At 36.9% G+C, this 576,716-nt stretch overlaps 6 protein-coding genes, 1 long non-coding RNA gene and 3 other non-coding genes across 16 annotated transcripts; 4 read left to right on the plus strand and 6 right to left on the minus strand.

The window, feature by feature from the left end:
• The first annotated feature begins 9,013 nt into the window (after positions 1-9,013).
• Positions 9,014-213,423, plus strand: SPIDR (scaffold protein involved in DNA repair). Of its 3 annotated transcripts, XM_087961704.1 has the most exons (20): positions 9,038-9,204; positions 10,579-10,734; positions 12,188-12,257; positions 16,554-16,718; positions 17,501-17,661; positions 92,441-92,694; positions 95,188-95,288; positions 106,906-107,125; positions 144,594-144,804; positions 148,554-148,819; positions 181,420-181,581; positions 182,659-182,746; positions 185,373-185,513; positions 185,609-185,668; positions 192,967-193,177; positions 199,668-199,820; positions 202,552-202,645; positions 211,627-211,741; positions 212,095-212,148; positions 212,619-213,423. In XM_087961704.1, exons 1-20 carry the CDS (start codon positions 9,190-9,192, stop codon positions 212,739-212,741), a joined length of 2,820 nt encoding a protein of 939 aa, XP_087817830.1. In that variant the 5' UTR covers positions 9,038-9,189; the 3' UTR covers positions 212,742-213,423. The 3 variants fall into 3 exon arrangements, 2 of the variants coding, with proteins under 2 accessions (XP_087817831.1, XP_087817830.1); XR_015748893.1 differs by lacking the exon at positions 202,552-202,645; XM_087961705.1 differs by lacking the exons at positions 199,668-199,820; positions 202,552-202,645; positions 211,627-211,741; positions 212,095-212,148; positions 212,619-213,423 and adding an exon at positions 196,274-197,543 and having other exon boundaries at positions 9,014-9,204.
• A 1,960-nt stretch (positions 213,424-215,383) lies between these two features.
• CEBPD (CCAAT enhancer binding protein delta) lies at positions 215,384-218,943 on the minus strand. The gene has a single exon (XM_026670408.2). It carries the CDS (start codon positions 216,913-216,915, stop codon positions 215,974-215,976), a length of 942 nt encoding a protein of 313 aa, XP_026526193.1. The 5' UTR covers positions 216,916-218,943; the 3' UTR covers positions 215,384-215,973.
• Positions 218,944-222,184: 3,241 nt separating this feature from the next.
• Positions 222,185-300,725, minus strand: PRKDC (protein kinase, DNA-activated, catalytic subunit). Its single transcript, XM_087961703.1, has 86 exons — positions 300,513-300,725; positions 299,281-299,357; positions 298,932-299,024; positions 297,691-297,765; positions 297,492-297,600; positions 296,664-296,776; positions 295,479-295,578; positions 294,236-294,291; positions 294,113-294,143; positions 293,596-293,753; positions 292,879-293,025; positions 291,056-291,220; positions 290,711-290,879; positions 289,268-289,317; positions 288,341-288,478; positions 287,718-287,870; positions 287,418-287,533; positions 286,986-287,145; positions 285,129-285,215; positions 284,747-284,866; positions 283,935-284,094; positions 283,478-283,584; positions 282,667-282,757; positions 282,317-282,477; positions 281,465-281,617; positions 280,282-280,389; positions 279,670-279,896; positions 279,088-279,182; positions 278,142-278,241; positions 277,193-277,323; positions 276,693-276,947; positions 275,977-276,206; positions 274,296-274,504; positions 274,044-274,176; positions 273,129-273,287; positions 271,566-271,769; positions 270,877-271,062; positions 269,667-269,768; positions 268,341-268,508; positions 267,488-267,615; positions 266,812-267,019; positions 266,524-266,702; positions 265,552-265,720; positions 264,436-264,501; positions 263,432-263,504; positions 262,707-262,855; positions 261,449-261,586; positions 261,218-261,337; positions 259,464-259,607; positions 259,008-259,159; positions 257,978-258,106; positions 255,919-256,030; positions 255,364-255,488; positions 255,118-255,267; positions 254,479-254,652; positions 252,970-253,068; positions 252,384-252,594; positions 251,438-251,600; positions 250,906-251,115; positions 249,600-249,712; positions 247,353-247,484; positions 246,018-246,197; positions 245,428-245,639; positions 244,073-244,211; positions 243,801-243,989; positions 243,156-243,380; positions 242,820-242,928; positions 242,220-242,331; positions 241,588-241,771; positions 240,910-241,084; positions 240,592-240,782; positions 239,047-239,227; positions 237,409-237,569; positions 236,449-236,660; positions 234,071-234,158; positions 233,549-233,692; positions 232,051-232,255; positions 230,829-230,896; positions 228,798-229,018; positions 228,178-228,270; positions 226,842-226,928; positions 225,653-225,724; positions 225,028-225,229; positions 224,235-224,423; positions 223,763-223,902; positions 222,185-222,733 (listed from the first exon to the last, which is right to left on the minus strand). The coding sequence occupies exons 1-86, from the start codon at positions 300,676-300,678 to the stop codon at positions 222,529-222,531; spliced, it is 12,390 nt and encodes a 4,129-aa protein (XP_087817829.1). The 5' UTR covers positions 300,679-300,725; the 3' UTR covers positions 222,185-222,528.
• Positions 300,726-301,286: 561 nt separating this feature from the next.
• MCM4 (minichromosome maintenance complex component 4) lies at positions 301,287-312,990 on the plus strand. 3 transcript variants are annotated; one of them, XM_087961707.1, is made up of 17 exons: positions 301,287-301,407; positions 301,547-301,653; positions 303,084-303,236; positions 304,199-304,359; positions 304,504-304,605; positions 304,834-304,929; positions 305,012-305,107; positions 305,629-305,767; positions 306,156-306,376; positions 306,727-306,847; positions 307,426-307,685; positions 308,519-308,884; positions 309,325-309,452; positions 310,146-310,353; positions 311,244-311,472; positions 311,633-311,766; positions 312,613-312,990. In XM_087961707.1, exons 2-17 carry the CDS (start codon positions 301,560-301,562, stop codon positions 312,703-312,705), a joined length of 2,601 nt encoding a protein of 866 aa, XP_087817833.1. In that variant the 5' UTR covers positions 301,287-301,407; positions 301,547-301,559; the 3' UTR covers positions 312,706-312,990. The 3 variants fall into 3 exon arrangements, with proteins under 3 accessions (XP_087817833.1, XP_087817832.1, XP_026526195.1); XM_026670410.2 differs by having other exon boundaries at positions 301,322-301,456; XM_087961706.1 differs by having other exon boundaries at positions 301,308-301,653.
• Positions 312,991-321,404: 8,414 nt separating this feature from the next.
• On the minus strand, positions 321,405-321,477 carry TRNAA-AGC (transfer RNA alanine (anticodon AGC)). The gene has a single exon. It is a non-coding gene; the product is annotated as a tRNA-Ala (tRNA).
• A 344-nt stretch (positions 321,478-321,821) lies between these two features.
• Positions 321,822-321,894, minus strand: TRNAA-AGC (transfer RNA alanine (anticodon AGC)). Its single transcript has one exon. It is a non-coding gene; the product is annotated as a tRNA-Ala (tRNA).
• Positions 321,895-322,333: 439 nt separating this feature from the next.
• TRNAA-AGC (transfer RNA alanine (anticodon AGC)) lies at positions 322,334-322,406 on the minus strand. Its single transcript has one exon. It is a non-coding gene; the product is annotated as a tRNA-Ala (tRNA).
• Positions 322,407-322,837: 431 nt separating this feature from the next.
• Positions 322,838-333,415, plus strand: UBE2V2 (ubiquitin conjugating enzyme E2 V2). 3 transcript variants are annotated; one of them, XM_087961709.1, is made up of 5 exons: positions 323,505-323,547; positions 324,894-324,932; positions 326,939-327,084; positions 331,216-331,341; positions 332,549-333,415. In XM_087961709.1, exons 3-5 carry the CDS (start codon positions 327,040-327,042, stop codon positions 332,693-332,695), a joined length of 318 nt encoding a protein of 105 aa, XP_087817835.1. In that variant the 5' UTR covers positions 323,505-323,547; positions 324,894-324,932; positions 326,939-327,039; the 3' UTR covers positions 332,696-333,415. The 3 variants fall into 3 exon arrangements, with proteins under 3 accessions (XP_087817836.1, XP_087817835.1, XP_026526196.1); XM_087961710.1 differs by lacking the exons at positions 323,505-323,547; positions 324,894-324,932 and adding an exon at positions 322,838-323,140; XM_026670411.2 differs by lacking the exon at positions 324,894-324,932.
• Positions 333,416-338,139: 4,724 nt separating this feature from the next.
• LOC148131465 (chloride channel protein C-like) lies at positions 338,140-409,870 on the plus strand. Its single transcript, XM_087961711.1, has 16 exons — positions 338,140-338,639; positions 347,950-348,079; positions 354,059-354,139; positions 354,785-354,960; positions 355,490-355,582; positions 358,092-358,335; positions 363,643-363,837; positions 364,927-365,024; positions 365,933-366,036; positions 368,146-368,317; positions 369,518-369,689; positions 382,672-382,838; positions 390,686-390,865; positions 406,168-406,255; positions 407,979-408,074; positions 409,167-409,870. The coding sequence occupies exons 1-16, from the start codon at positions 338,392-338,394 to the stop codon at positions 409,395-409,397; spliced, it is 2,475 nt and encodes an 824-aa protein (XP_087817837.1). The 5' UTR covers positions 338,140-338,391; the 3' UTR covers positions 409,398-409,870.
• A 54,249-nt stretch (positions 409,871-464,119) lies between these two features.
• LOC148131466 (uncharacterized) lies at positions 464,120-505,931 on the minus strand. Its single transcript, XR_015748894.1, has 3 exons — positions 505,831-505,931; positions 471,002-471,057; positions 464,120-467,689 (listed from the first exon to the last, which is right to left on the minus strand). It is a non-coding gene; the product is annotated as an uncharacterized LOC148131466 (long non-coding RNA).
• Positions 505,932-576,716: the final 70,785 nt, after the last annotated feature.

Below are 576,716 nucleotides of genomic sequence, written 5' to 3' on the forward strand. Positions count from 1 at the left end.
GTTTAAATACATTGTATCCTCCTTTCCTTCAATATTTTATTACATTTTAAAAATCAATCATTATTAAAGACTTCAACATTTTAATTTCTTATTAAATCTTAAACCATTCTAATTTACTATTTCAAATATAAATGTTACAATACCATCTTCTGTACCTAGCAGAATCTTTCTTACAGAAGTTTATATTTCATCCTTTGTCCCTAAAAAAAATTCCTCTTCTCCCATCCAATTTTAAAACTTTGAGGCTTTTCTCCGCCTTTCCCCTTTCTTTCTTCCCCCACCAAATCTTCCTACCCCCCCTTCTTCTTCTAACCTCTGCCTTGCTGGGATCCCTTCTCTGTTGTGTTCCCTTTTTCTCTTGTTTGCTATCATTATATTTACTTTGCATCATATTTTTCTCTTTCTCAAATGTTTTTTTAGATCTTAAGTCCTTCATTTTTCTTGCTCTCTTCCTTCCTTCTTCCTTAGGTAAGTTTTGGGATTCAATAAAGATGGCGTCTTCGTCTTTTCCTTGTTGTTGTTCTTCTATTTCCATCTGTTTCATTGTCTGTTGGTAATTGACCAGCGCCATTTCTAGAAATAGAAAAGCTTTTTCCATACCATCTTTGCAGGCTGCTTTTGTTTGCTCATATTCATCCCTCAGGTCTTCAAAAGGGAAAGCCATTATAAATAAATCTTTTCTTTTCTTTATTCCTCTTTCTTCTTACACCAACCAAATATTCCGAGAGAAAGGTAAAACAATCCCAAAATCCACAATCCTCAATAAATCCAAGCAAGCCAAAATTCCCCCTTCCTCTTCCAGGTGTGGTATCAGACAAATAAAAAGAGAGTCCAAATCTATATTTTAAAGCCTTATTAAAATTATGTTTCTGTCCTCAAATCTTCAAGGCATCTCCTCCAACAAGATCCAGATTTATATATTTTCTTTGTCCTCTCCCTTCCGGCTTAATTCCGTCGGGAGGGAGAGTAAACTTTCCTTTCAGCACCTCAAAATTGCCGCTTTTTTTCTCTTGTGGAAAAAATCATCAAAAAACCATCTTTTCCCGGAATTAAATTAGATAAGTCTCAAAGCCCTGGGTCGACCAAGAAGAACTTTCACTTTCAATAACTTTCTCTTCTTCCTCCTGCGCATACTTGCCCGGCTGCCGACTTCTTTGTGGCGGCCATTACGGACCGCCGCTGCACTGTCCTGGTAAAAGGGGGTTCTGCCGGCCAGGGAGGGGGTCTGCAACACCCCCAGACCCTTCCTCCGGATCCCCCTTACCTTCAGCTACCCCTGCAGGGCAGCCTTGCTCCACACCCGTCCGGATCGGAGCCCCAAAACGGCTAGCGCAGCAGGGATCGCGCAGCTTCGCGAATCCCTACCGCTCGCGAAGCCGACAAACCGGAAACTCCACCATACACATTAGTTAATATAGCTACTAATTATGAATCTTGGGAATTACAGCCCAGCTTCTGGATATGATACAGTTGATAAAGTCCTATTGGACAGTTGACATCATTTCTCCTCCATTAAGCAATTCCTTTCATGGACATTTTGGGCTGCATGAGAAACAAGGATTTGTCCATATAACGTAGCCCATATTTGAGACCGAGTGGAGCAAGTGGCCAGTTTTAAGTTTCTGGGTGTTATCCTAAAAGAGGACCTGACCTGGGGTGCTCACATTGCAGCCCGGGTCAAAAGGGCCCAGCAGAGATTATACTACCTGAGGCTTCTCAGAAAACAACAACTGAATGAGAAACTGCTGGTGACCTTCTACCACTGCACCATAGAGAGCATTTTAACATACTGCACCTCTGTATGGTTTACCAATTGCAGTGGCAGATAGGAAAGCACTCCAGAGGGTTAATGTCATTGCCCAGAAGATCATTGGTTGACCTCTCCCCTCTTTGGAAGAGCTTTATAGCTCCCGCTGCCTTAAGAAAGTTCAAAACATTCTCAAAGATCCATCTCATCCTGGGAACCCTTTTTTTGAACTATTACCATCTGGCAGACGGTACACAATAATAAAAACAAGGACAAATAGGCTGAAAAACAGCTTCTATTCCAGGGCAGTAGCTCTTTTGAATTCTGCTGTATAGTGCAGTGTTGGTGTGGTGTCGGGGGTTTCCGGTTCAATGTGTGAAGGGTGAAGGATGTGTGTTTGTGTTTATTTACATGGTCATGATGTACATGATCTGAAGATGGTGTTTGATTTTGTTGTACGAGGTGCAATGACAATAAAGTAAAACTAAATATTTTGCAAAGCATCAGATATTTATTGGCTCTTTATACATGCTGATATAGAATCTTTTGGAAGACCATTATTTCTGTTAATACATTTGGAGGTTTTTCAAAAGAACAGTAGACCTGCATTAAAAAAAATCCTGCTATTTGATTTTAACTGAGATGTACTGATAGTTCTCTGAAATGAATGTAAGATTTTCTTGAATGCATTTAAGATGTCCTACAAAACTTAAAAGATTTGGAATATTTTATTTGGGTATTGGAATGAAAATTGACAAGTTCTGTCACCTTCTAACCTGAAATGGAAGGAATATCCAAGTGTTTCAACGACCCTCTAAAAGGATGCAGATTACCAGCTATCTGCACGGAATATAATTCCTTCCATTCCCCACTACCTTGTCAGAATTGAAGAAGCTTCTTGGATGAGAAGTGAAATGTCTTCAAAAGAAAAAAAAAAGGAAGTCCAGTTGCCTCCTGAAAAAGCATCTTTGAGATTAAACTGAAGGTAATTACAGATAGTGTGCCAGGTAAGAAAAAGTCAGTAGAAATCTAAACAAATCTGACAGTTCGACAGAATGGACCTTCAGAGAAAGTTATCCTTGTTTTGGGGATCAGAAGGTTCTCTTCTCTCAGTGGAGTATTTTTCTCTTGAATTGCATAAAGTATTTTTCAAGTTAAAATCCAAAATCCAAATTTTATGTTAGATTACATCTTTATTAAGTGAAATTTGAAAATCACAAAGTAGGGTGCATGCTTTTCAATTTTCCATTATATTTTATTAAGCAAGAAAGTAAACAAAGAAAAGATTGAAAAAAGGGAAGGCAGTAGGAAAAATAGTTGGTATTAAGGCCAGGAAATATGTATTTAGTCACTTTTTTCAGATGAATTTGGGAAAAGACTGCAGACTTTCATAATGTGATCAACCAGGTACATCAAAGGTTAGAGTTAGTCCCCCAATTCTCTAACCATGAAATGCATTCATTCATTGGCTTAGAGTAGGATTGTTTAGTACTTGTACTTGATTGTTAGACAAAAATTCCTGTAACCTTTGAAGCTTTCCTTTGAAGCTTCTTTTGACTGTTTCAAAATTGCCACTTCCATGGAAAAGAATGATGTAGCATGAGATACCCTTCTTCAAATCCTGTTAAATATAATATTGAATATAGGGACAACGGTATATTTGTATTTACTAATTCATAAGTTCCAAGCTCAGATTAGCTGTTTTAAATTTGAAGTTAGGATGTTCTCCATAATAGAAAAATACCTTACAATGCTCAACTTTGTACATTATTTTGGTTTTAGTCTAAATATTTAGTAGCCACTTTGGAACTCCATGTATCTGTAGAAATGAATATTTATAAAATTTATGAATTTTATTCTTGGGAGTTGCTTTCTATCATGTCATGAGGTAGGAGCCATTACAAAAAAAAAAAAAAAAAACTTTGAAAATTATTTCAATGTAGTTCTTGTGACAATGTTGCTCTTTATTTAGTACTGCATGCTATCAAAAGAATATGAGCATTTAATTAGATGAGACTTTGTGCTTATTTTTTGAAATATGGATGACACTGAGAAGAGCTGAGGTCCAATATATTTTTTATATTGTACATATAAATGTGATCCATATTTTATTAAATATAAGTACTCTCCTGACAAATATGAAAATGAGAACTAGGTACCATAAACATGCATTCTTATTGATCAGTATAAATGAACTAAGCACTATAATATGAATTTATTTATCTGCTGTTATTTCTTTTCAGATCAATACAGATACATAGATTTATGCTGAGGCTATGTCTTTTATCTTTACTATCTCTCTGCAAAATGTATTTTATTTCTTCAGACAGTTTTGTATACCCATCCTTTCCTGTGATTCAATATTGGCATTTATTTTCATCTTCTTAATGAATACTAGCTTCTCAAAGAAACACCCCTGAGACAATTTACATAGCTTATTTAGCGCATCTTCTACTAGAAAGTTAAGATAAATTATTCTAGGAATTTTTCAATTTTTAGAATAAAGAAGAGATAAACAATGGAAGGGCCTTGTATGATTATTTGTTGTCTGTGATTAATGCTGGTAACTGAATACAAAACACTCACCTAAAATTCTGTGCATTCTTGGTTGCTTAGTAATTAATAAGCATATTTGAGGCTTTTTGAATTTTTGTAGACTTCAGAATCTAGGATTTGAGTAATTATTGTAAATGTGATGTATGGTGTCAAGGTAATTTTCACTTACATTGATTATATGATCTTTATTATCAGAAATTTCAGCTGAATTAACCATCAAGAGAAGATCTGAACACACAAATCACAATTTGTAGACAAAAAAACTCTGCAGCACTGGACTGTTCATCAGAAAACCTAATAAACCTAAACTCTTGACATCATGGCTTCTTTTGCCCCATGTCTTATCTCAAGCATTTTTATTCCATCAAGTTTAAGTCCTCGTGTCTATATTAAAAATATTTTAATATAATATTTTAATAATATGGCTATTAATGGGAATAAAATAATTTCAGTAATAGTTACAGTTGCTTTCTCTCCATGTATGCTATTGCATGCCAAATAAAAACACAAGATACCAAGAATTTCTGTTCAACATGGTTTTGTTATTCTCACATGTGCTAAACTCAATACCTTTATCATGCTGCCTGATAATGGCTGCTGATGGAACAATAGTATGTATTAGTCCTATTCTGTGAGTGAAGCAATACATTTGTGTCTATATAAATATCCTTTGGGCTTTTTTCTTAAAAGTTGTTTCAAGTACACAGAGTACTGATAGTTTAGCAACAATTATAATTATTATAATTCTGGTTAATTAAAATTATTAACTTCAATTGGTTCATATTTTTTATTCATATGATGCCAAAGGAACTGAATGACTGCTTAATTATTTTCAGCTCTGTTGGATCCCTATACTATATAATACAAATAATACAGATAGTCCTGTACCACCCCTCATTCAGTAACTATTCAAGGTTACCTCAGTTCTTTAAGAGTTTCAGCCATTGCAGTGTTCCTGCAGTCACAAGATTGTGAACTAGCACCTGATGCCCAGTTTATTAAAACATTGCAACATTCCATGATCATGTGATCAGAATTTCTGACACAAGCAAAGTCAATGGGGAAGCCAGAAGGAAGTTGAAGCTTGCAGTCACAAGGTTCTTGCTTAATGACTCACATCGTCCTCATTTAACAAAGGCAACTGGGATTGCAAAAATTATCATTGTTAAGCTACCCCGTCATGTGCTTTACAACTGTGTTGCTTAACAATGGCAATTCTGGTCCCAACTGCCAAGAAAATACAAGGTGTACCTGCATATATGATACGTAACAGCCTAATAGCTTACAATTGCTTTTGCAATTGTTCTTCAAACTTAGGTCCATACTCCTCTGCAGGTCAGTATTGCAGTGTGAAAGGACTTATAAATATACCCAACTCACTATTCTATTTTGGAGTAACAACGTAAAAGAGAGTCATGGTGAAGTTTAAGGCACTGTTCCAGGATACTGTGAGTTCTAATGCATCCTTATGTACAAAGCCACTTTGGGTCAGGCATTCTCTCTTAGCCCTAAGAAGAAGGTAATGTCAACCCCCTTCTTGCTAAGAAAAATGCAGGCTGTTGCTAGAAGTCAAGAAAAACTTGATGGCACAAAGAAAAAGAAAGAAAAAGAAAAAGCCATTTCAGAGATGGCAGAAAAGTAGCAGGAAATTGTAAGGCAATGAAGTTAAATACATCACTGTATTTCTCTGTACCCTTGAAAAATATCCTTGCTTTGTCCATTTTAACAGACCTCTTCATATATTGATTTTTTTTAAAAACTTATCAGCTTGATTCCAACATAACATTTTCCCATTTCTTCTCAAGCCACTCATATATTTGTAAAACATATATTTGTTTTACATTCTATGTAACAAAGTTATCTGCATGTTTTTTAATTCCCTCTCCTTGTTTTATTACACACATTTCTTAAGCAGCCCATTTCCATTGCATTTGACTTTTTTATTTGTTCTGACATTTTCAATTCTCATTTCTATATATAATAAAATAAATACATTTCTGGCTATATATCTACAGTATTTACAAAAAGTCCTGAAACAAGGATCTCATGGAGGAAAAAAAGATCAAAGAACTTGAAGAAAATCAGTATTCTATAGTGAGTCACTATTTTACCTATTCATTATGTTCATCATTCATCACTGATGCTACAATGGAAAAATGAAAATTTTGCTTCAAGCACATCATTATAAATTATACAGCATTCAAATGAAATTAAGCAATGTAATAGATAAAAATGTTTCCTAACATTTATTTTTCAAGGAAAATATGTTTCATATGTTTTCTTAATATTACAACAATAACTGGAAGAGACATGGAGACCTACTCTTTTTTTATTCTGTGACTTTGTTATTAAGATAGCAATCTAAAATAAAATAAAAATGTCATTTTAAAATCTATTTTTACTTTTAATGGTGCCAAACTTTGTTAAGATGACAACTAAAATATATAGTTATTGCAATATTATATATATTTTAAAATACAATTTACTAGGCAATAAGAAATTTGACTATAGAAACTGCCTCAGTTTTATCAAACTGTAAAATCCTTGGGGCCTTCCAGGGAGGTATGGTGAACTGAAGAGAGCTCTGCAAAAACAGAACGGATGAGCAAGATAAAGACCAAGGAACTGATGAGTCCTTGGAACCTCTCCAGAAGGAAAGGATGTAAGATTGAACAAAGGAAAGCTGCTCCTGACCGAAGAGACCATACCACAGTGTTTTTCTATACAATAGGTTTGGGTAGCCAGGAAATGATGGGATTAGCCAACTTGTTTGCAATCATGGCAGAGATCTTTAAATGGCACCAAGTTCGCAAACCTCACTTTCTAATCACTTTCAGAAACTGCTTATTACCTATCTTAAAGCTATTAGTCTGTTGCAATAAACTATAAAGTTAATGCTATTTCCTAATGCAAGTTTCCAGTTTTAAAATATTTTACTCCAGTCTATATTAAGTCAAATTTAAGTGACCTTCCCCTTTAATTGTGATCTTTAGTTCTTTTTGCTTTTCTCTAGTATCTAACTTTCAAAGTCTCATCCCGTCTTTCTAAAGTTAATTTAAAACAAAAGCATTTCCCTACAATTCTTAAAATTCATTCCATAATTTTACTTCAATCCATTTTGGAGCTTCATGCATTCTTAACTTTCCAAAATGAAAATTCTAATCGCCATTTTGCTGTTTATTCCAAAATATTTGTTTAAATCCTTAGATTTGTATTTAAAACTTCTTTCACTAAGGATTGAAAGAAAGACATCTGGTGATGTAAACCATGTTGCTCCATGAAACAGGTACTCCTTAATTGAGCTGGGAATAATGGTTATAAATCATTGCAGTTGTTAAGCAGGTGAACACATAATCAAGCCTGATTTTACAACCTTTTTTGTGATGTCATTAAGCAAAAACAGCAGTCATAAGTGAATACATTTACCCAATAAGCTTTTTTTTTGCCAGAAACCGGAAGAAAACCAGAAGTGGTTGCATCCCCAACACCCAGAGCTGACCCAACATGGTCAATGGTATCAAAGGCCACTGAGAGGTCAAGATGAGCCAGGATTGATGCACTATCCCCATCTTGCTCCCACCAGAGACCATCCAAAAGCATAAGCAATGCTGTTCCCGTCTCATATCTGGGCATAAAATCCAAGTGGAAGGGGTCCAGATAATCCCACATAGCCAATATGCTTGGCTCAGAATTGTGTGTGAATACTCTAATATTTAGCATTTTTAATTTCTGGCTGTTTCTTTTTCAGATTAACTATACATGCATAATTACATTCTATACTTAAAGTACTTTGTTCGTACAACACACTCCACTTCATTGGTGCCTATGACATATCTTTTTCTCTTTACATGTAGCCTAATCTTCATCCTTAATGGGATAATTTACCTTACCAAGTTAAGAAAATTTGAAGGTTTACCTAAACTCTATTTCAGCAGCTGCTAAATTCATTTATATCTTCTTAAATATTACTTTGTATTGCCTTTAGGGCAATGGTCAAAATTATTAAATTATTTTCTTCATAGCAATTGGCAGAAAGTGGCAGGGGAAAATTATATTAGTGTCTCAGTTTTAAAGATGTCTCAATGCAAGTATTTTCTGATGATTTCATCATATATACAGGCAGGCATTTTTTTTTTTTAGCACAGGCAGGTTTTCATAAATAGGCTTGAGTTGGTGAAATGGGTTAGGTTTCTGTTACTTTTATAATCGTGTTTTAATGATTTGAATGTATTTTAAGTTCCATTAAAATAGATTCAATTAGTTTCAGTAACCTGAACACCATTTGTAAGCTTCTATTATATGTATGCTTTTATTATATTCATATTCCACCAGCTTGCTCAGGATATCTTTAGATACAGGTTAGGGATGAAAAAAATGAATTGTCCACAACTATTTGAGGCATTGCCTTTTTTCAGTCCTAGTCAAATCATTATACGCTGCTACATATTATTAAATACATACATACATGTGACTTGAGGTTTAGTTTTCCTTTTGCTGGCATCTCATCAACTCATCTCAAGTGAGGTGAGAACAGCAGTTTTTGCTGCTGAGAAGACTCGGCAGAGAACGCATGCGCAACCGAAGAAACGGCTCTTAATATGCGACCGCCCCCGTGTGGCCAAAGCCAACGGTTGAAAAAGACGACGGTCATCCGCTTTCATTATTACGTCAGACGTATCTTGCCATGTCTTCCCCAATCCAGAGCTCGGCAGATGAAACGGCGCCAAACTGGAAGAGAAGGGGGCGCGGCCTCAATCCAGTTACAGAAACGTATTTACTTGACTGCTGTATCATAGCTTGGAATTCCTATAGCGGCCCTCCCCAAGCGGCAAAGCGCTTTCTTTTCCGTCACGTGACAAATGGGAGACTCATTCTGAAGAGGGGAGATGGCCATGAGGAAGGTACCAAATTATTTTCTTGGCGGTAGTAGAGCGGCTCGCCCAGAAGAAGTAGGACGTTGGAGTCCTCTTCCATTAATTCTAAATATCGGGGGCTAATGAGCGTTGTAGAGAATGAGAAGGACAGAAAGTTACGCTTGCCCAGAAATACGAATATTAAGCTCTGGGTGGCTGTAATTAAACCCTGCCTGAGTTTTTCAGGGGCGGAATCTTACACTGTACCCTATATAACCAGAAGAAAAAAGCATTGTCAGAAGTGAGTGGGGCTTAGAAGTTGATTTGGTTGCTTTGGCGAATGAGAAATACAATGACTTCAAAATATTGTTTTAGAAGGAAATAGGTATTAAACTAATTACCCTCTTTATTAATTTTGATTCTGGTCCTGTATTCTCTATGGGTTGGGACCTAAAGGTTTCCTGGTGTGCTTACAACGTACCTAAATAGCCCTGTGTGTGTGGAGAACAGTGACAGTAAAACTTGTGTGGAGCATTTTGGCCACTGTGTAGGTATTGCATATGAAATAATGAAAAGCAGTAGAGGAAGGCAAGTATTTTGTGCTTTGTATAAAAGTTCAGAATTTTTTTTCTGAAAGACTTGAGGGATAATGTTTATTCTCTATAACTGGCAATGAGGTTAAAATAAAAATAGGTGATATTCAGAGGTGATTGAATTTTTATTGGTCCATTATGGTTACAAAAACAAAAAGGCTTAGTCCTGTGTATAGGGCCACGTGGATCTAGTGCCAGACTAGCACCAATGATGTTACCTAGTTTGGGTAATGAAATGTCTGCAAGAAAACTAACTCAAGGATTTCTCATTTGAAATCTGAGCTACAAATATTCTCCTTTATTGGTATATGGCCCTGTCTTCTCCCAATATTATTTTTCACATTACTTCCTTTGGTAGAATAAAAATTAAATTGATCTGCAGATTTATAGATTGCCCAGGTGCAGGTGATTGTAGCCTATTGAATCTACGTAAGTAACACTTTTGTCATTATTTAAATTTTGGCTCAATGTACAATACTTTGTAACTTCCTCTTAGCAGTAAAACTATTTTCTTATATTTATTAGATTTTTATCCCGCCTTTATTACGTCTATAAGTAACTCAAGGTGGCAAACATAGGTATAACACTCCTTCCTACCCACAACAACCCCTGTGAGATAGGTTGGGCTAAGAGATTGACCTGCCTAGAATCACCCAGCTGACTAAAGTGGCACTATAACTCAGTTTCCTTTTTTTCCTATAGACCTCATTGTGTTGGTTTAGAAGATATATTTTGTTTTATTAGACACCGTTACAATTGTATATTTGTATTCATGATTATATTGATAAAAATAATGGCAGAAATGGATTTAAAAACCTTTTTTTTGCAGAGGAAACGATCATGCTATATAGAACATGCCTGTTTTCCTGGTGAGACCCCTAGAGAGGAAGAGGAGAAAAATCCTCATGCACCAGTGGCTGGTGCTTCTATTTCAGATGCCTGGCATCATTGTGGTGATGGATTTCAGATTTCATCTTCATTGGAGGTTAATATTTTATGTTTTCATATGGGAGAGCTTGCTCCTTGGTGACGAAGAGTTAAGTAAATGTTTATGGAGACTACCAGATGATTCTTAATTGCTTAGTTACATGGATTTTCTTTCTTTATTCATTTCCCCATTGCTTTCCAAACTCTTATAGTAGCTGTTTTTTGTATTCTCTTCATCTTGTTCATGTCCATTTTCAAGTGAGTTTCCAAATCACAAGTAAACATTCTGATTTCAGTATTAATGTCAGGGATGGGATCCGACCGGTATAACTACCGGTTCGATTGCATCGTGTGTGCATGCGCGAGTCGCGCGAGTGCAATTTACGACCTGCTGAGCTGCCCAGACACCTGAGCAGCACTGCGTGCGGGTGCGCAGCGGTTGGAAAAGCCCTTTTTTCCTGCTTTTTCAATCGCAGCTATGTCGCGCCAAGCAGCTGTGGTTGAAAAAGCAGGAAATAAAGGTCAGGTAAAAGCCCAGGCGGACAGTGGGCCAAAACAGCAGCAGACACAGAACCGGTTCTGTGTCTGCTGCTCTTCAGAGCTGGACACAGAACCGGTAGAATCCCACCCCTGATTAATGTATAAATCAGGCCTATATGTAGTACCCTTGAAAACTACTTGGAAATTCCAAATTATGCAGAGTGCTGCTTCAAAGCTCATAAAAGCTTTTTTTTTCTGGTGTCACTTTTAGCTTTTTAGGAGCATGTCAGTGACTGTACTCCAAATATTTCTGAGGAGAATCAAAGCAAAAGCTTGTTTTTACTTATTTGTATTGTATTAATATGCTAGGAAGGAAAGTCAAAGTATTGATTACCTTGACCTCAGGTTGCTCCTAATAAATATCTGGTATGCCTACAAGAAGATCTGCTTTTATTTTGAGATATGGTGTGAGACTACCCTCAAAGTACACATTATGACCTGATTTATATGGGCTGAGTCACAATGAATTTTTTTGCATAGGAGTTTAATATTGCCAAGATTTTAAAAAAATCAATTGCTCTACTTACAAAACAGTTCAAAGGATAGGATATACATGTATACAGTTGTCAAATGTCTTGACTGCCGCATTCTCAATAATTTGAAATTACAGAGATGAGTTGATGGAAGTCTGGAAGATCCAGTAAAATCCATTTATTTATTGCCAGAGTAGATAGAAACCAGAATAAAACTAATCTGAGTAAAGTTTATTAGTGTTCAGTGGAAAACACATTTAATAGTTTTAATAGTTAACAGTTTAACTGTTTGTGGCCCTCAAGTTCAGAAAGGATATTTTTTTCTGTTTTATAATGTATTTGCAATGTTTCTATTACTCGTTATTTTGTTTTGCAGCGGAAGTATGTGGTAACTGTATACTTCATGAAGTAGCATTTTAAAAGTATACTTTTGATAAAAATTTACAAATATAATTTACACAATACTAAATTATGTGTATTCTTCTCTTCTTCAAACAGGCCAAAGAATCTTCAAGAAAACCAGTTAGAGCTAAAAAGTCTTTTGCATCATTGCTTAGTTCAAGTGAAGGTACAATCCTGTGTTTTTTCATTTTATTAATATAAATGTTACTTGTATTACATTCAAGTTCATACTTCATGAATTTGATGTTTGTTTAGAATATATGTTTGTTTTGGATTATGTTACACAATTTAATCTTAACAGAATTAGAACATGCACTACTTAGAGTCATCTGTGACTGAAGCACTCTATAACCCTAAGGAAATAAATAACATGCAACACTATGACTGCAATCATGCTTATGCTAAGATATTGTTGATTTTGATATATTCCACCAAACCTGTGAGTTGTTTTTTTTAAGAAAAACAGTATAAAGTTTAACCATTTCTAATTGCAGTGAGAGAAATTAATGAGTATAACCCAGAGTATATCGACAGAAAAGATAGTTACACAGATCTAAGCATATAGGAATAAGAAGTGATATGCTACATTTAATGCACAGAAGAATGTGTTGTAAGAATGAGATTTATTCCCTCTTGCTAGTATAGGAAGAGTGGAAACTTTTAAAAAAATCAATATTTTGATATTTGGTTCCTACTTAAATAGTAACAGAATGAGTTGTGTGTGTAGATCAGTTAAATTTCTGATAAGCTTTAGTTTTAGTTGGTGAGATAACATAGTGGCTGAGATCTGTTTAGAAAGATCTTGGTACAAATCCCTTGAACCAATAGATCTTTGGAAGATAAAACAGGATTGTTGTAAAGAGTACAAGAAGCTATTGTATAAATACTGCTTAGAATTATAATCAAAATTATGATTACTGTTATACATTCAGAAACTATTTAGTTTAAAGATAAACATTAGTTCTTTAAATTACAAGGTATTATTCAGGCATCACAATAAATTGCAGTTTATCATATTGTATCAACTTTCCCTGAGCTTGCAGGTTCCTGTTTCATATACTGCAAAACAGTTTGCAAATTCTTAAATTTTTAATTAATTCTGCTAAGCTGTAGTTAATATCAAATATGGCATTTCTACACAGTAAATGTATTTTAAAAGTCATAATAGTTTAGGGGTCAATGAACATAACATTTCTTAATAAAAGTTTTATTTAAGTTTTCGGAAAACATACAAATACAAATAAAATATCTTTTTTTGAGAACAGAGTGGCCCTAGGTTATCACTTCTTCATTCAGACATAAACTCAATACATACTTATCTTATACATTCTAATCCATATCTTATAACTATTTTCACAATTTTTTCAATAGCTTTTCCCTTTCTTTACTTCCTATAGCCTTATTTTAAATTATCCCATTCCTTTCTTAATTCAATTACATATCTTTTTCTAATTTTTAAAATCTTTCTAATCAATGTTTTTATACTTTCATCTGTCCTGTTTACAATTTCATATTATCTTTTCTCATAAAACAAATTTTCCCCTGTAATTACTAGACTGGAGGGTAACTCCTTTGTATCTTTTTTCAAATCTTATTTAAAAATTTAAGTTACATCTTTACAGTTATGACATTCATTTTCTAACCTCTATTTTATAACACATACCTATTTTCAATCGAATTCTGCTTGGTACATTCCCTCAAAATACACACTAAATTCTTAAAAGAAAAAAGTATATACGTATATATATCTGTTTTCTTAAGTTTTCGGGTACTTACATGTATGGTATTCAGCTTTGCTCGGGTATTTTCCCACGTCATTGTAGTTGTGCTTTTAAAGTTGTAGCAACGTTTGGCAGAATCTCATCTGCCATCATCAGGCTTCTGTATTGTGTTCGCAGCGTCAGACGTCAGAAGCCTGATGATGGCAGATGAGATCTGCCAATGCTACAACAAAAAAGCACAACTACAATGATGTGGGAAAATACCCGAGCAAAGCTGAATACCATACGTATATATATCTCTGTATATATGTATAACAATAGTAAATGGAATAATTATTCTATTAAAGTACAGCTCTGCCATTAATATTAATAACAATATTTTACATTTCTATTTCTTTTAACAAACATTACCTAGTAATATCAGTTGTCTTTCACTTTAATCATCTATATTTCATATTTTACTTATTACTGTCTTTAAATAAAAAAACAAACAATAGTTTTATTAACAGTAGTCAATAAAGTTATTATTCTTATTCAAGTTCATCTTATCAACTGATAAAAATCTTCCATGTTTCTTTTCAGTCTTTTTTAAATGTTTTTTTAAATTATTGAGAGCCTTATTCTCTTTACAAACAAATATTCCACTACACATCAATAGAAATTTTTTCTATCACTTTAATCATCTAATGTATTTTCTAAACCTTTTCTATTTCTAATATAGCAATGCTATCCCATGCACCTTTGCAGAATCCTCTCCTTAAGTTAAATTTTAACCATTGTCTCTGTGTCTTTTAAATAGGTTTATACCTTTAATTCTTGTACGTTTTTCCTGTACCTCTATATCTTGTTTCTGTCTTTTGTAGCTTCTTTTCCTTTCCCTCTTCCCTCTCTTCTTCTCCCTCCCCTTTTTATTCCCTTTTCTATCTGATTCTCCCTTCTGTGATCCTCCCTTCTGCTTCTTCCTGAAGTTATGATTACTTTTCAAATTACTCTTTTTTTTGGTTGTTGCTTCAGTACTTAAGTTTTTAACTCTCTTTCTCCCCTTTCCCTTTTTTACCCTGCTTAAAATTGCTTGGTCATTGAAGATGGCTTCTTCGTTGTCCCGCCCTTCTTGTTCTGCCAGCGTTTCTTGTTGTTTTTCATAGTTCAAGATCTCCATTTCTAAAAATTGAAATACGAAGCCAAAAGATCCTCCTCCGTCTTGTGCTTCTTCTTTTTGTTCTTTAAGTCTCATTTTTAACTCTTCAAGAAGTGATGCCATTTTAAAAATTTTTAAACAACCCCCAATTGATTTTATTTTATTTTATTAGGATCCTCCATCCAAAGTTCCAGGAATCATCCAATAATCCAAACTGTTTCTTGCTTCTTTTCTCACTTTCTCTTTCTAGGGGCTTTGTTTTCTTGTAACAAATTTCAGCTACAATGTATCTTTTTCAAGCCATGTTAAAATTCCACTATCAATTTTTTTTAAGTTCCAGGTGGTCTCCTCCATTTTCCAGATTCCGCCCTCTTTTGTCCTTTTTCCCTCCACTGCTTTCTTTCTTTTTTTTTTAAAGAAAGTTTTTAAATTATCCAAGAATCTTTATCCCTTTGACACTTTATTTTCAGCTAGAAATAGCCTATTAATGTCAAAGTGGATTAGTATCAATTTCTTATTCGAATCTCTTCTTAATGTTCTAACTCAGTTAAAACTGTCGATGTTAGATGGAAAAAAGCCAATTCCATTTCCTTTCCGTTTCTCTTTCACAGCTTAAAATCTTTTTTAGGAATAGTATTAGTCTTTAAAATTCAGGTTCCAGGTACCTTAAATAGATGTTCTCCATTCAACCCGGTCAGTCAAACTTTCTCCTTTAAACTTTCTCCTGCACAATTTTGTCCGTTCGGGTTCTTCTTTGAGGTGGTGCTGCAACCGCCTTTGGGAAAGGGAGTAATGGCCAGCCGAGGAGGAGAGATGTGGCTCTCCTCAACCCCGCTGACGGCTCCCCCTTCTTCACCACCTCTAGGGGGTGCTTCAGCCCTGAATCCGGGTGGCTCGGGGCGCTCCAGCGGCGAGCACGGATCAAAACCATGGACGATCGTGATTTTGGTCCGTTGCTGAAGAAGCTCAAACTGGAAGTCCGAACATAACATTTCTGAAGTACTTATACTCGGAAGGAGAAAAAAGGAATGGCATCAGATTTGGATATATAAATGAGCCAGTTTTCACCATCACAATAAGCCATAGTTTATCTTAAAAGCTAAGTGTAAAAGCTAAATACCTTCTCAAAAGATATTGAGAATATCTTACAACATTTATGAATTTACCAGCCATTTTGTATATTTTTCTGAGTGGGTTTTAGTGATTTAGTGTTTTTTGGTTTCATGTATAATACCCAGTTGGAAACTGCTCCTGAGAAAAAAGTGAGAAAAAACAAACCATAGCTATTGCCATTTGGAAATATTTGATTTCATATAGTTCCTAGATTGTATATTGTATGCTGGAACATGTGATAATTTTTGCTCCCTTAATACTTTAAATATATCACAGTCTTACTGCTACTTAAATGTATGCAATATTTGGACCAATTATATGCATATTTTAAAGTTTATTATATGTTTAAAAGTATAGATTTATATTCTGAATGATTAAATGTTGTTTAAAATGGGTTTTCTATTACATTTTATATTTAAGTAATGTGATGTTTTACTTAAAGCTGAAGAAATTAGTAATGTGCTATATTTTTTTCAATTTTCTTAAATAGAAATAGAAACTGAGAACCTTTGTGAATTTACTGACATTGTATGGAGTTCCAGTGGGAGTGAATTTTCAGATGAGGAAAATGACATTGCAGCTTCAGATTTTCTTTATATGAAAATGAAGAAATATAGAAAGTATGCCTTGATCTCCAAGAAAGTGTGTAATAAAGGTAACAAATTTTCTGTACACAATGTAAAAATCAGTTTTTGTTTCTAATTTTCAAAAAGCCATGTTTCCCCTATTTGCATTTTCTTGTCTCCATAGAGTAAATCCTATCCCCCTTTTTTTCTGGAAAAATTCTATTCTATTCTATTCTATTCTATTCTATTCTATTCTATTCTATTCTATTCTATTCTGTTCTGTTCTGTTCTGTTCTAGGTCTTGCTCTACTATTCTTCAGAACAGTCTGGTCTTAGAACCTCACTCCTGAATTCTTTCTACTTTTTAGCATTTTATTTATACATTTATTTATTTGCCTTGTTGGAAATTTACGTATATTTCACAGATCTTACTGTTGTTGCTGTTACTTCCATTATTAACTCTTAGAATCAAATGAAATATCAGGAGGGAAAAGTTGGAAGAAAGTATATGTTTATGTATTAACATTGAATATGACATTTTTATTTATTTGATATGTCTAACAGACTCATTCAGATAAATGCAAGCTTACAACAATAACAAATAATATGTCCATAGTGTACAGTGTAATAGTAAAATACTCTTCATAAATCTATAATACCATTAATCAAATGGATAACATTCAGTATACTTTCTTTTGTGAAGTATAACAAGTCTTAGTTGCCATCAAATCTACACAAAGTTGAAGTCATTAACTTAGATTCTATGTAGAAAATTAGATATGTCTGAAATATAATAAATATCCATGAGAATGTTAATAGTTTTAAAAATGTCTAATTTCCGGAAGTTTTTTTTTCCTATTCCTTTATGAAGAACCTGAATTCATTGAGTGGAAGAATGATAGTGATCATGAGCATGATGAACATTATAGTGAATCAGAAGGTAATGAAGCTCCTTTGGATATATTGGACACAGATTCGTGCACAAACAGCACTTTCAAAGCCGATGGAGAGAGGGAAGATGAACCCTCAAAGGTAAAAAAAAAAAAGAAATGTTTAAGATGGAGGTCTTTTCAGAATGTTTGCTGTCAGACTAAATATCAATTCTATTTGAAAGTGGAAATTATTGTATACAATTTAATGCATTTTAATTTTGTTTTTTTAAAAAAGTCATTGGTTGTCAACCTTTTCAGCACCAGGGACTGGGTTCCTGGAAGACAATTTTTCCATTGGGGGCGGGGGGAAGGATGAGACAGTTTCAGTTTTGCTTGCTTGCCTGCCGTTCACCTACAGCTGTACGGCCCAGTTGCTAACAGGCCATGGTCCAGTACCATTTTTAAATTGGAAGCCTTTCTTTTATTAAATGCATGGAATCCTGAGACTTATATCATGCAATGAGGAAGAAATATTTTAATTAATAATAAATAAGCATGGTTCACCAGTTTTGCTCTTTTAAACTTAATATCCTGGTTTATAAAGGATTTCGGTATTCTCCAGTAGAGGGAGACAGGAACCATTTTTTTTAAAGTTTTAATTTAGAAGAAAGTTGATAAAGAATTTCATGTGCTTTATCCTGCCCTGAAGTATTAAAAGTATTTTTTAAAAATAGGTGTAAAATGTAATGTTTGGTCAACTATCAGTAGGTAATAGGATATCTGATAAATGTGACATCATTAATCACAGATTAAGCAACAGAAACTCTTTAACATAAAAATTGGGGGAAATAATATTTAAAGATTGGAGAGACAGGAAATATTATTATTATTATTATTATTATTATTATTATTATTATTATTATTATTATTATTATTATTAATCTAATTTTCATTGGAATACTGTTCCAAAATGCCAGCATTTTCTGGCCACAGTTCCTTCTTGTTCCCAAAAGTGGGAAATATCAGTTGTTTCTCCAGAGATGACCATACAGGTTTATTTGTGAGCCACAAAATTTGTTTTTGATTGATGTGAGGATAGGTTTAATAAATAAAGTCAAGTGGATTCTAGTTCATGTAAGCAGTCTGGAGGTACAGTGAACTAAGCTTTGTATGGTTTAATGTGCTACAAGAACCCAGCCATAATGTATTGCAAATCATGGTTTATGGCTTTAGTGGCATAACTGAATCTATTGAAATGGAAGTGTGCCTTCCACTCTTTTCCCCTAAGATGGCTCCATCTTTTTGTCCTGTAAGAGTGGCATGGTCCCTCCTGGCTGTGACGAAATATCTTCTATATCTGGCATTGTAATTGAGATAATGCATTTCTAAATTAATTTTTAAATTTCACTGATCTTTTAATCAAGATCAGAAGAAACACCCATACTACTAAATTACTACTAATTACTAAAATTACTAAAAATGCAATTGATATGTGCTATTAATAGCAATTATATTTGTTTTGATTACAGGTATCAGCCCTTTTCCCTATTGAAAAATTAATATAATTTTTTATTTAAAACATGTAAATCTAGAACAGCCTCTTTTAGCTTTAAATATTAAAATGCAGATAATTGGTTTTGGGGCGAAAATAGATTACAAAGTTATTCCAGTCCAGAACAACTGGAAATAAATGGAACAAGAAAAGAATCTGAATATGGAGTAAACACAAGAATTCATGCAGACCACAAGATGGTGCTATCCTGCTAAGAGAAATCTTGCTTTAAAGAGGTGAAAACAAATTTTGATGATTGGGTTCCAGTTGACAGTAAATATAATCCTGTAAAGCAGGGATCCCCAACCTTTTACGCGCGCGGCCCGGTTCCGGCGTCAGCTGGGCGCCAGCCCGGTTCCGGCGTCAGCTGGCGCCGCCATCTTTTTTGCGAAAAATCACTTCCGGTGGCGTCACGGAAGTGATTTTTCAAATCAAATAAGCGGCGCCAGCGCTCAGGTGAGCTTTTCGGGTAGAAATGGCTTTCTGCCGGAAAAGCTCACCAGCATGGCGCCGCCATCTTTTTGAAAAAATTGCTTTTTTACCAAAAAGATGGCGGCGCCCAGCAACCAGCGGCCGGTAAGGCTTGTTCAGCGGCCGGTGCCGGTCCGCGGACGGCGGTTGGGGACCCCTGCTGTAAAGAGGAGCATAAATTATTTTTAATTGAACACAGGAAAAACAAACATTAAATTTAGCAGTTTCTAGCTGAGACACCTATTTCTTCATATATAATATACCTTGAATCAGACTTTCCTTCTCATTTAATCCACCTAGACTTCCCTTCTGTTTTTTGGAAGTTCTAAAGTTTAAACTTGGGTTGAAGAGAAATTAGCCTTCTTCACCATATCCTAGCACAAAGCTTAATATTTGACACTCTTATCCTAGAGTTATGTCTTTAGTTTTCAAAAATACAAATTATCTTCTTCCTGGAAGGGTAAAGCTGGGGTATATCTTTCTCTTCCTATGTTTCAATGTGAGCATATTATAAAGCAGTGGATTCAAAGTGTCTGAGCCTGTGAAGCTTATCTGTCGTGAAACAGTGGGAAAATTCTAAATATACTGAATACAGGCTGCCTTTCACATCAACTCAAATTAAGTTAACCAGGAGAACTGTTACTAACAACTTCTTACATTAAATGCATGCTATATCTTATTGCTTAAAAAGTGTTTATATGCCTCTTAGTTCAGTATAATAAGACTGTCTTGTATGTTTATGGGCTCAGTAAATAAATAAGTTATGGACAAGATAAACATTTAGCTCTAGATATTATACCTGGCTATTCTTAGACTAGGCAAGAAAAAATAAATACACAGGTAAACCTCGACTTACAACCATAATTGAGCCCAAAATTTCTGTTGTTAAATGAGATATTTGTAAAGTGACTTTTGCCCCATTTTACAACTTTCCTTACAATAGTTGATAAGTGAATCACTGCAGTTAAGTTAGTAACCTGGTTGTTAAGTGACTCTGGCTTTCCCATTGCCTTTGCTTGTAAGAAAGTTGTAAAAGGTTAAAGGTTAGGGTTAGGACCCAGGATATAGCAATAGTCATAAATATGAACCAGTTGCCAAGCACCTGAATTTTGATCAGGTGACCATGGGGATGCTACAAAGATTGCAATTGTGAAAAAAATGGTTATAAGTCATTTTTTAAAGTGCTGCTGTAGCTTTGAACAGTCACTAAACAAACTGTTGTAAGTCAAGGATTACCCGTATAGAATAGGTGATACCTGGTTCAACAGAAGTAACTGTGAGAAGGATCTAGATGTCCTAGTGGACAACCTCTTGAGTATGAGCAGTGTGCTGCAACTGCCAAAAAAAGCTAATGCAGGCTGCATCAAGAGAGGGAAAATATCAAAATCATGTGAAGTGATAATACTGCTTTATGTTGGATTGATAGGACCACACTAAAAATCTTGTGTCCAATTGTGATCACTATGATACAAAAAAATATATGAGATTGTAGAAGGAGTGCAGAGAAGAACAACAAAGATGATTTAGAGGTCTAGAGGCTAAACTGTGATGAATGGTTGCAGGAACTAAGTACTGTATGTCTAGTCTAGCAAACAGAAGGAGTAGGGGTGACATGATAGCAGTCTTCCAATAGTTGAAGAGCTACCATAGAGAAGAAGGATCGACCTATTCTCCAAAGCTCTGAGGGTAGGACAAGAAGTAATGAATGGAAGTTTATTAAAGAGAGATCCAACATAAAATTAAGGAGAAGTTTCCAAACGGAGAGAACAATTAATAGCTCGCTTCTGAAAGTTGTGGGTACTCCATTGCTGGGGGTTTTCAAGACGAGATTGGACACCCATTGTGGTGTAGGGTCTCTTGCTTGAGCAGAGGGTTGGAGTAGAAGATATCAAAGGTCTTTTCCAACTCTTTTATTTTGTTAGATATGATTCAAACAGCAACATGAGGAATCTAGTTTACATCCTTAGTTGTGATTATTTGTATTGTTAAGTGCAGACTTAGAAAAATGAATGTGGAATGAGAGTGGAGTATCAGCTACAGGTTTCCATATATGATTAAATACTGTATACATAGGTATTGGAGTTAAGTGTACAAATCTCATTCTGTTTTCTGTATTTGTAACGGTTGATTAACTTTTCTAATACTGTGTTCAGATAATAATATCTTACCACAATATATTCTTATAGAATTGTACATTGTAGCACTACATAGATTGATGGTCTCCCTCCAATTTCTTTACTTCTTTCTTTGTGCAGCCAAAAGGTATAGTTTTCTTTTTTGATTAAACAATAAAATTGTGTTCCATAATTTGTAAATAAACCAGGATATTAAGCAAACCATAGCATTACATAGCAATGTATTCTGAAGCCAAAATAAAATCTGGATGAACCTAACTGAACATTTAATATTTAACATATAATTTAAATACACAAACACTTAGATTATGTGAGTTTGTTTCATTTTTATTCCTGACTGGCTTCTGTCATCTTTGCCATCTTTAATTTTTGTGTCCTATTGTATTTTTAATGTTTTTACTTTTGAACTATCCAGAGGTGTTGGTAGTTAGCTGAAATACCAATTAATTATTATCTCTTCACAATAGTGTGAAGTCACAGCTGCCAGTTCTTTAGATGATGTTGGCGTTCATATGCATTTTCTTCTCAAAAACGAAGGAGGATGTAATGTATCCATATAGTATATGTTAGAATCCAAGCAGTGTAACCTTTTGTACTTGACAGTTGGAATGTCAATATATACAATTTCTAAGTGCTGTCAAAAAATTTTTTGGCATGACACCCAGTGTTCTAATAACCGCTGGGATCAATATGGCTGGTTTATGTCATAATCTTTCAATATTGATTTTCAGAACTTGATACTTTGTGATGTTTTTCAATTCTTTGTCTTCAACTATATTGTTGCATCAATTATGCATACTTTCCTTTTTTCAACCACATTTATATTTGATGTGTTACAAGCCCAGGCTTTGTTAGTCTGTATTAGGAAATTCCACAATATTTTAACCTGCTCATTTTCAACTACTTCTTCAACTCTATGTTCCCACCAAATTTTCATTAATGGTACATGTAATTTTACAGGTGTTCCTGTGAATCATTTTGGCAATTATGTTATATCATTGTTTATAATCAGTTTGTGCAATCTTCTTGCACGAGATTCATACAAAATCGGTTTCTTCTGCTGCTTGTCACAATCATTTGTTGATTTTTCAATTCTAGCCTTGATTCCCTTGGTTTAAATTGCTTTCTCTTACACAGCCAAAATCAAGCCTTCATTTCTTTTAAAAAAAATCTTGTTGTAAGCCATTCCGGATTTTACTTTTATCCACCTTCCCCTCAATCTGTTGTGGAAATTGACCATGAAATGCTTTTCCTTGCCAACATTCTGTTCTGTTTTTATTACATTGTTTTATTATTTATGTTTCTTTCATGGCGCATGTTCTGTAAATTTCAATTTTTAACTTGTATCAATGTCTATTATTTCAGAATTCTTGGCTTCATATTTTTATGCATATCTTGATTTACTAAGACTAGCTGCCATTGTGTAAAGATGGCCATTGATTTTACCAGAGTGATACCACATTAAAATGAAGGAGAGGGAATAGAAGTATAATACAAAGAATTTACTTTTATGGTAATGGGGCTGAGTGGTCTACTTAGCTGCTCTTAGTAAATGGCTTTGCTACTTTGCAGGTTACAGAGCTAGGCTTGCAAGAGAAACTGGTGGTTAAATGTATGAATATTAAATTTATCAGAAAAATAACTTTGAAATATTGATAGTTCTACTTTGTAATTGCTTGCTCTGTTGCTGTTTGATTACTTTTGACAAATACTGAAAATACAATACTCTTGACAATATTTTAATACAAAATACTAAGGCACTCACAGCTGTTTTCCGAGTTAGTCTGCTGATTATCCTCAAGATGATATGCTATTCTTATAACAAATATAGCCTCTTAAATGACTTGAATTTTAATTATTTTCATTCCCGAGGATTAAACCACTAGGTTGTTTGTCCTGATATCATTCCTGGTCCTAGTCTTTTTCCACTCATCCTAAATGTTAGTTTATTGTATTTTTAAAAGATGGGTGTCAGAACATTTAACTTAGTTAATCTGTAACTGGGATTTGTAGCCCATCATGTTTATAATCTATAGTTGAAGTTAACTTGATATAGAGAAAACATAATTTAAACTTTATTAGAGTTTAAGATTCTGACATATTAAGTAGAACAGATTAATCAAAACATAGTAAACATTCGTGATCTTCTTTTGGTTTACTATTGAAGACGGTTTTGAGCATTAAACACTGATACTGTGCTTATTCCTATTGCATTAAATACTAACTTTTAATAAAATTTAATCTGGTACATAGAAAGCAAAAGTAGTTGAACCAAATGCTGCAAAAAACCATCAATTTTTAATAGCCAGAGTACAGATCTGTAACTGCTGCTATGAATAAGGACAGAAAAAAATTAATGCAACATCAAATTGGTCCCCAGCCTATTTGTCTTGTAGGCACTATTTAAGGCACTTCCATGTTGAAAAGATTAGCTGGTAACATTGCCCGGAGCACATCGTGGAGGGGTGGGGAGGGATTCCTTTCATGTCCCTGTCAAGATGCTGGAGCGAATGACGGACATTTGTTCGAATGATGGAATAAGGATAGAAAAAAAAAGTTCAATATCAAATTAGTGACGATTGGAAAAATTGGTCTGTTGTTAGATATAGACTGGCAAACATGCCTGAGTCACGTTGGTCTTGTTTTTACTTTGTTCTTTGGCCTGTAGGCATCACTGCAGCAATGCTCCTTGCTATATCTTTTTCACTTTCTACTCAGCTATTTCCCTGGAAATCAGAAAGGTCTTCTTTTGTCCTTCACTTGGTCAGTTTGATAATTGGCTGCAGAACTGAACCTGCAATTCTGTTGAAGACAGTTCTGCCTGCTAGGAATAGAAAGACTTTGTTAAATGCTTTGTTAAATCCAATCCACTTTTTAATTTATTATTTATTAATTTATTTACCACCTACCTTGTTTCGAAGTGACTCTTAGCAGCTTTTAGCATAAAAGTATTAAAATCATCAGAAATAAATATTCCTTGAAGTAAAATCATGGTCACAAGATGGGGAAGGAGGGAGCTGGATATGTGGGTGGGAGGTGAGATTAGCTCTTAATTAATCAACCACCTCCAATGTGATACTCCAACATTGGGTCTGCAAGCCATCTGGCCTTAAAAGTCTTGCAGAAGATCAGAAGAGTGGGAGCTGATCTCACCTCAGGGGTGAGATCGGCAGAGAAGGCTTTTCTGCTGGACCCTGCCAGCCAAAATTCCTTGACTGACAGGATCCGAAGTATGTCTCCTCTGCCGGCACTGGTGGAGCAGGCTAGTCCCATCAGATTGAGATGGTTCCTCAAGTAATCATGCCATTTACAGCTTTAAAGGTGATAACCAATACCTTGAATTACACTTGGAAGCAAACTGGCAACCAGTGCAATTCAAGGAGCAATTGTGTAACATGGGCCATTTTAAAAATTGCCCATACTGCTGCACTCTGCCCTAGCTGTAGCTTCCAAATGCTCTTAAAGGATAACCCATGTAGAGCAATTTAATTTAAATATATAGTGTACTATCCCATTCTAAGAGCCTGAGATAGGTGATGAAGTGTTTTTAAACTGAAGGAATTTTTACTGGGGAGAAATTTAGTTCTGATAGTGTTTAGCAAATTATTTTGGAGTAAATAAATTTAGCAGCTAGTCATTTCTCTGTTAACCCCCCCACCCCCCAAATACGCTCTGGTATGCAACAAGTATTGTCAGTGTTCCAGCAACCCATCATTCCAATCAATAATTCCGAGACAGAAATCTCTCAAAGGTACCTTTATTTGGATAGTATCTGGCACATCTGTGGAATCCCAAATCTGAAAGTTTCGGGCTTCCTTGCAAAAGTCAAAACTACAAATCCATCCCCCCTTAGCCATCACCACATCACATGGGCCAATCACCATCTGTCCTAAAGTAAGATTCCCATTTCATTATGCGCCACACTCAGTGACCTTGAACCATCAAAAGAATTTTATTTTGTCTAACTAAATATACTCAAATGAATTCTTCCCTCCCACTTTCTCAGGCTCAATTGTGGCAGTGTGGGAATATCAAATTTCAATATGGATTCCAAAGCTGACAAGTATTCCAATTAAGTCAGTGGCAATATTTGCATTGAGATTAATGGAATAGCCCATCTGCTTATTATGTAAGATACAATGTCTTCAGAGTAATAACATTTAGTATCAAAACATTTAGAAAATTAGTTGTTTGTATTTGTGTGTGTGTGTGTTTATGTATGGATGTGGATGTGGTTCCATGTAGTTGTATGTATATTTTAAAAGATGTTTTTACTTAATTTCTCTCTCCTGTTGAAATGAAATGTTTGTCTGTTTCCTCTGTTGCATAATACAAAATGCAGTTGTTTTAAGAGGCATTAGCACTATTCTTTGATATGGAATCTGTGTCAGACCGGTGACCTAATGCCTGATGGCAGATAACATGTCTGTGTTCTTATGTAAAATGTTTTACTCATACCTGTGGATAATGATGACACACTGGATGTGTGTATGGTTTACTAGAATTTTGGGTAAATACAAACAGTTCAATTGGCAGAAGATTATGTCAAAGCTTTTCTTCCAAGTTTGCTTTTATATATTTCTGGAGTATTCTCCGTAGAACTGCTGCGAGCATCCAGAGAGTGGGAGGTGCTCCAGTCTTCATTTCTCACAGGCTAAGTTATAATTAGGGAACGCTCCTCCTTCCTCCACGTGACCCCTCCTTGCGTTTCCCAGTTTCGCTTAGCCTTCGAGAAATACAGGCTGCTAATTTACTGTTCCTTGGCCGTTTCAGGTTTCTTTCGTTTTCGTTGTGTCAGGTTTGATTAATACTATTTTCTCCTTGTCCCTGTGCCTTGGTATTTGCTCTAAATTTAGTTCAAGAGCTTTTTCGCTCTCAGGAGGGAGATAAGGGAACGGAGCCTTTCGCCCCCCCCCCCACCCCTCCTCCCCCTTTTCCTCTGCCTTTTCAAGCGTGCTGGGCTCAGCCGCTTGAATAGCCTGCGCTATTTTTAGCGCGCTGATTGCGTCTTCCCCCCAGAACGCCTTAGAGGAAGCAACGCTTCCTCTCCCAGCCCTTTATTTGTGATTTTGGATTTCTTGGTTTCTGATTAGGGCTGGTGCGCCTCTGAAATGTGCGCTCAGTGCCGGGCGGCCATTTTGAGCGCGCCTCGTGGCCGGCGCCATTTTTAATTCATTCAAAAAAGAATAAAACGAATTTTATTTTTCTTTTCGTTGAGCTGCGTGGTCTTTGCAGGCCCTTAGCGGGACCGTCAGGTCGCGTGGACCAATTTTTTTACTTTTAGAGAGTACTGTGGCTCCGTGCCCTGTTGCTTTTCTTAATTTTATTGTTGGCTTCTTTCCTTGCCCGCAGCTCTTTCAGAGGCACTGGCACATACTCCCCATTGTTGTTGGGGGGCTGCCTAGGAGGCCTATTTGTTCACTATTTGTTCACTCTTTATATATATATATTTTCATAGTTTGGCCTCAGCGTTCATTTGATTTATTTGGGTTTTAGGTTTGAGGTAGAAGGCCTTTTTTTGCTGCTAAAATTTAATTGGCCTCATTTTCCTTTGGGCCTAGCCCACAACTTAAGACATAGTAAATAATTTTTGTTTATATAGTTAATAGCTTTAGATAGATTTTTCTTCCTTTATAAAAAAATTTTTTTTTGAATTTGATTAATAAGAATAATTCTAGTAATTAATAAATAGTTACATAAGTTAAGAATTAGAATTAAGAGAATAAAAATTTTTTTATTCCAAAAGGGGGACGTGACCCAACCTTGGGAAAACCGGCTTGCATTGTAGGCCGAACTCCTGGGCGTGCCAACCGCCTTTCTTATTGACAATTGTTTGTTAGCATGGCAGAGGCTAATCCTACTGGCTCTTCTTTGAAGGCCAAATCTAAAACGCACTACCTTCGCAAAAGGGACAAGGACTCTTCCAGTACCGCTCAAAGAGACGCATTAAGACGCCATAAGGCCCTAGAGAAAGAGTTTAGCAAACGGGCTAGAGAATCACACTCTGGTACACCTGCCTTACCTTCTACCTCCGCCCCCCCCTCTGCCAAGTCAATCTTCCCCCTCCAGGTGTGGTAACACCCAGGTCCGCCAGCCCACCCGTGCGCCCGAGGTGACCTTCACGCCAACCGCTGCAGGCCTTCGCCCTGAAGATCCTGTTGCAGTCATCATCCCGGATAGTGTTAAGGAATGGATGCAGTCTGCCATCCGTCAAGTGATAGCCGAAGGAATGCAACAGCTGTCCAGACCGGACAACCATGAAAGGACTCCCGAGGTTGGCTCCTTATCCGGATGGTCTCTCTCCGGACCAGCGTCTCAGCATGGTCAGGTACCTTCCCATATGGATGCCCCATTCCCAGAGGGGGAGGACACCCGCGAGGAGGAGGCAGCGGGCTTTGAGCCCTTCGAGGAGGACGAAGGCTCTGATAGAGGGTCCTTACAGTATTCCGAGCCTTTTTTTGAGACAGAGCCTATGGAAGGGGAGATGTCAGAAGATGAGGGCATTCTTCCTGAACAATCTCCTACTGTTGGTCTTTTCAAACCTCATTTATTTAAGTCTTTACTTTTCAAAGCAAAAAACGCTTCAGGTCTGACTTCCCAGTCTCCCTCCGACCCTCCTCCATCGAACCCAGAGGATCCAGATGACCTAATGTTCAGGCAGCCGGTGGTAGAGGCTGACACTATTCCGACCCCCCCGATCTTTTCAGATTTGGTTGCCAGACAGTTGGCTTCGGTGGGCCCTTCCCCCGCCCCCTCTAGTCAGGACAAGAGGTTATTTAATCTTGACCCGGATTTCTCCGCTATGTTGGATACCCCGGAGGTGGATGACCCAATTGTAAGACTAGCCTCTTCCTCCAACCCTACCGATGCACTGGAAGCGTTGAAGCCGGAGGACAAGCGAGCAGAGATGGCGCTCCGACGAGCGCACCAATCTGATGCTTGGGCCATTCGGTCAGCCACTGCCGCCTCCTTCTTCACCCGGTCTTCCATTAGGTGGCTTAGACAGCTGAAGCAGCATATCCCCCCAGATAACACCAAGGCCCATCAGGATATTGCAAAAATCACGGCGGCGGCAGAATTTGCAGCCGACGCCACCTTTCACTCTGTTAAGTTTTCATCCCGAGCCATCTCTTCCCATGTAACTGCCAGGAGATTACTTTGGCTTCGGCACTGGCAAGCTGACATAAAAATAAGTCCAAGTTGGCTTCAGCCCCTGTCTCAAAGGGAAAACTGTTCGGGCCGCGCTTGAACCTTTACTGCTGGAAACTCGGAACAAGAAAAAGTTCTTGCCCTCGCTTTTCGTAGACAGGAATCTAGGGGATCCCAGCCCTTTCGGAGGGGCTCCTTTCGTTCCCCCTTCCAGCCATCATTCACCCCCTAGGTTTCAGGGTTCCCGTCATTCCGGTCATCCTACCAGGACCGGAGTGATTTGGGAGACAGAAGCAGAAGAGGGGGCAGCTACAGAAGGCCCTTTAGGGGGCTGGGGGCAGGCGTCCCGCCGACCTAGATAGGATTACAGGTCTTTATCCCATAGGTGGCCGCCTCAGGCATTTTGCCGACCAATGGGAGGAATCCACTTCAGATGCTTGGGTCAGAAGCTCCGTGCGTTTTGGCCTGGTCCTACAGTTTCGTACTTCCCCGCCTGAATATTTCAGGATTTCACCCATTTCAGGGATCCTACTAAGCGGGCCCTCATGGTCTCCGCAATCAAACATCTGTCTGATATTAAGGCCATCCAACCTGTACCAACTTCACAACGAGGAAGGGGTTTCTATTCCCTTCTATTCTTGGTGCCTAAGCATTCCGGCGGTTGGAGACCCATTTTAGACCTTAAGAGACTCAATCGCTTTGTTATTCACCATAAGTTCAAAATGCAGACTTTACAGTCTATTTTGCAAAGCATCAGAGAAGGAGATTGGCTTACGTCTGTCGACCTCTCCGAGGCTTATCTCCATATTCCCATCCATCCCTCGTATTCTAAATATCTGAGATTTTGCTATAACAATCAGCATTTTCAGTATGTGGCCCTCCCCTTTGGTCTCGTCTCGGCCCCGAGATCCTTCACTAAGGTGTTGGCGGCTATAGCAGCGCACCTTAGACAGGTCCCCATACGTATCCATTGCTATCTTGACGATATCCTTGTCGCATCCCCTTCCCGATATCAGGCCGAGAGTGATACTAACACTACCCTCTTGGTTCTCCAGGCCCACGGTTTTTTAGTCAATTGGGAGAAAAGTCAGCTTAGTCCTTCCACGCGTATAGCCCACCTGGGGGCTGTGATTGATTCTGTGGAAGGGAGAGTTTTTCTCTCTCAGGAGAGGCTCATTAGTATCCACGCAGCTATCAGGGCTATCCGGCAAACGGGGAAGGCATCTTTGCTCAGTCTATCCAAGCTGCTGGGAAAGCTGGTTTCTTGCATCTCTATTATCCCTTGGGCTCGCTTGCATTCCAGATCCTTGCAGTGGTTCCTCCTACCATACCAGCGTTCAGGAAGGAGCACATCAGGCCTGGTGGTGAAAGTACCTCCAAGGGTCCTCACCTCTCTCCTTTGGTGGACTCGTCCATCTGTCAACTCAGGACATCTGTTCAAGGAGCCTCAAAGGATCACTCCCACGACAGACGCAAGTCTTTCCGGATGGGGGGCTCACCTGCAATCGCTATCGGCCCAGGGAGTTTGGTCTCCTGCGGAGCAAAACCGAAACATCAACTGGTTAGAGCTTCGCGCAGTGTACTTGGCCCTCCGAGCTTTCATTCCTCAGGTGAGAGGGCGCCATGTCCTGGTCCTTACGGACAACACTACGACCAAGGCCCACATCAATCATCAAGGGGGTACCCACTCCATTCTCCTCATGAGGGAGGCCGAGCGACTGTGCCGGTGGGCAGAAGCACACCTGCTGTCCATCAGAGCGGAGCACATCTCCGGAACCTCCAACGTCCAAGCAGACTGGCTCAGCAGGGCCACGCTGGACCAAGCAGAGTGGCGTCTACACCCACGCCTGTTCAGGGAGGCAGCAGCCAGGTTCGGCCAGCCTTTGGTAGACCTCTTTGCTTCGCCACTCAACGCGCAAACACCACGGTTCTTTTCCCGTTATCCCTCCAACGGTGCGGAGGACCACGATGCCCTGCGTTGCCCGTGGCCTCCCGGGCTGCTGTACGCCTTCCCTCCATTTCTGTTGATTCCCAGGGTGATTCGGAAACTAATATTCGAGAGAGCAGAGGTCCTATTGGTGGCTCCGTATTGGCCCAGGAGACCGTGGTTTGCGGACCTGCGCAATCTGTCGATAGCCCTGCCGTGGAGGATTCCACCAGAGCAGATCTCTCTGTCACAAGGCCCACTCCTTCATCCAGAGCCGCAATGGCTTCAGTTAGCCGTTTGGAGGTTGAGCGGGAAAGACTAATTGAGGAGGGCTTGTCGGCCCAGGTCATTAATACCATTTTGGCTGCCAGGAGACCTTCTACTACTCGTATCTATGATGCAACCTGGAACAGTTTTTGTAAGTGGTGTCACAAATCATTCGTCGATCCACGTTCTCCTTCCATTGCCCAGATCCTGGCCTTTCTGCAAGACGGCCTAGATGGGGGCTTATCACCCAATACCTTGAGGAGGCAGGTCGCAGCTCTCTCAACGGTGGTGGCTGGCGGCTCATTCGGTCCTCTTTCCCACCACCCTCGGATTAAGGCTTTTCTTAAAGGGGCTTCCAACTTGCGTCCTCCAGTGGTGCACAGATACCCGACATGGGACCTTAACAAGGTTCTCTTGGCCTTGACTAAGCCTCCATTTGAGCCTCTCAGAGAGGCAACACTTCAATTTCTTACCTTTAAAGTAGTTTTTCTGGTGGCAATAACCTCAGCTAGGAGGATATCTGAAATTGCAGCTCTATCCGTGAGAAAAGATCTGTGTATTTTTCATCCTGATCGGGTGGTTTTGAGACCAGACCCTTCCTTCTACCAAAAATCAATTCAGCATTCCACAGGGCACAGGAGTTGGTCCTCCCTAATTTCTGTCCAAAGCCTTTGCATGAAAGGGAAAGACAGTGGCACACCCTCGATGTTCGTAGGGCGTTGCGTATTTACATCTATCGCACACGGTCCATCAGGAAATCGGAGTCTCTGTTTCTGTCCTTTCAGCCAAAGACGTTAGGTTGTAAGGTATCCCCGTCCACAGTGGGCCGTTGGATTAGAGCCACCATATCCAAGGCCTATTTGGTTCAAGCTCTTCCGGTCCCTAGTGGAATAACCGCTCACTCTACCAGGAGTGCTGCTACATCAGTTGCCTGGGCCACTCAGGCTTCCATTCTTGACATTTGCCGGGCTGCCACCTGGGCTTCCCCGTCACCCTTCATACGCCACTATAAAATTGATACCTACGCTTCAGCTGAAGCATCCTTTGGCAGGCGAGTCCTGCAACAGGTGGCGAGAGATACCCAGGAGATTCCGATCCAGACGGAGTCCCGCCCGTAGGACACACATGCTTTGGTATGTCCCACTCTCTGGATGCTCGCAGCAGTTCTACGGAGAATGGGCGTTGGTTCTTACCTGATACGCCTCTTCTCGTGGAACTGCGTAGAGCATCCACCCCACCCTTTTTTGGTCCGTCTGGTGAGGAATCCTGTTTCGGCCAATGACGTTGTTGTATATAGTTGAGTTTGTACTATAGTTAAGATTAGAGGGTGTTTTTGTCCTCTCGTCTTCGCGAAACTGGGAAACGCAAGGAGGGGTCACGTGGAGGAAGGAGGAGCGTTCCCTAATTATAACTTAGCCTGTGAGAAATGAAGACTGGAGCACCTCCCACTCTCTGGATGCTCTATGCAGTTCCACGAGAAGAGGCGTATCAGGTAAGAACCAACGCCCATTTTGTGTAGAGCAGGGAGAACCATCTTGCCCAATTCAATTTAGGAATGATGTATTTAATTCTACCACATCATTTTGCTATATGTGTGAACAAGGCTCTATTACAGTGCAGTAGATTGAAAACAGTACATTGATCACAAATTGTGCTGCTAATTGATTTAAAATTCTTGTTAGAATTTAACAATCCATTGTCTCTCCTTTGCTGAACCAGAGGATTTCAAACAGTTATAGAAGTTTTCATTTTTTCTCAAATATTTTGTATTAATATTTTGAAAACATAACAAAATAGCAAAATAAAAATATTCTTAAATTAAGTTTCTTGCCAGCTCTGTGGATTAGTTTACCATTGTCTTCTTCCAGGATTCTTTTGATTTCCTAATTTAACTGTTGAATCCACCCCCCACCCCCGTAACCTAGCCCCATAGGCCTCACTCTTCTTAACTTCCCTTCTGATACCTACTGGGATTAAAGCAAATATTGAAAGAACCGAAATGCAACAAATGCAACAATTCTGTAATTTTAGTTACAGTACAGATCCACCCGTATTTCTTAGAGTGTAATGAAATCAAGTGAAAAAAGTACTTCCAGACTTGCTAGATTCTGTTAGTATAGTATTTTAGTATTTAGTATTTATTTGATTTGTCAATCACTTACAAGAAACAGGTATAAGAATAAACATAGTTTTGAATACATGAGATAGATACTTATAAGAAAAATAAAAAGAAACAGGGACGGTAGGCATGATGGTGCGCTTATGCACGTCTCCTACAGGCCTCTTAGGAAGGGGATGAGGTCAATAGTAGACAGTCTAAGGTTAAAGTTTTGGGGGTTTGGGGAAGAAACCACAGAGTCAGGTAGAGTATTTCAGACATTGGCCACTCTGTTGCTGAAGTCGTATTTTCGGCAGTCAAGTTTGGTTCGGTTAACCTTGAGTTTGTATCTATTGTGTGCTCTTGTATTGTTATGATTGAAGCTGAAGTATTCATTTGCATGTAGGACATTGCAGTGTATGATTTTATACACTATATTTAGATCGGACCGGAGGCGGCGTAGTTCTAGGTTTTCTAGGTCTAGAGTTTCAAGTCTTGTGGCATAAGGTATTCTGCAATGAGTAGAGGAGAGGAGAACTCTTCTTGTGAAATATTTCTGGACTTTTTCAATTGTGTTAATATCAGATACATGATATGGGTTCCAGACTGATGAGCTGTATTCAAGTATAGGTCTAGCAAAAGTTTTGTATGCTCTAGTTAGTAGTGTGATATTACCAGAGAAGAAGCTAGTAGGATTAGGTTAACAACTCTTAATGCCTTTTTGGCTATGTAGTTACAGTGGGCTCTAGCACTTAGATCATTAGAGATGAGTACTCCAAGGTCCTTGGCAAAGTTTGGATCCTCAACAAGGTCTTGGTTATTTTGCTTGTATTTTATTTTCTGATATATATTTTTTTGCCAATATGTAAGACAGAGCATTTATTTGTTGAGATTTGAAGTTGCCATTTGATTGACCATTCTGATACATAGACAAGGTCTTTTGGGAGGGTAGTAGTATCGTCTGTAGTGTTGAATAGCTTTACATCATCAGCGAAGAGAACGCAGTTGCTCTTAATATGATCACAGAGGTCATTTATGTAGAGTATGAAGAGAGTTGATCCTAAAACACTGCCTTGGGGGACACCACTGTTGACAGGTACAGAATTTGATAGGACGCTCTCAATTTTGACCATTTGTTGTCTGTTTGACAGGAATGCTTCTATCCAGTTATGTAGGTGTCCAGAAATACCATAAGATGTTAGTTTTAGTAGTAGTTTGTCATGCACCACTGAATCAAAGGCTTTACAGAAGTCTATGTAGTTTGCATCTATTGCTTTTCCCTGATCGAGTTGTGTAGTCCATAGGTTTTTGCAGTGTAAGAGTTGCAGATTACAGGATAGTTTTTTTCTGAAACCAAATTGTTTATTAGAGAGTAGGTTGTTTGACTCTCAGTGGAGGATAATGGATTGGTTAATTATTGATTCCATGACTTTACAGGTGACGCAGCATAAGGAGATTGGTCTGTAATTTTCAACTGGGCTGGGGTCTCCCTTTTTGAAAATGGGAATGACCGTGGATTGTGACCATAGTTTTGGCAAGAAGCTGGTCCTGAAAGATTTTTCAAAGATTATGCTTAGAGGTTCAGCTAGGGCAGTGGATAGCTTTTAAAAAAGTAGGCACATATTCCTCCCGGTCCAGTAGATAGGGATTGTTTTAGATTGCGTAGTGCTTTTTCAACAATGTCTCCTGTAAAATCGATATGTATTAGATCATTGTAGTTATCTGTGGTTCGACTAGGAAGTACTGGGCTTGATCCATTGCTGTTTACAAATACTGAGCCAAAGAATGTATTAAAGAGGTTTGCTTTGATGTTGTCGTTGTTGCAGTCTTTGCCATTAGGTCCTTTCAGAGGTGGGATGGACCATGAGTCTTTTAGTTTGTTGTTTACAAAATTGTAGAAAGCACGGGTGGAATTTGTGCGTAGAAGGTTTTCCTCTTGTTCAATGTGATAATTAGTGCATTCAGTTTTTATCTGGTGGCATAGACTTTTGTATCAGCTTTTAAAGTTGGCAACGTGACCAGATTTGTTTTTTCGCCAAAGTGATCTCTTTTTGGATTGAAGCTTCCTTATTGTTATGGGTAATCTGTTTTCCTGGTTTTGGGAGTTGTTATTGGTACGTATAGTTAGATGGCTCTTTTGATTTCTAGTAAGAATATGTTGTAATGGTCTTCAACAGTATTGCATCCATTGAATAGAAATTGCCAATCAAGGGAAGAGAGATAGTTGATTATAAGATCATAGTTGCCTTTTTGGAAGTTATAATTGGGGATTTTGTTGTTGTGATGATTTTTGTGTGCACGTATGTTGAGACAAAAGTCAATCATGTTGTGGTCACTGTTGGAAAAGGGTTCTTTAATTTGTATTCCATAAATTGAATTCAAACTATTGCAGAAGATGAGATCGAGGCAGTTTTTAAGCCTAGTATTGTTGGTTACTAGTTGTTCCAGTCCCAGATTTGTTACAGCATTGTAGAAGGTTGCATGTATGGGTTCAGTTTTACATTCGTTTAGGGTCCAGTTAATATGAGGTAGATTGAAGTCACCAAGAAAGATAAAAGTGTTTGGGCAGGATGCTGCCCATGTTAGTAGTGTATTTAGCTTGTTTACATGTTCAGTGTCATAATCAGGGGCTCTGTAACATAGTAAGAACCAAAATGTGATATTTAAGGTCAGTTCACAGATAATGGTCTCAGGAAGAGCAAGCTCTTGGGTAACTTGGATGTTTTTTTTAGATGTGAGGACTTTTTATAGAAGATAGCAATATCACCTCCTCTACGGATTTCACGATCAGATCGACAAACATGATAGTCTCTTACTGAGGTAATGGAGTCAGGGAGAGATGCGTTGAGCCATGTTTCACAGACAAATATGATGTTGAATTTAGCCGTATTTAGTCTTTATTATTTAGTCTTACAATAAAGTAGTCCTACAATAAAGTAGAATTAGCTCACCTGGTTGTGTTTCCTGTCTTGTGGCTTACCTGTTAAGGCAGATAATTTATAGTATCATTTTTCTGATTAACTATTTTTTATTATTATTTTTAATGCATGTTATATGAAGCCAAGAACTCACATATAGTTACCTGAAAATAATGTCAGCAGAAATATTCCAGTGAATAAGAATTAAAAGTATTTAAATTATAAACAAACAAAAAAAAATGCTGCATTTTCCACTGGTTTCCAGTCATCTTATAGTTTGCAAAAATCCTATTGTTTGAAGAGTACATGTATTTAAATTGATTCTCATCTTTGATTGTAGCTCCATTTTTTATCATTTTAGAAATATTTATCTTATGGTTTTAATGCTTTTAATGCTATAAGCTTGCCAGAATTAGTTTGAAACAAGGTCAGCAGCAAATAAATCAAATAAATTTAATAAACAAACAAATCTATATTCATTTAGAAGGTATTTCATAATAAGAATTTCTTATATTTCAAATGTTTGCTACTAACATGAGTATATAAATGGGATGTACCACTGTGCGGCCATAAAATCTGAAATTATAAATTAACTTGCTCGATACCCGTGCTTCGCTATGAAACTATGTGGTTGGGCTTAGTTTTTGGGGAGGAAAATAAGGGGGGGGGAAATCCTGCCTCTGCCTACCAGCATCCATCAGTATTCATCTGGCTAGCGTCCTGTCAGTGTGTGAAAGAGTTGAGGGATGTTTGGAAACTGAAACAGTATTTGCTGTGTGAGCAAGAAAGAGACAGCAAGGAGCCTGGGTGTGGCTTAGCTCAACTGTTCTGTACTAAAGCTGCTTGGTGCTATGAAACTAAAATAGAAACTCCTCTCCTCTCCTTGTGTTTTGCATTTGGAAGAGCTTTCTTTTCAGGTGGGGAGGGGGAGTAGAACTCCTTAGCATCAGAGTGTGTTAATAATAATATAGGAAATACTAATGCTCTGATGGTCATTTTGAAAAATCCTTTCTTAGTGAGCACCTAGAAGCCAAGAGGAACATAAGTGTCAAATTTCAAGTTTATAGGCTTTACGGTTCTGGAGATTTTGTGATGATGCATGAGTGGTATTTTGCTTTTATATATATAGGTAAATAAATAAAATGTCCTTGATATTATTGTTACTGTAATCTGATTTTTATTAGAATTCCAATATCTACCAAATTCAGGTGTACCATCTGATTAACTTTGTAAGCTGCTAAAAAACCCTTTTGGGGGTTGATGGATACATTGTTTAATAAGCATCAAATATGTGTGCATCAGGACAGCGTATATTTTGGCAATTGATGGCAGTGTGTAGACCCATGTTTGCTAAGAAGGAGATTGCTCCTGCTGCTTTTCCATATATATAATGGACTTATTTTTTTTTTTCCCCATTAGATTCTTCTTAATCAAATAGATGACTTCTGTAGTGTTTGCTAGCTCTTGGCATTTTTAAAGAGATTGAGATTCCGGCAATCTGGTCACTTCAGGCCTGTGTGTCTGTTTTCTTTCCATTTTTTAAGATAGATAATGTTCTTTTCTTAGATGTATATCTATATAATTTTACGCCTGCTTTATTTCAAAAGGGAAAAGCCTGCTGCATACTTGTGCTTTTGTTCATGCTGCCGCTGGCCTTTGAATAGAGGGAATATTGCCAAGCAGCATATGATAAACAGGGGCCAGTGTGTTAAACTGTGCTATTACTGGTTAGTATGAAGGGAGAAACAAGCTGGAGCAAGGAGAATAAGACAAACAATTGTTTGCATTCCACTGATATCTGTGCTGCATTGGGAGCACTCACTTGTTATAATGAATCCCTCTAATGTGAAAAAAAAGTTTGAATTCATCCCAAGCATAACATCTACAAAATTTTGCTCAGTTATAATATTGTGAAAATCAAGAATAGCAAACATATCTGTGCCAAGCCACTTTCCTGTGGAATGACATATTGATTCATGCATCTCTGAGGTATTTTGCTTAACTGTGTTATTTTGTGAATCCAAATTTTTTTCATAGTTTTAAGGTGCGACTGCATTTACTTGCTATGCTATGCTATAATTTTAATGTATTTTAAATTGTTTTAATTGTTTTAGAATTTCAGAATTGTAAGCTGCCCAGAGTCACTTGGCTGTAGTTGGTTGGCTATAGAAATTGAATTAAAAAAAAATTATAGTTAAGTAAATAATATTGTTTGTTTGGTTTTGCTTTAGTAAAATGTCCAGACTCAACTTTGTATTTTACAAACCATGGATTATGGTTTAGATCAATTAGTCTTAACCCAGCCAGTGGTGAGTTATTCAACAAACCATGATTAATAAAATTGTGAATTAGCATTACATATACATTTTACATATATGCCTTCTGTCACTTTTTCATGTAATTGTTCATATTATACTGTGGGGAGATGTTCTAGACTTTAACCAAGGCACATTAACATTAAGCAACTAAGATTATATACTTTGAAAATGATTCAGAAATGTTTTGGATCACATACTTACAGCATATCTTCGCTGTTCACCTGGCTTTCATTTGAGCTTGAAAAAAAGTCACTGCTTAATGTGAGTATGATCTTGATTTCCTGGGAAGTGTCAAAAACTGGGTTTAATTGAAAAGCAAAATAGGAATTCCATGATATCCTGATGTTTTAAACAACTGGCCAATGAAACCCAATTAAAATCACTGTAATTTTGAAACAAATAATCACCAGCTTAAATATTGTGTATGGCTTTTTAATCTCAGCTAAAAACGATCAATCTTTTCCTGGGAAGGACATAGGTTGAGAACCATGTTCTTTGTGTTATCTCTGAGCAGATATAGGAGGGTCATAAAGCAAATACCTTCTTCATCCATAACCTGCCGGTCATATTTACAATTCTTTACTTATCAGAACATTCCAAGCAAATAGTTTTTGTGAATAATGAGAGGTTTCTAAGTAAGCTTGTATAGACTTGGTTTTTTTTTTCCTTTTAAAAAAATCTTATATACTTGGGGCTTACAGAACTGGTACATAAACTATAGTGGATCAAACTACCTATTTTGCCTATATTGGTTCTTTTTTTTTGTGGGGGGGGGGGGCTAATGAGTTCTATGCACAGTAGTTCTTAGTTCAGCATCTACTTTTCAACCTATCCATTATGTATTCACAGTATAATATGTTACATTGACCATACATTAATTAAAGTTTTGTTTAACTCTCATATTGAAAGGAAATCTGAATAAGCTTACCTTATTTTTCGCTCCATAAGACACAATCCCTCCCTCCAAAAGTGGGTGGAAATGACTGTGAGTCTTATGGAGCGAATATGGTGAATAGTCGCCAGGCTGCTGCGGTGGGGTCTTTTTACAGTGCTGAAGCCTGCCTCTTTTGTCTATTTTTTGCAGTGCAGGAATCAATAGGCAGAGCTGGCACATGAGAGGACACCTATCTGTGGTCCTCTCAGGCTCCACCTCCTGCCTTCACTACACTGCTGCTCCATATTCGGCGCTCCATATTCACAGTGAAATGTTGCTCCATATTCATTTTTCCCCTGTCTTTTCCTCCTCGAAACCTAGGTACGTCTTATGGTGAGGTGCATCTTGTGGAGCAAAAAGTACAGTAATTTGTGTATTAAGAACGATACATTCTTTATCTCTAATTAATCCAATAACTCTCAAACTTTCTTACCTGATATTCAAAGAACTTTGCATTCAGTTACATGCTAACATAATTATTCAAGCTTGTCACTTCAATATGTCCTGATTTAGAACCATGTATTTTCTGTTCCCTAAACCACTATATCTATTATGACCATTATTAACATTTTCAAGTAACTATTGTATGTCTATCAGGGTCATAATATCTTTTTTATGTGTTACTACTGTTGTGAATGGAACATTTTTCTTTGGAACAGTTGCTTCATTTTCTTCTATTTAAGTCATAGGTATGTTTTTATTTGTTGATATATATTTAAATTTAAAAATAAACTAAATAGATTTTTACAGAAAGGTATCATGTAGAATTTCATTAAGTAATTAATGAAACCGCTGAGATTATGAATTAAGGATGGTTGAGATTGTTTTACAAAGGATAAAGTAGTAGGAAAATATCTTGCAGCACCCTGTGAGTTTGTTTTAGTGACCCGGGGCACCAGGCTTGGGAAATGTGGTTGTAGGGTATAATATGACACTTCAAAACCTGCCATAATATCTATTTCCCTCCTTTTATAACATACACAACCAAAGCAGAGTTATTTTGAATTTCTTTTTCTTGCTTTCTACTTTTTCAGGGAGGCAGAATTGTTCTTCCTTTACTGGCTTTTCAATTTTATCATCAAGATTATCTCTACATTCCTTTACAGTTGGGCCAAGAAATAGTGATCGATCCAAATCAGTGAGCTTCCGTAGTTCCACTATTGGAAATTTTTGGACTGACATAATCTGTTGATTTTCCTTTTCAGTCCTTAGCAAAAGAAGTTTTTAAATACAAGTTTAAGAAGATCTTTTTTCATTTAGAATAAACCACAGAAGAGTGACTAAAACTTTGATTCTCGAGTCCAGATGGATTTGAAATAAAATTTTGGAATTAATTATACGAATGTTTCTTGTGGAAAAGAGCTCTTGTTTTGAATTCCCTTTAAAAAATGATCGACTAAGATTTTGAAGGATGGACACTAGAGGAAATTGTAAGGAACAAATAATACTTAAATTTGATGTACTAAGACAGAATGGAGCAAAATATTTTAACAGTGGCTATACTGAAAATATTTTTGTACAGTGGACTGAGAAATTAATCTTAACAGTACTTGCCTCTATAGATAGCTGAAGAGAAACAAACAACAATTATCATACTAATATACTGGAAAAAGTAATTGTTCTTTAACTAACTGCATAAAACATATTTTTTCCTGTCAAGTCAACTTAATAGTATAAATTGTATTAGAATTACAGAGGTCATGCAGTTGCCTTTCATGGCTGAATTTACTTCAAGTAAAGGAAATGTCACGCAAAGTGGAAGGACATTGTCAGCTAATATGCTGTGCTACAAATCAACATATTAACAGGCTAGTCAGTGGCTGATTAATGCTGGCATGACTGTAGAGTTCATGACACTGCTTTTTTTTAACTTTTATGGATTAGGAAAGTAAGTCCTACTAGTCATGAAGTTTACTGTTTAGCTGGAGAGTAGAAAAAGATGTGTAGTCTTTACCAGCATGATTGTTTTCCTTGCACACAAGCATATGTTCTTTTTATCTGTCATAAACAAATGGATTTTCTTTTCTAACTTTCTTAAGTTGATTCTCTCTGGGACCAATTTAACTTTATATATGCTAGAAAATAATTGTACTTATAAATTTATTTATGTATATTATGTGTATTATGATATAAATAAAGCAACCAAAGAAACTGTAAATGTGAGCAGTGAACAGACTATTAAGCATATGCAAAAATTTGAGTTTTAAATAATTTTTAGGACTGTGGGACTGAATTTTGTAAGTTGGAAGTGAAACATTAACAGGAAAGTGTTCTATGATAATACTTGGAAACAGAATAGAAGCAATTATTAGACCATGCTTAAAACCAAAACTGAGGGATACGGAGTTGATGCACAATTTGAATAATCTAAAAGGATTTTACTGTTATTTATTTATCTCTGAAAAAAAGACTCTGAAGCAGATAATGAGAATAAAATGTAAGTAGCAACAGTTTATTAAACATTCTCTGTGCCTTGAGAAATCAGAATGCCTATTGGCAATTTCGGTTCAGAAAATAATCTGTATTGCATTTAAATTGAGGAAAAATACATACTATCTGGCATCATCTGAAAAAACAAAAATATGCTTTCTAGTTCAGATTATTTTATAGACAATTCCAAAACTGGTGGTGGGATCATAGAAGGTATTAAATGTATAACATATGTATATTTTTATACATATTAAATGTATAAATTTATGTATAAGAAAAGAAATGGTAGCTAAAGTGTGACTTTGTGTCAGGGTAATACTGTTACGTTGAAGATATAAATTATATTAAGTGATCTTACTTTCAGATACGTGTATGTAAAATTTTTGCTGTTAATCTGTTGTCCCCAGACATATCTATTGTAAAAACTTTGCTCTATTAATTTTTAACATGTTTGCTGTAATCAGTAATGTTTCATTGTGGAACAAGATAGACCTTACATTTTTTACATTTTTCTCTGCCAGTTTTCCTTGATGAATCAGGTCGTAGAATTCTCTTGTCAAAGAATGGCCAACTAGATGGATTTGAAAAGCTCATAAGCCTGGACTAATAACGATAATCATTTTTCAATGTTGTTTTCCAGTAACCATATTGAAATGATATTCTCCTCCATGCTGCATCGAGAGCCCAGGATGGGTTGACTCCTTCCTATGATGTCATAGCTGAGTCTGTACTAAGATATAAAAGCCAGCCCCCGGGAGAGACCCCAGCTTTTGACTCAGCTCTTTTCAGTCAGTAGCTGTGTCTCTGAAAGCGTTCTGTTAGATAGCAATCACCAGTGATCTTCAGTACTTTTTTCCTCTCTTCAAGCAGCTCCGAGGGATCTGGGCAGCTGCTCTTCCAGGAGAGCAGGGCTCTCTCTCTCTCTCTCTCTCCCCCTCTCCCTCTCCCTCCCTCCCCCCCCCCCCCCCCCCGTGGAACAGTCTCTTAAGCCCAATAGGAGAAAAAGACGTAGGCAACGCACCCAATCAGTCCGCAGGGAGTTGGCTGCTAACATCAAAGCTAAGGCTCTAGCCCCTAAGAAGGCAATTCAGGCTGAATTGAGGGCAGAGAAGCGCAGACATGCAGCTCTAGAGAGGCAGTTCAACAGAACTATTCAACAGAAGGGAGTGCAACTACAGCATGTTTCAGGTGATACTCATGGGCCCCAACCAAGCCCTCCCAGGGGAGGATAAGTTATCTATGAGCCTTTCCATCCTCCATCCTGGTCTCCTGATGCTCTTGCTGTACAATCAGATCCTCAGGATTTAAGCAGATCTGGGCCTTATTTCCAACAGGTTTCTGTGCCCTATGCTCCTCCCCTTCCCTCCAGGCCTCGAACTTCTCCTCAATCTAGGCCTGAAGCCACCTTCACTCCCACAGCAACGGGCCTTCGGCCTTCTGCCTCTACCTTTGAGCATAGACCAAGGGATATCCAAGATGTAGTCTCATCAGCCATTAGGCAGGGATTGGCTGAAGGCTTCAAGCAAATTCTTCAACCTCTGGAAAGGGTTCAGGCTCTTCTCCCTTCTCAATCTATAAGTTCCTTGCCTCATCATCCTGATTTACACAGGCCTCAGGACCTCAGGGTCCATTCTTCTCTACCAGAATAGGAGGAGGTTGATGAGGAAGGAAGGCCTTCACCATCTGAACACAGTTACTCCTCTCATTCAGAGTGTGAAGAGGGTGAGATTTTTGACCAAAATCTTTCAGAGGAAGAGGATTCTCGCCCAGAGCAGACATCCTCTGCATTGGTCTTCAAACCTACTCTCTTCAGACCATTACTCAGCAAGGCCTTGGTCCACTGCCAAGCTGTCATCAGAGGAAGTAGCTCCCGAGCCACAAGGAAATCCCTTTAGCCAAGGGGATTCGCTCTTCTCCAAGCCTGTAGCGCATGCAGAGGTTTTGCCTTCTCCCATTTTGTTCCTGTACATGGTCAAGGAACAGTGCGCTTCTCCTTCGGCAGGTCCTCGCCCATCTTCTCTAGATAAGCGTTTCTACAATGTCAGCGCAGCTCTGGATAATGCCCTGGCAGTGCCTTCTGTTGACATTCCGGTTCTGGCCTCATTCTCATCTTCTGGCACTCCCACGGAACCAGAAGATATCCTGAAACCGGATGATAAACATTCCGAACAGACCCTCAAGCGCAATCACCAGGCTGCTGCTTGGGCTGTTCGGGCTTCAACAGCAGCATCCTTCTTCACCAGGGCATCCATACGGTGGCTGCGTCAACTCTAGAATAGATTGCCTGCTTCTGACCTTCGGTCTCACCAAGACCTTAATAAGATTATTGCAGCGGCGGAATTCACTGCAGATGCCACTCTCAATTCCGCCAAATTTGCATCCAAGGCCATGGCATCTTCTGTAGCAACAAGAAGACTTTTATGGCTCTGAAATTGGCAGGCGGAGTCATGCCGAAAATGGAAGCTGGCTTCAGTTCCTTTCGCAGGCGATAAGCTTTTTGGCGATGCTCTGGAACCTTATCTCATCGAAACCAGAGATAAACGTAAAATTCTCTCTTCCTCTAGGAAGAAAGCCGACTATCGCCCTGCTCCTTATCGCCCTCCTGCCTTCCGAGCGGAGACCTCATCTCACTTCCCCCGCTCTCACAGGCCATACTCCCAACGCCAAACGCCAAGACCAACGGGCGGAAACATCTGGCAGGCAACAACCTTCTACTGGTAAACGGCCCTTTCGGGGGGGAGGGGGTTGTTCCTTCCGTCGCTCTAAGTAATCCCTCGTTCTCCCCACCCATTGGAGGTCGCCTAGCCTTCTTTGCCTCCAAATGGGAGGAGTCAACGACAGACGCCTGGGTGCTCAGCACTATTAGGTCAGGGTTACAATTGGACTTCCTAACCCCACCCCCCAAAAATTTTTTGATCTGTTCTGTGTCTCGGGACGTTTCCAGGCAAGCCCTCATGAATCAGGGTATTCAGCACCTTCTTGAAATCAGGGCTATTCAACCTGTTCCCCCGTCTCAACAGGGACGTGGGCTTTACTCTCGCCTAGCAAGCCTCAAAGGGGTGGCGAGCCATCCTGGATCTAAAATTTCTCAACCAATTTGTAAAATACAGGTGATTTAAAATGCAGACTCTGCATTCTATTTTAGAGAGCGTTCGGGAGGGCGACCTCCTCTCTTCCATTGATCTCACTGAGGCTTACCTCCACATCCCAATTTGGCCTCATCATCGCCAGTTTCTCCGTTTCCGTTATCAGAATACCCATTACCAGTATCGAGCACTTCCCTTTGGCCTCTCATAGGCTCCAAGGGTCTTCACAAAGGTTCTGGCAGCATTGGTGGCATCTCTGCGTTCTATTCCAGTGAGGATCCAATGCTACTTGGATGACATTTTGATTCTTTCCTCTTCCATCCTTGCGGCCCATCGGGATCTGCAAATTACCCTGTCATGTCTCCAGAGCCACGGATTTTCCATCAACACCAAAAAGAGCCAGCTCTCTCCTACAACCAAACTGCAACACTTGGGAGTAGTCATCGATACCATGTCGTGCCAGGTTTTACTGTCTCCAGCTCGTGGAAAGAGCCTTGCAGAGATCATCAGCCAGATCCAGCAACATCAAATTGTCCCCCTGTCGCTGCTGTCCAAACTTCTGGGGAAGATGGTTTCCTGTATTGGCATCGTCCCGTGGGCTCGGCTCCACTTTCGAGCCCTCCAATGGTTCCTGCTTCCCTACCAACGAGCAGGAACCAGCCACTCATCCATCAAGGTCCCACTCCCACCACAAATCTCTCAGTTGGTGGCATTCCCCATCTATCTGGAGGGGACTCCTGTTCAGGGACCCAGACAGGCTAGTGATAACCACCGATGCCAGCCTCCTGGGTTGGGGTTCCCATATGCAGGGCCAGATAGCTCAGGGCGTTTGGTCCAGATCGGAACAGACCCTTCCCATAAATAGGCTAGAGCTCAGAGCCATTTTTCTGGCTCTCAAGCATTTCAGGCAATCAGTGACCGGCTCTCATGTTCTAGTCCTTACGGACAACATGGCCGCAAAGGCTCATGTCAACGGGCAAGGGGGGACAAGGTCCACAGCCCTTATGAGAGAGGCTCTACGGCTGGGATTATGGGCAGAGAAACACCTGTTATCGATCTCGGTGGACCACATCTCCGGGCTCGACAACTCCCAGGCCGACTGGCTCAGCAGGAGCCTAGTCGACCAGGCAGAATGGTCCATTCCTCCGTCTCTATTCAGGGATCTTTCCCTCAGATTCGGAACACCGGAGGTGGATCTTTTCTCCACTCCTCAAAATGCCCAAGTCACCAGATTCTTCTCCAGGTTTCCTTGCCAGGGAGCGGAGGGGACCAATGCTCTTCGGTGCAGATGGCCCAAGGGTCTCCTCTACGCCTTTCCCCCGCTTCCCATCATTCCGGCAGTAATTTGGAAGATGTTGGAGGAACATGCGGAGCTCCTCCTCCTGGCACCCTATTGGCCAAGGAGGCCCTGGTTTGCGGACCTGGTCAATCTATCGGTGGCTTATCCTTGGAGGATCCCTGCCCATCTAATCTCCCTTCACCAGTGGGCCCTGCTCCACCCAGAGCCCCAGTGGTTCAAGCTGACCGTGTGGCACTTGAGCAGCAGCGGCTAGGGGAGGCTGATCTTCCAGAAAGGGTCATCCTCACTATCCTGGCTTCTCGCAAACCTTCTACAAGGTGCATCTATGATGCCACCTGGAAGGCTTTTTCCTGATGGTGCCTCAGGGAGGGTCTTTCTCCTGCTTCAGCCCAGTTGGCAGAAGTTCTTAGCTTCCTTCAGCATGTGCTGGAGAAAGGTTTGGCCCCCAACACCTTACGCAGGCAGGTTGCGGCCCTCTCCTCAGTCTTTTCATGGGGTTCGCTTCCTTATCCCATCACACTTTAGTCAGGAGGTTTTTGAAAAGGGCTTCCAACCTGCACCCTCCGGTGGTTCACAGGTATCCTTCCTGGGACCTTCATTTGGTCCTTAATGCCCTTACAAAGCCCCCCTTTGAACCCCTTAGAACAGTGTCTCTCCGTTTCCTGACTCTGAAGGTAGTGTTCCTTGTTGCCATCACTTCTGCCAGGAGGGTTTCTGAGCTTGCTGCTCTTTCCATCAGACAGGACCTTTGTTCCTTTCACGATGATAGGGTTGTTCTTCGTCTGGACCCCTCATTTATTCCAAAGGTTAACACCTGCTTTCACAGGTCCCAGGACATTGTTTTGCCTAACTTCTGTCCTCTCCCGCACCATGACTTAGAGCAGCAGTGGCACACGCTAGACGTAAGAAGGGCTCTTAGAATATACATTAAGCACACTTCCTCCTTCAGGAAGTCGGAAGCCATGTTTGTTTCATTTTTCCCTTCTCACTTGGGGTACAAGGCCTCTTCTACTATTAGCAGGTGGGTCAGGTCTTGCATTGAGCAGGCCTACAAAGCTGCGGCCCTTCCAGTTCCCCGAGGTCTGACGGCACACTCTACCAGAAGTGCGGCCACTTCTGCTGTCTGGGCGACCCAAGCATCCTTGGAGGAGATTTGTCGTGCGGCCACGTGGACATTCCCGTCTCCTTTCATCAGACACTACCGTCTGGATGCTTTTGCCTCGGCGACTGCAGCCTTCGGCAAACGGGTGCTTCAACAAGTGGTTCCACAGTTGGTGTGATGAGCCAGACGAGGACCCGCCCGTGGACATGCAAGCTTCGGTATGTCCCATCCTGGGCTCTTGATGCAGCATGGAGGAGAATGGGCATTGATAGAAGTTAATGTGAACGCCCTTTCTATCTATGCTGCAAGAGAGCCCAGCCCCTCCCTTGATTCATCCGGAAAGGGTAAGACATATTTCTGTATTTATTTTGGGCTTTCAGAGACACCTTTCAGTCTGTCAAGTATCTTCGCCAAAGCTGGGGTCTCTCCCGGGGGCTGGCTTTTATACCTTAGAATAGACTCAGCTATGGCATCATAGGAAGGAGTCAACCCATCCTGGGCTCTCTCGCAGCATAGATAGAAAGGGCGTTCACGGTAACTTCTACCAATGCCCATTTCTTGTGCTTTAGAAAATAATAAATGGCAATCAATATTAGTAGCTATTGATTTATGATCCTCTACAAACCTATTCAGTTCTTTTTTAACTCTATAAGTTGGCTTCCATTACCAGAACTGCTGGCAGCAAATTTCACCATTGAAATAGGCAAAATAGGAAAATTATGTCAGGCATGGTTTTAATATACCAATCTGTTAAACTGAAGAGCCCCTATTGCTATATTCTTTTTTCATGGGAGAGTTAATTCCAGCTCTCTAACAATTTCGGTAGCTTTTAAAACATATTTTCTAGCTTTAAAACATCCTTCTGAAAGCGTAGTGATTAGAATTAAATGCAATACTCCAAGCCCTGTTATATTGATAAGCACTGGATGTGTCTTTTTTTTAGTAATTATTTAGTAATTTAGTAATAGTAATTACATACTGGATTGATAATTCCATTGATCATGACTTTCGGAATCTCTTCCCTTGATCAGTCCTTACCAGTTCAGTGTTTTGCAAAAATTTCCATATATGGAAACCTTCAATTGGTTTCCACATATGTACCTGCTGTGATTAAGGTGTTGAACATAGATGAACAATCCATACTTGATCATGGAAGTTATTGGATAATATTGACCAATTACTCTCTTTAGGTTTACTTTAGTTTTATTATAGGGATTAATAGAGAAGATATCCATATAATCTGTGTCTTTTTAGCCCAGATAATGAATCTCAAAAATATTACAAAACTCTTGAGTGCAATTTTACACTTTTGTTTTATACTCCAAGTGTAATCCTGTCTGTTCTATGAGTTTCATTTTAAGCCACTGCACATTACTTTCGTGCTTAATTACAAAGGCCAGCTGGTTGCTTAGCTGTGGTAAATGTGTCACATCCTTCTCCTTTCAACTCTGCCCTCCTTCAGGATGATGGCAAACGTCTATGGTTTTCCACTAACCAAAAAGGAGTGGCTTTAGAAACCTCACAAACCCGTTAATCTGGTTGTTAATCAAGCTTCCAGACTTTATTGAACTTGGCTGAAAGTGCTATGATATTACTAGTATCAGAATAGTACTTCAGAACATAATGTAAAAGTAATCAGCATTTCCAGTCTTTTGTCAATTACACAAAACTAGTCAAAATATTTTTCTGATATAGTCTTCATTCTGTTTTAAAAAAATATGCATTTTTAGGTCAGGCAATACAATACTAAAAAAAAACCTAATAAAACGGCTGCATTTTTGCAAAAAACTACAAACCATATTATTTTAACCTTTAGATAGAACTTAACAATCCCATTTACATAGGAAACTGTAATATCAGATTAGTTGTCTACCTATTCATGAATGCCAGTGGTATTGCTGGAATAAGGTTGAGCTGCTTTCTGCTCCTAAAGGGAAAGGCAGCATACAGATCTAATAATACATAAAAACCTTTCACATCACTTTGTCTGATCTTTTTATAAATTAGAGTTTTCAAGGATTGGATCCTTGGATATAGCAAAACCTCCACTATAGGTATTTCCTTGCTGCTGTATATTATATGAAACAGAAAATCTCTACAATGAAGTGTTTATACATTCAGAGGTACCACAACAGTTCTAGTAATGTAATATTGGGTAGAAATCATTGGATCTTTGTGAGCTTAACAATAGTATGTTAGGCAATATAGATTTTACAGTATAGATTTTACTGCCACTGCTGCCTCTTTCTCTTCCAACCCTTCATTTACAAAGCCAAAACTTCTATATTAATAAGCTTGCAGGTATTTTAGCTACATAAGTAAAACCAGTTACTAGCACTTTAGTAGATGCCACAAGGAAAGTTGGCTACTTTGAAGTAGAAAAGGAAGAAAAAAGTAGTGTAGGGAATCTTCAATTTACAACTTTTCATGTAGTGACCATTCAAAATTATAATGGCACTGAAAAAAGAATAGAATAGAATTCTTTATTAGTCAAGTGTGGATACACAAGGAATTTGTCTTGGTGCAAATACTCTCAGTACATAAAAGAAAGATACATTCGTCAAGAATCATAAGGTACAACACTTAATGATAGTCATAGGGTACAATAAGCAATCAAATCATACTAGGAAACAGTCAATATAAATCGTAAGGATATAAGCGACAAAGTTACAGTCACAAGTGGGAGGGGATAGGTGATAAGGAGTGATGAGAAGATTAATAGTAATAGTAGTGCAGACTTTGTAATAGTTGAACAGTGTTGAGGGAATTATTTGTTTAGCAGAGTGATGGCTTTCGGGAAAAAACTGTTCTTGTGTCTAGTTGTTCTGGTGTGCAGTGCTCTATAGTGTCGTTTTGAGGGAAGGAGTTGAAACAGTTTATGTCTGGGATGTGAGGGGTCTGTAAATATTTTCAAGCCCTCTTTTTGATTTGTGCAGTATACAGGTCCTCGATTGAAGGCAGGTTGGTAGTAATTGTTTTTTCTGCAGTCCTAATTATCCTCTGAAGTCTGTGTCTGTCCTGTTGGATTGCAGAACCAAACCAGACAGTTATAGAGATGTAGATGATAAACTCAGTAATTTCTCTGTAGAACTGTATCAGCAGTCCTTGGGCAGTTTAGTGAATTCTTATCATTTTTCACAGTTACAACCATTGCAGCATCCTCATCGTCACTTGATCAAAATTCAGATGCTTGGCACTGTCATATTTATGACAGTGGCAATATTCCAGGGTCACATAATAATCTTTTGTGACCCTCCGACAAACAAAGTCAATGAGGCAGCCAGATTCACTTTGCAATCATGTTACATAACAGCTGCGGTAATTCAATTAACTGTGGCACGAAAAATCACTGGACTTAATTCTTGCAAATAGAGAAGAAGCGATAGAGGGAGTTCAAACTGCAGGAACCTTGGGTGAGAGTGAACATAATGACACCAGAGTCCTGGATTTTAAAAGAGCTGATTTTAATAAACTCAGAGAGAACTTGGGAAAGATTTCATGGATGAAAATCTGAAAGGGAAAAACAACTCAAGAATCTTGGGAAACTTTGAAAAGTATGATCACAGAAGCCCAGACCAGCATAATACCACTGAGAAAGAAAAACAAGAAATCCAAGATGAAACCAGCATGGCTGCACAAAGATCTCTCTGGCAAAAAAAGGACAAGTACAAAAAATGGGAAGAAGGACATACAACTAAGGCAGAATATCAGCAGATAGCCAGAATCTGCAAAGACGAAGTCAGGATAGCAAAGGCACAGAATGAACAAAGACTTGCAACAAAAGTCAAAGATAATTAAAAAAAAGTTTCTTCCAACATATAAATAACAAGAAAAAAAATCAAGGAAACAGTCAGTCCACTAAAGAGAGAAGAAGGCAAGGAAGTAACAGGCAACAGAGACAAAACAGAACTGCTTAACTCATTCTTCACGCAAAAAGAAACTATAGCTCAACCCACCAAAAACATAACTGTAAAAGACAGACCAGAAATAAAAGTTAAAATAAGCAAAAAATAGTAAGAGAACACCTGTCTGATCTTGATGAACACAAATCACCAGGTCCTGATGGATTACATCCCAGAGTTTTAAAGAAGCTGGCAGAGGTCATCTCAGAACCACTGCACCATATCTTTCAAAAATCCTGGAGCACCGGAGAACTACCAGAGGACTGGAAAAGAACTGATGTGGTTTCCCATCTTCAAAAAAGGGGAAAAAAATAGACCCAGGAAACTATAGACCAATCAGCCTAACATCAATACCTGGGAAGATACTGGAAAAGATAATAAAAAACAGATCTGCCAACATCTAGAAACAAGTAAAGTAAAAACTAGCAGTCAGCACGGGTTTGTTAAGAACAGATCATGCCGAACCAATCTTATTTCATTCTTCAACCAGTGGCTAAATTAGTAGACCAGCAAAATACTGTGGACATTATATATTTAGATTTCAGCAAGGCATTCGACAAAGTGGACCACAACCTACTTCTTAGTAAGGTAGAAAAAAGTGGAATAGATAGCACCACCACCAGATGGACTCGCAACTGGCTGACAAACCGTACTCAACAAGTAGTCCTTAATGGGTCTAAGTCTACATGGAGGGAAGTAAGCAATGGCATGCCACAAGGTTCCGTCTTAGGCCCAGTACTCTTCAATATCTTCATTAACAACTTAGATGAGAGAATAGAAGGGGAACTTACCAAATTTGCAGATGATACTAAGCTGGCAGGAATAGCTAACACCCAAGAAGATAGGCTCAAGATCCAGATGAATCTAGAACACTGGGCCGCATCTAACAAAATAAAATTCAATGTAGAGAAAAGTAAAGTCCTACACTTGGTCAAGAAAAACCAAAAGTACACATATAGACTGAGTGAAACCAGGCTCAATAGCAGTAACTGTGAGAGAGATCTTGGAGTCTTAGTGGACAACCAGCTAAATATGAGCCAGCAGTGTGCAGCAGCCACCAAAAAAGCTAATGCAATCCTAAGTTGTATTAACAGAGAGATACAATCAAGATCAAGGGAAGTACTAATACCACTTTATAAAGCCTTAGTAAGACCACACCTAGAGTACTGCATCCAGTTCTGTTCACCACATTACAAAAAAGATGTTGAGACTCTAGAAAGAGAACAGAGAAGAGCAACAAAGAGGATTAGGGAACTGAAGACTAAAACACATGAACGGTTACAGGAATTGGGCTTGGCTAGTCTAGTAAAGAGAAGGACCAGGGGAGACATGATAGCAGTCTTCCAATATTTGAAGGGCTGCCACAGAGAGGAAGGGGTCAATCTATTTTCTAAAGCGCCTGTAGGCCAGACAAGGAATAATGGATGGAAACTGAACAAGGAGAGATTTAACCTGGAAACAAGGAAAAACTTTCTGACAGTGAGAACAATCAACCAATGGAACAGCTTGCCCTCGGAACTTGTGGGAGCGCCATCACTTGAGACTTTCAAGAAGAGTTTGGACTGCCATCTGTCAGAAATGGTGTAGGGTCTCCTGCTTGGGTGGGGGGTTGGACTAGATGACCTACAAGGTCCCTTCCAAGTCTGATTATCTGTTATCAGAAAATGACCAAAATTTAGTTAATATTTGTGTCATTTAATAGTAGAAATTTTGAGCTCAATTATAAATCAAGGACTACCTGTAGTGAAACATTGAGAGAATAATAAATAATTTAACTGCAATATGAGCTGTGGTGGGGCAGTGGTTAGAATACAGTATTGGAAGTTAACTTTGCCTACACCCAGGAGTTCAATCTTGACCAGCTCAAGATTGACTCGAATTTCTTTCCAAGGTCGGTAAAATGAAGACCCAGATTATTGTGGACAATATGCTGATCCTGTAAACCACTTAGAAAGGACTGTAACGCATTTTGGAGCAGTATGTAAGTCTTAAGTGCTCTTGCTCTTGCTATTCTACACTATTTAGGTATATATCAATGTAGTAAATTAAGCAAAAAGAATCTGCAGGTTGGGTACAAACTGCAATTTTATTTTTCTTTAATTTATAACAGATCTACTCCAATGTGTATGCAGAGGAGGTGCTAAAATAATTTTAAAAACTAGTTAAATTAAAAATAACAGCAAGTTAATGCTAAAATTATTGTCCTGGTGAGAGAGATCCAGCTTTCCAGATTTTGTAAGTGCCAATAATGTTGGAGTCAAACATGTAGGTGCAATACAAAAGAAGACTTTCCAGCTTTCCAAAAAGTTGGCCTCTAAGAATAGGGCGAATTTCAAAGGATTTCTCCTGAGAATTTTAATAGTCAGTCTGACTGATTTATAAAGTGGGTGGTTCATGGTATAATTTTTTTAGAATTTAACGTTAATAACATAGCCTTAAAGTTATCTGAGATTTTTTACATGGCATGTGTATAGAAATTATTTGAATAAACAAATACCAATACTTTAAATTATGCTTGTTAAGCAATTAATAGTGCAGATTTTCAGATTTGCCACATTTTGCAGCTAGGATAGAATCATGTGGAAGGTGATGCAGTAATTCACAGTAAATCTGACTAACTGGCACCAGAATTCAATTAATTCAGGAAAGGTCATAGCCAGCAACTTGATATAAACCTGCAGAAGTCTTCATTATCTGGATTCAGCCAATACCTGCAAATTCAGGACGACTCTATTATGGCACGGTAATACTTCTCAAGTTACAATGGAAATGGATTCTTTGTTTTCCTTTTCATTGCTATGGTCCCAATTACTCAATGGATTTAAAGTCAAATGTTGTTTGCAACTTATTTGCTATATGGGAACTAATGGTCTGTATTAAAAGAGGCAATTTAAATACTGTACATGTTTATACAATTTATATAGATATATACTATTTGCCCTGCCAATTACTATTCCAATTACTATTCCAACTATTGTTCAGAAATAGGTTCAGCTGAATGGAGAAACCTCTATTTCATGTTTATCCCAAACATACAAATTCATATATCTACATGTGATAGCATGTTTGTTTTTACATATTTACAATGTTCAAGACCAAACCTTCAAAAAAAAAAAAGGGGGATACAATAAAGAAATATAGGCCATCTGAGATAAAATAGAAAAATATCAAGCTGTAGCCATCGGAAAAAAAATGGGGAAATCCCCAATCAGGAAATAGAGGAGGAGATAATCGCAGTTTATTTACATAGAGGAAGTACACTGAGTTCATAATAAAATTGTATTGATTTTTTGGTCTTTCCCTTTGGATGCTTTTAATATCTTGACAGAGTTACCATAATCCATTTATGAATGACATAACTTTATAATAGGTGACTCTGTGCACTAAAATTGTGTGAAATGTTTGTTGGGTATCATCTGCTTGAAGTTCAGAAAGGGATGTGAGTCATGAACTGTTGGTAGTTAAGAGAGTGTCACTCCCTTTTCTAGCATGTTGAAAGGTGAATAGGAATTTTCCAGGTAAAGCGCTGCGGGAAAGCAGGATAAAGAATGTGTGTGGGCTTTGATTTGAAGCAGGTTGAGGGTGGAGTAGAAACAGGCTCAATTCAGAGATCAAGCCCGTAAATTTACTTTATTGGGGATTGGTTGGGAGTAAGGAGAAAGCAGAGAAGCACAGAGTGCAGTTTTAAAAACCCTTCCCTCAGAAAGCAAATATTCAGATTACTACTTCTGGCTTTGTGTTTACTATCTCTTTATGACTTGTTCTTTTTATTAATGTGAAATGTTATACTTAGATTTGCTCCAGCATGGCTTTCAGCACATTTTCGTGCTTGTGCCAAGAACACTCTGTTCTGTTAAGTCATTGAGTGACGTTGCATGCTGGCTTGCAGCCAAGGAGGGTCAAGTTCATTCAAATAAGTTTCAGCGTAGGCTCTGGCTGGGTGAGGAATGCCATTCGTGTCTTTGCATGATAGCTGCCTCTGCTATGGAAAATTCAGGAGAGATGTAGCACCCTATGACTGGCAAATTGAAAATAAAAGAAAATTGAGAGAAACTATGCAGAAAGTAAACCGAGTAAGGGGAAAAAAAATCTTTTTTTGTTTTTAAAGGCAAGCTATCTGCATGCTTCTTTTCCTTGGCATTGAATGTTCTGCAGCTATTTCAGTGTTCCTGCTTGGAATAAAGAAAGATTTGGTCCCAGTCTTAGATGTTTGTTAATATTTTTTTAATTACTGCCAGAAGTCCAGGAGTTTTCTTGGAATGTGTACTTGAAGTACATAAACACATGTGTATTTCATATATTAGGTTTTTAATTTTACAGAGATTAGCCACAGCCTGTTGGATGAATCCTTCCTCAAGGGTGCACTGTGTAATCATGGCAACTTTAACTTTACTGTCTTCTTCCTCAAGGGTGCACTGTGTAATCATGGCAACTTTAACTTTACTGTCTTCTTCCAGCTTTCCTTTTAATGAATTGCCGTTATTTCTGTTTTATATAGCTTTTCCTTCCTGAAATTCTGCCACAAATCACATTGCATCCCCCCCCTTCTTCTCTTCCTCACTTCTAGTAACAGCATAGTTAGCAACAGCTGGGAATTGCTGGCAAAATGTAATGGGCAAATTTATAAAACAACTAGTCACCACACCATAGTAATAATCAGACTGCTATTAAAATCTCTGCAAAACAACTGCTAGTATTTAAAGTCTAACTGGGAATCATTTACCACCAATATCATTTTACCTATGTCACACAGACCTCCTTTAATTATGTCTTAATAAAATATTTGGAAGGAGGGAGAGAAGGGATTGGTTTAGGGAGTAGCAAGAAAATAGGCTAAGAAGAGAATTAAACAGATAATAGACTGCAGAATTCTGTTTCATTTTGTTTTAATTATCCACTTGTTTTGGGGTTATGTGTCAGGTTTGGGTCTTGGCTCACCAGGTGTTCATTTTTTAAGGAAGAGAAACAAAGCTGTACCAGGTTCCCATGGTTGAACACCCACTATGGAACATCTACTTGTCAGAGCTTGCTTCCTTATCTTAATTGTGTGGGAGAGCAAGATCTGATCAACCTGGTACTCATCGCTAGAGGTCATGATTGCAGTGACTTCCCTTCTTTTCCTCCTTTGATTTCTACTCTTGTATGTGGAAGAAAAAGAGATACTTTTTGTTGTTTTTGTCTTTTCTTGCCAATAGCAGCTGTTACTTTGGTATTTATTTATTAGTCTTCATGTTTGTCATTTCCTACTTCTTAACATGGCTGTTTGATTAGGAAATATTAAATGCATCCTTGTACATGATTTTAGTTTGCTACATAGATTTAGTACTCACCAACAGCAGATGACTTTGCAATCTGCTTATATTATACCACTTTAGACTGTGGATAAAAGTTTTCAAAATAGTGTTACACATGAAACTAGCAAGTGAGGAGCAAGCAATCTTGAACTATGAATCTCACCCAAAATAATCCAGTTTAAAAACTGAATCCAATTGTCTATATCTACAAGAGATCTTCTGCCTGTACTTTCTAAAGATTCTTTTAAGAAGTAGTGTATAGATTTTCATTAGCTAACCAGTGATTGCATCACTTATACAGTAACTTTGGTTGTACATGGGAAATAGCATGTGAAAGATCTGAACAAATTGTATATTAGCTATTGTCTGTGCTGTATGCATTGCTAGAATCTCCAATTCATTTTAGGTGGTTAATGTGTGCAATGGAGAAACATAACCCCAGAAAAATCTCAAATTCAATAGATGTGGTTTAGATTTTGGGTTGGTTTTTTTTGACATGACACATAACATACAGGTAGTCCTTAACTTACGACCACAATTGAGCTCAAAATTTCTGTTAAGTGAGACATTAAGTAAGTTTTGCCCCATTTTATGACCTGTCTTGCCACAGTTGTTGGTGAATCACTATTGTTGATTAGTTAGTAACCTGGTTGTTAAGTGAATCCGGCCTCTCCATTGACTTTGCTTGTCAGAAGGTCAAAAGATGATCTCATGTCCCTGGGAGACAGCAAAGGTCATAAGTGTGAACCAGTTACCAAGCGCCTGAATTTTGATCATATGATCACAGGTGTGCTTCAAAGATTGTAACTGTGAAAAAGGGTCATGTCACTTTTTTCCATTGCGTTGTAACTTTGAACAGTGACTAAATGAACTGTTGTAAGTCGAGAACTACCTTTACTACTCTTCTACTGTCCCCAAATTTAACATTAAAAAAAGTTTTAAGGTTTTCAAAGATAATGTTCATAAATGTGAAGTATATATGCATTACCAAAAGGTTAACTGGATATATGGTATTATGGGTAGGTCCAGTCATAAAACAGATAATTCTCAGATGACAATGCAAAAAGAAAAATAATTTACTCCAGGTTGTATGTACAAGTTGGAATCCAGCTTTTAAAACCCAGTCATTTTAATTTCTGCCACTTCTAGACCTGTAACGTGTTATTTCTTTCCTTATTTAGCATGTTTCAAAATGAAATTAACAACCATCTCTTTCCAAAGACTGCTTAATGGGGTCAAGGAAATCTTGTAAACATAGAAAAAAGACATTGATTTGAAAACTGGCATTTTATTTTGAAGCATGGCAGCCTCAGAATTAAAAAAAAAAACAATTAAAAATTAAGTGAAAAGGGAGACTTCTGAGTATAAATACAGCTAAAAGATATATTGTTACCTGAGCATGACATTCACCTAATTAATGGAGGGCATTAATTAGGAGAAATAGGTAGAATGGCTATGAAGATGATTTGCTAAGAAAAAGAAAAAGCATATACTGTATCCAAAGACGTATGCAACTTAAAATTTTATACAAACAGAATGCACAAATGTGGGTGTGATGTTGCTTGTAATTATAGTTATCCAGTAAATGTTGTGGAATGTGGTATTTGTGTTCATTTCAGTTTTATTTATTTTTCTGTTATTGTTTTATTCCTTAGGAAGTTCTTTACTTGTCAAGTATGGAATTTTGAATTTATCACCAGTTTACTTTATTAACAAGACTATTTTCTTAAGCAAATAACTTTTCTTCACCTTACAAATTGTAAAAGGTTGGAGTTATTTTATGATTGCAGCTTTCATCCTGAATAAAACATTTCATTCTGACAAAGAGAAAATGGCCCTGATCCAACGGCCTATGGTGGTGGAAGGTACCTTGAGTCCCTGTGACTTTGGTTGGAAGGATATAAACATGGCCTCGGATTTACGAAAGGACTGTGTGCGTTTAATATAGATTCGCAGGGCCCGTCTAACGTTTAAGGTGTGCCATAGGGTCTCCTTTCATGGGTTGGCCTGGGGCAAAGTTAGGGAGAATAAGTTCCTGAGCCCTGTGGAAGACTGAGTTAATTTTTGGTAAGAAGGAAGGGTCGAGTCGGAGGACTACCCGGTCTGTGTGGAAGACGCAAAGATCCTTTCTAATTGATAGAGCAGCGATCTCTGAAATCCTACGAGCTGATGTGATAGCGACCAGGAATACTACTTTATAAGACAGGAACTGGAGAGGCACCTCTCTCAGAGGTTCAAAGGGTGGCCTAGTGAGAGAAATCAGGACCTTATTGAGGTCCCAAGTGGGATAACGGTGAATGGACGGTGGACGTAAGTTCGTGGCCCCTTTCAGAAAGGCTTGGATGCGGGGATGGTGAGAGAGGAGGAGACCTTTTCGCAGGAAATGACGGTGGATAGGGCTGCCACCTGACGCCTTAGTATATTGGGGATAGAACCTTACTGAGCCCCTCTTGGAGGAAGTCAAGGATTTGGGCGACTGACAGTACCTTTGGGTCGATGTGGAGACTAGAACACCACTTGCGGAAGGAGTCCTAAGGTGGCGTCATAAATCCTTGTAGTGGAGGGACACCGGGCTGCTAAGATGGTATTAATAACCTCAGTGGAAAGGTTCTCTCTCCTCAGATGTTCCCGCTCAACCTCCAAACGGCTAGTTGGAGCAATTGGGGTCTGGGTGGAGAAGGGGGCCTTGGGACAGGGAGATCCTGTCTGCTGGTATCCTCCAAGGGGGCTGTGCAAAGACTGCGGAGGTCCGCGAACCAGGAGCGACGGGCCAATAAGGAGCTACCAGGATCAGTTCCGCCTCTCGTGGAGTATCTTCTGGATGACTCTGGGGACCAGAGCCAGAGGAGGAAAGGCATAAAGGAGGCCAGAGGGCCACGGGCATCGTAAGGCATTGTAGTTCTCTGCCCTGGTGTCGGGAATCTGGAGATGAACCGAGGGAGTTGGGCATTGGATGGAGAGGCGAACAGGTCTATTACTGGCAGGCCGAAAATCACGGCTGCTTCCTGAACAGGGCCGGGTGGAGGCGCCACTCCGCCTGGTCTATGGTGGCCCTGCTCAACCAATCTGCTCGGGTGTTGTCGATGCCCGAGATGTGATCTGCTGTGAGGGAAAGAAGGTGTGACTGCGCCCATCGGCAGAGGCGCTCGGTCTCCCTCATTAGACTCTTTGACTGGGTGCCCCTTGCCTGTTGATATGAGCCTTTGCTGTTATGTTGTCTGTAAGGATGAGAACGTGACAACCCTTTAACTGAGGGAGGAAGCAGCGGAGTGCCAGGTGGATGGGCCCGAAGCTCTAGCCAATTTATATTGCACCTGCTCTCTGTGGCTGACCATTTTCCCTGAGCTGTGCTGGACCGCAGATGGGCGCCCCATCCGGACAGACTGGCGTCTGTGGTGACGGTGATTCTTGGGGGCTCCTTTGAGGGGGCAGCCCCTGTTGATCGACGCCTTGTTCCACCAAAGGAGGGAGGTGAGAACCCTTGGCGAGACCTTGACCTTAAGGCCGGGAGTTGCTGGAGCCGGCTCTTTGGTACGGGAGCAGGAACCACTGGAGGGACCTGGAGTGGAATCGAGCCCAGGGGATAACGGAAATACAAGAAATCATTTTCCGTAGTAATTTTGATAGTTCCAGGAGAGGGACCTTCTTTAGCCGTCTGATAAGTTTTACTGATTGCTGGATGCTGAGTATCCTCTCTGGAGAGATGAACACCCTTGCCCTAATTGTGTCTATGATGGTTCCCAGATGGGGTAACCTGGTGGAAGGGGTGAGCTGGCTTTTCTTCCAATTTATTTGGAAGCCGTGTTCCTGGAGGGCGGAGAGGGTAATGAAGGTGTCCCGGTAGCCTGATCCCTGGAGGAGGATAGGATGAGAATATCATCCAGGTAGCAGTGGAGCGTGCACTGGATGGTTCTGAGGTGTGCAGCCAGAGCGGCCAGGATCTTGGTGAAAGTCCTGGGGGCAGAGGCCAGTCCAAATGGGAGGGCCGTGTACTGGAAGTGGCGATTGTTGTAGCTAAAACGCAGGAATTTGTAGTGGGAGGGTCGGATTGGGATGTGTAAATATGCCTCAGAGAGGTCAATGGAGGACAACCAATCCCCTGTCTAACCCCCAGAGGATGGATTGTAGGGTGTTCATTTTGAATCTACGATAAACCAGGTAGCGGTTTAGCCGTTTAGATCCAAGATGGCTCTCCATCCCCTGAGTGTTTGGGCACCACAAATAAGTGAGAGTAAAACCCTTGTCCCTTTGGGATGGAGGGACTGGCTGGATGGCCTGTATCTCCAGTAGATGCCGAATTGCTGCCTCCATGAGGCTGCGTTTGGTGTGGTTTTAGAAGGGGGCATGCCATGTAGAAATCAGGGGGATGGAGAGGAATTCGAGGCAAGGCCAAATCTGACGGTATCCCTGACCCAGGCATCTGAGGTGGATGAGTCCCACTGGTTGGCGAAGGATTTGAGTCGTCCGCCAATTGGGATTAAATCGGGAGGTTTATCTGGAGCGCCTGAAGGGCCTGGTGCCAGAGCCGCGAAAGGGCCTCTTAAAGTTTCCCTCTCCTGTGTCTGTCAAAGGAGTCAGACCTATCCTGGGGCTGTCCCAAACCAAAGGAGGGGGCCTTTGGTATCTGGGAGGGAAGGGGGTTGGGGATAGGGACGAAGGAAGACCTCCGAAAGGGCTGCAGAGGGATGGGAGGTACTTCTTCTTGTTCCTTCCTTCAACTAGAAGAGGATCCAGGGAAGGGCCGAATAGTTTATTTCCGTGAGGGAGCAGAGGCTAATTTCATCTTATTTTTGAGATCCGCCTGCCAGTGCCTTAGCCAGAGCAGGCGGTGGGCAGAGACATGTGAGGAAATGGCGCGGGAGGAGAATTTCACGGAGTGAAAAGTAGCATCAGCTGAGAACTCTGCTGTGGCAGTGATCTTAGCTATGTCTTGATGGGCACGTGTATTAGAAGTCGGGACATGTTGTTTAAGCTGGCGGAGCCAGCGGATAGAAGATCTGATGAAAAATGAGGCGGCCGTGGCTGCCCTGATCGCCACTGCGTCCTGATTGGTGAGCTCGACGCAGGGCCAGTTCCGACCTCTTTTCTTCCGGCCTGAGGGCCTCCAGGGGGTCACTGAGGGCGGAAGAAGAGGCTAGGCTCGCGACAGGCTCATCAACCTCCGGAGTATTTAACAAGTTGGACAGCTCAGGGTCAAGATTAAAAACCGCTTATCATGGGCTGAAGGTGCTGGAGGGGCGGTAGAGGAAGCCAGTTGCTTGGAGATAAGGTCCAAGAAAATGGGGGGCTGGGATGACCTCAGCCTCCACCACTGGCTGCTTGAACATGGAGTCCTCTAGTGCTGCCGAGTCTGAGGGAGAGGGAGTAGGAAGGCCTTGGTGGTTAGACCCGAGATGTTCCTGGCCTTGTAGAGGAGTGATTTGAAAAGCTGAGGCTTAAAGAGCCCTACGAAGGCGGAAAGGTCAGGGTGAGCCCCTCGTCCTCGGACATTTCCGGCTCTGACGGGTCAGAGTCCGGGAGGGTTCGTCAATGGGAGCGACCCCAACTCAGATTGTTCCTCCCCTCTAATGCGTACGGATCTAGATCCCCTGCCCCTCCTCATCGTCCTCCCTAACTGAGGGAGAAGCTGTCTCCTGAAGGGGTATCTGTTCGTGGGAGTGGAGAGGGGATGGTCTTACGGTTTCGGTGGTTTGTGTAGGCCACTCTGGTCTGGCTATCCTCTGCATTCCCTCCGCAATCCCCTGGCGGATGGCCAACTCCATCCAGGCTCTGAGTTGTTCCGGGACCGCCTGAGGTAGAGTGTCTTCCTGTCGCAGGCCCGCGGCCGTTGGCGTGAAAGTAGCCTCTGGAGTTCTCCTGGGTGTCGCCAGTGGAGTCCTGTTGTGCCTGGAGGGAGGGAGAGATTGCGGGAGGAGGAGGAGAGCAGAGGTAGAAGGGGGCTGGTGCTGGGAGCACTGCACCGGACTGTTTGCGCGCTTTTCTATCTCTTTTCTAGTGCCCTGTGTCGCCTTAGGGCCACCTGTTGGGAGGCTTTAGTGGGCTCTTTAGCCTGACTGCGCAGGTGTCTGGTCATTTGTTTGGCCTTTAAGGAAGGGCCTTTTGAAGGATTGCCTTCTGACATTCTGGATGCTTGAAAACGGTGTGGATCAAGAGTAAGGTAGTTGGCACCTTAGGGGTCGACCTGCAATTAAGGCCGGAGCCCTGGGGAGCTATGCGTCCCCCGATCAATCAGTTAAGATCAATGAATTGGCCTGGTAAAAGGCGTTGCTCTTTTTTCTGCTTCTTTTCTCTCTTTTTTTTTTTGGATTATATGATCAGAAAAAACCTTTATTCTGTTTGAGATTTGAAAGAAGCTGCTGCCTCTTCCTTTCCTCTTGCTTCTTCTTTTTTTTCTTTTTTTTTGAAATTCGGCTGTTTGGAAACTGCAAGTGCCCTGAAGGGCAATACACAAGGCCTGCACCAGACTGCCTTCCCAGACAATAGGAAACTGGGTGGGAGTGGTGGATAGGTTACCGCGGCGCCACGGCTGGCCGCGGATGCTAAAACACTGTAGAAAATTCAATCAAGCAATCCAAGCCTCCAATGATTCTTAGAAGAAATAAAGACCACCAGAAAACACTGTAGAGCAGGCCTCACGGGTCCTGCTGTCCTTGAAATTAGGCCGCAGTAAAGATCGGGTTGATAAAGGCCTCACAAAATGGCGGCCAGCCACGAGGCGGAGCCAAAATGGCGGCCGCAACTTCGAGGGCCTGCAGAGGCCTAGCAGCAGCAATGGAGGCCTCCCTAGGGGCGATCTGACTCCCCCAGGGGAAGGAGTTCCAAAGAAACGAGGCTCAAACGAAAATTAGTTGTATAAGTAAATCGAGGCGGGGGAACGGAACGAAAGGAGCCTTTTAAAACGAACGGAGACAAAACAAGCGGCAGCAAGGCAAAGGGAGAGGGTGGGGGGCAGCCTGTAAGGGTGCTGCCTCCCTGGCTCCCCTGGGGCCGGGAGGCCTCCCAGGGAGAAGGAGGAAAAACGGAAAATTTAAAGGTAACCAGGGCGCAGGGCTAAACTGAGAGTAAAAAGAATAAAGAAACGATACAACCTGAGGAAAAACAGCTGAAATCTCAATCGAGAGGGTTTTGCTGAAAGCAATGGCCAGGAGCACAATCGCAATCTGCCTACTCTGCACAAGGCTGAGCATAAACTGGGACGCCAGGACTGGACACGTGATGGAAGAAGGAGGCGTCCCATGGAAATTAAGCTCAGCCTACAACAGCAGAGACTGAGCTCCACCCATCACTGGACGATCCGACCAGTCCAAGGAGAAGCATCTTCTCACTGAATACTCACTGAATAGATAGCTGAAATTCCATGTTCACTATTAAAGATTTAAAAAGAGCACAAGCAAAGATTGCATTTAATCCAAATTTTTAATGAAAATAAAAGATAATATTTTTTTATTTGGAAAACTAGTTGGGGTTTAATAGAACCACATTTGCTGATTTAAATCTACCTGTAAACATTTTACTTGTGCAGAGTTTTACTTTCTCCCAGCCTAACAGTGAAAGAAAACAATCTGCTGGAAAAAGTGGCATTTTGATAGTATTTCTGAGACATAAATATGCAATATTAGAACAATCCATGTTGATTACTGATCTTCAGTGATTTTAATGGTTTTGTTAAAGTTCATTTTAAAAATTACCAAATGTTCTATTTTGACCCCCCAATAATCAATTTATTTAAAAACATGCCAGTAAAAAATGATATTAAAATAGGCCAGATATAAGTATGTAAAAAAGTAAGATAAAAATGGTTCCTAAATTTTGTAGGAAAATAAAAAGTTTCTCACTTCTGTAGAAAGGTTTGTGATAAAGATGCCCTTTCCATTGTCAAGTTAATCTCTATGTATGTGTTAATATATATGAAGGACAGAGTTCCTGCTTTTTAATTTATGGAAATTAAGAAGTGGCTCTTTTTAATCATATGAACCTTTAAATTAAAACAACTGTTTTATATTTAAGCTATATCAACAACTATATATAGTTGTTCATTCAACTATCTTTTTTAATGTTGATTTCCTGTTACAAATGGAGAAAGGTTCTCACACACAATAAAAGAGGGAGGGAGGGACAGAGAGAGAGAGAGGGAGGGAGAATATGCTAGAATAAAAATGCTCACTGACGGGCAGATAAAGAGCAACAGGCAAAAAGCAGGTTTGGAAGGTTTTTTTCCCTAGTTCTCAGGTTTAATGGAAGATTTCTAAGACCAAAACTCAAAATTAATGTATAGGTTTTAAGACTAGAAAATATAAATCCACTAAGGTATAAACTAGTATAGATCTAGGCAGTGAATGGATGGAGTGCTTCAGACAGTGAATACACATTACCCTTGCTTTTTTCTCTTCTCCACCTCCATGTTTTCTCCCAGGACATTTATTTCATTGGCTTGAGCATTTTGGATCATGCAGACAGATGTGCTTGGATTCAAGCCGACCAATATATGCCATTCTTTGGAAGTTGGATGAAGTGAGATGTGGGGTGTGAATCTGCACTGCTCCATTCTCTGCTAAATTTTAAGCCTATAACATGTTCATAGAATTACTTGCAGAAGGCCATACATACAATGCAGCTAGATATTATTTTTCTCCCAACCCGGTGTTTCCTTTTAAAAAATATTATTAGAATTGTCAACAGCTTAAGTATTATTCTTAAATAAGAGTACATCTGATCATGTTTTTCAAAAATTATGCTGAAAGTTATGCTATCTTTTCTGAATTCCCATCCATTGATGGGAGAGAAAAACTGTGTTAGGCTGCTGCAGAACAGAGGACATTGTGCTATCTCTTAATGCATGAAGACATCTACATGACACTCAATGAACCAAGAGATTTCTGCATGCACTTCAATGTTTCTTTTTGTTTGAGAGGATTTCTGAGAAGACAATTTGATCAGAGTCCTTTTTTACAGTCTGGGAACTATGAGTGACTTTTGAACATCCAGATCAACTTTGGCTGCATTTCTGGCTTGCAGCATTAGCGGTGGATTACTGTGCTGTGTGATCAACATAATTTAATTATTGTGAGCTTGTAATACATGTACAATAATAAATTACACCGTTGGATTTCTATTTTATTCTGTAGGAATCAATATAAAGAAAACCTATAATAAATAGGTTTGCACTAAATTGCCCTTTTTTTGCTTCCAAAATTAACATACAAACACAAAATGATGTTAGTTTTGAAATTTGTATGAACAGGATTATATTTAACATTTTTTCTTTTATGGCTTGAGATCGGTATCATGGTATCTATATCTGGCTGCATTAAACTCTTACTTTGTCTTTTGATTTCTACAAGTGGTTCTCCTTTTCATCATTGGACATAGTTAAAAGTAGATTCTAGATATGAATCAGGATTATTTTTTTTTAGTTAATACTGTGCTTTATCTTTTTTTTTATCTATCTTTTTTCCTGTTTTAATTTGAAATAAAGCAAAGATTAACAGGAAAAAGGATTCTATTCTAGATTACGTATCACAGTAATAGCCTCTGATTCTGGTTTGTAAGGAGCATACAAATTCAGAGATCAGTGTAGGTACATAAATAAAAACATAAAACAAAAGTGAATTAGGATTAGTGGATTATTTTTGCTGATTTTGTGCAGAGGTTGGAAAGACATAAATTTGGCCTACTGGAGTAGAAGTCACCTTAAGTATGATTTCACAATTCTAAAATAATAAATAATGTCTCTAGGAAATTTGTAATATGAGAAGTCATTTTATTCTTGCTAATTTAGGATATTTGATCCTATTGGCTTATAGAAAATTAAGAATATTTTCTATACTGGAAAATGTTTTCTACACTGGAAATTTCCATTTGGGGATTAGGAAACAACTTATTTTGGAAAGATTGCACTCTTCCTAAAAGGCCAAATCTATAGTTTAGTAATTTTGATTATATCCAATCTTTGGTTTTTTAAGGTTGTAACAGGAGCAAAGAATGGATTTTTGTATACTTTTGTTTCAGGAGCTGTTCTGATTTAGTAGCAATTATCCATGACCTATTTATGTTGAGAACATTGCAACATCCTCCAAACTAGAGTTATTTTTAAGAATGCCAGGAAGCTTTGAGAAGTGTAAAATGGCAAATTAGATTGTTAACTGATGGGTTTTGTGGGTGTACAATCTGCACTCCTGAGGGTTTTGTGAGAACTCTACTCCCCACCTCAGTCTCTGCTGATTTATGTTTGTAAGATAAATTTAGTAATTGTAAGACTGGATAAGGTGAGAGAAGATGGATTGGTGAGAGAATCTGTTTAAGAAAAACAAGTCAGTTTAAGGAAATTATGATTCTTATTTCTGTTTTGATTGCATCTGCTTTCCTCTTGTCTTAATCACATACATCTCCTGATACAGTCTATTAAACTGATACTTCGTCTGAAAAAGTTTTAAGCTTTCAATAATGTTGAAAGAAATGCATGGTTGCCAGTTGTTTTCTGGTCTCAGTTCAAGAGACTTGTTTTGAGCTACAAGTCATAAACAACATGTATCCAAGCAATTGTTTGGCTTTCAACCAGTTTTCTATAGGAGAATTATTTTTGAGGGCATACCCGTTCATAGAATGGGTTTGCTTGTTGGGCTTATGGAAAATAGGTTTTTGCTGTGTTACTCTCAAATAGTGGAATTTATTCCAAGGTATTAAGTCACGTCTTTTTAACTTTATTTTTAAAATTATGTTTAGAATGGTTGCTCTTATTTTTAACATGTTTTTATGATTTATTTTGGTATCATGTACTATTTCTATTTCTTATTTTATTGTATATTACCTTGGCATAGAAAAATACTGCAATAAAAAGAGCAAATTGGTTAAATAATAAAGTGTTCAGCTCACATTGATAAATTCACTTCATTATTCTTTTGTGTGACCCGCATATTATGACATCTAAGTTGTTTTGGAACATTTAATTCTGTTCTGCAACTTCCCTTTTTGGGATGAATTTGCAATATCCTTTGCAGGAACAGTTTCTTATTTGAACATGGATTTTTAACAGTCTTTTTAAAATGGTATCTTTAGGCAAGAAGGAAGGAATATAGATGAAATGCTGGGAAAACACAAGTTGCTTTTTTGGTCAGCTTTAGGGCTTCCTAGAAGATGACCCTCATTAAGAGTGAAGAGATTTGTCCTGCAGTCCAGCAGAGCGCTTGCACTCACTTGAATGTCATAATTTGCTGAATTGTGGAACTTCAAAAGGAAATGACTTTGCTTTGCATCCTGAATAATGAGAAGTAGATCAAGTTGTCCTGTCCTAGTATATACGGTAATTCCAAATATACCTAAGCGCTTTTAAAACATAATATATGTGCAGAGATACTGCACAATAGAGGAATTTTTCATCTTTGCAAGGATTTGGAAGAGAGGAAGGAAAAAGAAATATCCTAAGATCTTATTGATAGAAAACCACACTTAATATTTACAGTAATTTTCAAGTTTAAAGCTGACTTTAACCCTGTTAACATCATTTAATGGTAAAACAGTCATTTCTATTTAATTGGAAGCAAAGACAGAACTTGTTAGCAGTGCCAGAATGATCTCAAAAAGCTTAGCTGGATTGCATCAGTTAATATTTAGTTAGGAGACCACTGGGAAATCCCTGAGCCGGGGGCTAGTGAAAAAAACATCCTAGAACAATATAGTGTGGTGAGCCACATCTGTCCACAAAGCACCTAAACCAAGAATTGGGCCATCTCAAGGAAATAATTTACATAATTAGCAGTGATATCTGTGGAATGCCAGAGCTTGAGATATTATGGACCTGGTTTAGCAAAATGTTGCAGATCAAATTGAACAAGCTATTCATAGGCTATTGATTGAAATGAAATAAACATTGTATTCAAAGCGTTACATATACATATATAAAAGTTAACCTTAATTCCATTCTGAAACTCTGTAGGGTGCCAATCCTCTATCATGGCATTTTCTGGCCTGGTTGATTATACTAGTGTTAGAAGTGGGGTTGTACATTTCCTAGAATGTGAAGCAAATTGGACAAAAGAATTTAGAAATGTAACTTCATAGCAGTCCTCTCTGGATCACAAAAAGTACGAGATGACCTATGACCCTTGGGTCATTGTTTCAGAGATATTGCCTTACCAGATTCCTCAATGTCTTCAACAATGGCAGAACTTCTAATGTACTTGAAGAGTTCTTAAAAATTCAGGAGATATTCAGAGACCTATCTGCCTTGAAAGTTGCCCATATTGTATTGTACAGCAGCTTTTCCCAACTTTTCCAGCTTTGGGCTCAGCAGGGCGGGGAGAGGAGATGATGTGCAGCTCCATTTGCACAAACAACAGGCACACTCCCCCACCACTTCCATGGCCTGGGGGTTGGGAACCCCTGTTGTATAGCACAGTTCATACAACATGTAGCACATTAAGTCAGCATATAGCACGAAGATCAAGAGCATTAGGCTATAAAGTGTTTTGTAATAATTTTATATCATAAAATGTTTTATAAAATTTGCCAACGTTTCAAGGGAGTCATGGGTCACTTTCTGTAAGCTAGCCCATTTAAGGTACCTTGGTTCAAATGTTTTCCCCTATGGTGCACCATTTCACACAGATTACAGATGCAAGAGTTTTAGTAATATATGCTGTAGATGGAAATTACTTCATAAAATATTGTTATAGCTGGTTGTGATTGCTGGGCAGTGTTTGTATTCAAAGGCAAAAAAGTGCTTCAGAATGCATAGTGGTGGAAATATAAACTGTCCTAAAACCAAATCTGGATTATCCTTGTTTGAGTTGCAGCTACAGAGGGTAAGTTACACAATCCTGCAAAAAGCCATAGGTGCTTTAAGAAATTTCTCTCAAATACACCTCATTCATTTCAAAATCTAAAAATACACAACTGGTTGTAGCTGCACAGACACAAAAGTTTTGATAATCTTTTGGCTGGAGAATCTAAATTCACTTTCACAACAACCATCTTATGTATTGCACACGTAATGCTAACCCAACATACATTGATGCGGGTATGAACCTTCAGCTGTGAGATTTGCACATGCAGCAGCATTTTAGCTTATAAAACTTGGGTTCTTTTGCACAACCATGGCCCATTCTTGGATTAATATTTTCGTGTTATTGAGTGGATGGTCCTGGTTTAGGGAAGCACATGAAAACATATTATTTCATAGTAATGATCAAAGCCTACATAACTTCTATTTTTCAACATCCATTATTTGATCAGAAGGTTCTCTGAGACACTTATTATGGAATCTAGACAGGGCACCACAAAACAATAAGAATTATTGCTAGAATTGCAATAAGAAGTTTGCAAAATGTTTAAATGCACAAAGGTCAGGTTGAACTTTGAAGTGCAAAATGCAGAAGTACAAAGTCAAATTCCTAAATTTAACTTTAAAATTGTTCCCGTAAAATTATTCTTGTTAAGCAATTTCTGGAAATCTTTCATAAATTCATTAAACTTATATAAATCTTAATTGCCTTTTTGTCTTAGTTAAATGGACAACTGCTTTATCATATTTCAGTTTCTAACAGATACAAAAGCTTATATTAGATGATTTCTTCATAACAAAATGACTAATAAAAGAAGCCCTTGACTTACAACCATTTATTTAGTTACGGTTTGAAATTACAGTGGCACTAAAAAAAAGTGACATGACCATTTTTCATACTTACAACCATTGCAGCATCCCCATGGTGATGATCAAAATTCAGATGCTTGGCAACTGGTTCATATGTATGACAGTTGCAGTGTCCTAGGCAGGGGTGGGATTCTACCAGTTCACACCTATTCGCTAGAACCGGTTGTTAACATTCTAAGCAGTTCGGAGAACCGGTTGATAGAAGAAATTACTGGCCTAATCCTGCAAGGAAGGCAGGAAGGAAACATTCTGGTGTTGCTTACAGAAACTGCCTCTCTGTTAACCCTTATTACATTCTTGGCAGGAGTGGACTTCTGTCTCAGGAACTTCTCAGGAATTTTTTTTTCCTCCTTTGCTGGTACTTTGCTTGTGTCGAGTGACCATTCAAAGTTACAATGGCACTGAAAAAAATGACTTATGACCATTTTTCACACATACAACTGTTGCAGCATCCCCACAGTCATGAAAGGCCAGGCGGGGAGTTGCATGCTTCGATGTGAGTGATATTGAGTTGGCCACGCCCAGCCAATAACATGACCACCAAGCCACACCCACCAACTAAGCCACGCCCACAGAACCGGTTCAAAAATTTGAATCCCACCCCTGGTCCTAGGGTCATGTGATTATCTTTTGTGACCTTCTGATAAGCAAAGTCAATTGAAAAGCCACATTCACTTGACAACCTTAACAATGGCAATGGTTCACTTAACAACAGTGAGCAAAAAAAGGCTGTAAAATGGAGTAAAACTCACTTAACAAATGTCTCACTTAGCAACAGAAATTTTGGACTTAATTATGGGTATAAGTCAAGGACAACTTTGTCAACTTTGGATTCCAACACATAGTTTGTAGACATTTTAGGTAGAAGGCTATGCATTTTATAGGTAGTACTTTAACTCATTTTTTATTGTATACATGTTGGGAATCTAGCCTCTTGTTTGGGATGGTGGTAAGACTTCTGCTGTTTCAACCTTTTACAGATAAAAAATAGCAGTGAAATTTTACAGAGTATTTTATTAATTCAGAGTTGGCTAGTTGCTACTAGGGGAAGTCTAGCTGCCATGCTGCCACTTCTAAAATTATTAAATCATTTGAAGATTTTTAATGTTTACCTTATTTCATTTTTGTATAGTAAAAGGATTAAGATTATATATTCTTACGTAGTGGAGACAAATATAATAGGAGACACTTTAGACCGGGGTCCCCAACCTTGGCAACTTTAAGACTTGTGGACTTAAACTCCCAGCTGGCTGAGGAATTCTGAGAGTTGAAGTCCAGAAGTCTTAAAGTTGCCAAGGTTGAAGACCCCTGCTTTAGACTAAAGGGTCCAACCCTTTTGTTCAAATAAAGCCTTTATTTTTTATCTGGGTATTAAAAAACTTGTTTTAGCAGAGGCAGGCTGGAACAATTTACAATTGGGCTGATTAAGTTTAACTTGTAAAAACTGTTTTGCTTCATAAAATATATTATCAGGTTTGGAGATTATAATTTATTTAAGTCTTAGAAGGATCTATTTCCTTTTTCTTTTCTAATACCAATTTCTCATTTTCTATCTATTAACAGTATATTTCAAAAAATAGAATAAACTAAATATTGTTACAACATGAAATAATCTTCTCAAGGACTTTAAATTCTATTTTTTTTCCTGGAAAGTAAAATATTAAAGTTTTTTGCTTTAAGATTTTGGATGTTTATAAGAGGAGGTAGAATTTATCTGTACATAAGCATCTTCTTGAACTAACAATTTGAAGTGGTACTGTAAATAAATATTTTATTTTGAAGAAGCAGCATTGAGGGGGCAGCCTGTATTTCTATTCAGTATTACTTATTCAAATTATATCCTTTCACAGTGTTTCAAACAGTTGCCCCAAGCTAGTATATGTTTAGTGTTGGGCTTCACAGTTTACAAACATTTTAGACAAATGGCTCAGTTGCAAAGATCAAAAGTGAACAAGGTTATTGCTCTGGACTGATCACTTTTCATTAAAAATATGTATAATACATACATCTTGGCTGCATTCCCACTATTTGAAATCAAGACATAAATTTGGATTGTCCAGGTCTGAAGGATTGGCTAAATAAATTATACAGCATTGGAAGGAGAAATCTACATCTGATTTTCATCAGTGGAGTATCAATATGTTTTGGTTATTATGGTAATATTTGAATTAGAGTTTATTGTTTAGAAAGGCTCAAAGATTTTTAATCAACATTATTAATTTGTTATATACTACACAAACTAGTAAGAAATACATATAACATTTTATTAATCAATTAAAATTAATCTTAGCAATTTTAAAAAAGAAAAAATCTTGATTTTTTTAAGTTGCTTTGTTTACAGTATAATTTGCAGATCTTTTTCCTCCTCTTTTTATTAAACTGGACATTATATCAGTTATAATTTACATGCAATATTTTATACCTTTACATCTCTTAGTTCAAAATAATTGAAAAGTGGCCAAAATAATATGTGCTGAGCAAGATCATTGTTTTTAAGTTTCAGTTGTCAGCTTTGAAATTCAGCTGCCACATTTTTTTAGAGAGTTAGAGAACTTGAAAAGTTCAAGGTTATTCTGTATGTCGTATTAAGAATTTCCAGTTGCAGTTAATTGGTTCTCGTGATTTATGAAGTGTAGAAGTGGGAGGAGAGAAGGGAGGAGAGAACGTGGATTCTGTGTAACGTGGGGAAAAACTTTCACTTGGGAAATTGCTTTTGACATGCCAGATCTGTTTCTAATAAATCAATTGGAGAGATCATGGATACTTTCTGGATGCCTTACATCAATATTTTATGTTTTTGTTCTCAGTTAGAACCATTGTTTAATGAGGATTCCAAATTACAGCTGCCTTGGTAAAAGTGACTTACAACCTATCCTCAAAGTTATGACCCTCACAGCACCTCTGTGATCACGTGATTGCAATTCAGGTGCTTGGCAACTGCCTTGCATTTGTGACACTTGAAGTGCTTTGTGGTCACATGATCATGTTTTGCAACCTTCCTAATTGGTTTCTGACAAGCAAAGTCAACTGAGGAAGCTACAGTCATTCAGCAACTTTGTGATTCACTTGAGGACTACATGATTTGTTTAAGAACTGTCGTAAGATTGGGTCTGGTCACATGATGACTCATTTAATCACTGAATTGCTTAGTGAGCAAAATTCTGGTACCAATTGTGGTATAAGTCAAAAACTATGTGTGCTGTATATATGGATTCCTGCTGCTACCTTCAAAATATTTAGATTTGAAGTATAGTTTATTATAACCTTCCTTCATACTGTGTTTCTCACAAAATAAGGCTGGGCCTTATTTTTTTTTTGAGCCCCGAAAAAACGGCTAGGATGTCTTTTCGGGGGTGAATTAATTTCTTCCCCTTGCGCACCAGTGCCATCTCCAACAACAGCGTCTGAGTTGCTTCCGCTTTCCCCCCGTCCCCGTAACAACAGGAAAAAAAGATTTTGAGGTACGTGGGAGCGTCGTGCGCTGCGTTCTGGTTTAATCCCGAGCGGCTGGGTGGGCGTGAGAAGAGCCAAGCGAGCGTCTCTGCTGCTGCTACCCTTGGTGCTCCAGCCTCAGGCTCTGCAAGTTTGAAAAAGTCCTGGTGCGCAGCCCGTTCCTGCATTCCAAGTGCCCAGGCTGAGCTGCAGCTGTCCCTCTCTCACCAGCACCATCTCCAACAACAGCGGCAGCAGCGGCAGGAACCGTGGAAGTTACGGGGGTGGCTCCCCCACCCGAGAAGCAGCTGAAATGCTTCCATGGGCGCTTGGAATGCAGGAACGGACTGCGCACCGGGACTTTTGCAAACTTACAGAGCCCAAGGCTGGAGCACCAAGGGTAGCAGCAGAGACGCTCTCTCGGCTCTTCTCACGCCCACCCAGCCGCTCGGGATTAAACCAAAACGCAGTGCACGGCACTCCCAGGTACCTCAAAATGTTTCTTTTCCTGTTGCTACGGGGACGGGGGAAAAGCGGGAGCGACTCAGCCGCTGTTGTTGGAGACAGCGCTGGTGAGAGAGGTGCCAGCACTGGTGGGAACCGTGGAAGCTACGGAGGCCTGAGAAGCGGCTGAAACGCTGCCGGACATTCACGCCGACACTGCCCACCTGCTGACCCAGGTAAGGGAGGGGTAAGGGAGCCCTCCGTGCTCCATCATGGTGTTAGGAGAGGCTGATGGTGAGGCATAGCTGCCCGCGGGGCACTCCTAATGGCAAGTTCCCCCCCACCTTCCCCTCCCCAATTTCGCATGTTTTAAACTAGGCCTAGATTTGGGGGGAGAGGCTTAATTTCATTTTATGCCTAGAAAACATGCTGGGTCTTCCTATTGGGGGGGCGTATTGTTGGAGAAACACGGTAAAATTGTCATTCCCTCTACTCTTGGAGAACATCTACAGTACTTGGGTTTCTAAGACATTCCACTGAGCTAGTAGGTAAGAGCTGGAGGAGTATAGTAGCTTAAATACTGATTTGCACATCAGAATTTTGCCACTTCTCCAGTTTGGTCCAGGCAAACTCCCAAAACAATGCAATCTGCAGTATGGAGTTCAAAATTAAAATATATTTAAAGCATTATTAATAAGCTTATAATAATGTATATGAATTATTTTGGACATTTGAAAGATCAAAAATCAAATTGTTGCTAATAGTTGGTTAGTGTACTGGCACTTTCTTATAACTTAGAAATCTAGCCTACATTCTGTGTGCTTAATTTACTTTAAGTGATTTTCCTGGCATAAATTTGATAAGAATTTGAAAATATTTTGTACAAATTTATTGTAAAATGATAAACAGAGGACTTCATTCTGTATTACATGGTTGTTTTCTAGTAGGTGATTTTGGTACTTTTATTCTGAAAAATATCCTGGAAAATGGAAAAATAAACTTTCTTTACAGTTTTCATTACTTCAAGAAAAAATGTTTTATATTTTCTTTTGATTTTATTCCCAAACATTTGTACTGATTTCTATTCAAAATAGTGTTTTGGTGAAATCTCATCAACACGTACTCTTAGCAAAACCACACTAACTTAAAACTAAAAACATTTAAAGAAATTATAATGGTGGCTGCATTCATATAGAGATAATTAACTTGTCCTCATGTGGTAAGGCATTCAGATACCCTTTTTGTGATAATGCATTATATCATTAAAATTCTAACCACATCTCAAAGATCAGTAAACACAATTTGGAAGAAATGGGGTGGTGTCTTAAATACAAATTTAATCTGATGATCTTTAATCTGATTTATGTGCTACTGCATTAAGATTAATTTTCTCTACTATCTATGCTATAGAATTAATACATAGTAACATTGGAATGAACAAAAACATTTTGTTCATAACTGATAAAATGGAACACTGAAGCTTCCTGCCATTGAGTTTGGCTAACTACAAATTTAAAGATGCAGTTTATGAGAGTAAACATTCTCTAGTAGCAGTGCAATGGACCTGACTTTAAGTAAAGCAGAGTTAACTGATGGCGTGGGTGAATTATAATGTAGTTCATTACCTTATATCAAACATAACATGAGATACATAATATAACTGAAGCTGTAATCCTGAATCTCAACTGATCTTGATGAAAACAAATCACTGGGGCCTGATGGATTACATACCAGAGTTTTAAAGGAGCTGGCAGAGGTCATCTCAGAACCACTGCACTATATCTTTCAAAAATCCTGGAGCACTGGAGAACTACCAGAGGACTGGAAAAGAGCTGATGTGGTTTTCCATCTTCAAAAAAGGGGGGGAAAACAGACCCAGGAAACTATAGACCAATCAGCCTAACATCAATACCTGGAAAGATACTGGAAAAGATAATAAAATAACAGATCTGCCAACATCTAGAAACAAGTAAAGTAAAAACTAGCAGTCAGCACGGGTTTGTTAAGAACAGATCATGCCGAACCAATCTTATTTCATTCTTCAACACAGTGACTAAATTAGTAGACCAGTAAAATACTGTGGACATTATATATTTAGATTTCAGCAAGGCATTCAACAAAGTAGACCACAACCTACTTCTTAGTAAACTAGAAAAAAGTGGAATAGATAGCACCACCACCAGATGGACTCGCAACTGGCTGACAAACTGTACTCAACAAGTAGTCCTTAATGGGTCTAAGTCTACATGGAGGGAAGTAAGCAGTGGGGTGCCACAAGGTTCCGTCTTAGGCCCAGTACTCTTCAATATCTTCATTAATGACTTAGATGAGGGAATAGAAGGGGAACTTACCAAATTTGCAGATGATACTAAGCTGGCAGGAATAGCTAACACCCAAGAAGATAGGCTCAAGATCCAGATGAATCTAGAACACTGGGCCGCATCTAACAAAATAAAATTCAATGTAGAGAAAAGTAAAGTCCTACACTTGGTCAAGAAAAACCAAAAGTACACATATAGACTGAGTGAAACCAGGCTCAATAGCAGTAACTGTGAGAGAGATCTTAGAGTCTTAGTGGACAACCAGCTAAATATGAGCCAGCAGTGTGCAGCAGCCACCAAAAAAGCTAATGCAATCCTAAGTTGTATTAACAGAGAGATACAATCAAGATCAAGGGAAGTACTAATACCACTTTATAAAGCCTTAGTAAGACCACACCTAGAGTACTGCATCCAGTTTTCTTCACCACATTATAAAAAAGATGTTGAGACTCTAGAAAAAGTACAGAAAAGAGCAATCAGGATGATTAGGGAACTGGAGGCTAAAACATACAATGAACAGTTGCAGGAACTGGTCTTGGCTAGTCTGGTGAAGAGAAGGACCAGGGGAGACATGATAGCAGTTTTCCAATATTTGAGCGGCTGCTACAGGGAGGAAGGGGTCAATCTATTTTCTAAAGCCCCTGTAGGCTAGAGAAAGAATAATGGATGGAAACTGAACAAGGAGAGATTTAATTTAACCTGGAAATAAGGAGAAACTTTCTGACAGTGAGAACAATCAACCAATGGAACAGCTTACCCTTGGAAGTTGTGGGAGCGCCATCACTTGAGATTTTCAAGAAGAGATTGGACTGCCATTTGTTAGAAATGGTATAGGGTCTCCCGCTTGGGCGGGGGGTTGGACTAGATGACTTACAAGGTCCCTTCCAACTCTGATTATCTGTTATCTGTCATCTGAATATGTGTGCTGGTATGCAGCAAAATTCATCAGCTAGAGCAGGGGTCTCCAAACTTGGCAACTTTAAGACTTGTGGACTTCAACTCCCAGAATTCTCCAGCCAGCTGGAGAAGTTGCCAAGTTTGGAGACCTCTGAGCTAGAGTAATATTCTATAAAAAAAAATGCAGGATTCTAATTTCCCACCATTAGTCATGCTAATGGTGCCAAAGCTTTTGCTGAAGGTTGAGGATATCTCCAAAGTAAATTTGTATTGTGCTAATGGAAGATGATGGGCAATCTGTTGCACAGGTTGAAGTCAGCCTGTATAATATTTAAATAAAGTTAGTAAAAACATTATGTTGGGAAAGACAGTTTTCTATTATCCAGTCACAGTTTTTGTGATCAACTGTAATCATGAATAATTACTGTACAATATTTTTGTGGCCTCTTTAACTGTTTGTTGCCCTTTAAAATAATTTAGTTGCTCACATGCAGCAGATAGCTCCAGTGTTTATATTATCTGTGTATTGATTGCATTAGATATAAAATACTTAACTATTGGACTGATTTGAGACAGTTTTCTACTTTTTCAGGAAGAGCTAAGTTTATAATAAATATTCCAGTGTTAAATTTAATGGAAAGAGATAGTTCTGTACTTAACATAATACTTATTTTGATGATTCTGAATGTGAGAAAAAACATCTGACATGTAATCTAAGAAACAAATTTCTGTGTGGGATGAATGACAGCACTGTATATACAGTATAAAAGGTCAAAATTGCTTAGGAGGGTTAATGAATTTTGCTTTGAATTTCCCACTCTGGGAAAAATGAGAAACTAGTGTTTTATCAGTTTTATATTTAGTTGTTTTTCATGGTGAAATCTACCCATGCCTGGATTTTATCATTAACATTTTGACTGTTGCTTTTACATGGTTTTATTCTTTGAAGAAAATAGGTATTACCTGTAACTGTACATATAGTTAAAAGTGAGAAGTTGGGTGTGATCTCAATTCTCCTTGTGTTGCATACTATAAGATTTTCCCAGGCATGTTCAATTCCTCTTATTTTGTTCCACCTTTCTGAGAGATCCCAAGATATCATGGTTTGGCTGGCAGGTCTGGGAAAAATACACCATTTTTTTTTTTTGGCTTTGTTTGCTGCCAATAAGAGAAGAGTTATCTCCAAGCATATATATTAAGGTTTTGCTCCCCATAAGATGAAAGGGTTGCTTCTCTTTTTGTAGGAAACATGAACAGAGAAAGAGGTTTTGAAACATATTCTCATAATTTTGTTACCCATTCGTAAGGAATCAGAGGATTTTTTCTTCAGTAAAAAGCATATAGAATTCTTGCAACTATTAACATATGCAATAATTGTTCATATCAGCGATATATGGTTTAGTGAAATTATCAAATCTGTTGTTTGTTTATTCATGTTGGTGACTTTATAGGCAAGTGCTCTCCATATTACCCTGCCAAACACAGCTTTTTTCAATTGTTGCATGTTCAGCTTTGCATCAGATTTGATGTTATCCAGCTAATGTGTTCTTTAATTTAATTTGATTTAATTTAATTAATTTATACAGCCACCTATCTCATGCAAGTAAGTTTATAGGATTAAAAGGCAAACTCACCAGACATAACACTGCAGAGCCTATGGATAAACAATGACCCCACTCACCAATAGTCACAGTGCTCATCTACTTGTCTAATCCAAGTGCCTGGGAAAATAAAATAGCATTAGAATTAGTGTAAAATTTAAAATTTATTTAGTCAATCTCAATACTGGTCAGTTTATTTTTAAACATTATTGCCCCATGATCAAATTATATATTGAAATCTAATCTCAAATCTGAAGACAAATCCATCAAGCATATTTTAGCATATGATAAATTGTTTCATTTATTATCTGTAATACAAAACCTCAGTTTTGCCCATAGTATAATACTATCAAAGGAATGATAAGGAATAACATTGTCATATTGAATTATGTTTGTAGATGCCCATCTAATGAAAGAATAGAATAAAACTAAATTGGACACCAGGTGGTTTGTAACAACTTCTATTACAAATAAATCATACCTTGAAGCCCCACTTCAAATGTTAAAATTTGGAGAGAAGGTTTTTCCTTTAAAGCATTTAATGAGAAAAAATATTTTATAACACAAATCGGAAAACAGCATGAAATACCGGTCTATGAGGTATTCCGGGACCATATTGATAATATGAATGAATAATTTGCTGGGATTTTATATTGTAGAAGATTATTTGTGAAGAAATGTTGATCTGCTATGGAAATGGAAAATGAATGAATAAAACATTAATAGAGAGTTTTCAGAAAAAGCAGTAGTCCTGAAAAAGAGGAAATATTAAAAACTCAAGATGGCTCTACTTTGGCATAAGGGATAGAGGAAAAATTCTTGTCAGGCTTTCAAGATTCTGTTACTGTATCTAATAACAGTAAAAAGTAAGCCTACAGAACTTGTAGAGGGGAAATGCTACATTTATCTTTATTTTTTAAATGGTCAATTAAAAATAATTGCAGGCTGCAAAGCAATACCTGGCACACTGATTAGCTTGTTCAGTGGCTGCTAGCTACCCTGTTTCTCCAACAATACGGCCTCCACCAATAGGAAGGCCCAGCATGATTTCTAGGCATGAGGTGAAATTAAGCTCTGCCCCCAAAATTTAGGCCTATTTAATCCATGTGTTTCCCCGCCATTCTCCATAGAGCTGCTGCCAGCATCCAGAGTGGGAGGTGCTCCAGTCTTCACTCTTACAGGCTGAGCTATAATTGAGGAATGCTCCACCTCCTCCACGTGACTCCACCGTAGCGTTCCCCAGTTTTAGCTCAGCCTCGCAGAGACAGGCAGCTCTAGCAGTTTTCTCCTTGGCCGATTTAGGATTCTGTATCTATATACATCAGGTTTGATCTTTCCTTTATTTCCTTGGTCCCTGCGCATTTGGCTGGTCTTGGAATAGCGGAGGGGGTGTTTTTTTCGCCCCTCAGGGGGGAGATTGGGGGTTTTAGAGCCTTTCGCCCCCCCACTCCCCCCACTCTGGTGCCTGCCGTTTTTAAGCTGTTCTGCCTTAGCAGCGGCTCGTATTTGCACGCTTAATAGCGTTCCGTTGTGCCTTCCCCCCACGAACGCAATAGAGGGAGGGCGAGCTCTCTTCTCTTCGGCCCCTCATTCTGCCTGCATTTCGGCAGTTTTTGTTGTTGTTGAGGGGCTTTCCTTCTCTGAGCCTCACGCTGGTTCCGGCGGCCATTTTGGGCGCGCTTTGTGGCCGGCCGCCATTTTGTTTAGCCTTACAGTTTGCTGCGACGATTCGGGAGGCCTATAACAGGACTGGCAGGCCTGTTTGGACTTTCATTTTTGAAGGGGTATTGTGGCTCTGTGCCCTGTTGCCCTGTTAATTTATCTGTTGGTTTGTTCCGCAGCCCACTCAGAGGCGAAGGAGAGGCACCTACTTCCCATTTTTGCTTGGGAGGCTGCCTCAGGAGGCCTAATTTTTCCTGTTTTTCCTGTTTTTTTCCATTTTTCCTATTTTTCCTTTTTCTGCTTTTTGTTGTTATCTGGCCTCAGCGTTCATTCGGTCTATTGGCTTTTGGATATTCCTTTTTATTACTCTGCAGTTTAGTTAGGCCCCCTTATTGGCCTTATGTTAATACAATAAAAAAAAAATAATATAATAAAATAAAATAAAATAAATTTCAATTAGTCATATATATTACGATACAACCAAAAAAAATTTTTTTTTACCAAAAGGGGGACGCGGCCCAACGATAGGATATCCGGCCCACATTATAGGCCGAACTCCTAGGCGTGCCAACCGCCTCTGTATATAATATTGCTCTGTACAGGCTCTTTATTATAGCAGAAGACAATCCCAGGGGACCTTCTTTGAAGGCTAAGTCAAAGACGCACCATTTGCGCGAACGGACCAAGGATTCATCCAAAGCCTCTCAAAGGGATGCCTTAAGGCGCCACAAGGCTTTGGAGAGGGAGTTTGACAAACGCTCTAGGGACTCTCAGTCTGTAACACCAGCCCCCCCCCCCTCTACCTCTACTCAACCTCTTCCTTTGCCAGAACAACCTTCTCTCTCCAGGCGCAGTTCACCCGCCCGGAGCCTCCAAGCCACTCGACCTGAAGCGATATTCACACCGACCGCTGCAGGCTTACGCCCAGAGGGCCCATCCACAGACATCATCCCAGACAGTGTTAGAGAATGGATGCAGCTGGCCATCCGCCAAGGGATCACGGAAGGTATCCAACAGTTGTCCAGACCAGGTTCTCAAACAAGGGCACCTGAAGTCGAATCCGTCTCCGGAAGATCCCTCCCCAGACCGGAATCTCATTATGGTCAGGTATCTTCCCAAAGGGAGCTCCCCTACCCAGAAGGGGAGGAAGAGGAGGAGGAGGAGGAGGTGGGCTTTGAACCCTTCAGGGACGAGGAAGGGTCAGATAGGGGGTCTCTTCACTACCCTGAACCCCTTTCCGAAGTAGAACCAATGGAAGGAGAGATGTCAGAGGACGAGGGCATATCTCCCGACCAACCCGCTTTGGTAGGCCTGTTCAAGCCTCATTTGTTCAAGTCTTTGCTATTTAAGGCGAAGAATATTCTCAGCCACATTCTGAACCCCCTCCAGCATCCTCTGGGGACCCAGAGGATTCTATTTTCAAGCAACCAGTCGTTGAGACCGAGGTCATTCCTATGCCACCAATTTTCTCCGACTTAGTAGCGAGGCAGTTGGCCTCATCAGGGCCCCCTCCCGCTCCTTCCAGCCAAGACAAGAGGTTTTTTAACCTCGATACGGAATTCGCTGCCATGCTAGACACGCCCGAGGTGGATGACCCCATAGTGCGCCTCGCATCATCCTCTAATCCCACTGATGCTCTGGAAGCGCTGAAGCCAGAGGACAAGCGGGCCGAGATGGCGCTACGACGGGCGCACCAATCTGATGCCTGGGCCATTCGATCTGCCACGGCTGCATCCTTTTTCACCCGATCTTCCATCAGATGGCTTCGACAGTTGAAACAGCATGTCCCCCCATCTAACACCAGGGCCCATCAGGACATTGCCAAGTTAATGGCCGCAGCGGAATTTGCGGCCGACGCCACTTTTCATTCTGTGAAATTTTCCTCCCGGCACCTGCTTTGGCTTAAACATTGGCAGGCCGACATTAAAAATAAAGCTAAATTGGCCTCCGCCCCCATCTCGGGAGGCAAATTATTTGGTCTGGCCCTGGAACCATTGTTGATGGAGAGTCGGAATAAAAAGAAATTCCTCCCTTCTCTTTTTCATAGGCAAGAGTCCAGATCGTCCCAGCCCTTTCGAAGGGGCTCCTTTTGGACCTCCTTTCAAACACCTTTCACCCCCAGATTTCAGAGGTCCCCGCCATTTCGGCCGGTCTATCAGGACCGGGGCGACTCCGGGGACAGGAACAGGAGGGGGACCAGCTACAGGAGACCCTTCTGGGGAGCAGGGAGTAAGGCATCTCGGCGCCCCAGATAGGTCTTCAGTCGCTTATCCCATTGGCGGTCGCCTTAAATACTTTGCCGACCAATGGGCATCATCCACTTCTGATTCATGGGTTAGGGACACCGTCAAATTTGGCCTCTCCCTTCAGTTTTGTTCTCCCCTCCACATCATTTCATAGCTTCTCCCCTTTCCAAAGACCGTTCCAAACGTACTCTCATAGAAGCCGCTATCAAACACCTCTTTGATATCAGGGCTATACAGCCCATGCCACCCTTGCAGCGAGGACAAAGGTTCTACTCCTACCTCTTTCTAGTTCCTAAACACTCCGGAGGTTGGAGACCCATTCTAGATTTAAAGAGGCTCAACTGTTTCATTGTCTGTCATAAATTCAAAATGCATACACTTCAGTCCATTTTGCAGGGCACCAGGAAAGGAGACTGGCTCACTTCCATTGACCTTTCAGAGGCATACCTTCACATTCTCATTCATCCTTCATTTTTTAGATACCTGAGATTTTGCTACAATGGCCAGCATTTTCAGTACGTGGCCCTTCCCTTTGGTCTAGCCTTGGCTCCAAGGACCTTTACTAAGGTGCTGGCAGCTCTGGCGGCTCACCTCAGACATTTCCCCATCCGCATTCACTGCTATCTGGATGATATCCTCATCCTCTCCCCCACCCAGCGCCAATCCGAGGAGGACACAAAGGTCACCCTCTCGGTGCTTCAGGCCCATGGTCTGCTCATTAACTGGGAAAAGAGTCAGCTTACCCCCTCCACCTGAATAGCTCATTTAGGGGCAGTGATTGACTCAGTTGAAGGGAAGGTTTTCCTCTCCTCCGAAAGGTTTGGCAGCATCCAGAAATCGATCAAGGTCATTAGACAGGCAAGGAAAGCCTCATTACTGGATTTATCTAAATTACTTGGCAAATTGATTTCATGCATATCCATTGTTCCCTGGGCTCGGCTACACTTCAGATCTCTGCAGTGGTTCCTGCTACCTTATCAGCGTTCCGGAAGGAGCAATTCAAGAACCGTGGTGAAGGTTCCTCCAAAGGTCCTCGCCTCCCTCCTCTGGTGGACCAGACCCGCTACCAACAAGGGACATCTTTTCAAGGAGCCCCAAAGGGTTACTCTCACAACAGACGTCAGCCTATCCGGATGGGGGGCCCACACTCAGTCACTTTCAGCGCAGGGAACTTGGTCAGCAACCGAGCGGCGCTGCAGCATCAACTGGCTGGAGCTCCACGCAGTATACCTGGCCTTACGCTCCTTCCTCCCTCAGGTGCGAAGGCGCCATGTTCTGGTCCTGACGGACAACACTACGACCAAGGCTCACATCAACCGTCAAGGGGGCACTCATTCCATCCGCCTCATGAAGGAGGCCGAGCGGCTCTGTCGTTGGGCAGAGGCCAACCTCTTATCTATCAGGGCAGAACACATCTCGGGGGTCTCAAATGTCCAGGCAGACTGGTTGAGCAGGGCCACTTTAGACCAGTCGGAATGGCGCCTGCACCCCTCCCTGTTCAAGGAGGCCTCAGCGATATTCGGTCTGCCACTGGTGGACCTATTTGCGTCACCGGACAACGCCCAAACACCGAGATTCTTCTCTCGATACCCCACCAAGGGGGCAGAGAACCATGACGCCCTACGTTGCCCCTGGCCCTTAGGGCTCCTATACGCATTCCCCCCCCTTCCGTTGATTCCCAAGGTGATCCAAAAGTTGATCCTTGAGAGGGCGGAAGTTCTCCTGGTGGCTCCATATTGGCCCAGGAGACCGTGGTTTGCGGATCTTCGCAACCTGTCAGTGGCCCCTCCTTGGAGGATTCCGCCAGACAAGGTCTCGCTGTCCCAGGGACCTCTTCAGCACCCAGATCCGCAGTGGCTTCAGTTAGCCGTTTGGAGGTTGAGCGGGAGCGTCTAAGAAACGAAGGCCTGTCCATGCAGGTCATCAATACCATTCTGGCAGCGAGACGGCCTTCAACCACTCGCATATATAATGCAACCTGGAACCTTTTTTGTAAATGGTGCCACAAGTCGCTTATCAATCCGCTCTCCCCGTCAATTGCACAAATTCTGGCCTTCCTACAAGATGGGCTGGACAGGGGTCTCTCCCCCAACACCTTGAGAAGGCAAGTGGCAGCCTTATCAACCGTTGTCTCTGGTATCTCCTCTGACTCGCTTTCACACCACCCTCGCATTCGATCATTCCTTAGAGGTGCCACCAATTTGCACCCGCCAGTAGTTCACAGATACCCGACTTGGGATCTTAATAAGGTTCTTATGGCATTGACTAAACCTCCCTTTGAGCCTCTCAGGGAGGCGCCACTTCAGTTCCTCACGTTCAAAGTGGTGTTTCTGGTAGCAATCACGTCTGCTCGGCGGATATCTGAAATAGCAGCTCTGTCCGTTAGAAAGGATTTATGTGTTTTCCACACTGATCGAGTGGTTCTGCGACCAGACCCGTCATTCCTGCCTAAGATCAACTTGGCCTTTCACAGATCACAGGAATTGGTTCTTCCTAATTTTTGCCCCAGACCTTCTCGAGAAAGGGAAAGGCAGTGGCATTCGCTCGATGTCCGACGGGCACTTCGTATTTACATCCATCGCACGCATTCTATCAGGAAGTCAGAGTCATTGTTCCTGTCATTTCAACCAAAGACAATGGGCTGCAAAGTATCCCCGTCTACTGTTGGCCGTTGGATCAGAGCTACCATATCCAAGGCCTATTTATCCCAGTCCCTTCCTGTTCCTAAAGGGATAACTGCTCATTCTACAAGGAGTGCAGCTACCTCGGCAGCCTGGGCTACTCAGGCCTCGATTCATGATATCTGTTGAGCGGCCACCTGGGCGTCTCCATCTCACTTTATACGCCACTATAAGATCGATGTTTATGCTTTAGCAGAAGCGTCCTTTGGCAGACGAGTCCTTCAACAGGTGGCGAGAGAACCATAGGACATTCCGGACCAGACGGAGTCCCTCCCGTAGGACAGGCCATGCTTTGGTATGTCCCACTCTGGATGCTCGCAGCAGCTCTATGGAGAATGGGCGTTGGTACCTACCTGACACACCCTTTCTCGTCGAGCTGCGTAGAGCATCCAGCCCCACCCTAATTAGTCCGTCTGGTGGGGGAATCCTGTTTCGGCCAATGAATCAAATAGTTTATAGTTGACAAATGTATAATAGTTAGGATGAGAGGATTGTTGTTGTCTTCTCGTCTTCGTAAAACTGGGGAACGCTACGGTGGAGTCACGTGGAGGAGGTGGAGCGTTCCTCAATTATAGCTCAGCCTGTAAGAGTGAAGACTGGAGCACCTCCCACTCTGGATGCTCTACGCAGCTCGACGAGAAAGGGCGTGTCAGGTAGGTACCAACGCCCATTTCTCACATTGTTCGTTAAAACTACACGTGAAGAGAAATGGGGGGAACGGGGGGAGAAAACTTGCCTTTAGGAGCGCCCTGCACGTAGAATACCCCAATCTACTACTGATAGAACATTGGCCAATAGAAGCTCCCCGAAGGCAGAGTCACCAGCTGCTTCTATCGGCCGGTAGAAGCGGCCTCGGGGCGAGCGCCCATGTGCACTCCCCTCACCACGAAGCCATTTCTATCAGCCGATGGAAGCTCCCCAAAGGCAGAGTCACCAGCTGCTTCTATCAGCCTGTAGAAGCGGCCTTGGGGCGAACACCCACACGCACTCCCCTCGCCACAAAGCCATTTCTATTGGCTGATGAAAGCTCCCTGAAGACAGAGACACCAGCCGCTTCTATCGGCCAGTAGAAGCAGCCTCAGGGCGAGTGCCCCACACACACTCCCTTCGCCACGAACCCGCTTCTACCAGCCGATAGAAGCAGCTGGTGACTCTGCCTTTGGGGAGCTTCCATTGGCCGATAGAAACGGCTTCGTGGCGAGGGGGGTGCGTGTGGGTGCTTGCCCGAGGCTGCTTCTACTGGCCGATAGATTTCCTCCCATGTGCACCCCCACCTAGAGCGGCCCATGCGCACTCAACTCTCCATGAGGCCACTTCTACCAGCTGATAGAAGCGGCTGGTGACTCTACCTTCGGGGAGCTTCCATCAGCTGATAAAAGTGGCCTCGTGGAGAGGTGACTGCACATGGGGCACTCTAGGTTGAGGTGTGTGGGGGGGAGGAAATTAAGTCACCCCCGAAAAGACGTCCTAGCCGTTTTTTCAGGGCTCAAAAAAAAAAAAAAAAAAAAAAAAGACCTGGCCTTATTTTATGAGAAACACGGTAGAAAGGCAGTAGCATCAGAACTAGCAATGGCAGGGAGGCCTGGAGGTGCTCAGCAGCATTTATTTCAGGGTGGCAGTGAGTTTATTGAGCTTTTAAAAAAGCCAGCAGGCTACCCAAGGCTGCTTGGCAGGTAGCATGAAGCATGCCTGATAACAGATTTTCATAGAATTTTTGCTATACTCTTTGTATGATTTTGTATGGTTTTTGAATTAGTTTTCTATTTTTTCTGGGAACCATAAATCAATAGAAAAGGTCAAACTAAATAATTGGGAAGGATTGTCCAGTTTGAAGGTGAGGATAAGAACCTGAAAGGATCATAAACCTTATGAGCACTGTACAAATATGTGTAGACCCTTTTCTGTCTGTTTAAGCAGTAATTCCTGCATAAACAGTAATGATACCAGACACAAAATATTTTATATTCAAATTAAATGTGAAAAAATTGTCATTAAAAACACTAGTATGTAAATAGAAGAGACTGCCCAAATGACTAAGTAAAGCAAAACAAGTTATTTCTGCAGAATGAATTTGAGGTTGAAAGAAAAAAAGTTTGAATAGTTTCTAAGAATAGAATAGAAACTATTGAAAAAATGAGGAAATAAACTGTACTGAAGCCTTGCCCAACCTGAGCAGCCTCTAGATCTACGGACTGCCACTCCCAGTTCTCACAAGAATAGCAATATTAGCTGGGAATTCTGGGTGTTGAAGTATAGTCCACAGGTGGGTGCTTAGGTGGTGAAAGATTACTGTAGAATATTAAAGGTAGAGTTGTTTTTTTATAGCAAGTGGAGTATATTAGAGAGTCTGGTTGTAAAGAAAGATAATAAAAAGAGCCCAGTGTTGGCAAACTACAGAAATAAATAGGGGAATTAATGTGGAATAATTATTTAAAACCCATGTCATAAGGTTATCTTCTTTCCCCTATTCTTTAATTTAGAAGAACCCTGGCATATTTAATTAGGAATTTAAGAATCAACAGCAGAACATATTATTGAAAAGGCAAGCAAGTTGAATCACCATGCCTCATTCACTTCATGTGCTTTCATGCGAAGAAAAGTCATTTCAAATTTTTTGGAGCATGGCAGGAACTTGATATTACTTTCAAGAAAGATGTGTGAAGCTAAACAAATTTCTGATGTACATTTTGTTTGAAATATCAGATTACCTCATGATAATATTTGTCATTTGGAAATAAAATTGGGAACAGCATTAATTTACCTGTACAGGTAAATGCCAAAGGTTAACACTGTTATTTCTATATGTGTATTAATGAAACAAATGAGGAAGGTTTTCAAGGATGTATGCCACTTACTACATGTAATCAATAGACAATGCAGCATAAAGAGACCATTGCTAAAGGAAGTTATAGTCCAGAACAGTCCAGCAGAAACTTTTTTTGGGGTGTGTGTGTGTGTCTTTTTGGCTATAAATCTCTGCTAAAAATGTTTGTTGATTATTAGTTATTTATATATTTATGGCATTTCCAAAGGGTTTAGCACTCTTTTCTGTAGGAAAGAGCTAGAATATTTGGGTTTTTTAGCTTGGAAAAATAGTGACTGGACACAAGGGTAGAATACTGCCAAATAATAGTTGCAGGGGATTAGGGTTGGGAAAATAGTATTTCTCTGTCTCTTTCTTACAAGCATCCTCAAGGCACATTTTTGACCAGTGTGAGAAACAAGTAGGCTGGACTAAGGCAGTCCTTGACCTAATCTAGCAGGGTTATCCTTAATTCCTAATGACTACATTTTCTCAATGATAATCTGTCCCTAAGTTGTTCCTTCAGGTCTCTAATCATGGAAACCCAGTTAATTGAGTTTACATAACGTGAAGTATGCTAACCACAGAAACTGGCTTCCACAACGTAGTAGCTTAAAATATGGTAACTGTTTTGTGCTTTAGCATGTTGTATAAAAGTAGCCTCCAATTTCCATTCCCCAGGACACTGGCTTGTAACAGTCATATCTTCTGCTTATTAAAATAATTGTATGTCCAAATTGGTGGCTGCAAAATTTTAGATAAAGTTTTCTTTAAATAATTATGCCAAAGGGCTGAATTGCACATATAATATTCATCTAATGGCTTTGGATATGAATAATAACTTTGAAAGGGAATTATTAAAAGCGAATTTGAAATTATGGATAGAAAAATATTGTTCCATTTATTTCTGTGTTCCTAATTTCCCTTCTTCTGAACTGACTTTTCATGCTAAAGAAAGAGGTATTATTACACTTATGAATAAATGTAACATGAGTCATAGTGGCGCAGTGGTTAGAATGCAGAATTGCAGGCTAACTCTGTCCAAGGCCAGGAGTTCAGTCTTGACTGGCTGAAAGTTGATTCAGCCTTCCATCTTTCCGTGGTCAGTAAAATGAACACCGTATTGAACAGCACATTGTTGGGAAAAACATGCTGACCTTTGTAAATCACTCAGAGAGTAAAACCCTATGGAATGGTATATAAGTCTGAGTGCTAATGCTATTGCTAATTTTTTTAACTTGATACACTGCTTCTTGAGATATTCTTAACACCTGTGCAGAACATTATGCATGGGTGCTGTCCAGAAATGTTGGCCTGCAGCTGCCATAATTCCATATCCAGTTTAATTAACTGTGTTAATTAACACATGAACCTAATGGTCCTAAAATGTTACAGGATATCATGTTAGTGAAATTTATTTTAAGAACATTTATGTATGGAATATTAAGAATGGATACCACAATTTAGTGGAAGGAAGTACAATTTTCGCTCTTTCTTTGTTGCCATTTAATGGTTGTCTTGCCTAATATTAAGCATATTTGGAATTTTTGAGTTGAGAAATTTGAATATCTACTTTCAAATTTTACTGGTTTAAAGACATAATTTGTATAATTCACATAATCTATGACACTATACAATGAATGTATATTCACAAAATTATCACCATTATCATCATCATCATCATCATCTGCCTATCCCAGGTCCTTGGGAAGGACTTAATAGGTGGATAAAAATGTTAAATCCCACCTGAATATCTGGCTGACTGTACAATGAACTGCAATAATTAAACCTGTGTGCTGCTTTCTGTTAAATGACTTGGTGACTCACAACAATCCAGACAAAAAAATCACAATAAATTCAACAAAACATAAAAGCTAACAATAAAAGATGTCACCCACGATGAAGCAAAGGGTTATATTCTGTCTTGCCAAATGCCTGGTTGATAGAATAATGATAGAATGTTAAGGTTAATAGCTGAAAGAGACCTTGTGTTAAGTTCAAAGTTGGAGTTGTAGGCCTGCAGAGAAACTCATATCTAAATAATTATTTTACTGGTGTAAATAATTAGGAGTCCGTAGATAATTAGGAGATTCCATGAAACCTGAAGTTTTGTCAGCTCTAATCCTGTTCCAGGTTGCTAATTGCAGCCACCTTAGAAACATCTCTTTGTTATCATTTCTAATCTTTCAGTGGTCCATAGATCTAGTTTCTGCTTTCTAATTTCATTAGCATATCTAGCATTTCATTCATGGCAGCCAATTTGGGTATTAACTTAATCAGAGGAAGAGTAAATGGGCAGGAAAAGCTGTCAGCGTGATCTTGGAATGATAAGGTGCAAATGAAAAGGAAATCATTTTATCAAAGGGAAGTTTGCATCTAGCTAGAATCAAGTTCTTGGAAGGAAGTCTCACTTGGGTAATCTATGTAATAATAAGATTGTTGAGCAAAAGGCACTCCTGCTTGATAAGCCCACACAGAAGATTTTGTAGAAATTTTTACTGATCTACTGCTCTGAAATAGGAGTAGAACTTGCTTCAGTGTATATATTAAACTTAGGTGAAAAGAAATTGATAACTGTTTTTTTTATTCCAAAACTCATTTGTTCCTCTTTCATTTTTCAATTTCCAAACAAATTTTTATTTCTTACATATTGATGAGGAAGACCCATTGCAATAATATATGTACCTTGATTTCTACAAGCAATGTTGATAATTTGTAATTTGTAATTTTTTACTATTATTATTTGCACTAAAAATGAAATGTTTTGAAATAGTACAATTTGTATAAAGTCTGTCAATTGCTTTCCAAGGATGAGCTAAAAGCATGGAGGATTTTTTTAAACAGGAAGCCAATCAACATGACATAGATTTTCTTGATGGAATTATTCTTCCTTGAAAACAGGACATTTGTAGTCTAAGCATACAGGAGCACATTTAGGTGTTCAACTTCAGTTCATCTTGTCATAGTCACAAAGGTTTTAGTAATCCATTTTGATTGGATTGTGTAATGAAATTTACACAGGACCTTTTTTGAAGGTCTTTTTAAAGGTACAGTTGCTTTAAATACTACTAGAAATGTTTTCAGATGTAAGATTATCTAAATTAACTAAGAAGCACATTTAAATGGATATTTTTTTTATTATACCAGCCATGTTGACAATTACTCCGTTTCTTAATGCCTATTATAAAAAAAATCATATTTTCCTGTATAAATTTCCCCATCTACTGTGCTCATTTTCACTTTCCATAACTTCCAAATACGATCATCACACAAAATAACCTTTTTTGTTATGGCACCAAAAATGTAAATATTCCTTGGTTTAAAAGTTAAGAGACTTATCTGACAAAGGCTCTTGACAAAACCATTTTTGTCAGTTACCATTCAAATAATTAAGTTTTCCAGTAAGCTTATAATTACTGGAAATGACTGGAGTATAATAATGGATGTCATGTTCCAAGTTCAGTCTTTAAGGATGGCTGGAAAGTCCTGTGGAGTTTTAGTTGGTCATTTATAATAAGTTAGCCTTCCACAGTAGCAACCTTGCTAGCTACAATGATTGCAATTCAGCAAAGTGGATAGTCCTTGAGCCCAAAATTTCTTTTGTTAAATGAGACAGTTGTTAAAAGAGGTTTGCCCCATTTTGTAACCTTTTTTGCCACAACTGTTGAGTGAATCACTGGCATGATTAAATTAATAACATGGTGGTTAAATGAATCTGGCTTCCCCATTGACTTTGCTTGTCAGAAGGTCACAAATATGATCACATGACCTGGGGACACTGCAACCCTCATAAACATGAGTCAGTTGCCAAGCAACTGAATTTTGATCATGTAACAATGAGGATGCTGCAATGGTCATAAATATGAAAAACAATCATAAGTCACTTTTTTCATTTCCGTTGTAACTTCGAACAGTCACTAAAGGAACTGTTGTAAATTGAGGACTACCTGTACTTAGTTATAGTAGGCTGCTGGGCTGTTCCTAAACTATGTAGGTTCAGTTGTTCAGGATAAGGTCTGTTTCTGTTATTTTTCTTTGGTAATGATTCTCATTGCTTAGCTACTGTATTTTGGGTGTTGCTTATGCTACATAATACAAATATGTTTTTTATTTTTTTTTAGCATGTCATTTTTGAACCAAAAAGGTAGACTTTATTTCCTTTAACAAATGAATAAAATATAGCTACATAGGTCACTTTGAGTCCTCACATTCTGGAAATATGGTGATGAATTATATATTTCCATGGTTATAAATCTTTATCAGTTAGTGTTATACTAATTCATTCATCTTCTTTAAATCGATGTTTTTTTCTGTCTTAAAGATTTCTCCACAGATTTCAGAATATTCATCAGATGATGACAATTTTGAAGGAAGCAATGTAGAAACAGAAGCTACTAATTTAGAGTTTCCTAAAAAGTTCCAGTTGTGTTTTGGAGTAAGGTTTGAAACAGACCCAGGAAGAACAGCCACTGACTGGCTAAAATCTGCTCAGACTCTTCTACAAACTCCTAAGAAAAGAATAGAAAAAAGTTTGAAGACTCCAGAAGATTCTGCAAAAAAAAGAAAATTGCTGAGGTATGCATCACTTGTAACAGCAAAATCAATTTTAGAGTTATATTTTGAAACTTTAAAAAGATGGCATTGGCCATTTCAATTTTTATCATGTTTTGTTGCTGGTTAACTTTTTTCATATTTTTCAGAAACTGATAAAAACTCCTGCTCAGTTGTTTGTAACCTTCTATTAGCTGATTAGCTGAAATGGTGATTGTGATTTCCAATGCTCCCTGCCAATCTCCCCAAGCAAAGTCAGTGGGGAAGCTCTCAGGAAGTTGGAAATTGCTCACATTCACATTGGGTTTTTTTTTCTTCTTTTTTCGGGCCTGTCATTCTTTTTCTCTGTTTTGTTAAGAAAATATCTCTGAAAGGATGACCCAATGGCTCATGGCATATCTAGACCTATATAAAATTTGTTATGCATCTGAAATATTTATGCATTTACAGGAATTTCCAGTGTTTCCATACCAGGCAATTTAAGGCATACAATTTCTGCTATGGAATCGGAGTTGTAATAACATTGTATGAGAGGATTAAATGACCCAACTATGAGGGTAAAAGTAATCCATATAAGGATTCATGGGAACCCTTCATTCTTATCTTTTCAGTTTTTAATATATAAGTCTTTTAATCATAAGTCTTACTTTCCATTCCAAGCTATAAAAGGTGTGTAATTTTTCCCTAAGTAAATCTTTCTGTATATGTTTACCTTTTGTGTCTATTAACCCTCAGCTGACATATGGGTTCAAATGCACCCAGGCAATTAAAAAAAAATCAAATGTTTTGCTTATTCAATGCTATATTCCAACCATGAGATGTCTAGTATTTTTGTCCCCCAAACAATAATACAGATAGTCTTTGACTTATGACTATAATTGGTACTGGAATTTCGGACATTCAGCAAAGCTGTCTTACCTTTCCATATCAGTTTCCATCTTCAGTGTCTTTACACATGTTGTAGTACTGCTTGCCTCTTCTAACAGATCTCTGAAACTCTTTTGTTAAGTTCCTTTATGAGATGTTTGTCTTTTTTAGCTTTAGCTTCTCTTCTCTTTTTGGCAATTTCCATACTTCTCATATCCAGTTTGCTTTCTTCTCTGTCATTATTTTTGGCATTTTCATTCCACATTCATTCTTTATGAATTCTTTAGGTTCATCCCATAACTCCTCGGGTTCTCTATCAATAAAGCTTGAGATTTCAAAGTGAATCTTGATGTTGTCTTTGAAATTGGTGCATATATATTCCCCATCATTTGTGAAAATCAACTGACTTTCTTCTTTGTCTTTAGCTTAACTTGGAGCTTGCATGGGAGGTGTTTGTGACCTGTTCCTGTGTCTATACCGAGGCATTTCTTTGAAGCTATAATTGAGTTCCTCCACCTCTTTTTAGCAACATTGTAGTCAATTTGATTTATATATACACCATCTGGTGATGTCTAAGTATGTAGGCCTCGTTTTTTTGTTTGAAGACAATTTGAGCTATGAAGAAATGATTGCAGTGGCAGAAATTGATAAGTTGGTCTCCTGCTCATTTCAGTTGCTTAAGCCATACAATCCAACTACATTTTCCTCTCTAATGTTTTCAACTTCGGCATTCCAGTCTCCAATCAAGAGCAGCACATCTTACTTGTATGTTGATTTCAAACTGAACTTAATCATAGAAATCAACAATCTCATCTTCTTTTGCACTGGTAGTTGGAGCATAAACTTGAAAGCTTGTCTTAATAAAAATATGTATTACAGCCCAAAAATACTTTAGAACTTATAATACAAGGTATGCACTATCAATGTAAATATATGACTATCAAACAAAAACCTTTAATGTGGCTTCAATACAGATTTTTCTTCACAGATGTAATTCAGAATAGGGTAGCATCTGAAAATTGATGTTTAAGAAGTGAATTATTAAATTATTCTATCATGCAGCTGACTGAGAGGCAACTTTACCAAGAACAATTCTTGTTCTTAGCTTTGAGAGTTTTGAATATTTTTTGCAAATAACTGAGTTTCAGGATTGCTTTTAATAAAATTGTTTTGTAGGCCGTTCCCTCTACAAATACTGAACTTTTTCAGCTATGGTCAATTTTCAGACTACAGAAAGTGCACACTTGACCTAGCTTATGAAATGAATCATGAGATCAAGTATGCACAAGGAGTATTTTGGGACACATTCCTTACCAGTGGTCACTTGTCTTCCAGTAATATGCTGTAGGGCAATGGTCAAAAGTACAGTTGTCTTGACTGAAATTACACTCTTCAGGTGGAAAGTTATTCTGACCCAAAGTGTATTCTTGTCATTTTAAAATTGTTCTGGCTTTTATTCCAGGAAACTGCCTATACTAAATGTATAATTTATTACACACACTCTGTATAAATCTATTCACATACTAGTCTTACAATATTCTTCTGATGCTAGGGTAAGAACTCTAGAAATTTTGTGTTGTATTTATTTAACAAAACCTTGGATAAAATCAGTGAATTTTGAGAATTTGAAAAGCTTTCTACTATCTCTAGGGGAGGACTTGCAGAAAGATTGAATACACTTCAAAATAGAAAGAGATCTACAGTAAACTTTTGGAGGCATCAATGTACCTCTCACCATGAAACACTTTCAAGTAAGAACTATTAATAAAAATATTTTTCCTATGATTTGGAAGAAAGTATAATTTTTAAATGAAGTTTTATGTGTTGGGCTCTGAGTTCACTCAGAGCCCGTCAACTCCGAATATGCCTCGCAGCAAGTCAGCTGGCCATGTCACCTTATCTCTGCTGCTGCTGGATCTGTATTTCTGCTTGTGTGCTGGCCCATGGCTTTGGAATGACTCAGCCAAGCTGAGGATGAATTCTGCAACAATTGCGGGGATGGAGGATGGATTCTGAAGCAACTGCGGGGCTACAGGATGGATTCTAAAACAACTCTTGATGTGGTGCATATTGTTAAAGGGGGGATGGGGCACATATAGGTGGTAATTAAGCCTTAGGTTAAAACATGGTGAAGGTGGTACCAGGTGGGGATCAGTTAGTGAAGGTCGGAATAGGGATGTAGACATGTTATAGGGTTAATAGCATTTAGGGATAATGGGTTATATTGATATGGCTTCGTAAGTTTATGTTTTCAAGGTTTGACAGTCATAATATGCTTACCACCCAGAACACCTCTGTGAGGGAGATGGGCATTTAAGAAGTTTGATATATAAATATTTTGTGTTGCTTCTTGAAGGAAGAAACATGAAGATCTTATATTTATTTGCACTCAGTGGTGTTTTTTCAACATATATGTTTGGGGCTTTTAACTGTTAATAGTAAACATTGCTGATTATCCAAAGTCTCTTAAAATATGGTGAAATGGCAACTATGAACTTGAGTACATCCAATATGCTGCTATGGTGCTATAGAGTCATGGGCATTTGCTATAATGCCTTGCCCAAAATGTGTTGTCCCTTGCTGTAATGGATTCAAGTCTAATCTGGGTCAGTTACAATCTATATTTTCTAGAGTTGCCTTGATACTCAGGGTTGAACTTTCCATCTTTGTGCTCCCATGTAACTTTATGGAAAACAAACTGGGTCTATTATGCAAATGTGCCCAAACCATCTCAGCCACCATTTTTTGTTTCATCAGTTATTGTTGGCTAGTTGCAATATTGTTGACACGTGGTTTCTTTTTTCATTATAGTCTATCATTATATTGCCAAAGACTCCTACATAGAAGGTTTTCAATATCTGGTTACAGAAGCATTCATGATTTAGCCCAATATAGCAGGACTGATGATACCACTGATTGAAACATTTACATTTTGATGTATTAATACTTTTTAAAAATTCCGATCACTGACCAGAATTGCAAACAAACACATTAAAAATCAAACAAGATAAAACATTACAATTGATGGTAGTTTTATCAGTGGATAATCCAAGTGTGCCTGATTTTAAAGGCAGTATAACAAAATTTTGCTATATTCAAGGAGACTAAATCATAAGAATAACTGTACATTAAAAAAAGGATCATAATTACTCAGGTGTTTTACCAGATAAGGAATTATAAGGTAGGTTCTTGAGTCCTTGTAAAGTGTTGCAGTACAGCAGGACATGAACTGAAGTTTCAACAGTCCCTTATTCACAGGGGCACAGTCTCGGCTCATAGAGGTTTTTTTTTATCAGCCCTCTAAAACTGATGTGTTGAGAGCATTGAAAGATGCTAAAATTAGTAGTCTTCAGAATTTGGAATGAGTTATTTGATGCAAATAGCTTGCTGGTTTGTAAAAAGAGATTTGACTGCTCAGAAAAATGTTCCTAGGTAGAGCATACTGATCCTGTTGGGCTTTCTGGTCTTTAATATTTTGTTTAAGTGCTCTGAGTGCAAACTCTTGAGTTTATTACTCATCATTATGAATGCATTGGAAAAGCTGAAATGCTGAAGTTTCTGTAAAATTGTTCTGAACAATATTGGTTTGTAATTGTCTTGAATAAGGAAAGAACTTTAGTCCTGTTGTAAAGAACAATAACTTCAAACAATATGCTATGAATCAGATCCATGCACCAATTTCTACTTTGCATAGCCTTCCCTCCTTCCTTCCTCAATACTACATGTAGGAAGCAAGTGGCTACCTGAAATATATCCCATAGGAATATAGAAATGGACACTTTCAAGAGCAATATGAAGTGTAAGGTCATAGCTGGGTGCCAAAAAGTAATTGTGCATAAGTCTTAGTTGAATATAGCTTCAGTGCTTCTGGGGATTTGTGTTCCTCTGGCGAAGTGAAAAGACTGAATAATGGCTGCTATTTTGAAATAATAGAAAATATTTATAGCTTGGGTTTTAGATTTTGGCGGTGGTTTGCTTTCCAAGCTTGTTTCAATTTAGTTTCCGAACGTTTCATTACCAGACTAGGTAACATCATCAGCAGGATTGTCTTGTTCTATTCTTCTTAGCTTATAAGTGTCTTGTATTCCAGTGTGCTCAGTTGGTCATTTGGTTGGTTGTTCATTTGGAGCTATATTTAAATTCTGAGCAGCTGATTGTTCTTTTGTTGATTGGTTGTTTGAATGGTCTGTTTTTTTATTTATTCATATGCTGGATCTGGGTCAATATGTTTCTTAATTGCTCCTTTGGTAGAATACCAGGCCTTAACAAATTCACGTGCGTAGTGTGAAAATGGCTGCTATTTTTTTTTTACCATTTTCTGATACAATTTTAGTGTGCACTGCATTGTGGAGGTCTAGAAAACCATGCCCACATATGTAAAAAATATGTTCATCAATATGCTCATTCAATATCCTCCAAGTATGCAGTTTAGGTGCATTTTGGGATATATAATATAAACCTTTTGCCATAAGCAGTAGATGAATAAATTAAAAACTTCAGTGACAGCACTAATCACCCTCCCCCCATAGCACCTATTGCAATAGTGAAATATCATAGATATCAAAAACTATCCTGGTCTTCATGAACCAATTTTTCTTTTTGTTTTATATTTAGAGTTGGATGGTACATACAGTATTTTACTGACTATGGACAGCATTTTTTTTTCATTTATAGCTATCTTCTTTGCTAAAGATGGAGATTAGGATTGCTTGCTTTGAGAATGTGATATTGTCTTGCTTCCATGTGCTTGGTATTTGTTCTGAAGTACAGAACAACTGAATTAGGAAGTGCAGTTGTCATAATAAAGAGTCATCTTGTGACTTTAGTGCTTCTGCTAAGACGTCATCACATCCAACAGCTTTGTTTTACTTAAATAGTTACATATCTGCTTTGATGTTCACAGTGTTTGGCAGCTCCTCTGGTTCATCAAGAAGATGTAAGTTGTGGAGTGGTTCTACAAATGGTATATCAGATTCTTTGTGATTATATAGCTAGTGGAAATGTTCTTTCCATCAGTTCAAACTTCAGTAATGGAATGTAGAAAGACATCATGGATATTGTGAATGTGACCACTGATATTATGCGTACAATCCCAAAGATGTCACAATATGATGTATATTGTCCAACATTCCCATTGCTTAGTAGCTTCTTGCTGTTCGGCAACAGCATTATCACAGTACCTTATTTGTTCCAATTGCAGATGATGACAGATGGCATGGTGGACTTGTTAGTATTATCAAATATATGACATATTTATATTTGATTAACAGAGAAGAAAAAATATGGGAGGAGGGGTGAGCCAGAAGATAGTCAATGGACAAAAGAGTGTAAGTTTCTCAGTTAGCTATCGCATTTTTAAAAATTCTGAATTTTCTTCTCCCTCAAAAAAGAGTAAAAACGTAGATTTATGTTGTATTCCCATATTCATGGTAGGATACAACACATATCTACAATTCCTTAAACCAGAGTTTTCTTCTTTCTGAAATTATCTGTACTTTAAGAAATTGAAGATAGTCGTGTGTCTTTGAGTTCTATGAAGTTCTATTTATTTTTGAATCTGACATGTTGCATAGGCCTTCTCTGTATGACCAAGATCCAACTCTGAAATGCTCATGCTCTTTATTTAAAGAAATACAAAAAGGACGGTGCAATTTGGCAGCTTCTTTTGCATGAAAACCTACATTTTAAGAGTGCAATAATGCCTATACACCATTTAGATTATTTTTATTGATAGGACTATTTAATTACCTCCTTCCAGTATCTTAATAGCACTATATTTTATAATTGCTGTCAATTTCAGTGAATGCTGGAAGTAAATATTTTAGAGTTCCAAAGAATGGCAGATTTCCAGTGTTCCTTTTGTGATATCTGATCACTGCATTTTGTTGTTGTAGTTGAAAAAAAGTGTACTTTGTCTCTTTCTGTGTAAGGCACATACAAACACATTTGTTAATTAGAAGCCTTTACAATAGGCCAAGAGATTTGTTTAAAAGAAGCTAGAAAATACATATCAATATCTTTATCTTAAATCATAGACTTCCAAACAGTCTATGCCTTATATGCCTGTAGTTTTTTCTCACATTTGCCTATCTTATTTGAGGAAAGTAAACTGCTATTTAAGTAAAAGTAAACATTTTTCAAGTCTAAGCTTTTATGATTAGGCTTAAAGTAGCACTTACTTAAGTTTGTACAATGTGTGTACACTCCCCTTTTTTCTCTATGGATTGAGTCATTGGTTTTATGTTTAAAAAGCTTCTCCTGCCAAATGTCTTCTGGCTTATTTGGTACACCTGTGCACAAGTATCTGTAACCTCCTTCAGCAGAAAATAAGAACAATGGAAGAATGTTGTTATATAATTGATAATAAGCTTTGCAGACTTAACAGGATTATATTTTTGGAAAGAAACCATCCTAAATGTTCAGCACAGAAAAGTTCTCCTAAAGAACAATTTCTATAGGGAAGATAATTAAAGAAATACCCACTTTTTTTTCCTTTTTTTTTTCTTGCTGCTGGGCTTTTCTTGGGACTTTCCCAAATACTGACCTTTTGGTCATCTGGCTTTCCCAGAGGTTCCTTCACACTCCCAAGGAAAGAATAAGATAGACAATGAATAGAATAGAATTCTTTATTGGCCAAGTGTGATTGGACACACAAGGAATTTGTCTTGGTGCAAATGCTCTCAGTGTACATAAAAGAAAAGATACATTCATCAAGAGTCAAGAGTTATAAGGTACAACACTTAATAATAGTCACAGGGTATAATAAGCAATCAAATCATACTAGGAAACAGTCAGTATAAATCGTAAGAATACAAGCGACAAAGTTGCAGTCACAAATGGGAGGGGATAGGTGATAAGGAGTGATGAGAAGATTAATAGTAACAGTAGTGCAGACTTTGTAAATAGTTGAACAGTGTTGAGGGAATTATTTGTTTAGCAGAGTGATGGCATTTGGGGAAAAACTGTCCTTGTTTCTAGTTGTTCTGGTGTGCAGTGCTCTATAGCGTCGTTTTGAGGGTAGGAGTTGAAACAGTTTATTTCCAGGATGTGAGGGATCTGTAAATATTTTCAAGCCCTCTTTTTTTACTTGTGCTGTATACAGGTCCTCAAGTTGAAGGCAGGTGGGTAGGTCTTGTGATATGATAGAACCTAGAAACTTGAAGGTCTCTACTGTTGATACTGTGCTGTTTAGTATTGTAAGAGGTGGTACTATGGGATCCTAAAGTCTGCCACCATTTCTACGGTTTTGAAGTATGTTCAGTTCCAGATTGTTCCGGTTACACCACGAGGCAAATTGTACAATCTCCTGTCTATGCGGATTCGTCGTTGTCTCAAATGAGACATGGCATTTAAAATCCCAAACTTTCACAAATGTAAAATTGTTTTAGCTTATTTCTTTTTTGTGGGTTTTTGTGGAAATGGAATAATATTAAATTTAAGAAAGTTTTTTTAAAGGAAAAGAAAAACAACATCAGAAATGAGGGAGAAATACATAGAGAAGTGAAGAGGGATTAAAATAATGAGTGAACAAGGAAACAAATCAGAAAATTGGAGAAAAACAAAACCACCAGATAAAGATTGTATGAAGGCCTCAATGAAATGGACAGTGGTTTTGATGGAATCGCTGTCAGTGATATGGGAATGTCCTATGTTTTAATTCTAAAATTCCATTTCTTTGATTATAAGAAGGTCTTCAGATGTCAGTCACTCAAATATGACTTTAGAAAATGGGAATTCCAGAATATCTCATTATCCTCATACACATCTGCCATTTTCTGGAATTTTATAAAATATTTACTTCTAGCATTTATGGTGTAAATAATATCTATATATCCATTGATCATGGGTAGTGAGCATACCATTCAATGAGCATGGACAGTATGTAAAGACATGGCTTTTTTTTTTGTCAAGATCTAAATCTGCTCTGAAGAAGCCAATTGTTTACAATTAGTAAAAACATCAAGTCATGTTCATTGTCTCATTGTATTGTCTAGAAGTGATTTGATGAATTTCAGGTCTCTTTATAAAATTAGTTGTTAATGCTATAATTCCTGTTTTGCTTGAATTGATAGAATTTAACAATGAAATTATTTCAAATGGTAAGTGGCATTGCAGTTATTTATACTGTGTCATTTTAGAGATATAACTGTGAGATTAAGTAACATGAGAAACAAAAGAATTGAGCATTTGTTATATTGGGGAAACAAATCCAATTGTTTAAAAGCAGATTGTATATTTTTGATTAGATTTTTTAATAATTGCTAGATAATTTGCTTTATTAAAAACTTGAAGTGAATGAATAAATGAATTGTAGTTCAAACCAAAATATCCACACATAAATACTGGTTATACACGTAGTGCTTGACTTACAACAATTCATTTAGTGACTGAAATTACAACAGCACTGAAAAAAGTGACTTACGATGGTTTTCACACTTATGGCCCTTGAGGCATTCCCCATGGTCACGTGATCAAAATTCAGATGCTTGGCAACTGACTCAGATTTATGATGGTTGCACTGTCCCTGGGGTCATGGGATCACTTTTGTAACCTTCTGGCAAGCAAAGTCAATGGAGAAGCCAAATTCACTTATCTATATTACTAACTTAACAATCTCAGTGATTCACTTAACAACTGTGGCAAAGTCGTAAAATGAGGCAAAACTCACTTAACCAATGTTTCACTTAGCAACAGAAATCTTGGGTTTCAGAGGAAAGGTTTCTAATGCTTCCTTTTTATATATTTGGAGAAATTGAAGATCAAAGGGATTGAGCTTTTTACAGAAGAGGAGCAGCAAATCAATACTGTATTCATCTTGTTTGTTACAGATCTATAATGACCCACACTGAAGCCAATATGGGCTCTGAATGTCATTTTCAGAGGGAAAGAAAGACCTCCAAAATGCTTGCCAAGATTAGAAGCCAAGAATTTGTCATCACTCAGATCATTTGATTGAATAATCACAGCATGAGAAACTAGAGGGCAAGCTGTTCAGAATCCTTAGTTGCTCTCTAAACCTTTAATTCTTAGAACAGGGAAACATCTGATAGCTTACATCAGTTGAAACTTCCTTCCTTCCTTCCTTCCTTCCTTCCTTCCTTCCTTCCTTCCTTCCTTCCTTCCCTCCCTCCCTCCTTCCCTTCCTCCCTCCCTCCCCTTGCATCAATTCTCAACTCAAAATCTAACAGAACCTGGGTCTACTCATTCAGCAGTAAAACAGAATTAGCTCTGAACTATTCAACTGGGGCCAAAACAATATACAGTATATGTCTATATAATATAGCATATAGTGAGAGGAGAAAATTCCATTCATTTCTTTTCATTTTGTACTTGAGCTTAAATATCACTTTTCGCTAGAAACCTACCGGTAAGTTTGCCTTCAGAAGTTGTGGGAGCTTCATCATTTGAGACTTTCAAGAAGAGATTGGACTGCCATTTGTCAGAAATGGTGTAGAGTCTCCTGCTTGGGTGGGGAATTGGACTAGATACCTACAAGGTCCCTTCCAACTCTGTTAATCTGTAATCCCTTATAAAACACCCTCTATTAGTTAAGTTCTCTAGTTCCCAATTATGGAGGCTGCTTTGCCTTTCTCAGTCATTCTGTTATGAATGCACATAGTTTTTTGATTGCAAGAACCTTGGCTCATAGTTATTTAAAAAAAATACCAAGATGACAGTAGCTGGCCATCTTTTCTGGCTGCTTTTGATACCACAACAATTTCTCATTAGAGCATATGTCAACTTCTCAGAGGATATAATTTAGAAGTCCAGAATGTTATTGCTGCAGTTATTTGGCAATAGTATGTCCTTCCTCAGAGAAGCAAAGACAGATGCTCACTTCCTGCATTGGAAAGAAAAAATAAATATTATCACCATATGGATGATGTAAAACTAATAGTAAACATAGTAGAATGAGGAAGAAGGGGCAGAGTTAAGAGATCTATTTTGGATTCTTCTTTTATATCAAATTGGTGAAATATGTATCAGACTTTCTAAGCCAAATAGGATCAAGTACAACAAATCTTTTCGAATGGGTCAGATTCCTACCAATTGCTAATGGAAATGACAATTTTCGTTAGCATTTCTAAGCTTCTCCATGCAGATTAGCTTTGTGTATGTTTCTTTGCTTCAATCTCTTATCTGCTTGATATGGCTGGCACCATAGTACTTATAAAAGCTCTTCGATGTGTTGTTTGTGAGGTACTGATTGGATATTGTGCTAATTGTAGTCATTTCTGTTTTTAATGGTGCTTTTTATTGATTTTTGTATGTTGTTTGGGTATTTTAATTGCTGTCAGCTGCTAAGAGTCATTGACATGACATAAGCAACTATCCAAAACTAGGAATAAATTGAATAAATAAATATAGCTAAATTGGATTATTTGACTGTACCTTGTCTGCATTCACCTTTTCATTACAACATTTTCACCTGTCTTATCATCTAGATTTTGAGGATAAGACCTAAGGAATGGGAATGTATGTAGGAGAGAATGTTACAATAGCTAAATGCAGCCTGAACCTGACATATATTCAAAATCAAGCAACAGTTGATAGCGGACTTAGAATGGTCTGCCTTTGTATGTACACACACACACAGATGCATATACATGCCCAAGCATACTTTTCCTGAAAGCTCTAAGTCAATCAAGGTATGGCCTTAAATATAAGCTTTCTTTGAGAAGGTAGAAACTAGACTTGCAATTGCCGGTAAAACTGATTTTGAGAGATAACTGATGTATGAATTTCTTAAAAAAAAGTCTAGATGCTAATAATTACTTGTCCACAGTTTGCTATAATCTATTTTACATAACTAATTAATTGTACCATTCAGTGCTATTCAACCAGAGGAGGAGTAGAGGACTGCACTGGACTTGATTTTAGAAATGGAGAAAACTTATTCAAATTTAGTCATACAAACTGCCCTATTTATCTTTTTACTAGATATTTGAAAGACTGCTGATTCTTGTTTTTTGGAGTGTGTACAAACCACAGAATTAGTGTTATTTTCAACTCAAAACAAAAACAGGAAATTAGGTTGAACTGAAACCCAAAACAGGAATCTTATGGGATATGTGAGGGAAGGCTGAATATGTCTTACCATGTCTTGCTTTATTTTCCACATGGGCTGCAGGCTAAACTACCAAACAATCTCTCCAGAGCTCTTAAAAATGCCTTCAAGTCAGGTGGGTTTTTTTTAAATATTGGCAACAAGTGTTTGCAGCATTTTCAGAAGGGATTTGCCATTATCTCTTTCCTGGGACTGAGATAGAGTGACTGACCCAAGGTCATCAGCTGGTTTCATGCTTCAGGCAGGACTAGAACTCAGAATCTCCCACTTTCTAGCCTGATGCCTTAACCATTACACCGATATGTTAATCTCCACTTACTTGTTGCAAATAGCCCTATTTTTTTCTTCAGTCACTCCTGCCTGGAACATAATTTGTATCTATGCCTAGTTCAAATATGTGTGTGCTGACGCAGGCCACCTGAAATTGGCTGGTTTTTATACATAATATTTTGCACATCCTTGCTTATTTTTTAAAATATAAGTTTAGACATATTTTCAAATGTTTTTCTCTAGTGCTAAAAACAATTTAAGGGCTCAAATAAGCATATAATGTATCCATAAAATGAACAGTAGGTCAGGTATTTACATTCATTTTTCAAGTTGATCCTTGATACTTCACTTACTTACCTACTTTAAATTGGAATCAGTTGTAGAGCTAATTGGAATTCTACCACTAATGAAATCAATAATGAAAATAAATATTGATATACATATGTATTCCATTGATGCTTTAGTTTTCATCCAAGAGCTCAAAGGTGACATAAATGTTCTCAATTTGCTCATTTTCTTCTGACAGCAAATTTGTTAGGTGGTGGTGGTGGTGGTGTGGTATGTGATGGGGGGGGTGGGAGAGAGCGAGCAAGCACACAAAGCAGTTGTTCAGGGAGTTATATAGATGAGTACAGAATGACTTTGACTACATACACCAAGAAGGAATAAGACTTATAAAAGAAAAACAACTCAGGAAGGTCAGGGATTGCTTTTTTCTGTTTTGGTCTCTTCTACTACGTCAGGCATGGCTGCAAACACATTATGCCTGGTGAGCAGACAAGTTGCTCTGACCATTTTGAATTTTTTGCAACACAAGTAAAATACAACAATCAGATTAAAATTGAATAAATAACATCAGGTAGATTTTTTAAGTTTTAGATAGAACTTTCGTCTATTCCATAGTGATATATTGCTAGGTTTTACAACAAACTTCTCCCTCCACGTTTGACATGTAACTTTTTTTTATTCTAGGCAAGTATTTGAAAAGAATTGCCTTCCAGGGAAGAACTTAGCCTTGTGATTTCCATGTAGAACCTAACTGATAGGGCAGCTGCAGTTTCAGGAACAGACTTTCTTTGATGTTGTGCTTTAAGCCCCTTCTTGGCTGTACTTTCTAGTTACTTAGAAATCCTGGTACACCATATTCAAACATCACAGAAAAATATTTTCTGATGCTTTAATATTTCAAAGTGTCAAATGTGTTTTTTGTTTTTCCTTTGCTGGTCAACTTTTTAAATATATCTTATGTTTCATACACAAATATTAAAATGCAATCTAATATAAGGGGGAGAGAGAGGAATCACAGGATACAGCTTTTAAATAAGAGCAAGCACATAAATTTTGCTGTCCACAGAAGCTGTAGTCTGTTCTTCTATAATCAAGCAACTCACTAAAAGTTGGTGTTTATATTCTTAAAAATGATTTTGCTATCATTCTTCAATAGTTCATTAGATATTCATAATGGATAAAAGTATATTGGCACGCTAGCTTCCCCTTGCTTTGGGATTTTATTGCAAGATTTATGCAGTATTTTCTTTATTAGAAAAATTTCTTTCTACTAAGATGACTAAGGATAACTTAAGTTATTAGATGCTAACCTTTTTCATACAATAAGTGAGATTATGAGGCTTGCCGATTTACTCTCGGTCTTTTGAGAAGTGTTGTTTTGATAGAAATACAGGAAATTGCCTCATAGCTGTAAAAAATACTAGCCTATGAGAGCCTCTAGCACATGTTTTTCATGCCAGTTTTAACAAGCCAAATAATTGGAAATGTTTGGATAGCATTGTCTTAAATATAATTCCATTTTGTTATAACATACTATTTAATGTTTAAGTTTATTAAAAAGCACTTTAAGAATAAGCTGCTCTGTAACAGATACAAAGTTTTGTTTTACTGAAGTTCTGTGCAATTAAAATAAGTCCATACAAATTCATTTCTGATTTCTTATTTGTAACAGAAGTTTTAGAAAATTTTCTTTTCACATGTTTTCATTATTTCTTAATTGTATTTTATTGCTTAACTTCTAGGTGGCAAACCTGGTGTATTAATTGTGAAGATCTTAGAAATGCATGAAGAATGCACTCTTTGCATAGCTAACTGTCATCAACTGGGACAAATTTGTGCTGATGGTTCTATCATAAAAGAAATTGTTGAAATTCAGCCAAGAGTTAAAGTTCTTTTTGCAAAAGAAACAACAGCTCATTTGAAGGCAGTACCACAGGACGTCATATATATTCATCCTCCTTGGTAAGTACATAAAACATTCTCAACCAGTCATACCCTCAACCAACCATACCATAGCCAGTTTGGTCTAGTGATTAAGGCATCAGACTAGAAAGCAAGAGACTGTGAGTTCAAGTTCCGCTGAAAACCAACTGAGTGACCTTGGGCCAATCATTCTCTCTCAATCCAACTCACCTCACAGGATTGTTGTGAGAAAAATAGGAAAGGAATATGTGTTGGATATGTTCACTATGTTGAGTTATTTGCAAAAAAAATAAAAATAAAGGTGGGATATAAAATAAATAAAAAGTGTTCCTTTAGCAGTAGCTCTTTTTTAGAGGAGACCCAAATTTAAGTTAGGTTTTATTTATTTTTTATTCTAGTAATAATATAGTTGCCTTTGTTGTCTATTTCTTATGTTCCTGCATTTTATTAAATGCTAAGATACATGAATGATTCAACCACTAACATGTTTAATTTGCATTTGAGAAAAGATAATTTAAAGAGATTCTAGCAGGAAAAGAGCTTCACTATTACAGTGTTTTTGCTGATAAATCATGCAGGATTAATGCTATATGCTAAAGACATTTAATCTTCATCTCATTTTACTCGGGTATGAGATGAACAGTATCTTGTTTTCCCTAATAAAAGGGAGGGGGAAGTTCCAAACAAAAGAAATCAAAGAAATTCTGTTACCATTGTTTTTATAGAGCCCTTTGATATCATCTATGCATTTTGAAAAGTTATAAATATTTAAGCAGACAGTACGGATAAAAAATAAACAGCCAAATCCCTACCATCAAAAAGAAAGTAAGTCCTTTTTACATTCCTGCTTTGAAGATTTTGTAGAAACAGAAAAAGTAAAAAGCTCTGATAAGGGAAAGACACCGAGCCACCCTACAATAAAATTCAACAAAATTCAAAGTCAGTTATGGCAGAAGCACTCCTGGAAAAAAGATGCAATTGGACAATCTGTAGATGATTACCCCTTCAAAGAACTGGAGATAATAAACTATTTTATATGGGAAAATTGAACAGCTTGCTTAGCTTCTGCCTAATATCATCATTCAAAATAAGATTTGATATCCAAACGTCTTATTTTAAAGCAGTTGTTTTTCCTCTACTTGAATTGGGAGCAGTAACAAATTAGTCGTTTATCAAATTATTTCATATTTGTTGCAGTACATGCTTAATAATCAAATCTTTAGAAGTTTGAAGATTCAGAATCTTTTTATATGGCTGTTACTCAGAAACAAAGCCATTTCCTAACTTTTTAAAGCTTTTTTTTTACCATATGGTTTAAATGTCCATGTCACATATACTATATGATTTATGCTTCAGACCCCTTTCAGTATAGATTCAATCAATCAATCAGAATAGAGCTGGAAGGGACCTTGGAGGTCTTCTAGTCCAGGCCCCTGGTCAAGCAGGAGACCCTGTACCATTTCAGATAAGTGGTTGTCCAGTTATAAGTGGATGTTCCTTAGAAACCTCCAATGTTGAGTCACTTACAACTTCTGAAGGCAAGCTGTTCCACTGGTTAATTGTCCTAACTTAGCAAGTTTCTCCTTAATTCCAAGTTGCTTCTCTCCTTATTTCCATCCATTGTTTCTTGTGTTGCCTTCTGGTGCTTTGAAAACTAAGTTCACCCCCCTCTTCTTTCTGGTAATCCCTCAAATACTGGAATACTGATATCATGTCACCCCTAGTTCTTCTGTTCTCTAGACTGGCCAAACCCCACATTTAATAATGTAGAACTAAAATCTAGCCTTATTAAAATATAAAATAATAAACACTTTGAATTAATTTGGCCAAGGGTAAATGTATAAATAATTATTGGCTTTTAATTTCCCACAGGTATGAATAATTTATCTTCTATTTGTAATAATTCTTCATTTAAAAAGTCAAGTTTTCTGTTCACAATGAATGTAATAATAAAGGAAAACAGTTTTGGAGAAAAATGGGTTTAGAGTAGATGCTAACTACAGAGAAAATAACATGACATTTTTATTAAAGGCAATATATTTTGGAACAAACTAGAAGAATCCCTCAGAGACTAGTTTGGTACATTTGTTTTAAATTATCAGTAAATTTGGGGAGGAAATAAGGAATTAGCTGATTGCATTTGCTACTAATAATATGCTAATGTGTTTAATTCAGCTCAAAATCTATGTTAAATGAAATATTCTCCTAAGATGCAACAACAGATATTAATGAAATTGCATACAGCAGTAAAAAAAGTCATATATTTGTGACCTTGTACATATGAAGTTAAATTGCTGACTTGGAGCTGCCCAGAACTTGATAATAGATGGGTCGCTATATACATTTTAATAAATACAACAGATTTAAGATTCTTCGATTAGGTGAGAACATTATTGGGGAAATAGTCAGATGCAAGGAACCAGAACTGTATGGTTGGTTATGGGGCCTGACCTTTGTACATCTTATGTAAGACACAGAAAAGATCACAGTGGAATTTGACTGACATTTGGCCTTTTATATTTGGGATAATATATACCTATAGGAAGTCCCAAGTTTATTAACTAAAACCCTAGTAAATTCATTCATACATACATACATACATACATACATACATACATACATGGAAAATAATAAATAATAATAAATTTATACACAACTTCAGTCAAGTTGATCTTCAATCAATTTACTGTCTATAATAAAATATTTGCATGAAGATATTTGGATAATTCTAACCTTTTTAGTAGCTCAGTTATTCAAGTGGAATGATATGATGATGGAATGATTTTATTTGTTGTCTTTGCGACCATCATAATACTAAATCAGTCAATCTCCATTAACAATCAGTGGAAATGCTTGTGCACAAATACAAAAACACGTCCCAACTGATCACTGTGTTTATTTTACTTGTCATCTTTCTATAGTAATTAAAAACAATTATTTCTATGTATATTCAAAAACAATTGCATGTTCATAGGAATAAAGAATTATCTGAAGAATGTGTAAAACATAATATCTAGATAAAAGCATTTCCTACAAGCCTAGAAATAAAACAAATTTATCAAATAAATGGAAACAAAATAAACACTGAAGGTAGCAGAGTTTGCTAAACTGGTTCCAACAATTTCTGTCTTTAGCTTTTGAGTAGGCAAGGGATATTAGCACTAGAACATGTAATAATAAAAAGGTTTGCAATTTGTTTGAAAATACAATAAATTACAGCAACAAATTTAACATCAGAATCCTATTATACTCTAGTCTTAGAAGTACACATCTGCTTTTATTTTAGGTTTAAAAATGTCCACTTACCAAACAAATTAGCTTAAAGAAATTTGCAAATAAAATGGTTGCTTATTTCAATAAAATGGTTGAATTTATTTCTTTGTTAGCATTCTTTGGAAGAGTTAATCTAATATTAGTTTAGTTTCTAATATAGAAATGTCTCCAGATTATTTTTAATCAATGTTGAAAAGTTTATATTGATAAAATGTTTTATCTGCTTAGTAGCTATTGCACATAAAATTTAGGTTTAAATATTTATTAATCTGAAATGTTAACTTTGTACTAAACAACATATGGAAAGAAAAATCATAACCAGGTAATAGGTACTGTAGTTGTCTGTCTTCAGTAGACATTGAGTACACAAGGAAAAGAAATGTTAAGTGTTGGAGGATAAATTAAGTGTTGCGATGAAGGTAGATATGCAATTCTGTTGGGAACTATGCATGGCCCAGTGTAATCAACCTTTTTAGAGATTTGCAGCTGTGCATTTTTGTGGGTATTAGGGAAGGACTACAGGGGTTGGACCATATGGGCTGGGTCAAGACTTTTTTTTAATCTGAAGTTGTATTAGGAATTGTAACAGCATATTTTCACAAGGATGCTTTCCCAGGAGGTGCCTTTCAGAGCAGTCACTCTGCCATCAAATAATAGTTATTTATCCCTGTGTCTTCCATAAATTGGTCTAGGCCTGCTGGTAGCCAAGCTGGTAGTTAGCATCACATCTCTTAGTAGCACATTCCAAATTTCGTGTTGTGTTAAAAAATCACTTTGTCTGATAGATGTTTTGGGGGGTTTGGTCATCCCTACTAATTTCATCTTGTGCTCATCCTGTGGTTCACCAAAACATTGCTCCTCCCACCCCCTCAAACTATTGCTTTACCCGTAGAGACAAAAGCTTTTGTATCAACATAAAGCACAAAAAACTGATCAGTCAGTTGGGATGAGGTTGGCATTTAGATTAACAGCCAAATATTGCTTAACCCTGCTTCTTTCACATGCTCTACCATCTTTATTTTTTGCCATCATTGTCATGGAGATATGACTTTTGCGTGGTAAAATAACTCAAAACAAAATCCCCAGGTGGCAGTTTTACTATGCACTAAAATGAGGTGTCTGGACTTTCTCTCAGCCCAACTCAAAATGCTTAGAGAGCCTAATATTGGGGAAGAGGGTATCTGCAGAATTGAGTGATCAGTAGAAGTTGGCATGATTGTATTTTTGCCAGGTTCATCATCAAGATGTCACTGGTTATTTGTATGGTGAAACTAATGTTGAAAGAAAGGGGAAAGCATCAGTTTAATGGAGAAAAGCAAAAGATGATTTCAGACTGCCATTGCAACAGGCTAGAAATGAGATATAGGTGATACGTTTAAGAAGTGTCCCATGAAAACGATTAACAAAGAGTTTTCATGCCACAGAAAGTTAGAAGTTAGGGTGAAATTTCAGTTTGGTAAGTGAAAAAGAAGCAGATGCCCTGATATTTGTTAGGTTTTCGAAAGGATTGAAATCCTGGCATCACTTGACTGAGCTAAGAAATGAAAAAGGATGGGTCTATAGTGGCTAGTATGTGGATGGGAGAATATAAGGAAATAGGAAGAATGTAGACTAGAGTGGGAAGTCAATAAAATACTTTGGAAGACTTCCATGGCAAACTGCTGCAGTCATGAACTGCATGTCAATGAACTAAGAGTTGAGTTTGGCTCGAACCTGTATGTTTAAAGCTGTGATTGCTCTTAATCCTAACATTTCTTTCAGTATCTAAACATTTATTGGCTCAGCCAATCTCATTGTACATATGTACTCTGACAATAAAGGTAATAATAATTTAAGGTATAGCAGTATATAAGAAACCAAGATATCACAAAAATTCCATGTTTTATGTGGAATTTATTTCTATGCCCTTTTTTGTTCCATTTTGGACTTTCTAAGATTTCTTTGTTAGTCTCTGAAATATGTCTTTTTGTTTCTGAAGTTAAAGTTGTGACGATCCATGTTGATAAATTATGTTTTCTTAATTGAAATATATTTGTTTCAAGGAATCTGTGAGTTTGTAGTTGCATTCCAGAAGCTTCCATTAGTGATTTAAAAGGAATCAAATTTCTTACCTAATTTGGACCAGGGAATGTTGGATATGACTGCATGACCACAAATCTCTGGAAATGGGGCTTAGGAAGGGCATGGGATTTTGGGGGATATTTGAACAACTTTCTTTCCTTTAAGATACTCATGGAAAGTTTTGCTATGATAAATAATTTAGCCTAACTATGCATTCCTTTGCAATTCTTCCTTCCTGCAAGCTGGCTCTTTTGGCTAGTAAAAATTGTTTTTTCCCCCAATAACTGAACTGTTGTTAAAAACAGAATCAGAGGAATAATAAAACAATCAATGCTTTTAAAATAACCTAAAATGAAGGATGTGTTTTCCTTTTGTAATCCCAAATCACCCATACATATTAAGAAAACAAGCATGGCATGGAATAAACAGATTTTTTTAAAAAGTTAAATCTGTTATTAATTATTTTTTTCTGGGAAACCAAAAAATGAAAGGTTAATGGTGTTTGTTTCTTTGGAATTCGAAATAACTAAAATGCACAATAACCCTTACATGTGCAGCTTATTATAAGAATGAGTATTTTATTATGTAAAACTCTACATATACAACAAATAAATAGTTTATTTAGTTAAGATTATTCTAAATCAGAGTAAGGAATAATGTAGTCAGTTGGTATAGGGGAACTCCTTTTGGTTATTTAAGACTATTGGTTGTTCACAGGAAAAGATAGTACAAGTAGTCCTTGTCTTGCAACCAGTTGTTTAGTGACTGAAGTTACAATGACACTAACAAAAGGGATTTATGACTGTTTTTCTTAAACTGTTGCAGCAACCTCATGGTCATGTGATCAAAATTTGGATGCTAACCATCTGGTTCATATTTATGAACATGTGGTAAGTATGACCACCTTTTGGTCACATGATCACCTTCTGACATTTGTGATCTTCTGGCAAGCAAAGTCAATGGGGAAGCCAGATTCACTTAACCTCCTATGTTAGTAACTTATCGACTGCAGTGATTCACTTAATAACTATGGAAAGAAAGGTCATAACATGGGGCAAAATTCAACAACTGTCCCAACTAGCCACATACTTTTTGGGCTCAATGATGGTTGTAAGTTGAGGACAACAGTTATTGAACTGAGCAGAGCCAGAAATTGGCATCTGCCTCATCTTTTATCTCTCCACTCATGCATATGCACATGAATTGGTAGCATTTCCCAGAAGAAACCATCTGGAGACAAATATGGGCCTGTAGCATGTGGATAATGCTGGGAGGTACACAAGATTTCCAACTTACATCCTTAATGTATATGTGCATATGAAAATATGTGATAGGGATTATGAATATTTCTTCAGCAGGCTGTGGAGCATATATATGTATGGCATAGCACCTGGATATCTGAGTGACCACTTGCCTCTAGTCATTTCTGCCTGCCCAGCATGTTTCAGCAGAGTGGATGCATTCTAGATGCTTGCATTAAACATAGTCTGTTTTCATTTCTCTTAAGAAAATGTGCCTTCTCTGTCACAGCCCCAAAACTCTGCAACAATATTTTCCCCCTTACCCATTTAAGGGAAAGTGTTAAAAGACTGCATCCTCTTTCCTAGAGTTCCAGAAATCTCTCAAACCCTGACTTCAGTCCCAGGCTGAATGTTTGTTTAGGGTTCCTGCCCTTTTGACTTTTATTGTTTAAGGGATTATATTAGTCTTGAGATGTTTGTTTGGTTTAATTTTTTTATCTATTTTTATTGGCTTTTTTCATTAGAGGTGGGTGGCTTGTACGTTCAAATAAGCTCAATATATACATAAAAGGTGCAAAGTAACAAGTTTCCACCAGTTTTAGACTATGAGTAACTGTAGATTATCTACATACATAATAATGATAATGCTATGGTGCCTTTAATACTGTCAAACAAGTATCTGCCTATCCCAGGTCCTTAAAAGGATTCATAGGCTGATAAATTAGCCAAATCACATTTAAAATTTTGTTTGACTGTGCAACAAGCTATAATAATTAAAAATAATAATGGCCTATAGCTGTTATATGATACTGTTCCAGGAAGGCACTACCTTGATGTGCTCACAGGGCTTGTGTTTTCTGAGGAAGATGAAAGTCATGCCAGAAGTTCGACCATCCTAGACAATCTCATCAGAGGAGCAAGATAAGGAATGTCTCTTCCAGAAACAGTATGATGAGATGTAATTTACAGAAACTCATACCAGACCAGTCATCGCCCAGGTCAACAACAGCATTCCACACCAGGTGTTGGAGTTCCTAGACATCTGTGACAAATGCGCTAGAGAACTCAGAACTGTTGGCTGAGCACAACTAGGCCAAGCAGGTGCAGAAAAGTTGTTTACCTGTCACAAATACACAAAGATTGAAAGAAAGAAATAATAATCTATTATTACCAATCAAGTCCAATGAAAAGAGAATATTTGACTAGAAAGCATCAATTCTGGAAAGGATAATATCCAGAATCAGAAATTACAGAATAGATACTAGCGGATCAACACTGATTTATAATACAAAATAAAATATTTTGTATTATATTGGAAACAGACTTGGAAGAACTGCAAAGGACAGAAAAGTCAGAGCATTGCCAGAAGTAACTTAGACTGTAGAGGCAAACCGGGGGAGTTTACAATAAAGGAAGCCGGCATAGCTATTGAATTATTTTCATTCCCAAACTGGGACTGCTCTCCTCTACCTTCTCAGAAGGAACAAAGCCTTACATTTAAAACCCCCCACCAAGAACTGAATTGAAACAAAGAATAATTTAGCATGTAAAACAACAGAAAAGCAACAGAATAAGGTTGCCCGCATTTAATCTTGTTCCAATGAAACAGCTAGCACAAGCATTAAAAGATGTCAATACTATAATATCAAATATAAGCAGCAGCTCACTGCAAGACACAACCAATTAAGGTACATCATGGCTGTAGTTATAAATGAATACCTTGGAGATAAAAAGTGAGAAAAAAGAAACAGTGTACCACAAAATGGAAGATCAGTCTGCTAAGCTCAGATGAAAACAAGCTAGAACAAAAGAAAAGGTGAAGAACAAGAAAACCAAAAAATAGCTGATCAAGAAGTATCACCAGAAATATGGGAGATTAAGGAATCAACGGAAATAATAAAGCAGCAAGTAACATATCTAGTGAAAAAGATCAGCAGAATTGCACAACTATGGATAGAATCTCCAATTTCAGTTGAATCAGAGATGTTTCTACCAGTTCCTCAATGGAGACACTACATTGGTCACAACATGATAAAGAAAAGACACTGCAGTTTTGGGCACGGCTACAGGGCAACCCAGAGAAATACATAAAAAATGTAGCTTGGATAAAGGATGTGGACAAGAGTAAAAAAACCTGCAATGAAAGAATTTAACAGCAGAAATGATGGAGAAAAGGGCAAGAGGATCATGAATAGTTCAAGACTAGGTGAAGATAACTGCATGGTATTTCATTGAAATATCTGATTGGTCTGTATCCATTCATTGTCAAGCAATTTAATAGCATACTGCAAGGAGGTGAAATTAAACATTGGTTAACACCTGGCAAGACCTACCTGAATGAAAGATCCAACAAAAAGGGCAGCACCAGACAAGTACAGGCCAATTACCTGCTTACCAACAATTTTCAAATTGCTAAAAGGTGTGGTAGTTGATGCAGTCCAACATTGAAAACAAGCTCTTTCCACCTGAGCAGAAAGGAAACTGCCCAAGTAGCTGAGGAACAAAAGATCTCAGATCCTAATTGACAAGATGATTTTGAAAAAACATAGAAAGAAAGACCAACTTGAATGTAATTAGGATTCATTACAAGGAGGCATTTGATTCTGTATTACATGACTGGATAATCTAGTGCCTAAGCAGGAATCAGTAGAAATATCAGAAGCTTTATGCAAAAATCAATGGCAGAATGAAAGACACAATTGCCAGTCAATGGTGATAGATTGGAACAAATTAATATTAAGAGACAAATCTCACTACTACTGTTTGTTATTGTTCTGATTCCTCTATTAACAATACTGAAAGGTTATCGAAAAAACTTCCGGTTTGTCGGCTTCGCTAGCGGCAGGGATTCGCGATACTGTGCGATCCTGGCGGCGCTAGCCGTTTTGGTGCCTCTGATCCAGATGGGTTTGGAGGCTAAGGCTGCCCTGCAGGGGCGGCTGAAGACAGGGGGATCCGGAGAGGGGTTTGGGGTGTTGCAGACCCCCTCCCGCCGGCAAAACCCCTTTCTCAAGACGGTGCAGCGGCGGTCCGTAATGGCCGCCACAAAGAAGCCGGCAGCTGGGTAAGAATGTGCAGGAGAAAGAGGAGAAAGTTTTTTAAAGTGAAAGTTTTTCTTGGCTGACCCAGGACTTTAAGACATATTTAACATCCTGAAAATTATGGCTTTCTGAATGATACTTTCCAGAAGAGAACTATAAGCGGCAATTTTGAGGTGCTGAAAGGAAAGTTTACTCTCCTTCCCTATGGAATCAACAAATGGATATTGAGAAACTTGTCTTTTTATAGAAAGTTAAAACTTGCTTTCTGTGATAAGTGGGAAGGAGAGGACAATATATATATATATATATATATATATATATATATATATATATATATATATATATATATATATATATATATATATATATATATATATATATATATATATATATCTTGTTGGAGGAGATGCCTTAAGGATTTGAAGACTGAAATTTATTGCAATAAGGCTTTAAAATACAGATTTGGTCGTTTTTTTGATTGATATTACCCCAGGAAGAAAAGTGAGAACTTTGTTTTGGCTTGGACTGAGTGGTGACTTTGGGATTTTGGGACTGTTCTAACTTTTGAAACATCTTGGTTGTTGTAAGAAGAAAGAGGAAAAAAATGAAAATAAAAGATTTATAATGGCTTTTTCCGTTGAGGAACTGAGAAAAGAATATGAACAAACAAAAAGAGAGGGCAAGGACGCTGTACAGGAAGCTTTTCTCTTTTTAGAAATGGCGCTGCTATTTATCAACAAACACAACAACAGATGGAGGCAGCAACAGAAGAAGAAGAAGAAGAAGAAGAAGAAGAAGAAGAAGAAGAAGAAGAAGAAGAAGAAGAAGAAGAAGAAGAAGAAGAAGAAGAAGAAGAAGAAGAAGAAGAAGAAGAAGAAGAAGAAGAAGAAGAAGAAGAAGAAGAAGAAGAAGAAGAAGAAGAAGAAGAAGAAGAAGAAGAAGAAGAAGAAGAAGAAGAAGAAGAAGAAGAAGAAGAAGAAGCCATCTTTGATGAATCTCAAAATTTAATTAAGAAGAGAGGAAGGAAAATGAAGGACTTAAGATTTAAAAAACACCCAAGAAAGAGAAAAATAAGATGCAAAATCAATATAATGCTAGAAAACAAAAGAAAAAGGAACACAACAGAGAAGGGAAGCTAACAAGGCAGAGGGTAGGAGAAGGGGGTAGAAAGGCCTGGTGGGAGAAGAAAGAAAGGGAAAAGGTGGAGAAAAGCCACAAAGCTTTGAAACCAGATGGGAAAAGAGGAATTTTTTTAGGGACAAAGGGTAATGTATAATTTGTTTTAAAAAAAAGATTCTGCAAGGTACATAAGATGGTACTGTAGCATTTGTATTAGAAATAGAAAATTAGAATGGTTTAAGAGTTAATAAGAGATTAAAATATTGAAATGTTTAGTAATGTATTTAATTATTTTGGATTTATTATTTTTCTTTTTAAAAATTACTAGATAGAATGTACCAAGCAGAATCAGATTGGGTATTAGGTGTTATTTTAAATGTTAATTTAGGGGGATGATAGAAAGGCATCATACTCTGATTAGTGATTTTAGGAGAAACTCTTTTTTCTTTTTACTATAGGGAATGAGACAAATGGATAATAAAGAATGGACAAAGGATACAAATATAATGACTTAAATTAAAATGAATTAAATAAGATAGAATTAAGAAGAGTGAAATGTGTGGAGAAGCTAATTTAGAAGATATAGAATGGTAAATAAAATAGGTAATGGCATGTAAGATGAGCATGAATATAATTGAAGTCCATGTAGAGAGAGGTTTCTGGGGCCAAGTTACTTTCCTAAAAGATCTTTTATATTTTTGTGTTTTGTGTGTTTATGTATGCGGGAGAATTAATAAAACCTTGCAGGAATATAGAATGAGAATAATGGTAACCAAGTCAGAGAGAAATAGATGATAATTATAAATTGGATAAATATAAAGAAAAATAATAATAGTGAAATTGGATAAGAGTAAAGAGTAATAAAGAGAAATTGGATAAGAGATATTTGTATGCTCATATGGAAATGGTCTAAAATAGAATTATATTGTATAAAATAATGTTTTATTTGACTTGTAAAATTTATAATGAAAAGAGGTTCATGTATTAATGGTTAATGATGGTTTGTTTGTCTTTAAAATTAATAAAATTTGTTTAAAAAAAAAACAATACTGAAAGGTTATCAAACATCAAAAATATCTGCCCGGTTTTCACACCTCCTTTTCACATAAAATCTGAAGCTGTATGGAAAAACACCATCTGAAATAGAATTCTTGCTGAACACTGTCCATATACTCAGCCAAGATATTGCAATGGAGTTTGGGTGAGCCAAATGTGCCACCCTTACCATCCGTAGAGGAAAAATAATGAAAACTGAAGGAATCAAGATGCTCTGGGGAAATAACATCAAGTGTCTAGATGAAGACAATCATTACAAATACCTGGGTATCCTTCAAACTGACAGCATTAAGCACACTGAATTCAAGAAGGTTAGAAGTAAATGAATCATAAGAATGAAAAACTCAAAAAACTCAATGAAAAAAATACCATCAAGGCAATTAACACCAGGATAATTCCATTGTTATATCAAAGGTGGGATGCTACTGGTTCTGCCAAGCCATTAGTTCTGAAGATCAGCTGAGACAGAACCGTTTTGTCAGATGATCTACTGTTGGGCCCGCCTGCCTGCCCAGGCTCCCATACTCAGACATGATATTCTTCCGATTAAAATCGGAATTCCGATTTTTTTGGAAATCGCCCCTCCCCTTTCCCCCCCTTCTTCTCCTCCTTCCCCTCCCCTCGGAGGCCCCAAGTCAGGAGTTGCTACCGCCGGCATGGCTCCAGTCCCGCGTTGCCTCAGGAAGGAAAGGCAAAAAGGAAGAGCCGCGGCGGCGCTTTGCAACGGCAGCAGCGGCTCCTGGTTTTGCCTTTCCCTTCCCGAGGCAACGCGGTGCAGCGGAGGCCGGGTGGGCGGGCGGTGCGAGGCGGGTGGTGCGAGCGGCGGGCGGGCAGGCGGGCGGTGCGAAAGGGAGCTGGGCAGCGATTTCTTGGCGCGCGGTGGGGGGTCTCTTTTGGCTGGCCCCGATTTTTTTTTCAGAGGGGAATATCATGCCTGATACTGACCTTTATTTCCTGCTTTTGAAACGCAACTGCTTTGTGCAGCACAGCAGATTGCCATGTGTCAGCTATTGAAGATCCAGGGTAAGTGCAGGAGGTAAGGAGGAAAGCCTCTGTGCATGCGCAAAGGTGCTTTGGCATGCGCACACACATGTGTGTGCATGCACAAAGTGTGTGCACGTGCGCAAAATGCACTCACCCAGCCTCCCCCACTGAACCAGTGGTAAACCTCTTTGAATCCCACCACAGCATTAGGTATACAGCTGGAATAATGGGCTGGATTGAAGCAAAACTAAAAACCCTGGATAGGAAGACCAGAAAAATAATGATGCTGATCACCTCCTTCTTCCATGCATGGAAAATTGCAAGTATATCAATTGGTTAAAGAAGAAAAAAAGCATGGAAGAGTATCTGAAAGATATGAAGGAGCAGCACTAAAGTTAATATAGCATGAAGGTTTACTGAGCACAGAAGAGACCACGCTGGCCTACAAGAAAGAACAACCAACCCAACAGTGCTTTGTAATGGTAATAGTAATGGTAATGAAGAAGAGAAAAGAGAGATGGGAAGACAAAGTACTACATAGCCAGCACTTTTTTTTTTAAATAAAAAGGCAAAGTAGATAATCTGGTGATGGTTAAGAGCAGGTGTGATGAACCGGGCTGGGCACAGAAGTGATGCAGCCGAAGCGATGGCATAATTCCCTTTTATCGCTCCAACCTTTCCCCAAAATCCTCATGGTTCACTGCAAATTCAAGAGCAGTGCCCTAAACATGCACACATGCTTCCAATAGTTCTTGACTGCTATACGTCTGGAGGAGCAGTACAGTCCTCTTAGCAGAAGCAATACGGAAAATCTGATCAAGGGCTGTCTTCGTCACTCAGAAAGCTGGGGCTGCAGCAAAACCCCCAAGCAGAGTAGTGTTGCTGAGTGCTCGCACAGAGGCTAGTTAAGGTAAGGCAAGTTGAAGCAAAGCAAGGCAAGGCAGAGCAAGATAGCAAGATGTCGATAATTGCAAGTGTGGTTGGAAGAATGCAACACTTGTTCCCGACCGTCCCTCCCCTCAGCATCTGCTTAAATTCTATTCCCCAGGTGATGAGGTGCAGGGTTCCCAAGTCACCAGATCGCCCTGTGCTAATCCCACTCTTCAATCTCCGTGCTCAGGGATCAAGTTGGGTAGGCAGTTGCTTTTTTCTAGAGCTCTGTCGCTCCTCTGCTCCGCTGCCTATTCTTTACATCTCCTCCCCCCTCGCTTGGTCATCCTGCACCCTCTCTTCGTCTCTGACAACCCTTCCCAGGCCTGAGATACCCGAGGCTGCTTCATCCTGCTCTTCTAGTCACTCCTCCAGGGCCAGATAGGCCACATCATCTTCCTCTGTAGGCCCCTTCTCCTCCTATTCATTGGACCCGGCATCTGATGGGACCATGACAGCAGGAAAGTAAGAGACAGGGGGGCTGATTTTGGCTGCTGAAGATCAAGCCTTAAGAACAAATACATATGAAGGCAGAATTTAGAAGATAGCAACAGATGGCAAGTCCCACCGCTGCAAAGAAGCAGAAGAAATAGTGGACCACCTAGTAAGCTTTTGCAAGAAGATCATACTGACCACATAAAAAACAGAGTAGCAACAATGGTGCATTGGAATATCTGCAAGAAATACTATTACCAAGCGCTGGTGGGACCACGAAATAGACAAATAATAGAAAATGAAGAAAGTAAAGTGCTTGGACTTCCAGTTTGAGCTTCTTCGGCGACAGACCAAAACCTCGTCTCTCCGAGGCTTCGATCCGTGCTCGCCGCTGGAGCGCCCCGAGCCGGTTGGTTTTGGGGCTAAGCCACCCCATAGAGGTGGTGGGGAGGGGGGAGACTGCCTGCAGGGTTGAGGAGAGCCGCATCTCTCCTCCCCAGCTGGCCATTACTCCCTTTCCTGAAGGTGGTTGTAGCGGTGGTCAGAAATGGCCACCACAAAGAAGAACTTGACCGGAAAAGAATGTGCAGGAAGATAAGAAGAGAAAGTTTTGGTTGACCGGGTCAAACAGCAAAAGGAACAAATAAGGTATCCTGGAATTTAAACTTAACAACATTGTTCCCAAAGAAGATTTTGAAGCTGCGAAGGAGAGAGAGAAGGGAAAGGATTAGGGTTTTTTTCTTCCCTTCCTTATACTGACAGCTAAGAGACTTAAGCAAGAAACTGAAAAAAAAATCCACTTTTACATTAATAGGCATCTAAGCTGAAAATAAAAGTCAAAGGGATAAATAAAGATTTCTGGACATTTAAAAGTTTTTAAAAGCTGGAAAGGAGAAAAAAAAAGAATAGAAGGGCAGGATCTGGGAAAATGGAGGAGACTGCCTGGAATTAAGGAATGGAACTGTAATTAAAAGGAACTTACAGTGAAATTTTAACAAGATTCTTCAAAGATACATTTTAATGGAAACTTGGTAACAAAATAATAGAACCCCAGGAAGAGAAAGTGGAAAAAAGAAGAAAGTAGAAACAGCCTTGGATTATTTGGATTACTTGGTGATTTTTGGTTTTTGCATCTAGATGATTAAAATTAACTGGGTGGTTGTTTAAAAGTTTTTAAAATGGTATCACTCTTAGAAGAACTGAAAACGGAACTTAAAAAATGGAAAGAAGACGCACAAGGAGGGAGAAGTTCTTTTGGCTTCGTGTTTCAATTCTTAGAAATGGGAGATCTGGAACTATGAGAAGCAACAAGAAACGCTTGCAGAACAAGAAGATTGGGACAAAGAAGAAGCCATCTTTAATGATCAAATAACTTTAAGTGGGGGGGGGGGGAAAGAAAAGGGGGGAAAGAGAGTGAAAGGTTTAAGATTAGAAAAAACAACCAAAAAGAAGAACAATTTGAAAGATAAGTATAATATTAGAAAGCAACAGAAGAGGGGATTACAGATGAGAGAGTTAGAAGTAGAGAGATGAGTGGGTAAAAAGGGGAGGGAGAAGAAGAGGGGGAAGAAAGCAAGGAAAAGAAGTTGTAAAAGACAGAAACAAGAAATGGAGAAACAGGGAAAAGATATAAGGATTGTAACCATAAGTTTGTTTAGAGATAATGGGTGAAAATTTAATTGTAAAGGGGATTCTGCAGAGGTACATAAGATAGCTTTGTTATATTACAAATAGAAATAACTTTAGAAAATATGATGATGGATAAAATATTTATTGTAATGCAGTGGGATGTTTGTTAATAAATAAATGAATTAAAATGATTGAGAGAATTAAAAGGGAACATTTTTAATTATTAGTAATGATTTGTAAAAATATAAGTGAGAAATATGGGGGGGAAAAAGAATTAACTATGGAAAGTTTATAAGTGTTCCCAAGGAAGTATGATATTCAATTGAAAAGAAATGTTAAAGATGTTAAGATTTTAATGCATATTAATGATAGAATTGAATTGGAATGGAATGTGTTTTATTTACATATATATATATATATATATATATATATATATATATATATATATATATATATATATATATATATATATATATAATTTTCTTTTTAAGAATATAGTGTTTATTTTAAGAATGTACCAGCAGAATTCGATTGGAAGTTATGTGTTATATTGAATGCTATAATCTTAAAGCTATACATTGAAGCTTAAATAAGAGCTTGAATGGATAAAATTAAAGGATATAAAGGTGTCATACTCTAATTGGTAACTACAGGGAAAAATTTGTTTAATAAGAAAAGATAATGTGAAATTGTAACAGAACAGACAAAAGTATAAATATAATGATTTGAATTGAGATAATCAAAACAAAGTTGAGAAAATTAGAAGAGGGGAAAAACTATGTAGAAAATATAAAATGGTAATAAGATATGGAATAGAATATAAAAATGAGCATGAAATTGAGTTTTGTGTCTGTATGAAGAAGTGATAACCTGGGACCATGCTATTTTCAAAAAAGATGTTTTATTTGTATTTTGTTTTAGTGAAAACCCAAATAAAATTTTCAAAAAAAAAGAAAAGAAAGTGAAGTGCTGTGAGACTTTAGAATTTAAATACAAGTATCTGCCATATGCATATCAGACTTAAACACTGTCAATAAGAAAGACAAAAAAAACCCTCTGGATATTAGACGCTGCAGAACTCGAGGAGAAGAGAAGAGAAAGAACTGGAGAAGATCAGAAAGCATGAAGACCTGCGAATAGAACAACCATAGCAAAAAAAAGCAAATATACTATCAATAATAATGGTTGCCTTGAGTTCAGTCCCAAACAACTGAGATACTACTTGAACACCATCAGCATTGACCAAATTACCATCAGTTATTGTAAAAGGCAACTTTACTTTGAACAATGTATGTTCTGCAAAAATATTAAAAACCATTAAAAAACATCTGCCTAGTCCAGATCCTTGGGAAGGACTTAATAGGTGGATAAAAATGCCAAATCCATTCTAAATATCTGGCTGACTGTGCCAGATATCAACCACTATAACCACTATGGTTATTAGCAAGGCAAAAGTGTACAATATAGCAAATCTTCGTCAACTGTAGTCTATGAACATATGATAGTGAACACAATTTTCTACATCTAGCAGAATATATAGTTGTCAGGTTACAACAGCAATTTAGATGAGGATTACTGTGTAAGCAATCTAGTTGTAATAGCAATAGCACTTAAACTTACATACCACTTCACAGTGTTTTATAGCCTCTGTAAGTCATTTACAGAGTCAGCATATTGTCCCCAACAATCTGGAACCTCATTTTAACGAATCTCGGAAGGATGGAAGTCTGAGTCAACCTTGAGGCTGGTGAGATTTAACTGCCAAACTGTTGGCAGTCAGCAGAAGTACTACATTCTAACCACTGTGTCACCATGGTAATATGCGATTTCACATAATGTGTGACCTCATTGCTTAGTGATGGGTATTTTGGCAATCCCAGTTGCTGTCATAATCCCAAGACATGTAGGTTGCTAACTGGGAAGTGGCAGTTGTCCCAGGTAAGAAGTGTGGAGATCCTCCTGGGGATATATGTAAGAGGAATCCTAGGAAGGCCAATGTGAACTGCATGCACGAGTCAAGGGGGGATTTGGCAGACTAAGCACAGACTGCAAATTTCAGAAGACTTGGGAGGCCAGTAAAGGCTGCGCATAGGTGTGGGTAGGTGCTACAGGCAGGAGCTACTTCCAGAAATGACTAGCAAACTTCCCTGCAAGCTACCCCATTATTTTGGAGGAAGTAATCATGAGCTGGCCACTCAAGCATCCAGATTGCAATCACATGTCCATTGGGGTACTGTGATAGCTGGAATTTCAGAGGCTTATATGTCCATTTTTTTAGCAGTGCCGTAAGTTTGAAAAGTCACAGAACAAATGCTTGTATGTTGAAGACTGACTGTAATGAATTCCTTCTCGGGAGACATAGAATTACTTGTGGACATACTTTAATACTCATATTCTGTCTTTGTTTCACAGTCAACATTTACAAATGAAAGTAGGCATCCTATTAAGCCTTGATATATGATCAATTCCAAGACCAACAATTTTAAGATACTTTCTGGGAATATATTAATAGTACTTGTGATTTAGACCATACTGATGATCACTAAATTCTAACTCTGTGCTGCTATCCTTTGGTCATACGTGTTTCTGTACTCAGAATTGGTAGTTATAGTCTGGAACAAATCATAACAGAACATATATACAGTTACTAAATAACTTTTTTTGTGGAAGGGAAGGAGAAATTTATATCCTGAAGTTTGAAGTATGTAGAACTATGGATTACATAAAGCTGCTTGAGGAAGTCTGGCTTATTTATAAATATTTTTATTTTTTGCCTTTGAATAAAAAGTATAGAGCTCTTTCAGGTATATTTTTAATTTTGTTAGAGCAGTTGCTCAAGTTAATTATAAAATTAAATACAGTAATACTTGCAAGAATAATAGTTGTACTTATGGTGTATGTTATTTCCATGAAAAAAATCACTAGTCTTTATGGTTGTTTGAGGCAGTTTGCATGAAGCAGATTAATATGATTCAGTACAGGCTACAGCTGCTATCTCATTCAATTAGTTCTTCTGGAGACTGGAATTTCCAGACAGTTCTGAACATTGGGAGGGGAAAAGCTCTGCTGACGTCAGGAACTGCTCTTGGGAATGTTTTGCATTCCTCTTCCTGGCAGTGGTCAGGTGGCTTCCAGCAAGAAGGAAGGAACAACCTCTTCCACAAAGGAGGAAAATATTGGAAGAGGGGGAGGCGGAGAACAGTTTATAATACAAGTATTGTGGAGGAGTCACTTTTATTGTAAGCCAGAATTGAAATTAGAACCAGATGCCTTGTATTTAAAAGCTGCATACATATTAAATGCATCTATTAATTACTATAATGTTTGGAGTATTTGGCTATCTGCCACCTTTTAATCTCATTGATCTGTAGAGAGAATTTTAAAAAGTTCAGAAAAACAAGTTTGTTCCAGAGCGTTTTTTCAGATCACAACTGAAAAAAATACTACTTAGTACAAAAGTTGAATATCATATTAAACAACCAGCATGAGTGATTCTGTTTCCCTATAAAAAGCACATATTCCCAAACATAATATTTATTTCTGTGAGTTATACAAATGCCTACGCAGCTGAAATGGTAGGTACTCATAATATTATAACTCCATTTATTTGCAGAGCAGAAAGATGAGAAATCAACAGAATAATAAATACTATCTGTAGTCTGTCCAGTGAAACAGCATGTATGGTTAAGACTATATTAACTGTCAACACTGCTGCTTATTATAGAACAAATATTGAATGTTCATTCTTTTAAAGAGACTTGCCATTTCTCATAGAGCTGCTGTAAAGTTTATTGGGCAGGTGAAGGCTATGAATCTGTCTATATGCCATATAGAATGCAAGAGCAAGCGATTCTACATATTCTGCTAGGGTGGAGATTATGTATTCCATTATTTGTTTTCTCTTGTTTTAATCTGAAGAGGTATGTTGATGGGATTAGCTCTGTTTTCTTCCAAATTACAGATACTACTGTCTTCTTTTTCATTATGTGATCATGTTGGTATGTGTAATAAATAATGATCTCAAGCTAAGGGTCTTTTAAATGACACCAATATTGTTACTTAAAATGCACTAAGCATAGTTACAATCCATGTTTAACAGTGACACAGAAGGTATTCTATTTAAGAACTTGGACTGAAAATATTGTTACCATAAATTGAATGTTGAAATTCTGAAGAGAGATTGAATTTTGGAAACAATATACTTGAGTATCTGTTCATTTATGGCAGTTAAGGTTTAGTTTTGTATTATACATTGATTTATATTTATGTTATGAAAAATGGCAGAGACCTTTTTCCTCCAAAAAATTACCAGAAAGCATTCAGCATTGTATAGGCATTGTTGCTTTTTTATTTCATCATGCTATATTGTAGGATAATTCTGTTTTCTGTGCCTATTTGCTATTTGAGAATGTCCAAATTCTGTGTTAGTTCCGTGTTTTGGAAACATCCTATGGAACATTTTCCAGAGCATTGTACAGGCTACCTGTGTTAATAGTACTGCACTGTTTGGTGTTGTGAAATAATAGCCATAAACTGAGAAACAATCCAGACATAAGGAAACTATTTGTAAGAAGATTGTCTCTTTGGAGGATTTTGTACTCCCCTCAAAATATCAGTTTTATAAACTGAGTAGATGCTTTGACTAAGTATGATTGTTTTTATTGGACACAGGTGGTCTTGGTTATTTAAATAGCCTTATCAGCTTAGATAAACCCAGGATCTACAGCCAGCTGGCCAACTGGGAGGCAGTCTGCTATAATTGTTTCTCCTTGGACTTCTTGGCTTATTTCGGTTGTCTCCATCAAAGCTGCTACTTGGATTCTGTCCTCTCCTGACTTTGACATTGATACTTCTTTTGTGTATTTCTAGACTTTCTGAGAAAGTCTTAATAGAAGATGTTCTGCTGAGTTGCCATTCTATTGCAGCTTCGTCTGCTACTAGTACCTGGTGTCTTCACCTGTTCCAGCATCAATCTTTGAGACTGTCAGAAGCCTGCTGTGTAGCTGCCTTGCAGTTGCTGTCAGTTGCTCCAGCAGGCTCATAATGTGGAGGAAAGGGCTGCCTATTTTTTTCTGTCCCTCTTTTCTTACCTTACAGAAGGCTACAATATGCTACAATATCATTCTTATCTCCCACTTCATTGCAGTCTCTCTTCTGGTTACTGGTGTTGCCTTTTAATGCTGCTACTTCTTTAGATTCCTTTCAGTTGTCCTGAAGCTTTTCATCCTTGTTCCACTTTTCTGCGGTTAGCAAATAACACTCCGGGTGACAAGATTCTCCTCTATAACAAAGGAGTCATACTTACTTTCAGACCTTCTCTTCTTTACCAAAATAATTGATCACTATATGGCAATTGAGCTCTTGATTGGGCCTGTTTCTCAGTAATATTCAAGTGGAACTCTTAGTAGTAAAGATGGTGGGAAGAACGGAATATATCATTCGGCATGATTGCAGTGATCCTATTGAGAGAATTAATTTTAACATTTATTACTTATTTAGGGTCAATTTGGTGTAGTGGTTAAGATGTTCTGGTGCCAGTCCTCTGTTAAGCATGAAACCTGGCTCAGTGACTTTGGGTCAGCTATTTTTTCTTAGCCCAGCCCTCTTAACCGGATTGCTGTTATGGGTAAAATAGGATAATGGAACACTATATACACTGCCTTGAATTGTATAAAATAGAGGCAAGATGTAAACTGAATAATAAATAGAATAAATTGCTTGAGGAAAAGATTACCTTTTCTCGTATTCATCTATTGCACCATAGTCATCAACCATTTTCTTCAGAAATCCTCTTCAAATACGATGAGACATAATGCTACAAAAGCAAGATCATTTGAGAGCTGCTATTTCTTTTATAGAATAAGCCTTTCAAAGAACCTTGCCTAGGTTCAATATTATGCTTTGTCAGTGCTGGATGAAAACTTTTTTATTTTCTTTGAGATTTTAAGAACAGTTTTGTGTTCTTTCAGATATTTCACTTTTGCTGGTTTTACCTTGGCTTTTTACCTGGTTTTGTCCACTTTACTTTACCTTAATTACACTTTACTTTACCTTAATGTTTAACTTATTTATTCATGTGGTTATTCTAAATATGAAATAGTTAACATAGAAACTTCTTCCAGTAAATATATTTCTTAAGAATTGTCAAGTGTATTTAATCGTTAACCATATACATTAGATTTAAGAATATCTCCGTCAGAATTCTAAAAGTTATATAATCTGATACTGTTCTAAGCAGCACTTAGTGATGAACAGAAGGTATAATATTTTTCTTTCTTCACTGTAGCATTGCATTTCTGCACGAAGAGAATGGCTGAAAACAGTGTAGTTGGTAGCTTTCCAAAAACTAAATTGAATGCTTATGTGACTCCATTGAAATGTGCAAAACTGAATGTATTTCCTGGTATATGCTGAGTTGAATCTGCAGTTTCCTGCTATATGGGAGGAGTTTGCACTGAGGAATTTCCAGAAATGTTGAAAAGTGCTGACTCATAGTATACAAGCAAGTGATCCAGCTGAGGTTAGTTTCAGGGAGGTTTTGGAGTTCTTGGCTGAAGCAAGTGAAAACTATTGCAATACATACAGTTTTATTTTTAGCAAGGTAGTGGGGAGGCTATGTTGCTGAGCATAAAATGATTGCTGACCAACATTTCATAGTTTGTGAGATATTTTCTTTATCTATTTTTAGCATTTGGAAGCAGGCTGTTTTGCTGAAATTATTGGTCTTTGCTCTTTTTCCTCAGGCATGCTCTAAGGCTCTGTCAATGATGCCTTGATTATTAACCTTATGTAACAATGACTTTAAATAAACACTTATCGATATTCAATTAAAATTACATGGAATTGTATTATCTACTGGTTTGTGGTTTATTAATTTCAAAAAATGGCTTGTCGTCAAACTCAATTTCATTGAGGGCTGCATCAGGGTTGTGTTTCACCTCAGGGGGCCATAGTGGGCGTGGCCAGCTCACTGTCACTTGTGTCGAGGGCGTCTATGGTAGTCTGAGCACCCTGCCAGAGAAAACTGGCTCCCGAGCTCCGTTTTCAACTGCAACAGCCTCCTGCAATCCTCTCCCGAGCTCCATTTTTGTTGGCAGAGGCACCATGAGCCACTCCTTCACTGTTTCCAGGGCAGACCCGCGGGTCAGATCTAAGCACCCCTTGGGCCGGATTTGACACCCCTGCTATAAAATATTGCCCTGTCCTGTATTTTATATAATGTGTGGTGAGGTGTTAGTACTTTATTACTCAATGTTTCCAAAAGCACAAAGATTCTAAAATAGAAAAAGAACTCTCAATAACAAGGGTTGCATGCAGTCCTATTCACACGTACTCTGAAGTATGCCACATTGAAAATAATGGGACTTTTAACTCCAAGGACAGATGAATAAAGCTTCAGCCTTTGTATCTTTTTTAAGTCAGAGGTTTTTTCGTAGTTTGCTCTTCTACTGGAGTGTTTACCCAGGCATACTTTGCAAATGCACACATAAAGCTCATGAACATATATTTAGGACTCCCTATCTAATGTTTGGTTTGAATTTCATCTTGTGTATTGTTCCAAAGCCTACTCCGATATATTCAATGATAATTTCAAATGAGCACAAATATTTAGCTACTATTGCTGAAAGAAAAGAAATGTTGCTTTATTGAGTAGAAACTGAGCTTTTATGAGGGATTCAATTTTCAAGAAGAGGCTTGATTCTCCATTATTAGATTGTTGGTTACAGTTTTTAAAATATCTAATTAAAATTACACATGTAATTATAGAATGGACTATTGAATATTATCAATCTATATAATATACAATTATATAATTTATAATTGTTATAAAACAGAATATAATTTCTTGTTCACATTCTCTCATGCACACATAAAGCAGAAAGCAAACAGAAGAAATGGACCAAATCTTCAGAAAACATATATTTTTCAAATTGGTTAGATCCTCTGAAATCAATGAGACTGAAGTTAATTGTTGTTAAATTAAATCTATTTGATTTTAATAAATTATTTTTATGCTTGGATCCAGTTCATTGCATGCTGAAAACTGGTCTACTAGCTGCAATGGCCTAATTCCTAGGCCCGCTAAAGGAAAACAAAGAATGAATCTGACTGAACACAAGCTGCGATTAAGCCCTACCTTGTGGCAGTAAAAACAGCAAAACATCAATATTTCTCCACAATTATTGTATTTGTAGAGTATTGCCTGACAGCTTTATTTAAGGTCATCCAGTCCATCCATGGAAAGATAGACTCGGTTGGTCATCCTCAGGGCCATGCAGTGAGTTTGTGCAAAATCTGATAGATAAAATTGGTCAGATTCTCAGTTTGAGTCTAACCATAATGTAAATCCATTAGATATGCCTGGGAAACAGACCTTGTTACCTGGGAGCAATTTGATCTTGTTGGACCTGAGGAAGTGGACAAGCTCCTCAGGGATAATCAGCACAACTACTTGCTGCTTAGATCCTTGTCCTTTATAGTTATTGAAAGCTTCCAAGATGGTGACTTCTGGTGACTCACTGCATGCACTTCTGAGTGCATCATGGCACGAGAGGACTTTCCCAATACCATTTAAGGAAGCCAGGGTCCTGCCCCTATATAAGAAGCCATCATTAGACCCCACCTTACTGGGTAATTTTGTCCAGTTTCCCACCTTCCTATCTAGGGATGGGTGTAGTGTGTCCATCCTTGCTCTCCTTGACCTCTTGGCAGCTTTCAGTACCATCAACCATGGACTAGCTGTGGGATTGGGGATTGGGAGTTGCAGTGTTGTGCTGGTTGTGCTTTCTCCGTGGCTATTTTCAATTGGTGTTGATAGGATGCAAGAAGTCCAGTCTGCTGCAGCTACTTTATAGAGTATCACAGGGCTCGGTGTTCTCTTGGCTCCTTTTTAACAGCTAAATGAAACTACTGGTGAGTTCATCTGACACCATGGGATGAGATACCATCAATACTGATGCTCAGCTTTACATCTCCATCCCTTGTGACCTTAGTGATGCTATTGTTACCCTTTTGTGGTGCCTGGAGGCCATAGGGACCTGGATGAGGGACAGCAGGCTTCAGATGAATCCTGGTGAGATGGAGTGACTGTGGGTATGCAGAGCCTTGGGAGCCAGATGTTTATCTTCTTTAGTTCTTGATGAGGTTACACTACCCCCAGACAGACCCAGTGTGCAACTAGACTCACTGTTCCTGCTTAAAGAGCAAGTGGCAGTCATGGCTAGGAGAGCCTTAGTATGACTTCATGTTGTGCACCAACTGCACCCTTTTCTTAATTTTGAGGCCCTTCCTGCCTCACTGATCATCTCTTGTTTGGATAATTGCAACACACTCTATCCAGGAGCTACCCTTAAAGAGTATTCAGAAGCTACAATTGGTCCAGAATGCACCAGTGCGGGTAGTTTTGGAAGCTCCTATGATAGCATAAGTAACACCATTGTTAATGTGATATGCATTCATGTTACCCCCTTTAAAGCTTTCTATGGCATGGGTCCAGGATATCTGCAGAATCTTATTTCCCCAATGCAATTGGCCTGCCTCACTAATGCTGTCAGAAGGGGCGTATTGTGCATCCCATAAGCTAAAGAATTTTAGCTGGTGGGCTCCAGAAGAAGAGTCTTTTCTGCCATGCCCTCTGCCCCTTGGACCATCTTGCCAGAGAGTAAATGGTAGTGAGATCTGTTCCTTCTTCTTTAGCCTTCAGAAAAGCCTTGAAACTTGGCTGTGTCGGTTGGCTTGGAGTTCTGAAGGGGAAGCTGTAGGCTAGAAGTGGTTGGTGCAGTATGATGGTACTGTAACCTCACTACTCCAAACCCAGGATTTGTACTTTGTTTTATTTATTTTATTTTAACCTGTTTTATATTTATAACTATTTTTATATTTGCATATTTCATTTCATTATAAGCTTCTCAGAGTCACCTTGAACCGTGAGATGGACAGCAAATAAATGTCAATATTTCAGTAATAATAAACAATGCTATACAAATGTAAAATATTAACCTGTAGAGCTGAGATAATATCTGTCAGTGAGGTTACTTTACTTCTGGATTTTTTTTTTATTGTAAATAATACTTTTTGGTGTTATATCTAAGCTTTGAAAAAGCACCATATGCATATTTTTTAAACAAGAATTTCTTATTCAATCTAAAACTTGAGTTGTAAATTGTCTGATACTAAAAATGGGGATGACCTATAACCTTGATTTTACAATTGGCATTTTATAATTAGTCAAAACAGTTGATCAGGTTTTGATCTTATTTTTTTAGATATTGTTGATCTTATGTTTTTAGCAGATTTGCTTTTTCTTAAATGAAAATGTTTCTTGGACTTCACAGAAGAGTTGCTAAGTAGAAACGGATCATATTTGTGAATCTGTTAAAAGAAGAAAATGTTCCTTCAGTAGGACTATACAGAAAACTTAATATTATATATCATGTTATTACATAAATGGTAAGAATAAGAGTCATTCAAAGGTATACAAAGTTAGCCTGTATTTATTTAGTTAGCTTCTATATAAAATTTCTGGTTCAAAGGGTTTTCTGCTTTGGCACTCTGCATTCTTTGCAAGAGTATGCAATATGTTGAATGTAGAAAGAACATGCTGTTTTGTCAGTGTTCAGTGTAGAGCTTGGAATTTGTTCAAAGAGGAGGAGCAAAATTCATAAACCAAATGTCAAAAATCATGTTTAGAAGTTTCTACTTTCAGTAATTAGTACAGTCTGTAGTTAAAGAATATCCAAGATTGAATTTTAAAATACAGGCCAAATAACTGGTTTTTAGTTGATGTAGTGAATAGTCGCAATATAGTCATAAAATAATCTAGGTTTTGCTGAGAGGCATAGTTTAGAAATATATAACATTTCAGTTGTACTTAGAAGAGAAAAGCCAGGATGAGCAGGAACATTCCAGTGTTGGCAAATTTAGCAAGTTTTTGCTCTGTGTCACATTTGTTTGCAGAAAATCTCAAGTTGCTATAGTAGACATGTCAAGTAATATGTTTATTTGTGTCAGTGATTTTCTTTAAATACAAAGACTTGCTAATTTATATTATAGTCACGAACTATAAAATACCTCCATTAGTTTTGTAACTGGTACTTTTCCATCAGTTACATTATAGTTCCATATAAGTATGAATGATCTCCCTCTTTCTAATGATATTTTAAAGGATTCTCTGTATCTGTTTGTTTCCTTCTTTCAATCTTATTATTTGTAGGAAAAAAACTATTGTTTCTACTTCCTCTCTTTCTACATTTTCCAGCTGGAAGATGATGATGAAGATGATGATGATATTTTATTGATTAGCCATGAAGCTATGTCAGAATACAAAATATAAGGCAATAATAAGACCATATATAAAAATAGAATAATAAACAAAAAGAAAATAGAAATAGTATTAATATATCACTCCTCCAATGTATTCCAGTCAGATCTACATATACAGTACTCATTTGTTCTGTTTTATTCAAGTAAAAGGCCATACAATATGTCACATTTGGATTCTGTTCACATGTAAAATCCATTGTTCTAATGAGTGAATACCAATTGGCTGTTGTCTAATGTATGAACCAAGACACTGATTTCTTTTTATTATGCAGTTTGCATTCAAACAATATACAATACAATGCTATGTCCCCTATCTCTTGTGTCCCACAAACACAAATATATTCATGTTAAAGAATTCGATTAAACCTTCCATATTGAATTATTGCATGAACTTGATTCTTTTAATTTAATCCTTGAATTTATTCCCAAGCAAATTCCATCCTTTTATTTATATAACTTTCCACACACTGCCTTTTGTTGCATGTTTTACATGAAATAGTAAAATAGTATATAGTAAAATAGTAAAATAGTAAAGTGCATGCTAATTTCTTTTAATGTTTTTAAAATGTTAAAAAGCATAAATTTCTTCCAGATGTTCCCACTTTCGAGCACATTTTTTATCATCAGAAAATACAATGACGGAAAGTTGAAATTTCAATTACCAGTTGTATATGAACTGGTAATTGCATCCATTGTCAATTAATTTGATAGCATCCATTGTTGACCAATTTCAGCTCTTATATGGACTTGGAAGTCTATTTTTTGGTTGACAACAAAGACAATGACACTTTTCTTCTTCTGATATAAACTTGCTCCTTGAATATGTATAGTTCATGTTTTTTCCTGATGAGGTTTATTTATGTATTTATTTATAACATTTTTATGACTGCCCAATTCAAACATTGGGACTAGGTAACATATTCAGCTGTTAGATAAAAATACAAAAGAAAAAAAAAACAGTAAAAGGTAAAGGTTTCCCTGTCATTCATGTCCAATTCTGTGGCTCGTGCTCATCTATGTTTCTTGTCTGAAGACAATTTTTGTGGTCAAGCAGCTAGCATGGCTATATGTCATAGGCGCATGGAACACTTCACTAAAATAACAAATGGTGATTGGAATAAAACTGTGGTATCCCACCAGATAGGAGCACTGAAGATCCTAGCCTTAAATGTCTTTCTAAAATCCTGCAGGGTTGGGGACCTTACATTAGGTAGATAAAAGTCCACCCTCACTGTCATTAGAGGAAAAATTGTGAAAACTGAAGGAAACAAGAAACACTATGGAAATAACATCAACAGTCTGGATGAAGAGAATCAGTACAGATACCTGGGCATCCTTCAAGATGACATCAAAAAGCACACTGAGGTAAAGAAGAAGACTGGAAAGTGAATACATCATGAAAGTGAAGATCTTAAAGACCAAACTCAGTGGAGGAAATACCATCAAGGCAATCATCAACCTAGGCATTTCCAGTCGTTAGATAAACAGGTGGAATAGTAGACTGGACTCAAACAGAACTAAAAGACCTTGATAAGAAGGGCAGAAGAAGCTAAAGTTCTCTCAGACTGTAGAATTCACACAGACAAGTGTCTGCTGCACAACCCCTAAACTTAACAGTTGCCTCGATCCAACCTAAAACTAAAAGGGCAGTTTAGCTGCCCCACACCCCAGCACCATTTGACCTCACACATCCTCCCCAGACTTTGGCACACACCCTGGATCACTCCTCTCAGCCTTGTCTGGCCCATCACACGTGCCCTTCAATGTGAGTGGCGTCGACTTGGCCATACTCTCCCAGTCACATGACTACCCAGCCACATCCACCTGGCCCTTTGACCATAATACTGATCCAAACCTCAATGAAGTTGAGTTTGACACCCCTGCTTAAAATGGTAATTAGGGCAGAGAACTGGTTGTTAAATTACTTGAATCCCACCATTGCTTACATCCTATGATGATATTTTTAATATTGTTAAACACCTGCCTATCCCAGATCCTTAAAAGGTCTAAACAAGTGAACAATATATAAAATCCAGACTAAAAATCCTGCTGTGCAACCAACAATAATAAAATGCAGAAGCTTTCTGTGTTGCTTTGTTTTTTTATTTTGGTCCAGAGAAATAACAAACTAAGAAATTTTGGAGAGATTCTTCCATACCTCAAGTTCTAAACAGAAAAGCTTTCAGTATAGGTTTCTTTAGTCTGAATGTTCCACTTGAGGCTTATTCAGATTATCGTATTTTAAGGCAAAATGAGATCATGTTACTTATTTTTTTCTAGACATTGAAAATTCTTATTCCAGTTAGGTCTGATTCATACTCCCATATTTTATCCTTATGGGATTTTGGATCTTTTCCACTGAGGGATATTGCTCTTGATTTATTTCAGGAGGATGGGGAAATTTTGCAAAGAAATTTAGGTTTAAGAAACTGAAATGAAACTCCTAAAATCTCAGAACAGGAATCCCTCACAGAGATATGATGTCATTTTTAGATTGAATCTAAGGTGTACTTTTCCTATGGGCTTTTGTTTTTAGAATTTGTTTATGTGCTACTTTCCCCCCAAATAACAGATTTGATAAGGTGTTTATGAAAAGAGTTCCTGGTCTGAAAACAAGATGGAGGAATGGGAGCATATTAATATGTATGGAAGAAGCTTATGCATAATTGAAGCTTCTTTCAATTATGCATATGCTAGCTTAATTAAAATAGGGCTAATAATATGGAATATATTGCCCAATATTGTTGATCTAAAGCTTATATAATTAAAGTTTCCTTTGTTGCTTCCAGGAATTCATTTATCTGCAATACTTGAAAAGGCTTTGTCATGTATTGTTTCTAGGTTATTAAATGTACTCCCTATGGAGGCACCTATTCTAAGAAAACAGCTTAAAAACCATCTATTTTGTCAAATTTTTAACTGTTAATTAAAACTGTTAATTGTTCACTATAAGATGGATGACAAATAAATTCAATCAATAAATAATGTTAATGATATTAATTTTGATTTTTGCATATTTATTCTTGTTTTATATATTTTATGTGAAAGGCCTTGTGTGGTTGTAGAAAAAGGAAGTAGTTTAACAAATGCATTAAAGATTTCCTTTTAACAGTTATTCAGCAAAAGTATTGATTTTTACACTACTTTTTAATCTTTGGATAAAGAGTGGAATCCTAGCCACTTTGTTTCATATGTTTAGATTAAGATTTATCTTGGTTCTAGTCTTCTTCTCTAGTTCTAGTACTTGATTTTATTCATGTAGTCTTCTTTAGTAATGATTTTGATTTGCCCCATTTCTTACTTCTCATATTTTGTAGGTTTGCTGCACCCATTTATTGTGAGATAAATGTTTGTATTTTGTTGATAGGTTGGCCTTGGTTCCTCAATAATTAGTAGATTTGCTGGTAGGGAACAATATTTCTGTTTTAAAGCCTTTTATAAAGCAGGTTTCAAATTACAGTTGCGATGAAAAGTGTTCCTCTCATATGAAATTGAATACCTTTTTGTGTATTTTCTTAAATACTCATGTACTTATTATGTTTGCTATTTGGCTACTTGCCTTCTTCAGAGTATTATAACTGGCTAAATGAGAAGAATTCCTTGTGAGCACAGTATCCTGGAAGGGATTAGGTAAGAGAGAGGGGAAATCCCCCAAAGATGAATCAGTTCATTTACATTTTATGCAAGAATAGGGCTCTTAGCTCACCATACGATGTTCCCTTAATTTCAATTGTTCTTCCTAAACATATTGAGAATGTCAAAATGTTTTAAGTCATTTTTTTTAAAGTGCTTTTTTTCAGTTTCCAGTTTAGCTTGTTTGACATGCTAAATTAAATCTTGCATTAAAAACATGCATTAAAAACCCCAAAACTCAACAAGATATTACAGCAGTCACAAGATTAGTGTTAGCATGTACAATTTTTCAATCACAAATTGCAGATCATCTCTCTTCCCAAAAATCTGGATCCTGATATGGGGGGAGAAGGTTGGTGTGAACAAGCTAGGATGAGTTCTCTCAGCAGATCCTAGAAAAATTGGAAGACTAGAAGAAAATAATTGTCAGATAACAATATATACAAAGATTGTTTACATTTTCTTTGCAAAAGTAGTATGATTTCTGCTGGGTTGTGTGTTTCATCCATTTATGTGTGCCGCTATAACTATCATATTTTTCTCACTATAAGACACACCTGACCATAAGACACACCTAGGTTTAGAGGAGGAAAACAAGGGGGAAAAAAATCAGGCAGAGCCCGAGAGGACCACAGATAGGTGTCCTCTCATTTGCCAGCTCTGCCTATTGATTCCTGCACTGCGGAAAAGAGACAGAGGAGGCAGGCAATGACAAAAACAGAAGAGTCGGGGTTCAGCACTGTAAAAGGACCCAGCCGCTACAGCCCGGCTGCTATTCACCAAAGGATTGGCACTGATGCACAGACATTTCCACCTTTTTCTTTTTAAAAAAGTGTGCCTTATGAAGCGAAAAATACGATAAATGCTACTGGGCAGAACTTTGTGAATACTTATGTGAACATGAGTAATTCAAATCTAGCATCTGGCACAATAGATATTAGATTCTGATGGCCTCTCATACAGTTTTGAAGACCTGGTTATGCCATAGGACAGTGATGGCTAACCTTTTTGTCGTCGGGTGCCGAAAGTGCACACATGCATGTGCATGCGTGCCTGCACCATAATGCAATGCATGCGCGACCCCTGGCCCCTGCACATGTGCATACATCTCCCGCATGTGCGGCAGATACCTGAAAATCAGCTGGTGGGAGGCGCACGTGGATGCGCAGTGGAACTGAGTTGGGGCGACAGCTCGCGTGCCGGCAGAGATGGCTCTGCGTGCCACTTCCGGCACATCTGCCATAGGTTCGCCATCACGGTCATAGGACATGGTTGTTGAATACGTCAAAGAGTCTATAGTATGGTTGAATTGATGGTTCAGATGGTTTTAACTTTGGCTACCAATTATACAGTATATGTGAATGTAATTGATAGTTTATGTTTTTAATTGCTGTTCACCACCCAGAGTCACAATGTTAAGATGGGTGGCAGTATACATTGAAATAAATAATAAAGTACCTTTTACTACCCGTTCCTTTGGGACACAGATGCAGAAGCTCTAGGATTGCGGACTCCCCAAAACTGTGGTTGCACAATTTTATTATTGTTCAGTGTTAACTTTTAATACAACCAATGGGAAAAACTAATAAATCCATGAGAAGTGAAATGAAAAATGGTTGTTTGTCTTAGCCCCATGTGCTACAGTCCTGGCATAAAATTTGAAAATGAAGTGTCTTTCTCTGCCCTCCAGAAGTTTTATACACCTGCTTAGCTTTAAATTTTACCTATGCCGGATTGCTGAGGAAAAGGCAAATACTGAAATCGATGTAATTGATAAAGCAGAAGAAAAACCATTTTAAAACCTGTTTCTCTGCTGGTTTATTTGATATTGAAATGAAGCTCTTTTTTACATCTGCAAAGAGCTTGTTGATATGCCGTTTTTCCATTGATATGAATTCTTATATCATCTCCTATCTATTGATTCAAGGATGTTATTACAGGTTAACCATCTAATTGGGGCTGGCAACTTGGATGAGAAGCGAAACATCTTCAAAGAAACATCAGAAAGTCCAGTTGCCTCTTTAAAAAGTACCTTTGGGACAGGTAGTCCTCAAGTTCCGTCCATTCATTTGGTGACTATTTAAAAATTGGGGGAAAGAAGAACGTATGACTGGTCCTCGGTGCTCTGGCTGTCAGTGTTCCCATGAGCATATGATAAAAATTCATGTCCACCTGTATTTGCATCTGGCCTCCTGCTGCCCCCATCCCTTTTGCTGACCCCAACTGACCTTCATTCTCCTCTTAGACTGGGAAAAAGTGGAAGTCTCAGTCAAGCAGGCTGGATAGTGAGAGCTGTGGGCAGGATGGTGGGTGGTGCTAGCAGGCATTAAGGAAGCATGGAGTTTGAGTCATAGTATGGGTTTCCACAGCACTGGGGCTTAGAGGCAGGCTGGCATTGCTGGGGCTTACTGGGGTGCTGGATATTTGGCCAGATGGCTCTGAACAGGGCTTCTGGCCAGCCAGCACATGTGGCCCTGGGCTTGAGTATGATTAGTGCTGCTGGAGCTGGGACTGGAAGCACTCTGGCTGATGTTGGAGTGTGAAGTAGAGGGCTGGGGTACAACAGAGGGCTGAGACTGCTGAGTTGTGCCTCAAGCCCCACACCATGCCAAACCCCATGCTCCCTAGTGCCCACCCGTGTCACCTGTTTCTGGCCCTTAGCTCTCACCTGCTGGCTTGATTTCCTGGGACACCTGAATCTTACCATGTCACAGTCATGTGAGATTCTCAATAACCTGCATGGGGTTATGATGGCAACTGGGACTTCTGTGATTTCAGTTGCTAAGCGATGCAGTTATGTGATGTCATGCTTTACAACCACTTAGCAATGGAAACCTTGGTCCCAATTTCTGTCATAATTTCAAGGACTATCTGTACAGAGAGGAAGTTCTATCTTCAGAGCCCTTCAGCACTGGGGGTGGGAGTGAGAGGGGATGACCCAAAATTACATATATATTACATATTTTCTTGGCATGTGTGTATGTGGTTATGCTATATTTAGCTACGTTTCCTGAACAAATAACATATGACTTATACATAAATCATAAATCTCTGAAAGATTAGTCAAACTTTCCAATATTTTAATTCTCCTATTATATGTCATATATATCATATCATCATCACATTTTCATTTTGAGCTGCTAATAATTCTGTAGTGTAGTGATTAAAGTTGACCATGAAATGTTGTCTTTGTAAAAGATTGACAGAGCAACTTATAGTTGGGAATTAAAGGCTCCCCCAATTTTTCTTTTCTTGATTTCTTTTTTTAAATAAGTATTGTTGAATTATCCAAAATACATATTTAACTTTATAAACTTGAACAGAAATTTCAGCTTTTCAATATTACAATTCATTATAAAAATTTTGTGTTATGAAGCAGGCAGTGATCATGATGCTTTGAATAAAAGGGGCCATTATTCAAGGCTGTGGGGTTATGTAAGGACAGTTACAGAGTTTCCTCTTTACTTTTTTTATTATGGAATTCACCAAGACTTCAGAATAACTTCAGCTTAATTGTTTATCTTCTTGAGCCAATTTAAATGAATATTTTATTCAAAATCTCTCCCCAAATCACAATTGTTTTATTTTATTAGCTTTTTAAAAATTACAGGTATATTATTCTATATTGTTTTATATAATTAGATAAATCACAGAATCATAAAAAATACTCATATATATGAAGAACGGTTGCAGAATTTGGGTATGTCTAGTTTAATGAAAATAAGGACTAGGGGTGACATGATATCAGTCTTCCAATATTTGAGAGGCTGCCACAAGCAAGGGGGAGGGGTCAACCTATTCTCCAAAGCACTTGAACCAGAACAAGGAGCAGTGGATGGAAACTAATCAAGGAGAGGACCAACCGAGGACTAAGGAGAAATTTCCTGACAGTTAGAACAATTAATCAGTGTAATGACTTGCCTCCAGAAGTTGTAGGTGCTTGACACTGGAGGTTTTAAACAAAAATTTGGACAACCATTTGTCTGAAATGTTATAGGGTTTCCTGTCTTAGCAGAGGGTTGGACTAGAAGACCACCAAGGTCCCTTCCAACTCTGTTATTCTGCTATATCGATCAAGTCACTTTAAATCCAGGAAAGCTCCAAAATATGCAGAGGGATGCTTTGAAGGAAATTATTTTCTAGTAAAATCAATGTTTTTGTTACTGTAATAAACTAGAGGCATTCATATATTTGGATGATATAGCCCGTTATGCTTCAATTTTAGGATACAGAGTGTAACCCACATAATTTAAGAAAATGGTAGATATAAATTAATCCATTTTAACTGATCTTGTGAAAAATAGATATAAAGATATAGGCTGGATTTTAAAAGTGTTCTTAATGTTAGTGTGTGTGTGTGTGTGTGTGTGTGTGTGTGTGTGTGTGTATACTGGTATATGTATAAATAAAAATGATGCTATCATACACAACAACTGATACTTATTTCTTAAAACTTACCTGCTTTTATGTTCTAAAGAATCCTGGACAGTGCCTTGGTACATAATAATAAATGTCAGAATACAGGTAGTCCTCGACTTACGATTACAACTGAGCCCAAAATTTCTGTTGTTAAGTGAGACATTTGTTAAGTGAATTTTGCCCCATTTTATGTCCTTTCCCCGCCCCACAATTGTTAAATGAGTCACTGCAATTGATAAGTTAGTAACCCAATTAAGTGAATCTAACATCCCCATTGACTTTGCTTGTCAGAAGGTCACAAAAAGCTTGTGACCTTGGGACATAGCAACAGTCATAAATATGAACCAGTTGCCAAGCATCTGAATTTTGGTCACATGATCACGGGGCTGTTGCAAAGATCATAACTGTGAAAATGGTCATAAGTTACATTTTTCAGTGCCATTGTAACAGAACGGCCACTAAAGGAACTGTTGTAAGTCAAGAACTTAATGATAGAATCTATTCATGTGCTATACTGGTTTCCATTTCTCAGTATTGTACTTTTTTTGGGAGAAAAGGCAGTGGCCTCTTCATGTGCCAGTTTGAAAATATGGTAGTCTCCAACAGTAGCAAAAAACCATGATTCTCTGATAAGAGATGCCGTAATGTTCTAAGCAGAGGACCTAAATACAATTAAACATAATCTTAATTTTCTTTCTTTGCTACTATTGCCTTATAAGAAAAGTTTGAATATAGAATATTAAACATAGGAAAAAATGTGTCATGCTATTTTTAGAAGTCTGAATGACCACTCTATTAAAATTTTCTTAATTCAAATTGCTTGTAATTGGCTCCAACATTCCAGGTTTATTCACAAATGATGTCGGGGCCAGGCGCGAGCGCCCTGAGTTAAAGGAAGCCAAAAGTTGCTGGGAAGTTGCTCGGGTGCTGGGAGCAGGCTTTTAAAGTGCTGCCCGAGCAAAGTTTAAGCCTGGAAGCCCGAAATCCGGCAACTTCCTAGCAACTTTCGGAACCGCTTTTTAACTCAGCGGGCGCTGCGCCGCCCGAGCCGCACAGCAGCCCGCTCCAAGCAGCCCGCTCCAAGCAGCCCGCCCCGCCCACCAGGCGGAACCCTTCCCGCTCCTCGGCGGGAAGACGCTCCAGCCTGCAAACTTTGCCTTTGCAAAGCCCTGGAAGCCCCAGAAAACCGAGCAACTTCCAGCAACTTTCGACCGTTTTAACTCGCGGGTGCTCGCGCCTCACCCCGAGCCGCACGGCGGAGGGGAAGTCCGGAGCGCCGCCGGCTCGCCTCCTCAAGCAGCCCGCCTGCCCGCCGGCCGGGCTTCCCTCCACCGCGCAGCTCGGGGCCAGGCGCGAGCGCCCGCGAGTTAAAACGAAGCCGAAAGTTGCTGGGAAGTTGCTCGGTGCTGGGAGCAGGCTTTTAAAGTGCCGCCCGAGCAGGACCGCCGAGCCGGAAATGGGGCATCAAGGCAGGGCAAGGCTCCACCAGCAGCGGCCTAGCTTTAGGTGGCTCAAGCAGCCCGCCCCGCCCGCCGGGTGGAACCCTTCCCGCTCCTCAGCGGGAAGACGCTCCAGCCTGCAAGCTTTGCCTTTGCAAAGTTTAAGCCTGGAAGCCCCGGAAAAAAAAGGGGATCGGCGGGGACTCACCTTCGGAAAGGTCGCACTCGAAGGTGATTTCGAACTCCCAGCCGAGGCCTTTGCAAATTTCTTTTCTTTCCTACCCCTAGATCGCTCCGCACTGTTTTGCAGCTTTGGGGGCCACGCGGCACAGGGCAATACGCCACGCCCAGCGATTTTTTTTCAGGGGCGGGCCGGATTGGACAGACCAATGGCAGCGATTTTTTTCAGGGGCGGGCCGCATTGGACAGACCAACGGGCCGGATGTGGCCCGCGGGCCGTAGTTGCCCACCCCTGATGTATAGTCACATCTCATTAAAATTATTTGTGCGCATTCTTTTCACAATATGACATTTTGCATATATGGAATTGTATTTTAAAAAAAGTACGAATAAAACCTCTGCAATTACTCTTAGCATTTGTGCTAACTTTATGATTTTAAGTGCTTTTTTTAGGGAGCAAGGAAATCTTAGGATACAAATTTGAAATATGTTGAAGTGCAGTTATCTTTTACCTGGTGTCATTTGGTCAATATTTTATGTTTTTGGATAGCTAAAATGGAGCTCATTATTAATTATTTTGTTAAACTAATTAATTAAAATAAATTATTTTAATACCTTCGTATTGTTAAAACGAATAATTTTCATTCATTGTGTTTAAATGCAGGAAAGCAATTGATACATAAAACTGAAGTGGATTATCATTCAAAATAATTTAAAAACTAACAAAATGTATCCATTGTTTCAGGCAAAAACTCTTTCTGCAGAATGAAAATATTCCAGTTATTCTGAATACATATTTCAGTCAAAAGGTTAAAGAATCAACAGATATGTCTACTGATATGGACAAACCCCTCTTGCAAGAGCCAGTGCTTGCTAAAAGGAATGTATCTTTAGCCGGGATGTTTAATATATCTGATATAAAAGACAGTTGCTCTTTAATACCTGCAGTGAATCAGGTAAGATTTATTTTGTGATTTCATGCTTTGTAATAAATTGATGAATAAATCTTTGAAAGTAATGAACACAAGAATTTGTATATGTTTCCATTTGAGCAAATTTGTATGTTTGAAAGGGAACAAGTTTCATATAATCTAGTACAAGTGGTCTTCATTTAATGGTCACTTGTTCAGCAACTGTTCAAATTCAGGGGTGGGGGGTGGTGGAAGCTGAAAGAATTGTACTTGTGACTGGTTCTCATAGCTCTAGCCATTCACAGGCCTGTGGTCATGGGATTGTCATTTGTGACTTTATGTATTTTATTTATTTGTTACAATTTTTTAATCCCATCTTTATTACTTTATTAGTAACTCAAGGTGGCAAAAATACTTAATACTCCTTCCTCCTGTTTTCCTCACAACTACAACCCTGTGAGGTGGGTTTGCCTCACAGTGACTGACCTATAATTACCCAGCTAGTTTTCATTCCTAAGGTGGGAGTGAACACAGTCTCCACAGTTTCTAGGCGAGCACTTTGCCAACAGGGAAAAAAATGTTTGAAAAACAAACTGAAATCTTTTAGGGGCAAAAATAACAATAAAAAACTTACAATAATGTGATTGCATAAGTGTGCACACCTTCTTATAAGTAGCGATGTCTCTTATGTTCAGAATTAATCAGTCACATTCAAACTAATGTCAGATAGTAGTCAGTACACACCTGCCATCAATTAAGGTGACTCTGATCAAGACCATATAAAGTTCAGCTGATCTAGTAGGATTTTTTTTTTTTTACATATACAGGTAGTCCTCGACTTACAACAGTTTGTTTAGTAGCTGTTCAATGTTACAACAGTACTGAAAAAAATAACTTTTGACATTTTTCACACTGACGACCACTGCAGCCTCCCCATGCTCACAGGATCAAAATTGAGACACTTGGCAACCAGCAGGTGTTTTTGAAGGTTGCAATGTCCCAGGGTCATGTGAGCACCTTTTTCAACCTTCTGACAAGCAAAGTCAGTGGGGAAGCCAGATTAACTTAACAACCTGTTATTAACTTAACTGCAGTAATTCACTTAACAAATGTGGCAAGAAAGGTCGTAAAATGGGGAAAAGTTTACTTAACAAATGTCTCACTTAACAACAGAAATTTGGGACTCAGTTGTTATAAGTGGAGGACTACCTGTATTCATTTGCCCCTGACAGCAAAAGACATGGGCTACAAAAAGGTTACAAAGCATCAAACTGATCTCCTTGTTGGGAGGAGAAGGGTATGAAAAATGTTCCAAGGTTTTGGATATACTGTGGAACACAGTGAAGACAGTCATTAAGAAGTGGAGAAAATATGACACAACACTGACATTACAAAGAATTGGATGTCCCTCAAACATGACTAAAAAGAAGAAAAGTGGCCTGAAAAGCTGGCGAGAGGTTATAGCAACATTAGAGAAGCTGCAGGAATATCTGGCAAGTACTGGTTGTGTACTACATATGATAACAATTTCCATATTCTTCATATGTCTGGCCTGTGGAGTAGGGTGGCAAGACAAAAGCCTTTCCTTCAAAAAAAAAAAAAAAATCCAAGTGTGGCTACAGTTTGCAAAAATCTATACCAAATCCAACAAAAATATGGTCTTATGATACTAAGTTGGACTTTTTGGCCACAATTCCAAAAGGTATGTTTGGCATAAATAGAATTGTGCATCACCAAAAGTGCACTATACTCACAGTGAAACTTGGTAGTGGCAGCGTTATGCTTTTCTGCAGTTCATATGTTATATTAAAGATGGAAAAAATTATGAAGTGATTTATCTTGATGCGATTTTTTTTACATCTCAAAAACCTGGGATTTTGATAGGGGTGTGTAGAGTATTTATATTCACTGTAAGTTGCAATAAAAAAGCATGTGATTTAGAGAAAGTTTTCTTTTGTTATTCTCCTCCAAAAATTTAATGTATTGTTTTGTGATATATTTTAAAGAAATCACCATGTATTTTGTTCATTACTGGTAATCAGTTTGGAGAAATTAAATATAAATACAAATGCATTTTGTAAGAGAAAGATATAAGGTAAATTGGGAAGCTTTAAATACACAATTTTCAACATTGAGCATGTGTTTATAAGCTCCATTTCTCCAAAGTATGGTTTCTTTACCAGGAATTAACACTTCCTCCTGATTCAAATACGTATTTATTGATCTCTTCATTTGAAGGAATTCTCTGCTTTCTCGAACAGTTACATTAAAAAAAACATAAACAATTTTACAGTGTTTTAGAGCTGTGTTTATGATCTTATTTTTTCTCTTGCAGACCTTTTCTCTTTCCTATAGATAGAAAATATATTGGGATAATAAGTAGCCAGAATAATTTACTACAGGATAATTAGTCTAAAGTAGTACTGGCAGATCTATTGATTTTCTGTGGCTCAAAGAGGCCTGAATAACAAACCTGTCCCTTTCTTAAAACCCTGCCTATGTAGGAGAATGTAGAAAGCAGAACTATCATATTACTGAAAGAATATCTTGACTTCTGCAGAAGGTCATAGGAGCTAGCGGTTCCATGCATTTTCTTGCATAAAGACACTTCATGTAAAATGGATAGGGAGTTATTTTTTCCTACTTTTCCTGAATGGAATGAGTTTTTTTCTGCAGGTGGCAACAAAGATTTGACTACTACTTGTAAAAGGAAAAAAGTCTGTCCTTTGTGAGAGCACAGACTACCTACCTCTAAGTCCTGTCCCTAGCCTGGACGGCATTTGTTGATTATAAAAGCAAAACAGAGAGGTATCTGGGGTCATGGTATTTGTGAGTGTTTGTAAAGTAGCCTGAAGAAGCTCAAAGCGCAGGTAGAGATACTGTTTCCCAGCAGTAAAACTTATATAAGGAGTAATAATTGAAGGAGCAGCAGTAGGAGGAGGTGTAATAGAAGTGGGAAAAAGTAGAGTAGTGAGCAGTGTACTAGCCTTTAAGTCCTTGTGTATGCTGAGGAACCTGTGTGGTTGTGCTGGCTCTTGTGGGTTTTGAAGCCCACTGACTGGGGTATATGTAAAAGTACCCATGGCACAGAGGGAAGGGAATCCTCTTTCTAAATGGAGGAAATATTAACGAAGATGGAATTTGGCTGAAGGCCCACTCTTGGGTTGGATTTTACCCTGCTTTAAATAATCTTACAAATTTAATAAATCATTATATTAATCGTCTTCCATTAGTTTCGTATTTCTCTTATGCTAAGCTTGAACCAAGTGCTTTGGACTTCATTAGTCTTCCTCTTAAACCTTCCTGTTAAAGTTTTTTCCAATAGAATAATGTTTTATTATCTGTATAATGATTGTTCTTTGATGCTTTCAATTTGCTTGGAACATAATTTATAAATATATGGGGATATTTCATAAAAACAAATATGCTTCTCTATTTTTAGAAATGTATATAGTCTATTTTTTTTTTCAGTGTTATCCAAAACATAAATTGATTTGGTATAAAGATGGAATTCAACCAGTTATGGAATACATTTCTGAAAAACACAGTTAAAGGCAGCAAGATGGAAGCATTGTGTGCCTTTCACTTCTGAATAAATGAGTATGAACCCAGTTTTATAACCCTGTGTTTTGAGGCTATTGTTGCCATATTCATCACTGATGTTGGAAACTGTTTCTCCAACTTTGGTAAACCAGGAAGAACTAACCTCGATAGTCTGGCCTTTGGACTTCTAAAAAATGTAATAATTAATTTCTCAATAATTTGTGTAGTAATTCGAGGATTTTTTTTGATAGATTTCCTGTTCCAATATGAAGATTTCTAAAAGTACAGAGAATTGTTTCAATATTGAATCCAAGGTATCAGTTATTGCCTTGAATGATTCTCTTCTTGATGCTGTGGAGATGCAAGGGACAACTGAAAGCACTGCAATCCAAGTCCAAGTGGTTATTCAGAGAGTCTATTACTTGGTTGTTGAAGATGGTTTCAGATGTCATCCTCATGGAAGTAATCCTTCCCAGAACATGGCACAATTTTTAAAATCAGACCTTCAGAATTTAAGGTAAGTAGAGGAATGTGGATTTGTAATACTGAAGAAAACTTAAAAGGAAGTTGAAAAAGAAGCTATCATAAATTGGTTTTCCAGCAGAATCAAAACTCTTGGTTTTGATATACTATATAATCTTTCTTTGAAACAAGCATTAAAGTTGGTTTAAATCCTTTGGATTGGTCAAAACAATGCAATACAGTGCTACTTCAAACATTTCTTATTTGAAGTACTGTCTATTCTAGGAATCTTTTCTGAGTTTGGAACGCCACATCATTTGCTCATTCAGATCATTCATATTGTGAAATATACAATTAGGATCTAGACATGGAATCAAGACTTAGCTCAGTAGATTCATTAAACCTACTTTTTGCACAAAATGAAAGTAGCTTCCAGGCTTTCAGACAATGGTATTTTAGTGAATCTATGTGAAAATGTCAGAGACTGATGTTGGAATATTCTAAAGGTTATAAAGTTATGTTTTAGTGAGAAGATTGTAGTAATAAAGCATAAATGGTGAAGCTGACTTAATCATTGTTTAAAAGCTAAGATTTTAAAAGGCTGAATATATTATCATCCAGGTTTACTGTTCAGAAATTGCTGCTGATGTTATTTCTATACTGACATTCGGACTATTACCTTATTGTCTTATTTTCCCTTTCATTCTCTCTTTTGTGTGTGAAGATGTTAATCTTTTAATAAAGGGACTTAGATACTGAGAGGACAAACTCTCAAACTCTAAATCCTTTCTGGTGCTCACTATTTACAAAAGCAATGTGATGCATAATTCCAGGTTTCACAATATTTGCAATCTCTTTTCTTGCTCTTACCTCTTTTTTGTTGTCTGATAGCAATGGACTTAATTCCTGCTTACCAAAAAGTGTATTCGCATTATACATTTAAAAATGTATAAGATTATTCAGTTCTCTATGAAGTAGCCAAATGTTTTTGGTAATATTGATAAAGCAGTATTAGAAATTACATCAGTTTTGACTGCATAATTTTACTTGATACAGAATAACAGTTGGAAGAGACCTGGAGATCTTCTATTCCAACCACCCCCTGCTCAAGCAGGAGACCTATACCATTTAGTGACAAGCAACCTAGTTTAAAATATTTAGCAATTTATATGAGGTCTGGAAAGTATAGGTTGTGAGGAATATATACATGTTAATTTGCCTCCCATAAAATCAATAATTTTAGAAGAAATGATTAATAAATCTTTATGCAATTCTAAATGGGCTACCTGATTCAATCTAAATTATTCATAAATTCCTCATTTTTTAACTTCTATGTTAAAAGTTTTATATGTCAACTTACATTTATCTGACATTTATCTGAAGTCAAGCATCATTAAATTTATTGCCAGATCTCCATCTGAGTAAAGATAGTATTTCCAATGCTATTGCCAATGTTTCAAGGTAGGTAAATTAGAATTGAGGTCATTTTTAGTGTTTGCCCTAAGGAAAGTCCAAATTTGAGTTACACAAGACTCATTTTAAATTGGTGTTTGCTGAGACTCAAGTGGGATGAGAGGGAAAGGATTTTTCTGAGTTAACTAATGTTAGCTGTCTTTTCATTTTTTGTGTGTGGGCAATTCTCATTCTGTTTACAGCATACCATTCATTTTTTTCAGCTAAATGTTTCTAAACAAAACATTTCATGAAAGTATGATTTTAAAAAACATTGTTAATACTTCTAGGATACATATTTTTGAGTGCAAGATAAACTGGAAGCAATTTAAATGTTGCTTTCTGAATGCCATTTGATACCTGATGGAAGTGCCTTGTAAATGAAATATGTTTTTAATTGGCTTTGAGCTGTTTTAAGTATTAGTCAGATTGCTTTATTATTTTTGTCTGAATGTATCAATTACAGATAGAAAAACAATCAGATTCTGCTTTGAAGTTGAAGGAACAATTGTGATTTGTAGATAATATAATACTGCTTCTATATTTCTGTGATAATCTTTCTCTACCCTTCGGAATTTGTGGCCTTGCAAAATATCACACACAGCACAAGAACACATTCAATTCTGTACCTTATTTTTGAAGTGCCCAGCAAAGCATTATCTGTGCAAGTTACATTCAGTACTTAATGATACATACTAGCTATTTTATTCTGACCAAAGTACAAATGAATGTCTTTACTTATCACAATTAATAATATAATCAATTTTGACAACTTATCTATTGCATGATAGTATACATTAATAGATAAAAGTGCCTTACAAAGATAGAATAAACCTCAACTCCTGACATTCTGGATGGAAGACCAAGATGGCAGAGATTGATCCAAATCCCCACTGAGTAGATGAATTAAATGAGATTTAGAAATTTCATGCACACATCACACATCCCTGTAAAGAATAAAATATGGAAGGAGAAATAGTATCCAGGTCTGAAATTTGCAGTTATAAATGCCTGTAACAGAGGAAGCAGAATGTAAATAGATGGTTTGTCAGCTTGAAAAAATAGTGGGAATAGTATAGCAGCTTCCTTTTAGCAGTGACTTGCAGATTGAGAGAGTCTAGTAAATTAAAACTCTGTAACAAACCTGGAAACTAGAGTGTCTCATAGGGATTGCTAGAACTAGGAAGAATATGTGTGTTTCTACATTTTCCCAATATGCCTGCAATTCAATGAATACTTCAGCTTCAACCATAACAATACAAGAGTACACAATAGATACAAACTCAAGGTAAACCGCACCAAACTGGATTGCAGGAAATACGACTTCAGCAACAGAGTGGTTAGTGTCTGGAATATTCTGCCTGACTCTGTGGTTTCTTCCCCAAATCCCAAAAACTTCAACCTTAGACTGTCTACTATTGACCTCACCCCTTTCCTAAGAGGTCTGTCGGGGGCGTGCATAAGCGCACCAACGTGCCTACCGTCCCTGTCCTATTGTTTCTTTTTATTTTTCTTATATGTATCCATTTCATGTATTCATAACTATATTTATACTTATACATATTATCTTATAATTGCTTGACAAATAAATAAATAAATAAATAAAAATTTCATTCTTCCAGCTACTGGGGAATTGGTGCATTCACTCCCAGTGTGCCAAAGTATGATCTAAAAGAAGACATCCTAGAATGATCAAGTTAAGATTTAGCCACTGAAGAATAGAAGCTGATTTTAAATTTTCATTTTTGTTTTGATATCTGTTGGTATTGTATGACATATACTTCTTTTAAAAAAAATAGAATTATATGATCAAGTCAGGGCATTTCTTAAACAACAAGTCTTAGACTGGAATCACAAAATTAGTTGAATTAGTTTCTTACAGTTGTAAACACTGGAATTTAAATCTGAAACAAAGTCCACAATCGGCCAAATGTCTCTTTACTTTGGAACTGCCTAAACATTGCAGTGCCTTCTTCCACGCTCAATTTAACATTTCCCATCTGCTCTGCTGGAAGGCAGATAATAGGACCCCCTAAAAGGAGTGTACTTTGTGATTCAGGGGTTGGACAAAACAATTTGGCTTGTCTTATCTTATTGTGAATATTTTAGGGATGTACACAGTAAATTTATTATGTCCATGTAGCAAACTTTCCTGCCTCTTTCTGTCCCATTCTCTCATTATTTTTAGTCAGGCAGTTTGCTACACATGGTATAAGGTAAAGAAATCTTGTGTTACAGCATATTGGTAAGGCAATCAGTTACAAGCTAAATAGGTAATTCAGGCCTCCAGAGCTACAGCAAAAATCACACTTCACTGATGCTGTTTTCTATTTTCTTTGTTATGCTAATATCAGTTATTAATGAAATAAACATCTTTATTACAGTGTTTGACCAACCTTTAAAATGAAAAAGAAAGATAGTTTGACACAGCTATTCATTATTGGGGAAAAACGGAGGGGGGGGGGAGAATCAAGACAATAAAATGACATATCTACTTAAAAGTTTGTGCAGTTGTATAACTTGGTGAAGATATTTGGGCACCTGGTATGTGAGTGTGGTATTAACATTCCTTAAAAATAATAAACATTAAATTTATCAATGTGGTCACTGTATTTGAAAATGATTGTAGTTTTTTTGGGCATCATAAAAAGAACACTATGAGAAAATGAGTAAGACAAGGACAAAGTCACTGAAAATAAGGAGTCCCATGAAATCTTCCCACCAATGCAGCTGATGGGAAGGCATCAAAGTGGACTCTGGAAAAGGCTCATCTCTATTTGCTTAGGGTTAGATTGTATAGATGGTTTGAAGTAGAGGGCTAGTAGCTATCTGACATTTGGCAATAGAATTCAAAGGTACTGGAGATAATATTTTGACGGTCGATGTTCCTGAATCTCATTTACTATTGATTTTACCGTTCCAGGTTTAATTGGCCTAAATATTCAGGAAGGGAGGTCAAGACTGCTAAGTTCTGCTATATAGCTATGGTGCCAATGAGATTAGTAATGGTCTCACAACAGCAAAGGTATCAGGTTAGAATCCTAGTCCAGGACTGAGTCTTAATATTGGCATGTTAGCTTCAAGCCGAAACACTACACTGGGAGTGTATTTTGGGGTACTGAGCAAAGGAGTCAGCAGAAAAAAGGAGGTCCTAATCCTGCTACATAGGGCTTTAGTCAGATTCACTTGGAATACTGTATCCAGTTCTGAAGATAGACAAGCAAAATGGTGCTAGGTTTGAAGGACAAGACATATCAGAAGACATTGGAGGAAATGAATATGTACAGTTAGGATAGAATTGAAAAGTGGCACACGATTAAAACCTTTAAATATATTAAGGATGTCAATAAGGTTTTAGAAGGCAGCATTTTGAATATTAAACAAAAATAAAGAACACAGGCAGAACCTTAAACTGACAGGAGGGAAGTTCAAAAATAATATTAAGGAAGTATTATTTCACAGAAAAACAATGGAAGCTTAGAACAAATTCCCAATGGATGTAGTGGGTCAATCCTCAGCAACAGAGTCTAAACATGCTTATGATAAATACATGTCCATCAACCAACAAAAATTAAAATAAATGAATAATTAAAAATAAAAATAATTTTAAAATAATAAATTATCATTTTTGATGCTCTGGAATTCAGTTCATGCTATTATGGTTCATTTGGGGGTCCTAAACTAGGTTAAGGAAAAAGCTAGAAACCAGGAGACTGTGAGTTTTAATCCCACCTTAGGCACAAGTCAGTTGGGTGAACTTGGCCCAGGCACGTTCTGTCAGCCCTACTCACCTCCCAGGGTTATTGCTGTGGGGAAAATAGGAGGAGGGGGGTATACATTCATTGCCTTTTGAGATAAAGTATAAAATAATAAAAGCAGAATTAAATAAATGAATAAATAACCTAGTTTTACTTGGTGAGGCAGGGAGAGAAGCATCAGTAGGATGAACGGGGCTGCCTGGTTACCAGTGGGTTGCAGGGTTGCAAATACATCCATCCACCCATCTAACTGGACAAAGTTTGGCACGGAGAGGGGAAAGAGCAAGACTGCCATGGCTGCTGCATTCTGCTTTTTTGCTTGTGGGAGTTGCAAGTGTATCATCAATCCGATTGATTGGAAAGACAGAAGCAAAGGAAGAATAAAAATGAAATGACGTGAAGACCACCAGCTTTGAAGCATTACCCCAGTGGTACATTCTCATGTTTGACAGATACAGATTGCCCAGGCTGCCTTCCTCTCTTTGGATGATCCACTTCAATTTCCTCTATGGTGAAGAAAAACTAAGAGGAGAAACAAGAGCATTGATGTTTGGTTTTCATCCCATCAGCTTTGGGAAATGGTGTAAGTGTGTGAAAAAAGTCTTATCCTCTCCAAAAGAAAAATGAAATGAAAAAACGTACAAGCACCCTCCTAAGTAGCCTTTCCGCACCTAAAAGAGGTGAGCATGGGGCTACCTTGGTGATCTGATATAGCTGGAAGGCATTCAATGAGAGGGGACAGTCAAGTTGTTCCTGCAAAAACCTGTCTGTTTGGGGCCACTATTGGAAGTAAAGAAGTTGGAGAAATGAGTTATAATGACCTTGACTGGAGGATCTGTCAAAGTGCTGGTGTCTGTGGCATAAATCCTATAATTGTTCTCCTTTTGTCTTCAGTAGCAAAAGACTTTGAAATTTCACCAAGGCAGTGAAGGCAGGGAATGAATGTAACTTTCTAGGAATCCCAAAGGTGCTTTTTCAAGAGGCACCTGGACTTTCTTGTTTTGTTTTGTTTTTAAACGTTTTGCCTCTTGAAAAAGAATTTTTGGGACACCTATGATCTGGATGACTGAGAATATTCATAAAAACCTAGGAAATTGAAGCTTTCCTTTGAAAGATGGTCTATTTGCAGCCTGTAGCCTTTCTGTGATGCAGACTTATAGTATCCAACATCCTTTACCCTTGGCTTCTACAATTCAGTGACATCTGGAGGGCTAGAGATTATAAATTAAAATATAGTTATTAAAATTAAATAATTTTCTGTCAAAGTTTGACAAATTTTAAATTCTGCAATGTTTAGGCTTTATAGTCCTTGTTTTACACATTGATAATGTGAATGTGAAAACTTGTTTGAAATATGATTCTTTTTGAAGGCTGATTCTAGACCTTGCTATATGTAGGCTGAAGGCTGATTCTAGACCTTGCCATCTTTAGAGTGATTATGTTAACCAACTTATGGCCTGGAATAGCAAGCTCTGATACAAGTGTATTTATGTATTGCTGATATTTCTAGGCTTTTCTACTTCAAACATCTCTAATATGTAAAGGTTGAGCTACCTAGAGAGTTCATATATAAATGGATGTAAGGGTAGATTTTGACTAGTCAACTAATAATACTATACAACTATTTGATTATTTTTCTTAATCATGTGTGACTAATGTTTTAAAGATAATTTTATCCCATCTTTATTATTTTTATAAATAACTCAAGACATCAAACATATCCAATACTTCTTACTATTTTTCCCACAACAACAACCCTGTGAGATGAGTTGGGATGACAGACAATGACTGGCCCAAAGTCACCCAGCTGGCTTTTATGCCTAAGGTAGGAACAAGAATTCACAGTCTCCTAGTTTCTAGCCTTGTGCTTAACCACTAGACCAAACCACTATCTTTCTGTGGAGGAAAAATAAGAGGGAATACTAGATGCATCATCATCCTGAACTCATGAAGGAAAAGTAGGATGTGTGTATGCGTGTTTGTGTTGTCTGTGTCTGGTGTATGCATATAAAACTTTAGGTTACCTTGTAGCTTATATTGTGTCAACCTCTTGTGGAAGTATGGTATGACTCAGCTTCTGCTGTTTCAGATGTACAGATTGTCAGACTTGATAGACTCAAATTGTGGTAGCAATTTTTATCACTAAGATCTTTTTATCTTAAGGAATGCCTACCTTTAAAAAGATATTCATATGCCCCACTGCCACCTACCACATTCTCTGAAGATCCCCAAGTTTTCTGAACAGATTTTTGCAGGAAGTCAAGAATAGAAAAGATGGGAGTGCAGGGAGAAATCTATGAGCATTACCTCTTCCCCATTTTGCCAGCAGGTTTGAGAAGACACTTGCTTTGTAAAAAAGTGAAGAACAAATACAAGAGTATGTCCGAAACTAGACTGCAAGTGTAATAAAATAAGCAATGGATGAATTCATACACACTGTGCCAAAAAGTTTAATATCACGACCCTTTAGCATTGATTTCTTTATGTCAGAGCAGACCCATGGGCTAAAAACATCAATTGTACTTCAATTGAAGCTTTTCCTTAATTTAAATATGCTTGTGTGAAAATGATTTAAAGTATTTAACTCTCTAGAAGTATTTCCAATGTTTTGTTATGTTGAATTATTTATCTTAGAGCCTGGATATTTTTGTGTGACAATTTTTGAACTGCTAGCTAAACTTACTTTTCCATATATAATTATGTTTAATTAAATAGTTAATATTTTGTAATGTCTTAGGCAGATGAAAATAAGGATCGGTAATAAGATGATTGGCTTTTGTTACATGTATCCCAAACTGAGAAGCTGTATTGTCCTCTATTCCAGTTTCTTTTCTTTTTTTTGAACTCAATGTTTTTTTAAAAAAGAAAATGAAACTGTCTCAATAATAGATTCCATATTAAATACAGATATGAGTTATTCTTAATTTTCTTAATTTTCTTTTTATCAACTGGAGTTTTTAGTCTGCAAAGAAAAATCTGTGTCAGCTGGCATGCTAGCAACAAATAGTTTATATCATTAGTAACTTTTGTCCATAGAATTTCAACTTTGTTCAAGAATTACTTGATTATGAAATTGACAAACACCTGTACATACTATATATAGCATACAGCAAGCATTCTAGATGCAGTGAAAATACTATGTTCCTATTTGCCTTCATAAACAATAAGTGACAATTTTGTATCCTTCATTTTGAAGAATAAAATGATCAGAAATAGGAGTAGGCATCCTACAATTTTGGATCATCTGTAATGTTTCTTTTTATAATGAGCACTTAAATTTGCAAAATAAGTTGTAAAAATTATGTTAATTTTTTGCTTCATCTAATTACCATGTTCTAAAAGTGAAAGCTACTTATAATTGCTTCTACCCAGTTCTAGAAACTCCAGTATAGAAGAACCACATGAATTGTACAAATAACCTGAATGATTCCCAGTAAATGTATCACTTTATACAAAGAACTGACAAACATTTCCATGTGAACATTTCCATATTACCTCAGTAATACAACATGTCATATAGAATATTCCTGAAGCAACATGGAGGAAAAGTATATCTTACCAAGTTCTGAAAAAGTGTGATCAACTCCCAAAACATAGAAATAGGTTCTGCTTCATAAACTTAAATAAATCTGGGCACTATTTGATGCTCTAGAACTGTGTAACTAAAGGACAATGGTATAAGATCAGAAAGAATGTGCTCAGACTTCAACCTTGTCAAAGTAAAGGGTGTGTAATGAATGGCAAAAACCTGGCGGAAGCTTCCTGGAAAACTCAACATGGTAAAGCTAGTAAAAAATCTGAAGCCACTTTAATTGCTTCCATTTATTAAGCTGTTGAGCTTTCTTATATACCCTCTTGAATTTAAACCCAGCACCATTTCTTCCCATTCTTTCCAAGGTTTAACACAAGCCCTGCTTTATGTTTCTCACACTCAGTGCTAAATGGTACTTACTGACATTTTCAGGATTCCTGCTCTGAGAAACTCTGTCTACCAACATAGTATCTGTACTACACAGACACAGTACAGATTTCTTATATTTGGCAGCATGCCTTAAAACTAAATTACGAACTCTTGATTTCCGAGTTGAAAGAAATTTATGTACAGGTATAAATTGTTTTCTGAAATAGTTACCAATCTCTAAATGTACACCCTTCCTGATCTCCATCCCTCTTTCCCATAGTCCATTCCAGCTAGTGACAATAGATAGAATTTGATATGGTATGAGCTAATATTTCCCTAAATGGGTAAAAGAAATTACAAACAAAGGGAATCATGTTCTCCTATAACCCTTGAAATAATATGGGAGGAATCATTTCATATGCAATGCATGTAATATTTTGATTTATTGAATATTTGTTTGAAGTTTTTACTACTTCCTAAAACTTCCTACAATTCAGGCATTTTTATAAACATAATGTTATAAATAAGAGTCATTTGCCGAGCATCTGAATTTTAATTACATGACAGACATCACTTTGTTCAGTGCTGTTGTAACTTTGAATGGTCACTAAATGAACTGTTGTAAGTCAAAGACTACCTGTATTCTTTAGCCAGAAATGTTTGCATCTCAATAAAGAGAAATGTCTTTTCTATCAAACGTTGCCATGATCATTGTAAATGTCTATGGAGATTCTCAGTTCTCCAGGTCATGGTTGTCCCAAGGGTGCTTTTTCAAGAGGCTTCAGAGCTGAAGAAGTTTCTTAGATGAGAAGCAAAACATCTTCAAAGAAAAACCAGAAAAACCAGTTGCCTCTTGAAAAAGCACCTTCGGGCATGGTCATTGTATCTTCAAAATTAGTGTTTTGTTCTGGAATCCAAGTCTACATAAAGTTGCAGTTTATAAGTTTTAAAAACACAAAATAATTTGAATATATCTAAATGTCATGATATGGTTATAACAGACAAAGTAAATACTTCATAATTGCAGGAGAGCAAGGAAATAAAAATAATATTCTGTACTTCTAAAATTAAAGACATTAAGCTTTTAATTTCCACATTCAGTGAAATATCATATTTGGTGATATTTGAAACTAGTACAGACTGAATCACTTTTGTCTTCAGATTACTTTCTCCCAATACTGTATTAACCTCCCTCCCCTTTCACCAAAGCACACTTTTACTTCCTGGTCTTATTTGCTATAGAAAAGCACATATTTCAAGTCTCTCAGTAATATCCATGGCCTGAGCCAAAGAATCATGTGATTTTTCTTTCCCCGTTTTCCCCCATGGTCAGTTTGCGTCTTTGCACATGCTGTTCAGTAAACAAACTTCAAGGAACTAGACCAAGCTAGTTCAGAGCAGGGAGTTCATTCACATAGAACACTTGGAAAGTGATGCCTTTGCACAGCCTTGACGTAGGGCTAAGAGGGTGAAGGGTGGGGGTAGCAAAAGCTAGTATTCGTGTTTTCATTAATCTTTTTATAGCTGGGAACCAGCTGTAGCTGGTTAACATTTGCCTGTGACATCTATTAGCGTGCAGACATCTTACGTAGGATTAAAGGCTTCTGATGGAAACAGAGTTGTTAGTCATCATATCACTAGTTTACAAGAAGACTCTGACTTGTTGCAGTTTATATATTAGAACAGTACACATCTGTTGTAAATTTAAGGGTTTGGTTCTGCATTCAAGAAGACACTTCTTATAGCACAGATAGAAAATGTAATATTGTATTTTTAATCAGATTAAGCTTTGAGGAAACACAATTACAAGAGAAGGCAAGTTAGCAAAATAATAGTTCAATATTTGAGCAGTTAGGAAATTTACTAAATCATATATCTAAACTTATTCTTTTTAATATTGGAAATAGCTGCAGTTCACTGGTACTGCATGTACTTTATGAACAGCAGAGAAGCGGGTTCAGTATATGCTGAACAGCAGCTGCCAGTCAATCAGTGCGGGCAGTCCTTGTTTAGCAACTACCTTGTTAGTGACCATTCAAAAAAGTAACTTTATGACCAGTCCTAATATTTATGACCTGCAAAGCAAGGGAAAGGAGAAATAAGATGATAAACACAGTCAAGATTTCACTTAGTGACCACTTCACTTAACAACCAAGTTGTTGGTCCCTATTGGGATAGCTAAACAAGGACTACTTAGTCTTATACCATATTCAAGGTGAATTTAAGTCTTTAATTAATCTCCCATTAGTATTTTGAAAGATTTCAATGGCAATTAAACATAAACAGCATCTTAGTTTATCTTCCCATTGGGATTTTTATATATTGTATTAAGCATTCTAATTAATTTTACTTTCCAGTTCTTTAATAAAGTGATACAGCTACTAAAATTCTATCCTGGGCATAGAGGTTTATTGCTAATGAATCTGCTGCTTCTATGTCAGTTTGTAATTTTTTTAGGATTTAGAAGTATGAAAATAAAAAAAAAAGGTAGTCCAACATGATTCTTTCAGAAAATATTCTAAACTAATTGTCTAATCTTATAAAATTTAAAGTTAAAACCCCTATGGCTATATTGACTAGGATTATGTTCTACGGTTAATTACCTTTTTTCTAATAAGTGATTAGATTTTATTAAAGTAATTTATAGTGATAACCCAGATTTTGAAATGGAATTAAACCTTTTAAATTTGTTTGTGATTCTTTTCTTTCTGTTGTTATCCTTTGTTGTTAGTTCAAATCTGAGCAGAAGTATTTATATATAACCAGTTATACATACTGTCTTTTGTCTTGTCATCATTGTATATGCTAAGTACTTTTTATAATTGCTATGTAAAGGGATTTGCAGAATCAATTCACCAAAACTGATCATGGAAAATTTATAAAAATCCCCATGTGCTACCAATTTGAAGTAAAAATGAAACATCTCAAACAGGTATAACAGAGAAATATAACCCTAGAAATTTAGACTTAAAGGCATTTTAAGACAAAATTTTGCCTATGGATTATATATTGGTTTTGTCTATAGGCAACATTCAAAGATAGTTTTAAAAAAATTGAAATGCAGGTGTGTTTTTTATATTTAGCTTTCTTTTAATGTGTGTTTAGGTTTCATGGACATTAAGAGAGATTCTCTGACAAGTCCCTTTCTGCTTTTACCTCCAAAATACTATAAGAATTTTATGGCTGCTATTACTGAATAGTAGGCATACTGTGATCCATTCAGTTATTGTTTTAGAGATATTTCTTTACTAGATTCTTCAGTGTTTTAACAATGGCAGATCTTTTAAAGTACTTGAAAAGTTCTTTAAAATTAAGGGATATATTCAGAAGTATCTGCCTTGAAAGTAGCCCATATTGAACTATTTAAGTGCAGTCAAAACACCAGTTGACACAAGAAATTTGCATTATATAATAAAATGTTTTATAATAATTTTAAGTCATAAAATATTTTATAAAATGTGCCAAATTTCAATTCCTGGGAGTCATACATCCTGGATATTGGATGCATTCTGTACTTTAACCAATTTGAGGTAGCTTGATTCAAAAGATTTTTGCCCTATGATACATAGTTTTCCTCAGTTAAAGGTTACAGACATTAGAATTTCAGTAGTGTATATAGATATTTATTATTATACTGAGACATTGCACTATTTGATTGGATTATATGAGAATGTGTTACTGCAAATAAGATTATATTTGAAGTTGGTATGGTGGAACCTAGGTATTATTTTCCAATCTAATACCTAAAGGCTCATAAATTATATAATAAATATTTGTGCATTAATACTGGAGTCACAGCATGTTCCATGAGAAGCACGATGGATCACATTGTTACAATGGTGGTTTGGAATTTAGCAAGTCTACATTCAAGACCTGATTGCTGCTGTTTGTCGGGGTGAGCTCCCATCACTCGCTCCAGCTTCTTGACAAGGACATGAAAGGAGCCCCTATGAGTGTTCCCCAGGGAACGGTGATGTCACTGGCTAATCCTTTCAATCCAGAAGCACCTTAAATGGTGCTTCCAACACAAACAGGATGGGAGCATGTTCCATGTTTGGATGTCTGCCAAACACCTTTTATTTCCTTTCCCTACTTTATTTATTTATTTATTTACTTATTATTGTATATGATATTGTATATGTCATGTGATCTAAAGAAGACTCACTCAAATTTGAATGGTGTGGTTCACCACAATAAAGATGGTATTTTAATATTTTGAATATATTTTACAATTGGCTGTTTTTATTCAGAATGTGTGATCATATCCATAAAAATTGGTTGCAAGAAAACAGAATTTATTGCTATAGAAAAGACATTCAGCATACAAGAGGTAGCTGTTTGGGTTTGATTTTATTCTTCATGTTAATAAAAGTTTTGATGTAAAAGGGCAAGGGCAAGGAGGTTTAATATTAAAGAACAGCATATTTCTCTAAAGCAATTGACTTTGTGATGCACATATTTTGTAGCAATCTAAAAGAATTCTAGAGAGAAGGGGAGTGAGAAGCTTAAAAATTGCTGCACATGCATTTATGTAGAAGGTGATTTTATGTTCCTGGTTCTCTGTCCATATAATGTCTAAATCATATAAATTCTGAAAAGCTGGAGAAAAATTGGTCGACATGCCATAACATATTAGGTTTGTGCAAAATATTTCAAAGAGGTAAACCAGAGAAGGTGCATTGGGAGGAACAAAACTCCTCTTTAAAATGTTAAGAATTAGTGCTTAGCTAGTGTCCCAGCATGCTGTAGTACCATTGCTGCTCTGTATATACTAGAAGGAGTACTCTCGTCCAAGTAAGGGATAATCCAAGTCTGAACTACTTGTTCAGAATTACTCATGCAGTTTGGATATGAGTAAACTGATGATGTTAACAGAATGCCCTTGTCCAGGTCTAATTGTGTGATTACCTTCAGTTTCTCTCTGTAGCTTAGATTAGATAGTCATTCTTTGCTTTGTGTTAAGCCTTTGGCTAGTAGTAAATAGGCCTGTTTTTCAATGCTGATAAAGAGAATCTTATCCCTTTCAGGGAAATACTGATTATGTGGCTGGAGCAGAAAAGTAGAATAGATATCCATCTTGAAGATAGTTTGTCCCTTTGAGGTCTTTTGTGATGAAAAGCCATATGGAAGTGTGAGATTGTTGTTGATTAACTTGATTATCATTCTTCAGTTTGTTTACTGCAGATTAGCTGACATCTGTTGCTCCTGCTTTTTAAAGAAAAATTAAATGCATACGAAATAGAAACAATAGCTGCTCCATAGAATTTTACAAAGATAAATGTTACTGTACTTTAACATTTAAATTTTAAAATAAGTACAGTAATGTTTTTAAATCAATCTACATTTAAGGTAATAGACTATATTATCTTCTTGGATTTTATCCAGTTATATCTATAGTTTAGTCCATCTTTAAAGGATTTTATTCAGAACCTCAGTATCTCTGAACAAGATATACCAACACATGTGAAAGAAATACAGACCTGTCCTGGTATCAGAATCAGAATAGAGCTGGAAGGGGCCTTTGAGGTTTTCTAGTCCAACCCTCTGCTCAAGCTGGAGAATCTATACCATTTCATACAAGTGACTGAAACCTCCAGTGATGAAGCATCAACAATGTCTGAAGGCAAGCTGTTCCATTGGGTAATTGTCTTCACTATTAGGAAGTTTCTCCTTAATTCCAGGTTGCATCTCTCCTTCATTAATTTCCATCCATTGTTTCTTGTCCTGTCCTCGGATGCTTTGGAAAATAAATTGATCCCCTCCTCTTTCTGACAACCTCTCAAATACTGGAATACTGCTATCATGCTCCCCCCCCCACCAGTTCTTTTCTCTAGACTAGCCAAACCCAAATCCTGTAACTGTTCTTAATGTTTTAGTCTCTAGGCCTTTAATCATCTTAATTGCTCTTCTTTGCAACTACTCTTCTTTTTTCCAAAGTTGGAACATCTTTTTTTGTAATGTGATGATCAAAAGTAGATACCAGGATTCCAGCTGTGGTCTTACTAATGTGGTACTAATACTTCACTTGATTTTGATTCTGTTCCTCTATTTATACAATCAAGGATTGTGTTAGAGTTTTTGGCTGCTGGAGCACACTGCTGACTTAGGTTTAAGTGATTGTTTACTAGGATTCCAAGATCCCTCTCCCAGTTACTGTTTTGGAGCCAGGTTTCACCTAATCGTACTTTTGGTTTTTCCTGCCCAGGTGTAAAACCTTGCTTTTATCCACATTAAATTTCATTTTATTGGATAGGGCCCATTGTTCAAGTCTGTCAAGATCTTTTCATTCAACCTGTTCCATTGCAGATAGATTGAGCAGTCAGGACTGTCTGAACAAGGCCTCTCAATACATATAGAATCATATTTTAATCATCAACACTGGTTATTGGGATTTCTAATTTTGCACAGGTTCTACTTCAAATTAATGTAAATGAGGGTTCTCAACATAAAATCAAATACAAGGGTTGCATATAATTCATTAGACCAAGTAGTGCAACCCTGACAGCTTTTTTAAAAAAATTAAATTTTATTTTAGGAAATTTATATTGCTGCCTATTCGCACATGGCGACTCAAGGTGGTTTACAGGAATATAAAAACCTTATATATAAAAACAATAAAAAGAATAAAAGAATAATAAATTAATAAAATAATATAATAAGTCTCTTCGTACAAAAGTCTCTTTTGAGATATAAAATAAAGAAATTAAAAGTATTATAATATGCTAGTCATGCAGATTTTACACATACTCGCACATACTGATGAAACAAACTGTTTTGTTTTTCTTTTCTTTTTTTCCCCAAAAAAATATTGATTTTTAAAAAGCAAACATAAACAAACAAAACACAAAACATGAAAACATAAAACATCTTTTTTGAAAGCAGCTTGATCCCGGGTTACATCTCTTCATACAGACATAAATTCAAATTCATGCTCATTTTTATATACCATTCCATATCTTATTACCATTCTATATTTTCTATATAGCTTCTCCCCTCTTTTAACTCTCTTAATTCTATTTTATTTATTTCATCTCAATTTAAATCATTATACTTTTATCCTTTGTCTGTCCTGTTTCAGCTGTCTATTATCTTTTCTCATTAACACAAAATTTCTCCTGTAATCACTGATTGGAGTATGACGTCTTTATATCCTTCCCCTAAATTTATAACACTTAATATAATACATAACTTTCATTCGGATTCTGCTTGGTACATTCTAAAGCTACACACCATATTTTAAGAAAAAAAAATTATAAATATATAATATAATTAAAACAACAATCCATACCAATTAAACTCTATCGTTAAAATTAATATTCATTTAAATCTTAAACATTTTACACATTACTTTTCAAATAGGTATCATGCTTCTATGGGAACACTTATAAATTTTGCGTAGTAACTTCCCCCCCATTTCACTTTATATTTTAAAACATTGTATAATTAAAATGTTCCCATTCCTTCCTAATTCAGTTCTCTCATTTATTTCATTTCATTTATTTTATTTAAAAAAGTTTCACTGAATTACACTGAGTATTTTATCCCATTTTATAGTCATATGTTGTTCCAATTTTCTAACATTATTTCTAATACAAGTATAACAATACAATCTTATGTACCTTTGCAGAATCTATTTTTCAGTTATTTTTTACCCATTATCTCTAAATAAGTCCTGTTTCTTTACATCTTGTTCCAAACCTTTGTAGCTTCTCTTCCCTTCCTTCCTCCCTTGCTTCTTCACTCTGCCCTTTTTACTCCCTTGTCTCTTCACCTCTATTTCCATCTTCTGTGTTCCCTTTTCCTGTTGCTTTCTGACATTATATCCACTTTTCACCTTATTTTTCCCTTTTTTGGTTGTTTTTTTAGGTCTTAAATTCTCCATTCTCTTTCTCCCCTTTCCCCTTTCTTCCCCAGATAAAGTTACTTGTTCATTAAAGATGGCTTCTTTTTTGTCCCAATCTTCTTGTTGCGCAGTTTCTTGTAGTTTCTCATAGGTACAGATTGCCATTTCTAAGAAATGAAAAACGGAGCCAAAAGAGCCCGTCCCTTCTTGTTCTTCTTCTTTATATTTTTTAAATTCCATTTTCAGTTCATCCACAAGCGATGCCATTGTAAAAGATTTTTTTAAACAACCACCCAAGTGTTTTTAATCATTCAAATATAATTTCCAAAAGTCCCAGAGTCACCAAGTAATCCAAATACACACAAGCTGTTCAGTTTCTTCTTTTTTCACTTTCTCTTCCTGGGGTTGCAATTTGGTGACAAAGTTCCAGTTAGAATGTATCTTTTAGAAGTCTTGTTACGATTTAACTTTTGATTCTTTCAAATTCCAAGCAGCCTCCTCCAGCCAAATCTTGCTCTTATTCTTTTCCTCTCCCTTCCCACTTACAGCAAAAAAAAAAAAAAAGTTTTTTAGGTGTTCAGAAATCTTTATTGTCCCCTTGGCATTTAAATTGTCCCCTTGGCATTTAAATTTCCAGTTTAACTACCTGCTGCTGCCAAAGTGGGTTTTTCCGATTTCTCATTCATCTGCTGTCAACGTAAGGAAGGAGAGAGAGAGAGAAAAAAAACTTTCCCTTTTCACTTTGATTCGCTGCTTCCGAATCTTCTTTGGGAGCGATGTATCTTTTTTAAAGTTTAAATTCCAGGATACCTTAGTTGTTGCTTCTTATCCCAGTCAGCCAAAACTTTCACTTCTTAACTTCCTCCTGCACTTTCTTTTCCGGATGAGTGCTTCTTTGAGGCGGCCATTTCTGACCGCCGCTCTTACCGCCTTTGGAAAAGGGAGTTTAGCCAGCTGAGGAGGAGAGGTGCGGCTCCCCTCGACCCTGCCGGGATCTCCCCTGTCTTCACCACCTCTACGGGGTGGCTTAGCCCCGAAGCCGGCTGGCTCGGGGCACTCCAGCGGCGAGCCCAGGCAAAAACCACGCACGATCACGGATTCCTGCCTGCCGCCGAAGCCCTGCAAACCAGAACTCCAAACTGTTTTGTTTTTCAATGTTCACTTATCTGGCAGCCTTTTCGTTAGCTAGGTCTCCGCTCTGGGTTCCCCAATGTTAAAAAATATCCTTGTTCTGGCAGATATCAGAGTGAAACCCATCAAATTTCCTTGTATATATTTTGGGGATTGGTATATCCACTTGGAACAAACACCTTAATGGCTTTTGGCTTTTATTGATGTATATACCAAGTTAAATTTCTAATATAAAAGGCAAGTTACTGCTGTCTTAGCAAGAGAAAACAATATAGAAAAAATGTAACTAACATGCAATGCTTGAAGATCATTCACTTAGATCATACTCAACTTTTGCTTTGTTCTACGTCTAGGACATCATCTCTATGATTCATTGCCATTTTAAAATTTAGCAGAAGAGTAAAGTTTAATCTCTTCCTCATTCAGAAAGTTTTTACACGCACACATACACACACACACACACACACACCTGAAAAGTCATTTACTGTTTTGCAAACAGTGCTTAAGCCTTTAACAATGAGTTTAACTTCTGAGAAGTGTCATGCAACTTAATCCTGCAGGTTAATGCAGAATTTATGAATATTGATTCCTGATTCCCAGTTTTAGAACAATATATTTTGCAAAGTAAAACAAAAACAAAAAAACAAAAACAGAAAGTGACTTCTTATTCCTTTTTGCACCTGAGAGGAAGACAAGTAAGGCAAATACTATGTATGTCCATATCATTCATATGCAGCTCCCATGAAAGTAGTGTATTTCTTTGCAGATTTCAGCCCATAGGATGAGAGGTTGAAAGTTTTAAAACCCTCCTGCAGATCGCTTCCTAAAGTCTACATACTTCAGTTCTGTTTCCTCCTGTTTTAAAGTATAAAATCTGAAATCAGACGAACCCAATCTTCCTCTTTGCATCTTGTAACACTTTATATTTAACTCATTTTCCCCCTTGGTATACAAATGTAGAGACATCCTTTTGCTCTTTTTATCATTTGTCAAAACCAGTATCATCTGGAAACTAAAAGATCATTTTCGGCAAAGCATTCATTTTTATCACAGAAATTCTTTCCTACAATTATAATTATAATTTGTAACTTTATTAGCTCATTGATACGACACACCTATGGACACATCACCAGCACAAATGTTTGACACAATAAAGGATTTGTATTTAATACCAAAAATTTTAATGTAATTAATATGTTAATAATTTATGTGAGTTAGAATGCATTTTTGCAAAGATTAACTCCTAAAACAACTGGTTTGGATTTTATTTAAAATTATCTGATTAATTTTCAGTTCAATATTCCTGGTTTTTCAAAAGCTAGAATGAGAATAAAAGAAAAGCCATTAACAATAATAAAGAAGTTGAAAATAGGTGTATTGTAGGAAAAAAAACCTTCTTCTTTAGTAGCCATAAATAGCCAGCTTTTTATTTGACTGGCCTCAGATATTGTGGATTACAGTATCTTGGCAAATGATGAGAATGATATGACTTCCATCTGATATCTGGAGGTTCTCTGACAGATCATCCATAGGTATATGGCAGGTGAGGAATTTCCAACATTCTAGAAACTGCATTACAACCTCACCATACTCATTTCTGCATGCTAGGTGAAAGTTCTGAAAATCATAATTCAACAAAATGTGGAGCCAATAAATTCCTTTCTTATATTTATACAGTAAATGGGTAAATACCCAAAACATTATAATCAATGTATTTTAATTTCTCTCTTTATATAATTGCATTTGAAAGTAGCCTAAGATATGTCCAGTCCTTGCTAAAAGGCCCCATTTTTCCTACAGATGTTTTACATAAAGTATTGGGCTATCTCTGATGTCTGACAGTTTATCTCTACTGCCACTTACAGATTTACGTTCTATCGCTGATTTTCATGGAGTAAAATCATGAACTTATTTCAACACTTATTTGCCTGAAAAACATTTTGTTTTGACATTGCATAAAACAAAACAAATTTCCAGAGTGTTTTCAAATTATAGAAGATTTACACATTGGACTGATTTGTGGAAGGATGCTGCTGAGATATTCTTTTTAAAAAACTCTGCGAGAAAAAAAAGCTCATGCACACTAGATTGTTCAGTTAACCACCCAACAAATAAAAAAGTAAACAAGATTAACTGTTTACTTGAAGTGAGCCGAAGTCTGGATGTTTTTCTGAAGAAGAACACAATGTACTGTTGTATCTTGTTTCCAGAGTGGTGTTTATCATAATTCCTTGTGCTGTGGTTGGTAGAGTGCTGGGAAAGCACTCCGCCCACTCATGGCTCATTCGTATGCATTCCCTCTCTCCCTCCCTCCACCCCCCCTCTCCTTCCCTCCTTCCCCTTCTCCTCTTTCCTTCCCATTGAGGCCTCGCTATGGATTGAAAGGCTGAGTGAGCTGTCCTGTGTCAGCTTTGCTGCCTGTCATGAGTCGACACTGACCTAGAATAAAATAACAGAGGCCTGTTTCCTGGAATTCTCGGAGCTGCTCTGAAGTCTAGCATAACTTTTGTAAACAGCCTACTCGCAGAAACACACAACTCACACTTTGGCGGGCGTTTATGAAGCAGAGCCAGAAAAAGTACTGGAAGGCAAAAACAGTTGAAGTTTTATATGCATGGAAGGAAGAAGAACTGATTCTTAAAAGTTTGAATAAAAGTGGTTTTTTTTTTTTTAATTTTGCCAAATGAGAATCCCCAGCAGATCCTTTCTTTTTCTTTTTTTTTCCTGTTCCCCGCCCCCACTTTGTTTTTCATCTTAGCTCATTTTCCTGAAACAGTAGAGCATATTTTGGTTCAGTTTCAGTAAGATGGTGTTAAACGGTAGAAAAAAACCATGATCCCAAATATATGCACTTTTTGCTTTTGCTTTTACAGTGAAAATATAATAATTAAGTCTTCATGTAACGGATAATCTCTTGGGCTGTTTTTTTCACTTTCCAAAAATAAATGGATTCTAATTTTTGTATGTATGGAAATCAATGTACAGTATATTGATCTTTTCACTATCCTATGTTTACTCAAGATAAATAATATAAGAAATGAATATTTATCTCTGCCTATAAATTTATTTTGTTTTCTCAAAGGTGAAATCTCATATTGTGGATAGAAAATGAACTATTTCCCAGTATACTTATATTGGCGTATTGCATATGCGTATTATAAATACAAGTAGAAATACCCAGTAGAATAAATAGAAATGTATATGTTTATTTATTACCAGTATTTATATGTCTCTTTGAACGACTCTAGATCAGGGATGTCAAACTGGATTTCTTCGAGGGCCAGATCAGCATTGCAGTTCTCTGTGGGCCAGCAAGGGTTGGGGGAGACGGGATGGGCCCTGCCAGCCAAATGGGGTTTTGGCTTACAGAGGCACTGCAGGCTGGTTTTTTGTAATTTCCAGGCCTGCCCCATGGGCCAGATCTGGCCCATAGGCCTTGAGTTTGACACCCCTGCTCTAGATGATTTATAATATATAATATAAAAAGACCTCTTTTTAAATCCCATTTGGCCTCTTTTTTCATCCCCAAGATGGTAAATTATTTTAAAGTTTACTAATTAAAATGAGATTTATTAGTATGTTTTTTCGTTGTTTACTTTTTGGTTTTTTTTCTGTTCAGTTGTGTCTGATTCTCAGAAACTGTCTTGACAAGCCTCTGCAATTTTCATGGGGAGATTAATAAATAAATTCATGGCAATAATAAATAAATCTGCAGATTTTAACACTTTATTTTAATTTGAATCATTACCAATAAAATAATCTGAATCGCAGCTCTTCCAAATAATTAGTCTTGCTTTATTTATAGTTAATATGTAGTTGTACTGAATAGATGTTAAAATGCACAAAAATAAGTGACTAATACATTTTTAATTATTTCTAAATCTTAAAACAAGATTGCTCCCAAACTGAGTTTCAGAAACACAGGAAAGATTAAAATTGATAGCAACCTTATAGCAATTCCAAATTCCTCAATTTCCATCCATATTCTATTCCAAAATTTAATTCTTTATACAGTTCTTCAGTAATGATAATGTTTATATAAAAAGCTACAAATAAATTAATTTTTGTTCTCTTGTAAAGTTCAACACTACCATCAGGATAAGGTGCATGAGGGGTGGAAAATAAAGTAAGAGACAGTAAAATGGAAAATGGAAATCATGAAGGAAACAAGATCATGGGAGAAGATGGCTTATGGGCTTTGTAATATGAAAGAAAAAGTTGGATTTTTAGAAAATGAGGAGATTTTTCTTCTCTATTGTGGATGTAGAATTGTGATTCCCTTATTTTTTGAATAATTTTTTGAATAATATTCAATAATATTTTTCCTTCATGAATACCACACAGAAATATAGAAAAGCCCACATTTTGTTCATATGTCTACTTTGCAAGGTACTGTGTAGTGGTGGGTTTCAAAATAGTTTACCACCAGTTCGGTGGGTGTGGCAAATGCAACACTTTGTGCAGGCGCAGAGACTTTCTGACTCACCTCCTGCAATCCTGCATTCTCCCTGTTACTTCAGCAGCTGGCGTGCGGCAATCTGCTGTGCTGTGCAAAACAGCTGCTCTCCAAAAGCAGGCAATAAAGGTCAGCATGGGAGGCTGGGCGTGGGGGTAGGCCCAACAGCAGCTCCTCAGAGAGAACTGGTTCGGCCTCAGCTGATCTTCGGCATTACCAGTATGCCAGAACCGGGCCAAACCAGTAGAAAACCACCCCTGTCTACTGTGTTTAACAAAATAGCAGAAGAAAATTAAACCATATACAAAAATAATCATCTTGCTATGTCTCCAACTATATTTTTTAAAAAATAATTATTCAGATATTTAATTGTTACTCCCTACTATCGAAACATACAGCTTGCTGTACCATCTCTATGTTCTTCATCATATATACTATGTCCAGTAAATTATGGGCATATATACCCTACATACTGTATTTTTTGGAGTATAAGACGCACTTCCCCGCTCCCTGAAAAAATGGGTGGAAATGTCTGTGCGTCTTATACAGCAAATATTGTGTGGGGGGAGGTGGTTGGTGCAGAGCCGATCAGCTGTTCTAGAATGGCAGCAGTGGTGAACGGGCGGCAGCGGCGGCGAATGGGCTCGGCGGCAAACCGGCATCGGCAGAAAATGGGCTGTGGCAAACGGGCTGTGACGGTGGCAAACAGGCCATGGCAAATGGATGAATGCTGGGAAGCAGAGGCAGATTTAAAAGAAAATGAATATAAATAGAAAGAGCAATATGTTCAAAATCCCGACAACACACTGTCTATATGGATTTTGAACGTTGCTCTTTCTATTTATATTAATAAAAAAAAAGAGGCAGCTTTTTTTTCTTGTTTTCCTCCCCAGAAGTTAGGTTCGTTTTATAGTCTGGAGCATCTTATACTCCGAAAAATATGGTACTATGAAGTGCCTTTCATACCATATCAATTGTTCTTGTGACTTTCATTTCCCAAGCATAGAAGTATAAAAAAAATGAAAAAGAATGCTATTAAGACTTGTCCACACGTGTTTGTTAAATGCATTAATTTCTGTTTTATAAGTAAAAATATAATGCCACTTAATTAAATCTGTATATGGTCCCCTTAAGTCTTAAGTCAGTTTCATTAGCTTTACTGTTGACTACTAACCCACAATTTATGTGGATTTCCTTAATTTGCCCAAAATTATACTTTTTGGTTAAGAATGTTGTTTCTGACTTTCCTCTGATATTTAAGCATGCTGAACAGTTCTATTTGGACAGGTGAATACAATGCTAATTTTGGAAGTCCTTAAATTGCCTTGTAATATCAGTCTATGGAACTTGCCTCATAGATCTTTAGGGTCATTTGAGTGACTCAGAGTAGAAACAAGTTTCAGAGTAGAAGTCCTCCAGTTCCATTGTTTCATGAATTAGTACTTCAAGGTGTGTATGTGATGTATATTTTCTTAAATTTTTGTCAAAAATCTCAGAGCAAACATATCAGATTACAAGATGGAAATTTGAATTGATGTTTTGGCTATGCTACACTTTGCACACAAAGTGAATTAGAGCTGAATCCTAAATAACACATGTTTTGGGCTTACAAATTTATCTTTTGACTATGTCTGTTTTCTCTTTGCTGCCTTTTGTCTGTTTTTGCTTCTTTATGCTTTCTGTTTCCCCTCAGTTCCTCTCTGGACTTGATCTTATGCATATATCTTATCAGTTCTGCTTATGAGGGATGCTCCTCATCTTGCTAATTCTAAGGACAGTTCACAATCAATGGATGACATCTAGAGTGAAGAAATTCAAGATTTCTAACATTTTATCACTCTCGATGGAAAATGGGTAGCATTTAAGGTAGATGTGCTATTTTCTCTTAATTAATTTTGATGGGTTTAAAATTGTCAAGATAAACCATATTCCCTTTATACAGGTGAAACTCAATAAATTAGAATATCGTGCAAAAGTTCATTTATTTCAGTAATGCAACTTAAAAGGTGAAACTAATATATGAGATAGACTCATTACATGCAAAGCAAGATAGTTCAAGCCGTGATTTATCATAATTGTGATGATTGACTTACAGCTCATGAAAACCCCAAATCCACAATCTCAGAAAATTAGAATATTACATGCAATCAATAAAACAAGGATTGTACATAGAACAATATCGGACCTCTGAAAAGTATAAGCATGCATATGTACTCGGTACATGGTTTGGGCCCCTTTTGCAGCAATTACTGCCTCGGCATGGCACAGAAGCTATCAGCCTGTGGCATTGCTGAGGTGTTATGGAAGACCAGGGTGCTTCAATAGCAGCCTTCAGCTCTTCTGCATTGTTCGGTCTCATGTCTCTCATCCTTCTCTTGGCAATGCCCCATAGATTCTCTATGGGGTTCAGATCGGGCAAGTTTGCTGGCCAATCAAGCACAGTAATCCCACGGTCATTGAACCAGGTTTTGGTGCTTTTGGCAGTGTGGGCAGGTGCCAAGTCCTGCTGGAAAATGAAGTCAGCATCCCCATAAAGCTCATCTGTGGAAGGAAGCATGAAGTGCTCCAAAATCTCCTGGTAGACGGCTGCGTTTACCCTGGACATAATGAAGCACAGTGGACCAACACCAGCAGATGACATGGTCAAATCAACACAGACTGTGGAAACGTCACACTGGACTTCAAGCATCTTGCAGTGTGTGCCTCTCCATTCTTCCTCCAGACTCTGGGTCCTTGGTTTCCAAATGAGATGCAAAAGTTGCTCTCATCAGAAAAGAGGACTTTGGACCACTGAGCAACAGACCAGTTCTGTTTTTCTTTAGCCCAGGTAAGACGCTTCTGACGTTTGTTGTTTAGGAGCGGCTTGACAAGAGGAATACAACATTTGAAGCCAATGTCCAGGATCTGTCTGTGTGTGGTGGCTCTTGATGCACTGACTCCAGCCTCCGTCCACTCCTTGTGAAAGTCCCCAACACTTTTGAATGGCCTTTTCCTGACAATCCTCTCCAGGCTGTGGTCATCCTTGCTGCTTGTGCACCTTTTCCTTCCACACTTTTCCCTTCCACACAACTTTCTATTAATGTGCTTTGAAACAACACTTTGGGAACACCCAACTCCTTTTGCAATTACCTTTTGAGGCTTTCCCTCCTTATGGAGGGTGTCAATGATGGTTTTCTGCACAACTGTCAGGTCAGCAGTCTTTCCCATGATTGTGATTCCTACTGAACTAGACTGAGAGACCATTTAAAGGCTCAGGAACCCTTTGCAGGTGTTATGGCTTAATTAGCTGATTAGAGTGGGACACTTTGAGCCTAGAATATTGAACCTTTTCACATTATTCTAATTTTCTGAGATTGTGGATTTGGTGTTTTTATGAGCTGTAAGTCATAATCATCACAATTATGACAAATCACGGCTTGAACTATCTTGCTTTGCATGTGATGAGTCTATCTCATATATTAGTTTCACCTTTTAAGTTGCATTACTGAAATAAATGAACTTTTGCATGATATTCTAATTTTTTGAGTTTCACCTGTTTGTGCCACGTGTGCTTAATTTGCAGTGTGAATTTGGGTGTCTACCATTGTGAATCAAGAGGAATGGACTAATAATCTGTCGGGTTAAACATAGAATAATGTAAGGACTAGAGTACACAAAACAAATTATAGATCTAACTATAGGTTTTCCTCAACTTATGACCAAAATTGGGAGCAGTATGCTGGTTCTAAGCACCCAAATTCTGATCATGTATCTATGGGGATGCTATAGAGCAGTGATCCCCAACCTTTTTGACGCCGCGGCCCGGTACTGGCATCAGCTGGGCGCCACGGCCCGGTACCGGCATCAGCTGGGCGCCGCCATCTTTTTTTGATGAAAAAGTGCTTCCGGTGACCTCACCGGAAGCACGTTTTCATCAAAAAGATGGCGCGCATCTCGATGAGCTTTTCCGGGTAGAAATGGCTTTCTCCGGAAAAGCTCACGAGCGCGGCGCGCCATCTTTTTGATGAAACGTGCTTCCGGTGAGCTTTCTACCCGGAAAAGCTCACCGGAAGCACTTTTTCATGAAAAAAAGATGGCGGCGCCCAGCAAGCCGCGGCCCGGTAGGAGTTGTTCCGCGGACCGGTGGTTGGGGACCCCTGCTATAGAGTATGTAGAAGGCTGCAGCCCTGAGGACATTAGTTAACATCAATTAATTTCAGTGGCTTGATTTTGATTAAGCCTACTTTGGATAAAAATATTAATGAAGACTATAGAGAAGTATCTGAATACTTCATAATAGGACGGTGTTAATTTAAGTAATATGCTATTGGTTCTTGACCAAGTAATTGTGGCTGTGAATTAACTGAACTATTTTTCCTCAACATTCACCAAGCCCTGTCAGAACAATAAATACATAAACCTGCTATGTTGATAGGAATATCTGTTGAATTATAGGAAAGCAGGAATACAACTTATTTTTATTGCCTGCAAAAATAACTAACAGGCTAATAGAATAACATGTGAATTATACTCAATTATAGCTAGCAACCTACACTTACAATAAAACTATGTATTACCCAAACTATGGTTTCTCCAGTTACATAAGGCTTTGAAGGGTAGACTATCAGAAAAAAAAAAATCATGTCTCTGAATTGTGATGCTGAAGAAAATTGTTGAGAATACTTTGGATTGCAGTAAGAAATATTTAAATTCTAGATGAAAGTAAAACCAGACTGCTCACTGGAAGCAACAATAATGAAAGTAAAGTGTAACTGTTTTGGATACATAATGTGAAGATACGGGTTATTGGAAAAATCCTGATGCTTAGAAAATTTGCAATCAGTTGAAAAAGACAAGCTACTGAGATACTTTTATTGATGACAATCAGTAACTTATGGAAATTCAAAGAAGCAACTACTGACAGATGATCCTAGTGTAATGATGCCCACTGTGTCACAAAGAGTTGGAAATAGCCGAACTACTGAACAACAGTCATCAGCCAATCTCATGTTTTATAGCTTTTGTTTCAGCTTTTCCATTCCACAGCTAAAAATTAGGAAAAGTTGCAACTGTGATTCTTTAGACACAAGTACATTGTGATGATATATAAGAATTGCTTTATAAGAAATTCAAAAGATGAATATGACTACTAGGATGTGACATCTTGCAAAAAATAAAGAATGGAAGTGGGAGTGGATAATACAATATTCCATGTAGAAAGACCTGGAAAAAGAAGGATCATCCCCATGTTAAACTCTTCTTCATTAAGTATGCATATGCTTTATGTAATTTAGATTAATTTGTATAAGATAATCTGAATAAAAAAACAATATTTTAAAGAAAATTCACTTAATTGATAATTAGTTAAACATGCATTAACCATATTTCTATTTCTATCATGGAAAAGCCCTTCAAATCCACTGCATTAACTGTGTTCCTAGACAAGAGTTATGACACAATGTTATGTGAAGGAACATAAGGTTTCAGAAGTTGTGGTTTCTTGATAGATTTTGCACAATATTAAAAATTCAGTTTTGTGTATAGTTTGATGTAAGCCTCATGGAATTCAGAGGGACTTTAATTCAGTTATGTGTATGAGGAATGCATAATAAAAAGAATGCTGATTTCAGCAAAACAAAACAAAAAAATCCCAAAACTTGTTTTCAGAAACACCAACTGTTTGGTAAATTCTATCTTGGATTTTAGTGCTTATTTCTTCAAATTTGATGTAGTTCCCTCAAAATGGAATTTTGCCTTTATTTCCAGAAATACAAATAATTAAGTTTCTTGTCTGTCATAAAGAATGTCGCTTTCCTTTAGATGAGAAAACTTCTGTATAACAAATATATTTTCAAGTTGGTTTTGATTCTGACTAATATTATTCAGGTTTTAGTTAATGTGGCTTTGGGTTACATGTGTTTATTCTTATCAAAATAAATTATGAACGAACACACAACAGCCAAAACATGGAGGTGTGAGAATATTCTACAACTGATAAGAAAGATATTAGAACTAATATGAAGTTTCTTTGCAGAAGAATTACTTTTAGAATTCTAGTATTACAGGCTAGAAAAGAAAGGACTTCTTTATTTTTATTTTTCATTGCCTGCATATCTGATTCCCTGGTTCTGATTGCTCTAAAGATAACGTGTGCAGTTGGTGGAGGGCTTTTGTTTGTATTCAAAAAGTTCAGATAAATTAAATCTACATTGGGTGGAGCCTTGAGGGTTGCTGTTTGATTCTAAGCCACACCAGTAGAAGCTACTTGAGCTCCACCTCAAGACTTGACCAGACAAGTTGTTAGATTGGAACTCTGTGGGCAACCTTGTGCTTGTTTTGATTAAAGGAATGGAACAAAGAGGTCTTGTTAAGAGTGCATGTGCCTCCTCATGCTTTGTCCCTTGCTAGGATGCATCTAGAAAGAAGTTTTCCTTCAGGGGGCAAGCATAATTGCCAGGCATAATTCCAAGATCACTCCATTTTGGAAGAGTAAATGTCTTTATTGAGTGCAGGTATATGGACTGTACTCTTATTTTTCCACCAACTTTCACCTTTCTTTTTACCCCTTTTCTATATTTTCATTAACTCAGAAAGTTAACAGAAGACTGAACTTTCCATTTATTAAATGTATTTAGTTGCTCTGTATTTTTGCTTTTATAATACCTATCTGAAAGTTACTACAAATATCAAATTTTACTTTTTTTCCCCTTTGGGTCTTTCCCCTTTCTTTTCTGATGCCTTCAAAAAAGCATTTTAAAAAAACTGTTTACTTTATGGAATGCATTTTAACCTTAATCCTTCGGAACAATGAAAATCATAAAAAACCCCATCAACCTCAATTCCAAGTTTCAGGGCATATGTGTATAATTACTGATGATAAAAGTAATTTTCTATCTTTCTCAAGAATGATGACTAATTAGGAGGGGGTATGATGGCATGATACCATTTCCATATAAATAGTGGGAAATGAATAAATATAAGTATTACCAACACAATCTTTAAAAAAATAGTGAAAAATAATTGGCCTCACCTTCTCACTCCCCTGCCTCTAGCTCTTTTAGGGAATTAACAGAATATTCCCAAGCTTTGAAATGGGATTTTTATTATTTGTTCTGAACTACTTCTCACTGTACTTGGTACACTTGCATCTACCTACTTCTGATACTTCAGGAACATCTACCCTGTTTCTCCAACAATACGGCCTCCCCCAATAGGAAGTCCCAGCATGTTTTATAGGCATGAAATGAAATTAAGCCCCTCCCCCCAAATTAAGGCCTATATTAAAACATGCAAAATGGGGGGAATGGTGGGGGGGCTTGCCATTAGGAAGTACTTTTGTTACACACCCGGATATGGTGCTGCCTGCGTTGAACCCGATACGAAGTGCCCACCAACGCCGAGGTCAACATCCAAGCCGTCGCTGCCCGCCCACCCAAAGATGCAAGGGGGGGAATTAAGTCACCCCTGAAAAGACAGCCTAGCCATTTTTTCGGGGCTCAAAAAAAAATAAGACCCGGCCTTATTATATGAGAAACACGGTACATGTTACAAATAGCCTTCCATGTCAGAACTAAACAGTCCTATTGCAAACATAAGAAATGTTAAGAAGAAACCTAGTCTAGCATGCCAGATATAAAAAGCTTTATTTATTGTTTTCTTGAAACATTCACTTGTACTGTTTCCTCCAATAGGCACATAGATTTATTGTTATAAGGAAAATCAGGTCAGGGGGGAGGGGGGAAATAATCTAATCTGCCATTTTTCTTATCTCAGATAGCCTCTGCCTCTTCACTCCTCCCAGTTAATCATGTTTCTTGAGTATCTTGTTTACCTGTCTTTTCTCACACCCTCAGTTTTATGTGCTCTTCATAACGACACACCTAGCAGTCTATCTTTGTGTTTGAGGATCTGCATATGATTTTGAGGTAATAATTATGGAGAAAATCAGTTTTACCGCTGGACAATTTCCCACCTGTTTTTATATTCAGCTATAAGCAGATAGCTTTTGCACAAATAAAGGCAGATATACTTGTCCCAGGATAATGTTTCAACATCCAATCTGAGTTGGTTACCAGGACCAAAGGTTTAGTCTTCTGAGTTTTCAGATTCATGCTGGAGCCTATCCTTGGGGAATTGAGAAAAAGAATAGTTGCTTAGAACTAATGAATTGATTCTGCACAACAGTTTTTTATTTATTTATTCAATTTCTCTTCCTTTTTGGGGCGTGGGGAGAAATAATTTCAGCTGTAAGATTGCATAGGAGGAAATTCTGACAGTCAAATTCCCCATGGATGTAGAGGTCACTCATATGGAGAATCTGATATATGACAGTTTAGGAAGTAGAATTATTGTAAATAAGATTTATGTATGAGAGTTCAAGTATCTCCAGGATCTATAAATTGTCCAAAAGAGTTCACAGAAAATGAAGAAATTACAAATAATTATTAATGAATTATACACACCAGAACTGTTTAAAAAGCGATAAGCAAAGAGCACTTAAATCAATTATTAGTTAAAATTGGCAGGTAAAAGTTGTAAGTCAAGTCATCACAAGAACAGACCCAGTTTTACACCATTTTTACGGTGGTCATAAAGCAAATCATTGCAGTCAGTAAGCAAATCCAGTTTCCCCATTTGATGTTTTTTCCCTGTCTGGAAAGGTCCTAAATTGTGATCACGCAACTGCAGAACATTGCAGCTGGTTATAAATGGGAGCCCGTTGCCAAGAACCCAAATTGTGATCTTGTGAATATGCAGGGGGTATGACAGAATTGTGAAAACAGGTTATATATAACTTTTTCTGAGGTCATTGTAACCTTGAACCATTGTTAAGCAGATGGTCATAAGTGAAGGATTTACCTGTATATGAGTTGCATTTGGTCCATTTAAATGTCTGAATACCAATATATTAAATCTTTAAAAAGTTAAAAAATAACAGCCTGTTGAATTTTATTATAAATAAAATAGTTGAAATATTTAAAACCATAAAAATTTGGTCAGAAATTCAGAAATTTAGTTTCTGCCAATCAACTTGATAGTTGCACTTTGCACTTAATTACTTTTCTAGGTATATTTCAAAGTAAGATGCATTTTTAACATGCAGGTCATGTTAGAGGCCAGGTCATCTCAGTCTGCAATAGTCTAGACTCTGCTCTAAGTTGTGTTGATAACAGAACAGAATAACAGAAGGGAAGGGATCTTGAAGGTCTTCTAGTCCAAACCCCTGCTTAGGCAGGAAACCCTATATCATTTCAGACAAATGTTTGTCTTAAACATTTCCAGTGTTGGAGCATCCACAACTTCTGGAGGCAAGTTGTTCCATTGATTAATTGTTCTAACTGTCAGGAAATTTCTCCTTAGTTTTAGGTTGGTGCTCACCTTCAACATTAGTTTGCATTCATTGGTGGAATCCATTGGTGATGAATGTGACCTACGGGAAAGGCATTTATTGTGGCGACCAAATTTAATATCATTATGTTTTTGAGAAATGCAGCCTTACCTATAACAGACTGGATGTGGTCAGATGAGCTACTTACTGATAATATTAACATATTTGTATTGCTCCTACGCTTCAACTGACTTACATGCAATATAAGTAACACTTGCATGTTACGTGCTTATTGGTGATATTGGTGATATTGCAGGCAACCTTGGTTAAGTATCTTAAATTATTTCTTTGGTGGCTTTAATGCAAATGTTAAAAAGAAATTGATAGTAGAACATAAGCCTACAAAATGAATTATGCCCAATTTAACTGAATTTTCAGGATAAGAATTTCTCTACTACATTTTTGCTGCTTCTCTTAAATTTGACACCTAGAGAAAGGCAATTAGGTATGTGACATTGTGTTGTACTTTACAATTTCCCAAATCTTTTGTCATTGGTCATAATAGCCGAGATTCGTGTAAATTATTGCTGAAAATCTTAAGTGTGCTTGGTTGTCTTTTTAAAAATTGATATACTTAATAAAGCAGTTGATTACCAGTTGCTAAGTATGCCAATTGCATTAGAATTTAGGAAGTCTTAAAGTAAAATTAAAATTTCTCTCCTAGAAATTAAAAGAAAACCCCCGAGATGATCAAGGTATAGAAATAGCGTGTTGCTAATGAGATATTATTTACAAACTTTTTTATAGGTTGTGTCTGCTGGTTCAGGACATCTATGGAATATTTAGTGAAATACAGCTTCCAGTTTTATGTTCTTCTTCAAAACTGATAGAACAATATAGAAAAAAATGGGAAGGAAAATGCTGTCGTGTTTCTAGACTGAAAATTTTGCGAAGAGTCACCAGGGGAAGGTAAGAAAAGTCACAGTACTTTTTTGCATCTTAAAGTGAAGAGGCACCAGAAAACCCAATAATTCTTGCATATTCCTACTAGCATAGCTAAATGAATTTCAATAACATTGTACTCAATTGTTAGAAAAAATTACTGTGTGGTTTGCTCTTAATTTGAAAAGTTTTATTACCATGGAACATATTTCTTGGCACTTCATTTTTGTTCTGCTGTTTTTAAGAATGGATGATTAGAACTCTATACAGTTATTGCTAAAACAACTGGATTAATTCTATGTAAGACAGTATCTTTGTTTCCTGACATCATTTCATGTTATTGTGCTGATTCATGCATGGTTACCTTTCTTCCCAAAGTTAACCTGAATACTTCACAGCTGTTTAACAGAAGGTGACTAATGAGAGATTATGCTAAAAGAAGAAAAAGAGGACAGTCTGCTAAATTTTATCATGTAAAATGTTCTGTGTTGTTTTGTGCTGTACATGTCATTTTGTATAGGAAAAGAACTAAAAACACAACCAATAATTTGAATAAAAATGTTTCTACTGGCTAGAGACTGCCAGTAGGTGTTATAATTGAACTGAAATTAGCATATTTGGTTTCAATGTGCACTGTAGAAAATAAAAGCCATATATCAAAACTAATCTTTACTTTGACATCATTCCCAAAATATTAAATGTATCATTCACTTGTTATATTGGATTTTCTGTAAAACTTTTTTCAGACTAGCTTTCTACCTTCCACCACTTCCTTTACAACATAACTTATTTACATCTTTTCTGTTTTTCATAATTAAATTACAGGCTTTAGTCATTGCTGCATTGTATTTTAATTCTACAGTATATTGGATTCTCATAGACACATACCATCTCATGTAGAATGGCTTCCATATCAATGTATTGTGAAATTTCTTATAGTAGTAGTACAAGATTCCATTGTAGTTCAAAATAATTAAAATACAGATGCAGTGTCAGCAAAAACAACAAAAATTATTTTGATAGTGTGTTTCTAATGATTACACTTTTATTGTAATATTCACATAGATTTTATCATATTTGTGCTTTGTTTACTTGTTTTGACAGAACTCTAGGGCTTTTTAGTCTGATTGACAGTCTGTGGCCACCATTATCACCTCTTCAAGTTCCGGGCAAGAGACAAGGAAATAAATCAGTAAGATACTTTTAGACTTGTTTTTTCCCAAAATAATCATATAAATAAGATTTCCTTAATGAATTATCTTCTCAATTCCTTCATTACACTTTAAACATAGTACTTTCTTCCCTTAATATAACATCACCAACAATTACTGATCCAAGTTATTTGGTAATGTACAACAGAAAATATTATAATCTTCATTCTATGGAAAAGTATTTAAATTTAGAAGCGAAGAGTCCTAAAAATTGAGATTCCTGAAGGAAATTAAAAATGAAATGTTTAGTATAATTACGTACATGAAATTCCAAATTAATTTGATTTAATCTAGGTTCATTTTATAATCTTCAGAGTAGTGTCTTCAGTTGCAAATACTCTATTCTCTTCAATCAACTATCATATTTAATCTAGAGCTGGAACCATATATGAAGGAGATAAACTTCTGTAATAGAATACTTTATAAATGCTAAAACAGTGCTGTTAGCTGTAAAAATGAGAAAATATGAAGTAAATAAAATGTATGCAAAACTGTTTGCAGTAATTAAGACACCATAGTTTGTTGTTTAAAATTTGACAGTAATTTAATGAGATTCTGATATTCTGTTTTACTGATTTATAACTTGCAGTTTGGGAGAGAAAGATAGCTAAGGTACATTCTAGCATGGAAGATGTATTTCCTGCTACAAAAGCATATTCAAAATGATAACAAGGCAAACTAGAATATTCTTGTAGTTTACACTAAAGTATTTTTTTCTCAAATATTGCATAGAAATATCCATATTTTAACTGTTATTTAAGTCAAAGTAGATAAAATCAATGTTGCATAGATTTTGCATATTCAATATATAAGGAGATTTTTCTGTGCCTTGTAAGGAATAAATTGAAGCTCTCTCCCTCTCTCCCCCCCTCCCCCCTTGATCTTATCTCTCCTCTCCTCTCCTCTCCTCTTAATCTAATAAATGGAAAATCTGCTTACTTATCTCTTATCTCAGAAAAATAAAATATTATTTAAGGTTCTACTTAATTATAACTTCAATCTGGGAGGGACTCTACAAAATATTAAACCCCAGATTAAAGTATGTTGATGCTTTTGTTCTTTGTGTAAAATTTAAAGTAGGAGTCATGCAGGATTTGAATAATGGAACAGGTGGAGTTATGGTTAGGGCAGAAGTTATAGCCTGCTTGTATTTTAATTCCTTTATAAATAAATCTCAAAATGGAGGAACAGTTTGGTGCAATGGTTAAGGTACCAGGCTTAATGAGGGGTTGTCCTCCTCCTTCTCTCTTAGCAGTGGAAGATGTATGCTTTTAAGTGGTTCCATCTTGTACCTGTGGGTGTAGTCCTTCCAAAATTGTTGTTCTATCACTGCTGTGCTTCGTTTCCTATTGTTAGTATGCTAGCTGTGTTCTGAACAGTGTGGGAGAAACCCAGAAATGTTCCTTCACCAGCATAAAACTCTCACTGGGTTACTGCTGTGGGGAATTCACCACCAAAACTGATTTGGATTAATATAGAGTAAAACCCTTTTCTGACCCTTCTGTGAATTTTCTAAGTGCTCCACAAATCAATCTTTCTTTAAAAGCTCTTTCCAATCCTTCCACCCATCTGTACACCACCCACTTCTGCAGTCTGTAAGGAATCATGCTTTGTACAAAACAAAAAGCGCAAACATTGATGCAAGGGGCATTTGTGTGTTATGTCTTCTAGTGAAAGGATATACTTTAAAAATCATGCTTTGCTGAGTTTCTTGTTAATTCACATTGAAAATTCTGTGGCGGTATATTCAATTATTGTCTTGCACTTATCTCTTAGTTAATTTGGGTAAAGCAATGATGGTTGAAGGCGGGGTTTGTGAATTCCAGATTTGCATTCATAAAGAGAAAATAGGGCAAAAGTACCCAAGATCCTTTAAACAGGATGTTAAATAAGTATATGGTTTTTTGGAACATGAATCACAGATTTAATAAGTTGTGATATTTCAGAAACTCCAGGTGCACAAATGGATATACAAAGATGAAGCTTTTTTATTATTGCCATTCCTTTGTAATTGGAGTAATTATCAAGAAATAACTCTCAATATTTATTGACCTTTAAATTTATAATTAGCATTATATTACTTTATACAATTTTCAAATAAATAAAATAGATTTGATCTCATAATAGCCATCGATAAAGAGAACATCATGTTATGCTCTACTAGCTCTACTATTCATGTCCTCAATTATCCTCTTACTGCTGGAGATTCAGTTTGGCAGCATTCTTGCTTCTCAGTAACATAGCTTAAAATATTTATTGTTGGTTTCATCCTAACGTTTAATATTCTAAATGGCAGAGAAAGTATGTGAGGAAATGAAAATATTAGAACCCCATTTGGCCAGTTTTATCACAGCAAAAGCCATTTCCATGATTTGTTGCTTTGTGCTTCACTATATTCTTTTGTGTCATAAAGTTGTGGGTGCATACTCGGAAGAAAATGTAGATGAACTATTATTTCTGATTTTGCAGAGAGGATTGACATTTGGAGAAGTTGTCTGCTAACTGTCTCGTCTCACTTATTTAGAAGGACTTCCTAGTCTGCACCAAATAAATTTAGTTTGGACCATCCATTTATTAAATGACTGTATCTATTTTTATTATTTTCAGCACGTTACTGCTAACCAGCTTCCTCCAAGTTTCTGTTACATTCTTGCTGCTTCTGCTGATTACATTGATGCAGATGAAAGAGAACAACTGTCAAATTTATATTTCCCCCCAGCTGTTCATTGTCTTGAGGAAATTTACCAGGTATTTCTTTTCCTCAACAATTTTACAATCAGTAAAGTAATCAATCAGTAATAGTTTGGAATTCAATATTAGCCCAAATTTTAATTGTTTTTCAGATGGGTGATTTACCTCAGCGTTGCAGTTTTTGGGCATATGTTATATATCGAAGGCTGCAGGTATTGTTTTATTTAAATAATCCTTTATATATCAATAAGTTATTTTTAATTATTATTGCTTTATATTCTAGGTTTAAGAGCTCAGTGTGTGCATATAGGAGTCTCCCTTTATTTTATTTGCACAAAACCTTGTGAGATAGGCTGAGCTAAAAGGAAGTGACTAGATCAAAATCACTCACTTTGGTCAAACAGATTCCTGAACCTTCTTCTTCTTATCCCAGCCCCAAACTAAACCACTGAATATGTTGTCAGTCTAAATGAGAATCCTTTTATGTGCTAGAGAATTCTTTGGGTTTGGTAATAGGAGAATTTCTTCTCCAGAAATATAGGAGCCATTTTCTACATTGAAATTGTTCTTTAGTTTTGAAGTAGCAAATGAATTATATGTGTCTTTTATTCATTGCCATGTAAAGCTCTTTCTTGTAAAGTGTATAAACAGAATGTATGTGCTATTGTAAATAAACCTGTTCATTGCTCCTGTTCAGTAAAAGTTCAGTTAGTTTGTGAGAAGATTGTTGACATGTTCTCATAATTCCAAATATGCTCAACAGTTCAAAAAGATGGCCAACAGAATTTCTTAAATGAGGGGTCATTGGTGCTCTCTGAGCTTGGTTGTTTGTTTGGCTTTTTTGACAGATGTTCATTACCCTAACTAGCATTGCTAGCACTGATGGTGTTACCTAGTTTGGATAATGAAATGTCTGCAAGAAATCAACCAAGCTCAGAGAGCAGTAAGCACTCCTAATTTCAACCCTAACTACAAATATTCTCCTTTATTGGTACAGTTCCTTAAAGCCTGATGCCGCCTTAAGAGTTTCATTAGAGGGTTTCCATCTTTATAGTTGTTTGATTGTTATTCTGTCTTTCCTCTAAAAACATAAGGTTTACGTAGGGATTTCCTTGCCTTTTATCCCAGGAGCAACAATCTCATTAAGTGGGCTCAGGGAAAATAACTGGCCCAGTTGGTTCCCATGAGGAAGGGCAAATGTGAACTTCGTGTTTCCAGTCCTATTTCATAGTGGCTGTCCAATTATTAAATCAAATTACTAGATTATATGATGTCAATAGAATCATATTAAAATTTAAAAATCATTTTAGAAACATTATTTACAAAAAAAATGAAAGAATAAAGTAAAAACAGTATTATGATACTAAAGAAGTAATGTGTTATACCTAAAATAATCTTACTCACTTAGACAGTGGATAATATAAATAATTCCAGTTACAAAAAGTTTTGTGTGTACAGTACCATAAAGAAGATTTTGATTGAACTGGAACTATTGCATTCACCAGAAACTACTCTGAAAGATATAAAGATGACACCAAAAGCATATTTGTATGTTGAAAATATTACATAATTAGATGAGAGATGACTAAGTGCATAAATCTAGAAACTGCAGTAAAAACTGAATATGTCTGGGTAGATTTCATTTGCCACTCCCTCTGCCCTTTATAATCCAAAAGGTTAACTCTTTATTTTTTGCCTTCTTTCCAAGCTATCTTCCTAAGATTTCTAATATTTTCTTTCACTAAACATTTTATATGGGCTTGTGGACAGCTGCTGGAGTTTGCTTGTCAACACAGTTCTACAAATTACTCCAACAAAACATATATGGCATACCTGGTTGAATTACATTCCAGAGAATTTAACTGGATATGACATTAAATGAAACATGAAATCTTCCATAAAACTACACATGGGAGACACTAAGGTTAAAAGTCTTGTAAAATTTTGTTTGTTTTACTTACTACAATCTAATACTATAATCTGCTATTAAAAGACAACTTAAACATTAGATTACCTATAAGCAATAAAGTATACTTTACTTAATTAAATAATAGCTGTCTTAGCTTTTACAGAATCAGTGGCAGTTGAATGAGCTCCTTTAACAGAAAGAAAGAAAATCGCCTTCTCAAGCATTGCTCCAGACATTTGGGTTCTCGCATAATTTATATGCCTCCTGGTTACATCTGCTTCAAGTTTGGAAGCCTTTAATATAAGACACCAGCAAGCTCTGTTGAAATTAGCTGTACATCTGGGAAATCCTCAGTCCCCACAGCTAAGCATGTTCATGATGGCTATTTTATCCTTAAACTTCAGATTTGCCAATAGGATATTTTACCTAGGAAAAGAAAAAATAGGCTGTTCAACAGTGACTTTTTTATATTTACATTATTGTAAAGTAGAGGGAGTTTAAACAAACTTTTTAAAAAATGTAAGGCAATATTTAGACAATTTATATGTCATCCCCAGTGTTTTTCATTTCCTGTAACCATCTCTTTTCCCCCTACTTTAAAAGATACTGTCCCATCAACAGCAGGGTGTACATGTGAACTCCTTTTAGGTCTGTGCTCCATTTATCTGTTAAACTGTACTATGATTCACAAAAGTTTTTGTGATGATAAATTAGTTTATATTGGCTTGAAGAACTACTGTAAGAGATCAATAGTGCATCTTTATAAGTATGATCCTTTCACAACAGCCAACCAGATTCTTTTGGGAAGCCCATAATCTGGACAAGAAAGCATTAGCCCTTTCCTGAAGATATTGAGTGGCTTTGAATTAGGATGTTCTGGTGCACAAAATGTTATAATAGATCTTATATCCTTTTTGAGATATACTAACCAAAATTATATATTATATTCTAAATGTGACCATAAATAGATATTTTTAACCCTAGAGAGGGGTGTAGTCTACCTTTCGCCATGAACTGTCCATAGAAGAGTAGTTGGGCAGCATCCAGAATATACAATTACTTCCAATTTTGAGTAATCCACTTCCAGAATTACATTAACCATCCAGGAATATTCAGATTTTTTCTGTTTGAATGGAACAGAGGAAAAAATTATACGTGTTGGGGGTAAATAAAAATTCCACAGCTCTACCACAGAATTTTGTACACTCTATTATATTCTGCTAGTTCCAAATCTTTTATAACCATAATTCCAATCCTTAAATCAGATTTTCATGAGAAACCCAGCTATAAAGATGTGCTTGTATTCTTTCTCAGAATTTTTGAGGTAATTGGGCACAAATAAAACATGTATGCTTCTTTCTGATTATTTTATTCATTTTAAGCTATCCAGTGCAGAGCAGATGGGCGGTTCAGAATGAGATGATAGGTAGGTAGGTAGGTAGATAGATAGATAGATAGATAGATAGAGATAACCCCATTCTTATAGACATTAAATAGTCAACAAGAGAGATAAAATCTGTCAAGAATAACTAATGCAGGAAACTAAGAAAACAATTGACTTTAAATCAGTAAGGCAACTGAAGAATCTTTTAAAATTAAATGTAAGTTAATTGCATTTTATATGGCTATGCATCCGTCTTGGTCAGTTGTAAGCCCTGTTGTGTCCCAGTATAATCCACCCAACAGCTGGGGGACACCACTGGTTGTAAGCAGTAGAGCTCCCTATTAGGATTTTTTTTTTCACCCTCTCAAGTGGCCATACACAAAGTTGCCGCACGCTATGGGGAAGACTAGAATCGTATAATAACACAGTTGATTTGTAGTACAGCTTTTCAAATTTATAATCTTTCTTTAGCTTCTCTGATCCTATGTTCTCAGTTTCCACAAATTAAAAGCATAGCTTTTGTACTAGAAACATCCCAGGTGATTTTGTTTCCCATGTGCATTAATTTTGTTTTAATTAATATGAAAAAAATTAAAAAAATCATTCAGAATTCTGCAACTAAATGTCAGTGTTAGCTCAAATATTTAGTTGTAGGTAGTATTTTATAGTAGTCACTTAATTCTACTTTGTCAGCATCTTCAAAATGGAAAAAAGATACACCGTTATTGGGAATGAGATCCAGAAATTTGGAAGATGTAAATGAGCTCACCTAGGTTAACTGTTCCAGAAATAAAATGTCAGGGCTGGAACTTGTTTATTAGTAAATCTCTGCTAGCAAGGATGTGTCCTTCATAAGAGTCTACTATATCATAAAATTTGAGGGAAAGACCTTGGTTCAGTTTAAAATTCTTTTGCAGACTAATTCATTCCAGGAAAAATAATCTTTTCTGATTACATTTTGTGTTTTAGAGTCAAATCTCCTTTTGTCTTCTTTTTAAATCAGAACTCCTCCAGAGAACTGGGGGAATTTTTCTCCAGAAAATTCTTCAGTTCTTTCTGTGAATTGGGAAATGGAAATATTGTCTTTTTATTATTACTATTCAGAATAAGTATTATGGTACGAAAGGAAAATGTGGAAATATATTCCATCTGGGTTTGGAGAACTGTACTGTCACATAACTCAATCCTGCTGCTGTTAGTCTGTTCTGTCCTTTTTGTTCAGAACAAATTGACACATACAGGAAGATGATGGTTTTAAAATGACTTATTGTTATTTGCTTTCTGGCTGACAGTCTTGTTGGTCAGAATCTAAAGGTTAGTAATTCAGTCTTCAGTGTTTCTGCTTTATGTCTTCAAAAAGTGTAAATAAAATTCAATTTTCAATTAATAATTGAAATGAGAACAGCAACAAAACATGATTGAAGAAATTATACATTGCAGTTTATTAACCCTTTTAAAGTCACTCATATTTTCCAGCCTTTTTTGAGGCCATAAATAAAATTAATATACAATTATTTGAAAAATAAAATGCAAATATCAGATTAAAGCTCTAATATTCTCGATTCTGAAGAGATATGGTAGCTATAGAAAGCTTTTAATAGAAAAAAGTGTTACTGTGACATTTTAAAGACTAATTGAATTGTTATGTCTACAGATGATGATGTTACGATAAGTGGAAATCTCTGTAGAGTTGGGTTCATGCCAGTAGGACTCCGAATACAGACTCTCAGTTCCTGGAAAGGGCCATTTGGTTCTGTGGAATTGGGTGAATTATGGCAGAAGTACTGAGAAGAAAAGGGAGATTGTGATCCCGCTCACTTGTTGTTGTTTTAAATTCAGCTACAGCATCACTATTTCAGTTTAAGCATTCTAATTTTATAGATATTTTATAACACCTGTTGTTACACCGCATACTTTTAATAGTACAATCTATACATATTTCTTTGACTTCTGAGAGGGCCTACTTTCAGGAAAATGTGCCTAAGCATTTGATATGAATGATAAAAATGTCAAATGATAAAGTTGAGTAAAATTTTAATCTAAAGTAATTCTGCAATATCTTCAAGAATTCCTATTTTGCAGTGTTTATATTCGCTACTTAATAGTAAGTTTATTAATACAAAGCTGAAACCCTTTGAGTATAGTAGAAAGAGCTACAAAAGGTAAACAATTTCGTTATGAGATCATTTGTTTTGATGACCTTTATCTTCTACTGAATATATTTATCTTCCTGTCCCAAATAGGATATTTATGTTGTTAGAATAGATGTTTTTGTTTCTCCTGTTACCTTTTATGAATCATTTAGTTTGTATGCATCCTTGAAAAATGTTGAAATTTATCCAGGAAGAAAACTTCCATGTTTATACCTATAGAGTTTCTACTAAGAAAATGGAGCACATTACACAGTGTAGTAATAATGCTTCTGGTATTTTTTTATTAAAAGAAAAAAAACACATAATTGTTTAAAATTTCAAAATAATATTAGTCAAAGACTAATCATATAGCAAGCTTGAATTGCTCAATAATTATGAAATTTGCAAAGTGACTTATTTGAAAACCAATGCATATAAGGAAAACATTTATATTTAAACTTTAATTAAGAATGAGCTATTCATAGTTGGATGCAGGACTTAATGATTTTTAGTGGCTAGAAACTTCTGTGAGTAGAAAGATGAGGTAAATTGGGTAAGCTCAGAATTTTCTAAGGGAATTGAAAGTCTGAGATTGATATTCAAATCTATCTTCAAGTCTATCTTCAGCCATGGAATTTGATGGGATGACTTTACCAGTCACTATCATTCAACCCAACCTACCTCACAGAATTGTTATTCAAATAAAATGGGGAAAAAGAGCACCATGTATGCTGCATTGCATTATTGGAGGAAAAACAAGATATCAAACTAATGAAAGAAGTGAAATTTAGGATTTACAGGTTTTATTGGTATTTTTCACTTCAAAATTTTACTTACTTTCAATCATGTAGTACAGTTGATTCTGGAAATTGCAGAAGGGGAATCACAGAGCTGCAAATCATACCTGCACTATACTGACTTTCACTTTGACCAATAAAATAGTTTGCATTGGTTTGCTGTATTGAATTGGTACAGGTAGACATCACTTAACAACTGCCCTCTTTAGCAACTTTTCAAAATATGACAGTACTTAAACAGTAACATTATGACCAGTCCTTGCATTTATGACTGTTGCACTATCCCTTGAGTCACACATGATCAAAATTCAGGTGTTTTACAACCAGCAGATTTTTACAATGATCATAATGTTTCATGGTCATTGTCATTTTCACACTTTATACCTGACTTTCAACAAACAGAGTCCATTGAAAGCCTGGCAGTAAAATTGTAGTTAACATAAAAACAGAGTTGGAAGGGACCTTGGAGGTCTTCTAGTCTAACCACTTGCTCAAACAGGAAACCTGTAATATTTCAGACAAATTATTCTCAAATGTCTTCTTAAAAGCCTGCGATCATGTGATGTCTTGCTAATGACTGAGAGATTATCTTAATTATTATGGTAGAAGTGAGGTTGCAAGCCCTTTGCAGTTGCTTGATATTTCACTTAATGACCACATGCTTTAGTGACAAGAATGGTTCCAGTTGTGGTTGTTAAATGAAAATTACCTGTATAACAACTTGAAATATGGTACAGCACCCACCCTTATATTTTCTAGGTGTCAAATCTAGTCATATCACATAGTTGGTTTATTGCAATCGGTAGGCAGCAATTATGATCATTGATTTTGTCCAGCACATATACAGGACCTGGATGTCTTTCTGCTTATAGCTGGAGTACAACCATAATCATGTCCTGATCTTCTGAAGATTTACAAAAGATCTAGTGATTCTATATGTCACCTAAAACCATATAAATTTTTAGCCAATATTTTGAGCTTTGGTGGTGATGATTAAGGGTGAGATATGGGAAGAAGACAAACAATGTGCAGCCATTATCTTAAAATCACTCTAAATAGAACAAAATTGTGCCACAAAACGAGGCAATCTTTTTCTCTGAACTTCTGTTCAGTGGGTAAGAGTATCCTGCATGTATTGTATGATCCATTGATTGTACTCTGATTAAAATGCTGCTAGATAAATTGAAGTTTTAATATGCTTCATTGTCTTTAACTTTATGCTGGTTCAAAAATATTTTCTTAAACTTTAACATTTAATTTATTTATTTTCCCCCCCTTTCAACCCTAGGAAATGGGCAGTGCTTCTTCAGACCAAAGGCAATTTTGGCTATTTGTCACTGATTTCTCATTGCAAAGAGAGTCTGAGATCAATTCTGGAACTCCCAGAACACTATCTGTCTCAGTTGCTTCCTCATGTGTGATTGATGTGGAAGTAATGGAAGCATTCAAAAGCTCATCCCCTTGTATTGTTTTCTTCAAGGATGCTGTGTGTGGAAATGGTAAGGTTCAGTACAATTTCAGAACAAAATAGGAATAAATACAAACTAACAGAAATTTTAAAAAAATGAATACAAATGTGTTATAATGCATATAAATATACAGACTAGCTTTTAAACATATCATTAAATCTTGAGGACCTAAAATAATATTTATCAGTCTTTCCATTATATAGAAAAGAGTCTCTGCACAAACTGAAAGCAAATGGAAATCTGAAATCCATATATATATATGTGTGTGTGTGCCTGTATGTCTGTCTGTCTCACATCTTTTTTCCAACTTCTAAGAATAATTCATTGATTAGAGATAGATCTAGCAAACTGAGGGCTATTAAACCCAAATAATGAGGCAGTCTGAATCGGGTATCATATGTAATATGAGAACATAATATGTCCCTGTATTCCTTTTATACTTGTAATAACCAGTCATTCTTAAACATTCTCTGGGTTATCCAGTAAGCATAAAAAATAATATATTGTTGATTTCTTAAGATCTCATATTTAATGTTCTTTAAAAACTTATTCATTGAATTGTTAAAACAGGATAAATGAATAAAATCCATACCAATTTAGTGTTCATTTTCATCTCTCCACCAAGAAGATGTGGATAATGTTTTCCAAAAGCAAATCACAGACTTTCAAAGAACATGGAGCAACAGTGATAGGAAATTTAATTACCCTGATATCTGTTGGGAGACAAATTCTGCCAAGCATGGTACTTGCAGGAAATTCCTGGCTCATCTTAACTGACAACTTTCTAAGTTTGATATAGCCTAACTTTCTCCTTCAAAGGATATAGTGCAAGAAGATAAGGCATTTTTGACCAGATATCAACAAATACAGAATGCTTTGTTGATGAAATTGAAACATGAGAACACTGGGGGAAAGTCAGCTGGCAATTTTTTTATTTTAAGGAAAACAAAACATGATACTGAGATAGAATCTCAAATACTAAAAGTTGGAATGCCCTGAGATTAATAAAGGATGCTAAGAACAGTAAAAAAAAAAAGAAGAAGAAGAAGAAGAAGCAGCCTTGTTTATATATCTTCAAAATAAAAACAAAAAATGAATTACTTTACACATTCCTCATTAACTACAATAAAATTCGTATAACAAGTAACAAAAAAGAGCCTGTGAACTCTTGTTTGGATCAATTTTTTAAATAAAAGGTTTATCCCCTAGCAGGAAATTATGCAGAACAGAATGTCTTTATGCTCAAAAGGACAAGTGGAAGAGGATCCAGAAAACTACAGACCAGTCAATCTGAGTTCATAGAGTAGATCATAAACAAATAGACTTGTAAGCACCTTGAAATGAATGTAGTAATTACCAAGTAACAGCATTATTTTAAAAAAATAATTTTTCATTATTTCCATATTAATCCCACTTAATAGATAGTGGATTAATATGGACATAATATATCTTGGCTTCAGTAAAGCATTTGATAAAATATCCTAACATCAGGGGTGGGATATGACAGGGTTAACTACCGGTTCGGGATTTACGAGCTTCCCTGCCAGCTTTGAGCCGCGCGCCTGGTAATCGTCATTAGCACGCTGCTGCTGAGAAGTAGCCTTTGAAACAGCCCTCTTTTCTTGTTTTTTTAACTCCAGCTGTGCCTCGTTCAGCAGCTGAAGTTGAAAAATCAGGAAATAAAGATCAGGTAAGATCCCAGGCGGGCAGGTGGGCAAAAACATCAGCAGACATAGAACCGGTTCTATGTCTGCTGCTCTTCAGAGCTACCGGTTCTACAGAGGTAGACAGAACCGGTAGAAACCCACCCCTGCCTAACATACAACCATCTCAGAGATCACACGAATTCCACAATAACATTTTGACTTTATTTTATTTTGTGTCAAATAGTATACCAGTTGTGGGCATCACACTTAAAAAAGGCATTCAGAGAAACTGAAATAGGTAGAAAGATGGGTAGTGAAGATGATCAAAGAAGTAGAAACTAAGTTTTTTGAAGACAGTGAAGAAACTGGGAATGTTAACCTTTGAAAAGAGAAGAGAAACTAAAATAGTATACTTCAAGTACTTGAAAGAATATCAGACAAGATGATTTTGACTTGAATTCAGAGTCACAGGAAGGCAGATTCAAACTGAATGACGGCAAAAATCCTAACATCCTAAAAAAATGTTTGATGAGGGAATTAAGTAGGTGGACTCTACTTCATTTAATGTTTTCAAACAGGTTTAGACCAAAACATCACCAGGAGTCAAGACTGATTTGAAAGTACAAAACTTATTTATTGTAAAATAAATGCATCTATATATCTTCTAAATGCTGAAAAATTGGAAGTTAAATGCAGTTCTTGAGGAAGTGTGTTATTTGGCCTGGAAACAACAAAAGGACATATATTAATAATTGGACAGTTTTATCAAAAATGATATTCACTTATGCGTTAAGATATTACATTACATTATTACATGCATTTTCAATATATTGTGTCCAGTCAATAATTGTCAGCAAGTGCATTCACTGCAAGCATGATATGATCCTTGCTTACCTTCTCCATTTTAAACCAGTAGCAATTTTCAAATTCATATTAAAGATAATTCTATGAAGAATCTGTTGTAAAAGTTCGGCTAGGATGTAAATAGAATAGATAGAATTCTTTATTGGCCAAGTATGATTGGACACACAAGGAATTTGTCTAGATGCAAATGCTCTCATTGTACATAAAAGATACATTCGTCAAGAGTCAAGAATCATAAGGTACAACACTTAATAATAGTCATAGAGTACAGTAAGCAATCAAATCATACTAGGAAACAGTCTATAAATCATAAGGATACAAGTGACAAAGTTACAGTCATACAGTCACAAGTGGGAGGGGATGGGTGATACGGAGTGATGAGAAGGTTAATAGTAATAGTAGTGCAGACTTTGTAAATAGTTGGACAGTGTTGAGGGAATTATTTGTTTATCAGAGTGATGGTGTTCCGGGAAAAACTGTCCTTGTGTCTAGTTGTTCTGGTGTGTAGTGCTGTATAGTGTCGTTTTGAGGGTAGGAGTTGAAACAGTTTATGTCCAGGATGTGAGGAGTCTGTAAATATTTTCACAGCCCTCTTTTTGACTTGTACTGTATACAGGTCCTTGACTGAAGGCTGCCCAAGGAGCTGCTGATACAGTTCTATGGAGGAATAATTGAGTCTGTCATCTGCACCTCTATAACTGTCTGGTTCAGTTCTGCAACCCAACAAGACAGACACAGACTTCAGAGAGTAATTAGGACCACAGAAAAAACAATTACTACCAACCTGCCTTCCATCGAGGACCTGTATATTGCACGAGTCAAAAAGAGGGCTGTGAAAATATTTACAGACCCCTCACATCCTGGACATAAACTATTTCAACTCCTACCCTCAAAATGATGCTATAGAGCCGTGATAGCAAACCTATGGCACGTGTGCCAGAAGTGGCATGCAGAGCCATCTCTGCCAGCACATGAGCCATCACCCCAGCTCAGTTCCACTGTACATGCGCACACGCCTCTTTCCAGCCAGCTGATTTTCAGGTATCTGCCACACATGTGCAGGGGGCAGGGCACATGCGAAAGATGCTCGTGCATGCGCAGGGGACGGGAGTCGTGTGGGGGTCATGCGCGCATGTGCAAGGGGGCAGGAGGAGCGCAGGGGGAGCTCCTCCCACCCCCCATTATGGGTGCAGACATGTGTGCGTGCACGCACATTTTCAGCACGCGATGACAAGGTTAGCCATCACTGCTATAGAGCACTGCACACCAGAACAACTAGACACAAGAACAGTTTTTCCACAAAAGCCATCACTCTGCTAAACAAATAATTCCCTCAACACTGTCCAACTTTTTATAAAGTCTGCACTACTATTACTATTAATCTTTTCATCACTCCTTATCACCCATCCCCTCCCACTTGAGACTGTATGACTGTAACTTTGTCGCTTGTATCCTTACGATTTATATTGACTGTTTCCTAGTGTGATTTGGTTGCTTATTGTACCCTATGACTATTATTAAGTGTTGTACCTTATGACTCTTGATGAATGTATCTTTTCTTTTATGTACACTGAAAGCATTTGCACCAAGACAAATTCCTTGTGTTTCCAATCACACTTGCCCAATACAGAATTCTATTCTATTCTATTAATAGTATCCTAAGCTTAATTGTGCAAATGTTTTCTTTTCAAAATAAGAGGACAGACAGTTGCCAAGATTTTGTCCATGACATGCTCCAACATTGGGGGTCCCAAGTTGAGATGAATCTGATCAATTTTGTTCATAAAGGAGGATGCATATTTTTATAGCAAGTCCTTTCTTATTTGTACCTTTCTTCTTTGTTCTTGATGAAGACTGCAGCTGTCTTATGAAGATACAATAAGGGCTGCCTATGCTGCCTTTTCCTGCATGCAACAGAACACAAATCCAAATAGTACTTCAGATGTGTCCTACTCAATTTGATTTGTCCTGACTTTGTTCTCCAGCTAATGTCCCGTCAAGTTCATCACTTTCAACTGCCTAGAAAAGTGAGAGCTGGTGGTTTCTGCAACAGAGGCGAGAGAGAGACAGAGACAATAAAGAATATTGTCAATAAGTAGTTTTGTATCCCATTGATCAACCAGGGTGTTGATGGTATTGTTGACAGATGAGGTAGAAAATTCCCTAAGTGGATTGAGGAAACTCCATTTTCATAAGGTTTTTGGTTCAGGCTATTTTAACTAGTTCTGCACTCTTGCCAGGTGCTCATGTCACATACCAGGTCCGACTTTCATTCATAATTAAATGCTGGATAATGTGTTTAACTAGCAACTAACTTAGCAATCAACTGCAGGATTTATCATTATAAGACTCAACGTCTCTTACTTTGAAATTTTTGGTTAGGCAGCAAACTGAAAAAGATGTGAGAAAGCAATCAATCTGCCTTTCCTTTATAATGGTCAAACTGCCCTCTTCCACAGGATTATCCGATGGTTACTTTTTCATAGTTTTCATTACCATCCACATAGTTCTCCAGATCTCTCCTAATACAAAGATAAACATTGCACAATAAAAGGGAGTTTCTTCAGCCCCTGGACTCATTTTTTAGCCCCAAATTAAAAAGATACCTGGCATTTGGACATTTCAGTACATTAAGAATAGAGGGCCAAATCTTATTTTCTGTTATTTTTGCTGTGTTTGTTAATTAAAAGATGCCCATTAGCATGCCCATTCTTTTCTTGACAAGTGGAAAAGCTTTGAAAGCATCTTATTTTCTAAATAAGGTGACTTTCCTACATCTAGGACATTTCTTCCAACAAAAAATAGAAAGGGATGATGACTCAAAAGGAAGAAGGGACTAAATAATAAGAAAAGATAGAGGCTATATTTTAGAGTTTTATAATGACAATGGAATGGAAACCAGTGGAACTGTTGTTAACAAATTTGAAGAAGCAATCCTTCTTTTCATGCTTTCCACTGCTTAATCTTTATTGATTTAATGGCATACTAGCATACTTCAAGTTGTTGCTGAGAATACTTGATATGTAATAATTCAATCTGCACCTGTAAACCAGTTTGCTGTGTTGCATATCCAGTCCAGTGGTATCAAATGGGAAGGAAATGTAAGGAATTATGCACCATAATAAGTTTTATTGTCTATATTATAGCTGCTTATCTCACTTTTGGAATATGGTCGTTGTTGTTAACAGTATTCCATCTTATAATCTAAGTTGTTTCTCTAAATATAATGGCCCAAGCCTAACTTTTATTTTAAATAATAAATCATGTTTGTAGATATTTCAATGAAGAGCTACTGGTTAAGACATCAGGCTAAAAACCAGGGGACTACAAGTTTTAGTCCCACCTTTGGCACAAAGCTAACTGGGTGACCTTGGGTTACTCACTTTCTCTTAGCACTAGGAAAAAGGCAGTGGCAAAGGACTTCTGAAAAACCTTTCCAAGAAAATCGCAGAGACTTGTTCAGGCAGTCTCCAAGAATCAAGCACCATTGAATGGAAGGGAGGGAAAAGTATCTGGAGAGAGTTTCTACCATACTACTAGCATCAATGCCAGTACTTTAGCTAACACTACTTGAGAAGAAAAAAATTAAATTCTAATCATGTTCAATATAAGCTATTTGGTCATTGTTGGCTATCAACCTCTGGCCTAACTGCACAAACCTCTTACCCTGCTTCCAGAACTGAATCATCCAGGTGACACTCCTCTGGGCAAAGATTTGACTATCTTGTTTTGGGGAGCAGAGTGCAACATGTGAATAACTTTGGAATAATTCCCAACCCACCATTAAAAGATAAAAAAAATTCAATGTGCAGCCAATTTCCTTTCTAAATAAAACCAGGCTAGTGGATGCTGGTAGTCTATTAAACAAGAATAGAGTACTCATTTGAATAAATCAGACTAAAACAAGCTTACTGAAATGCTTGCAGGAATTTGTCTTTATTGGCTTAGATAATTAACATGGCCACTTTTTTCTTTGTTACTGTAACTTATCAAAATGTCTTTGTTGGCAGGTAAGATTATTTGCATTGAACGTACCGTTCTCTTGCTACAAAAGCCCCTTTTGTATAGGGCTGCTGGTGCTGACATCACTGAACTGACTGGTCCTGTCAAACTAGATTATCTGGATTCTACTACTCAAATCAATTCTATTTGTACTGTAAGAGGTTTGTAACTATATTTTTATTTGAAATCTTAATACTAACTGTTCTTTTGTCTGTTTTCCAAAGGTGTATGACAAATTATATTCCTCATCTCTTTTTTCTTTAATTAATAATTTCCATTTGAAGAAATTACAGTTGACACCTCTGGTGCAGTAGCAGATTATAAAAATGGCAACAATACTTTTTGTAATAGTTATTCAGTTGGCATTTTGTGAGTGCCATTATATTGGATAGTGACCTCACAAATGATCCTGGACTGCAGAGTCTGGGGCTTGGATAACCATTTATATAATGGGATGATTGCAAAGTTAAATTGGGAGATGCCTATATGTACCGCCTTGAGAACCTGGGAAGAAAATTGGGGTATATGTTCTGCTTTGGCTTACATTTCTTACTTTATCTGGTCTTTCATCATGATTGAAGGTTTTTTTAAACTCATTGTAAAGCTTAAACTGTATATAAAAATAATATATACACACTTTGCTTTTTTTTACTACTCTGAATTAATTAAATTACACATTCCTGCACTGATGCCTAGTACAGGTAGTCCTCGATTTACAACTGTTCTTACAAAGATTGCAGCATCGCCATGGTGACATGATCAAAATCCAGATGTTTGTCAATTGACTTATATTTATGACTGTTGCAGAGTCCTAGGGTCATTTGGTCACCTTTTGCTAAATTCTGACAAGCAAAGTCAATGGGGAAGCGAGATTCACTTAACAACTGTGTTACTGACTTAATAACTGCAGTGATTCATTTAACAATGTGGTAAGAAACGTTTTAAAGTGGGGCAAAATTCATTTAACAAATGTCTTACTTAGCTTACAGAATTTTTGGTCAATTGTGGTCGTAAGTCAAGGACTACCTGTATATAGGATTATTGCCAGTCCCGTTTTTCCTAATAATTTTATTTATCCAAAGACAAGTATGTTACTCAACCCCTCAGGGCTTTCTGGGCAATTTGTTTTGACACTGTAGGATTGACAGTTGTAATCCATTTATTTGCAGGTGTTTTAAGATACCTCATTTATATGTTTTGCTTGTAAACATTAATGTTTATTGTTTGGCTCAGCAAACTGCTATTGTTCTAAATCTTTTTACTAGCCTTCCCATAAAATACCCATCTCACTTGATTTATAACACTAAACAACAATGCTAGTAAAGTGATCCAAATATCTAACTGACCTTCAGTTCTTTAAGGTTTCTAGTCACGTATATGCCTTGGGAGAACATACTTGAATCTCAGTTACCTGAATATAAATAGAGAATAATTCGTGGTGTTAAACCAACGTAAATGCTTTTTAAAAACTCTGTCATGTCTGTTTTTCTTCTTCACTTTGGTTTGTTTTCAGATTAAAGTAATAGCTATCTTTAGGCAAGTATATCAGAACTTCATAAAATGAGACATGGAAATCCTTTTGTTCAAATGACTTCTCTAAAGCAGGGGTCCCCAACCGCCGGTCCGCGGACGGTACCGGGCCGCTGAACAACCCTTACCGGGCCGCTGGTTGCTGGGCGCCGCCATCTTTTTTGTAAAAAGCGCTTCTGGTGAGCTTTTCCGGGTAGAAAGCTCACCGGGCGCTGTTTGTCATAAAGATGGCGGCGCCAGCGCTTCGGTGAGCTTTTCCGGGTGAAAGCCATTTCTACCGAAAAGCTCACCAGAGAACATGTGCCGCCATCTTTTGAAACAGCTGCTCGGTGACGCCACCGGAAGCGCCTTTTAGTCATAAAAGATGGCGGCGCCCAGTTGACGCCGATACCGGGCGCGCGCCCAGCTGATGTCGGAACCGGGCAGCGGCGTCGAAAAGGTTGGGGATCCCTGCTCTAAAGGATGAGACAAATAGCAATAGAACTTAGACTTGCATACTACTTCATAGTGCTTTACAGCCCTCTCTAAGCAGTTTACAGAGTCAGCATATTATCCCCAACAATCTGGGTCCTCGTTTTACTGACCTTGGAAGGATGGAAGGCTGAATCAACCTTGAATCAGTGAGAATCAAATTGATGGCAGTTGGGAGCAATTCTGTATTCTAATTACTTCACCATCATGGCTTATCAATTTATGGAATAAATTTAGGAAATGTCATTAATTATAATTCCCTTTTTCATCCATACCAGAAAACTGTTTAATAGCTCTAGACCAAAGGTGTCAAACTCACATCATCACGGCGACGTCACGTGACATATCAGGACATTTTCCCCCTTCGCTAAATCTGGCGTGGGCATGGTCAGTGTGTGACGCATCCAGCCTGTAGGCTGGGAATTTGACAGCCCTGCTTTAGACAAGCCAGAATATTTAATCATTATTTAAATTTGACTTCATGCCCTGGTATTGTTAATCAGAATTTTCTGGTTCAAAGGAGGTCTGGTTTGTTGACTTTTACTATGAAGACAGAAACTAAGGGAGGCAGAATTCACTAGCAAAAAAATATTAATTTCTTAGCTTATTAAATTGGCTATATTATCACTCAAATGTGTTTGAAAACATTTCCTCTTTGATATAGAAAGAGAGAAATTAGAAAAATAATAAAACATAGGTTACAGCTTTTGTAATACTTAGGGGAGCAACTAGGATTGGATTGCAATTAATTCTCAAATCAATGGAAATCTAAATATTGCTAATTATACATATAAAAAGCAGAAGAAAGGGTATTTCCAAACAGACATTATTTTAAAGGCATTCAAAGTCAAGATATACTAAATTTTGCAAATTATTTTACCTTTTTTTCAGGTACTGTAGTTGGCATTAATGAGAGAACTGCTTTCTCTTGGCCTATATGTAACAGATGTGGCAATGAAAAAATAGATCAGCATCAACAAGACAAGTAAGAACATGTTGGATTAACTGGCATATTGATGATCCAGTAGGTTAGGGGTGTCAAACTTGCGGCGTCACGTTGTCATGTGATGTATTGCAACTTTTTCCCCCTTTGCTAAAATGAGGGTGGGGGTGGGGGTGGCCAGTGCATGACACATCCAGCCCACAAGTTTGACACCTCTGCAGTAGGTATTCACATACAAAGTCTTACTTTAGTTGACATTGAGGTTCATCACCAAAAGAAATGGAATAGTTCTGGAATAAAAAGTCTTCAATGTTATTTTGGGCAATTTGTATCCTGTGCGTCGATCTATTTTTGGTCCAGATTTTATAGCAACATTGTCTAATTTCATCCAGAGGTGGAAAATTATTATTAAGAAAATAATTTAAATGACACATTTCATATATCAAACAATCTCTAATTTCTTTATTTTAATTTCCTTTGACTTTATACCAGTAGTAGCATAACATATCATTAAAGGAAGGGAAAAACTGTGATTCTCATAAACAACAAAACTTTGGAAATCATGTAAATTGGCAAAGATTCAGGTACAAGATTTGTAGCCTGGAAAGACTTTTCAGGAATTGCTCCAACTCCTTAAACCTTGAACAGTAGTTGTCATCAGCTTGTCTTATATTAGTGATTTGAGAAGAAGGAGAACTTCATGCCATGCATACTCAACCATGTCCCTCTCATTTGTCTTTTTTCTAAGTTAAAGAATCCAAATTTTTCTAGTTTTTTTCTGATAAGAAAAGTGTTGGAGCCTTCTGTTCATTTGGCCTGTCCTCTTCCAAATCTTTTCCAGTTCTATCTTTTTCCATATATGGCAACCAGAACTGTGTGCAGTATTTGAGATGCACTATAGATTTATGATATGGATGTTATGTGGGCAGTTGTATTTCCAGTCTTTCTTACTGAACCTAGCATGGAATTTGTCTTTTTCCCAGCTGCCATACATCGAGCTGATACCTTCATTAAATTAAATGTTACCCAATATCTTTTTCCTAGTTGGTTATATAGGCAACTCAGATACCATTAGTATTTATATAAAATGGAGAGGGTGTATGTGTTTCAGTATGTATATGTTCACTTATTTAAATTGAATTGCAGTTGCTATTTGTTTGGTAATTTTTCCAGTTTAAAGAAATTTAATTTTAAAAATAGTTTAAAAAGAACCAGTTTGATGTAGCAATTAGGGTGCTGTCCTAAGAAAACAGGAGACCAGGAGTGCTAGTTTTGCCTCAAAGTTGGCTGCGTGTCTCAGCCCAATCTCCCTTTACAGGGCAGTTATTTTGGGAAAATAGGAGGAGGAAGGAGTATTATGTATGTTCCCCACATTAACTTACTTATAAAGTAATAATAGTGGCATAAAAATCTTAAAAATAAACAAAATGAAAATCATCCTTGAGCACTTCACAGTCATTTTAGGAGCTTTGGTAGCACAGTGGTTAGAGTTTAGTACTACAAGCTACTCCTACTGCAATTTGGCAGATTGAATCCCACCAGGCTCAAGGTTGACTCAGCCTTCCATCCTTCCGAGGTGGGTAAAATGAAGACCCAAATTGTTGGGGGCAATATGCTGACTCTGTAAACCACTTTGAGAGGGCTGTAAAGCACTATAAAGTGGTGTATAAGTCTAAGTGCTATTGCTATTGCTATTTTGAACAGTTTGGTATCATCCACAAACTTGATCAGATCATTGCTTACTTATCCCTAAGTCAACATCATTTATCAACAAGTTGGGAAAAGCCTAATTATCAGTTCTTGAGGGATGCCAATTCTTACTTCTTCCATTGAGAAAGTCATGCCTTTATTTGAGCTATTAAGTTTTCTGTTTTGTTTTAGCATTTAGCAATTCATAAAAATGGTCCTTCATCCCATTACATTTCCTCAAGATCCTTTGATGAGGAGCCTTGTATTCTTCACAGTTTCAAACAGACTGACAATGTCAACAGGTCATCTCTATCCTCATGCCTGTTGACACTGAAAAACCTCTAGAAGATTGGAAAAACTGCAAAACATACTTATTTTCTTTCAGCAAAGCTTGTTCTTCAATGCTCTTAATGTGGAATGAGAGCAATTGTACTTATCACTCACCAGTTTGATAAGAACTGATGTTAAGCTGACTGGCCTATAATATCCTCATCTTGTCAGCTCTCTTTTTAAAAAAGTAACGTTGATTGCACAACAGTTGCACTGTTGTTGATTCTTCTGGAGCCTAGCCCAATTTGAAGGATATTTTTCTTTGCAAATGTGAAGAAATGTCAAATTGGAATTATTTAATGATTCTTAGGGGATGCCATCATGACCCGCATGTCAAGATACCCTAGAATGCTTCTTATAATTAAATCTTACTTGTTTATTCTACAAATCAGCATTGAAACAAGAGTACAAGATAGCATCCAAGAACAGTAAGAGCGTCTCTATATTGTCATAACTAGAGTTATTATTAAAATAACATTGTAATTATAGGTCCAATAAAAATACAATTCATACAGGTGAAACTCAAAAAATTAGAATATAGTGCAAAAGTTCATTTATTTCAGTAATGCAATTTAAAAGGTGAACCTAATATATGAGATAGACCCATTACATGCAAAGCAAGATAGTTCAAGCTGTGATGTGGCATAATTGAGATGATTATGGCTTATAGCTCATGAAAACCCCAAATCCACAATCTCAGAAAATTAGAATATTGTGAAAAGGTTCAACATTTTAGGCTCAAAGTGTCCCACTCTAATCAGAGAATTAAGCCATAACACCTGTAAGGGGTTCCTGAGCCTTTAAATGGTTTCTCAGTCTGGTTCAGTAGGAAGCACAATCATGAGAAAGACCGCTGACTGACAGTTGTGCAGAAAACCATCATTGACACCCTCCATAAGGAGGGAAAGCCTCAAAAGGTAATTGCAAAAGAAGTTGGATGTTCCCAAAGTGCTGTATCAACGCACATTAATAGAAAGTTATGTGGAAGGGAAAAATGTAGAAGAAAAAGGTGCACAAGCAGCAGGGATGACCGCAGCCTGGAGAGGATTGTCAGGAAAAGGCCATTCAAAAGTGTTGGGGACTTTCACAAGGAGTGGACGGAGGCTGGAGTCAGTGCATCAAGAGCCACCACACACAGATGGATCCTGGACATGGGCTTCAGATATTGTATTCCTCTTGTCAAGCTGCTCCTGAAAAACAAACAACGTCAGAAACGTCTTACCTGGGCTAAAGAAAAACAGAACTGGTCTGTTGCTCAGTGGTCCAAAGTCCTCTTTTCTGATGAGAGCAACTTTTGCATCTCATTTGGAAACCAAGGACCCAGAGTCTGGAGGAGGAAGAATGGAGAGGCACACACTGCAAGATGGTTGAAGTCCAGTGTGAAGTTTCCACAGTCTGTGTTGATTTGGGGAGCCATGTCATCTGCTGCTGTTGGTCCACTGTGCTTCATTAAGTCCAGGGTCAACGCAGCCGTCTACCAGGAGATTTTGGAGCACTTCATGCTTCCTTCCGCAGACGAGCTTTATGGGGATGCTGCCTTCATTTTCCAACAGGACTTGGCACCTGCCCACACTGCCAAAAGCACCAAAACCTGGTTCAGTGACCATGGGATTACTGTGCTTGATTGGCCAGCAAACTCACCTGACCTGAACCCCATACAGAATCGATGGGGCATTGCCAAGAGAAAGATGAGAGACATGAGACCGAACAATGCAGAAGAGCTGAAGGCCGCTACTGAAGCATCCTGGTCTTCAATAACACCTCAGCAATGCCACAGGCTGATAGCTTCCATGCCACGCCGCATTGAGGCAGTAATTGTTGCAAAAGGGGCCCAAACCAAGTACTGAGTACATATGCATGCTTATACTTTTCAGAGGTCCGATATCGTTCTATGTACAATCCTTGTTTTATTGATTGCATGTAATATTCTAATTTTCTGAGATTGTGGATTTGGGGGTAAGTCAATCATCACAATTATGATAAATCACGGCTTGAACTATCTTGCTTTGCATATAATGAGTCTATCTCATATATTAGTTTCACCTTTTAAGTTGCATTATTGAAATAAATGAACTTTTGCACGATATTCTAATTTTTTGAGTTTCACCTGTATGTGAATTTAGTATTCAAATTTTGTCAGTGACTTTTTTAAGAAGAGTAATTGACTATAGCATAGTGCATCAATTGTTCAATGATAAATTATTTATTAATTTTTGATTTAGCAGCTAAGAGTAAATAGTACAGTAAATATTCTTTTTAAATTTAGGGTTAGCACCCTAAAAGTATTTAATATATGTAAACCTAATTTTGATGTCTAACCTATGTTTTTACATATTATTCTGACTTCTTCAAATACTTTTCTCCTAGAACATCTTCATGTGTTACCTTAATTTATTTATGTTATTCTGATTTCTCCCCAGAAAAGTAAAAAAACCTGTCAGGTACCTGTTTTTCTTCCAGATATTGGCATCTGCCCTATTCTGAATTTGATGCTAGGCTTTTCCTCAGAGATAAATTTAAAAGCTGCTGTGCCATCTTTTTTGATGTCATGTAACAACTCCTCTCTCATACAGATTTAGCTTGTTCCAAATAGTTGCCTGATAACCAGTAAATCTAAATCTCTTACACAAGCTTGACCAAATGTGGAGACCACTGTGCTCTTCTTTTTGTAGTTGATTTTCTGTATGGAAGAAATAGTATTTCTCACAATACTATCTTGGCAATCCTGGACTTTAGTAATCTATCTAGCAGCTTAAAAGAGTTCCAGGGTGGTTCACTTAGTTTTTTTATGTTGTTAATGCTAATGTAGTCTATGGCTACTACTTTTACACCAGTATTATCCACATGTGCATGACAAATCAAACTAATTTCGCCCACAATCAAAAGTCGTCTTCTTATTATCATAGATAATAATTGGGTTCATTGCTGTCCTTAACTCTTGTTCTCCCTGACCATACGGGAGCTGTCATTCTGGGAGTAGGACAAAGCTGTCATATCCCAGGAAGTTTCATCCACATACTTTCATGGCTGTCTAATATCTGCAGTGGTTTCAAGAAAACAGATTAGCTTCATGAAAGCCAGGAATGCAGGAATGAATCATGACTTGTGCTTAGCTGGCTGGTACATTTAACTCTCTGTGGAGCAAACTGGAAAATAACTTCTGCCTTGGCTTTCTATCTTCATCCTACTTACTGTTAATAACTTGGATTCTTTTTCTTTTAACAACTGTTACACTTTTATAGAGTCTGTACCCATTTTCCTCAAGTTTTTTCTAAGTTAATCTTGCTACTTAGCTTTGAAAGTGGGAGGTCAGTTATGTGCTTCATCCCCCTTTTAATTTTGTCATAAAATTATCCCATTCCAATTAACTTGTTCTGCTTCTGAGCTCCAAGCATTTCTCCTCTTCGGAAAGACTCCTGGCTGGGACTTCCTATTGGCTAAGGAATACTACAAAGCCAATAGCGAATCTCTTGTTCAGTGACTCAGTTGAAACCCCTTCCTCTCAGACTATGTGCTCAGAGTGCAAGTAAACACATACCCAGCAACAAGGGGGTGAGGGAATCAGTCTCACTCCATTAACAAAGACCCTTCCTTACAAATAATTGATCAGCTCTCCAAATTCATTAGCTTCCTTACAAAACTGTTTCTGGCCTGCTGATGAGCTCCCAACTGGAAGGGTTATAAAATCATAAAGAGTGCCTTTTTAAAAATTAAAGTGATTTAGAGAATAGGTTTTGTGACAGTCACAGAATAGAGAATTCAGATTCAATCTTACTGGGAACAAGATGTCTCATAATTTTTTTGGTTGCAGTCTATTCTTGGCATCACAGTGAAAGCGATGGAGGTAGATTTTAAGAGACCAGCTGCACTAGAATCCTTTTGCCTTTCAACTGTTCCATTTCAATTGGTCAATACTAGAATTACTATGTAATTATGATTATGTACAGTTAAGTCAGGGCTGACTTAGTAACCTCATAGGTTTTTTTCCATGAAGCCTTCCCTCAACCTGGTCCTTCTGATTTTCCAGCACAGCACCCACTACTGCTGTAATTGAGTCCATCCACCTTGTTGCTGGTCATACATTTTTCTCTTCTACGTTCCCAGTATTATGTTTGCATCGTGTACCCAAATATAATAATTTGAATTGGGTCATTTGTGCCATTGATTTGTTTTATGATCCATTTGTGTGTGTTTTTTGATTATCTATGATATTGCCAGGACTCTTCTCCAACACTAGCATTCAAAGTATCAATATTCTTTTGTCCTACTTCTTGACTGTACAACTTTTATTTACACTGTCACAAGAAAAACTAGATACAGCCATATCATGGCATCAGAGTGTCTAATTCTAAGACTGGTTGATGTATTTATTGTCATTATTTTTTTCTGTTTCAACATGTTCCATCCATATTGTGGCTTTGTGATCTTGTAAAGGTTTCTTATGAGGACTGTAAGATATTCTGGGGTTCCTATTTTCCTAAGCACATCCCACAGTTTGACAAGTTTGACATAAGTGAAATATTTCTATAATACATAAACCATGTATTGACTTCTTTTTAGTATTGTTTGGCTTTTTCAATTATCCAGCATGAATCAGAACTAATGTCTCTTTGTCCCTCAGCCTTCCCACATAAAGCTCTAATCAATATTAGATAACTCTTAAAAATTTACAGATTTTTTTTTATTGCTTGCCAAGTTTATGTAGATACTTTATCAAATCCTGAAGTCTTCCAAATTGATAATGATTGGAGTGTTGATATAACTTCATATTCTAATACTAGACGTTTTTATAAGTAGGAAATATATCCTACTTTGATATATTAACATCTCTACTATCTTGGATATTGACATCTCTACTGAATTACAGTATACTCTTTCCGTCTTTGCTCAATGTTCTTTGAATCAATTACTACTGTCCATTTGTATTTTTTAGCAAGTTTGGAACTTCCATCTGGATTTGGAGATTTTTTTAGAAGACTTCTCTTGTTTTCCATGTTTCTTTCCATTTTCAGTATCTTTATAAGGTTGTAGTACTACTTCTTGTCTCTCTCGACAGCTTTCAGAAGTTCATTTTAAATTATTTCCTATTTGGCCTTCTTGGCTTTAGCATCTTTTCTTGTTGACAAATTCTACTGTCTACTGTGACATCCAGTTTATTTTTTCTGTTTCCTGTTCTTTGCCATCTTTTTTCTTAGCAACTTTTATTTTGTTCCACATTTCTATACTTCCTTATCAATGAGATTCAGGATTTAAAAATGATCCCTGATGTTTTCCTTGAAAATCCTGGATGAAACTTTCTTCTTCTGCAGTTAGCTTGAATTGGATTTTGCATACAATTATGAGCACATCATGTTCTTTTTCACAATTAGCTCCTGGCCATATCTTTGTTGTTATAACTAAGGAATTCCATCACCTTGTACCAATAATACAGTCAATTTGATTTCTCTGTATTTTGTCTAAGTTATGTCCATTATAGATAGTTATCATAGAAATCACTGGACTAACTGACATTGTTAAATTATTCTCTGTTTTTATTTCTTAGGCCATACAATTCAATTATGTATCCCTCTTTAATATTTCCAGTGTTGGCATGGCAATCTCCAACCACAAACAACTTGCTTAAATATTCTGTTAAGTTCAAATTGAACTTGATCATAAATCATACCAACTTCTTCTTCTGCATGAGTGCTTGGAATATAACGTGGGTAACCATCATATTTAAAAACTTTTCACAAAGTCTAATAGGTATTATTATGAAATTGATTGTATTATATCCAAGTAGCATCTTTGCTACTATAGCCTTCATGATAATGAAAGCAATGCTGTTCTTTCCTTAGTTTTGATCTCCTGAGTTACATTAAAAAGTTACTGTATATCTTGTAAGAATATGATGTCTCAGTTTGTTTTTTGTTTTTTTTTTCCTAATCCTTTTTTTTCCTTTTCCTTTTTGTCTCTTAATTCAGAAATCAACAATTTTTTTTTTCAATGAAAGGTACATTAGCTCCTAAAGAAAGAAGAGTCTTGCAAGATATTGGCACTTTCATTGAGGTCTTGTAATAATTATGAGATTTTCACTTTCACTAACTTTTAAAATTGCACTTAAATTTTAATGCCAGGATAACTATGGACACTGTTCATACTGTAGGCTTGTGCATAGTGATGCATGGTTTATTGTAGTGATCGTATAGAAACTTTACTGGATTTATTTATTTTTTGCTAAAGAATAGGATAATCTTTTAAAAATAAGCTAGCACAAACTTTCTAATCAACTATAGTTGATTGTTAATAAGTATAAAGCAGGGGATTAGCAGAGCAGGATTGGTAGTATTGTGTATTTTACTGTTTTCACAGCTTTTAATTCTGCCAGATGTACATTATATGCTCCTTTCCAAGCCAGGTTTTTTAAAAAAAATCTCCCTGTAATCTTTTGAATAGTTTTCAGAAATGGTTAAAATTATTGTCATTTGATCAAAACAACTGATAAATTGTCAAAGGTTAAAATCTTCACTTATATGTTTTTCCTAGTATTGGCACTGGAACATAAAGTTGATAATCTCGTGTTTTCTTCATTATCTTTTATCTCATCTCTTACAGCAGGGGTCCCCAACCACCGGTCCAGCGGACCGGTACCGTCCGCTGGAACAACTCCTACCCGGGCCATGGCTTGCTGGGCGCGCCATCTTTTTCATGAAAAAGTGCTTCGGTGAGCTTTTCGGGTAGAAAGCTCACCGGAAGCACGTTTCATCAAAAGATGGCGGCGCCCAGCTGATGCCGGGCATGGCCGCGCGCCAGCTGATGCCGGTACCGGGCCGCGGCGTCAAAAGGTTGGGGATCACTGTCTTACAGGATTGTTGCACATTGAGCTGGGAATATTTGAACAATATATTTGAATATTTGAACAATAAGTTCTAGCTTACGGTGCAAAGTGAAGAAGTCTATGAGCACACTTGGACATGGAAATTTGGGGATATATATATAAATGGTCTTTTTCTCATGTATTTCAGAGGGTTACTCTACTGCAGCCATTGCTGTGAAGTTGTAACTTCACCAGTTTTCAAGATGCATCTGGAAATCTTTTTGAATTGCCAGTCTCAATCAAAATCCACAGTAAAAATCAAGGTATTACTAGAACAATATTGTTCTAATTGAGTATTTTATTATCAGCTCTAGGTGAAGAAAGATATCTATTTTTATACTTCCACCTATCTCTGTTTGATACCACAGTTGTGTTTCCCAGAGCATAGAGACAAGGTGTAAAGCAAGCAGGCAAATAGGCAAACAAATACTCTAGATAATCTGTGGTAGAATTAAATACAGATTACTATGTGTAAGGTCTTGACCAAGAATTTTTTTTTCTGTGAAATTACAGATAACAGCGTGCAGGTAATAAAATATTTAGATGTTAGGGATACCAATGAAGTACATTATTATTTTCATAATTTTAATACTTTATTCTTTCCCTGTTACAACAGCTATTACAGAAGTCTATTTCTTCACTTCTAGAATCAGCAACCATGGATGGTGGGGTATGTGCATTTAAAATGGCAGCTTCATAATTCTAGTTCTTATGACACTCCCACCCCAACTTGGGGCCTTCTAGATGTATTAGTCCTCAGCCTCCACCATTTTCAGCTAGGGTTCATAAAGATGCAGATTCTGGAGTTAACGTGTCCCATTTGTAATATTTTGACTATATTGGCATATGAATAAAAATATAATTATTAAGTGGGTGATCTCTTGGTCTTGTGTTCAATTGAAATTCCTGGAATACCTTTGTAGAAAATTTGGCTTTCAGTTAAGTGGTTCAGAGATATTTTTATTTGAATTTCTTTAATAAAATTATTTCTCATAACTGTTAGGATTACATGGGTTTGGAGCAGTAAAAAAGCAAAAAAGCCCTTAAGAACTTTCTTTACTGAAGAGTGTTCAGCGGTATGTTGGCTAGGACAAAATGTACAAGATTATTTGTTTCAATGACTGTGCTTTATCATTGCAGAGTTATGAAGTAACGAGTGTGCTGAGGAAAGAGGTGGGGTTTTTGAATTGTTATGTCCAATCTTTAACCAGCCACCCATCTAGTTGTATTGGATTGGAAGAAATTGTTCTCTCTGAGGCCTGAAAGAATATTGTCTGCTTCTGTCTATGATTTTTGTAACATATTTGTAACTGTACTCAGTTCTTCTGTGCTGCTTTTGAAACAAACGTTTGTACCTTTTTAAAAAATACATTAGGCATGTCAGGGAACAGTAACCATGAACAAATATTAATTCAAGAGCAATTGTAATTTCAGTGAGAGGAGTTAAATGCACATTCTTAAATATTTTCTCATTAAATTAATGAAATGCACATACACAGGTGTCTGGTTCTGATATAACACGCAAAAGGAAACCTATTTTTTTCCAGCAGTTGTTTTGTTTGTTTATTCTGGAGGTTATATTTTGTAATGAGTCCAGGGGTTGAAATAATTTTTGACTAACTAAATGTTAAATGTGAGTTTTTGAAAGGTTTTGAAATTAACTTCCAAATTGTTAATTTAGAGATACATTTTTTAATTAACTCACATATAAATATTATTCAGGATTTCATGTAGGATAAAGTGTTCAAACCTGATGTAGTGTCTGACCTGACGTAGCACCTATTTTTTATCATTACAATTAAATATTACGAAAGAAGAGTATATGTTAACACGGGCATATGTACAGCAATAATTATTTAAATAAGGAATTATTTAGATCTTGTATTTTTTAAAACTTTCTATAAAATAGATTAACATATTGTAATTAAAATGGTTATACCTTCTACTTGTACATTTTGATTTATGGACGAAATTATATTTGATGCTGAAACACTGGAATCATTTAGTATCTGATTCAAATTCCTGTAATTTCTTTTAAACAGAACTTGGCATGCATGGGATTTCCTGTTATTTGCATAAAATATTCCCATACTCAGCAGCTGGATCTGGATTTTTGTGTTTACAAGATGTAGTTGTGAAGGACAGATGTGTGGGACAGGGATATGTTGAGGGATCTGGGATCTCGGTTGACTCTAGCTAATTGTATTGAGTGGGTGACTAGGTGACAGTTAGCCAAGTGAAATAAATTTAGGTGCTGTAGAGAACAAAATGTTTTCTGTTGAGGACATCCTGATAGACAGAAAGGCAGAGAATGAAGAGTTTAAACACATCATGGTACAGGTAATCCTTGGCTTACAAGTGAACTCAAAATTTCTATTGCTAAGTGAGGCAGTTAAGTGAATTTTGTTCTGTTTTACAACCTACCTTGCCATCAACCTTGTGAATCACTGCAGCTATTAAGTGAATCTGGCTTCCCCATTGACTTTACTTGCCAGGTCACAAAAGGTGATCACATGACTCTGGGACACTGCAACTCTTACAAATCCAAGCCTGTTGTCAAGTGCACAAATTTTGATCACATGGCCTCAGGGATGCTGCAAGTTTTAAGTGTGAAAAATGGTTGTAAGTCACTTTTCAGTGCTGTTAACTTCAAATAATCAGTAAACAAATAGTTGTAGGTTGAGGACTACCTGTGTACAGATTGTCCTCGACTTACAACCATTCATTTAGTGACCTTTTATAACAGCATTGAAAAAAGTGACTTATGACCGTTTTCATATTTACAAGCGTTGCAGCATCCAGTCACATAAATCAAAATTCAGGCACTTGGCAACTGGCATGTATATATAATAGTTGTGCTATTCTGGGGCCAGATTTGCTTAATGACTGTATGATTCAACAACTGCAATGATTTGCTTAACTGTGACAAAAAGGTCATAAAATGAAGCAGAACTCACTTAACTACCTTGCTTAGCAACAGAACAGTTGTGGTCATAAGTCAAGGACTACCTGTATTTTGAACTTTATAGGTAGCTTTGGAAGCCATGGCTGTTATGCCTTCTCTTTGTATCTTGCTGCAGAAGAAAATGCATGTGATATATACGAAGTTTCATGTAATCTTAAAAATGTTTTTAAAAACCTTTTCTTAAGCATGTAAATCAGAGCAGTGGAATTATCTTGTAACATCACCATTCCAAATCTCACCCTTCTCTCGTGTACTTTTTTTAGAAATAGTCCAGTGTGATTTGCAAATAAGACAAAATAACTTTTATTTTTTCCTGTGGAAAAATCCTTGGACAAATTTTTGAAGCTTTGTTCTCACAGTTGATCTTTTTCTACCAGTTGGAATACTTTTCCAGTGCTAATTACTTACACTATTTAGAATTTTTTCTCAGCCTGGTTAATCTCATGCCTACTCCCAATTTGTTATTGCATTGCAATTTCACAATACTGTGTATTAATCTAATAGTGGCATTTGGCTCAAAATATTTTGTGCAAACACTCTCTTTTTTGGACATGGGTGTATTTCCATTACCTGATGATTTTTATGCATCTCTATAAAAATGGAATTTTTACCTATGGAAATAAATTTCTTTACAGTCTGAAGCTGTAACAAATTCAGTGAGGAACCTTTCCAGGCAGCATGGGACCCTCCTTTAGGTAGTTGGACCCTATATGAAGCTAACTATATCCAAGAGCAAATCACAGGTTTTCCATTAACTATTCAATCACAGCACCTATGTATCTTCTGCTTGTATTTGCACTTTTAAAAGTATTCAATAACTATATAATTGACATTTAAATGCCTTTGAGGAAATACTGACCATGGCACTTTATCATTCATCTGGATGGTACACTTACGTTTTGCTACATTCCCTGTACATCACAACAAATACGAAGTCAAATACATTTCAAGGGATTTTTATTTTTAGAAATGCTGTAAAAATTTTATATAAAAGTTTGAGCAAGCTCAGTCAACTTTTTCCTCATACTATTTATAATAAAAAGTGTTTGAAAAGTCTGAAAAATCATTTCTTACAAAGTACCATAGCTGCATCAACCAAAGGGGAGGGGAAAGGGAGGATGATCATTATAAAAATAATTTAGGAGAAAAGTCGGTTAGCTTCTCTTTCGTTTAAAAAAAAAAACTTTTTGGCAAGTTTTGTGGTTAAAAAGCCCCAAGCTTAGCCCATTCAAAAAAAAAAAAAAAAAAGCCAAAACACACACGCACGCATACAGGTTGTTAACCCCTCCCCACTCTGGCGCAGTTCAGTCCGGCCTTCCAGGCTAGGTTTCTTGCATGTGGGAAGAGGCGAGGCAAGGAGTGCCCTCCCTCCGCGCACCTTTGGCACAGTCCCCGGGGCAGCCCGAGTCTTCTAGCCTGCCCTCCCCCCGCAGCCCCCGCTACAGTTTGTGCGACTCGCGCTGAGGTATTCATGAAGAAGTTCAAAGTCTCTCGTTTATGGGCGGCCGTGGCGGCCCTGCCTGCAGCCGTTTACCGGCAGTCCGTGACCGAGGAGGGCTGCAGGAAAGAGGCGTTGGGCAACTGCTTGAAGAAGTGTCGGAGGCTAGTTAAGTCCCGGCTGAGTTGCTCAATCTTCTTATGCAGCCTGTCGTTCTCGGCGGACAGCTCGACCAGTTTCTGCTGCATCTCTTGGTTGCGGCGCTTCGCTTTGTCGCGGCTCTTGCGCACCGCAATGTTGTTGCGCTCCCGCCGCTGCCGATACTCCGGACTAAACCTGTCCACGCCCTTTTTGCCCGACCGCTCTTTGCACCCTGACGACGACGAAGCTGAAGAGCGGCTGCTATAGCTGGACGGCGAGGCGCTGCCCGGAGGTTCTGGGGAGGTGGGCGGCGTGGGTTGCCCGTTCAAGTTGACAATGGTTTGGGCGCAGGTCGCAATCTGGGAGGGCAGCAGCGAGCCCGATGCCTCCTCGCCCCAGTCTGGCTCTTGCTTGACGGCGCCCCGAAGCGGGCCGGGGAGGACGCTGGCGTGCAACAGGCTGGCCAAGGCGCTCCCTCCGGACGGTGGCGGCGGCGGTGCCGGCAAGTAATCCCCGTAGCCCCCGCTGCGCTCGCCGCCCTTGTGGTTGCTGTTGAAGAGGTCGGCGAACAGCTCGTCGTTGCACAGCTCCAAGTTCGGCACGGCCGCCATGGAGTCAATATAGGAGCTGAAGTCGATGGCGCTCTCGTCCTCGTACATGGCCGGTGCGGCGGCACTCAGCTCCGCCAGGTCGCGGCTGCCGCTGCTCGGAGCTGAACACATCCCCCCGGACTCTTCGCTCGCCTGGGCGACACTCACGCTGCTCGCCTTGCAGGAGGGACTCAGACCGCCGCTGCCTTCACCCGCCTTGGCGTCGTAGAAATTGGCGGGCTCCAGAGACCAGGTTCTGTAGCACGAAAGCGAGTCCAAGGGGTCCAGGGTGGCGGCGCTCATTGCAAACTCTCGGGTCGGCGAAGTAAGCGAGAATTCAGAGGGAAGGTGAGGAAACTTAACTGGCCGTCGGTACGGCTCGTTCCTTGACCTGTGGCCTCCCCGGACGTTTCTCGCCCCCCGAAGTCTCTCAAGCTTTCGCGCCCTCGGACTACGCTTAAGAGGCCGAGATCCCACACGTGTGTTTGAAAAGGAAAACCTGGCGGCGAGGTGCACTCACGGCCCTTTATATCGACATCGCTTCTCCGGCCCCACCTCCTTTGCCCTTTCTGACGGCGGAGGGTGTGGCTGGAGAAGTCCCGGGAGGTGGAGGCAGCAGCGGGTCTGGCTCTGGGCGCCTGGACGGGGGCGGCTGAAGGAGAGGCAGCTGCTGGGATTGGCCTGCAGTACCCGGACCTCCCCTGCTACTTTGCCACCTTTGATCGGGACCGGGAAGCCAACCTAGGAGCGGGCTTTAAACCCCCCCCACCTTTCGGGAAATAAAAGACTAACGTCCTTCGAGTGGCCAAGACGGCGGGTCTGCTTAGATGGCAGCCGCCTGTCTTGGCTCAAGCCGTGGGAGCGAAAGGGCAGCTCTCTGGCCTGTCACTCTCGGCGGGTTCCTTCTGGACTTAAAAGGGGTTTCTGGGTTGAGGCAGCGAAGCAACCGGGAAAGAAAGCCCGTCCCAAGAACAACCCGGGTCCCTCCGTATAATTTGGCGGCAGACTCTTCGCCCTCCGTCCGATATTACTCGGATTGGCAATAACCCCACCCAACTCGCTCCCAAAGCAAGGAGCCTTTCGCCCACCTAATACAGTAACCCGCGGGTGGGTGGGTGGAGGTTGGGGTGTGAGAAACGGAGCGGAAGCCGTGGAAAGCGCGACCCTTACTGTGGCTGTGCTGGGAGGGGGTGGGCGGCAGAAAGTGGATCGCTTTCTGATAGCCGTCCCGCCCGTTTGTTTTTGGATTATAGGCGGCTCAGTTCTTGATCTCAGGGAGAGGACCCCCGACAGCCTTTCTGAGAAGGTGGGGAAAGAGGTTGAGTGCTAGTTTTGCCTGCCCCGTGCTGTGCAAACTCCCATTTTGGCCTTGCTAACGCCCTGCGTGTATGGTTTTCGAAGATCTCTGGAATGACCGAGTTGGTCTCCGCTCAGAAAGCCTATCTGAATCTACAGGCTCTACAGTTCAACTTGCAGTCAGCATGGAACTACGCTAATCAGGACCGCACATTTTATTGCTTTGGTGGAATTCATAAACCCACTGATATACATATGCGATCCTTCTAAAACACATCAAGCACAGAATAAGGCATGCAACTTGATGTTTGAGTGAATTCAAACTCACTTTAAAAGTGAAACACTTGCCAAATCTTTAGTAAACAGTTGTTTACCATTTTATCAGAAACTGCTAGCAAAATATGCAAGGGCTGGTTTGACAGAGCATAGCCCTGGGATTTTGTTTTGGCATTCCAATGTTTTTTGTACTGCTTTTATGTCTACTTTTAATTATACTTGCCATAGAAAATATCAATTGGTATGTCTCCATTATATATTCTCGTTTAAATATTGCCCTCTAGTGGCTAAATATTGTCTATACTGTTGTGATCCAGAATTCTTTTTCCTGCTTGGATGAGTTTTGCAGACCATAGTTGTTGCCATCTTGAGGCAATTTAAAAAATACAAAAAGGGCCTTCCCGTTTTCTCAGTTCTAATAATCAGTTTCATTCTATTTTTTTGTTAATACCATTTCATTTGTGCTTATGAATCAATATTGAGTCCTGGCAACACTGTAGACAACTCTCATGTACAATACGATTATTTTTTATTATTTCTTCGAAAGGGGATATGATTTAAGTGCCGTTAATTTAAAAAACAGAAGCCATAATGTATTGGTCCATTACAAAAAGAATCAAAATTCCATAAGGGTCTGATGTAATACTTTTATCAGAATCAACCAAATTAAAGAAAAAAATGTGCAAAATTTCTGAAGAAATCAGTGAAGAGGGCTTTCATTAGTAAAGTTGTTTTTTAAACAAAACAATAAAAGTACTATGTACCAAAACTTTACAACAGTTTTGTTCAAGAAAATATTAAAAAGTTTCTTTGTAATGTTATATCCCTCTTCTTTGTAAAAGAGGGATATATTTTATATATACTATATAAATATATGCTTTTGTATTATGTTACAACAAAAAGTATTAATGCAATTACTGTAATGTCAAGACATTCAGTACAGTAGTGACTGTAGAGCTAAGGAAGAAGCTGGCTAATGGTGAATGGAACAGATAATAAGCCTCAATTGAGAGTACAAAAAATATACATTATTTACTGCTTAAAAACATTGATATGACAATTAGTACCTGTCTGCCTAGAGAACCTCTGGTTGTTTCTGAACTACCTTAGTGGTTCCTTAACTGTACAAAACCAGCTTATAGTCTTAGTTAAGGGTAAGCATGTTCTTTATGGGAAAACTAATGATGCTGAAGAGAGGGTTTTGTGTAGCAGCTAATTCTCAGAACTGTCATCAGTGTTATAATTCATATTCCTATTTTTCCTTTGTAAAAAATATGGGCTGTATACCAACTTACAGAAGCCTTTTAATCCTTATATTCCTACCCTTCATAAGAGTAGTTTAAATTTAAAAAAGAACCACAGTATTACATTCATAAAATTTTCATAAAATTAAAATATATAATTATGCAGTTGCAGTGATATGAGCAAGGCTGGAAAGTGAATCAACAAACAGGTAAATAGAATTCATTGGTCCCTTTCCAACAGGAGCCGATTTGTATTAGAAACTGGTTTCTAAATCCTCTTCACCATATGTGCAAGGAGTATCTTTTGTGCCCAGCAGCTGTATTTGTTCTTCACAATACGCTTTGCAGCTGCGGGAAGTCTCTCAGCATGGGAATTTAAAATTCTAGATAGAAATGGAAGTCTGGATAGAAATATTTGGAGTTCTCATGCTATCATCTGCTTGGTACCTCCTAACAACTAATGTTATCAGCGTTGTTGAGACCTATTGCTGTCACTCTTTTATACTTCTGTTCATTCTTCTTTGGTTATCCAGTGCTGATAACTAATTTTTTCCCCTTTCTCATTCAGTAAGGTCAGTTTCAAACTACACATGGAATTTTCTGTATTTTAGCTTTTATTACTGAATACCCTGAAACCTTTGCTCTGTATGAAGATTTGAAAGCCACTTTTAATGACTGGATATCCCGGAGTAAAGGCAATAAATGCTTATCATAGTGCATAGTGATTAGCTTGATGATTAATCATTCTCTGGGGTAGAAAATGTACTGTACTGTCAGATATTGGCTTGATACATACTGTGTTAGATTTTCCCTCATGCTAATTATTAGCCTATCCTTGACTTTTTATTCCATTTGATTGCCTAGAGAATTTGATTCTGACAATTTTTTTTTATAGAAATGTAAAAAGAAATTGAATTTAGATAAACTAACCATGTTTAAAAAAATAAATCCAGGACGAAATGTTATATGGATAACATTCTAGTAAACATGGTATCAATTTTTACCAGACTAAATTGATTCTTATCTATTATATGTTGCAAACAGGCAATACCAATATATTTTAATCGTTTGCTAGTCTTCCGAAGAACCATCAACATCTTAAGCATTTAAGCTTGAACTAGATGTTTCTGTGTGTGCAAGGAGTCTGGCACAGCAATCACATCTATGATAAACTCTGATATTACTAGCAAATGCTTTACTATGCATGCATTATGATTAAAAACTTGGTTAAATTATAAGCTTACAACTTTGCCCTTTAAGCCTACAGGTCAAAGTGCTCAGTAAGTGAAAGATTGGGCAGAAGTACAAATTAATGCCTCATTTTAAGGCAAGTACCTGAAGTACCAAAGCTGCAGCTTTCATTTATTTTCTTCACAGTGCAATTATTTTAAAAGTAGAACACCTTCGTTGATATAAATATAAAAAGATAAGATAGTGCAAATTTGTCTCCAAGAGAAAACAATTTTAAAAATTCATTATACTCACAAACAATGCAACCAGATAGAGGGAGATCTGAAGGCAGAGGAACTGCCTTATTCCAAGGACTTGCTTACAAAAAACAGAAGAGAGGAAGGGATGGGTGTGTTTTCCCACTATATTTTTTATTAGATATCTCCCATCTTTCAGAGTGGAAAACTACTAACTTTCTATTAATCCTAAATATGGATGCTGCATAACTAGACTATATTTTAATGTCCATACCATATTGATTATATGAACTTTTTACATTGGCTTGAAAGGGTAGGTTTCACTCTATCCTAATAGGATGATGATGATGATGCTATCCATTCAGTTATGGTCCAACTCTTGGCGATTCTATGGGCAGGTCTCTCCACATTTTCCAATCTTAGCCCTAGTAAGATAGAATCCAAATGACACCCGGATGCTGCCAACTGAACTTAGACTCAACCATTCTGTTCAGAATTTGATTTTGTATGTTTTTTAAAATACAGCATGAAGTTCAGCATAGCAAATAGTCCATACCATGTTTTAAAAACTAAACATTTTGTTAGATTCAGTATTATTCAAAATATTTAGCTAATTTTGCACATAATAAAAACAGATTGATTACAAATCTGAAACAGGGTACACAAGTAAAAGTAAACCACTTCTGTGACCATTCATGAGGAACTCTTCTAAGCCGTGTTTGGGAGCATCTTTACAGATGGGCCTGATGTATCTTTCAAAGGTACCTTTCCCCTCCTCTATTGTCTGGTTTCTATAACGGGAGGTAGAACCTTATTGTCAACATATTTTATTATTTTCAGTTTCATTTTAAAACTGCACACATGTTAGAAATAACATTTCATGAGTGATCAATTTTGCTAATAATCATTAATGTCTGTGTCAAGCAGTGGTGGGATTCAATTGTTTTTTACTGTGGGTGTGACTTGGTGGGAGTGGCAGGGGAAGGATACTGTGAAATCTCCAGTCAGAGGTGGTGTCTGCCAGTTCTCCAAACTACTTAAAATTTCTGCTACCGGTTCTCCAGAATGGTCAGAACCTGCTGAATACCACCTCTGGTGTCAAGGAACGACAGAACTTGGCTGGTATGTATTTAAATGTATTCAAAGTGCTCTGTACATATCACTGCTTGTTTATAACTATTTAAATGTAGCTAAACCATATTGTGTCTCTATTCTGACACATCATAATTTACAACTATTTTTCTGTTTATGGAAGCAATAATTCAAATAAATTACTCACTTTAGCAACCATACTTATACCCATTGACAGGCAAAATGACACTCGTGAAATTAATTCAGTGTATCACAGATTTATTTAATATTCATTGTTAATATAATAACTAATTCTTACTAGCTTTTTCTAACTTTTTGAGTAATAATTTTGGGTATCTCTCCTTTCTTTAAGACCAGTAATTTAATGTATACTTGTAAAACATGTATAATTCAAGTTTTCCTAACATTACTTAATTTGAAAATCAGTTTACAGAAATACCAAGAAATATATAAAATTATATTGCTACATTACAATTTGAAATGTATGCTTTAATACTTTTTGGTTATAAAAAAATAATATCCAGTCCTTTTAGTCTTCATCTCCAGGTCAATTAAACACTGATAAGCCACAACTTTGTCTTTTACATCCAGGGTTCCCATCCTTCCCAAGTTCTGCCAAGGATATTTGGGTCAGTGGCTTGATCAATAAGGCATTTTACTTGTATTTCTTCTGCAAGTCCATCCTGTGGTTGTCTGGCACGGATGTTGAACTGTTTGCTCCCTTGTGCTACAGACACATATTCCCTGAAGGCCTCAGATTTCTCATGGCCCAGACGTAATTCATCACTTTAAAAAAAAATTGTATGTAGTACTTAGTTGACAAACCACATTTCCCCAATTACATCTTCCTGTTCCACCATATCTCTTAATAGATCTGGCATGCACCTGGCTCTGTCATTTAGGGACCTCCATTTAGCAGACCTGGTTGATTGTGGCGCCTGCGTTGCAGAATATCCTTCCCTCCCTGAGGTGGTTGGCACCATCACTCCTGACTTTCTGAAGACCACTCAAGACCGTTCTTGCCATTGGGCCTTGGGACCTCTGATAACAGGAAATCTACTAAGATGGCTCTGTTATTATTAACATCCTGTAGCCACTTATTTGTTTCAGCTGCATTTTTAATGTTTTAAAATTAATAGTTGTTATTTAAAAATTGTAATTTTTTAATTTTGGTTTATACCACCCAGAGGCACTAGTTTTGGAATTGGGTGGCACAGTACATATACTTTATTATATACAGCAACATAGGCATCACTTAGTCTTTTGTCACTCAGTAATATCTGGAGAGCCTAAGGAATGTAAACAGTTATGAGGCAATGTGTGTGTTCAAAACTCATATATTGCCTCACATATTTAAAATACTTGAAAGTGAAAGTATGTTCAATGTTTGATTTATGAGAGCTCTTACACACACACCTCACAATGCAATCTTCAAGAAACGAACATCTTATTGTTGTACAAAACAGTTAAAGACTGAAATATTTTCATCCCCAAATGTTCTTTCCTGGCCTTAGAAAAAGCATATTGTTCTGCTCCATCTTCAGAACAGGTGACTGGCTATAATTTGATGTTATATAATGGCTCATTTCAAATCTGGAACTTTTTTTGTAAAGTTTTTTTTGTACATGTATGTGATTATAAAGTATGTAACTTTTGGGGAGAATTTTATAAAGAAAATTCTCCAAACAAGTTACATACTTGAAATAAATTCATCTTAAAATAGAACATTATATTAAAATACCTATTTTTCAGGAAATAATTTTTGTATTTGCATTTTTAATTCAGAGCCACACATTTAAAATGTCAAACACATACCAGGTAATGACAGCTGGATTAGCTCCTGCCAACTTTCTTCTTGCAATTTTTACTTTTTGTAGAGGATACCAATTCACTTCATCTGTATTTATTTCCTTAGTCCATGTACCTCCTTTTCTCAACTGTTTCAGTTCAAAATTCTAAAGAGAAAAAAAGTCAATATACTGCATATTATTAATGGCAGTTATTTATCAAAATTTAAATTCCTACTTCATGTATGTATGTATGTATTGAATCTTAGGGTACACATAGATCTTCGAAATGATTTTACAAAGGAAAATAGTATTTAGCTTAAATTTCTGAATGACAAATATACTTTGCCATATTTATTTACTGAAAGAAAAGTGGGTCTAAAATGTAGGAACGAAACTATTTTAAAATTCAGTGTTTGCTTGTTGAATAGTAATTCATTTAATAACCTTTTCTCTATTTTCAGGTGTGCCAAAATTAAGTCATTAAGTCAATAGCTTACTTTCCAATCCAAAGAAGGTTCCTTTACAAATATATCCATTGTATTAATGAGAACATCTTGATTTATACGGTAGGCTCTTAAGGAATGTACCATCACACTGTACATAAGACCAGATTCTTTCATTGGCAGCATCAAATTAACAAATTGTCGAGTCAAGCGGAAAGGCATCAATTCTGGTAGTTGCAAAAACTACAAACAAAGAATAAAAATTATGAAAATAATGCATGTTAATAAACAAGGAAAGCTTTTTTTTGCTCATGGCAGAAGAGCCTGTGATTTATGAATAGCAGAAGTCAAATCATGATAAAGGAACATGGCTTCCAGTTATAAATGCATGCATTAGTATATTGTTATGTTTATACTATCTCTGATTTTTAAGACACTCAAAGAAGATATTAAACTACTAAAGGTTCAAAATAAGGGGACTGGCAAGTACTTTCCCTTTAAATTTCAAATCCATACTGCCTAGCACGAAATGTCTGTTATTGTAGAAGTGTGTGAAGAAAGTAACCACTGACCCAGAAGGCTATTTACATTTTTGGTCCTCTTAGCTACTAGAATTGTGATAGCAGAAAGAGGGGAAAAGGATGCTATGAATGGCTTTTCTTGACATGGCAAAGAGCTCAAGGGATATCATACTTTCTGTGATCAGAAAAAAAAAGCATCTTAAAAGTCCCATGGTTCCTCAAAAACATCCTTGAGCCTGTCAGGTATTTTCTACCCTGACTTCATTCATTCAATATAGCTGAAAGTATTTGCTGTAAACATTAGAATAAGGACAAAAGGAGAATACCTGTGTTGCTGAACCAAATGCATATCCAAAGTCTATTCCCACCAAGCCTCCAGTCTCCGTACTGATCATGAAGTTTGATAAATGTCGATCACCAATGCCAAGAATCCAATGGCTGATGCATAGCAGTGCGTGGGTGCTGGCAAAATGAGATCGCAGAGACAGCAAGGCTTCTGGAGTTGTACTCATTTTAACAAAGGCTTTCCTTTAGAAAATAAATAGATTTTATATTAGCTGAAGTACAACTATCTTGCAGATAATTCCTGGAAATCCCAATATTAGAAACTTGGAAAAATGGGTCCTTTTCAGACATGTAATATAAAGTGAAATAAAACAACAAAATTGGACTAATTTGCAAAATACTCGGAGAAAGGTTTTCTTTAGAAAGTATTATTTAAACATTAGACTTTTAAAAACAATTTACTCAGTCATAAGTGTGAAAAACAGTCATAAGTCACTTTTTATAGTGCCATTATAACTTTGAACAGTCACTAAAGAAACTCTTATAGGTCAAGGACTACCTGTATTGTAAGACCCCAAGTGCTCTTACCAGCAACATTCATAGTAAATATTACTATTCACTACTCGTTTCAAAGCCAAGAGCTTTGAAAGAACACCTTTACCTTACCTTAGCAAATCTTCAGGAACACGGTTTTCTCTATGCTGGAAGGACATTACTGTTTCTGTTCGGCTAGCTCTTCTGAAAATCAGAGCAAACAGTGAGAATTATAATCAGGCAAAGATGTGAATTGCAATGAAGGATTATGTAGCAACGTTTATTTTTAATTTCTGCTTATCCTGAATCTCTTATTTTTTCGCTGACAGTCTGTAAACTGCAAACTCTACAAGGATGTGAAGCACCAATAACAGTGAAAGTGTAGCACAGAGGAAATCTATTCTAAAATAATTCTTTTTTGGCATTTTAATACCAATGTTTTATAATGTATAAATGCTTGCAAAAAACACCAAAATATTTTTCTGTGGAGATTATTTTAAATGATACAACTTATGTAATCATATACTGAATGTAATTAAACAAAATTGTTCTTAATTCCAATTCTTAATACATTTTAGTTGTTACCTTTTGTTTTAACTGTGCTTTAGGTATGCTGACAGAATTTAGTCCTGCCTCATAAATGTACTTTAAGCCTATATCAATTGCTATACATAATTCAACAAGCTATTACAAACCTGTTTGGGCCTCTGCAATACAAAAATAGAAGGGACATCATTTATAAAATGATCACAAAAACTTATCACATGGAACAATTTAAGTAAATTTTACACAGCAGATGACAGATTATGATTATAGAGTCCATATTAAAGTAATTATAACAAGGCTTACATCTGATCACTCTAACTGATTTGTCTTTCCTGGAAATTTTACATCCAGGAATTGCTTCTCAACTCTCAACATAGTATAACATAAAATATAATATAGTATTACATATTACATGTGTTTCCAAGTCTTCTAAGCTAGTTCAAGTGCAAGGTTGATTCAGCTTTCCATCCTTCAGAGGTTAGTCAAATGAGGCCCCAGATTGTTGGGGGCTAATATGCCAACTAAACTGCTTAGTAGTATAAAGCACTGTAAAGCGGTATGTAAGTGCTATTGATATTTCTGTAAGTATGTGTTATGCAGAGAAATGGAGATGGGGCAAGAAGAAGGGAGCAGGTGTGGATAATCAGTCACTACAGAACTGCTGTATCTTCAGAAGCACAACAGACAGAAATATCCTATTGACAATAATTTATGTGCGTGGTGGAGGAAGGGGAACCAAAGTATTTGATGGAGAATAAGCATTTCAAAGACTTACTTGAACATAGTCATGTAACATTCAATTCTATTTCTTTCCCCCATCTTGCACAGCCAATCCTTATAGTCAGCAAAGGGACCTTGGGAGCTTTAGAGAGGGAAGAATACAAACTTAATCTATGTGCAGGCATTTATATATTATTTGAACTATTAAAAGTGCTTACTTTCTGGTTTGATTTTAGCATTGATAAATTATCTCTAAGAGGAACTAATATGTGGTCCTTTGTCTTCTGAGCGTGTTTGCTTTCTTGCAGACTTTTCATTACCAAACTAGGTAACATTATCAGTGCACTGGTGATGTTACCTAGTTTGATAATGAAATAGCTGCAAAAACAACCACTTTCAGAGACCACCAAGGATTCTAACAGTTCAATCCCAAGGTATAAATATTCTCTTTTATTTGTAATGTACTGTTTTACCAATATTCTAGAATAATATAAAGAGTAACTTTATTTGCTATGACAGTTAGCATCTGTTAATAAAACATAACCAAAAAGAATGTAAACAATTCATTGTTATCAATGCTGTATTCAATCAAGTCAGTTCAAACTGTTACAAGAACCTCCACAACTATTTAAATATCAATGGAAAAAATAGTTTATTACATAAAATCTATTCATAGAAAAATGCCAAGCACCTGGTATAAATCAAAAGACAGAAGGCTAGTGGGGCTGAATAAATATGCAGCTGATTTTGTACATTCAAGCTCAAATGAAGCTGTCAAACAAATTATGTCACAAAATATCACAAATTTTTGATAAGGGCCAGTAAGTAAAGACAAGTATTGAAATGTTGGCAAAGAGTTTTCTTTAATTTGGCCTTCATATAAGCCTACAATTGTACATGATTTGTCTATACTTTCATCATTAGTTAGCATTCATGAGAAAAAAAATACTTCCATAATGAAAAATGGCTTAGATTCTGTTAAGTTATGCAACAGTGAGGGCTCCTCATAATCCTAATTTTCTACAATAATTGCCTCCTGCTGCTATTGATCTGATTTCCACACCAAGCAAGCATCTACACAGATCTGAGTTCCAATTTAATTAAAGTTGACTTTCTAATTATTTAAACTAAAATGAAATTTAAAAATCCCTTCCTTGTAAAAAACCAGTCTGTTGATAAGAATATGGTGATAAAAAAGCCACAGGTAATAAAAATCTTAAGTAAGAAAATATATAGGTGAACTCATGCTGATTAAGCAAACAGCTTCCAATTATTATCTAGGTCAGGAAGTACTTTGAATAACCTCTGAAGATAATTCTCACCTGATCCAATGGACGTTAGTACAATGAGTAATGTTAACTGATCAGAGATACAAGTTATGCTCCGCTTACCTGTTATAACAATTCTTTTCCTGTTCAGACATGTTTTTCAAAAGGAACTCTTTTAATGTATAGGTATTCTCAAGCCATTCAATCAGTCCCAATCTGTAAAAAAAATAATTAAACTTATTTTTGTTATGAAATGGCTGTAGGAAGATGACTAGCAGAACCAGAGGGAAGAGTTAAAAGAGGCATTAGTTTAGAATCATTACAAAGTCACAACTAAGTGCAACACCCCCACCCCCAAATGCCATTGATCTAACTCTAACCAGGTGCATTAATCTGAGAAGATTCCTGTGCATAGGCTTTAACAATAAATCTGTAATCTGGAACTTCTGTGTATGGATTTGGTTTTTCACACCAGACAATAGCAAAATAAACAATTTATCTCTTAGGGAGGAAAAAATATCTAGAGGAACTAGACAAATCATCCATGTTAAAATATTCTAAACACACAAAGAGATGGCATGGTTCATGTTTTGAAAACAGCTTTAGAGGAACAGCTTAAGAATGCCAAGGGTGGGTGGGGGTGTGCACAAGTAACTCAGAGGTGGTGCTCTGGAATATACAGGAATTATCTTGTGATGAAGACAAAAGTATCTGTGCTACTTAAGAGTTTAGCGTGTGTCTACCTGGTTGTCATTGGTATAACTTGATAGGTTTTTATCTGCATGTTTCTTTGGCTGCAGGCAGCATCTCGTGAAAGAATGTTATTCATAACTTCAAAGAGCTGCTCAATGCGTTGGTCTTGCCTGAGGTCTTCTCCTCCTTTCACAAGAAAGGGATATTCCCGCTCATCATTGCCTCTGATAACTATACGTTTTGGTTTCCGCATGGATTGCATTACTTTTATCTTTGACAGAATGTAGAAGAAAAATACAGAGCAGATAAAAAAACACTGTTTTATACAAATTGACCCCTAAAAAAGCTACATATATCTATTCAGCACAAAACCCATTAATTAAATTCTCTCCTAAGTTTTTCAAGCAGTATTGTCTCCAAATGGTAGCTATTATATTGTTTACTTTTACATTTTATGTTTTTGTACATTGCATGGGTTTAGTGACCTGCAATTTGTAGTAATAATAAACAAGATTTACAGTAAATTAAAATTAATAAAATTGGAACATACGGGCAGGAGGTAAATCACACCAAAGGTGTATTAGAGATGCTACATAATTACCTATGAACAAAAGTAACAATACCATCTGAAAAATCATACCTGAAAAATCTTCCTATTTTAAAATGCAAACAACCCAGTTTTAGGAAAAGTCAAGGATATCTTAACAATTCTTAATGACCTTGATACTGCTCTTAAATTTGGTTATACATACAAGCAACAATGAAAAAGCCATGTTGCAAGTAAACAGGTTCAGTTTGCTGCTGGTCACTGATTTTCAAAAGGTACACACCTCAAAATCTATTAATATATAGATTTCCAATTAGGAATCTCACTGGCTATTGACAGTTATGGACCTTTCATTTGAATTTATAGCCACGTGTTTTTGAGAGGCAATAAAAACTATGTTCCTTGTAGTTATTATTTTTGCAAAATGGATGTCACAGTTTGAGATTCCTTCCATTAGATCCTAAGTCTATGATAGCAAACCTATGGCATGCGTGCCAGAGGTGGCACACACAGAGCCCTCTCTCTGGGCACGCGAGCTGTCGCCCTAGCTCATCTCCACTGCACATGCGTGCCTCCCACTAGCCAGCTGGTCTTCAGCTCTGCCGCACATGTGCAGGAGGCGGGAGGCACGCAGGGGGTCATGCATACAGGCGTGGGGGGCAGGGCACATGCACAGGGCACACACATGTTGCATTTTGGGGATGGACGTGCATGCTTTGGGTAAGTGCCGAAAAGGTTAGCCATCACTATCCTAAGTGATTTCTAAATCAATATGTAGAATAGACCTATCATTTATATGTGAATAGAATTCACCTTTCTTCTGGTGCATTCTGAAACACTGGTTTAAAATTTAAGAGATCAGGGAAAACCAAGCAATATACAGAATTTGCTCAACTATATATATATTGTGATGGAATACAGGGCTTCTTTAATAGATTTTTACACAAATAATTATTTGTGTCTGAGAAGGATATTTTACAAGTACAGGGGAGGCAAATGGTTTTTAGCAGTCCACATGTCTTTGAAGATGAGAATGAATTTAGAAGGGGCTGTTTTCAGTTTTAAGAATATCCAAATAGCTTTTTCTTTCTTTATAAATTATTACTTTTGCTTTCTTTTTCTCTTCCATTTCATTCCATTCTTCTTTCACTCATTCTCTCTTGTAGTTACCCCTTTTCTTCACTCATCTCCTTTCTGTTTTATTCTCCCTATTTAATTTTTGCGGTTTCTGCTGGAAGGTGGGAGAAGAATGGGTGTAACTATGTTTTTCCATCTATGATAGTCAATATGCAGAGGGGAAATCAATTTTATAAATGGAATCTCTTTTATCTTTCAACCAAATAATTTTAATTAGTAGATGCTATTAGGTTTTCCTGTTTTGGCAAATGAGTTCTGGAGAGGCAAATCCTGCATACATGTATGTATCACAATCTTTACTGCATTGAGTAGATTAATATGGGGAAATGTTTAGATTATTATTTAAAATTAAGAAAAATTTCTACAGTATGCTCTGTAGGTTAATAGTTTAACATACCCGCTCATCAAATCCAGAAATTTTTGCATGATATTCCGGCAATGGCTTTCCTTTACCATCATACTGACCTGAGTAAAGTAAAAAGTTTTTTTTTTAAATGTGGCTTTTTAAGAATACTTATTACATTAATCAAATAACAAATAACTTCATCAGAATGTACCAGTATTATGTGTTTGATACATTTTTATCTTGTACACAATGCAATATTACATTGGTAGAAAATCTCAGGTTATTTTTTATAGTAGAAAAGTAGTCATATGGGAAGGATACTTGTTAAGAGAGCTTCATTATGATTCTTGCAATTCTAGTTTTGACATCAAGATTGTCAGCAAAGCTTTTAGAAAAATGCTGCTTTGGAAAGTATTGTCAATTTAGTTCCAGTCTAAAAAGAAGTTCTAACATGACACAATCATTTTAGATCAATTAAGAAATTTTTCAGATGGTTCCAATGAGTGATGGAGCTCTCATTTACCAGAAACTCAATAGGATTATTATTATTTTTTAAAAAGATTGACTTAGGAATCTGAACCCTAAATCACTTTTATGATGTCAAAGTGGTGATGTCCAGAAATTACAGCACACAGAAACCTTGAGGAAAACCACATATAAAGTATCAAACAAGGTCAACTTTTACACAGATTAAAAGGCAAGACTAGAAAAAGCAGAGGAAAATATATCCTCATATTTTGAATTTACCATAGCCCCCAAATACTCTCCACAATCCTCAGTTTTCTTTTGTTCATTTATTTCAGGCACATGAGCACAATTTCAAACAAACTGTATGTTCTGGAGATAAAAAGGGAGGCTGGCAATTAGTATGCTGTTTTGTAGCGTTTTTACTAACATTCCAATGGGCCAGGCACTCTGATAAGCACGCAATGCAGGTACCATTTTAGAACCTCAGCCCTGAATATCAAGCAAAAAGCCATTGTTTCTTTTCCTGTCACTGTACTAAAAACAGTTCAACATTGTTTTAAATTGTCTTACATCACATTTCAACCAAGATGCATTTTTTTTTCATACATAATGAATTAAAGTAAGTTTGAAGATTTCACATTATCTCCAAAACGGTAAAAATCAGAGATATAAAATAGTCTAGTCCAACCCATTGTGATTATATAATTAGAGGGTATTACTTTAATTAGTAATATTTTTTTTCATTCGGAACATTCTTTATTTTATGGGGAGTTTTCTTCTTTTTACACTCTAAAGAGTACTTTACCAGGGATTTCCAGTTCAGTCCTCAAGAATTCCGGTTTGAATTCACTCATCCAAGGGGAGCACTCCTTTAGATTCCCGGGTTCTTTCTCACATTTCTTCATCTTTTCAGAGAGAGAGTTTGCAACTTTAATGAAGACGCTGGCGTTCATACCTAGCAGTTTTGAACCTCCTTTTCCAAAATGAATGTCGAGTTCCTTTCCAAATTCCTAAAATAAAATTCATTTACAACAAAAGCACTAGCTTTCATATAAGAAAAATATTTAGGCCCTTATGAAAAAAAAAACACAATAGTATCCTTAACAAAGGACAAGAGTAGAACCTTTACAAACTGCTAGAACTTAACTGTCAACATGCCAAAAGTTAAGTGATCAGGAAAAAGTACAAGCTGTGGCCAGGGAAGGATTCCATGTATCTCAAGAATTATGGGTTGTGAGTGATGAACTGCATACAATGGGGTTGGAGCTTCTTATGAAATTACCACCGGATTATTCCCTTGCGAGGCCACTTTTCACTGAAGCTAGTAAAAGGGTACATGGATAAATATGCCCTCCTAGAGAAGCTGCCATACTGAACCTCAATCAAAGCTGCATGAACTCCTCTTTTCACTAGTGGAATAAAACATAACTATGCCAAAAGAAAAGACATTTGGGGGGAAAAAATCCTGGAAATTTAGGAACTAAATTCAAAGTGTCCAGTCTACCTCCATCATGTGAAAAATGAAATCAAAAACTTTGCAGGAATAATTCACATATAAGACACTTAAACTCTGAAAAATGCAAATTCACTGCCTTCTAGGTGTATCCAAGAACAACATACTCAGTCTTTCTAAATATTCATTTACCTCAGATCTACCAAAGCAGCACCAGTTATGTTTGGTTTCTAGCTGATAGCAGTCAGTTAACATAGGAGATTCCCAAAATTCTGCGAAATCATCACTCATAGAACACATATACATTGTTTTGAATGGCTCAATTCTATGAATTAATATGCTAAAGAGCTGCTGCTGCAGTGATTACTTCTAATGGTTATTCCTAAAAACACAGATTATGGAGAAAATTTCCATTTTCACTGTGCTCAACAGTTTCAGAAGAGGCTGAGCCTTGAAAGAGGCTGAAAATGTTTTGCTGAAGTGGATTTAAAGTCTCTTCTGTAGTTATGGAGCTGAAAGCTTCTCTAGTCTTTCATTCTGCAAAATCAGAATGAATGCTCCCTCTGGAAGAATGTTTCAGAACTTTTATTCTGATTTCAACTTTTCAATTTGCAGCCTGATAATAATGGTGGACTATCATAGGTTTGGGAAGTATTTTTTGTTTGATTAATTTTTTTAAAAAAAAATGTTTCCAAATTGTGCACAAAACCAAGATTTGTGAACAGATACACTAAAGAATGTCAATATGACTGGGATATGTAACCACAATATATATATAAGGATTATTTTTAAAAAACCAATAGTTCATTTATAAATTCACTAGTATTCAACTGTAAAGCATAATACATACTTTAATAAATTGCTTTCTATACCACCCAAGACCGGGAGCGTCTAAATTTCCAAGGTTTTGGTACATCCCATCATACAATTGCTGAATAGTATTTGTATTTTTCTTAGTTTTTCCCAACTCATTTTGGACATCTCCAATCCAATCCTATAAATGCAGAATAAAAATTATTTTCTCTCTTAGGAAACGAATTGATAGCAGACATCAAAATGTAATGGCAATCAGGTCATAATCAGAAATTCATGCTGCTGAAGATAGAGATAATGTTTTATTAAATTTATATGCTACCTAATTCCCAGAGACTCTGGATGGTTTGCAAATAGTTACAACATTAAAAAAAAAGAGATTAAAAAAAAGGTAGAAATGGCAGGATGACAAAATTTGATGGGAATAAAAGAAAAAAACACATAGTTGCTCAGCGAACAGCAAGGCCTGGGTGAACAGCAAAAACAGATGATTCTGGCATATTCAAGTGACTACATAAATAAATATAATTTCAGATTATGAAGAATTTGACAGATGTACCTTGAAGAGCATTGCTGGATTGGAAAGCTGTTCTAAGGAATGGGCAAAATCTTGTATCACTCCTCCTTCGTACAACTTGCTTTTCATTCTACAAAGGAAAGAAAGAGTGCAACAAGATTACAGAAATGTTCCCCTTAGTTTTTTAAAGTGATAACCTAGCAGTTTTTCAACTACCGTGTTTCTCCAACAATATGCCCCCGCCAATAGGAAGACCCAGAATGTTTTCTAGGCATAAAATGAAATTAAGCCCCTCCCCCCAAATTTAGGCCTAGTTTAAAACATGCGAAATTGGGGGGGAAGGCGGGGGGAAACTTGCCATTAGGAGTGCCCAGCGGGCAGCTGCGCCTCACCATCAGCCGCTCCTAACACCATGGTGGAGCACAGAGGGCTCCCTTACCCGGGTCAGCAGGCGGGCAGCGTTGGCGTGGATGTCTGGCAGCATTTCAGCTGCTTCTCAGCCCTCCGTAGCTTCCATGTTTTCCACCGGTGCTGGCGCCTCTCTCGCCAGCGCCATCTCCAACAGCGTCTGAGTCGTTCCCACTTTCCCCCCGTCCCTGTAACAACAGGAAAAAAAAAACATTTTGAGGTACCTGGGAGCGCTGCGTGCTGCATTTTGGTTTAATCCCGAGCAGCTGGTGGGCGTGAGAAGAGCCGAGCGAGCGTCTCTGCTGCTGCTACGCTTGGTGCTCCAACCTTGGGCTCTGCAAGTTTGCAAAAGTCCCGGTGCGCAGCCTGTTTCTACATTCCAAGCGTCCAGGCCGAGCTGCAGCTGTCCCTCTCGCCAGCGCCATCTATAATAACAGCGGCAGCAGCAGTGGGAACCATGGAAGTGTTTCAGCTGCTTCTCAGGTGGGCGAGCCGCCTCCGTAACTTCCACAGTTCCTGCCACTGTTGCTGTTATTGGAGACGGCGCTGGCGAGAGAGGGACAGCTGCAGCTCGGCCTGGGCGCTTGGAATGCAGGAACGGGCTGCGCACCAGGACTTTTGCAAACTTGCAGAGCCCGAGGCTGGAGCACCAAGCGTAGCAGCAGCAGAGACGCTCGCTCGGCTCTTCTCACGCCCACCAGCCGCTCGAGATTAAACCAAAATGCAGCACGCAGCGCTCCCAGGTACCTCAAAATGTTTTTCTTTCCTGTTGTTATGGGGACGGGGGGAAAGCGGGAGCGACTCAGACGCTGTTGTTGGAGACGGCGCTGGTTAGCGGGGGGGGGATTAATTCACCCCCGAAAAGATGTCCTAGGCGTTTTTTCGGGGCTCAAAAAAAAAAAGGCCCGGCCTTATTTTGTGAGAAACACGGTAATAAGCAAACTATTTCAGCTACAATCCTCTAAACCATGATTGGCCAATCTTGTGGTTTGCTTGGATTGCATTGAGTGAAGAGAAATTGTCTTGGGCCACATATAAAATATATAACATAGTTAACATATATAAAAAGTTTCTTTATTTATTAATACTTTATTTTCTTGTGGGATTGTATTACTAGTTGTTTAGGGCCAAATATGGTCATGGATTGTAGGTTGAACATATTTGGTCTAAAGAGAGATTATAACTAAGTTCAAAGTTTAATGATTTAATATAAACTACTCTCTAAAGTAAGATTCCTTACTCTTTAGGTTAAGTTAAATAAATGTATTTCTTTTTTTCTGAACAGATATAATTAAATACAAAATTAAAAAAAACACAGTCATAGTGTCTAAGGCACTTGATAACACAGATTATATTCGGGGCAGCAAGATGAATAAGCTGAATGAATTTACAATTTATAGAAACTTGTTTCAGCAATTAAGTAATTCCTTAGTAGGAAGAATTAACCTATTGACTTTTTTTTAACTTTTAGCAAACTAAAAAAACATTTTCACTTAAATGTCCAACTATTTACTGTTTAAATACAACTATTTAAATGTCCAACTACACTACTATTAATCTTCTCATCATACCTTATCACCCATTCCCTCCCACTTGTGACTGACTGTATGACTGTAACTTTGTTGCTTGTATTCTTACAACTGTTTCCTGGTATGAGTTGATTGCTTATTGTACCCTATGACTATTATTAAGTGTTGTACCTTATGATTCTTGACTCTTGACAAATGTATCTTTTCTTCTATGTACACTGAGAACATTTGCACCAAGACAAATTCCTTGTGTGTCCAATCACACTTGGCCAATAAAGACTTCTATTCTATTCTATTCTATTCTATTCTATTCTATTCTATTCTATTCTATTCTATTCTATTCTATTCTATTCCATTCCATTCCATTCCATTCCATTCCTGTTTCTATTCTATGAACTCATGTGCACATTACACTTTTGCCTAACCATAAGAAAAAATTTGCTTTTCTTCTAAAACATGTTTTCTTTCATTTTTTAATATTACCTTTTTACAAATTCCTTATTTTTATGACCTATGGCAGTTTCAGGGAAAGAAAAGCTTTCACTGCTGATCATGAAGGGATACACTATTGCTTGTGGGTAACTAGAAGCAATTTCTTCCACTGTATGCTGAACAGCAGGTGCTTCATTCTTATCCAGCATTGCCATCAACTGGCTGATCCAACCAATGAACTGCCAGCAGGGAACTGAAGAAATCTGTGAAAACAGTGACCATGAATGTAGATTGGAGCAAATAAAGCATGTTTCTATCCTGACTCCCCTGAACTCAATAAAAATTAATGCCTCTACCTGCTGGAATATGGAAATGCATGTGGAATGTATAAAATGTTTATTAAATTCAGCCAAGAACATGGTAGGTAACATGTTTCCAAGAACCAATGAACTTGAGATATACAAAAATCAAATAGTTTTTGCCCAGAATTTGTAACAATATTCTTAGTAGCTATGGAAGCAAACCACAAACCTTGTATGCAATGCTGACAGTTGCACGTATTGTTCTTTTGAGTGTCTATTCTAAACATTTCTTATATTTCAATGCAAATATAGGCTTGACCCAGGACAAAATGACAGGGAAAAGCAGGGCACTTTTCCAGTTGTCACTGGAACATAATGACAAAGTTCTCCAGAAGGAATAAATCACTTATGCAGAACCACCTATGAGTGAAGCATCAATGTGTAGGTTGCTCTCCTGGGACAGGTAAGATGGCCTATAAGATAATGCTGGAGCCTGCTAAGTATGCTACAGCTAGTAATATCCACAAGCAAGGCACTGATTCCAGTGAGAGGTTAGGGTGCAGAGGTCTGTGAGAATCTTTTTTCAAAGTAAACCATCAGTGGCTTTAATTTCCCAAAATTTATTTATGTACATGCTGCCCACCCAAATGATTATGAGGGGCTTACAAAAGTAGATAATATATTTTCCTTTAGAGATGGGAAGACTCACCTCTTGTGCCATGAGTCCCAAAATCTTTTCTGGATACTTCTCTACAATTTGCAATAGTCGGGGGAATTTTAACCTTGCTTCATTTGAATTTAGTTTCAAAGCGTTTATTACTTTTTCCACTACAATTGCTGGAAATATCTGCAGATCCTCATTGTTTACATCTGGCAAAACGTAAGATTGTCAACAGAATATTAAAGTTTTAATGTTGATTAAAAATTATTTAACAAAGTTGTTTTAGGGATACATAAAATAATACATTCAATTTTTTTTCTAAAGTACTTTGTCAAACCTTCTGTAGACCTGACATTTCACTTATCATCACACTTTTCTCAAGAAAACAACATATAGTATGAGATTTGAAGACTGGCAGGAATGACATTTGCAATAGTAGGAATACTAAGGAGAAATATATTGGATTAGGTGAAAGGCACCTAGTCCAGCATTTTGGATGATATAGTGGCCAATTACCAGAAACTTTAATCCAGGGCATGTGTCTGAGATTCAGGAGATAATGAACAGCTATTAAAACTGATAGCTTTAGCTTAATCCATTTTAAAATTGCCCAGTTTCTCTTCAAATAATTAGTTAATTAGTTACCATCACATGCAATGGTGATAAATTCCAGCATTTAACTGTATACTGTTGCCTAAGTACTCTCATTTATCCAGAAATCTTCTTGCATTATTTATTTAAATTTATTACCTTTTAATTTCAATAGATAATGGTACTTGATTTAATGTAAATGATGTTTTTCATCTCTCATTATTTTTAAATACTTCTATTTTATCTCTTTCTACCTGTTTTGCTTTGAAGTACAATATCCCAAATATTGTACTATTTACAGTAGGGGAAGGATTTTTAACCTTCCAATCATTTTGGTTGTCATGTTCTGAACATTTTTCCTGCCTTAAATAAATAAATAAATAAACAAACAAACAAACATACACACACATACATATATATACACATACATATACATAAGATATTAGAAACACCAATCAAGCAGAACACAGCAAACTCCAAGACCAATAAACACAGACCAAGACTCCCAACCAATCAGGATGAAGAAAAAACCATTCTGGCACAGCAGTAGGCTAGCACCAAATTTAAAACAGAAATGGGTGTGAAAGTCTGACTCACAGACGAACACAATACAGAAGCCTGATGATGGCAGATGAGATTCTGCCGAAACATTGCGACAACTTTAAAAGCACAACTATAACGATGTGGGAAAATACCTGAACAAACCTGAACACCATACATACATACATACATACATACATACATATATATATAGCATTATTGGGGCATTCAAAATTAATAAATGTAAGTATAGGTGAAGTAACATATATTTTCTTGTTTTTAAAAAAATTACAGATCAAGTGACATTTTTATACTGCACCAAAACAGTAAAATTTAGATAGCAGGAAAAAATAGCAGGAATGTATTATTAGAATGGTCAGAACTGGTATTTACCAAAGCAAAATAAAGATTAGAACATGACTGGCCTTATGTTGCAAACACTAGAACTACACATGATCAACTAAAGGAGACAATGTCAAAAATGACATGTATCAGTCTGAATTTTTTCTGGCATTTGCTACAGAACTGAAATAATGAACTCATCCTTTAACTTACCTGCTGAATTTTGTTCTTCTTTGCGGAGATGACTGTCACAGAAATTAGCCAATGTCATATAAGCATCAATAATTCCACTTATGTCTATGTGGTCAAATGACATGGACTGTACCTCTTCTTCAGCTTTTTTCACAGCTCCACTAAAGCACAGAAAAGCTCTCTTGTTCAGCCCTGCTATCACCTGAAATTAAATATGAGAAACCTGTGACCACAGTAGGAAACAATAAAAAAAGAATATAAAATCATAACGTTTATGTGTGATTTCTTATGTGGGTAATGAAATGGTTTTCATTCAACACTAAGAGATAAAACTAAGAGACACAGGTGGGAAGAAAATATCCAACATTCATAGATTAAAAAATGGAAACAATGGAAGCAAGATGGTAGAAAGACTTGATGAAATAGATTTATTGACTTCAAATATGAGTATTTATTTAACCATTCTTCTTCTCTTAAGAATGCCACACCTTTTCCATTTCTTAACTTCTGACTAGAGGGACTTTTTGTCAGGCCCTATTTTGACTTTTCTTTGGAAATGGAAAGGAGAAAGGCACAATCATAAGCTCTTGCTAGGGGGTGGAGGTGGGTGTAATAATTTGTATTAGAAATGCTTGTGGTCATGTAAGAGAAAAATATTACTCGAAGAATCTAGGTGGAATATTATCACTGATCAGAATGTACAAATACATCTGCAAGAAATCACTGGAGTTAAAATTAATCCTTTTGTTATGGCCACTATTGTTTATGATATGCTTATACTTCAGGAATATATTTAATTACTCCAGATCCAAAATCATTCTCATATCCATGCTCTCTGAGATCTAAAGGAAACTTCTATCCCAAACTATGTCAACACCCTTCTCTTCTCTCTTATCTTCAACAAGGATCCACTGGAAAATGTGGTTTATACTATCCCAACCAGTCTAACCCGGGGGGGGGGGGCAGGGCGGAGGGGGCAGACAGGAATGCTCCATTCCCATCTTGCTAAGGAGCATCAGCTGGCAAAGCTCAGGTGGTCAGCTTTTTCCATTGTGACGCCTGCCCTCTGGCCTCATCCCTGTTGAAAACTTGGCTCTGTGCTCAAACTTGATGACCTAATCTATGACAGAGCCCATTTCTTGGTTTTGCTGAGTGACTGATTATTGCTTTTGTAATTTGGGGGCGTGCTGCTGTGGTTTTTTTTGGGGGGGGGGGGCATATTTTTGTTAATTTTTATATTGTTAGGTGCTCAGAACCATATATTTGAAATGGGCAGCCATATAAATCTACTAAATCAATATACACATAAATAAATGTAAAATAAATCATTGAGAACGAAAGGAGTTAAAAATAGACAAATTCAATAAAGTTCACCATGCTTCTTTATTAAGGGAGCTTGGTTCTGCTTCAAATATCACAGAGTCCATGAGAACAATAATATCTGTTGAACTTGCTGCAGTGTTTTGCTTTTATATCACACATTTCTGACCAGGTTAAAAAAATAAATTCAAATTCTACCTTCATTTTTCTAATTAGTCATTCATATTTTAGGAAATGGCATCTTACTTTTTCAACATTATCAGATCTTTCTTCTGAAAGCATAAAGACTTTTCCAGCTTTTTCTTCTCCAATTTGGTTAAGGCAACTTCGTTCCTTGGAAAGAGCATTGGCCATTATATGAAAAGTGGTTCCCAAGAGGAGGTTTTGGTTACGGAAAGTAATAGCATTATTGCTCACGCTGCTCAGTTTAATCTCATCTATTGACAAAAAAATTATAAAATCAGTTAATACTGCATGCCTAGAAAATACAACCAAGAATCTTTTCCTAAAGTTAACATCACGATGTTCTTATGTAGTGTTGGAAAACCTACACAAAGCACTTACCCAGTAGAGAGACAGTTTTGAGTACTGTAAGAATTTGTTCAGCATTACTTTGACTTCGGCTGCGACTATGGCTGAAACAACAATAGCTGTGGTTCCATTTCACTCGCCAATCTTCACAGGTCTTAGAATCTCCATGCAAATCCTTCAGAAGCTTTAAGGCTACTGAGAAACTGTTCTACTTTGCAATCCAACAGAAGAAAAGAATGAAGAGATTACCATAAAAATATGGAAGAAGGGCAAATCTCTTGAGTTCAACATATGAAAATTATATTATTATTACTATTACTACTACTACTATTATTATTATTATTATTATTATTATTATTATTATTATTATTATTATTATTATTATTATTATTTTACAGGAATTCCAGAGTGTTAGTAAGGTTTTTTTTTGAGTAACCATGTGTTTTAAAATATTTTTAAATCAAAAGATCAAATAAGCCAATTATTTTGCTCATTTAGTACCTATGAATGTGTCTCAGTTCAATAAACTGTGGCTAAAACAAATCTTGGCATAATGGTAGGCACGCACAGCACTGCCATTCTAAATAATATATTAAAGGAATTAATATGACTGAATCTCTCAAAACTGGCACAATATATTTTGATGAAAGGTTATATTATTTAGTTATACTTCACCTCATTCTGTTCTCATAAAGGATAAGTCATAGATACCTGTTTCCTAGCACACTCTATCATCTTCATTTTCATAGCAAACTTGCAGTTTTTAATCATTGTATGTGTATCTTGGTTCTCATTGTCTATTTCCATGCTGAAAGTAGCATCTCCATCTAATTCCATGCTATCATCTAGGTGGGTGCTAGAAAATTTCTCCTGAATTTTGTCAAGGAAAAAGCATCTGCACAAAAATTAAGAAAAAATTGAGAACCCATCCAACTATCTAAAAATATATTTTTGTTTTGCCTCATAAAGTGGGAAATGGTATAACAATGAAATACTAATGATTTTATTAGAGCTCTAATGACCCTCCCCAGCCAGTTTTCAGCAGTAAAACTGAGCAGTTGAGAGCAGGAATCAATACACAGGCTTATAGGTGTACACAGGTATATATTTTTGAAACTCATAACAAAAGGTATTTTAACATTTACAAGGGTAGATGTTTTTATTTAGGAAGTCTCACAAATCTGCACAAATCCTCAAGTTGTTACTAAGTGGCCCCATTTTTCTCCCAGGCGGATAGATCTTAAGAAACTAAGAATGTTCTTGGAAAAGAGATTTTACTGGGGATATTCTTGAACGTACAATTGTATATAAACACTAATAATGGAATCAGATTGTTTTTTTACCTATTTGTAATTATATCATCCCAAACGTTCATAGGATCCATTTTGGTATCAGGGTATCTGCTTGTCCAAATATTGAGCAATCTCTTAAGAGAAGCCTGAAAAGTTAAACTACCTAAAAGGCAATTATTGAAAAAAACCCATAAAATATTTAAAACTGTCAGCAAGTGAAGAATCACATTTTAAACTAAATAAACCATCACAGAGACTTTCTGGCTCTGTAGCCATATGACTGTGTTCATCAGACTAATCAATAAAACATAATTTACAAACCACAGTGGCACATTAAGCTGAAGCCAAATGAAACATGTTATTTGAACCAAATACATTTCCAATACATTTGTTTTAGAAACATCAGTTTCATTGTCTCTTTTTTAATACTCCTTGTATTAAAAATACAAGGCAAATTTTTATATGCTCTGATGAATTTGAACCAACTAATTCAAACAATAATTATAAACAGTAATGTCATAAAACCCCAAAACTCAAAATGGTATCCACCAGTGATATCCAAGACTATGTTAGCTATTATTTTAGTAAAACAATATACTTACTACATAACAACAGCACTGTACTTTTTTTTTTTTTTTTTGGGAGACTTACTTTCTTTACTCATAAAATTGATGAAGTCTTGTATTTCAGTTAAAGCCTGAACTGACTGCAGTTTGATCATACGGCTATTGAACAATAGTGAATCAATATTGGAGTAGTTCTGTGGGAGAAAAAGCATTTCATTTTTAATTTCTATCTGATAATCAGTGGATTTTCTTGGGTTTCTCTGATATAAACATCTTATCCTAACAAAAAAATATTATGAACCCATTTATTCCATTATTAATACTGCTGAATATGGTAGATCCATACACAGAATCTCTGAATGACATAATACTTCAGAGTAGTTAATACAATTACTTTGATATTGTATTCATTTTGAATTACCTGCATGAACACTTGCATGGCATTTTTGACATAATATCTGGCTCTGTCAAAATCATCCTGTAAAATGTAGAGAAGACTCAACTCTTGGCTATAATACATTTCTATTAGAGCTTTCTTCTCTTCTGCTTTCATAGCCTCATCAATAAATGTCAATAAAGACTGGTCACTGCTACCATGGAAAAGAAGTTTCAACTTGCTGCGAATTACATAGGGTAAATAGGCCTCCTAAAATAGTAATAAAATTAAAATTATGTTTTTGAGTGATAAAAACATACAGTAGCATGGTATACTAAATTGTAAGCTCTATAAAATTATATATTTTTAAATACAGATTCTCCCACATAAGTTTAATATTGAAACTGAGAACTCCCCCCCCCCCAAAGGTTAAACCACAGTATTGTACATATTTTAATGTACTATGCAAAGCAATTCCTAGAGGAAAGGTCAATGGCACAATTAAACCCTTTCCCTTAGATCACAGGTGTCAAACTAGCTATGTCACATTGCCATCACATGACGTTCTGCGACATTTTCCCCATTCACAGAGCTGGGGTGGGCGTGGCCTAGGCATGATGCATCTGGTCTGGGGCCACCAGTTTGACTCATAAATATCTATATATCTCTCTATATATTTTTTCTGAAAACCTGGTAGAATGGATCGCTCCATATTTTATTTAGATCTGCTGGTTGCCCATTATCAATGTTCACAGTCAAGCAATATTCCAGAGATTTCCATTCTGTCAAATGATTGTAGCATTCAAGAGATGCAATTTTCCAGAAATCCTTTTCTGCTTCAGTTGGCTCATCATCAGGCCAGTCTTGTATAGAGAGTGCCTACCGAAGCAAAGAAAGTTGAAGTTTAGCAATTAATCCAGAGATGTCCTTGAAAATGTTGTACTTTGTAAACATAATCGTACCTTATCATATAGCTTAGCTGCTTCAGCATAATCACTTTTTGCTTCAGCTAACAAAGCATTGTGGGTAATTTCCTTTGTTCCAATCTTTCCACTAAAAATACCCCGGAGAACATCATAATCTCCAACAGATCGGTAAAGCCTAGACACATTTGGGAGGGGAAACTTCAAATTACTAAAATGATTCATTCCTGAAATCAATGAGGCTAAGCTAAGACACAGATAAGGGCAAATTTCATAGCTCAGGATACAAAATTTTCTGTATTCATACTGCTCACATAATACATACTACCATCATCATCAGTTTGTCACCTCAGTTAGCAAATCCTTTTTGGTTTGAGAAAATAAAAGTTTGATGATTGCCAAGATCAAGTGATAGCTAGCACGGGAAAAGCTGTTCTGAACTAAATTGCAAATATATGCATATCAGTGCCTGACTTCAATTTATAATCTCCACCCAATTATATAACTTCATAATAGCCAGTTTATTACAAATACAATCAAGTCTAAAATCACCCTTACCATACATGCTTTTTCAATTTTCTTCTATTTCCTAAACAATTATCATTTCTTAAATGCATGAATTGTGTGACTCTCTGTCAATCAATTCTAATTCAAGTAGCCAGTAGGCTCATTTGGATCTTCCCCTCATTCAAGAGATTTAAACTATTTATCTTTTCCTTTAATCTCAGTTTTAGTCAAGCCCAAAAGTTGCTAAACTTTTAACTAAAGCTAGGTACCCTGGGCAGAAGATGTTTTAATAATTTGCAACTAGGTAGGTTCTCCAAACTGAATAACTGTGTTGCTTGGTATGTCCAAATAAAGTTTCATACTAAGGACCACTGAATCCTTTTGAGCCAATCACAAATTGGATACAGCCATGGTTGCACTGTCTTTGCCTATTGTATTTGATGTCCATGAATTTCTGATCTTGAGTTCCATGAAATAACATTCTAAAGCTTTTAGTCACATCTTTAGTACAGATTCTCCATATCTTTAATTTTTTCTTTGTAGTAGTTAGTAAAAAGCTTAGCATTTTTGTACTGTATTTCAAAGTCTGTTTTTTGCAGTAAGGCTTCTAATACAGTGCCACTTCTTACTCAATACTGGATAATTCAAGGTATGTTTTATAAATGGCTAACTGTATAGAGATTCTTTATCACTTAATTAAAATCAGAGACAGAAATTGTAAATTCAACAGTGAAAGGCGGTCCAAATTCTGACAATATACAGCCAAAGTTATCACCATTATATTAATTTCATTCATTTCAATATAAAATTTTACCCAATCCTAAACGTATGCCCTACTTAAGAGAAAAATCTACAAACATTTTCTTTCTCAAAGAAGGAAACCTTACCTAGCAAGTTCAATCCACCTGGTCACATCAGGTGAAAGTTCTGTCTTTCCACGCATTCTTTTGGAGGGAGGCTGCTGCTCCACAGGAAAAAGGTGAACCAAAGCTTGTTCAAGAAGAAGGATGCCCATTGGTTGCTGTAAACTTGCTAAACAGCTAGTACTTACACTGTAATAATTGAGGTCTAGCAGCTCTTCGTGCAGGTAAGTCATCTCCTATTATTAACAAAAAAACAATTAATGAAATTGATTGCATTCTGAGAACAGAGTAATATTGAGTTACAGTCATCATTATTAAATACTGAAGTTTTTAGAAAGAGATCTAACGTCTTTTACTTCTGTTTTGTGCTTCCCTAGTTTTCTACTACTTCCCTGAAGAATGACGTGACATTTACAATGGCTAGAATGCATCTACTAAGTTAATAATGCAATAGGGGTGCCTGTTTCTTCAGAGAGAGAATGAGAGAGCTGGAAAGAATGCTAGGCAGGCTCTATTGCTGGTAGAATGTGCCACCTTCATTTTTAGCTGTCTTCATTCATACTACCCATAAGTATAAAAAATTAAATTCACAAATATAATATTGAATGTCATACCAGGATGCAAGCTATGAATGGTGGGAAATACAACACACTTGTGGTTAAAAAGTGATTGAAGTCATGTAACAGTTGCTGGATGATATTATTTCTTTCAGCCAGAGGCTTGGATTTTTTCATTTGTTCCAGAATTCCACTAAACAAGCTGCTGAAGAGTTGTTTAGCCAGTGTGGGATCTTTCTGTAAATTGCAGACATATAAATGATATGACTGGTTACAATATTCTGCAAAAGTATTATTACAATGTAAACAATATGCTACTAGCGTAGGTAATGTACTGTTTCAAATTGGATGAATTTCCATATTATAACCTAAATTACACATTTTAAAATTTTGTAGGAAATATTAGACAATAACTAATAGGTTTTATGGAATCACAATAAACAATTTGTGAGTTCTTGTAAAAGGTATGTTTTAAAAGGTGACACTGAAGCAAATTGCAATGAAACTTGTGAAACACAAATGAATAAGAATGCATTACAAGTTACACAAAACGTATTGTTTCTGCAGTCTAAACTAGAGATTATGATTGCCTGTGAAAAATCTGAAAGTGAAAGAACCAAATGAATTAAGTGATCTAAATAAATATGTATTTGCTGTTTTTTATGTTAATAGGCCAATCTCCATGGGTGAAAATATGACTCCCACAGAACTGCTTAACAGAGCAAACAAGAGCATCATTTTCTACCTCTCCGCGAAAGACCTGAGGTTTAACCATCTTCAGAATCCATGAATCCTATGAGGAGGAGGATTTAAAAGAGTTAGGACTTCAGGCCTTTCCACTATTTCCGCTATTCTTGTCTTTGTGGCCATTATATTTGGGGCAAAGGGGACATGTAAGACGGAAGTTGTTTTTGGCAAGATCAAATAAACCATCATAAAAAACAGTGTTTGGGTAAGCTTGACAAAACTGTCACAGGGCAGGAACTCTGAATGCCTGGTTTCTGGAAGTTGGCAAGACTGGAACTGTAAGGATCCTCCACGCTTAAACAAGCATGAAATTATTTGAACAGTCCAGCCTCTGAAGCATGTAAGAAGAACACACTTCTGGTTGTGTTAAGTAACACTGAGCAGTTGAAAAGGCCTCATATGTTATACCATATTTTAAATTTGAAATGCCCCATTTTCAGGCTTGTTTCAGGGTCATTTGATTTATGGTGAGAAAACAACCCTTTATTTTTCTAGATGCAATCAGCTAAAAAAACCTGGAATTAAACTCTTCATATTAAATGATATCCATTATCCAATTTAAACTGTTAGCATATTGTTCTTAAATTGCATTTACTAAAATTGTTTAGCTCAGAGTTATTAAAAACCCTTGATAAAATAGCCTACCTGTGCCACAGCCTGCAGGGGAGTAATAAGACTGCTATATTCAATCTGGATGTCAGGGAGATCCCCTTGTCTGTATTTCCTGTACAAAGTGATCTGAGCATCATGCTTTATCTTCAGCTGGGTTTTTATTTCCTGCAACAAGTTATCATTTTGTCACAAGTAGCAAAAAATTGCACCTCCCATAAGACCAGCCCTTCAAATTCCTAAAGGTCTCTGTATGCTGTCCTCTGACTAAAGGCGAGCTGCAGAAAAGTGGAGCTACATACTCAACTACTGACTTATCTTTTTTCTTGCTTTGTCCCATTAACTATAAGTGATGATTTTCAAGCAGCAGCACTCAAAATTCAAGAGAGGATGACCTGTGTTATAAGCTAAATTTAAGGAGCACCTAGCTTGCTATTTTAGAGTTCTGGGCAACTTGATAGAGTCTTCCACATGCTGATCTTTTATTCTTTCTTACAACCAATCTACCGTATTTGCCGGCGTATAAGACGACTTTTTGCCCTGAAAAACATGCCTCCAAGTGGGGGTCGTCTTATACGCCGGGGTCCGACTCCTACTTGAGCTTGAGTTGCAGCCGGGAGGGAGGCTGGGGGGCGGTGTGTGTGTGTGTGTGTGTGTGTGTGGCGGGTGTCACTCGCCACGCGCTGCGCAACCTTTCCCCTCTTCCTTCCTTAGCGGTGTGGGGAGGAGTGAGCGACTCCAGATACTGGAAGACTTTTTGAATGAAAGTGTTACCTCCATTTTTTTTTAAAGAGGGCCACTTGGGGAAAAAAAAGATTCTAAGGAATTCCTTGTTTCTTGATTAAAGAGAAGGCATTGAATATACTGTTCCTTGGCAGCCTTTTCAGTGTCTGGGTTTTTGGTGTGTGTGTGTGTGTGTGTGAGAGAGAGATCAGCTGTATTGAGAAGAAACGTTTCCTGTGTTCTCATTTTATTTACAACATATTTTACGCTTAATGGTAAGCAATGAAAAATATTTTTAAAACTCATTTCTAAACTCCATAGCTATTTGCATATTCTTGGTTCAAAATTGGATTAGCTCATTTCAAAATTGTCCAAAGCAGAAAAGTGCGTAAAAAAAAAAAAAAGTGCAAAAAGTGGAAGGTGTGTGGAAGAGGGGTAGTCTTATACGGCGAGTATATAACAAACTCTATATTTTGAGTGGAAATGTTAGGGGTCGTCTTATACGCCCAGTCGTCTTATACGCCCGGCAAATACGGTAATGCTTCTTTTAGATGCCAGTTTTTTATATATACTTTGTTTTTATACTTTATCTTTTCATACTTTAAAAATTATTTTTACTCTATGCTTTTTTTAATGACTGTACCCACCCACCTAATAGCAATAGCACTTAAGACTTATATACTGCTTCACAGTGCTTTTACCGCTCTCTCTAAGTGGTTTACAGAATCAGCATATTTGCCCCCAACAATCTAGGACCTCATTTTACCAACCTCGGAAAGATGGAAGGCTGAGTCAACCTTGAGCCTGGTGAGATTCAAACTGCCAAATTTCAGGGCAGCTGGCAGTCAGCAGAAGTAGCCTGCAGTACTGCACTCTAACCACTGTGTGGCACAGCTAATGCTAGTCTATAACCATAATAAAGATGTGATCTGATTGGACTTGCCGCTCTCAAAGTAACATTAATCATTCACACTTGCATTAGTTTGGTTTTATTACTAAATAATAGATGTTTTCCTCTCAATTAAAATGTTTATTTCCAGATCAGAAAGAGGAAACTAGACACTCATAAATTTCCACAGTCATCTTCTAACTTTATAAAGGGAAGAGGCAAACCCTTTAAACCAAGCCAGGAAAAGGTAGCTTAATTAAAATACTTCTGGGACTGCTAGATACAGTACACATTTTATGGCTCCTCCACTGACCTGGACTGGATTCCTTTGAGAATGAGATTGAAGAGAATTTCAGTCTCTTGAAATTGTTCATCCCTACTGTTATCAGTAAATCCATAAGGAATACATCAGACCTGCTTGCTCTTCATGAAATCTTCTAGTTCAGTGTTTTTCAAACCTGACAACTTTAAGATGTGTGGACTTCAACTCTCAGAATTTCCCAACCAGCATGTTGGCTAGGGAGTTTTAGGAATTGTAGTCCACATATCTTAAACCATTCTAAAGAACAATTGTATTATAATTAAAACTTAACCTTTCATAATCTACTATCAACCCATCAATTCCATGTACCAGTCAGGCATATTTGGAAAATTATACATGGAAAACTAACCTTTTCTTTTTTCTGTTCAGCAACACCCTTTCTTGCATAGATCAAACTGAGCTTTTCTTTATCTTTTAAGAAGCGTCTCCGTAGTCTAAGAATTTCTGTGTGTTCATCTGTATCTAATGCATGTAGAAATAAACTCTTTTAAATCTACACAGTAAAACTATTTAAGAAATTACATATTCAATCTTGTTAGCCAAATCCTGGAACTGAGAATTTCTCAAATTGTATGACTTAAGATTTATAATAGGCCAGGGACAGAATTGGAATACCTTTAAGAACAATCTTATTGTCCTGCTTTAAGTCAGGTTTTATTTTGTGATTCCTTTAAAAAAAACATAATTTGATAATGAATTGCTTAAATTACCATTTCCTTCCCACTGTTACAGTCCCATGCAATAGTTCCTGCAAGGCTATAATAACTATTGTCGCTTATCCGCTAATCTCAATTGAGTCCATGAAGGTGTTCATATAAGCAAGCAGTGCTTCTGATTAGGAACTACTTAGTAACGGTATGCTGATTTCATAAACATTCCTGTTTGGAAGCATACTCCTCTCTCCCATTTCTAATAAGGGAGAGAAGAAGAGAGGGAATGATAAATGGCTGAAAATATTTGTTCTGCAAACTTTTTAAGATATCTTGCTAAAAAAATTCTACAATGGATGCACCTGTTTCCACATTTAAAGTTAAAACTCGATTATTTCTCAGCAATTTTTTTACATAATTTTAGAAACCCATTCAGATTTCCAAAGTAGAATTCTGTTTTGATGAAATTTCCCCCATGTATTTATATCTCTGAAAGAAGTTTGGCTATTGGAAGCAAACAACTATAGATACCAACATAGCTGCCAGCAATTTCATGGCATAAATAATTGGATTCAGGGCATAGATCTTTATGAAGACATGTCTACTAAAATCTCTTCAAACCATGTATTACACTAAATGTCATTTCACTAGTATCCTTCATATCAGTATGTACTCAATGGGGTTTTTTGTGCATTCTACAAAATAGAATTTAAAGTGCTGATGTTTGGAAAAGGGGCATGCAAATTCAGGCAAAATTATGACTTGTATTGTTGATTTACAAAGAACAGATAGAAGACATAGTAATGTTAATAAAAATACAAACCTCAGTATTAGAATTTGAAGATTTAGTATTTGTGGTGGCCTAGAAGATGTTTATTCCCAGTATAAATCTCAAACAAATTGTGCTACTGTTATCCAAATAAACCCTGGTTTTGCCACAGGGGGGACCTGATTTGAGAACCATATTGAAAGGACAAAAAGAACTAGGGTAACAGCAACAAATACCTTTACTTTTACTGTCTACTTCATCTCCTGGCAAACCTTGTCGTTTTTTCCCAAAATTAGGACTTAATGGCTTGAATGCAGTTTTGTAAGATCTGTCTGTTCGCTTGTTAATGAGCAACATGGAAACTGACTCAGAAGAGGAAGGAACCGTAGAGTTTGTAAAGGTGTCAACACTATTTCCTATTAGCCAGTTGAAAGAGCTTCTTCCACCTGTAAAAAGAGCACAAGAGCTCAGTTCAAGGTATGTAAAAGCAAGTTGCTTCTCTCCAGCAAATATTTTCCTTTACATTGTCCTATTACATACTAAAGAATGACAACAAAGTATCAGTTTTTGATAGAAAAACTGAAATGCAAGTGTAATATTTGAAGTGCAAAGACGTATATGAAAGAAACATGTATCCAGAAACATATAATTCTGCACTGAATTATTCTTTAATGCAGCAAAAACATAATCATAATCATATGTCCTTTCTGGTTCAACAATTTCATTATGATATGCTAATGCTTTACAGTAAAGGTGTAAGATACTTACTGATATTCTGGGTGGGAGTAAATTCAAATTGTTGCTGAGTAGCTCTTAGCTGGCCACCCAAATATCCTTCCTGTGTAATGGCACTTTGGGAAGCCTGAGTCCCCACAAACATCGGCGTAAGAATAGTGCTTCGATACCGCCAATTGGAATCAATTACAAAATCCTGGAGAACAAATATATGAAATACTTGAAGCCATCTTGATATCATCATTCTGATGTCAACACAAACATTATAATCCTATGGAAATATATTCTGCAGAATCCTATTAAAATCAGAGAGATTACTAAAATTTTCACATGCTTAAGCTGTATTATTTTTCTAATGATTATATTGTATATTTTCAGTTTATTTTTAAATATATCAAAGATCAGTATCTGGGGGAAAAACAGATAATGGTTGCAGTTTTGATCAAATAATGCAACTATTAGCTTGGGGGAAAAAACACTACCCATTTGACTTTTACTTAAAAGAGATTCATTCCTAAAGATGATTTTAAGATTTTCAGTTTTTAAAAATGATAGTGTCTATCTATTTTTATTTATTTCCCACCTTTATTATTTTGATAAGTAACTCAAGGCAACTAACATGACTCCTATTTGCCTCATAACAACCATCTTGAAAGATGAATTGGGCAAAGAGAGAGAGTGACTGGCCCAAAGACACCCAGACGGCTGTCATGCTAAGGTAGCACTAAAACTCTTGTACTTTTTAGCCTGATGTCTGGCGGTTAATTTAGTTATAAAGGTAAAAACAGAAATGCAGTTGCATTTTTTAAAATATAATCATCAAAATTAATATCTTTGCCTATTAAAACAAAGAATCAACATAAAATTTACTATATTATGAAATATTTTTAAAAATTATCTACTTCTGAAATAAAGCATTTTAGTTTTTAAAAAGTACTCCAATAATCTCTTATAACATTGCAAAATAATATACATTCACCTGAAATTTACATTCTGAAAGCGGATATTCAAACATTTTTCTAGAATAATCTGGGCTTTTGCTCGTCATTTCAAGGAGAAAATTTGTAGCCAAACTCAAATACTGAGTTTCAATTTTGTCAGAGTACAAACCCCTTAGTAAAGACAACATGCGATCAAGAGTATTGGTTGGTAGTCTAGTTTCATCACTCCAAAAATTCCTAACAATTAATCTGTAAAAGAAAATAAATATGCAAATGTCAACTTCAAATAATCCATAGATATGTAAATATATGAACAAAGTGCATGACATGTCCTTATGAATGGTAGGTGAAGATTACCTCTATATTATTCCCAAATTAAAGACATAAAATTTTGCTTAAATCTAATCTTTATTTTTTTAAAAAGGTTCAGAATTTATTAAGACATTCAGATTGCAATTCTATATCGTTTTGAATAAACCAGATATATATTTCAATTCAATTTAAAAATTAAATGTATTACAGAGTTTATTCTGTAAATGTATGTGTATACATGCACGCTTTTGCGATACGATTCAATTTTTAAAGAGAGAATTCTGATTTCAGAATAAAATTTACATTACTTACTGTAGTCCAGAATTTTCATCAATCAGTCCTTGAAGTAAACTTTCTTTTGCCACTTTCAGCACCTGTGAAGATTCCTCGTCTGCTTGACTTTCTGAATCACTGATAAAAAGAAAAGGCATGCTGTACTAAACGTCAGTCACTCACACCAGAATATTGATGATGGTTTTCACCAGATAAAATATATTACATGAGACCACTTAGAATAATAATAAATAATTAAGAAACAGGAAAAAGCACTTTATGGGTTTACTTTATATTTAGATAAGGTTGTTAAATAATAGCTTCAGCTATCTCTGTTGGTCTAGAGGGGCTTATAAACTAAAGCTAAACAAAGAAAAGGAAATGCTTTTTGTTCACAAAAGAATATTCATCTTAAGATGAACACCAAATTATTTCACGTGCCTTTATCTTGTTCCTCATCTGGTTTTAAAACTTTTGCCTGTTTAATGTCTCTGTCTCACATTCCTTCACTCCGCAACATAATCTCTAATAGAGATGATATATTTTGAGGTTCTCACCAGTTGTTTTCAGCTGTACTCCATATTCTTTACTTCAACCCTTCGTTATCTCCTCCAGCTATTGTTCTCTGGTTTTTTGCAATTAAATACCTTGCCTGTTTCTACCAATATTTGTTGAGTGGCCTTTCTATTCAATTCTCAGACTCCTTATTTCTGACGATACTCCTATCATTTTGAGAAGTTTTTCTACTTAAGCCATTCCTCCTCCTTCCATGAAAGTACTGAAAAACCCAAGATCACAGAAATTCGGCAAGTGGCAGTTAAGCATATGCATGAATTCATTCACATTCTCCAGGAATGTTTTCTTCCTAAAGAGTAGGTTTTGCACATGGCTATTACACAAGTGTATATGTGATGATGATGATGACATCTTTACAATGTTAAATGTCAAAGCCTGAATGTACATGACATACCCATTATTTTGAATTTTCTGTAGAAGTGAAAAAAAAGAATGAAAGAGGCAGCTGTCTAATGCACAGTACATCTGAGATATCTAACTGCATTTTCCAGCTTTCTCCCACTTTAGCTGCAAATCTGCATTTCGGCAGAAGTGAGAGATCTGCAGAATGAGTATGACCCAGGCCTTCCCAATGCAGTTTCCAACACTTTTTTTCCTTGCTGATTTGGGCAAAAATAACTGATAGAAATTCAACCATGTAGAAATGAGATATTGAGGAATTTTGCTCTGCGGCTTTCCCAACTGTAAGACAGACAGATGAAAATGGGAGGAGGAAAGAGACCATTTTCTTTGGTAGGAGGAAATAAAAATAAGGAAAAAAGAGCCTGATCAACTCTAGTTTTTCTTTTTCTGGAAGAAAGAATTCTAATCAATGCCTATTTTACAGCCTAGGTATTTTGTTAGATAGCACGTACAAATAAATTAAATTAAATTATGTTGCAGACCAGAGAGAGAGAGAGTTCTAGCATCCTGGAAAACTTAAAATAGCTTCAGATCATGTATTTACAATAATATCAATGCTTGAGTGTTTACCTGTAGTTATCGTAGATCCACATGAGCACATCATACATTCGGCCCCGACATAATGGTGAAGGATGAGAAATAAATCCCGTTACTGAAGGAAGTAGCTCTAATACTTCAGCTGGTTTCAGCTTAGGTAACATCTTGTACACAATATTTAAGCATATCGTTTGCCTTTCATCGTCTCTAAGGGGAAAATGAATAAAACACCTTTATTGTCTTTGTTACTCATCATAGGGAATTGTATCAAATGGTCTATTGAAACTGACAAAGGACATAATTCCAACATCTATTATCAGGCAAAATGACAAAAACAACAACACCCACACCTTGAGCTATTCCCATTTTCTTAAGTGGAGTTTGTTGAAAAACATTTAGAATAGAATAGAATAGAATAGAATAGAATAGAATAGAATACTTTATTGGCCAAGTGTGATCGGACACACAAGAAATTTGTCTTGGTGTAAATACTCTCAGTATACATAAAGAAAATATACATTCGTTAAGAATCAAGAATCATAACATACAACACTTAATGATAGTCATAGGGCACAATCAGTCAATATAAATCATACGGATACAAGCCACAGAGTTACATTTTAATATGGACTATTCTACCAATAAATAATTACAAATCATGCTATCCCTCACCTGTGGCACATGACTTGGATGAATTCCTTACTCTTCAACTCTAAGTACATATCAGGTATTTCTTGAGCACGGCACATGACTACTTCCAAGCAATGAGTTTTCATTACTCCATGAAGTTTTGGTAGCAGAAAGAAGACAAAATTCATAAATCTTCCCATGAACAAAAAACAAAAAGTACAGGAAGTTATACCAAGCTATTAAACTCATAATCCCAGCAGTACAATACCATTCATAATTCTAATATACCTATCAGCAAGAGGAGGGAAGTTCTTTGTGATTTGATTCAGGCATACAATAAATTTGTCATCTCTGGTATTCTGATGCAGCTTTAATTGTTTTATGACCATGTCATAAATTGGACCTTCAAATGTCTGAAAAAACGAATATATGTGAATGTTAAAAATTTAACATATTGGCCACATATTTTGGAAATAATTAAAACTACTGCTGCTAATTGAAATTGACCTCCTCATTTCTTCTTTTAGGAACATTTCATAAAAGCTATTATGGGATAGCCAGATTTCACTTTACAAACTTGTTACTAACAATTGCTGTGATTCATCTAATAATAAAAGATTGTAAAACTAGGCAAAACTCATCGACAACTGTGTAACTCAGTAACAGAAATTTTGGGCTCAATTGTGGTGATAAGTTGAGGACTACCTGTATACTAACCAAAGCATTTTAGGTACTAGCATTAAAGTCAAAGTATTTTAGGTACTAGATTAAAAAGTAAATTGATTTAAAAAGCTAACTTTTTAATTATAGCATAATAAAACATAAAAAGCATGTTATCCTCACATTTTCTTTCTCAGCAATGTACTGAAGAATGAGTCCCAATACTTCAGCAGCAGCCGCATATACTTCCTTGTATCTTATCAGAGCGATGTTGTTAGACAAAGCTTGGAAATATCTAACATAAATGAGAAATATCATTTAGTCCTCACAAATGCATATTTATTCCCCCGACATATATTAAAACATATGCTTTTCTCACTCATTTTACATTTAGTCGCAACAGGATGATTTACCAAATGTTTAGTGCACACATGTAATTTAAGTGTAAACTTAACTTTCAACTACATCTTGAAATGTTCAGATAAAGTTTGAAGAGCTCCAGAGCTATATATCTCTCTCTCTTTTACATTTCCCAATTCTATTATAAATTTTCTATATTTAAGATGGTTAATTTGCATTCATTGAAAATCATCCCAACATCCCATTGACCTCTTTCCCATGTTTGAAACATGTCCAAGCATAATATTTCTGAAACACGTCTATAAATATGAAATATTACAAAAAATCAATCAAATTCTTCAGGAAAACAATTGCTAATAGCTGGTAAAATACACCACTCAAAAAAATAAAGGGAACACAAAAATAAGACATCCTAGATCTGAAGGAATGAAATATTCTTATTAAATATTTTGTTCATTACATAGTTGAATGTGCTGACAACAAAATCACACAAAAATTATCAATGGAAATCAAATTTAGCAACCCATGGAGGTTTGGATTTGGAGTTACACTCAAAATTAAAGTGGAAAAAAACACTACAGGCTGATCCAACTTTGATGTAATGTCCTTAAAACAAATCAAAATGAGGCTCAGTAGTGTGTGTGGCCTCCACTTGCCTGTATGACCTCCCTACAATGCCTGGGCATGCTCCTGATGAGGTGGCGGATGGTCTCCTGAGGGATCTCCTCCCACACCTAGACTAAAGCATCCCCCAACTCCTGGACAGTCTGTGGTGCAACGTGGCATTGGTGGATGGAGTGAGACATGATGTCCCAGATGTGCTCAATTGGATTTAGGTCTGGGGAACGGGCGGGCCAGTCCATAACATCAATGCCTTTGTCTTGCAGGAACTGCTGACACACTCCAGCCACATGAGGGCTAGCATTGTCTTGCATTAGGAGGAACCCAGGGCCAACCGCACCAGCATATGGTCTCACAAGGGGTCTGAGGATCTCATCTCGGTATCTAATGGCAGTCAGGTTACCTCTGGCGAGCACATGGAGGGCTGTGCGGCTCCCTAAAGAAATGCCACCCCACACCATTACTGACCCACTGCCAAACCGGTCATGCTGGAGGATGTTGCAGGCAGCAGGATGTTGCGGCATCTCCAGACCCTGTCACGTCTGTGACATGTGCTCAGTGTGAACCTGCTTTCATCTGTGAAGAGCACAGGGCTCCAGTGGCCAATTTGCCAATCTTGGTGTTCTCTGGCAAATGCCAAATGTCCTGCACGGTGTTGATCTGTAAGCACAACCCCCACCTGTGGATGTCGGGCCCTCATAACCACCCTCATGGAGTCTGTTTCTGACCGTTTGAGCAACCACATGCACATTTGTGGCCCGCTGGAGGTCATTTTGCAGGGCTCTGGCAGTGCTCCTCCTTTCCCTCCTTGCACAAAGGCGGAGGTAGCGGTCCTGATGCTGGGTTGTTGCCCTCCTACGGCCTCCTCCACGTCTCCTGATGTACTGGCCTGTCTCCTAGTAGCGCCTCCATGCTCTGGACACTACGCTGAAAGACACAGCAAACCTTCTTGCCACAGCTCGCATTGATGTGCCATCCTGGATGAGCTGCACTACCTGAGCCACTTGTGTGGGTTGTAGACTCCGTCTCATGCTACCACTAGAGTGAAAGCACCCCCAGCATTTAAAAGTGACCAAACCATCAACCAGAAAGCATAGGAACTGAGAAGTTCCCTTTGTTTTTTTGAGCAGTGTATATGTCATCATTTGTTTTACAATCTATGCACCTGAAGCACATCTCCTATTTTCCTAATCTTCTTCTTGGCGAAAAGTTTTATGATCAGTGTACCACAACAGGAATATTAGAAAGTTGTAATTCTTACCTTATACTATCTATTTCACACTTTGGATCATATGGAGGTAAATTATTAGCAAGAACAATTCCTAATAATTGAATCCCTACTGAATTGTCTTTTGTATTAGGATCACCAGAAAATAGTTGAAATATTATCCTGCAGCAAGCAAAGACACAAATGAAGAAACTGAAAATAATAAGTAACTATTGGTATCAATCAAAACTATCAGGTTAGTGTTTTGTACTGAGAAAGAATAGACAGCAAAATGTTGGTCACTTAATAAGTGGATTCACTCATCACAATAAGTCATAAAGTTTACCTAAATAGAGATTGTTAACAAATTGGACAAATTACTATAACATAATAAGCCACAAATCATGAACAATACCTGGGATTACTTATCAAGCTTAGTCACCATAAACAAATAATTTAGTGTGATGCAAAAAACATAATCCTCCTTAAAATATTTTCTGATTTAGGCATCTAATAAAAAAGCCAGTATCCCAGATGAAATTGAAGCCTTGGTTTAGGGCTTTGGAGACTCAGTATCAAATCCACCTTAAGCCATGGAAGCTGACTGGATGATTTTGGGCCAGTCATGGGGCGGGAGACAGAGACATAAGATGTAAAAAGTTAACTGAATTTCAATTCAAGTCACTCATGGCATGAACTTTGCATTTTTGGAATACCACTGTAGAAGCCTTTTTCCATAAATGTATTTCCCCAGTCATTCCTCATTTAATCTTCTAATGGTACTGACTCCATTATTTTAATATTTGTAGAGGAAATCATCACCCAAGTTTAATTTGCAGATATTATCTCAAATTACCAAATAAATAAAGATTAGTCCTAGTTTATTTAAAAAGCAGATTTGACAATAGGATTTGGTATAAACCAGCAGGCCAACTACTACTGAGTTTCAATTACAGCATCTCTTGTATGACCAATGCCTAGTGGGGCTGCTATTGTACTTCAGTAGCGTGCAGAAAGTCACCCCATCTTTGCTATAGCTCTTGGAGAATTGCATACACAACCATATTTTATTGCCATCATTTACCTATAAGGTATGCTCAGACAATCCTTCCAGCACTCTATTACCGTCTTGATTATTTCCAGATTATGTCTAAATACTGCTCTTTTCCGATGAAACACATTTTTCATCAGGAACTCCAACAACCTATTTGCCAAGACTTCATCCTTTATGTTGCCCTGATATGAAAGAATTAGAAGAAGCATATTGCAAATATTCCTCTTTACTCATGAAATGACAAAAAAAACATGGTACCTTAATTTAAACACATTATATTCAGGCTTGCCAAATTCTCCCTGTTTAGGACTAAAAAATATTCAGAAAAGACAGAAAAGTCTTATTTTTCAGCAATACAAAATTCTTTTCACCACTGTCCTATCAAGAGTATATGTACTAAAGAGGGGGAGGGGAGAGGAGAGAGAGGGAGAGGGGAGGGCTATATGTACATATGGCTGCCTTATTATAACCAAATACATTTCTTACTTTAGGAGTTGCCACATTAGTCCATGAAAGCAGAGTGGCCACTATCTCCACCACCATGTAATGTATCCCTTCTCCTCCATTATCTCCAGAAACGACCAGCTGCAGTAAAGGACCCAGCCACCACTTTGCATAGGGCTGGAAAACCTGGAGAAGAAAAATCCAAGATTGCCACTGTAAAATTTGTTGCCCATTAACTTTGTTATTTACATCTAACCAAACTAAGTTATTATTTAAAATGCAAATGCTCAACAACGCAAGCATATTTCATTACACAACAATATCTAAGCAGATAAATTACATAATACATTAGGTATTTGAACCTCTGATTTATATTTATAATTAACGTAAGAGCTACCTCAATCAAACCCCTCTATTTAGTACATATCAGTCAACTACCGCCCACAATAGTACAAAATATAAAATACAAAATTCTGGTTTATAAAATGTCTCCTGAATCATCAGGTTTTACTGCTTTTAAAACTACCGTTTTACTACTTTTAAAACTAAAGGTTGTTCTAGCACAACCTTTCATGAGTTCAAATATCTGGGTAGAGGGACAGGGATAAATTAATCATCACAGGGGAGATAACATTGGTCTACTGGGATGCCCATTAAGATCATAAGAATGTCCTTGTACTCTTTTATTTCATGAACAGCTAACCAAACTGTAAATTCTAACGCTGCTCATAAAGCTACCTACCAAATTGTATGGACAGTGGCTTTCTATCTAGAAGAGATGCTATTTTGCCAAGGAATTACCATGCCTTACTCCAGGCTAGTTCCAGAGACTTGATAAAACTTGTGAATCAGAAGCAGGTTTTACTTTGTTGATTTTGATCAACAGCACAGGGACTGAATGATATTAAAGTTATTTTGCATCCCTGTCTGTTTACAGTCAAAATATATGCATGGTACTAACAATATTGTCTGACCATACTTTGCTCATATGAATCATTCATGAATCCACTCCACATGGGAGATACTAGCTGCACTAATTACTTAAGAAACTAGTTAGGAATCTATACTTGCTTAGAAAATTAATATATTTCAACAAGCTGCAAAAAAAACCCTCACAAGATCAAAGACAAACTTTATTTGATATCGTTATGCCTATATTTGAACAAGAAGCGTTTTTCATTTTTGGTAACACTTGAAAAGCTTGTTCATAAAAAGAATGTTCAACTGCCTCTATTTAATAAAACCACCAGTACAATTATTACAAGTAGCCTTTATATACTAACTATCTTGTTTAAAGACTGTTCAGTTATGACAGGTGGAAAAAAATCAGCTTTGTGACCAATCCTCACATCTCAGGATGTCAAGACCATCACAGCATCCCAGTCATAGGATCGCCATTTGGGCGCTCCACAACTGATACATATTTACAACCACTGAAGCAGTCCATAATCACGTATTGCATTTGCAAGCTTTACAACCAGCTTCTACCAAGTAGAATTATTGGAGAATGTAAAAGTGAAATTGCAAGTTGAGGCCATGTGATATCTTGCTGAATGGCCACAGTGACCCCCTTGATGCTGGACGGTGAAAATGACATTGTAATATGATGCTTTGCTTAGTGACTATGGTGCATAACAATGGACTTGCTGGTCACAATTGTGGCTATTAAGCAAGGACCACCTGTAAAGTTTGGAGATTATTTTAATCTCAGTATTAGTTTCTCTAATAACCCAAAGAAATGGAAGTATACCAGCTATATACTACAATACTTTTCTCTATCATAAAAAAGAACTTACTTCCTCTGTGTTCACAATGAGTTTTGCTACAAAGAGACGAATATTTAGAGGTACAGTAGAATTTCCCAGTTTGTTGTGCAAAAACTTCATCCACGGAGGAAGTTCTGGTGAATTTGTATCCTGAATACCCCAAAAAATTACAGATTTATAAATATGAAAGTATACTTATTACAAATTAGTTTAACTAAAACAGTATTTGTCAACTCCAGAAAGCTACAATGGAATACTTACTTTTTCTACTACTGGTGTGATATTATTTCTATGCATATGTTTGAGTAGGGTTGTCATAGAAGTCATGCACTCGTGCTGATTGAGCTCATCCATTTCTAACTCCATCATATCATCTGGAACCACAGTATCTGTAATTTCCTTTTAGAATAATAATTAATTTCAATTATGTCCTTCTCTCTTTTTTGTTCAGATTTTTGCTATAACACTACCCAGAAAGAATGCATATATTATATCCTGTTATTTCAAGATGGTTCATCAGGCAAAGCTTGTATTTCTCAAAGTTGTTCATACAATATTCTTGTAGCTCTATTTTTTTAAAAGAATATGTTAGCAAGGAATTTGATTTAAATGAAATATGAGCTGATCTCTCACTTTAATCAAGTCTCCCCTAAAAATCCCAAACCCGAAAATGAATACAAATGAATAATAAGAGCAATGCAACAAAACTTTGGAAAAGATGGATTTATTGCAATAATGTAAAGGCTAAAAGGCTCTCCACATTTCCCTGGACTCTACCTGGACTTCTCCAAAAAACCATAGTTTAACAAAACGAAAGTTGCTTGACTATTTATTACATACCTAATTTATTATTTACTTTTAGGTTTTTTTGGGGGGGTGGGGGGTGGGAAATACCAATTAGAATATTCTTTTCAATCTCTATGATCTGCACATTCCATGGGCTCTATCATTTGATGTGAAAAAGAAACTTAAGCTAGCCTTCTGAAGTTTGATCGATATAGTAAAAAAAACTATAAAGGCTTTTATATAGGGAGCATTGTAACTGGAGTGTTGAAAACATTTTTGTACAATGTGCAGTAAAACAATAAAAAAAATAATAAATAACAAACTGTCAAATTTGCCTGAAGTGGAAAATTTTGATCGAGCCCACATCTTTTACCCCTGTCTTTCTCCTCACAATGTACTCAAGGCATTTATTATTATAATCAAGCTTAATTAGATAACCTAATATTAAGCATCCCTATTTATTCTGGTGCTGAGGTACTAATGTTGAAACATTCCTGTTTCTCGCAGTTGAAATCTGTCATTCAGATTTAAGGAAGCATAGAAATATGGATTTAAGCCTCGTCCAAAAGGAGATAGTATTTTATGGGAAAACTATATTGCTATTAGACAACAGTTATTACATCCTTATTAAAGTATGGTTTTTAGCCTTTAGAAAATCTGACAATTTTCTATAAACAACTAAAGGAATTGTTTGGGCTAAAAAACACACTTACACATGTATAAATTAAATCACCTTTTTCCTGATGTGAGAACCAGAACTGGTAGGATCTTCAGAGCTGCATGAAAAAGTCTGTAGTCCAGTTGAGAAATCAAATTGGCTCATTTCTTCACTTAAACTGCTATCTACCATATATGATGCAGACGCTAAATAGCGTGGTTCGGCTAGAAAGGAAATAGTTTGGCTTAAATAAGTAAGAAACTTCCCAATAAAAATTACAAAATCAGTTAAACAAACTTCTTTGTATGTTTCCAATAAATAATGCTAAATAAATTTTCTTCTTTTAAAATTTCTTTTCTGAATTTTCTGATTTCATCATTACATTGCATTTATCCCTTAATTAAAAAAATCTTTAGTGAACGTTAATACTGAAAACACCAAGAGACGTGGTACAGATTGTTATTCCTAGAATTTGTCCTGCTCAGTTGCAGAGTCCACTTATTTTTCACTGTGCTCACCATAGTTACACACAAAAGGTGTCATGGCACGATTTAATGAGGCAGCTGGTTTTCAGCTGGCTTCTTGCAGACCTGATGCCAATTAGGATTGAGAGGGACTAGAAACCAAGGACTTAGAACACAGGTGTCTCCAACGCCCAATCCAACACCTTAACCACTACACTATACTGGCTCTCTAGATTGTGGTTTTGTTTATTTTTATATTAGTACACGTATGTTCATGCTCGACACAAAATAACTTAAGCCATCATCATTCATCTTCTTTGTAGTCATAGCAAATACCTGAATCCCCACTCATTGTTTGTCTGGCTTCTTTCCTAATGGTTATGTACCGTTTTTTCTTTTCCAGAGGAACCTAGAAAATATAAAGAGCTTTCAGGTATGCACCAGTGATTGCTGCTTAATTATCAATTTAATATATTTACAGAATTTCTAAATAAACCAAGAAAAATACAAGGAATTCTGTGGCATCTTAAGTACTAATAAATGCATGATTGTACTACCCAGTTTGTTTCTAGGCACCTAGCTTTTGAATGACATGCTGGATAGTCATGCTCCAAAAAATAGAGAATCTGGTTAGATAAAATTCAGTTTCACTTACCTAACAGAGAGATTACCCTTAGACTTTTTATTTAATTTTTGTCACATTAAAAATTACTCTTTTTTTGGAGCTAAATAATCATCGTAGGGGCTAAAGCTGTGCATCAATACTGTAAGAATTCGCCTACGTATTCATGTTGTTTAAGAGAGGGCTCCTTAACTTCTCCTCCACACCCGGTACTGGGCTGCAGCCTATTGAGAACCAGGCTGTGCAAGCAGTAGGGAAGTGTGTATGTAAAGCTCTGTTTGTGTGACAGATATGCACACGAAACCATCCTCTTTCTTCTTCCCCGCTGGTCCACAGAGCTGGAAAAGTTGGGGACTACTGTTTTAAGATGGTTTAAATTCCACCATGCCAAAACTGAGCTTGGAATTCATCATAATCTATATCAAGTGTGTCAGCAGAGAAGCCAGGAGAAAAAACTAGGCTAACATTTGCCAAAGGACACAATCCATTCATAGTACTATAGAGTTATATAAGAATACTAATTCAAGGAGGTATACTTTGATACTCGTCTTCTGTTTAGACTCCTTAAGCTTACTGTAGAACTTTTATAATTGGAAAAAAAATCTCAATAACCTTATCTGGGAACACTAACTTCTTATATTATCTATACCACATTCTACTATCATACTAAATAAAAATGATTACAATTTCAGAACATCTAGGAAGTAAGATTTCTTACCTCAATTTCTATGGGAAATGAATAGCGATGCTGTAAATCTAACAAATTTTCGAAAATAAGCAGATTCTGTAGAACAAAAGTGAATTGTAATCTGATCACCATGATTTACTTTATTACAAACATTTTTTAATTTAGTCATAATATATTGTTACTATTCAATATGCAACCTAGACAGGCATATACAATTTTTAAAAAAGCAGTATTGCATACAAAAATAAATATTAAAATATAATATAAAGCATATTGTGCCAAAGGCAGCTCAAACACCAAAGACAATCACTCAAGAGTAGCTCATAAGACCTCTGGATTCAGGAAGCCTCAAAATCCAAGGCCGCTTATACTTTACAAATTGAGTCTGATTCATTTTCTCCTCATCCAGTTTCATCAAAGTCTTTCTACAAAGAACCTTGACGGCATTACTGGGACAAGCTGATATGTACAACATCAGGACACTGATATATATCCTCATGTAAGAGATGACCTAACCAAGAAGTCTCATTTAAACATTAAACAGGAGTGGATAGAACTGCATCTGAGTCCCCCGTCTCCCCCCCCCGCCCCTCACCAGAGTAAGAGCTAGGAATAAAGATCACTATCAAAAATGACCGGAACCAATATTAGAGAAAGAAGGACAGCCACTGCAACACCATCTCTCCCATTCTTAAATCTCCCAAACCAGCCCAGAAAGAAACCATGATCAATGGTATTTAAGACAGCATTTGCTACATTTTGTGCTCTTATCAATAGGTAGAAGAATACAATTCAACCAATTCTGGAAGACAAAGGTGATTTTTACTATGCAAACATTTAAAAATTTTATCCATTAATTTCATCTTGGTGTCCATTTATTTATTTATTCACTCATTCTATTTATACAGTTGCCAATTGAACTGCATAACTCTGGATGAGTTACAGGAATTTAAAAACTACATAAAAAACTACATAAAAATGAATTCAAACTACATAAAATATATAAAACCAATACAAATTAACATTAGCAAAACCCACAGGCAGGGCCTAAAAAATACTCAACATGACGACTATATATAGGCTGTTGACCATCTTTTTACATCAAAATTCCATCTTGGAACTAGTATCTGTTTAACTACTACGTACTTTGTCTGGTTTTTCAGTGAACAGAAAACCATGATAAAATTTATTTTCATTGAAGACACAGCTGATAACTGCAATGGCACAATTATATGCAGCACAATGAAACTGCCTCCTGTTTTCCAACAACTGTGTTTCACCCGACATGTTTTCTGTAAAGGCATCATAACAGGACCTTGAAAGGAAGTAAAAAAAAGAAAAGGAAAAAAACCAAGACATTTAAAAAAAATTGTGTGTACTTTTCCCAAATCTGCTGCCCTATGAACGTGTGCACTAGAACTCCTAATTCATCTGATTAACATCAGGGTTATTAGTTGAGATCTAATTTGCTGAATGAGTACATTCCAGCAAATACCAACCTGAAGTTGCAGCTGGCTTTAGTTGAGATCTATTTATTTATTTGGTTAATAGTCCATTCCAATCATAACCAACCCTCAGTCAACGGTGTACCCTATTTATATAAATAAGACTAAAAGATATAAATAATACAATTAATATTACAATTAATTTATGTAAAACATAAATACAATATAAAGGACAAGGCCTGAGAAAAAAAGTCAAAGTGTACATTAGTTAATCTCCCAACTGCAGATGGCAGCTGTTTGAAAGTCATCCTAGAGCCTTTTGAAAAAGTCAGATTTTGATGGTCTTTTTTGAAATCTTTATCTCGTGTGCCTGAAAAGGATTCAGACCAGTAAAATATTTTTATTGAATTGCTAACCAAAATAAAACTTATGAAGGAAAGCAACATAATTTTTCTTTTAAGATTTTCAGGATAAACCTTTAAGATCAAGAAAGAATTATGAATTTTCTTCTAAACAAATAGGAAAAGTTTATTAAGTATTTATTATTATTAATATTAATGTAGCTACCATGACACTTTTAAGGCAATATTTCAAAATATTTTTTTTTACTGACTGTGATAACCAAATTAATTATTGGCAACATTGTTTTAAAGCATACATTAACAATTCTCACTTTATAAGTATTTTTGTAAGTTCATTCCCCTCTACATGGGTAGAACGCTGAAAAACTTGGTTAATTCTGGAATCTTTAGAATGTACATCTTCTTTGGATAGACGGGAGTACATAACTTCTAGAATCTTGTAATAGCTTATTTTCTTGATTAGCTGGGTTTCAAAAGAAGTTTCATTTGACTGGAAAAATACATTAACGGAACAAAATGTTAAAGGAGCTTCATACATATATAATGTGTTTTATTTTTTAAAAAAATAATATAACTATTTAGTAATAATTCATCTTTACCTTTGTAAACCTGGACTTCAATGTATCCATAGCCTCTATGATAATCTTACTTAGAAATTCTTTCAATGCATCTAAGCTGCAGTGAAGCAACAAAATGAGAAGACATCGATCTACATAGGCTTGGCGGGTTATATTTGAGTGAAGGGTTTCACTCTGGAACATCTGGTGCACAGTATCCAACAACAGCACTTGCCTTTCACAGCTGCCCCTAAACACCAGAATAAATTTAAGTAGAATCTGCAGCTACTTTCTTACTTATAAATTATGTTATCCATAATCTCTCAGTGAATTCTTTCTAAAGCAGTGACTTGGTTAAGTCATCATGAAATAGTTAGTTGACACATATTTTTACGACAAATGCAACTTACCTAATGCTACAAACGAATATATTTTTCTATGTATCCGAGACAAACTCCAGCTAAATATCACAACCACAACTCACATTACTGCTATTAAAAAATCATGTGTTGTGCCTTCTCCAGTATGAATATCTCCGTTAGGAAAGCAAAGTGAAATACATATAAACACACACAAATTATATGTATGAATTTCAATGCGTAAGCATAGCATAGCAGCTGTCATTGTTCACATTTTAAGCCTTTAACGTATTACTGAACTCTTGTTTTTTAATCATGTTCTTAATATAACGCGATTAAAGAGTATGTTTACTGACTACCTTTTGGCAATTCTTTTCAAGTTAATCTCAAATAATTCCTCCATTATGTGCTTATTGTCCCTACAAAGAATTTCTGTCATCAGCTCCAATAATGTAGAATTCTGGGATAGTTCTAGTGCATCTAAAAACTAAAATATAAAAGAATAATTGTATAGTTAGAGAATATGATAGGGGATCTTAGTAAGATTGCAAAGTTTTGTGTTCCAAACTTTCACTGCAACCAGTTATGAGACAGTAACAGCTCTTTAAAAAGAATAGAGAATAAAAATTTAATCCAATAAACATACAATAATAAACTGTTTGTTTGCATGCAAACACACGCACATAAACATATTTATAATTTCATTTACCTAAAGGTAATGTGCCTACAGTTTACATGATTAAAAGAGAAAATAAATCAGATAGGACTGTTTCATACAGTACATTAAAATGTATTCTTAGGCTTATATACCGAAATTCATTTTTGTTTCTGCTATGTTTAATAAAACACTGATTTGGATGGCCATCTCATTAGAACAATTCTGGGTGCCAACAGCCTTTAAAATTAAGATACAAACATGATATCCTTTTAAAAAGCAAGAAATGTAGAATTTTAAGGTTATGTCAAATGATGATAATAATTTCTAAAAGTATAAAAATACTTAACAATTACATATGAAATTTAGGTAAGTTTTTAAATAGCAAAATCTTATTACAAATAAGATAATTTCTCTTTATAATAATATTGCAGTCTGTTTGTTCCTATATTTTAGTTCATAGAATTGTTTGCTTTGTATCAATTTGGACTTAGAATTAGTAATACGCTAAAAATAAATCAGCTATGCAAGAAGTCATTCTAAATTTTTTCACTTACTTTTTTTACACAGTCCACATAGTTATTGTACTTTAAAGTTCCCTTAGGAAATTCATCTGATGTCAAAGGGAAATTATATGCTACAAATTGATCAAGTGCATGTTTAAGGTTATGAAGTCCTTCTCCGACAAGTTCAGTGAAGAATGGCAGAATAATAATTGCTTGACTCTGCAATATATACAATTTGCAACGTTTCATGTTAAATCTAAAATCGTATTGCCTTTGGAGAAACTTTGATGGAAAAAATAACACTCAACAAGAACAGTAAATTCTGGTCAGATTAAGATTAATTTATTTTCACATTGGAATCTGACAATGTTTTAAGCTTTAATTTTAACTCTGATTAATTACAAATTCTGAATAGCATTTGAACCAATGTAAACTGTAAACATTTAAGACAGAGTAGGAAAAACAAAGTATAAAACCAGCAGGGTACACCATAATCTTTGCTCATATGTAACAAATGATAATTTGTGAATTTGTTGGTTTGTACATTTGACCATTATCCATACAAACAAATCATAACCTGAAATGGCCTTGGCAACTTTAGCTTTAGTTAACTGTAGAGTTTGTTGTTTCTTCCAAAACTGATTTCTTACTTTTTAATTAAGTGCTAAGAAATGTAGATTACAAAGGAGAGCTGAAACCACTCATATGGTTAAGACAGACTCTTGCGGATATTTTTTGTAGAAATCTTTAACCCTGTTAATTCTATTTAACAGTCAAATGTTTTTCTCATTTTCTTCCCTGCTGACAACATTCTCTTCACGACTGAAAGTGAATATACATTTCCCACGATAATGTGCAGGATCCAATCTGGATCGGACACCAGGACCAGAGGTTTTGTCTTCTAAGCTTTTGGACTCATGCTGGAGCCCATTTTCAGGGAACTTCTATCTAGCCATGCTGGCTAGAGAGAAGTTCCCTGAAGAAGGGCTCCAACTTGAGTCCAAAAACTTAGAAGACAAAACCTCTGGTCCTGGTGTCCAATCCAGATAGGATCCTGCAACATTCTCTTCAGTTTATCTACCAGCAACAGCTTACATGGGGTTGGGTTTAATTTACTCAAAAGAAAAATCCTCACTACTTATATCCACAGTGAACATATGAATATTTATCCTTAAATGGTGATCTGGCACAACTTCCATGAACCATCCTCAGACTTACTCAGTCGTTGGCAGTCAGGCAGCATTAAATAACAATAATGATAATTCCCATGTCATCTCAATGTTTCTAGCTAATCACACATCTGAATGGAAAAGCTAAATGGCCACTGTATGCAACACATTCTTTATTTACACCAAGAAGCATGCATAATGCACTTGCCTTGAGATGTAGACCCAACTCCTGGTCCATTAGCAGACATGTGTATGTATTAAAAACATTGGGAAATGCCTCATGATGAGTAAATGACACCGAAGAGTCAATCTTGAAAACATAGAAGAACTTATATTTTAAAATACAGTAAACTAGAATAGTAATCTGATAATATGCCACAGCATTTCATTAAGGAAAGTTTACATTATCTGTTTTATGTAATATATCTATGTACAATATATTTCTATACCTTTGTGTCATGTAGAGCTCTTAAGAACTCTCACATTAATTAGATTAATAAATGCAAAAAACAGCAGCATAACACCTATTAAAATCAAAGCATTCTTTCAAAAAAATAACAAGTTTATTATAATTTAATTTCAATTCTAATTGAAACTTAGTCCCAATTCTAAATATATGCAGACAAATAACAAACACTCTCAATTATACAATGAGGTTGGATACCATAAACCAAACTGACAGAAAATTTGAGCTATTTTTGTTCATAGCACAGGAAAAGTTGGCAATTTCAATTGTGAAACATCCATCATATTAATATAGTTAATATGGGGAGTAATGCTGCAATATTTATAAAGGTGGAATAATTACTGGACCATATCCCATATATATGGAGATCCTTAGAAAGGTGGACTGAAGATAATACAGCAACTTATACACAGATATAGGAATAAATAAATATATTTAAATCAATCAATCAATATATGTCTAATACTTCTGAACACACTGAACATTGTTACATTTCTAAGCACCCAGAATTCTCTCAAGATATCCTGATATAACCATAGTCTCACCTAGACAACACAAGTAATCTCAATTTTCAAGTATTCTCAACCCAGACTTCTATATTAGCCTTTATTGTTAGGTGTTTTGCTAGGATGAAAAAGACCACTTTATCATGATTAGAAACACAGCAAATCAAAAATTAAGGTGATGAATGGGATGCTACTTTTACCTTGTAACACTATCTTGAAATGACATTAGAACCAATTACAACATACTTATTTTTTTAAAACCAAACATAGAAAAAGAAGAAACAATGCTACGATATTGGATAGCTGTAGAAAATCCAATGACATTTAAAAATAATAATTATTCCAAAATCAATTTGGATATTATAACCCTAGGAAAATTACCCCAAGTAGGCTGGGTAGATATGTATGTGTGTGTGTATATATATATAATATATATATATATTTACCTGCAGAACTTTAGCCAATAGGGTCAAAACAGACATTTTGCTCTCAGGAGAAGCATCTTTGGCCCACCAGTGATCAAGATGACCCCAATTTTTTAAAATAGCAGCTACTAGTTTTACTCCTTGTTGTTTGCAAGTAGCACGGTCTTTAAAGCTTTGATCCAACATACCATTCAAAACTGTACTAACCTGCAGCATAGGATATTAAAAATATACAATATTGACAGCATTTTAATTTAATTCAACTTTCATACTGTGGAACAAAGACACAAATGTGTAAGGTAAGCAACTGGTAAGTACATTTTTAGATGAATTTCCCAAATGCTAGAAAGTGTACTTCTAAGAAACTAAGAATGCATAATCAGAATGTTCTAGCCACTTTCAAAACATTCATTACTTATAGAGTACTAACAAGAAGATCTAGTAGTAGACCTATTCTAAAAATAGAAGTGCTGTTCAAGGTAAAGATAAAAGGCTAAAAAAAATACGATTTAATAACAAATGAAAAACAAATAATTCAACAGAAATAAAATCAGAAAAGAACCAATGATAAAATAGAAGGATAGCTAAAATATAGTTATAGATTTATTGTGAATTTTGGGGGAAATAAAGCCTAAAAAATAAATATGTTAGCATATTTTAAAGTAATATTTTAAAAATGTAAGCAACATTTTAAAGGAAAAATCCAGTACCATTTTGGGGCTATCTAAAGCTGATTTCATAAGCTCAAGTACAGCAATTTCCAGATTTTTCAACAATTCACGGTTAATGATTTCTAAGAAGAGACTGTAGAAATATTCTCCATGAGAAAAGTTGATAAGACTTTCTTGGGCTGCTCCAGACAATGGTACAGATAACATCAATGTGTTCAACAAGAGGCTCACCAGCTCTGTGCACTAAGGGAAATAAATACAAAAGAGTATTTTTTGTCGTACAACTTTTCCCATGTATCTTCTTAGTCAAAAAACACAGAAAATACAGAACACATCAGGATTTCCAAGGAGAACCACAAATCTTTTGTATTTGAATACAACAGATATCCTTTCTTGAGATGAGCAATAGTAACCCACAGCAATTGCTTTGTTCTTCTTACAAAATTCATCTCTACTGATACCTAAGCACTAATCTTACAATGGTAGAGATGAAAGTAGGCATCCAGGTGACACATCTACAAATGTCTTCCATAAATTGTGCTGTTTTCTCTTTGGGGGATACTTAAGTTAACAGCGTAACGAGGTTATTCAGTGCTTCCAGGGGAACAAGATACTGATGACAGCATAGTAGGTTGCAACTGTCCAGCAAAGCAAGTTGCTTTTGGCAGTAATAGCTATTTTGCAAGATTTACCAGCAAACTAATTCCTTGCTTCTTTGTTGCTTTTGAGATTCTGTTTTTCTTTATTAAATGAACTAAGCTAGGAAGGCAAAGAAGAAAAGGTCTCTTGACTACAGAATAGTTTTCTCAACTGGGAAGGCATAGTAAGGGGACACACACACACACACGTTAGGAATTGATAATTACATAACAGTTGGGTTGAAAATATATAAACCAGGATAGACATTTAATACTGTCTCTTTAAGGGAATGCTACAATTGTAATTGGGTATGGTTCCTCGAACGGCCATAAGATGGAGCCAGAAACCTGATTTGGATGTTCGTAGCTAGTTGCTAGATGTTCTGATGTTCGATGTTGGTTGGTTTGCATTTTTTCCCTATTGACTGTTGCTGATTGTTGTTTTTCTTGGATTGCTGTAAATCTGTTTACTGAACTGTGTATGATACTGGCTTTTGTTATTTGGATTATCCCTGGACTGAAAACTGACTGCTTTAACCATGTATGACTTGGACTGCTTGTTGGACTTTGCTTAACCGTTTACTGGAAATCAAACCTACATTTTACTATTCAGTGTATCTGTGTGTTGGTCGTATGTTATTCAATACCACTCTCACGTCTCCCTGTGTGCACTCATTCTCCTAATGGGGAATTACCTCAACAACACACACACACACATTTATTCATCCCTAATCTCACTGTCCTACAGCTCTATGGATAAAGGCAAGCCCTAACCCTAACCCATGCCAATTTTTAATTAAAGTTATTTTATTCTCCCTTTATGTGATATGATTTTAACTTGGATAATGGCTTCTACAAGTGACAGAGATCAGCAACTGGAAGTTTTCTTAAATACATTTAAATTCCAAATAACAGATAAGAGACAGAGAAGAGACTGATGGCACCAACAAGGCCAAGGCCTTACCCGAACACCAAAAGCAAAAGCCAGATGCAGAAGTCCCTCAGCTAATCGTTTACTGCCAATGTCTAATGAAGGAAGGGACCTTCTTTCATCTCCTGGTGCAATACCTTTGTACACTACTAAAATGAGCTTAGAACCAGTTTCAAACTGTAGATCGGCACCCTTTGGGGAGAGAAAAATGATAAATCATTTGACTAAAAACATATTTATAATTAAGCAATTAAATATAAGTCTTCTAAAGCAGAGTTCCCCAACATTGCCAGCTTTACAGACTGGCGGGAGGGAGGGGAGAGGGGATGGTTCTGCGCAAATGGCCAGCAAGCACACGTGCGCAGCTCCATTTGTGCAAGTGGCATGCACGCGCACCTGCGACTCACTTAAATGGAGTACGCATGAGTATGCTCGCCCACTGCTCTGTATGTGAGGATGCATGTGCTCACCAGCTATTTCCACGGCCTGGTTGCAAACTCTTAACAGCCCATTAGTGGCCCATGGCCCATAGGTTGGGGACCCTTGGTCCTGGTCTAAAGTTCTTAAGAGTCTTTATCATTATTTAAAAAAACTTGAGATTCTTCTTAAGCTGAATAACTGATGAAAAGCAATGGCTTTCCTCCAACCCATTAAATCCCCCAAACTATTAGGAGTCATACATAATGATAGTTATAGACACTTCATCATGAACAAAATTATTCAGTAAAACCGACAGTGTGGATTCAGACCCAGAACAAAAGGGTCTAGCAGTGAGAAAAGCTAGAAATGTTTTCCCACACTAATGAAGAAACACAATAATTAGTAAGTGATGAATGCTTAATGTTCAGCGAATAACAAACATATTACATTGGCATGGTAAGACATGTGAACTCCCATTTGTTCTCTTTTATTTTGCAAATATGCTAATATCAATAGATATATTTTTACCTTAGATTGCAAGATACAGTGCAATACACCAGCCTTGTGAAGCTGTCTGCAGGCAGAAAGAATGGATATATATCTAACGTGATCTAGCCGGGCTTCTGGATTATACAAATCAACAGTGCAAAGCTCTTCAATGCTAACAAATAGAAATGAATAAATTATGAATAAATTATATCAGACACACTAAATGTCACTCTAAAAATTATTTGCATCTTTAAAAAGTGATATTAGAATACTGATTCAAAAGTCTCTTACCTTTTCATGGTTATTATTTCTTTGATACTGTTCTCTAAAGATTCATTATAGGGAGTTTTCATCAAAGCTTTTACTAGTCTCACACAAATACTTGGGAGATTTTCTATAACTTGTACATCAGCTATATTAAATCCTATGCTTTCTGGGTCACAAATGGTTTTCACAACAAGTTTTATTAGATTCTCATTAAGCAGCTCTTTCTCAAGCAGCTAGAAATGGTAAGATAAAAATAACATAGACAACTACTTTTAATTTGAAAAGTTTACCATTTGCATTTAACATTTACCCTTAAATATACCATCTCTGTGTGCATCCCCTTGAAATAATAATTTTGTTCAATCTACATTTCATTTTTATACAATTTTTTTCAAAAGTTAAACGATTTAGCTAGGTTGTATTATGTAAGCTGTATGTTTACAGATCAGGGGTGTCAAACTTGATTTCATTGAGGGCCGCATCAGGGTTGTTTTACCTCGGGGGGGCAGAGTGGGCATGGCCAGCTAGATGTCACTCATGTCAGGGGCACCTGTGGTGGCCTGAGCGCTCTACCAGAGAAAACGGGCTCCTGAGCTCCGTTTTTGGCTGCAACAGCATCCTGCAACCCTCTGCCAGTGAAAAAGGAGCTCAGGAGGGCTGCCTGTGTCCTTCACAAGCTCCATTTTTGCTGGCAGAGGTATCATGGGCCGTTCCTTTGCTGTTTCCGAGAGCCCCCAGGCCAGATATATGTGCTCCATGAACCAGATCCAGCCCCCGGGTTTTGAGTTTGACACCCCTATTATACATGAACACATTTTCAAGAACACCTACAGGTATGAGATTTATTAAAGGTAGCTGAGAAGTAACAGTTCTACTATTCTCTGACAGTCTTTTCAGCATGCCCAGTGATAAAGATGCATTTAGTGGGCATACTTTCAACAAATTGTTCATATCATCTTCATATGGGGAAAAATATATTCCTCTGGATTTGTTTTAAACACCTCTGAGCTGTTTAATCAGTAGATTAATTCAGGTCATTCAAGTACAGTGCCATAAAAATTGGAAAAGGCATTTATCTGAATTTGTCAGAAGGTAGCAAACAAAGGCAATGCTGGATATAAAGGCATTTTTTAAATTACACAATTATCTTTCACTATTTTAACTCTACCTAAATTATATCACAAATGTGTCTGAAACCTATGTTATATGCCCATGATGCGAACCTATGGCACACGTGCCAGAAGTGGCACACAGAGCCATCTCTGCCAGCACGAGCCATTGCCCCAGCTCAGTTCCACTGCACATGCGCATGCCTCCCGCCAGCCAGCTGATTTTTGGGTATCTGCCATGCGTATGTGCAGGTGCATGTGGGAGACACATGCGCATGGGGGCAGGGTGAGCGCAGGGGGGCAAAGCACAGGGTGATCTTGTGATTCCATCTGGATGGTTTGTTATTGTTGAATTGCCTTTGAAATACTGTGATAGATGCCTTATAAAATTTTATTGTGTTAGTGCTGCTTTGATTGTATGTCACCCTTAGTCATGTTGAGATTATATAACTTGACTAAGTAAAATAATCACAATTATTTCTAAAAATAATTTGTCCCAAAGTCAGAAAATAGAGTGCCCGTGTATGCATTTCTTAAGTCCCTTTAAGTGTGGTAGCTCACAGCAAACTTGCTTGAACCAGTGAAGCCAAACCTACCTTCCAGAAATGTTGCTGGTGAGTCTCCAAAATCATGCTGCCAAAAACCATAATCCGAACTATAATTGTACATTTGCTATAATTATATTCTTCTCTTTCTTGTGGACTCAACAACATATCACCTTTGGATGCACTCCTAAAACATTGCTCTGCACCAGATATATTGTACAAGGCAATTTTACCAAGGAAGAACTCCAGCGATTTTAAAAATGAAGACCCTGTGTTTGAAGCTTTAAATAAATATAAAAATGTTAAAAATACAGCCATTACAACTTTTCTCCAGAATTCACAAGAACTTTAAAAAATCATTTATACCATCATACTGTATATTATTTTTAAAAAGTAGGCCTTTATGATGGCCAGCACTAAATAATGACCTTGTAAAAACAGGAAGAAAATATACAATTGGAAAGTTCTTTGATAATAAAACTGAAATACTTTTGGTCAAAGTAAAGCATACAAAGAAGAGTGAGATTTTCTATAATGCAAATCTACCTCAGTGCAAGAGTTGCCATCGGCACTTGCTAACCAGTCTGGTACAACAGTGTCCCTGAATGGAGAGGGAAACTCTAGGACTTTCTGTATATTAGTCAAAAGATTGTAATTTATTTGCAATTAAACATGAACTTAAAGCCATTTTCACATCTGTAATTATGTAATTTCTTCTAATGAACTTGGGATAATCATAATGCAAACTGATTAAGTCATCTACCTACCTAAGATCTCATTTGGTTTTATCATTCCCGGTTCAATAAAGGTATTGTAACAGTCTAAGGCAGCTAGGAGCATATCCATCCATTGTACAATAGCTTGCAAACTAAAGCTTCCTTGCAACTCATAGAGGGTTGGATGAGATAAGATTCCAGAGACATTTTCACCCTCACATCCTCCTCCTTCAAATTTCTTTATGAGAAAATAGATTCCTTCTTTCTGAAGAACATCACCCAACCATGAAGATGGAGATGGGTTTCCTGTCAGAGAAGCAAACAGATTAAAGATAAATGGGATAAATGGATAAATTGGTTGCAATTCAATTCTATGGTTACAATAAAAATGCAACATTACAACCGATCCACATAACTTTCAAAATGTATTTATATGAGGAAAGTAAAATAAATTGCTAGGCTTCCAAAAGAGACATTTTTCAAAAGGAATGTGCAAAAGTCAGTATACCATACTAGCAACAGACAATTTACACATGTTGTAATATACATACCTGGCAATAAGGGAACAAATTCAAATAGCAGTTCCATGACTTTGTGCCGGCACTCAGTTTGGGGTTGTCCACACTGTCTTAAAAGCCACATGACAACATCCTCTAAACAAATAGATCTAGATGGAAATCCCCTACAGGAATGAATTAAAACATGTCTGTAATTATCATCTGCTCTGCTTCTGCATTTAAATATAAAAGTAAAATTTCAAAAGTTCTACCAGTAAGAGAATCAACAGATTCATATCCATAAGATCTTTATACTATAGTCGGATTTTTTTTGCCATGACTTACATTTTTACTAAATACTGTATTATACTTGATATTAAAATATTAATTTCTCCTCCTGACTGCAAAATAAATTAATAATTAGTAACTTTCTTTATTCCCCCATACCACTTCCTATCAAACACAATTTCATCTTTTGTATTTGTGACAAAATTGCACTCTGCTGCATGTAGCAAATATGTAGCTTGGATGTATTTAAGCTAGATACATTCAGTCTTTATGCAAAAGTCTGGATACAAAGCTTTATCCAGGCCAGTTAAACTGGATGCCCACCTTAGCTGCAAGTAAATTTAGGGAACAAATTCAGAGTTTATAGAATGCTGAAATATATTCAGTTAGATTGTAATAGTGTTTCCTCAGAAGAAAAATCACTGTTAGGTATAACATTGATACCAAATATGGTTTGGGTGAATAAATATATAAAACTTAGATATCATGGTTTAAGTGCTTATCACTTTAAGCACAATGCAGCAGGCAATTAACCGATTAAGGGTGCGGTTAGAAGTTACAATATAAGGAAGCATTAGAAGCTGGAAAGCCTACTATGAGCTGGCTGTCTGACTGCTAGGGGTTAATTCCCCAAAACCCTAACAATCACTGAAACTAATAACTAAGTGCTATGTAATGATGTTCCTTCTCAATTTATAAAGAAATTACTACTAACCGAGGCAATCTTCGAGTGCTTTTTTGGTTCAAAGTAGATGCTTTATGCTTAATGATACGCTTGAGGTGATCTATAGCATCACAGCATTGTTGAACTGTACCTATTTTCAAATCCAGAAAAAGTAATATTGTGATTGCTTCCAAGTAAAATTTTGAACAGATATGATCCTTAATTGCTTTTGCAAAGATGAAATATACATTATTTAAATTATTTTCTAGCTTTGCTGATACTGTATAAGGATTGTTAAACATTTGTTTATTTTCTGCCAAGTCGGGAACTTTTAATGTTTTCTGAGAATAAGAAAAAACCTATAGATCTCTTTTCCGTGTGCTGTCTGAGAAGGTAATCTGAAATCTGCTAACACAGTTCCAGTTGAAAATTGGATTCAGTCTACTTTAATAAACAAAGTTGTAACATCTGGCCTAATCTTTAATAGTTCTCATTCTTCCCCATTTTGGAGAACAGAAAACCCTGAATATGGCCTCACTTAGTTTGACTGTTTCTAATAAGAGTCTTACATAGTAAAAGCTTTAAAAACTTGGCTATGTACTCAGACCTGGGTCTCAGAATGCATCAAGGCTCTATTTCCTGGATTTACTAACAATTGATTATTTTGAGAACATTTTCCTGATTTAATGTTTTGTTTTATAATTTTAGAATAAAATAAATAATTACTAAATGTAATGCTTAAAAGAATATAATACTGAAATAATTAATATAAAATATGAACCATACATAAAAGCATTTCAAGTCTATTTTTTAAAAAAGCATTCTTTCCAAAATTGTCTGTCAACACATTTCTATAATATAATTCCATAGAAACATTCTAACTATTCAAAACAGAAACATTTCATTAAAAAACTATTAAAATATTTAGGACTGAAGTTTTTAAAGAATTCTGAAACACCAAATGTAAACCTAATCCAAAAAAAGCTGTCAATGTCACCTAAAGACTTCTCATCTCCATGTGTCAAGGCCAGACTTTCCAGATATACAACCAATGCTTCAAAAACAAACTGGTCCACCAGAGCACTCTCTTCTCTACGAAACGAAGGGGAAACAAATTAAGCTTATTAGGAGAGAACTATTTATAGCTAATGCAGCGTAAAAAATGGTAACTGTATTGTCTCAGATAGTTCAAAAATGTTTAGAACAGAGACAAATAATAACAATTTGATCTCTTCTGAAATAAACATGAGTTATTAACTGGATTCTATTAAACTTGAACAGACACCACAGCCGTGTTACCCAATGCCAACCATGCCAAACAATCCAGATTTTAATAACTATGAACACAGCAAAAGTGTTGCAAAAATTAATAAAACCTTTCATTTATTTATTTGATTTTGTCCTCTGAATTCAAATTTGTTGTGCCCAATATCATAAAACGTTGTAGCAATGTTTATCCTTAGCAGATTTGCAAATACTTAATATCCCATAAGTAACAACTTTTAATAGTATTTTAAAGTACATTTGATAGAAATTACACAAATACTTGTACATTGCTGTATTGCTTGATTCAGCTCACCTAAACTCTTGGTAAATGTTGTTGAAAGCAAGGGAAGCTCCTAGCCGTTTGAAAGCATTAGGATGGAGAGCAAGGCTGTACAGCCTCTTAAAAAGAGATTTGGTGTTCACTGGACTTTTCTCTTGCTGTTGTGGAGTAGTTTGCTTGATGGACCATTTCAAAAATTCATGGACACATTGACCACAAAAATCTCTCAAAGTACTGTCTACAGGATCCACTATCCCATCCTGAAACAGAGAACAACCTAGATTCACTGTGTTTCGAGTTATGCAACTTATGCAATACAAAATGAAATGGGAAGTAATTTATATATGGCATTTTTAGGCTATCCAAATAATTACAAATAGCAATGAGAGCAAAAATTGGCTATTTAACCTTTTCAAGTAAGCTGCTCCAAGATTTTGGCTTAATAATAGGGGATTTTTTTAAAATAGAAAAAAAGGATTCTCTAGTTGGTTAAAATCAACAATCAATTAATTAGATTCTATAAAAAATAGAATAGTCAACCACTGTATAAGAAATTGAAAATTGAGAAAATCTTTAAACTTAAGACTGGTAAGTTACAACTTTGACAGAAATCTTTATAATTTATCTTACTCAACAATCACCTACCAAAATTGCTTCCAGTAGTGTCACAGTGTCTTGACTTTCAAACTTTTTATTGTTTGTAAACCAATGAATTAATTCCATTACTAAAGTGCCATAGAGTTGTCTTGTAACCTAAAAAAATGAAATATTTTGCCTTTTAGATTTATAATTATACTGTAGAAAATTTCTCACAAAATGATCCCAATATTTGTTGGACCTTTTAGAAACACATACTCACAACTTGAATTCATACAGCTTGAACTCTTTATTGTATTTTATTAAATATTAAGCACTATGTAATGATTTTTATTAGTTCCCTTTTGAACTGACCATTGAAACATACATGTATTGGAATGTATGCTTAAATTCAGAAAACTGATAAGTTGGTATGTCTGAAGTACAATTACTGACTGTAAATCTATACATACTGTGATAAGTGGAATTGTGATCTTGTACAGACAATCCCAAAAGGAAACAACAGATGAATATATAAAAATGAGATTTTATTAAACTGGAGATTCACTTGCTTATAACTCTCAAGTAATCACATATTTCAATCAAACAACCTTCTTGTCCCTATGAGTTTGTAGTAGAAATCCTTATGGGATGCAGAACATAAACTAACTCAAGAGAGCAAATAAATGGATTCAAATGTTTGGAGAGGACAGGAAGGCATTCACAAATTTATTAAAAAATTAAGAGTTAAAAAAAGACTAAGGAGAGATTATTTGATTAACATGGTATTCTCAAATTTTCCTAACATATTTTTATTTCCTTCCTAGATTTTCCCCACAAGTGCAGGATCAGATTTATTATTATTATTGTTATTATTGTTATTATTGTTATTATTATTATTTATTGGGGAGGTTAATCAACTGAGTTGATCTATTGTTTATATTAGGAATTGACTGACCAAATTGGATCTCATTTTCCTAATATGTAATATGTAGTAGTACATTATTAAATTAGTTCAGAAACACTGAGTTAACCTATATATTGGCTGGACTGATGACTGTTTTTTTAAACTATTTTCCTCCTCTTTAGTTTCAATGGCTTCCATGATGTAACAGGCAAAAAAAGTAACTTTTCCTGTGGGAGAGGCAATAAGACCAAAGATGAAATCCAAAATCATTGGAAATCCTAAGGTTTTTTAAAAAAACATCAAAAACCAATCTCTCTCTGAAGCAGTAAAATGAAATTTACTCGCCTGGTCCACATCACAAGCAAGTCGAAGCAGTACAGGAAACATACGTTTATACAAATGAAACATTGGTGGGGAATTCTTGTGTCCTTCAGGTATTTGAGCAGCTTTTCCCAGCATGAACATAACGATGCTATGCAACAGTTCACAAGCTGCAACCTGAAAAATGAGAGTACTGATCAGCTACTAGATTGGACTGTTTCAAATTAACATCATCATGAATTATTCAGCAATTTCTATTTGATAAAAATACCATTTAATGTGAAATAATGTTATGTTACAACTCTAAATCTTTAATTTTCCTTTAAAACATAAAAACAATGTAGAGAGAGGGATTAATATTTCACCAAATAATTAACATCTTTACCCTGCAATTAGAAAGCTGGGGTGAGTAATGCTTACACTGTTGGATATGTACAGGAAAGCATCGAGTTCTACTTTCCATTTGGCATGGAATTCATTGGAGAATTCTGGACCAGTTTCTGTCAGCCCAACCTATCCCACAGAGCTGCTGCTGTAAGCATAAAAGTAGGGCAGACTTCTATGTATGTATGTATGTCACCTTGAAGTCTCTGAGAAAAGGCAGGATATAAATGCAATAGCAATAGCATCTAGAGCTATATACCACTTCATAATGCTTTACAGCACTCTTTAAGCAGCTTACGGAGTCAGTATATTGCCCCCAATAATCAATAAGTAAATAATGCCACTGTATTCAAAGATCTTCACAGTTTATACTTTTGGAATATTTATTTGTATCGTTCATATCTAGATTACTTTTAATGATGAACCATAGTCCCAATCCAGAAAGAAATAGTTCAAAGGAAAAGAATACAACAAAAATATTCAGCCTAATACCTTAGTTTGTCTGTCGCTAGCACAAAGAGCCAATTCAGTGACCCGAGGCAAGAATAAATCCAAGTATATAATAGGCTTCATATCAACAAATGGAACTGCAAAATTCAGGTGCTTCTCTATATCCCAGGATACAAACTTCTTCATCTTTTCCTCTGTAGAAGCTGGCACATTTAGAAAGGAATGTCTGATTAAAAAATCTGAGAACTGGCTTATCCGCAGATGGGCTAATACTTGAGTATGTACAATATATGACTCTGGGCAGCTTTCAAAAAGTTCTATATAAATACAAAACCAGTGCAACAATTTAAAATAAGAAAAAAAATATAAAAGCATATAAATAAAATTGCTACCTGTAATTAAATGCCGATTGATTTGTCCTCCCAAAGTTCCAAGAAGGCGTACAACTCTAGCTCTTACTGCTTCTAAAGACGGGTCTTCCTCCTAAACCATAACAACAATATAATGAGAACACAAACAGCTTAAAAGGTTTAAAACAACCCCAAATGCACTATTCTGATGTAAAATCAGGCAACAGAGACACAAATTGGGAACACCTGCCAGGAGACTATTACAGTAATAGAGGGATAAATAACCAAAACATATACCAATACTGCAATAGTTAAGTTTCCTGTGTCAGAAACCCATGAATCCTACAAATATTCCTGGAACATCTTACATTTATTTATCAAATTTAGAAAGTTTTCAACAGAAATGGTTTTATAAAATTGACTTTGGCCTGCAGATAATACATGCGTAAAGTGTTTTTTGAAAAATAAGAGTCTTCTAATTTTATAAATTTTCAACATTTCATAACCAAACTTTGTCAGAAAGTTCTTTAACACTGTAAATTTTGAAGCCTTTTAAGAACATGCTATCCTTTGATTTTGTTAGAATGGAATATTTATTGATTCTGGATATTGCCAGATCAAGCCAGCAGCTAGTTTTAATATGAGATTTTAGCCTGTCTGAGTGTTTTTATTACGACCAATGAAATCTAATGTGAATCACTGACTGTTTACCGAGAAATTCTAAGCTTTAATATATAAATTCTATTCAAAGCTTATTTACATAATACAATTAGCTTTTATTGGAATAATAAAATCGCCTATCACTTCTGCAAATAAAAAGCTAGTATTTTAGAAAATCAGGAAAAATCTTTACCAATTCAAGATTCTTTGATTTTTTGAGATGCTGAATAACTACTTTGTTCATTCCTTTCTGGATGGCTTTGGAAAGTTTCTTCACTTCCAAATTATTCTGAGATTCATCTATTTTAAAGAAAAAAGCCTGAAAATTTAATATGCAAGTAATAAATATTAAAACAAGACCTATGATTTTTCAAGAAACTAATTTAAACTCAAACATCCCCCCCCCCCCCAAATGATTGAGAAGAAGAAGTAGCAGCAGAAATGATTGACTACATATACCTTCCATCAATGCTATTATAAACAGCCACCAAGTGTTCCTCTAGAAAACCAGGAAGTTGAATTGCAGGCCTTTATACCTTGGAAGTTACTCACTCTAAAACAATTTAATAATACATGAATGATGCTAAAACATCTTCATATTCCTAGATTTACTGCTGTAAATAAATAGGATGTATATTTATTTTTTTTACCTGCTGATGCAGAAGTTTTCAAATAACTATCAAGGCAAGGCACAATGTCTTTGTAATAAGGCTGAATAATGTTTCTGGGAATGTAGGATGACCAGTCCTCCAGTGCGTCCAATGCCACATCAGCCATTGGAGTGTAGCTGAGACCGAGTTTAAAAGCATTCTGTAGTTTGTGCATAATGGCAAGAAGATATAAGAATTTTGGAGATATAAAACATCCATATTGTCTGAAGTTATCTTTGACTACACAATGGTCTATTTTCTTAACTATTGTACAAATATTTAAAATGTTAAGGTTGCTAAAGAGACTTTCTCCTGGAATAAGGTACAGTTATACCACAGAATCAAATAGATGTGATAAAACTACGTGTGATGCAACAAGCATACAAATTTATCATTCACATTTTGGGCTTTCTCATTGATTTGCTCACTCTTGTGATGGAAATATAAAGAGGGCTTCAGTCCTGCCTGCGTATTATAGTGATAGCATATACCGCTTCATAGTGCTTTACAGAACTCTCTTAAGTGATTTAAAGAGTCAGCACATTACCCCCAACAATCTGGCTCCTCATTTTACCGACCTCTAAAGGATGGAAGGCTGAGTCAACCTTGAGATTTGAGATTTGATCTGCAGGTAGCTGGCAGTCAGCAGAAGTAGCCTGCAATACTGCATTCTAACTACTGCACCACCATGGCTCCTATTATTGAAGTATCATGAAAATATATTTTGCATAAATGAAATGAAGGAAAGAATACCAACGACATTACAAAAAAAATAATTTTTTTTGCATTATTCGATCACCACATTAACCCACCTGTAAAGCAGGAATGTATGCTTTGATATCAAGCATAATGATGTTATATGGCAGAGAAAGCACAAAAGTCAGGCAGGATGCCAATAATTCATCTTTGTACTGCTTCATTTTTGTAGTTACCTGAGGTAAGAAAAGTTTTAATGAAAATAACATAGATGTTACCTGAACATATGAATAAATAAATGTAAAAAATAATTCACTGTACTTGAAAAAAAAGCAACAATACTCCTTTAAAATAAGCCCACAAAAGTGTCCTTTTAACTAAAATCAACAGGTCATGCATTTAAAGGAAGAAAAAATATAAATGAAAAGATATTAGAATTCTTTGCCTTTTTCTTCCCTGCAACGCTACTAGCACAGTTCAAAAAATAATATAAATAACCTCTTTTCCAAATTTAGAAAATAAAGCAAAACAGGAACTCCTCTCTGGATCTTCAGGATATTTTTTCGTACTCTCTGGACTGACACCCTGGCAAAAGACAAAATAGAATTAAGTGTACAGATTTTATTAATCTTATGTTTTATGTTTTAAAAGAACTTTTTGGATAGTGTAAAAATATTAGGCAATTCCATGTACCAAACAAAAGTAAGTTTCGAAAGATTACTGCAATACCCTTATATATCATTTTCTTTGAAGACTGTTTGGAAGTTGGAATTAGTTTAGAATACAATTAATTGTTTTTAAAATTTTGCTAATTTTTAAATGAATTACACTGGCCAATGATTTCTTTCTGTGCATAACTTAAATACTAATGCCCCAGGAAAACTTATAGCAAGTGTAGAAAAAGTCCCATTTGCTCGCATATACAGTGGTACCTTCAAGTCTCTGAAAAACATATGAAACTGATGAAGACTGAGTAGGACTTCAATGAAAAGCAGTCTTCTCAATTTTGACATCTTTTCTATAAGGGAACGTTTGTTGATTTCAGCAGGCTTAAAATTTAAATTAAATTTCTTTCTTTCTTTTGAAGTTTAAGTTATACGCTTTTCAGGCTGAGAAACATGTTACTACAAGGCATGCATGCAATAGCTACTTCAAGGACTTTCACATCTCAATTAAAAATAGTGCTATATATTTAAGCCTGCTGCTGAGTAAAATAATTTTAATGTGACACATTGACACGCACAGCTCCTTTTCTGCTGCTTTATGTATTTATTTAACAGAATTCATAGACAGTTCAAATCACAGCCAATTCTAAGCAGGGTACAATTGTCTTTGGTTACTTGGATGATATTTAAATAAAATGCAATCAACTAATCAAGCCCCAAAAATAATGATATAAGATTCTGGGAATAGTTGAAATCTATCTCCCAATTAAAACCATTTCCAATACAGTCACTCAGCATTTAGTGACTTACACTAGTTAGTAACCATGCGGCGACATGATGGTAATAAACAATAATAAAAAATTATTTTCTGACCAATGTCTTCATTTACAACAAAATTTCATGTGCCTGGCAACAAAAACCTTTAGCATGAAACTGGTTAAGGTTTGGTCAGTTTAAAGCAGCCAGGTAATCAACTAATTATTAAGCTTATTAGCTTGAGGTTAGCACTTTTTAAGGAAGTGTTCCTCAATGGAGGAAAGCAGCTCAGGGAGAACCTTCTTGTTTACTTACAATCTTTTTCCTTAATGACCAAGTCATTGGAATGAAGTGTTGTCACAAGGAGGGGGTATTATGCTGTGTTTAAATTTTATTGCTTTGCGATATAATAAAAATCTTCAGAAAATGAAAATAAAAACTATTTATTTATTTGTACATCAGCTTTATTATTTTTATAAATAACTTAAGGCAGAGAACATATCCAACACCTTCCTCCTCCTATTTTCCCCTGGAATATTATAAAAATCCAAATGATACTTCTCATTTGTATGCAAATATTTGTAAAAACCTAGTTGAGAGATTATGCATCAATCATCAGAATTGTTCCTAATCATCCTGAACCATGACCAACTCCGAAATGTTTATAATTCACTTCAAACTTGTGATTAATGTCAATTATGATTAGGAGAAAAACTACAATAATAATTAATGTGATAAAGAAATAATATGAACCATAGGTTCAGCGGGAGAAGAGAGAAGGACTTGGAGCAGAAAAACGGCTCAGTATTACCTTTCTCTTATAAAAATGAAGTAATCACATATGAAGGTGTGAACAGACCAATAAAACTTCAGTGATCGTTTGAGGACACACACATACCCCTTAAAAATATCATTCATGCAATGGCTTACTCACCGCAAAATATTTAGTCTTCTTTGCAATTTTCATCGCAATGGAAAGTAGCTTATAAAATCCACTAATAAAAGGTAAACGTGTTGCCTGTATAATCAGCTCATAACCAAATGAATAAATCCACGGTTCAAAATATTTAATGTGCTTGTCTGGAAGGATCTCTCTGCATAAGTTTGGAAATAGGAACAAAAACAAGTAGACTAGAAAGTCAGATGAGCAATCTGACCAATGATCAATTAAAGCAATTCTCAATAAGCCCCCACCTAGGATACCCCAATCAATCAAAGAGTTGAATACAACTATTTCAACTACTTTATAAATCCTAAATAAGTAAATTGTACATTTGTAAAGCTTTGCCGGGATATGGCTTTTTAGTAAGAACGATAAAAACACAGTATGTTAAATGATGCATCTCGCACATACGCTGCTTTATACCTGCAAAATTCCACTAAGTTAATGAAGGCTGAATAGTCTTTAGGCTTAGATGGCTGAAGGTTTGCAGCTGGATCAGAGGTAGGAACTGCCAGATGGGCATCCCCTTCACTTCCATCCTGAAAAAGAGAATATCAGAAGCAGTTTTGGAACTGATTTTCAAGTTTGACAAAATGTCTATTATAAAATTCTTGCAAACTTCTCAAATAAGAACAAAAACCCAATAAGGGATCTTGAAAACAATAATATGGGGGAAAAGACAAAATAATTCTTTTTTTTTTTTTAAAAAAAAGTAAATCCTACCTTCTCTTCATGAATGTTTTGTTTCTGAACTGTAAGATCCAGTTTATCAATTATTTTTATGACAGATTTAATGAGTTCATCATATAACATATGATTTAGAGACTGTAGTGGTGAATATTCAGTTAAACAGACTTCATCTGCCAACAGGATGTTCTTTAATAGAGAAGAAAGAAAACTCTGCTAATGCACGCTGTATCGGGTTTTTGCCAATTTATCAGAAAAATGCAGATATTTTAAAATAAGTGATATGTATATAGAAATCCCAAACATAGGAGTTCTACAACTCTTTTTTGGTCAAATGTATTTATGGCATTGTATATTTCAATGTTTGTTTACAAGAAAGATTGAACTGCATATACTGCATCTACAAAAGCACTGGAGAGGCCATTTGTGTTCATGCCTAGCTAGTTTGATCTTAACATTTATGAGACCTCAGAAATATTGAACTGGACATGAGCAAAAAGAAAACTTTGAACAACTATAATCTCTTATAAGATGAAGGTGAAAGAAAGAGTGTTCCAGGAGACAAAACTATTTATAGTTTTTTCCTCAGGAGATATTGTATCATGAATCATAACAATGAATTAATTATTATTCTTAACTTTGGTAAAGTTTTTCTTTACCTTCATTGTATCACAGCCAAGTAAGGTTCTAAAGAGATCCAGGTAATCCTTATATGTAGGCACTTTCCATTTCCCAGTCCTTACTTCTCCAGATGAATCGTATTCTTCTGATTTAGAAATGTTCTTCCCAAAAAAATCCTGAAAGACATTGCAATGTTGAAGTAACTGTAAGTTAAATTATGTAATTTTCAATATTTAATCTTAGACTCCATGATAATAAATAAGCATGAACATTTTGCCAGACATACTGAAATATTCTTCAAAATGCCTTTATCTCATGAAAAAAATAACTGGTATAATATAAATTAACTGAAAAGTGGTGAATGGTTCTTAATATATCTTAATACGTCCCTATTTGTTTCTTGCAATAGAAATCAAGAGGCTTACATTCACATATAGGCAAATGAAAATTAAAAGTGGATATAAATAATGATTAATGATCATTTGTTCAATAGTACTTGTGCCTGGTTCCCAAAGTTATGGCCACTGCATTATGCCCATGGTCACATGATCAACATTCGGGTATTGGCAACCTGTCTGCATTTATAACTATGGGGGTGTTTCTACTCCCCTGTTCACCTATCTCCAGCTCCTTCTTTACCCCTTTGCCCACAATATACAGTGGCACTCCTCAGTGGCAGTATTGTGCTGAACTACACTAAAAAATTACGGGGGTCTCTTCTGAGCCTCTTACCCCACCCATTATCCAGCTGTGGACTATGCTGTCTCTTATCAGACTATTCCTAGAAGGCATCTCTGGAACCAGTCTCCCAAAATAATTCCCCCATACCAGGACACATTCTAAATGTTCTGGTAAGGGATAACTTTGTTGAAATTCATAACTCAATAATTGCTCCTAAATTGCAAATAATACTTTTCTAATGCTGAAGATACACATTTAATTCCACAAAATCCCAGTAAACTTACCATTGAAAAGACCAGTGGCTTTGAACAGATTCTGATTAAACCCTGATGCACTGAAAATGAAGACAGTTTGTTTTAATTTAGTATTTCAATAAGCTGGCCTCAAATAATACTGCTAATGTCCTAACAAAAATTCTATGTTCATTACAGAGGGGAAATGGGTATTGCAACGATCAATCTGCTGTACTTCTCTGGGACCTAAATATGAACCCAATTTTATGACAGACTTTTGCAACAGATAGTTTTTGACTTATGACCACAATTGGAACCTGAATTTCGATGGCTAAGCAATGCAGTCATTAAGTAAATGCAAGCCAGTTGCCAAATGCCCAAATTGCAATCATGTGATCACAGGAGTGGTGCAAGAATTGTAACTTCAAGGATGGAATGCAAGCCATTTTGTCAAGGCTCTAGTAACTTGGAGCTGTTGTTAAACAAATAGTCATAAGTTGAGGACTAGCTATACTCACAATTAAGTTTTACAATGACAACTTTGCACTAGTTGCTATATTCAAAGAAAATGAAAAAAACTTCTAAAAACTCTGCTTTCTCCTTTTCACATTGATAGTAATGAATGTTAAGAGTCCAGCTGTTAACTGAACAAGATTTACAGCATCCATTATCATGTTGAACTAGCCATTACCACTATTTTTCTGTAATTTCTAAGCCCTTTTGCATGGCAACTCATGGAATGTATTTCCTTGACTTGTCAAGATTATCAACTTCATTATTTGCTCCCTTCCGACTAATCACTTGCTAATTTCTGACAGTATCTATCACCCTATTTATAGACAAGATATCCCCCTTATTTCATCATAAAAAAATAAAAAGTAAAAAAGGTAATTTCTGAGCAAAACTAAACTAAGATGGAAACATGGAATCTCTTATCTTCTAGCACTTAAAAACAGGGGAAATACCTGAGTCAAAAGAAAACTATAACAAAGTAGCATTAGAAACTGGAATTGATACAAAACTCTAAGCCAAGATTTTAAAATCACAGTTTACTGTGTAAGCCAGTGTTCATATATGCTTAGTTTACTAAATGGGTTCATACATTTTGTTAAGCCTAAATCAAACTTCATTAAGGTATAGGAAAGCCCTTTCGTTACAGGAATGATGAAAGAAAAAAATAAGTGAAACTAATATTAAGTCATAATGATCAGGGAGCAAAGTAATGTCCTACAAAATGATAGGAGAGCATGATGGGAGTTCAGGAAAACTGTTTTTCAGAAATCCAAATCCAAATTGAACAGTTGTATTAAAAAAAATGCAAATCTTTAATGTAACAGTATATATTCTAATTGCTGCAAAAGTTAAATAGCAATTATCAGGAAATACTTAAGCTTACTATCATTACTGCTTTCTTAAATTTATAATGTTGTTCAAACCCAAATTCATACTGAAGTCAAAGGAACTATACACAGTTGTACACTATAGAATACTTACCGACAGTGCTCATAAAACTCCACAATACAGGGCCTTTTGCTGCCAAAGCTAAAAATACTTTCACAATAGACCTACAACATGTGGTTTGCATCCTGGCGCTATATTGTGAGAAGCTATCTATTTGAACTATCATAAGACGTTCAAGAACTGGAGTGTATATCTCTGGAATCTAGAAGAAAAACATGAGGAGATATCAGAATTAAGCAATTTCCTGTTTTCTAAAATTTCTAAGATCTGTTGTATTTTTCAATAAAAAAATTATATCAGCATCTTCATCAATGGAGGTCCATGTATTTCCCGAACATACAAATAGCCTCACAAATTAGGTTTAAACTGCTTACTTACAGTGTCCAAGTGGAATATAACACTTGCAATGGATTGAAGAAAGCTTGGGAGCTGATACACATGATCATCAATTGTTTCTGCCTCAGTTAGATACATTTGCTTACAGCGCTGAAGGAGTTCCACATACATGAATTCAACATCCTTTGGATTGATAACTTTACAAGGCTTTAAATGGAGCAAATACAAAAATTAGTACATAGGGTTTAAGGTTAGGTATATGTAAAATTCACTAATTAGGGAATGGACAATTCTGGATTGTTTTATTCCTCTTATGGACCGTGTCAAAATTTGTTTAGAAATTACTAAATCATTTGTTAATGTATATTGTCCAAAAGTCATTTCACATGATCTGACTTCTTTGAAATGTTCTACTCAATATTCAGTAGAAGTAATTTGATATAAAAAATACAGAGAGATGTATAAAATGGTCTTGAAGACAGTTTGTTTAAAACATCTTCTACCTATCGAATAGGGATAGTCCTCAGCTTACAACAGTCTGTTTAGTGATCATTTGAAGTTACCATGGCACTGAAAAGAGTGAGTTATAACCATTTTTCACTTATGACCATTGTGGCATCCCCATGGTCATGTGATCAAAATTCAGACAGTTGGCAACTGACTCATTGTCAGGACTGCTTGACACTCATATTTTTGATAATGTCCAAGGATCATGGAATAATTTTTGTGACTTTCTGACAGGCAAAGTCAATGAAGACAGATTAACACAACAAATCTTTACTAACCTAGAACTGCAATGATTTACCTAACAATATGGAAAGACAAAATTCACTTAAAAATGTCTGACTTAGCAACAAAAATACCGGGCTCAGTTGCAATCTTAAATTGAGGACTACCTGTATGGAGTTCTTCTCCAGCATTCTGATAATGCATTAAATATTTAGTAATATTTATGCACAAATTTGAAGATTAGCACAAAAGAACTTAAGTGGGATATTACATAATATCTAAAGGAAACTACTTTTTTGTCAATTTTCTGCATAATCAAAACCTTTAATATAATGTTGGATCTTATATTGGTTTGAATTTCAACATCTAGTTGCATGAGTGGAATGAATTCCCAACTGCATAGGACTACAAGAATCAACAGCATCCTGAACTATTCAAAAAGTTCTTTTTCAGTAAGTCTCCTAAAACCAGTTAAAAAAAACTAGTTTGGAACAGAAGGCATCTGTGTCTTCTACACAAAATAAAATATTTATAAAAAGCCTTCATGACTATCCATTTCTAATTTAATAGCTCCAACTATAAAAGAACATGTTCAAAATGTATCTAGTAATTTTATTTTTGTATATAAAGGAAACTAAATTTAAACAAAAGGGGCAGATTCTTAGTTAAAAATCCCCTTCTATATTTGCAATGTTCCTAATGTTTGTTTTCACAGCAAGCAGAATTTTACTTGTAGTACAGCACAGGAATTAACAAGATTTCTATATGGGATGAAGAAATATTTGGTTGGAATATTAAAGTGTTTAATTATTGAAAATGATTGTACTTGTGTTGCTGAAGATGGAAGTAATTTTTTTAATATTTTTCTTTCATTCTTCTTTTTAATATATTTTCCCTTTTTGCCTTCTCTCTCCCTTTTTTTCTTTTTCTCTTTGCATTTTTAACCTTTTTTGTATTTTTCTTAGTATATGTTGAGTTTTTAATCTTTGTATTTTTAAATTTCATTAAAACAGGATAAACAATTAGCAAAATTTCTACAGAACATGATCTGCCAGATATGTAAAATAAAACTTTATTCCCATTTGTAGCATTGCATTCTTTCAGAATACCTTTATATCATGAAGAAAATTACATACCGCTGCAAATAGTCCATAACCACGAATAGCAATGGACAATTCCTTGTTGCTGGCATCCATATTTCTGATGATACTATAAAATTCTTCCATAAAGAAGCGTAACTTGCTCTTATGCATTTCAACATCTTTGGCAACCATTGATGAAACCTTAAAATCATACATAAAATTAGTAATGTTATCATTTGAATATTCAAATATTTTCCACAGTCTAACATTTATCTATTATTAAGATTGCTAATTGTTTTCCAAAATTATGTAATAAAATGCTAACACATTTGAAGGAAACAGAAGCAATAATCTATTGACATTAAAAGTAACATAATAACACTTTTAAGAGGCCTACAATCCTACAGGCTATGAAATCAGATATTGTTTAAGATGACAGGAAAATCTGCTTTTAAAAATGTGAATAAACTCTGGATGACCTCTCCATGCCTTCATGGAACTCGGAGACCCTCACAACTCTGAAGCCAGTCTAATATTAATGAACATAAAAGGGAAGAAAAAACACAAAATATGATCGCCCAAGGTAGATTTTGAACATTTTTGAACTCACTGATCTAAAGCTGTTCCATTCTTCTTGAAAAATGTATGCCAGGCTAGAGCTAGTATGCATAACTCATTTCTTACCACAAGGGGCAAACTTATATGTAGACTTTCTCACTATAATATTTATATTCTAGGAATTCTGCCAGATAACAGCTGTATTTTTTGTACCTGTTTAAGAAATGAATCCAACGCATAATGACCAGCTTTCTTGAGTTCTGCATTTTGATGGCCACACCATTTGGACATTGTGTGAAATAAGGAGACATAATTGTCTAAAAGACAAGTGCTGAACTGTTCAGCATGCTTACTGAATAAATGTAGACCAGCTGTAAAGTAAACATTTTAATTTATATTGACCATTTTGTTTCAATTATATCCAATACAGTAAATATATAGTAAAATTTAACAGTTTTGAATGATTACTTGTTTATAAAATTACTTTTTAAAAAATTGTTCAATTGCTATTAATTTTGTTATTTTTTAAATATTTCCCTGGGGAAAAAACATGTGATATATCTAGGTTTTTATAAATGTAAGGCACATGTCAGCCTAGGCTAAACTGTGATTATATTGGATGATAACAGGAGCTGAAATTAAAATATATCTAAAGAACACAAGCTCAATATGTTAGCACAGACACTATTTTGTCACCACACAACTATTTCATAAGAAAATAAATTCTTACCAAGAGGCACTGCGTATCTTTTTAAATCAATCTGCAATTTCAAAAAGTTCAGAATAAGAATATGTCAAATTAACATGTCAGAATTTTCTTTTAAGAAGAAGTTAGAAGAGACACGATATATACCTTTGGACTTATTGCCTTCACTGCAAAATCAAAGATCTCTTTTGATGTTCGGGGATCTGTAGATAGACGAACCATATAAACACAGTAATGACAGAGGTGTGAATTTAATCCTTTTCTCACATGTTATAAAAGTCAGATACTTTATTCCAACATATTGCTTTGATTCAACAAGGACTTCCTAACAAACTAAGCCACCATATTTATTTTAGCATACAGGTAAAGCCTTGGTTAACAAACAATAATTGGGACCAGAATTTCTGTTGCTGAGTAATATGGTGCAACATCATGTAACTGCATCGCTCAGCAGCGGAAATCCTAGCATTCCCCATTGCCATTGATAATCAAATCCCACCAATCATTAGGCAAGATCCACCCCAATCCAAGGCATTCCCATTTTGGTCCATTCTACTTCTGCTATTGTAGGAAACAGAAAATCTCCGTATAGATGCATCATAAAGCCTAGAAAATTATCAGAATGAACTGTAGAGAACAATTGGAAGTTTTAATTTTGATCAGTTTGTTCTACTCTACTCTCGCATATCCCAATTTTATAAACCTTCAAAGAAGAAATCCAAACACTGAAATATCTGTTGATCTGCTTTAAGATCCTAACAGAACTAATTACTTGGAAAGGGCACTAAAAATGCAGACATTTTAACAATCTAAAAATAATTTTAGAAAAAGGGAAAAAAGCAAAGTATACACCTACATTACAACAGATTAAATAAAGAGAATTAAGGCTATTCCAAAACAAATTGCCAAGATCAAAGAAGTCACAAAATCACCTTTGATGATTCTAAATATTTGTAGGCTACTTTTATACATGAAGTAATCTAGAAAAGTATCCATACGTTTGTTTTATACTAATGCTTCTCAAATTGATAAATCAGTTTTAGTATCAAACAAAGCAAGAAAGTAATTCATAGAAAGTTTCCATAGTTAATAAGCTGTCAGCAAGGCTTTTCATCTTAAATATAAGTGTGCAAATTGTTCAACATTTTTTAAACTACAAATTTGGCCATTTTCACTTTACTGAAAGTGGTCTGATCTTGAAACAAATTATTCTAAACAGTGAAACAAGATTTAAATCGGATGGCTTGGGACATGAACTTTCCAACCTTAACAATGCTTCCATGCATCCACCCTTAAGAGATTTAGCCTTTTTGGTGAAACACAATTTTAATGGGAACAAAATTGTACGCTGTTTTGTTATTGAGTTATTTTAGTAAAATAAAGATTATACCTTCATCCATGGATTTGGTAAAATTATACATAAGTGCAGTCAGTCCTTTCAGGCACCCTGCTACAATAGGGAACTTAGGTTGCCTTGTTGCAGAGGTCATCTGAAAATGAGAAAATAAATGATTGTATTAAAAAAAACAGAGATCTGAAGTAACAATAATAAACGTCAACATTTTAGCAATGCATTTATTGTCAGATTATGGAATAAATGTGGTACTTCTGATGTATAATGGGGTACCAAAGAATAGTTTCATCACCGTTATTTGATGAATAATCCAGGAAATGTTGACACATAAATAACCAGTAAATCATAGAGGGTTGTGACAGCACTAACCAAGTTCTTATCAACTGCATTTAAAGAAGTTATTTGGCAATTCTGGCAAATTGACACCATTTATATATGTCAAATAAACAGACTTCTATTATAAATGAATAATTGATACTAAAAGATAGGTTCATAAAATCTGCCCTTGTTAGAAGCAAGCTAATTTCTACAGCAATAAGAGATATATTCATCACTCTGATATATTGCATATATAGATCAGTTGTTTTATTTCACAGTTCTAAAAGGTTTAGAACACATACAAGTTTTAATTATGTGTAAGAATAGTACTATGTAAGCAACAGAAAAATGTACATATAATTATAAATTGTACGTAAATAAAGGATAAACTGATTCCCAGAAGCTTACATATAATTTCTAATACATTTACAAAAATGTTTAGCATCCTTTTTATCTATTTTTATTTTAATACCAGCTATGCAAATTATTTTTGTCCTTCATTATAAAGAAAAATTTAATCCAATGTAATATACAGATTTCTGAATTCTCATTTTAAAAATACTAAATGTGTATACAAAAACAGCAAATATTTTACTAATTAAATTTGCATTAATTATAAGTCTCACTTCTGCCAATTCCTATTTATTCACATGCTGCATATTTATAAAACGAAATGTACACATCTAAAAGTAAAACACTGTGATGACCTTATTAAATAAGCTTCATTAATATTGAGTAATTGGATCAGCCTGGAAACCTACACATATGGAAAAATATATATTCACTTTGATACAATGAACATATAATTTAAAATCTGTATATGAGGTATTAAGAGCCAGCATTAACAACACTTTTAAGAAATCAATCTCAACCTTCCATACCAAATGCAAACCCCTTTCTTACCTGTACTTTTAATTCAAGCAGATAAGCACGGAATAGTTTTTCAGAATTGTCAATCATTTCACTAGGTTGAACTTCACCCAAGACTCCCAAGAGCTCATAAATCCTTTCCAACACTTTAAAAAAAATAGCATCTTAAATCACTTGATTATATTTTATGTCAACTACCCCAATTATTTCCCCCTATCATCAAATATAGGATTTAATTCAGAGCAACATATAGGTTTCCACGTTCTTACTGGCATTTGTATACATTATCCTGAGGGGTGCCAATCTCACTGTATATATTTCTACAACTGGGTTTTAATTTGCCAAATTACAAATAAATTTGATAAAAGGAAAGAGTCTGCCACAAGACGGTACTTATTGCTCAGACTTTCAGCAATAACTTTTTAATGACTCAGGTAAGAAATAAAACATGTGAAAAGACTATTTCTCCCCTGATCAAGCCAGAAACTAACAGAATACTCTTCTTTATCCAACTACATTTTGGAAGAAAACATTACAACTTATTGTCATGCCATGTTCCATAGGCTGGTCTGTTTTGCATCACCAGGAGAACAAATCTTGATGTTTGGCACGTTTTTAAAAAGATGTTAAGTTGTGCATGAATTTTAAAAATAATTAAGTAGGAATCAATGTGTACAAAATCAATGACATAGGCTACCATCATTCCTTGCTTTCAATACTACTTACACCTTATTAGAGGCTTATTAGAAACATTTGGTCAGGATAAATCTCAATCTGTTTATTCTTTGGGACACTAGCTAATTTACGATACTTGCTAAATACCTTTTAATCTTAGTTACTGACAGACAAGTTAAATATTACCTGTATCAGGCACTTTGCTTTTTATAGCAATTTCTCCATAAAATTTGTTAAAGATTTCTCCAACCTTCATGTCTACCATTGCATACGATGATTGTAACTTTTGAAGCAGCTACAAAGATATTCAACATGTCAAGGGTTAGAATGGTAAATAATTTTTTTTAAAGCACAGCAAAATATAAAACAGTGCCATTGATTTTACCTTGATCAGTAGCTCTAGAGCTGGGATTCCACATTTTGCTGATCTGTCTTTTGTATACACAGTAACACATATCCTCTAATTTTTAAAAGACAAAAAATATATTATTATATAGTAACAATACAACCAAAAATCCTCTAACTTAAATATGGAATTGGTGAGGTAATTGTTCCTCATTATTTTACTTCATTCAAAAATATTAAAACTGCCCAAAGATACCAATGCAAATTTGCAAATTTTGGACATTAGAATATTTCACATTGCTCAACTGCATTAATCAAAAGCCAGGTTCCAGGAATGTCTTTTCTATACATTTGGGGCTAAATTAAATCTTCTCTTTTCAATATTTGAGAGTATTCATAAAAAGACATCCATTCAGAACATCCCAGTGGTAAAAACAAGAGAATGTGAAATTGATAGACATCTATTATTCTATTTGGAATCATTAACAATATTAGATTATAATTATAATAAATCCTATTAACATTAATATTAATATAAGATTAAAACAATGTTAACAATATTACAATAGTACAATTTCTAGACTGAGACAGTAGGTTACAATCACAATTGATTGTTCAGACCAGAGGTGATATTCAGTAGGTTCTGACCAGTTCTGGAGAACCAGTAGCGGAAATGTTGAGTAGTTCGGAGAACCAGCAAATACCACCTCTGACTGGAGATTTTATAGTATCCTTTCCCTGCCACGCCCACTAAACCACACCCACAGAACCTGTAGCAAAAAATAAATAAATGGAATCCCACCACTGGTTCAGACTCAGAAAGACCAGCATGTTACAGACTTTTATACTAAAAGGGCACATTCTGAAGATAAATTATGAAATTAAGATGAAATATAAATCATGTTTCCTATTTTCCCGACTTCCATCCATAATACAATTTTTACATCTAATCTGTTTGGAAGTTCTAAGTTTTCATTTGAGAAACTTTAAATATTTTTCGTGAAGTACCGGTAAGTACCGGTATCATCTCATATTTGAGTTTCAACTGAACAAATAATTCAAGAATTTCATGGAAACCATTAGCTTTTAAAATTAACTATTAGTATTTTAATCCTAACATTAATTCTACTTTGCTTAGCAAAATTATCTAAGGAGGGGAGCAGGAGGGAGAGAAGGGAGGAAGGCAAGAAGAGAGAAGAGGGCGGGGCGGGGGGAAGGGCAAAGAAGGGGGGGAGAAAGTTTGACATTAAAAAAAATGTAAAATAATTTTCTTTGACCTACCTTTACATCTTGTGCATAAGGCTGAATTTTGGGGCCAATCTTTTCCACAAAGGCAAGAATAAATTTTAATGCTTCTTCTCTGCATTCTCTAAACTAAAAAAAAATCATCTTCATTAAGAATTCATTCAGGCAAAATAAGGCTTCATATCAGTCTTATGAAATTATACACACACACACATATACACACACACATTGCAGTCTCAGATCATTTAATTGCTACACACAGCTTTTGAAGAAGCAATTAGAATAACTGCCAACATTAACAAAATGTACCTAATTTGTCTAGAAATAATATTTAACAAGGCTAGATTATTTAAAAAGTAGTTTCAACCCTAGATTTTTAACTTACATCTTCAACACTCAGCGACTTATAAATAAATGGTAGCAGTCCATTTTCTTTAGAAAACACCAGTGAAATCTGCAAGGCTGAGAGAAGAATAAATGCAGATTAATATTTTAATGAATTAAACAGGTAATCCTTAACTTACAACCATTGGTTTAACAACCATTCAAAGTTAGTGACACTGAAAAAAGTGACAATAGGTCTTCTCATTTATAACCACTGCAGATTCCCCATGGTCACATGATGAAAATTGGGTGCTTGGCAATGACCATATATTTTGATTTGCAGTGTCCCTGGGTTACATCATCACCCTTTGTTGCCTTCCCAGCCACCTTCCAACAAGCAAAGTCAGCTTGTGAAGTTAGATTCACTTAATTATGCATGATTCATTTAACAATGGCAGTGATTTGCTTAACAATGGCAAAAAAGCTTGTAAAATGAGGCATAACTTATTTAATGGAAATTCTGGTCCCAACTGTAAGAACTACCTGCACTTCCAAATGAAGGGTTACAGAATATAATATTCTATGAATGTAACGAAGAAAATACATGTCATATTGGGAACAAGGATCATGCTCTCGATTCTCCACATCACAGATGCAGGGAAAAATCTAAATGCAGTGTAAAAAGTTGAGGCAAGTTATTATACATCATGCTAAACTAAACCCTGAAATGTACGTAACTATACATCTGCTGGAATTGGATTATGTCTTGTTTAATGAAAAGGACTGGGGTGACATGATAGCAGTGTTCCAGTATCACAAAGAGGGAGTCAAGCTATTCTCCAAAGCACCTGAGGGCAGGGCAAGAAGCATGGATGGAAATTAATCAAGGAGAGAAGTTCGCCCGCACAACTCATTCCTCAGAAGGTTGCAACCAAACAACTGTTTCTTGTTTAGTGAACAGCGTTTGGGAATGCAGGAGCTAAGCAATTCTAATTATCCCTACTTCCCAGAGCTGCACGTTCATAGTCCTGGTCTGCAATTGTTTTCCCGTCTGTTTCACCTAATTAACTACCACTGAATCTGGAGTAAACCATCTGCTTCCGGAATGGATCCATCACCACCGTTGCAACATTCCGAAGTAAGGCTCGCTGAATAAACAACGCGTCGCTTGCATTTACACTCCAAAGCCCTCATTCCACTTGATCACCACCGAAGTTTGCTTTTCTTTTCGTTTTTTAAGGAGCCCCATCGCCGAGACCTCTCAGGTCACGGCTTGATCAACGGTTTACACACCCAGGATGTCGTCTCCACTGCTAGTGACACACGACTCCGCTAAAGAGCGAATTAAGCTGCAGCCCTGGAGCGCGGCGCTACTGGTGTCTGAGCTCCGAAGGGCGTCGTGCAGCTGCAAAAGGAAGCCCTGCAACCCACCGCCAGGCACTACAAGGGAGGACGCCATGCAGCCCACCGCAGCATCTACAACAACAGGAACCCGCTCGGGCTCAAGAGGGAAGTGGAGAGAAGCGGACGAAACCAAGTCCACCTCCGGACGGAGGAGGAACAAAAGAGGAATAAACCAAACTCAGGCGCGAGGAAACACGACGGGGTTTGGCTTTAGCAAGAGGAAGCTGCCTGTACATTATTACTAGATTAAACCATTGCCGCCTGAAAACGGAGGGGACAATCTGGTGTAAGATTACGGCGCAAGGAAGAAGAACACTCTTATTCGCTTGGTCCTGTCGGGACATTAATTAGCATACAACGTTATACAACCCTCCTCCTCCCTTGAATTTAATTGGATATTACTCCATAGCAGGGAGATTCTTTGAGACAGGGCGATACCAGTTGAACATAGAGGGAACTCAACATGGGAAAAAAATTCCCTTGGAAGGGTGCGCGGCCTTATGGTTTGGTCAACAGCCCCTTCCACCAAGACGACGAACTAATTTTCGCCGTTTCATCCACCCCAATCAAAGACGCCCCTTTAAATATTAAACGTGCAAAAGGCATGCGGGTATTTACTCCCCCCTTTTCTCGCAGACCTGGTTTCTCCCGCTTTGCGAGATTGGAGAGAAAGCCCGCGAAAACGCGCGGTCATGTGATCCCATTTGGCGCGGAATTTTTTTCGCCGCTGAACCTGTTTGGGGAAAACGGACCAAAAAGTTCAAGGCGTTGCGAGGAGGATCAGGTTAGTCTGCGGGAAGTACCCGCGGTGGCCTTTGGGTGCTGTTAACAGAGTAGGTCGAGGGGGCCGCCGTTCATTATTCGCAGTCTTTGTAGCGCGGTGCTCCTGGTTAGCTGTGGTTTCCCTTCCTCTCTCGTGTAAGGATTCGCACAACCATGTCTTCGCCAGCATCGACTCCGAGTCGCCGAGGCAAAAAACGCTCGAGAGGGGAAGGCACCCCAAGTGGCGGGAACACGAACGCTCCTACTCGTAAGTTGCTGATCCCCCCGAACGCTAAGGCTCTGCGCCCTCCTTCGTTTCTCCGAGGCAGAGAGTGATCAATGGGTTGCGATCTCTGCAATAGTACCCCCGGGCTAATTGAACGGTCCAAGCTCTGCCATTGCAAGGAGCCACCGCTGTGTCATCCCGGATTGTGCCTTTGCGAGCAAGGATCTACCATTGTTTATTTATTTTATTTATTTTTATTTATTTGATTTGTCAATTGTTTACAAGATAATAAGTACAAGTGTATACATAGTTGTGAATATATGAAATGGGTACATATAAGAAAAATAAAAGAATAAGAGAAACAATAGGACAGGGACGGTAGGCACGTTGGTGCGCTTATGCACGCCCCTACAGACCTCTTAGGAAAGGGGTGAGGTCAATAGTAGACAGTCTAAGGTTAAAGTTTTTGGGGTTTGGGGAAGAGACTAAAGAGTCGGGTAGAGTATTCCAGACATTGACCACTCTATTGCTGAAGTCGTATTTCCTGCAATCAAGTTTGGTGCGGTTTACTTTGAGTTTGTATCTGTTGTGTGCTCTTGTGTTGTTATGGTTAAAGCTGAAGTATTCATTGACAGGTAGGACATTGCAATGTATGATTTTATATACCATGCTTAAGTCGGACCGACGGCGTAATTCGAGGTTTTCTAGTTTTAGAATTTCGAGTCTGGTGGCGTAAGGTATTCTATAACGGGTAGAAGAGTGGAGAACTCTTCTTGTGAAATACTTCTGGACTTTCTCAATTGTGTTAATATCACATACGTGATAAGGATTCCAGACTGATGAACTGTATTCGAGTATTGGTCTAGCAAATGTTTTGTATGCTCTGGTTAGTAGTGAGATATTACCAGAGAAAAAGCAACGTAGGATTAGGTTAACAACTCTTAATGCCTTTTTGGCTATGTAGTTGCAGTGGGCTCTAGCACTTAGATCATTAGAGGTGAGTATTCCCAGGTCCTTTACAGAGCTTGGGTCATCAACAAGATCTTGACTATTCAGTTTGTATTTTATTTTCTGATTTTTTTTACCAATATGTAAGACAGAGCATTTATTTGTTGAGATTTGGAGTTGCCATATGTTTTGCTTTCTGTTTTTGTGCGAGTGGCCTGTTCATTAGATTGATTAACTGTTGAGTCCTATCCTCTTGATTGTCGTTCCTGTATTGTCCTATTATAGGAGCATTTCAGGGCACTCACACTGGTAAAACTGAACTGTTAAAAATGTTCATCTTTAAGTCATCTCTCCCTCACTGAGGTACACCAAGCAGAATGCAGCATTATCACTTTGCTGTCATTTGAGTATGCTGTTGTATTAAGGAAGGAAAATATTTTCATGTTCCCTGTGATGCTCTAGTCTAGAAGCAGTTTCTCGTGTAGATTAAAGTTTTATGGTATTTACAATAGTTATTGTTGCAGCTGCTGAATCAGTACGCTCCACTCCATCACAGCAAAGTCGCCTGGATGACTCTACAGATTTGCAACCAATGCCAACTTCTCCACCAGTTGACATTCAAAGCCCAAATGTTCAGGATGCTCTGTTTTCCAGTCCACCACAAATGCAAAATTCAGGTATCATTATCATCAGATGTTAGTCATTGTATTAAACTATTAGGATTTTCAAAATTATTTGTCAAGTACAGGTAGTTTTGAGATATGTAGTGAATAATTTTCTAACATAATTTAACTTTTAAGTATTTCTAATTGATGCTCTTCAAGTCGTAGTAAAAGTGGTTGAAGTATATGGATAGAAATACAGAATAAAAAAAAGATGCAATCCTAAATTTGTGGCATCTAATTTTCATTATGAAATATTTAAGCATATGCATAACCCATAAGAATATTTATTTTGAATATACAGTGTCCATAATAATATACCACTGTTTGTATGTAATATTAGCCATACATAGCCATTCAAAATTGTTAATATCTAAATTTTAATTTTCGTGCATTCCTAGCTCTGCCTTAATTGCAGACTTGGATAGGAGTTGTACACAATGCTTATTGTCCTGGAAATGAAACATTGTGAAATTTCCCAGTTCATTTTTTCTGGAAGCTCACCAGTTTTGCCATTCTGGAAGCAAAATAGAATGGCTTATCCCTGATCATTGGAAAGTTTTGCATGCCCATTTCAGATAGTTAAGTAGTGTTGCAAGGATAAAATATTATAGGTCATTATCAGTTCACTCCAGAATATATTTTTCTGATGTCTTCATGATTGTTGCTTATATTTCAGGGGTTCAAAAGGACTTCACTTTTGGAGTCCATATCCAACCTTCTGGGTTTTGTTGATTTTAAACAGGCTGGATTGTTTGGAGAATCAGGATATGTGAGGTTTTTTTATCTTACAAGTTTTAATTTTCTATTGTTAATTGGCATATGGTTATTGTTTCGTATCAAGTGTCTGTTGAGAATATACATCTACTAAATTAGCCTATTATGGTTACATAAAATTTTATATTGGCAGGAAATGAAATAAATTATCAAGCTTGTGTTTAAAAAAAAACTTATGTTATAAAACTTTCCTCTAACAGTTCCCATGGATTTTGATATTAGTTCACCTCTGACCTATGGGACACCTAGTTCTAGAGTGGAAGAAACACCAGTGAGTGGTGCACGAGGGACTCCAATTCGACAACGGGCTGATCTTGGCTCTGTCCGTAAAACCAGGCAGGTGGATCTGCATTCTGATATGGTAGGTTTTTGTCGTATATATTTCAGGAAGTACACGTCAACTCTGTGTATTTAAAAAAGGAGTTGAACTGAGTGGCATTCTCGGTTAAATAAATGTAAAATTGTATCCTTTTGATTTATATTAATAAGTTCCTGTTTTACGTAGCCTGCACAGGATGATGGGATAGCAAGTGAAAATTGTGATGGACAAAAGCTTGTGATTTGGGGAACAGATGTCAATGTAGCCTCATGTAAGGAAAGATTCCAGGTAAGTAGTTGCATTTTATAATTTGATCTAAAATAGCGGTAACAGTATGAATGAAAAGCTTTGTGTTGAATGCTTCAAGGTATTTATTATGCTTTCTTATGGTTACATAAAATAGATAGCACTTGTGAAGATTCATTTGGGTTGAGGACCATCATCAGGCTATTTTATCCTATTGTGATTTTGTTGGATAAGCACTGAAGCCATATCCTCTTGTTTTCAAATATTCAGAGATTTCTTCAGCGTTTTATTGATCCAACAGCTAAGGAAGAAGAAAACATTGGCTTGGATCTTAATGAACCTTTATACATGCAGCGACTAGACGAGGTATAAATGTAGCATTGTTATTTAAATTTGGCTTGTGTTAGAAGACTTAAGTGTTAATTGTCAATCTTTCTTCACCTTGCAGATAAACTTAATTGGGGAACCATTTCTGAATCTAAATTGTGACCATCTAAAATCATTTGATGAAAATCTTTACAGACAGCTGATGTGCTATCCCCAGGTAATAATCATTTTTAATGGAGGAATAGTCTGTCAAAGGCAATTTTATAGTTTGGATTTATCGCTTTAAGTAATTTGGATGTTCATTAATGTGCATGATAAAGATGATGTAAATTATAAGTTTTTGTAATTAGAAATTACTTAGTTGCTTATTTCAATGAGCAAGCATTTCTTTTTATCTGAAAACATTACTGAATGGTTTGAATCTTAATAATTATTTCTTAAAAGATTTAAAGGCTGCCTAAGTTCAGAGTGACTCTAGTCAACTGACATTATTTTAAAAAGAAAAAAAAACCTATGTGTCCAGAAAAAGCACACCCTACTATATAGCCATTACCATTCTACCATGACATTCTACCCACCCCGCTTGTGTTTTAAAGCAAATATATCATTAATAAAGTGGATTCTGAATCTTGTCCACTATACAATTGGACTGAATGACTGAGTTGCTTTTTATGGGAAAGGTATGCTAGTACTGAAGAATGTCAATATGTACTTTTCATTTATATCTAACTTGCATAGGAAGTAATCCCAACATTTGATATGGCTACTAATGACATTTTCTTTGAGCGTTACCCTGATTCCATACTGGAACATCAAATTCAAGTTAGACCATACAATGCATTAAAGACAAGAAACATGAGAAGTTTGAACCCTGAAGGTAAGAAGCTTTGGTATAAGTTTTGATATTTGTGTATTATCACAGAAATTGTTTATGAATGTCTTTAGATTAGATGTCAACAGGTTTGTAACCAACTGAATTTTAATACATTTTGTCACTATTATACAATTTAATTTTAACAAATGTCTTTGCTTCAAGGGAAGAAACAAACTAATGTCATTTGGGAAATTACATCCTCAGCAACTTTATTGAAATAGAATGATTTACCTTATATATAAATGTATAATTCTACAATGAATATTTTGGATGTGTCTTACTGTATCTGTATCCATTTGGGATATGTTTAGAAATACTAGATTCCATTTTACAGTAACACAATTTTTATTATGATTTATTATGGTTTTTTTTTTAAACATTTTAAAATCAGATATTGATCAGCTTATCACAATCAGTGGCATGGTGATCAGAACATCCCAGTTAATTCCAGAAATGCAAGAAGCTTTCTTCAAATGTCAGGTCTGTGGATTCACAGCAAGAGTTGAGATTGATCGTGGCAGGATTGCTGAACCATCAGCATGTAAGAACTGTAATACCACACATAGTATGAATTTGATTCACAATCGCTCTCTCTTCTCGGATAAACAGATGGTACGTTGCTCTTATCTTCAATCCTAAAAATTCATTCTTAATTATCAAAAATTACTATATGTTTGTTAGCTTTCAGCTCTATAGTGACTTGCAAATGTTCATTCCTTGGGCTGCATGCTGATTAAGCAGTTAACTTTTATACCAAGCTATATTACACCTTCTTTAAAAATTCTACTTTTTTGATCTATCCAAAGCTAAATTAATTGAGAGTACACAGCTGCAAGCTCAATTGATCCTATCTACTAAGATCCTATCCTTTTTGTTCTTAATGGTTTTCTTGAAGATGATCTTTTCTGGAATTATATAATAGAAAAATACATTGTTGCACTGGGTTGTTGTTTTTTTGTCAGATCAAACTACAGGAGTCTCCAGAAGATATGCCAGCAGGTCAGACACCATACACTATTGTCCTTTTTGCTCATAATGATCTAGTGGATAAAGTTCAGCCCGGGGACAGAGTTAATATTACTGGTAAGGAAAAAGAGATTGATAATCTTTTACTTTTTATAATCTGGGGATGAGCGACCACAAAAATGCATTAGGAAGAGCAGGGGGGTGGGCAGGATGATGGGCATAATATGCTATAAACTTCTGGGAATGAAAAGGGGGCTACACCCACCAGGATAACTGGGGTTTATTTTATCTGAACCACAGGTACATTCCCTGGTTTGTTTTTGCTAAACTGTCATCTCCAAAAATTCTGCAGATCCTCCAAAACGCAAATGAGTTGTTCCAGTTACAAAACATTTTTTCTATTTTGGTACAACATATTTATTTCACAAATCCATTAATGATGGGAGTTCATTTTGGATGTGTTATCTTTCGATTGCTCAACAAAATAATTCTTCATGTTGATTGCTTATAACATATTTCACTGAAGCAAAGATATAACTAACGAGGTGGATCTATTTGTTGTGTGTTACTTAAAATAATAAAATGATATATATAATTGTATTGTGTAGGAGCATTACTAGTATCCAGTTGTGACTCCATAATCCAATCTATAAATATATATATATGGTGGTTAATACTGTTTTATTTTTTATCAGGAATTTACAGAGCAGTTCCTGTTCGTGTCATACCAAGAATGAGCAGTGTAAGATCTGTCTATAAGACTCACATTGATGTTATTCATTACTGCAAAACTGATTCAAAACGTCTCCATAGAACTGACGAAGGAACAGAACTGAAAATATTTATGGAAGAACGTGAAAAAATGCTTCAAGCGCTTTCTCAAAAACCAGATATTTATGACAGACTTTCTTCTGCTCTTGCTCCAAGCATATATGAGCATGAAGACATTAAAAAGGCAAGGAAAACTTAAAACTATATTTTAGCAGCTGAACCCGATGCTATGTTGATGAAATACATGAAATTCTTTGCACACCTCTAGGTACATGCATTCCAATAAATTACAGTCCAATTATGAAAAATAAATCAATAAAATTCAGCAGTGAGTAAAGTGGATTTATATTACATAAGACATGGAGGTTTGAAACCTCAAACTATTAGGTGCAAGGATGTGAACTTCACTTCAGAAATTTAGCATTTTCTTAAAACAATAGAGAACTTTTAGTTATATCCGGTTTACTAAAGGAGAAAATCTTTCAATTATACTGATGGCTCAGAGGGGCAATTCATTTTGGGGATATATAAAATAAGGTCCTTCATAATTTGAAACCAAACAATATAAGATATTTAACTTGGATAGCTAATATCTATTTCAGAAGAAAGTATTGACCTGTCTTCAGAGGTTTTTAATATTACCTTAAATTGCCCCATACATTTTTAAAACATGCATCTTAAACTCAATTAAGATTTATAGTCTGGAGGTTTAGTCTGATTTTGGATATGTTTTTAAAAGGCTAATAAATGAGATAACAAGGTATGTCTCTATAAGCAATGTACAGGGAGATTTTCTGAGAAGCAATGCCTGTTCTGTGGAAAAGATGCATATGACCAGACATACCCATGAGATTATATTACTTAGGAGTTCTAAGAAAATGTTCTACATAATTCAGATACCTAATTATTATCTGAATTTGAAATTTAAAAATTCATTTTGTTAATAATATGATTGAATCTCCTTTTTTAAAAAAAAAAAGTGGGGGGAGAAGCCTTGACCTTGATACTGTTTTGCAGGGCATTCTTCTTCAGCTATTTGGAGGTTCAAGAAAAGATTTCAGTCACACTGGCAGAGGTAATTTCCGAGCTGAGATAAACATTCTGCTTTGTGGAGATCCTGGCACCAGCAAGTCACAATTACTTCAGTATGTTTATAACCTGGTTCCAAGAGGGCAGTATACATCTGGAAAAGGTTCCAGTGCTGTTGGTCTTACAGCATATGTAATGAAGGATCCTGAAACAAGACAATTAGTTCTACAGACTGGAGCTTTGGTCCTCAGTGACAGTGGGATTTGTTGTATTGATGAGTTTGATAAAATGAATGAAAGTACAAGGTCAGTGCTTCATGAAGTTATGGAGCAACAAACACTCTCCATTGCCAAGGTAAGTCCTTTAAAAAAATCAGCATTTTAAAATTTGGTAATTTATATTATTCCCTTCTATATCTGGCCTCCAAGTGTGAGTGCAGATATCTCTATATCCAAATAGAATCATTCATGCAAAATAGGATAGGACATGGAGGCATGACTGAGTCCCACAGAATTTTTTTTTAAAAGTATTAAAGAGGGGAAGGCAAAATGCTTGAGTTTATGGGGATGATAAGAGAAAGGGGGTGTCCAAGAAAGATCTATTGACCAGAGAAAAAGTAAATATTTGTATTTCCCATTGACATATTTTGTTTATGGACTTATTCGCACAGAACAATTGAGAAATGGTTCACTTACAGAATTTTATAAAAGAGTAAAACGTATAAGAACTTTGTTACTTTCATGTAAATGAGATCCAGAATTGTAAGAGAATCTCAAATATTTTCTTCCCAACAGGCTGGAATTATTTGCCAACTAAATGCTCGTACTTCCATTTTGGCAGCCGCTAACCCAACAGAATCCCAGTGGAATCCAAAGAAAACTACAATTGAAAATATCCAGCTTCCCCACACTTTATTATCTAGGTATGCTCTGAAATATATGCACTGTTGTTGCTAGTAGTTATTTTTTGCATAACATTACTCTTTTGCTCTCTGCAGATAGTTTTTCACGAACTCCCTACTAGGGCTGTATAGCACTTTGGATTTAAAGGCAAAACAGTGCATTGAAGTGTAAGGAAGGAGTACTTGTTTGTATCTCTTCAGAGCTGCTGTATCTTCTGGGATTATATGATTGCTTACCCAAGAAGAGGAAGACACTAATGTTAACTATTCAGATGAAGGGAAGCTGTTTCACTGACTCTTCTATATTTATTACTTTTTTGGTATACTCTAAAAGGAGACATTTTGTTCTGAAGCTTGCAATATTCAGATTTGAAGTGGGCAAGAACACTCTCAATCAAAGAAGCTCACTCTGTGACTTGAGCAATCACTCCTGTCTCAACCCAACCTACCTCAACAGCGAGCTGGATGTGAGGAAAAATAGGAAGGAGCGCTATGTATTTCCTCTTGTGTTACTGTGTGAAAAGCAGTACAGAAATAAAATGATTGTCTATGCCATACATAGAGAACAGAATTCTAACTTTTAGATTATACTGGATGAAGTTCGCATACCAGAATATAATAAAATTGTTTTTTGTAATCTGAAATTAATATTATTTTTAAGAAGCAATTCTATTAATCATGGAAAAATCATCCATATTGCTTTATTCCAAATAGATTTGACCTCATTTTCCTTATGTTGGATCCTCGTGACGAAACATATGATAGACGTTTAGCTCATCATCTGGTTTCATTATACTACCAAACTGAAGAACAGGTTGAAGAGGAATACATGGATATGGCAGTACTTAGAGACTATATAGCTTATGCTCGTAATTACATCAATCCCAGATTGAGTGAAGAAGCAAGTCAAGCTCTCATTGAGGTACAAGCGGGTTAAAACATTTTTTAACTTTCATACAGCACACTTTTAAATTACTCATCTGATTTTGAAGTCTTAACGTCCACTTAAAGGTCTAATGGGAAGTATAATTAATTACAAATGACTAGTTTAACAAGTATATAAAAGGTGCATTTTTTTAAAAGTATGGCCTAAAAGTAGGATTCATGAGAATCTGGGAACTGGGCTCTGGAATAAATCCATTTTGATGGAGCACCTTTGTATAAATAGATGATCCCACAAGAAAAATAGTGGCATGCTCCAGAACATTGTGCTGCAGAGAGGAGTACTATTTAAATGTCTTGAAAGATGTATAGATCCTCAGAAATGAATGAATTGAATAAGCAAAGAAACATGATTTAGAACTGATTAGAGTCTTATGTTAGTATTAAATTTAAAGTGGAATTTCATGCATTAAGGCTACTTAGTGAATATGTGAACTTAGGTATTGTTTGAAGAACTCTGCCCTAAACATAGCATCAACTCATCTTGTTAGTTACACAAACGCCCAAGGATTTCATTGCAAGGAAATGGGTGGTCAGTTTCTGCTGCAACCTTATGCATGGATGAACTAATTAAGGGAATTGCTTGCCTACATAGATCAATTGCATGTTCAACTTAATTCTAAGTAATAAATATATATATCCATTATATAAATATTTAAAGGTAAGATAAATCATTGATCTCATATATATTGAAAATTATATGAATAATGACATCTCCCCTTCCCACAATGGCCAAGGGTAAACAATTTAGCCATTGTTTGGATTAAATAGTAGAACCAGTGTTTTTATACTTGTATTCTCTTATTAATGTCTCCTCTAAAATGATACACACACACACACACAATATTATAACCTTTTCTTCTCTAATAGGCATATGTGGATATGAGGAAAGTTGGAAGTGGAAAAGGGATGGTTTCAGCATATCCTCGACAGCTAGAATCATTGATTCGTTTGGCTGAAGCTCATGCTAAAGTGCGTTTTTCCAGAAAGGTGGAAACAATAGACGTAGAAGAAGCAAAACGTCTTCACCGTGAGGCTTTAAAACAGTCTGCCACTGATCCAAGGACTGGAATTGTGGACATATCTATTCTTACAACAGGTCTTCATATAATAATACTTGCTTAAATGTGTATATATATTTCCACATGACAGTAAACTAAAAATGCTTGATGCCATAATCTGACAGAGTTCTGTATGTAGTATTAGAATGTTGTGTAGAATCCCATTTGTATGATTTGTTTCTACTTTTGCTCTTAAAGGGATGAGTGCCACTGCCCGTAAGCGCAAAGAAGAATTGGCTCAAGCTTTGAAAAAACTTATTCAGTCTAAGGGTAAAACACCAGCTCTAAAATATCAACAACTCTTTGATGATCTTCGTGCACAATCTGAAACAGTAAGTTTGATACAGGCTTAAGACTTTGTATATTTTATCTACCGTATTTATCGGCATATAACACGCACAGGCGTATAACCGCATCTTCATTTTAAGAGGGAAATTTCAGGAAAAAAAATTAAATTTCTAAATAAAAACTTTGAAGCAAAATAAGGGTAGCTCAGAACTTTTTTTTTATTAATATTATTACCACTTATAAGGTAAATCAGTGGTCCCCAACCTTTTTTTGTACCAGGGACCGGTTTCAAGCAGAAAATTTTTGCAAGGACCGGGGAGAGAGATATCTGATAAGGCACTTCTATTTATTTTTCATTGTTTTGTCTTCACTTTTATTATTTATTTCATAGCTACTGAAAAACCATAACTACTAATCAAATAAAATATTATGTCTTATCCTGCTATAAGAATCTACTTGCATTTTTCATAGGCAGACAGAAAATGCAAAAGACAATGAGCATATTTTGGAAAACAATGGTGATCCGATTGCGGCTATTTTGTCTGCATGAATTGGAGAACAAAGTTATTTTAGAATAACTTTTCTAGTCTGGTTCTCTCTATTAGATTGTAATTCCAGCAGGGAATGTGGTTTACAGCATTTATAGGATAACGTCTGATTGGAGAAAGCTATGTTGCCAAGATTGTTCATGTTTTTCAGAAAGTTTTATCAGTAATATTTCAGGAAGTATTAAAATAATGGTTTTAGATATACAAATCTATTGTATAATTTCTAGATTGTATCCTGAACTTGAGATCAGTGAAGGAAAAGTAATGGGAGATAAAGGAATGTTTGCTGATATGCAGGTTAATTGAAAGTCATATTTGTTCATTTCAATTTTTTTCTTCAAGGCGATCACTAAAGAAATGTTTGAAGAAGCACTTCATGCATTGACTGATGAAGATTTCTTGACTGTAACTGGGAGGACTGTGAGACTACTTTAATTCAAATCATCATTTTGCAGTGATTTAAAAATACTGTTTAAGAGTGGTTTGTCAACATCATCACTGAACATTAATACCTAAAGTTTAATTTTTTAAAACTGTAAATATTTAAAGCACAGTGGATTTAATCTTCATGAATATATTTCTTTAGGATTTTAAGCTGAATAAATGCTATATATTTAGACACCAGGTATAATCAAGAATGGGAATTAAAAGATTGTTGGAACAATGTTACATTCATTACATAAATTTTTTAAATAGTTAATAAAAAAAATCAATCTGTCATCACAAGCTTCACAAGTAGTTGTGTCTGTTTGGCTGAAATACAGTATTTTTTGTTAATTTATGTATGGAACGCAAACAATTCAGGTGGAAGACTGGGCCAGTGAGGCTTGCCATACTCTTTTTAAAAGCTTTATGTGTATTGCGGACAAAACTTAATTTTCCAACTCTGAATATTTTATAAGCTTGCTTACTTTTGCATAAATAGTTTTGGTAGCCCTCATAAATTATGGTTCTGAACTATACTACATCAACATATTAAAGCTAACTTAATATTTTGCAGAGCAAATTAGTGTTCATTTTTATTCCTCCAAAAACATTTTATTCTGACTTGCAGAATAGGAAATGATTTAACTCTTTTCAGTATAGCAAATTGATGTCCTACTCTTTGCCTTTATCAATAGGCAAATTTAATTCAACTTGTAAGTTTATATAATATTTTTTTACAAATGCTGTAGGTCATGACAGAAGTATAGGACACATATAGTATATTACAGCACTGAAAGTCATGTGATGAAGTCATGTGATTGGACTGACACTTAACACTACCTTTAGCCATGGGGATTTACTGAGTGACTTCAGGCCAGTCACACACATACTCAGCCAAACCCAGTTCCAAGAGTTGTTGTGGAAGATAGAAGGGAATGCTATGTTGTGATGCAATCTGAACAAAATGCAAGATATAAATCTGTTTCCCTAAAAATATGACCTTCCCCGAAAGTAAGTCCTACCTTGATTTTTATGTGTGCCCAATATAAGCCCTACCTCCCCAAATAAGCCCTAATTATGACCCCACCCACCCTATTGTGCAGAGGTAAAAATCAAGCCAGGCTGGAGATAGTGGTGCTGCCCTACTACTTACCTTCAGACAGTTGCAGTCAGGCCTCATAACACCCCAAAACCTGCCTTGCCTGTTTCTTCTGCAGCCAGCTCTGTTATCACCTGCAGAGGCCTTCAGGAAAGCTTTGCCAGCTGCAGAAGTTCCTGAAGGCCTCTGAGAGCAAAAAAGAGGCCAAGAGCGATGCACGCAAATAAGGTGAGTCAGTGGATGACACGCACACCCTGAAAATAAGACCTGGGGTCTTTTTTGGTGGGAAAAAGTGTAAGACGGTCTTATTTTTGGGAAAACGGGTAGTAAGGCAATAGAAAATATGAGATATAGTTTTGGAGTTTGCTTGACATTTTGGGGCTGTCAAAAGTAGCTGTTCTTAGCTGAGAAGATGACAAAAGAGTTATCTGTAAGACAATGATTTGACTTTGACAATATGTTGTGGAAAGAACAGGACCTCCCATCAGTCAGAAATGATAAAAAGTATTCCTGTCAAATAGAAGTATAGGCAATAGCTTGTAATTTTCTTAAACGCTATACAACTCATGATGTGTTGGGTCATCTATAGCTGCCTATTTCAGACTAGTGAATTTGGTGGAAGCTATAACTCCAGTACGTTGTAAACTGAAACTCAATTGGCTAGAATTCATTCAAAGTGAAATTAAGATGCCAGAATTTAAATATAAAGCATACAAGTATTTAAACAACAAATAATAGATCTCGGCAAATCTCAAAATGAAAATAAAACTTCACTGGGTGGTGGGGGTGGAGGTAGGCTTCAAAGAAACTAAAAACAGGAACCATGTAATGTATTAATCATTGAAAGATCTGTTCCAAATTGTCACTAATATGTCAATTCATAAAGGGGCTCCAAGCTGACTCTTGGATAATTTATGATTATTATAATTTACAATGTATTTATGCTTCAGCGTGTCATGTATACACAAGGGTATTGTATAACAATAAACATTCAGGTCAAATGTGGGTAAGGAAGTACTCTGGATATTCTCTGTTCAAGCATGTAGAAACCAAGGGTCAGCATTAGCACCTGGAAATAAATAGCCATTTTAAATTAAACCACAAAGAAAAACATAGAAAACAAAGGAGAAGGTCCATTACCAAAGTGATGAGCATATAAACTGCAGAAGACCAGAGGAAGGAGGAAGGGGTCCAAAAGCATCTCAGACAGTCCAAAATTCCCATGAAGATAAGAGGCAGAGAAGCAAATTCAAACTTAAGAGACACTGTTGCTATATCCAATCAAAATAGTTTTAGGAAAACCTGCCATTTGTTTCTTGGTTTTTCATAGGGCTGACTAATATCCATACAAATGATTTCAAATTCCAACTGCTTTTTAGTTCCTCATAAAGAATGACCAACTTGATTCATATTAGCAACAAAAATGCCATACTAGAAAAATAATACTAATCAGATGGTAGGAGTCCCTGTGGATTCTACTCCGGTAGTCGTCAGCTACAAGTGGCGGTGCTCATCTCCATTTCAAGGCCATTGAGCCAGCGCTGTACAAAGACATTTCTTGGTCATGACCAGCATATGTCACAGAATGCTGTTCACTTCCCACTGAAGCGGTAAGTTACATCTACTTGTATTTACAAGCTTTCAAACTGCTAGGTTGGCAGGAGAGGACAGGAGTTCACAATGTTGGAGCTTAGGTCTGGAATCTGGGTTGTCGGCTTTCCAGCTGACAAGCCAAGCATCTTAACCATTGAGTCACTGTGCCATCCCAAAACCAGATGTGGACTTGCTATTAAACTTCTTTGTGACAATAAGTGGAGGCATGCACTTCAACACAGATGTGAATAGAGGATAGAATTTGAAATTTATCATAGTGCATGGAACAAAGATTAGCAAACTTTCTCAGCTCTTTGGCACATCTAAAATTTTAAGAACATGGTCAAATGACAATCATAACCCTTATTAGTCAAAATGGCTATCTTAGGGAGCATAACTTACAAAACATTTTATTTCCCATCCCTATTGTCCTTCTGCAGGATATTCCTACTATCATCTTTTTCCCTTTTTTTGGCATGCTGGACTGCACACGGCCTTTATTTTTATTTTTTAAGGAAAACTTACATGGCCTATGTTGACATTCTTTGGAATAAAGATGTAATAATGGGCACCTTGCTTTGTCACATACTTCTAATTTATTTTAAGATTTCTTACATTGAACAGGTGCTTTGTTCCTATATAAAAAAGAAACTAAGATTCCTGCAGCCTACATGCAAAACATTGTACTGTACACCTTCTGTTCAATCTTCCTGTTAGCAAATTTTCTCATCTGCAACATAAAAATAGCAATATTTTATACTGAATAAAGTGAAAGTTACACTCCAAAACTTCACTTGGGCTGTGTGTTAAATTGATTCTATCAAATACCAATTTTGCCTTCCATCGTTTATATAAACTAAATTATTTCTTGGTCACACTAAAAGTAATTTAATTTTGAAATAGGCTTTAATAGGTTACAGGACAAGAACAGGTTATAGTTCAACCAAGCCACTACTTAAACCTGAACTGGTTTCAGTTTCCACAGCAACTAGCTCAGACTTAAAATTTCTTCTAGTATAAGCAGTATAAATCTTGCACCACAGCGCAAGTTTATTTTCTAAAATAAATTAAGAGGATTACTGTTGGACGGAACAGCATATATTTTATACCACTGCTACTATTGAAAAAAATATGTCTTTGTTATAATAATTATAACCACAAGGAGGAGATGGAGGCAAACTTGAAACTTCTGAATCACAATTCTAGTTGTTGTTTTCCCATGGGGCAAATAAAGAAAGCAATGTTAATCAGTTTTAAAAACTAAAAAAAAAACATGCCAGGAAAAGAGACAGCAACAGATTAGTAATATTTGTAGGGAAATATTAACAAAGACAGTTTATATATTAAATTCTATTCAGAAACTAATAGAACATGTATTTTCAGCAAAAGATAGCTAGCAAAAATATATTGAAACATGAATATATATATATATATATATAGAGAGAGAGAGAGAGTATTCAGCTTTGTTCGGGTATTTTCCCACGTCATTATAGTTGTGCTTTTAAAGTTGTAGCAATGTTTCGGCACAATCTCATCTGCCATCATCAGGCTTCTGTATTGTGTTCGTCTGTGAGTCAGACTTTCACAGCTGTTTCTGTATTAAATTTGGTGCTAGCCGATGCTGTGCCAGAATGGTTTTTTCTTCATCCTGATTGGTTGGGAGTCTTGGTCTGTGTTTATTGGTCTTGGAGTTTGCTGTGTTCTGCTTGATTGGTGTTTCTAATATCTTCTGTCTGTTTTGTGGCTTTTTTTGTCTTGATTGGCTGGCAACATTGTGTTATCTGTTATTGGAGGCTTTTAGTGTGGCTTGGCTCCGAGTAAATGGATGGCTATCATTTATTAGGAAGCTAGGTTTCATCTGGCTGCCTGGTTGGGGTGTGTTTGAGCTGGAGGTATCAGGGGGGATCTGTTTGTGCCCAGGTGTTTGCCTGGCTTGTGGTGTGGAGATTTTTTTGTTTGAGAGTGCAGGCTTCCAAATAATTGACAGTCTGGTGGAATCATCTCTTCTATTCATGCTTTCAGGTCTTTTTTCAATCTCTATGGCTTCTCTGATAATTCTGTAGCTGGGGTTTTCTATAGTGGCTAGGGTTTTGGTGCCATTGAAGACGATGCTTCCCTGATTATTCTCTTGCTGGAGTGTTCAGTGTTGGATATTAATTTGGTTCCTTCGAAATTTCTTTATTAATTTCATGTCCTGTGGCTTTAAGGTGCTGGAAGAGGGAGGAAGTATTTTCTTGCGTGCATTTATTCTCCTGTTGGTTTGTCCAGCCACATACATTGGACAAACCAACAGGAGAATAAATGCACGCATCGCAGAACACAAAAACGCAGTCAGAAGAGAATAAAATACTTCCTCCCTCTTCCAGCACCTTAAAGCCACAGGACATGAAATTAATTTCGAAGGAACCAAATTAATATCCAACACTGTACACTCCAGCAAGAGAATAATCAGGGAAGCCATCGAGATAGAAAAACACCCCCATAACATGAATAGACGGGACGATACCTCCCGCCTACCAGACTTCTGGAAGCTAGCCCTCACCAACAAACGAGTCCCAGTCACAAAAACAAACACCAGACCCAAAACAACATGGGACACCACCGCCAATCCCCCTCATCAGACCCAGGCCCAAGCCCATCCTATAAACGAAGGACAACCACCATCCAGAAAACAGACCACGGCTGCCTCGCCAGCTGTCGCATCCCCCGACCCCAAAACCAAACAAGCTGACACATGCCAAGAACACAGACCCAGACCCCAAACTCGAAGTCAGACTAAAACCCAGAATGCTACATCACAGCCACCCGCTCAGGATATCACATCAGAAAACTCAGGAAATTACACCACAAGAACTCGAGAAGCTGCAACACAGCAAATGACCCAGGATATCACAGCACAAGACCAAGGATACCACAGCAATAAGTCTCACAAGGTCATCACACAACCCATTACCTAAGCCATTACTACACAGGAGGCTAATGGAAAAGAGATCAAAACACAAACGACCCAGGAGATTACAACGCAGGACCCAGGATACCACAACAAAAGAACTCGCAAGCCCATCACACAACCCATTACCCAAGCCGTTAAAACACGAGAGGCTAATGGAAAAAAGATCACTACAAAACAAACGACCCAGGAGATAACAGCACAAGATCCAGGATATCTCCACAACAAAACTCACAAGGCCATCACACAGCCCATTATACCAACATCAACTCCATCAACCAATCAAGAGGCAGCAGCTCAGCCAACCAGCCCAGCACACCAGCCCCCACCACCAGTATTTATAGAGAGACGGCAGCTCCGATCACACACTGCTTGCACTGGCACGAAGCCGAAAGCACCAGCCTGAGGATGGCAAGTGGGACCTCACCGAAACGTCGCCAAGATACTCTTAATCTTACACGGGAAAAGACCCCAAAACACCTAAATATATTCATGTTTTCACAATAATGAAATTAGTTCAATCAAGTTTACATCTGTTCATATCACAGCACTAAAAACATAATTAGATCCTGATGGAGGAAATGTTCATTCTGGGATTCTAAAAAATGCTTTCAAATACATGTTATCATTTTACAGTCTCAAAAATAATAAAATAGCATATTTGTGAAAGATTCTAGGATGCACCCAAAAGGGATGCGCCACAACTATTTTATACAGTACAATTTTGACTGTGTATTTTGTATGCAAAACTTTTTTGTATTTTCCATTTGTGTTTGAAAACAAACTTAACTCAATTAAGAATATTAAACAGTAGCCCAAATTAGCCAAAATAGTCATTTCTTAGCATGAAAAACCTGGTTAATTTATCAGATTGTGACTGTACAGATCCAGGTTCAAGCCCTGGATACTTGAACTCAGCTGTGAGCTGCATAAGCTCACTGGATGACTCTCAGTCACTCATTCTGTCAGTCAAATCTACCACATAGGATTATGCTGTGACTGGGAGGAGGAGTTAGAAACGGGAGACAGTGTTTACATATGCTGTCTTGAGTTCCTGAATAAATGGTAGGATACAAACCTACAAGTAAGTAGCTAAAGCTATTGTGAAGCTAACTTGCATTTATTGGACTGAAGACTGTCAGCTGCATGCCAAGCAGACTACCAACATTCTGAAGTGAGTCAAAGCTGGGAACACATACACAGGGAGACTAACCCCTAACGTCACTCTTTTTGCCACAAGTGAAGTTTTGCCTGAAGTTGCTAAAGGAGGCTGGAAACATGTGATTTAATATCCCCATTAGTTGCATATTTAAGTTGGAATACGCGAAAAAAGGGTTTTCTGCTAATCAACTAGTAAATAAGTAGCATCTTTTCCAGGAGTTCCCTGTTCAACAGTAGAGTATACATTTATTTATTAAATTTTAAACTGCTTTATTTCAATTGACTCTGGTTGAGTTCAGAGTTAGAAATAACAGTACACAATTATGTATACCCATAAAACAGCAATTGTTAAGGTGACATTGCTCCAAATTCTTAATAATTCATAGGACCTGACCACCTCAACCCAAGGCCTGAAGGAAATGCCAAGTTTTTTTAAAAAAAAAATGCTTAAAGATAGGGAAGGAGACACCCATGCAAATCTCAAAAGGCAGGTGCAATGGCAGAAAAGTCCCACTTCCTCGATCTCACAAGTAACATTCTTAACTGAAATGACCTGAATCAGGCTAATCTGATATGTTAGAACACACAGGATGGACAGATGTTAAGGGATGTTAGATGATTCTTAACATAGGTCTTTTGCCATGTACAGCTAGATAGGTAATAATCAGCACCTTGACTTATATCCACAAGCCAACTAGTAACCAGTGCATCTCACCAATCAGGGATGTTATGTGGGCACAGAAGACTTATCTGTCATAACTAGTACAGCCACATTCTGGATCAAATGTAGCTTCTGAGTCGTCTTAAACTGTAGAGTTCATTGCAATAGTTCAACTGCAAAATGCTTAAGGCATGATCTTAAAGCCTTAAAGTAGGGCCTCTTGATCCAGAAACAGGAAAAGCCAGCCAACACCTTTTGTATGTTATTGATTACCTGATTTATTGCTTCTGGTGTTTATTTTCTCTGTGCAAGTTTGGTCTTTTATGTGTTTTACATAATAGGTAACAGCAACTTGCAGTCTACTCAGAGCTTTCTATTTTTCTTTATGCTGTTATAGTGGAAATTTATTTTTTATTTTTTAATTAATTTTTATAACCACCCATCAGTTACTCTGGATGGCTTACAATTCAAATATATATTGCAATTAAAGCACTAAAACATTTTGAAAAATAAAAAACAATAAAAACTTCCAAAATAAATATGCATAGCAGCTGAGATACTTGACCAGTTAGCAATAAAGCCAGAAAACAGGGCCCTGGCCTGGACACATTTAGCACCCGAGCTTCGGGAACAGAGCCAGGCTTTTAGGGCTTTAAGGTTGGGTCTGTTTTGATCTCCAAAGAGCCAGATGTACTAAAATGATGTGGAAACAATTACATGAATACTGCTTCTTTATCCTAAACTGTCACTAGATTCCCAAGAGTGTTTGTCTGCCACCTGTAACACTTCCTGAGGTAACTGAAATGTTTCTCGAAGCTCTAATTAGAATAAAGTAGAATATTTTATTTGGCCAAATGTCATTAGACACACAAGTTTATCTCAGGTAAAGAAGCTCTCAATGTACATGCAAAGCAACAGGGTAATAATAATAATAACATAGTACCAATAAGAGCAAGCAATAGAGAAGATGAAAGGAATAATAGTAATAATACTACATTTAAAAATATATTTACATGTCTTGTTTTGATTTTAATATAAAATTAAAGCAACAATTGCATTGCAGCTCCAGAAATACTTTTTCTAAGATTTGAATAATCATAGCAGCCCCAGAAAATAAAAAGGGAAGATAAAAGATTGGCTAGTTCTCTTTTTTCTCTTCGCTGTTGGTCAAAAAGTCTTCAATAAACATGCAGCGTGTGCTTTTTCAAAGAAGAAAATAGTTTAAAACGACGAAAAATGAAAACTGGAGAATGCGGGCATCGATCCCGCTACCTCTCGCATGCTAAGCGAGCGCTCTACCATTTGAGCTAATTCCCCTCCCGGCGTACGTATTTGGAAGCTTCTGTATAGAAAGCTTTTACAAAAAGAATAGGAAGTACCAGGGGATTTACATTGATTCACAGCAAAATTGCAAAGCAACAAATGGCAAAGATCAAGAGTTGGAAGTTTGTGCTTATGATAAAACAAGAGCAAATAATAGTTTTTGTAATTCTCTTTCTGTGTTTAGTTAAGCCAGCCCTACTTTCTACAATTGTAACCATTCCATTGAGGGTACTCATGTGAAGAAATGTAAATTTTTGCTATACTTGATCTTCCTACCCTTTGTGACAGTCAAAAGCAAAGCTTTGTAATTAAAAACATGTTAAAAATAAACTACTCCATGGAGAATGCGGGCATCGATCCCGCTACCTCTCGCATGCTAAGCGAGCGCTCTACCATTTGAGCTAATTCCCCTCTTAACGGGAAGTGCTTAACCTCTGATGAATCAGCACAGGAAATGAATGGCTCAGGATAAGCACTAGGAAGTGTTCTCCACCAGCACAAATACGGCATTCATATTTGGTTCCTTTGGAAGAAACTTAAAGCAATGTAAAGAAAGTGAAAATACACTTCTTCAAAGGCAAAGATTCACCCATTCAGCTTATCGCAGCTCAAACTGTGAGATGTCTACTGCTTTCAGTCTGTCCCCACCCCCCAAATAATCAAATGTTTTTCTCCCATAAATACGTTCCAATCGTCCTCCTCCCTTAAGTATCAAGTGCCCAAGAAACTTTGATTGGTTTATAACACTCTTTGATGCAGTAATAATCTATCTTGGATGATTAATTAGCAATTTGCCTAATAAACAGTTAATTATTGGCTGTATGAGGAAGATCTAAAAACAACAACCCCGTGGAGAATGCGGGCATCGATCCCGCTACCTCTCGCATGCTAAGCGAGCGCTCTACCATTTGAGCTAATTCCCCATGCTAAACTTGTTTTTCGGTATTCCTTTTAAAAGTAAACAAAAGCTACATATATTAACCAGTAAACTGGGTTGATTGTTCTGCGTCACTTGTCAGCCTAATTAAAAGGGTAATTAAATGTTGTAAAACTTGTTTTCAATCTATTCTTTCTCCTATCTTAAGTAATATTTCACATTGCACTTTTAAAAAAACAACCATTAACAAACTCTCAATCTGATCCAACAGAAAGGAGGTCTATTAACAGAACATACTCACTGAATCCAAATACGATTTTTGAGGCCTTAAATACACTCACATATGAGTATGGTGAAAATTAAAAAATATTGTACTGTGATAACAGCAGCACTAAATGCGCATAGCCTCATCTGTGGTGATGAAGTGTCGTGGCACGTGTCCTTTGCTGTTTTGAAGGTTGATAAGTCTGACGAACCCCTCAAACTGAATCTTGGAAATACAGAGCTTCATTACGATTAATTCCTATAAGCATAGTACTGGGAGTAGTAAGGCTGGATCTTAAATCAAGCAACAAGCTACAATTCCTCAAGGTAAAAACCACACAATACTGACAAGTATTTCCTCTTCGTCCTAGTCACTCCTATGATCTTCTTTCTCACCAGCCTAATTTGTAAAAACTGGTCTGCAGACTTTAAATGTATATGTCAGTGGAATTTCCGCCAGTGATTACTGCCCAGGGAAGCCTGTTCCTGAGCAAAACTACATAGCCCAACAAAAAGGTAAGTATTATATGCTGTGAAATGAATTAACTACTCAGATGGTAAAATACTTGTTGAGCACATTAGCAGCAGTTTCCTGACCACTGTCTATATAACAGATTTCTCCAGAATATTCCACAGGTTGGAACCGCCTCAGCTTCCACAACCATATTCCTTTATTTAAGCGGCAGCGCTTATCGCGCCCTCCCTTCCTGGTTGCAAAGGCCCTCATTCTATGCTAGCCGTGAGATTGACAGATCTCACCACCACCACTACCAAAAAAAAAACAAAAAAAAAAAACAGGTCAGCGAAGGGGAGGGGCTTGTTTCCAGGAAATGACGTTGCACGCAAAGCAACACTCACGGCTGGCCGCCAGTGTGTTTCCGGCTGGTGGGGGAGGGGTTTGGACAAGATGGCTGGATCCACAGGTCTGTGCTGAGATTGGGGTGGGGGTCATTTGGGGCTTGCTGCGGCGCCGTCGGTTGGGAGGGAGGGGCCCTCCGATGACAAGGCTTTGAGCGTGGGGCTGAGACTAGCCCTCGGGAGGGATATGGTGTGAACGGCGTCAGTACAGCCCGACTGAAGTTCTACCCGGGGGAGCGGACGAGAGGCCGAGGGCTTGGTGCCGGGGCAGGGAATTCTCTTGGAAGAGAAAGACACGGGTTAGGAACGTGTCGAGGGCGTCAAACGCGCCCTCCAAGGCGGCTTTTGTATCTTGACGGGCGGGGAGCGGTTTTCTGAGTCTTCGAACCTGTTTCTGTGGCGGAAACTTACAGGGCTTAAAGGGCTGTGCAATGTCTTCGGTCTCATCCCTTTCCAGTCAGAATGCTGACAAATGCGGCTCTTTCCATGCCAGACAGAACTCGGTCGCGTGTTTCGTTTCGAAAATGCCGACATTAAAGTCTGGATTAACAGAGCTTTAAAAAAAACCAATGAGTTTTTCCGGGCATCTTCGCTTACTTATTCTGTTGGTTCTGAAGAATGATGTTTCTTAATGTTTTCTATATGATAATCTCATGCGCTTTCCTCCTCCTCCGTCATCTTGGCTAACTTCCTTCGGATCTCAGGAAAGAAGATCTGCCACTTAAGAATTTACATAAGCTTGGGATTTGTGTTGTTCCTTTTCTGATTGTGGCTCTGCTTTTTTTGTTTAGGGCAGTGTGATAAATGTGAATATTCTTGCTCCTTTGTAGCACACAGTATGCCTTATCTTTTATATTACCCTGACTTGGGTGTTCTTGGTATTTTGTCCATATCTCCTCATTGTTCACATAATGATTAAAAAATTGTTTGTGGAGAGGACATATAAGTTAACCCGAAATTCACCCAGTTTTTATAGATTATGTAAAATGTGGCATTTCAGTGAGTGTGGAAAAATAAAACAATGATTCAGTGTGTATATATATTAATTTGCAAAAATTATTTTTCTAGTATCCTAAATTAAAATATCTGGATTAAATCAGTTCTTTGGGTTCATGAAATGGCATCATTGCATCTCAACTAAGTGTTCTAGTGCTACAAGTTCTGTTCTTAGATCATTAATTTGATGTCTAATTATTCAATTGTTGATATAGATGGGATTGTTAAATCAGTGAACATTAATCATAGTTATTTGGAGATGCTGTTTTATTCATAACTTTTGAGTTTGTCATGGGCATCCAATTGCCATGATAAGGCAACTAGGCCTTTGGCAGCTGCCCTTATATTCTGATTTGCTTAGACTATAAATATTGTAAAATATTTGTAAATATTTGTAAAAAATCTTGTTAAACAGGATGTGTTTTGCACACAATGGATGCTTAAATTATTAAATGTAAGTAATGTACAGTATTTATGTTTGTATCTCCCTCATAAGAGTCCAGTGCGGTATACAAAGCAATAAAATAAGCCGTTACTTTAAAATATAGTATTTGATTAAGTTTGAAATAGATCTATATCTACACAAATGTTTTAACAACAGGCATCTGCTTAAGAGTTTGAATCTTAGTATTACTTCAAAAAGTATACTATACACATGTGTTTTTAAGTATCTAAAACTTGACAAATTTAGGAGCTCTTAGTACTTCTTACATGAGAAAAGCAATTTTATATCTACATCTAGTTCAGATAAATATGTACTGAACAAGTATAGTGTGTGTTTATACCTTACAATATGTAGAAATAAAACATACTGTTTTCTGTAAGAAAAGGTAGCTGTTTAGAATTTGCTTAGATGTCCTTTTCCACTTTGTTTGAATTCTCAGCATGGAATAGATTGAGTCTCTTTCTTATTGTGTATTTTAGCATAATAGCTACAATTGCTATTTTTTCAGTATATTTTAATAAAATAAAGTTCAGACTTCTATCTTGAGCTGTAGGTACCATCTAATAAAACCCATAGATCTTTCCTCAGTTTGTGCCTCCAAAAGCAAAATTACTGTGTGGGCATAATATTCCACCAACTTAATTGGTACTACTGTTTTCATAATTATTAATCTAGACAAAGAATCAGAAATGAAATATCATAAACTTACTTTGCACCAGATATTTTCCTGTACCTTAACAACAAAAAGGCTTTAATTTTCAGGCATAGTAATTACAGATAGTCCTAATTTACAACAGTGCTGAATAAGCAATATGTATGACTGGTCTTCAAAGTTCCACACCCCTGTGGTCATGTGATTGCGATCTGGTACTTGGCAACCAGCTTCCACTTACAATGGTTGCAGTATCCATGGTCACATCATCATTGCAAACTTCCCTGCCAGCTTCCCACAAGTTGGCAGGTGAAGGCATAGGTCTGTTCCCACTGCTGTCATTTTTCCATGTTTCCAACCTCTGGAACACCAACCTTGTACCTGGCTGTACTATACTGAACAGCAATAGTCAGTTTTCCTGCCCTGTGGAGCACCCATGTATTGATCAGTTGCCTGCTCAATATAATAAAACTAATCAGAAATACTCTGTAGTTTCTTATTTTGACTAAACCACAGAATTACAGTCATCAACTTTACAACAAATCAGAAATTATAAATCATAATCTGAGATTGGTTTCATATTCTGGCTTATTCTAAAATTAGAATAGAATTAGAATAAAATAGAGTAGAATAGAATTAACAGAGTTGGAAGGGACCTTGGAGGTCTTCTAGTCTAACCTCTTGCTTAGGCAGGAAACCTATAACATTTCAGACAAATGGATATCCAATCTCTTCTTAAAAACTTCCAATGTTGGAGCATTTACAACTTCTGGTGGCAAGTTGTTCCACTGGTTAATTGTTCTAGTAGTTAGAATCTTTCTAATTTCAGTGTCTCACTGTGGAAAAAGGTTTTATATGTTCTGGAAAGAAAAAGGATTAAGTCAAGTTTTGATTATTCACATTTGATAATGTTTCATGGAGATTGATAACATGAACTGAAAAAATCCTCACTATAAAAAAGACCTATTTTCTGATGCAGAAAATTGATTTGATTTGACTTCCAAGTATAAAATCTGCTATTTAGAATCTATCATTTTAAATAAGACTCATGAGAAAGTGTTTTATTCCAAAATAAATGTTTATCCATATAATTTGAAACATCCATCTAATTTATATACTGCTCACCTTGCAGTTCAAGGCAACTCTGAGCGTCTTAGAACAACTTTATTTTATGTGTAGTGATTTAATTTTCAATTGGGATGTACTTTGTTTACCATGAAAGTGTTTTTGTTTTACTTAAATTCAGACATTCTGAAGTGTGATTTATAATGGTTGGGTTAGATGAAACATATTTACTAACAGGTTAAATAAATTCTTAATACTGTTTTTAAAATGTTAATATTGCCTCATTTCTCTCCAATAGTTAAAGTCCCTCGTAATTTTCGCTTGTTGGAAGAACTTGAAGAGGGACAAAAAGGAGTAGGAGATGGTACAGTAAGCTGGGGGCTGGAAGATGATGAAGACATGACACTTACACGGTGGACAGGCATGATTATTGGACCACCAAGGGTTGGTGCTGCAAGTTAAATATTTTTCTAACAAGAAACACTTGGGTCATATTTTAAGAGAACACACAATCAGTGGTAGTTAATATAGTTACATTCAAGTCTTCCTTTGAATCTAAATGTGGAATTTGTCAGGAGTCTTTTAAGTAATAGGAACTAATAGAGGAAGTTAGAAAAAATTATAAAGATATTTGCCCGTATTATTTTAAGTATATTGTTCATCTAAGACATGAACAATATACTTAAAATAATACGGGCAAATATCTTTATAGGTATATGTTCATTAACTTGGTAATAATCATATATTGAGTATAGACCTCACTGGTAGCTATTTCACAAAGTGAAGGATACATGAATTTTGAGTGCTCCTCTCCAATAGTGGTACAACTGAAATATGTTATCCTATTCCATGGGTTCAGTACTGAAATAATACTAGATAGCTACAGTTTGCAAAGAAATTGATATGATTTTCAGAAGTAAAAAATCTTGCTCATATTAGGCTTTCTTGCATATCACCCCCTTTCCATTAGTGTGTGTACATATGTGTGTGTGACAAGAGGTCAATTGGCCTGCATTAAAGAATCCAAAGAGATATTGCTTTTCCTTCCCTTTTTTTGTGGCCTCCCCCAGGTTAATACGTGAGATAAAGTGAAAGACAGAAGGGAATGAGTGCTCCTGCCACTTAGAAACCCACCCTCCATCTACTGCATCCTCTTTACACTTGTGTGTTTGGTGTTGTATTTGGAGTATCGTTACATTGGTATCTCAACATCAGTTATTGTGCCTGTTTTATCTTAGACATGACTGCCTTGTTAGTTTTGTGTAGCAGTATTATATAGCATTTTGCTCTTTGATATAAATTTGTATCTTAGGACTGAGCACAATTTAATGAATTTTGTTTATTTGCTATAAAAGAATTTTAAATAGGATGGTGCTTGTACTATAATTCTTTTATTTCTTTTTGTATTTCTTTTTTTGTAATTGTACCACTGATTAGTTTAAGCTGAGAGAGGTTCTACAGAATGGAGATCCTAGCACTGAGAAGTTTGAGGATTTGCTCAGTGCTGTTGAGGGAATTATTATTATTTATTATTAAATTTATTTTCTGCCCATCTCATAATCAAATGACTCTGGATGGCTCAAAGCATAAAACATTAAAATTGTCACATATAAATATATCTAAGAGTAAAAATAGAAGTCCCCATTCAGATAAAATTATAATTAAAAGATGTGGGAGGGAACAGGTGTGATGTTCCCCATTAGGGGCCCCAAGCCATTTGGCAGAGCTAGGTCTTCAGCCTCCTGCAGAAGTTTAGGAGGGTGGCAGCCAATCTCATCTCGGAATAAGATGTTCCAAAGTGCAGGAACCATGGCAGAGAATGCTCTTTTCCTGGACCCAGCCAGCTGAAATTCCTTAGCCGCTGAAGCCTATAACATGCCTCCTCTGCTGGTGCGTGTGGAGAAAGCCAGTCCCATTGGAGTGAGGCAGTTCCTCAGGTAACCTGGACTCACACCATGTAGGGCTTTAAAGGTAATAACAACCTTGAATTGCACCCAGAAAAAGACCAATAGCCGCGTATGGCCTCCCTGAGCTCCATTTTTGCTGGCAGAGGGCTGCAGGAGGCCCTTGCGGCTGAAACCGGAGCTTCAGTGAGTGATGTCAAGCTGGCCACGCCCCTTGTCCCCCGCCCATGGCCCCTTGAGATCAAATACAACCCTGATGTGGCCCTCATTGAAATCAAGTTTGACACCCCTGATGTAGAAAATCACAATTAGACTTAAAGTCAGGGCCTTTGTGTATCTGTTACAAAATTCCAGAAAATATTTCTGTTTATTGCACGAAAATCAATGAAGAATCTATAATACTATAATTATTCATTTATTAAGGATTCCTTCCTGTTTTGCCAAATGTGTCATATGTTGGCGGTATAGAAGGTTTTTCTCCTTTGAAGCCTAAACATATTTTGTTATTGCTTTATATTTAAATTTTTAGTGTTGGAATTCATAGAGTTTCAGTTAATCTGAATCCAGATTGAAAATAGGGCATTGTAAACCCTCTGTATTTAGGTCCAATAAATACACTATTTGCAACTTCACTGCCTGAAGCTTTAAGAGTTAGTTCTAACTAGAATGTTTTAATTATAATAATATAATTGTAATCTTTATGCTGAATACCATTCTATCTAGGAGAGGAAGCAATTGATACCATATTTTGTAACATTAACTTTTAGACTAATCTTCAATCAGCAGAATTGACTTCAGTGATGATTAGCTTGATGTATGCCCACAATTTTCTCAGTTCTGTTTATGTATATATTCTATTTTGATTTGTGCATTATCATTTGCTAACTAATGACTTCATTAATCATTGTATATTAATAAGCCAAATAGAGATTAAATAATTATATACCACCTAATATGGGTAACATTATCTGGGTATGGAAGCTAATTAGGCATGGGCTAGTTAGTACTTGAATGGAAAACTGAGGATTCCCAGGGATATAGACCAGATGAAAAGAAACAAAGATGACATTGTCGAACAACTTCCATATTGCTGCAGAGAGCAGTATATCCATAGTCACCAGGAATCAAGTTTGACTTGAAATAACTTTACTTTTTACTTGTACACAGAAACAATCTATTGAAATAATAACCAACATTTTATTCTAGTTAGGACAGTGCCCTAAATACTGTCATTTTGTATTATTTTAGCTCAAAATCTGAATTGCTTCTTGAGCAAGTATGGAAAATGGAAATAAACAGGTGTGAAGAAACCTTCTACCTTAATGGGTTGTTATCTTGTGGATACCATTCTGCCAGCAGAAATTATTTTTAATGACTGCATTTCTAGGCAGTCCTCAAATCTGCAGTAAAGAGATAGGGAAGCCTTTGAGATCAGGAAATGCCCTTGCATAAGGGGAAACCTGCTTTGTAAATTTATATATAATCCAATCATTGCACAACCATGAATTTGTGAATCTGAAAGGTCAATATACATCAGAATATAATAGCAGCAAAATTTAAGGCATAAAGCTAGAAACGAAGAGATTTAAGTTCTAGTCCTGCCTTAGCCATGAAAGCTGGCTGGCTGGCTTTGGTCTAGTCACTTCCTCTCAGGCCAGCTCACTGGGTTGCTGTGAGGAAAATAGGAGGAAGATAGAGTATTAAGCATATTTGCTGCCCTTATTTATAAAAATGATAAAGGCAGCATAAAAATAAATAAGTGTACATGGAAAGCATATTGTTCAGTGGAAAAAACTGGGTTGTAAGAAAATATTTATAGCTTGGTTAAGTTGAAAAGGGAAATATGATTAGCCTCTAAATATAATTAGTTTTGATATTTATCTTCAAGCTATTACAAATTTAAAGAAATTGATTTTATTCAGCAAGTTCTGTATTTTTGATAAATTGATTGCATTTGCCACAATTATTTTGTTCTGTCAGATATGCACATTATTTTAGGTTCAGAAGCTATAGTTGAACTATCATGGCGTGCCAAGGTTGGCATTTCAAAAACTAAGTATTATTAATAAAAATAAATAACATCTGGAAGAACTTGAGAATCAAATAAGTGTTAGGAGTTCTCAAAGCTTTTTTAAGAATGTAAAATTGATTATTGGAACAATTACTGGGGATTGTTATAGGAATAGATATTTTCAAATTTCTCTTTATTTTTTTTTTAAAAATAATGGCTAAAATCTTTAATATAGTACGCCTAAAATAGTCTATAATGCACATACAGAAGCAAACAGATAATCATGTGGTGGCCATGCTTATATTAATTAAATTGAAAATATTGTATTACTTTTCCCTATTCAATTCGGGTTCCTGTGCATACACATATTTAGGTGAAATTGAAACTAGGTTTACAAACAAATCCTTTGGAATGGTGATAATTCTACAGTTAATTAGAATGGCTGTAAATGCAACTCCTAAAAAAGCCTAAAATATATTAATCAGCTGATTAACAGAAGTGAATATTGTAATTTATCCCTAGTATTCTTCAATTTCTGCTGTATTTGCTCAGTAAAAGTCTACCAGCCCTGAAATATGGCTGACTTTATTTACTTGTTTTCTTAAAATTGTGAATGCATATGTTCATTATGATTAACTTTTTGTCTTCTCTGTTTATTAGACAAATTATGAAAACAGAATATACAGCTTGAAAGTAGAGTGTGGGCCTAAATATCCTGAAGCACCTCCAACAGTTAGATTTGTAACTAAAATTAATATGAATGGAATAAATAATTCCAATGGAATGGTAAGTTGGATGCAAAATGAGCCAATTAATTTTGCAGGAAAGTTGTGAAGGACTCTGCTTGGCAGGAGAGGTTGGGTTTAGAGTTAAGGAACCTCTTTAAAAGTTGTCATGTACTGTGTGTAACTATATGCGGTATATCTGGACCACTATAACTATTGCCAAAATGATGTGGAGATTGATTACAATTTTTTTAAAATTGCACATTGGTAAATATACCACAGTATTAAAATTTTGATTCAGATATAAAATAGCTCATAATAGGATATTTAGTAACTAATAGTAAAACTAAAACTTTTAATTCAGTAGCCTTTTATTTGTTACCAACAATTAGTAAATCATGGAACTGCATGGGAACTGCACAGTGAGAGGGAGTAGTGGGAACTGTAATCCCATTTTGCCATGGCAGCTGCAAGAAGACTTTGATTGAGGAGATGCTAAATATGTCTGTTTCTGATAATCCTCTTAATGTATAGATCTAATTGAACTGTCCTGGATAGATAGATAAACAATTAATGAGATTGTATCTGCAAACTGTTGAAGAATACTATATAAGAATTTCTATTTTAAAATTCAATAGTTATGCATGTTCCAGAAATTAAATATGAATAGCTGAGTATTTTTTTAAAGATAAAGCAGTGTCATTGAATGTTTGATGTACTATTCCCAGAAAAAGTAATTGGAGCATATTAACAGTTAAACAGTATTTCCTGAATATGACAGTATAATATATGTATACACATAAATTATTTACTGCTTTTCATATGCTTTTCCATTTTTGAATTGTTGAAAAATTATATTCATTCCTTGAAAGCATCCTTCTATAGCAGGGCTGTCTAAACCCATGGCCCGTGGGCCAAATGAATAATGCGCTGGCCACGCCCACCCCAGGGGAAAAAGTTGTGATATGTCATGTGACAACTTGTCATTGTGTGTTTGATACCCCTGCTCTATAGCTTGGGTTTAAAAAAAAATCAAAGGGCACCAAAATAAAGGTTCTTATTTGAGACACTGAACTATAATTTCTTTTATGTTGCAATAATCAATAGTCTCAATTTTTGCATTTACAAATTAATGCAGCAGTTTAAACATCAATCCACAAGTTTAAATTTGTGTTCATATTTTCTGAAATATACATGCTCTGTTGACATTATTCTAGAATAAATTATTCTACATTCTCAGTTTAAATGTATTATTTCTTTCTTTATAGGTGGATGCACGGAGCATACCAGTGTTAGCAAAATGGCAAAATTCTTATAGCATTAAAGTTCTACTTCAAGAGTTAAGGCGTCTAATGATGTCCAAAGAAAATATGAAGCTTCCACAACCTCCAGAAGGGCAAACTTACAACAATTAATTTTAGCTGAATCCCAAACTTGTCTTAAACAACTTCTACTTATGTTAATGTCTTGATTCAATTTCACAATGCAAACCACCCACACATTAAGAGTTTCTGCTGGTGTATATGATCTGGACATTGAAAGAATATATATGTATATGTATGCCCCATATGTTTTCAGGCACAATCAGAGAAAAAAGGCAGCACAATTTTTTCCTCTTTACCAAGCACTATCATTTTAAGCATAAGCCTGAAGTAGCCTAAATTTGGAACTCCAGTGTTTCAAGATGAGCGCATGATCGGAAGTGTCAGGTTGCTGTGGAATAATGTTTCAGAAACTTTTTGCAAGAAGAAAAAAAAAACTAATGGCATGCTTTATCCATCTTGCTTTAGTGAAAGAGCTGCAGATTAAAACAATTAAGTAGCAGGTACTGCAAATACCATTGCTCAATTTGTTTAATTTTTGCAATGTGTGGGTGCTGACTGCTAGTAGTGTTTCAGAATATGGTCAGGATTGTTTTGATACTTGTATTTATAAAATGGGGGAATGATTTTCTTTTAAGCAGCTCCTGTGTGTTTCATGTAATGGACATTGCAAATATTTGTTTACAGTCTTCGTTCTAATAAACCATGCATTTAAGTTTTAGTGAAACCAACAAACAAAAAAAGGAAATAGGTGTATGGATATGTGATTGAGAATAAAGTTAGTCTTCAAATGTAAATAAAATGTGAAAAATATCCCCTGAGGCTGTGCTATTTCTAAATTTACACTGGCAGTACCCTACAAGATTGATAAGTCAAATGTTGCTCCTAATCTTGTCTTAATTACTCTTTTTCTTGGTATCTAGGCTGCTGGAGCAATTTTAGTGGAACCAGTTATATTAGACTCTGCATGTGTTATTCTTTTTCTTTAATTTTGAACTAAACGGCCCTCTAATTGTAACCTTTTTGCTTTTGTGATGCTCAGTTCGTATGTTGAATTCTTAAACTCTCTTTGCTATTAGCAGATATAGTATTAAAAATAATAAGAGGGGAAAGATGCAACTTCTTGTAAGTATGTTGTAGCTGACTTTTTAGGTGCTTTTGTGTTTTGTGCAATTGCTGCTCGATGGTTCAAGGAGCCTTAGATGGACATTAAGGTGTTGAAAATTCATTCTGCCTTATATTTTTTTCCCCTTTCATATTGATTGAAATATGCATGCAAACCCCTTCTTCTACAAATAGATGTCTGTTATTAATATGCCAGCAACTAAGGTACTATCTAGGGTACAAGAAGTTTCTGATCTGTGTAGCCATTGTGGATGGATAATTTATTAGCTCAGCCTAATCTTGTTTGCAGGATGTAAATATTAATTTTAAAAATATTTTATTTTTGCCACCTTCATTTTACATGAGAGGAGACATTAATTTAGGAATAAATTCTTTTTTTTTCTTTGTTCCTTTTAAATTAATGAACAGGATAAGCAGCTGTTTAAGGGATGCTTTCTGCTAAGAAAATGTTAAAATTTTGTGTTTCATGAACCGCAGTTTGCAGCTTCTACCTTCAGAATAAATGGAAATCAAGAAAAGGTTAATCCATATTTTCAGATATATTAAAAGTAAACAGCAGTTTCTTCATGATGTGGCCTTCATAACTACATGTTACATGTTTTATATTTGGTTATCTATATCTTACAAATTGTCTTATAGGAAATTGCCCTAAATATACACATGGTAAGTAAGCCTAAAACCTGAGTTCCCAAATGTATTTTGCTAGATTATGAGCTTTCTGAATGTTTTTTAGTGTGTATGTATTATATTTACATGCATACATTCTTTTATCATAGCTCCTACCATTTTGAGAAAAAACCCTCCACTATGATAATATAATCATAAGAAGGCTTTCTTTTTGAAAAATTCTGATAGATACATTTCCCAAGTTGACCAGCTTTTCCATTTTCATTCCACTATAATTTATTGATACATAATATTACTCTTTCCTTGATAAGGATTATATCTGGACTTAATTTGATAAACTAGGAGTATATATATGACTGACTACCTGATTCTACATACAAGATCTAGATCACATGAACTGAGGTGCCAGGAGTGAAAAGTGTGGAACAGTATGACTGGGCAGCTGCAAAAAACATCTGGAGGAGCCTTGAAGGTTGATGAATTATTCCCCTAAAGCCACTTTGTGCCTTTTCCCTTTAAAGCTTGGCAACTTTTCAGTGTAATGATATTAGTAAGTTTATAAAAACAAAGTTCCTTGAGCACAGAGCCATGTATAGACAGGGCAACTTGACATCAGCCTTAAATTATCTGTTTGGTGGTGTAAAATATGTATATGCGATAACAGTATAAATAAGGCAAGCAAAAATGTTTTTCCTTCCTAAATCCCAGTGCACAATAATTTCTAAAAAATGTGCCTGGAAATAAAGGTTATTACTAAAGGTTAATTAACAAGTATGAGAATGGGTTTAAGCTTTGTACTAAGCCATTATTTTCTAACCATGGTTTCTGGAAGAATCCAGAATTTGCAGAAGTCACACAATATACAAAATGAAAATATATTATTAAGTACAAATACATCAGACCATGTATGATACACAATTCAGGCTTCACACATAGTGCTAAGCCATAGCTTGTTTTAATAAGCCATTATGGCCTGGTTCATATGCAATACTAAGCCATCAATTATCTGATATAAGCCACAATTACTGGGCTAACACACCACATTAAGCTAAAACTAAAATCACCTTATGGAACAGAGTTAGTGATGTGTCAACCCAGCCTTCGGGCGTGCAGGTTTGTCCTTACTGTGAAAAAAAAGCAGCTACCTCAGCAAGTACTGAGGGATAAGGATTTGGGAAGTTGTGGGGTCAGAGTTGTGTGCATCAAATGATGGCTCCAAGGTCTAAGTGATCTTGGTGACTTTGGGGTATTAATGATAAATATTGCCTCATTGGTAGTGCTGAAACAAAATGCAGCCATCAACATGGTCAGCTGATGTCTGTTGAATAAAGAGATATCATCTTGTCTTTTCCCTCAGGCAGCAAAATGTATTGCACCGGCTTTCTATGAGTGATCTTTTTTTTGAGGGTCTGACTCATTCTGATATACTGAGACTAGTACATTATTAGTATCCTGTTTTCTAATATGTGTTGACTGCATTGGCTTCTCAGTGTTTGTTTGATTGTCTCACTGTAGTTACCTATAATAAATGTTTGGAACAAGTGCCATTTTTAAGCTGTATGTTTGCTCAAAGATAATCATGCTGTTACGAGGCCTAAAGAACAACAAAATAACATCTGCATGGAGAAGCCCCTTTCCCCAATCTCCCAGTATTGTGTATCTAATAAATACTCCCCCAACAAAAATCTGTTTCCCCCCCAAACATGAATACTGTTAGGCTTAGATTTTGCAAAATGGAGAGGCATCTTTTAAACTAGTGTTTCTCATCCTCAGCAACTTTAAGATGTGCGGGCTTCAATACCCAGAATTCTGATGCTGGCTGGGAACTCTGGGTGTTGAAGTCCATATATCTTAAAAGTTGCTGACGTTGAGTAATGCCCTTTAAACAAGATTCTGAAACTGGCAATGTTTCAGTGCCTACCTGTTAGACCAAGGGTCTTCAAACTTGGCAAGTTTAAGACTTGTGGACTTCAACTCCCAGAATTCCTGAGCTAACATGACTGGAAGAGGAATTCTGGGAGTTGAAGTCCACAAGTCTTAAAGCTGTCAAGTTTGAAGACCCCTGTTTTAGACTATAAGAAGGAATTTCCCTGGAATTGGCTTTTCCAGGCAAATGCTACCTCTTCATCATCACTGCATTCAATCACCTGCTATTACTGACCTGGCTGCCATGGGCAATAGACCTTTACATCCTCCATTAATCTAGCTTGTCCTTTTCTAATTAAGCTTTACTGCATCTTGTAAAAACAAATTGCTAAAATATTTTTTTGAGTGAAGCACATGAAATGGAAAAGGTTCATAGCTGACCATGAGTTGGAGTACTATAGCATAGAATTAAAACTTCTGTCTCATTTATTGTAGATTAACGTAATACAAGAATACATTAGGTATTATCTCTCAGCAAGGAAATGAATTGGATCGTACGCTTCAGGATAATTTTATTACATTTTCACCCCAATAAACACTTCATAAAAGATGTTTAATTATATGCACAGGCCTCTACTATTTGTCCTGTGGAAGAAATTTTATTTATTCATTCATTTACAATAAAAAAAAAAGATTGCTTGCTTGCTTTCCACAGCCAAGATAGCCATATTCAAATGGCTTCATATTCAAAGAAATGAAGCTTTTTGACAGTTTGATAAAGTCCTTCTGGTCAGAAGGTCACCATCCCTTTCACCCTATTCCAGATATCAATGATGTTGCTCTATGTGAAAACTGTAAATCATGCTATGCCCATAAAGAGATTCAAGAGTTTGTAATTTTAATTACATTTTAATGTGTCTCTTTCATTTTTATGTTGTAAAGAAAAACAAATGACCTGCCTGATATGCTACAGTGTTCTTCCATTGTTGTGCTACATAAATAATGACACTGGTGCAAAACTTTTAAGTTATGACTTGACAAGCCTTACATAAACAGGCAGTGTTGATACTGTTTTCCAGTTTACAGTAAACATAGTGCTACAAGAAGAAAGGAAATGTGTTTCTTAGAAACATGAACTGGCACTATCTATTCAGAAGATTTTGTCATAGATTGTCTCCTTCATTCCTGTATGCTACTATTTTATGCATATTGCCTATCAATTCTATATATTTATAAAAGAATATTTCATTTAACTTTCATAAGGATTTGTGTGATGCTAGTGTCCATGCACAAACACAAAATAACATGCTCCACTCTCCAGCTTGTTTCATGATGGATGTGGAAGTATACCTCAAGATTTTATACTGGGAAATTTTATGTGTTCTGTTTTCAGCCAAGACAGGTAATCTTCCATAGAAGTCATCGCTAAGGATGTAACATGTACATGTATTTGTATGGAGAGAAAATGCCTCTGTACTTGGGTCACACAAATAATTGACCCAAATAATTGCTACAATCCTCAAAAGGCATTCACTATTAATCTTCCTTTGTGAGCAAATGAGAAAATTCTTGTTCTCATCATTTTCCCCGTATGCTTACATTTCTCTTGAGATTAGAAAAACGGGGCTGCTTTTGCTTTTATTTAGAGAAAGTAAATAGTAGCAGCACAAAGGAGCCGCAGCAACAGCAGCAAACTCAAATACACTTACATATTGGCAATGGGCCTTATCACTTGATTTATACAATAGTCCTTAATATCTGCCTTGTTATGTAATGTTTCTGCAGCATTTGGAATTCTGATTTGATTTTACTTAATAAATAAAAGGAATACAGTTTTGTATTACATTGCCAAATTATTTGTAGTGGCTGCTTAATTCCTAAACCTATCATTTCAAGTCACCTCTGTTCAAGAATTTTTTTAAAAAAAAATCCAGTCTGTTGCATGCCAGTTTCTTCCAGTGAGAAGATTACTGTACAATGCAAGCTCTGGTTCTGGCTGGCTGTAGATGCCGTAAACACGTTGGATCTATATCTTGCAGCCCCAAAATAATCCAACCCACAACATCAGCAAGTTCTTCTTGTACATTCTTTCCTCCTGTTGAATTTGCCACCCATCCTATTGGGTAGCAAGACAACTTCGCAAGCTATAATCTTTGGTGAACTGTGATTTTATGTCAATCCTGCTTTCTCACAAGAGGTGCACAGGTGGTGATGAAGATCAAATGTTGCTGGCAGAAGAGCAGCCCGATTTGATTGACACTCTAGATCTTCAATGCAAAGGGAACTCTAACAATAGTTATTGCTCCAGAAAAAACAGTCTTCAAGAGAAGGGAGATGAACATTCAGTCCACGAAAGTCTGGATTATTTGCCTTCACACAGTAACATTTATAAGAAGTGGCTGCAGGAGCAAGGCTACAGGTACTTGACTTAAATTTGTGTTTATATCTTAGAATTGCTGTTATAAGAAGCAAACATGGAGTGCTGTTTTCAGCTTACTTCCTCCTTTTTAATTTTTCATCTCCCTCTTCTGTTTAGTAGTTAGCTAGGATTCTGTGATCACTGCTCAAGCTTAGAGCCGTGATGGTGCAGTGGTTAGAATGCAGTACTGGAGGCTACTTCTGCGGACTGTCGGCTGTCTTCAGCTTGGCAGTTCGAAACTCACCAGGCTCAAGGTTGACTCAGCCTTCCACCCTTCTGAGGTTGATAAAATGAGGACTCATATTATTGGGGGCAATATGCTGATTCTGTAAACCATTTAGAGAGGGCTGTAAAGCACTGTGAAGATCTATAGAAATCTAAGTGCTATTGCTGTTAACTCTTTAAACGGCATTGAGAAGTGTTGGTTGTAGGGTTATTAAGCAATGAGCTCCCCCCCTCCCCCCAGGTATCAATGTGTTTAAAAACTTATTCAGGCTTGCATAGGCAAAAAAATCGGAGTTCATTTTGGCTTACAATTTCATCTAATAAATGGATTAAAATTTATTTTTTAAATGGAAGTACTTCTTACCTCACCATAATCCCAAGAAGTGTTTTTTTTAATTCATTGGGCAGCACATATGTTTATAAATTATGGTGGGGGTGGCCTGATACTATAAAGTTTGAGAACACCTCCCATATTAATTTCATGAAGTCTTGAACCTATGAGACTCTACATATTATTATCCTCATAGACCTAACACTCCAAACTGTAAATTTTACTAGGAACTGCCAACACAGGCAGTCCCTATTTATCAGGCACTAATTTAACAACTGTTTGAAATTATGATTAGTACTGAACAAGGAGACTTGCAAATGGTTCTCAAAGTTGTGGACACTACAGCATTACCACAGTCAGGATTTGAGCATTAAGCAACTGGTGGACATTTATGACAGTTATAGCATCCCACAGTCACAGCCAGCTTTTGACAAGCAAAATCAATGGAGAAGTTGGTAGAAAGTTGCTAGTTGTAATCACAAGATATATTTAATGACCTGTGGTGATTCACTTAACAACTGCAACCAGAATTGAACTGACATTGTAAGTCAGGCATGGTCACATAACATTTTACTTCATGATCTCATTGCTTGGTAGAGGTGCCAGTCCCAACTGTGATAGGTAGGTAAGGACTACCTGTATGGATTTATGATAATAAATCATAGATATAAAGTATGTTCACATGGTTGAAAATGCTTTCCATGGAAATAGTGACAAAGTACAAATAAGTAGTATATTAATAAATGGTTTTGGGATGGAGGAATTGTGAATCTTATGCAATAAGGAAGCTTCTCTTGTTCAGAAACTCATCCAAATGAAATATGTAGATTGTAATATTATGAATTAATATAGAACTTATGGCAGCTGTGTCCAGCTTGATGTCATCAAATGTGTATCAAGTTTCTAAAATTACTCAGCTATAATGGCTACCAGATAAATTCCTAAGTGATTATGGGAATTAATCGAGCACATCTGGTGAGCCTGAGCAACTAAGTGGGTTATAAGTCAGGGAGTAAATCCCAGAAAAATAGTAGGCTTCATTCTTGAGTCAACTGGCATGGTTGCGCAATTAAATCAGGATTATTGTATATTTAGGCATATAATCTTGCTAAAATGAAGCACTTTTTTTATAATGCATCTGTTCAGAATAAGACCTATCTTTCATAAATAATTTATGTGAGTCAGATCATTCAGTCCATGAAATATTTCTAATGTCTGCAGTAAAATTAATCTAGAAATTAATGACAGCAAAACCAGAATATCTATTTCTTTGATATTTGTAATTGCCATTAACAATTCAGCAGGTAAAACAGAGGTGGTATTCAGCAGGTTATGACCAGTTCTGGAGAACCAGTAGTGGAAATTTTGAGTAGTTTGGAGAACCGGCAAATACCACCTCTGACTGCCCCTGCCTCCTCTGCCTTCCGAGTCCCAGCTGATCGGCTGGGTCTTTTGTTGCCCTTCACAGGAGAACGGAGCTGGAAAGCAGGTTAGTGGGGTAGGGAGTGAATGGGATTTTGCAGTATCCTTCCTCTGCCATGCCCCCATCAAGCCATGCCCACAGAACTGGTAGTAAAAATTTTTGAATCCCACCACTGAGGTTAAACAGATTATTTTAGAATACACTGGTGGGATTTTTGGTCACATTTGAGTTTGCTTCTCTTGAAAAGACATTTATTATATAGTCAATTTTCCCCACAACAATTAGAGGTCATTTTCTGAATATGCATACATGTTTTCTCAATCTGGTCCTCTCCAAATTCACTGAACTTCAATGAATCTAAATGTCAGCCAGTAAGATTTATTTTCTAGGGTTTATATACCACTCCAGTTCAAATCAAATCTGAACAGTAGCTAGGTTAAATTATAATGTGAGTAAGAACATAATGATGCATAATATTCTGGCATAACAACATCAGGAGTCATGCAGCCATCTCAGCTATTCTCAAGGCCATCCAGAAGAGCCAGGATTTTATTGTCTTCTAGATGAGGCTATTCCATAGGATAGGAACTCCTACAGTGAAGGTTAACCTCGACATTTCTGGTAAGATTTTTTTAGGGATTGAGTTCTCACCTACTGGATCTCACTGGATGGATAGAATCTACCTGGAGAATAGAGTCTTGTAGATACACAATATGTAACATGGATATACCAAGTTGAACATGAGGGCTACTGCATTATGCAGCTTACTCCTTTGACACCTACAAAGCTATCATAAACATTGTCAATCTATCTATCCTTACTTTTGTATATATACCAACCTACATATATAACACCAATTAATATTTTTTGAAATATTTCATCACTTATTCATAACTAAACCTATACCTTCACTAAACAGGATCAGACCATAGTTAATTTTTGCATAGCTTTCCCCTTTCTCTTGGTTTTATAAAAAGACATCGGGCTTTCGGTTTGAGGTTCTTTGACGACAGACCGAAATCTGTGATCGTGTGCAGTTTCGATCTGTGCTCGCTGCTGGAGCGCCCTGAGCCGGCTGGTTTCAGGGCTAAGCCATCCCATAGAGGTGGTGAAGAGGGGGAAGACTGCCAGCAGGGTCGAGGAGAGTCACATCTCTCCTCCCCAGCTGGCCATTACTGCCTTTCCCAAAGGCAGTTGCAGCGGTGGTCAGAAATGGCCACCTCAAAGAAGAACTTGACTGGAAAATAATGTGCAAGAGGAAGATAAGAAGAGAAAGTTTTGGTTGACCGGGTCGAACTGAAAAAGCAACAATATAAGGTACCCTGGAATTTGAATTATAAAGAACAACATTGTTCCCAAAGAAGACTTTGAAGCAGTGAATGAGAGAGGGAAAGGAAAGGATTTGTTTTTTTTTCTTTTCTTCCCTATATTGACAACAACAGATTTAAGCAAGAAACCAGCAAAAATCCACTGACATTAACAGGTATTTAAGCTTAAAATAAAATAATAATAAAGATTTTTGGATTCTCAAAAACTTTTAAAAGAAGGAAAAAAACAAAAGGGTGGGATCTGAGAAAATGGAGGAGACCACCTGGAAGTGAAAGGAATTAACAGTGAAACTAACAAGATTCCGAAAAGATACATTTTAACTGAAACTTTGTAACAAGATAAGAGAACCCCAGGAAGAGAAAGTGGAAAAAAGAAGCAAGAAGAAACAGCTTTGGATTATTTGGATTACTTGGTGATTTTTGGATTTTTGGCTGTTGGATCTAAAGGACTAAAATTAATTGGGTGGTTGTTTAAAAGTTTTTAAAATGGTATCACTCTTGGAAGAATTGAGAATGGAACTTAAAAACAGAAGATGCAAAGAAGGAAGAGGTTCTTTTGGCTTCGTATTTCAATTTTTAGAAATGGAGATCCTGAACTATGAGAAACAACAAGAAATGCCTGTAGAACAAGAAGGGCGGGACAAAGAAGAAGCCATCTTCAATGACCAAGTATTTCTATGTGGGGAAAAGAAAGGAAAGGGGGGAAAGAGAGTGAAAAATTTAAGATTTGAAAAAACAACCCAAAAAAAGAATAGTTTGAAAAGTAATTACAACATTAGGAAGAAACAGAAGAGAGGATTACAGAAGAGAGAATCAGAAATAGAGAGAGAAGGAGTCAAAAAGGGAAGGGAGAAGAAGAGGGAGAAGAGAGAAAGGAAAAGAAATGATAAAGGACAGAAACAGGACATAGAGAAACAGGGAAAACATACAAGGATTAAGGGTATACGCCTATTTAGAAGACACAGAGATAATGGGTGAAAACTTAATTGAAAGGAGGATTCTGCAAGGGTACATAAGATAGTATTGTTATATTAGAAATAGAAATGAACTTTGAAAATATGAAACAAGTGTGATTAAAATGATAGATAAAATACTCATTGTAATGGAATGGAATGTTTAATAAATAAATGAAATAAAGAGAATGAGAGAATGAAATTAGGAAAGGAGGGGAACATTTTAATTATTATAAATGTTATAAAAGTTTAAGTGAAGTGGAATATGAAAGAAACATGAAAAAATTATGGAAATATAAGTGTTCCTAGAATTATGATACTCTGTTGAAAAGAAATGTTAAAGATGTCAAAGATTATAACTAACATTAATGATAGAGCTGAATTGGAATAGAATAAGTATTTTATTTATTTATTTATATATATATATATATATATATATATATATATATATATATATATATATATATATATATATATATATATATATATTTGTTTTCTTAAGTTTTGGGTACTTACATGTATGGTGTTTGGCTTGGTTCGGGTATTTTCCCACGTCATTGTAGTTGTTCTTTTAAAGTTGTAGCAACGTTTCAGCAGAATCTCATCTGCCATCATCAGGCTTCTGTATTGTGTCCGTGAGTCAGACTTTTACAGTGGTTTCAGATTTAAATTTGGGGCAGCCTATTGCTGTGCCAGAATGGTTTTTCTTCATCCTGATTGGTTGGGAGTCTTGGTCTGTGTTTATTGGTCTCGGAGTTTGCTGTGTTCTGCTTGATTGGTGTCTCTAATATCTTCTGTCTGTTTTTGGCTCTTTTGTATCTTGATTGGCTGGCAGCATTGTGTTACTTTATTGGAGGCCTTTAGTGCAGCTTGGCTTCCGGGTAAATGGACGCTATCATTAGTTAGGAAGCTGGGTTTTATCTGGGTGCCTGGTTGGGGTGTGTTTGAGCTGGAGGTATCAGGGGATCTGTTTGTGCCCAGGTGTTTGCCTGGCTTGTGGTGTGGAGATTTTTTTGTTTGTGAGTGCAGGCTTCCAAATGATTGACAGCCTGGTGGAATCATCTCTTCTATTCATGCTTTCTGGTCTTTTTCAATCTCTATGGCTTCTCTGATGACTCTGTGGCTAGGGTTTTCCATAGTGGCCAGGGTTTTGGTGGCATTGAAGTTGATGCTATGACCTGTGCTTCCATGTGTTGGACTAGTGAGGAAGTGTGTTCCAGCTTTTTGACTGCATTTTTGTGTTCATCCAGGCGGGTACTTATTCTTCTATTGGTCTGTCCAATGTATGTGGCTGGGCATGATGCACAGGGGACTTCGTATATGCCTTGGTTTTCCAGGTCAATTTTATCTTTGGGGTTGCTAAGGATGGCTGCTATTTTTCTGTCTGTTTTGAAGGCAGTCCTGATGTGATGTCTTTGTAGTACCTTACTAATTTTGTCTGTAGTACCTCTTATGTAGGGCAGGACAGCTGTTCCATAGGTCTGTTCATCTTCTGGGTTTCTATTATGTTTCAGTGTGTTTTTGTGGATCAAGCTGGTGATTTTGCTTTTGTCGAAGCCGTTGGCTGTCAGTACTTTAGTCAGGGTGCATAGTTCAGTCTTAATGTGTGTCTTGTCTGCCAGGCGTTTGGTTCTGGTAATTAGTGTTTTAGCCACGGAGTTTATCTGTGCTGGGTGGTGGTGGGATTGGGCGTTGAGGTAGCGGTTAGTGTGTGTTTTCTTCTGGTATACGGTGTGTCCTAGTGTGCCATCTGTTTTTGTAGATTAGTACGTCTAGGAATGGTAGTTGTTTGTTTGTTTCCGTTTCCATGGTGAACTTGATTTTGGGGTGTGTGCTGTTTAGGTGTGTTAGGAAATTGTTTAGGTTTTCTTTTCCATGGGGCCAAATCACAAATGTGTCATCAATGTATCTTAACCATAGTTTGGGTTTGTGGGTGGCATTGGCCAGGGCTCTGGATTCGAATTCTTCCATGAACAGGTTTGCAATGACGGGTGACAGTGGTGATCCCATAGGGCTCCTTCAATTTGTTTGTATCTTTGTCCTTTGTATATGAAATATGTGTTGGTTAAGCAGTGTTCTGTTAGTTCCATGAGGTGTTTAGCTGGTTGGTATATATATATATACAAACAAAAACAATCTCACACCACAGCCAGGCAAACACCTGGGCACAAACAGATCCCCTATACCTCCAGCTCAAACACACCCCAACAGCAAGATGAAACCCAGCTTAATGACTGCTTAGCCAATCAAGATACAAAAGAGCCAAAAACAGACAGAAGATATTAGAGACACCAATCAAGCAGAACTTTTCTAGCACAGCAATAGGCTGCCCCAAGAACTTAGCCGAATACCACATGCATATTTTAAGAATGTACCAAGCAGAATTCGACTGGAAGTTGTGTGTAATATTGAATGTTATAATTGTAAAGGCATAAATTGAAGTTTAAATAAGAATTGAATGGATAAAAATTAAAAGATACAAAGGTGTCATACTCCAATTAGTAACTACAGGGAAAAATTTTGTTTAATGAGAAAAGAAAATATGAAATTGAAAAAGGACAAACAAAAAGGACAAACAAAAGTATAAATATAGAAAGATATTGAAACTTAGAAAAGATATATATATATATATATATATATATATATATATATATATATATATATATATATATATATATATATATATATATATATGAAAAAGGAATGAGATAATTAAAAGTAAGATTGAGAAAACTAAGGAAAGGGAAAAATTATTGAGAAAATGTTAAAATAGTAATAAGATGTGGAATAGAACACAAAGATGAATATGAAATTGAATTTGTGTCTGTATGGAGAAGTGATAACCTGGGACCATGCTATTCTCAAAAAAAGAAATTTTACTTGTATTATGTTTTGTGAAAACCCAAATAATTTTTTTATTAAAAAAAGACATCATTTTTTTCCTTTCATGTCATACATTTTAGTTCAGGGCTGTCAAACTCCTGGCCTATGGGTCAGATGTGTCACATGCTGACCACGCCCAGTTTAGTGAAGGGGGAAAAAGTCCTGATACATCACGTGATGCTGCCGTGACGACGTGAGTTTGACACCCATGTTATAGTTCTTTTTCTATTCACTCCTATTACATCCCATGTACAACTGATGCTTTGAAATAATGTTTTTAGTAAGAAAAGGGTAGAATTAAGTACCTTAGTCATAGTCATGCCATAGACATTATTCTTCACTAAGCATCTGAACATTATGAGCCACTTTTTGGCACATTTTTGCCCTTAAACTATAAGCACAACCAAAACCCAAATATGCTCACACTATTCTATGCAAACTAAGATCTCTAATCTAGTGAATACCTTGCAAATGAACATAGAGATGTTCAAATGTGCTACAGAGATTACAGTGTTGTGCTAGAATTAAAGGTACCCAAGTTTATCAATTTAATGGACAATTTAACCACGATTCAAAGTTACAGCAGCCTCAGAAAAAACACTGAGTTGTGACCTGTATTTTCACTTATGACCATTGTATCACTCTTGCAGTCATATGATTGCAAGTTTGGCACTTGGCAACACACAAGATCACAACTAGTTGCAGCATCCTATGGTCACATGATTTGGAACTTTTGTTGCCAATTTCTGTTAAAAAACACTCACTGGGGAAGCTGGGTTCACTTAATGACCAGATGATTTGTTTAATGACCACCGTGATTTGCTTAATAAGCACTGTAAATGCTGTCATCAAATCAGTTCTAACTTGACCTGATTACAATGACTTATGACAGAAATTTTGGTCTGAATTGTGGTAAATCAAGGACTACCTATAGATAATATACATGGGGGGAACTACAGGATCAATGGTCTCCCACAAGCAAACAGAGCATGGCAGCTGAGGAATCTTATCTCATTTGAGACACCAAATATTTTCTAGTTCGAAAGTATCTTCCTTTACATCTTTTTCTCTGCACAAGGATTATAAAGTGCTCCAGTGCCATCTGTTGATGACAGTGAAAAGTGCATGCAGATCAGACAGGAGACAAGACTAGGAAGGCAAATCCTATTAGGAAAAAATATCACATCCATACTTGAGAAATCCATACTCTTTCATTAGAAGAACCAAGCAAAATGCCTAACAATCCAGATAAGAGAGCAAGTGTTATAAGCAAGGATGAGGAAAGTTTGAAATGTCATTTTATATTGTGGCCACAGTTTAAAGAAATGCTTATTTCTATTTTCCTGCTAAAAGTAATCAAATAACACACAGAATAACAATAATGGTATATGCAATTTAAAAGTAAGAGTGTGGTAAAACAGGAAAGAATTGTGTTTTGATACTGAACTATAATAATTCTCTGTGGTTTTATTGAAGAACTGCAATCTAAAACACCTGAAGAACATTGTAAGAAAATATGTTCTTTGCCTGGAGGCACTGATAGACTTCTTGTTGCTTAAGGAAAACTGGGACTAAGCTTGCTAAGATTCTTTAAATGTTTTCTGAACTGGGAATGATGGTGAAAATGAGGCTGGATTTGGCAAACTGTTTTCACATTTCAGCAATTAAGAACGAGCTATTATACCTGTGTACATTTAGTTCAAATGTGGCCACAGTATATAACAAAACAAGCTAAATGTTACCCATAAATAATATATCTCAACAGCAAATGGTTGTACCTCTCAAAAGTTCTCATTAGAACACATAATGAAATAAAAACAAGTTTGCTTTTGTTGCATTTTTTTCTTAAAGAAGTTGTCTCAGGGTTAATAGAGTGACTTGCGGTATGCAACACATGCTATTTAGAATGTAGGATTGTTGTGCTGCAAAAAGGCAACAAAACTGAGGAGCAGAATCAAACAGTCATTGTTTTCTTAATGGAAGTTTTCCTACATGCATCTGGCTTCTTAGGATAAGTCACTGAATCAGTTTTAAGAATTTAGATTCCATTATTCTAAGCATTATCTAATTAACTTTTATGGACTTCTTGCCTCAAAGCCACTAATAAACCCCATGATATTTTTTGCCACTGATATGGAATTGTTTCCTTTCTCCCCCTTTTTTAAAGAACGGATTGGGATCAATGGTTGATGATGGGGATCATTGGAACAGCAATCGGAATTCTAGGTTTCCTGACTCATCAAATAATTGATTCCCTCATCAGATTAAAATGGGGCTTGGTGGAAGACTATCTTCAGGTAAAAGAAAATTATACAATATAGCTTTTATTACAAAGTTAAACTCAACTGAAATGTTCTTGTCTGATTATAGGATTATGTTACATTCATTACCTTTCTCCCTGCTCAAGTATTGAATATAGTTACCTGGGGATTTTAAATTGTGGCTGGGTCACATCAAGATAAGGTTTGCTTTATTTTGCTTAACATATTATGTTGCAACAGCTACTATAACCCATAAATGAAGTTTATGCCTTAGCATCTTTTGCAGTTCCAGCCAAATATGACTCAGCCATCAACATGCTTAAGCACACTATGGCTTGGTAAGATGTATAGATCCGATCACTGCATACTTCATACTTTCTCTTCACAAGAATGCCCATTTTTATAAAAAGGTCTTTGTCCCTGTTTGCTTGTATAACAATGCAGTGAGGTCATTTTCCTGTTAACTTAATACTAGGTGAGTTTTTTTCCAGCCCCCAAATGAGGACAACTAATGATAAATGCCAGTTTAGAACAGAATACTTTGTTGGCCATGTGTGATTAGACACAAAGGAATTTGTCTCCAGTGGAAAGCTTGGTAATAGCCTGTGATTTCCAAATGAGGCACAATTAGTTAGGATAGGGATTGTACATTTGCATGTTGTAATCCATATGATACGGTGACTTGTTTTTTCTGACTTTTGTTGTCTACATATCCACATATGCCTATTTGAGTCAACCAGGCAGGGACAGTTTTAGAAGCAGCCATATGAGTCAAAGGTTTGCATGCAACTATATCTGGGCCATATAAATCTGGATAACACTAAATGGCAAGCAAAAGATAATGAAGTAACACATATACACACACAAGGGAAGAACGATAATATGGGCAGAGGTTCTATAAGGGAGTTCTAAGAAAGTTAAAATAGATTATGTGATGAAAAGAGAGTTGGAGCTTTGATCATGAATTCACAGTTTTTTGACACCTTCCCCCTATCACACAGGGTGGGGCAATGGCACCTAATATGCTTTAGAAACCTGCTAAGATGAATTGAAAAGCTTACGTCCAATTATCCAGTTGGAGTTCTTTCTTCCACACAGCGATTAAAGCAACCCTATGCAACATACCAGGTCCTATTTAGCAATTCTTCCCATTTTTCTTAAAGCTTATTCATTGAATCTAATAAAGAAAATGGTGCTTCTTTGTCTATTTTGGAGAAAAAAAAATCTAATTGAAAAATGTCAGATAGTTTTGGAGGCCTGTTGCTGCCTATTCTTCTTTTATTTATATTGAGAGTCAGATCAAACGGAAGTGCTGAATGTTTGAAGAAATTTGCATATTATTGAATGTGTTGACAACAAGGACACAGTTGTCAGCAGGGGAAGCCTGATGAATAAGTAGTTCAGCACATCTGGTCTTTATTTTAACCTGGCAAAGGTTAAAAACATCACTGTGAAATTGAAAGCAAATGAAAGCTTTAACCAATATCTATAAGACAGCAGCCAGAAGAAACAAAAGGCATTTGTCTTTGCGCCATTGAATTTGGCCATAATGAAAAACATGATAGGGTTTACTTCAGCTGGAAGAAGGTCCTGTTTTTGTCCTGCTGGTGCTTTGAGACTGAAAGCAAACATGACCAATATATTCTTCCATTACCCTGCAAGTTTTAACTGTCACACTTCCAATTTTTATAGAAATTATCTTTCAACCACGTTGCTCTATTCACCTGGCCTACTTATAAAAAGCATTACCTCACTGAATCCAGTAATTCAATGGAGCTTTCAGAAGCAAGCCCATTTGGATCTTCAATAAAGTATCAGGCTTTGCAGAATAGTCTTTTCTCAGTAGTTTATCACATCCTTGCCCAACCCTTAATTCCCAATCAAAATGTCCATTGGTCATGACTGATTATGGCCTTTAAAGGGGATGGAGTCATAGTCCTCAATATATCCAGAATATTGCCTGACCTTGGACCTAAGCCTTCTTTTTATATTATCCTATCCCTTTTTGTGTGTTTCATTCATAAAGTTCTGGTGATTCATTCTGATTATGTGCTTGTTTCAATGAAATGTGCAATATATTATCCATACCACAAAGCAGATTATGCAGATAAAATTGGATTAATACATATATGTGATGCCCATCTCATTTCCCTTTCCATTCTATTTTTACTTCCCTGATATAGTTCTTCTGGTACATTTTGTTTGTTCCATACATTGTGTGATCCAAACTTTTGAACTCTGAGATTCTAAAAGTGCAAAATAGAGCACTGTAAAAAATAAGCATGTCTTCTTTTGGGGTATGATAACTTTAGAATTAATAGAACTTAAACTACATGAGCAACAAGGTATTTACCATATTTCTGATGCTGTATTACATACTCTTAAAATCTATCCTAAAAGGGCTGATAGACCCACAAAAGCAGAGTTTTGAAAGCATTGAGAAAGTTATACTTTCTGTGTAAAAACTGCAGAATTCAGAGAATACACAAGCATTGATTTATTGCTAACAATGCAGAAGATCCTTTAAAAAAATCAAGTGTGTGATACAAATAAATGCCTGTTTTTATGTTGATAAATGAAAACTGAATATAAATAGTCTGAAAAATGTAGCTGAGATATAAAACTACTGTCAATGGCATTTTAATATCTTGCCATTCTGGAACTCCAGCATAAAAAGGGTGTTTAAAACAGTGAATTTCAAAAGTATATTTCAAACTATCCAGAGTTGGATAGTCTATAAATTAAATAAATAAATATGCAACTCTTCTAAATCACTTTGCTCTTAAATGTTACTCATGTCTTCTTGGATGTAGAGGACACCTACATTGAGTTTTGATCATGGTCCTGTTTGGTGTCAGATTATTTGCTTCTAGCTTTTGCAGATTAAAGTCCCCACAATTCATTCTTAGCTTTCTTCCACTAAACAGTCAGTGGCAATATGGTCAATACCTTTCTTTTTTCCCCATTCCTAATGTTTTCTAACAAATGCAGGGTCAGCTTTTTTTTACCCATGATTAACTGAGTTGCAATGGAAATTGATTGACCAGCTTATCAACCAAGCCTGACATTGCAGGTTTGAGAGAAAGCTTCTGGCCCAAAGTTGTCCAGCAAGCTTTCATGCTTAAGGTTGAGACTAGAAGTCACAATCTTCCAGGTACTAGTCTGGCGCATTAATCATTAAACAAAACTGGCTCTCAATATCTTCCTTTCTTTTGTAGGGAAAAATGTCCAGGAACATTTCAATGTTGACTTCTACTGCTGATCTTAGTTCTGAGGCTTGTCTTTGGATCTTATATTGAGTACAGTAACATTCTGGGTCAAAATAGAGATGGTGATTAGCTAATGTCTGATCAAAGACAAATAACATAAATTATGGGTATTGACAAAGCATCATGAGTGCAGATAGGGATGTTCACAGGGATCAGATTACTTCCATCCAAAACAGAGGATACCTGCAAAGATATCACTCAATATAAATATCAAAATATAATGCACAATGTAGCAATAAAGCATCTACAGGGCAAGAAGGGTTTTTTAGACTTGGACTGTGAATAATTGTTAATGCTAAGAGATTGCAAAGAATGGTTTTTTGATATCAAAGACTTAGAATAGATTTTAGCACACAGGTTCTTTGTGAATTTTGCGTCATCAAGATTCTGTTAAAACCCTGATTCTACTAGCCATATGTAAGGAAACTTGAGAAAATTATGGAAATGTTTCCAAGACTGAGGTAAATACCACTTACATTTGTGAAGTGGTAGATTCGGGTTTATGTATCTGATCTTCCTGAATTATTACAGAGAACCACATGTTTGCAATTTACAGTCAAAATATCTGGCTTGAGGCAACAGCAGGAAATTTGTGGTAATTTGCTGAACTATTTCATCTTTGAGGCATCTTTGACGTTTAGCCACAAGTGAGTCTAACCTCAGTATCATGACATTTTTGCAAAAGCATGGGAGCCAATTTACTTGTGATGGGCATCCCAGCAGACATCTTGACTCCATCCAATCCAATAAAAAAGCAAAAAAAAAGTTTTAAGGTGGAACAATATTTTGCTGAAGATATAAAGTAGGAAATATATGGGTTTCTGTGATTATTTTATAAAATACTCACTAATGATTAATGAATTGGATGGAAATTGTCACAATTATCCTCAAATCAATGGGATTTATTTCAGAATGTGTACCAAAGGTCTGCTTTCAATATCACCAGCCTGTATCAAATCGGTTGGGTATTTATATAAAGCTGGTAGTAAAAATATTTGTTTAGTTGGAATGATAATTATAGATGTAGCTAAATTACAAGATGATTAGCAAAGTCAGGAATGCTGACATTAACTATTATAGTTGGAACTAGACAAATTATTAAGTCAGTATCTTTTCAAAATTAAAGTAAACACTATATACTAAATATATGCAATAATATGTGAAACATTCTGAAGCTACTATTTTTAGCTTAAACAATGTAGTCAATTTAGTGTGCATTTATTTAAAAATAAATGTATAAGTCTAAATATATAAATACAGAAGATGGCTTTCTGCTTGTGTGAGTGCATATAAATGCACTGCTTCATTTTTTATTATAAGGCTTGGAGGCTAATGACGTAGCTTATTTGATGAAACAGCTAGGGACCGCAACATGTATTTGAGTGTGGGGGGAAGGAATTCTTCATATTTATTAAATGATAAAAATAGCACTAGACATTGGCAGAGATGCAGTGAATATTATACAAATAAACATATGCTTAGCCTCAACACATAGATGGTTGACATCAGCAATTGTACGTCTGTTTTGAGCTAGCAATTCACAATTGTCATGTGGATTTGATTGTGAACCCAAATCTGTCTGAAGGTGAGGGATGAAAGTCAAGAGTTCAGCACAAAGAGTAAACATTATTATAGATGTTCATGACCATGATACTACTACCATATTTGCTGATACCTGATGGACAATGATGTTTCTGTGGACTGGCTGAACCCTTTAAGCAGAGTTGGAAAGATAATTTAAGTAGACAACTCCAAAGTCTGCTCAGTGCAGGACTACAAATTAAAAACTCTTTTATCTTCCAGCAAAAGGAAGAGTGATTGGCACTACTGTTGATTTGCTTCATTGTTATTATTTTTTCTGAAACCCTCTTCCTGAAAATTAAAACCTTTGCCTGTTTTTGTATTCTGAGATAATAAAACACAGGTTATGGTTTATTTTGTGTGCTACTCTTTAAAATACCTGAAATATGCTTTTATAATTCTCTTTATTCATATTGTTGGAGATCAGACCATCTCTTTGCACCTACAAGCCTATTTAACCACTAGAGCCAATGACAAGCCACTAATAAGGGTGTTCATACCCTATTCCTAAGTTCAGTTCTGTCCTGTTCTTTTGTTAGTTAATGAATCTCTTAAGCAATAAGGCAATTTCCTTTCTCTATCCTTTCCTCCCTCCCTTCAGACTTCATTACACTTTAAAATGTATGTATTTATTACATTTATATGCTGTCCATCTCACTATTGAAACAACTCTGGATAAAATATAGTTTATACAGAAGTGAAAGTTTTATGTCTTCATATACTTCTTAATAAATCAAAGTTTCAGTTCAAGTACAATGCATGTCTGTTACTATTAATTGACAGCTGGGGTAAGCCTACACTCTATGCCAAATAAAGCAGATGAGCATTTTTGAAGATGAGCATTTTTAATGGGATGTCCTGTTACTTAATTACTCAGGATTCTTCTGCTTTTGTACAGGAGCATACTCTTTAACAAGGATTCATGCTGAATTCAGATCTCCTACATGTATTTCCCCCAAGCTAAAATATACCCAATTTCCATTCCTCTGGTCCATTGTGAGGTCTTTTTCATATGATAAAGACAGTATGTAGATCACAGACAGTATGTAGATTAAATAAATCTTAGGATGTCATACAATGCTTTAACAGAATATGTACAGTAAATGAATGTGATAAGAGTTATAACATTCCTCTTTCGCTTACCATGTATTTGTAAAATGGACAGAAAGGCAACTTTCACATGACCTGGATTTACATGTTGGGAATTGGACTTGCGATGATCATTTTATCATCGGGATTAGTTGTGGTAAGTGTTAAATATCTTACTTAACAATCTGAAACAATTTCTGAAAGATGGGAGATGTTTCCTTATAATGAAAAAAATGAGAGCCCAGTACAAATGAGAACTCACTGTTTACGCTACCATACTTTAGAAAGCAAATTTTAAACATTAACATTATGATGGACAATGCCCTATTCTTAAACTAACTTATTACTAGGGCTATCATATTTGGGCTGTAAAAATCTGCATGATCATGAGATCACAACAGTATCATTTTATATGAAAACTTGATTTGGGAAGTTACTTGGTTTCTACCACTCAGCCAGTTTGTAAAGTTCCTATGATTTTACCAAAATTCTACTTTACGTGCCTGTGCACACACACACACACACACACACACACACACACACAGAGAGAGAGAGAGAGGGGGGGGCAGGGGAGGTAGGTAGATTTGGTAGAACTGTTCTCTGCTTCTCAAACCCATGCAATCCACTAGTTAGATTATTTCTGACAAAGCATTGTTAAGATATTATAACTCCTAGGATTCTTTGGGACCAAGCATTATGATTTAAGTAAACAAGTAAATTTCTGATTAGAGCAACAAAAACTTAGATTTAACTATGAATATGATAACCATAGTAACACTCTTCCTTTTTTTTTTTTTTGTAGTTCTTTTGTCCAACAGGTGCCCCAAGTGGATTACCTGAAGTCATTGGTTTTCTGAATGGCACATCTATTCAGCAAATTTTTAATATTAGGACTTTTGCAGGAACATTTGGCTCTTGTGTTCTAGCTGTAGCATCTGGACTCTTCTGTGGACCAGAAGGTCCTATGATTCATTTGGGGTAAATAATTTATGCTTTTAAAACTGCATACTGATAGAAAAATAAAGCATTTCGGCATTAATTAAACAGATTCTACTGTATGAATCACATAAAAGGGAGTTAATGTTCTAATTCAACATGTCAGATAAGGAAGGATACACATTCTAACAAAGTGCAGCTCATTGTAATGGAAAACAATTAGGTTTTACTAATCCAAGTACAGTTCTATAACTTTTCTGACAAATACCGACAGAATGTGGGGTAACCTAATAAACATTTATTATATTTAATGGATACAAATTCAGAAATAAGTGGAGGGTAAAAGAAAAACTTGGACAAGGAAGACATAGAATGGAAAGAATCCAGATGACTGAAGAAAAGTATGTTATGCTCAGTTTTACCATAAATTCTCAAATGTGAATGAATATATAATCATTAATCTGAAAAATATAAATAACTCTATAACTTGATCAGGTGTATTTTGTTTTTGTTTTTTTAAAATTTCATGAAAATTAATAAGGAGAGTCATGTTTGCAAATGTTTTTTCTAGGGCAATCATAGGATATGGATTGAGCCATTTCAGACCAAAGATTCTTAGAATTTATTTTCCTTCCATCATCAGAATTTGGAATACAGCTGACAGGTATGGAAATTTATTAACTGTGTGCTTCTAAATTGTTCTTGAAATAAAATAAGGACTGCCTCAGATTAGATAATGGAATGTATGAGAATGAAAATATCAGGTGAGTAGTGGACCAAAGAAATGATGTCGATTTAGCATTTGCATGTACTTAGACTTTAATAATATATTTGATAAAGTTGGTCATAGCCTCCTTTCTGACAAATTACAATGTAGGATGGAGGGTTCCATTACTAAATTGATTTGCAGTTGGCTGAAGAACTGCAGCTATTATCAGGTTCTTATGACATGCAGAGGATGACATGCAATGAGGTACCTCAGGATTCTCTCCTGGGTCCAATATTCTTCACTATCTTAAAAAATAATGTAGATGAGGGGAATAAAACTCAATTTGCAGATGACGTAAAGCTGGGGGAATTGCTAACACCCCAAAAGATTGTTCAAAAGGAACTTGATACACTTGAACATTGGGCTCTAGTCAACAAAATGTTCTTCAACTATAAATATAAGGTTCTGCACTTAGACAGGAAAACATATATGCACAAATAGAAGCTAAAGGGTATATCTGACTATGAGAGCTGTTAAGCAGTGGAACAAACCTGCCTCCTGAAGGAGGTGCTCTATCACTCTTTTTAAAATAAACAAATAAATAAATAAATTGGATATTCATTTTGTCTGGAAGATTCTTGAACTGGGCAAGGACCTGGATTAGAAGACCACCAAAGTTCCTTCCAAGCCCAGACAATGTTTGTATGACATATTTGTAACAGAATACACAAACACTTCATTTGGGGATAAATAAGTTTCCATCAGAAAAATTCAATGGTGGCATCCGGATACTATCTTCTGTTTTTAATTCCATCTTTACTTCTCTTTATTTCTTAACATAAAAAAATCCCAGTAGTGAAAGTTGGGACTTATTGTCCCCCATCTTCGGAAGTTGGTTGCATTGATTGCAATAATTAGAAATCTCAAAGGATGTGCTGTGAACATTTGGGACCCATCTTTCTTCAATATCTTTATATTTCCACTGCAGAAAAGAATAGCAAGCCGTTTATGCAATACATGAACAACATCACTTTTCCAGTGATGCAGGGGAGGGGACTGACAAAAAAGTCAAGATAATGGCCACAATTGTCCAATCATAGCCATATACACCTTTGAGTGTTGAACACAAAAAAGGGTCAGGGCTTCAGTTGTGTGACTATAACCACCATCTTAAGTTTTTTTTTAACCATATGCTTATATCTATTACAAATAAGCATACATTGGGAGACTGGGTTGCACTACAAATCTTCAGTCTGACCTTCTCCAAAGCTGTAGCCTCAATTTACAACCAGAATAGTCTGTGAGACACCAAGATGGAGAAAGATTATATAATATATACGAAAGCAACACATCAACTTAGGGTGATTTTTTTAAATTGGGAAAAGAAAATTAGAGAGATTAGAGAGATCAATTAATGCTATACTTTTGGGCACAGTATTTCTGGAATATAGGTGGCACAAAAATATGATAAAGTTGCCAAATCAAATGCATAAAAGAATATCAGAATTTAATTTTCTGAAGCTGATTTTTGATTGTCTTCTGTCATGAACTGACATAGTGGCTGGCTTATCATATTACGTGATGTGAAAATTTTCTATTCACATGAACTAGCATAAAATGCTAAATTTTTATGAAGTAATAAACTTTCAAGATATTTGGATATGATAAATCAGCAGTTCTTGCATTATGAATATGAGTTCAAATCCTATCTTTTATTTGTAAAATGATGGCATTTGCAAATCCATGGTGTAGCCAGAAAGTTTTGTTTTAAACAAAATGCTAGTGTTATTGTTCATGTCAAGCTCAGATTTTGGAAAGGGTTGAAGGATCAAATTCTATTGCTTTAAAACAGTGATTATGAAAATATGTAAATAACATCCAAACCTTTGACCATACTGTTTGTTGTATCTCCAAACAAAAAGCTATTACAAGTTATCTGTGGCTCAAGGACAACTTAACAGCCCAAATAAACAAAATATATTTTGTCTTTTAACTGGCTTCAGCAATTTGTGAAAGAAATATGGTATGTGTTTCTTAAGCTGTTACTTATGGAAAACATTTGGCCCATGACCAATAATGTAGACTTCAGAAATATCTTTGTACATTCACTTAAGACCATGGAAACTTAATTCTACCTGAACTGCATTATAGCCAACACACTGGGTTCTGAACCTTTGTTCACAAAAGACCTTGATCTGATTCAATTTGACAAACCAATTCTAAACAAAACTATTTTTGTGTTAGCTGTAACATACTTAAATATTGGGACTCAACTGTAATATGTACCTACATAAAGTAGATGGCTTAGAGTTATGTTTTTCTTTTTCCTTTTCTTTCTTATCTCACAAATCCATGATTAATATTTGGACTGAGATGTCCAGTTGTATAAAGTGCACTATTGTTTTATCATGTAATATAATCCTATAGATTTTTTAAAAACAAAACTTTCTTATCTTTGTTACAGAAGGAATTTTGTTACAGCTGGTGCAGGAGCAGCACTTGCCTCTGTATTCCATGCTCCTGTAGGTGGACTTTTATTTACACTAGAGGAGGTGGCCTCTTTCTGGGATATCAAATTGGCCTGGCAAACATTCTTCTGTTGTTTGATGGCTGCTTTCACTTCAGATTTACTATCCTCTTCTCTCTATGGATTTGTATATGGGGGTCAATTTGGATTTTTCAAAGCTGAGAAGAGGATTTTATTTTGGGTATGTATTAAGTTGATACCAAATCAAATAATGTCAACTCCCATATTTCTAAGGGGCAATTAAAAGCAAAGTCTTTTATCGATAACATCCTCCTTTATCTGGGGTTGTTTAGGACTATAGTTAAACATTATAAAAATAAAATTGTCAACAGGTAGCAGGTAATTGAAAATTGGCATCTCAGTTTATAGGGGAGTTCAGTAAGGTTCTGAATGCTACTGAGTTGATATTTGCTTTGCTGAGTTTATTTTGGGAATCATCACCAATATGCATGTCCTGGAACTAACTTGACTAGTTGACCACTTTGATTATTTAATCCCTTTCAGTATGCATTCAATCCTGATTATGGAATGGGAATGGCATTAGTCACACTTTTAGATAATCTCAGGTGAGAGTGGAATGAAAGTTGTACATTCATCCTTGTTTGATGGGATCTCTTAGCAGCCTTCACTACCATTGATCATGGTGTCCTTTTGGACCAACTTTTGGGATTGAGGGTGATTGGCAATGTATTGTGCTGGGTTCCCCTTCTATCTCCAGGGTTGATATCAGTCAGTGGTGACTGAAAAGGGGAGAGATTCCTAGTATGTGAGGTGCTGCTTTTTCTGCTCCTATTCAACATTTACATGAAACCACTGGGTGAGCTCATCATTGCCATGGTCTGAAGTATCATTAGTACCCAGATGATACGTAATTATACATCTCTGTCTAAGCAAACTAAGTGTGCTTTTGATATCTTATCCCAGTGCCTGGAAGCTGTGAGGCTCTGGACAGGGAACAACAGGCTTCAGCTGAATTCTGGCAAGAATAAGTGGTTCTGGGTTTTGGGGCCTGCCATTTCTGGAACTGTGACATCATGGTGCTAGATGGGATTGACTGCCTCAAACAGATAGGTACATTTCTGGATCACTGCGCAAATGGATTAGGTGCATTTCTGTCAAACAGGCAATAAGTAGTCAAAATAAGGAGTGCCCTATCAAACCCTGTACCAGTTAACAGCGGTGTCCCCCAAGGCAGCATTCTAGGCCCCACTCTCTTTCTAATTTACATAAATGACCTTTGCGATCATATTAAAAGCAACTGCATCTTCTTTGTTGATGACGTAAAACTATTTAACACCACTGACGATACTGCTTTCCCTACAAAGCAACTTTGACTATGTGTCAGAATGGTCGAACAATTGGCAACTTCAAATCTCAACCAACAAATGCTCTGTTTTACACATTGGCAACAAAAATCGGAACACTAAATACAAACTGGGCGGATACCACCTTGTAGATGGCCCTCACTCTGTCAAGGATCTAGGAGTACCCATTTCAAAAGATCTAAGCCCCAGAGCTCACTGTAACAGCATTGCCAAGAAGGCATTAAGAGTTGTTAACCTAATTTTGCGAAGCTTCTTCTCCGGTAACATTGAACTGCAAACCAGGGTATACAAAACCTTCGCCAGACCAATTCTTGAATATAGCTCATCTGCCTGGAATTCACACTGTATAACGGACATTAATGCAATTGAATGAGTCCAGACATATTTCACAAGATTACTCTATTCCTCAGCTTGCAATAGAGTACCTTATACAACCAGGCTTAAAATTTTGGAGCTAAACAACTTAGAACTATGCCACCTACAGTCTGACCTAAGCTTCGTACGCAAAATTGTCTGCTATAATGTCCTACCTGTCAATGATTACTTCAGCTTCAACCACAATGGGCAAACAATAGATACAAATTCAAAGTAAACCGCTCCAAACTCAATTGTAGAAAATACGACTTCAGCAACAGAATGTGCAATGCCTGGAACTCACTACCTGACTCTGTTGTTACATCCTCAAACCCCCAAAACTTTAATCTTAAACTGTCTACCATGGACCTCACTCCATTCCTAAGAGGTCTGTAAGTGGGGGCATGAATAAGTGCACCAGCATGCCTACAGTCCCTGTCCTACTGTTCCCATTTATTCTTACTCATTTATTATGTATATAATATACTTATACCTGTTTATACTTATATGTTATGTTCATACTTATATTTGTTTTTCTCATACATGCTTGACAAACTAAATTAAATAAATAAAATAAAAATAAATAAAATTTCTAGACTTGCAACTCCTATTTAAAGAGCAGGTGAGTCATGGATATCATTTGTGAGAAAGAAACTCCTATAAAATAAATATTTCTGGACTTTCTCAACTGTGTTAATATCAGATATGTAATGTGGGTTCCAGACTGATGAGCCGTATTCGAGTATTGGTCTAGCAAATGTTTTGTATGCTCTAGTTGTTAGTGTAATAATATATTATTATATATAATATAATAATATATTATAATAATAATAATGCTGATACAGTTCTACAGAGGAATTATTGAGTCTACCATCTGCACCTCTATAACTGTCTGGTTTGGTTCTGCAACCCAACAGGACAGACACAGACTTCAGAGGATAATTAGGACTGCAGAAAAAACAATTACTACCCACCTGCCTTCAATTGAGGACCTGTATACTGCACGAGTCAAAAAGAGGGCTGTGAAAATATTTACAGACCCCTCACATCCCAGACATAAACTGTTTCAACTCCTTCCCTCAGAATGACACTATAGAGCACTGCACACCAGAACAACTAGACACAAGAACAGTTATTTCCCGAAAGCCATCACTCTGCTAAACAAATAATTCCCTCAACACTGTTCAACTATTTACAAAATGTACACTACTATTACTGTTAATCTTCTCACCACTCCTTATCACCCATCCCCTCCCACTTGACTGTTTCTTAGTATGATTTGATTGTTGATTGTATCCTATGACTATCATTAAGTGTTGTACGCTATGATTCTTGATTCTTAACTAATGTACCTTTTCTTTATGTATACTGAGAGTATTTACACCAAGACAAATTCCTTGTGTGTCCAATCACACTTGTCCAATAAAGTCGTCTTCTTCTTCTTCTTCTTCTTCTTCTTCTTCTTCTTCTTCTTCTTCTTCTTCTTCTTCTTCTTCTTCTTCTTCTTCTTCTTCTTCTTCTTCTTCTTCTTCTTCTTCTTCTTCTTCTTCTTCTTCTTCTTCTCCTTCTCCTTCTCCTTCTCCTTCTCCTTCTCCTTCTCCTTCTCCTTCTCCTTCTCCTTCTCCTTCTCCTTCTCTAATATTACCAGAGAAAAAGCTACATAAGATTAGGTTAACAACTCTTAACGCCTTTTTGGCTATGTAGTTACAGTGGGCTCTAGCACTTAGATCATTAGAGATGAGTACTCCAAGATCCTTGATAGAGTTTGGATCATCAACAAGGTCTTGACTATTCAGCCTGTATTTTATTTTCTGATTATTTTTTTTGCCAATATGTAGGACAGAGCATTTATTTGTTGAGATTTGAAGTTGCCATTTGTTTGACCATTCTGATACATAGTCAAGGTCTTTTTGAAGGGTAGTAGTATTGTCTGTGGTGTTGAACAGCTTTACATCATCAGCGAAGAGAACGCAGTTGCTCTTAATATGATCACAGAGGTCATTTATGTAGAGTATGAAAAGAGTTGGTCCGAGAACACTGCCTTGGGGGACACAACTGTTGACAGGTACAGAATTTGATAGGATGCTCCCAATTTTGACCATTTGTTGTCTGTTTGACAGGAGTGCTTCTATCCAGTTATGCAGGTGTCCAGAGATACCGTAAGATTTTAGTTTTAGGAGTAGTTTGTCATGTACTACTGAATCAAAGGCTTTACAGAAGTCTATGTAGATTGCGTCTATAGCTTTGCCTTGATCGAGTTTGAAGATGGGGATGACCATGGCTTGTGAACATAGTTTTGGCAAGGAGCTGGTCCTGAAAGATTTTTCAAAGATTATGCTTAGAGGTTCAGCTATGGCAGTGGATAGCTATTTTAAGAAGTAGGCACATATTCTGTCTGGTCCAAGAGATAGAGATGGTTTTAGATTGCGTAGTGCTTTTTCCACATCGTCTTCTGTAAAATCGATATGTATTAGATCATTGTAGTTGTCTGTGGTTCGACTAGGAAATACTGGGCATGATCCATTGCTGTTTACAAATACTCAGCCAGAATTGTGAGAATGTGTTCAAGAGGTTGGCTTTAATAGTGTTATCGTTGCAGTCTTTACCATTAGGTCATTTCAGGGGTGGGATGGACCGTGAGTCTTTTAGTTTGTTGTTTACAAAATTGTAAAAAGCGTGGGTGGAATTGGTGCGTAGAAGGTTTTCTTCTTCTTTAAAGTGATAATTGGTGCATTCAGTCTTTATCTGGTGGCATAAATTTTTGTATCGGCTTTTGAAGTTGGCAACGTGACCAGATTTGTTTTTCTGTCAAAATTTTGTTAGGCAGCTATAAAGTGTTTTTAGGTGAAGCTTTATTTTTAATAAGTACTCTAAGCATGTGACAAAAGTAGTAATTTCTAACAGAAAAACAATAGGAAAATTTATTTACTTCCTTCACATGCTTTCTCCATTCACCAAAAGAATAAAAGAAAAGAAAAAAAACCTTTTGGAATATTTATTGCCTTTCTTTTAACTAAGATAGCTTTATAACTTCTCTTTCAGTCATCTCTGAAATCTCACTAAATAAAAACTTACAACAATTGTGCTTTGAAAAGAACCACCAGTTTAGCCTGGCTGATAAAGAACCTAGTAGAATGGAAACCAGTGAGGTGGAGATTTCTGATTTTCAGCCCAGAGAAAGGCATTTTGTAAACAAGTGACAGATAGTAGGAATATTCAAAACTGGGAAATGAGTAGTTTCTCAAAAGATAGAATGAAGCAACCCAGAATTTAAACCACAAACCAGAAAGGAAAGTTCTCGGTGCTTTAAATCAGCAATCCTCAACCTTTGTGGCTTGGCGGCCTGGCTAAGTGGGGGGGAGGGAAATTGGGCTGCACAAGTAACAGGCTGGCACATGTACGCATGTACTCAACCCTTGTGTGAGCAGGATGGCACACACACATGCAGCTCAACTTGGGCAAGCAATGGACTGGCACACATGTGCACAAGTACCCACTGGGCCACTGCTTTGCACAAGTTGGGCTGTGCGTGCTCTAGCCAGCCACTCGCATGGCCCAATCCTGAATAGGCCATGCGAGTGTATTTTAATCTTCAAGATAAGAAGGACCATTGGAGACAACAAATGTTCTGGAAAAAAAAACTTTGGTGATGACCTATAAACTATTATAAGACCAATCTGGTTTTATGCACCTAATTTCGTTTTATATATAGAATGGTTGCATCATGTACCTTTTATCCTGGAGGCTGCTATATATCAAATAATTGGCAAAAATTACAGAACTTTTTATTTTGTCTCCTTTCTGTTTAGGTTAAGAACTTACTGGATATGAGCGTGTTGGCCTTTCTTCCGGCCATCTTCCTTGGAATACTTGGGGGTCTTTTAGGAGCTTTTTTTGTTTTCCTGAACATAAGGATTAATAAAATACGTCTGTGGTTCTTCAGCACAATTAAAAAACCATCCCTCAGAAAATCAATCAAACTTCTTGAATGTATTCTGATCTTTGTAAGTATTGAATGTTATTTTCTTGAGCATTCAAAGATATATTTATACCAGATTCAGAATGGTAAAACATAGATATTTAGACACTTTTTCAATTTACTTTTTCAATGTAGGCTTTCACTGTTGGGTAGTGTTGGGCTTCCAGGTTTAGTGACCATGGTCTAAACAACAGATTTCTTGACATTTTGCCAGCAGCTGTGGTCTGCTACACAGTAGATTTCTTCTAAATATGCCAACCATAGTTTCTGGCAAATGTCAGTAAATCTATTTTCTAGATCATAGTAACTAAGCCCTGAAGTTCAACATTTCTCAATTTTTAAACATTTCAAACTGGCAGTGTTTCAGTCCCTACCTGTTAGACTATAAGAAGGAATTTCCCTAGAAATTGGCTTTTCCAGGGAAACTACTGCTTCATCATCTGCATTACATCATGCGTCATGGTGGCGCAGTGGTTAGAATGCAAACTGATGTGATCAGATAAGTTGAAGTACAATTCTAACACACTCCCAAACTTGTTGATTGAATTCATGCCAAATACAGAGTGGTATTTTGAATTAGATTATTATCATCAAACATTAAGCTGTAACATGACCCGATTTGTCAGTTAATTGTGTTGCAGTTTATTTTAGATGAACTGAAATTTTCAGAAACAGATCTTTCTCCTTTAATGAAGTGCAATATTCTTGTCTCTCCCAATCCAATGCCTTCCATTATTTCACTCATGTAGCCCACCATTCCTAGAATTCATTAGGCAATGGCATTCAACAATTAATTTTTAGTATCTCTAGAGAGCAACAATTTGCAGAATGGGAGACTACCAAACTAACAGTCTGGAGACCAGCAAACTATGGGTAAAAATAGTTTTGACAGTTCTAGCACTATGAAGATTATTTTTAATTGGATTATTGGCTTTGATTTTTTTCTCTTTCATGAGCTTAGATGCCCCTCTCTGAAATATTTTGTGAATCTGATAGGTAAAATTGCTTGATATAGATCATATGGATATATCTGTAGATGTTCCTGTGGTGTGAACTGGCTGATTTTAGACTATCATTCAACATTTCTTTCTGTATTTTAAAATACTATATGCAGGTTTTGACTATTACTGCTACGGTCTACTTGCCATATTTTTTTCATTGTACTCCTGTCAGGAGACTGCCAGCATCTGATCCAACTAGTAAGTCACAGAGGTAAGTAGTGAAAGAGATGGAAGCACATGTACTGTATATTAAAATGGCTCCTGGCTACTTCAGCTTGAGAACTGATTCAATTGTGCAGCTTCAAGGCATGTCATATGACCTGGGTGGAATACTTGGATAGCTAGACCATAAACATATTTCATAATGGAGGCACAGGAAATGGAATGTATGCTCATTTCAGATATGTATGTCTCATAGTTAGAAATTGGGTCATAATTTATGACAGTACCAGCATCCTTTCAGAGTAATGTCAAAAAGTATGGAATCAGGCCTGGCAGGAGCCACAGGGGGAAAAAAGGCAGTTTCATATGGAGGTTCCTTAAATAACTGCAGAACCTTTGGTGCTTGAATTGTTGACATCACAACACAAGATTCCTAAAGAGCCCTGTCTTCTGGATTAGGAGACGAGGAGGCTAATTGCCACATAACAATAGGAAGACAATTATAACAATTATATCATAACAATTATATCATATATCTAGGTAAGTGTCCTATTCCCCATAAGATGATTAAAATGTAAGAAACAGTATACATACAGTAGAACATAATAAATATTCACTAGTTTTAGAATGATTCACTGGAAAACAACTTTTTTGAATAGGTAGATGAGTGACTTCACAAGGAAAAAAACCATAGGTGAAAAATGTATTCTACTCAAACCACCAGCCAAATGTTTGACTGGCATTGAAAACAGTTTTTTTTTTTTTACTATATTGCATCTTTTGGTTCAAGAGATTTAGCTCAGATGAAATCTTGCATGTGAAGGAACTTTGCAAGCACATTAAGAGTTTCAGATGTACTGTGGGGAAAGGAGAACACAGGTAATAATTGCCTTAGCACCTGCATTATATATTTTTTATCATGAACTGATTATGATTTCTTTTCATTTTGGTTACAAGCATACATTATCTTAGCTGGCAAATATGCAAATATAACTGTAAACCAGCCACTTTACAAGGTAGATCAAATGAAACAGAATTTTTCAACCAAACCTTCAATGAAGGTAAGAGAAAAGAATTTCCTCTCCCTGTTCAAGCTTTGCTTAAATATTCTTCTACAAGATTCACATGCAGATGTTTTGCATACTGCTGCCTGGTTGTAATAATATATATATCAGTTTTACAAGATGCCATATGATGTTGTTAAACTTGGTTTTCATCGATATCTGGGTTCAAATTATGCCATTTTGGAAATTTGTGGACTTTCTGTACTTAAAACATTCTAATCATACTATACTCTTTCAATATTTTCTCCCAGAACAGTGATGGACAACACAGCAGTGTTTGCCCTATTTTGTAATCCCAGTTGGTACCACCAAAATTGCTAGTAAAACTGATAATATCCAGTGCTGTCAATTTCCTTCCTTGGTTTAAAAGGAGGCTAAATCAAATCTTTACTGTAGTTATTAACCAACATGTTGGGTAAAGGTATATTTTCAATGGAAAGAATTTTAAGGATAAAATGTTTCAGTTAATAGTTTAGCCAAGAATAAAGCTAAACGGATTAAAATAAGTGATGGGGTAAATTAAAAAGAGAAATTTTGACTAAAAGTAAAAGCCTCACCACTAATACAAGTGGTTTTGGCTAATACAAACAACAAGTAGTCCTAAATGTAATGCTAGAAGTAGTTTCATATCTAGCAAACTATCATCAAATACGTTCAGCTGCTCTTATTTACCATGTGGCTCATATTCAGCTACACATAATCTGAATATTTTACAACTGGTGTCAGATATCAGGAGCAGTACATATTTGTTGGATGGCAAATTCTGTGACATTATTCAGAAATGGAATAATTAGGACTTTATGGGGTTCCCTACAAAACTGGAAGTAAAAGAGGGCATGTTCAGTAGCATCTACCTTTCCCACAGGGACATAATGGCTGTGGTATCTTCTTTTACAGCATGTACCTACAGCAGAATTGAAGGCAGGACATTTTACTGGGCTAACGCGAAAGCCCTTGTATGTATTGGAACATCCAACTGCATGAGATATGCAGTTGATGCCATGATGTACCTACAACTTTCAGCTTTTAAAAATTGAATATTAGAATTTGGATTAGACAATTTAATCCATTTGGATTATATTTCCCCCCCGAATTTAAAGTAAAAGGAAAAAGACTGAAAAAATTGACCCAACCCCTTGATAAGATCATCTCATCATCAGACACATCCCCTGCCTATTAAATAATAATAATAATAATAATAATAATAATAATAATAATAATAATAATAATAATAATAATAATAGTAATAACGATAACAATAATAGCAGCAGCAGTCTTGGCCAAATAAAGTTGTTTGCAATTCTCATATAGGATATGTAAATTTATTATTTAAGTAAGACATTAAGCTACATAGCCAAGTCACAAAGAGTTGAATGACTTGTTTTCAGAAGTTGTTGGTGTTCCAATACTGAAGGTTTTAAAGAAGAGATTGGACAATCATTTGTCTGAAATGCAGTGATGGGATTCAAATATTTTTGTCACCGGTTCGGTGGGTGTGGTTTGGTGGGCACATGCGCATGAAACATGCACTTTGCGTAGGCGCAGAGGCATTTGCCCAGGCGCAGAGGCATTCCAACTCACATCCTGCAAGCCTGCATGATCCCGGTCACTTCAGCAGCTGCCGCGCTGCCCTCTTCTGTGCCATGCAAAGCAGCTGCGCTTCAAGTTCAGTGGATAAAAGTGACTATGGGAGCCCAGGCAGGTGGGTGGGTCTAACAACAGAGTGGCGGAGAGAACTGGTTCGATCTCCGCTGCTCATCGCTGCTACCGGCTCGCCAGAACCGGTAGAATACCACCACTGCTGAAATGGTATAGGATTTCCTGCTTAAGTAGCGGTTTGGATAGAAGACTTCTAAGGTCCCTTCCAACTTTATTATTCTGTTATTCTATTAAACATCCTTTTGAGAGAAAATATAGATCATTGCAATAACAGTAACAATAGCAACAACAGTGTACAAGCTGTGTCCATGGCATTTTATTGAGTGTGATGAACTAAAAAGAAAAGAGAGGAACGTGAATGTGCTGTATATCTTTCTGTCTGTGGTGTTTTACAAATCTAGATTATGAACTCTTCTCTTTTCTATCTGTCTCCATCCAAATTTAAAGCTGCTGCACTCCTGGCAGAAAATGGCATGAAAGGAATCATGTACTTATTCAGACGTGGAACTCATGAGGAATTTGGATATCCCTCTCTTTTTATGGCACTTCTTCTCTATTTCTTGATATCCTGCTTGACTGCAGGCTCTGCTGTTGCAAGTGGCTTGGTTATACCTATGCTGTAAGTATGATATTCAGTTTCTACTGCTTTGGGATGCTGTCATCTTTGCTAAAAAGCAAACTGAGGATATGGCACAAAGATTAAAGAGACACCTAATTTCTGCTCAAGATTTAAAATGGGGCTAACACTTGTCCTTTAACTTCCCCAAAGTTTTCTCCTATTACACAAAGGTGTTTTCCCCCCATCTTATTCTCAACATTTCAATATTTCAAATATTTCTTTTGAGGCTGTTTTTGAGCTACGCACATGTTTTGTTACACACACACCTTTCCATAATGTCATTCTTTGGTTCTGCTTCCTGAACTGAAAAACAGCCCTGTGGGAGAAGTTCCTTTGTAACAATTGTAGTTATGGAAGCATCAGGACACTTTTTAGTGGCATCTGCAGAGATGGCCAAATCAGTCAATATGATGAAAGCAGTATCAACATTGTTGAACTCCAAAGCTCCAGCTGTTTGATATAGCAATAGCACTTAGACTTATAAACCACTTTATAGTGCTTTACAGCCCTCTCTAAGCGGTTTACAGAGTCACCATATTGCCCCCAGCAATTTGGGTCCTCATTTTACCCACCTCAGAAGGATGGAAGGCTGAGTCAGCCCTGATCCTGGTGAGATTCGATCTGCCAGATTGCAGGCAGACGACTGTCAGCAGAAGTAGCCTGCAGTACTGCACTCTAACCACTGTGCCACCAAGGCTCTTTGATATGTGCTTTGAGGCATCACATATATGTTCTAAAGGGCAGAACTTACAGCACAGTGCAGCTTTCATAATTTTGAGGGGGGGGGGGGGGAAGCAGCCTGGGCTGTGAATACCCATAACACTTTAGGGGAATTATTGTGCAATAAAATATAAAATATTTACAAATATTAATTTGTTGATTTAAGCATGACTCCTAGTTACTATTGGATTTATTAATATAATTGTCTTGGCAACAATAAAGAAATGATTAGCCACTGACTTTATTTTATATTTTTTTAACACCCCAATTTAACTTGTAGCTTTCCTAGTGATCTAATCACTTCAGCCAGTTAGCCTGGAGCCACCCTTTGTTACTAAATTAAACATGAGAATCTTCTATTCCCATCCACAAGAGTATAACACAAATGTTCTCATTATAAAAAAAAATAATTTATCATCAAATAAGCACACTTTGAAGCATTTTCAGTGCAGAATGTGAGTCATTTTTTTTCTTTTGCAGATACATAGGAGCTTTATATGGGAGAATTGTTGGTTTGGTATTAGTTTCCATTTTTGGAATTCAGACTGATGAAAGTCATGCATGGATTGATCCTGGATTGTTTGCTGCAATTGGAGCAGCTTCCTTTTTCAGTGGTGTTTCAAGACTAACAATATCCCTTACAGTCATCATGGTATGTTTAAGATAACTTGTAGGAAGAGATGTTTGATCAAAAGTCTTAGATCAAAAGAGTATTTGATGAGGTGTTGCCTGACTGGGAGACTAACCGTATGGGAATGAGTGGCTGGAATCATTAGATTTTTGCCCTGAAGAAGGTTTTTTTTCATAAAAAAGTTTGAAAGATTTTTGCTACGCTGGGAAGGGATAATGAGAGACTTACTGGCTTCATCCAGATGTTGCTATTTAGGTGAAGTATAGCTGTTCAATGTAAAAAGAAAGTTATGCCCACAGGTCTGTAATAATTCTTTTTTTCTATCTTATGTTTATCTACAATATTGCCTTTCACAAATTGCCTCCCTAGGCAGTACAATAATTGAAAACTACATTAAGTATAGTATAAAATATAAAAAAACACACACAAAACAATACAATGTCACTTTAGAATAAAGTGCTTTTAAGGCTTTAATACCACTGGCATTCAGATTTTTTTTAATCTGACTGATGATGTCTAGAACTTGCTCTAAATTCTGACAAATGCTAGGATTTGAGGAATATCACATTTCTTAAAGAAACTGATAATTAGTTACCAGATAAATGTTTTTATACTTTTGACAAGGCATTATAAATAGAGATACTATGGGGAATTTGGGGAGAAGGCATAAGACTTAGATGACATGTAGCATTTTAGATATGAGGGTATGGGAACCAAATTCTTGGTTATTACAATCAACATCTTTATAGGTTTAGAGAATGTTCTTAAAAAAAGCTGCTTCTTAGGTCTGAAGAGCCAACAGCTCATCTTATTTCAGACTCTGATTTTGACACCAGAGCTAGATTCAAACAAATAAATCTCCAAGGTGTATTCCTTTGCTTTGGAAAAATCTAAACCTAGAAGATATTGACTTCCCAATAATAAAATGCTTTTTATATAGCAATTATGTAATCAATGTTTTTTTGAAATAGAATATAAATATTATTTATCCTGGACTACTTATATCCTACCAGTGAAATAACCAAAGCATCTATTTGGACTTTAAGACAATCAAAACCCTAGTCTTAATATCATTTTTCTGGAAATAAAATATCTGAAGAGCAAAACCAAACCTTTATCTCAACATTGTTCAGAAAATTTGTGGAATGTTATGTTGAGTGCAACTGACTTCCTTTGAAAAAGCCAGAAAAAACTCAATATCCATAGAAGCATAAAGGAACGGCTAGTATTCACTCTGGCACCCTAGCATTGCACATGTAGTCCCTCTAGATGGCGATTATAACACTTGTGAATCTTTTTCTTTAGACGGGGAAGTAGAAGTTCAGTTCATGTCCCTCTAAAGTAAACACAGGCATCATATATTTTTGACAAGGGTAAAACGACTTGAACAATGCAATAACATAGCTGAAAAACGAAACAGTAAATGCACATATTTCTTTGTCTGATAGATTCCAAAATAATTTTGGAATGTTTGTTTTGGCTTTTTGTATAGTCTCTGAGAGACTATGCGAGATGGAGAAATATGAGGTATGGATAAGCAATGCATGGATAGATGTAAAGAAAGAGATGTGCCTGTACTACATATGAATGTGTGTGGGAATACAGATTTCATTCTACTTGTGCAACCTTTGGAATGTTGCTTATACACTTCTTAAGGGCTCAGTTGTTGTTAACTCTTATGGACTTGGTTTCCTACAAAGATACATTTTTATATAGTTGCTGTTTTGGGGTAAACAATGTGCAAAGTTCAGAAAAGACAAAGAATTAGAAACAAAGCAAGAAACAGATATAGCCAAACTTAGTTTACATCAGTTTCATTTGTTATTTTACCTCCTTATTTTCCTATCCTTAGAAACTTTTTTTCTATCGTGACTAAATAATAGTTCATTCTTTTTTGGGGGGGGAAATCCAACTACAATTTTCTCAATCATCTTTTTTCTCTTGATCCATTCATTCTCCCTTCACTCTGCTTTCACATTTATTTTTTCTATGCAACAAAACTATCTAATGTAGCTCTTTTGCACTGCTTACTTATTTTTATATTTAGTCCATATTCATTTAGCACATATTAATTCTTGCTTTGTCTCCTATAATACACCCTTCTAATTCCACAAATCCACAGTATTCAATGAACTTGATGTAATGTACATCTTGTACATGTTTGACAAACAAATAAATAAAATAAATAATGGTTAAGGTGCTGGCCAAGAAACCAGGAGTTTGGATTTTAATCTTGCCTTAGGCATGAAACTTAGCTGGGTGACTTTGGGCCAGTCACGCTTTCTCAGTCCAACCCACCTCATGGGGTTGTTGTGAAAAATAGAAGAGGGGCATTATGAATGGTCACTTCCTTGATTTACTTATAAAGTAAAAAGATAAAAAATCAAATAATAAATAAATAACAAATAAACATTTATGTTTCTAATGATATACCCAACCTCAACCTCCTAAATGAAAGGAGGGATAGAAATCAGTAAATAGCAACTTTAAAGTATTCTGATAATAGACTTAACTTTACGATATACTATATATTTATTCACATTTTCTTTTGTTATCTTCCCTCATCTATTGTTATTAAATTAACATTGTTAAGTGTTATTAAATTGTTAAATTAATCCAAAATTTTATCTCTTTTCTCTATTCGATGAAATGGGTTCCGCCTCTGCATCATTTCATTGTTTGGATATCTGCTTCATTCTGATATCCACCACGAATTTTTAGCTATTTTTGGTTAAATAGGCTACAATTGGCTGTTTTTTTGCTTGGTATACTGAAGTATAACCAGACAGACTATTTCAAAGTTTTGTGCAGTGGGATAAGTCAGACAAATAACTGTAGGAGCTCTAAATCAGAAGAAGTCTTCAAATTAACAAATTTTATTAAAAGGCAGAATTATAGTTTACTTCATCAGATATTTGATGTAATAACTGATATAAGATTTAATTAAAAATGAAGCAAGATTGGGGGGGGGGAGGGTAGTTATGCAAGTTACATGTAAGACAAATTACAACTCCCTCGTCATTTTGCAAGTATATTTTGTTAAACATCCATTGAATTTGTTTAAACCTTCTGAGATAGCCTTAAATCTTTGAATATCACCTGTCTCACATATAAGAGAACAGAGAAGAGCAACAAAGATGATTAGGGGGCTGAAGACTAAAATATAGGAAGAATGGTTGCAGGACTTGAGTATGTGTAGTTTAGTGAAAAGAAGGACTACGGGTGATATGGTGGCAGGGTTCCAATATATGAGGGGCTGCCACAAAGAAGAAGGGGTCAACCTATTCTCCAAAGCACCTGGGGCAGGACAAGAAGCAATGGATGGAAACTAATCAAGGAAAACTATTTGAAGTCATGACATCCTTACCATTGTCTGTCCCACTACACAAAGAATTTGGTTGCATGTTTACCTACACACAGAAAAACATTGTCCTGCTTGAAAGAAAATGAGATTACATATTGGAAGTAGGCAATTTAAATGTGAAAAATTCTCTCCTATCTTTCTAAATCTAAAACATGGGTCTTGAAGAGAAATCTCTTTGGAAAATATGCCTCATATAAGTGAATTTGCTGGTAATTATCAGCCACTATATTCTGGAATAAATGGACATTGCTTGACCTAAAAGGTCATACAAATTGACTATCTAAGGATTTAAGCACCTATGTTCTAAAGAACTTTCACCTCTGTTTATTATACCATTGATAACATAGTCAGACTTGTTTGTTTATTAGAATGTATAAAAATTGCTCAGCTACATTTACAGAGACTGATAGTGTTTTCTCTTTATTATAAGGTTTTACTGAAAGTAGAAGCATCTTCTGTTATCAGTACAATAACATGGAAAGAAAAAGAAAATAATATTAACTGTTTCATACACTTTCCATAAATCTGATTTTATAGGAATTGTTTTTTTTAAGAGAGATTTAGCTTTTGGTAAAGCCAAAAGTTATGTCTTGTTTATTCCCATTTTGTAATCCATTACAATGGTAACTTATTGGTAAATATAATGTAGGAAGTGTATAGGTTATTCCCTGCCAATGTCCCTGAAATCATCTCCTGACCCACTTTTCTTCCTTTGTGTGAAAACAAACATATGAAGGGAAAAAACCTGTGATCACTCGGGGTTTTTCCAGAAACCTTCCAGAGTAGTAATTTATAGAATAACTCAGTCTTGCTATGGCGTAAATTACTATTGCAGACAGGCCTTATATTGCCATAGCAGTGACTTGGTGAGGCTAGTCTAGATTAGAAGACTTCCTTCCTTGGCAAGAATACAGTTTATCTTCATTATTTGTTCAGATGCATATTGAATTGAAGGTGGTAAATTAAAACATCTAGTGCCTGCAGTTCTATGATGCTTACCACTTCTAAGTTCTTATATTTTAGGTTCTATGCCCCAAAATTCAACAAAAATATATTTCTTTTCAGTTTAATTTGATGGGATATTTAAATCTCTGGTATATTATTATATATTATATTATAATGCTAAGTAGTCCAGAGCTGTGCTTACATGACATATAAAGCTAAAAGATTTACAATATGTGTAATCCATTATCCTCCTTTATTATGCCTGGTTCTTTAATCACAATTTTAAACTTACTCATTGTGAGGATAGTTGCTAGTAGACTTTTAAAATAAATAACTATTTCTATAGAGAGAATTTAAGAGAATGCTACATGGCTGCTCAGAAACTTGTCCCATTGGCTTTATGATGTCTTTTTAAAAGTATAATATTTTATTCTCAATCTGTGTGAGTACAACAGCAGAACTATTGCAAGAGAAAGTAAAGATTACTTGCCAATTGACACTTGATTTTCTCTTGTGCAAAGAAGGCCAATTTCCCAGCTGTTATTTTTGGCTACAAATGTACTTGGCTCTTGAGATTTACAATGTTTTTCTCCAGCTCATTTGCTCCTCATTCTATTTTATCATCTAAATCCAGTTACTTCCATCTGTACTAGTAGATTATCACCACTTTCCTGTGGGATGTAGTCCTGCAGCTGTAAGGGTTGCTGTTTAAATTACTACTAAAATGTAGCAGCATTTTACTATTTCCCTTGAGCTTGAGGGGTGCAGTGTGAATGGTTTATGAAACTTATTATATTCTTCTGCAAAGAAGCTAAAGAGAACTAGCAGCCTATGAACTTGTGCGGAAGTAGAAAAACAAAAAGAGATAAACAGAAAATGTAGGAAGATATTATAGATGTGTCAGGAAGCATTTAAAAAGAATCAGAGTCAATAATATAGAGACAAAGAAAGAGAAGCACAAACTGAGACATTTGTGGGAACATGGACCAATACCCACCATCTCAACTGTATCTGGTAGCTGTCTTCTCTTGATCCTATCAGTCTACATTATCTATCATAATATCTTCTATTTCCTTCAACCTTACCAATGTATTTTTCTATTTTGTCTTGTTTCATATGATCTGCTGCCTGATCTTAGCTTCAAGACAGCAATCAGTTTTATTTGGTACAAGACAGAAAGACTGGCTAATTTTGCAGCCCATGTGACTGTTTCCAGTCTATAGTATAGTTCATAGCATCTATGTGTTTTTTCTTGATCTGTCTCAATTATTTAACATTTATTGCCATATATTACCAATGGAACATCTTTGCTTTATGTTCTGATATTTCTAATCATAGAAATATCCTTATTCTTCATCATCTTATCTACGTTGGCTTTCCTCTCTAGGATTCATCTTCCCCTTTCTTCTCCAGTATACTTTCTTTTCTTTATCTATTCTTGAACCCAAGAAAACCATCTACATCTTTATTTTTTCACCCTCCACATGGTGGTAGATCTTAATTTTCTTACCATTAACCCAGATGTATTTCCATATTTATTTTATAATGAACTTTTCTAGGTCTTTTTTATTTGTAGGTAACCAAATGGTGTCATCTGCATATCGGAAATACTGTAGTTCCTGTTTTGCTCCCTTGTTTTCATTTCAGCTGTCACTAATTCCATTCTTATAATACATCAATTTGACAATTATGGGACCATATGAATTCTTCTCTCATTCCTTTCCCTATTCTAAACCAATGCAAAATTTCTAATTTCACAAAGCATAGTTCTTACTGTAGTTTTTGTTGACTTGAAGGTTCCTCAGAAGAATAAGCAAATGTTTAAGCACTTCCATTAGTTTTAATATATGTCACATTCTAACATGATCTAAACCAGGGGTCTCCAACCTTGGCAACTTTAAGACTTGTGGACTTCAACTCCCAGAGTTCCTCAGCCAGCAAAGCTGGCTGAGGAATTCTGGGAGTTGAAGTCCACAAGTCTTAAAGTTGCCAAGGTTGGAGACCCCTGATCTAAACAACCTAAATCTTTGGCAAAGTCACACGCAAGTCTATCCTGCATGATGGTTTCTCCACAATTTGTTTTAATGTTAGCTATCTGATTTCATGTCTGTTGGTTGCTATTGCTATTGTCTTTTACCACGCATGGCTCTTTCTTCTTTTATCTTAAACAAAAATTTGCTTGCCCAAAGAAATAGTTTGATGCTTTGGTAAATTACACATATTCTTTTGCATTTTGCTTCTTCAGCATAGATATTTTATCCAATGATTCCAGATGTCTCCATTTTCCAACTTTACATTCCAATCACAGGTCAATGGTACTCTGTTCTTTTTTAATTGAGCATCTCTTACAATTTTCCACATTCTTGTTTTATGTTGACATGTAGTGGTTAGCATTTTAAAGCTGCAGGAGAAAATTAAGTTACATAGTCACTCTAAAGGAATAGACTCTTGAACTCCTTTTTCTCTCAAATGTTTCTCTTATTTTATAATACATTTAATTATGGTTTTTCCATCTTCCTTTAATCTAATTTGTCTCTTTTGGGTCTCTTTCATGATTACTCCAAGTAATTCCATCGTGGCTATATGAATATTTCTCTGATCTTCTTAAAATAGTTATCATTTCTCTTTTCTTGTTATTATCCTTCATTTGTTGATGTTCTTGATTGAGGTATTGTTTATTGATTTTTATTTATCTTAGCTGTGCTTGTTTATTACTTCAATTAGCTTAATTTTGAAATTCTATATTGATTATATTTTTTAATCTTTGGTTGTCACAATAACTTGTTCTGAAAGCCATTTGGATACACTTTGAAATTTTGATAATATTACTCTTGCTTCAGCTTTCATAATAGTATATCTTAGCTCTTCCTATAGCGTCTCATGGTCTTTTGCACATTAGGTAAGTATACTTAATCTCTTCTTTGTATTCGTCCTATATTCTTACTTACATTATTCCATTCCTCTTGCTCCTTTCATTAATTATCTAAGCTTATTATCTTGCATATGTAACACCATTTATTGTCTGCTCTGTAGTTTGTACTTTGGAAGTGTTTTGTCTGATAGGATTGCATTCACTCATCTTCTGTTGTCCATTATGTATTTGATTTGATTTCAGCGTTTGCATCTGCTGGTGTCCCTTTGTAGAACCTGAGTGTTTTGCTTGAAGCAGGCTTTGCCAATAAACAAATAATCTCTTCGGAAATCCTCATAAGCCTTTCTCCTCCCTTATTTCATTACTCAATCCAAATGTTCCAATGATTCCAGCTAGCTCAATTTTCCAACTTTTGCTATCCAATCACTGATTAATAGTACTCCATCTTTTCTTGATTGAGCACACATTACAACTTGTTACAAAATTCCTCAATGTCTTTCTCTACTGAATATATGCATGCATGCGTGTATGTATGTATAAAATTGATGTGCATTGGATATCCATTAATTCTAACTGATATGATCCTCTTGTATGTTGGGTTATAGCCAGGACATATATACCAATGCTATTTTTAAACATAATTGCCAATCCATTTCTCCATTCCTCTATCTACCCTGTTTCTCCAACAATACGGCCTCCCCAATAGGAAGTCCCAGCATGTTTTATAGGCATGAAATGAAATTAAGCCCCTCCCCCAAATTAAGGCCTATATTAAAACATGTGAAATGGGGGAAATGGCGGGGGGCTTGCTGTTAGGAAGTACTTTTGGTGCACACCGGATATGGTGCTGCCTGCGTTGACCCTGATACAAAGTGCCCCACCAACGCCGAGGTCAACATCCAAGCCATCACTGCCCACCTGCCCGAAGATGCAACGGGGGAGGGGGAACTAAGTCACCCCCAAAAGACGGCCTAGCCATTTTTTCGGGGCTCAAAAAAAGTAAGACCCGGCTTTATTATATGAGAAACACGGTATTTCTATTATTAGGTAATCATATATCAGGTCTGTTTTCATTCATTTATATTCATTCATTTCTGAAAACAAGTAAGTTAGAATAATTTCAATTATGGCAATTTGAAGTTGTATTTGATTCATATTTTTCACATTCCATTTTTAATATCTAGGTGAAACTCTTCTTCCTTCTTTGAAACCAGATGTTTTTGTTACCTTTAGTTTTCTATGCCACACTCTCCATATCTGCTTATGAAAGTTTCACTTTCTTCCCTAAAAATATAGCAGTGTCTTCCAATTTTGATGTCTTTTTTTTTTGGCACTCATTTAAACATTTAATTTAAACATTTCAGCTATGGTTATATAGGCTTTTTGGCAACAATACATAAGTGGATTGTCATTGTATAATTTTGAAGTTATTGCTTCTGGGTGGATTAGATTCTTCTATATCTCCAGAATTTCATCTGCCCTCATGCTCTGGATTTCTTAGTTTCCCTCCACCTTTGAAATTAACAAGGGTGATCCTATCAGGAGCTTTGACTGGCATTGCTCTAGGGCAGAGTTCCTCAACTTTCACCATTTGAAGAGGGGTGGACCTCAACAAAAGCTGGCTGGAGAATTCTGGGAGCTGAAGTCCATCCCTCTTAAAGTGGCTAAGGTTGAGAAACACTGCTCTAGGGTTTGGAAGATTCTGAGTTCCTGAAGTAGTAATTCAACAAGAGAGAGTTTAATAATAGGGAAGTTATTTTCTACAAGTAAAAATCTTGATTTATATTTTTCCCTGGTACAATTTTCAACTTCCATAGATATTCCAGATGGATGCATATTATTTATGTCCAAATACTGACAAGCAATGGCAAAAACTAATTCAGAAAGTGTACAAACCTTTCTCTGGCATTGTTACTGTGGTCAAGTGCAGAGGAGTTTACTCTTTTACTAAGCACAAATATATATAGAAAAAAATCCAGGATTGACAGAAGCAGGATATCAGTACTCGTGTCTGTACTACAGTAGTACAGCTAGTGTCATAAATATCTACAGTCTATGGCAAGATCGCATGATAAAAGTTTGATACTCAGGAGCAAACTGTCGCAGTTTGATGTCATGGCTGGATCACAACCCTGTTGGCATTTCCTCCTGGGAAAGAAAAAGCAAAAGCTTCCATCTGCTGCAAAAAAGCAAAGCAAAACATCTGTTGGTGACATTAAGTGCTTTTCTGGCTGTGTTCAGCTGAAACCAGCACAACTTCAAAATGGAACTGTTCAGTTTTTGTGAACAAGAAAACAAAATGGTATAACTTCATGGGAAAGTATATCTAACTAAAACAGTTCAATGAGAATATAATTCTATGTAACATTTTTTTTCAGAATCATAGGTTTGCTAATTAGGCTTATCCTCCAATGTTAAGGAAACATAGATTAAAATCAAACATGTGTTTTATTCATTTTTAATTAAATTATTACCTCATCTAAAGTTATAATTATGCCTAACAGTCATAATATGGTAACCACATTTGAAGTTTAGGAAAAAAAGAAAATACTTTAAAATTTTAATATGGTGCAGAGAAAAATGTTTGCTCTTCTTCCTAGAATACATTTTGTCTGTGAGTAAGAGTTCTAATAGGTCCCCATTATTAAAATAAGTGGAGATTGAGCAGTGCTCATCATTATGGGAGCAATCTTCTCCTAAGCCCCAAAGGAAACAACACATTCAATAATTGAGTGAGGGATATCCTCACAACAATTGGGGAAATACAACAAACCAATGTGTGAGATAAATGGGTTTGGAACAACTTTTTAGATCAACCCTTTCTTTGATAAATCAGGGTTTGTTCAATCAATTTAGCTTTTATATATTATATTTTGGTAAAGGAAATAAAATCTCTGTTCAGGCAAGAATAAAATCTCTGTAACAATCTCGGTCACACTCAAGCCCCTAAATCAGGGGTGGGATTCTACCAGTTTGCACCTATTTGCTAGAACCGGTTGTTAACATTCTAAGCAGTTCGGAGAACCAGTTGTTGGAAGAAATTACTGGCCTAATCCTGTAAGGAAGGCAGGAAGGAAACATTCTGGTGTTGCTTACAGAAACTGCCTCTCCATTAATCCTTATTACATTCTTGGCAGGACTAGACTTCCTGTCTCAGGAACCTCTCTGGAGTTTATTTTCCCTCCTTTGCTGGTACTTTGCTTGTGTGGAGTGACCATTCAAAGTTCCAGTGGCACTGCAAAAAGTGACTTATAACCATTTTTCACACTTACAGCTATTGCAGTATCCCCACGGTCACGAGAGGCCAGGCGAGGAGATGCGTGCCTCGATGTGAGTGATGTTGAGTTGGCCATGCCCAGCCAGTCACATGACCACCAAGCCATGCCCACCAACAAAGCCATAACCAGTTGTTAAAAAAATTGAATCCCACTCCTGCCCTAAATGCTGTCTGCATGCTTGCTGCTACTTCCTCTTGCCTCATTTCTGCTTATCAGAGGGCAAGAAGGGCAAGACAATTTTCCCAGCTACTGTTGGAGGGACGCTCTGGCACTTCCCCCCTACTTCCTCCTGACTACTGCAATGCCTCCACCATTAATGCGTTTCCAAAAGTTGCTTTAACTAGTTTCTTCAAATTTTGATGGGTTTGGGATTCTAGTCCAGAAAGAATGTTTATACTTTAAAAAAGATGGTATGTGAGAATCACAATTAAGCATTTGGCATAGGCACTTGAAACCTGAGACTAAGATTGGGAAGATGCATATAGAATTATGATAGGCCCTGAGAGAAGGGATAGTTAGATTATTCTATTGGCCCTGCAGACTTGGTTGAAATCCCCCCAGTAGTGCAAAGAAATTAACCTTTCATTTCCAAAAGGAACTTGACTGATTAAGATTGCAGTACTGGAAGAAAAGCTTAAATCCCCTTCCCTGTGCAATAAAATTCCTGATCAAGTTGTCCCATCCTTATTTTTAAAAAATTCACATGGCTATGTCAAATAACATCATGTACAATCAGCCTTTGTCTATTGAATGTGCATAGGAATGCATATTCAAGAAGTAAGACTGTAGCGAAGGTCAGAAAATCCTTTGCAAGGATTCTCTATGGAATTTTTCAGGTGTAGATTTTTTTTTTTTTTTTGCATGCATGCATTCACTACTAAATCTGAATTTTTTTGGAATACATATTGAATATATTTTGAATCATTAGTTTATCAGGAAGCTTGAGAAGGCACAACTGATTATGTATAAGCTTTTAAGCACATTTAGTTGAACACACTATTTTTTAATTTTTTCCTCTGGATGACTAAAATCCATAGTGGAATACTATATTGGAGGAAAGGGTCTGAGACAGAGAATTGTTCTGAGATTCTGGGTAGGTGTCAACGGGGGGAAAAGGTTAAACCAATGTCATTATCATACTAGCTCTATATTTTCCATTTAATAGTGTTGCTGTGAATTAAAATATAACCCCAGAATTGTAACAGTGGCATGTTGTTGTGGAATCTGGTTCAGAGTTTCAGGAGGGAGGGCGTCTTTCCCAAACAGCCAAGAGCCAAGTCAGTCCTTGGTATGCAGAAAGAGGCCTAGGAAAGATCCTCCTTAAATCTTCACAGGATATGAGTGATAATTATGCAGTGTGCTTTAGCTTGGCAAGATTCCTGTCTATGGGTTAACAGTAATAAATTACTCTGAGCAATTATTCTTCATGTTGTTCTTGGTTTGTTGTGCCTAATACATTGTTATGTACCTAGTATCATAAAGGTGCATGATTACTTTATTGAATAGCATCTAAAGCTATTCATAAAAATGTTAGATTTTCTCCTAAATATGGTTTTAAGTGACAAAGTCATGCATGTCACAAGACAAAACTGATGGGAGCAAACTTTGAGTAGGATCTCTCACTCCTTATTTTTCTTTTTATGGACAATAAAAGGCAGCAATGGCTCTCCCTGATTTGGATTAGGATGGTGAGGGAAGATTGACTTAATTTCTCACTTTTGTTCTAATTTCAGGGGAATTTAGATCATTGGAAGCTGCTCTTTGTTTTATAGCAGAATGTTACACATGAGCAGTAATTATATGTTTTTCTGCCCATGGATAAAATTTCAGTTTATGAGATAATGATTTTACCTGAGACAATGGCATGGGGAAAAATTATCTCTCAATTTCTAATTGTTGCTTTTTTGCCTTCCTGCCTTCCATCTTCCATTTATTATTAAGATGTGGAAACTTAGCTGATATTGTCACAGCTCTTTCCTAATGAAGTCTATACTGGTTTAAGAACTCCTATTTGATAGCAGCTGTTATCACTGATAGTTGGTGATGCTACTGTCAATCAATTCATTGATTCATGCTATAGTACATTGAAATAATTAACAGGGGAACTAGCCTTATAGCTGTAATTAATTAATCTTAACATAAAGATTGAAAAGATATCTATCATTTTACAGGTAGAAACAAGTCATTGGAGACACTATCTAGAGTGGTTGCTGGAGTTGAACTATTAGGTGATTTCTTCCTACTTTGCCAGCCATGCTCAGTGTAGAGTACATGCTTTTCGAGTGAAAGGTCAAAGGTACAATTTGCAGGCTTCTCTATAAAATTAAATAAAACAATACTTTGTCAGGCAGAAAATCACCAGAAAAGAAATATGGTGTAAAAAATTAGTATGTGCCATATTCTATTTCCAAATGACATAATTTATTTAATGGTAATAATTATTTAAAGACTGCATCGTAATTATAACTCAGTTTTAAAGGTTATTGATCTCATTGATACATTTATTTTCTAGTAATATATTCTTTCTTTTCCCTCCTCATTTAGATAGAAATCACAAATGATGTACAATCCTTGTTACTCATCATGCTGGCTGTCATGTTAGCAAAAATGGTTGGTGACTGGTTTAACATGTCTTTGTACAGTTCTTTACTGAAATTAAAAAGCATACCATATCTAGATGTTGAACCATTTGTCTACCAGAATAAAAATGGGTGAGTGGTTCCCCCCCCCTTGCAAATCTTAAATGATGAAATCTGGTAAAATGGTGGATCAAATCACTGTACAATAAGTGGTTTCCTTATTTGGTCATGTTTACAGGATTAGAGATCAGATGACATTTTGAGTGACTTCTGATCTGAAATTTGTCGTAGAGCTGAAACATATTTAATTTAAATTATAGTGTCAGGAATATTTTGGGATATATCTGTGCAATATTGTATATAATTACTGTTAATAGTGGGTGAATGGAAACATGGAAAAAGATGCAGAAAAATTAGTTATGCCATTTGGAGACTCAACAATGAATGAGAACAGTAAGTATTTATATTCAGAGTTTTGTAAACACAGATGGCTGTTGCTTCATTTAACATCTTTATAAACATAATAAGTAGATTTTACAAACCAGTTGTAGATTTCTCCAACATGGAGCAAACTCAGACAGAAACAGGTTGCAAGTAACTTCACTAGCAAGCGTTATACACAGCAGAGGAGAGAAGCAGTTTTATTTTCAATAGACAAACTCAGAGCTCAACATAGCTTCAGAGCTGCAGAGCTTAACATAGTTGCCACGCCTAAGCTACTTCTAGTTTCAGTTTCTAGCCTAGGCTAATTCTAGTTTCAGTTTCCAAAACAGTCCTCATTGGCTGACTTAGCTGCTATGACTTTTCATTGGCTGACCTTGTTACCATGCTCTATTCCAGTTCATGAATATACTCTGACAATTTAACAAGCATCTGTATGGGAAAACTCTATGTTTCAAATAAGTGTTTATTAAGACTTAAGAAGTCTTTCCGTACATACATATGGAAGTGGAAAAATGGCATTATTGATTTTATTATTTATAATTAAAATGGAAAGAATTGATGAAGGGTACAAGGTTTCGATGAAATATTCAGGATGTAGAACTGACCATTTGTTAGAGTTGAACTTGCCTCTTGGAAAATAAATAGACTACACAAAGATTTTAAAACAGTGGCCTTTCCTACATTCAATATTTCTTGTATTCACTGATTTGATTATTTCTTGTATCCAATCACTCACACTCAGCCTGACTACCCAAAGGAACATGGAAAGACATGGGTCAAGTCAATAAGTGACAGAATTCATATTACAGAGAACCCTATTTGTTTCATTGGGTATTACAGTTTCAAAATATAACTACATATTCCCATGTCTTGCTGAGGCTACCTAATACCTCCATGCCCATATAACTAAATGGGAGTCTCCAGCCCAACCAGAATGCACACAGGGCCTGCTGTTGGAAATATCTTTCACTGGGCCTCCCCTCAGCATACAATAGTACTCTTCACTCAAACATACAATATTAAGAATTATTCCTACAATATAATATTGCAAACCATCTCCCCCGACTTTTTCAAATCTAGTTGGCAGTAGCTCTCTCTCCCACTACCATTGGGGACAACCTGGCTGCTATTCCATCTCCCACTGGAGACATTTCTAGGTAAGCCTGTGGCGGAAGATTAGGGCCAAGATGATATATTGAAAGGAAAGGGGGGAATATGCCCTAATCTCACTCTTAGTGCCCAATTTCAAGTGACTGCAAACACATAGACCTTTTCTTATCTTCCATCAATGGCAATCTGGTCTACCAACCAGCAAGCTGTTCAAGTTCACTTATTCAGTAAGTCTATTGCCTGTCCCAATTTAAGACCATTGCCCTCATCCCCTGTAACAAATTCTAGTGGGTTGCAGCTGTCAGTTAGAAGGCTATAACTGAATGGCCAAGACTTTATTGGCTTTGAATAGTATCTTGTCCTTCTATTTCCATGTTTTTTGCAATCACATATCCACAAGGGGTGTAGTGTTATAATTAAAAGTAACTTAGAATGTAATGAATGATGGCACTGTAACTTTTTTTTTTGAGGAGGAATGGGAACATATATGTTCTTCTATTTCTCTGATCTTTTGTGGAATAGATATACTGTTGTCTCTTTGTACTCTGAGATGAGAAAAAGGTAATGTATTCATCATGGTATGTTTTTAGTCAAGTTTGACGACTCCCCAGATTGAAAGTCTCAAATGTTGAGACTTTCTGTTAATAAACAACGAACAAGAAAGACTGTTTTTCTTGTTGCATAGTGTAGTTATTCACTTTTGTGTGCAAATATTTATTGCTGATCACATGGGCTTTTATGTTTTATGTTTTGGCTGATTGAGATGAATGTAAGTAAAAAGGGTGCTCTTTGACTCCTACTTATGTGTTGCATTTCTAGTTATAAACTAGCAGGCTGGAATGCTCAGAGTTGCTAGGTGCCAGGAAGTGCTCTTTCATAAGGGTAAGAGTTGTTGAACACATCAACAACTTGGCAGAGCTTCTTGCTTTGATAAACCCCTGTACACTTTATCATTTTACATCTAGCACTTTAATGCAATAAGGTCAGTTAAAGACTTGATTAAATCTGTTCTAGTTTAACATTACTTCTGTCGAAGCTTTCACTGGAGATTTCTGCCTGCCATACCACATAAAGCTGATAAAGCTGAAGCCAAGAATTCTGAGCATGTTGTAGGCATTGTACATTGTTTTAAATAAAAACAGGATGGCATTATATTGAATAGTTGATTTTTATTGCATACTTGAGCTTTTCAAATTTCCTCTTCCACAATGCTAATATGGATTTTGAAAATTGGAATGTATATACATTTTTAATAGATGGAATTAGTATATAGAAAAATTATTTTGAAAAATTTTAGGTGGAAATCTGTCACCTAGAAGTTCAATGTAAATTATATCTGAAATCTAATTTTTCTAGAGTGACATGGGTAATTTTTTTTCAGTGAGTTTAAGAAGTGTGTGTGGATCTGAGGTATGAGACTGTACATTTTGGCAATCTCATGAGTTAAAAAATAATGACAGAAGACATGGCTGTTGGAATATCCATATTTTAGTTGTGATATAGTAAATCCCAGAAGTTGCTTATCAAATAATCATATTGCTCTCTTTTAATTTTTGGGGATTCTAATATGATGATGAATTGCCCTATGAATCTTATTGAAGAGAAAAGTACAACTCAAGCTACTAACATTTTTTAAAAATTCCGCATCTTACTTGTTTCTTAAAGTTATTAATAGCTACATTCTCCAGAAACAAGAGAACATTTCACAATACATTTTAGAAGACAATTTAATATCAATAGCATAATGGCAATTTTCTTTACTTTTCCATCATGGAATATATCAGGAGCATATAACATTATGCATGCATATGTACATATAACTGAAATGAATGATAAAGGAAACTGCACAAAGAGGAGCATACTATTTCATATTATACTTTAGGTTGGTCGTGATACAACTTATAACTAATTAATTAATTCATTAATTTCCACAGGCCCCGACTATCTTTGGTTTGGGATCTGCCTATCTATACCATCCTTCACATACCACATTAAGCCCTATATCCTCTTTTCTTCTGCCTGTGGGATTTCATGTCTACTTTTTATCCAATCCAGTAATGTAGGATCAAGAACATTCTTTCTTAGTACTTGAACAATACACTAGCAAAAGCTCAGCAGATGCTGTAGCAAAACTGCTATTCTTTATGGGTACTTGCTTTGTATTAAAACACTCCCTCCTACTGACTTCTAAATTTCCTATTTCTGATAAGCTTCATGAAATAAAATCTCTTCCATGTCCACACACTTTGCAGAACAAAGCTCCAGAGAGCAACATATGGAGTTCATATATTTTGTTTCAGGCTTATGGAGTGCTTATGTATCCTCTGTTCTTTTTCAGGCTATTATAGATAATGTACAGAGAGCAACTGATTTCCTGCTGAGAAAGAAAAACAGAGATTGAATAGTTTCTATGTGCCAGAAAGAAGGTTCATTGATCTCAGAATGCAGTAGTTTGCAGGTGGCAGACACAGTGAATCTAGTTATTGGATGGGACACTCTACTAATTAGTTAAGGCTGTTCCAATATCTAGTCATCAGCTGGCAGACAAAAGAAATTACTGAGGTTTTTTTCTGCTTAAAAACAACCAGATTAACCCCTTGTGATGATGCAGACATTGATGCATCTGGCTTATTTTTTTTAAACTGAGGTCTATTTATAAATGCAAAGATCTGTTGTATTTTAGGAATAATAACAATATGATTCCTTTTCTTTCTCTTTTATGTGTGATCTTTAATATTAACTGTCAGATTCCTATTCCATATCTACCGGCAGAATAGGAAAACTGGAGAGGTTGAGACAATACCATTTCTTGGAGACCTACTGGTAGATTGTGGAATGACTTCCCCAAGTGCTAAACTTGGTTTCAAAATATACATAAAGTCTCTTCATTTAACCTCTGATCACTGCTGTCTAGCTGCTATATTTTAATTCCTTATGAATAATTGAGAGAGCTTTTATATTTGTTATGGTGCTTTAACATGTGTTTGATTAGGTAATATCACATTTTTCTGGTTTATGGTTGACTGTTGGAGCCTTTCTTAATTCATTATTTACAATGTTACTAGACATGTCTGTCTTGTCCAGTTATGATTTATTCAGCCTTATTCTGGGTGAATTTATGGAAATTATACAACATTCTGGATGAATGGGATCCAGAGAAAAATTATTCTGTTAGAGAGCATGAATAGATGGGTGAGAACTGGATAAGAAAATATATTAAAGTTAATGAGCTGAAAAGAAGTTATTGGGCATTCAGGAATGAATGAAAATGGTAATTATTTGGTGACTATTTGCTAGAAAAAGTTCAGTTCTGAATGTGTTTTAACCATACATTTCTTCAAATCATTGAAAAATGGAATTGCAAAAATTAAAATGTATTGTATTTTAATTTAAAGAAAGTGTATGACAAAGTAATAGACCTAAATTGTGGATTATTTTGTGCCAATATTGAGTTTAATGTTGGTTGGTTAATATAAGAGAAATATTTAATAGAAATGAAACATGTGTGAAAATATATAGAATAGAATATTAATGACTGGCTCAAGAGTGAGCACAGATTAGTAAATCTGTGATATCCCTTTAGTTATAAAATATATTTATGGAAGTTAAATGGTTATTGGTGAAGTTAAATGCTTATTGGTTTGGGATATGAATATATGTGTACCTTTTGTGATGATGCTCTGTAGCTGAATGAAATTATCTGCAGTAAATATTAGCTAGATTGCATGATGTAATGAAAAGTATGAATCTAAATATTATTAAATCCAACATTCAATGCTTTATAGATAAAAGTAAACATAGCAGTTTGTTGACATGGAGGCATATTAGCTGGGGATATTAATCTTTATTCAATCATGATGATGTCACACAGTTGGCAGAGAAATGCTACAAAAGTTACAGAAATGAAAACTTTCAGCTCCCTACTGATAAAATTTCAGAAAATTGTTGGAAATCAGGAAATCCTATTTTTACAGTTATAACTTTACTGCATATGTTATTAAGATAATATTGGTATAACAACTGTTAATAGAATTCACAGTAGTAATGTGACTTTCTTACTATCAAAATTTAGCACAAAGAAAGATTAAAAGGGGGGAAGCAAAATGGTTTTACTGGATTTTTGCAAAATTCTTTGCTAGCTTACCTTGTAAAATTCAATAGAAATGCCACAGATAGATTCAAGTAAGACATATGCATTCAAAAAAACCTCAAAATGATTTTGTTCTGGTTGGATTTGTGACTTGCATTCTCCTCAGAATACATCTAGAATGTTATGTCTCATCTGTTCTACTACTACAGTAGTTGAAAAACAACTAACTTTTAAAATCTTATGTGGAGGAGCAAGTGGCACAGGTATTAAATTAACTGAAATATATTTCAAATTTAAGTTCTCACCCACTTATGTAACTGCACAATCAAACCACCTCTCTTTTTATATAACCTAAGAGAATTGTCACCTGATATTGCTAGAACCCCTCCTTCATTTTGAAAGAAAAAAAAATCAGATATAAAGGGGAACTGAGTCTTTTCTAGTTTTTTTTTAATTTACTTATTAAATTGGGCACCAAAATAAAATATAAACATTCATCAATGTAAAGAATCAAAATGTGAATATGAAACATAACCTTATAAGTAGGGGTATTAATTACTTTTTTCCAACCAAAACTAGATGTACTGAATAACTGCAAAAAAGTCATAAACAACCAATAAGATATAGTCATGGATCCAGTTAATAATTACAGGCAAACCTACAGTTTTGTATATAATTCAGAATCCAAACATTGCTGAGCTAACCAAATGAAGCTGGCAATTACCATGAAAATAAAGCCATCTCCGAAATAAACTCATGAAATATATTTATATAAGGTTTAATAGTTACTCAGCATAATAAAAAAAATGGTTTACAAGAAAGTAAACTAAAATCCAATGTTGTTCTGATGAAAATCTCTAGCTAAATAACAGATAAACATTCCCACCAAGTGAAGTGAATATCTTGAGTTAGAACACAAACTACAGTGAAACGTATGAATGAATAAAACTGTCTGTTCCTTTGCACTGATCCTTATGGCCAAGTATTCTATTAAAAAAAAGTTATTCCAGAGGAATGTTCTTGTAGGTTTATAGCAGGATTACATATGTAATCCTGCAAGCATCTGGATATCCATGAGATGGCAGCAAAGTGATACAGAAAATTCTGATGTGTTACTTTGAATGCCAGGATCCTTGTATATAGTTATGATAATTCTAGTTTAAGATCTTTCATTATAGGTCAAGTCTGGACAACATATTTCTCACTCTAAAATAAAGGATTGTCTTTGAAACAAAAAATACAGAATAAAGAATACAGAATACCAGAGTTGGAAGGGACCTTGGAGGTCTTCTAGACCAATCCCCTGCTCAGGCAACAAACCCTATACCATTTCAGATAAATGGTTATCCAATCTTTTCTTAAAGTTTTGGAGCATCTACAACTTCTGGAGGCAAGTTGTTCAACTTAATTGTTCTAACTGTCAGGAAATTGCTCCTTGGTTCTAGATTGCTTCTCTCCTTGATTAGTTTCCATCCATTGCTTATTGTCCTGCCTTCAGGTGCTTTGGAGGATAGATTGACTCCTTCTTTGAGGCAAGCCCTTAGATATTGAAACACTGCTATCCTGTCATCCTTAGTCCTTCTTTTCATTAAACTAGACATACCCAATTCCATACCCAAATAACTTCAGTGTGACTTAATTGCCTTGCTTCATTATAATAATTGATTCCCTTCTAGAGCCAGTAGATTTTATCTCAAATTTTATATCTTCTTAGTGTAATTCTATGAAATTTGCAGGATGATAATATTTTATTACATTGTTAAAATACTATAAATAAAATCAACATGGCACAAATGTTCTCTTGTTATTCAATGTGCAAACAGTTGTTCATGGTTTCTAAGATCACCAACCCCAGATTATGATATTAGTAGGATATTGAACTGGGCAATTGGTCTCACCCATACTAATCATTACTCTATCTACTGTTATAAAATTAAGATTTATTTATCTTTTTGTCATACTTTTCTTCACTCCAAGAACATTTTGTTAACTGAATGTGATTTTCTAAGCATTTCATTTTCAGTTAGGATATTAAAACAAAGAGCTAAAAAGAAAAACCTCACATAAATTGATGAAAGGTGCTTGTCCTCTAGTAAAAAAAATGGCTTGCATCTGGTTGAATTTATCATGGATTTTACTCATAGGTAAGAAGGCTATGCTTGATCACTAGTTTATTGGGCAATTATGCTTTAAACAAAATATTCATAGATAAACTTAATTTTAGCTTGATGTACTTCACTAGCACACTATAAAACCATCATATGCTAAAATGGTATTGCATGCCTAGTTTCTTGTTTACTAAATAAATTATGCCTGTCTGCTTTGTATTTTTCAGGTTAAATCTGGAATTGTTTGCTGCCAAAGATGTCATGAAGCTTCATGTCAGAGTCCTCAATTTAAAGGAAAACATTGCTTTCTTGGCTCAGGTCCTTGCCAGCACCAGCCATAGTGGATTCCCAGTGGTTTACAAATCTAAACCAGACCATTCCAAGGTGTTTCTGGGAACAATTACAAGGTAAGCCACTACATTGCTCCTTAGAGTAGCCACTCGGTCAGTGTTTAGAATTTAACACAATATATTACGAGTAGATGCCTTGCAATCTACAACTGTTTGCTCTTGAAACAACAGTGTATATATCTTTATCCAATATTGGACACCTAGAGTTCTTTGTGGGTTATTCTGAATTACTGTGCAATATGACATTAGAAACAGAAGAAAATCTTAGGGACTTGAAGGCATTCCAGAAAAAGATATAGAAACATTTCTGCAGTCAAACTTCTCATACAACTGAAATAAAACTGGAAGGAGGGGAAATCGATAGCCATCTTCCTTTTGTTTTTATCTTAAATTCATGTTTTTAAAGATAAAACAAATCAACATTCCAACAGCAAAGGAAAGACCTAATACTAAGAATTTGTTGTAGGGAAGGATCACAAAAAAGTTTTTGTGCTGTAGTTGATTTTCATTGTTCACTACTGGTGGTGACATTTTTTTAAAAAAGACACATGCCTGATGATGTTATTACACAAATTCCACCATTATATAGTTGTGCCTGATGATCCAACTTATCAGTCAAGTGCATAATTTGTAGGACATCTATCTCTGCAGAGAATCAACCAGCCAAATTAGCATGTCTCTCCTTGCCAGATTGCTATTTGTTGGCCTGCAAAATATTTAAATTGTCTTATCATCTTATTTTCATGCCCAAAATATCCACTTTTCCTCTGGGAAAAAAAGTTAACTTTATATAACCTTGCATATTACAGCTTGTCTTCTCTATTGGAAGACTTGACTAGCTCTAGTCCAGTTCACTTAACTTATTGATCTGAATGAGACAAATTCAGCAAACCTAATTTGGATCCAACCCCATGTCTGGAGAAGCCAGCTGACATTCTTAAAATGATTTGACTTTTGTCTTACTGTTGCATCCATTAAATATTATTAAGAAGTGTCTGAAAAATCACAGAACTACACTTCTATTAGTTTGTAAACTATGGAGTCTGCACCAGGTTGAATTTGTTACATTAAAAAAGCTTAACCCTCTCATTTAATTCCCAGATGTCTGCTGCAATAAAACAAGAACTGATACGAATAAATAATTGAGCCAAAATAATTGTCTCATTCTTTCCCTGTTAAATTGTCCATAGCATTCTGAATTCTATAATGGTAGTGGTAGACTTCAGTTATTTGGATGTTATATTTACACACCCTGTATAATACATTTTAAAACAACAAATAAAAAGCTAAAGGTACTGTAAATCTCACATGTGAAATAGTAAAGGATTAAAAAGTAGAGACCCCCAAGATATCTAAATTGGTACAATTATCCATTTTCTATGGAATCTGCAATTTTTCCGGAGAGAGTAGCAGGCTTTTTCATACTGTAGCAAGTTACAATTTTCAGATTTTTTTAAAAAAATAAAACCATCATTCTTGGGCTGATTCTGTTCATAGTCCATGTGCGAACAGCATTCTCCGTATTCTCCAGCTTGCCTAATATCTCCTCTTACTGATCAATGGTTTTCCAGTGCTCTTAAATCAGACTACTCTTTTTAAAATGCTTTTTACCTAGCCTCCTTGCATGGCCCTCTCTTTAAAATTTTAAAATTAGTTTCAAAAGAATAAAGGCATACTTATTTTGCCTAAGGCAGGGGTGTCAAATTGGCGGCCTGCAGGCCAGATGTGTCATGTGCAGGCCACGCCCACCCCAGCTCTGTGAAGGGAAAAAAACATCACAATATGTCATGTGACGGCAACAGGACAAGGTGAGTTTGACACCTGTGGCCTAGGGGCCTTAAATGAAAAAGGGTGTAAGAGTTCCTTAATTTGAATGGATGAATGGGGAGGAAAAGAGATTCTTTAACTCCTCTCCAAAGTCAAAAGAGAAAAGATAGTAGGATCCCATATTTTCATCCATTTGTAAAAGTGGCTTAGAACAATGTTGAGAAGACACACTGCAGAAATGGAAGGAATCATTTCCCTCTCCTTGCTTCAGATAATCAAGCCTTTCATATAAAGAAAATAAAATTTTGCTAGTGAGTTAGCAAATATTAAATATCAAAGAGTCTGCAATGGATTGTCAGAAGGGAAAGAGAAGAACAGAGGATGAAGAATGTGGATGTGAGTTTTATGAAGGCTTGTGCTATGAATCTTAAGGAACATGTATTTGTGTACAGTCTCAACACAGTAAGTATTGCAGTCTTGGTTTCAGATGTTGGCTTTTTCAAGTTATGAAACAGGGATGGTTAATCTATGATCTAGATGTTATTTATGGGCTGTCAATAATCCACCTATACTTTTCCAACAACCTGATCTTGTGCCACTAAGAAACAAGCAGCCACATTTTGGTGGCATAGCTTTGGTTACAGAAGGGTGTAATGGCGGCGGTGGGGGGGAGGTATTAAAAAAATCTACTGCACTTGCCTGGTGATATCATTGGATGTCACAATGTGATTTGCCACCTGAACATCTCAATTACAACCTATGAATCCACTATAGAAGAAGAATAGGCAACATTTTGGTGGCTGGGGGACACACGTTTACCATTTTCAATGACAGATAGCAAATGGGTTGCTACATTGAATGGATGCACATACTTTGGTTTGGGAAAAGTTCTGGAATTATCATGGTTCATTAATTGTGATCTGATCATTTTAGGGTTTATAATATTCTTCTGTTCCACAAATATAATTTATTAAATTAATATACTGTATATTCCCAAAATGAAAATGGCAAAAAATGGAGTTACACTATCAGATTTCAGCAAACATGATGGTGATGGTAATGTTCTCAGGCTATAAATAGAGGAAGTGGAAATTGCAAATTGTATTTTAATATTGTAAAGCTACAATTTTTACATTTTTCTATGGAATGTCTCTCTTGGGTATTGCAACCTTCCTGGGGACATTTGAATGGATTTTTGTTACTCGTCTGTTTAATATCAATTTATGAAATGAATGATGGCTGCTTATGAACAAAAGTTGCCATATTTTAAATGTGCAGCTGAATAGTGAAATAATGTATAACTCACCAGTGCTGTTGGTAGTTTTGCCAAGATACAAACTAGTTTATTTGTTAAAAATGACTTAAATTTCACACATTGAAAATAATTTAATTGAAAATGCCTGCAATTCATTTATGGGAGATTAAAGAGGACATACTGTAGAAAGTACTGGTTCTCCCAAATACAGCTTCAGAAAAATACAATGAATTTCCAAATTTCCAATCATTTTCAGTATTGAAAGTGATAGATAATATTCTTGTGTGTAACTGTTGCAGACAAAAAAGATGTTTCTTGTTTATCTTTAGTTTCATCAGTTGGAGACCACCATGTTTATCTATTTACTGGTTTATTTCAGACTCAAACGAAAGGAACAATGAAAGTTTGACTGAAGTTACATTGTTTATTCAGTGGATGTTCTAAGAATTATAAGGCAGATGAGGAAGTGGCATAAAACACACTGTAAGCATGCATGTTAAAGAAAATACCGTATATACTCGAGTATAAGCCGAGTTTTTCAGCCCATTTTTTGTGCTGAAAAAACCCCCCTCGGCTTATACTCGAGTCAGATTCCCCTCTGAAAAAAAAATGGTGTGGAGCTCTGGAGCTGGGCAGGCGCTTCCCTGCTTCCGTGTTTCCTTTGCAACTTTTAAGCATGGGGGTAATCGGAAGCAGAAAAGTTCTTGCATGAGGATATATTTTTTCTTTTTTTAACTGTTTTTAGTGGGGGGAAAGACCCACTGTCATGTGAGAATGCTCAGACACGAAATCTATCCGCCTGAAAATAAGTGTGTGTGTGTGTGTGTGGGGAATTTTAACAGAGGGAAGATGTAGGGAGAAGGCAAAAGTGACGGAAGATCCTTCAGGGGAAACTGAGGGGAGACTCACCCTTGGTCCAGATGAGCCCCCTTCCCGCCCCTAAGGAAGCAGAGGCAGCCAGCAGGGCAGGCAAGCCCCACTTCACGGACTCCGTCCGTCTTCGCTCCACCCACCCACCCACCCAAAGCCACGAAGCCCCCAATCGCGCAGCCCAGAATCGCCCTCCCCTCAGGGGCAGCAACGACGCCCGGTTTTCCCGAGACAAGAAGCTCCGCCGTGCAATGAAAGCGCCCTGGCTCTAGGCTCGCGGGCTCAGAAAACAACGCGAGCCGAGGTGGCTTCGGCTGCGCTCGGCTTCTCCAACATCCGGCGCCGCCCTGTTCTATGTGCTGGGCCCGGCAAGTCCGAGCAGCCAGCGCGTGGAGCAGGCGGCGCCCGGAGATTGTTGGCTGCCTCTTTAGCAGCACGGGAGGCCTCCCCTGGCTGGCCAGCTGCTCTCCTCCTTCTCTGCCTGTTTGTTCTGTGTGGCCGAGGAGGAGGAGACCGGCGCCGGCTGGTTGGGGAGGCTTTCTGCGCCGAGAGGCGGCTGCTGGTCTCGGCTTTGCTCCGCTTCTCCGATGGTCGGGCCGCCATGTTCTTTACTTGGGCAGCCGGGCGCCGCAGCGCGCCACGGCGGCAACAGGCAGTTCCGCCCGGGCTCCACTCAGGTGTCTGGCTGGGGCTGTCGGGAGTTGCTGCCGCCGGTGTGGCCCAGTCCCGCGTCGCCTCGGGAAGGGAAAGGCAAAAGGAAGAGCCGCGGCAGTGCTTTGCAGCGGCAGTGCTTTGCAACGGCAGGTTCCTTTTGCCTTTCCCTTTCCGAGGCGACACGGGACTGGGGCGCACCGGCGCAGCAACTCCCGACAGCCCCAGCCGGACACCTGAGCGGAGCCCGGGTGGAACTGCCTGTTGCCGCCGTGGGCGCGCTGCGGTGCCCGGCTGCCCAAGTAAAGAACATGGCGGCGCCGACCATCGGAGAAGCGGAGCAAAGCCGAGACCAGCAGCCGCTTCCTGGCGCAGAAAGCCTCCCCCAACCAGCTGGCCGGTCTCCTCCTCCTTGGCCACACAGAACAAAACAGGCAGAGAAGGAGGAGAGCAGCTGGCCAGATGGGGGAGGCCTCCCGTGCTGCAAAAGAGGCAGCCAACGATCTCCGGCGCCGCCTGCTCCACGCGCTGGCTGCTCGACTTGCCGGGCCCGGCACATAGAACAGGGCAGCGCCAGATGTTGGAGAAGCCGAGCGAGCCGAAGCCACCTCGGCTCACGTTGTTTTCTGAGCCCGTGAGCCTAGAGCCAGGGCACTTTCATTGCACGGCGGAGCTTGTCTCGGGAAAACCGGGCTGTTGCTGCACCCTGAGGGAGGGCGATTCTGGGCTGCGCGATTGGGGGACTTTATGGCTTTGGGTGGGTGGGTGGGTGGAGCGAGGACGGACGGAGTCCGTGAAGTGGGGCTTGCCTGCCCTTGCTGGCTGCCTCTGCTTCCTAGGGGCGGGAAGGGGCTCATCTGGACCAAGGTGAGTTTCCCTCAGTTTCCCTGAAGGATCTTCCGTCGCTTTGCCTTCTCCCCTACATCTCCGCTCAGGTGTCCGGCTGGGGCTGTCGAGAGTTGCTGCCGCCGGTGCGGCTCTGGTCCCGCGTTGCCTTGGGAAGGGTGTGGCAAAACCAGGAGCCGCTGAGCCTGAGCCTCCGGTGCCGCTGCTGCCGTTGCAAAGCGCTGCCGCGGCTCTTCCTTTTTGCCTTTCCCTTCCCGAGGCGATGCGGGACTGGGGCCGCGCCGGCGGTAGCGACTCCTGACTCAGGGGGCCTCCGAGGGGAGGGGAAGAGAGTGACTCCTGCCTCCCGCTGTCATCATCATCTTCTTCTTTTGGGTTAGTGAATCAATTAAACCTTTCATGATAGTGAGATCGTTTCCCAAATTAATTATTTTTATTTTTGAAATTTACCAGTAGCTGCTGCATTTCCCACCCTCGGCTTATACTCGAGTCAATAAGTTTTCCCAGTTTTTTTGTGGTAAAATTAGGTGCCTCGGCTTATATTCGGGTCGACTTATACTCGAGTATATACGGTAGAAGCAAATGGATTTCAGCAAAAATAGAAATTCAACAGAAGGTTGCAAGTAAAATCAATGTGTGTGTTTTCAACTGCCAATATTTTACAATTAAAAAGGGTAATATGACAATTATGAATCAGTAACCACAAGTAATGACACAGGCAATTTGGTTTCTTTTTCTGTGCAAGTTAGAGACACCTTAAAAAATTACCTGATTATAGCCATAGTCCTGAAATAATTCCTCAATACACAAATCAGTTAAAAAAATTATCGGTATTAGTAAGGGCTGAACAGCTGTATTTGGTAACAATAACAACATTATTGCTGAGAGAAACATTTTTACAATGATCCATGGGAATACTAAAACCAAACTACATTGTTTAGCTAAAACATGCTTTCCCTCCAGTAAAGTGCATGTTGCATAGTTGAAAGTAAATTGAAGACATTATAGTTTAGAAAATATGACAAAGTTGAAAACTTAAAGCTGCATTATCCTTCGAGGCAGAAATAACTTATTTATGTCTATATATTTACTGGCTGATTTTTAGTGATTTCTTTTCATTGACAAAGAGAATAAAACATTTACTGAGCCAAAATGATATGGGGCCAATTTGTTTCAGAAGCATAAAGGTATGCTTTGAATATGTGCTATTTGAGAAAAAAATGAGAGTTGATATGTAGGTCACAGTTCTTGTTACAACATCTAGTGTTGGATTATCCATAAATTTTTTTCTTCCTTCAAAAACACTTATTGATCTTTACAAAGCAATACTTATATATGCTGTCCTCTGTAGCACAATCTCATAGTGAAGTTCTGGCATTGCTTATATATTTTCACATAATAAAACTCAATCTGTAATATTTTCCAACTGCCCTGCTTTAGAAAGCAATGGTTCAATAGTTTTGATAAGATTGTAAGTGTACCATCACTGACTCCTTTATTTAGAAAACTGTTCCATCAAGAAATGTCATGTTTTTGCCATGCATGGAATTAAATCCGATTAATAGAATTTAATGCCATGCAAAGGTAGAAAAATATTTTTGAAATATAGAAACAGTTTGAGGCATTGCACTATTTACAGGTTTATGTAGTATTCTAAATAGAAATAATCTGAGAAAGGCAAAGACATGCACAAATTTTATTTTATGTAGGGTTTTTTAAACTACTCATTGAGAGAAATGCTTGGGTAAGGATTTTATATAAGATCTTAAGGGTGATTTTTAAAATTATTTTAAGCATCAAGAATTCACCATGAGCAGCAATGAAGATGTACATTCTTCAGAACAAGAAAAAATAATTAAATTTCTGAAAGATCAGTTAAAAACAGATGTAGCTGAATTGCAATCTGTAAGTGTTTTTGAGGCAGGAGCAGTTTGCTGTTAGGTATGTCAAAAAAAATGCATGCATAGAAATATTTCTCCTATATTTCTCTTATAGTTTAAAATAAGTACGTGGTAGAATTGTCCAAAATTAAAAGCCAATTGGACCATTTAAAAAAGTTTTTTAAAAATGTTGACATGCATTTCCTCTCCAATAATTTCCATCCAGGTGGAATAAGAAATATAAATTAAATAAGGAATAACATTATAACAGAATAAAAGAGTTGGAAGGGACCTTGGAGGTCTTCTAGTCTAACCCCCTGCTCAAAAGTATGCACCCTCCTAACCATACCAATGGGCTCCAAATCCATTGGGGATGCCCATTTTTCTCTCCGAATTCATGGAGGCCTAACCCTAACCTTGAGTGGATTTTCTATGAATTGGATTTTCCCATGTATTTTCACAGGAAATGTAGATAAGGCAGGCTCGAAAGATATGCATGCTCCTAACCATACCTATGGGCTCTGAATCCATTGGTGATATACATTTTGCTCTCTGAATTCATGGAGACCAAACCTTAACCATAAGTGGATTTTTCGCAAATGGGATTTTCTCCATGTATGTTCCTAGGAAATGTAGATAAGGCAGGCTCAAAAGTTATGCATCCTCCTAACCATACCCATGCACCAAGAATCTATTGGTGATGTCCATTTTACTCTCCAAATTCATGGAAACCTAACCCTAACCCTAAGTGGAGTTTCCACAAATGGGATTTCCCAATGTATTTTCTCAGAAATAGATAAAGCAGGCTGAACAGGTATGCAAACTCCTAAGCATACCCATGGGCTCCAAATCTATTGGCAATATCTATTATGCTCTCTGAATTCATGGTCACCTAACCCCAACCCTAACCAGATTTTCAATGAATAGACTTTTTCCATGTATTTTCTAAGACAACGTAGATAAAGCAAGCTCAAAAGGAATGTCTGTTCTAAACCATACCAAATCCATTGGCAATGTGCATTTTGCTGTCCAAATTCATGGAGACCTAACCCTAAGTCTAAGTTGATTTTTCGTGAATGGGATTTTCCCATGTATTTTCCCAGGACAAGTAGATAAGGCAGGCTCAAAAATTATGCATTCTCCTAACCATACCCATGGCTCCCAATCCATTGGCAATGTCCATTTTGCTTACTGAATTCATCCTAACCCTAAGAGGATTTTCCGCGAATGGGATTTTCCCACGTATTTTCTCAGAAAATGTAGATAAAGCAGGCTCGAAAAGTATGCATGTTCCTAACCATAACCATGGGCTTCCAATCTATTGGTGATGTCCATTTTGCTCTCCAAATTCATGGAGACCTAAGCCTAACCCTGTTGATTTTCCCATGTATTTTCCCAGGAAATGTAGATAAGCAAGCTCGAAAATTATGCATCCTCCTAAGCATACCCATGCACTCCTAATCTATTGGCAATGTTCTTTTTGCCTTCCGAGAATTCATGTAGACCTAGCCCTTACCCTAAGTGCATTTTCCACAAATGAAACTTTCTCATGTATTTTATCAAAATTGTAGATAAGGCAGGCTCTAAAATTATGCATCCTCCTAACCATACCAATGTGCTCTGAATCCATTTGCGATGTCCATTTTCCTCTCCAAATTGACCTATCCCTAACCCTGTGGATTTTCTGCCAATGGCATTTTCACATGTATTTTGCCATGAAATGTAGGTAAGGCAAGAATTTCCAATCTCTTCTTAAAAACTTCCAGTGTTGGATCATTCAGAACTTCTGGAGGCAAGTTGTTCTACTGAGTAATTGTCCTAACATTCAAGAAATTTCTCCTTAGTTCCATGTTGGTTCTCTCCTTGATTGCTTCTTGCCCTGTCTTCAGTTGAATATATCATCATTAAATTTAGATGCAATATTTTTCAGCTGCAATTTTGCTTTTAAACATATGCAACCATTGTTATTGTTGTTATTTTTATATTTTATCACTACCCAATTACCTTATTCAATTTGTATGACCTCTCAAAGTTGTATTTGAAGAGAATAGCTCTTCATATACAAATAAAACCAATCAATACAAAATATCAGCCAGTCAATTGGTGAACCCCATGACTGGTTTTGAATAGCTACCGAAAACTGGAAGGGACAAAATCTTGGGTGTACTTGATTGTGAACAACAGGTCACAGGTTGTGACCTGTTGTGAACAACAGGTCACAGGTGACCTGGTTTGAAGGTCACAGGTGACCACAGGTTTGAAGGGCTTCGGGGACAGACAGAAATCCGCGATCGTGCACGGTTTCTATCTGGGCTCGCCGCTGGAGCACCCCGAGCTGGCTGGTTTCGGGGCTAAGTCACCCCGTAGAGGTGGTGAAAAGGGGGGAGACCACCAGCAGGGTCGAGGAGAGCCGCATCTCTCCTCCTCAGCTGGCCATTACTTCCTTTCCCGAAGGCGGTAGCAGCGGTGGTCAGAAATGGCCACCACAAAGAAGAACTCAACCAGAAAAGAACGTGCAGGAGGAAGATAAGAAGTGAAAGTTTTGCCTGACTGGGTTAAATTGTAAAAGCAACAACCAAGGTACCCTGGAATTTAAACTTACAAAAAATAACATTGCTCCCAAAGAAGAGTCGGAAGCAGCGAAGGAAAGTGAAAAGGGAAAGGTTTGGCTTCCCCCCCCTCTTCTCTCTCCTTCCCTATACTGACAACTAAGAGACTTAAATAAGAAATCAGAAAAATCCGCTTTGACATCAATAGGCAATTAAGCTGAAAATAAAACAAAATGCCAAAGGGATAATAAAGATTTCTGGACATTAAAAACTTTCTTTTTCATAAGCAGGAAGGGAGAGAAAAAGAATAAGGGCAGGATCTGGAAGAGGAAGGAGACTGCCTGGAATTAAAAAGAATCTATAGTAAAACTTTAACAAGACTTCTAAAAGATACATTTTAACTGAAACTTTGCAACTAAATAGTAACCCCAGGAAGAGAAAGTGAAAAAAAGAGCAAAAAAGAAACAGCTTGCGTGTATTTGGATTATTTGGTGATCTTTGGATTCTTGGTTATTATATTTGAATGACTAAAATCAATCGGGTGGTTGTTTAAAAATTTATACAATGGCACCACTTCTGGATGAATTGAAAATGGAACTTAAAAAGTACAAAGAAGATGCACAAGAAGGGAAGGGTTCTTTTGGCTTCGTTTTTCAATTCTTAGAAATAGAGATTTGGAACTATGAGAAACAACAAGAAAAGACTGCAAAACAAGAAGACTGGGACAAAGAAGAAGCCATCTTTAATGAACAAGTAATTCTATCTGGGGAAGAAAAAGGAAAGGGGGGAAAGAGAATGGAGAATTTAAGACTTAAAAAAACAACCAAAGAAAAGAAAAATAATTTGAAAAATAAGTATAATACTGGAAAGCAACAGAAAAGGGGAATACAGAAGAGAGAAATAGAGGTAGAGAGACAAGGGGGTAAAAAGGGGGGAGAGAAGAAGAGAGGGAAGAAGGAAAGGAAAAGAAGTTACAAAGGACCGGAGCAAGATATAGAGAAACAGGACCTATTTAGAGATAATGGGTGAAAATCTAACTGAAAAAGGGATTCTGTAAAGGTACATAAGATTGTATTGTTATATTAGTAATAAAAATAACTTTAGAAAATTGGAAACAATGTATGATTAAAATGAGGGATAAAATAGTGTAATTTAGTGAAATGTTTGTGAATAAAATAAGTGAAATAAAATAAATGAGAAAATTGAATTAGGAAGGAATGGGAACATTTTAATTAGACAATGTTTTATAAAATATAAGTGAAGGGGGGGGATTAACTATGGAAAGCTTATAATTGTTCCCATAGAAGTATGATATTTAATTGAAAAGTAATGTTAAAGAAGTTAAGACTTTAATGAATATTAATATTAATGATAGAATTGAATTGGAATGGAATGTTGTTTTAATTATATACATTTATAATTTTTTTCTTTTTTAAAGAATACAGTGTGTATTTTAAGAATGTACCAAGCAGAATCCGAATGGAAGTTATGTATTATATTGAATGTTAGAACTTTAGGGAAAAGATATAAAGGCGTCATACTCCAATCAGTAACTACAGAAGAAATTTTGTTTAATGAGAAAAGATAATAGATAATTGAAACAGGACAGACAAAAAATATAAATACAATGATTTGAATTGAGATGAGATAATTAAAATAAAATTGAGAAAATTAAAAGAGGGGAGAAGCTATGCAGAAAATGTAAAATAGTAATAAGATATGGAATAGAATATAAAAATGAGCATGAATCTGAATTTGTGTCTGTACGAAGAAATGTAACCCGGGATTATGCTGCTTTCAAAAGAGATGTTTTATTTGTATTTTTTTTCTCTTTGTGAAAACTCAAATAAAATTTACAAAAAAAAAACAAAAAAAAACCAGGTCACAGGTCATTTGGGGACTAGAATGGAAATATAATATGAATATGCGATTAATAACTATGAGAAGACTTTTAAGGATTTGTTATTCTTATTGGTAATTAATACCTTTCAGATGTTTTGGAACATTATCTCTGTAATTGGCTATGATAGTTGGGATTGAAGTCTGAGACTGAATCATAAAATATTTGGAAGGCATTAGATTGGCTATACCTCATTTAAGGAGTTGAAAATGTGATCTACCTGCCTGTTTCCAGGTTCCTCTCTTATTTCTGCTGAGTATCTGTGAGACTGGAAGGTCTCCATCCTCCTTCCTTGCATGAAAAATAGTAGACTAACTGGCTAGCAGTTTGCTTTCTTCTTATTTAAAATCCATCAGTTTATGTCCTATAATATAAGATGAGTATTTGGAAACTAGTTGGGAAAGGCAGGGAGAGTTGGATATAACAATGAAAATTTGAACAAATGAAATCCTGGCACTTTCCTCTAGAAAAAGGAAGCATTATGAAACTGCCATATAGTTGAATGACAGACTGAATCACGAAGAAAGATTGCACTTGAAAATATTGAATTTGAAAAGAAATGAGGAAACATTGAACTAGCTACTGGATATTACAGTATTGCTATCATCTGGGTGACCAGTAAATTGGTGTAAAAAATTAGACATTTTTATTAGACATGCAGACTTTATTGTGCCATAATGTTGTTGTGCAGAAATACTGTGTACATATTTTGTAGCTGGTTTGTAACAATTTTTTAAATTTTCTATCATTGTAATGTGTAACAGATAAATGGAGTTTTTCACAAGGGTTGATGCAAAAAACATTTCCCAAGCTTATAGATTTCAGCATAAGCAATGGGAAAGTTAGTATTTAATGCAAGAGTTGGAAGTAATAGTGTGCTATTCTAATTGGGAATAGGATGTTTGTTTTGTAAAGGCTATACTATGAAATGGAACTGATAAAACACTTTGCCAGGCTATTTTGTAAAATATACTTTTTTCTAAAGAGATTTCTTCCTTTCTAAATAAATAAAGAACAGAGGAACAATTGCCAGTTCAATATCTGATCTCTAGAACTTCCTGTTAATGCGAAAATATAGTGAAACATGCTCAGGCTGTTATTTTAAAAAAACTGAAGACATGATAGGAAGGATATCTCTAACATCAAAGAGTAAGCTTGTTATATTTCTGAAGTGCAACTTCAGTGAGTATAATTCAAACAATGGACTCTCATTTTTCTCTTGTATTCTAAATCTTTCTTTCAATATGTGTACATATGTCTTTTTCATTACAGAGATTTCTCTCCCCCCCCCCCAAAGTCTGACTCCTCTATGATGCCCTGCTGGGTTTATTTCAGACCAATACTGAATAATTTTGAATCCGCTAGCCAAACTCTTATGCTAAACCAATGTTTGTGTTCTTTATCATTATACTCAATGGATCATACATTTTAACTGTACAAAAACAACACTATTGGTATAATCAACAACTATTACAGTTTAACAATATTTACCTGCTCAGATATAATAAATTATAACCCTAAATTTTATTATAATTCCAAGCTATCAATTTATTTTTTATTTATCATTCATGTTTGAAACAAGTGAAGTTTCTTTCTTTATGCACTTGCAATTTATGCCTTTAAATGTACAATTACACATTGTGAATGAATACAATAAGATTCCAGGTCAATTGTTTTGTATGAATACAAGTGATACTGAAGCATCTAAGTATATTGAACAATGTCTTGAAAAAACTTAATTAAATTGAAAGTCATTTATTAACAAGACCTTACAGGGCCAAATAAAAAGAATGCCAATATTAAATATTTAGCTGGATTGTAAAAGTGCATTGCTATGAACTATCTTATAGGATTACCATATTGTAATGAGTTTTTTTTTCCTATTTATGAGCAAATAAACATTTTGTTTAGCTAAATTAATGGATCTACTTATTAAAACTCTGAGTGAACTGGAAGGCAACTGAATACAACCTTGCTCATTTTGTGCTTAGATCATTTGTCTATTCTTCTAAAAAACACATGATATAACTCATGTTTCCCAGTGAGGGAATTTATTTCAAGCCAGTTCAATATAATAGCTATTGAAAGTTGGATCAGACCACAGGGATACATGATTTTGCACAATTACTGTTTCAACAATAATACTGCTGTTTAATACAAAGTATTATAAAAGATGTTTGTAAATATAAAATACTTTATTTTATTTCTATAAATAAATAACAGGATAAATGCAGATAATGTTTAAGAGGAAAGTTCAACTCTCTTTCTGTAAAATTAATATCAATGTATAATATCACATTATTCCCAGGAGTCAGGTGTAATAAACAGATTTTAAAACAAATAACAAAGGCTAGAGGCCCATAATTTTTATAGTATCTAGAATTATCTAGCCATTGCTATGTGGAATGATCAGAACAGTAATCACAACAGATATTCTCAAGCATGATTGGATTATGATAGCAATTGTCTTAAGTCACTAGTGAGGATCTAAATTAGTGAAATGGTAAGACTACTTTCCAACAGAAATATCTCCATTGTTTGGTGGATGGCCTATATTGTCCATCCCCCAACTGGTGTCATGTTGGGTTTTTAATTACTACTAGCAATATTTTCCAGCAAACATATCTGGAGGCAGGGATGGGATCCGACTGGTGTAATTACCGGTTTGGTAATTTTATATTTTGCTGTGCGTGCGTGTATATCATCGTCATCTAGCTGCCTGGACAGCTGAGCAGCGCTGTGCGCGGGTGTGCAGCAATTGAAAAAGCACTTTTTTCCTGCTTTTTCAACTGCAGCTGTGTCGCGCAAAGCAACTGCGGTTGAAAACGCAGGAAATAAAGGTCAGGTAAGAGCCTGGGTGGGCATGTGGGCCAAAACAGCAGCAGACATAGAATCAGTTCTATGTATGCTCTCTGTTTGCTGCTTTTCATAGCAATCGGTTCTACAGAAGTGGACAGAAGAACCGGTAGAATCCCACACTTGTCTGGAGGGAACTAAATTGGGATCATATTATGTATGCTTATATATCAATAGATTGAAAATTGAAGAGGTGTCTGTTTTGACATACATAGATGTTATGGACATAAAATAAAGATCAAAGATGTTACAGACATCTAGATCAGATGTCAAAGTTTAGTCTAATGCAGTCTATTCTATTATATGTGAATGATGACCTATCCATACCTTATACTTATTAATATAAGAAATACATTGAAAGTAGTTTTCAGTATTCTTTGGTGTTTTAAATATGCTTTATTGTATTAAACTAATTATCAGAATATTTATGTCTCTGTGTGTATCAGTACTAACAGATCTGTTAAAAATGAACATTAAGATAAATATAAAAATATCTTTCCTTAAGCTTCCCATCTTTCAGGGAAATTAAAAAAGTGTACAAGTGCAAAACTCTGCACTGCTATTATCCTGATGCAGAGATTATTATCTATCCTGGGTCCACAAGTGACTTTGGACTATGGCTCCCATAATCCACAGCAACCATAACCAAATATGATAAGAAATTCAATGCTAAATTCAAAAAACTAAAGTCCACAAATTCAAAATTCTGCCAATACAAAACAAAAACATAGAAGATTTAGACATGGTCTTTCATCTGGTGATAAATATGCTTTCTGTGAAACTAGGCCTGAGCTCTGCGTGTTACTGGAAAATGAGACCATTTTTGAAATGGAAGACACTGAATCCCATCCACCTTTTCTACCCTATCAGAAGGTAATATTTGCTTTCTTGTTAAATTGTCTCTCATGTGAAAATTTAGTTAGGGGTAGGTTGTTCACTGTAGAAACAATTCAGTATTTTAGGTTTTAAAATAAATAGTGTAGGACTCTGTGAGTTGATGCATTGTCCTTCCTTCCTTCCTTCCTTCCTTCCTTCCTTCCTTCCTTCCTTCCTTCCTTCCTTCCTTCCTTCCTTCCTTCCTTCCTTCCTCCCTCCCCTCCCCTCCCCTCCCCTCCCTTCTTCATTATTCTACTCCACTGAGACATTATACATTACATTTCAAAAGTCCTGATTTGGCACACAACTGTATTTCTACAACTGCAACTGTGTTTTATCAAAGCCATTTTTAATTAATAAAATAATAGGATAGAGCTTCAGAATGCATCAAGTTCTACATAGGAACGTTTAGTTCCTGATCTCACAAGAAGTTTAGAGACAATTTATATAGCTCTGTGCAGTTCTATTATAGTAATTATCTACTACGCCACTGACATCACTAAAGCCATACTGACATCTGTCCTCAAAAATCTTGTCAATGCTTGAAAAATATAAACAAGAAACCAATCAGTTTACCTATCTTTTTACACACTATTCATTTTTTATTACTTAAAAATTTCTTTTTGTTGAATGAAATACATTTCCTATTCTACCACAATTACTTCAACAAAGATTAAATAGCTATAGTTGCAAGAGTTGCAAAAATGATATTCTTCTTGAAGCAAACTTCCTTAATTCTTTCTTTAGTATATAGGAGTGTCAAACTCGATTTCATTGAGGACCGCATCAGTGTTGTGTTTGACCTCAGGGGGCCAGGGTGGGCGTGGCCAGGGTGGGTGTGGCCAGTTCAATGTCACTTGTGTGAGACGGCCTGTTGTGGCCTGAGCACTCTTTCAGTGAAGATGGGCTCCCAAGCTCCATTTTCGGCTGTGACGGCCTCCCACAACCCTCTGCCAGCAAAAACAGAGCTCAGGAGGGCCGTCCGCAGTCCTCCTGAGCTTCATTTTTGCTGGCAGAAGCACCATGGACCTGTCCTTCACTGCTTCCAGGGAGGCCCTATGGTCAGATCTAAGCATCTTGCAGGCCAGATCTGCCCCCCCTTGAGTTTGACACCCCTGCTTTAGTATATGATTGTTTGATTATCAAACACTTGCTCCAAAAATATTACAGCTGTATACTAAATTATCTGATAATGGCACTCATTCATTAATAATGAATTGATTTATTTACCAAAAATGAAATGGTTTATGCAGTGATTTTTCTACTTCTGTTTATTATGTATTGCTATAATAAACTTGTTTAAGAATATTGCTGTATTTGTGAAGCCTTATAAATTAAAACAATTGTAAAACGAAGTATATATAAATAATTATTGACTTGTATTCTCTCCTTCAACTTGAGCTGCTCTTGATTTACTGGACTTTGCAATTTTATTAATTCTATGTAATAAAGTTTCTAATATATCTTAGTCTTTAAAAAGAGCTCTTGTTGCTTTTTAGAAAAATAACTGCATAGGAAAATGATTTTCAGAGAGAAAAATTGCAAGTCAGTATTGAATTTTGTACAAGGATTTTGCATCATAATGCATGCATCCTTCAGTGCTCCAGAGTTTTATTTTTCTTGCTATAAAGCCAACCTGACTGAATTGTTCTACTCAGTTGGAGTGTTTGTGTGCTATATAATTATATTGTTATTCCAGTAATTATACTGTATATTCCAGATCAGAACTGAAAAATTGCCCAATCAGCGGTGGATGACTGCTATGTTGGCTTGCTATACTACAGACCCTCGGTATCAGCAACTCTTCATCAATCTGGTAAGAGTGAAAGCAATTCTAAAAGCACACATTTTCTTTGCATACAATGTGTTTGCTATATTTTCTCTTCTGTTTATGACGGCTATGTCAGTTACACTGATTTACATAAACACTGCCAATCCTGGGACGATATACTCTCAACAAAAGTAACTGAGTACAAACAGCATTCCTGAGTTTTAATTCATATTATATAAACATAACAGATGTTGATACAATGAGCCAACAAAGAAAAAAAAAGAAAGAAGAAAACAACCATTGCATGTGGGCCAGCAATTAAAATGTTCCAGATTATCAAAAAGATGCAAGGTTAATAGAACATATCCTTTTAAAGTCAATGTTTGATTTGATTTCTATGCAGCCTGTATTCTGCATTCATTTCTCCCCCAACTTCTCTAACCATACCTCTAATAATATAGCAATGAAAAGCAGGGAACTGATAAATGAAAATAAAAAAAAACCCCACACCAGTCTGCTTACCCCTCTGCAAAATGTGCTATTTTTAAAAATGTAATTTTTATTGAAGAAATCTCTAACTAGATAAAAACAGTACACACATTAGAAAAGAAGAAAGAAAATAAGGATAAATGGTAAATAAATTTTTAAAAATTGACTGTGGTTGTAAATGCATTTATATTTTACCCTCGCTATCTAAAGTTACATCATAATTTCCTTTTTTCCATAAAGTATTCTTTTCAGTCCTCAAATCCATAAATCACAAGTTCATTTTTCTCTTTTTTTCAGCAAAACGTCTATAAGGCTTTCTACTTATTGATAAATGTAGACATTGATCTTTCTCTAATTGAACAACTTAATTTTTTTTCCATCTTCCAATTGGCATGTCATGGTTGCCATATTCTTGGATCAAATGATTGCCAGTCTGCTTTTGGCAAGCAGTCAGTTGGAGAAGCAAGATTCACTTAATGACCATGTGATTTTCATAATAACCTCAGTGATTCACTTAACAGCTGAAATTCTGGTCCCAATTGTTGTTGTAATTGGGTTTTTAAAAATCATTTTAAACTACCAATGAGATGTTGTTGTTGTTTTAAATCAATCTTTTTCTCCTAATCTGTTCTTTACTTTATCTTTCAGGATCCATATATAAACAAATCAGCAGTATCAGTTCAAGCTCATTTCTCATTGCAACGCACATACATCATATTTCGATCTCTGGGTCTTCGTCACTTAACAGTGGTTGATTTGCAGAATGAAGTTGTTGGCATAATCACTAGGAAAGATCTGACATCCTTCCAACTAGAAAAAAACCTGGGATCTCAGAAAGCATCATACCAACCTCACTCAGATGATGAGCTTTTGGACTAGGAAATAATCCAAATTATTAATAATCCAAATTAGATTGAACTAATCATCAAACATTATTGTATTCTTTTTTAGTGATAGTGGTGGTGATGGTAGACTTAAATTTTTTCATAATGAATGAAAGAAATATATAATTTGTTTATATTTGAAGATCTGAAATTATAGTTTTTTTAAGTTTAAGTCATGATACATGACTTACACTCAATCCCATTGTCACTGTTTTACAAAAAATGAATGAATGAATGATTTTTAAAAATTCAGTCAATGTTAATCACACACACACAGACACACACACACACACACACAAACACACATATTACAAACACACATTGAAATCTGGAGACCCAAAGTTTATTGTTATTTTGAGCTGAAAGATTGTACTATGACTGTATAAAGATTCTAAAACTGTTTGCTGAAGTCTACCTGGTATATCAAAAATTGTAATGCTTTAATATGATACAGAATAAACTAATTAAACACAGGGAAATAATCATGTATGCTGTATACATTTCTTTATATTTAAACTAAATTGTCATTACATTTTTGTTTAGGTCTACCATATTTTAATATGGCCTTTGCAAGCCTTTGGACACTAAATATATTCCTCAGCTTAAACATTTTTAAGCTATGCATCACAGATGTAAAAAATTCAGAAAATCAGCATTGCTGTAATATGTCACCATATATATGAAGAAAATTGGAAAACAATCCATGATGGATTTGGGAAAGAATGGAGCAAAAGATTCTCACTATGGAAAGAAAAATCAGTAATCTTTACTTACTTAATACTTACTGAAATACTTTCCCCAAATACTGCAAATTGGTTTTTTTTAAAAAAAACATATTGCTAGATCATCATAAAACAATTTTACACATACTTACATATATATCCTGAAAGTAAATAGAATAGAATTTGATTAATTAAACAATTTGATTAGTTATAGCTAGTGAGATGAATGTATTAACATAGTAAACTTATGTGGATGATGCTAGCAATAACATTTTATAGCAAATAAATTGTACAAGATCTAATAATATTTTGACATAAGCTGCAATTATTTCTATAACATTTTTGGCATAATAATGATGAAAAAAATTGGTAAAATAATTGATCTAATGCTGAAAAGAATGATCACGCATTAACTGGAAGTGGACTTTTTATAATATGGAAATGAAAGCTGAAAAAGCAAGACAGAAAGACAATTTTGAACTTTGGATAGCCAAGAACACAAACAATTTGATAATAGAACAAAGTAGTTTAACTTTGCAAGAATACGATGACTAGCCAAGAAAGAGTCCTGAGAACACCATGGTTCTCCACCATCTAGGAAGGCAAATAAATGGATCAAATTAATGCAGAGTTCTGAGGCATAAATGTCAAATTATCATATTTTGGACACATTATATGAAAATCCAGCTCCATTGGGAAGTGGGAGGAAAAGTGGAATTAAGGAGAAGAGGATTTTTAGTAGCAAGCTGGATTACAACAACAAAAGGTGCAACATTGGAAGAACTGAAGGCCAGCTTGAGGACATAACAATCTAGAAATGATCTGTCTATACAGGGGTGTCAAACTCACATTGTCATGGCAGTGTCACATGATGTATCAGAACTTCTCCCCCTTTGCTAAACCAGGTGTGGGCATGGCCAGCATATGACACATCTGGCCTGTGGGCCGGGAGTTTGACAGCCTTGGTCTACAAGGTCACTAAGAGTCAAACACTGATGTGATGGCACATAATCAGCTAATAATTTCTTCTGACATATTTGTGAAGATATTTTACTTTTTATTAAAAAAAAAAACCCTAATATCCAAGCTCACTATTTGTTGTAGAAATTATTCTTAAAATTATCTGGAATAATTTGAAAAATCCTTGTTCCAAGGTTGCTTATTATGTGAAGAACTAATTTCATGGTTCTTAAAATCTCCACCAAAACACTGGAAGATTACACAAGAACAAAATCTAAAAAATTTCCACATGTACTTTCAAAAAGGAATTTAATTGAATAGAGGATTTTTCTCTTAAATTTCTCAAAAAGTTAACATAATCAAAGTTATTTATTAGATAATTAGATTAATGATCTAAAAGCTGCTTTTTAAATTATACTTAGTAATTATATTACAGATTATTATCTGCTTCTGTGATATACTCTGCAATGTATGAAAACTATACTTTCCTCTCACAATGGTTGGATAATTAGAATACAATAGGCTCATTTAATTCTAGAGACTTTATATTAGGTCATGTATTTGCACTAGTCCATAGTTTAATAAGACTTTACCCATTTCTACTTTCTGAATCTATATATGAATCAGAATATAGTTATATGCCAAAATGCACTTCTGATTTTTGTGATGTAACATAGTGTTTAAAAGTGTATACAATATGTATATTATAGTAGTTGGATTTAAATTTGTTTACTACTCGTTCTATGGGCATGGCTTGGTGGGCATGGCAGGGGAAGGATACTGTAAAATCTCCAGCCAGAGGTGGTATTTGCCGGTTGTCTGAACTACTCAAAATTTCCGGTTCTGCAGAACTGGTCAGAACCTGCTGAATACCACTTCTGGTATATTAGGCAAAATGTATAGAGTAATGACTTTGGAGTGATGTCTTTTGTTGAAGATCACAATAACATTGATATTCAGTGAAATTTGTGAATCCATGTCAGTTGAAATCAGTCTTCTTTAATCATACAATTTATTTTGCTACAGAAGGGTGCTGTTTCTTCTGAACTGCAACTACTGCAGTGACCCATGACTCTAACTTATAAATTACTCAGTTCCAAAGGCACACTTTTTTCTCCCTTAGTCATGCAGCTCTACTGTATTTAGCAAGTCACAGATATCCTGTTTTACTTCTCAGAACTTCAAAACAGTCACCATTTACTCATTTCTGTTTTCCTTACTTTAACTAGACCAACCAACCTGTGATTTTTTTTTTTTAGTTTATTTAATAGTATCCCATTCTAGAGGCCCTTGCCCCAATGTTCTGTCATGGACTATGAGCCCAGGGAACTCCCTGCCTCCCCTGCCAAGGAGCTCAGGCAGGGAAGTTGCCACATAGAAGGGAGGCTAGTACAATAGCAATCATTACAGGTGTCCTTTATTGTTGCCAATTTAAGAAACAGCATCTCACAACCTGTTTGGATGCCTTCTAATTATCTCAGATAATTGCTGCCACCCCATTCCCTTTCCCTGAGATCTCAGCTGGTGCCAAATCTGTGAAACCAGGTTGGGCTGAGATAATATCGCTGGCCCCAAATCCCTAGCCATCTTTCATTTTTCAGGGAGAACTAGCACTCACACTGCTGCCACTTTTTAGTCCAGTTTTATTTTTATTAATAAAACCAGAGTAAGAGTTGCTTGATCACCTTCTAGTGAAGGGGTGGGCAAACTTTTTGGCTCGGGGGCCGCATTGACTTTTAAAATTTGACAGACGGGCCGGGTCAGCACAAGATTTTTTGGGAATCGCCCCCCTTCCCCCTCTTCTCCTCCTTCCCCTCCTCGGAGGCCCCTGAGTCAGGAGTTGCTACCGCCGGCGCGGCTCCAGTCCCGCGTTGCCTTGGGAAGGGAAAGGCAAAAAGGAAGAGCCGCGGCGGTGCTTTGCAACGGGAGCAGCGGCACCGGAGGCTCAGGCTCAGCGGCTCCTGGTTTTGCCTTTTCCTTCCCAAGGCAATGCAGGACTGGAGCCGCACGGAGCTGCGCCGGCAGTAGCAACTCCTGACAGCCCCAGCCGGACACCTGAGCGGAGCCCGGGCGAAACTGCCTGTTGCTGCTGCCGGAGCACCGCCGGGTCGCCTCCTCCAAGCAGCCTGCCCGCCCACCGGGCTTCCCCTCTGCCGCGCGGCTCGGGGCCAGGCGCAAGCGCCCGCGAGTTACAAGGAAGCCAAAAGTTGCTGGGAAGTTGCTCGGGTGCTGGGAGCGGGCTTTTAAAGTGCTGCCCGAGCAAAGTTTAAGCAGCCCGCCCACCCGCCGGGCGAATCCTTCCTGCTCCTCGGCGGGAAGATGCTCCAGCCTGCAAACTTTGCCTTTGCAAAGCCCTGGAAGCCCCAGAAACCCGAGCAACTTCCCAGCAACTTTTGGCTTTGTTTTAACTCGCGGGCGCTCATGCCTGGCGGAGGGGAAGCCCGGAGCCTCCTCCAAGCAGCCTGCCCGCCCGCCCGCCGGGCTTCCCTTCCACCACGCGGCTCGGGGCCAGGCGCGGCGCCCGCGAGTTAAAACGGCCGAAGTTGCTGGGAAGTTGCTCGGGTGCTGGGAGCAGGCTTTTAAAGTGCCGCCCGAGCAAAGTTTAAGCCTGGAAGCCCGAAATCTGAGCAACTTCCCAGCAACTTTCGGCTTCATTTTAACTTGCGGGCGCTCGCGCCCGCCCAAGCCGCACGGCAGCCCGGTCCAAGCAGCCCGCCCGCCTGCCGGGCGGAACCCTTCCCACTCCTCGGCGGGAAGACGCTCCAGCCTGCAAACTTTGCCTTTGCAAAGTTTAAGCCTGGAAGCTCCGGAAATCCGAGCAACTTCCCAGCAACTTTTGGCTTCGTTTTAACTCGCGGGCGCTCGTGCCTCGCTCCGAGCTGCACAGCAGCCCGCTCCAAGCAGCCCTCCCTGCCCACCGGGTGGAACCCTTCCCGCTCCTCGGCGGGAAGACGCTCCAGCCTGCAAACTTTGCCTTTGCAAAGCCCTGGAAGCCCCGGAAAACCGAGCAACTTCCCAGCAACTTTCGGCTTCGTTTTAACTCGTGGGCGCTCGCGCCTCGCCCCGAGCCGCACGGCGGAGGGAAAACCCGGCGCCACCGGGTCGCCTCCTCCAAGAAGCCCGCCTGCCCGCCGGGCTTCCCCTCCGCCGCGCGGCTCGGGGCCAGGCGCGAGCGCCCGCGAGTTAAAACGAAGCCGAAAGTTGCTGGGAAGTTGCTCGGGTGCTGGGAGCAGGCTTTTAAAGTGCCGCCCGAGCAGGACCGCTGAGCCGGGAAACGGGGCACCAAGGCAGGGCAAGGCTCCACCAGCAGCGGCCCAGCTTTAGGTGGCTCCAAGCAGCCCGCCCGCCCGCCGGTGGAACCCTTCCCGCTCCTCGGCGGGAAGACGCTCCAGCTTGCAAGCTTTGCCTTTGCAAAGTTTAAGCCTGGAAGCCCCGGAAAAAAAAAGGGGGATCGGCGGGGACTCACCTTCGGAGAGGTCGCACTCGAAGGTGATTTCGAACTCCCAGCCGAGGCCTTTGCAAATTTCTTTTCTTTCCTACCCCTAGATCGCTCTGCACTGTTTTGCAGCTTTGGGGGCCACGCAGCACAGGGCAATACGCCACGCCCAGCGATTTTTTGGGGGGGGCGGGCCGGATTGGACAGACCAATGGCAGCGATTTTTTTTCAGGGGCGGGCCCCATTGGACAGACCAACGGGCTGGATGTGGCCTGCGGGCCGTAGTTTGCCCACCCCTGTTCTAGTGTATAACGCAATAATCTTCATTTAAAAGATTATTTGTATGTAGTATTTCTGAATTATGAGGTTCATCTAATGAATATGTTTATTAGTTATATTTATTTATATCTACATTTTAAAATTTATATAAGTAAAATAATAAAGTCCCCCCCAAATAATAATCCAGTATTAATCATAACAAAACACTGGAGTTTTGCTTGTGAAGTTTGGTTATTGGGCTCATGCTAACAACATGAATCTGTAGGAAATAGATGGAAAAGCATATAAGAAATATAGAATTCTTTCACTGGCATTACATGTTCTCTTATGCTGAGAGACTATAGTAGGTTATTCGAATTTAGATCATGACTATCTAGACTCCAATTTGGATCTTCAGAAGTTATTTTATCTAGGCCAGAGATAGCTTAATGCAATCCAGTTTCAATGGATATTTTGAACCAAATTCAATTTAAAAGGGGGATGCAGTAAGCCTAATTTATAGTAATCAACTATTACTATGCTTCATTGTTTTTGAACTATTTAATTTTCTGAGATGGAAGTTAATGAAAATTCCAGCAATAATAGTCTCTCTAATGGGGAACAACTTGGGCAATTTCTGGTTAGAACATGGAGTGAGATACGCAAAAGAAGGGTGAGAGAAATGAGAAATGATACTGCTTTTTTCTGAATGTTGTGGAGTTCATTGTCAGAGGAGAAAGTACAAAGGATTCAGTTACTAGTCACTAGGATCTCTCCAACACCACTTCAGTCCTGTTGATCAAATCAGTGCAATGCTCTCACTCCTTCTTCTTCCTGCCCAGAATGGAATGTCACAAAAATACTATTTTTAAAAAATGGTTTTCCAATATAATGGAACTCCAAACAAATAGATGAGAGAAGGAGTTTCATGGAGGCCGAGAATCTGAATGGAAAGAGATCAGTTGTGGCTTTTCTGTTCCACACTGGCTACAACTGGATCTGGCTTGTGACATAGAGTTCAGCTTAATCCAAAGTCCATTTCTAGCACTGTTTTCCCAGCTCATTTTTGGAAAACAAATAATGAAAACAAAAATTATCAGTGGAAACTGACAGTATGGAAAATAGAGACAGCATACAACAGCATACAAAAGATGCAGAAGATGGCTTTCATCCAGAAAATTCAGACTTTAGATTTCCCACCTAGGGAATGGAGAGGTGCGTTGGGGTAGGAGTTTCTATTTCTCAGGATGATTTGTTAATTATTCGGATTTCCTGTAACTGGTTGTTCTTCCATTTAGGTTTAGTTATTCATAGCGTAAGCTAACTCAACCAATTCTCAGATATTTTTCTGTGAGGTATCCCTGGAATTCTGCCTCTTCAGGAGCATTCTTAATTATACTGTCCTTTACAAACAAATAGGTTCTAGATGTTGCAAACACCTTTCACCTTCTGATCTGAAAGGGGCCATTCAGAGCTTTTTTTAGTGAGCCATACTTCATTGCATATTGATCAAATCTTTGGGGTGCCGGTTAATAGAAGCCAAAGTTGCTTTTTGAATTTTGATTCTGGAAATGCCTATCATTTTAAATGATTAAAAAAAAATTGAATATGGCAATTATTTTCCTCTTGTGATTTTTGACTTATTCCAGCTCATTTCTGCTTTATGACTACCCAAACAGGTTAATACACACGCATTATCATTTTTTTTTCTAAAGGGTTTTGTTTCATTTTGGGTTTTTTGCTTCATTTTGGTTTTTTTTGCAGGGATGAACCAAAGTACAAACCCAATAATTTTCTCAAAGATTGATTTCCTGCTGGCTTTACTCTGTTGCTTCATAAATGTATACATAGTTTACATCTTAAAAACTTTTGTTGTAGGCACCTTTGTATTTTTTTCTGTTTAGCTCTTTATGTTGCTACACGTTTGAGTCAGTGCATGAAACCCACCTGCTGATAGGCACCACTAGATGCCACTCTTTGCAACAAGTTCACAAAGCTCAGCAGGACTTGCTTAATAAACAGAATGTGTCCCATGCACGGCCCACCGCATTGTGTAGCACTATAGAATTATAAAAATGACCTCAGCAGATGTTTATCGTTTTTGGATCATTTTCTTAGATTTTTGAGCCAAGTTAAGAGATGATATAAGTCATAATGCAGGGTTTGATATTGAAACTACTTGCTTAACCCTTGAAATGTTCATTTTTCAAGGAAATATTATTGAAAGTATATGGTTATTCAATTGAAGTTTTTTCCATTTTCTTCAAAGAAGCAACTTGTTCCATTCCCTGGAGAAGGATGAATTTTTTGAATGAATTTGAGCAGCAAGCCAGTAGCACATCTGTTGCACATTTGTTACACTTTGGTTCGTGGCCGTTTCTACATCAGCCTCAGACAAGTCAAGGCCCAATAAAATGCAGTGTTGCAAATCCAGTTGTTTGAGGTTTCATGGTCAAATACTGTACATTATTGTGATTCTACTCTGAGTTATTGGAATGTTCAGTATAGGATCACCATATACTTCACATTAACAAAATCCTTTATAAATGGTATTTTTCATATATCAATTATATTGTATATAATTGGGTTACACTGAGGAAATATTTCTCTCTATCTCTGGTGGAATCATGACCAACATGTAGACCTGAACAGAATTAAAACATTACCCAAAATGTAATTATCTGTAAACTGTATTTAGTATATTGACTTTTTAAGATGCTATAATTTTAAGGCATGAGATCATGCTTTAAAATCTGCCCTAGGACACAAACTTCTTTTCCCCCTATCAGTTTGTTCCTTAATGTCCAACAACATCAAAAGAAAAGTCACATGGACAAACTTAATTTCATTTCTGAAATGAGTCACATTCTTATTTTAAAATATTTGGTCTAGGATTTAATATGGGAAGCATTCTGATGATGCATTGTTTTGCAACTGGGATATGTTATTAGAATGTTCATGTATGCATACAGCTGATTATGTTCCAGAAAATTTGATGAATTTGAGTCTAAAAATAATCTGAAAATTTACATAGTATTATATTGTTATTCTGGAATCCCATTACAATGGAACCTTTGGTTGTGATCGTAATTCGTTCCAGGGCTATGGTGGCAACCCGATTTGGTCGTGACTGGAAGCACGACTGACTGAGCATGTGTGGACAAAGATTTGCACGGACTGCACATACGCAGAAGGGGAAATCAACATGGAAAGGGAATCTGCCGTGGCCGGGTTTGTTCGCCACCCGATTTTTGAATCATGACCTGATTCAAAAATTGGGTGGATTTTTTGGTCAGAACCTGATCTGGTTACGAACAGAAGCATTCGTGATCCGAGGTTCCAGTGTATTTTGGAATGTGGGTGGAACTTGCATTTTAAATGTTCTTACATAGAAGAAACACAATGTATAAGGGAAATATGAAACTTGTTTCAAAGAGTTTAGGGTGTTCTCTGGGTTGGGAATTATGATGTAAACAAACTTTTAAAAATACATCCTTATATGCATTCTGAAATAGCATAAATCCATAATATTTTCTGAATATTTATACTTATTTTCTGAATAATCAAATTTTAAGATATGCTTCTACCTTTTAAAACTACACATATGTGCAATTTTTGGCAGCTTCCCTGTCAATTTTTTAAAAACATGCTTAAGGAAATACAATTAAAATTTGCTGCTCTTGATTATTGGCTGCCATATACAGCCACAATAGCTCTGACATTCCTAACTCCTCAGCTGCACTATTTAATAGATCTCACCTGTGAAATTGTAGGGGAGTATAGTGCACAGTAGCTTGTTGCCTTCAGAAGATAATGTTCTGGAATAAATTGGAATAAAAAAGACTATAGTACTTTCTGTCTGCTAATTTGCAGAATATATTTGGAATTAAAAACATATTTTATATTTCCACATCCAAACAGATAATGTTTGATGAGAAAGCTACCCAAAAAGAAGTTCAACTCAATTTGTTTTCCCTAACAAAGATTAAAAAAAGCTCTGGAGCCAAAACCTATTAGTGCATTGATACATTCCACTAACTGTTTTTTTTTTTTTTTTAGCAATGGTTTAATCAATGCATAACACTAAGCTATAAAGTATAGTTTAAAAATATAATGGATGGGCTCACCCTTTGCACTAAGCTACAACCCAACAAATCATATTATTACTGAGCATATGTGAACCTAGCAATTGATGGGGACTTATACTTTACTTCTTTCCTCCTATGAATGGGATTTAACTATTATGAATGACCTATGGGAAAAACTGTAGAACTCATTCACATTGTTGGTATGTTTGTGTAGAAAGTTAGCACCCACCCTCTCTTAGAAGAATGAAATATTCTAGGAAATATTTAAAAGGTGGAATATTATCTTTCCCTAAATGAGAGGAGAAGCAAGTTTTTAAAGACAAAGATCAGCTCCCTGCAGCTCCCTGCCCCCAGAAGATAATTGGTGCCCATTGAGCCGGACTGGGCCAGACTATCTACAAGACAATTAGACCTCCAGCTCCAGGGTGATGGGATTAAGACATGAACTTTCAGAACATAACAGAATTATCTATCAGCAGAACTCACCACATGGCACAACCAAGCCCCTTCATTGAATCACCCAGCAAGGTCCAACCAAACTTATCTCAGACAATTTCAGCTATGAACCTTGCATAGCCTTGGGACTCCTCTGGGAGACTGACAACCAATAGAATACATTTCTTGCATAGGAACAGGAAACTCAAGGGCAAGGCCCAAGAAGGGGTATAAACACCTCTCTCTCTCTCCTCCATGTGCTAAGCTGCCCAGGACCTCAAGCCCATGTGGTCCTGTTCACTAATAAACCATCTTTCCAATCAGCCTCCATGTTTCCAGTGCCTTTCTCCACTCTTGGAACCGAAACAGATGAACATTTCTTCCAACATTTGTATAGTAGTATTTTGAACTGAATAATGGCCACTATATTCTATACAATGTGAAAGCTTCATTCCAATGCTATATACACTAGTTGGCTTAGGTAAGAATATTGTCTCCTTTTATTTTCTTTTTTTATCATATGTTCAATATTCACATTTCTGTTCTCAAGATTTATAGGCCAAATAGAAAATAACAGTGTGTGAAGTAATTTTCTCAATTCTAATTCTTAAAAAAAAGTTTAAGTTTGGCAAAGAGTTTATTTTTACAGCAGAATGTAAAAATAATGGTGAATACAAGAGGAAAAAAGATGACTCAGATATAAAATTGAAATTAAATATGTCTCTAAAAACAGACACTGATAAAGTGATTCCCTTCCCTCTGAAATCTGTTTCACAAAAGCTGTGAAACTTGGCAGAATTTAGACAATTGTTTGTTTTATATGAATATATGACAATTACTTTTTGTAATTAATTCGTATATATGACAATTACTTTTTGAAGCATTTTATTATCACCCACCAATTTGACACTGAGAAATGAGCTGTATACTATTTGTTGATTTGATGACTTGTTTACATTAAAAGTGACAAAGAAATGGTAAGGCAATTATCCCATTTGGCATAAAAAGCCCCTGCTTAAATGAACCATTTACTAGAAGACTGTTACTAATTTGCATGTTTTACTTGTATACACTGCATATAACCAGAAAAGAAATTGTCACCAAACAGATGGTTAACATAAGTTAGAGACATGGATAACAGTTCTTTTCTTCCTACAGAAATCTTACTTGGCTTGCTTAGAGTTTCCAGAGGCAACTGAACAGAAGACTAGGTAGGTTTGCAGTTTATTTGAGGAGAACACAGCACCTTTTTTACATTTTAATTAGCAAAGTAGGGATACAGAGTATACAGTTAAGTATAAAGGAAAAACTCCTACTCCATTACCTTGTCCAAACCATTCCTTCCTTCTGTTACCCATTGGATGTAACATATAGGCAGATGCTTTTATACAATCCCAGCTTCACATTTTTCCTTCTGAGTTTTCTGAAGGAGAATGGTACAAGGTCATTCAGGTATGGTCTAATGAGTTTAATGAGTTTAATCCACCCTGTCAGGTTGCCACATGCAAGTACTATATAGGCCAGTCACCATTTCTTGGTAGAGGGCAGGATGGGGCATCATCTTCTACTCTTGTAAATCTAATCTTCACCCATGTTTTCACACTGAAAGTAGAGTTTTCCAACTTTTATATTGGCTTTTAATGGTGTTGCTATCTGGTTTGGCTGATCTGTTTTCCTTCTTTCCAGGCAAACCATTACACTTTAATTGGCTGCTGCCTGTGGTGGCAATAACAGGCCTCCCTGGGTCAACAGTGGTTGCCCTGTTGCTCTCTAAGCTTAGTTGCAGCTATTGCTACCAATACTGTTCTAGTAGCATAGTAGTTACAATGTTTGCCTGAGATGCAGTGGGTTTCTGATTCTATTGGACACTTTCTCATTCTGTAGCACAGATACCATGACAAAAACAGGCATGCTTTCTGTGTCCTGATAGATTTAATTTAAGGGACCTGAAATATGTAAACTCTATCAGTACTGAATCCTGGCCTGAAACTGAATTGAAATGGAACTGCAGACTGCAGACTGACTATCTTCTCAATAACCTTCCCTCAAAGAGAAAGGCAGGATGGTAATATCTAAAACTGTTGCATCCAAGGCAACTCTCTAGAGTAGTGGAGTATCGTTGCCTCTTTCAAGGCCGAAGACACTACCCTCTCCCTCAACAAGGCTGACACTAGGGCATGGAGCCAACTATAGGTTATTTCTCTGGGTATAATAAACAGGTGTCTGAACTAACAGTATAGAGATCCTGTTCAATTCCTCAGGTATCACAAACTCAAACTTACCCTCACTGAGTCTCTGGCACCTGCCCTCTGGGGTCCAACTTCAGTAATCTTATCCACCAAATAGCCTGAATATTTTCAACAGCAGTTCTGTAGATAATCCACTAGTCTATTCCTGATCAGCAGGAATCAGGTCACCCTAAACAAGGGCAACTGCCTGTCTAGGATGGAGAAATACTGATGTTTAATGTTGCACTGAATGTGGCCAGTTCAGGAAGTCACAGGAAAAAAAAACCTGTACTTACCAATTTCACTATACTATGATTTAAAACACAGGATCAAAGAGGAAATTCACTGAGGAAATTTTAGAAAAGATGTGCAATCCTTATCTTATTCTGTAATGGATTTTCTTTTCTTGGAAAGTACAAATACACTGTTAATCAGATTTCATTCCTTTTAGTATTCATTCTGCCATAGATTGTCAATAAAAATCCAAATCTGTTTGTAAGCTGTTAAAGTGGAATAATTTTCAGTCCCAAACCCAATGTTATATTTTTATATGATAAACAAAGCAGAAAGCAACCTGCATCTTCATAATGGCTTAATGTCAGCCTGCCCTAGCCTTGACGATTTTGAATCTGTGAACATCATAAATCATCATAACATCATAATTGTTTGATGACTTGTGATAGTTGCATTGGGGGTTGCCTAAACTAGGAAGGTGGCTCTAGGTAATGCATAAAGAGGGCTGAGAGGTGGCTTCTTTAAGTTAAATTTTGGACAGCTGAAAAATGTTGATTCAAGCCTTTTAATTGTGAGTCCTCCTACTAATTCACTCTTTCCTTGATGTATTTACAAGCATGATCATTATTCATAGATCTTCATTGCATAACTTATGCAGCACAACAATTTTTTGCTTTTAGGTTTACATAGGCTAAGCTTTGATAAAGAAGAAGACAAAGGAGAGAAAGAAAGAAAGAAAGAAAGAGAAAATTGGGTGTGTGTGTGTGTGTGTGAATAAGGTAACAGGAAATCAATGTGTACAAATCCATTTATACACAGCTTATATATCTACTGGAAAAAGTGACTAAGGAATTTACCAATAGACTACATGTGGAAGAAGGTGTAGAAGAACTTTTAAAGAGAAGAATAGCTGTTTTTATGATTTGAATGTACAAATCATGTATATTAGGTTATAGGTTTTCCATAGGTTTCATTTACACATTTGAAGATTGGAATTTAATCTATCTAGAATATATTTCTTAAATGCTAGATTTTGGGCACTGGAAAAATATATGTGATCCTGCTTTCTCCATTTCTTTCCCTTTCCCTGGCTTTGTCTATTCAAATAACCTCCCTAAGATTTTTCTTGGTTCAAAGGATTCCACAAAGCTGCTCTGGGAGAGAATTTCTGACATAAAAAACCTTAGAGGAAAGAAGACAGCAGAATTGAAGAATAGGAAACAACTGAGATAGCTGAAAGAAAAGAATAAAGGAGATAGGCACAGATATAATTTGACAAATCTGAATAATTCAGAGGTTGCCTCTCCTTGTATGAATCCCTTCATGCTGGCTAGGGATTTCTGGGAGTTGAAGTGCACATTTTAAATTGGTCAAGGCTTGGTTTAATTAGGGTTCATTTTAGTGTTATGCTGGAGAATGGCCTTTTTACGCCTGACCTATCCTTCAAATGATCACATCTTCACACATTTGTAATTTATTGTTTGTTACACATTGTTTTCTAGTGGGAAGATCTAGCAGGGACCACATAGGTAAAGCTTCACCATTTTTTATGTGCATTGCATTTTTAAAAAGTGCAGCACTGAGGTCACATTGGAAAACTGCCGTGGGTAACTGCCGTTGGTTTTCATCAGGCACACTCCCCAATTTATCCCTATTTCTAGATCAAAGCAAACATACATACTGTTCAGTTCAGTTAGCAAACATAGTTTTATGTTTATTTATTAAACATCAGCAAACAACAAAATGGTTAACTGACAAAACATAGTAGGTATTTTTTATACCAGTTTGGTGTGGTGCTCAAGGCACCAATCTAGGATCAGGAAACTGTGAATTCAAATACTTCTGGAATGATCAGAACAACTCAATTCCTTCCTTTATAATCAGAATAGACTTCAGAGTTGAAGAGTCTAGAAGTGATCTGTCAAAGGGTTCTCCTTTTCTCCTCTTTACAGATGGGAGTAATGCATTTTATATTCAGAAAAGCTTCCAAAATATTTTTTAAAGAGTCTATTTGTTCTTGAAGTTATACCTTTTTCTTTCTTATGTCTAATTTGGTGAGAAAATGGTTCAGAAAAATATATTGGACAATAATGACAAAAATACATGAGAGAATGGCATCTCCAGAAGGGCAAAAAAGTTAAGATGGCAGAGACATGATTTTTTTGACCCTGTCCCCCTCCTCCAATGCTGTTGTTGGAAGCATTTGGTAATAAATAGAATATTTATTTTTTGTGGTTGATGCTTTGTTTTCATTTTTTCTTTTATACATTTTCAGTACATCACATGAGAATGAAGGCTCTCAACCCCTCAACTCCATATTTACAAGGTGTACCATGAACAGGACAAAGAAACAAGTGGCAGAAGTGAGACATAATTTGAATACTAATTGTTTTAAAATAGTGAATTTGTTACTTTTGTAATCTATTCAGCAAGCATTTGTTAAACACAGCAATCCTGAATTAAAAAGAACGTGTCTTAAGTTTTTCTGAAGAAGTACAGCATGTATTTAAGCCTACCACATAAATGATTGGTTATAATAATAGTATTTAAAAAATCATACATATGGTTTTCATTTTGGCCTTCATTTTATAACTAATATTCTGCCAAGAGCCACAGAAAAACTTTTGATGGAATTTGCTGACTCATTAAGAAGAGCAACCATTGCAATTTTGGGACTGGCACCTGAAGAATATGAATATATTTTCTCTTCAAAACAACACAGGTATTATTATAAAAAGGTCTATGACAACATTAAATAAGTTTTCATAATATGGATTCTTTTATTTTTCATTTCCTTCATACAAATCAGTTGTTTTCTACCTATAATTCTTTTATACCTGAGGGATTTTTGGAAAAAAATGTTTGAGAAGCAAATGTGGTATCATCATTAAAGTACTGGGAAACTTAAGTTCATGTCACCTTCAGATATTAAAACTCAAGGGGTAACTTTGAGCCAGTCACTTTCATTAGCTCAGTCTTACAGGATTGTTATGGCACCAAGGTAAAGGAAGATTCCCATGTCAGGCACCTTGAACCTTGGAGAAAAGGCAGAATATAAATCTAAATATGCAATTTTATTGTTTTGTCTAATTTCATGTGAACTTTGCAACACAGCTTGTAAAGCCAGTTTTTAATCTAATTTTAAAAAAATACAATTCTATTCTCTCATTAAAGAACATTTAGGTTCTCAGATTTTTAAATGGATAGGATCTGCTGCTTGCTTGTTTGTCTCTGGTAAGACAAAGACTTTAAAAATGATGTTTAGACTGCAGCCTTGGCATATTTATTTGGAAATTAGTTGACAGAACTCAGTGGGATTTTGAAGTAGAAAGAGGGCATGATTTCCTGTTCTAGATTTGGGATTCCTTAAGAATGTCAGTATATTTACATCTCATTTTTAAATGTAGCATAAGATAAATTGTCCTTCAAGTTGAGATGACTCCTGATGACTTTTCCAGCAGTTACAGACATTCATAAGTTCTTTGCCACTGCTATTTCCAGTAATCTTTCTTTTTTCTTTTTAACCTAATATAGCTTACTGCCCCAGGATTCTTTAGAATTCTCATATCAAAGAATACATCAGTGGTAGGAAAGTCTACAGAGTTTGGTAAAATAAGAAGTCAAGATGGGGAAGCTTCTATTGTAAGGTGATGGCTGCCATCTTGATTTTTTTTTTTTAACATTTGTGATTATGTCTCTGGCCTTAACTGGTTTATGTCTAGCTTAAATGTCAGCAATGTCCAGGCACCAGGCTGATGAGAAATCACCGAACCAGTAGTTAACCCTGTCGGATCCCACCCCTGCTTATAATCATTTTTCACACTTACGACTATTGCAGCATCCCCACAGTCACGAGAGGCCAGACGAAGAGATGCGTGCCTCGATGTGAGTGATGTTGAGTTGGCCAGGTCCAGTCAATAACATTACCACCAAGCTACACCCACCAACTAAGCCATGCCCACAGAAGCGGTTGTTAAAAAAATTAAATCCCACCCCTGCATAGATCAGCCTGAAGAGTTTAAGATCCATAAAAGGGTGTAAGATTCATGTTTCAAAGGATCTTTCTCTACTATTCCTTCCAGTTTGAAAAACAGGTTGGGAGGCAAATGGTGAAGTAGCACCCACCTTCTTTATCTGTCTGTCTGTCTGTCTGTCTGTCTGTCTGTCTGTCTGTCTGTCTGTCTATCTATCTATCTATCTATCTATCTATCTATCTATCTATCTATCTATCTATCTATCTATCTATCTATCTATCATCTATCTATTTTTAGCTTGGCAGGAAAAACTGTTCTCCCTTTTCCTAGACAGAAAGAATAGAATACTTTATTGGCCAAGTGTGATTGGACACGCAAGGAATTTGTCTTGGTGTAAATACTCTCAATATACATAAAAGAAAATATATATTCATCAAGAGTTGAGAATCATAGAAAGGCTGTATACTGGCACCAGTCAATAATAGCTTGTCAGATCCCTACTCCTGACAATATTATCACCAGCATCATTGAGGAACCATTGCAGATTATTTATATGAGAGTATTAAGTGTTAGGAGAAAATGGAAAACTCTGCTGGAGTTGAGAATCCCTTGCAAGGAGATTCTGATACTAAAAGAATTAAGGCTAATAACTGAAGACATGGGCAGAGACAACCAAATGCTTAGAAGCCAAACAGAAATGTGAGCTTTTCCCTCTTAGTAGGTCATCCTATTTTGCCAGCTTTATTTTGCTTTTACAAGGGAAAAAAGGCCCAGCCAATAGGAAAAGAAAGAGGCAGATTGAAGCTCAAAGCTGGAATCCAGCTTCCAAACTAGATGCAATACTGATTATTTTGTATGATTGGTAACGGGAATTGTTCAATATTGTTTATTATGAGAAATCCTGGCCAAAAGCAGCAATTGAAGTCAACCTTTTCAGATATTCATTTCTCTTCTCTGTTTTGTCCTTTTTCCTTCTATACCTCTCAACTCCTTTGACCTTAATATATACACATATATAATAAAGTATTTGAAATCCTAGTGGATTGATATTTATTCTGATGAAAAGAACAAGCCTTTAAGTTTAATAGATTTCCTTCCCATTTAGTTAAGTTCTTGGAGGAAGGAGAATTGCCACTTTCTTCCTCTCCCAAGGAAACCAGTGATAAAAGGTGGTTGGTTGCAATATTACCAGGATGACAATCCCAAGGTTTGTGTGGATGGTGCAGCAGTGTTTTGGTTGAAGAATTAAGAGAGTACAGCAAGGGTGCCAGACTGGCTCAATCCATCATATCCAATTTATGCATGTGCATCCAGACCCATCAATGGTTCTTCCCTGGAACAGCTAAAGATGAATTTATAAGTACAAACGACAACGTGAAGGTGATATCATAACAGCTGAAAATAATTAACAGGACAGCTTTGGATTACAGTTAGCAGGATGTTAGGATAAGCACACAATGGGTTTTAAACCCAATGAAGGTAGTCCTCAACTTACGACCACAATTGAGCCCAAATTTTCTGTTTCTAAGTGAGACATTTGTTAAGTGAGTTTTGCGCCATTTTTCTACTTTTCTTGCCACAGTTGTTAAATGAATCACTACAGTTAAGTTAATCCCCCGGTTGTTAAGTGAATCTAGTTTCCCCATTGACTTTGCTTGTCAGAAGGTTTCAAAAGGTGATCACATGACCCTGGAACAACAGTCATAAATATGAACCAGTTGCCAAGCATCTGAACTTTGATCACACGGTCATGGGAATGCTGTGAAGGTTGTAACTGAAAAACAGTCATAAGTCACATTTTTCAGTGCCATTGTAACTGAACAGTCACTAAATGAACAGTGTAAGTCATAAGTTGTGAGTCAAGGACTACCTGTATGTTGCTTTTACTCTCTCTCTATCTCCCCTCCCCCCCCAGTATACATATACACACACATGAATGAAAGCATCCTTTAGAGCAGTGGTTGTCAACCAGTGGGCTGGAGACCACTGGTGGTCTGCGAGAAAATTTGGGTGGTCTGTAGAGAAATGTCACCCCCAGAGCACCCCCCAAAGCAATTAATCCAGGCTGTGCAGGAACACAAGGCTGCAACGCCCACATGGCCCATGGGAACATAAGGCTTGCTTTGCTTGCATTGCGAATAACACGAGGTAGTGAGGGGTGGGAGAAAAAGTGGAGGAGGAGGAACTTGCCCCACCCACCCAAGGTGCTTTGCCTGGCCACTGGATTGCTTCTTTCCACTTCTTTCTTCTTCTTCTGGCTGCACGCAAAGAAAGCAGCAAAAGTCTTTCTTTCTCTGCCCCAAACTCCACCAGAAATGAGTCTTTGGGACCCTGCAAGGCATCCTGCTCCAAGAGCCTGTGCCGGCGTGACAAACCTCATAAAGACTCATTTCTGGAGGACTTTGGGGGAGAGAAAGAAAGACTTCTGCTGCCCACCACCTCTCCCTGAGAACGGAGCTGGAGATTGTATCCTGCAATCCCAAATAAAGAATAATCGATTGGTAGGAAAATGGGGTGGGGAATTTTCCTGCAGACTTTTTTTTGGGATTTTCCCAGGGTCTCTGGTCCATGGGATTTAAAATTATGAGTTTGATGGTCCCTGATGTCCAAAAGGTTGGTGACCCCTGCTTTAGAGCACAGGTGTCAAACTCGCTATGTCACATTGCCATCATGTGATGTTTTCACAACATTGTCCCCATTCACGGAGCTGGGATGGGCATGGTCTGTGCGTGATGCATCTGGCCGGTGGGCCGCCAGTTTGAGACCCCTGCTTTAGAATCATCCTTAAAAACAAATGTTTATTGAGAGAACAAATTAAATAGAAGGAAGTATATCTGCAGAATAAATGTAGCTTATTTACAAAGAAGGAAATGACTGCTAGATGCTGAAGAAAGAACAGCTGATTGTGCTCCTGTGTAAAAGTTGTCATTTTAACTACAACCCATATGGCATGAAAAACCCATAAACACCAAAGGGCATTGACAAAACATTAATAGGAATATAAAACATAATTCATTGCAAAGGGGCCCAAAGTTGAAGTTACATAAAACAATTTTAGGCTTCATCTGATACTGCTGAATGCACTCAAAATAATAATTAAAACATCACAAAGTTGACTTTAAACACTGTTTCTAGCATGACACTGATTAATGAAATCCACCCTAGGTGGGGTTTGGAAAGATGATTTAATTCAAAATAGAGTTGTAAATTTGTTATCTGGGAATGTTGAAACCCAGTGGTGAGTCAGTTGGCTGCCACTTGGGTCATATATTTTACTTCTGATTATTAGGTAGCATAATTAACTGATATAATTAATTATAACAATAAACAACTAATCACATATGTTGATTATAATGAATGGCATAACAAAATAGCAGAATATCTGCAAGAAATGGCATATGTCTGCAAGCAAGTACTTGTGGGTCCACAAAATAGACAATATAATCCTCAATTTAAAACCACAGTTGAGACCAAAATCTGTGTCACTGAGCAAAGCAGTTGTTAAACGAGACATCATGTGACCACTTCATTCAATCCTGGCTTTCCTGATTATGGTCATTAAGGAATATCATGAATCATTAAGCAGATGGAGTCCCAATTAAGGGTTCCTCAGGTTTGGGGGAGACTTTGAAAGGTCCAGTGCAGGTCACATGTCAGTGTCTCTCTCTTCAGGAGCTGGAAATCATTCCTGCTGAAATCCTAGCAGGATTTTCAGGCATAAATAGAGAGACACTAACACGCAGCCTGTGCCTTTCATGTAACTTTCTAAACAAACTGAAAAGAAACTCACCCAGTGAACACTAGACTTGCAATTTTGAAGGTTTTAAATAATTAACAAACAACAACAACAATAATAAAAATGAACTCCAAACTGATTTATAAAATGAAGTTTGATCAAACTTTGAATCCATAAATTCTATATTAGCAGCTCTGAACACAATGGAATACCATGACACCCAACAGATTGCAAGAGACTGCAAAAAACATCAGTTCCTACTATCACAAACAAACAAACAAACAAACCAGGTCTCTGCAGTACATATGGTACATCTCAAGATCTCTCCCTAACCCAGGGAGAATTTCTGGCAGTCCAAATCTACTATCTAGCTGCCTTTTCAGCCATAGAAAACTACATAAAGTATGATCTGTTTTTCTTTATAAATAGAATAGATCTTTATCAGGATTATAACTGAAAGAATTTTCTGGATTGACAGAGACTTCATTTTTTTGTTCATGCCCATGACTGGTTCTGCTTAAGAAACAACAAGCAATAATTATTGCATCCAATAATTCAACAATGCTTGCTCCTGTAGTATTAAAGGGCAACAAGTAGAATTTCAGAGAAGTGCTTGCTTCTTTTATCATTCCTTACTAACCATACTGCAAGGTGATCAAACTGGTCAGTCCTAGAAAAGATCAGCCCTGACTGCTCTTTAGAAGGCCAGATGCTGAAGATGAAACTCAAATACTTTGGCCACCTAATGAGAAGGAAGGACTCATTGGAGAAGAGCCTAATACTGGGAAAGATTGAAGGCAATAGAAGAAGGGGACGACAGAGAATGAGATGGCTGGATGGAGTAACTGAAGTAGTAGGCGTGAGCTTAAATGGACTCCAGAAGATGGTAAAGGACAGGAAGGCCTGGAGGAACGTTGTCCACAACTTCGCAACTAACAACAATAACAACAACTAACCATATGGATTTAATAAATACAAGTAAACTGGTTTTATATGAATCATTTAAATACATAAAAATAAATAACAAATAAAATAAAGGGTCACTTGTGTCAAGCTGAAACCCTGTTCTACACGAACCCACCCATGTACAGTAGATTTCCTAACAATGCTATGGGCATTTTCCAACTGCTGGATTTGGGGCTGTTTTGAAGACTTTCCAGTGTAGGCAATTGCCTTGGTATCTCTGATGACTTCCTGTTCAAATCCAGACCCGTTTTCATTATCAGCCAAGATTGGCTAGGTATTGCCACCAATTTGGGTGAAATTATGATTTTCTTTATCTCTGAAATGAGACAAATGGCTGTAGAAAACAGAGAAGGATTGATACTGAATAGGTCACACTGATTAAAAACAAAGGGGAAAAGAATATAGCAATAAGACTATTTTTATTGGAGAGATGTGGCTCCAATGACTGGACATGAAATACCTCTTTTTGAGGTAGATCAGAAAAAATATGTCTGTTTTACTGTTTGTTGAGGGAAGAAAACCACACTCCTTATTATGAAGTTTCTCTTGCAATTCAGCTTTGCAGAACTAATAAAAATAACCTAGGAATGTTTGGCATCAAAAGTATTAGTGAATGGTGAGCATTTCAGGTTTCCAAAGTACAAACAGAAAGAGGGGGAAACCTATTGCAGCATATGTAGTTGAACTTCTACAAATTTGGTGACTGGCCAAAGGAAAGGATGCATTGAGCCATTGGCTGGTCTGGGATTGTGAAAGAGAGCATTCAAAAATGAAGGGTTACCGTTGAAGAGAGCATGTGAAATTGCTATCTCCATGGAGACTGCTGTGAGCAACAGGCAGAAATAAAAGCCAAGTGAATAAACTTACAATATAAACAGAAGAAAACATGAGCATGAACCGTGCTGTTGCATCCCAAAATAAATTTAAAGGAGAAGGTGCAGAAAATACACTACATTAGGATACTTTCAGAGAGGCTGTTTAATCAGGGTAAAAGCAAACCATTTGCTAAAGATAAGCCACTGTAGCATTACTTTAAAAGAGATACAGTGATGCAATGTACAAATGAGGAATTTCAGTAAAAAAGTGAAATTGGGATAGATAACCTGGAGATTTATAGTATAAAAAAATGAAATGAAACCAGCAACGTAGGTGAATGTCAAAACCATATCAATGCAATTGGGCACTGGGTCTTTTGCATCAGATCAAGCCTGATGCTGGGAGGGGCAAGACTATAGCAGAACAGGAAAGAAGTATTGCCGCATCATCACAGTACAAGTTCCATGCCTTTTCTATGTGTGTCATGATTTCACATGCATGTGTGAAGGGATCAGAGCTTGCAGTATAACACTGCAATAGTGCTTTCATCATCATTATAAAAAAGCAAGCTCTTGTTGATGCCATGGATGTGATCAATTACACAACAGGTGAATGTCAGCAACATTTCAGAGATATTAAACTCAAGTCATCAAAAACACAACGAAAAAACTGATACTAGAGAAAAGATAATTTCCATTGGAATGATAGTGAAGTACAGTAACTAGCAAGGGGCATTTGGCTTACATGTTGTTAAAATGGGTGGGCCAGACTAAGGGGCCATGATTGGCTGAGGAAATTGACCTTAGAGTTGAGTTCCATTAAGAGCCTGTGATCACTGACACTAAGCTGGAAAAGCTTTTTTCTGATAATGTTTCATCTATGTTCAAAGGTGACTTTGAACTATTCTCAAACACACGAAAGATTAAATAGTGTCCTAGAAAAGGCCACACCTAGGATTAAGAAAAGCATATCCATGACTATGTGCCATATACAAAAAGGAAGAAACTGAACTAGATTAGATGCAAGATGGGATGATGATGATTGGAACCCATGTACTATACTTCTGAATCTAGTAGTTGGAAAGAATGCAACTGTCAGGATCTGTGGTGAATTTAAAGTTATCATTAATCCACCATTATAGGTTGAGCAATACTTGAACTATTTTTGTTAGCCCTAGCAGAGATTTATTTACAGATGGAAGTGGAAGAAGATTCCAAAATTTATCTTACTATTTATTATGCGCAATGGGTCATGTCATTATAATAGGCTTAGTTTTGGAGTAGCATCTGCACAGCACTTTGGCAGAGATCTATGGACCAAGTATTACAAGACTGTCCAGAAACTGAGTGCTATTTAGATGACATCATTATTACTGAAGAAACTAATGGGGTGCATCTGTAAAGCTCTAAGATTCAGAGATTAGCAGACAATGATCCTGAAGCATGAAACAACAAATGTGAATTCTTCAAGCCTAGGATTCATATTGTAGCCTCACCATTGATGCTCAAGTCCTACACAAGTGTACAGAAAAAAATTCAATATTGTTCAAGGGTTTTTAGTTGGGGTTAATTACGGATTATAATCAGGGGTGGGATTCAAAAATCCCACCAACCAGTTCGCTGCCCAGGTGCTGGGTGGGTGTGGCCATGGTGGGCGTGGCCTACCAGATATTCCTGTTTCCAGCTTCTGGTGGGCCTCCAGAGCCTGAGGGAGGCCATTTTTGCCCTCCCAAGGGTCCGGAGGCCTCCCCTGGGCCTCTGGGAGGGCAAAAACAGCCTCCCCTGGGCTCTGGAGGCCCTCTGGAAGCCGAAAACAGGCTCGGTTCCAGACTTCTGGAAGGCTCATTTTTTCCCCTCCCAGAGCCTCCGCACAGACCCTGCACTTACCTCCATTGATAATGGGCCATGTGGAGACTCCTGGGAGGGGCAGGGTAGGGTGGGCAGAGCCATCAGGGTGGTTGAAATACCAGTTCAGCAAACCAGATGTAACTTTAACATGCAGTTTGTTCAAACCATTCCGAACCCGTAGAATCCAACCCCTGATTATAATCGGAGGAATTATCAATTATGTCATTATGTGTTTGGTTTTCAGGATTATGTATAATTTGTATACATTTTGGTTTTAACTTAGTTAGTTGCCCAGATTAGAGAAGATTATAAATAGTGTAAACAAATGAACAAAGAAACAGCCACTCTGGATTTTGCATGCCCTAAACTTTGGGCTAGGTTTGTGTCTACATAGTTCTGTAGCTCTTTCATTTCCTTAGGTGTCATGGAGTACATTTTTGGTTTTGGTAATTTTAGCCCCTCTATTGCACAGTCAGTGTTGTGATGGGAGGATAGCACATGAAGTTCAGTTATGTCACATGTCATGAAAGGTAGCAATAAATGACCAATAGCTTTTATATCATGTTCATGCAAAGTGGCAAAGATTCTGATTACTTCCTGTTCTATGAGTCTATGATTCTAATATTTGTACTGAAGGGAGTCACTAATCTTCAGGATTATTAAACTGCAAGGACAGTTTACATTAGTAATGGATAAAAATGCTTCTCTTTAATTAAATACTGAATGAAGGGTGGGTTTTTTTTGTTGCATATATTACTCTATCAGGTTAGTAGATGTGATGCTTGTTGAATAGGCTTGGCAGGTCAGGGATAAATTACCTGCAGATTTACAAATATTGGGCACAACTTGTATTAGTAATCAAACCATTATACTTAGCAGTTAAGGATTTGGGGGCACAGGCACACCTTCCTTGCTGCAATCTTTAAATATGAATTGGAATCTGTTAAGATTAAACTTTTATTATGATTTTAAGGGCAGTTGTAATTGGAATCAGTCGAAACAACCAAATGCAGCTGCTCAGATTCTGAGTTAAGTTTAAGCACACAGAACATTTGGAAGAAACAAGAGATTATCAGACAAATTTGGCCTCAGCACAAGAATTAGCCCATACCATTGTTGTAAATTTCCTATGTTAAGAGTTAATAAAGAGTTAATAAAGTTGTTGCCTTGGTTGACTTAATTTCTATTTTGCCTGTATTACATTACTGTTGGACATAAATTCCATCAAATAAAAATGTTAGTTCTTGGAAATCACTTCCATTGGAAGGGTGAAAAGGAATTTTATAAATGCTGATTTGAGCCTTATTTATTTTAGAAGAAAGTCTTATTGTGTCAAATTGAGCCTACAGTTTGCTGTGTCTTTAATTACTGTGACTTAAATTTTATTAATTTTTAGAAGACTTGATGTTTCATAACATGCAGTATGCTCTTGCAATAGTTTGTGGCAGATGCTCGAAGTTTGTGCCCTTGATGGGATTATGTAGAAGTGACTCTTTTGCAATGATGGGGGCTGTGGCTCTCTGTTTTTGCAAGTTCTCCCATATACCCTGCCTAGAACAGGGGTGTCAAACTTACGTTGTCACGGCAGTGTCATGTGATGTATGTATTATTCCACCAGACTTGAAATTCTAGACCTAGAAAACCTAGAACTACACTGCCTTCGGTCCGATTTAAGTATAGTACATAAAATTATATATTGCAATGTCGTACCTGTCAATGAATACTTCAGCTTCAACCATAACAATACAAGAGATACAATAGATACAAACTCAGGGTGAACTGTACCAAACTTTATTGCAGAAAATACGACTTCAGCAACAGAGTGGTCAATGTCTGGAATACTCTACCTGACTCTGTGGTTTCTTCCCCAAACCCCAAAAACTTTAACCTTAGACTGTCTACTATTGACCTCACCCGCTTCCTAAGAGGTCTGTAGGGGGTGTGCATAAGTGCACCAACGTGCCTACCATCCCTGTCCTATTGTTTCTTTTATTTTTCTTATATGTATCCATTTCATGTATTCATAACTATGTTTATACTTATACCTATTATAATCACTTGACAAAATAATAAATAAATAAATGTATTGGGCTTCCCCCCACTTCATTAAACTGGGTGTGAGCATTGCCAGCACATGATGTGGCCAGCCCATGGGCCATGAGTTTGATAACCCTGGCCTAGATCGTTCTGAAAACCAATTGTGTGATGACCATTGATTGTCAGAACCAGCTCTTTAACAACTATTCACTTCTGCCAGATTGTGCCAGTTGTCAAGGAAGGCAGTCAATAAGGTTGCAAGTTAAGACATACGTGACACTTACAATGACAGCTATGCACTCTTAGAATTAGTTTCTTCCACTACATTTTTAAAAAGCATGGCTGAAGTCTCAGGAGGCCATCAATATTGTCTGCAAACTTGTGTGAGAATGGTGAAATTTGGTCAAATCAACACTGAAATGTCAGGTTGACACTGAAAAATCTATTAACATCTTGCAAAAGCTGAGCCACCTTTTGTTTAAAAAAAATAGAAATGGTTTTTGCATAGATTTGCTGAGTTGTGAAACTAGCTGCCCGAAAAGGTCGCAATCCCATGCCCTAAGCAGATAATACAAGGTCATAAGGAATGAAGGAACTGTACAATGTGTCATATAATTATGTACTACAATGTTTTCATTGCACTCTGAATCACATAATGAAATTTAGTGCTTGCATATAATCAAGACTTATTTATTGTGACCCTTACCCCAAGTGACTATTTTCTGAGCTCTCTCCTTGTATGGCTTGCCTTTGCTTAGAAACAGATGGGAAAAGAATACAATTTACTTCTTTCTCCCCATAGGAAGTAAGGCACTTTCTAATGGGCACACAATTCAATTGGTTGGGGGCCCAAAGTCAATACAATAAAAGGAACTGACAAAATAATCATGTATAAGAGACCAAAAAGTACTTTACCCGACCTTTTCCATTATATATATGTAAAATGAGTTTTTAAAATGTATTTCCCTTTTAAGGCTCAGCTTTGTGATAGGTGAAACACTTATACTGCAGTCAGTTAACACACTTTCCATTTACAGTCAGTAGGAATACTGTATTTAATATTAGTTGAAAAAGATAGCAATACTGTAGATTTGATTTGATTGCCCCTTTGCTTTTTGATATAGACAGGTTTATTTGGGAAGCAGAATAATGAGAAAAAACATACTTACCCTGTTTACTGCATGCTTCTAAGTTTAATATTCAAAGTCTATGCTTTAATTATCTTCTCAACAAACTTGTAAAGGAGGTCTTGTTATATTGTGGAAACAAGCATTTAATTATAACAGCTTGCTGCAACTCACTCTGAGACATGGAGTCTGGATTATCATATTATCGTATTTCCTGTCTAAATTCAGTTCTAGAACAGACACGAACATAGCAATCAATCCATACAGATATGTAACAAGAAGCACATGCTTCTTTTTTGAGATGTACAAAATTCAAATTTTGTGAATTTGTCAATTGCATGGTTTGTATGGTGAAATAGCCCTTCCCTTCTCCACTCCCAGAAGATAATTAATCTTTTCATGTAATTTCCAACAATGCACCATGTACAAATCAACAATTCATTTCCTAGCATTGTTGCTGGGGGGAGGGGAAAAATTTAGAGCTAGTTAAATGTGATTACTATTTATATCTCCCACTCTACCCCCCACCCAGCCCCGGGCCCTGGCTGAGCCTTTTGTACTCTGTTTAAATAAAGTGGAATACAAACAAAAGACTTTCTGTAACTGCAGTGAGTAACTCAAGTTTCCTCCTTTCTCTGTTGCTCTTCCTCCAAGAGTTAAAACTGCAGAAGAGGGACATCGGGAGAAGACAAGCTAGACTTTATGTCTGTGCTTGGTGGGTTCCACGAAATTACTGCTGGATGTTTTTAATTATGCCACACATAAATGATTCCACACCACGGCATTTGAATCCAAATATGTCACCTTGATGTGTGCTCCACATTAATTTTGAAATCACTGCCTGGCACTTGTCTGTGGTGGCCCCTTTGCAGCACCGTAGTAGCCTGGGATTTGTTCTTTTGTGCTTTAGCTGCAAGGACCGGAGCTCATGCAGGCATAGGGGGAAAGCAAATGACTAATAAAACTGAGAGCTAAGCGGCTTGCTGAAGCCAGCAAAACTGGTAAATTGCTCAAAAATGAAAAAGATGTAGGATTTTTTCATTAAAACGCCATTGGTATATTTGCCAAGCCTCAAATATTAGATTAAATTACAGTTTCTAACGCCTTGCTTCATTTTACCCTCAGCCATGTGGATTATTTCTTTGGAATGTTGTTCCAAGGTGGGGAGCAGTGACTAGAAATGAAAAGGAGAGGAGGCAGAGAGCTAAACAAGAGGCATTGCCTTTCTGCCTAACATTTTCTTAAATCATTGAAGTTTCTTTCTACCAGTGTCTTCTGTCCTGTGATCACTGGGGGCATTTTCTCACAGACCTTGACATTCCTTTATTTTCCTATGATAGAAGCCCCATGCAAATTTTCCCTGGGTATGTCAGGTAATTTATTACTGACAGCTGATCCTCAAATGCATAATATAGTGAATTACCTCTTTCTTGAGACTGTATGCTTTAGACTACAGATAGACAAAACTATATCTGAATGCCTCTCAGTGTTGATAGTTCCCTGAAAACGCTCCTTGCCTTCCTTCCTTACAGGATAAATATCTCTGGGATGGCTATTGTGTGATTGGTGACTGTTCTGTTTGCCTAAAACAAAGCATTTCTCAACATCACAGCAGACCAGGCTCTTGATTCTAAACACTGTTGCATGTTGTGAATAGGCTTCCAAAGCATTGGTAGGGTGCTCTGAATGATATTTTGTGGGGTTGTGATTGCAAATACGGAACAATGGTATTTGATACTGTTAAGTTTGAGGCATGGGTTTAATGAACGGAGACCAGACTGTAAACCGTGAACTTCAGCTCTTTATTCACAAGCATAACAGAGACAAAAAAACCCGGCTAGCAGTCACTCTTTTATAGAGTAAGCTGCTATCCGGATAACCAATGGATAGTGTTATAGCGTTTGAATCTTGGCGCGGCCCGCCAACAGCCAGTCAGATTGCTCGGAATGGACCAATCACAACTTGCCATTATATAGGCCAATAGGAAGTGCAGGATTACGATCCTGCTAGGCAAATGAATCTTTATTAATTACATTTCTTTCGTTCACAACAGATACAATAGATGTTTATGATAGATCAAATTAAGTTATTTTAACACCTTAATTATTATGGATCAGCCTTTACCTCATATTAATTATGTGGGGAGACTGCAGTGGCTAATCATATTGTTTTCCATAGATGTTTTAATACAAATCACAGAAACCTGTGGTCTTCTGAATATTGCTAACTACTCTATCAGTATCTCTTGTTCCGTATACCCTGCATGGAAACCCTGAGTGAGTCTCCACTTCTATAAATATAGGGTGAGATTTTGTACGAATTTTGGGATGAGATTTTGAACATTGGGCTAACAATAGCAATAATTCAATTGCTGCTCTAGACAGAGAGGCTTCCCAGAGTCCATTTATGCTTGACGTGGAATCTGAGTTCTCTGCAGCATGTAAGACAGCTTCAGGTATTGGACAAGAAAAAAAAGGAGACTTCTACACAGACATTATTTTTTACCCCTCACAAACCTTTAGCGCTGCATACTATGACCATCTATACTGTTTCTATTAGGAAGTTGACAGTACATTTCCCAATGGAGGTGTACAAAAATTGGTGCATCCTATCTCCCTCCTTGCTTTATCCCATTAGTTTCGCAATATGGAAAACCAAAAACCATAGAGCATTGAAACAACCCAGGTGCTCCTCAGATCAGCAGAATAGGAGAACAGTACATTGTCTTCTGAAAAGCTGAGAAATTGGAAGGTTGAATGAGATGAGAATTTCCACCAATGGGAAACTGCCTGCCTCACAGCTCAAGGGGAAACACAGCAGCATTTCCTTCAGCTTGCTTCCTCTGAAGTCAGACATTAATTAGCTCAGCTGCTGAAAACATCCTCCAGATCACTGGCATTGGGAGTGGTACTGATCCTGCATTGGCACCCCCTGGATGTGCAGAAGGGGCCATATTATTAGCAATCTAAATTTGCCAGGACTCAGTAAGCAATATAGTAAACCAACATGAGAGAGCAGGGAAACATGGGAAACTGTCCCAACAGTTACACTGTATTGCACAGTATGGCTTTTTGTTTCTCTTTATGGGTGAAGCAAATACTGAGACCATAAAAATGTGAAAACTGAACATTAGAATGTGGAAATAAAATGTAAAAAATACATGGCAAAGCATAGAAAGAAAATTGATTCTGTGAATCTTTGTGAAGCAATGGTGACTGCAGGCTACGTGTTAACTATCACTTTGCAGCAAACAAACATTCATTGACAAAACTGATTTCAAATTGCTGATGTTTGTGCTTTGTTTTTATGCTGTTAAAAAAAGAAAGTAAGCACTAAGATGGGTGCACAAAGCTATTTTAAAACATTCCCCCTCCCTCTCTATTAAACATATACCTCTGTATTTTAAAGAAAGAAGAAAATTCCAGCTATTCTTCCTCTGATGATCTCCTCAAGTCATCTACACGTCCTCTTATTTTCAATCCACCAACAGAAAAGGTTTAAAAGTGTAACTAAAAGTTGTTTAAAAGTTGTAAAAGGTTTAAAAGTTGTAAAAGGTTGTCCAGTCGTCAGAGCAATTCATGCGATGCCTACTCTGACCTGAAGTTGGTTCTTTTGATCTGATAAAGTTCTAGTTGGATACCATCAATACACATGGATATTGTTCAGATATTGTTTTAACTATATCAACTCAGTTTTAATGGACCTGAACTGGGTTTCTCACATAAATTGATTTGCTTGAAGCTAAACTGGCTTTTCTTACCATTAGAAGACACAGATGCAAAGTTTGGGTGTCAGGAGAGTCATGAAGAGTCATGAAGAGTGCAGTGATAGCCAGCTGTGCTCTAGATCAGTGTTTCTGAACCTTGGAACCTTGGAAACTATGTATATTTCAATTCCTAGAATTCCCTAGCCAGCATTGCTTGCTGGAGAATTCTGGGAGTTGAAGTCCACACATTGTAGAATTGCCAAGATTCAGAAACATTGCTCAAAAGCAACCAACCTCTTCCCAGGTACAACAGAGTATAATCTCCTGTTACCTGTTTTGAACAAGTATGACAAATTGTCAAACAGTATCTTCTTTCTTTAGGCAGCAAAATACCTTGGGCTAATTGTGCTAAGATGATCTAGATTGTGACTGGGGCCAAGAATAACACATTTTTGCCTGCATTTTGTGCAACCCCTCCCCCTAAATTAGGTAAATCTATTATAGTGTTGTTAATAGCTGATGGTGTAGCTTCTATATAAAACATTAAATACATTTCATACATAATGCAGGCGCAACAGTTTGGGAAAGAGCCTCAGAGAGTTCCAGACCTCAGCCTCTATAAATCTCCATTAAATCAGTTTGACGGGGGTGAGTGTTAAGAGACAGAGCTGCCAGAAATAGCTCTTTTCCTGCATGATGAAGAAAAGATTACAGCTGAGTCTGGAGGCGGGAAAGGGGGGGAGGAGATGGAGTCCAGGCAAAGGATGCGGGTGAGTCCTAAAAAGCATCTCATAAAAGTCCCATTTGTTTGGTGGCTGAAGGAAGTGGAGGCAGCTTTGGCACACGTGTCCCTGGTGCTAAATTAACTGTTAACACAAATAATCAAAGTGCAAGGCCCATCAAGACGCTGGCGCCAGCAAAGTGAGGGAGGGGCCAGGACAGTGTTCTCCTAGAGCTGGCAAACTAGCAGGTGGAGACCGAGTTGGGGACCTGACAGGATGGAAATGCTTACAGAACACATTGATCCATTGACAGAGGAAAACACCACTCCACTCCCGCCTTCCAGCTATTGTGTATGGTGAGGGCTTGGTGTGTATTTTTGTTCCTTTTATTCCTTCTTTTTCTTTGACTAACTGACTTAATTCTTTCCCTGCCTGTCCTTTTCCTCCACCACCTCTCAAACTGCTCAGGACATGAGCTGCAACATCTGTCTGTATTTGGCAATGGCTGGCTCAACAGTTGAACAAAACACCAAAGTGTGATTGTGAAAGTAGCAAAAAATAAACCTGATTAGCCAAACAGCTTATTTAAAAGAGCAAATGCATTTCATAAATAGGATCTAGAAAACAACAACCATAAAGCATTTTTGAATTATCTCTGTTTTCTACCTGATATTTGGGAGAGAAAAAAACTAAACCATTCATCTTTTACCAGTAAGGCCTCCACAACTCCTTGACATATTATGTACAATGCTCAGATGGCTTGATAATGTCTGCATACAGGGAACTACATCCTCCATAATTACATAATGAAAGTAAAAAGAAGAGTGCATGTGTAATTTGTATCCTCAAATTTCAGTGAATGGAGGATGATAGTATATGTCTGTGAGTTCAATGTATGGGGTATTTTTGGATGCCAGTACTTATTCAAGATTAATTTCTTTGAAAAGAGGTAATTAAAAACAAATGACATTTTTGTTTCAATACTATCTGACTATGGGAAAATTGCATTCTCTCAGCACATTCAATTTTGCAAGGTTGTACTTGGACATAAAATTAGGGGAGAGCCTCAAATAAACTGCTTTGACTTCTCCGAGAAACGGTGGCATATAAGTGCCATATGTACAAGTCAAAATAATCAAGACCCAGATCTCCAGAACAATACAGTTAACAATAATCAGTTAAAGGAATGAAAAGGGGATGGAAGGAGATGAGGGAAAGATATGTGACTCTATTTAACAGCCAAAATCTCAAGACTGCTTTCAGTTTGGGAATGCACTGGACATCATTCCAAAGAAGCTGACAATCCTACCATTTCATAATGGTTTTGGACAGGTGTGAGCAATCTGTGAGCAATCTGATTATATCATTAGATTTTCCACATTGCATCACCAAAACTGGGAAGCAAATTGCTGATTTTTATCCATGAAATTATAATAGTTTCCCTACTAATTATAAGGGAGAAATGGTTTTTATCCCTTTTCAACGCACAATTTTGGATCCACAAAACCAGTATGTTGTTGGACATTTATTCTAAATCTCCTGGAGATCTAGAAAATAATGTCTTACCACTGGCTGAAGACCCCCATAAGCCTTGCTATGCTGCCCCATTGTAAGGAGGGGAGGATATGAATGAAGGATTATGAATACTGTTGTTCTGATAGGTACTCATTTAAAGTGAGTTTCCATGGCTTACTTTGTACTTGAACCTGAGCCTCTACAGGTGCTATCCAAACTCCTAACCATTACTCCAATTAGTCTGCTGCACATGACTGAATATTGGAATCAATATTTGGAATATTAATTTATTCTGCATTATGTTGATGATGAGACAAGTCTGTTGTAATACAAACAAGCTCTGTTTGTAATTGCAGAATTGCTGACATAATCTCCATTTCCAAATTACCAGTGGTTTAAATTTAAATGGTTGACTCTGGAAGCCTAGGATAAGTGATTAGACTAAATCTTTTTCCATAATGATACAAATAGAAATATTCACATATCCACACAACTGCTTGAACTGTTTCTGTTAATTAATATCACAGTTCTATATCTGTTCATGTCTTCTTTGCATCTTTGCAGTTTGGACACAAAATAGCTCAATATCTGAACAGGTTTGCATCTACAATTTTTTTAAGCAAGCCTGAAATTACAGCTCTGCTGGTTGATTTTTTTTCTTTTAGTTTATCAATTTTCTTTATTTCTGTTGTATAAAAGCAAGGCAATATTTCACTTTAGCAGCTCATTTACTTTTCTTGTCTGTTGATTTCAGTTTTGAACTTGCAGTCAGTATTGTTCTTAGGAAGTAATGCTCATATATAAACAAGACTACATAGCCAGATGTCCTACACAGCTCCCTAATGCTTTCCATCATGGCTTTGTTTTGCTAAAAATGTTGCAGAATTGCTGACATAATCTCCATTTCCATTTGTTTATTTGCAGGATATGCACATTTTCATGTTCATTTCTAAATCTTCCCCATTCCATTTCCAAATTAATCTTCAGTCTTAATGTACATTCTTCATTTACATGTGTATTTAAATATATTTTCAATGTATATTCAAACAATATAGGATTTTTAAAAAAGTACCCAGTTAACATCAACTAATTCTGCTTGGACTATTAGTTTTTGGATAGTTTAAAAGTAACTGATAGAAGGAGTATTAGATAAAAACTATGGATCTCTTTAATAAATTTAATAAGAACTTGTGATGATATATAAAGAATCAATTAACATCAAAATATCTGTATGTAATACACATTGATTACATTTATAAACATGAGAATAATCTGCTTAAAAAACTTTGGAACTACATCTAGCACTTACCTCAGGAGTCACTAATTTTAAGTTGATAATGTAAGCCATTACTGAGTTATTTTGGGGGGGGAGGGGGGGAGGGAAGAAATAGTATCCAAATAAGCTAAATAAATAAAATCTAATTAAAATGGGGGTGGTTTGGATGCTTAGGCAATCCTTGTCTATGGAATACAGTGATATTGCCATATTTGGCCAGAAGCAATTGCCCTTCTTTTAGATAAACCAAGGGAATTGGTTGGGAAAATTTAAACTATAAATATTTCGTGTATTTTCTGAGCAGAACCACCTGAGACCTGCTACTAATGTTAAGCAATACAACTAACATTCACCAAGCAATTTTAACTTAATATTATCATTTTTCCCCCTTAAAAGGTTAACAGCGTAGCATCTAACTGGACACCAAGTACATTAAATAGATCTTTGGGAATTACGATGTTGTATGCATTGATAATTCATAAAATTACATGTCAGTTGTAGGTAACATTGCATATTGTTATGGTTGAAAATGAGAATCAGATGGTAAAACTGTGGCCACTGTAGGCGGTAAAGGTAATTGGAAGTAAAACTTGGAACATGAAGGTAAAAATCAACAGGGATTTTCAATAAAATGTCTTTGACACCTGAACTTGAATGGAATGAGAAGGGATTTTAATAAATTGCATGTTCTCTGCCATCTGGGGAGCCATCATCAAAAAAGTAGACAATAATAAATCAGTTCTCAACCTTTCAACTGAAAGCTTTCCTTTGTGAAAGCTACTTTAAAAAAAAAAGATTTCTCCATAACCAAATAATAAAAAAGCACATACTTAAGAAAAAAATATTAACTGTTCCTCTGAAGTATTGTTTTCATCTAGGATCATCCAGAAAGATTGTCTTTTTTCTAGAAGAAATAAAGAATCTTGCCCATGCCTTTAATGGGGGGAAACTTTTAATAAAAAGAAAATTTTAATACTTTTAAAAGGCATTGTTGTTAAAAACAATATTGCCTAAGATTATGCCCCTTTCTCAGTTGCAATTTAGATTTCAAGGCTAGAGAAAAGCTGTTATTACTGTAACTGGAATATTTTTTTCTCTGGATTAAAGATCAGTGCTGAGAAGAAGGGAAATGAAATGAAGACACTAAGTTCCTAAAAAAATAGGCTTAACCTTAATTAGAACATGATTGCCGGAAGGTAGAGTAAGATCTTGAGACTGAGCAAGGATTAATAATGGTTAATAAGCAAAGTTTTTTAGCTCCCACTCAGAAAATGTTTTGATCTTATATAATTCAACTTATATTATCCTTGATCTAGGTATTATTTTAGTATTTGATTATTTTATGTGCTCCCTGAAGATCATATGATCTTATGCATATCTACAAACACCTTAGAAGGATGTAAAAGTGAAGGGGTTTATGAGAGCCATTCAAGTATTTATTTAATGGATGCCTATTAAATTGCAACTATATCTATAGTTGAGTTGTAACCAGACAGATTTGACGGAATTTCTACTTTCCAAGATAATTTTGGCAGCTTGTTTTGGTAAGGTATTTGAAATGTAATATTGTTCTGACAGAAATATATCCTGTAGAAATCCCTACTGAAAGCTGCACATAGAAGTGTATCTTTTGACAGTTATATAGTCATTATAAGTCCTATCAAAGTATATTTTATTTTATTATTTTCACTGATTTGAATTATTATCCTAGAATTTGAATTCTGACTGGCTTACTGAAATGGATTCAAGTTACAGATTGTTAAGAAATCAGTTGATTGGTGTCACGGGAGTAGTAATTATACAAGAGGAATTAGTGACTTAGTGAACTTTAATTCAGGAAAGGGTAGGATACAATAAGTATATTTGAATTTTGGAATGTTCAGGAATTGAGTTGAAGATCAGTTACTGAATGTGGTAAAGCATACACAATAAAAACAGTAAAAAGAAATGTCTAATGAATGATTCAACACTGATCAGTGAATAAGATGTGGATGTACAAGTTACTTTAGTTCTTCAATTTATCATTCTTATGGATGATAAATGTGGGGGAAAGACAGTAAGATATAGATAAATATATTGAATATTATTTGAATTAGTTAGAGTTAGCTGTAGTTCATTTTCTTATTTACTACTTTTTTTTACTACCTTTTCATACTTTGCATAATGTTTATTACCTTGAAATGGAAAAGCCAGGTGGGCATGGGCAGAACAATGAACTACAGTGATAGGAAAAGTGTTGACTTGTATTCTTCTAGATGTTTCATAGAATCTTTCTTTATTAGAGGTTACTGAACTTTTGCAGGATTAGGATTTCCACATCTGCCCATAGGTTTTCCTGAAGGCTGAGAAATTCTGGTTGTTAAAATACACAGTTACCTTATTCTGGTAAATCTATATTATTTTCAATGGGCAAGCTATCTAGATTTCTTAAATCAAAGGAGAAACAGTGATACATAAATGTGAGGTTTGCCCATCATAGCAATAAACCTTTGAGATTATGCAGGTTTTTCTCTGCTGAATTATGTTCACACGTAAAAGAGGAAGAATGAAAAAAATTGCTTCCCTGAAATGTATAAATGTATATGATTTCAGTTATTGCATACTACAGTACCCCAGGGCATGCAAATGCAAAGTTGAGTTATCTGCTTATTTTGACTTGGCCCTGAGGTTCTTTTGGCAAGCAATTCAGGACCAATCATTTTACATTATTATTGGAGCCTTTCCCCGTTTCTGACATGAATTGCACAAAATCTATCCTTGAATCAGCAGAAAACAATTAATGTATGAAATCTGCTGTTCTTATTGCCAGTCCCTGTCCTGCTTTTTCCTATTCATTCCCAGATGTGTGATAGCCTTTCAAAGTAATGGTTGCCTAAAGGATTTCATATATCTTGTAGCTGCCTTTGGACGGTTTTGGAATAGGAGAAAAGCATTACCTTAACCTCAATACAGCTAAGGATCTTTCAAGCATCTTTCACTCATGGGATGGGATGAGATGAGAGACACCTTTTGGAGACTCAGCAGAAAAATATATATGTTGCCAGGGTACATTTGCACCTTGATAAAGATACCAAGAGAGACCACTATCTAATGTTCAATTATGTTCAGAGTCACTGGGAGTTGGGCAGGACAGAAGGAAATAAAGTAGAAGAAAAAAGTCACAAAATGCAAAGATCTGCAAATAGAAGCAGAACCGTGGCAAGAGAAAACAAAGAGAGTACCCATAGTGATAGGCACCTTGGGTACAATCCCCAAACACTTGAACACCATTTGCATTGACAAAATCATCAGTCAATTGCAAAAGCAGCATTACTTGAAACAGTTTACATCTGGCAATACCTTTAACACCATCAAATACCATCAAACAATCACACCTACCTATCCTGGCTCCTCTCCTGGATCCTTGGGAAGGACTTGATAGGTAAATAAAAATGCCAAATGCTGTCTAAACATCTGTTTAATTGTGCAACCAACTATAATAATCTCAGTTTGAAGCCTGCACCAAAAGGACAAAGAAGAGGGCACTGTCGATCATCAAAGAAAATGGGAGAAACAGTTTTAGATTCTCTTAAACATACATATATGTGCAACCCCCCCATGTTGGTTGTGAGAATAAGGTAAGGCAATCCCGCATTTATTCCTCTGGATTTCTTTGGAGAAGTGTGAGAGACAAAACAATAGATAAATAAAGATATCATATTACACTGATGCTTTGCAAAGTTATCAAAAATATTTGAATCATTTCTTCAAGAATGTTAAATGCATTTATATTGCTTAATAATGGGAGAGAACAAAGAGAGAGATTGAGGATAGAATAAGGGAGAAATATTAGGAATGGGTTTGATGGCTCCTTGTCTCAGGCAATGATGCTGAGAAAGCACAAATCGGCCACAGTGGTGAGATCATGCAAATGCAATGTCCCTCAAAGCCACAGGAATTGTGGAAAGATTTGTGTAAATATGTCATGGATTTTTGTGCTGTAAGGCTAATGGAAATAAAAACCACAGCTAAAAAGTCAATGCCACATCCATTTCCACTCCCCCTAGACAAACCTATTTGAATAAGTGCAATGTAAATTGGATGAGCATTCAAGAAATTAAACAATTTCTATTTCATTGTCAAGGAGGTCAAGGAATAAAGTAATGGAGCTTGGGATAGGCGTAAAAATGGGACTGAACAGGATGTGAGGGGGAACAGGAGACTGTTTTATATGGTCATAGAATGTCTGCTGCAGGCATGGATGGAAAAAGAAAGGCCACACACAGACTTCTAATGTTTAACTTTGGATTGCAACTATTTGATATCAAGCTCTTATTAAGTTTAAACAAGGCCAGCCCATGGAGCTGCAGAGGGCATCCACTTCTACAGTTCAAGAGGTCATCCATCCATCTGTATAATCACACCACAAACATATCTAAAATGTTTTTATATGATATATAGTTGCCTTTATCTGACCCCTAGTCCCCAAAAGAAGCAGCTTAAGGTTGCTTCTGACTGTTCCACTGTCTTTCTGATTTCCCCCCTCTTTTTCTGATACAGTTTTGCAATGGATAAAATTGGTTTTGCTTTCTTGAGGATATGGTTGCTGAAGTGAATGGCATCTACTGTCTCCTACTGGTTGTTAAGCTGCTGTGGGCATATCCTTTCTCCTCTGGTCCTTGGAATTCTCTTCCGCCATCTTTCTGGTTTTGTGACAAGAGAAACTCACAGCCAGCTTAATAGGAATTGAATGGTGAATTTTCACAGGCAAATCCAGGAGTCAGTTTAGATGATAATGATAATTTAATATTCTGAGTGCAATAAAAATAATGGCGACTTCATAAATATTTAACTTATTTCAAAATCACAGAGACCTTTTGTTTTAGGTGAATAATCTACATTTCATTATTAGTTAAACTAAGTGGCTCTGCCTATTACCTTCAGTTTATTATATTAATAAGAAACAGAAGATATCTATAATTAACTGACTGAACCTTTTTCAGGCAGGTAGATAAATTCTTGTATTTTTTTAATGTAGGCTAAGGCTGATACTGGTGGGTGAAATAAAACCAGTACCTGCCAGTTAAGATAGCTTCTCCTGTTTTATAAGGAAACCATGTTCACCCTACAGATAACATTGGATTTGTTACATATGGCTAAGTCCATGGACCTAGCCATCTGTTAAAACTTGTCTCCTTCCAATAAGAGAGACAGTGGGGATGTTTACCTAACAGCTGGTGATGTTTGGTTGGGTGGGAAATGAAAGCAAAGGAATTTACTTTTCACTTGTCTTAACTTTCCATGCATGAAAGCACAACTCATTGGCCCCATTACTGAGCAACAAGGGGTTCTGCCATCATGGCGACAAATTTTATGCAAAACAGAAACAGATTATGAATGGACGTATAACAATAAGGGTTTGTGAAACTATAAAAAAAGATTAAAACAGGAAAAGTGCCTGGGCTAGATGGGTTACCAGCTTCCTATTGTAAATGCTTTGAGGATGAACTTTTACAAGATACAATGAATTCTATTTTACAGAGAGAAAAGATGGAAGAGAGATGGAAATAGATTAATAAAACAATAATGCCTTACAGAAGAACAAGATTTGATTTTATCAAGAAACTATTGGCCAATATCATTACTGAATAATGACTGTTTACAATGATTTTGGTTGAGACGTTGAAAATAATTTCCTAATAATTTATTTATGAGGATCAATGTGGGTTTTTTTTACCTTAAAAAAAAACCAACCAGTTATAGGATAACATAAGAAATGTGTTGGGTATTTTGGTGAACTTGAAGCATCATCATGACATGACATGCTTCCTTCATTAAAAGAAAAGAAAATTAAACTTACATAAAATTTTTAAAAATACTATGTGCAGTGAATATATAAAAATATTAAATTGAAAGGCTGCAGTGAACAAGACTGATATTAAAGGTGTGTCTCAAAATACTTATTTTAAGTTTCTCAGGGTAAATACAGTACAATGCTTTGGTTATCACCCTCCAATTTTCTTCCTCTTAAATGAGATTGTCAAGGTTTTTTAAATAGTCCATGGTCTTTAAATGCATGCATGCTCTTCAATTCCTTTGAAAGATCTAGAGTCTCCTGACCAGGCTGGAATGCTCTGTGCTTATTTTATCTCAGAAAACAAAACATATTCTACTGTGTTTTGCTCTATTTCCTACATGATAGAATCCTTTGTTTTCATTTGCAATCTCTGCAGCTTCCAAGAATGTCTTACTCTCAGTAGCTTGTCGAGACACAAGGTTCAATAGTCTGCCACCAGCCCTGCCCCAAGGTCGAGGTTCCCTCCTTTTCCTTCCCAGTATTGTTTTGCATCCTGGAGGGCCCTTCTTCATGCGGTCCTGGAGCTCCTGTGACAATAAGGACTGGCACCAGTCACACTCTTGGCTGCTATGGTATCAGTGGCTGAGCACATGCCAAAAGCTGGTGTCAATAGCATGACTTCAGATCCTTTAATAGTATTAGTACAGAAAAATTCTAAAAGGGAGGGTACATTTACAAGCATGTAATATTTCCTTGGTTTTGACAGCTCGTGGTTCTTCTTAGCCAGCAGTCAAATATGAGTACATTTTTGTAACTGTTGAATACGTCTACAAATTTCTTGAAAAAAAAAAAAAAAAGACTTCAGATCTAATTAACATCACAGAGTCAGCTCTATCCAGTCCTCTGCTAAAAAAAACCATTCCAGGGTTAAGAGGTGAATTTGTTGACAGATCTGAAAAACAATAGAAAAATGTTAAATATACTACAGAAAAATAATTTCTTAGCAATTTTATCTTTTTTTCAAGATAAAGGATTGCACTTAGCTGGAACATAAAAAGTCATTCTTTAAAAAATGGAGTTAATTAGGAAAATAAATAAAGAAAATAGAGTTTTCATAGATATAATTATATTTATTTTTAAATTTATATTTAATCTTTCCAGCCTTTCTAGTCTTAGAAACACCCTACTTGCTAGTTTGTCTGATGCACCTTGCATCAGCTTGGCATGCCTGTCAGCAACTGCATTGGATGGGCAGAAAGATAGGTGGGTAGAGGGAGTTTCAATGCCCTCATGGTCATAAGGCTGGGCTCAAGGTGAGAGCCTGAATGTTTATTATGTGACGGTGGGGGTGGTGCAAAGGCCATAACTCCAGGAAGGGATGGCGACTCCCTTCAGCAATGTCATAATTTTGAATGGTCACTGAATGGACAGTTGTAAGTCCAAGGAAAAAAGAATGACCCAATCATGTCATGGGCTGTCTAGTTAAAACACAAAAGAATTCCTGGAAGCTTAGCACTCAGACAAATCATCCAGCAACACAGGAGTCCCCCAACCCTGGGCGGTGGCCTTTTTGGAACCAGGTCATGTGAGCAGCTGGGCAAGCTCCCCTCCCACCCCCGCAAGCAGGCCACCAAGCCATAAAGGTTGGGGTCTACTGTGTTAATAGACATAAACTTCTACATACCATTCAAAAGAGACAATCAAAAAGCCAAAAAGGAAACAAAATGTTCAAAATACCTCGTCCCCAGCAATCAATATCCAGATGAAGAGATATTAACATCAAGATTAACATTATACCAACAGCAAAGAAGCAAACAATATCCCAATCAAAGAACTGCCAAACAAGCTGACGGTAAACAATAGTGAAATAGGTAAACAATAAACCACCAGGACCACTCCCACCAACACTGACAGAGCAGACCATTGATATATCAGTATACTTTAGTATATAAAATGAGAGCAAACACTACTCCCTAATAACACTAATGATGTTACCTAGTTTGGTAATGAAACGTCTGCAAGAAAAGCTCAGAGAGCACAAGGACCCCATAATATATTCAATATATTAGCCCAGGAAAATAAGACTTTTCAACATTAGGAAAATACCGTATAGAAAGCTACAAGCTTCTTTCAAGGCTACTGTATGAATTGGTATTCAATGTCACCTTTGCTGTTATATGAAAACCACAATATAGAATCATACAGGGGTATAGTCATTTTGCATACTACAGCTGACAGTTCTCAGAAGGAAGAGTGGTTAGATCCTGGCTATTAGTTGATGATTTATTCTATTATTATCGCTCACAACTAGGACTTTGCCTGGGTATTTGTAAGCAAAAGTTAGTTCCCATTTCTCATAGTATATATATTTACAGTTACAATGTCTTGATTTATAGTGCATGATTTGTAGTTCCCTACAGAGCTTTCCCTAAGCCTTAGTTTCTGTGTGGAAGTGTGTGAAATATTTGTGTGCTTTTTCTGCAGTGGTCTTTCCCAGTGTGAAATGTAAACAGACAGTGTTAGGCAAGTAAACAGCATGCATTCTTCCCACCCAAGCTGCTTCATGTGCAGATGTAGATCCCAACAATGATCAGGCTTCTGGGAGTATTAACAGAACTTGGATCAGTAAAAGAAACAATATGGTTTAGTAGATAATTATCATGATGGCTCTGGAACACACTGGAAAACATAATCTCTGTTATCGTTCTTGGGGAAATCTTTCTTTATCATCCTACATTCCACAGCTCTGTGAAGATGCAAATTTAAGTATCTAGAAGGTAAAGATGGTGAATTTCTTCATAATTGTTCTATTAAATTCAAAAAATATTGTAATAATTAAAAAACAGTAAAACAATCCTATCTTTAAATCTTAATGGGGATTAATATTTCTGCCTTCTCTAGGTATGTGAAAGTGGGAATAGAAATGATGCTGTCAACAATAAGAATTAGTTTGCAAGATCTCCCTAAAGGGTGTTCTTTCCAGTTACATACACAGTGGCATAAGATGGAGTTTGCCAGTATAATTTGTTTCTGCTTGTGAAAGATGTATTCCCCAAACAAAGAATAATTCTTGAAAATAATATATAAACATTTATTATAGTGTAATAGTTGTATTTTTAAAGTTTATATTTGGATTAATTACATCCGAGAAAGAAGACATTTAATATGGAGAAAAATTGGGTTAATCGCTTTTCATTAAATTTGCACCAAAGAGATAGGTGGAGGAGATTTGTATTAGTCATATACTGTATATTAGAGGAGGTTACATATGACAACTTGGACAGATAAAGAAAATAAATAAATAAAATTCATTATGCTACTATTGATTATTGGCATCAAACATGGAAAGTAGTGATCAAACATATTAAAAAATAAAAATAAAAAGACACCAGACTAGGATATGCAATATTACTATGGACCATAAAAGGAACAGCATTTATCTTTATTTATATTTATGGGTGTTCACATCTGTATCTGATGTTCGATTAGCAATTGTAATAGGCATGTACAGTACTCTTCACCAAAAACAACATCGGGAATCAGCAAGATATATTAGTTGTAATGAAGAAAACTGAGGAATTAGATAAAAAAAACTGTCTTTTGGACACCAGCTGTGTATTTATTATAGTATTTAAGTTATCATTTTGAAAAAGTTGTTTTTATTGATTTTCTTATTCTCTGTACATAGAAAGCAGCTAGATCTGAAAGCATACAGGCAAACAATTTAAATTAAAATGGTAAAATGGTTGCCTTCTGGGCACCGCTGAATTACCATGCTGTGATGCTGAATTCCAGTTCAGCATCTTTTTGAGGGCTGTAAATTCTTCAGCCCTCTTGTAACGTAATGACTTGATTATTTTACTACTCTTAGATTTCAGGAGAATATTGGTATTATAACAGCTTGATAGGGAATTTGAAGTAACGTTTTGTAGAAGTCCCCCCCCCCACCCTTTGTTCTCTTCCAGAAAAGAAACTGCCTCTGGTGCAAATATCTATAGTTTTCCCATCCAGCAGTCTGGGTGGAACTGGGAACAGTTGTCAGTGCCTGAATTTACTTCCTTAGCGGCTCTTTACCCACTACTCTATTCCCCTTGGAAAGCTTTATAGCAGACTATAAAAAAAAATGAAGTAGGATGAGAGAGGCATATCGAAAGAAATGAGAGAAGTTCATGATTAATATGCAGCTTGAGAATAGGCCAGTATTATTTTCTTTCTATTGCAATTTTTCTTGGACATGTTGTTTCAATATGAGCAATCAGCTGGTCTCTCTTTGGAATGTCCCCAGGGGGGAGACATAGCCTCCCTGTAGGATAATATGTTAAGCAGAACACTAAGATGCATTTTCGAAACATCTGCATTCTATTTATGCCCCCAGAGTCCTTTCCACTGGCTTTAGGGAATCATAAGATGCTTTGAAGGATGCTCCCTGATTCCTTTTGCTTTACTATTGTTTACAAGAGAGATAGTTTACTTATAGCATACAATATCTTAGACTAAGCTTTATGTATCTGTCTTTCTAGCAAGCATTAGCCTTTTCTTGACCTGCTTTTTTGTAGAATAACTTACTAGATTTTTCTGATTAATCTTTCAAATAATATTTACAAGGTGAATGAACTAATTTATCTGTTCAGAGTACTGAAGAAGTGAGTGAAACATTAAGCTTTATTTATTGATAGCAGTAAAGAGGCAATAATTTTTTTGCTTTAGAATTCTGTGGTTAGAACTCTCAGAATTTTTTTTAAAAATGGCTTTCCTTTTAGGAGAGGACATAATTTGGAGCAAGATCATGGTACCAAAAAAGGCAGATCTAAGCAGCTATGGACTAGTATGCACCAAGGGAGCACCATTTTTATAGTCATATATCTTCCTTTCTATAGTGAAAAGCTCCTGGGGAGTGTGATGACAATTTGGCTTGGGGCCTAGAGCAGGAAGAAACTTTGGGAAAAACAAAATTACACTGTGAACTCTTATTGGAAGGAATACTACGTAACATATCACACAGATTGGATGAAATACAGTAATGTAAAACATTATTTGTCACATCAGCTGATTTGTATTGTATTGATATGCCATTACATTGTCTGAGATATTAAAGCAAAAAATAAAAATACTTTTTTAATATTTTCAATTAGTAATATATGTGGAGTCAAAAATAATTCCCTCTTTTGTCTTTATGTGTTTACTGTCCAAAAAATGATTGCTAAAAAGATATGAGTTGTTTTTGCTCTCACTGGAGAATTTTTACTATAAAACCTACATCCTTTTACATTTGTCATGCTTTTTATAATAGGCAGAAAAAGCTACTAGACAGGAGATCTTTCAGCTGGTATTTTCCTTTCTACTTTCTTCTTATTTCTGATAGATCTAGCATTTGAATAACACTATATGTAAGAGACAAATATGGGCCCACCTTAATCTTCCACATGCCATAAACAAGGTCAAGGAGAGAAAGGCATGCATGTTGGTCTTCCTTTCCATTCTGCAGTTTGACCATCTTTACTCTCCAGGAAAAAGCCTCTGCTCTATTGTATTAAGCATTTTTTAAAAATAATGTGCTGACTGAAAGGGAAAGCAAAGAAAGGTCTGGGCAAAACAATATTTCTTTAATTGTTAGTGAAAGCATTTGAATTGCATCTCTGTTGGAGGTTTATTACAGAACATGGCACCACAATGAAGAACACAAACTTCTCCGCAAATTTTATAAGCAGTGTAAAATATATTTGGAAATACGTAGGACACTTGTCTGGCTATTGGACCAGGAACAGCTTGGTCTTCCATTTTCTATTCATCTATTCTTAAGAGGAAGCAAGAATGTTCTCCCAGTGGTTCTTAGTCTCCCGTATGATAGACCTGTATGATAGATGAGCCAAATGCTCTGCTCTTCATTCAGCTCTTTATCTCCAAACAACTCTCGGTACTAGAGTGGAGTGTTTTATTTGGCCAAGAGAGAAAAACAGCTCTCTACAGCTGTTCCTCCTCTGCTGATGGAGGAGCCAGGCTGATCTTTGCTTTCTTCAGTATTCCTGGGAGTTATACATGAGGCCTCTGAATGGTTTTGGGTCCACTGGCTGGAGTATCTTGCCCTGCAGCTCTCATTTTCAGGGAAACTGATCTACTTGACTGTTGATATAACTGCCATTCATACCAAGTCATTTAAACATAAAACAATTTCTTTTAAACCTAAATCCCTGTGTCAACAACAGGGGCCTTGACTTGTGAAATTTTATTCACGTACTGGTGGGGAATATGTTCCCATAGTCCTACTATGATTTGTTATCTGTCTTTACAGGATATACTCCCACACTCTTTTTTCCAGGGTCCCTGCTTCCTGTGGGTCTTCCCGTAGCTTCCAGCATAGACAGTTTGTGTCTGGAATAGGCTTCTTGCAACCTCAAGGATGCTTATATTTTCTCACTATTGGGTGAGTCAGTGCAAAAAAGTGGCAGATGTTTAGCATCAGGAGGTAAGGTTTGGGTTTTTTTGTACTATGCAGCAGATTCTTTTTTTTTCTGTGATACCTTTAATTTCCTCTCTGCAGGATGTGGAATAGTTTTCCTACATTGCTGCCATTTCTGTGAACCCAGGAGCTTGAGAAGTTTACAAGGGCATTTCCATTCCCATGGCATGTGTTTCAGACATAAAGTGACTAAGTTCACTAAAGTGAGCCACTTTGCATTTTATCACTCCAGCTCTGGCTGAAGGGTGAGTGGAAATGCTGATTAATATGTAGAATAACAAACTGTCCACTAGTTGACAGATCAGTATTTAACACCTGAAAAATGTGGTTACAGAATTCTTATTACTGTTCATTTCAGATGAAACTCTGAACAACTAAGAACTGCAGTTGTTAGCTTCAGTTAAAATGCGATATCACTCCCCTTGAAAAAAAGATTTTATCAACAGAGTACTTGATCCGGTAAACAAGGGAACAAAAAGGGAGATCACAGTTGGAAATTACTTCTGTGACCTTCTTCATGCTTGCTAACAATGCACCAATTATGGATATAATATAACTTTTCCTTTACTTATTCTGTTTGTTTATAAGAATAATACATGGAGCTAAATAAAAAGTAATTAGCTACCTATATTAAGGAGAAAAAGAGTTGCTGATCAAACTAAACAGCTTCAAGCAGAGACAATTCCATTTTCCAGCATAAAAATGTATATCTAGGCAGTCCAGAATTGAATACTTCTTTAAATATCCAGTTTTTTTAAAATGGACATTTCCTTGTTTGTATAATAAATCTCCATTAAGGAAGAAGTACCTCTGGATCAAGAAATATCTGACAAAACACAAGCTCCCAGCTCAAGTTCACAAAATGTTTCCAAAATGAGAACTGTTTTTTTCCATGCAAAACAAACATATTTTCTTGTGGAAATGTTACTGTTCATGAATATACCAAACAATAGGATGAGCATTTTTGATAAGCATAAGGAATTTGAGAAATGTTGTGAAAGGATGAAATCTATAAGTCATACAGCCTATTGTGGACGGATATTCTTTACACATTATTTATGCCCAGAGGCTACTTTTAATTTCCACAGTTGCTGAACTGTGCCCATCATTCTGAGACAGTTTTAGGCTAACTGTTCTGAAAGCCTCTTTTTCTTCAAAAAGATGATCCTGCCCTTGTTCTCTGTGAAAAAGAGAGCTTTGTTAGGATCCTTATTCAGGGACATGAGCCTTTATTAAACATAGATAGCAACTCTTCAGGTGGTGTTTGAGTGAACACCTCCTAGGAAGATAATTAACAAACTTCACAGAAAAAGGGAGCTCTTTCCTGGCACACTGAGCTGGATTAGTAGGGGAGGGCAGTAATGTCCTGGAAATGAGATATGTAAACAAAAAAGTGGCAGCATTTGGTTTGTGGCAAACTGGGTTTGTCAGCAACATAAACAGCATGAAGAAGACTTCTAAGCAAAATCTCCAACTGGTTGGTGGAGCCGCCCCACAATAGGCCCTCAGTGTTTCAAAGAAAGTAACTAACGTTTTGGTAGAACACTACTGTGTTGGTAGCAGTAGGGTTCCCAATATTTTATTGTCACTGTGTAATTGTCTGTTGTTGCTACCAGGTATAATTCTTACAGTTGAGAAATGTTTGTGGCTACTTTCTTTTCTGCACATATATTTGTTCTGGCTGCAATGTTGTTTCTATAGCTATTTTCTCTGGTGATAATTATATCCATATGGGCATTTCTCGTACCTCTAATTTTAGTTTAAAACCTATATTAAATAAAACCTAAATTATCTAGCATCAATATAGAAGAAAGCATAAGGAGCATTTTACCTGAGGACCATGCTGCAAGGCTGCTGGTTATTCCAGACATTTATCTTTAAATTGAGCAATTAATCTGAGACTGAGTACATCATATTTCAGGCAAAGCACATACTTCTATTTGTTTTTAAACAGATAATATATACATTAATTGAAACTAGCGTATTTGAACATCTGACTATTTAAGTAACTTCCTAAATAGTAGATTAAGGCTGACTTCTTTTGACACACATAGTATAAGTAAATGTCTTGTGGATAGACTTTTTTGTATGTATCAAACAAAGGAAGCTTCCTTCCATGTTGGCTTTTTTATATCATTATCATTAGAAAAACCCCATGAACTGTTGTAGAAACTTTGGCTTTTGGTACCTTAAAGAAAGCAGGGATTTCCCATTTACATCAACTTCACTCAGGCATTATATCTGATCAGGATGTTGAAATGCATCTAAAGTGTACAAGGTTCAATGCACATGCGAATCATATACTTCATGTACTCCAGATACCTAGATCTATACTTAATTTTCCTGTCTAATTGAGTGGTAAAATCTGATGAGTGGAATGATGGCCATGCTACTTAGCCTATTTGAATAAGTGTAGAATTCTCCATGTGAACAGAGATTCTGTCATTCCACAGAGCACATAAGGGAGCCACCTTTAAACTAGTTTTAACTTTTGGTGCTATTTTCATCATGCTATGCATTGAAATACTGTATATCTTTAGATTTTGATGTAGTCTAAATATGGTGTTTAAATCTATATGATGTAAATAGATGAAGCATACATAGGCATACTAAGAGCAAGCCCACTGCCTGTGCCCAGGCAACCTTTATGTATTTTAATCAGATATGATGCCTAAGCAGATTTATTTGAAACTTGTTATGCCAAGAAACATGACATCAGCACTTGTTTCATCAAATGGATGTGTGGATCAGTTCAATTCTGCCATTTTACTCTCTGAACATTTTCTAGTCCACTAGAGTTTTTTTTTAAATGTGTCCTTAACAAGATTAATAAAATCTACATCTGGTTTCATTTGTAATTTTTCTAATATACAGTATAAAGTTTTTGTACACTAGTTTTTAAAAACCATTTTTGCTCCAGTGTTTTTCTTTGTTACATAAATGTTCTGCTACAATTCTTTTTAACAAAGTGTAATTCTTCTCTTTCACTATTTTTTCTACTTGGAAGTTAAGTTAAGTTAAGTTAAGTTAAGTTAAGTTAAGTTAAGTTAAGTTAAGTTAAGTTAAGGATTTTGAGCCTGCATCCTTGATTAGATGGGGAATTGCACAGGCTAGAAATTTAGCATTAATGAGAGATAATTTAATTTGATTTAAGATACAGAGGTACATTGCTGATCAGCTGTTTGGTAAAGACCAGGGAGCTGGATAAGTCTCCTAAGGCTCTTGTCCTTGCCAAACAGCTGATCATTAGTATTCAGAATATGCCCAGCCTGGCACTTTATTTCAAGTGAGCTGAAAAATGTTAGTTTGCTTTTAGAGTTTCTGGGTGAAGTTTATTTCCTGCTTGGTTACTTGATTTGAACATTGGCTATTCAGGCTGTTTTGGGGTTTAGAGCATAATGTTATTTAGTTCAAATAATATGCATAAATGTAGTGAGGCTTGTACTAGTAATATATTAAAACATTGGGCTGCAAATACAACTGAAAATTAAAATGATTTGTTTAATCCAAACATAGTCCACTAGTACTCATAATGATAGTACTGAAATAACCCATATGTGTGTGTATGTATGTATGTAGACACACACACACACACACACATATGCACACAGAGAGAGATATGACAGTGGAAGCAACAAATAGTCACCAGAACGCCTTCAGAAATTGTGGGTGCTCCATCACTGGAAGCTTTTAAGAAGAGACTGGAGAGCCATTTGTCTGAAATGGTGTAGGGTCTCCTGCTTGAGCTGGGGATTGGACTAGAAGACCTCCAAGGTCCCTTCCAACTCTATTCTGTTAAAATGTCCCATAGGTGTTTTTGTTAAAGGCAATTTGACTTTCTGGGTTTTTTCCTTAAAAATGTTTAACTTCTCATCCAAGGAGCTTCTTCATTTCTAACTATATGGTAAAGAATGGAAGCATTTAGAATAGAATGGTTAGAATGCAGTGCTGCAAGCTACTTCTGTTGACCTCTGGCTGCAGTTCGACAGTTCAATTCTCACTGGCTCAAGGTTGACTCAGGCTTCCATCCTTCCAAGGTGGGTAAAACGAGGACCCAGATTGTTGGGGCCAATATGCTGACTTTGTAAACTGCTTAAGGAGGGCTGTAAAACACTGTGAAACAGTATATAAATCCAAGCGCTATTAGCAATAGCACTTAGACTTATATACTGCTTTATAGTGCTTTACAGCCCTCTCTAAGTGGTTTACAGAGTCAGCATATTGTCCCCAACAATTTGGGTCCTCATTTTATCCACCTTGGAAGGATGGAAGGTTGAGTTACCCTTGAGCCTGGTGAGATTCAATCTGCCAAATTGTAGGCAGATGGCTGCAGCAGAAGTAGCCTGCGGTACTTCACTCTAACTACTGCACTACTGAGGCTCATTCCTATTGCTATTTACAGTGCATTCAGAAACTATTAAGACCCCCTTCACTTTTGTCAATTTTGTTATGCTGTAGCCTGAGTCTACAGTTGTTGAAATTCATTTTTTCTCATTAATCTACACTCAGTACCCTATAATGACAAAGTGAAAACAGAATATTAGAAATGTATTATGTGTAGACTGGATTAAAAGCCCAAACAAGATACTATTAAAATACAATACTTAAATAATATTGCCCAAGCATGAACTTACCTCAAACTATAAAAAGATATGAAATCACATCAACAGATTATCCAACTTCCAGACCCCATGTCTGAAGGAACATCTTCTATTCATGTTCTTAAAAAATGTTAGCAGGTTCAGGACCAGACAAATCTTATGGATATAATATTCCAGATGCCAGGGTTTCCAGGCACCCTCTAGATGGCATCATTTAATACATAGGATATGTTGGATCCAATGGTATGGACAGAAACAATGAGAGACATGTAAAACCTGGGTCACGTGATAAAACAGGGGTGTCAAACTCATGGCCTGTGGGCTGGATGCATCATGTGCTGGTCACGCCCACACCCAGTTTAGTGAAGGAGAAAAAAAGTCACAATATGTCATGTGACAAAAGTGATTGTGACCAATGCTTCCCAGTCCAGGAAAAGGTACAATTTATCCACAAGATGAATTTGTGCCACAACCACATACAGAAGCACAAGTCTAGGAGGTACCATAAATTGTGCACCATTTTTTCCTGAGGCAGTGCTAATGATAAAGCTGGGTGGAATTGCTGTAGCACTATTTTGGAGCTACAAATAAGCAAACAATGAACTAGTTTAAAAATAAACTAGATGACCAATCATATATTTCATGGAAAAGGATTCAATTTTATCACCTCGTTGGTAGAACACTTTGCCTAAAAATGTGACAAAACAAGCACCAGGATGAAATAAGACATCATTTTGGCAGTATGCCAAGTCTTCTGGTTCAGTTCAGTTTTGGATAATTATTGTTTTTGATCTGCGTTCAATATTATACCTTGCCTAGTGGGGTTTTGAACTGGGTGGCCTTACAAATTTAAGAAATTTAATTTAATCAATTATTTTTTCTTGATAAATTCTTGATTGGAAGTTTGAGTCTCATAAGCAACACAATATTTAATTTCTTTCATTTATAAAAAGTCAATGTCAACATATAATTCTGCTAACTTTTTATGTTTTTGAAAATAAATACATTGAAACATAACCATTTCTAATATAGTCTGATTGTTAAATCAAGCAATAATCTGATCTCTAAATTACAAATCTACCTGCTAGTAATGCAAATAATGGTGCCTTACAAAGTTGTTGTACCGAGTTAATGGATATGAAACTGAAAAAATACATGTTTAGTATTAATTTGTCCTGAAAATGCTGAGATTATCTGTAATATTTAAAAATAAATCAATAAAAATCACCAAATCTATTGAAATAATGTGCAAAGAAATGTAGGTTTTTACAGTCAGAGTGAAAGAGTGATTGGAGAATGTCTGTGGAGATTCTTAATCATCCAGGTCATAGTTGTCTCAAAAGGCAATTGGATGTGATTGAGGAAATTTGATGGAAAGAACTGTTTTTGGTTCACATGCTAGAAAGCACTTAAGTTGGAAGAAAAATTTACTAAATGCTTTTAAAACCAAGCCATTCAAAAATATGTCATGAAGCCAATACTCGAAATGATTTAGAAGTTTATGTTTCATTTCAATTTACAATTAAAAATAGAATATTTTTTAGCTTTGCCAGGTCTTTTAATAGAATTCATATCTAATGTTTTGATACTTAAAGCTCTTTTTAAGCATTTGCTAAGATGTTAAGATTCTGCAGGTTTAGCTTTTTTCCAGAGAAATTTCTATAGTAGCACAATGATATGACATGATGACTATTTATAGAACCAGATATGTACTTGAAAGGGAATTATGAAATTACCCTTAGCTCTTTAACTGAATGAAGCTGAAGAGTGAAAAAGCTCATATTTTGTCCTAGAAACAGTACATTAGGCCATGCACTGTGGCTCAGATGCAGATCTTTTTTGGTCCTTAATGTAAGATTTCTCAGTCCACTCTAGGGAGATGTTGTTTTTCTCTAAAGTTGGGGTTCTCAAACATTGTTGTAGACTTGTAATTTCTTTTGCTTCTCAATAGCCAGAACAGCTGAACTAGTTTAGCTCTCAGCAATTATAAGAAAGTTTCCAGAGGTAATCAATTGCTGACAATGTGGATTTCTGGCTAGTGTGAAGTGATTCAGAAATATATTGTAGTTCTCAGCAAACTGTTGCAAGCTGTGTCAATCCCATGTATAGGGTTCATAGGATAACAATAGAAGAGAATATATGTAGCTCAGAATTAAATTGTGGAGTCCCTGGTGCTCTCTGAGCTTGGTTGCAGGGGTTTCATTACCTGGCTAGGTAACATTTTCAGTGCTAGAAGGGAGTTTGCTCTCCATTTATATGCAATTGCTTGCCCTCTCAGTGTTGGTAAGGGTGTTGTTTTCTCTGTGGACCTTATTGATATACACGTTTGAAAATTGTGATGGATTAAATTTCTAATTCATCTTTATTCTTACACTTCTCCCTCCTTTATAATTGAGCAGAACCATGAAGTTTAGAAAATTAAATAAGTCATGGTAAGATATGCCCTACATATATATATATTTACTTTTAAATAGGGAAGGATATTATATCATCTTAAGGTCCTTTAAAAATCCAATTAATGTAAATCTATTTGCATCTGAAATTTAAATTGCACTTGTTGCTATTTAATTGCCACAGAGTGTTTGTTTTAAAACTCATCATAGAGATCTAGGAAGCAATGCTAGTTCACAAATGTAGATTTGTGAAGACTGTTATGTATGTTAACAAAGCTGAATGTAATGAAATACTCCTCAAAATAAGAAAGAATCCAGGTATCCTAGTGATCTTACCACACATTAAAGTTTCTGCACATTTTAGTATTGGATGTTAGACAGAACAGAAGAAGAAAAAGGTATAGGTGTGCTCAGAGCAGATGACAGCAAAATGAGTAAACAGTGTGATCAGGCAACTGAATGCAACCAAAATTCTGAGATGCACCAGCAGGAGAAAGGAGTTCCTAATCCTGCTAGACAAGGCCTCACTTGGAATACTGTGTCCAGTTCTGGAGACTTCACTCAAAAAAGATATTGATAAGATTGAGCAAGTCCAGAGATCGGCAACAAAAATGGTGCAAGGTCTGAGGGATCAAACATATCAGGAGAGATTGGAAGAACTGAATATATACAGCCAGAGGACAGAAGGGAAAGGGGTGACACGACTGAAACCTATTAGGATGTGAATAATGTTCTAGAAGGAAGTATTTTAAATATTAAGCAAAAATCAAGAACATAGGAGCATAGCCTCAATCCAATGGGAGAAAAATTCAAAAGGAATGTTAGAAAGTATTACTTCAGAGAAAGCGTAGCGGAAGCTTGGAAGTAGTGGGTCAATCATCAGTAACTTAATTTAAACATGTTGCTCTTGGAATAAACACATGTCCATAATCCAACACAAATTTAAAATACAAAATAAAAATAAAATTAATAAAATATAAAAATAATAATTAAAAATAATAAATTAAAACAAAAACAAAAAATAAATTCAAAGGCAGACTCGATAGACCTCCAGGTCTTTTTCTGCCATCAATTTTCTATGTTTATAAGAGAGAGTCTTTAAATGACATTGAGAATGATTTTAGAATCAAATAATTATTGGTATAACAGGGTCCAGGAATAAGATTTTAGAAAGGTTCGTCATATGGAACGGGTTGCAGATAAATATTATACTAGAAAGCAGAAAAACGATTTGATTCAGAATACAGCTGGATTAATTTAGATGCCCTTCTTAGTTCCTCCTTTGTTCAGTGGCATAAATCAGGAAATCATTATTCTTTGAGAGACCAACCTAAAGCTATTATTTGCAAAACAGATATTATAATTTGTTGTATAATGCAGAGAATAAATTGCTATCACAGCAGAGACTTTAAAAAGTGAATATTTTTATTTTGAATTCTCTTAAATTCATTACAGCAAGGAAACACATCTCTTTTTGGAATGCATAAATGAAGTAACATCATCAGCGGCTAAGATTGTAAACTGAACTGTATATACAAGATATTAAACTCCACTGTAATCAATCAGTGGACCTTACTCTGAGTAAATATACTTAGAATCAAGTTATTAGTTTTTTTCATAATATATTGTGCATGAAAAATGCAGCTGTTATAAGATATATATTTGATAGTTTTATAAGATATATATTTGATAACTTTATCCACACAGAATAAATAGCATGTTCTTTTTATCGAATACAACTGTCCTATTACAGGGCTGCTTTAAGTTCTTTCTGTTCAGTGGCATTCTGTTGTTTCTGATGCTTATGAACATTTTAGAGAGTTCTGCAAAAGTGCTTTAGTTCCTTAGACAGACACCATGAACTTGGAATGGATTGGCAAAACTGTGACATAGTAAATATGAATCATTTAAAAAAAACTAAATTTGGGATCAAATTTATGGAATTCCCATGTTGATTATGTGAGAAACCGATGAACATATTGTATATATTATTTTTGGGGCTGGGACTTTCAAACTCCCTTTGTGATGTATTATTGGTTCTTATTAGCTATTGCTGCAAGGGTGGGAAACTTCAAGACCCTGCTGCCAATTTTAAATTAGTAAGTGACCTATGCCAAAATCCATATTTGAATGTTGCTCTTTCTCAAGAGCATCTTTGAAAGTTGGGAACAGATAATGATTACTAGGATATACATTAAAGCAAGATGAAGAAACAGCCAGATCCTCCTGGCTGGAAAATCAGAACTGTTACCTAAGATAAAAAAGCCATTTTTTTCACTGTGAGAAATGCAGATCCCATATCTGCATAGTTCAGTTATTATCAGTGGGCTGTTTTGATTCACCTGATGTTACCCACTTCCATGCTTAGTCCAAAGAGAAACCTGAAGACATATAACTCTGCTTTGTTTCTCCTCTATCTTCGCTACAAATGAAGAGGTAGAACAATAGAGGAAGAAACCAGGGTTAGCTAGCACAACATAGTGCGTTGGCTGGAATTTGGACCCTAGCACATCCCAGTGCTGACTCTTTCACTTTTGATTACTCATGATCAACAAGCATTATCTGGGCAGCATAAAAGCAACTAAGATAAATACAATAAAATGAGTGAGTGGCGGTGAACTTTTTGGGCTTGGCGTGTCAAAAATTCAGAAAATACCTAACTTGAGTCTGCCCGTGTGTCACCTCCCCCCCCCCGCAAACAAAAGAGAAACAATTCTCTTATCTCCTTACATTTAAACCACCCTAAACAGTGGCAGTCAGCAAAAGTGCCAAGGCTGAGCCTGAAATTGAGACCCAGGTCTTGGCTTCAGCTTTTAGTATCACCACTGCCACCCAAGATGGCTGCCTTGTGCTGTTCCTTAAAATGTGCAAGTCTTGGGAAATTGTGCAATTGTTCCCATGGCCCAGCATTCCTCAGGAAGTGTCATACATGCTGTTTACCTTCAAGTGGTGTTCTCTTCAAGCCTCTGCAGCCTACCCAAGGATGCTCTGGCTCACATGAGACTTTTATTTTTAAAGGGGCTCACAGAATAGTCTTCTTTGGCTTCCACACACTCCAAAAATCACACAAGAACATGGCATAACTTCAAAAATAATTGTTGCCAGATGTTGATAAATGCTGGCATGCCATCCAAAGTACTAAGTAAATGATTTTTTTTTATCAATTATTAAAATATCTCCAGAACCATGATAAAAGTGAGAGGTACATTATTAAAAACAAATCTGAACAATACTATAGTCATAGACCAACATAAGAAGGATGGGATTTATAAATGGAAGGTAGTACTTGACCATTCAGTGGCTATTCCAAGTTGTGACTAAAATGCTATGGACTAGCTTGGACTGAGAAACACCCAGTTTTCTTCTGTGGCTAAAGATGAACTAGAACTGGTTCCCATATAGCCAGTTTAATTTTTATTTATTTATTTCTCACATTTCTATACCACCCACCTCCCTCAATGATACCTTAAGCACTACATTAGACTGCTGGGTTTTTTTTTGGGTGGGGGGGAAGAGAAACATTGTTACAAAATTTGATGGTTGATGGTTTCATTCAGCTTAATGGCAGTGGTTGGTCATCTATTTGTTTGAACTTTCAGATCCCTTGATATGAATCTAAGCAGTTAATTTACTTATCTTAATTTTTATTAACTTTATGCAAAATTTTGTTGTAAATAATGACAAGTTTGTTTTTAGTTCTAAAAAAGGGTAAACATATTCCTGTTTTAAAGGGCAAAACAACACTATAGAAAGCCTCTGGGAACCCAGTACCCCCCCCCCCAGATACGTTCAACTGGAGGCAATGGGAATTTATAGTTGGAGAGATCTAGAAGGCACTGAGTTGGAGAACATTTCCATAGAATCGAAGAGGCTTATGTTAGGACTATTTAAAATTCGAAAGAAACCTTTTTTTAAAAAAAAAACGGTGAAGTATGCTGAAGAGTTAAGGTGGGAAGTGAAATGTAGCTTTGGATGTAATCTGAGCGATTTGAATGCTTTTAAAGATGAATTGAACTTTGTGTGTGTGTGTGTGTGTGTGTGTGTACACGTGTGCCTGTAAGAAAATTGACGTAAACTTCCTGTGAGAACTCTGTGTTTAGTGGCCAGGCTTTACTGAGTAACAGAGCAAGAAGTCAGAACTGTGATTATTTGCACTGACCAGAGCTTGTCTGGCTGGGGCTGTGCTGTCTCCACACAGTTGGACTAGATCACGCTTGACACAGCGAGAGAGGGAGAGAGCAGCTTGTGGCTCCAGCATGTCGGGCCCACTAGGCAGGTTGATGAATGTGCTGAGCTTTAAGAGCTTGCCACCCAGGCCAGGCCAGCCCAGGCCAGCCCGGCCCATCCACAATGACTTACAGTTTCCCAGTCTCCCTCCCTGCACCTCCCCCTCACTTCTTCCCCTCTGCACCATGACTGCTCTCCACATAAACACTGCTACTCTATCTTCAAAGCCTAGTCATCATGTCAGTGTGTCAGTTTAGAGCAGGCTGGGATCACCCTGCTGGAAAGCCAGGCCTCTGTTGGCCGAGCCTCTTCAAATAAACAGGGTTAAGACAAGGCGTTTCTTTCTGTTTTCTAAATTGCAGAGGCTGCTTTTCTCCTGGAGGCGTTGAAAGTATTCCTCCCCCCCCCCCTCCCTAAAACCTCGGCAGCACAGCACCAAGTTGACGTGAAATATTTCTTCCAGGGTTGTGACACATTTCCCCATTTACGCCTCTTCCCAGAGGTTATGTTGTGCCTCCTCCTGAGAACCTTTGCAGTGGAGACATCTGTGTGGGAAGGAAGCCTTGAGGGATTGCACAAGGCTGTCATCTCTTCGGAAAAATGTGCTTTACTTTCATATTGTTCCCAGCAGGATCTTCCCATTCCATGCATCTGTTTTCATTTTCTTCCCAATGGTCGTTTCAAGATATTTTCTCCTGCATCTTTCCTTTCTCTTCTTCACCCATTCAGACATGATGAATTTCACCTGTGCTTGAAATAGGGAAAAAAACAATAAAAATTTATGGGTGCTTAGGGAAGGATTGTTCAGTAAACCATCACCAATCCTACAAGTCATCTCTGCAAATAATAAGCAGTAAAAACTTATTTTAAAAATCATGTAAATACTTGGAACATGACATAAGGAGAAGGACCCAGGAAGTATTTTTTTTTTTAATGAGATAAAATAATGGCCTATATTTAAATTTGTACAATCGGCTCTGAGGGTGAATGGCATGGCTGATTTGAGAATGACTGATCCTTAATATGATTTCAGGTTTGTTTGTTTTTCTACATATTTTGGTGGATTTCTATTTTTAGTATGTCATATTAACGTATTTATTTAGTTAAATATACAGTGCAGTATGATGTGAAGCAAATGATTGGTATTGATACTGAATGCATTTCTCATTCCAAAAGAATATTTTTGAGACAGCAAATACAACTGGTGTTTCTGAAAACGATGGCTATCACTAATTCGGTTGACGAGGCTATGATAGTTTGAGAAGAAACACATAAAATATATTTTTAGTTGCTTAAGCTGCATAAGTCTAGTGAGAGATGTTAAGCATAAAGGAAAGGTAAGCAAACAACGTCTTCCTAAGAACCTAATTGAACCATGGCCTACCTTTTCCAAGTAGTCTTCGGCTTGCTACCTTTCATTTACAGTTACAACAGCACTGAAAAAAGACTTATGACCATTTTTTCACACTTATGACAGTTGCAACATCCTCATAGCCAATGGTCAAAATTCAGATTCTTGGAAACTGGCATGTATTTATCACAGTTGCAGTCTCCTGGGGTCATGTGATCACCTTTTGTGAGTTTCTGACAAGTAAAGTCAATGGAGAAGCCAGATTCAGTTACTATTACTATTACTACACATATTACTAACTTAATCACTACAGTAATTTACTTAACAACTTGGCGACATAGGTTGTAAAACTCATTTAGCAACTGTCTCGCTTAACAAGAGGAAATTTTGGGCTCAATTGCAGTCATAAGTTGAGGGCTACTTGTAAGGCCCACATGGCTATTGCCAGCAATTAATGTGGTGGAGAAAAATCCACTATTGTACTATTATACTATTGTACTTGATTTCAAACATGAGAATACTGGTGATATTCTCATGAAGAATGTATTGTATTCTTCAGTTATTGATTGATTGAGTCACCAAGGCTGTGTACATGATTACCCTGCCTTTTGAGTAACTTGCAGCTTCTCTGGCTTACCATCCTTCCCATTTCTCACCACAGTTGTTAACTGCAGTTGTTAGGTTAGTAACATGGTTGTTAAGTGAATCTGATTTCCCCCTTGATTTTGTTTATCAGAGGGTCACAAAAGTTGATCACAAAAGTTGATCACAGGACACTGCACCTGTCCTAAATAGGTGACAGCTGCCAAACATCTGAATTTTGATCATGTTTCCATGGGGATGCTGCAGTGATCATAGGTGTGAAAAATGGTCATAAGTCACTTTTTCAGTGCTGTTGTAACTTTGAACAATCACTAAACAAACTGTTATAAGTTGAGGCCTTTTGTGGATGATTTGAGAAGATCCATGATCAAGCTATTATTATTTTTTAAATTATTATTTATTGAATTTATTTATAACTTTAGCCATCTTGGTGAGATATGATCCATAAAAGGTGAAATATAAATAATTGTAACAAATAAATAAACACTGGAATAACTATAAGTAGTGAATATTCATCAATGGGCAATATACTTTTTATATTTAGTATGGATTTATTATTTGAAATGTTATTCTTCAACACACAAAGGATCACCTGCTCTGGATAATAATATCACATCAAATCAGTGGTGGGATTCAAATATTTTTACTACCGGTTCTGTGGGCTTGGGGCATGGGCATGGCGTGGCTTGGTGGGTGTGGCAGGGGAAGGATACTGTAAAATCTCCATTCTCACCCAACTGCAGGGGAAGGATACTGCAAAATCCCGATTCCCTCCACTTTCCTGGAAGAAGATTACTGCAAAATCCCATTCCCTCCCCACCTCACTAACCTGCTTTCCAGCTCCATTCTCCTGTGCAGGGCAAAAAGAAAAAAGAAAAAGACCCAGCCGATCAGCTGGGTCTCAGGAAGCAGAGAATAGATGGGGGCAGGGTCAGTCAGAAGCAGTATTTGCCAGTTCTCCGAACTACTCAAAATTTCCACTACTGGTTCTCCAGAACTGGTCAGAACCTGCTGAATACTCACCTCTGCATCAAATACTTTTGCTCCAAGGAACTTGCTTATTCTGCTTTCAGGGGTTGTCCAAGAAGATCTATTACCAAAAGCTGAAGGAGAACTTCCTATCAATGTACCCCTAGGATACATTGTTTTCCAATGTTCCACACATACTTCCAACTATGTTGTCCTCCCCAGCAACAACAACCACAAGTCATAATCCATCCATGCATCCATCCATCCATTCATCCATCCATCAATCCCAAACAGGTTGGACAGTGAAACCAGTTATTGTGAGTGGTAGTGGCCTTTCTTTCAGTGGATGTCTTCAAACAGATACTAGAAAAAGTGCTTTAATGGAAAGCTTTAATAAAAAGCTTTTAATAAAAAAATGCTTGAATGAAAAGCTTTAATGGAAACTTTTCTTTATACAAAAGTTCTTATAAAAGAACTCTTGCATCCAGGAAGTATTGTGATTTGATGTAATACCGAAACTTATTTCCTATTTATTTAATTCTGAGATCTTTCATTGCTTCACCCTACCTAGTACAATTTAATTTTATTAATAATCAGTGAAGCTATACTATTCCCCACATCAAATTTAGAGCGGGACTATGTGTATAAAGTATAACATTATTTGATCTAAGAAAAATCCAGTATAAACTTAATTAGCAGTACTTTTTTCTGCTTTTTAGCAAGACCATAATTTTAAAATATTCTGCAGCTTGTGACCCAGTATTATATATTTAAATTTAAGAAAAGCATCAACAGCAGCATATAAACATGCTGTGAAAACACCTGCTCACTCTCTTATACATAACGTGCAAAAACAAGTTGATTTCGATCAAGTCTGTATTTGTTTCCAACAGGTAAACCTGGCAAAATTTTTGGCATAACTTGCAAGCTAATTGTCATTCAGGCTAATCCTGTATTGAACTGATTCCAACCAAAAAAATAATAATTCTGTGTCCTTGAATAATCAGCAAAATTGCAAACTGTTATTGGCTGTTTCTCTCTTAAGTTCATCTATTTACACAGATTGACTCACTGTATTTAGTCTCTGTGGTATTTTGCTGTCTGAAGCATACAGGTGAATATGCAGGCAGTTCTCATACCTGGGATGAATGTCCTGGTGAATTAAGAGTAGCTTAATCAACTTCATTTTCACAAGCTGTAATAGTAGAGAAAAATAGGTGGAGACTTCCAAAAGAGACAGAAGAACAACTGAGTCCAAACAATAAATAACTCTGGACATATCATCTAAAAGTCAAATTTTCAGCTGGAAAAAATAGATGTTCCTCTAGGCTCCCCCCATCCTCAGATCTTTAAACTATTGGTCCAGAATGTATGTCCTTAACTTTACAACACACATTTACCAGAATTGGTGAATTTCATAGCTGCGCATGAATTTAATAGCATTTAACTATTTGTGAGTCAGTAAACTATTTACAAAACTGATGTCCATGTTAGAAAGGCATTAATCTATAGTGGCAATAAAAATAATTAGGTAAAGCATGCAGTAAATGCTTCTTTAATTCTTTTCAATCATTTCAAAATAATTCTAGTACAGTGCTGAGTGGTCTTTCTCCTATAGAAATTCTCCTATAGGGGATATTTTCACCCCAGATTGTTTTTTTAATGGACTTGGCCTATTTTCGGACTCCATATTTCTTTCTTTCCTTTTTCTTTTTGGGTCTCTCCTCCTAGACCAAATTTGGTCCTATTTTGTTTTCAGAGACTTCTTCTGATGATGGGTATAGTATCAAACTCCTTATGATTTCTTTATAATATTCTATTGGGTTAAAAAGAGTTAAACATGTAGAAACATTCTTAAACTTGGCATTTGTAACAAATACTATCTCTAATTTTTACAGGTGTTTGTAATTGTTCAAGAATTTTTTTAAAGTGAATTATTCTGCTGCCATTTTTCAATACATAATTTCCTCAGATGCAGGCTATTTTTGCTGAAACACTGACTTGACATTAATGCATGTACTTCTTTGAATGGAAAACCAAATGCCTAGAACTGCTCAGTGAAAGAATGATGAAATTATTTTTCATTCAGAAATGTATGCAACATGCCTGTAATCATAGGCATTTATCCATGAAAAAGGGAACCCTCCAATTTCCTGATTTTAGGGAACTATGAAGTCATGTGTAGGCATGTTGCAGCTACCTCAAATACTTAGAGTGACTGTATGAACAGGATGTCATCTCTCAAAGGCTTCAGTTCAAATATTAAATCTATTCAATAGATTGACTTATAGTAAATGATCAAAACACTACATTTTTACTGGAGGAAAAAAACATTATTCTAACTTTCTACATAGATTGTCCACATGCACACTATTATATTTTGTTGTATTTATATTTGATATATGATTTTTATTTCTTTATTCAAGTTCATTTATTTTGGGCTGAAATTTTCCCCAGAACATACAAATATGTTTATCAAGAAATAGAGTACACATTTACTTTGGTTTTCCTCTAAGTCCTGTTGCTTCTTTCAATGACTCTGTTTTACTGTCTGGAGGTCATTAGTATTGGAATGGGAAGGGCAGACTTTGACTCAACCCAAGAAAAATCTAGTAGGTGTGGATTTGTGTCCTCTGGATTCTATCTCTGGTGATTTTTCATCTTTGACTCTGGGAGAGATGGCATACTATCCTTCAAAGCCAATTTGCAATTTAGGTTAGGATGGCAGCTGCCTTTACAGAATTTTGTGTTACACACCAGTTGGGTCTGTTCTTGGATCAGGAAACTTTACTTGCTGTACTTGTTGTCTTAGTCCCTTCTTGGATTACTGCAATTTACTCTACATGAAGCTATCCTTGAAGACCTTCTGGAAGCTATACTTGGAATGGAGTGATGCATGTAGTTATGGCCACACCAAGCTACATCCACTATTCAGTGAACTGATATGACTGATTAGGCTGATTCATTATGAGATTATTAATCCATATGTGGCACTGGGTATTTTGTGGGAATGTCTGTCCCCGATGGTATCTGTCGCTACCCCACTGTATAGTATGATGACACACTTTGAATCTCTTCCTTGAATCAACCCTTAAATGTAAGTAGGAAGCACATATTTTAAGTGATCTCATTGACTCTGTTTTCCTCTATGAAATGAGATGTAAGTAATGAAATTACCAAAGAAAAATCAATTGAAAGATTGCAGCTTGAATAAAAATTATTTACTTTAAAAGTTCCAATGGATGGGCTTTTTCTTTAAACATTGTGCCAGCAAGAAAAGTTTCCTGTACCAGTTATTTGATGGCATCAGTGTTATTTTTTCATAAACCATAGTTGCCATTTAACTAATTTAGTAGCATTTAAAAAAACCCAAAACAATAAGTATAACTTTCTGAAGGTTTTTTCTATTTTGATCATGGACGGAATTCTCTGATTATTTTTAAAGCAGAGCACTATTAAAAACATAAGTAGCCATGAAAATTAAGGTCAAGCTAGACCTGCTTTGTGGGTGTCTAGGGAGGAGCTATTACTATTTATGTCCAATGGTATTTTGCTACTGATGAGCACTCATGTTGATTTTATATGATTATATATGAAAGCAGACTAGTTTTATAAAAGTGACTGCACATTTAAAATGTCATGTCATATAAATCTTTCATTACTGCTTTTACTCATACCTGTAAGGATAACATATTAACTAATAATCTAATCCAGCCTTCTTAAACATGGTGTCCTCCAGATGGGTTGGATAGCAGTTCCCGTAATCAGACCAATTACTGGAATGCTAATAATTTTTAATTTGATTGTACTCAAGTATAGAGGCTTTCCAGAAAGAAAGCATTAATGAGCATTGTAAAAATAATGACTTTGAAAATGTTACTAAATAAAATAGTTTTCTATCAGACTCATTTCCCCCATACTGCACGATTATCATTAAAAATGGATAATCACTTAAATTTATTTTCTTATTTTCAAATGTCTTGATTGCTTTTTGTACAGTATGAGATTCAGCAATGAAGTTAAATAAGAGATCTTTAAATAAGAGAGTTCAATATGGGGAAACCTGTTTGTCATATATTTCAGAGATGGATTTCATCATTCATATGGTTAATATCATTCATATGGGTGTCAAATTCGATCGCATCATGGGGCAGAGATTGTGATGTATCGCAATGCTTTTCACCTTTACGGAGCCGGGTTGGGTGTGGCCTGCATGTGACATATTCACCCATGGGCTGCTACTTTGACAGGGTTAGCGTAAACCCCATTGAAAAGTTGTACGTTCATTTTCCAGAGCTTTTCTTTGCTCATCTAAAAACCTGGTATACACATAACTCGCAGTTTGAATCATGGGATTAGCTTCAGAATTATATGAATTCTAGTTTCAATATATTAATTAGCAGGTAGAATTGATTCAGAAATGGTCAGTTGCACTTAAAAGTGAAACATATCTTATTATCTTCACATTAGCTTACAATGAGCAGTGGGCGAGAGGGGGATAGGCTAAAGAATGCCTGAAATTTTTCAACAGCATGGGAATTTCTTTCAAAATCTTGGATGGTGTGATTACCTTTAGTAGGTGAATCACAGGAAAAGACAGTGTGATGTGTATTTATGTAGACTTCAGGCTGTATCTAACATTCCTTGTTCAGAGAGAAAGGGGCAAAGGAGAATTGGATTCAATATACTTACCTAGGAAGCAAAACAAAAGTATTTGAGGATATCACTTAAAAATGTAGTTACGAGAGACGGGCTTTTGTACATTGTGTGGGAGATAAAAATTTGTTCAGAAGACCATTGCAAATTGGAATGCATAAATGGGAAGCTGAAGTAATGCCAAAGAAGTATCAAGTTAAAGAAAATAAAAATATGTAGAGTGTTATGATTAGCGTCTAAGCAATTTTCCAAATGATAAAAGCAAAGCACTATTTATTTTAAAGTGTTAACTTTAAAAAAGGTCAAGTACAAGTTAATAATGTTTCCTTGCTATGGAGAGAATGAAAAGGATAGTCTGGTGTCTTCTTTTTTATCCTTTAAAAAGTTTGATTATGGCTCTTCAGGTATGAACCCTGATCTGAATTAGGACAATGATATTCAGGAGGAGGCAGCCTGCTAATGTTCAAAATCTTTTTTCAAAGAAAATATACATTTAAATAAAAAAGACTATATTTCTTGTGATGTAGAGTACTGTACCAAAAGACCTAGTTCCTAATAATGATCATACAAAGTAAAAAGTTGGAATGGTTGGGGATGGAGAGAAAGGAAGCAACAATATAATATTTTGCTACAAACTGCCAGTGACATCCATCTACCCAAGAAGAAAATGTTCTAGAAGAAACTCTACATCAAGAAACTGTTAGGAAAGGGTTGATTTTGCTGCCTCCAAAAAAAGATTTAATTATCTCAGTTTTTTAAAGTTGGCAACCAATAATGTAAATCAGACTGTATTGCCATATTAGCACTGCAGAGAAAACATTGCTGAAACATAAATAATAGCACATATTTAAGATTTATAATGATTTTTTGGGTGGGCGTCTTATATCTTTAAACTTTGTCAAAGTTTAGTCAGTTACCTTAGGAGAGGTCATAGTTTCTTAGTATAGCAGCAAGGCAAAATCAGACTCTGGTACCATTAAAAAAACAACTGAAATTAAACACCAAGTTTAACGTTTAGAAAAAAAAAACTTCATGAATTCTGTGTCAGTGGCACAGAGGATATTAGTTGGTGTTTTAAACTCTACCCCTATCTCTTAAATTCTTTGGTAGGCTTCTAGAATGAGGTAATTTTTCCTTGATATAAATTACTGTGAGAAAAGCCAAACTAGCAAGGAACACAGAGCACGGGAACATTAGTTGTACTTCCATTTGGAAAAGAAAATAACCATTATAATTTAATAAGCTTTTCAATTTGTAATTGAATTTGTTTTTTTTTTTAATTAGAAAAAGGCCAGTGGAGCTGTGAGATTTCTTTTAAGAACCTGCCAGTAAGCTAAAAGTTTTTCTTGATGGAAGGGAAACTAAGTAAAACTACTTTTGAAGGTGAAACTTGATACAAGACGTAGACCATTTTTCACTGTTTTTCTTCTGAAATGACTTGCCTGATCAAATAATTAAACTCATCATTAAATGTCAAAATAAAAACACTTTACTAGGCTATTTTGTACCAGACAAGTACAAAATGACAGTGAACTCTTTCCTGCATCTAGTGGTCATCCATATTTTTGCAAGTCAGATATGAAGCTCCACTTTTTTTGCTATTATTTTTACTTTTTAATTCTTAATTCATTCATTTATTCATTCACTCATTCATTCACTCACTCACTATAGTGTCCATCTTACTGAATGATGCTGGGCTGGCTAGAGTTCAAAATATATGGTTAAAACAATAAAATATTTTAAAAAATAAATGCAATAAAAACCATCCAAAATACAGTAAATATACATAGCAGCTGAGATACTTAGTCATTTAACAGTAAAGCAAGAAATTGGGGCCCTGGACACATTCAGTGCCCCAGGCTCAGAACTACAGATAGATTTTTAAAGCCTTATAAATGACCAACAGGATTGTGGTCATTCTAATTTTCGATAGGAGAATAATCCACAGAGCAGGAGCCACTGCAGAAAAGGCCCATCTTCTTGTTCCTACCAGCTGACACTCTTTGTTAATCAGTAGCCTGCCCAATCTGATGAATTGGATGAGTAGAGACTCATGGAAAAAGTGATCCTTCGGGTAATCCAGTCCCAAGCCATATTTAAAGGTAACAGCCAGTGCTTTGAATTGCATCCAGAAACATTTTGATAACCAGATCATGCAATAGTGATGTTGTGTATGCTGGATATTTAGCACCATTTACTACCTGCCCCCTGGTTGCATCCTGCACCACCTGAAGTTTCTGAATGCCCTTCAGGGGCAGCCCCATATAGAGTGAATTGCAGTAGTCTAAATGACTGATTACAGGGTGTTAGGTATAACATTGATACCAAATATGGTTTGGGTGAATAAATATATAAAACTTAGATATCATGGTTTAAGTGCTTATCACTTTAAGCACAATGCAGCAGGCAATTAGCCGATTAAGGGTGCGGTTAGAAGTTACAATATAAGGAAGCATTAGAAGCTGGAAAGCTTACTGTGAGTTTACTGTCTGTAACTGAGAGTTACTCTTACTGGTTGTGATCTGTAACTGTCACTGGCTGTGAACTGTCTGTTACTGTAACTGTGTGCTGCTGCGACTAACTGAGATTACTGACTGTGAGTGCCTGAGACTGAACTGTTATTGTTTGCTACTGTTTGCTGAATATCCAGCGTTTGTTTCTCTGGAGAGTGAAACCGGAGGAGGAGAAGATATCTTTATCTGATGATAAAGATATTGCAAGGACTCTTAACTTGGACTATACTAGTGAGTCTTACTGGATGGAAATACTGTGAATGACTTAATGGACTGAATGACAATGCTTAAACTCTAACTGAATTAAAAAACTATTTAAACTACAAACAGTGTTTGTGTTCAGTGTGTGTATACTCTGGGCCCTTCCGCTCTCCTTTGGCTGCCTGGCTTGACTACTGCTGCAATACTCTGCTAGGGGTTAATCCTCAAACCCTAACATTGGTTATGGGCCCAGCAGCATAGTCTAACTAACCAGGATATAGCAGAGAGAGTTGGTGTGAGTTGCACATTACTGTAAAAACAAACTGTTTTAATTAGTTTAAAATAGTCAAAATATCTGAAGAGTAATGGCACAAGTAAATTTGTCACAACTGTCCATGATATCCAGGCTGGATGGAACAAACTATGTTTCATGGTCAATGAAATGTAGTTTACTTCTACGCAAAAGAAGGTTTAGGGACATTATAGCAAACCCACCAGATGTGAGTAGCTGGGATCCTGCTAATGATGATGATAACGAAAAGTTACAAGACTTTAAACTGAAGAATGAGCAGGCTTTATGCATCATAGGACTGACTCTCTGTGATCAGCAGCTTGTCCATATTCGTGGAGAAGAAAATGCTGCAAACTGCTGGGAGAACCTCAGGAAGATTTATGTTCGGGACAGTGTAGGAGCACATATAAATCTTACACGGAAGCTTTTTCTGAACGCATCTTCAGAGGAATGGAGATATGTTAGTTCATTTAAACTGTATGAAGAGCATTTTTCAAGATTTGCAAGAAAAAGAGCTTATATTTAATGAACTGCAACAAGTCTACATAATATTATCTTCATTAGATCAAAGCTATGATGACTATGTGACTTCGTTGGAAGTATTGCCAAAAGAAAGCCTCTCATTAACCGAGATTACAGGCAGGCTACTAGAAGAAGCCAGAAGAAGGCGTGAGCGTGACGAGCTGAGAGAAGATAAAAAGAAGAGAAATTATCTTCAAAGCTTGAAAGAAACCAGCAAAGCAAAGTACAGCACCTGGAAGAAGAGAATTTATCTTCGACGGCATACACAATTAAAAAGTGTTTTAATTGTGGAGGCAGAGACATTTGGCAAGATTCTGCAAAAAAGAAAAAGCCAGAATGTAAAAAGCCAAAGAAAGCATTTGAACTAGCCACGTTTAGCAACTCTGATGTGAAGAATAATTTATGGGTGGTTGACAGTGGCGCATCCCACTGCATCACAAGAGATAAGACAAAATTTATAAAAATGTCTAAAAGCTCTCAACATATATCTCTTGCTAACGGCTGGAACCTGAAAGCGAAAGGTCAAGGTTTTGCACGTTGTCCGTACATAAACCAGGATATAAAAATGTTGTATGTACCGCAACTAAAGTTTAATTTGCTTTCAGTAAGGGTATTAGATAAATTAGGTTATGTAATTACTTTTAAGGATAATAATTGCATAATTGAAAAAGATAACAAAAAGGTAACTGCAGCTTTAAATGGAACATTATATGTCTTAGATAATAGTAAGAAAGGGAGGCTCAAACTGTATTTAATAATATAAAGCCTCATGAAGAATGTATCCATTTATTGCATAGGCATTTGGGGCATGTAAATTTTAAAATGCTAAAACGTACAGTTGAGTTATCTGAAGGAATAAGGTTAAAACCTTGTGATAAATATTTGCGTTGTAATGTTTGCTGTGAAGATAAGAGCAAGGTATTGCCTGCAAATAGGCTAAATGGTTTCAAAACAAAAGAACCTTTAGAAGTGGTATTTGCAGACATAATAGGTCCAAAGAAACCCAGTATGGGGTGCTAGATATATACTGAGCATTATGGACCATTATTCTAGATATGGGTTTTGCTATTTAATGAAAAGCAAAACTGAAACATATCAACATTTTTTCAATTGGCTTAGGTTTGCTGAAAGAAAGTCTAAACGACAACTGATAACCCTGGTGACAGATAATGGTACGGAATTTATTAATAACAAATTCCAGAACAGACTTAAGGTAGCTGGAATAGAGCATAAGAAGTCTGCTCCATACAGGCCAGAACATAACGCTTTTATTGAAAGAAGAGGCCAAACACTACAGGCAATGGTTAGAACAATGTTAAATGATTCTGGGTTACCTGATTCTTTGTGGGGAGGCTACAATGTGTGCTAATAACATATTGAACAACGTTGTTAATACAACAACAGGTGAAATTCCATTCACCAGGTGGCATGGCAGGAAACCTGACCTAAGTTACCTGCACACATTTGGTGCACCAGCATGGGTGCATATTCCTGCACAACTCAGAAAAAAAGGGCAACATAGAGCTAAAAGATTTTTCTTCGTTGGTTATCAGGCAAACCATAGGGCATATAGATTTTTGGGAGAAAGGCACATCTAAAGTGTTATGTAGTGCTAGTGCCCAATTTCTAGAACATGAAGGATGGGAGAAATTAGAACAGGATGCCAATAAAGATGTAATTACTGAATCCTATAGAAATCCCATTAGTTATCCCTGTAACTTTAAAAATAAAGTAAAGAGACAAATACAGGATGATATAGTGCCCATAAAGGAAGAAACAGATTCAATAGCTGAACAGGATGAGGAAGATGAACAGGTAGTAGTTCAACAAAGTCCTCCTGTAAGCCCTATAATTCCCAGAAGAACTACACGTATATCTAGACCGCCTGATAGGTACCAGGCTAACACAGTGTGTCAGATTAATCAAGTTCCTAATTCTGTAGAAGAAATTAAAAGTATCCTAATAAGGAAAAAGAAAAATGGTATGCAGCAATGAATAAGGAACTGAATTCATTAAGTGATATGAAGGTGTATGAAAATGCCAAATTACCTGCAGGAAAGAAATCCATTGGCTGCAAATGGATATTTAAGGTAAAAATAGATAAAGATGGTAATTTAATCCATAAGGCAAGGTTAGTAGCCCAAGGTTTTAGGCAGAATGCCAATAACTATGATGAGGTGTTTGCACCTAGTCTTAAGGCAGCAACCTTGAGAGCAGCTTTAGTGTGGGCAGCTAGTAAAAACTATATAGTTAACCATCTAGATGTGGAAACTGCTTACTTGCACGCCCTATTAAAACATATTATTTATATGAAAAAACCTGTTGGTATTAAAAGTGAAAATAAGGATAATAATGATTGTTGGTTGTTAAAGAAAAGTCTCTATGGTCTTAAACAATCAGGCTATGAATGGAACCAGTATATTGTAAAGGAACTAGACAATATAGGATTTAAAGCTGGTTTAGCCGATCCATGTCTGTTTAAGAGGGAGACAAATGGGAAAGTATCATTATTATTACTATTCACAGATGACATTGCATTGATAACTGAAACTAATGATGAAGCAAATAAAATAATAGCATCATTAGGAAAGAGAATAAAGATCAAGCAATTAGGGAGATAAAGAAGTATCTCGGTTTGAATATAAAGAAAACACGGAAAGGTTTTAAGATATCTCAGGAAGATAAGATAAGCAAATTGCTAAAAGATTACAAGATGGAGCTTTGTAAGCCAGCTAAGACTCCAATGAGTCAGGAGTTTAGCAACACTGATGTACAAAGCCCTGAGTTTGATAAGGTGATTTATCAATCTTTAATTGGTAGTTTGAGTTATATTAGTAATTGGTCTAGACCAGATATATCGTACTGCGTGAATCAGTTGGCTAGATTCAATTCTGCACCATGTGAAAGACACTGGATTGCAGCTAAGAGGATATTAAGATATCTTAAAAAGACAATGAATTATTCATTGTATTTAGAACCAAAGGGTGATTTAATTCTAAGTGCATATGCAGATGCTAGCTTTGCATCAGAAAGAGACACTAGAAAGTCGACTTCAGGAACAGCCATAATGCTGGGTAAGACATTAATAGGCTGGAAGTCAATAAGACAACAGCATATAAGTTTGTCTACTATGGAGGCAGAATTCTCCTGTTTATCATTGTTATGTACAGAATTAATAATGTATAAACAAATGTTAATTGATATAGGTATAACAGTAGATTATCCTATAATTATACATGAAGATAATCAGGCAGCAATTCAAATGGCCACAAATATTGGAGTAAAAACAAGGAGCAAACATACAGATCTAAGATACCTAAACGTGAGACAATCTGTAAGAAGTAAGATGATTCAGCTAGAGTACTGTATGTCGGAGGACAATTTAGCTGATAATTTTACTAAAGCCCAAGGTGCCAGTAAGCACCAGGAGAGTTGTGAAAAATATGGGATTAGATTGTAAGGTATTATATATTTATTTCACCCAAAAGGGGAGTATGTTAGGTATAACATTGATACCAAATATGGTTTGGGTGAATAAATATATAAAACTTAGATATCATGGTTTAAGTGCTTATCACTTTAAGCACAATGCAGCAGGCAATTAGCCGATTAAGGGTGCGGTTAGAAGTTACAATATAAGGAAGCATTAGAAGCTGGAAAGCTTACTGTGAGTTTACTGTCTGTAACTGAGAGTTACTCTTACTGGTTGTGATCTGTAACTGTCACTGGCTGTGAACTGTCTGTTACTGTAACTGTGTGCTGCTGCGACTAACTGAGATTACTGACTGTGAGTGCCTGAGACTGAACTGTTATTGTTTGCTACTGTTTGCTGAATATCCAGCGTTTGTTTCTCTGGAGAGTGAAACCGGAGGAGGAGAAGATATCTTTATCTGATGATAAAGATAGTGCAAGGACTCTTAACTTGGACTATACTAGTGAGTCTTACTGGATGGAAATACTGTGAATGACTTAATGGACTGAATGACAATGCTTAAACTCTAACTGGATTAAAAACTATTTAAACTACAAACAGTGTTTGTGTTCAGTGTGTGTATACTCTGGGGCCCTTCCGCTCTCCTTTGGCTGCCTGGCTTGACTACTGCTGCAATACTCTGCTAGGGGTTAATCCTCAAACCCTAACACAGGGGCATGTGTTATGGTGACCAGAACGGGTGCAACAGCTGCATTATCCAAAAGTGTGCAAGGGCTCTGTACCACAGCTGGCCCTAGGAGCTATGAGTCTTTATTGTATAGTCACAGGTCAACTACAATTAAAAAAATCAGAAAAAATGTGAAACCCCCCCAGCAAATATAAATACTTGAGAGAAAATATGATGGAGTGTGCCTTAAAAATAATAAAAACAGCAGTATCTGCCTTGAAGTCACAATTTGTCTAAAAAAGCACTGTCTCTAGTAGCTCTAGATAAGTATGGCCATTGAAATGAATCTTAGCTGCTTTGCAATTTTATCTTACATTTTGCCTTCCTACCACAGAGTAAAAAGGAAGAAATATGGAATTATTTCATATTTATTTTATTTAAATAATTTAAATTTAATATTAAATATTTAAAGAGAGTCAGTTTAGACAAGTGGTTAAGGCATCAGAATAAAAAGTGGGTGATGTGAGTTCAAGTCCTTAGCCATGAAAGCCAGCTCTGTCACTTTGGGCCAGTCACTTTCTCTCAGCCCAACTCACCTCACAGGGTTGTTGTGGAAAAAATAGGTGGAGGAAGGTGTGTTGGATAAGTTTGCCACCTTGAGTTATTTGTAAAAATAATAAGGCAAGAAATAAATAATTTATATAGCCACCCATCTTACAACAGTGTCTCTGGGCATTGCAGAGAGATTAAAACTTCAAGATATTGAAGGTCATGATATTCAAGGTTAAAACAATTATTCCAAATAATGAGCAACAAACAGCAAAGCAAAAAACTCCTAAGCTTTTGCCCTCCAAAATGCACAATATCTATTAAATAAAATTCTATTAAATAATTTAAATTGCTGTTGAAACTATGACTTATACTTAATGACCAACTAAATGTGATGCAAAAGTTGTGTATTTTTACAACTATTGTTGGAAGCATCAGAGAACAGAATGAGGTTCAACATAATGGACACAGGGAAATTTTTAACTATTTCTTCCTATTCTGAGGGTTGGAGTTTCAATTAAAATATCCTTCTATGAAGCTAGTATATATATTGGGGAGAAAACTGTTCATACACAAAAGGTTGTATGCAGGCATTTATATTTTTAATATGACTGTAAAGTACTTTAAATTCAAGGCAAAAAAGTTCTTTCAGAGGATGTAAAGCTGCTGGTATAGCTCCTGTTTCCCCGTTTCCCACAGAAAATACCAGGAGCCACAAATCCTGGGTGGGTGTGGCCAACTCGATTTCACTCACTCACTCATTCACTCCCACCCAGTCACATGACCCCCGAGCCATGCCTACCCAGCCTTCACCCCTCCCCTCCCAGCTACCTCTTCTCACACCCAGCCTCATCTCCCAGCCACTGGCCTCAAAGACAGGGGTGGGATTCAAAAATTTTAACAACTGGTTCTGTGGGCTTGGCTTAGGTGGTGGGCATGGTTTGGTGGTCATGTTATTGGCTGGGTGTGGCCAACTCAATATCACTCACATTGAGGCACACATCTCCTTGCCTGGCCTCTCATGACTGTGGGGATGCTGCAGCAGTCGTAAGTGTGAAAAATGGTCATAAGTCACTTTTTTCAGTGCCATTGTAACTTTGAATGGTCACTCCACACAAGCAAAGTACCAGCAAAGGAGGGGAAAAAAACTCCAGAGACAGTCCTGAGACAGAAAGTCTAGTCCTGCCAAGAATGTAATAAGGGTTAACGGAGAGGCAGTTTCTGTAAGCAACCCCAGAATGTTTCCTTCCTGCCTTCTTTACAGGATTAGGCCAGTAATTTCTTCTAACAACTGGTTCTCCGAACTGCTTAGAATGTTAACAACCGGTTCTAGCAAATAGGTGCGAACTGGTAGAATCCCACACCTGCTCAAAGGCCTCAATGTATTTATAGTTCTGTAAAAATGTAGTTCACCTTTCTCTCTCTCTCTCTGTTCTGACCTAGGCTTCACAAAATTACAAAGCAGACTGTTTGTCCTGACAAAATACCTTTTTATTCGGCTAATGTGAATTCCTATCATTCAAATCCAGCAAAGTCCTGGAAATATGTATTTCAAGGGTGAATTACAACCACAGACTTTATCAGGCTTGGAGAGTTGCCAGGCCAATAGATTTCAAGTGCAACACTGTACAAGAAAATACTTGGCAAGGAGTCTCTGAACAAATCTTCACACTAATTATACAAACTAATTGTCTCCTGCAACACTACTCCCCTTTCGCTCCTCTTTATTCATAGAGGAGTCATTCCAGTGGTGGTATTCAGCTGGTTCGCACCGGATCGGGCAAACCGGTAGCAAGGATTTAGCATGGGTCCCCGAACTGGTAGTAAGTTCTGGCTGGCCATGCCCTTGACCTGGTTGTCCGGTTGCTGCTGGCTCACTTACCCCGCCCACCCGATGCTTGCTCACCCCGCCTGCCTGACGTTTGCCCCTTAAGGTATTTCTTTTTTTCCCTCCTGACAATCAGCTGTTCTTACAATCAGCTGTGCCGGGATTCCCCTTGCTGAGGCCCAGGAAGGCAAAAAATGGAGGGAGGGGCTCAGCCCCACCTCCATTTTTTGCCTTTCTGAGCCCCAAAGGAACCTTCTGGGAGCAAAAACGCCCCCCTAGAGGCTCTTCTGAGGCCAGGAAGATCCCAAAACAGAGCGTGGAGGGTTGATGCGTGCCCATCCCATGCTCTGGTTTTTTCTCCGTGAGCCCCAGAGGAGCCTTCTGGGACCAAAAATGCCCCCTCCCAGAGGCTCCTCTGGGGCCAGGAATGTCCCAAAACAGAGCTGGGGAGTGCTGTGTGCCCCCTCCAGGCTCTGTTCCCCCCCAAGCCCCAGAGGAGTCTTCTGGGAGCAAAAACATCCCCTAGAGGCTCCTCTGAGGCCCAGAAGGCCCAAAAAACAGAAGGGGAGGTGCCTGCGAAAAAGCAGAAAAAAGCCACGCTCTCCCAGTCACATGGCCATGCCCACCAAGTCATGCCCACAGAACTGGTAGTAAAAAATTATTGAATCCCTCCACTGGGCCATTCACTGTCCACCTGTGCCTTTGCTCCCAAATTGACACTTGTTCCTTAATTGTCCCATTCTCCTGGCAGCTCTGCGCATGCACACATCGGGAACAGGTTCCAGCTGTTCTTCTGCCCCACTGATCTCCGACTCCAAAGGCAGCTGATAACTGTTAGATGGCCCTGGCCCCCTCTCTGCTTCCAATACAGAGCACTCATCAGAGCCTTCCCCAGACTCAGGACTGGCCCATGTTCCTCCCCAACCTCCTCACTGTCAGAGTCTGCTGCCAGTTCCGCTGGCTGCTGGTGGGCCACAACACACACACACACACTGTCTCTGGTCACTGTCTCTGTCTCTTTCCCTTTCTCTCTCTTTCTCCCTTTCCCATCCTCTCTCTCTTTCCCTCCCCTATCTTTTTTTCCTCTTTTTCTCTCCCTCTCTGTTTCTCTTGTCTCTCGCTTTCCCTCCCCCTCTCTCTGTCTTTCTCTCTCTTTACCTTCCCCTCTCTTTCCCTCCCTCTCTTCCCCCTCTCTTTCCCTCCCTCCTTCTCTCTCTCTCTCTCTATTTATATGTATCTCTCTTTCTTTCCCTCTCTCTCCCTCTCTCTTCAGGGGGGGAAACCTCTGAACTGGTGCTGGGTGGTGGGAATCTGATATCCAGAGGCCAATGAGGCGATGATCAGCTGGTTGGTGGGTCATCACAACACCAATGCAGGAAAAGCAACTGACATCTGGGAGGAGAGAGAGCGAGCTTCAGCTGCAGCATTGTGGCTAAGGTTTTGACTTTTTTTTATCATATCCTATGGTGCATATCTCATTTTGAATAGGTCAGTGGTGTGAATCAAAGGATTAAAATCCATCTCCACTGCTTTCAATCCTTAAACTCTCATAAGGATTTATTGCTGTACTCCTGGTTGAAATCCATTACTCTGGCCTATGGCTCTCTATTACATTCTTACACTTTTATTAACTCATTTTTAAAAAATTCTTTCTTGGTTTTGGCATACATAAAATAATAAAAATGACTGAAACTCTGGGAAGTTTATTGTACTGCTTTCTATTGATACAGAAATTTAAAGCATGTGGTTGTTCTCATTGTTACTGTTATAATTATTATTTTCACTTTACTAAGTATATAAAGAAAATTTCGAATATGAAGGAGTGAGAAATACACTAAGGGTTCTTTCCTGTCTTCCCAAGACTCCCCTGAGAACTTCTCTGCTTTCTAAAAATATACCAGCATTTCCCACCACTCTTCAAACATGATAGTTATAAGATGTTGGTCTTTTTTTTTTCCAAAAGGAAAAAAAGAAAAAAGGGACATATCTTTTTCCATAGTTTCTGTATTGAAAGCCAGAATGCTCTGTTGGATGGAATATTCATGCCCATAGTGATTTAATTAAGGATGCAGTGCTATACCTAATTACTAGGAGCAAGGCACACTAAATGTAGTACAGCTTACTTTGAGTAGATATGTAAAGAATTATATTATACTATAACTGACACAATCAACTGCAGCTCTCTTGAAAAGAACGTAGAAAAACTGAAGGCGAAGGCAAACAATAGAAGCATGTTTTAAATTGCTGCCTAAAACATTCCTGGGAATGCTAATTTTTATAGCTTTTGGTAGGATTAGAAAAAAAAAATCCACCTTTCTTTCTTGCCTCTCTCTCTTTTTCCTTAAATGCATGTTAAAACCACATGAATACCAAGTCTCTGTAGACATGGTTTGTAATCCCAGAAATTATAAACTGCTGTTTGCATGAATTACTTCTGCTCCTTGATGCCCACCCTCCTTGCAGCAATAATAGCTGAACTGTTGTTACATTTGGCACAACCAAGAATACTGTGGAAATGCTTCTCCAAAAGGAAGTGTTTCTACCGCTGCATCTCTTTCAAGAGTTATTTTCCCATGTCATTTCTGGAAATGTTTCAGGAAACCACATTCCCTTTCTTCTCCCCATCCAGCAGTCTGAGCTTTTCCCCTTTTGGAGTAAAAGTCAGATGCCTTCAACAGAAAGAAGTAATGGGAACAAAAAACTAAGCTGAAGACCAAAAAAATAAATAAAAATCTTTTAGCACTTTTTAAACTTCATTATAAACTGTATTTAAAAGCATATATATTTAATACTAATGCATTTAGCTTTACTATTTAGCTCTAACAGTATTTAAACATTTCATAGTCAAAGCAAATGTTCCACTTTGAACGATAAATACCCATTTGAATCTTTTGGTATTTCTTGCACAATTCTGTGATAGTAATGAAAGAGTGTGTTGTAGTGGGTTATAGGATTTAGAGCTGCCAATTATATCCTCTCCTGGGACCTATAGTTGTGTGTGGCTGGTATTTGTCACCATTGGAAACATTATAGGCTTTATGTTGCTTCGGTCAACAAGGGGTTACATATGACTATTTTATACCACTTGTATTTTTTACTTGGGGATGGGAGAAAATCATTTGGCTTACTTCTTTCTGGATTTGGCAGCACATGGTGGTGATTTTCATTATTAAGCATGATCATTCATGAATTAGTTCTGGCTGAAATGAACTCTGGTCATTTGCTGCCAGCTCTATGGTTCTTTTGCTGCTCTGAGGATGGAACTCAATTGTTATCAGTCATTTGTTGGTGCTCTGCCCTACAATTGTCCTTCACATCTGTTACCTGTCAGCGACATGCAGGTTTCAGAAGTAGCATTTTAAAAGCAGTGCACCTGACAGGTTACAGGCAAGGTTGAACATCATTCTAAGCACCAGCTTACATTTCCTTAATTCTTCTCCACTCCCTGTTATAGAGAGTTTAAAAATTCCATTTTTCTCATGAACATAAATACTTTTAAAAATAGGAAATAAGCTGTATTTCTGCATGTTGTCTTTTGATATATGTCTTATTAGTGTCATGGTGATTTTTACATGCACCTTTTTTTTTCAACCTACATCTTTAGACATTGACTTTAGAAATGCATTATTATAAATTAATAAATTATTCGGTTTAAATAGCAGCATAGGTTATGATTACCAACATTCTTCAATTGTCTTTTGAACTTTATGAACCGGGAGGAAGAAAGAACAAAAGTGAAAAGAACAGGTGAAGATGAGATTTGTGTAAAGCCATACCTATTCTTTTAGTCCCCAGTATAGTCAGCCAAATAGAATTAAGTCATTCAGTATGAAACAACATGCATCTATAGGATATCTAAATTGGCTTTGTTGGATTGTGCCCACTGAGCCTAGGATTTTGCCAATAAATGAATGTACTGATTTCTCCCCCTGTGACCTGATTAAAATGATTACACAGCATTTCCTTTTAATATGCTTCATGTGAACAAAGAGATATATGCAGACTCTGTTGTCAGATGTTCCACTTTAAACAAAACCATGCACCTTAAGAACACAGGATTAATTCATGAAAGGTGCAGGTCTCTGGCTCCAATCAAGAATTCCTATCTCAAAATTCACTATATTTTTTTTGAAAGAATGCACTGACTGAAAGAAGATACTAGTTGAAAGCAAGCAAACCTTGGCCACAACACACTGGGAATCTTACTAGCATTAGTCCCAATTAAAGGAAAGTCATGCTTCTCTTGAATGAATTGCCATGCACTTCAGGACCCAACAAAGAGTTAGTATATTAATTGATACTCAGAAGAACAGATTCCAGATCCATTGTGCCACTGAAATCTTTCATCTAATCTTTTAATTTGCCACTCTAAAGATAAAAAAAAATCCAAAATTTGAGATTCATCAAAGCAGCTGTGAATATCAGCCAATAAAGCAGATATTTCAGATTCACATATGAAATTTCATTTTTCTTCCTATAATACAGTCTCCAGGATTTTGGTGATCTGAGGTCCTCGGAGGGCTCTTCTTTCTAAGTCAGAAAGAAGAGCCCTCTTCTTCTTACACCTTGCCCTAGCTATTCCATAAGTTTTCTGTAAGATTTTTCCAGAACCCCTTTAGGAACAATTTTTCCTTTGAGCCGCTTCAATAATACCTTTACCTTTTTATAGCCAACTTTTTTGAAGTACCCTTTCAGGAAAAAGATAGGATATAGATCAAACAAAATAAAACATATATAAATTTCCTTGCCTTCTTAATCTTTTCCTGATCGTTTTTCCTAGGCTCTTGTCACACTCTAATTTTTCAGTTTTTACCTTCTTTGCTTCTTTCTTTTGCCACAAGATTTTCCTGATGCTATGTGCTAGCTATAGGTCAGCAGATTTGGGTCTAGATATGAACAGCAAGACTGAGTATTTCTGTTCATAGTGTATTTATTCTTCATTCAAAAACTTCAGGATTTAACTTCAAGATCCATACTTCTTTCTTTGACCAATGAGTGGAAAATAAAAATGAGTATGAAATGAACATCATAGCAGCTCTCTATATAAAGGCATATAGGTGACAGTCAGTTTTTAAAGCATTGAAATAATAAATTTTGTTTGATTCTGTATTTCTTAATAAATACAGAAATGTATTTATTAAAATGTTTGGGCTATATCTCTTGCTAGAGCATATTATTCTCATGTAGATCTTAATTCAATTTTTATTTAAGAGGAGACTGTATTAGATAGCAAGGCCAGGAATAACCCAGGAGATTTTTTTGCCTGTCAGCAGACAGCTCTGTGCTTTGTCTGCCATTGGTCTGACTCAGAATAAGGTAGTTTCATTTGTTCCATTCCTTTTATGTAGATAGATTACATCTGTTTCCTAGGTACATCTTCCCATAAGGTTGGCTTTACTCATTTGTATTACAACAAATGCTGAGTATAATCTCCTCCTTAAAAACACAATGCTTTGACTTCTTTGCATCAGAGGAACAGCTAAGCTGCATAATATATTTTTATTTTTTAAAAGTATTTGAAAATTTGAATAGATCTGAGCTGCTTCTCCTTCTTTCTCTGCAGAAGTATTAATCAAACTTTTGGTCTTCAAATATATAAAAAACCTGCATGAAATTCAAGGGTTCCCATGAGTAAAAGCAAGAGCAGGTTATATGAATAATTCAACAATAAATTTAAAAACCCACATTTTTCTTGTAATAAAATATAAAGAACTTAATAAAATCAATTAAGAAATATATTGCAATGTAATTTTAATAACAGCTTTCAATGTAACATGATGCTACTCTGTCACTTTTGGGAAATAGAAATGCTTGAATTTTGGCCACCAAGATGTACCCTTGGATGAAATTCTACTGGTAAACATCCTCTTAGTAAGTGAAATGGGAAGGCAACATATTTCCCAATAATTGGATCATGTTTTTACTAAGTTTCCTATATAATCAAAGTGTTAATCTGGCTATATTTTGTATTAAATTGTTTTGTCTATTCTGGATCCTATGATATTCTCAAAACCTTGCCAGTAAACAGCCATGAACAGTAGGGTAAAGAAATATAAATAACGTTAATAAACTTCTACATATGTACAAGTGAAGGAACTATAGAATGTATAAATGCTTATAGAATACAGTGTGTTAAATATTTTTATTCAGGATTTTAATGATTGTTTCAATGCATGAAATTAATTTTATATAAGATAACCAAGTATGATTTAGTGAACACTTTTTCATACAATCTTGTGAAACAAAATTGAATTTAAGAATTATGATAGTATGCCTTTATTAAAGTACTACTAATTTCATTGAGAAAAAAAACCATACAGTAATATAGGGAAACACTGTCTATGCAAATTGGAAAAGCACCTCAGATCTATTTATTCAAAATCTGGATCTATTTGTTAGCAGGGAAGCAGGACAGGTGGAGGAGGGTAGATCACAAATTTATTATATTTTGCTTAGATTAAGCTACAGAATTGCTTGTGTAATAGTGATGGTTCCTGCTTGCTTTTACAAAAGTAGGAAGATTAAGCAAGACCATCATGACTATACTTCATTTTCTCTTTAGTTACTTTTCTAGGGACATAAAAGATCCAGAATTAAAATTAATTTTTTGTCTTTCTTTAAGTTTATTGGAACTATCATGAGGTCATGGCAGCTAGCTCCAGGTTGATAATATATGGCTAAGATATTCTCAACATGTTTTGGAGTGTGCCTATGGTTAACTAGCTTTCCTCGGTGGCTCAGTTCTCTATATAAAACAGAATGAATGGCACCAGGGTGCTTTGATTTAGTCAGTGATGTAGATTTAAGAGCATTTCTTAATGTTTTACAGAGCAGATTGCAGCTATAGATAGCTTTTAAAGGAAGAAGTCTGTCAAAGACAATGGATTCATATTGTCATTGCAGGAGGTCACTTTGTTGGTTAGCCTCCCTCTGTGCTGAAGAAATTCCTTTATAGATTCTCTCAACAGTGTTCTCATGATATATTGGGACTCAGTGTGAGGGGTCATGGTATTTACAAGATCTCCTGTGTTTTCAGAGAGAGAGAGGGGGGGGGGGGGAGGGAGGGAGGTGACCAGAAAATAGATTTTTAGCCCTCAGGCTGGAAAAAAAGGTGTGTGTATGTTAGAGAGCAGGCAGGGAGGGGTGTTAGCGAGTGCAAAAGAGAGATATTGGCTTGGAGAATGCAGTCCAGAAGGCATATCTAATTGATTGAGAGGGCTTTCATGGTTCTATGTAAACAGTGTTTTGCACAGTGTAATTCTTTCCTTAATTAAGCATCCTGAGGATTGAGTTAATCAACAAACAAGTGCACACAGTCATCACTTTTGAGCAGTCAAAAAACAAAACAAAACAAAATGCTGTATCTGTCAAGACTTCCTCAAAAGGAAAAGTCTGTGATTGGCAGGCTTGCCAAAATAAAGGGTTTAAAGCTAGTTTCCAAAGATCTCATTGTATTGTAAAGAATTAATGGCCTGATTTTCTGAAGCATTTAAACTAGTAAAACAAGTATAAATAACAATTGAATAAGATAATATGAAAAGTGAGATAGGTTGCCAAATACCTAGGAAACTAGTTCAAAGACTATGGCTAAGGAGCATCAGATGTAAATATACAGGTAAGAGTCACCAAAGCAGAAAGCTCAATGTTCTTATTTCCAAAATTGGTTTTACATTCCCATTCCTCATCCTCATGCTCCTTTCTTGACCATGCATTAAATTTTTTAATGATGAAATTGCAATTGTGTCATCTGAAATATGAAGGATGATCATCTTAATGGAAAGGATTTGGTCCTGTTTATACCCCTGCTTTTCTTCAAGGACTTCGCATTGTATACTGTACATACTATTTACAAACTCATTTAATGGTCACAATAACTTTGTGAGATCGATTAGGGTTAGAGAAAATGGCAATCCCAAAGAACTAAATAAATTGCTCACAGTTTTAAATCTGGTCTCCATAATTATTTTCCAGGACCATTAATATTCATTCATTATTATTTATGACTATCCTGATGATATTCTAACTATTGGTCATTTAAATCACCATTGATTATGCACATGAATTTCTGCATAGTAAGCTAATATGTATACATTAAAAAGGATCAACAGTATAAATGTTGATATAGTGACAATAATTCTAATAATCTATAAATACTAAACTCTAGTTCAGATTGCACTGCCCAGTGCAGACTCAGAACCTGTTGTATTATCCACAATTCTGATGAATAGCCAGTCTACTGAAAATTATCAATAAAAATGCCTTGGCTCCACTTAATTAAAAATCATTATACTTCTTCCTTTTCATATTTCTATCCCAAAGGTATTGTTCAAGAGGCAACTGGACTTTCTTGGTTTTCTTTGAAGACTGTCAAGAAAGACCAGTCAACTCTTGAAAAAGCAAATTTGGGACAACCATGATCTTGGTGACTGAGAATCTCCATAGACATTTCAAATTTCTACTTGTAATTTGTGTGATGAACTTTAAAGTTCAAACATTTTACTTAAACTACTAGTTGATTTTATGTTTTTGTTTTTGCCAGGAAGCAGATTCTCAGTCTTGATACATTGACTGAATAATTTATTTTTACAAAGAACCAATCTTATTTGAAAAATTATCACTCACAGATAAAAAAAGGCAAGTCAGCAAATGTAAAACTACTGGCACATCTTCAACAGCTTCTAACATTTTAAACTTTTTTTTTTTTAGATTCTAAAGAGCAGACCAGAATCAACTAGATCAGGAGTGTCAAACTTGCGCTGACATGTGATGTACGACTTTTTTCCCTTTGCTAAACTTGGCGCGGGCACATACGGCCTATGAGTTTGACAGCCCTGAACTAGATGTTTTATAAATTTGCTATATTACTTAATATTGTTGATGCACATTTTATGTCACTTAATAGCAGTGTGTATCTTTGGACTCTAAGCAAGTATTGTCAATGATTTGATTTCTACAGTATTTTCTAATTTAGTGACAATCAGTAACTGATACTAGATTTAATATTGGTAAATAAGGTGATACAAGTATAGACAGTTGATTTACAACCATTCCTTTAGTGTACGTTCAAAGTTACAATGGCACTGAAAAAAAAATTATGACTGGTTTTCACACTTACAACCATTACAGTATCCCCATGGTCACATGATCAAAATTTGGATGCTTGGCAACTGATTCATATTTATGATGGTTGCAGTATGCCAGGGTCATGTGATCATCATTTGTGATCTCTGACAAGGAAACTCAATGAGGAAGCCGGGCAACAACTATGTTACTAACTTAATCATTACAGTGATTGACTTAACAGCTGTGGGTCCTAAATGGGGAAAACTCACTTAATAACTGCCTTGCTTAGCAATGAAAAATTTGGGCTCAACTGTGGTCGTTAAATCAAGGACTATCTGTACAGTCACTATTCTATCGCCAGAACAAAAGCAGACTCGAGACCGGAGTTGAATCCAGCTCTTTATTAACTGTCAGTAACTTCAAGTAAAGTCGAGCCGCGGCAGCCCTTTTTATAGCGGCTGCTCGCGGCTCACAACCAATGGCATTTATTTAAACTTCCTGCCGCTTAGGCAGCCAATCGGAACTGTTGTTATCTACCAATCGCTAAGTGATGGTATCTGTCCAATAGGAATGCAGTATTACGAGTATGCAAACAAGTACACTACACCCCTCCCCTCTTGGTTTGATCCAACGTTACATGATGTAGTCGCGTAAGTAGGCAGCGATTTTGTGGGTCCTAGTTGACCAGCGCAGTTCAGTCTCTGCGTTGACCTCGGTTGGTTCGGACAGGCTCGCCGTCTTTCCCGTTCTTTTCTGTGGAACCTCCTGGAAGGATGATTCAGCCATGCCGCTCTCGCCGTGCCTTGTTGGGTTGGTTGGACGGGCGCGGTTGCTCCTTTCTGACGTGTTCGGGCAGGTAGAGTCGGCTCGGCTGCTTCTTTCCTGGTTCTCCTTCAGCTCTCTTTTTTCGAATTCGCCCAATGGTAAGTAGTTTTTATTCCTTTTTGGGTTTTCAGTTTCTGGTTGGTGGTTTGTTAATGAAGGGTTTTCCTTTCCTTTATTATTTAAAGGTCCCCCCCCCTCTGGTTTTATTATTATTGTTCATCGGTTCTTGTGGATGTGTCTTTTCCATGTTCTGGGGTGTGTCGGTGTTGCGTTCGATATATCGAGACCGTAGTTGATCGATGTGTCTTTTCCACGATCTGCCGTCGGTTGTCTCTAGCCGGTACGATCGGGGGCCTGTAATTTGTGTTATTGTGGCTGGTAACCACAACGGTTCTCCGGTAAGATTTTTTGCATATACCAGGTCGCCTGGTATAAATGTGCGGTACTTACTGGAGGAGTCTGGTGGCTTTTTGGGGTTGTAGGTGGGGTGTAGTCTGTCCAAATATGAGCGCAATTTTCTGCCCATTAAGAGTTCAGCTGGGCTCTTGTTTGTTGATGTGCACGGTGTTATATGTTGAATGGTGAGCATGGTGTTGATTTTGTCTTGCATGTCGCCTCCTTCAAGTTTTTCTAATGCTTCTTTTGTGTACCGAACCATGCGTTCCACCCTTCCATTCGCTGCTGGATGAGCTGGCGCTGTCAGAGCATGTTGTATTCTTTGTTCTGTGAGGAATTGTTCAAAAGCTAAAGCTGTGAACTGTGGGCCATTGTCCGATACTACTACATCTGGTAGACCATGAGTGGCGAAGAGTTTCTTTAGTTGTTTAGTGACAGCTTCAGTCGTTGTTGAACTCATGATGCTGACCTCTAACCAATTCGAGTAGGCATCAACGATGATTAAATATGTATATCCCTTTGTGGGTCCGGCAAAGTCTATGTGGATCCTTGACCAGGGGCCTCTGGGTGTCTCCCAGTCAAGGACCGGTGCTAAAGGGGGGGTAGGTCTGGATGACTGGCATTTATTACATGTTTTGACCCAGGTTTCAATGTCTTTGTCTATTCCTGGCCACCAGATGTAGCTTCTGGCCAGGGACTTTATTTTTACCATGCCCGGGTGTCCTTCATGTAACATGTTCAGCACGTCTTCTTGCAATTTCCATGGAACAACAACCCTATCCCCCCACAATATGCAGTCTTTCTCAATTGACAACTCAGTTTGCTGGTTTTTGAACGGTTTAAAAGTCTCATTTTTTTCATTTTCCGGCCAGCCCCTCCCCACCCAGTTCAGGATTCGGGCCATCAGTGCATCTTTTGCTGTTTCCCTTGCAATGTCCGATGCGGCGATGGGCAAGTTCGATATCATTTCAATTTGCAGAGTGTGTGTGGTGGGAGCTGGGTCGTTGTTGTAACCTGGTAGTGGTGAGCGGCTCAATGTGTCTGCGTGGGGTATGGCTTTTCCTGGTCGATAGATGAGCTTGTAATTGTAGGCTGCAAGAAATTCTGACCATCTTGTCATCCTTGGAGACAGGATGTTGGGGGTGGCCCTGTCTCCAGCCAGGATTCCTAGCAGTGGTTTGTGGTCGGTAATCAAAGAAAATGTCCTACCATAAGATATTCGTGAAAGTGTTTTACCCCGAGATAGCGGCCAAGGCTTCTCTATCCAGTTGGCTGTAGTTTCTTTCAGCCTTGGACAACGTCTTGGAATAAAAGGCGATCAGTGCCTCTCTGCCATCCGGTAGTGTGTGGCTAAGTATTGCGCCTACGCCGAATGGTGAAGCGTCGCGGTGACAGTTAGTGGTAGCATGTTGCTGTATTGGATCAATACAGATTTGGATGTAATTAAGTCCTTAATTCTTTGGAATGCAGCTTCTTCTTGTCGGCCCCATTTCCAGATGGCTTTTTTATTGAGTAGTCTATGCAGTGGTTCCGCTATTGTTGCCTTCTGCAGCAAAAAGACATGATAAAAATTAATGAGTCCCAAGAATGCCTGCAAATCCGTTTTGTTTTGGGGTCTGGGTGCTTCTTTTATTGCTTGTATTTTTTTTCCGGTGGGGTGGATTCCTGCTTCATCAATAAGATATCCTAGGAACTCAACCTGATTTGTGGCAAGTTGGCATTTCTTTTTTGACTTTGAGTCCTGCTTCTCTTAACTTTTGCAAGACTGCACCTAGCCGGTCCTTAATTGTTTTTTATTTCTGGCTGATATTAGTACATAATCGAAATAGGGATCCACCCCTTTTAGTCCTTGGAGGAGGCGTTCCATCAAGCTTTGGAAAACGCCGGGGGCCATGCTGACACCAAATTGTAATCTGTTGCATTTAAAGGCTCCTCTATGTGTTACGATAGTTTGTGCCTCTGCCGTCTCGGAATCAACTGGTAACTGTTGATATGCCTGCGCGAGATCGAGCTTTGCAAAAAAATTTCCTCCCCCCAATGAGTGCAACAGGTGCTGGACTACTGGAATGAGGTATGCGCTCTGCTGCAATGCATGGTTCAGGATGGCCTTATAGTCACCATAGATGCGCACGGACCCATCTGGTTTCACGGGGGTCACAATCGGGGTTTCCCATCTCGCATGGTCAATTGGCTCTAACACCCCTGGTGCGATGAGTTTGTTCAGCTGCTCATCGATTTTTGGCTTTAACGCAAATGGAACATGTCTGGCCTTTAGCCTGATGGGGGCTATGTTCGGGTTTAGGCTAAATGAGATGGTGGTCCCACGGTACTTGCCTAAGGTCCCGTCCTCTATCAGGTCTTTTTCCCAGTCTGTCACGGTGACGCTGTTGATTCCTGTCACTTCGATTCCTAGAGGCTCGAACCATTCTAAACCAAGCAGGCTGGGGCGGTCTCGGTCAACGATGGTCAATGGAAGAATTTCAGTGTGTTTCTTAAATTTTACCTTGAAGTGTCCTAATCCCACTACCGGTATCTTGTTTCCTTGGTAGTCTTTTATCATCAGGCTTTGCTCTTCAAGTTCTTTTTGTCGTATGTCTGGTATCAAGTTTTTTATCGTGTTCCATGATACCATTGACAGATATGAGCTGAAGTCTACTTCCATTTCGCATGGCTCTCCTTCTATCTGGATGTTTATTTGAACCTTCTTAGTATTAGTTGCTCTGGCAGTTCCAATAATAATTGTCTGATGTGTTTCTTCCTTCTCATTGAGTCGTTGACTTCTATTTTCCCGGCTCCAACGACTTCCGGTTGCCTTCTCCTTAGTTCTGGGGGGGGGGGGTACTGCCTCGTCTTTTTGGACTATAGCTCTTTGTTTCGGCAGACCCTTGCAATGTGCCCCCGTTTTTCGCAGTGTCTGCAGATGGCATCCAAAAAACGACACTCAGAACGTGGATGATTTCCTCCGCATCCGGCACACTGGAAATCAAGTTTTCTCCCTCTTCTTTCTCGCCGGTTTGGCTCTGACTGCAGTCTGTTTACCTCTTCGTCTTCTTCCTCAGAGTCGGTTGATGACTCGATGTCTTCATGGTGGGTGGTTGCGGTAGTATGTTTCTGGGTACCTTCCGCTTTCTTTTCTCTGCTCTGGCTCGGGCTGTTGGCTCTATTCATTTGCTTCATTTTCGCCGCAGATTTTTTAGCTGCTTCAGCTGCCGTTGCTTCATTTGTGGTAATGTTGGGTCGATTTAGCAGTTTGCTCTGCAGGGTAGTGTCTCTCAATCCAAGGACTATGCGATCCCTCATGGCTTCATCCATGTTGAGGAACTCGCATGCCCCTCCAATGTCCCTTAATGCTGCTACGAAGTCTCCAACACTTCTTGTTGATCCCGTTTGTAAAATTCGTGTCTTCGAATGAGGTTGGACACAACGGGCGCATAATGGTTTCTCAGCATCTGTTTGATATCGTTTGGTCTTGCTAATGCCTTCGCCATTTTAAAAATGGTCGGCCCGCAATGCGTCAGGAATACAGCTCTCTTCCTCTGGTCAGTGATTCCTTGTAGTTCATTGCTTTCTAAGAACATCAGGAACCTGTCAATATATGATTCCCAGTCTTCTTCGGCTGGGTTGAACGGTGCGGGTGGCGAGTTGTTGCCGGCCATCTCGTTGATTTTTCGGCTGTCGTTGCCACGTGCTTACGGTCTTTGTTCCTTCAATCCCACCTTCGTCGCCAGTGTTCTATCGCCAGAACAAAAGCAGACTCGAGACCGGAGTTGAATCCAGCTCTTTATTAACTGTCAGTAACTTCAACTAAAGTTGAGCCACGGCAGCCCTTTTTATAGCGGCTGCTTGCAGCTCGCAACCAATGGCATTTATTTAAACTTCCCACCGCTTAGGCGGCCAATCAGAACTGATGTTATCTACCAATCGCTAAGCAATGGTATCTGTCCAATAGGAATGCAGTATTACGAGTATGCAAACAATTACACTACAGTCACCTTCAAATATATCTTAATACATAGAGTATGAGTACACCAAACTTTTCATTTTTATTTACCATTTGTCTCTTGGAGGCTCTGTATCTGACTCTTTTTTAATTCTTCCATTCATTTTCAAATGCATTCCCCAGTATGCCATACATACATGCATACACACACACACACACACACACATTCAGAATTCAGGTCTGAGCTGAATTTAAAAAAAATATTCTAAATGTTGAAGATTATTTTTGAAAAGACATGGATAACTTCTCCATTGAAGCCCCTTTTGTTTGTGAAGTGTTGCACTAACACCAGTTTTTCCCAATGAAATCTCTACTCAGTAGCTCTACTCAGACAACAATATAATGTAAAATACCGTGTTTAGAAAATGAATACACAGCATAAAAACAAATGCCATCTTACTGAAAGAAAAGTACGAGATCCAAGACAGGATACCTTTTTCTAGTGACCAATAAACTCTAATTGCAGGATCTAACTGCTGCCTTCCTTTTTAAACTACAATTTTCTGTCTCAGAAAACATGCAGGCATGAAACATTATTTTCTCATTTTGATTACTGAGGAGCAAAGAGAGAGAAATCAATTATGCTTTGTATTTTGGGAGAAGCAGAGACTAGATTATTCCTGTTCTTTTCCACTGCCTTTTTGGTACCCTTTTTCATTCTCTAATATTGATTTGGCTTAATTACTAAATTAAAAATGTAATTTAAGAGAAGGGGAAACTTATTGCATAATTGTTTGCCTGGAGAACGATCGTATTCACTAGATTTAATTTTAAATAAATTTAAAGATAGATGAAGTCAAATTAAATTGGGCATTGTTCTGGCAACTTCAAGTTTTGGATTGTGGCTTCCATGAAGCTACTCCAAGGCCAAATATTGCTGTTGATCTCTCTCTCTCTCCCTCTCTCATACAGAAAGAAAAGGGGGGAAGGGAGCGGGAAAAGGAAAGAGGGAGGGGGAGAGAGGGAGAGGGGAGAGGGAGAGAGGGGGAGAGGGGAGAGAGAAGAGAAAGAGGGGTGGGGGGAGAGAGATATATATTGTATAACCATACCTTACTTTAACCAGGGAGCTTTGTATAGCCAGTTTCCAGTAAGACTGCAGTTCATAATAAGTAAGGCATCTTTTCTTATCAGTTCCCTATAAATAAGAACTTGTAGGACCATAGCTTTGAGACACATTATGTTTTGGAAACATATGGAAGCATGTTTGCCTGAAAGAGATGTAATAAAACAGTAGATTTTTGAGGGGAAATAGTATCAGGTTGATAGAGAAGATTGTGAGTGAAATGGTGGTAACACTGATGGGATATCATGTAAATTTACATCTGTTTCTCAACTGGGTTAAAGTCGTAAGATTTCCTAAAGAGAGTGACATGAAGCAATTCACAACCCAAGAATATTTCTAGGTTCATCACTTAACATGGCATTTTTCTCAACACTTCTTATTTACTGTAGTTCACACACTTTTGGCCATCTCTTAGATTTTTAAATACTGTATTGTACATGTAGCAGCATAGCATCGCCAGTTCTCAAGAACATTTGCCTTATTTCTTAAAAGTTATCAACTTTAAGCTTTTTTTAGTCCCCACTATCTACTATTTCTAATTTGAATTAAAAAAAAAACAAGGAATTTTCTGTCTATGTACCTAGAATGGTAAAGAAAATAATTTTAAAATTTCAATAAGCCAATAAGCAAGATGTTAACTTATTATTTAGGTTAGCAATATTTATTGCCAATTCAGTCCTGATCAATTCTAGGTATGGTATAACAAAGTCCAGCATTTTTTTTAAACAGATATAACTATCAACACAAAAAACCACAACAAAAAAAGATATTTCAAAAGTGCCATTCACTTAACCTGCTGGAGCAGTGCTGATTTAACCAGTGGTGGGCTTCAAATAATTTAACAACTGGTTCTCTGCCTGGTTGCTGGGTGGGTGTGACCATGGTGGACATTTTATTTTTATTTTTATTTATTTTATTTTATTTTTTATTTTTATTTTATTTATTTGATTTGCCAATTGTTTACAAGATAATAAGTATAAGTGTATACATAGTTGTGAATACATGAAATGGGTACATATAAGAAAAATAAAAGAAGAATAAGAGAAACAATAGGACAGGGACGGTAGGCACGTTGATGCGCTTATGCACGCCCCTACAGACCTCTTAGGAAAGGGGTGAGGTCAATAGTAGACAGTCTAAGGTTAAAGTTTTTGGGGTTTGGGGAAGAAACTACAGAGTCGGGTAGAGTATTCCAGACATTGACCACTCTATTGCTGAAGTCGTATTTCCTGCAATCAAGTTTGGTGCGGTTAACTTTGAGTTTGTATCTATTGTGTGCTCTTGTGTTGTTATGGTTGAAGCTGAAGTATTCATTGACAGGTAGGATATTGCAATGTATGATTTTATATACCATGCTTAAATCAGACCGAAGACGGCGTAATTCAAGGTTTTCTAGTTCTAGAATTTCAAGTCTGGTGGCATAAGGTATTCTACAACGAGTAGAGGAGTGGAGAACTCTTCTTGTGAAATATTTCTGGACTTTCTCAATTGTGCTAATATCAGATACGTAATGTGGGTTCCAGACTGATGAACTGTATTCAGTATTGGTCTAGCAAATGTTTTGTATGCTCTGGTTAGTAGTGTGATATTACCAGAGAAAAAGCTACGTAGGATTAGGTTAACAACTCTTAATGCCTTTTTGGCTATGTAGTTGCAGTGGGCTCTAGCACTTAGATCATTAGAGGTGAGTATTCCAAGGTCCTTTACAGAGCTTGGGTCATCAACAAGATCTTGACTATTCAGCTTGTATTTTATTTTCTGATTTTTTTTGCCAATATGTAAGACAGAGCATTTATTTGTTGAGATTTGAAGTTGCCATTTATTTGACCATTCTGATACATAGTCAAGATCTTTTTGTAGAGTAGCAGTATTGTCTGTGGTATTGAACAGCTTTACATCATCAGCGAAAAGAACGCAATTGCTCTTAATATGATCACAGAGGTCATTTATGTAGAGTATGAAGAGAGTTGGTCCTAGAACACTGCCTTGGGGACACCACTATTGACAGGTACAGAATTTGATAGGACGCTCCCAATTTTGACCATTTGTTGTCTGTTTGCCAGGAATGCTTCTATCCAGTTATTCAGTTGTCCAGAGATACCATAGGATTTTATTTTTAAGAGTAGTTTGTCGTGTACCACTGAATCAAAGGCTTTACAGAAGTCTATGTAGATTGCGTCTATTGCTTTGCCCTGGTCGAGTTGTGTCGTCCATATGTTTTTGCAGTGTAAGAGTTGCAGATTACAGGATAGTTTTTTTCTGAAACCAAATTGTTTATTGGAGAGTAGGTTGTTTGTCTCTAAGTGGAGGATGATGGATTGGTTAATAATTGATTCCATGACTTTACAGGTGACGCAGCATAAGGAGATTGGTCTGTAATTTTCAACTAGGCTTGGGTCTCCCTTTTTGAAGATGGGGATGACTGTGGCTTGTGACCATAGGTTAGGCAAGGAGCTGGTCCTGAAAGATTTTTCAAAGATTATGCTTAGAGGTTTGGCTATGGCAGTGGATAGCTTTTTTAAGAAGTAGGCACATATTCCATCCGACATGGCCTAGTTGGCCTCCTGCACCATCCTGGGAGCGAAAATGAGCAGTGGAGGGCCAGTTTTAAACCTCCCTGGACTCCTTAGGCTCTCTGGAGGTTGGAAATAGGCCCGTATTTGCCCTCCACGGACCTTTGGGAGGCCCGTTTTCCACCTCCAATGGCTCCACACACACTCTGCACTTACCTGGGATCCAAAATGTGCCACATTGGGACTCCTGGAAGAGGTGGGGCAGGGTGGGGCAGGGCCAGCCATCATCGGAACTACTGGTTCGCTGAACAGGACGTAAAATTAACATCCAATTCCCTGAACCAGCACAGACCGGCTGAAGCCCACCCCTGGCGTTAGCTTATTTTTGAGTAATAGGATTGTAGAGTGAGGGGTCACTCAGACACTCAAGGGCAAGTGTGGGTTACTACAATGAAGGTCTGTTACTGGTTAAATGAGAAAAGGGAATTGCAGGTGGCCTTCTTCAAATGGTTAAATTGGTCAGGCTGACTTGATTTTGTCAAAACATTGCCTTATTATCATTTAAAGGTGATAACCAGTGCAATGTCCCTTTTCTGTACCTTTTCTTTTCTATCTAACATTATTAAGGACCATTTGCACCTATATTAAAAGTAGTATTTAATAAAATTATGCTACATAAATTTACTTAGTACCATTTTAATCAGCACAGATTAGTGATTCATATAGTAAGGATTTAACTGTACTTTATTGAAAAAATTGTTCTGAATGTACCACTATTCAGTTTTATTGAAAGCTTCTTTGTATGATTCTCATATTGTAGTATTACTATATAGTAAGAAAAACAACATTTATTACTCTCAATGATGGTGTAATTTTGTATATGTATACAGTTACATTATAGGTGAATTGTTCCTAATTGTAGACTACTTTAGAGGCCTTTTTCAGCTCTACAAATGAGGAAAGGAGGAATAGAGAGCAGAATTGCATACAAAATGAAATATTTTTGTTATGCTATCTTGTATTCCTAGCATAAAGATAATTCAGTCACTACTCAGACTGAAAACACATGCAAAGTGCTGCAAAATGCTGTAATATGATGCATTTTATCAATTCAGTCTACAGTTGGGAACTGCTATATAAATATCCACTTGTAAGAAAGTTTGAAACTGTGATTGTAAATAGAAAAGTAACACATTAAAGAGAAAGATTTTTCCCCAGTCTTGTCTTATTTGGTTTTCAACTTGGAGAATCATCTTAAACGTAAGCCAATAATCAGAATTACAATTCATTCCCTTCATTCTGAAATCATATAGACCAGTTCTCAACCTTTTTATATTAACCATGGTGAACATGGACCCCACTTTAAACACACCTTTTGTGGCCACAGACCACCAAGACTTAACTCAAGATGTTAATACTAATATTTCAAGCCTTCACAGTCCCCTGTGATGACATTGTGGCCTCCCCAGGGGTCCATGGACTACAGGAGACTATTTAACTACCATGCCGTTGTGGCTAATTTGCATAAATATTACTCATGTGGATGGTGTCAACCTTAGCCTTCTCCCAGCCCAATGAAAGTTTGAAAAGAAATTAAGTGAAGAACTTTGGGACTTTGCCTGTTTAACAGCAGAATGGTGCTATGAAAACTAAACTGAAATGGGCAAAATTTGGTGTGAAGGGAAAAGCTGGAAAAGAAAGACTGAGTTTGAAAATGTGACAGATCAGTAAAGATTGAGGAGAAAAAATATTCCAGAAAAAAAAAACAAACCTCAATTCATCTCAAAAAATAGAGTATTACTGATTATTTAGCTCTGAACCTGCTGTAACCTTTGGGCTACACAGGATTGTGACTGAAAGTGAAGCAAATACAGCCTTCCTGGAGTTGTCCAGTCCATGCATACATACATACATACAAAGAGATATAAATGAAACATGAGGGGAGAGTAGAAACATACCACATGTTTCTTCACTACACAAAACAAAATACAGATGTCTGTTATGGCCGCTGAAAGTAAATGAGGTGGAAAGATTTCTAGAAACCATACCATGCACATTTCCCCTACCTTTTAAACATTTATGGAAGGAACTCACATGATAGAAGCCTACATATATGTACAAATTTAAGCATTTAAGGGGATCACTATGCTAGAATAATTTTTGACAGCTAGTTTTCTTTTCTGCAGGACATTTTTTTAATGGAACAAGATTCTCTCAAGGAGGGTATCGGAATTGTTGGATTACCTGAAAGGCCTGGCTGGGGATAGATCATGCTGGAAGAAATGTCAACCCTCTGAGATAGGCCAGGTCAGAAAACAAAACCCATAAGAAATACTAGAACTCTATTTATGTAAGCTTAGTTCGTTTATGTATTAACAGAATCTTGAAAGCCTGACAGTCTTTCGCTTTCTTTCCATTTTATATCAAAGAAGGTCATGGCGAGGCAATGTTAAGTTTCCTTCTCACACTTTATTTTCCTGGACTGAGCTCATGTTTTGCTAAATATGTTCACCTATCTTCTCCAAGGTATTTTTTTAAAAAATATACTTTATTAAATTTCTACAAAAGATAAAATACATCAATCCTTGACTTACGACTACAATTCAGCTTTGCCCCATTTTACAACCTTTCTTGTCACAGTTGTTAATTGAATCACTGCAGTTAACTTAGTAACATGGTTGTTAAGTAAATCTGGCTTCTCCATTGACTCTGCTTGTCAGAAGGTTGCAAAAGGTGATCACATGATCCCTGGACATTGCAACCATTATAAATATGAGTCAATTGCCAAGCATCTGAATTTTGATCATGTGGCCATGGGGATGCTACAATGGTCGTAAGTTACTATTTCAGTGCTATTGTAACTTTGACCGGTCACTAAATGAACTATCGTAAGCAGACTACTATAAGAAAAAAAGCAAGAAAAAAAATGAAAGAATATTTGTAGTCCAGGGTTAAAATGAAGAGTCCTTGGTGATTTCTGAGCTTGGTTGTTTTCTTGCAGACATCTCAATGCCCCAAACTAATATAATACCATTATGTTAGCAAGGAATGGGGTTTGCTCTCAGTTTATATTCTCACTTTGATTACTAGTTGTACTAAATGTGTGCCTCTACGGGACGTACAAGGGCCACAGAGCATTCTTTTGACTTTTAATGTGTAAAACATTTTCAAGCAAGTTTGCAAACGTTATTAAGGAGCTCCGCATCCCTTCATTTTCTGCGCTGGTTCTCTTGGCCCTCTCCCCCCTTCCGATCTTTCTCTTACTGGCTCTTTCCCATTCCCTCCTCCTTCACCAGTTAGCAGCACAAATTTCTGTTTGTGCCAGTGGGGTGGCCTGGCGAGACCGCAATTGCTCTACTTCACAGATTGACGAGCCCTCAGATGCCGATTTACTGTACATGGCAGCCACTCTGGAGCCGAGGCACATCTGGAGTGGAGTAAACTTACCGAGAAACAGGGGCCAGCTTTAACTGGAGCCAGTGGAACTGAGAGCAGCCGATGAAAAGCAGCTTTCCCGTCTTCTCCTTCCCCTCATCCCCGGGTAGATTTCCTAATGTAAACAGAGCTGAAGGGGGGAGAACACAGTAACTCTTTGCAGAATGTTTGTTGTTTAATGTTCTTTATCTACTTGAGGTCAGAATAGAGCCTTAGAAAAACAGAAGCACTGCTTTTCATCTAAATAACTAAAACCCTGCACATTACTGTAGATTTTTCTTTTAAAATATCAAATAAACTGGAAAAGAATGACACTTTAGTGTTTATTTGTACTCTTTTATTATTATTTAGTGTCTAATTTCATCATCTTCTGGAGCTAAATTAGAAACAAACTATTTGTGTGTGTGTTTTTTTAATATATAGGAGAATACTTTAAACCACAAATTTCTTTTTCCTTATAGCTCTATTGTGTTAATGGAGTGGTACATGCACAAATCCACCACAGAAAATAAAACTGGGGGGTGTTCTTCTAAAAGCTAACATAGATTACAAACAGAAAGAAAAGGGATAAATACTTCATTTAACCAATTAACAAACAGCTTTTATATTCTTGTGGTAAATGAAACTGATTGATCCCCGCCCCCAGAATATGCTATTTTTTTTAAAAAAAGTAAATTTAATATAGAATGAGGAATTAGGTCTTATTTTATAGGTAATGTTAGTTAAAATATGGGAGCTACGGACAGAAAAAAAGCAATTATAATAAACTTTCATATTTCAGAATTATTATAATTATCTGGATGGAATTTTTGAAATACTGCATTTTTCAGTTTCAATACTACCCCACCAAAGATAATATTAAAACATGCATAGTCAGAATATGTACCCTGTTGTAGAGCGGCGGTTACAGAGAGAGACGGAGCCAGGCTGAGGCTAACAAGCTTTATTCTAACGAATAAAGGGTCGCCACGGCTGCCGAGGCTATCTGACAGCCAGCTGGCGGTGACAGCTGATGCCGTTTGACAGCTCCCTTTTATAGCCGGCTGTCAAACGGCATCAGTGCTCCTGCGTAGGTGGCGGACCAGAGGGAGGACTGCTGCTAGTCCTTGAACACAGCACTCCTTCCCCCTGGCCACGAGCATGCATAGTCCTGCAGCCAGGACGGCCGCTTTCGCTCGCGGCCTGATCTTCGTAGTTCCAGGGGCTTTTCGGCTGCTACCGAGTCCTGTTCTTCCCAGGCGGTGACAGGAGCCTGTGGAGGGTCGTCGGCCTTCCTAGACCTGCTGTCTGGCTGCTGTTCGGGTGAGTCCTCTCGCGGCAGTTGGTTGGTTGGGTTGTCGGGCGGCTGGTAGACCAGGTCCTTCGGCGGGTCGGCTGCGGCAGGCGGCGAGTAGACTGGGTCGTCCGGCGGCTGGTTGACCGGGATTTCGGCGGCAGGCCTGTTCCAGCGTCTCCTCAGCTGGTCCACGTGCCTTCTCCAAATTCGACCGTCTTCCAGGAGGACTCTGTATGACCTGGGCCCTGTAACAGAAACTATCTGCCCTGGCAGCCATAAGGGGTGCCCTGCATAGTTCCTGGCATAAACCAGGTCTTGCAGGACAAATGCACCATTGCCACCAAACAAGTAGACTTCCTTGGTTATCGAATTGACGCCTCGGGAATTCACCCCATAGAAAGTAAAGTTAGAGCTATTCACAAGGCACCCACACCCTCTAACAAAACTGAATTGCAGGCCTTTCTAGGACTCCTGAATTTTTATGCATCTTTCCTGCCTCACAAGGCCTCTGTAGCTGAACCCCTACATAGGCTCCTAGATAAGAAGGCCCCCTGGCACTGGGGACAGAGAGAAGCCAACTCTTTCCAGGCAGTAAAGTCTCTTTTAACTTCAAACGCTGTGTTAATTCAATTTAACCAAAACCTGCCCCTGGTGTTGGCCTCTGATGCCTCACCCTTTGGTATAGGAGCAGTATTGAGCCATAGGCTCCCAAATGGATCTGAGGCACCCATCGCCTATTTTTCAAGAACATTCTCTGCTGCAGAGAGGAACTATAGTCAGATCGATAAGGAGGCCTTGGCAGCTGTGGCTGCTGTAAAAAAATTCCACGAGTTTCTCTATGGCCATTTTTTTGAACTTGTAACGGATCACAAACCACTATTGGGACTGTTAGCTGGTGATAAGCTTCCTCAGTAGCTAAGGCTAGGGTTAAATCTTTTTTAGCCAGTAACCGCCTCTGAAGCTTTAGGTCCCTAACTCCTCCCACAATTTGGTCAAGCAGCATGTCCTCAAGGTAATCCCTAAATCCACAGTGTATGGCAGCTGATCTTAATGCTGCCATGTACTGACTCACAGTTTCCCCTTCAGCTTGAACTCTCCTCCTAAAAGCCAGTCTCCTAGCTATCTGAGAGGGTCTGGGGGAATAGTGGTTTGACAAGATTTCCCTCAACTCATCCCAGGGAATAGCCTTTATAGAACGTGGGGACACAGCGCAGAGGCTGTGTCAAAAACTGTAGCCCCACAGAAGCTTAAAAAATAGGACCTTTTCCTCAGGTCCGTAGCTTCAGACAAATCAATGGCATTTAAAAAGCATTTGAATCTGCTCATATATGATTCCCATGTCTCTGCCCCCGGCTGGAATTGAGGGAATGTCGGATTTGAGGCCATTAGAGTGGCAGCATCGGATTTCTCAACTGAGGAAACTTCGAATCTTCGCTTTTAGAAAAGCGTTTCTGCCTGCGCCTGTCAGAGGCGTTCGGCTCCTCAGCTGGGGAGCTTTAAAGTTCGTGCCCTTTGGAGAGCGTCAGCGGCGGTGACTTTGATCAGCTCGTAGCAGCTTCGGCTCTTTCTTATTGTGACTTCAGCCTGGTCGTCTTTGCTGAATCCCGCCTTCGTCGCCAGTGTTGTAGAGCGGCGGTTACAGAGAGAGACGGAGCCAGGCTGAGGCTAACAAGCTTTATTCTAACGAATAAAGGGTCGCCGCGGCTGCCGAGGCTATCTGACAGCCAGCTGGCGGCGACAGCTGATGCCATTTGACAGCTCCCTTTTATAGCCGGCTGTCAAACGGCATCAGCCAATGGGAGCGATCGGCGCTCCTGCGTAGGCGGCGGACCAGAGGGAGGACTGCTGCTAGTCCTTGAACACAGCATACCCCAGATTTTTGGATTTCAGCTCTTATTAGTTTATGACAGGTAATTATGGAATTGCAGTCTAAAACATCTGGAGAATGCATTATATTGACTGTATTAAAAAGGCCTACAAAGCAGAGGTGGTATTCAGCAGGTTCTGACCAGTTCTAGAGAACTGGTAGCAGAAATTTTGAATAGTTCAGAGAACCGGTAGTGGAAATTTTGAGTAGTTTGGAATACCCCCTCTGACTGGCTCCCAAGTCCCAGCTGATTGGCTGGGTCTTCTTTTGTTGCCTGTACAGGAGAATGGAGCTGGAAAGAAGGTTAGGGGGGAGGGGAGAGAATGGGGATTTTACAGTATCCTTCCCCTGGAGTGGGGTGGGAATGAAGATTTTGCAATATCCTTCCCCTGGAGTGGGGAGAGAATGGGGATTTTGCAGTATCCTTCTCTTGCCATGCCCACTAAACCACGTCTACCAAGCCATGCCCACAGAACCGGTAGTAAAAAATTTTGAATCCCACCACTGCGACAAAGCATATGAATATCCTAACCAGCATTTAATAATTTATTTTCTGTATGGGACAGTTGCCTCTATGGTCCTACATTGAAAGGAAAAAGTGTGTAGTTAATCCAAGGATGTGTAGGTAGATCAAACTCAGACATGTTCACATGTTTGAAAGAACGGCATATTCTATCAGTTTGTATACTTGCTAAATAAAAGGTAGATATTGGCAACATCATCCTAGTTAATGTATTTATTTAGTTTTCTCTCTACATTTGAAACTATCACATTTAAAACAATGAGGCTAAATAAATAACATTTTAAATAATTTTTAGTTACTTTAATTCTTTATTTTAATTAAAGACTTTAATTAAATTCTTACTTAAATTTTACTTACTTTACTTTCTTCTCTGCTAAGAAAAAAGCACTAAAATGCCAGAAAACAACTATTACTAGATAGAAGTAGTTATGAGTTGAAAAATTAAGAAATACTCTATATTATACCAGTAGGTTTATTGTCATTCTCAAATTTATTTATTTAATTTATATAGCCAACCATCTTAATGAGTGATTCTAAGTGGTGTACATCAAAGAAACATGAAACAATTAAAACAATGCATGCTGATTGCTAAGTAAAACTATTGACAAAGATGTTAGTGTAGCCAAGGAACAGGGCCTTTAACATATCTGGGGCCCCAAGCGTATAACCAGGTCTTTACAGTCTTAGGAAAGACAGCAGAATCGAGGCCATTCTGATCTTTGAAGGAAGAATGGTCCAGATGGCAGGGAAGGCACAGACACCATTCCTTGGCAATAGGATCCATAACAAGCCTAACCTGCCTGACCGAATTGGAGCCATAGAAACAGCTGGGAGAACACACTTAAGTTTATTATTTATATTTATGTCATGTTATGTTGGACTTATGCTTAGGTAAATTTAACATTTAATTAGAAAAAGTGTATATTAAATATTTATATGGCAAGATTCTTGGGAATGAAACATAGGATGCAGTAATAAATAAATATATACATTTATTAGGCCAAATATTTTTCTAAGAACTCCTTTGTTATGATTTTATGTACTTTCTTCCTATAAATGCCCTTTTAGCTTGAAAAAGGAAATAAATATATGGGTTCTGATTTAGAGAGTTATATGGAATTTGCCCATATGAAGTATCGTAGTGATTGATTAGTATCTAATGATCTAATTTTCTCTTCCTTTAGTTTATACTCTGCAAAAGTCAGTTTGGGCTTTCCCCTAAAGCCCAGGCATTCCAGGGATTCTACATCGAGGAGAAATATTTTTCTTCATAAATTACAGTTCATTTATTTTATATATAATTAGATTAATTACCTATTTTCAAATCCAAACCATAGGTTTAGTCTGCTGACGGCCTCCTTCTTTATTCTGGCCAGAGGATTTCCTCTCTGTGTGATTAATATTTGTGAACAATCTGGAGAATAGCCATTTATACTCCTTTTCTTTGAATAGGCAGTTCAGAATTGATATTTATAATGCATGTAACATGAAAGATTGAACAGGAAAACTGTATGACAAAAATAGTAGAGACAGGCAATCATGATTATTCCACATGGAAGAATATAGAACAATTCTGAAAAGTTGTGTCAGCCATTCAGGAACAGATACTTAATTTCTCTTCCAGACACTTGATATGGAAGTCCTGTAAAATCACAGACACTATGGAGCCATTGCTTTGGACATGTATCTGAAACCGCTATCTGAATTTAGTGTAAAACTTCCAATCTGAAATGTATTGAGTGCAGTTTTAACTCAGCTAATCTACAAAAAAACCATATGTATTCACATTAGTTTTAGGCTTAAGGCCAAGGAAATACTAAGTATTTTGTGAAACACATCTCCAGTATTGAAGTGAGCAGATTTATTCTGGACTGAAAAGTTTTCAAAATTTTTATTTCAATGGCAAGGAATTATGTAAAAGCAGCTATCTATAGGAAGGTCTTCTAAAAAAAAAAATCACATGTAAACATATCCAAAAGATTAAGTGTAATACAGATATATTATTTGCTGTTCTAATGAAATTTTGCACCTAGTTGGTGAGCCTCCTAAATTCATACTCATCAGCTGGAGTAATAACTATTCCATTGAAGATGGGACAGTGGGTCATCTATCATTCAGAACAGCAAGTTAGATATAAAAACAGGCCCAACAGCGTACAGTTTTATTCATCAACATTTCACCCTATTTGAAATTAGTGTTCCACACTAATTCAGCTGTGTTTAGTGAAGAGGATTCATGTCAATAGCCTATGATAAATTGTATCATAGTAAGTCTTTCAAAGGGACATTCCCATAAGCATATCCCCAATTGAAATGGATTCATTTCACTCTTATGATGTGCATTTATAACCATGGAGGGGCAGCAGACTTTTCAGTGAGACTTACAGTATATAAGAAATCTATATAAGACTGATTTCTATCCTCATAATAGTCATCTTGGTTATTATAGGGATTTTTCTTTCCCAGCTGTTCCTCTTGCTTATGTGTAAGGGATTTGGGGAGAAAGTTACACAGAGAACCTCAAAGGTCTCTATTTTTAAAGTATAAGTTTCAGTAATAGGCTGGGTAAGCAACTCTAGAAAAATGTTGTTGCTTTCACTGAACTTTGCTTCTGATTAGCTCCAGCCAGAGTCAAAAGATATAAATTTATTTCATGATAAGGATATTGGTTCCATAAATATTCCCCATCATGGATTCAGTCCCATTTTATCCCTAATGTTAATGAGCTGGCAGCTTTAACCTCTAAATGCTAAATGCTTCCAATATAACTGGGCTGTCATCTTATGTACACTTGTCAGAACACAAGTCAGTGGGACTTATTTCTGAGTATACTTTCATAGGATTGATTTTTACAATTTAGTTTGTCAGCCTAGTTAACAGTAAAAAAAAAAAAAAGACTTTTGTTAATTGTAAATAACATCTCAAAACAAAACAAACCAGAGAAGTATTATTTTCCCAACAAAAAATATATTTATTGCATAAATTTTCAGAGTATAATCCCATCCAAGTATAAAATTATCCCAAAATAAACCACAGTACAGTTTAGGAATCAGCACAAACTAAATGAAATTGAGAGATCCACTAGAAAAAAGACAGAAACATTAGGAAAGGAAACCACAAAAATGGGGAAAATGGCAAAGATTTAATATTCTGCTGAGTAAGCATAGTAGGCTGCAAAGTACAAATAGATGAAAAGAAAGAATAAAAATACCACAAGTTAACTATCCAATGTCAGATGTAATAATCCCTCTTATATGAGTCATATTCTATTTTCTTATGAACTAAATCAGACTTGGAATAATAAGAGTGATTCTGTGGTGAAATAAGACTATGATTCCTGGAAATTAATAGAAAAAACTCCATAATTATTACTGGGTGTGTTCTGTTTATAGTGCTGCATGTTTTTATCTATTTGGCCAGATTCTTCAGCAAGAAATCTTTTCAAAGAGTATGGCACACCTATATTAGATGTATATACATGTTTCATTAATTTGGGAAATAGTCATTTCTAAATAGAAAAGTATTAGTATAAAGAATCATTCAAATAAGCAATGGAGATAATAATTCAAATTATAACATTCAAATGTTATGTTTATTTTAAACACAAACATGTATCATGTTGGATAATAATGATTCTGTGTTGTTAATTAGACATCTCTTGTATTCAATATAGTAATATTATTTTAGAGAAAGATAAAGAATGGGAATAAAGCATTTTGAATAGAATAGAATAGAGTTCTTTATTGGCCAAGTGTGATTGGACACACAAGGTACAAATGCTGTCAGTATACATAAAAGAAAAGATACATTCATCAAGAGTCAAGAATCATAAGGTACAACACTTAATGATAGTTATAGGGTACAATAAGCAATCAAATCATACTAGGAAACAGTTCTCATTCAGATAATGCTATAGACTGTGGCCATCACAAGACCTGGGTGGTTGATTCTTGCTTCTTACTCTTCCACCCTTGCAGGAAAAGTGAGTAGCACTGGCCAAATTGTCTGCAAGTACCAGCTTTGCTCTTTTAGATATTGTCACTCATTAGTCCTTGTATCTTTCTTTCCCCCCTAGATGTTTGCACAGATGGATAACTGCAACCACTTTTCCACATTATTTCTGTTTACACTCAAACAGACCTTTTTGGTCTTTTTCTCTTTATTGTGGCACTTTTGAGTTTATACAATAAACAAAGCTATAAAATAACAGGTTCTTTGCTACCAAATGTCCTCTGTAGTCCATATAAATTTTATAATAAGAAAAAAATGGTCAATTTCATGGAAGAAGAATAACAATACACAATATCTACCTTGCCATGTAGATAATGTTTTACAAAATAAATGTGAAAAGAAGGAAGATTTGCATTACTATGGACAGAAGTAAGAAAGCCTGGGGACCATGCTTCATTCAGCCTTGGCAGAAATGAAAGGTTTCCTGTAGGGAGAGGGAAAGGTGGAAACCAACATGATCTTCTAATACTAAGGATAATTAACTTACAGTGGCAATATTATAAACACACCCATGCCAGCAACTACTGATGAAAAGAGAACTTAGCAGCCTGGTATCCCAGGATCAAATGGTTGTCTAAGGCAGACACCAGCTGCTGGAGGAGGGGAGTATGAGGCTGTTGTAAGAATGGACAAAGCACTAGACACTATCCGCTCTAAAGGGCTTTGGCCAGAAAACAGCCGTTTTGAATTTAAGCTGGAAAACATGGTGTGGAGTACATTGGTAATGGGTCGGGAATAGGAGGATGATGTCATCCTTTCTTGCACTCAGGAAGTGGTGAGGGGCCCATACTGGCAATGGGCCAGCAAAAAGTGCAGATCTGCCCATCGTCTCCTGGAGCTGCTGCAGGTGTCTGATTGCCTTCTGGCTCCTCAGGCTGATGGTCTGTCTGTTTTGCCTCTGCCTCAACATTCAGGAGACCATTGGAGTATGCAAGAAACTTCTGTGCACATTACTTAAAGCTCCAGTTTATCTATGTGGAAGAAATAACAGTGTTAAGAAAATACTAGATTCCCATACATAAAGATATTTCTGAGTAGAATATGTTTATGAATGGAAGGTGTTTGCTAAAAAAGCATCCATGTATCTGAGTATGTCATCAGACTTATGTGCAGGTGTGATGTATTTCACATATTTGAAGTTAGGCTCCCTCTTCACACCTTTAGCAAAACCGTTCTGTCATTTTTAATAAAAAGCAGCAAGAAGTGATTTGTGGCAGTAAAATAAGTAAAACTTCATCTCCATGTTCCTTTATTTTATTTTTACAAATGAAGCTGCTTGTTTTCCTTAAATGCTCCATTCCCTCTCTTGGCTAATATATATTTGAGCTTGTTGGTGAGGCTGGTAATAATTGTGGTGACTGTTGAATTGTGTCTGTGTGCAGGGGGAAGAGGAAGGAGACCCAAAAGAATAAAATTAGTGTTAAGGAATTCATTGTCTGTCCTCCACCTGTTGTTATTCTGGTCCCAATCAACCTGCTCGCCAGGCTGGAGCCAGTGGCCATCTGGAAACACTGCTCTGTTTATAAACTTGGCATGAAGCAGCACTCCCAGGCCCTGACCTCCCACACAAATCTGGAAACAATTACAGCAAGATGATAGGCAGGCAGGCAGGCAGAGAGAGCAGGAGCGGATTGAGAGGAGGCTGTAGGGGAGAGAAGAACAGAAAGTTCCTTAGTTTTAGAGCATGAGAAGATGGTGGATGTTTCTGACAGAAATATTTATTCATAAACACTTTTGCCAAAAGGTTATCCCATGATTTCCAGATAATGATGGTCTGCAGAACATTTTAATATGGATTTTTCAGGAGGACTCTATTAGTTCTGAGTTTTTTCACTATACAAGAAAGAAATGGGAAGGAGGAACAGACCACAACCACAACTCAAAACAATCTTTCTAGGAGACAAACACCCCCCCCTGCCCCAGAACATATAATATTGTTCTTATTCATTTTTTATCAGCAATAAAATCTGCCATCCGGGAAGTTCCTATTATTGTTCTTTCCATGAGGCAATGACTTATCCAACCTAACTTCTGGGGTAGAGTGAGAAATCTTTTTAGAGGTTCTAATATCAAATTGTATTTTATAGCAATACATTGTCAAACTTTTTTTTAATTTAATTTTTTTATTTTAAAAAAAAAATTAATTCAGTTAAACTCTGCCTGATGAAGAATCATTAGCCATGTAAGCTGCTTGCTAACTATGATTCTGATTCAGTAGAACAGAACTTGGAAGGCAGGAAGAGAAGGAGGAGGAGAGAGCCTCTAAGAAAACAAATGAAACAATTCCCTTTCTAGAGTAAATTGTAAATGGACCTTTGTTCTTCCTAAATCTGAATAAGTTTGCCATAGCAAGTACTGATGCCAACATGTTCCTTCATGTTAATGTATGTATGTATGTATGTATGTATGTATGTATGTATGTATATGTATATGTATGTATATGTGTGTGTGTGTGTGTATACATACATACATACACACACACACACACACACACACACACACACATATATATATATTCGTAGATTTTCTCAGGTACAGGTATGTAGGTCTAGGTGTATTCAAGTCTTTTCCCATGTAAGATTAAGAGTATCTTGGTGATGTTTCAGCGAGGTCCCACTCGCCATCCTCAGGCTTCGTGCCAGTGCAAGCAGTGTGTGATCGGAGCTGCCGTCTCTCTATAAATACTGGGGTGGGGTGCTGGGCTGGTTGGCTGAGCTGCTGCCTCTTGATTAGTTGATGGAGTTGATGTTGGTATAATGGGCTGTGTGATGGCCTTGTGAGTTTTGTTGTGGAGATATCCTGGATCTTGTGCTGTAATCTCTTGGGTCGTTTGTTTGGACATCTGGAAACTAGCCCTCACCAACAAATGAGTCCCAGCCACGAAAACCAACACCAGACCCAAAACAACACGGGACACCATCACCAATCCCCCTCATCAGACCCAGGCCCAAACCCATCCTATAAATGAAGGACAACCACCATCCAGAAACCAGACCATGGCTGCCTTGCCAGCTGTCGCACCCCCCGACCCCAAAACCAAACAAGCTGACACACGCCAAGGACACAGACCCAGACCCCAAACTCGAAGCCAGACCAAAACCCAGAATGCTACATCACAGCCACCTGCTCAGGATATCACATCAGAAAACTCAGGAAATTACACCACAAGAACTCAAGAAGTTGCAACACAGCAAATGACCCAGGAAATCACAGCACAAGACCAAGGATACCACAGCAATAAAATTCACAAGGTCATCACACAACCCATTACCCAAGCCATTACAACACACGAGGCTAATGGAAAAGAGATCAAAACACAAACGACCCAGGAGATTACAACGCAGGACCCAGGATACCACAACAAAAGAACTCGCAAGCCTATCACACAACCCATTACCCAAGCCATTAAATCACAGGAGGCTAATGGATCACCCAAGCCGTTAAAACACGGGACCTAATAGATCACTACAAAACAAACGACCCAGGAGATTACAGCACAAGATCCAGGATATCTCCACAACAAAACTCACAAGCCATCACACAGCCCATTATACCAACATCAACTCCATCAACCAATCAAGAGGCAGCCCCCACCACCAGTATTTATCTCCACAACAAAACTCACAAGGCCATCACACAGCCCATTATACCAACATCAACTCCATCAACCAATCAACCAGCCCCCATCACCAGTATTTATAGAGAGACAGTAGCTCTGATCACACACTGCTTGCGCTGGCACGAAGCCGAAAGCACCAGCCTGAGGATGGCGAGTGGGACCTCGCCGAAACATCACCAAGTTACTCTTAATCTTACACAGGAAAAGACCCGGACACACCTAGACCTACATACCTCTACGAAAACAAACAAATATATGTATATATGTATGTATGTATGTATGTATGTATGTTATTCAGCTTTGTTCAGGTATTTTCCCACGTCATTATAGTGAGTGACTCACAGACGAACACAATACAGAAGCCTGATGATGGTAGATGAGATTCTGCCAAAACGTTGCTACAACTTTAAAAGCACAACTATAATGACGTGGGAAAATACCCAAACAAAGCTGAATAACATACATCTAAGTACCTGCGAAAACTTAAGAATATATATATATATATATATATATATATATATATATATATATATATATATATATATATATATATATATATATATACACACACACATACATACACACACACACACACACACACACACACATTATTCAGCTTTGTTCGGGTATTTTCCCACGTCATTGTAGTTGTGCTTTTAAAGTTGTAGCAACGTTTCGGCAGAATCTCATCTGCCATCATCAGGCTTCTGTATTGTGTTCATCTGTGAGATATATATATGTATCTCAACTTGTCAGTTTAGTAGAACCCAATTATTTTTTAAGTCAGGTCTTAAGGTAGTTTTTATGTGCACGATTAAAGGGAAGTTACTTTTAGCAATTGCCTCTCTAATGCAGGGCTGTCAAACTTGCGTCGTCACGACAGTGTCATATGACGTATCGGAACTCCCCCCTTTTGCTAAACTGGGTGGGGGCATGTGACCCATCTGGCTGGAAGTTCGCTGAGTTTGACACCCCTGGTTTAATGCATTATATTTAGAATTATTGCCTCTTCTTGAGTTTACTATAATATGTAGATAAGCAATCACAATGCTATTGAGACAAACTTCCTAGAAACAGTTGAAATTGAAGCATGGAGCCAGAGATATTTCCAGATGGCCCTGATGTGAGAAGCAGGAAAAGCTGTCTCACTTCTTAAATTAAGTACAAAAGAATGTAAAAAGAGGTTCGCCGGATCAAACCAATTAGAATAGCATAGTTATAAAAAAAGGCTGTAGAAAGCTATACATTAAAAGGATTGAATATTAAATGACTATTCTATCTACTACATCTGTGATATAGATACAATGACAATATATGCATGCAATATTTCCAAAGTATATATTTAAATGAATTGAAAACTCTCAACACAGATGTTATTACCACTTTTTTAAACTGAAGAGCATCTGGGATCTAAACCCATCTTAGCCTCTTTTTGAAATGGTAGCTATGATTATTACAGAGAAAAGGAGGCTAAACATTTTAAAGATATAATTTGGTCAAATTATGAAAATGTTTCTAATCTCTCAAAGGAGCTCCTTTGTAGTACCAGTTTGGCTCAACACATCGATCATCTCAATTTGGTAATATATGAAGAAGCAAACTTGGCTGATTAATCTGGTTATAGGAACTAATGTTGGTAATCTCCAAACTGAACAGCTAAAATATTTGTTTTGAGGCTATATTGTCTGGATTAGCTCAGGAGTTCATACCAGTTTACTTAGGGTTAACAAATGTTGTATATTACTCATGCAATTTGATCTTTTGTTTTGAATAACGAGGTATTTAAGAATGAAGCTGATGCAAATCTCCCTGCTGTCAATCGAATGGGCGCCGTATATGGCTGTGATCGATCAGTGGTTCCATTTCATCTCTGTAGAAATAGTCAACCTGCTAGGATGATTTGACTAAAAACAAATGTGTGTGTGAGACTTGAAATGGTTTGTGCTTTGTCCCATCAATACTGAAAATTCAAATTCAAAACATTCAGTTTTGAATTCCCCAGATACAACCATTCATGAAATGCTTTCCATCCAGACCAATGGTTTACTATGATTATTATTAGACTACACTTGTTCTTTCTGTTTTTCAGCAACATAATACAAGGCAAAGGCCAAGTGCTAATTCATGGTCTGGCCAAAGGGCTCCTTGAATAGGTCTGTGAGTTGATATTTTTGAAGTGATAGAAAGGAAGCACCAGGGCAGTGTCCTTCCTGACTTTGCCTGACTTCCTGTATGCTTTCTTGATGAAATATTAGTCAAAAAGCCTGTTACAACTCATACTTATTCGCTCATGTCATAATTGGATGATTCTGACATTCTGAATTTCTCTCTGAAGATGCACCCTCTCTACTTTCCGACTTCTATATAAATTTACAGTGGCAAAGAAAAAAAAAACCTAAGCCTTGATGTAAATTGTTAACCAGAAATCAGGAGAATGACACACTTAATTCATCTATTTAATAATGCTACAGCAAACACAGTTTAATTAATACCCAACAATTTACAGTCTACAAATAGTTATTTTTATTTAGTCCATTTATTTAAAGCTCAAATCTTAGTTGATTTGTTGCTTAGAAATATTACTCAACTTCTTACAAATTTGGAAAAATACACTCATGGGTATAATTTTAAAACAATAAGAGAAAGTAACAAGTATAAATAATAGTTTCAGAATATAATCACAAAGGTAGGCATCTGTACCTCATAGTAATCCTCACAACTCAGTGAGATTAAAGTAAGCTTTAAAACACATTTCTTGGCTAACAGTTCATTTCCTGGTTCCCCATTTAACAATGCTTCTACCAGAAATATTATTTAATGCAAATTTTGCAACATGACAATTTTATTGCAAATTTTGTTTTTTATTTTTAAAAATATGATATATGATATGAGTCAGAGTTACAACTGGGCCAAATATTACAGATATCAGTAAAAAAATTTGAATTAGTCCTTGTGACTGATGCTAACCAATATAGTGGGCTTAAATGCTTGATTCTGGATAATTACAGTTTCAGAACTATCTATCAGTTTAACCAAAAGGAAGAGATAATGGAACTTGCAGTAAACCAGGGCTCTTCAATCCATGGCCCACTACTGGACTGTAACCTGCTTGGAACTGGGCTGCATGAGTGGCTGACTGGCATGTGGGTGTGCATGCAGCTCAACCTGCTTGAGTGGTGGCCCAGCGCATATGTGCATGTTGGCTCTCCACTTGCACAGGCTGGTTCTTCTCTCTTCCCTCCCCATTGGGCCACCAAGCCATAAAGGTTGGGGACTGCTACAGTAAGCAACCTCTGTAGGGTTATACATCCCCTCCACCTTATTTAGTTGGTATAATATTTTTATATATTCTATATAACAACTTTAGTTGCTACTATACTTTTATACTTTTATCTGTATAACCACAAATATACTACTACCAAAATTTGATATCTTAGTAGGGGATCTTAGTAGAGTAGAACCTAAAATGTGTGATGAGCAGAAATAATTTGTATGTTTACTTTTTAAAATAGCTTATTCACTTTTGTTGGTGGAGCGTGTCTCCATAATTAAATCATGTGTCCTGACTTTAGTGGCATATACCATGCCTCCTGAACCCACTTTTTGCATTCCTGGAAAGAATGTATAGCATTTCCTCCCCATTTTCATTGGATAATGAAACAATTTAAGGAACTTTGTGTTGGGCTTCTTATTAAATGTACCTTGTGTTATTTTCATGACTATGTTGGCCGTTCTGTTTCAAAATGGTTTCAGAGAATTCTATTGCTGAACTTCATAAATTCTTAAAGATAAGTCAAATGTGTATATTACTTATTAGTGTATATTTTGCTCAAGTTTAATAACCTTATTCACTGTTTGTTTGAATCATCACCCTTCTTCTTGTTATAGATTCATCTGCTGCAAGTTGACTCTTTCCTGCCACACCCCATTCCAAAACAAAATAAACTTGTCCTAATGCAGCATATTCTTCTGTCTTGAATCTACACTTCAGGCTATTTGATTTCTAAGCTACTGTTATGCTGGAATGTTTTAATATAGTAATTACATTGATGACTTCTATTGCAATCTTTCCAAATTTTCTATTTTTTAAAAAATTTCATACTGGGAAATATTTTAAGGAAGGAAAGAGGGAATAGCTATTTGATCTAGTAGTATGCTGCATCTCTGGAAGTGTCTATCTATTAGAGGTGTTAGTTAAATAAATAGTTACTATTAAAGGCTGAGTACACTTGGTAGCCCACAATATACTTCTATTCTGAATTTTAAAAACAATCTTGCATGGTCTTATCAGTGGTGGGATTCATCCGGTTTGCACCGGTTCAATAGAACTAATACCTAATTTTTTCTCCAGTTTGGCAAACCGGTTATAAGAAATCCATGTTTTCAGAAACATGTCTGGTTTTTGTTCAACTTCCTTCCAGGCAGGAAAAAAAACCCTCCCCAAAAGTCCAAGATAGGAACAATGGAAACCAAATGGAGACCACATAACTCAGTCAAAAACTACTGTGTTTCCCCGAAAATAACACCAGGTCTTTTGAAAAGACCCATTAGGTTTTATTTTGGGGGGATATCTTATGTTTCACCATATGGTGGGCCAAGGCCTGCACATGAGGTGGCAGCCCAGGGCCAAAGTGCCAGCGAAGCACCACAGGGTCGGGGAGGGTGCTAAAGTGAACGGGCATCCTGCCTGCAGTGCCCATGCTGGCTACGCCTTCCTGGCCAGAGCTGGATGCTGTTGCATTTAAGTACTGGTAGATGCTGGCCTTCCCTCTGGTGGGCCTGTGCAGCTGCTAGAGAGAGACGCACCCAGATGTCCTTGCTTCCCCCAAGCATTTCTTTGCTAACCTGATTTTCAGGTCTGTTGCATTTCTCCATCGCATTTCTCGCTGTCGTGTGCAGGAAGACAAAAGTTTGTGGGCCTAAAAAAAAGTTCAATCAATCAATTCCAACTTCTCATGAAAAAAATAAGATCTCACAAGATTTTTTTTAGTCCCACAAACTTTTATTTCCCTGCACATGACAGAGAGGGGAAGGGTTGGCATCTGGGCAGTGGGGCAGTGGAGCAAGCTCCACAGCTCTGCACTGCAATAGAGAAATGGGAAATGAAGCAGCCGGTGCAAGAGAAGGAGGAGGGCGCTTTCCCTCTTTCTTCTCTCTGCTCCTCCTCTTTCCTCACACCGGTCTCTCCATTTTCCATTTCTCCATTGCAGCACAGCACCCAGGATCCAGGCAGAGAACCGGTTGTTAATGTTCCGGACTAGCAGGCTTGAAAGCCTGCAAAGCGGATTGGTCCGCTAACAGCGGGTCGTGATTGGTCGCTCCAGACTGATCCGATTGGTTAGTAAACGGGCTGCCGCGATTGGGCAAACCAAGCGTGGCAAGCTCAAACCACTGTCATTGGCCGTTTAGCCGCAGCCAGCTCTATAAAAGGGGCTGCTGCGGCTAGGATAGTTTGCTCAGATCGGAAGTCACTAATAAAGAGCTGTAGTTACTTTCTGAGTCTTGTCTCCGTTCTTGGACCCATCCTTCCAGACATAACAGTTAAATTATTTGAATCTCACCACTGGGTCTTATATGTATGTTTTATTTTTAAAAGAGTATTGCTTTAATGATTATTGAAGATGAGTTTAATCGTTCTGTTTTTATTGTATCCTGTTCAGAGTAATATTCATGAAATGGGCAGCTACATAAATTTAATAAATAAATTCATAAAACACAGAATTTGGCTGGAAGAGACCTTGGAAGTCTTCTAGTCCACCCCCCTTCTGAAGGAAGGAGCTTTATCTCAATCAAATGGTTGTCCAGTTTATTTTTGGAAACCCCCCAGTAATGGAGCACCCACAACTCTTAGAAGCAAGCTATTTCATTGATTAAATGTTCTCCCTGTCAGAAAAGTTATCCTTACTTCTAGGTTGGATCTCTGTTTAACAAACTTTTACTCTTACTTCTTGTTCTGCCCTCTGGTGCCTTAGAGCAGGGGTCCCCAACCACCGGGCCGTGGACCGGTACCGGTCCGTGGAACATTTCCTACTGGGCTGCCGGTTTGCTGGGCGCCGCCATCTTGTTTGACGAGAAAGTGCTTCCGGGTGAGCTTTTCCAGTTGGAAAGCGGCGTTTGGGTCCTGAAGGAATCCTCACGCCTTAGTTTCATCGAAGGGGGGGGCTTTGAACGAAACTAAGGCGCAAGGATTCTTTCAGCACCCAAGGCAAGGCGAGCCAAGTGACTGTCCCGAAGCAGTCCCGAAGCGAAGCCCATCGACAAAGGTACAAAGGAGGAGTTCAAGGTGGCGGGGAGAAGCGGGGGACGGCTGGCTGGCCGGTCGCTCGGCTCGCCTTGCCTTGTCATGCGTGCTGATGCCGGTACCGGGCCACGGATCATTTTGTGATGCTGGTACCGGGCCGCGGCACAAAAAAGGTTGGGGGCCACTGCCTTAGAGAATATGTTAGTCTGTGATGGCCCTCAAGTACTAGAAGACAGTTAGCATGTTCCCCCAACCCTTCTCTTCATTAGGCTAAAGAATATCCACTTATAAAGATGTTAATCAAAGATTCATCTTGGCCCCAATGTTATATTACATTTATATCAATGACATCTCAGGATTCCTCCATTACACTGATCTTCACATGTCAAAGATACAATAGATATCAACATCCTTGTTCTGATAGTGTACTCCCAAGTAGGGCTGAGAAGATTGATAGGAAAATTTGACGTCTATTGTGCCTCTAATTCTTTGAACATTAAAAAAAAACTTCTAAATTCAAAGTGGTGGTTTTTGGAAAAAAAATGGGCCAAATATATCTGGCCTAAAGAGAAGACTCTCCCATATTTATGGATATTTTAAATGGATACTTGAACTAACCACTTCAAAGTTTAGTAAAGGCCGTAACAAGCTCTAAAATTCTAACTAAATTACTCAGTTAAAACCACCCAAGCACTGTGAACTCCATTTTAAATATCCATAAGGCAAACATTGCACTGTATGGTGCAGAATTGTGGACCATATCAGGTTGTTGATTCAGTACTATGGGATAGCCCTTACATTAGTAAGATTTCAGCAGCTGGATTTTATGTTTAAATATGAATAAATCAATCAAATACCATATGTTGGGAGAGTATGTATTTGTGAAGCACCGGAAATAGAAAACATTGTGCATATATTGCCCAGCAAGGGTGCAGTATTTACAGTCACTACTTAACAGAATTATAGTTTGGGACTGTAACAATTATTTTTTCAAGAGAGGCATGGTGGCTCAGATGCTGGAGAAGGTTTATATTTTGGTAGTTTAAGTCCTACCACCATGTGACAGAGTGCACCTCTATCACTTGCTTCAGGTCTTGCCTACCTACCAGTTTGAAAGTATGTAAATGCAAGTAGATAAATAGGAACCACTTTGGTGGGAAGAAAACAGTGTTCTATGTTTTGCCATATGCTTTGCACTGCAGCATGATGTCATGCTGACCACATGACCATGGAAAAGTGCTGGCTCAATGACTTAAAGAAATGGAGATGAGCACTGCACCTTAAAGTCGGTTACATTAGCAGAGTAAATTCTGCAGGGACACCTTTATCTTTATCTTTTATTTTTTCAAGACACAAGCACATGCTGTATATAGTCATTAAAGGCTTAGGCTCAGAGTTATTCAAGCTGAGAATATATTTCATAGAACCAGAGGTGGTATTCAATAGGTTTTGACCAGTTCTGAAGAACCGGTAAGGAAATTTTGAGTAGTTTGGAGAACTGGCAAATACTACCTCTGACTGGTCCTGCCCCCATCTATTCTCTGCCTCCCGAATCCCAGATGATCATCTGGGTCTCCTTTGTTGCCCTGCACAAGAGAACAGAGCTGGAAAGCAGGTTAGTGGGATGGGGAGGGAATGGGATTTTGCAGTAATCTTTCCCTGGAGTGGGGTAGGAATGGAAATTTTACAGTATCCTTCCCCTGCCATGCCCACCAAGCAACCCCACGCCCATCAAGCAACACCCAGAGAAACGGTAGTAAATTTTTTTGAATCTCACCACTGCATAGAGCATGTCGGGGTTGCTTGTAAAGTTGATGCTTTGACCTGAACTCATTCTGTTTTGTATTGCATTGTGTCAGATATATCAGCTTCTTTAATTTTCTTTTCCTAAAAAGCTCATTGACATATGAGGGAAGTTTTCTAGTATCCCTTTATAATAAGTTTGGTTCATTGATATCATCAATCAAGGTTGAGCTAGATACAGCTTAGTTATAGTAATTCTCTCTGGTATCCTTCAGCCCACCTTCTATTTGTATGTATTGGGAGGATGGGGAACAATATCATCATGTTCCATGGCTCTTTATCAAGAAAGAAGTGTCATCCAAAGAAGTTATTGGCAAAAGTCAATAAGTTCCTCCTTCATCTGGCTCATGAAATGTAGCTGCTGATCTTGGAGGTTTGGGGTTTGAGGGAAAGCAAATAAGATGTATAGCAGAACTTTTGTATTCTATAATTATTGTGGATTTAATTTATTTTAATTCTTCTGGCATAGGAGGCCAATGCTAAGAATCAGTTTTGTTCAGCATAAGGCATGGCTGCTATAAGGAGCTGAATGATTTTACTAATGAGTTATTTGTTCAAAGACAATTCAATAGCTATATGCTGGATCTTTTCTAAACAGATAAGGTAGAAATGTAACAAAAATGTAATACAGGTGATCTAATACCAGTAGGAAATTCATTACAGATCAATTACATCTTTAAGAAACAGTTATAAGAACACCAAAAACCCCTTGGAAAATGGGAACTATTTCAGCTTTATGAATGAAATGTGTCCTTGGACCCTAGTGCTTAGAATTCTGTGGCTTGCCTCTATTCTACTCTTCTATATCTGCTATTAGTATAAAATTGTAAATTTCAATTACTTCCACATTGTTTGGATGAAGACCAATAACATTTTTCTTCCCTGGCCTCCTTCACTATTATTGTTTCAAATCTTATAATCTCTAGAGTTTCAGATTTGGGAAGAAATATATGTTCTTCACCTCTGTCTTGCTCAGGAGATAAACATATTTGGATATTCAAGAGAGTTTTTTTAATTTGGAAACATTTTGTAATTTGTTGCAACATATATTTGCTTTAGGGATTAAAATGTATAATCTTGTTTCCAAGAGCATATTTTCTTCAACTCTTTTATGGAATTATATGAATATTTGCCATGGGGAACTCAAAATATTATTTCAGTAAAAAAGATCATATGATCTCTCTTGTTGATCAGTATTCCCTGATTAATTAGATTGTATTTTTCTTTAAAAAAACATATTATTAAAATTAGTATTTCCCAGAGATGTCAGTTTTAGATGCAAAATGAGGAGACCTTATTTGAAACTGTAGCTGAGTCTTGGATTAAATAATTCATGCCTCATTCCAGTTTTGGAACATGATAGTTCTTGTGAAATGTCCAAGTGTTGTTACAAATATTGCAGAATGGAAATAATAACTTTTTAAAGTGAATGAGATGAAGAGTATAAATAACATTGCTAATAACTATATAGGAGTGATTAATAAAATATTATTGATTATATTAAGATTAATATTTCCATTTATTATAATTTCCAGCTAATTATTTTGGTTTGTCAGATTGTTGTTATGGCTTCACATGTTTAGTCATGATACAATTTCTGTTTTTTCAGCCTTGTTATATGTATTTTTTGACTTTTTCAGCTAGATGCCCTTTGGATGTCTTGGGATCGTAATGTCCATAACTTTTGGTCTAGCCCAGTGGTGGCTAAACCTTTTGGGCTCCTGTGCCAAAAATTGTGCACGCACTCATGTGCACATGCTCCGCATGCCAGCACCCAGAAGGTAATGCGCGCACCCCCATCCCCCCTGTGCATGCATGCGCAATCCCCCCTGCTGCCCCCTTACCTGTACTGCACCTCACAGCTGATTTTCAGCTGGGTTGAGGCCTTTTTTGGCCTCCCGGAGGCTTGAGGAAAGCCTCTGTAGGTTTTTCAGGACAAATAATAGGCCCATTTTGTCACTTCCGGTATTTCTGGAAATACAGGAAGTGATGAAACGGGCCTATTATTCATCCTGAAAAGCCTGCAGAGGCTTTCTCCAAGCCTCTGGGGGGGAAAAAAGGCCTCAAACCAGCTGATAATCAGCTGTGAGGTGCACACATGCGCAGTGAGGTAAGTTTGCCTGTGGCTTGTGTTGCGGCACAAATGGCTCTGTATGCCACCTGTGGCATGCGTGCCATAGGTTCGTCATTACGGGTCTAGCCATTGGATTTCTAGGAACGAGAGTAAAAATCAGTGTCTAAAATCCGTAAACAGGGACATGCTGAAGCTTAATTCAGTTGAGATAGAAGTATCGATAATAAATAGGAGAAACAGTTCAGTATTTTCTGAATACTCCTTCTAAAAGAAGAAATAGCAAGTTTTACTTCTGATAATGTAGAGGAAACTGTGGACAGAGCTGTTTACCCAGCATTTCTAGTAGGCTAATATGAACCATTTTGTTAAATATTTTATGTGTTTTGGTTATAAGCAGATCACTTTAATGTGCGACTTTAATAAATAATACTTTATTCTTATACAAAGGTATATAATATTTATTTGGCACAGTAGTTATCTTGATCACTTTCATGTTTGAGTAATGCAGCATCAATAACGTATTGACTGAAACTTAATTATCTAACCATATTTTCCAAGAATTATATTAGTTGCATTACTCCCAATTTGTTTCGGGGTCATGTCAGAATGCTGATTGATTGTTCTTATTTTTGGAATTGTTTCATCTTAAACGTTGTGGGCTTTATGATAACTGGAAGGGACTTTTTTACATACAGCTCCACTCTGTGAGGACAGTTCAGGATAATATGTTAAAATCAGTGAAAATTCATAAGTTATCAGATCTACATATCTCAACTTGTTAAATTTACATTTTGATGTTTCTGAATGCTCTCTTTTGTGTTCCATAAAAATAGAAAATGTCCACAAGAAGAAAATAATTGAGCTATAATCATTCTCTATAATTCTTTTTATCTTTGGACAAAACTTTTTTTTTAACTGAGAAGCTATTCAAAAGGATCCTTCTTAACTTCTGGCTAGAAATGAAAATTCATTTTACTCCTGAGTCTGGTTTATATGTATGTCCTAGTAACATGTTGAGTTCTGGCATAAAGAATGCTATTTTCTGTAAAGAATGCTATTTTCCCAGATGTGCTATTTGAAGCAATTCATCTGTGGGTATAGTTATGTAGATCAACAGGACAAACCACAGTAATATAAATATATGATATACCAATAAGTTACCATGATGTAGACAGACTATTATAACAGCAAAAAAATGTAAATACTATCTGAGATCAATTATTCCCAAGAGAATAAAATTTGAGGAAATTGTCGCTGCATCAGTGGTACCAGCTGTTGCTATACTGCTGCTGCAGTCATGTGATCTTCATTTTCAATGTTCTGTGATAGTTTCCCAGCCAGTCTTGCAATCCCTTCTTCCACCCCCCATCCAGCATCAAGGAATTGACTCAGCATGCATCTGTTAAAGAAGCAACAACATAAAATACATGAAGAAAGGCCCGAATATTTTTATCATTTTACAGTATGTAAAACTTATTTGTATCTTGATTGAAGGTGCTGAGTAGCAAAAGATTTAACAAGATGTAAGCATAGACATAACTGGGAAAAACAATGTGTTATAAGCCTACACAGAAGGACTTGTATTCTGTGATCTGTAGAGAAAAAAATATAGAGATTTCATCAAAGAAATACAAAAGTTCTACATTATTATACATAAAAGAATACTTAGGTTTTTAGGTAGGAACTAATGAATTAAAATGTCAAACAAAATGTTTTCTGCTTTTATAGTAAAGATACAACCTTTATTTAGGAAAACTGTAAATAGTATTCAGAACTATTTGACATGAAGAATGAAAGCTGTCTTAACTATTTCCCATTTGCAGGTACAGAATAGTAAAGTTTGAGGGATTTGGATTCTTCTGAGACTTGCTAAATGCAATTTGACCACCATTTTAGCAAAAACAAATTTTCTTTAATGTGTGGTTTAGTTTGAGCCCACTTATAATTTCCAACCCTATATTGGAAATAAAACCTATAGTGCTATCATTTGAATACACATTCATAGAACTGCACCAGTAATTCATTGTTAGCTCCTCTCTACCAAATTAGACAGTACCTTGAAATGGATCAGAATTTTGGAGGAACTCAGCCAGTATAAATTTTAACTGGAAATTTACCAAATGCTAACAACTAGGAATGTATTTACCGAGAACCAGATGTATTGTGAAATACTCTCAACTTGAAATCCACTCACTCCAGGTTCAGGTCCAGATTTAAGGGGGGTGGGTTTGCTAGACAAACATTGTATACCATTTTTCGAAGTCCCCAGGGCAACAGTGTTAATAGACTTTAGTTGTGCTACTTCCAGTTTTATTTGCTCTGCATTTTACTAAACTTTCTTTAATACTGAATCAATTTCCACTTATAAACAATAGACATTTATAACTGATATCCTTGAGGGCCTGATGAAAAGTGCATAGAACAATAAGTATAAGACAAATTCAAGACCAAGCATTTTTTTCTAGATATAAATGCTTTAAAAGCACTGTTAAAATGTTGTCACACATTATTTTATCAGGGGAATATTGCTATCCCAGGATCTCATTAAATGTTCCAGTATGTCAATGTGAAATCTTCTCAACATTATCTCTCAGACCTTCCAAATTGTGCAGAACAGCCAAGGAGGCTAATAATACAAAACATCATTGTCTTCCAACTTCCAGATCCTCTAAAAACCAATCCAATTCCCCGTTAATAAATAAAAATACATCTTACTTGTCCCCCATATTCTATGGCTAGAAGATAGTAATCCATTTTAGTTATAGTAGGTGTAATTTCTTCTTTTATGCATAAATTCTTTTTGATTGCTGAATATAAAGTCATGAGTAAATAAGCACATCACATTATTTCTTCTTGTGGTTTTGATACCAACTTTTAAAAGATAGATTATGTATACCCAGTCATTTCTATTGTTATCAGTATTCTAATGTATGTGAAATTTAAAAGAAGTATTTATAAGAAAAATCTATAACATATGCCCAATCCAATGCTAATCAAGCTCTCATAATTGTGCACTTCCCCTTTGCACATTTGGAAAAACACTAGTTCTTTCAGCAGACTTGGTAAGCTATGACTATTACCGTATTTGCCGGCGTATAAGACGACTGGGCGTATAAGACGACCCCCCAACATTTCCACTCAAAATATAGAGTTTGTTATATACTCGCCGTATAAGACTACTCCCTCTTCCATACACCTTCCACTTTTGCACTTTTTTTTTTTTTTTGACGCACTTTTCTGCTTTGGACAATTTTGAAATGAGCTAATCCAATTTTGAACCAAGAATATGCAAATAGCTATGGAGTTTAGAAATGAGTTTTAAAAATATTTTTCATTGCTTACCATTAAGCGTAAAATATGTTGTAAATAAAATGAGAACACAGGAAACGTTCTCTTCTCAATACAGCTGATCTCTCTCTCTCTCTTTCTCTCTCTCTCTCTCTCTCTCACACACACACACCAAAAACCCGGACACTGAAAAGGCTGCCAAGGAACAGTATATTCAATGCCTTCTCTTTAATCAAGAAACAAGGAATTCCTTAGAATCTTTTTTTTCCCCAAGTGGCCCTCTTTAAAAAAAAATATGGAGGTAACACTTTCATTCAAAAAGTCTTCCAGTATCTGGAGTCGCTCAGACATATTGAAGTGAGGCAGGAGAGTAAGTGAAATTTGAAATGATCCAGCTACCGTTTTCTTCCCCTCCCGCCCAAGGCCATTATCTCCACGTCAAAACGAACGAGGGAGGCAAAGAAGCCAAACACGCTAAAAAGGATCTCTTTATTTTCCTACACAAGGTCACACCTACTTTTCCGCATTCAAAGGACAACCTCTCCTCACCACCACCACCACACACACACACACACCCCAATACCCGCAAACAATGTTCTGGGCATTAATCACCATTGCTACATTAACCTGGTAAATTTATACCCTGCCTCCCCAGTGTTGCTTTGACGGCAGGATTTCACACAGCGGGCGCTCGCTCGCTCTCTTCTCCGCTCTCCCACCGTTCGCACATGTTGGAAGCACCGTAAAACCTGATAACCCACCCGGGGCTCCCCATCCTTAACCTACAGCCGCCGCATGCAAAACCTGCGTGCAAAAAGAAAAAAAGAAAAGTATGCCGCACGTGAGGATCTTGAATCCTCTCCTCCCCACACCGCTAAGGAAGGAAGAGGGGAAAGGTTGCGCAGTGCGTGGCGAGTGACACCCGCCACACACACACACACACACACACACACACACACACACACGCTCCCCCAGCCTCCCCCCGGCTGCAACTCAAGCTCGAAGTGGGAGTCGGAGTCCTCCGGCGTATAAGACGACCCCCCACTTGGAGGCATGTTTTTCAGGGCAAAAAAGTCGTCTTATACGCCGGCAAATACGGTATCTATTATTCCTCTCTAACAAACCCATAGTTTCCCTGAGGTTCTGGAGTATCAGGAAATAGCTGCACATGAGAACCGCACATGAGAATAAACTATATTACCATTTTATCCAAATGGTGGGATATCTGAATTACTCCGAAAGCACAGAATATACTCCCCAGCCTTTTCTCCTGCTATATTTTCTCCTTTTCTATTGATTTTCCTGCTATAAACTACTTCTATCAGCCTTCTTCATTAAACGTGATTCATTTTGAGGGCTTCCCTCATTGTAATTCATGGAGAATGACCAATGTGCAGGCATGATACAACTAGGTAACTTTAAATTTAATGGTCTGACAGAGGCCTTTATTTGATCAGTTAGTCTAATTGTATTACCTCAAGAAATGCCACACATGGCCACAGTGATATATGTTTTCCTTCACTTCCAAATCTCCCTCCATATGTGATAACTGTTTCTTTGTTCCTGGTATGAAGAATAATATAAATTGCATACTTTTATAATATATATTTATTGCATTATAATTAGAACCCCGTTGAGGTAAAAGTTACTATAAATTTTATATCTACCTATTTCAAAGCAAGCAAAAAAGCTACTTGTTTGTTAAGACTGGTACAAGATTCTGAATATGTGCATTTTAAACTTTCTTTAATTATTATTATAATTCATGGTTAAAACAATGAAATGGAATTTTGTTTATCTTGAGATTTTTTTAGACAAAGCATGTTACTATAAATTTTATATCTACCTATTTCAAAGCAAGCAAAAAAGCTACTTGTTTGTTAAGACTGGTACAAGATTCTGAATATGTGCATTTTAAACTTTCTTTAATTATTATTATAATTCATGGTTAAAACAATGAAATGGAATTTTGTTTATCTTGAGATTTTTTTAGACAAAGCATGTTTGTATTGTAGAAAAAGACCACATGTTTAAGTTAAAAAAAAAAGGCAAATGAGTCTGACTGCATTCTCCCATTTATCTATATATTGGTAAAACTTTTCCTCTCATAACTTTTAATTGGTGAAATGCTGCATCATAGGGCAACAATTTTTGATTCTCATATGATGGGCTTATATGGAATGTGTATAAAATTCAGGACTCATGGTTCTCCTAGAACTGAAAATATAATATAATATTATATATTATAAAATATTTTATGACATAAAAATTATCATAAATTATTTATGACATAAAACAAAATGTAAACCATTTCCTCTGGTAATATTTGATTATGTTATATAGTTCAACACGGGCTATTTTAAGGCAGATACATCTCTGAATGAATCTGAACTTTTTCAGAGAAGACAGTATATCAGAAGTTCTTATTTTTTAAAAGAACGTTTAAGAACTTTCCTATTACATTGTTTGAAGGCATTGAGAAATCTATAAGCAAATACATCTGAAATGGACCCAATAGATCATGGGTTGTATAGTAGCTTTTTAAAAATGATGCAATGGTTGTTGTTGTTGTTTTTGTTGTTGCTGTTATTGTAATTATTGTTGGAACAGTTGGTCACAATATCAGTGATATTGGCATGTGCTGCTGGACTTTGGATTTGTTTGTCTTTGTCCTGTTATATGCTTCTTTGGAATTAGGTGATCCTCTGGAAGTCTAAATTCAGCAGCGAGGTCAGTACAGCTTTACAACTGAGTGTAAGGAAGTTAACCTTTATGGAAATTGAAACACTGGAACAGTTTTAAAGATGCTGATTATGTATTTTATAATTATCTGAGGCTGAATGGGAAAAGCACAGTCTATTTGTAAAGGTTAGGAAGTTAGTAATAATCTGTTTCAGCTTTCACTACATATAGCCAAATTATTTGAAACTGTGGCATTTGGTCTCAATTTTAGGAAGGAAGAAAGTCTAATATTTCCAAAATATTACATAGGTAATGCAACCTTTTAAGATGATATTTCTTGCAAAGTAAAAATTAGCACTGATTTGATTCAGCTATTAATAGGATTATTTTTTAGCTTTTTTCTTTGGGGGTGATGGGAGTAAGGGCTGATTTTCGATAAGGAAAATTCAAAGATTACTAGAATTTGATACTAATCTTTGCTCCATTGCAAAATCAGTGGGAACAGAATGCTGAGATATGCTTCCAGCAGAACAAAATTCTCTTACTACATGGTGTTAGCTTTTTACACTTTTACTGAATTAGAACAAACCTGTAAATCAAATGGGAATAGAAATTCGTATCTTAAAAACACTATAAAAACATCAGCCTAAAATGATTGTAGTCTTTTTTGTTCTACATGAAATATCTAACCAGTGTTATATATTCAGCACATTCTTCTTTGTTGTTGTAAAAAAGATATAGGAAAAAGACTGGAGCGCACGACGCCAGCTGCAGACGAAATCCCTAAAGGAAGACCAAACAGGTGGTTTGAATTCTATTGACAGGTGTTGCTAGTTCTTGTGTCAAGGACAGCTGGTTTTCTATCTCTTACACTGATTCTAGAAGTGAAATTTCTTGTTTGGAAACAATATTCTAGCCAAAGAAGTGTGTTTCTGACACTGTCTACTTCTTGGTCTCATCAGATGCTCATCATGGCTGTCATGACACTATTTCTTCTTTCTAAATTGTTAGGCGGCATCTCACATCCTACTTGTGGACTAATTAGATTTGTTTTGGCTTCCTTGCATTTGCTTGCTCAAAAATCCAAATGTTTGTATCAAATGTTTGAACTTTAAGTTCAAACATTTTTCAGTTGGAGTCACAATGTAAGCACATGTGGAAAATTTGCATCTATGTGATATTTATGAGATTGCTATTAAAGTATGTTGTTAAAATAACCTTGGCAGAAATAGAAAGAACTTTGAAAAAAAGAGGTATAATAAATTATAAAAGTATACTGTGCTTTCTGGAAAAAGGATATGGGCCATTGAATGCAGTTTGTTTTTTAATTTTTTTTGTTTATATAAATATGGGTGGGTAACACTACTACATAATAATATTTTTGAAAGCTGCTGTCTTGTATTTTCTTGATCCATTCTTCTGCTGCTCTTTGCTGGTTGCTAAATCTTTTCCTTATTGATTGTTACCAGGGAGATATCACATTCCTTTTCTAGGCAGAAATAAAGCAAAATTACATCTATCAGTGCTATGGTATCCCTTTCTCTTCATTGACCAGATAGGGGCAGGGAAAGGTTCAAGTAGTGATGCCACAAATGAAGGAATTTTATTCTACATATTTGAAAAGAAAAAAGGGATACTGGGATATTTGACAGCATCTCTAAATTTTCCTTTGTGTATAACATACTTTTAAGAAAATGACTAAGAATTAAAACAATGCACTTTTACTGATAAAAGCCAACATAAAATTAGGAGCCAGAAGATATATTTAAAGAACAACCGTGCTACAAAATTTTGTTATCATATAACCATATCAATAAATTCTGGTTTAAGCCTTGAACAATGGTCCACCACAGTGAATAACATTTAATGTGAACTGATATATATTTTCAGCATATTAATAAAAACGCAAACATGAAAAGACACACAAATCAACTTCATTATTACTAGGCATAAATAAGTAAGACATTAATTAGTTGGAAGAATTTGAGAATGTGTGCCCAAATTGCACAATAATGAATTTTTTTATCTAGGGCCATAAAGTAATAAAAATTGCTATATATTTTATTGCTATATACAGTATTTTAAATTTTGGACTAATTATGATTCTTGGTTCTAGAAATCAGCCACTGTGAAATAGGACTAATGGCTCCAACTATTACAGCATTTTGTCTTCAACAACTTCCAAATGGATTATTGTTGAAGTTCACAAATAGAACACAAATAGAACACCATTTTGAATTCACTTTCTCTATAAATGTGAGTCAAAGATTTCTTATATTTTTAAAAATATGGTTTCATTCATATAAAATTATATAAACAGAAAAGAGTTTGCTGGGCTGTAGTTTTCCAAGCAAGTTGAAAATGTGCCATATATGCTGACTTTACATTGAGGAACATGTCATACTTTTCAATTATACAAATTAAATTGTGCTCTCCATTTCCTCTTCCAGGTTTAATATATTGTGTAAGTAATTCCTAGTTGCCTTTGTCTTTTCAAATGGCTGACAGATTCAAAGATATTATCTTGAACTTTCCTCAGGGGACAATTTCCCAACATTATTTAACAATGCTGGAAATATGTGAAAATAATAAAAATTGCCCAATATAAAATAAAATATTCCAAAACACATATTGTAACATGGGCACAATTATATTAAATATTATTTAGAGTTCAAGTAAATAATATCTATCATAATTTCATACTCAGATTGTTTGTGTAGCAATGAAATATATGAATATATGGTGGCAGCTAAGGATGACTGCAAGTCATAGGGTTATTCCATCAAGTAATTTAGATAACTACCGTGTTTCTCATATAATAAGGCTGGGTCTTATTTTTTTTTGAGCCTCGAAAAAATGGCTAGGCCGTCTTTTCGGGGGTGACTTAATCCTCTCCCCTTGCATCTTCGGGCGGGCGGCGACGGCTTGGATGTTGACCTCGGTGTTGGTGGGGCACTTCGTATCGGGGTTGTTAGGTATAACATTGATACCAAATATGGTTTGGGTGAATAAATATATAAAACTTAGATATCATGGTTTAAGTGCTTATCACTTTAAGCACAATGCAGCAGGCAATTAGCCGATTAAGGGTGCGGTTAGAAGTTACAATATAAGGAAGCATTAGAAGCTGGAAAGCTTACTGTGAGTTGCTGTAACTGTGTGCTGCTGCGACTAACTGTGATTACTGACTGTGAGTGCCTGTGACTGAACTGTTATTGTTTGCTACTGTTTGCTGATTTACTGCGTAATTCTACTGAATATCCAGCGTTTGTTTCTCTGGAGAGTGAAACCGGAGAAGGAGAAGATATCTTTATCGGCTGATAAAGATATTGCAAGGACTCTTAACTTGGACTATACTAGTGAGTCTTACTGGATGGAAATACTGTGAATGACTTAATGGACTGAATGACAATGCTTAAACTCTAACTGGATTAAAAACTATTTAAACTACAAACAGTGTTTGTGTTCAGTGTGTGTATACTCTGGGGCCCTTCCGCTCTCCTTTTGGTTGCCTGGCTTGACTACTGCTGCAATACTCTTCTAGGGGTTAATCCTCAAAACCTAACATTGGTTATGGGCCCAGCAGCATAGTCTAACTAACCAGGATATAGCAGAGAGAGTTGGTGTGAGTTGCACATTACTGTAAAAACAAACTGTTTTAATTAGTTTAAAATAGTCAAAATATCTGAAGAGTAATGGCACAAGTAAATTTGTCACAACTGTCCATGATATCCAGGCTGGATGGAACAAACTATGTTTCATGGTCAATGAAATGTAGTTTACTTCTACGCAGAGAAGGTTTGTGGGACATTATAGCAAACCCACCAGAAGTGAGTAGCTGGGATCCTGCTAATGATGATGATAACGAAAAGTTACAAGACTTTAAACTGAAGAATGAGCAGGCTTTATGCATCATAGGACTGACTCTCTGTGATCAGCAGCTTGTCCATATTCGTGGAGAAGAAAATGCTGCAAACTGCTGGGAGAACCTCAGGAAGATTTATATTCGGGACAGTGTAGGAGCACATATAAATCTTACACGAAAGCTTTTTCGAACGCATCTTCAGAGGAATGGAGATATGTTAGTTCATTTAAACTGTATGAAGAGCATTTTTCAAGAATTGCAAGAAAAAGAGCTTATATTTAATGAACTGCAACAAGTCTACATAATATTATCTTCATTAGATCAAAGCTATGATGACTATGTGACTTCGTTAGAGGTATTGCCAAAAGAAAGCCTCTCATTAACCGAGATTACAGGCAGGCTACTAGAAGAAGCCAGAAGAAGGCGTGAGCGTGACGAGCTGAGAGAAGATAAGAAAGAAGAGAAATTATCTTCAAAGCTTGAAAGAAACCAGCTAAGCAAAGTACAGCACCTGGAAGAAGAGAATTTATCTTCGACGGCATACACAATTAAAAAGTGTTTTAATTGTGGAGGCAGAGGACATTTGGCAAGATTCTGCAAAAAGAGAAAAAGCCAGAATGTAAAAAAGCCAAAGAAAGCATTTGAACTAGCCACGTTTAGCAACTCTGATGTGAAGAATAATTTATGGGTGGTTGACAGTGGCGCATCCCACTGCATCACAAGAGATAAGACAAAATTTATAAAAATGTCTACAAGTTCTCAACATATATCTCTTGCTAACGGCTGGAACCTGAAAGCGAAAGGTCAAGGTTTTGCACGTTGTCCGTACATAAACCAGGATATAAAAATGTTGTATGTACCGCAACTAAAGTTTAATTTGCTTTCAGTAAGGGTATTAGATAAATTAGGTTATGTAATTACTTTTAAAGATAATAATTGCATAATTGAAAAAGATAACAAAAGGGTAACTGCAGCTTTAAATGGAACATTATATGTCTTAGATAATAGTAAGAAAGGGGAGGCTCAAACTGTATTTAATAATATAAAGCCTCATGAAGAATGTATCCATTTATTGCATAGGCGTTTGGGGCATGTAAATTTTAAAATGCTAAAACGTACAGTTGAGTTATCTGAAGGAATAAGGTTAAAACCTTGTGATAAATATTTGCGTTGTAATGTTTGCTGTGAAGATAAGAGCAAAGTATTGCCTGCAAATAGGCTAAATGGTTTCAAAACAAAAGAACCTTTAGAAGTAGTATTTGCAGACATAATAGGTCCAAAGAAACCCAGTATGGGGGTGCTAGATATATACTGAGCATTATGGATCATTATTCTAGATATGGGTTTTGCTATTTAATGAAAAGCAAAACTGAAACATATCAACATTTTTTCAATTGGCTTAGGTTTGCTGAAAGAAAGTCTAAACGGCAACTGATAACCCTGGTGACAGATAATGGCACGGAATTTGTTAATAACAAATTCCAGAACAGACTTAAGGTAGCTGGAATAGAGCATAAGAAGTCTGCTCCATACAGGCCAGAACATAACGCTTTTATTGAAAGAAGAGGCCAAACACTACAGGCAATGGTTAGAACAATGTTAAATGATTCTGGGTTACCTGATTCTTTGTGGGGGGAGGCTACAATGTGTGCTAATAACATATTGAACAACGTTGTTAATACAACAACAGGTGAAATTCCATTCACCAGGTGGCATGGCAGGAAACCTGACCTAAGTTACCTGCACACATTTGGTGCACCAGCATGGGTGCATATTCCTGCACAACTCAGAAAAAAAAGGGCAACATAGAGCTAAAAGATTTTTCTTCGTTGGTTATCAGGCAAACCATAGGGCATATAGATTTTGGGAGAAAGGCACATCTAAAGTGTTATGTAGTGCTAGTGCCCAATTTCTAGAACATGAAGGATGGGAGAAATTAGAACAGGATGCCAATAAAGATGTAATTATTGAATCCTATAGAAATCCCATTAGTTATCCCTGTAACTTTAAAAAATAAAGTAAAGAGACAAATACAGGATGAAATAGTGCCCATAAAGGAAGAAACAGATTCAATAGCTGAACAGGATGAGGAAGATGAACAGGTAGTAGTTCGACAAAGTCCTCCTGTAAGCCCAGTAATTCCCAGAAGAACTACACGTATATCTAGACCGCCTGATAGGTACCAGGCTAACACAGTGTGCCAGATTAATCAAGTTCCTAATTCTGTTGAAGAAATTAAAAAGTATCCTAATAAGGAAAAAGAAAAATGGTATGCAGCAATGAATAAGGAACTGAATTCATTAAGTGATATGAAGGTGTATGAGAATGCCAAATTACCTGCAGGAAAGAAATCCATTGACTGCAAATGGATATTTAAGGTAAAAATAGATAAAGATGGTAATTTAATCCATAAGGCAAGGTTAGTAGCTCAAGGTTTTAGGCAGAATGCTAATGACTATGATGAGGTGTTTGCACCTAGTCTTAAGGCAGCAACCTTGAGAGCAGCTTTAGTGTGGGCAGCTAGTAAAAACTATATAGTTAACCATTTAGATGTGGAAACTGCTTACTTGCACGCCCCATTAAAACATATTATTTATATGAAAAAACCTGTTGGTATTAAAAGTGAAAATAAGGATAATAATGATTGTTGGTTGTTAAAGAAAAGCCTCTATGGTCTTAAACAATCAGGCTATGAATGGAACCAGTATATTGTAAAGGAACTAGACAATATAGGATTTAAAGCTGGTTTAGCCGATCCATGTCTGTTTAAGAGGGAGACAAATGGGAAAGTTTCATTATTATTACTATTCACAGATGACATTGCATTGATAACTGAAACTAATGATGAAGCAAATAAAATAATAACATCATTAGGAAAGAGAATAAAGATCAAGCAATTAGGGGAGATAAAGAAGTATCTCGGTTTGAATATAAAGAAAACACGGAAAGGTTTTAAGATATCTCAGGAAGATAAGATAAGCAAATTACTAAAAGATTACAAGATGGAGCTTTGTAAGCCAGCTAAGACTCCAATGAGTCAGGAGTTTAGCAACACTGATGTACAAAGCCCTGAGTTTGATAAGGTGATTTATCAATCTTTAATTGGTAGTTTGAGTTATATTAGTAATTGGTCTAGACCAGATATATCGTACTGCGTGAATCAGTTGGCTAGATTCAATTCTGCACCATGTGAAAGACACTGGAATGCAGCTAAGAGGATATTAAGATATCTTAAAAAGACAATGAATTATTCATTGTATTTAGAACCAAAGGGTGATTTAATTTTGAGTGCTTATGCAGATGCTAGCTTTGCATCAGAAAGAGACACTAGAAAGTCGACTTCAGGAACAGCCATAATGCTGGGTAAGACATTAATAGGCTGGAAGTCAATAAGACAACAGCATATAAGTTTGTCTACTATGGAGGCAGAATTCTTCTGTTTATCATTGTTATGTACAGAATTAATAATGTATAAACAAATGTTAATTGATATAGGTATAACTGTAGATTATCCTATAATTATACATGAAGATAATCAGGCAGCAATTCAAATGGCCACAAATATTGGAGTAAAAACAAGGAGCAAGCATACAGATCTAAGATACCTAAACGTGAGACAATCTGTAAGAAGTAAGATGATTCAGCTAGAGTACTGTATGTCGGAGGACAATTTAGCTGATAATTTTACTAAAGCCCAAGGTGCCAGTAAGCACCAGGAGAGTTGTGAAAAATATGGGGTTAGATTGTAAAGGTATTATATATTTATTTCACCCAAAAGGGGAGTATGTTAGGTATAACATTGATACCAAATATGGTTTGGGTGAATAAATATATAAAACTTAGATATCATGGTTTAAGTGCTTATCACTTTAAGCACAATGCAGCAGGCAATTAGCCGATTAAGGGTGCGGTTAGAAGTTACAATATAAGGAAGCATTAGAAGCTGGAAAGCTTACTGTGAGTTGCTGTAACTGTGTGCTGCTGCGACTAACTGTGATTACTGACTGTGAGTGCCTGTGACTGAACTGTTATTGTTTGCTACTGTTTGCTGATTTACTGCGTAATTCTACTGAATATCCAGCGTTTGTTTCTCTGGAGAGTGAAACCGGAGAAGGAGAAGATATCTTTATCGGCTGATAAAGATATTGCAAGGACTCTTAACTTGGACTATACTAGTGAGTCTTACTGGATGGAAATACTGTGAATGACTTAATGGACTGAATGACAATGCTTAAACTCTAACTGGATTAAAAACTATTTAAACTACAAACAGTGTTTGTGTTCAGTGTGTGTATACTCTGGGGCCCTTCCGCTCTCCTTTTGGTTGCCTGGCTTGACTACTGCTGCAATACTCTTCTAGGGGTTAATCCTCAAAACCTAACAGGGGTCAACGCAGGCAGCACTATATCCGGGTGTGCAACAAAAGTACTTCCTAACGGCAAGCCCCCCCCACCATTCCCCCCCATTTCACATGTTTTAATATAGGCCTTAATTTGGGGGGAGGGGCTTAATTTCATTTCATGCCTATAAAACATGCTGGGACTTCCTATTGGGGGAGGCCATATTGTTGGAGAAACAGGGTATCTATACACAATTTGTATCAATTTATTATTAAAAGACTTTGTATTTATCAGAAATTTGAAGCAAAGGTTTTCTCTGTCAATCATTACCCTTTTGAATTTGGATGCTTAATATTTTTACTTGTTTAATACTCTGGTGTCCTATCATAAATTTAGGGTGATGTGTACTATTTCTTAATTATCTTACTTGGATACATGAGATGATATTTTAAGTTGCTCAGCTCAGTATGAAAATTTTCTTTTTTCATGTCTTGCAAATGTAGAGTAATATGAATGGCCATAGTGTAGGAAAAAAAACACAAATGCATTAACTTTGGTTTTCTTCTGTTTTTATATGTTAAAATGTTTTTAACCCCTTTTAATATTGTATATGGAAGCAGGGTTCTAAACTGATTAAATAAAGCCTAAAATGTGCCAGGGAGATCCCTCCATGCCAATTCTTAGAAGACCCAGAAGCATGGGAAATTCTGTTAAAAGTTATATTGTTGTCATGAAAAAAATCAGCATGGTCCTACATGAGTTTAATTTATCCTAACGTCTCATAGAGGCATTAGGGGTTATGTGGGTTGAATAAAAAAATAATGCTTTGTCCTCCATATATTTAGTTTAAACTGTCTCCTGCCACCCTAGCAGTTCAAAAGCATGCAACTATGGGTAGATAAATAGGTACTACTTTGGTGGAAAGGAGATAGTGTTACATGCACCCAGCATATAGTCTTGCTGGCCACACAACCATGGAAGTATCTTTGGACAATGCTGGTTCCCTTGGTTAAGAACTGAACACGAATGAACAGGAGAAATCTTTCAGTTTCCCTATTACTGTCATTTGCTACACATTTCTGCTAATGATAGACCAGCTTCTTTAAGCTGTCATGAAATAATTCCAAACTTTCTCTTTTCAGTCAGATTTTGACAGTCCTTTCCATTTCCTTATTTAAGTCACCTGGATGCCCCAGAGGAATTTCTTCAATTTTGGGAAAAGGTGGAAGTTGTATGGTGCCAAGTCTAAATTTTGCATGACAGATGGGGTAAGATTCAACTCTCTTGAGTAGCTTGTGAGGTTTGAGATCTAGCGTTATCATATTGCAGCAAAATTGCTTTTGTACTTCTGAACTCTTTAAAAATTATCATAGTTTTAAGTGTTGTGATATAGTGATCTGTATTGATAGTATTGCTAGGTTCAATGAAATCCATGTGAACACTATCTTTATTTCCAAAATTGTAACTATGAGCTTTCGAGTTGAAGCACAAAATTTGAATTTATTAAGTTTTTGAATGCAAAAAACGTATGAGTGTGCCCAATTGGAGAGGCTCATACTCAAAATCAATGAGAAGGAGGACACAGATTATTTTAGGATATGAGATAAATGGTACAACTGGGTAGACTGTAAAGGGAAAACATGTAAATGAACTCAAGAAACAAATTATATTCAGCTGTCTATATGAAATATAAGAATAACAAAGGTGTTAAATCCTCTTTTCTTCTACATTATTATTATTAGCATTATATATTCACTATATCTTTTTATTTATTATTTAAAAATTACGAATGTATTATTAATTAATAAATAGTTATAAACCAATGAGAAGATTAGTAGAGTATTGTGAGTTACTTAGTGATTAAGATGTGATAGTAAATGGACATGTGAGAAGTATCAGTAATGACTATTAGGACGTATCAAATTTGATATCAAATGTAAAGAGGAATGTGTTATGTATACACTATTGGTTTTGTATTTTTAAATTTGTATATTTTTAATTCTTGTAAATAAAGCTTTTTAAAAAAGTTTTTGAATGTGAACCTTTGTGATGATATTTCATGGGCTGGTGCTTCATTTCTGGGTCATGATGATGAATCCATGTTGTCAGCTGTCACAATGCTTTAAAGAAATTTCTTGCCTTGGTTTCTGTAGCACAATTACTATCTAAATCAATCTTGAAGTTTTCATCTGTGCTGTCACTTTGACAGTAACTGGTGTTGTACAACCATCTGATGCTATATAACATTGAATGTGACCTGCATGTTTCCATGAAACATCTACTTTGATGGCAACATTCCTTTGAGTAATCTATTGATCATTCTTGATCAGTTTATTAACCTTTCTCATTGGGAACTTGTTGCTTGCTGTCACAATTGTTTAATTAATGTTTGGTCACACAAATTTACTCTTCCTGATTCACCATCTTTATCTCTTTTGGCCTAGCAACACACAGAACTCACACCATGCTATGAACAACCTGCATTTGATGATGAATTTTAATTGGAAGGATTTCTTTGTCAGTCAAAATTCAATGCTATATTGCTTAAAGTGCACTTACTCACTGCAAGTTTCCATTTTGCAAACAGCAACACATACTCCCACAGTGATTTCTCACCAACTGGAATAAAAGAAGAGATTCTAAAGAACACACCAGAGTTTCTAGTATGTAAGTACAGCCATCTTTTGGTAACTTATAACATGGGAGGCATTACTTTTCATTCAATCTTTTTATATACATAGATATTCATGGGCTTTTCTGCCATAGTACAGCTTCTATTTGGACTCTAAACTTCAATTCTCATGTATGGGTTGCAAACATCAGGACAACCACTTGACACAGTAGCAAATAGAATTTTTCAATGCTATCTACCAGTGGTTTGACTTTTGCAGTTCAAATATAGTAGGTTTATTACACTAATTGAGTTTGTTGAAAGTGCGGGCAAGACGTTTATATATTTATTCATTCACTTTATATAGATCATCTCAGATGCACGACTCTGGGTGGCTTACAACAATTAAAAGCTACAAAAAGAACAAAGTACAATCTTAAAACATATAAAAAAGCGTATAAAACCAAACACAAACTAAATAATAGAACCAGCAGCCAAATCTAAAAAGCAATCTATGGATTCATTGTTGCTCTCTGAGCTTGGTGTTTGCTTCCAGATATTTCATAAAACATCTGCAATGAACAACCAAGCTCAGAAAGCACCAAGGACTCTGTAGTTCAACCCTGAGCTACATCTTTTCTCTTCTAAAAATAATCTACATTCAGCATTCCATAAAAAATAATATACGTTAAATATAACGATTGGTCCACTAATTGGAGAAAATGGCAAGGAGGTGACAAGCACATGGGAGAAAATTGAACTGCTTAATTCATTCTTTGCATCTGTCTTTACACAAAAGGAAAAAAAATAGTGCAACTTATCAATTGATTGTAGGGATATATGCCAAAATAGAGAAAAAAGATAGAAAAATACCTAAACATTAATGGATGGAAGATTATCAAAGAGAGATCTAACCTAGAATTAAGGAGAAATTTCCTGACAGTGAGAACAATTAATCAATGGAATGTCTTGCCTCTAGAAGTTGTAGGTGCTCCATTAGTGGAAGTTTTCAAAAAGAGATTGGACAGCCATTTGTCAAGATTGGATTGAGGTCACTTGCTTGAGCAAGAAGTTGGGCTAGAAGACCTCTAAGGCCCCTTTCATCTGTTGTTCTAATTCTAAGCTATTATAGAGGTTCTACTGCACATCTAGATTCCCATGCTTGGTCATATACCTATATCCCTAAAATGCTGGTAAGATTGGGCCTAATTGATCTCTGGGGAATCAGGGTGGGTGCCATGACAAAAAAGATACTCTTCCTGAGTCCTGCCAGATGACATTGTCTAGCTGATGGGACCCAGAACATGTCTCTCCTGCTACATCTAATTGGGGTAGATAGATGTAACCAAGGAAATATGGTCCTACAAATAGTCTACTGCTATGAAAGACTTTATAGATACTTACCAGCCTCTTGAATTAAACCTGGAATCATACTGGCAAGCAACGCAGCTCATGGGTCAGAGGTCTAACATATGCCCTGTATAGAACACCCATAACTGCCTGTGCAGCTGTATTCTGCACCAGTTGTAGCTTTTTAGTTCTTCAAGCTAACCTCACATAGAATGCATTGCAACAGGCCATTCAGAAGGTGGCCTTTGAATGAGTTTGGGAAGAGCCTTCTGAATGGAAAGGGACTATCAAGTTTGAATTTGATGAGTGCCCTCTAGGGCAGCTCCCTTTCCTGCCTTCCCTATATTTTCCCTAATGGTAAGGAAAAAACAATCCTATTCTGAATATATTCACTGCATATAGAGGAAGCAATAGTTATATAAATTATTGTGAAGCTATATTGACAAATTGCTTTGGAGTCCATATGGAACTACTAAGAGGTAATTCCCTAGAATTCACTTCAAAATGATCAGATTAAACAGAGACTTAAATTACACTTGTTAAAACATTCTTTATCAAATATGTCTTTTAAACCTGTTTATGTTGATCAGGCAGAAATATGGATCCAATAATTTGTCTTTTCCCATGATTTCCCATTCTCTTATTTTAGGCCAATGCATGCATGTTTTACCCATGGGTAAAAAAAAGCCATATTTTTTTTACTGTTTCTCTTAAAATAGTCATATTAAAGACTAAACTCAAAGCTCTTTATAGATAATGCTAACATTGACAGAATCTGACACAGAGCCTGGAAATTCAGGGCTACAGTTGGCATCTTTCTGAATTCAAACCACTCTGTTTTTTTTTATTTTCCACAGGAACATTCTTTCCAGCTTTAAATATGGATTTTTTAGTTGTTATTATAGCAGTTGTTTAATTGGTGTGCTTTTATTTTTACATTATTTATACTGTGTTTCCCTCTCTGAATTATTCTCACTTTAGAAAAAAAAATTCTGAGGAGATCTAGACAATATCTTTCAATATTAGCACTGGTAAAATAATTTGCCTTGATAAGGAACAACTATATCCTTGTTCAGTCTACCCACTCTGGAGATGAATGCAATGCAGTTTGTTCAGTCTAATTAAAGAGAAATTGGAAGTTTTAAATAATGGTAGGTAAAGATCCCTCAAGTTGAGCCAGAATTCTGATGCTCATGTGGACCCATCCTATCATTTTCTTGACAGCAGCACAGAACTCATTTGCCATAACCTCCTTTTGAAGTGGCTTTACAACTCCCCAATCTTACCTACAGACCTGCATTTCTGGGAGATCTCTTCTTCAAGTACTACCAGACCTGACTTTTCTTAGCTATTTTTAAGCAAAATCAGTCTGGAGCTTCTAGCTACTGTCAGCATCAAATTACAATTCTTAGCAAAATCTATCTCTTGAAACAGATAAGGTTATGCAAATATAGCTCTACCCCAGGGGTGTCAAACTCATGTCATCACAGTGGTGTCATGTGACATATACGAACTTCCCCCCTTCACTAAACTGGGTATGGGCATGGCCAGTGCGTAACACATCGAGCCCATGGGCCGGAAGTTTGACAGCCTTGCTCTAGCCTGAAAGCTCAGTTAGATTGCCAAGCTATGGATTATTTTCTAACATGTCCAAGTTTTTATTCTGAATTATTGTTTTCTACAATGACTAAAAGACAACTCTAAACTTCTTCCCAATGTAAATACTGTTATTTTTCTTCTGAAAAGGGCATCACTCCCTTTAGCAATTAGCAGAAATCAAATGCTGTTCACACACACAAAAAAGATCCAGTAATAGAAGGTTTACTACTGTATATGACAAGTTCCATTTTTGTGAAATAAGGCATTCTCCAAGTAATTTCTGGGGACTTCATGAATATATCTATTAATTTCCTTGACAGCAATTCTGCCATTGTCTTCTTTCAATATTATTAATACAGGTTGCTTTTTTTTTTTTTTTACTTTTCATCTAGGTTAGATGGAGTTTTTATATTTCCTAGAGATTCAGCCAACCCCAGTTCTGCTGAGCTTTCAAGGCCAGATAATCAGCAAGTTGTAGGTACTTCTGAGGCTCCATGTAAGGAGGGAGCTAAATATCTTGTGTCAGAAGACACTAAATATCTTGTGTCAGAAGACACTATCTATGTGAGGGTTTCCATTAGTCATCCTTTTCTATATTGGGATGTGTCCTCATCAGTGTGTATTGTGTCAAGTTCAATAATGTCTTCAGGTATGGATTCTTTTAATCTTAACTGTTGACAATGAAATGTACTTTTGAGTTGGGAGAGAACAATGCATCCCGTCTGGTGAAAATTTGTTCCTGTCTGTAGGAAGGCATTGCCTATCTCATGGGACAAGTGTTTCTTTCCAGACAATGCAAAATGCCCTCTCACCTTTCCTTAAAACTAAAGAAAGGAAATAGCACAGCTGCCAGCCAGAGATGAAGAGGACAAAAAATGTCACTCATTTAGGGCTAATAATTACCAGAAATTCTTGTTAATTGCAACTTAGCATTTTCCATTTTAATAGAATAACTATCCCATGACAAGTTTTTAAATTTTGAAAACTATTGTCCATTATCTCAGATCAATACATGTCTTATATTAGCAAGTAGAATTCCATAATGCAAAGTAATAAATAAGGCAGCTATCCTACAATGTTTATCTGTGTTTGTTTGACAAATCATTCAAATATTCTTACCAGGAAGGTACTGGTGTAGTTTCAGACAATAAAGTGACATCCTCTTTAATTTGGTTGCTTAATTTGTTGTAGGTTTTTGTTACACATGACAAATCTCAGCAATAATCAAGATAGGAAGCAGTAATAAGAAGAGAAATCAAGATTCAGGTTATTTAATCCTGCACGAGAGAGGAAGTTTGATATATAGAAGTTCAACATTAGAGAGATTTTAAAAAAATGAAAAACTGGAGAACAAGGTGCTTAAGGGAGATCATTCTTCTGAATGAAGAACATCCACCTGTGATTTTAGTGCTGCTCCAAAATTGACAGTATTCTATTATATTCACATCAGGGGTATCCTGATACCTACCTGGCATTTATGTGTGTTATGTTTTATGTGCAATACACATACAAACAAGCACAGCTTTGATTGCATCATTGTGGCCACCATGTTAACTTTTATTTTACCGTTCCCCATGGATACCTCAAGTTTCCCTAACCTTGTTTTGCTTGGGCAGACAAACTAATTTTATTTTTGGATTCAACTTCAGCATAGCTTAAATTGCAACATTTCTCTTTTATAATTTGTAGTATTTGCATTCCGTGGATCCTAGGGTTGGACACATTTTCCATTTTTCTCACCTTGCCTCCAGCTGCTTGAAATCAGAGCTCTCTAGTAAGACTTCATAAGGAACCTTATCAATGACTCTGATTTTAATCCTTATAGTTTATTTCTAGGCAATTCCAGGATTCTATTAAAAAAAGAAACTGTCAAGCTCAACATTTTCTGCTTATTATAAATACCATACATCAAACCCTTGCCTCCATCTACTTTCCAGACTAAGTGCTAAGCACCATTAGTTTTTCCCCAACATACATAGACACTCTTTACTGAGCCAACAACAATGTTTGGAATGATTGTATTTGGCCACAAAGCTACAATATTGAGCCATCACTACAGATTTCAACTCATAAGCAGGACAAAAGACAGATTAATAACCACCCACATTTCCCCGCATAACAACAACTCAGACTGTACCAAGAACTCATGGAGAAAATGCATTTTTTTTACATTGGGAACTGCTAGAAGTAGGAGTAAATGACTGGCTCCCAGTCTTCCCCCCAGACTTTTATCAGAGTAAAAATTCTACAGAATTAGGATTTGTTTGGAAAAGCTAAACTTTTGCTGACACTTTCTCATTGGTTATTCTTAGTGCCAATAAAGCCTGGTAAATCCATATATCTAACCGTTTTCATGATTATGTAGAAATTCCATTTCATGACAGAAATAATACATTCCAGAAAGAGAATTTCAGGGTGATAATTATACTTCTTGGGTGGTTAAAGTTACTCCACCTTAGTTGAGTGAGGAGATTTGGCTGTTGGCAAAGATGGTAAACTTTTTTGAGTTTTAGCTGACTTTAAAGGAGAAATGGGGAGAAAATTCAATGTTGATTGTACAATTATTCATTATTATTGAATTAGTTATAAATAACTGATCATAGTTCTGTGCATAAAATCTACATATTAATGATAAAAGCTGATGAAACCTCAGTCTGCTTTTTACTTATAAGAATTATAACTCCATCCTTTCACAGCAGAAATTGTGATGCAATCCAAATAATGAGACTATTCTTTGGATGCAATGAGGACCATACCTCACTGGCACTTGGCCTTACTATCCATATTGCTTCAACAGAACTAAAATAACACACATTTATATGTTAGGCTTCAAACCAGAACTCAGCAGTAAATCTTATGCACCTAACTCCTTATTCAACAATTGCTTAACTTGGCAGAAAAGTTAGAGAAAACTCAACTATGTTTTTTCTATAGTGCAAAATTAAATCCTTAGTATAGGTCTATGACCTGGAGTTTAAATTTTAGGCTTTTTTCTTCCTGCCTTTCTGAATTGGCTGTTTTCCTGATAGGCTTGGGAGCCAGCTAAGTAACATAACTTTTGTAGATCTGCTGGTTGCATTGCCAGATTTGGCTCTTCCATTAAATATGCAGACATATCAAGTTCATTTTCTACCCCATAAATGATCTATTTATACTTCAAGAAATTTCATGAGTTTATCTGCTTTTTACTTCTCTGGAGGACCATTTATGTTGTGCATGCCCTTTTGTTATCAAACTGAGAAACCTTTTTCTAGAAACTTGGTGCTTGCTTTTGGATCATGAAGGCAAATTAAAGGAAAGTGACTGTTCCAAACTAATTGCCAATACAAACTTGAGTTAACACTGCATCTTTTTTTTTAAAAAAAAGTTTTTATTAAAAGTTATGAATAGAGCAATAAAAGATAATAAAGAGAAAAGAGAAAAAACAAAACCTGCAAAAAGAGGAAACTAAAAGAGCATAAATCACCCACCTCCAAAATCAACTTTCCATAGTGATCATGGCAAGTATAAGACAATTCCATAATCTCTTCATCTCCTCTTAGCTGACAAACATAAAATTCTTCATCCCATAATCCACCCATTAACTATAGGCAAATCAAATAAGAAATATATGAGTGAATACAGATGAATGAAATCATGTTATCATCTATCACATTGGCTTCTTGGAAGCCCAGAAAGTGGCTTCCCTGTTGGAACCTGTGCTATTGAACATTAGAAGACCCAAACGTCTATTGTGCAATTGCTTGATTACTGAGATAAACAGCCAGTAATAAAACTTGCATTAATTTTGAGACCATAGAGTTGCAAGCAAAAGTTGAGGCTAACTTAAGTTCTTTAATGCAGTGGTCCCCAACCTTTTTTGTGCCAGGGACCAGTTTCATGCAGAAACACTTTTTCAAGGACCGGGGGAGTCCGAGTTTGGTGGTTTGCTTGCAGATATTTCATTATCTGACTAGGTAACATCTGATGTTGTTACCTAGTCAGGTAATAAAACGTCTGCCAGCAAACCAGCAAGTTCAGGGAGCGCCAATGCCTCCTCATTGCAACCCTGAGCGACAGATAGTCCCTGCAGGATGGCTGAGAAGCCCCGCCTCTCGGCCCTGCCTTCCTCAGCCCCATCCCTCAGGTGTCTCCCTCCCTCCCTCAGCCTCATCCCTCAGGTGTCTGCCTCGTTCCTCTCTCAGTCGCTCTCTCGCTCCTCCACCAGCCCAGGAAGTAACTGCTTCAAAGAAGCCTGCAGGGTGGCTTTTCCTGTCGGCGCAGCTCTTCCGAAGCCACCTGTTCACCCCCACCCCGCCACCCACGGTTCAATCCAGTGCTCTGTTCTGCCTGCCTGCCTTCGTTACTGGTGGTTTCGGAGCGCAGTTCCTCCGAAGCTCCCGTTCACCCCCGCCCGCCCTGCCCCGCCGCCGCGGTTCAATCCAGTGCTCCATTCTGCCTGCCTGCCTGCCTTCGTTTGTTTCGGAGCAGCTTCGGCTGAGTAAAAGAGGCGAATAGTTATCATTCTCAGCCGAAGCTGCTCCGAAACAAATGAAGGCAGGCAGGCAGGCAGAACGGAGCACTGGATTGAACCTGGATTGATTGGCAGCGGGGTGGGGGTGAACGGGCGCTTTGGAAGAGCTGCGCCGACAGGAAAAGCCACCCTGCCGGCTTCTTTGAAGCAGTTTCTTCCTGGGCTGGTGCAGGAGCGAGAGAGCGACTGAGAGAGGAACGAGGCGGGAGGATACCAAAGCCACTGAGCCAGAGAGTAGGACAGGCTTTGGTTGCTTCCTCCCTCCCCTTCTTTCATTTGTGTCCTTGATCCCTGATCCCAGCAGCATTCACCGAAGGCGAAGAAAGCCGCCATTTTTATTTTTTTATTTTTTTTGCGGCCCGGTGCAAAGTGATCCACGGACCGGTACCGGTCCGCGGCCCGATGGTTGGGGACCCCTGCTTTAATGAATCCCTAAATGGACAACAGTTGACATAACTTCTGCATGGTAAAAGCTAAACACAATACCTTTCAATATGAATGCAAATTTAGTAGTACTATGCATGTTAAATCCTGAGCATGGGCGCAAGGAACGGAGACGTGGCATTGAACTGTGACTTCAACTCTTTATTAGTGACTTCAGAACAGAGCAAAATACTTGGGCAGCAGCAGCTCTTTTATAGAGCTGGCTGCTGTCAAAACAACCAATGATTTGAGTTTACCGCTCTAAGAAACGTCCAATTAGAGTCGACCCGCTGTCAGCCAATCAGATCGGCCCTAAACAACCAATCACGACTCGCTATTCGTGGGCCAATCAGAAGTGCAGGATTATGAGCCTGCTATTGAAGTAAAACTATTAGGATTGTTAATGAACGCGTTAGCTTAGTTCGTAACACCCCTCCCCCCTAGGTTCCGTCTTAGGGGTGGGGTGACGTATTCTCGCAAGTAGGCAGGTTGCTTCACCTCTCTGCTTGACCTGTGCTGTTCCACCGGTTTCTCTGGTTCCGGTGGGCTGATTGCTGAGCTGGATGGCGAAGACGGTCCCGCTGCTCCGTTGTGTGACTCGGGGCTGTCCTCACCGCTCTTGCCAATGCTGTCATCGGGGTTCCTTGGATTCGCTTGCATCGCGGTGCTGCTATGTGGTGAGGCAATCACCCGGTTCGGTTCTCCTTCTGGAGATGAGTATCCCATGGTTGTTTGTGTAGGCTGCTGAGTTCCAATTGTTAGGTCGTCTGCTTTTTCTTCTTCGGCCTCCTCGATGTCCCTTCCCCCCCCCCGGTTTGAGAATCAGGGGATGAGATGGGCGTAGTTGCCAGTCTGGAGCGAAGCTGGTCTATGTGGCGCTTCCATAATTTTCCATCATCAGTTTGCAAATGGTAGGATCTGGGCCCGGTGAGTTGAGTTATGGTAGCAGGGACCCACAGTGGGTCACCTGAGAAGTTTTTGCAAAGACTAAGTCGCCTACCTTGAACGCACGACACTTGCTCCTGGACCCCAAAGGCTTTTCTGGTGTGTAGGTAGGGTGTAGGCGATCAAGGTGTGAGCGAAGTTTTCGACCCATCAGGAGTTCGGCCGGAGTTCTGTTTGTGGTGCTGTGTGGGGTGATGTGCTGGAGGAGAAGCATTCTGGTTATTTTGTCGTCAAGGTCCCCATGTTCCATTTTGTGTAAGGTCTTCTTCACGAATTGGACCATTCGCTCAGCCCTGCCATTGGCCGCAGGGTGAGCTGGCGATGTTAAGGCGTGCCGGATGCCCCTGTCTGCTAGATACAGTTCAAATGCCAGGGCAGTTATGCCGGGGCCCGTTATCTGAGACTAAAACATCCGGCAATTTATTCAATTTTTTAATGACTGCTTCTGTGGTGGTGCTCTTCATTTTGTGGACCTCGAGCCAGTTGGAATAGGCATCCACTGTTATAAGAAAAGTGTGCCCTTTTGTGGGTCCCGCAAAATCGATGTGGATGCAGGACCAGGGACCGCGAGGTGCTTCTCATTCAGTTGGAGTTGCTTTTGGTGGGGCAGCGAGAATTTCCTGGCACTTGCTACATGTGGCCACCCAGGCTTCTATCTGCTTATCTATACCTGGCCACCACGCTTAGCTTCTTGCCAGTGCCTTCATTCACACGATGCCTGGATGACCATCGTGCAATAGTTTTAAAACTTTATGTTGTAGCTTCTCTGGGATGACGACTCTGTCTCCCCACAAAATGCAGCTATTTTGAGAGAATAGTTCCGTCTGCCGATGTTTGAAAGGCGCAAAGGTGTCGTTGAACTCGTTGTCAGGCCAACCTTGTTCCACCCAGCTGAGGACTCGTGCCAAGACAGGATCCCGTTTTGTTTCTGTGGCCATGTCTCATGCAGTCAGCGGTGGTGAGGGAAGAGTTTCAATTTGGAGTGCAGTCAGGGTTGGAGCTGGATCGTCGATGGCTTCAGGTAGCGGGGAACGACTCAAGGCGTCAGCGTGGGGAATGGCTTTCCCCGGGCGGTGTCGCAGTTGATAATCGTATGCGGCTAGAAACTCTGACCAACGTGTCATTCTTGGTGATAAAATATGGGGAGTTGGTTTGTCTCCCGCTAAAATGCCAAGCAATGGTTTGTGATCGGTGATTATAGCAAATGGTCTGCCATATACATACTCATGGAAACGCTTAATGGCAGACACAATAGCGAGAGCCTCTTTATCGAGTTGGCTATAGTTTCCTTCAGTCTTTGATAAGGTCCTTGAGAAAAACGCAATAGGTGCCTCATTGCCGTTTGGCAGGACGTGGCTTAAGATGGCTCCCACTCCAAACGGTGAGGCATCGCAGGTGACAGTTAAAGGCAAAGTCTCGTTATACTGCATTAATACAGCATCTGAGGTTAAGAGGTCTTTTACTTGTTGGAATGCTCATTCTTCCCGATGTCCCCAGACCCAGGAAGCCTTCTTGTCGAGTAGCCTGTGTAGGGGCTCAGCTACAGTCGCCTTCTGGGGCAAGAAGATGTTATAAAAGTTAATGAGTCCCAAGAAGGCTTGGAGGTCTGTCTTATTCCTAGGTCTTGGGGCATTTTTGATTGCAGTTAGTTTTTTTTCGGATTCCCTGTCTGTCAAGAAGGTATCCAAGGAACTCCACCCTCTCCGTACAAAGTTGACACTTGTCTTTTTTTACCTTCAGGCCAGTGTCTTTAAATTTTTGGAGAACCATTCTGAGTCGTTTTTCTAATACTTCTCTAGTAGGGGCAGCTATTAAGACGTCATCAAAATAAGGCACGACCCCTTTTATGCCTTGTAATAGTCTCTCCATCAGACTTTGGAAAATGCCCGGTGCCACGCTTACTCCGAATTGGAGTCTATTGCACTTAAAGGCACCTCTGTGTGTGACTATAGTCTGGGCTTCTGCAGTCTTCGCATCTATGGGTAGCTGTTGGTATGCCTGAGCTAAGTCCAATTTCGCAAATATTTTTCCACCACCCAGGGAGTGAAGAAGGTGTTGAACCACAGGTACCGGGTAAGCGCTCTGCTGAAGCGCGTGATTTAGGGTGGCCCGGTAATCCCCACAAATTCTTAACGATCCATCTGGCTTTATGGGTGTTACTATTGGGGTCTCCCATCGGGCGTGGTCAATCGGTTCCAACACACCCTGGGCTATTAATTTGTCCAGTTGCTCGTCAATCTTTGGCTTGAGTGCAAAGGGCACCCGACGAGGCTTAAGGCAAATAGGAGCTACATCGGGGCTGAGGTTAAATGATATAGGGGTCCCTTGTACTTGCCTAGCTTCTCTGTGAAAACGTCCTGGAATTCCTGGACGAGGGCCTCTTCCCAGTCATCGCTTCCGGTTTGGTGGATGCCAGCTAGTTCAATTCCGAGTGGGGCGAACCACTGTAACCCTAGCAAACTGGGCCGGTCACGATCGACGACGGTCAGAGGTAGCGATGCAGTGCGGTCTTTGAAGGATACTTGGACGTGGCTGGAGCCGACAACCGGAATTCTGTTTCCTTGGTAGTCCTTTAGTATGATTTTTTGAGTGCTGAGGTCCTGGCGATGGATGGCAGGGATCAGCTGTTTGAGGGTTTTCCAGGAGACCATCGATAGGGACGATCCCGAGTCGACTTCCATCACGCAAGGTCGATTCTCAATAGCGACCTTTACTCGGATCTTCCTTGCATCCAGGGACGAAGTGTGGCCGATAGTGATGGTTTGGTGTGCCTCTTCTCGTCTAGTTGAAGTGGCAGGTGCTCGATTTCTGTAGTAGTGGTTGTTCCATTGGTGGTTCAGGCAGTCCCGATTTACAGGTGGGTTGCCTGTAGCCTGGTGGAGATTATTCTCCCTCCTGATTGGACTGGACCCTCGCTTGCTTCTACAGACCTTTGCGATGTGGCCTCTCTTTCCACAGGAGTGGCAGAGTGCGTCGAGGAATTTGCAGTCTGATCGCGGGTGGTTTGCCCTGCAACCAGCGCATTGGTGCGGCAGTCTTTGGTTCCGTTGGTCTCGTTGGTCGCGTTCGGACCGGAGTCGGTTGACCTCCTCTTCCTCGCTGTCTGATGAGGATTCGAGGTCTTCATGATGGGCGGTAGTAGTGTGCCTCTCAGAGGAAGACGTACTGTCCCTAGCGAGTTGGCGGTGCGGTGCGTTCACTCGGCGCATTCGAGCGGCTGACTTCCTGGTTGCTTCTGCTGCAGTAGCGTCGGCGATGACATCTGTGAGGCTGATGTCTCCTTTCGCCATGATCTTGCTCTGCACTGTGTGGTCATCTAATCCCAGAACTATTCGGTCTCTCATGGCTTCCTCGAGGTTTGCGAAACCACAGAGTCCTCCCAGGTTCCGGAGGTCCGCGATGAAGTCTCCAACGCTCTCGTTTTTCCATTGGTCCCTCTGGTAAAACTCGTATCTTCGGATGAGTGTTGGCACCGCGGGTGCATAATGGGCCTGGAGGATCGGCGCGAGGTTATCCCAATCCATTGTCTTCACCTCCATGGGTTTTGCAAGCGCCTTAGCCATTTTAAAAACGGCGGGCCCGCAATGGGTCAGGAATACCGCTCGTTTCTTGCCAGGCGTAGCATCTTTCAGATTGTTGGTCTCCAGGAACATCTTGAACCGGTCCATATACGAGTCCCAGTCTTCGTTTGCTGGGTCAAATGGAGCGGGTGGTATGGCGCTGCTGGTCATCCTGCCATTTGTTGCTTGCGCTCTCAGCCACATGCTCTGTAATGCTCGATGAGTGCTCAGTCAACTCTATCATCTCCGCATCCCGCCCTTGTCGCCAGTGTTAAGTCCTGAGCATGGGCGCAAGGAACGGAGACGAGGCATTGAACTGTGACTTCAACTCTTTATTAGTGACTTCAGAACAGTGCAAAATACTTGGGCAGCAGCAGCTCTTTTATAGAGCTGGCTGCTGTCAAAACAACCAATGATTTGAGTTTACCGCTCTAAGAAACGTCCAATTAGAGTCGACCCGCTGTCAGCCAATCAGATCGGCCCTAAACAACCAATCACGACTCGCTATTCGCGGGCCAATCAGAAGTGCAGGATTACGAGCCTGCTATTGAAGTAAAACTATTAGGGTTGTTAATAAACGCGTTAGCTTAGTTCGTAACAATGCATATATTGAAAATGAAGATAATTCAAAATCAAGGAAGCTATAAAAAGAATATAAACACTTCCAGTGAGCAATTTCAACTGTGAGAAATCTTGTTAAGAAATGGAAGTTACAGAACATGCAACTAACATCCCATAGTCTGTAAGGAAACCACAACTGAAAGGAGTTTGAATATTTCAGCAAGTCAACAACTTGAAACATACAACCAAAGGCTTTACCAGAGAGATAGTTACAAATTTTGTAATGGGTTTTACAGTACCCAAAGCTGAATATTATTTAAAGTTTATGAGGAGATCTCAATAAGTACAGCTTTCAACAAGACCTAAGAATATTTTTTAGAAGTGTAGAGAAAAATTCTGAATAGTCTCAGCTAGCTACTGAAAATATTTGGAAGCTATTATTTCTGACAAAGAAATATTACAGCATACTGATTGTAAGGTTATCCAAAGTTTTGCACCTGCCATAACCATAATTTTCTTATTTTGAATTTGTGGAGAACTACATATAACTATTAAGCAGAAGGAAATTGTGCTTAACTTTGTACTCTGCATATCTGTTCACTTTTCATGATTAACTGAAATGTGAAATTTGACTAAGTGCTTAAACTTTTCCATGCAGTTGTATGAATTGTCCATGAAATGTCTCTTGTTTTTGAAAAGATTGATCACATGAAGGAGCACGGGGATGCATTATTCTATTTTTTTCTGATATGGCTTGATTCTTTGCCTAATATCTTCCATGCATTGGCCATAGATGTCTGCCGTTCACCAAGTCCCCAAGGTATTTTATTTATGAAAAATATATGGTCTCAATCCAATTTTGATTCATGGATAAACATGATTTTGCATGGTATAACTTTTTACTGTTTTTTAAATCCTAGTAAGTATAGAAACCTTATTTTGAATTCTGTCAGATTTTTTTCTTGCCATACAATTTCAGCTTTCAGTAATTTTGTGAATTACTATCAACTTTTCTAGAAGGGCAGTAACAATAAAGGTACGACATTGGATCAGAGGGAAATTGTCATCTTCTTCTTGTCTAAATTCAGATTTCAAGTTCAATGTGCAGAAAGTTGTAGAATATAATTCTCATACGTTCAGTAGACAATAGCCTGAAACCAGACTACTGCATTACATAACCAAGGGATAGATGGAAAACATTCTGTCTGTCCAAGAAGACTTTTGAGGTTTCAAACCCATTACACTGCATGGGATGGAGAAATAGGCACAAGAATTAAATCTTGAGTGAAATGTGTTTAATACAGAAGTCATTGGAATTCATTCATAATGGATTATGATTTCTACAATATAACTGGTTATCAAGACCGTTTATATTCTTGAATGCCTGTTGTGCTCATTTCTAGTCCAGCCTTTTGAGAAATTTGACAGAAGTGAAATTTGACAGACGTAGCTGGTAGTTCAATATCAGAGCAAACTACCTTTATTACACAAGAAATGCCCCAGTTTTCATGAAATGAAATTTGAATAGAAAAGTAAAAAATTAGTACTTCATAATTCTTTTAATTAAGAGTATTTTTCCTGAGTTTAAAATATGCTTTGTCTCTGTCTTTCTTCACACTGGTTGTCTGAAATTTCTAAATCAAATACTGAATCTGAGTAAGAAGGACAATTAGAAGCCCGAAGTTCAAGAGTACCACTGTTTATTTGTATAATAGAGTTGTTTTCAGGGTTTCTTTCTGCCATTTGAGCTACATACTCATCCTGAAATATAATGATACCATCACTATTGTTTTGATAAGAAAAAATGATTATAAACAACAGTAAACTCATCAAAATGTCCATTGTTATAAATAATTTCACTATAAACTATTCTCATAATCTTACATTTATTGAGAAATGTATTTTGATAGAGTTTTGTCTGGGTTAGAAAAATTAGTTTGAAGCCCCAGAAGAACCAGTATTTTAGGTATTTTATAATAGTGAAGGAGATCTTAGATTTTCAACATTTTCCATGTGAGATATGACTATACTTTCTATTGCATAAACTTTCTACTTTCCTTCACTGCAAAATAGTTATAAATGAAATAAATTGAATTTGTTTCTATTGGTATTCTGCTGATAATAGACTGTTTTCTCCACTTCTTTATGCACTGGATTGTTTTTATTAGGTCCATCCCTCTTTCCAAAGTAACACAAATCACAGTCAAGAGTTAGCTGGGAAACCTTATTTGGATGGTTCCAAATATAGGTTTTAGATTGTTTTGTTTTTAAAGCTTGAATCAGTCTTCTTTTAATTGATTGGTTGCCAGCGTTCTTCAAATTACAACATTTGCTTCCTGTTTTCAGTGACAGTCCATATTCAGACATCTACCAGACTAAAAAAATATGCCTATATTAGATCTGTTTTGTCATAATGCAGGTGCCACAATGATTACACACTGGCTTATATTTGAACAAAACAAGAGGCAGTTAATTTCAAATGGGGGCTTTTTGATTGGGATTTATGCATTTTTGAGTCAGCTATGTAAAAAGAAGCATTGGTACCATAACTATGCTTTTATTTTGTCATCCTATTTATATAAGACCTATTCTGACCTCACAGAATACTTAATATTTTCTGTGGCTTGGCAGGATCATATTTAGGAGAAGATGGAGTCTTGGATAAATGCAACATATATAGTAACATGCCTTTTTTTTGTCTAATGTCTATTTTCGTTTGAATAAATGGGCTTTGACTGAACCAGATTGTTTCCAATTACTGCTATCTTTTGTCCAATTGGCATAAACAAATTCCCAAACTAACTAAATTTATTTAATAGATTTAGGGGTTCAGGTTTGCGAGGTAATTTATATTTCTTAAATATATGTTTAGTGTCTAATGAGAAATAGTTATTTAACTATAACCATGCTCCCTTAAAATAGAAATACATCTCATTGTATGGAAGGTTATGATTAGATGAATACACAACTGTTACACTGGTGTTAACAGTAGTTTGGGCAGGTTCAAACTTTTTCTCCTTTTTTGATGGCTCATTATCTTTAATCTGGATTTATGTTAGACAGTTCTTTATAGAAGTGGTCCCCAACTTTCTGGTTATTTTGTGTCTTTAAGGGTTGTTGGTAAGGGTGGTGATTGGTTCTTTCTCATAACCTTTTCTCAGGGTAGAGAGAAAGCGATTCAATTTGAATATATCCACATTTTGCAAGAGAGGAGGGCTCAGCCCTACATGAGCTATCATAGTGCATGCTAGCCACATCTTTGGACTGAGTTTATTCAGTCAATAATCAGTACAAATACTAATACATTTAAAAACTCTGATCACAAACGAAAACAAATATTTGATTGGTAAATATTTTAATTATTTGCCTCTACCTAATCCCAGCTATCAGCTGTAGACTATTTGAAATAGTGAACATTCATCTTTTGTTATGCCAGCAAATAACAGTTCCTGCCTCTCAAGCTGCCTTGGTGGAATTGTATATCCAGAGTTTTCTATGCCTGGTTGCTTTGCCTTTCTGATTTTATTGCAGGTCTCAAGCGTTTCATTCATTATGAGCAATATTTTAACCAGCTACATCCCTGTGAACAATGCATCCTATCACAAAAATAGATTTGCAGATTTAACTGCATATGTATATGTCTTGGTGTGACATACACAAAACAATTTAGCATCCTCTCCAATAGACAATAATAGAGCTGTCAGGCATATTTGTGACCATACATATCCTTGTTCTAAGACTTCCGTGGAAGACTAGGAAATCCCTGTCATTACTCATCACAATTAAGCAATCACTTTCCTTGGGAACCTTCATTAGTAGGTTGACAGAACTGTTCTCTTTAAACATGCTATTCTTCTTTCTTTTGTTTATGGAGAATAATTTGTCACATCCTGTATAAGGCAGCTTTTGCAAGTAGCCCTTAAGCTATTGCAGGGCTGTCAAATCTGCTCTTTATAAAAAGTTATTTATTTTTCTAAAAGCTAGGGGCTACTTTCCAAGGTAGTAAAATTAAGTAGAAAAAATTTGCTAGGATAAGAAAACAACTCTTTGTGAATACAGAATGTCCGTTAGAAAGAAAAGAAGCAAAACTACCTAATATTCATGAAAGTTTGGAATGAATAACATATATTTAAAAGGGCATCATTTGCATTCTGAATCTTGTCAACATTTCACTGAGAATCTTTGTATTCTTTATTTAATTTAATTTAATTTAATCTTTAATTGCAAAAAACTCTTGCTGCAATTTGGCATGCATAAGAACACTGATTTTAGGAACAGCTGTTTCCCCAACTTCCAACAGTATAGTTTGGTCAGAGATGGTACCAGCATCTCTGGTATTTGTATTAAAATCAAGGAATATTCAAAATATTTACTGAGCTGGCATGGGCATCTGTGAATGAAGGCAAGACAAGAAACAAAGGATGGAAATTAAACAAGGAGAGAAGCAATCTAGAATGAAGGATAAATGTCCTAAGTGAGAACAATTAACCAGTGGAATGATTTGCCTACAGACTGTTGGGTGGGTGCTTCATCATTGGAGGTTTTTAAGAAGAGGCTGGACAGCCATTTGTCAGAAACACTATAGACCCTATAGGTATAGGGCAAGTTTAAGACTTGTGGACTTCAACTCCCAGAATTCCTGAGCTAACATGACTGGAGGAGGAATTCTGGGACTTGAAGTCTACAAGTCTTAAAGCTGTCAAGTTTGAAGACTCCTGGTATAGGGTGTCTTGTTTGAGCAGGAGGTTGGACTAGAAGACCTCCAAGGTTCCTTCCAGCTCTGTTATTCTATGTTCTAAGCAGTGGTGGAATTCAATTTTTTTTACTACCGATTCTGTGGGCGTGGCTTGGTGGGCGTGGCAGAGGAAGGATACTGTAAAATCTCCAGTCAGAGGTGGTATTTTCCAGTTCTCCAAACTACACAAAATTTCCACTACCGGTTCTCCAGAACTGGTCAGAACCTGCTGAATACCACCTCTGGTTCTAAGTATTATTTTCCTTCCCACTATCACAGAGCTAAAAATAAAGTAGATATCTGACATACTAGAAGGGAATTACTGGGAAACAAATGGTTTTCTAGAAAAGCAAAATTGGTGGATGGGTCTTAGATCATATGATTCCAATCTAATCTGTTCCCCAGTTTATTTAAGGAGAGCCCTTCTTGGAGCCCTTGGCAGTCCAACTGCCAGTTTCTCCATCTATTCTTCTTGATATCTGTCTTGTAAAATATTTTTATCAGCATTTGCCTAAGTTTAAAGTTTGAGGAAGAAGATAGGTGATAACCTCTGACTTGGAATGGGTGTTGCTATTATGGAGATAAAGATTCCTAGACCTCATATCAGGTTAGACAGCCAAAAAGGCTGGATTTTTTCTCAGTCCTGTAAATAAAAGATGTGATTTGTTCATGCTGAATAAGGGCCACACCCTGCCATCTTTGGAAGCATTTAGATTTGCAGATAGTCCTCAATTTATGACCACAATTGGGACCAGTATCTACCCAACGGTGGCCTTCCAAAATTTTCTGCCCGGTTGCTGAGTGGGTGTGACCATGGTGGGTATGGTCCACTGGTACTTCCAAGAGGCCCATTTTTCGCCTTCCCCAGGCTCCGGAGCCTTTCCACGAGCCTCTGGGATGGTGAAAACAGCCTCCTCCAGGCCCTGGAGGCCCTCTGGAGGTCAGAAACAAGCCCATTTTCATACTTCTGGTACTTCCGATAGGCTTTGGAGGCTTTCCTTGAGCCTCTGGATTGGCGATAATGGGCCCATTTCTAGCCTTCCAGAGCCTCTGGGAGGCCCATTCCCCCCCTCCCCAAGCCTCCACGCAGGCCCTGCACTTATAGAAGAATATAATTCTTTATTGGCCAAGTGTGATTAGACACACAAAGAATTTGTCTTGGTGCAAATGGTTTCAGTGTACATAAAAGAAAAAATACATTCATCAAGAGTCAAGAATCATAAGGTACAACACTTAATAATAGTCATAAAGTACAATAAGCAATCAAATCATACCAGGAAACAGTTGTAAGAATACAAGCAACAAAGTTACAGTCATACAGTCAGTCACAAGTGGGAGGGAATGGGTGATAAGGAGTGATGAGAAGATTAATAGTAATAGTAGTGCAGACTTTGTGAATAGTTGGACAGTGTTGAGGGAATTATTTGTTTATCAGAGTGATGACGTTCAGGAAAAAACTGTCCTTGTGTCTAGTTGTTCTGTTGTGCAGTGCTCTATAGCGTCGTTTTGAGGGTAGGAGTTGAAACAGTTTATGTCCGGGATGTGAGGGGTCTATAAATATTTTTACAGCCCGCTTTTTGATTCGTGCAGTATACAGGTCCTCGATGGAAGGCAAGTTGGTAGTAATTGTTTTTTTCTGCAGTCCTAATTACTCTCTGGAGTATTTGAATCAAGAAAGAACCTAGCACAACTCTAGTGATTTATTGAAGATTTGGGTGAAGATGGCGGCCAATTGGTCAGCACAGACTTTTAAGCAAGATGGAGTTGTCTTGTCTGGCCCTGGTGATTTTCCTGGCTTTTGTCTGTGAAATAGATCTTGCACTTATTTTTCGTGATCACCAGAGGTTGTGAAACCAATGGGTTGGGGTCAGTTGTAGGAGGCTTGGCTGTTGTTGGTGTTTGAGATGGGGATTGTGGAGATAGGTGGCTGTAGTTTCCTTTCAAACCTATAGTAAAACATATTCAGGTCATCTGCTAGTTGTTGATTTCCTTCTGTCTGGGAAGGAAGTTTATCAGCATCCAAAATGGGCCACGTGGAGACCCTGGGTGGGGCAGGCAGGGTGGGAGGGCCAGCCAGGCGTGGGTTTTGGCAATTCGCTGAACCAGACGTTATGTTAGCAATGGGACTGCCCAAACCCAGGTGAACCCGTAGCAGCCCACCCTTGTATCTACCAGATCCCCTGCATAGATTGCTCCTGTGACTATGTAGGACAGACAGGGGTTAAGCTAACCACCATATTGAAAGAACACTAGTGAGCAGTCAGATATGGAGACCTGAACTCATTAGTAGCTTCAAATTTCAATGAATAAGGACATACATTCAGTTTTGCACTACTAAGATTTTGGCTGAACCAGGGTATTGATTGAAGCCTGGGAAATGGGCCCCTTGTCAGTCAACAGGAATGCTGATTTACCAGCTTATCAGGTACTTAGGAGTTGAGGACTTGGCAGCACAAGGAAACAACAGCCAACAACTTAATAATGGGCCATCAACACCCCAATCAACAACTAAAAAGCCACACAAAACCAGGAACCACATAAATACCATGTAGATAAATACCATGTAGAATAGCCCAAAGCACACATTCTGGTGAGAGAGAAGTTCCCTTAGGATGGGCTCCAAAATGAGTCTGAAAGGTCAGAAGACTAAACCTCTGGTCCCAGTGACTGACCTAGGTTGGATCCTGCAACATTATCCTGGGATATGTGTATTTGCCTTCATTTGTGAGCATTATGTATGTTCATTGCCATGAGTTATTTATAAAAATAATAAAGATGGGACTAAAAGTTATAAAAATGCCAGATTAACAATAAATTACAAATTTAAGTAGAAAATCTTTAGACCTACAGTATATTAGCTTTTCTGGATTGTACTTGTATGATTTATCGATTGGAAGGAGGGCATATAAAAACTTTAATCTGCATATGTTAATCTAACACTTCTTTATTAACAGACATACAGGAAAAGGCTAATCCTAATGTGCTATATTTAGAATGACAGCCTGCCTCTCAAAGGGAAGTGTTGAAATTTAGTTTTGATCCATAAATGACTGTATTTTGTCCCATTGCATTTGGTTCCAAGTATTTTGACTTAAATGGATTGTGAGTCAGTCGGTAAATCTAAGTGACATATGAACTAAAACATAGCTGGAAAGCTCTCAGGGTGAGTTGTGAGAAATCCTAAACCAGTTCTCCAGCCTGGAGCCTTCTTGATGTGTTGAATTATTCTAAAACATTTACGTATTGGCAACTTTTTATCACACACATATATGTACACAAACATATCTCCAGTTATATTTCAGGGGAAAAATAGATGCATGGAATGGACAGTGACACTTTGCCATCTTTTCTGATACACCATAGATAGCTTTGTACATTTAAGCTATAGTAGATTCTGAGATGTCTTTATCTTGGCCATTCTGGGAATGGAAAGTATCTGTAGCCTCACATATTGCCTGAAATATTGTTTGGCACAGTTCCTGCATCTTCCAAAGCAGTATTGTAGGCAAGAGGCATTGGAACAATCAGATAAGATCTGTGCCTCTTAGATTGTGTCTTAGATGACAGGCAACACTTTGGTTTCATGAGTTGGTTTTCTCTGTGTTTGTATCTTAGCATGTTTCTGACACAAAAGTATTTCCAGATGAATGGCTGGTGTCCAAATATTTGCTTTATGGCAATTAAGCAATGAAAACAGAAAAGAAATTCTCTCACGGTCAGTCTCCCTTAATCCATTGCACCAGAAAGTTGCAATGGTATTTGCCATCCAATAAATTTAAAAGAACCAGAGAGCCAATGTGGGACAAAGAGAAGTTCAAAATGTTACCTCTTCTGAGAATGTCTTGGGATAAGCTTTAGAATCCTTTTCATACAAATGTTTCATACTATGTATAGCTTTATTTGAAAAACTAAATATTTAAAATAAAAAGTAACAGGTTAGAATTAAATTAATTAAAACGATGTGGACTAGAGTGTCACTTAAGTATGAGCTAGTAGTGTGCTGAAGCTGCCAAAAAAGCTAATGCAGTCCTAGATTGCATCAACAAAGAGATATTTTGAGACCACATGAAGTGATAATACCACTTCATACTGCACTGAGACTACACTTGGAGTACCATATCAAGATCTTGTCACCATGACAGAAAAAAAGAAAGATGTTGAGATCCTAGAAAAAGTGCAGAGAAGAGCAACAAAGATGATAAGGGGTCTGGAGGCTAAACCATATGATGACTGGTTGAGGGAATGATGGCAAATTTTTGTCTAATTTAACAAAGAGGACTAGGGATGATATCAGTGGCTGTCCCATGGAAGAGGTTTAGACCAGGTCTCCAAAGCACCTGAAAGCAGGATAAGAAGTAATGTGTGGAAGATTATTAAAGAGATATCTAGCCTACAATTAAGAAGAAATTTCCTGACAGTGAGAACAATTAATCTGTGCAATGGCTTACCTTTAAAAGTTGTGGTTGGAGATTTTCAAGAAGAGAATGGACACCCTTGGTATAGGATCTCCTGCCTGGGTAGGGGGTTGGACTAGAAGACCTACAAGGTCCCTTCCAACCCTATTATCCTATGTTCTAATAGTAATTCCAAGTAAAGCAAAAGAATCAGTAATTAATAACCAACAGAAAAATTCACCAAAAGAGTATCTAAGAAATAAAGCACAACCCTACACTCTGAAGTCTGTTAAAAAAAAAAAGATCTTCACCTTATATAGGAAAAGCTATGAATAAGGGTTCATGTTACAAGATAATACTAGGAACATATTTATGATGCTGCAACCATAAGACATGAATAAATATCTCAGAGTAAGAAGGGAGAAACTTGATCCATTCCTCCAAACTTCAAAATTCCATATTCCCCTACTGCTAATTAAAAGGATATAAAGCAAAGATAATTCAAAGCTCATGTTCTTCCACTACTTTGTACAAAAATGGATCTGATGTACCCCATGCATGAAAATTATTTCATTGCTTGCCAGTAAATGGTTATAGAAGATGAGGCTGTGGGCTTGTTTAGATCCCCTATCCATTTGTACTTCCAAATCAGATTTGAAGAAATCTGTACTGTTTTTCAAAAGTAGAGAAAAGATGAATTATTAATACCAACAACACTGCATAATCTCAGTACCTGTGTGTTTATTTTTAAGAGAAGGGCAGGATACAAATCACAAGATGCCAAGCTGCTAAAGTGATCTCTATTTGCTGTGTTTATGAGTATTCAACAAGCGATACTGAAAGTTTCTCTTTCTTGCTTTCCTGCTTTTGTTAATTAGTAATCCTTATTTGTGGAATAACAGATTTAGAAGGGACCTTGGAGGTCTTCTAGTCCAAGCCCCTGCATTGGACAGATTTTACAATTTAAAAAAAAACCTGCATTGGACAGATTTTACAAAATCCTAATCCTAGAAGATTATATCTCTACTAACCATTTTTATTGCAGTTTGAACTGAGATATGGAATAATTTTTTTGAAGAGTGGTAAGACATTGATATTTTCTAATGTTTTCTCATCAAACCTCTGTTTTTATATAGTGAATATAAAGTGAGAATGTTGCAACATATTTAGTATGTAACACAAATATATTAAAGTAATAAAAGCAGGTAGCCAAATGTTGCAATAAAAATAAAATAAAATAGCCGCCTAAATAAATTGCCCTTGTTGGTACAAATGATTTTTTCTGAACAAGCATAAAAAAAGTCAGTTTATATAGACAAGCAGTACTTAATAATAACTTATAAGATGAGCATCTAAAGGCTACTTTATAGTGTTATTCCAACTTTGGAAATTGCCCTTGCCCTTTTCTATTTTCTATATTTAGTTTAATCTTTTTTTCTTGTGTTGTGTAACTTCTGTGTGGCCTTAATGAATAATTTAATACAATTTGATCTGATCAAGTTGGAGTACAAAACCTTTGAGTTTGCTTGCTTGGTTGCTTGCTTGCTCGCTTACTTACTTACTTACTTACTTACTTACTTACTTACTTACTAGCAGTGATTTGATGCTCCAACATAATGGTAACATATTGTTATGGCATTTCAGCTGCTTCTATAAAGTTTTCTAAATTGATATTAGCCATGTTTCTAAACATGTTACTAAAATATTTAGTAACAAGGTAAGTTTAGTCCTAAACAAAATACCTCATACAACAGGGTACAGATCCTTTAGATTCCCTGATTAACCATGAAAGGGTAGGGATGTGCAATAATTCTTCATAAGGCAACATACTGTAGCCCTTTTCCCTTTGAGGACCATGAAGTGGCCATGTATTTTTATTCCATGTTACTTGACCAGTAGTTGAAATAGCTGGAGGAAACATATTTTCAGTGTTGTTCTGGGTTGATGAGTCAGGTTTTAAGGCACTACAGAAGACCAAGACAGTGGGTGCAGATCTCACATCAAGGGGCATAACGTTTCTTCAAATTTCCATTTTTCTGAAGCAAACCCATACTATTTTCAGAGGCCTATGAAATGCCTTTTATAAGCCACTAAGAGACTTCAGTAAGGTAGCAGTCTAATAAATTTAATAAATAAATAAAGTGATAAAGGACACCATGGGTCATGGCAAAACTTGCATCCAGTGCAAAATGGATTCTTCCATTGGCTATTAAACAACAGCTATATATTCCTTAAGGATGAAGGTCTGCAATATAGTAAAATTTAAATTTAAATGAGTTTTCTAATCTCTGAAATGACAGGAGAAGGAAAACATATATTGTTTTATAGATGGAGTGGTATTAGACTGTGAGAACTGCCACAGTAAGTGGCGGATTCAGTTATTTGATTAATAAGTTACATTGAAGTGCTGTATAAGATAAGTGTTGGAAAGGAGCACAGTTGGGCCTCAAAATATAAAATTGGATTGGAAAAGGATCATTTGAACAGTTTGAACTTCATTAACTAACAATATTTCAGCTATTAAAAATGGAAAACATAAAAGAAACTTTCTATCAGCATATTTTGGTTCTAGAAATGAGCATATAAAACCAAGCTGCATTTCTTCTTAAAGTATGGAATGCTGTTAAACAAAATCAATCCCACAACTCTACAAGTTAAGGAACACTTTGTCCTCTATGTAATGCCTGTATTTTGCTTTTAGACCTTTGTGAACATCTTTGAGGAAATGCCAAATATTTCGGAAGTGGAGGAGTTGATTATATCCTGGAATTGAGGATGACTGTATCTCTAAAATATTGTGGAGAAATTGGGGTTGGGGGAGATACCGACTCAAATGAACATATGAAAACACCATTTTTGTGGCAGGTCATTCTAGTTCTCATTGACCTTGGCATAGTTGCAAGAGTAATATTTTAGATATATTAACTGTCCTTGAACAAGTTCTCTAGTGTCTTAGGTACAAGCCTTCTTTCTTCTACATGAGCTATGCTAAACTATTTTTTTAACCTCTCCATCCTTGCAAAGATAATCCAGATAATGATTCATGTCCTAGTCACTTGATCTTCATTCCTGATGATTTAAGAGAATGCAGAGATTATGTAAAAAAAAATCTTAGTAAGGAGGAAAGCAAAACAAAAACAATTGTTTTATTTTGATATCTTCCATCTGTATCCTTAATGAGGAAATTCAAAAAGGCATAAAGGACATAGTTGTGTTTTTTTTATAAAAAAAACACAACTATGCGATCCACTTTGGGTGAAAGAAGAGGTCCAAGTCAAACAGTAAACCCTTCAAGGTAGACCTTTTACAGGTAGTCATCCTGTGTGTGAATTCTTCTACTCACATGCATTAGTTTCTGTTGTGGAAATGAATGAACATTTTTAAAAGATAAAGATACGTATTGTCAATTTATATCATTTGCATATGAGTGATTTTTCTTTACTGAGTCACGGGATTTATATCTTATTTTTGTCTGAGAATTTAAGACAGAGTACATAACGGTCTCTCCCAATTTTAAACATCCAGAACAACAAACCTTATGGGATAGGCTGGGCTATGCGATAGGAACTAGTCCCAAACCATCCTTGAAATCCTTGGGCACATGGAGACTTAAACCTGAGCCTCCATGGTCTACATTTAATATTTTAAACCACTACACTACACTTCATGTGGATCTTTGAACATAAATTACTCAAATAAGGAAATTGCCTCCTCAAATTTCTTGCTTTACTGGAAATCCTGCTGAATGACTGAGGATATCCGATCAGTTATTAATGGAAGGCCTGGTGTAGGTCCTTCTTGATGATTTTTTGCAATATACAACAGGTATAGGAGAATATGCTTATACTTTTTCCTGTCAAATAGATGCGGTATTACAAATAGAGTTCAGCTGAACTATTGATTTTGCTATCAGAAAGTCATGAGAATTCCAGAGTAATCTGAGGACGATTTATGTTGGATATTTCTGCATTCCATATGTTCAGACAGAGCGAGTACCCTCCAATCTCCATATATAAAAATATATCATCTATTAGGAAGTATCACAGTGCTGCTCTCCAGAACAGCATCTCTAGAGATCCACAAGACTAGGCCTTGACAGTGTTTAAGTCAAAGTCTCTGTTTTGGTTATGTTGGTGGTGAGCTCTTTATAGGACTCTGCATGTTAGTTTGAATAATTGAATACTTCTTTTATTATTATTATTATTGCTAATTTTAATGCTGTGTGCCACCCAGTGTCTTTATGGAGGCTTTCTACATCTGATAAATATAGCAAAGGCAAAGTTAGAAACTGATTTCTGATCTAATACATATCGATTTTACAGAAGACAATGTTGAAAAAGCACTACGCAATCTAAAACCATCTCTATCTATTGGACCGGATGGAATATGTGCCTACTTCTTAAAAAAACTATCCACTGCCATAGCCAAACCTCTAAGCATAATCTTTGAAAAATCTTTCAGGACCAGCTCCTTGCCTAACCTATGGTCACAAGCCACAGTCATCCCCATCTTCAAAAAGGGAGACCCAAGCCTAGTTGAAAATTACAGACCAATCTCCTTATGCTGCGTCACCTGTAAAGTCATGGAATCAATTATTAACCAATCCATCATCCTCCACTTAGAGACAAACAACCTACTCTCCAATAAACAATTTGGTTTCAGAAAAAAACTATCCTGTAATCTGCAACTCTTACACTGCAAAAACATATGGACGACACAACTCGACCAGGGCAAAGCAATAGACGCAATCTACATAGACTTCTGTAAAGCCTTTGATTCAGTGGTACACGACAAACTACTCCTAAAAATAAAATCCTATGGTATCTCTGGACAACTGAATAACTGGATAGAAGCATTCCTGGCAAACAGACAACAAATGGTCAAAATTGGGAGCGTCCTATCAAATTCTGTACCTGTCAATAGTGGTGTCCCCCAAGGCAGTGTTCTAGGACCAACTCTCTTCATACTCTACATAAATGACCTCTGTGATCATATTAAGAGCAATTGCATTCTTTTCGCTGATGATGTAAAGCTGTTCAATATCACAGACAATACTGCTACCCTACAAAAAGATCTTGATTATGTATCAGAATGGTCAAACAAATGGCAACTTCAAATCTCAACAAATAAATGCTCTGTCTTACATATTGGCAAAAAAAATCAGAAAATAAAATACAAGCTGAATAGTCAAGATCTTGTTGATGATCCAAGCTCTGTAAAGGACCTTGGAATACTCACCTCTAATGATCTAAGTGCTAGAGCCCACTGCAACTACATAGCCAAAAAGGCATTAAGAGTTGTTAACCTAATCCTACGTAGCTTTTTCTCTGGTAATATCACACTACTAACCAGAGCAAACAAAACATTTGCTAGACCAATACTCGAATACAGTTCATCAGTCTGGAACCCACATTACGTATCTGATATTAGCACAATTGAGAAAGTCCAGAAATATTTCACAAGAAGAGTTCTCCACTCCTCTACTCGTTGTAGAATACCTTATGCCACCAGACTTGAAATTCTAGAACTAGAAAACCTTGAATTACGCCGTCTTCGGTCTGATTTAAGCATAGTATATAAAATCATACATTGCAATGTCCTACCTGTCAATGAATACTTCAGCTTTAACCATAACAACACAAGAGCACACAATAGATACAAACTCAAAGTTAACCGCACCAAACTTGATTGCAGGAAATACGACTTCAGCAATAGAGTGGTCAATGTCTGGAATACTCTACCCGACTCTGTAGTTTCTTCCCCAAACCCCAAAAACTTTAACCTTAGACTGTCTACTATTGACCTCACCCCTTTCCTAAGAGGTCTGTAGGGGGCGTGCATAAGCGCACCAATGTGCCTACTGTCCCTGTCCTATTGTTTCTCTTATTCTTCTTTTATTTTTCTTATATGTACCCATTTCATGTATTCACAACTATGTATACACTTATACTTATTATCTTGTAAACAATTGGCAAATCAAATAAATAAATAAATAAATAAATAAATAAATAAAATAAAGATAATTTTCTTTAATGACTTTATTGCTAACAGTATTGCCGATACATATAGTGTTACTAACATTATATCTCAGATCACGGTGATTGTGAAAACTTAATGAATTTGGCAGAAGCCAGGAAGTAGGCTTTCATATTATTAGATACAAAGTCATTACAACTAGCTGAACTTTGTCTGCAACTATTGTTCTTAAAGGAATCCCTTTCAAAGGAGTTGGCAACCATAGACATCAATGCATTTCTTGAACATAGAGCTTTACACAAGATGCAACCTCAGCTGAACTTGAATTAAGCAGGAAAAGCCATATTAATTCAGGCATTGTCACTTTATACATGAACTCACACACCTCAAAGCTCTTGCAAGACAATACTAACAGTAAATAAACCATAATGAATTCATTGCAGACCCTAAATCCATCCTTATAATAGCATTGTTAACTTTTTAGTCACAGTCACTGTGAAGAGCTTTGCTGCTTCGTTCCCATGCCTTTAGTAGGATTTCCAGCTTTACTTTATCAAGGGTGATTCCAACAGCTTACTTTAATTACTTTGCATATATTGTACAGTGAAGCCACCTTGCTGTGAAACCTGATACCTTTTGCAGATTCATGCACTTTTCTCCAGAAAAAAACAGCAGAGCCACAGGGGGGCACTCATATTAACAGATAATGCCAATAGCATGTCTTTTCCAGGTATGCTGCTGATGGCACACCCAACCATATGGCTCTTTAGGAAATTTAAATGATTAAAACTACTTGCCATTTTTTAATTATTTGATAAGAAGATGAAGCAGTACTTAGTTAAAAAGAAAGTAATTAGAAGATGGCTTTATCATTTGATAATTCTACAGAAAATGTGTTGTATAGCGAGACTCATGGGCCATTTCCAAAGGCTTTTGGGAGGCTTATTTTATCCTAGGGCTTTGGATTGTGATAGCAATGTAATTGTTGGAGGGTGTTTCTTGAGTAATTGTAAGTATTGTAATAGGCCTTCCAGAAAATTGTTCTGTTTTGTAAGCTGGGCATCCCTTTGTTTGTCAGACCAAACTTGATATCTGTGCCCTATGCTGAAAGGGGTGGAATGATTAAATTTAAATTTGATTTGAATAATTAAATAATTTAAAAGTTGGAATATTTTAACATTAAACATACATAAATGAAATGCTTTCAATCACAAAATTAAATTGGCTGGAAGCCTTTTGTAGAATGTTGAAAGGAATTCAGGAGAGGATACAGGGAGTACCATGTAACTTATGGCCATAGGTTGGCTATGTTTTTTTAATATTTAGTCAAAATTGGTTATAGAGACCAGCTCAGTTATGAATAGCAGCTTCTGTCAACCTCAGCCACTTTAAAATGGATGGACCTCAGTTCCTGGAATTCTCTAACCAGCATACTTAATGTGGCTGTGGTTACGAAACACTGAGATTTAGGATGGTCACGCTAATGCTAGGAAAACAAATCTTATATGTCCTATGCTATATATTTCCACATTAACAGAGGAACTGTAAGGTTGAGTGATGCTGTTGGAAAGCCCATTATTAATCTAATACAGAGGTCTCTAAACTTGGCAATTTTAAGACTTGTGGATTTCAACTCCCAGAATTCTCCAGCCAGCTGGAGAATTCTGGGAGTTGAAGTCCACAAGTCTTAAAGTTGCCAAGTTTGGGGACCCCTGATCTAGTACATAAATTAGATCTGGAAAGAATCATATTTTCTCTTCCTTTTTTATTCAAAAGGAAGATTTAGATCCTCTATGTTTTATATAAGATGCAATTTTTTTAATAAATCATCTGGGGGTATCTTTGACATGTTGTGGTATGCTGAAGAATATCTAAGACTACCTGGCAGTGCAAAAATGAATGAAATGGAAAAGAGTTACCAAAAATTTCAAACATATGCCTTATTTAAAATAATATGAATCCATCATTCATTGTCCCATAATTTTTGAGGGTCAGTGATTGTATATATTCAATAATGAACTTAAATATTGTTACCATATTGATGTGCATTTTTTTACTGATTACATTTAGTGGGTTTTTGGCTTATAGCATTGTTTCTTAATTTTGACAACATTAACATGTTGAACTTCAGTTCTGATTGAAGAATTCTAGGAGTTGAAGTCCACACATTTTTTAATATAACTTTATTGGTTTTTTTTTTTTAAAAATACAAAGTTAAAAGATAAAAGAAAAGAAAGAAAAGAAAAAAGATTTTAAAAAAGAAAGAGTAAAAGGGGAAAATGAAAGAACAAAAGAGAAAAGAAAAATAGGAAAAATGACTTCTAACTTTCTTTGGTACAGATATAAGTAAAATACATCAAACTCATACTGTAGGGTTAATATATGTTGACATTATTTTCATAATCCTATATAATTTTAATCATCAAATCCCAAAATTAACTTTTCATTTTTCTGTAAAAAAATCAAAAATGGTTTCCACATAGAAATAAACATTTGTCAATTCTTCTTTTGTAAAAGCTGTCAATTTTACCATCTCTACCTGTTCCATTAGTTTCACCATCCATTCGTTCATGATAGGTGTTTGTAAGTCTTTCTATATGTGAGCATGTAAAATTCGTGCTGCATATCTTGGAAGTTTCCAAAGCTGAGAAACATTGGCTTATAGAAGATTTGTAGTGGCTTGCATCAGTAACAATAATACAATTAAAAGCCAGTATTCATTAAAAGAGGCTTATCCAAAGTTTTAGAATTATATTAAAAAGGATACTGATAGGACACTATTAAAAACTTGTTAAGATGGTTTGAATGAATGTTTACAATATGTAATGGAAGCGCCAGCTGAATCTCAACCAGAATGATTTGCCTTCATTATCAAAAGGTCTTATTTGTCATGCCCAATCACTATGGCCTACAAGGCTTGCCCAAGTCTTTTCCTTTCTATATTAGCAGCACATTAATCCTCATTGCTGACATCTCAGCACTATTGTGATAACCACAATAACTTTAATATGAGCAATAGCAACTTTTTAAAGTCATTCTTCAAAATCTTTTTTATGGCCAAAGATTTCAGAGAATAGTGATGCTGTGACATCAATGACTTTTTGCCATTCATCCTTTGTTTTGTTTTGTTTTTTTGCTTTTGAATTATTAAAAAAAATGCCAGCTCTCTATTGGATGCTTATCAAACCTATTTGATTTGATTTTTTTCATCAAAAAGATAGATGATATGCTGCCTATATTTGGTAATTTGCTATTTAATGGCAGAGCCTCCTCGGGGTCTGAATGAAATAACAAGTATTTGCATACCACATATGATTGTAAATCATAATTATCTGTACCTGCTTTTCCTATTTTACATTTTATTTAGCCATCTGTTTTCAGCCTGGAAAAGTAGCAACCTCGGAAAGTTGTAGAAGAAAATATAGTAAGAGAAGTTCTGAAGCATCCTCATCATCTCATACAGTAAACTTTATCTAGTGCAATATTCTTTTCATAGGCAGATGTGGAGTAGCTTCCCACCCAGGAAGCATCAGTGAGATGTGGCAAAGTCAATTTACTCACCAACATCCATTCTGTTATGTGCACATTTTGAAAAAGCCTATCATGTTTTGCTGTGATGCATTAATTCCAAATCAAGACTATTCTGAAAATAACACCTCTATATTATCATTGCCAAAGTAACAACATAGGCTGAAGTTTAAGGTTGTCTTCAAGTTTTCCTTTAAAGATTGTTTTTTCAGTTTTATTGCCACCACCACCACCTGCAAATTCATGTATATATTCCTGACTCCCTCAGAAATCACTTTGTCTGTGTCTGATTACTGCAGTCAGCCAGCAACACGACAGGACTTGCTTGTTTACATAGCTCTGAGGGTTATGACAACACATCAGAATGTACAGGTGCCATGAACTGATGCAGGATCCAATTATGATCACCCAAATGTACAGTTTAATAAAAAATTCTTGAGTGTTCAAATGTTCATAGCTTTCAATATGTTTCAAAAAATAATCTGCTTAGCTTCTTTTGTCTCTTTCAATTGAAATATTGAAAAAATAAATGCAAAACAGTTGTGTTAATTGAGAAAAAAATATCTCATAAAACATGTGGCTAAGTGCAATTTCCTCATAATTGCAGCAAATGTGCTGCCAAGTCCAAGACTATTGCAAAACACTTTTGTTATGCTTTGGCCCATTCAAGGGTATTTCAGCCCATCCTTGTAATATCAGGAGATGGTCTGGAAGGTATTGTTCACAGTTAGAATAGATTACAAGCCTATGTTCTAATGCTGTTTACAAAAATGATGCAGATTCCAAATGTATTGTCAATGGGACCATATGGTTGGAAGCTAATCGTTTAAAAGAAAAAAGGAATAGTGGAGAAAAGTAGAAAAATAGAAAACAAAAAGGAAACTTCTACTTATAGCAATAGCACTTAGACTTATATACCACTTCATAGTGCTTTACAGCACTTTCTAAGCAGTTTACACAGTCAGCATATTGCCACCTACAGTCTGAGTTCTCATTTTACTGACCTCAGAAGGATGGAAGGCTAGTCAATCTTGAGATGCTTAGAATTGAACTCCTGGAGTGAGCAGTGAGTTAGTCTGCAATACTGCATTATACCTGATGGGATCAATCATTCC

Source organism: Notechis scutatus, chromosome 3 (assembly GCF_049901735.1).
Source record: "Notechis scutatus isolate UNSWTSFEM ecotype Mainland chromosome 3, rNotScu1.2, whole genome shotgun sequence".
Lineage (NCBI taxonomy): Eukaryota > Metazoa > Chordata > Lepidosauria > Squamata > Elapidae > Notechis > Notechis scutatus.

Coding starts and splice junctions, on each gene's coding strand:
- MCM4 (XM_087961707.1), top strand. CDS start 301,560: ATGTCTTCGCCAGCATCGACTCCGAGTCGCCGAGGCAAAAAACGCTCG. Junction 304,360..304,503: donor TGGATCTGCATTCTGATATG/GTAGGTTTTTGT, acceptor TGTTTTACGTAG/CCTGCACAGGATGATGGGAT. Junction 304,930..305,011: donor ACATGCAGCGACTAGACGAG/GTATAAATGTAG, acceptor TTCACCTTGCAG/ATAAACTTAATTGGGGAACC.
- UBE2V2 (XM_026670411.2), top strand. Junction 327,085..331,215: donor TGATTATTGGACCACCAAGG/GTTGGTGCTGCA, acceptor TCTGTTTATTAG/ACAAATTATGAAAACAGAAT. Junction 331,342..332,548: donor TAAATAATTCCAATGGAATG/GTAAGTTGGATG, acceptor CTTTCTTTATAG/GTGGATGCACGGAGCATACC.
- PRKDC (XM_087961703.1), bottom strand. CDS start 300,678: ATGGCGTCCTCCCTTGTAGTGCCTGGCGGTGGGTTGCAGGGCTTCCTT. Junction 297,601..297,690: donor CTCTAGAGCTACTGATCAAG/GTAAAATCAATG, acceptor ATATCTTTGTAG/CTGCTTCAAAAGTTACAATC. Junction 254,653..255,117: donor ATCCAAGTCATGTGCCACAG/GTGAGGGATAGC, acceptor TTTTCCCCTTAG/AGACGATGAAAGGCAAACGA.
- LOC148131465 (XM_087961711.1), top strand. CDS start 338,392: ATGTCAATCCTGCTTTCTCACAAGAGGTGCACAGGTGGTGATGAAGAT. Junction 358,336..363,642: donor AGAAGAGGATTTTATTTTGG/GTATGTATTAAG, acceptor CTTTCTGTTTAG/GTTAAGAACTTACTGGATAT. Junction 406,256..407,978: donor CTTTTCTACCCTATCAGAAG/GTAATATTTGCT, acceptor TGTATATTCCAG/ATCAGAACTGAAAAATTGCC.
- CEBPD (XM_026670408.2), bottom strand. CDS start 216,915: ATGAGCGCCGCCACCCTGGACCCCTTGGACTCGCTTTCGTGCTACAGA.
- SPIDR (XM_087961704.1), top strand. Junction 16,719..17,500: donor CAAGAAAGTGTGTAATAAAG/GTAACAAATTTT, acceptor TCCTTTATGAAG/AACCTGAATTCATTGAGTGG. Junction 144,805..148,553: donor TAATACCTGCAGTGAATCAG/GTAAGATTTATT, acceptor TTTTTTTGATAG/ATTTCCTGTTCCAATATGAA.